At 37.3% G+C, this 499,277-nt stretch overlaps 19 protein-coding genes and 5 long non-coding RNA genes across 39 annotated transcripts in view; 11 read left to right on the top strand and 13 right to left on the bottom strand.

Annotated features, from left to right (window-relative positions):
• Positions 1–632: 632 nt before the first annotated feature.
• mier1b (mesoderm induction early response 1b, transcriptional regulator) lies at positions 633–17,316 on the bottom strand. 4 transcript variants are annotated; one of them, XM_065277080.1, is made up of 14 exons: positions 17,258–17,291; positions 16,523–16,588; positions 16,417–16,441; positions 15,055–15,200; positions 10,885–11,073; positions 10,262–10,388; positions 10,027–10,091; positions 9,853–9,925; positions 7,819–7,970; positions 7,411–7,492; positions 6,906–7,000; positions 6,651–6,778; positions 3,117–3,244; positions 633–3,024 (listed from the first exon to the last, which is right to left on the bottom strand). In XM_065277080.1, the coding sequence occupies exons 4-14, from the start codon at positions 15,151–15,153 to the stop codon at positions 2,741–2,743; spliced, it is 1,422 nt and encodes a 473-aa protein (XP_065133152.1). In that variant the 5' UTR covers positions 15,154–15,200; positions 16,417–16,441; positions 16,523–16,588; positions 17,258–17,291; the 3' UTR covers positions 633–2,740. The 4 variants fall into 4 exon arrangements, with proteins under 4 accessions (XP_065133152.1, XP_065133150.1, XP_065133151.1 ...); XM_065277078.1 differs by lacking the exon at positions 16,523–16,588 and having other exon boundaries at positions 17,258–17,316; XM_065277079.1 differs by lacking the exon at positions 17,258–17,291 and having other exon boundaries at positions 16,523–17,251.
• A 2,430-nt stretch (positions 17,317–19,746) lies between these two features.
• On the top strand, positions 19,747–51,814 carry dis3l2 (DIS3 like 3'-5' exoribonuclease 2). Its single transcript, XM_065277016.1, has 21 exons — positions 19,747–19,866; positions 24,572–25,231; positions 27,381–27,517; positions 27,594–27,647; positions 27,769–27,870; positions 31,852–31,990; positions 33,428–33,513; positions 33,948–34,177; positions 34,285–34,458; positions 34,732–34,811; positions 34,902–35,014; positions 39,486–39,593; positions 39,691–39,924; positions 45,899–45,978; positions 46,128–46,311; positions 46,504–46,590; positions 47,174–47,321; positions 47,530–47,660; positions 47,992–48,096; positions 48,952–49,056; positions 50,564–51,814. Exons 2-21 carry the CDS (start codon positions 24,592–24,594, stop codon positions 50,666–50,668), a joined length of 3,042 nt encoding a protein of 1,013 aa, XP_065133088.1. The 5' UTR covers positions 19,747–19,866; positions 24,572–24,591; the 3' UTR covers positions 50,669–51,814.
• A 1,949-nt stretch (positions 51,815–53,763) lies between these two features.
• LOC135767447 (uncharacterized) lies at positions 53,764–57,489 on the top strand. The gene is made up of 5 exons (XM_065277171.1): positions 53,764–53,897; positions 54,047–54,281; positions 54,380–54,597; positions 54,687–54,846; positions 56,417–57,489. Exons 2-5 carry the CDS (start codon positions 54,068–54,070, stop codon positions 56,584–56,586), a joined length of 762 nt encoding a protein of 253 aa, XP_065133243.1. The 5' UTR covers positions 53,764–53,897; positions 54,047–54,067; the 3' UTR covers positions 56,587–57,489.
• Positions 57,490–61,560: 4,071 nt separating this feature from the next.
• LOC135767374 (complement factor H-like) lies at positions 61,561–106,889 on the bottom strand. 3 transcript variants are annotated; one of them, XM_065277056.2, is made up of 14 exons: positions 106,731–106,889; positions 106,507–106,639; positions 79,271–79,465; positions 79,006–79,179; positions 78,727–78,903; positions 78,440–78,616; positions 78,200–78,352; positions 74,016–74,198; positions 65,703–65,882; positions 65,436–65,615; positions 65,022–65,198; positions 64,758–64,946; positions 64,538–64,597; positions 61,561–61,722 (listed from the first exon to the last, which is right to left on the bottom strand). In XM_065277056.2, exons 2-13 carry the CDS (start codon positions 106,574–106,576, stop codon positions 64,575–64,577), a joined length of 1,878 nt encoding a protein of 625 aa, XP_065133128.1. In that variant the 5' UTR covers positions 106,577–106,639; positions 106,731–106,889; the 3' UTR covers positions 61,561–61,722; positions 64,538–64,574. The 3 variants fall into 3 exon arrangements, with proteins under 3 accessions (XP_065133128.1, XP_065133129.1, XP_065133131.1); XM_065277057.2 differs by having other exon boundaries at positions 106,507–106,636; positions 106,731–106,888; XM_065277059.2 differs by lacking the exon at positions 79,271–79,465.
• A 10,340-nt stretch (positions 106,890–117,229) lies between these two features.
• On the bottom strand, positions 117,230–118,453 carry LOC135767500 (uncharacterized). The gene is made up of 3 exons (XR_010542041.2): positions 118,329–118,453; positions 118,052–118,134; positions 117,230–117,968 (listed from the first exon to the last, which is right to left on the bottom strand). It is a non-coding gene; the product is annotated as an uncharacterized lncRNA (long non-coding RNA).
• Positions 118,454–127,445: 8,992 nt separating this feature from the next.
• Positions 127,446–128,783, bottom strand: LOC135767455 (complement C1q-like protein 3). The gene is made up of 3 exons (XM_065277181.2): positions 128,538–128,783; positions 128,133–128,267; positions 127,446–128,041 (listed from the first exon to the last, which is right to left on the bottom strand). Exons 1-3 carry the CDS (start codon positions 128,716–128,718, stop codon positions 127,764–127,766), a joined length of 594 nt encoding a protein of 197 aa, XP_065133253.1. The 5' UTR covers positions 128,719–128,783; the 3' UTR covers positions 127,446–127,763.
• A 9,995-nt stretch (positions 128,784–138,778) lies between these two features.
• On the bottom strand, positions 138,779–140,501 carry LOC135767506 (uncharacterized). Of its 2 annotated transcripts, none has more exons than XR_010542048.2 (3): positions 140,367–140,501; positions 139,704–139,917; positions 138,779–139,508 (listed from the first exon to the last, which is right to left on the bottom strand). It is a non-coding gene; the product is annotated as an uncharacterized lncRNA (long non-coding RNA). The 2 variants fall into 2 exon arrangements; XR_010542047.2 differs by having other exon boundaries at positions 139,704–139,784; positions 140,367–140,481.
• Positions 140,502–140,590: 89 nt separating this feature from the next.
• On the top strand, positions 140,591–167,195 carry acap2a (ArfGAP with coiled-coil, ankyrin repeat and PH domains 2a). Its single transcript, XM_065277037.2, has 24 exons — positions 140,591–140,935; positions 145,788–145,845; positions 146,042–146,161; positions 146,267–146,320; positions 146,589–146,647; positions 146,736–146,919; positions 149,227–149,271; positions 149,372–149,467; positions 149,552–149,626; positions 149,931–149,942; positions 153,051–153,163; positions 153,467–153,518; positions 153,592–153,692; positions 153,796–153,904; positions 156,606–156,811; positions 156,889–156,958; positions 157,035–157,129; positions 157,289–157,482; positions 157,606–157,707; positions 157,827–157,919; positions 159,290–159,507; positions 160,963–161,072; positions 161,286–161,396; positions 161,509–167,195. Exons 1-24 carry the CDS (start codon positions 140,883–140,885, stop codon positions 161,645–161,647), a joined length of 2,469 nt encoding a protein of 822 aa, XP_065133109.1. The 5' UTR covers positions 140,591–140,882; the 3' UTR covers positions 161,648–167,195.
• Positions 167,196–180,594: 13,399 nt separating this feature from the next.
• Positions 180,595–194,054, top strand: LOC135767370 (translation initiation factor eIF2B subunit epsilon). The gene is made up of 16 exons (XM_065277048.1): positions 180,595–180,833; positions 181,304–181,428; positions 181,508–181,693; positions 181,770–181,947; positions 182,203–182,283; positions 182,370–182,447; positions 182,537–182,849; positions 183,109–183,254; positions 186,146–186,290; positions 186,412–186,513; positions 186,900–187,004; positions 187,099–187,189; positions 189,052–189,175; positions 189,247–189,372; positions 189,469–189,579; positions 193,779–194,054. The coding sequence occupies exons 1-16, from the start codon at positions 180,693–180,695 to the stop codon at positions 193,836–193,838; spliced, it is 2,112 nt and encodes a 703-aa protein (XP_065133120.1). The 5' UTR covers positions 180,595–180,692; the 3' UTR covers positions 193,839–194,054.
• A 115-nt stretch (positions 194,055–194,169) lies between these two features.
• Positions 194,170–199,639, bottom strand: mul3 (mitochondrial E3 ubiquitin protein ligase 3). Of its 5 annotated transcripts, none has more exons than XM_065277160.1 (6): positions 199,552–199,639; positions 199,329–199,428; positions 198,658–198,776; positions 195,711–195,798; positions 195,507–195,627; positions 194,170–195,405 (listed from the first exon to the last, which is right to left on the bottom strand). In XM_065277160.1, the coding sequence occupies exons 3-6, from the start codon at positions 198,772–198,774 to the stop codon at positions 194,922–194,924; spliced, it is 810 nt and encodes a 269-aa protein (XP_065133232.1). In that variant the 5' UTR covers positions 198,775–198,776; positions 199,329–199,428; positions 199,552–199,639; the 3' UTR covers positions 194,170–194,921. The 5 variants fall into 5 exon arrangements, with proteins under 5 accessions (XP_065133232.1, XP_065133228.1, XP_065133231.1 ...); XM_065277156.1 differs by having other exon boundaries at positions 198,658–198,781; XM_065277159.1 differs by having other exon boundaries at positions 198,658–198,781; positions 199,329–199,417; positions 199,552–199,570.
• A 15,663-nt stretch (positions 199,640–215,302) lies between these two features.
• Positions 215,303–216,692, bottom strand: LOC135767424 (protein FAM43A-like). Its single transcript, XM_065277131.2, has one exon. It carries the CDS (start codon positions 216,576–216,578, stop codon positions 215,577–215,579), a length of 1,002 nt encoding a protein of 333 aa, XP_065133203.1. The 5' UTR covers positions 216,579–216,692; the 3' UTR covers positions 215,303–215,576.
• A 4,717-nt stretch (positions 216,693–221,409) lies between these two features.
• On the bottom strand, positions 221,410–283,058 carry LOC135767482 (NACHT, LRR and PYD domains-containing protein 3-like). Its single transcript, XM_065277210.2, has 15 exons — positions 282,934–283,058; positions 275,877–276,021; positions 275,305–275,409; positions 272,005–272,062; positions 269,258–269,462; positions 268,153–269,168; positions 267,305–268,053; positions 255,780–255,953; positions 247,144–247,317; positions 241,972–242,145; positions 239,576–239,749; positions 238,885–239,058; positions 236,226–236,399; positions 235,930–236,094; positions 221,410–223,526 (listed from the first exon to the last, which is right to left on the bottom strand). The coding sequence occupies exons 2-15, from the start codon at positions 275,927–275,929 to the stop codon at positions 223,508–223,510; spliced, it is 3,414 nt and encodes a 1,137-aa protein (XP_065133282.1). The 5' UTR covers positions 275,930–276,021; positions 282,934–283,058; the 3' UTR covers positions 221,410–223,507.
• Positions 283,059–288,806: 5,748 nt separating this feature from the next.
• Positions 288,807–291,117, top strand: exosc4 (exosome component 4). Its single transcript, XM_065277180.2, has 3 exons — positions 288,807–289,047; positions 289,867–290,073; positions 290,160–291,117. Exons 1-3 carry the CDS (start codon positions 288,877–288,879, stop codon positions 290,517–290,519), a joined length of 738 nt encoding a protein of 245 aa, XP_065133252.1. The 5' UTR covers positions 288,807–288,876; the 3' UTR covers positions 290,520–291,117.
• A 1,715-nt stretch (positions 291,118–292,832) lies between these two features.
• On the top strand, positions 292,833–300,989 carry bcl10 (BCL10 immune signaling adaptor). The gene is made up of 3 exons (XM_065277177.2): positions 292,833–293,173; positions 297,846–298,134; positions 298,553–300,989. Exons 1-3 carry the CDS (start codon positions 293,120–293,122, stop codon positions 298,957–298,959), a joined length of 750 nt encoding a protein of 249 aa, XP_065133249.1. The 5' UTR covers positions 292,833–293,119; the 3' UTR covers positions 298,960–300,989.
• A 5,736-nt stretch (positions 300,990–306,725) lies between these two features.
• On the top strand, positions 306,726–316,418 carry mcoln3a (mucolipin TRP cation channel 3a). Its single transcript, XM_065277074.1, has 12 exons — positions 306,726–306,955; positions 307,169–307,333; positions 307,454–307,607; positions 307,859–307,940; positions 308,044–308,140; positions 308,469–308,568; positions 311,592–311,704; positions 313,793–313,942; positions 314,044–314,145; positions 314,618–314,740; positions 315,062–315,268; positions 315,476–316,418. The coding sequence occupies exons 1-12, from the start codon at positions 306,740–306,742 to the stop codon at positions 315,611–315,613; spliced, it is 1,647 nt and encodes a 548-aa protein (XP_065133146.1). The 5' UTR covers positions 306,726–306,739; the 3' UTR covers positions 315,614–316,418.
• An 853-nt stretch (positions 316,419–317,271) lies between these two features.
• On the top strand, positions 317,272–329,930 carry ssx2ipa (synovial sarcoma, X breakpoint 2 interacting protein a). Of its 2 annotated transcripts, none has more exons than XM_065277068.1 (14): positions 317,272–317,434; positions 318,834–318,971; positions 319,870–320,036; positions 320,509–320,709; positions 321,042–321,152; positions 323,850–323,985; positions 324,162–324,237; positions 324,326–324,506; positions 324,702–324,849; positions 324,938–325,074; positions 325,264–325,437; positions 327,298–327,415; positions 328,415–328,568; positions 329,088–329,930. In XM_065277068.1, the coding sequence occupies exons 2-14, from the start codon at positions 318,926–318,928 to the stop codon at positions 329,197–329,199; spliced, it is 1,761 nt and encodes a 586-aa protein (XP_065133140.1). In that variant the 5' UTR covers positions 317,272–317,434; positions 318,834–318,925; the 3' UTR covers positions 329,200–329,930. The 2 variants fall into 2 exon arrangements, with proteins under 2 accessions (XP_065133140.1, XP_073671112.1); XM_073815011.1 differs by having other exon boundaries at positions 325,267–325,437.
• Positions 329,931–330,761: 831 nt separating this feature from the next.
• tubb2 (tubulin, beta 2A class IIa) lies at positions 330,762–337,696 on the bottom strand. The gene is made up of 4 exons (XM_065277104.2): positions 337,470–337,696; positions 334,770–334,878; positions 333,824–333,934; positions 330,762–332,635 (listed from the first exon to the last, which is right to left on the bottom strand). The coding sequence occupies exons 1-4, from the start codon at positions 337,524–337,526 to the stop codon at positions 331,551–331,553; spliced, it is 1,362 nt and encodes a 453-aa protein (XP_065133176.1). The 5' UTR covers positions 337,527–337,696; the 3' UTR covers positions 330,762–331,550.
• A 1,795-nt stretch (positions 337,697–339,491) lies between these two features.
• Positions 339,492–449,633, bottom strand: slc22a23 (solute carrier family 22 member 23). Of its 2 annotated transcripts, none has more exons than XM_065277019.2 (10): positions 449,558–449,633; positions 400,554–400,657; positions 383,173–383,327; positions 361,182–361,350; positions 360,012–360,136; positions 355,912–356,014; positions 355,563–355,798; positions 354,903–354,935; positions 344,907–345,033; positions 339,492–344,204 (listed from the first exon to the last, which is right to left on the bottom strand). In XM_065277019.2, exons 1-10 carry the CDS (start codon positions 449,564–449,566, stop codon positions 342,788–342,790), a joined length of 2,478 nt encoding a protein of 825 aa, XP_065133091.1. In that variant the 5' UTR covers positions 449,567–449,633; the 3' UTR covers positions 339,492–342,787. The 2 variants fall into 2 exon arrangements, with proteins under 2 accessions (XP_065133091.1, XP_065133090.1); XM_065277018.2 differs by lacking the exon at positions 449,558–449,633 and adding an exon at positions 422,761–423,762.
• On the top strand, positions 367,875–369,434 carry LOC135767504 (uncharacterized). The gene is made up of 2 exons (XR_010542045.2): positions 367,875–368,141; positions 368,566–369,434. It is a non-coding gene; the product is annotated as an uncharacterized lncRNA (long non-coding RNA).
• LOC135767488 (uncharacterized) lies at positions 385,920–388,367 on the bottom strand. Its single transcript, XR_010542029.2, has 3 exons — positions 388,236–388,367; positions 387,843–387,938; positions 385,920–386,688 (listed from the first exon to the last, which is right to left on the bottom strand). It is a non-coding gene; the product is annotated as an uncharacterized lncRNA (long non-coding RNA).
• LOC135767489 (uncharacterized) lies at positions 391,214–392,516 on the top strand. Its single transcript, XR_010542030.2, has 4 exons — positions 391,214–391,242; positions 391,480–391,586; positions 391,969–392,038; positions 392,298–392,516. It is a non-coding gene; the product is annotated as an uncharacterized lncRNA (long non-coding RNA).
• On the top strand, positions 434,391–462,975 carry dspa (desmoplakin a). 2 transcript variants are annotated; one of them, XM_065276985.1, is made up of 24 exons: positions 434,391–434,788; positions 435,944–436,034; positions 437,174–437,295; positions 438,261–438,483; positions 443,598–443,723; positions 444,291–444,350; positions 444,488–444,655; positions 444,862–444,966; positions 447,371–447,466; positions 448,245–448,370; positions 449,298–449,450; positions 451,519–451,673; positions 451,763–451,889; positions 451,998–452,184; positions 452,295–452,659; positions 453,842–454,020; positions 454,157–454,295; positions 454,506–454,699; positions 455,996–456,158; positions 456,418–456,501; positions 456,591–456,698; positions 456,799–456,897; positions 457,843–459,648; positions 459,995–462,975. In XM_065276985.1, exons 1-24 carry the CDS (start codon positions 434,574–434,576, stop codon positions 462,452–462,454), a joined length of 7,551 nt encoding a protein of 2,516 aa, XP_065133057.1. In that variant the 5' UTR covers positions 434,391–434,573; the 3' UTR covers positions 462,455–462,975. The 2 variants fall into 2 exon arrangements, with proteins under 2 accessions (XP_065133057.1, XP_065133058.1); XM_065276986.1 differs by having other exon boundaries at positions 434,395–434,788; positions 457,843–458,340.
• Positions 462,976–466,197: 3,222 nt separating this feature from the next.
• LOC135767451 (transcription factor HES-1-like) lies at positions 466,198–467,731 on the bottom strand. The gene is made up of 4 exons (XM_065277176.2): positions 467,379–467,731; positions 467,155–467,250; positions 466,988–467,075; positions 466,198–466,720 (listed from the first exon to the last, which is right to left on the bottom strand). Exons 1-4 carry the CDS (start codon positions 467,523–467,525, stop codon positions 466,296–466,298), a joined length of 756 nt encoding a protein of 251 aa, XP_065133248.1. The 5' UTR covers positions 467,526–467,731; the 3' UTR covers positions 466,198–466,295.
• A 23,741-nt stretch (positions 467,732–491,472) lies between these two features.
• Positions 491,473–499,277, bottom strand: part of LOC135767367 (interleukin-6 receptor subunit beta) — a 34,449-nt gene continuing 26,644 nt past the window's right edge. For all 3 annotated transcript variants that reach the window (XM_065277042.2, XM_065277043.1, XM_065277044.2), the window contains 6 exons: positions 497,054–497,152; positions 495,769–495,912; positions 495,282–495,410; positions 495,104–495,194; positions 494,936–495,017; positions 491,473–492,668 (listed from right to left, as the gene is read on the bottom strand). In XM_065277042.2, coding sequence (XP_065133114.1) covers positions 492,183–492,668; positions 494,936–495,017; positions 495,104–495,194; positions 495,282–495,410; positions 495,769–495,912; positions 497,054–497,152 — 1,031 coding nt within the window. In that variant the 3' untranslated portion in view covers positions 491,473–492,182. The remainder of the gene's footprint in view (positions 492,669–494,935; positions 495,018–495,103; positions 495,195–495,281; positions 495,411–495,768; positions 495,913–497,053; positions 497,153–499,277) is intronic.

The raw sequence follows: 499,277 nt of genomic DNA on the forward strand, positions 1-499,277 counted from the left end.
ATTTTCTTCAGTCCGAAGTACAAACATAGCAGGCATCTTCCGTTAAACAGTAAATTACTGGTGATCCCGATTATTTTTAAAGTTTTAAATCTGCAGACAGATGGATGCGCATCTTGCCAAAGACTCAGATAAACTCCGCCTTTGACCTTTACCACTCCCCTAGCCCCGAGAAGCCCGCTCTGGCCCAAGGTATTCGGCGGGCCAGAAAAGCCGGGCCTTAAGCCCCAACGAAGCACCAGTGAAGCAGGATCATGCCCCGGAAGTGACAATGCAAACGCCACAGGCCTCGGCAGGCACTGGCACGCCCGCTTGAAGCCCGATAGTGCAAACACGGCTATTGACTTCCATAGTATTTTTACTTCTTACTATGGAAGTCAATGGGTACCATCAACTCTGTTGTTTAGCATCTTATTGTCTTTAAATGTCACAAACATATTCTAATAAGAAGAAATATATACATTTTTACAATTGCAAATTAATACAAGTACCCCCAGACAAAGCAGAGGGGATCTTGTTACTCTGTACTAAAGGGGTTTATCTCACGATATCTCACTTCAACAAATAACATCAAATAATTTATGTAACACAGCACATGGACACCTAAATGAGTGCATGACTCCAATGGCCAATAATAACGTTTGAATGTTTTTATACAGATATATGATCACATAATGCTTGACCACTCAGAATCAAGTACTAACAGACATTACTAAAGCTCAGCGTACATTCACAATATTTATTAGATAAACATCAGCGGATCAACTGAAGTCTTACAATCATGGTTTAAATAAATACCTCTCCATTACAAAAAGCAGTGGGTAATTGAAGACAACACACCATCAGCTGTTCCTCATTTGCATTGGGCCAGTGTGAATTCAGAAATTATCCTATTTATGATTTCAGGAGGTTCTGATCAGCGATAAACCCCACACGTACCACTTTAAAAACTGACGCTTTTTACAGAATGGACAGTAAACAAGTCAATGGGTGGGTCAACACAATTCAACTCGTCAGTGAATAGTAGATCTATGATCTCTGAAAGGTTTAAATGCATCAGCTGTTAAACATTATTGAGAACATCAATGTTGTTACGATTAAGGCATCTGAGATCACAGGATCTTTCCCATCACTAAACAGGATTCATGAAAGGATGTCTCTAGAAATAAAATCACTGATTTTGCATTGATTTCGATCATATCATAGCGGATTGAGAAACCCGTTACAGTCACAGTTAGTGATCAGTCATGATTAGTGTTTGTCTGATACAAACATCCAGCTTTGTTAAACTCAAGGATGTACGTTTTCGCACAATCATCAGCTGTGTATCTACAATGTACAAAAATGTGAAAAACTTGAAATACATTTACAATGATTATCAAAAGCATGAGTTGTGTGCAAGTTAACAAATCTATTCGACATTATTTTACCATCTTAAGTGGTGATTGAGGTAAAACCCACAAGAATGAAGTTGGGTGAATCTCACAAACCATCAGAGATACAGTATTTCATTTGGAGATAAAGATATATACATTTTGAATTAAATAAAGGAAGCCCTTTGTTAGATCCATTAAAGGGATAGTTCACCCAAAAATGAAAATTTACTCACCCTCCTGTTTGTACAAACCTGTATACATTTCTTTGTTCTGATATTTATTTTGAGGAATGTGTGTAACCAAACCGATCATGAGCCCCATTCACTTCCATAGTAGGAAAATAGAATACTAGTGAATGGGGCTTATGAACGGCTTGGTTACAAACATTAATACCTTCTTCTGTGTTCATCAAAAGGTTTGTACAAACATGAGCATGAGTAAATGACAGAATTTTCATTTTTGGGTGAACTATCCCTTTAATTTTGTTTGCATTGTTTTGGGATGATTGCTGTATTACAATCATACCAACATCTACACTATAAAAAAACATTTTTTTCAACCCAGCATTGGATCAAAAAGGGACAAACCCAGCTGTTTATTTAAACAAACAAAACAAAAAATTTGTATCAGCAATGGGTTAAAACAACCATCATGGGTTAAATTACAACCAGCAGGGTTTGGGGTCATCCTTTTTTTGACCCAATGCTGGGTTAAAAATAATGAAAATCATTAACACTTTACAGGACACACATTAAAAAGATCCGTATTATCGTGAAAATTTGGGACAATCTTAATGCTAAGAATAATCTTCTTTTTATGCAAAATATATTCATCTTTAATTTGGGGGTAAATTTGACCCACTAATTTCACCTAGTGACTGGAAACGGCGTGCAAACCAACAAGGGAGTTTCCAAGCACACAAAAAGCAAAGCTTGGGAGTGATTCTATCATCTTATTTATTTTTTCCACCAGCTGTTGGGGGCTTACGGTACACCTCCATCAAGCACGGGACAAAAATGCAGCTTGATGTGCATGGAGACACACACTGACCCCGCCCTCAAGACAGGAGGCCACGCCTAACAACAATCATCCTTATGAATAATGCATAATGGCTTTTACAGCATATAAACCCATTGTCAAAACGTCCTAATAAAAATATAAATATCTTGTCAGTACAAAAATATCAGACAAAATCCGTTACAAAAAGAATATACATTTCTCTGTAAAATAGTTTTGTGAAAAAACTATAGTTGGAGCTGAAGAGTGGTGTTTCTGGAGCAGCTTGGCTTTGGGTTTAGGTTTTGATGGGGGTCACAGCGCTGTCCCATCTCCCCGCTCTCTGTATTTGGCCTGAACTTTGGTCTCGTTTAATCTTCCTTCGCTCTGGAAAGGTCCATTTCAACCTGGACCGGTGAGTCTGATTCTGTCCGGCACTTTTTTGTCGGCCTGTCGGGAGACTGGCAGTCCTGCTGGCGTTTCACAGAGCCGTTAGTGTCCACTTTAAGAGTGTCTGTAGGTTTACAGCCATTAGAGTCCGGATGATCTGTGGGTACGCTGTCCGCTCCGTTCGAATGAAGGGATTCGCTCTTCATCTCGTTCAAACTGCTTAGTGTTTGTGTGGATTCTGCACTGGAGCTATGACTGTGGAGTCCTTCATTAGAAACCAGACAACCATAATGAATAACACTGAAAGTGAACTGAAATATGCACCAAATCACTGATTTGCAGCATTATGTACTGTACCGTTGTGACCGCTGGTATCCTCTCGCTCTGATTGGCTGGTGCTGCTACTAGAAGGGGCAGGTAAGGGCGTGGTTGCTCGACTGGATGTAGTGCTTTCTGTCTCATCAAGCAGTCTGTCCATGTAATCCCTACCAGAGAGCACAAAACACATGGTTACAGAAGAGATAGGGGAGAACCGGGGCAAAAGTAACGATGGACGAAACTAACAAAGCGATTTTCTCAGATTTTTTGCATTCCAAACTATGATCTTTAGCATGCAACCCTTGACAGAGCTAACAAATATCAAGTTATTTGTCACAGTTCTGTGCGTGTAGCTCCGAAAGCTGTTTTCAACCATGATAAGTATTCCTAAAACTGTCATTTGTTTTCTTATAACACGTTGTGTTTCCCGTTTCATGTGTTACAGTACTGATCAATCTACAGGTTATTTAGTGCTCTTACACATCCTGAAGTTTGACTTTTCAGAGTTTTTCAAAATAAAAGTAAATCGGGTCTAAATGGCAGGAGTTCGAAGACGAAAGTAAGACTTTACTGATAATACTGTTGCATTATGTTAGAAATTTATATTATTCTATTAATATTATTTGATTTCATTTTATTTTCATAGTGGACATACTGCTAAAATTTTATTTTTAAAAATTCAAGTTTGTAATGTCAGTTTGCTTTAGAAACATTTGATGTAATGGAAATTTAAATGAAAATGTAATTTCGTTATTTTTTCCAAAGATAAACAACAAAATATGTTTGCATTTACATATAAACAAGGTCATAGTCATGTATATTTCCTAAAAACCTGGTAGTTCATACTACTTATCAAAGTTTTGCAGCATTTCTTTAAATGCTGTTTTTTCCACTGTATTGAATGGCTTTGCATAGTGTATCACGTTACACTGTCAGTTAAGGAGCGCCATCTGATAATGTCTCGTTTATACAGACGCTGCAGCTCCCCCTTGTGTTTTTAAAGAGATGTGCAATCATTGAGGTGATCTGAAATCATCGTGATGAGGTCAAACAATCGTAATGAGACGATTATTTAATCATTGTGACAGCCCTAATCTCACCTGTGCTGCAACAGCCATGTTAGAGGCATTGTCACTCACCAAAGTAGTTCAGCAATATTCGCGCCCTTTGTGACTTTTAAGGACGTTCATATCAGTTAATTTTCCAGACCCGACAACTGCAGCTTATTAACCAAACATTAACAGTTAACTTATAAGATTTTAATATTAAATTGTCATTGAGTAAAAATACAGTTGACAGTTGTCTGCGACCTGGTAAAAACAAAACTTTTATTTCATTTGAACATGCAAAAAGCAGTGACCGATCAACAACAGAACCAGGATTCATACATTATCAGATATTCACGCAACATTACCTTATCAAAGAGCACGCGATCAGTCCAGATGATTAATATTCAAAAAGGGCAGATTGTCTCTTTTTCATCTACAGTGACCATTTCTAAAGCAGGACGCATTCCAAAAAGTTTTGCTTTTGCGTAGCTTTCTCCATTTGTGCAAAAAGAGAGATGTTTATGGTCAGGGTCAGAGGCCATTAGCGAAGGTCTGTCGGGATGTGTGCGAGATGGAGACAGACTGCGTCATCTTGCGTTCGCGTCTCCGTTCAGCTTCCAAACCATACTCAAACACGCACACAAATGATTTCTCATACAAATGATTACTTTATAAAACTTTATCAGACCGTCAGGGCAGCAATAATTTGTGTCATTTACAAGACATTCATAAATTAAAGATAAAAAGTGGTGAAATGTCTGTCGGTTCATGACGACACGTACCATGCGTTAACAAATATTTTTTCTTTTAACTGATAATGTTAATCGTTCATAAATTCTTACCTTTTGGTTAACCGTTAAACGCTCAATATTAACATAGTGGCTTTTGTTCATTGTACGCGTTTGCAAAACACAAGCCGTAAGCTACTTTCGTAGAGATAAATTATATTTTTGATAAATATCAGTCAGGTTTTCGTAAAAAACATTCTATGGAAACTACCCTAGTTTAAGTTTCAAACGATATTTTGATGTCAGCAGATTCTAGGAAGCAGTGTTAGTTTTATTGGATCTTACATCAGCATTTAACAATATTGACCACAAAAACTTTATTGATTAACTTCAGGCTCTATTAGGGATATCTGGATCGACTTTAAAATGGTTTACATCTAGTAAACATCTAGTAAAAGTTTTAGTGTTTTTATAAATCAGACTATGTCAGATACTGTAGGCCTATCGAGTGGTGTCCCTCAGGGTTCTATCCTGGGACCGATTCTTTTCCTTTTGTATATGCTCCCTCTAGGACATTTAATCAGTTAGTTTAAGGATGTCTCTCATCATTTGTATGCAGATGACATTCAGTTATACTGTTCTTTTAAACCTACTGAGTTATCTTAACTGTCATCTTTAATCAACTGTCTGAATGTGATTAAGCAATGGCATAATGACAATTTTTTAGTGTTGAACTCAGCTAAAACTGAAACATTAATCATTGCCCCTGCTGCTCTATGATGTACTTCTGCTGTTTTAGATGTTTTTATGTTTTTATAAATGTTGGGTATTCTTCTTTTGTTGTGAAGCACTTTGTGATTTTTATCTATGAAATGTGCTATAGAAATAAACTTTACTTACTTACTACTTCCATTCAACCATAATGTAGTGGCCGTAATAGTGACATATGATTCTCTTGATTCCACCCTGACCGCATTTCTTACAAAATCGTATACAAGACCTTTAGTCTCACTGTGCAACGCAGGGATCGCTGTCTCACTGAAATAGCGGCATGAAGGCAAAGTGTACCATGGCTCAAGAACCTGTAACATTGTGCGAAATCCGCGCAAATGCACAGTGGCAATTTGAGCTGAACACAGAATTAATTCTGAATAGTTAGATATTTAATCGCGATGCATCGATTTTTTTCTTCAACCCCTACTACCTACATAACAAAAAAGGTCAAACTTTTCACTTATTTATAGCACTTAAACATGGAAAAAGTCAGATTTTCATTATATGACCCCTTTAGGTAAATCTCCAGGGTTTTTTTGCCTTTATTGGATAGATGTAATTTAGGAGACGACAGGAGAGGGTGAAGAGAGGGGTATGGTATTGGCAAAGGACCTCGAGCAGGGATTCGAATTCGATGTGTCGGAGCACCGTCCACTACACCATCGGCTCCGACTTCACTGTCCTTTTTGAATAAATGTAAAAGGCGCAAAAACTCTCTCAATATTCACATATATTCAGTAAACCTTGTGCACTCGTTGTGGCGTTTACGTATTCTGCCAAATACAGTATTTCTGAATGTCCTGAGGACGTGATTAAGCAGATATCTGATGAACATATAATATGTGCCGAGAGCATTCGGTTAACATCATTATCTCATTTTTGACGGAGGTGGCATTTAGTGGCTTTTGCATCTGAGCTCTTCAAATGAAAAAATGTAACAATCTCTTTTGTTAAACATACAAATGTTTTGTGATGCATAAATCCAGCCAACTAAGGTTGTAATAATAAACACATGTACTTACGTCACCCCGGGGTGAAGGTTGTATTTCCTTTTACCAAGCCTAGTTTGTTGTGCAAAGAAATCGTACCGCTCAGACTTCTTCCACATGTAATAAAAAGCAACACAGTCCCCGACCGACCGCGTTCTGACCTGAAAGAGTTTGACAATAGCAAATAAAAGATGTTTACATTCCCTTTATCTAGCAGTTATCATAGGCAAGTTTATGAACTCCACAACTAAAGAGATTTTAATAAAAAGTACATTCTAGTAGCCGTACCTTGTTGGCCTGGATGAAATGAAAGTCTTTTCCATACGCTTTTAAGCCTTGTTCAAAATTCCTGCATTCTTCTTCTGTCCATACAGACAGTTCCTCTGTAAAAAAAGACCAATGATATACATCTTATTCTGTCCCGTATACATCAAATCTATACGAACGAACAAACAAAACGGATTATTTCACTATAGCATTACAATAACACTTTTTAAAGATCCACGGTGTAGATTTTAGCGACATTTAGGGGTAAGATTGCAAATTGGAACCAAAGGCTCAATCCACAGCTCATTTTTCTTTTTCGAAACGCATAGTGAAGCTACGGTAGCCGCCACAGGACAAATATTTCTGTCAAGAGATTCTCCTAAAAGTTACACAATGCACCTTTAAATAATGAGAGATGACATTTAGGTTTAACGATAAAATGCCATCATAATGTATTGTTTTCAGTTATGAAGAAGAGATGTGTAATGACAGTAATGGAAATAAATGACATAATACTGACTCTCACCTCTGGCTGCTTTAACGTTGAATCTTAATCTTCGTAAAGCTTCTGCAGTGTCAAAGTTACACTTTACCAGCTCATATAAAGCCTGTGGGCAGAAAACACTGTTTGTATTGTCCATTAAGTCATTAAGGTTTCCCGGACAGGGTTTAAATTAAGCCAGGCCTTATTTATATTAGGACATTTAAGTAGTTTTTACAAACAAGCCTTACAAAGAAACATTACTGCTGTGCATTTTGAGATAAAACAATGTCAGTGATATATGTTAAGATATGTCAGCGCAAGGTGTTTTTAAATTAAGGCAACTCAAACACGCATTTTAGTCTGGGACTAGGATCAGCCCTGACTGGGAAACCGCCCAATAATGTTTTATAAAATCACAGATCACTGAGACGAGAGGCAGGTCTTGAATACCTGCTCATTGTCTTTGATGTGGGATCCTTCAGGAATAGCATCTACTCCCGTCTCTTCTCCCGTCCGTCGACAAGCTTCTGTGAGAAAGTCCATCACGATGTGTTCAGGGAGGATCTCAGGATTCCACAGCAGCTGGTCGTCATTTTCATAGACTGTGAATGATGGAGTTCAAGATTAGGAACACTGAACATGTGTATCATGTTGTATCGAAAACATCTGAAGAAATGTTACTAAAGCATTATTCATATACAAATACCCTTTAAATCTTAAACCGCAGTTCTGAAATGTTAAAAATGTAAATGTGTCAGCTGTAAAATAAATAACATCATGGTACAACTGGTAGGAATTTCATTGGTTTAATGTGTACCAAAAAAATCTGAAAAGTCACAGTTTTGCTATTAAATCAAAATTTAGCAGTTCTGATTAACAGTTTATGATCAATCTATTTAAACACAATACTTATATGTTTGAAACCATTTCGAAAGATTCATGTAAGAACTGGTCCATACAAGTCAAGCGTTTGTTAATCTTAGCTCACTGATCGCACCGTGTTTGTTTTTGTGTGCAACCCGTGAGGCCAAAACAACATAAATATGTATTGTATTAATTTTAGTACGTTCGCCTCCAAAAAGGTTTATAGTAGTAAAACTATATCAAACTTTTATAGGATATACAAAAGCACCAATACAAAGATCAACCCAATAACTTAGTTTTGGTAAACCATTCTCTGCAAGCATGTGAAAAATTTGGTAATTGAAATTTGGCTCCCCTTGTGATGTCAGAAGGGGATAATACCGCCCCTTAAACTGCACTATCCAACCACGGCACTGCCATTTAGTGCAGAGATCAGCTCATTTGCATTTAAAAGGACACACCCCAAAACGACACATTTTTGATCACACTTACAAAGTGTCAATGTTAACACATTATAATAAATTATCTTTATGATATTTTGAGCTAAAACTTCACATACGTACTCAGGGGACACCCAAGATTTATCTTAAAAAAGTCTTGAAATGTGCCCTTTAAGACAACTCCAAGTCTTGATTTAGACTTAAAGGAATATTCCATTTTCTTAAAAGAAAAATCCAGATAATTTACTCACCACCATGTCATCCAAAATGTTGATGTCTTTCTTTGTTGAGTCGAGAAGAAATTATGTTTTTTGAGGAAAACATTGCAGGATTTTTCTCATTTTGATGGACTTTAATAGAGCCCAACATTTAATACTTAACACTTAACAGTTTTTTTCAACGGAGTTTCAAAGGTCTATAAACGATCCCAAACGAGGCGTAAGGGTCTTATCTAGCAAAACGATTGTCATTTTTGACAAGAAAAATAAAAAATATGTACTTTTAAACCACAACTTTTCGTCTAGGTCACGTCCAGTGCGACCTAACGTAAATGCGTAGTGACGTAGGGAGGTCACGTGTTACATATATAAAACGCACATTTGCGGACCATTTTAAACAATAAACTGACACAAAGACATTAATTAGTATCAGTTGACATACAACAACGTAGGAACGGTCCTCTTTCAAGACGCTTGTAAACACTGGGGCGGAGTTTCGCGTTCGTCCTCTGTGACCTCTTGACGTCATGACATATTGAGTGGGGTCAGCTCGCGCATCAGACCGGATCTACATGACGAGAAGCTGTGGTTTAAAAGTGTATATTTGTAATTTTTATTGTCAAAAATGACAATCGTTTTGCTAGATAAGACCCTTATGCCTCGTTTGGGATTGTTTATAGTCCTTTGAAACTCCGTTGAAAAAAAACGTTAAGTGTTGAGTTAAGTATTAAATGTTGGGCTCTATTAAAGTCCATTAAAATGAGAAAAATCCTGCAATGTTTTCCTCAAAAAACATAATTTCTTCTGGGCTGAACAAAGAAAGACATCAACATTTTGGATGACATGGTGGTGAGTAAATTATCTGGATTTTTCTTTTAAGAAAATGGACTAATCCTTTAAGCCCTGTTCAGGAAACCACCTGTTTTTAGTGTTTTTATCCAAGCATTATAGGTGAAGGGTACCTTTCTCGTTCTCTTTGTATTTGCACAGTCCTGACGGTGTTTCAGCCTGATACATGGACCCAACCATGATCTCCTGTTGAGAACACACACACACACGTCAAACGTTACATCCTAACTTACACAGAGAAGTTGTGAAGAACCGTTATGATGATAAAATAGTGTAACAGTGTTTACTTTCTTCCAGTCCTCAGAGGGAATATAGTCTTCATCCTCCTCTGATTCCTCATCTACTTCATTATCTTAACAACAATTCAACAAGTCATCTTTAAACAACAGATGTCTTAGCACAAATAACATTTTATATACATTAACAACATAAAGCACATGATGATTTTGGGGGCTTTCACGCTGGCAGTTTAGTGCAAAACAGGGCAAAGTTCACGTGTTAGATTAAGCAGGATTCTCTTACTCTGAAAGTAACTGCGGTTCTGAGATCGTATCAGTTCAGATGTGTTACAGGCTTTTACTGCACATGATCGACCATCGGCGGAGTGACTCTCATTCGCCAGACCCTTGGAGATCTTCCCTCCACCCTCCTGAAAAGATCATCAAAACACACATACGTCAAGCTGTCTGGATCTTTAGATATTAGACAGAAAACCTTGTTACTGATTATTGTTTCAGGCATATAATTCAATATGGATTATCTCAAATGTATTACTCTCGACGTATCTTAGACATAAAGCAGTTTCTTTATGCATCTACTAAAAGTACTGTGAAGGAGTTTTTTTTTTTGCAGTGGGGGCGTGCTATAACCTGTGGTTCATTGAGCTAATGAGACATCCAAGACAAATTGGCTGACCAATTCAATCCATGATCTAGACCACCGATTCTTATGATCTATTTCGTCATATTTCAATGAAAAGAATCAGACAAATGACAAGAACGCAGAGTAGTGGGGCGAAGCACAACACACATACAGAAAATTATTTTTGATATGTTTCAAACAGAGATGGCGATGGAGAGGCAAAAGTTACAAATTGCAGCTTGAATGGAATTGATCTTAACATCACAGTTCCTCATTGGACAAACCTTGCTCTTCTTTAGTTCTTCATTGCTTCTGCTACTCTCATCGTTATCTATGTCCTCTCCTTCATCATCATCATCTTCATCTCCATCCACATCCTCCTCCTCATCTTCCTCGTCCTCTTCATCCTCTGGCGACCCGCTGCCACCATATCTATAGAGGTTCAGAAGCTCCTGGATGGGCATTTCCCCCTCCTGCAGTTCACAGACATTAGACATATGTTGTGCGTTAACATCATTAGTTTTCCAGTTTTTGCGTAAGGTACTGTTGAATCAAGACCTGTGTAAGTGAAAATCAGACTTTTTCCATGTTTAAGTGCTATAATTGGGTCCCCAGTGCATCTATACACAGGGCTCAAAATTAACTTTTTTATTTGGTAGCACTGGTGCTCCCAACTTTAAAGAGTTAGGAGCACCAGCCAAAATTTAGGCGCATCCATCCAAAAATTAAAAATATTTTAAATTTTATTAAAAATAAAACGCCACTGTGGCCGGCATTTAAAATTTGGTCTTCTATTTATTTTATTTTATTTTTTGCTGCATAGATTCCAAAATTAATACCCAAATGCTGTTGAAATAGTATAGCAATAATAATTTAACAATTACAGGTAAAATGATTAAGATTACAATAGAAAATCTAGCAAACACGTAAAACACTGATTAACTGGGACATTACAAAAGTGACCTTAATATAGAAGGCTAGTATATATATTGGTATTGATAACTGCATTACCAGGATGCTATATTACTACTAAATAGGCAATGTTTTAAAAAATACTATAAAAACAGACCATCAGCATTGTCGTGTTCCACATCAACATGGACCACAAGGAATGTCCATTCACCAGCGCATGCGCACATACACTATCAAACACTCTTTGACAGACAGGTCGGTGTCTCCATCAATAATGAACACATTTGTCATGACACTACTTGTGTTTTTGGCACTTTCGCCATGTTTAAGCAAGGTCTGGCGCTTAAAATGTTTTGATTCCGCCACCAACGCCGTTTTATAGGATTTACAATAAACACAGTAAGTTACATCGAGCCATTCTCATAGCGGAGACATTCGAAATCTTTAAGCCACTCTCTCCGTAAGGTTTAACGTCAAGTCTTATCTTCGTTATCTTCCGGTGGTGGATTCGCATTTGAATTCGGATCGTCGTCATTAATTACAGTAGTAACATTGGCTGTAGTCGGCTCGTTCTCGTCATGCTCGCGGTTCCTCTTTCACATTTTCGCGCTTCACTTACCAACGTAGCACGGCAACAAGGAATGACTGACGCTCATATTAGCCAATCTGCGGTCTTCATTAAACGTAAGAACTTAATGGAGAAATGTGATTGGTTATGTAACGTTGGAGAGAACACTGAACCTGGGACAGCAGCACGCAGCATCACAATCTAAAATTTAAATCAAGTCGCACCACAACTAAATTGGCAGTCGCACAAATGCTCCCAAATATATTTTAAGGTCGCACAGATTACATTTCGGTCGCATATGCGACCAAAATAGTCGCAATTTCGAGCCCTGTATACACCTAGAAAACCTTTGTTTGGATAAGCCATTATTTGCAAGCATGTGAAAAATGTGGTCGTTCAGATTTTGCCTGTTTTGTGAGGTAGGTAGCAAGCTCGATTACACTAATACCGGCCATTAATCTGCACTATCCAACCACGGCACTGCCATTTAGTGCAGAAAGAAAAAAATAATTGACCGCACAATTGAGTTTCAATTGCAAAAAAACACCATCATTGCGATCAGTTTTTGCATTTCATCAGCTCATTTGTATTTTAAAGGACACATCCAAAACGGCACACTTCTCTCACATCTACAAAGTGGCAATTTTAACATGTTATAATAAATAATCTGTGGAGTATTTTGAGATAAAACTTTACATATGCACTCTGGGGACATTAAAAACGTATTTTACATGTCAAAAAAAATCTCATAATATGACCCCTTTAAGACCGAGACACATGGAAATACATAAAATACAAAGAGAACATGACCTGCATTTTAATCATCTGTATGACTTATTTATCCAAAAACTAAGCAAAAACAAAAATAATGCTATGTTTTGAAGTGTCCCGAGTTGCAAGTTGCACAAGTTACTTCTGGAAAATCACACTACAGTGACAGTGCGTTCACACCAGACGCGAATGAAATGAATAAATTGCGCTATTCACGCGTAGTTGGACGCTTGAACATTTTGAGTAACTTGCTTCATTCGCACTTGAAATTAACATTATTTGCGCTGAAAATTCAGATGCGTATACACTTAACTTGCCGGCTTTAGCTAGCTTGTAGTCTCAATAGTGTTTCCAGCTACGTCATGGTTTGGTCAGTTACCTGAATGTGCGGCCATGTCGGAGATACTTGGATGTAAACAACAGCATGGACTGCATGGTTAAAGTAGTATTCAAGTTGTCCTACTAATTTATGATGTCAAACCACAGAAAAAGCTTGTGGAAGTTGCTAAATCATACAGAGAAGGACTCTGTAAGCAGGAAAGGGTGCAATATTTTGATAAACTAAAGTTATTAGGCGGTAAACATCCGTACAAGATGGCTCTTTGGTCGTGGACTGAGAATGTTAACAACATTTGTGTTTGTTATTCCCATTTCTTCTTAACTAGCCTTGTAGTGTAATAGTATGCACTCATATTGATATTACATTGCTGTTTGTAAAATACTTGGTTAAAAATCTGATTCTTATCTAATTTCATAACTACTTTAATAGTAAAAGATTTACACATTTTTGGTAAAATGCCACTTAAGTATATTAGTTATTCCTTAAGTGGCCCTTTATTCACAAAGTCCGGATAAAGGGGGTGTCACACCGGACGCGCAGCTCAACGCTACGCAGTGCCGCTCTAAAAAATAATCAAACACATTGTTTTCTATGAGTATATGCACACCGGCGCCCAGCTACGACTAAGGAAGTTAAAGAAATACCATTCGTTGGTTGGGCAACATTCTTGCCCTGGAAATCCTGGTTCAGTTTGGCCAACCACAAGCGGCTTCTTTCCTCTGACAGTTTTTTGCACTCTTCTACTTGGTTTGTTATAACTTTTGGCAGTCTGTAGTACTCCGAATGGTTTTCCCAGTCTGACCGATTAGTACAGCTCAAAACATGACAGTAATTGACCACTTTTAGCAGCAAAAATGTGCGAGTTACGTTCGTTTCAATGGCATTGTTTACGCTCAGTATCGCCAATATCGCCAACTTCTGGATTTGTGACGTGCCATGAAAACACTTTGTATGTACATATATAGCTCACATAGAGTAAAGAGCGTTTTTATAACTTACCAGATTGTCCGACCTCCTCACTAACTTTCTTCCAAGCAAGATCCTTTTTATTCCTGTTTTCTGTTTCACAGGAATAACACAGCTCTGGGTGTCCACACACAGCTATGATGTGTGTCCTCCTTGTTGATTCTTATTTCTGCCTGCACTCGTTATGTCCTAAGCTCCTGATTGGTTCACGTGGCGCGAATATCTGTTAAAGTTCAGATTTTTCAACTCGCACGTTTTGTGCAAATCACACATTGCGCACGTCAAATGCCACAAATGCTCAATATGCACTGCATCATTCGTGCCGCAGGATGTTTATCGCATATTTCCATAGACTTAAAGGGACAATAAGTAGGATTTACCCACATCTAGTGGGGAAATTGTATTTTATATTCAAACGAATAGTGCTCTCTAGCGCCTCGCTTTTCCAAATGCGTGTTGCAACCACGGTAGCCGTTATGTCGGTAGAGGTCATTTGACACCAATGAGGACATATTTATAAATAAAGATATTGATTAATAAATCACTTAAAATCCTACTTACAGTCCCTTTAACACGTACATCACTCGCGCTCAACGCTTTATTCGCATCTGGTGTGAACGCACCACTAGACATCGCACCTTTTGTGTCAGTTACAATTTTCAGAAAAAGCTGTTGTCAATTATGTGACTGTTTACATTTCTTCCTTAACTTCAGCTGTCACTATAAAGCGATACAATCATGCTCAGGGACGGTTTAAGACAACCATGCCTACGTAAGTGCGCCTTTAACTCAATCTTTCATTTCAAAGGCCTGCTATCCTCTGCATCTGATGTCACTATCCGAGTGGCAGTCCAAACATTATCACTGAATAAAGATCATCTGTGCACACTTTCAAACCTTTTCAAGTTCTTCTATCTCATTGCTGAAGTTAGCATCTCCTTCAGGCAGCTCCTCATCTTCAGGGGTCTGATCATCCTCATATTCTGGTAACAACATCTCTGCTGAGGGCTCAAAGTCAACGTTATCTGACCCAACCGAAACTCCTTGAAAAGACAGGGAAAAAAACACAATACAATCAGTGTACTGTGTAAACATGCAAGAAATATTGGGAGTGGGACCAGATAATATCATGTCATCATTACATGTACCAAATATTAACCATTTCGATATATCGATATTAAGTCAGTATTGCATATTTATCTGACAATCTTTTAATTTTGTTTTGTATGTCCTCTTTTTATTTGATTTAGATTTCTTTCTAGTAATTTATCACAAAGGAGTTTATGGCAAAAATTTAACCCATTAAGAAGACTCTTCTGAAAAGCAAGTTTGTTAGAGAAGTGTGCTTTCAAACATACAAATGAATTAACAGTGTTAACTACTTAAAAGTTATATACTTGAGTAAGTTAATGCAATTACTAAACATCTTTTTAATATTTTAAAAATTACATTCATTGAAATGATAGAAAAACATACAATTATGAGCCTATACAAATTCTAATCAACTAATTTAATTTTTAATTTATATGAATTATTTTATCAATATATTGTACATTTCCATTTATTTATTTATATATTTAGCAGACATTATTCAAAGTGACTCTGAAATGAGAGAGCATTTTGTCTTAGGAACCTACAATGAGCAAACTGCACAAAGTTACGTTTACAAGTAGTTGTTGAAGATAGGATAAAATATTTTTAAATCAAATACTTGCCCATCTAAACTAAACGTCATCATGACAAGCGCTAATTTTTTCATTGTGTTCAATAGCATCGGATGTAGCTCTTATTACCTCGTAGGTTTATCTCAGGGCTACAAATAAAGAGTTTGATTCCAAAACGAGATAACTCTGTTTTTAACATTTTTTATCATGTTTTTATTGTGTTTTATTGTGTTACTTAGCTATATTTTATTCGTTATGAAGCATTAAATTAAAACAAACCAACTGCAGTTAGACTGATATTAATTGGAATGCACAATCAAAAAATATGATTTTAGGTTATCTCATTTTGGAACCAAACACTTCAAATGTTCATAGTATGCGTCTCATAATTGTTATATTTAACTCTCTTCCAGATGAAACACATAAAAACTAGATACATTTGATAAGATGCATTGGTTATTATAAAGCGAACAGTTTTGTTTGTTTTTTATAAATCTGCCATTAACAAAAACACTTGTTGTCTTTTCAGTATCAGCTTTCATTTTTGTATACAAAGTATTAAACATCTGTTTTACAAAGACAGGTAAAGTCTTACCTGGGCTTGAACTCCCCAAGGAGGGCTGTAAAACAAGCAAAGGCATAAACTGAATCATTCAAACCGATTCACATGATCATATTTTGTTTACCTGACTGAAAATTACCTGATTATCATGAAACAAATGGATCAGTAATGTATTTCATTATAAGGGTGTTCAGTTGTGTAACCCCTGAAGTCGATATGAAGGAAAGTTTTTACATAGCAAGTTACATTTTGGTAAAAGCTTATGAAGACAAAAATATATATTTTTAATACAATGCACAAATGAATCATACACAAAAATACCAGGAACATCTAAAGAGACTTTATAATTTTGTTTACTTACAAACAAAATATCTACCGTGATATTAAACTACACAACAGGCCAGTGTTGAAGATTTCCTGATAAAAGATGAATCAGAGATGCTGTGTGTTTGTGTGTATGCAAAACTGGAAGTTAAGGCTGATATGTAGTTTTGCTTAGCATTCATTAGGAACATTCGTATAAAATTCAGCATAAAATATAGATGGGATTTAAAATAATAATCCGTAAAATCATGATTTAGCAATAATACTCGGCCCAAACGTCAGTGCTTGTGTAAATATTTTAAAGATAGTTCATGTGAATATAATTATTATAGGAATATCTGGCTAACTGAGGGCGAGCTAGCTGCTATTAACTTTGCAGAAATAAAATTTCAGAGATTTCACGCGACTAACCGCCTAAAATACCGCAAAACTTAATATAAAATATATACGAACAACTTATTTTTAAAAACACTTTTCCAAAATAGTTTTTTACATAACTGGAAAAAAATATGTTATTTATTTGAAAGAAAATAATGAATTTCCTTCTTACCTCCGCCATATTTACAGCGCTGCTGAGGGTCAGCAGAATGTGGGCGGAGTTAGCGGAAGTTCCCGGATGATCCAACCTCAGTCTCTCTCTCTCTCTCTCTCTCTCTCTCTCTCTCTCTCTCTCTCTCTCTCTCTCTCTCTCTCTCTCTCTCTCTCTCTCTCTCGACTCTTAATTCTAAACGTTGCGCATTTATATTGATCCAAGCTATTGAGACGACTATCCTGTGATCATATTTTGGTGATAATTACTGAACTTTGTTCATTATTAAACCTAACCTGTGAAGTAAATGGAAAATTATAACCTTATAACTTACTGAATATAAGAATCCTAATGAATTTTTCAGAGATACAATACTTTTTACCATGATTATACAAGTTCAATTTAAACTAACTGTTTTAATTTAAATCAGTTCAAAACCTGTCAATGTTCATTGTTCAGATACATTGTTTTCATTAAATAATTTATTCACATTCTCATAGATTGACATTACTGGTATTTGAATGTTACTATTTTACAAATTCTGAATATGATTACTTAAAATACTTAATAGAAAGGGATTATCTCCATTTCAGCATCTTACATTTGATTTAACTATTGCATTTAAGAAATCTTTTTTCATCTTAACAATGGCATGAAGGATTATTATGTGAGAACATTTAAGGTCTGCTGCATGTATCTTATAAAATGTCCTGCAATTTATCCTATCCATCAGTCTTCATTTAAATAGAAAGTTAAGGAGGGAATAATGAGAGTACTTTAAAAATATAAAATTGCATTACATTTAATCTACATTACTGTTTTAATTTAACATCATTACATCAAAGATTCAATAGTAAGATTACAACAATACTTTATAACAAGAATTGCAGAAATCACTCATTTTTGAAGGTTTTTTTTTGTATTTCAGTTTAATCCAACAGTGAAGTGACATTTATATTTTCCCCTGAACAATATACAAAACAGACAATATTGCAAATAATCAACTAGTCAAGATTCACAATTTGTTTTAGGGGTGATCCAACTCGTATTCCAAACACTCCATTGCAGTTTGGAAAAATGTAAAAATAAATAGCACCTTTCTTCCCAAAAAGTCACAGAAATAACTTTTTATTGAGTGGGTCTTTCGAAATCAGCTATACTGCTGATTCAAAACCAAGAGACACCAATGCCACTGTCAAGAGCTTAAATCTCCAAGCAAGTTGCCTTACAGCAAAAAAATGTTCATAAATAAAAGATGGATCTATGATGAACCCTAAGATAATGTAAATTACCACTGTAGTGTATACGTCCCAACAGCTCGTTTATTAATGTCCATGCTGCGTATGGCATCTATTGCATTTCTGCATAAACAGAGCACCTCGATCAGTCACTCTTAACAGCCCATTCCACTTATATCACTTATCCTATCCATTTTGAAACCGAAGCAATTTTTCCGTTTATCTCTGTTTTTGACGGGTTGTTTTTTGCGTAAACTGTGCTGATCTCCTGCTGTCGGGCGCTGCTTCGCTCCCTTGTCGGTCGTGCTTAGCTCGTGCGGTACCTTGACAGCGCGCGACCTGTTCAGCCCTCGCGCGTCCGCTGTTTCATTCCTCGAAGGTCTCGCGCTCCGATTCTCTGCCGGAACAGATTTTGTAGTCTGAAACAAAAGATGATCTTTATGAAACTATGCATTTATCTCAGATTTAGCCAGACACAAGTATGCAATCATGTTCACTGTACCTTTTTAAAAGGGACACAAAAAAATGACATTAATTTGTCTTGCTTTAGTTGAATATGAAGTCACAACAGTGCCAATCTGCATGGCGTATGCAATAAAAAATAAAAAAAAATAAAAAATTTCCTCCCAGACAAATTCTGCGTAAAAAGACACAAACCTTGTCCTGGACTGTGGTGACTGGTTTTGCATAAAGTGACAGACTGAGCATGCATAGTCCGCAAATCAGTGTGTATATCATATCCATCCCAGCGACTGTTGCAACTTATCACACTATAATGAATAAAGACTGGATCACACATGCCCACTCCTCGCAGAGTTTTATAATCTATCTGTGATGTCACGATTATTTAAATAGTGACATCTTGTAAAGTATTGTCATTTTCCTTGGGTACTTTAATGGGGACTTTCTTTTGGATACGCTGTAGTTGTTAACTTAGAAATTAAAAAAACAAATGCATTTGCAATGCATTTATTTTAATTTGCTATAATCACTACAGTCTAAAATTGAGTCGCTGTTTCTTCATTCTTTTATTTAACATACTATAGGCGTAACATTTTTTTGACAAAAACATGCGGTGGTGGTTGCTATGTGATTTTTTCCCCCTGGTATTTTAAGTTGCTAGGTGTAATTAAGGTAACTTTTGCATTTTAATAAATAACTGATATCTTGTAAAAAAATGTAAAATAGTGTTTCTCCAATTTTTTTTCTTAAAAAAACTTGATATTTCACTGCATTTTGGCAACAAAACTACATTTCCCATAATGCACCAGCAACACTTGATTTAAGAGACCCGGAAGAGAATCGCGTTTTCTAGTGGTGTTGTTGTCCGGGGTCTACTGTGAGGGGTCTATTTCAGCAGAATAATATCACCCAAACCCCCAGATAAAGACGGTGAGTCCGACATTTCTTTTTTGTAAACGTATACTTAAAAACCCACAAAAATATAGGCTAAGGGTCATGGCAATATGTAGCTGTTAAGCTCGTTGTCATCAGTAGTGTGACTCATACTGTTGTGTAAGAAAAGTCTTGTGGTAATGTGTAAAGCTTTATGTAAGATAATATCTGTTTAAAGCACACTGCGTACACTCGTTTGCCGCATTTTTTCCTCGATGTTATGTGTGTGACATTACTATTACGAGTCTGGTAAACATTATGTCACCATAGGGCTCAAAAATGTTTTGGCAAAATGTGATCTAATGTGTTTTTCACTGAGGGTAGTTTAATGTGCCCAAACTGTCTTGTTTACCATGCAATTTATTGTTGCTGCTTTTCAAATGCCTTTTATATAAAGACTCTGTGGTTTACTCTTGTCTCAGACCTAGATACTTAATCTCAAATTGTGAAAATCTGTCAAAAATATTAAAGGGATACTCCACTGCGCCCATAAGCTGTCCTTGATCTACATGATTATCCTTTATCAGTCAACACAATCAGAGTTATTAGAAAATGTCCTGGCTCTTTCAAGCTTTAAGATTATAAAGGTAGTAAACGGCCACCAGGGAACAACTTCTGACTTTAAAGGCCAAAACCATCCTTCACAGAAGAAATCCACACGACTTCAGGAGGTTAACAAAGGCCTCCTGAGGAAGGATAATCGATTGAATTTTGTACGAAAAATATCCATATTTAAAACTTTATAGATTTTAATAAATAGCCTACAATAATGGCTGATGCGCGTTCACCAGAGAGTGTCAGCTTTGGATGTAGCGTTCGTAGGGCTGGGTATCGATTCAGATGTTCCAGATCGATTTGATTTCGGTTCACAAGCTATCAAATCGATTTCGATTCTCGATTCAAATTTTGATTCCGGTTCTCGGGTCGGTTTTTATACTCGATTCTCGATTCAACTCAATGAATATAGATTTAATACAAATTAGGGCTGTAACGATTTATCGTGCAAATGCGTGTTTTCTCAGTGAATGAATTTGAATAAATTACGGTGAAATGCCGCCACATCCAAAAGCCAGAGGGCGCTCTCGTGCAGAAACTTCAATTGTGCCACAGAGTTACGGACGCTATTCCAGGAAATGTCTAGAAGAATATTTATATCGCCGTTCTTCAGATTTGTTTCAGGTATTTTCATGATAATAAAGAACATTTTGAATGATCTCATTTAACGAGTGTTGCTTTTTTAAATGCACGCTATAAACGACTCCGACTCGTAATGATTTTAGATTGATAAGGACTTCTTACTGACCAAAACGCCATAGTTCTACACGCACAAGCTGCGCATGAAACACAGAATCGCAGCCTTGCGATGCAGAATCGATTTTAGACAGGTCTTTTTAATGGGACACGCGATTTATCGTTACAGCCCTAATACAAATACTATATTAATAAAAAAGAACAGGAAACAGCAGTTTAGAAGTGGGTAATTTAATAAAAAGAAATTAAAAGCCACAACACTATCGTCGTCGTCTTGCTTGCGAAATCTAAAATGCTTCCATACCTCTGACTTTTTATGTGAAGGTGGCATTAACGTCGACGGACACCTAAAACCGCCATTTTAAGCACTGAATGAATAAATGACAGGCTTGCCTCTCACTCCTTGATAACATCGCGCAAGGCAAAAAAGAGGGTGAAATCTAGTGGAGAAGACTAGTAATTAGATTAACGTTAAAGATCCAGTATGTCAACACAAGAGGGCGCAGTTTCCAACAATAACAAAGGCGAAGCTTGATGACGCAGGTCACGATGGGAGATGTCATTTTCAATGAGTTTTCACCATCTATCAATGCTTTACGTCGAATTATTGAATCATGACCACGGATGAGGTAATTTATTCGTTTTTGTATTACCTTTATGTCTGATAGCATTATTTTATGTCATCATAATCAATGAACTGCAAGGAACATGACATGTTATCCTATATTATCCCGTTACAATTTAGCAATTCGTCAAATAATTTTTTTGGGTTAATGCTGTGCAGTTTTATGCGTTTATAGTTAATGGCGTGTTGTTTAACGTGTTCAAACCAATCGTTCCCATAGTAAATTTGAACGAACATTTGCACGTAGGGATAGATGCCAACTCTCACGCTCGTTTGAGCGCGTGAAACCAATTAAATGCGTGAATGTTGCGGACAATATGTGAGAGTTGGCTGCTCTTTAATTGTACTGTCATAATCTCAGTCACTAAACGTGATGAAAAGCCTTACCGAATTACAAAGAGCAATATAACTGTTTATAAGGGCTATTAAAATCGTCTACGGATACTTAAATATTAAAATAGATTTGCTTACCTGTCTATTAATACACTCGCGAGAGCAGAGTCTCTGTCAAGTCCAAGATTGTCGCGAAGCTCTCTCTATCTGGAAAACGTCTGGCCGAGATTTACTCAGGTTTTATCTCTCCGTTTGTCACAAAATCTGCGTGTATCCGAATATGGACGCTTACGTTTTGTTGGCACTTCCATAACGTTACTCGCCAAAGAGTAATCGTGATCCATATCAGCCGATAACAGATATAACGCTATAACCCGCACTTCCGCATTTGATCATGTGATATTCCGGTGTGGTGGAATATCACATGGTCTACACCGGAAAAATGCGATAGTGCGGATATTGCGTCACTGAAAGGCGACGTTTTTTTCCGGGACGGACAATTATTTAAAATCTGAATTTATATAAAACAAAAAAATTTTGGAGACTTTTGAGATATTGTAAGTACACTACTGCTGGAAATATATAACACTGTGCAAGTTATTTTAGGAAATTTTATTAAAAAATATGCATATTGGAAATGCATATTGGATCTTTAATCTTACGTTCAATGTTTGCAGAAATAAATATGAAAGAAAAAAAATAGAATCTGCTCTTTGAGAATCGATTTTGAATCGACCACGTAAAAAAACGATTAATCGAAAAATTACTTTTTTTTTTGCCCAGCCCTAGTACGATGATTCGATGAGAATAGACTCTCACAAGAACTGTGCGTTTTATCTCCATATCCTCTTGTCTTCTTATATCGAAATCCTCCACCATTTTCTTTAGAATCCTTGGTTTAGACTTCTTATTCGAGACTGGCATTTTGTTTTGGTCTCCTCTGTGCCTCTTTGTTCGTCACTACCATAGACTATAAAAAATATTGACGAAGTGTCTGTGACGTCACCCATAGATTTGTGAAGAGCTTTTATGAAGCCAATAGTGAGCGGAGCCTGTCGTCGCCATCTTGGCCACACATCACTCGCGGATAACCGAAAATGGGTAAAAGGCAACTAATCTGAATCGCACAGGTGAAATTATACACAGCTATTTCATGTAGTACAGCTTTTGAACAGTAAATCCTTATCAATCTGAAATCACTGTTAGTTTGAGTGATTTACAACATGCATTTGAAAAAGCAACACTCATAAAATATAATAATTATACATATTCTTTATTATCATGAAAATACCTGAAAAGGTTTGAAGAACAGCTAAATAAATATATCCCTAAGCCATTTCCTGGAGCTGCGTGTGAAAATGGTTCTTCTTCTGCGGCCCATATTGAGTTTCTGCACAAGAGCGCCCTCTGGCTTTAGGATGTTGCGCAATTTCATCGTAATTCATTGAGAAGCATAGCATGCATCATCGGCCGATGTATATCATTACACCCCTATTGTTAGTTCATGTTAGCTAATGCATTAACTAATGTTAACAAATACAACCTTCTTGTAAAAAGTGTTACCAATTTATTTTCTAATGGGGCATACATGCCAAATGCAAATTCAATGATTTGTGCAAGTAAATGACATACAAAGTCAATGCAAATATGCAAACTTGCGCTGGGCAATGTGAATGACGCGAATCGTTTGGAAACGCACTATTTGCCTCAAACGCGTCTTTGCGCAACTTGAAAATATTCAACTCATACAAAAAATTTGCATGACCCAAAGTTAAATCCTGCGAGTGATCTAGACCTAGGAACGTGATGGTTTGCATTACTTGGCATTATTATTAAAACCTATATGTGACCATGCGTGTGAAAACCCAGCTTATGTCATTGTTTGTGAATGACTGTTTTCTAACATAAAGAACATTTTGTAAAAAATATAACCTTAATATCCTCAATATTGACTGAGTAAAGTCATGTCAAATGTTAAAATCAATGACTGATATTAAACTTTGATGCTCCATCATTAGCTTAAAGGATTAGTCTACCCTTTTGCCATATTAAACTATGTTATTACCTCACCTGAGACAAATTAATACATATCTATTTTTTTTCAAAGCGTGCACTGTACAGCGCATCGTGAATGTGTTAGCATTTAGCCTAGACCCATTCATTCCTATGGTACCAAACAGGGAAGCCACCAAACACTTCTGTGTTTTCCCTATTTAAAGACTGTTACATGAAGAGTTATACCAGTAAGTATGGTGCCACAAAATAAAACTTTTTTTTGGTACCATAGGAATGAATGGGGCTAAGCTAAATGCTAACACATTCATAACACACTGTACAGTGCACGCATTGAAAGAAGATAGGTATGTATTAATTCGTCTTGGTTGATGTAATAACATAGTTTAATATGGCAAAAGGGTAGACTATTCCTTTAAGACTTTACACTTTTTTCCTTCAGCCTAATGGAACCACTGACACTTTTATTCTTTCTTACAGACAATATTTGAACAGAGATTATGGAGTCTTTACCTAAAGTAAAGAAAACCACTAAACCCCGACATGGAAAAGGTGGAAAAAACCTCCCCAGATCCCAGAAGGAGGCTCATGGCCGACTTCCGAATCAGCATCAAAACGACAAGTCACGATCAAAGCAGCAAGCGCAGGAAGGGGAGAACGCATGCACCTCGGATAGCAGGTCTGTTAATGACGTTACCCGGAGAAAAAAGGCAAATTCCGAGTCATCTTATTCCAGTGATGGCTTGCCATCTCAGCAGAGTGGGCAGACGAGCAACACATCCACATGTTTGCCAGTGGACAAAGTGGGACATCAAGCCGCACACACTGAAGACCAGGGCGAGAATCCTGGCGCGCTTGAAAAGAATGCCACAACAGAGTTGCATGAGGTTGCAGAGTCCAAAAAGCTACCCTCAAAACGGCGAAAGAGGAGAAGCAAGAAAGACATGAAAGCGAATCTGGTGGGATCTGAGGAAAGTGATGCGGTACAGTTGAGCGCCCCGGAGGAACAGTCTAAGAAGAAATCAAAAAAGAAAAAATCAAAAGGAAATTCAGACAAAAAAACCAAGGGGGCATGTGGCCCTGAATTTGATGCAGTGGCTGCTGGGAATACACCAAACAAAAAAGCTTCTCAGACTCCAGGTATTTGGTTAAAGTGAAGAGCAAGTCTTCTTTTTAAACCAGGCTCTGTCTTGTACCCTACAGGGCCAGATTACGCAGTTTCACACTTAGAAAAGCCACTTAAATGTCTTTATTCAGGCATTAAACCTGGCCTAATCTATGCCTTGTCTTTGAAACCGGGCCTAGATGTTTCTGTAACCTCAAGAAGTCAAAGAGTGGTGAAAGTCACTACCTTCAATATTAGTTTTTTAGTATGATTAGGTTTTTGTATTTTTTCAAATTTATAATATCAAGATTAAAGTCCCTGTGAACCGGAAGTCACAATCGACTTTACTTCTGTGTTGTGAAGTATTTCCGAGTAAAACAGAATATCACATGAGATAAAAAGTGGGCATGGCTTGTGATTACCACTGTTCTTTTAATCGATATAAAGTCGGAGTTTCATTCAGAAATGGAACTGGCCGCAGGCTGAAAGTTGGAGGGGGTGGAGTTAACGGATGTTCCCGCCCAAGCCGTCTAGTTGACGTCATCAGAGATGATTGCCACGAGGGCGAAGTACATTTTCAAATTTTAATTGAAGTGAGAGCAGATGAATAAAAAAGACTTCCACCGTTAAATTGCTTAAAATAATCACTGCGATTTTACATAAAAATTAACAATTGACAGTTTTGATTTTATTGGGACTTTAACTCATTCCCTGCTAACATTTAAAAAAATATATTTTTCACAAAAATCCTTCCAGGAAAATGTTATTCTATAAATATATAAACATACAAATATATCAAATGAAAGAATAGAGCCTCTGCTAACAAACAAACAAACAAAACGGGGGGGGGGGGGACGTTTCATCGCCTCTTAGTTTATTTTTTATAACCTAAAAAATGTGTGTAGGTTTCTTTAAAAATACCACATTTTGAGCAAAAAGCTGAAATAATTGCATTTCTGTAAACTAATTTAGTTAGAGATCATTTTCAGAATGATGATCAAAACATACACTTAGTTTAAAATGAATTAAATTAGTTTTTGATTCATTTTTTTATAAACTGGGTAAGAACACCATCTAGTGGATAATAGTTTATTGCCATAAAATCTCGTCAGGAAAGCATCATTGGCAGGGAAATGTTTTCTCTTAATTGACAAGATAATTCGTCAATGGTGGGAAAGAGTTAATGTCTAGTTAATGTCTGTTTTAATTGTATAAAGCAGTGCCAGAAATTATACTGGAGTTTAAAATATTGACTAAACGGCTTGATGTTGTGCATTAGTTACAGTTACATTCCTATTTTATGACGTTTCAATTACATAAGTGAAAGGCATAATTTTTCAGATTTATTTTCATCTATTTATTTATATTTTTATGTTGTGTCATTTAAAATTTAAAGGCAAAGATTAAATAAATTACCTTGTATTTCAAATATTATCTTCATTCTAGTGCACTTGACCTGTGTTTCAATAGTCCCTTTTACACATACAGTCTTTACTGGTAATTTACTGGTAAATTGCAGTTAACAGGTCATGTGTGAACCGAACTTTCTGGTAAATTGGTTCTGCCAATATAGAACGGACGACGTCAGACTGCGCTGACAGCTTCGGGCCAATCATAACGTTTTGATACAGATGACGCGTTTACCCCCTGCACTGTTTACGGACATTTCCACACACACGCTGATTAAAAGTCGAGCACACCTGAAGTTAACATCCAAATTTCTTCACCAAAATTGTTTAAAACTGCTTACCATCTATCTGCCAAATTGCTTACGTCCTTAGCACACCCTCTGTGAAGCCTAATGTGTACACAGTACTGTTGTATAAGATGCAGCTTCATTTTGACGTCGCCGTATGCAACGTTGTTTGGTTATAAGCAACTTCGCGACTGTCAGCGTTTGCCACACATATGTGAAAAAACTAAATGCGGACCATGGATATGAAGTCATAACCTGCCATTGTTTACAAATAAAACCCTGAACTCCGCTTTCTCTCTGAGTTTATTGGTATTTTGATACTGATGTGTGAATGGTGTCTTACTGGTAAAAAGACGGAACGTCACTCAGAGTGTGAACAGCACATTTTTATATTTACTGGTAAATTCATGGTAATTTACAGAAATTACCGTGTGAAAGAGGCCATGCTATGTTAAATAAAGCATTAAATGACATTCTTGCTTTCACAGTTTCAAAAGAACATTTACATCTAAACAACAAAGATATGAAGACCAAAGGTGGTAAAGGGTCAAGGAGACAACTCTTCGAACAGTACATGTCCACAGAGAGCGTGTCTGCCGCCCTGAAGAGAGGAGAACTCATTCAAGTAAATACAAGCAAACTTACATAGACAAAACCTTGCATAGACAAGATTTTCATATTTTTTAATCATTCTATTCAAGGGAGCACTGAGAATAAATCCTAAGAGGTATAAAGAAGCATATATCCCATCACCGGTAAGTACTGAATCATTCCTAAACATAAAACGATAAAGTTGCGTATGTTACGAGTCACTCTTTGCTATTCTTAGTTTTTAGAAATGAGTTTTGTCAATGTCTTTCAAATTGTTTGTTGCAGGATGGGGCAGCTGATATCTTTCTGGATGGGATTGCAGCCCGAAACAGGTCTTTGAACGGAGATGTTGTTGTTGTGAAAATTCTGCCCCCCGAACAATGGAAGGTACTTTTATTGTTATTGACTCAGATTTTGACACATTTAGTAACTTGAACAGCAAGATGTGCTCATATTATATAGAAAGGCCTACACGCTCGTGGGTATGTCTTTAACCTTCTTTGATGTTCTGTAGCCGTCAATTCATGACTTGTAGTTTCTGGAACAAAAAGAAAGCTGCTGCCTTACATAACCCATGGCTAAATGTTACCTAGCAATGATTATTTTATGAAAAGTTTTAGGGTCGTGTTTCGACATGTGGTTTTGTGAAATCAGTTTTGCTAGTAGTTAATTTTAGTTTAATAATGGCAGATGCCAAAGAAAAACCATCAGAATCTTCATTTTAGTTTTTCCAGTGGCTAGATCTGAATCGTAACTTTTAAATCATTGATCATTAATAAAGCAATATTACTCGAGTAGGAGTGTAAAATACTGTACTCTATATCAACATGACTGTGATTAGGCCTGAGGCACAAGGCCGGAGTGTGAAACTTCAGTCAGCTGAAAAATGAGCACTTATTACGCTATATATTTGTCAGGATATGTGTTAAAACAAGTTTGTATAACGTTTAGTCTGTACAAATAGTTGGTGGCTGTTGTTTTAACCTCTTAAAGGGACACTCCACTTTTTTGAAAATATGCTCATATTCCAGCTCCCCTAGAGTAAAACATTTGATTCTTACCATTTTGGAATCCATTCAGCTGATCTCCGGGTCTGGTGCTACTACTTTTAGCATAGCTTAGCATAATCCATTGAATCTGATTAGACCATTAGCATTGTGCTCAAAAATAACCAAAGAGTTTCTATATTTTTCCTATTTAAAACTTGATTCTTCTGTAGTTACATCATGTACTAAGACCGACCGAAAAATTAAAAGTTGCTTTTTTCTAGGCAGATATGGCTAGAAACTATACTCTCATTCTGGAGTAATAATCAAGGACTTTGCTGCAGTACCATGGCTACAGGAGGCGCAATGATATTACGTAGTGCCCAAAAATAGTCCCCTGCCATTGAAAGTTACTAAGGGGAATATTTTCGGGCACTGTGTAATATCATTGCGCCCCCTGCAGCCATGGTACAGCAGCAAAGTCCTTGATTATTACGCCAGAATGAGAGTATAGTTCCTAGCCAAATCGCAAATTAAAATTTTCGGTCTTAGTACTAGGGATGGGCATTCGATTAAATTTTTTTAGTCGATTGTCGGGAGAATTAACGATCGACTATCGATTAATCATTAATATTTTTATAATAAAAAATTAATATTTAACTTTAATAATTCAAAGAATGTTGAATACAAAAATACAGCGTGTTTTCCTCAATGAGACCTTTATTACAAATCAACTTGTGGCAAACAGTTAAACTACATTTAGTTAGACAAACGGAACATATATGCGCTTGAATATGCGGTGCTCTAAAGCAGCGGAACCTGCAGCTGCGAGTCGCATTCTTAAACAGAGACCTCATTTGTTCCAAAAAATCATGACCTCTTCATGATTATTTTTTTGAAATCAAAACGGAAGGTCACAGATAACGGAGTATGGTGTCAAATATTGCACCCTGGTGGTAAAATGTTGAATTGCTGCCACTCAGTGAAATTCATTTAATTGCTTCAAGACACACGCTACGCAACGCAACCTGCATTAGATAAAAAAAAGTATTTGATTAATCAATAACAAATTAACGTCATTGACTAAATTCTTAACGATCAATTATCGATCATCGATTAATCATGCCCATCCCTACTTAGTACACAATGTAAAAACAGAAGAGTCAAGTTTTAAATAGGAAAAATATCCAAACTGTTTGGTTATTTTTGAGCGCGATGCTAATGGTCTAATCAGATTCAATGGCTAAGCTATGCTAAAACTGGTAGCGCCAGACCTGGAGATCAGCTGAATGAAAAATGGTAAAAATCAAATTTTAAACTCTAGGGGGGCTGGAAAATTAGAATATTTTCAAAAAAAGTGGAGTGTCCATTTAACTCATCGAAACTATGTCATAACAAAAATGTAGCTATAGGAATTTTGTTGTGACTAAAAGCATGTAAAATAAATCAGAACTCAATTATATTATTTGCAACTAGGGATGGGCATTCAATTAAATTTTTTAGTCGATTGTCGGGAGAATTAACGATCGACTATCGATTAATCATTAATATTTTTATAATAAAAAATAATTATTTAACTTTTATAAATCAAAAAGGTTGAATACAAAATTACAGCGTGTTTTCCTCCATGAGACCTTTATTACAAGATCAACTTGTGGCAAACAGTTAAACTACATTTAGTTAGACAAACGGAACATATATGCGCTTGAAAATGTGGTGCTCTAAAGCAGCGGAACCTGCAGCTGCAAGCCGCATTCTTATTTGTTCCAAAAAATCATCACCTCTTCATGATTATTTTTTTGAAATCAAAACACGGAAGGTCACAGATAACGGGGTATGGTGTCAAATATTGCACCCTGGTGGTAAAATGTTGAATTGCTGCCAAACAGTGAAATTCATTTAATTGCTTCAAGACACACGCTACACTAGGCAACGCAACCTGCATTAGATAAAAAAAGTATTCGATTAATCAATAACAAATTAACGTCATCGACTAAATTCTTAACGATCAATTATCGATCGTCGATTAATCATGCCCATCCCTATTTGCAACACTGTAAAAAAACTGTAAATTTTCTGTCTTGACATGATCCAGTAATTTACAAACATTTCTGTTAACTCTAAAACACAACTACAGGTAAAATACAGGAAAACAGCTGTAAACAATATGGAAAATTTCTTTATGTTAATTTTATGTTTTTAAATATATTTTTATAGAAAAAACATTCTCACCCTTTGCCTAGAATCTGCAAAATCATATTTGCAGTTTGAATCAATATTCTTGGTTATTAGTGATTGCTTTTTCATCAATATTCAATTTAAGTTATGCATTTAGTTTTCTAATGAAAATGAATATGTAAGTATATTTCTATCTACAAAAGTGGGTTCAAACATTTTAACATATCTTCAGATGAAAACGTAAAAGATCATGAGGAACATTTTCAAACTTTTAACCTTTACTGTGTCTATATATCATTTAATTCTGAAAGTTATATAAACATTCTGTATATGAGCCACATAACTGTATCGGCTCCCGGTACTTCTAGGTAAGTGTGCATGTGTGGGCAGTTGTGTGTCAGGAAATCTAAAATGCTATGAGGCAAGTTATGTCAAGACGTTTTGTAAATAATCAGAAGCAAAGCAATTAAACCGAATGAAAATGTAGCTATCAGACCCTAAGGGCACAAATGTATTTATTCTCAGATTTGCAGAGTCATGTAAGGTGATCCACTATCATCTGAAGTCAAGTATGGATAATAACCAGCAGATTTTGAGCCTGACTTCATACTGGCTTGTTTTCAAAGCTTGTAAAGACGGTGATACCACAGAAGTGATGATGAAAAACACAATTTATTTGCTTGCCAAAGAGAAATGTAACTGACATTATACCTTTTAAACATGCTTTTTATTAGACTATTTATTAATGTACAGTGGTGGCATCAAAGCTATGATTTATTAAACACTTAAAAAATACTAGCAGGTTCTTACCACAGATATACAGGTGGGGCAGACTCTACCTCCTTGCGCTATAGGTTGTGCATAACCGCAAAAAAGTTTACATTAATCAAATAGTTGAGTCAGGGTTCTGGCACGGACCAACACTGTTATGTTACCTTGGGCTTACCGATGCAATGTGTTTAACACCGAGTGGGGCAGACTCATTTTAACCTCCAAAAGCGACTTGTAGGCAGTAGTTAACTTTAAACAAAGTTCAGGCCCGCAATTAGATAAGCCACGTGCACAGCCGTTTTAAAATGTGAATGAATTGTAAGAATTAAAGTCATATGCTTGAGGTCTGTGTCAAATGTAAAATATAAGATTTTTGTCTCCTTAATACTTCAATAGTGGTGTAAAGTGGTGACACGTTAAATGTATTTTGCAGGCAATCAATGTAGACCTAAATGAAAGCAGTTCAGCCAATCAGAATCCATCAAAGCCTCCTGATGTCATAGTGGAAGCCAAATACGATGAGGAGGGTGAGGTGATAAAAAAGATGGCGAGTGTCAATCTCAGTGATAAAGGTATATTGATTTTTCACTTGTCATCAGACTTTCCAGCTTTTGTGACTGCAAATGTATAAATTCGTGTCTATGCAATCTTGTTTTAATGTGTGCATGTCAGTATATTTGAATAGTAGTTTTATTTGCTCATGTGCAAAGCTAATTAAATGGTGTATTCTAGTCATTATTAAGAAAGTTTCGGCATATCCATAATTTATATGTGCACACCACAACAGTTTAGACACATCACTCCAGAAATCAGGTAGGCCATAAATATATAAGAGAGTTTTACGTATATCCACAGGAATTGAAATGGTTGAGTCACTCATTGAGAACTAAACGGAACCAGAAAGCCAAGACCTGGGATAAATTTTTTCCTCTTTATCAAATCCAATTCACTTTGTTTGCACATGCCTGCCGAAGTTGTCTATTAAATCATTAAATGTTCGTAGCTTAAAGACGGCAGTGGATTCCAGAGTGTCAAGTCTGATACGGGGCATGTGGTGACTGAAGTGAGCAGGCAAAGAAAGACATGATTGTGTTTGCAGAATGAATAAGCTATTCACCCCACTTTTTCCAAAACAGAGATCTTCATGACACATTGTTATGTCCTTAAATGACACTTTAACAATCAAGTTTTGTTTACAGACGAAATAAAGTGTTGCATTACTTTTCAGCTGCATTCAATTAATACATAAATTGATTCATTTAGGAAACACTTCTGTTGAAAACATCTTAGGAAGGAGAAATGCTACAACACAAGCGATTCATTGGAGATCTAAACAATATAAATGCAGTGATGTAGGCAAAAAAGTATGACATTGTACAGAAGAACAGTAAAACGGTAGTATGTAAGGGTTTAGAGAGTATTTTAACTGTGTGAGTTTGTGGGTCAAGTGCTTATGGAAGAATATCTCCTATGTTTCTTAAAGATTGTAAGAGAAACAGCTGCTCGGGTCAGTTCGAATACTCATTCCCTAGGAACATTTTTTTTTATTTGAGCAAAGATCTAATGACTGTTGTGTTAGAAAGCATCATTGCTCACATACCAAGCTGCTGATAACCTGTGAAGTGAGACACATAGAAAAGTTGATAGGGAGGATATTGGATGTTGCGATATCTACAAGGCAGGCCAAGATTAATGCAGATAATGTAGACTGGAAGTTTAATTGGTCATTGGCATAACATTAGTAAGAAAAGTTCTATGCTTGAATAGCGGCTGCAATTGCATATTGAGAAAAGCAGGGGGCCGAGCACAGAACCATGAGGTACGCCAATGGATGAGTAATGTAATATGCTGAAGTACAGAGGATAGAGATAAAAATCTGGCAATTCACTTTATTGAAGGCAGCAGGGATGTTTCCACAACCGAAAGAAAAGTTCTATGTCATACTAAACAGCAGCCAATTATAGTTAATGACACAGAAAAGAAATACCTGTATTTTCTCTTTATTTTAGGCTCTGTTATGACACAATGTAAAAATGGTACTGAATCAAACAGTTCTGGATCACATTCAGAGAAAACTTTTCAAAGGACTGGAAAGGTGAGTAATATATGTTTAACAGAATATACACAATGTACCTTTAGGACAACAACATTGTTTGTTCATTTTAGAAGCTTAGATGCAAATGCCTCTAAATGCCACTTCTGTCAAAAATGAGATGATGATATTATTCGGTTTATTGACTAATAAAATGCTCATTTACAAGAAAACATTTCACTTAAAGGGTTTCTCATTTTTTAATCCATTTGTTCATTACAGAATTCATAAATTCATCAGTTGTAAATATTTATAAATTAAGCATTATAGTCAGGCTTTGTTACATAGCCTAAATTAGTGATTGAGCTATGAGTTTTTTATGGCCATTGCTTACTGATAGCTAGAGAGTGGCTGGTATGTATTGATTGTTTTATATTTATACAATTATAGACTGTTATTATGTTGTCTTAACATCAGTAAGATGTTTTGTATTTCAGGTTGTGTATATTGTTGAAGAGAAGCACTCCAGGGCAGCATCAGGCTTCCTTAAATTTCTCCCAGACAAGAATTTTGCCATGTTTGCCCCTGTGGACCATCGTGTACCCAGAGTAAATGTGCCACTAACAGACTGTCCTGAGAACTTTACCTCCAGACCTGGCGACTATGAAAACACACTCTTCATCTGTCGAATCACACACTGGCCAGCAGACAGCAACTTTGCTGAAGGGTGAGTTTTCTGTACATAGTCGATTCAGAGAATCTCTATATTAATGTTCAGACTGTTTTTGAACTTTTTATTTTTCTTAAACTTAACTTGCTTCTGTCTGATTTAAGGCGGCTTATGAAATCATTAGGACAAGCAGGTGAAATAGAGCCAGAAACTGAAGGCATCCTGACTGAATATGATGTGGACTTCTCTGAGTTTTCAGAGGAGGTGTTGGGATGTCTTCCTCAAGAACTGCCCTGGAGCATCCCTCCCCGTGAGCTTTCCAGGAGAAGAGATCTTAGGTAGCCTCCGTTAAACCACCACCTTCCTAAATATATGATACATTTAAGTGTTTACTTTTATCTAAGTGACTTATAAAATTGGGGAAACATCTTAAAGAGGCAATAATACGAGAAGTGCTATACAAAGTTCCAGCAATAGAGACCATACCTGAAAATTTTTTATGTTTGAGGATGCTGCTAATGGGACATAATTTGAAACATTTGTATGACTTTCTTTGCATTTTATTCTTAAATGAATTTGAAATAGTATTTTTTGTAATTTTCTTTTTAAAGAAAAGAATGCATTTTTACGATTGACCCAGCTACAGCCAGAGATTTGGATGATGCACTGTCCTGCAAGCAGCTGTCAGATGGTATGTTTTCCTGATCATGAATTTAAACTTTCAAGTTTATCAATAACATTTTTAAAGTGGTGCAAGTGACTTGTTTTTTTCTTTGTTTAGGTAATTTTGAGGTGGGTGTTCACATAGCTGATGTGAGTTATTTTGTGGAGGAAGGAAACAACTTGGATCAAATCGCCAGCCGAAGAGCCACAAGTGTCTATCTTGTCCAAAAGGTAAAAGTGCTATTTGTTTAAAAATTCTAAATATTTTGCATTTTTTTATTTGTGGAAAAGTGACCAACCAATAGTACAAAAGTAAGCAAATCTCTTAAATTTGCAGTGCAATTTTAGATGTGAATTAAATCCATGTTGATGCTGTAGGCACAGGTCTGACTGTTTGACAGCATGGCATTTTGTTGGACATGCACATTAAATTGCTCGAGAGGTGAAAGATGATCTGAAACAGGAGAGGGATGTCATGTTCAATAAGCAAAATGTTTGATGGAAAACGTCATTCTCCATCAAACGGTTTCTTCTTGTATTTCATGCTGTAATAATTTTAAATAACAATTCCAATGATCATTGGGCACATAAGGGAGTGTCCGGGACACATCGCAAACCCCAAACAAAAAAGAAAATGCAGTGTTACTGTATGTGTGTGTGTGTAATTATAATATTAGAGGGACTGTTCACCCAAAAATGAAAATTCTGTCAACATTTACTCACTCTCATGTTGTTAAAAAACTACATTTATTTGTTCTGAGGAAGTCATTTTAATGCTGTAAAGCCATCGAATTTGTCCACTTGTGTTGCCATAGTTTCTACAAGCGGATATCCTAGGATAGCGTGGGTAGTACCATAATTTACAAAAACAGTGGTGTGAAAAAGTGTTGGCCGCCTTCCTGATTTATTATTTTTTTTGCATGTTTGTCACACTTTAATGTTTCAGATCATAAAAAATGTAAATATTAATCAAAGATAACACAAGTTACATAACATGCAGTTTTTAGTCAGGTTTTATTATGAAGGGAAAACAAAATCTAAACCCACATGGCCCTGTGTGAAAATGTGCTGCCCCCTGTTAAAACATAACTTAACTGTGGTTTATCACACCTGCGTTCAGTTTCTCTAGCCACACCCAGGCCTGATTACTGCCACACCTGTTCACAAATCAAAGAAAGTGAAGTAGACGAAAAAGATCCTGAAAAGCTACACGTCATGCCGAGATCCAAAGATATTCAGAAACAAATGAGAAAGGTTATAAGGCCATTTCTAAAGCTTAGGGACTCCAGCGAACCACAGTAAAAGCCATTATCCACAAATGGCGAAAACATGGAACATTGGTAAACCTTCCCAGAAGGGGCCAGCCGACCCCAGTAGCGCAGCCAAAACTCATCCAAAAGGTCACAAAACCTAGAGATCGACCGATGTATCAGTTTTGTATAATCGGACTGAACGAATTAAATTTATTTTTCTGTTATTTATGCTCATCATGAGCCTTATAAAATCACTCACCGTGTGAAGCACAGCTGCTGCATGTAGCTAACTTTTAACAATATTTACCCTAAATTATATGAACTTTACTAGATAGACATTTATTTAGATGTTTGTGGAAATGTGTTATTTTAATATAAAAATATTAATAGACAGGATGGGGGCCAACACTTTTTCACACCATTGTAAGTTCACAGCTGCATAAAATATCTATTGCATTGTGCAAGTGGTTTTTGGATATTTTATCACAAAAATCTTACACATTGTGGCTTTATTAATAAATATTCATCAGTACTTAAAGATAGGGCTGGGCCGGTTTGGATTTTTTTTTACCGCGGTCGGTAATCAACAAATTTCCGCGGTTTTGCGGTTTATTGGCAAGACAATGAGTTAAATAACATGCATGATTTATTTATCTTTAATACAAAACACGTGCAAATTACTTAAGGAACATGTAAAGTGAATATTATTTCCTTCCACATTTCTTCAATTTCAACATTCAACAGCTTGAACAATTAAAGGGGCTGAATGTAACTTATTACTTAAAAAAATCTTTAAGATAGAGTTTTCATTTGTATATTTATGAGGCAACCATAATGTAATAGAAAGAATGACACCTTGAGTGTCCTCCACGGTTGTCTCTATCAGCCTGTAGGCTCTTTTCTGTGTGGAGAAGTCGGGTCCGAATTGGCGCGAAATTCAAAATGTGACGTCATGCGCGTGCTTGTCTACCTGGGTGTTCCATATAGATGCCTACTGCAGTCATTAGTAAACAGCGGCAATCGCTAGAATGTTTCAAATGGACTCTGTAGACGGAAAGAAGCGACCAACTTCCAGCACAATCCAGACACTCACGGAAACTCCTCCAAAATAGTGCGTGACCGGCGTCGGGGAAAAGACAAGAGTAAACATCGGATTGGCATTTGATTCTTGGAGGGAGCTCCGGTCAGCGCTGGGTATGAAAACAGACCTTGAGCAGGTTTCCTTTTTACTGCAAAGGTAAGACATAGTTACAGGGCATCTGTAATATATTATGTTATTGTTTTTGTGGTGTAATGCTAACGATAGCATTTATTTTGTGGTGTAATGCTAACGATAGCATGTAGCTCAGGACCGTTTCAAAAGTTACTTTCTTATATGAATTATCTTTATTCAGAGCACGAGTGCATTAAGATTGTGAGTGTCGGGAGTGTGTTTTACAGTGTTGTGTTACAAAACTTTTAGAAGTAGACTTCTGTTGAAAATATAAAGTAGCACTGCAACATTTTGCTAAAATGTGGTCTGTCAAACAATGACCTTACAGTACTGTAACTTTTCTTACATTTGTAAACATGCTGGTGAATCTCAATGAGCTGTCTGTGGTTGCTACGGCAACTCTGGTGATTGTGGTCGTGCTCGTACGAGTGTGCCCACCGAGAACGAGCATGAGACTGGCTGCAGTTTCTATAACGCCCACTGGTGTCAGTAACGGTTAGAAATTTCTCAACTTACGGAGAGCACCTTTAATATTATCAGTTAAAAAAAATTTTTAACGCATTGTGCGTGTCCACACGTACCTACAGACATTTCGCCACTTTTCTATCCTTAATTTGTGAATAGCCTGTAAATGACGCAAATTATTGCTGCCTTGATGGTCTGGTAAAATAAACATTTGTATGAGAAGTCACTTGTACTGCATATGTTTCCGTGCTTGATTATAGCTGGGAAGCTGCACGGAGACGCGTGTGTGTGTGCAAGATGACACGGTCTGTCTGTCTCGCGCGCCCGGGCAGTCCGCGTCTGTCTCGCGCGCGCCCGGGCAGTCCGCCTCTGTTGCGCGTGCTCGGACAGACCGCTTCTATCCTCGACCCACAGGCCAATGTTTCAAGTTTTTTTTTTTTGTTTTGCGGTTATGACGGTGAGGAGCTCAGACCCGCGGTATGGGTCACGTGACCGCGGTATGGCGGTAATCCGGTTACCGCCCCAGGCCTACTTAAAGACACTCAATAATAATCTGTAATGCAGATGTGTTAAAAAATACTGTAGATAGGCTTAAAGAAAAATATGTCAGAGGCAAAGCTTAAAGCTGCAATCTGTAGCTTTTTTGTTAAAAATTATTAATAATGGAGCAAATTCCCTAAATATTGATAAATATATAGTCTATATATATAGTATCCTTGCTGTACCACGTTTCACGAAGGAAAGGCTTATTACAGTGATTTATAATTTGAGCTATCGAGTCTGACTTTAATTTGACTTCAAGGCATAAAACCTAAACATTTATTTCAAACAGAGATGGCGATAGAGCGGCAAAAGTTACAGATTGCAGCTTTAATTAAACGAGTCTTATTTGTTCTTCGATTTTGGGGTGGAATGGGATTGTTACGCCGTAGGTCCTATGCTGAGCTACATCTTGATTGACAGGGTCATCAAACTTCCACAGTTTTGACGGATGGGTCAAATGACCTACAGTATGTGAAATGTTGGATGACTTGACTACGTTTATCCATTTCTGCTTTGCGAGATACAATCACATTCCACTGTGTATTTTGCAACCTCACTGGTTTGTTATTGCCGTCTCCTCTTTAAAGGCACATAAATCTTTTTCTCATTCGGCAAAGACGGCTTTACGCTATGATTTATCACAGGGTTTGTAGGCTATTGAGCTTGGCTTATTTATAAAATAAAGGGATTCCTGAATGAGATCATGAAATTAGACTTTAATATCTTCTCCGACAAGTTTATGTTAGAAGCTTACAAAGGTGATTGTCATGATGAAAACAAAGCTTAGGGCTAATTTTCTGTTTATTGGCCTTGCGGTAGGTACGATGATAGAGAGTATGTTTAAGCGATCTTCGTTCAAATTAAACTTTTGTTTGGTGTAAAAGTTTCTTTGAGGGTGGCATTATGTCATTTTATTTGCCACAGTTTAATCTAGGATCAGCTACATCATGATTCAAATATTTTTTGATTCACATGTGACATACATCAGACTTTTTTATAATCTGAGCAGTGTAAACATTCAGATCAGATATTTTTGGCCTTGTTTTATGTGGTTTTAATGCCAGCATTCCCACTCTAAGCCCAGATGTCTTTTCACTGACTTGAAAGCTGAATTTCCATTACCTAGAATGTATGGAAAAACATCTTAAAGTGCCTGTCAGGTACAATTTCTAAGCTTCCTAATATTAAGGAAATATAGCATATTTAACATATCAGTGTTTTGTCGCAGGTGATCCCCATGTTGCCTCGTCTTCTGTGTGAGGAGCTGTGCAGCTTGAACCCTTTGACAGATCGTCTGACCTTCTCTGTCATTTGGAAGCTCTCTCCAGACGGCAAGGTAACGTGTCTATGTGTGTGTTTGTGTGTCAGTGGTCCTTACAAAGAGCTCTCTGAATCCTGTGTTTTCTATAACGGTGCCTTCATATGTCCTCTAGATCCTGAGCGAATGGTTCGGCCGATCTGTCATCTGTTCCTGCATTAAGTTGAGTTACGATCACGCTCAGAGTATGATCGAAGCCCCTGACAAGAGCTTCAGTGCTGACGAGCTGCCACCCTGCTCCCCGAACCACTCCATCCAAGAGATACAGGAGGCCGTCCTCAACTTGCACAACATCGCCAAACAACTCCGTTCCCAGCGCTTTGAGGGCGGAGCTCTGAGACTTGACCAGGTCAGACTGCACATCATTTTGAATGAATGCTAATATCTTCTTTGTCTCTGTTTAAATTCTGTCTCGTCCCTGCGCTGATTCAGCAGATTTAATACTTTTTTTTACTAGGGATAGGCATTTTTGGTAATATATTATATTTGGTTTTATGAGCTCAGAAAATCTGTAACGACAAAATCAGTCATAAATCACACGGGCATGTTTGTAGCAATAGGCAAAAATACATTGTATGGGTCAAAATAATTATGATGTATAGCTTTAAAGGTCCCGTTCTTTCCGTGTTTTTGGAGCTTTGATTGTGTTTACAGTGCGCAATATTTCACGTGTAAAAAATGCGGTATTTTTCACACAATTTACTTATCTGTATAGCGCTGTTTTGACTGTCCTTAAAACAGGCTGATGTCTTCCTTGTTCTATGAAGCCTCTCTTTCAGAAATACTTTACGACTTCTGATTGTGTAGTTTGTTTAGTGTGTTGTGATTCGATAGCAGCTTAGCGTGCCGTTAGCTTAGCCGGCGACTGATGTATTCATGTGGGCGGAGTTTAGTCAAAAAACTGTTCTAGTGACATCATTAAAGCAGGAAGTAGAGGGCTGTTGTCCAAACCGTCCGTTCGCTGTAGGCTTTAAAAGGGGAATTCTGTTAAAGAAAATATTTCGCCTGGCAGTGAACTTTGAGCTTTATCATTTTACAGGTATTATTTATGCTATTATAGCAACATTACACACTAACTAGGGTTTAAAAATTGGAATCAGAAACAACGTGACCTTTAAGGGGCGTGCACACCAAAGCTTTTATGCCTGCGGCCGGCTTATTTAAAATTGTTTTCAATGGAAGCACTGTGTTTTTCAAAACAGCCAGCAGCTGGCGGATTTTTTCCGTGGAAAAACAATGAGTGCCAGCTCTCAGCTTGGAAAAACAACATCACCAATCCCAGGAAGTAAACTGTTGCCTACAAATCTGTGTGTTTGTTGTAGTCCAAGAAAAGCGATTTAAGTTGGAGACAATAACTCACATCATCATTTACTTTGGGGTTGGACCTTTTGGACACTTACACACCAAAGGAAATTTAAAAACATGAATCAGACAAGACAATAGGTGCTCTATAAAGGGTTAGGTCACCAGTTTACATGACCATTGGTGTGTAAGTGTGTATTAGTACATGTTAACAATATGCAAAAGGTCCAAACCCCAAAGTAAACAATGACGCGAGTTATCGTCTCCAACGTAAATCTCTTTTCTTGGACTACAACAAACACACGGATTGTAGGCAACAGTTTACTTCCTGGGATTGGTGATGTAAACAAGACCGACATTATCATAATTCCTCCCGCTTAGTTAGCATTGCATTGTGAGCGAATCTTTCAAACATGGTAAGGAGCGTCACATTTCCGGCTGACGTCAGAGCAGAGGTACACAGGCCAATCACAACATACAGCTTAGCTGGCCAATCGATGAGCTTTTTCTATGATTATTTACGCTGCAGTCCAACCCCAGAGTTCTTAAATTAAAATAAGGTCTGCAGCGTTTACGAGCGACTCCGTTTATGAGGGTTGAAAACGGTGGAGTAGTCTAAATGAAAGACGTAAACATGGCCAAAGTAATGCGTTTTAAAACGTACGCATTACTGTAAACATGGACTAAAATACTTAAATACTTAAATTAGTCTGCGATCTGAATGGCCAAAATAGTTAGAATTCATTAAATGAGCATTCTACTACAATAGTCTTTCTTCTACAGCAGTAGTACTTTTATCCTTAAATGGATTAAAGGATAGACCGATGATAGATGGATGGATATACCGGTGGTTACACGGATGAATGTATCTGATTTGACTGCAGTGATGGATCTGTTTGGATGTGATTCCTTCAGGCAACGGGGCTCACTCAAATCTTAAAGGGTTGTGCACGGCACAGGCTTTCTGCCATAAAACTGTTAACACGAGGTTTATCTCTGCTTATAACACATGACACTCTAGCATCACAAAGCAAAATGTAAAAAAAAAATGTTTAAACCTGAACTCTCTTAGGAGGATGCATTTTGACATTTAAAAAAACTCCCCTTTAAACATGTACGAGGCATTCAAAGAACTCGCTGTACTTGGACAAAGTACACTGGTACACATCCAAGGACAAGCAAGGAACAATGTGTATTTACTGTTTGTTCAGTAGTTTTTATTAAATGATGGACGAGTGACATCTATCAAACAACTACACTACAAATTCTGTTAAAATTAAAGTCTGTGTCTGACATTACAGAGATTGGTTCTACACCCATTAGAAATGTTGATGACCGTGGACCATGTAGTACTTAATTGTGGAGTCACACCGTTATTAAACCGCTTTCCACATTTCAGTGGCTCGATGATGCACTGAAGTCACGCGCATTGGCCCCGCCCCTAACAGACATGCGATTATACATTCAGGTTGTAGCGGTATTTGAAATGTTGAGAGAGGGCAACTATGCACCCAGACACAACCAGCATGCGATGTCAGGCCACCCCACAGTAGCTGCGTTTCCATTACCCTTTAAATTGATATTGCGAATTGAAAATACGGCCTATAAACACTACAGTTTTGGAAAACTCCCATATTTAACAAAAAGCTTTTTACACCCATGTGTAGCAATTTGAGAAAGGTGTATTTCGCAGAACTGCAATGGAAACAGTTTATTCACATTCCCAGGTCACCTAATGCAAGTAAGTCACATAATCATTATTTGACGATGACGCGTTACCAACTAATACCTCCTAGAAACACCTCATTAAGTGTCTGCTCACAAGCATAAGAGGCTTTTCCTTTGCATTAAAGTCACCATGAAACGGAAGTAGCGATTGTCTTGTTTTCCCCGTGGTGAATTATATTCAAGTGAAATTGCTTCTGAAATAAATAAAGGTATGGCTGGACTTTATTTTGTCTATCGAGAATTTATTGGATTGGTGGTTGCTAATGTTGCTAATTGCTAATCGTTGTGATCTCTTCCCAAACCCCGCCCACCTGCCATACCATTTGACCATATGACTCACTCACTTTCTTCCAAGCAAGATCCTTTTATTCCATTTTATGAAAGTACAGAGATGTGTCGTACAACTCCAGATATCCACATAAAGTGGCGGTGATTTGGTCATCCAATGTTGTTTTGTATTTCCGCCTCAACTCGCTACATCGTAATCACGTCACTACTAGTGTAAGGTCCTGATTGGTTAATGCGGTGCAAATATCAATTAAAGTTCTGAATTTTCAACTCGATTGCATCTTTATATTGACTTAGCATGTAAATCACTCGTGCTTAATGCTTCATTCGCGTCTAGTGTGAACGCACCATTACATTGTCTTTACTTAAAAATATTGGGTCTCGTTCACAAATAATTGCGTACGTTTTTCGTATTTATATGGACATTTGAATTCTCATGAAAACTTTCCGCTAATTCACAACAAATGCGTATGCACATGATTTTGTTCTTATACTTGTTCTTACGTTAGTGAATTTGTAGTGTTTTACATGAGCGGCCGCGTGCACAAGGTTGGTAATTTGCATAAAACACGCCCAAACCAGCTCCATATAAGGGCTTTTCGCAGCGTAGCGCTGTCCACAGAAAATTTTAGAGCCGTTTGTCATAAAAGCAAAAGAGCTCAAAGAAATCCATGATCATATTTATTATCGGTAAATTACGTTTTAATTATTTGGGAGGTTTTGCTGCCGCTAGAGGAAGTCAGTGCTGTCCACCGACTGGAGTAACATTAAATAAGTATTAGATATGTGTCAACAAATATTATATTTAATTAATCTGACAGAGACGTGCATCTCTATCTAAAATAAAACAGACAGGAGATCAAGTAATTGACTTTTGGGCTTCTTATTACATTTACATGATGTTTACATTAGGCTTTAAGCAGATGCTTTCATATAGTTATTTAAAAAGTGAGGAAGGAAAGTGTGAAGATTTGTCATTATGTGCATCTTTTTTATGTGTCGAAAAAAATAAGTAGGCTAGAATAATGTAGAATATAATGTATACAATAATAATATAGATCATGTATAATAATATACAATACAGAAAATATATTATAAAATATAATCATGTAAATTTTATGATCATGTAAACATTATCATACACATTATAATTATAGCCTAGTATTTGATTATAGCAGACATGGGGACTTGTGACTTGGTGACTTGGACTTGAGTCGACTCGAGTCGCTATTTTTGTGACTTGTGACTTGACTTGAAAAAAAATAAAATACTTGAGACTCGACTCGGACTTGGAAGTTAAAGACTCGGGACTTGACTTGACTTGAGACACGATGACTTGAATGACTTAAGTGTTAATCACATCATGTTTTCAGTTTAAATATAAAATATATAAATTATTTAAAAAAATAAAGTCGACCCAGCTGGAGCGCAGGCTGAGAATGGTGTTGTCATGACTGAATCACGACACTATCATTCGTCATGCCCTCTCGTACCTTACGCACACCACGCCCACTTAGATCAGATATCAACATGTCAACCGGAGGGGTACGGAGGGTCATCGCTTTCGGCTTCAACAAGATTGCAAAAGACGAACAGTGCTTTGCAAGACATGCAACATTAAAATCACAGGCAGCCAGAAGGCAACCTCCAATTTTGGTCGTCATTTAAAGAGCCATTCTGCCCAGTAAGTGCTTGTCAATTTGTTAATTTCTGGTTAGTTGGTAGTTAGCTAATGTAATAATAGCTAATGTTGCCCTCATCATACTGTGTTGGGGACAAATGTGGGCAAAATAATTGTGATTTATTTTTTAAAATACTTATTTTTATTTTTGAATACTTCTTTTTCAAGTTTGCCACCTGAACACACACACAGAGAAAAATTACTTGATTCTACAATTTTTGGGGCGGTTCACATGTCGCGTCTTTTGCGCGCTCAAGTTCGTTATTTCAAATATAGGCGCGCGAACGGAAGAGATGGGACGCGCTCATTTTTTCTGGGCACATGTTTGAGAGAGAGAGAGAGAGAGAGAGAGGGGAGAAATGTAACAAGTAAGTTTAATGTTGTACGTAAACTGTGTTTGAGAGAGAGGGAGGTGTTCAGAGAGGGGTCTGTTGGATGTTAAGCTGTTATTTGTTTTATGGACTCAATGTGGAAAATTTCAAACACGATTGGCAGAAGTGAAAAATAAATAATTTATGAAGTTACAATTTTGTTTGATTCCAAGATGTATTTTACTGAACATGAGAATTTACAATGCAAATCCAAATTATTGTAATTTACTGATAGTTACTTACTGTATATCTTGTCACTTTATTAAGATCAGATTCTGCAGGTAAAATTACAATAATAAGGTGACTTGACTTGGACTTGACTTGACACAGCCTGTGACTCGACTTGACTTGACTTGCCCAAGAAAAAAAATACTTGGGACTTACTTGAGACTTGAAGGTTCAGACTTGAGACTTACTTGAGACTTGCACATGTGTGACTTGGTCCCATCTCTGGATTATAGCATACGTGATTATTGCGTACGAGTGGTTTTAAGTATTTATTTTATTTTATTGTGTACATTTAGAAGACATTTTGATACAAAAGTTTTTGTTGAATCACGATTTGTTTATGAAAACATCCGTACGCACATCTCATGCACAAATTTGTGCGTACGCATGCTAAGTGAATGAGACCCAAAGCTTATTGCGGTGGATGTGATATTAGTAAACCTTCCAACATCAGTTGACATGATGACTTGTCGCGTGAGGAAAAACTAAGTTTCAGTCGCATATCATCGGTTAATGAAAACGCCATCATTTGGCAATAGTTTTTGTCGACATTTAAAATAATGCTAAAGTTTTGCGCAAATCTGTAATGGAAACGCAGCCAGTGTTTGTTTGATGTGTCCCTACCCTAAGAGCCAGTTGTTATCAGTCATCCTCACAACGATATTAAACATGTTTAATATGATCATTACAGAGTATTTTAACATGTTGGCATTTCCCGATTGCAGTTGAAGCTGTCTTTCACTCTTGACAAGGAGTCTGGGATGCCTCAGGGCTGTTACGTCTATCAATATCGGGACAGCAACAAGTAAGCCAGATTTCATACACGCACAATCTGTGGGTTTTTTGGCTTAGTTCTTCCATTGCTTTTGAAGTTTTCACCCCCTGTCTCCGTATAATACGCTACTATCTATATTGAGGGTTCGAGCAGTGAGTCAAGTGTCCTTTGTCACGCAGATTGGTGGAAGAGTTCATGTTGCTGGCAAACATGGCGGTGGCCCATCAGATCTACCGTTCATACCCGGACCTGGCCCTCCTCCGGAGACACCCGCCGCCTCAGAGCAAGATGGTGAATGACCTGCAGGAGTTCTGCGACCAGATGGGCATCGACATCGACTTTTCCTCATCCGGAGATCTGCACGTGAGTGCCTCGCACTCATTTTAATATTAGTAACTATTTGCACTGCTCTCACACCAACGTTGTCATGTAATGTTGCCTGTAAGCACAGCTGTAAAGAACAAATGTAAAGACTTGAACATGAAATTAAATAAAGGAAGAGGTGAGAGATCGATGTTGTTATTGTGTACCAAACATGTTCATTGTTTTTGACAGCGGAGTCTGAATGAAAACCTCGGCCATGATGAGTACGCCGGAGCCAGGAAGGAAGTTCTCACTCATATGTGCTCCAGGCCGATGCAGGTAAAGATGTGCTTTTATTAAACAACATATGCATTTATACATTGTGTCCACACAGGGATCCAGACTAACTTTTCCATTTGTTGCACCGGAATTGGTCGGAAGCTTTCTTTTTTGCGACAACATTGAATTAATTAATGCATGCTGATAAATAGTTGTCTTGATAATTGTTGTTGCATATACCACAGTTTTGCTCTGATGTAAAAAGACTGACAGTCACTGAAAATGTGAAAAAGATCAACCCAGTTAGTTTTGGTAAACCATTCTCTACAAGCATGTGAAAAAATAGGTCATTGAAATTTGGCGCTCCTTATGATGTCAAAAGAAGCTCTTATTATAATAATACCGCCCCTTAATCTGCACTATCCAACCACGGCACAGCCATTTAGTGCAGAGAAAAAGAGAGAGAGAGAAAATAATTCACAGCACAATTGAGTTTCAATCGCAACAAACCACCATCATTGTGATCAGTGTTTGAATTAGTCAGTATTATAGATATCAAAGTTATATCATCACAGAATGTTCTTACATTGATACTAACACTGTGAGGTTTTGAAGGATTCGGTTATGTTTTTGTCATGTTTAGATGGCGGTGTATTTCTGTTCTGGAGCACTGAGAGATGAGAAGCTCTTTCGACACTACGCTCTGAACGTGCCTCTATACACTCACTTTACTTCCCCTATACGACGCTACGCTGATGTCATAGTGCACCGTCTACTGGCCGCCTCCCTCAGTGAGTTACTTTAGTGTCATCTGACTAGCGATGTTAAGACCGACGTTGATTCACTTACACATGTTTGGTAACAAAAAATCTGCATTGTCTCTAATTGAAGTTGCTAATGGGCCAAGTGTACTTAGTCATCCACACTTGACCTGAGAATATCATGAGATATTTCAGTGCTAAATGATAACGGATTCTCTTGCTTTCTCTGTGCTGTCAGATTGCGGGCCGCGTTTGGGTCTCGGAGGGGAGGATGTTCACAAACAAGCGTCGCTCTGCAATGATAGGAAGACTGCTTCAAAGAGAGTTCAAGAGCTGAGCTCTGAGCTCTTCTTTGGCGTCTTTGTGAAGGTAACTATCATGCATATAACGTATGTTGACAAACACTTTTAGTGCTTTACTACGTATGAGCATTAGGAGAGTAATCCATGCTTTATATGTGATCTTCACCATAAACTAAATTGTTCAGAGAGTGGTATTATCTTGCAAGTTTGTCTGTTAACCAATTAATTGTCGCCCCCTACTGGTAACTTGTTGTGATGGCATCTATGTGCACTCCTCTTGAGCGTATAAAGAATGTGATTTTAAAAGTAGTGTTGAATTCAATGAATTGAAGTGGATAAGCGTCTTATGGCGTTGTATTGATGAGCGAATGTGGTGTTGTTGTTGTTGTTGTTTACAGGAGTGTGGACCGCTGGACTCTGAAGCTATGGTCATGGGAGTTCTGGATCAGTCTTTTGATGTGCTTGTGCTTCGCTATGGAGTTCAGAAACGAATCTACTGTAATGTACGTCCGTCTTACTAGCTGCATATTTGACTTTGCATTGTTCAAAGGTTATCTTTTAGATTTGTACAATAAAAGAGTGCATTTCAAAGAGAACATTTATCATTTAACCATTGTGACATCACTGTAGTTCAATAATCAAAATGATTCTGGGTCTGAATAGTAATTTTTTTCATTTAGCCTGTGATTCTTTTGCATGTTACACAGTAGCCGTAGCGGCCGTTGACTTCTTTTTTCGAGGGCGCTCGATTCACACATGTGTGTGGTTCCTTATTTCAAAATATGTGTTCTGGGCATGGAGTGATCCTGTGTGCATCACGTGTTTTGCCAAAATAAGTGCCTGCTGCAGACGCATCTAAAGGGTTTGTAATAAAAGAGACGCTCCCGTTTGCCAGATACTCGCATAATCTCATGCATAATCATTGTTTACAGTTAAGGGAATGTCTTGTGTGTCTTTTGTAAACGTGAGCGTCTCTTTTATCATAAACTGTTTTGACGTTTGTGCCGCAGGCACTTATTTTGACAAAACACGTGATGCACATGGTTCACATGACGCAACAATACTTCACATATTTTGAAAACACAATCAACACACATGACACTCCGAACACTTCTTTTGAATGTGCGCCCCTCGGATGAGCAGTCACGAGCCGCCACTGCAGAGTAGGTAACAGAGCCCGATACTGAATCTTGCCAGTGTTGATAACCAATTAATTATTTGATATTTATTTAATAATACTTCAAAAAATAACATGAAGTAAAATACTGAAAGTTTATTACAAAATATACAGTGTTAAGACATGAAATTGTATTGTAATTATCATTAATAATGCATAGTTTGCTGTCTCTTTCATGAAGTCATTAGAGGGACTGAAGACGTTCCACTTCCGTAAAGTTGGGAAGAGACCCGAGATGATGCTTGTTTGGAAATCAGATGATCCAAGGAAGGACTCCATACAGCAGGTGCAACTCCACACACTGTTTTTTATTTTCCTTTCATTGCTTTTCAAAAGATGTTTCAGGGGTGTAATATTAAACTATGTGGATTGTTTAGAAAGCTTGCTGTTATGAATGTTTGTTGATCATTTTAGTATCTGTTAACTCTTTCCCTGCAGCGTTTTTAAAAAAAGTTGCCAGCCAGCGCCAGCATTTTTATATGATTTTCACAAAAGTTTTATGCCTTCCAGAAAATGTTATTCTTTAAATATATAAACAAACAATATATCACATGAAAGAACAAACCCTCTGCTTTCAAACAAAATTAGTTCTCTTATTATTACCTCTCAAATATGTGTAGGTTTCTTCAAAACACCCAATTTTGAGCAAAAAGCTGAGATAATTCAATTTTTGTGAAGGACTTTTGATAGCGATCCCATTCAGAGCGATCTTCAAAAAATACACAGAGTTATCTCGTCAATGGTGGCGAAAGAGTTAAAGAAATTAATAAATTTCTTTGTTCTGCTGAACACAAAGATAGATCTTTGTTAAAAAGCGGGAAACTGAAGCACCATTGACTTTCATAGTAGCCAAAATACTACTGTGGAAGTCAATGGTGCTCAAAAACGGTCTGGTTACAAACATTGCTCAAAATATCTTCCTTTGTGTTCAACTGAACAAAGAAATGAATATTCATTTTTTTGGGTGAACTATCCCTTTAAGATACAGTAGAAGACAGAACCTGCTATAGTGGTATTTACTAAGCCAAGCATCACTATTATTGCTCATAGTAGTATGGACCTAAACAACCCCCTCACCCAGGGTTTTAATGGTTAATATGTGACATTGTATTGCACCCGTGAGTGACACTATAGAACGTGTTTTTGCCACTACGTCATCTCAGACGATGACATGTTTGTCCTCTGGCAGCTACCATAGTTTCACTAATGGAGCCTTTTCCATTGCATAGCACTACACGGTTTGGTTTGGGTCAGGTCAGCCTACTTTCGGGGGCTTTTCCACTGGGTGCAGTATCTAGTACCCAATACTTTTTTAGTACCACCTTGGTTGGGGTTGCAGGGACCCAAGCTGATACCAAAACGTGATGCGAAAACACGAAACAGAGAATCTTCGCTACCTGCATCACAGCTATAATATAAGAGATTAGCTTTACCCTCATGCTCGCTTGTGCTGTCTCGAGTAAACCTGTTGTCATTTGTGCTTTGCTGTAAGTTCCCAAACTCCCTTTTAGCAATGAAAAACATTCACGGGTTGAGAATCAGGGACACCATAACAGTTTTTTCCAGATTTGCAGTTTGTGGCAGCACATTCACAACCCGTACGTCCTCATATATGCTTAAATGCAACTTCAATGAGGCTCAGTGTTTTTTACCCAGACTAATGATAAAATGGTCCTGTGTTCTTAAATGAAGGAGTGAGTCGTATCTAGAAACCAGAGTTGTGGTACATGCTAGCAAATGTACATCATAGTTATTTGTGCTGCGAATCATAATCGTATCTTTATGTTCTGCAGGAGATCTCCATCTTCACTCTTGTGAATGTTCAGCTGAAGGCAGATGGAGCTCCAATGAAATACAGCGCTGTGCTGAAGAGACCTTCAGACAACCCTTGTTCATAAACATTCATTCATATGAATTAGCTTAAACACTTTTATTTCTGCAGGTTTCAATAATTTCATAACCAGAAGAGACCTATGGTGATTCAGGTTGCTCTTCTATTTATTATAAAAGCACAGAGATAGAATATCTTTTCCATTTTAAAAGATTCATATCTGATTTTTAATTTTGCTTACAAATTTTAAGTGTTTATTTGAGTTGTAAATGTTGCATGTTTTGTGGGAAATTTAGCTTTAGCCTCAGGAAGTGTAAAAAGAAGTTTTATTTTCAGGGATGCTGCCAAATAATTTAACCTTGCTTCCAGTCATTTCTCCTTTTGGATGAATCTTAGTTGTAATTTTATTTCGATCCTGTCAGTATGATGTGCTTTTTACGGGACATTATTTTTGTAGCCTTTGCATGAAGGATGATCACTTCACAAATGGTGTTTTGTCAACTTCAGAAGTTGCAAATATGTTAATGATTATTTTGTTTTCCCAATGGGAAGCATTGATCCCTTAACGAAGAGGCTATTTTAATAAGTGATTTTATATAATTGTGGCTCGGCTGAGTACCATTAATTTTATTTTTTAATGTTTTGTTTAACATGAGCTTTAAAGTCTTCTGTTGTTTACCGTTGTTTTAGGTTTTTTAATTGTTTTTGTTCTTAAAAACACTTTAGGGGACAGAGGAGTTGTGGCTATATAAAGGCATTTCACAAATTCAGCTTGCATATACTGTTATCAACTAGTTAATGTTATTTGATAAAAACTGTTTTAATGTGTAATTTATCTAATTTTTAGGCATTTAATTTAATGCTAAATCTTCTGGTTAGATTTTTTTGCACATGGAATCTGATATTAATTGGGGGTCTCATAATAAAGTTAATATAATATTAGTGTTGCTGCCAACGATTGGGCCACGTTGGATACAGCAACTATATACTCATTGATCTAACTGTATTTATTTAGCCATTTTCTTCTGTTTGCTGTCATATTTCAGACTTTGGGGCCGATTACAGGAGTTTAAACAAAGCATTGTCTGTTGGATTTAAAAATGGCCATAGTAAGACAGCAGCTGTACATGATGTTACATTCATAGCAGCTCTCATTTCATGCTCCAGTATTAATGTATATCTGAACTGCATATAAAGGCTTGTGTTGTTGTCACTTCTGTAAGTGTCATACTTGATATGAGTGCATATTTATTGGTCTAAACTGCAGTCTAAATTACATGTATTGTGAGTAAATACATTGATGTTTGGCTAATGATTAATTCAACAGGTGATACAGACTGCAAAACTAATAAAAAATCAACTACACCACAACAACTTTTCTTTGTAGTGTAAGATGTCTATATTTAAGTATATATTTAACCTGTATATTTGTAGGTTAACAATGTGTGTTTTTTGCATTTTTAACATGCTAGTCAGTGGTATTATACTTGTTTAGTACACTCTAAAAATGTCTGGGTTATTTTTGACCCATAATGGGAAAAAATAGCCCAATTTTGGGTTGTTGTAGTGCAACCAGGGGGTATAATAACCCAGCAGTTGGGTTAAAACAACCCTGTCCAATATTAAAACCTTTATGGGTCAAAATTAATACAGCCATTTTCAGAGTTTACTTCAATCTAAAATGCATAAAGAATCATTTTAATATTACTATTAAGTACATTTAAATATATTTAATATTTAAATGTTTATATAAGTGTTGTCTTTATATAAACGAATATTATTAATACTTTTCATAATTCATCCTGTATTGAAGACTGAGATTATAACTGGATATCAAAATAAAAATATTATTTGGTCATCATGCAACTTTGACGTCTTTTCATTATTACGCATGTCCACGAGATGGCGACATTTTACAAGGAAAAACGTTATGACGATATTAATGATTAATCGCATACAAAAATAAAAGTTTGCTTTTTGCATAATGTCTTTGCACTGTGTGTAATAATTTAGTATGCACACACACACACACACACACACACACACACACACACACACACACACACACACACACAAATGTATAAGAAATATTTACATGTGTATATATATTTAGAATTGTATATATTTTATATATATATATATATATATATATACATTTAAAAATATATACACGTTTATTTATACATGTATGTGTGCATTTATATATTCACATAATAATTACAAACAATACACGCACAAATATATTATGCAAGCACAAACTTTTATTTTGTAATCGGGGTTAATCTTTTGTACTGTTTTCTTTTAAAGGCAAAAACACTAAGAGAAATTTGTATATAATATAATGTGTATAATAATTAATAAAAAATAGTTTATAATTACACAAACGTAATATTAAATGTTGTCTACGTCAAAGAATAACTACAACAAGCGGCATATTTTATGTATGACATTATTTGTAGACTCTGAATTAATTGTGACAATAAATACCAGACATAAAAACTTAACTAGAGGCAAGTTGTCTGTTGTGTTCGTGTTTTTCCGTTATATGCATTTTGTTTAACTGAGCACAATATTACTGACAATATTTGTTGAGAGGAATACTCTAGGTTAAAAACACTTAAGAGTTAATTTCGAAAAACGACACAATTTAGTTATCAAAGCCAAAGAGTATATAGACGGGTTGCACGGCGACGTCACTAACTGGTTGCGCGCGCAACCGAGGGGCAGAAAGAAGAGACGTGCATTGTGTTGTATGCTAGTAGCGGTGTCTGTAAGTCAAAATGCCAAGGAATTTTTGCGTGGAAAATAGTACCAACAGAGTCAGTGCTGGGTGCCTGATGTTAACATACCAGTAGATGCGACTATTACGTTACTAGCATTATAATTATAAAATTATAATTCATACATGTATCACAGTAACACTGCAAAAATAAAGACAGAAAAACAGATACAACTAAAATCAAGTCTTATTTATGTACAAACATTAAAGAACGCTTCAATAATTAAGGTTGTTGCAGTAGCAGATCAGCTCACCAATCGGTCTTTCTGCCCCTTGGTTGCGCGCGCACCCTGCAATGTTTGTAAACTTGCAACCCCTCTATACTCTTTTTCAAAGCTAAAAATACCTTCCTTGGACCGCACTTGCCCCGCCCACCAGAAGCCCCGGAAGTTGCGTAGCAGTCATATGCTAATATTTACCTATACACAAACGTCGCGCTCTGTGGAGGTGAACCGCAAACTGCTTCTCAGTCCTCGACACTCACGAGTTTTGGTTGTTTTGTGGAGTTTTTAATTCGGTAAGGGTTTATACTTTTATAAATTTCAACTAACACGTAAATGTAGCATATTCTTCTACTATGCAGCATGAGACTCGTTTGGCGTTATACGCGGTTAATATTTATATGCATTTAATTTATGGTTTGTTTTCATGTTTAAATTACTGTAGGTCCCTATTTACAGTGCAAGTATGGACAGCAAGTGGGCCTACACCAGACGTAATATCATTAGGAAAAGGGCTGTTAGAACAAGAGTCAATAAGATGTTTGAATCTTTGGGGAAAGAGATTAATTCTCCACCTGAATCAAAAGTTGAAGCAGGCAGCAGCGTTCAGTCACAGTGGCATCAGGAAACGCCCAACTTCCAGACAAAAAGCCTCTCATGCTGTGATCCATTCATAAAATGTAAGATTTCCTTTGTTTTCGTTTATTAATAAAATATTATTGTAAATCATAGCAAAACTGATGTTGTTATCTTACAATTCCTGTCTTTATTGTTTTAGCGCTTCTTATTGAAGTGGTAAGAAACCAAGAAATTCTTATGGAGCAACAGAGGAGCATCATAGAGATGGTTCAGGATCTCCAGGCAAACAATGTCAGAGAGATCACAGACTTTGAAGAGGACCCTTTAAATCAAAGCTGTTTTCCAATTGAAGACCTCAGTTCATTAATTGAGCTTGAAAACGATCTCCGATCGTGTCCAGAAACCAGACGAAAAGTGGTAGGTTACGTATTGTGCATGCCTGCATGCTGTTGCAGTCTTGAATGTAGTTTGTTTTAAAACAACATGTTTAAAAAAATACATTTCAGGTACTTGAACTTGGATTGTTGGGTGGTGTGGATGTGAAGGACACAGTTTGGCGAATAATGAAAATGGCAATAAAAAACGACTTTGCCAAAACTGTGAACTGGAAAGGTGTTAATGGGAAAACACCTTTCCATAATTTGGAGTTTAAGAGTGTTGTGATTGGTAAGTCCTTTTGTTGTCAATATTTCTGGAAATCTTCAAACGTACTTGTTTTCACAAATTATAATCATAAATTAAAGGTTGAAATTCTTGGTTTTTGGATTGGTGATGATGTACATGGTTTAAAGGAAAACACCACAGTTTTTTTTATATTTTACTATGTTCTTACCTCAACTTAGACGAATTAATACATACCTATCTTTTTTCAATGCGTGCACTAAATCTTTGTACAGCACGTAGTGAATGTGTTAGCATTTAGCCTAGCCCATTCGTTCCTTAGGATCCAAAAGGGATGGATGAATTTAAAAGCCACCTACACTTACATGTTTTCCCTATTTTAAGACATGAGAAGTTACACAAGTAAGTATGGTGGCACAAAATAAAACGTGGTGATTTTTTTTGTTTGGTGGAAGAGCATTTAGTTTGCAGCACTTCGACCTCAGGTGCAGTAACATCATCACTCCTGACTCCCCCTCTCGCGTAAACTTCTGTCGCAAAAAATCGGCATGTTTTATTTTGTGCCATCATACTTACCCGTGTAACTACTCATCTAAGTGTACGCATTTAATAAAGATGGGTATGTATTAATTTAAAGGAATATTCCATTTTCTTAAAAGAAAAATCCAGATAATTTACTCACCACCTTGTCATCCAAAATGTTGATGTCTTTCTTTGTTCAGTCGAGAAGAAATTATGTTTTTTGAGGAAAACATTCCAGGATTTTTCTCAGTTTAATGGACTTGAATAGACACCAACAATTAACACTTAACTCAACACGTAACAGTTTTTTTCAACGGAGTTTCAAAGGACTCTAAACGATCCCAAACGAGGCATAAGGGTCTTATCTAGCAAAACGATTGTCATTTTTGACAATAAAAATAACAAATATACACTTTTAAAGCACAACTTCTCGTCAAGATCCGGTCGTAATGCGTCAGCGTGACCCCAAGCAATACGTCATGACGTCAAGAGGTCACAGAGGACGAACGCGAAACTCCGCCCCAGTGTTTACAAGTGTGTTGAAAGAGGACCGTTCCTACGTTGTTGTATGTCAACTGATACTAATTAATGTCTTTGTGTCAGTTTATTGTTTACAATGGACTGCAAATGTGCGTTTTATATATGTAACATGTGACCTCCCTACGTCACTACGCATTTACGTTAGGTCGTGCTGGACTGGATCTTGACGAGTAGTTGTGCTTTAAAAGTGTATATTTGTTATTTTTCTTGTCAAAAATGACAATCGTTTTGCTAGATAAGACCCTTATGCCTCGTTTGGGATCGTTTATAGTCCTTTGAAACTCCATTGAAAAAAACTGTTACGTGTTGAGTTAAGTGTTAACTGTTGGTGTCCATTAAAATGAGAAAAATCCTGCAATGTTTTCCTCAAAAAACATCATTTCTTCTCGACTGAACAAAAAAAGACATCAACATTTTGGATGACATGTTGGTGAGTAAATTATCTGGATTTTTCTTTTAAGAAAATGGAATGTTCCTTTAAGGTATGAACATAGTACAATTTTTCCTTTAATGCCTCCCCTTTTTTAACTGTATGTGTATGCTCCAATACTAGATGCTGTAAGAAGAAATCCCTCGTGTACACAGGCAACTGAGCTGGAGGTTGAAAATGTTATTAAACGTTGGTTTCATCTGGCTGGTGACCGTGAGGGTGGAAGAAAAAAGCGAATGCAGTTGCAAAATGTTAAAGCAGAAAACTCATTTTCAGTTGTGAATCTGGAATAACTAAGACAAAATACTTGCACTTAACATGAAAGAAAGAAAAATGGATCAGTATCTCATCTTTTTCACATTGTATTTTTTGCAACACGTTTGCACATCTGTAAATATTTTGTATTTAACCAGTTTTGCTCAATATTTTATTTCATCTTATCTATGCACTACACTTTGAATTTGCTTGTTTTGTTTTTCCAATTAAACATTTCACATATGAGTATATAACAGTTGCAATGTAGATTCCGGTATAATATTGATCCTACTATGTCTGGATAAGCTGGGGGTGAGTTCAGGGGTAAGGTGATAGTTTGGCTCTTTTTTTGGATTCTGCATTATTAGTAGCTTTCTATACGAAACTTCACTTATCCTGCATTTTTAAATAACATACTTTTACATACAAAATACTTAAGGATGTTTATTTAATTTCAGTACATATCCTTAATGCTTTACTAGTGGTATTTTATTGTTTTATTTAGGTTTAGTAAATTATTAAGTCATTCATTTTAGTCTATTTTACTCTTGCATGTTGATACATATTTTGTTTAAACATTTTAATCTTAAATGCAACAGATTGTTTGTAATCTATTAGCAAACATCTTAAATCTGGTGTTTTCTGAAATTGTAGGCTTGCATCAAAAGATCCTAGGTTTGAAGAATCTTGATGAAGAGCTTTTAGAATGTTTGTAAAATGATCTGTTTTTGATGTTACTGTGTTGTTCAGACTGTTATCAATTTCTTTGTTTAAAATACTGAAGGATTTAACTGTTTTTGTACATGTAGTAAGACTGGACATAAAGATTTGGACAAAAAAAGGTAGATGATAGTTAATGGCCCACATTCATTCAGTTTGGATTCCCATTTAGTAACAAGCTGCCTTAAGAAAATAAATCAGAAATGTTCCTTTTTAACTTTTATTTGTGTGATACTGCAGTGCTTAAACTATTAAAATGTATGCATTTAAATCTTTAAAGGGCCATTTCCTCGAACAGAGTTTTGCTTACTCCAGGACTAGGCTTAGTTATGTTAGTACATTAAAAACAAACCTTACAAAAACAATACTTGTGTGACAATCTTGAGACAAAATAATGGCACTTGTATATGATAGGATTTGTCAGTGCAAGAAGTTTTTTTTAATTCAGGCAGCTCAAATTTACTTTTTAGTCTGAGACTAGGATAAGCCCTGTCTGGGAAACCACCCATAATTTTTATTTTCAATTAATAAAAAATTTAGCTTGTGATAAAATAATGGGTTGGTTTCCTAGACAAGGCTTAAATGTAGGCCAAGTTTAATATGCATGTTTGAGCTGTCTGAACTGAAAAGGGCTTGCAAGTCTCATTGTTTCATCTCAAGATCCACACCAGTAATGTTTTTGTAAGGGATGTTTTTTTTAAACTACTAAAATGTCCTTATATGGGAACCTATGAAATCCAGGCTAAAATCTCATACTCTAATTTGATTTCACATTGATAAGGTTACATATTCACAGTATGTCTTTTACATTATGTAGGATGATTTTATGTAGAAAACAATAAATCACTGATAAATGACTTGAGCTGGGTTTTACAGACTGGGTCACAACAACATGTTTAGTACTGTCCATGTGCTATTGAAATAAAAAAATAGGATTTTCTTGCAATACCTTATTTGTCCACTGGGTGGCAAACGTGTTCCGTTCTTAAAACACTGCTATAACATTGTACATTATGCTTGAAACACTAGGCTTGTTCGACTTCATGCGGCGCTGCAAGATAAGACTAAGATAAGTATTGCATTTTTTTAAGGCTTAAAGGGGTCATGGCCTGAAAATCGGACTTTTTTCATGTTTAAGTGCTATATTGGGCCCCCAGTGTTTCTATCAACTTGGATAATGTGAAAAAGATCAAACCTGTAACTTAGTTTTGGTAAACCATTCTCTGCAAGCATGTGAAAAATTAGGTTGTTCAGATTTTCCCTGTTTTGTGACACAGGTAGCAAGGCCAATTACAATAATACCGCCCCTTAATCTGCACTATCCAACACAGCACTGCCATTTAGTGCAGAGAAAAAAGAGAAAAAATAATTGACAGTAGCCTGGCTAACACCAGACCAGTTTCATAGAGAATGAGATGTGGTCTGGGAACCATATGCTCATTTTCTTGTATTTGAGGTGTGGTTTACGAATGCCCAGAGCTGTTTATTGGCCGCTACGAATGTCCGTCAAATGTGTCAGTACGTACCTCATAGCTAATTGTTTCAATTATACCAGATGACGTATGTAGAGCGACATCAATTCAAACGTAAACAACTTTTATCGAGTTTGTGTGCACACAGCTGAAAGCTATGCAACTAAACCGGTAGCTGTATATTGATATTGAAAAGCAACACAACTTAGTGACACTGTGGCAACCACAGTACAGGCATAATGACAATATGATATTAATAAATACCACTTACCATTTAGAAGTTAATTGTACTTCCTCGATGACGATGCCTAGCAGGTTGGTCCTATAAAACTCTGTGGTTATCATGTCTTGCCATATCCAAACACCCTTCTTGGATATGAAATTGTTTAACACTAAAAGTTGCTCTTTTTTTAAATAAACTTGCAATCAAAACTACTTGGAACACTATCTAAGGCTGCATCGAAAAGTAACTTCGCGTCTGCTGCCGTGTTGGATAAACAAAACTGCATCGGTGTGTCGCATAGGCGTCGTCATCGTCTTGCTTCCTCCTCCCCGTTCTGTGATTGGTTCCCTATTTCAGGGGAACAATTGGTCCATAGTTTCCATGTTAGACTTGCAGCGTGAATAAATTTGCTCGCAAGGTAGCATGGGGAAACCCAGGCTAAATTGACAGCACAATAGAGTTTCAATTGCAACAAACCACAATCACTGAGTGCGTTTTTTCGTCTTACGCCGATTATGCTTAATAAACTGATAACGTGTGGGGTCATGTAAATGCGTAAAACGTTTTTCTTTTATCGGGGAAAGCCCATAAACGGTGTAAGCAACAACTAATAAGCAAAGATAGTTTTTTGCTTATTACCCCGATCTTGCATGGCATGTTAACACCTTAACCGGCTTTCTTGCGGTTTTGTCCATGTGTGCTCGACTCAGTCTTATCAGAGGAGGGCAACCAAGATCTAACATCTGTTCTAAATGTGTTCAGCCACGGGGGCACCGTGCCACTAAAACGGTTTCAGAGACTTTTAGGCTTGATGGCGGAAGCCTCCCCGGTTTGCCCTCTTGGCAAGTTGAGTTCCCAACAGGGCGTGGATATCGGGACGAGCGTGCATTACAGTTACAAACGGATGTATGCGAGGGCCGAGACCCTGGTTCGATCCAAAACTGTTCAGCGGGGTGACCAACTCGGGCTGGTTACGAGGCGGAAAGTAGTCATGACAGACTCCTAGCTGACTGGCTGGAGAGCCCTATGCGATTGCGTCCTGGCTTCGGGCTCCTGGTCGGAGCGGTTGGGGCATATAAACCCTTTTGGAATGGAGATTAAACCCCCTGTCTGTCGGACTGATTTGGAGTCAATTCGATAAAGCAGAAGTGGGTCTGTTTGTGTCAGAGTACAACGCGCACTGCCCGCTGTTTTTCTCGTTGACAAGCTCTCCTCTGGGTGGGGAAGCGTTGTCGTTGCTTTGGCGGCCGAGAGCCAGCAATTACGCGTTCCCTCTGTAAAACTGCTGCCCTCAGTATTACACAAGATCAGAGAGGATAAAGCAACAGTGACAATGATCTGGCCGAACCAGCCGTGGTTTCCCGAGCTGTTGGAACTGTCAACGGCTCCCCCATGGCCTGTTGAGATGAGACCTCCTCTCTCAGGTGAACTACTTTCTACAGCACAGAATGGCTACGGGAAGCATGCCCTCCACCCTTAAAGTATATGTTGCTGCCATTGCCAAAGCGCTAGCTCTTTCTCCATTTGAGCCTATTCTAACGGTGGGTTTGAAATAACTTTCTCTAAAAACTGTACTTCTACTGGCTTTGGCTTCTGCTAAGCCAGTGCTTCTCAATTATTTTCTGTCACGCCCCCCCCCCCCAGGAAGAAGTAAACATTTTGCGCCGTGACTATAAATAGTATAATTTGTCTATAAAATTACACCTCTGAAAAAACTCAAGCAGCTTATCAGCGTGATTGGGGTGTATTGTCTTTAAGTGACGTCTTAATTTATTTAGACACAGTAAACATACCTGTCTTTCTTCATCTCCTTCATCGCAGTGAAGCCAAGCGCAACATATGCTTTGTCATATTTCCTCGACTTAGCTTTCGGGAGGCTTAACGTGTTTGCCTCATTATCTCTGTCTCTCTCTGACTTTCTTTTCATCCCTGTTAAATATTTTTCCATGGTGTTTGTTATCTACACTTCATATCTCCTGCTCTGTGATGTGTGCTCTTGTTCGGTGCAAAAAAAACACTTCCTGAAAAAGTATTTTCTCCATCTAGACAATACCTTAGCGCCAGACGCTGCTCGCCCGCTGAGTATTTGAGTTAGTTATTATGTGGATTATTTCCTACAAACTTTAATGCTGGACCTCGTCCGCCTGTTCACTGCTGCTCGTCCAGTGATCTAGACTCTTCCACAACCTGTGCGCTGGACGCCGTCCGCTCGCTAGGTATGTTGCTTGATTCATCGTTTACTTGTTACCCGCGTAGTGTGGTAGTTACGCTAGTAGGCTGACTAGCCCTGTCATGGGTTTTTGGCTGGTGCTTAGTACAGTAGGCCGTTATTCGGCTGGTCATTGAGATTGTTGCATGTTGTTAGCTTCGCTATGCTGGGCCTATCTTGCCGCACGCACAGCGCAGTTCTATACAATCTCCCATAGTGCAGCTACTGACACAATGTTGAGAGAGCGTTAATTGGCTGCTGTGCTCACGGCTTAGATAGGCTGTACACTCGTTTAGTCATTTTTACTGAAGATATTCACTCAGGACGGCTTCTATTATAGTAAGGAGTATAGTAATCATTCTATTATGAATGATAAAAAGCAAACTCGTTGTTTGAATGTAAAACTTTATTCTGAAGCTAGAACATAGCATGAATTTCAGAAACATCATTTCACTGTTTCATAAGCTTGTAGACTGAAGCAACGTTGGTCATGAATGTTCGTGTGTCTCTCCATCTTCATTTTCTCTTAATACATCATAGATCTTTAGGTCTGAACACAGGAGATAATTATACATCATAAATATAACAGCTTAATAGAGATAAATACTGACACATAGGAAAATGTTTCAAGTTCCTGTGAACTTGAAGTCGTGATCGACCCTACTTCCGTGTTGTGACGTATTTCCGAGTGAAACAGAATTTCATGAGAGGAAAATAGTGGGCGTGGTTTGTGTCTTTCACCGTGCTTTGATTGGATATAGAAAAGTAGGCGTTTTATTTAAAGCTGGCAGCAGACTGACAGTTGGAGGGACAAGCTGCCTAGCTGACGTCTTCAGAGAATGATCGCCACAAGGGGGCAGAATTACATTTTCCGATTTTGATTAAAGTTTATGAGGGCACATATTTATTAAAAAAAGACTAAACAATAATACCTAAAAATTGTCAGTTTTGATTTCATTGGAACTAGTCTGACACACTTGCCTCTTTATTGCCATCTCTCATGTTTTAAACATAAAATTGGAGTTTCTTCAACTTACATAAATAGGGAAGAGAGGGGCACAACCTAATGCATTTTCGTTCAGGTGCAATCATTCAAAAAATATTTGAGTTAGTATAAGTAATATTAGTAATATTCAATATTTTTACATAAGCAACAAACAAAAAAACCCTTTTTTTAACCTACTGTTCTCATACCCTAAAACAATATTTACAGTTAACATTTTTATGACTATTTACATAATATTTTCATTATTTCCTGCTAAATCATATCAAACATCTCAAACCAAAGTTATAAAAGTTATGGATCGCAGCTTTAAGTACATAAAAACGTCATTAAATTGAATATATAATTACACTGCAAAATCCCGGGAGTTAAATTAACACTGCTCAGTGTTTATATAGGTCCATCTCTAGAGTGTTAAAAAAGTAACACCGGAGAGAGTTAAAATCTGCAATCTGTGACTTTCTCCTCTCTATCACCATCTCTGTTTGAAACCTAAAATTGCATTTTAGATCTTACTTGTAGAGTTATTTTCTTATTTTAGGATTAGATGTTGGCTGTTTCATTTAAAGTCACCATTATTGTGATCAGTGGTTGTTTTAATTGGACTCTTGAGTCTTGGTCTTAGCTTTACAGCTTTTTTGGCTATTATAATTACATGTGTTCAACGCATGTTTGTTGTGGTTGAAGAGGAGACACTAGTGCATTTCTATGGTTGTTAAGATATACTTACAAATAACACTTCATTTAAAAATTATTGCTTACTAGAAGTAATTATTTATGTTAAAGTCGCCATGAAACGGAAGTAGCGGTTGCCTTATTTTCCCCGTGGTGACGTATATCCGAATGGAACGGCTTTTGTGATGAAATAAGGCAGGGCTGGATTTGAATTTGTCCATCGAGATCTGATTGGATCGTTTAAAGTTGGGTCGTGTTGCTAATTACTAATCGCTGCGATCCTCTACCGGACCCCGCCCACCTGCCATACTTTTGACCGGAAGTGAAGAGATATCGTTTTGAGGAGGGGAGGAGATTTGCATTTTTGATTAAAGATTATGAGAACACACGAATTTTTTTTTAAATAATGAAGCTCACAGATAAGTCATTTGTTAATAATGCCACAATATTAAAAAAATATATATAGTTTTTCATTTCAATTTCATTGCGACTTTAATAATATGAATCTGTAGTATGATATCCAGCTCCCTCATAACAGTTTTTCATTCTGAATCATTTTTAAACACTGACACTTACAGATTAACTGCTATATACTTTAGACACTTAAACATCAAGAGTCAGAGTATGAATCACAATGATGGTGACAATAAAATGAAAAGCTTCATGCTGCAATGCATGCTGGGTATCAACAAATTACAAATCTCATCCAGGACTCCCAGAATGCACTGGGGCATGAATAAATAATGAACTTTTTTACCATTTTCTTTGTCACCATTGTTGAGATTCATACTCTGATTCTTGATGTCTGTGCATCTACATTGTGCAGGGGTTAATGCTTTATGTGCACACTATCAAAATCCTTCAGAATAACAAACTGCTATGAGAGTTCTGGACCTTAAACTGTAGTATTTTTTTTTTAAACACAGTTAGAAAAAACTAACAAGCTAACAGTCAAGAGTCCAACTAAAACAACCACTGATCACAATAATGGTGACTTTAAATGAAACAGCCAACATCTAATCCTAGGATAAGAAAATAACTCTACAAGTAAGATCTAAAATGCAATTTTAGGTTTCAAACAGAGATGGTGATAGAGAGGAGAAAGTCACAGATTGCAGATTTTAACTCTCTTCGGTGTTACGTTTTTTAACACTCTAGAGATGGACCTATATAAACACTGAGCAGTGTTAAAGGGGTCATATGATGAAAATGTTAGCATTGCCACTTTGTAGGTGTGAGCAAAAATAGGTCATTGAAATTTGGCTTTCATTATGATGTCATAAGGATATCTTATTAGAATAATACCGCCTCCTTAATCTGAACTCTCCAACCACTGCACTGCCGTTTAGTGCAGAGAGAAAGAAAGAGAAAGGAAGGACTTGACAGCACAATAGAGTTTCAATTACAACAAACCACCATCATTGTGATCAGTGTTTGCACTTCATCCGCTCATTTGCATTTTAAAAAACACACCCAAAACGACACATTTTTGCTCAAACCTACAAAGTGGCAATGCTAACATTTTCATCATATGACCCCTTTAATTTAACTCCTGGGATTTTGCAGTGTATATTCAGCTTTTAGTTGTACTTCTTACATTTAATAAAATCTGATCAGTGTCACTTCCATTACATTAAATAATAAAACATTATCTAAAATCCATTGTAAACTTTCAAGGATGCATTACCTCAGTGTTTCCTCTTTGGTTTATTTCATCCAATTTTTTATGACCAATTTTTTTTATGACCTAAATAAAAGAATGGAAACTATTTATTGTGGTAATATCAAACTTATTGCATTAAAAACAAAATTCTCCAATGTTCAAAACAGTAAAAGATTTCAATTTGATCAGATGGATAAACTATTAACTGGTTTGAACTCATGTGAGGACATTATACTGTACTCACATTTCTCTTCAATGCTAAGCTCCCCATCAGTACACCAAGCTTTCGAAAATGATTGTCTAAAAGAACCTCCAACATTCCATCCATCATTACAATCAAGTATAACGTCTTCAGCACTGTGCCTTATGTAGTCATCATGGATGGGTTTTATATTGTACTCCTTATAAATGTCAGGTGTAATTTTGCAAGGCTCTATGAGAGAAACAAAGACACACATTGTAAAACTTTATAATGAGATTTAAAATAATCTGTAAACAGATGACTTACTCAGACATTTTGGAGGGGTTTCCCATATCCCATCCAGACACCTGTAATATCGCTTTTGCTTGTTCATAACAAAATAAGACTGGCAAGAGTACGATACTGATGTGATAACTTCACTTATCTTTTGCTTAATGTTAAAGTCTCCATCTTCAATCATAGGTGGTGGAGGGCAAATGCTGCCTAAACACCATATAACACCATCAAACACATTTATGTCTATTTTAAACATGTATGTCCAAGTATTTTACACTTTATAAATAAAATCTTTTTTAATTTTACCATTATGCTGATTTGTTTGCTGAATCTTAATATTGTACTTGATATCAATGTTAAATAAGATACCAGAGTCATTGAGTATTATATATACAGTGTATATCATATGTAAACATTATTTTTGAACATTTTGTGTGGACTCACTTGTGCAGTCAAACGTGCCGTCCCATTTTCCAGCTTTACAAATCAAAGTTCCGTTTGGTATTTTATCGTATGGTTTATTACACTTATATGTAAAAACATCAAAGTTGTTGAATGTATTTTTCTCATCTAACAGGGTCACAAACTGCAAGTTTTTTGTTGGTTTGGTACACTGAGCTTTTTCTGTAATAAAAATGTAGAAATTGTTCAACATAAATATGTGAACCTGTCTGTGAAGATATCAAGGTTATATTTTGTGAATCGACTCACTAATGCATTCTGGGTAAATCCAGGTTTGTGCATCACACTTAGCAATGGTCTGTCCATTAGATTCATAATCCTCAACACACTCATAGTGTGCTGTGTCTCCATGAGAATATTTCCTCTCACCTTGGATTTGATCAATCAGTATAGCATTGTTCACTATATGAAGAGGCTTTGAACAGAAAGCTAAAAAAAATGGAGAAAAAAATTTAAGAGGATTAGGTGAATCTATAATAACTACAATAAAACAACACAAACATCGTGTTTATTAAATTAAATAATTAAGCAGTGGCTACATTTGTTTTGTAAAAAGCTATATTTTTTTCTAAGAGTTTGGTTCCAAAAACGCGATTAACGGCAATTAAAAATAAATGAGTTACTGCCAAAATCAGTACTATATCAGGTCAGTATTTAAAAGTAAATTCTTAATTTTACGCAAAATACAATACCCGCCATGTTATTCTGTCATCTTTTCTCATTTGTTTTCCCAAAACGCAATAAACGCCACTCCTCCTTTTCTGCAGAATGCAATAAATCCGCTCAACAAATCACAGCGCACCATTCCACGCATTGTAAACAAACAATGGCGACGCATTGAATCCACACAGAATCCTATTTTCCTCATCTTGTACTTTGTGATCAACAAACAAACAAAAACAAAATAATACTTTAATGGCATTGATAAACCTGTGGTGGTTTTCTGTGATGGGAAAGAAACGTAAGCCATCAACATCTAATAATTTACGAGAGAGGCATTCGGGAGACAGAAAATGCTGGTTGCTTGTTCCATTGACATTGACCCCAGGGGATCTTATGAAAAACTTTCCATTATTTTACGCGAAGCCAATGAAAATCGAGCAGGACCAAAACACACAGCTGATCGCTATGAAAAATTTTAAACGACGATGTCCCAATTCCCAGATAGCAATTTTGTTCCGGCCAGCTCCGGCCCATACACAGCAAAATCCCCGTTGTTAAATTAACACCGGCTCTGTGTTTATATGGGTACCACCAGCAGGGTGTTAAAAGTAACACCAAAGCAGTGTTAAAGTTAATAAGATACTTAAAGGTGCAAAAGAGGATGTTTGTTTTATACATTTTTGCAATATTACTTAAACTGTCTTTACGAAATGATATTTATTAGCTGCACTGAAAGTAATAATATTAATATACGTCATCTGTGCACAAGATAAGGCCTTAAAAACATCAGCCAATTGCTCTTGCGGTCATCGCAATCATCATTGGCCCTCTGGCTTGTCCATCACTGCCACTACGATCCTTGTGAGATACGTGCGCGCTCCAGTAACTTTACACAGGCGACGCATGCGCATAGTGCATGAAACTCCGTCTTAAGTTTCGGTTTGTTTTCATTGTCGATCCTGCTTTCCTCCTCGAATTTGCACCATGGAAGAGAAAAAACCTGAAGTAGTACGCAAAAGAGACTTTTTTTAAAGCCGCTGGGAATAGGAGAAAATTGTCAGAAGAACGTAACTTGATGTAACCAGAGTCGTTAATGGAGAAACATTTAAACGCTGGAGAGCAATGAATGAACAGAGAGGTGTCAAGACAGACAAAAAATCTTCTCAACAGGTAACTTCTTTGTGGATGTAATTATTGTTGTACTGTTATTCAGGTATATTGACGTTGTTATTGTACTGTAGTTGTAAGGCAGTGACCAATCTGCTACATGCTAGTTGAAATGGGAGTAAGTTAGCGTCGACTGATCTAACGTTTTAACGTCTTATGTGTTTATTATCATATCATTTCACACAATGGCCCTCATTTATCAAAAGTACGTAGACCAAATTTCCAGCGTACACCTGGCGTACACCCAAAACCACGGTGACTTTGAGATTTATCAATATGGACGTTGGCGTACGGCACGCTCAAATCCTACGCCAGCTCAGGAGGTGGTGTACGCACATTTTGAGTTAGTGCAGAAATGCGCAAACACTTCCTAACACCACAACGCACTGACAAACTAAAATATATTATATATTATGACCCACTGTAAAAAAAAAAAAAACTAAAACATAGTAATTATAAACTTCAGTGTTTATTTTTATGCAACATGAACTTCAATGTTGTGTGACTTTACCAAAGCATTTAATTTGTATGCATATGTATTCCTTAAGTTGCGAGCCGTTTCAGGGCAGAGCACGTGAGCGGATCGGAGCGTTGAGCGGTGCGGTAATACCATCAGAGCGCCTTTTTCCGAAAATTCCGTTCGCTCAGGACCGCTCGTTTAATCCAGAACGCCCTTTGATAATTTGTTCGAGAATCTGTAGAAACGTCTAGCAATAAGTTATGGAATTCAAGCCTTAAATGTAAAGTAAAATTCAAAGTTAAGATTGGACAGGAAGAAAACATTGAAAGGGACTGCGGAGAGACTGTAAAAGTTTAGCAATCCTGGAATCTGAAGCGGCACATTGCAAGAAAGCACAGGATCTGCTACGAAAACATGATAATAATGCATCAAAAGGTAAGCTAGTTACATACCATTCGATGATAAATAAATAGCTACACATTAATAGGAAAGGTAAAATGCTTGTGTTGAATGGAGCCATAAATCCGATCATATGATAACATGCGGACAAAATCATGGCCACGAATTATCTTTTATGCTACATTATGGACACTTCCTTTTCTTATTTAGTCTAAAGTATGGCCATAAATATAAAATTCGTTCCCAATATTCAACAGTTTGTTCCTTGGAATTAATTATTATAATATTTTTTAATTACTATTACAAGTATTATTACTTCAAATTATGAATTAGCCTAGTAAAACATGTGGATGTCGTGGCAACAAATTGTTAATTTGAATTATATCCGGAGCTGCGTATCAAACTGGATCTTAGCTAACAAACAACTGTATGTAAATACAGAAAAACACACTACAAAAGTTACTACATCATTTTAAAATATTATTTAAAAAAAACTTAACCGAACCATTAAGCAGACATATAATTTAGATGTAGGCAACAGTAAATAATAATAATAATAATAAATAATTATTCTTCTAAATATCAATAAGCGTCATTAATAATAAAAATAAATAATAATAAGAATATTACAAATTGTCATCCAATTATTAATGTGTCTTTAATCCCACTCTTTAAACTCCCAAATAAAACAATTTTGTTTCTTTTCACTTCCCCGGATTCTCTTCTTTGCCGTCTTTCGTGTGTCAATGGCGTAAAATGAGGGCGTGGGGGAGGTGGAGACTTGAATTTATATGGGCGTGTTATTCTAATGACGCTCGTTTTCGGCCGCGGCATTTATGAAGGGCAGATATTGCGTACACCTGAATATCAACGGTACGCACAGTTTCATAAATCAGGCGGTGAGAGGAGTGTAAGCATAATCTTACGCCAACATATACGCCCGTTTCTACGCAAGAATGATAAATGAGGGCCAATGAATTCACTGACGCGACACTGCATATGCCTGTGGCAAACAAACACTCGTTCGTGCACGAGTTTAGGAAGGCGTTCCCTAGAAATGAGCTGTGAAGGCGGGAGTCTGTTCTTACGCATGCGCTCATTTAAAAAACTCAGTAACCATTTTTGGATTCTCGGTCGGCAAAAAACATCCTCTTTTGCGCCTTTAAGTAATCAGTTGAGTGATTATTTGATTATTGAAGACACCTGGTGATAATGAGCCAAACTACAACTACAACTTCCAGCCACTGCCTAAGATAAAATCAACTGAAAAGACATCTCTCTTATTACAAACCAGACTGACTTTTGTCTATTTGAAATTGTTTAGTCACCATTATGGTGATCAGTGGTTCCTTTAGTTGGGTGGTTTGACTCTTGTTTCTGCCTTTGAGGGCTTTGCAACAGTGTTTATTAAACACATTATTTGTTTCAAAGGCTGTTGAAGCAAAGTTTATATACATTTTAAACAGAGAATCAAAATTCAGTACTCATAGAAAATTAGATGTTGATCATATGTATATTATTCCCTTGTTGGATTTCAGTAACATAGCTTTCCTCAGATCAAGCTTTTCAAATGTTATTGTTAAATACCTGCTGGAAATACTTTTTTTGCCTCACGTGCAGATATCATGAATCACCCCATTAATCGCAACCATGGTGACAAACATAATGTTACAAAGCATGCTGGGATCCACCATAGTATAAAACTCATGACTCCCATCATGCATTGCAACATAAATTATGTCACCCTTGTTGCGATTAATGTGGTGATTCATGATATCTGCACGTGAGGCAAAAAATGAACCTTCCAGCAAGTATTTAAAAATAAAATTTGAAAAGCTTGATCTGAGGAAAGCTCTGCAAGTTAAAACCAATAAAGAATAATATTCATTTGATCAAAATTGTATTTCCTATGAGTACAGAATTTTTTGACTGCGTAAACAATTTAATAAAATCTACAAGCTCTGTTATAAAAAAAAAAATTATAAAATTTTGTTCTAACAACCTCTGCAACAAATAACTTGTTCAATAAACACTGTTGCAAAGACCTCAAAAGGAAAACAAGAGTCAAACCACCCAACTAAAGGAACCACCGCTCACCATAATGGTGACGAAACAATTTCAATGTAGACAAAAGTCAGTCTGTTTTGTAATAAGAGGATGTCTTTTCAGTTGATTTTATCTAAAGCCCGGGATACACTGCACGATTATTGGCTGTCCCAGACGAAAGATTGCCATCATGAAACAATCGTCGCGATTTCTGTGATCGTGGCTCTTCATCGGTGGTCCTATGTCGTACAATGAGAGAGGTTCAAAGACGGCCTCTCTCCCGGTCTTGCGTCCAAAGATAGCCTACAATAGTTTTCTGACAGTGTCAGAAATTCAGCATGATCAACGCACAGTGTGTTTGCTGCTACGACCTGCACGCCTGTTTTTGTTTACCACGAGCGCATGCTGGTGACGTTGCGCAACGTGTGACGCTGCCGCCGAAGCTTCCGTGTCATCATCGTACAGTCTACATGCCTCTCGTACCCGAGTTTAAACGAGCCATGTCGCACAGTGTGATAAGGTAATGATCTTATAGGAGGGCAAAAATCATGCAGTGTATTCCGGGCTTAAGGCAGTGGCTGGAAGTTGTAGTTGTAGTTCGGCTTATTATCACCAGGTGTCTTCAATAATCAAATAAACGCTCAAATGATTGCTAAAGTATCTAATTAACTCTAACACTGCTTCAGTGTTACTTTTAACACCCTGCTGGTGGTACCCATATAAACACTGAGCCGGTGTTAATTTAACACCGGGGATTTTGCTGTGTACAACCAGTTTTCCTTGGCCCACATACAACGAAGTGTATGCTACAGTGGCCCAGTTCTGGATTACAGACAATAGCCCATAACTGGGCCAGAACAGGCCCTGATGGCAGCCCTCACTTAGCCCCTAGGAAGCCCTCATGCAGCACAACCCCCAGAGTTGCACGTTTTTTTCCGAAATTAGTCAAAATGGATTTATTGCGTTTTGGAACCAGAGGTGTCAAATCCATGTGCCAGGAGTAAAAGTCCTTCCCAGTATTTTGTTCCAATCACCTGGATTTGCTAATTTGTACAGTTTTTCAGCAGGAGGTGACCTCCTGGTTCGTTGGTGTTTTAAGACCTCAACCAAGCCTTCAAGGCAGCGCTGTCTGGAAGGCACTCCCCATGCCCCGAGCGTTTCAGCCAATCACAGCACTGGTGCTAGATATCGAGCCTTCCGCCACAGCTTCTCAGTAGCCTGATTTTTTTTCCCAAACCAGTTCAGATAGGAGTTTTACTTAAACATGAGCTCAGGGGCAGAAAGAAATTTGATTGGTTCACAAAAATGACCAATGAAAGTCCTCAACCGGAGCCTTCAAGGCAGCTTCTGCAGTGAAGCAGTTCGAGCTCACCGTTGGTCAGGTGAGTAGCGCAGATGGTTAGATAGGAATGTGACTGGTTTGGAATTCAGCTCGAAATGTTCGACTTTCTTTTTCGTGCCAGTTTCACGTAATGGTTACTCATTTTTTTTTCCTTTTTTCAAACCATTGTCGTTTGGGATTGGGGTTAGATTTGTGGGTTTTTTTCATTTTTAAACTGTTTTCGCGCGAGGATGAAGTTGGGTTTGGGTTAGAATGGCAGTGGTTTATACATTTATTTGTCAGAAATTTAAACTGCTTTCACTTGATGTTGGGGTTAGAGTTGGGTTTGGGTTAGGATGTCATTTTACGTAACAGAAAGTTGTTCTAACCCCAATCCCAAACGACAATGGTAAGAAAATAGGAAAAACAATTGAGTAAACATTACGTGAAACTGGCACGAAAAAGAAAGTCGTGCCACGGACACGTGAAAACGTGGTAACACGTAACTTAAACGCTCGAAACATTTCGAGCTGAATTCAAAACAGTCACATTCCTATCTAACCATCTGCGCTACTCACCTGACCAACGGTGAGCTCGAACTGCTTCACTGCAGAAGCTGCCTTGAAGGCTCCGGTTGAGGACTTTCATTGGTCATTTTTGTGAACCAATCAAATTTCTTTCTGCCCCTGAGCTCATGTTTAAGTAAAACTCCTATCTGAACTGGTTTGGGAAAAAAAATCACGCTTCCCAGTAGCGCCTCACTGCAGAACGCGACATCCAGGGGGCGGGGTTGGATTTAGATCCAAGGGCGGAGCTGGATCCCGATCCAGAGATCCCATTGGTCGGCAGTTTTACCACAAGATACGTCATTCACGTTTTGCTGGGTTACCATTTCCGCATTAAGTCGTAACTAAATTAAGTTATTATTTTGACATAAAAACTAACTTTACTTATGACTACAATAAAAGTAGTACCCGGTGAAATGTAAGTTTTTTGCTATAATGTTTTGGAGTAAAACATTTCGGGTAAGCCTACTATGAGTAATCTTCCCACATGCAGTTTAAGACCTATTAATGGATACAGTATAAATATGCATAATTATTAAAATATATAGGCTATGGCATGTTATTTAGAAATTAATAAATTGAATGTTTATCTTGTATGAACTTGTTTTAACGTGTCTTTGCTTAGAGCCATTAGGAAACAGGTTTCCCTCGTAGATGGTTTACTTTTTTAATTTGCTAATAAAAGATATCAAATAAATTTGTTTTTATATTTACTCGTAGGAATAGCTGTGTTATAAGTGGGATAATGTACAAATAAATCTCTTCAGTGATATCAAACTGTTGGGAACGTGTCCGTACCTCTCCTTACACCTAACTGTGATACTTTCAAAATTATGAATCTTTCTCAACTATATTATTAATCAAACGTACACTTAAATTGATAAGAGCAAACGTTGGCGACCACAGGTTGCAACTAATTGCGGGCTGCAACAACGCAAATATACTGGTTCATTTGGCAGAACAAAGTATATAAAGTGGGAGGAGTTGGATCTAGATCCAACCCCGCCCCCTGGATGTTGTGTTCCGCAGTGAGGACCATCTCCAGCTTCTGGCAGTTTGAGCTCACCGTTGGTCAGGTGAGTAGGGCAGATATGCTAAGATAGGAATGTGACTGTATTTGAATTCAGCTCGAAATGTTTCGAGCATTTAAGGGACGTGTTACCGCGTTTTCATGTGTCTTTGGCACAACTTTTTTACGTGCCAGTTTCACGTATTGGTTGCTCAATTGTTTTTAGATGCTTAGATTTGGGGTTTTCGTCTGATTTTTAAACTGTTTTCAAGCAAGGATAAAGTTGCGTTTGGCATAAATGCGGATGTCATTTTAAGCATTGGTTTATTTGTCAGAATTTAAACGGCTTTGGTTGAATTTTAAACCGTTCCTGCGGATTAAGGTGATGATGTCATTTTATGTAACAGAATGTTGTTCTAACCCCAATCACAAGCAACAATGGTAAGAAATTAGGAAAATCAATTGTGCAACCAATACGTGAAACTGGCATGTAAAAAAAGTCACATTCCTATCTTACCATATCTGCACTACTCACCTGACCAACGGTGAGCTCAAACTGCCAGAAGCTGGTGGAAGGCTCAATATCTAGCACCATTGCTGTGATTGGCTGAAACGCTCGGGGCATGGGGAGTGCCTTCCAGACAGCGCTGCCTTGAAGGCTTGGTTGAGGGCTTAAAACACCAACGAGCCAGGAGGTCACCTCCTGCTGAAAAACTGTACAAATTAGCAAATCCAGGTGATTGGAACAAAATACTGGGGAGGACTTTTACTCCTGGCACATGGATTTGACACCTCTGTTTGGAACCAAACTCTTTAAATTGGATTGTGGCTTATCTCCATATAAAATATTCCCATCTGATTTCCAGCAACTAAAATGTCTTAAATTTTTACCTGAAGAGTTCTTTAAAATCCAGCATCAATGAAAACTCACCTTCACACGTTGGTGCTTTCTCCCACTTTGCATTGTGGCATTCAACTTTACTATTCCCGCTCATAGTGAAATGTGTTAGACATATGTAATTGACATAGGATCCAGATGAATACACTGTCTGAGGTTTAGAGATGATGAGTGCATTATCTACTTTAGGGGGGCTGACACAACTCTGCTCCTCCACTGAAAGAAAAACAACTTTGCATTTTTATGTGAGTTGGGGTTTTAATGTTTTAAATAACATGCTATTAGCATGATGTGTTATACACATGTGACATTTATTTTCTTCCATTATACGTTACTATATATGTCAACACTGAATGACAGAAGTAGGATTATCATAACTGCACAACCAGTTTCAAAAGACTTTGAACAAAAAAAAAATCCTGGCAGTGTAAACGTCTGAGTTATATTTACATTCATGCGTTTGACTCCCAGCACTGCAAAATCCCGGGAGTTAAATTAACACTGCTCAGTGTTTATATAGGTCCATCTCTAGAGTGTTAAAAAAAGTAACACCGAAGAGAGTTAAAATCTGCAATCTGTGACTTTCTCCTCTCTATCACCATCTCTGTTTGAAACCTAAAATTGCATTTTAGATCTTACTTGTAGAGTTATTTTCTTATCCTAGGATTAGATGTTGGCTGTTTCATTTAAAGTCACCATTATTGTGATCAGTGGTTGTTTTAGTTGGACTTTTGACTGTTAGCTTGTTAGTTTTTTCTAACTGTGTTTAAAACACATTGTTATAGCAAAGAACAAACAATTGTGTAAATGAATATTGATAGTTAATGTTAGTGATGGGAGAAACGAAGCTTTTCGAAGCTTCGAATCAATTGAACCAATTGGTTCGAAAATTGATTCAGCTTTTCGAAGCAGTTCGAAACCCACACACGCTGGCGACCCCTGCTGGTCAAAAAAGTGTATAAGCAGATATGTCCAAACATTTTACACTTTTTTTTTACAAAATAATAGCAAGATTTTTATTAAAATATGTTAAAAAATTATTTAACTTAATTAAGACATAGTTAAAAGTGTATTATGTGTTTTTAGTTTTATTTAGGGCAAACAAATGAATAAAACTAACTACCCTTTTAATTATGCACATTTTTGTCATTAAATCTGTCTATAAACAAAAAGTAGACAACAAGTTAGAAGGATGAATGTTTTATGAACTTTCATAATAAAACTGACCCGAGTTCACCTAAACTTATTAGACACTGGTCATTTGATTAACTCCCCCTAGTGGTGAACCATCGGATTTTCGAAACGTTTCGAAACAGTTATGACGTAATGAAGCCTCGTTTGCTAAAATCACGTGACTTTGACCAGTTTGAAACAAGCTCCGAACCACTGATTCGAAACAAAAGATTCGTAAATGTTTCGAAGCCTCATGAAGCAGTGCTTCGAAAACGACCATCACTAGTTAATGTACACTGTCAAATATAAACATTTAAATGAACAGATTTAATAATACAGTTTTTCCTCACTCATCAAAAGCATCTTTTTCTGTTAAAAATGAAATACTACAGTTTAAGGTCCAGAACTCTCATAGCAGTTTGTTATTCTGAAGGATTTTGATAGGGTGCACATAAAGCATTAACCCCTGCACAATGTAGATGCACAGACATCAAGAATCAGAGTATGAACCTCAACAATGGTGACAAAGAAAATGGTAAAAAAGTTCATTATTTATTCATGCCCCAGAGCATTCTGGGAGTCCTGGATGAGCTTTGTAATTTGTTGATACCCAGCATGCATTGCAGCATGAAGCTTTTCATTTTATTGTCACCATAATTGTGATTCATACTCTGACTCTTGATGTTTAAGTGTCTACATTATATGGCAGTTAATCTGTAAGTGTCAGTGTTTAAAAATGATTCAGAATGAAAAACTGTTATGAGGGAGCTGGATATCATACTACATTTTCATATTATTAAAGTGCCCATCTTATGACTGCTTTTCCACAAGTTATATAGGTGTATGAGTTCCATAAAGCATGTTTCAAAAGTTGTTTGCTCGAAATAGCTTGTAGGAAAAGATTGTTACCCATCTCTAGTAGCCTCTGTTTCAGGGCAGTTCAGATTGTGCCGTTTTGAGGTAGTCTTACATATTTATGAGCTGCTGCTCCTTTGATCACGCCCCACTACTAACGTCATGTGCGCGTGCATAGTGATATCGTGACCAGTACAGACCATACTGTGTTATTATTTTATATATTATTATTATTATTAACGGTTTATGTTGCCAACAGACAAATCATGCAGAAAAGTATCACTAATAAGTAACGTTACACTACAGGAGAAGAAACTCATGACACACAATGATTCCAGAGTAAATTGTGATGTTACGTTAGCAGTCACAACAATAAACTTGTTTTCCCTGGACAATGCTAACATATTCCAGTTATAAAAATTTTAGAACGCATTATTTTCGCAAATTACAGAAATTAAGACCCGGCGGGGGATGTATACTGCTTGTGGACCGCGTGCTAATTGCTAGAAGCTAGCGGGAGGTCCGGACCGTAAAGTTATAAGAGGCTCGGGGGTTAGCCTCGTCAGAAAAGCCGGGGCGGTAAGGCCCGGTCTCGGTGTGTCAAACACATCATGACACACAAAGATTCCAGCGTAAATTGTGATGTAGCAGTCTGAACAATACACTCGTTTTCCCTGGACAATACTAACATATTCCCGTTATAAACATTTTCAAACGCATTATTTTAGCAAATTACAGAAATTAAGACTTGGCGGGGGATGTATACTGCTTGTGGACCGCGTGCTAATTGCTAGAAGCTAGCAGGAGGTCCGGACCGTGTAACTTATATATCTATGCGGACCGTAAAGTTATTAGAGGCTCGCCTCGTCAGAAAAGCCGGGGCGTACGGTCTCGGTTAGTTTGGCAAAAAGCTTTTAGCTCTAGCATCATAAATGTAGTATTTTGTGACAGAAGATGACAACATGCAAAATACAACGTGACTTCTTACCTTTTGTGATGAAACAACGCGATCGCGAATCGAATCCAGTCTGTTTCAGATGTGTGAATGATCCATGAAAGTCCAATTAAATACATCCAATGACCATTTTTGTCCACAAATGCTTATAATCCGTGAAATATAGATACATAGTCTGTTGTTTACATCAGATTTTGCATGAAGGTCTTATCGCCTACAATCTGAGGACTGTTTGCGTCGTAACACACTGTATATAAGATTACGCCGGGTTCCAATAACCACGCGTTAAAACTTTGTTTTTAAAAGTAGGTGGAAGTATAATCCATAATATCCAAATAGCGCTGTTATTTCCGTGAGACATAATAACAGCACAGAGGGTCTCATTCAAGTGACTGCTCTATGCTCTCTAGCTACCTGGTGGGTGGAGACCTGCGAGTGGGGTGGTGGGTGGGAAAATTCAAACTGAATGTGACGAAATGGTTTGTTACGTCACAACGGAGCTGAGTTTTAACTGGCACAATCTGAGACTCAAGGCAGAGGACATTCAGAAACCTGTATCTCACTCAAAACAGCATGGATGGATTTTTTTCCAAGTTTGTATGCGTGTGGGAGCATCAGAGACACAAAATAACACCCCAAAACCCAGAAAAAGTGAGTTTTTCATAATATGAGCACTTTAAAATAAATAACTACTTCTAGTAGGCAATCATTATTAAATAAAGTGTTATTTGTAAGTATATTCTAACAACCATAGAAATGCACTTGTGTCTCCTCTTCAACCACAACAAACATGCAATAAACACATGTAATTATAACAGCCAAAAAAGCTGAAAAACTAAGACTAAGACTCAAGAGTCCAATTAAAACAACCACTGATCACAATAATGGTGACTTTAAATGAAACAGCCAACATCTAATCCTAAAATAAGAAAATAACTCTACAAGTAAGATCTAAAATGCAATTTTAGGTTTCAAACAGAGATGGTGATAGAGAGGAGAAAGTCACAGATTGCAGATTTTAACTCTCTCCGGTGTTACTTTTTTAACACTCTAGAGATGGACCTATATAAACACTGAGCAGTGTTAATTTAACTCCCGGGATTTTGCAGTGAGAGCATTCAGTCTATACACAAGTATGTGTGATTATCGAACCCATGACCTTTTGAGATGCTGCTGTAATTATTCCCCGTTTCTCTTTTACAATCCTAACTTTTATGAAAGTAATAAGACTCACATTCACAGGTTGGTGTCTGCCATGTACCGCTGATGCATCTGACCACTGTGTGTGATGATTTAAACCCTGGATCACATTTAATCTCTACAGCAGACTGTTTGATGTTCAGCTGTCCATGTGGAATGCTGGGCAAAGGACCGCATTCATCCACCCCTGTATTGAGAGACCCAACATACACATTTCCATACAAATTCACATTAAAACTGTACTGCTGAAATCGGACAATTAGAAAACACTCACTGATGCATCGTGGCTCATTTATCCAGGTTCCATTGGCACACATCGCTGCTCCCCACCAGTTCCCAAAATATGGTTTATAACCCGGATTGCATGAATAATAGATCATTTCCCTTTTCGAACTGTCTCTGTGTACATTCCCGTTTTCAAGGATTGGTGTAGTGCAAGATTCTTTCTTTTCTATGAGGAACGAATTTCACAATCTTTTCATTTGAATCATTTATGAGTTATGTGATGATAATAAGGCTCTTGATAGCATGAAATTGATTTGTCAACAAGCTGTCACTTGCCAGAAGGAATACAGGGCTGTATGTTTGTCCATCTGCCCTGGTAATTACAGATGATTTCTATGCGTCGCTGGGGTTCAGTAGGACAATGATATACTATTCGTGAATAAACTTCGTACCGAGTTCTTGTGGGTTCTTCAAACTGAGCATTTGGGATATTTGGTGTTTCACACATAATGTCTGAAAAACAAACATTCATCATAATATTTATTAGAATTTAAATAATATGATTTATTATAATAGCACAGATTGTAACATTTGATATAAATTTATATACTGTACCATCACACAGTGGATCAGGTTTCCAACCATCTTTTGTACATGTGGCCTCACTTGCCATTTGACGATAATCAGACAAACATCTGTAAGATCTTCTTTCATTCAATCTCATATTTCCATAGAAATAATAAGACGCATAAGAAAGCCGACGGTCACGTGGCACTTCACATGTAATCTCTAAAAGAAGATTTTCAACATTTAATTAATATTTATTGATTTAAAAATTGAGAGTTGAGGAACAAGTTCAGAAAAGTTTCTCAATGCTTACCCTCACAAACAGGCGTGTGATCCCATCGCCCATCATCTAGGCATTTAAATGATTTGATGGTTTCTTTTGTAAAAAAGATCCTGTATCTTTCAGAGCAGGTAATGTGCACAGTTTCTCCAACTTTGAAAAATGTCTTTGCCTCTGGCACGATTTTTTCTATTCCAAATTTGGTTTCCTTAAGTTCACAAGTTATTTCTATTGAAAACATAATAACAATAATCTAATAAAAAGAACACAAAAAAATGACTATAACTGAATCCTGTATACAGTTTAGTGAATAAAATCTGTAGGGCACAATGTCTTACATCAAGGATTACTATGGGAATTAAGAATTAATAAATTCATATTTAATAGTCAAGTTGAAATCAGAAGGTTTATAATGTGTCTAAGTAAAATGTGATCTAAGAAAGCCCCTACATGTGCATGTACCATGGGCGTCGGAAGCAAATGAAAAGTGGGTGGGTCCCCACGTCAACACCCCACCCCCCCGAAAATACATTTACTGCAATAGATGCAATTTTCATGTTTCCTTTTAATTAGCCTGAACATTTGCGTTTATTAAATAAAAGACAGTATTGCGGTCAGGATTCTGGTAATAGCCCTTTGAAAATTTAGCAAATAATGACAGATGTCATATTTCATTTATTTTTCTCTGTGACATTTTTTTTCTCTACTCTGCTGACAGTAGGCTACAATGTTTATTTTTTATTTTGAGGAAATAAAAGGTAATAAAAACGAATGAAGGTAACTGTTACAATTTTTGTATACCCTTTTTATTTGTTATACCCAATCTCTCTTTCTCTGGCTGCGTTTACACTTGGCATTAACATGCGACCTGTATCCGGATGTTGTCCACATACACATTGAAAAGACAAGTGTAAACGCGTCTGTGATCGGAATGTTATCCGATCTGTGTGTCCTGATGCAGAGGTAGTCGAGGACGCTTTGTGATCGGATCTCAGTGTAATGTAAACGCAATCCAGCCATCGTATCTGCATTTACAGGTCAACGTCACAAAAAACCCCGCCCACTATCATCTCCTCTCACTGACAACTGTCAAAAATAAAGGACGTTAGGTCATGGAGCGCAGGTGAGAGACGCATACATTCATATTTGTGGAGCAATGAAAGCTACGCTTAAAAGTATCTTAATAAATCGATATTCAAAAGCATTTTAACACTGCTGACTGTATTTAAGTTATTCAGGCATATGTTATATGTTCCTATTCATAGAGAGATTTAATATTTAATGGCAGAATTCAGGATCGTTATAATGTTTGAGTTTCCATGGCGACATATCAACGTGAATGTTCCGCTTGTTTCTGGTCAATCGGCTGTTTCTGTCTCATTTAACACATTTTAAGTTACTTTAAAACACGTACAAACCATAATAACATTAACCAAATACATTTATTCAGTGTTGGTTTTATGCAAGGTTACTTATATGTGTTTGTAAATTACATTACTTCTTACGCACTATGAACAGGAAATGTAGGAAATTTTTAGCTCTTTTAATTAAATCATATTAAAATTACCAGGAAACATAACTAACAACAGGTTAAAAAATAAATATACATATAAGTTTAGGCAGAGGCAAAAGCCCGTTATTAGGGCAGAATAAAACAGTGGAGTCGGTCATGTTTCACACGGATTTTGTTGTTGATTTAAAGCATGCGGGTGAAAGTCAAGTTCACGTAAAGTTAAACAGGACATTCATCCGCGGTGCGGACGCTATAAGGCTTTTAAAGATAAGGCTTTTAAAGCTAAAACATATAACGCTTAAAATGTGGACATCACGGTTGTTGGGGTTGCTAGTTATTCTCTGCTGTTCAGTAGCACTGTACAATACGGGATTGCGGTTAGCGCGAAAACCCTAAATCATGTGGCTAAAGACAGCTGTACCCACTTTGATTGACAGCTATCCACCCAGCGCGCGTCTCCACGCACGGGATCCGATCACACATCCAGATACAGAAGCCACATTTATGTGACAAATGTAAACGCGCCGTGTCCTGATATACGGATGATCGGATCTGCGTGAACGGATCGCCGAGATCGCATGTTAATGCAAAATGTAAACGCAGCCTCTTAGAGAAATATAAATGTGAGATTCTGGAAATGAGATAAATTTATTTAATGGTATCCATCGGGAACATGCTGTCATAAGAGTTTGAGCATGTGTACTTCTAAAACACAATCGATTAAACAATTGCAGAGGTATGACTTTACGAATCATTTGCAAATGTACCTCGCAAATAATGTTAATACATGAAGACGTTATAAGCGCATGAAAAGTAATTGCAGGCTTCTGAAAAAAAAACACTTTAAAATTATCCAGCGATTGTGGCACCATAATCAAAATAAACAATTTTACTGCAGTAATAATATTTTAACGAGTAGCCTATACTTTTAACGGTTTGAAAGGAACCACATTTAATCCTGTGTCAATTATTATCAATAAAAGCATATGCTAAACCTAAACGTCTCCGTGCCTCCGCAATTCATATCTATCCTCCTCATCTCCTCCGTTTTTTTTCTTCTGTTTCTTGAACTTGGGGCTCGAGTCGACCTAATGTTCGACCTGCCTTTAAGAACAGCAAGCTTAGTTCGTTAACCATTAATTATTAAGACTAAATGGGCAGGCAAACTCGTGAAACAGTGAAAGTAAAATAATTCGCCATAATATGGTTTTACACGTCTATAGAAAATATACTATAAATAAAGCAGTTATTAATTTTCCTAATGCATGGATGTTTGACCTTTACTTCCGTTTTAAACGTTATACATTTCGCAAAGGAGGTTTTTCAGCACTTACTTTGAACAGCAAATCAGCAGCACCTCCCTCCGCGACTTTTTTTAAAAAGCTGAAACGGTCCGCGGTGTAAAAAGCAAAGGTTGGGGATCCCTGCTATAGTGGAATGGATTTTGACTAACAGCGCTTTGATAAGTGAACAGACAAATGCGCTAAAGTAGAGAAAAAGTGGGTGGGTCCATTATCATTGGGCTTAAAAAGTGGGTGGGTCCTGTCCCACCCACGTATAATGGTTCCGACGCCCATGGCATGTACACAGTAAAACTTCCAGTGTTAAATTAACACTGCTGGGAGTTTATTTGGTAATTTAGTAATACTAAAAGGATGAAAAAGGTCAAAATATTAAATGCAATAGATGAAATCCCCAGAGTTAAATTAACACTGCTGTGTGTGTATATGACTCCATCTTACAGAGTTTTAAAAGTAACGCTGAAGCAGAGTTAAAAGCTGCAATCTTTCACTTTTGCCTCTCTGTCATCATCTCTGTTTGAAACCTTTTGAAAGTTCTTGTAGAGGATGATATGTTTAACTTCTAAACAACTGTTGTCAGAACAAAATAAAAGTGCTCAACTATTCTTCTTCTTTTCTTAACGCCATTCCAGCATCTACACAGTAAAATCCCCGGTGTTAAATAAACACTGTGGGCCCTATTTTAACGATCTAAGCGCATTGTCTAAAGCGCACAGCGCAACGTCTAAATGGGCGTGTCCGAATCCACTTTTGCTAATTTAACGACGGGAGAAATAGTTTTTGCGCCGAGCGCATGGTCGAAAAGGGTAGGTACTATTGTAATGGGAGTATTTTGGGCGTAACGTGCAGTAAACCAATGAGAGTCACAGCTCTCATCCCCTTTAAAAGACAGTTGAGCTGGCGCTATGTCTAATCCCTATTTAGATGACGGACTTTGTAAACTGAAAAACTAAGCGGAGGAAGAAGATCCCCAGTTTAAGATTAATGTTAAATAATTATGTTGTTTTTCCACTTGTATTGAAATTGTTATTTTTTTTATTAAAACCTTTAAAACCCGTTTTCTTTTAGTCATGGAAGTAAAAAGCAGGCTTGTAATTGCTTTAAATGTATGGCTATCCAATATCATCAAAAAATAATTTACAAGTATGTAAGATAAGGTTTGTACTCTAAAAATACTTTATTTGTAACAAACAGGAGATAAACACGTTTCAGCACTTTGGACAGCGTTTTTTTAGCAAAGAGTTTTTTTAAGCATTACTTAAAAATGTTTCTCATCCCACCATATCCACAGGTACAGAGTAATCATATACAATAAATCCTTGAGGTAGCATTAAAAAAAAAAACATTTAAAAACAGATGCATTTGTTTAAAGCAAAGCATTTATTTACTTACCAGGCTACAGGTGAAGCAGCTCTTTGCGCCTTCTAACGTCTCATAATCGGTCCTCATTTATGTCCAAGAGACTCAATAATAATCTTTTACATTCAATCCTTTAATCTTTCATATTTAAAAGCATTTTTGTGCTGCTGCGCATTATGTACCTTGTGATAAGCAAACCCGCGTTGTCCTCCCGTGTATAGGCGCATTTTACTAATGCGCTCTTTAAATAACATAAAACACATTGCGCCATTGACTTTAGACTTTAGACCAGGTTTTTGTTGGTCAATGGCGTAGTCTATTTTAGTTGCCTCAAAATAGCAACGCGCCAACAATGCGCCTGAACACACCTCGTTTTCAGACCAGAACGCCCATGGGCGCAAAAGGGGGCGCAAATGCATTTGCTATTTAAACAACGCGGCGCTAAACGTGAAAATTAGTGTGGAAACTAGCGAAAGACACTTGCGTCGCGCATTGCGCTGCATTGCGCCGGGTGTAAGATAGAGCCCTGTGGGTGTATATATAATCCATTCCCAGATGGGTGTGTATAAAGGCTGGTGTTAAAATGTAACACTGAAGCAGTGTTGAAGTTAGTGAGATAATGAAGTGACGATTAAGACATTAATGGTGAACACCTGCTGGTCATTCTGTGTCAAATCAACTTAATTTTAGAATTTTCCCTTTCTTTATTTTTTTTTATTTTGCTGACTCTTTTTCTGGATAAAGTAATACTAAAATAATGCAGAAAGACAAAATATATAATGTAATAGATGAAATGCCCACAGTTAAATAAACACTATCATCATCTCTGTTTGTAAACTAAAATTACAACTTGCTTGCAGAGTTACATGGATGATAAGTTTAACTTCGATACAACTGCTGTAAATCTGGTTAATAAAGTAAGTCACCATTGTGCCGATTAGTGTTTCCTTTAGTTGGGTACTTGGCTCTTAAAGTTTGGTGTTAGTTTTTATCTGCTCATTGAGGCAGGGTGTTTGTTAAACGCATCTGTTAGAGCAGAGAAAGATTAGAGAAATCAAGTCTTTAACTGTTACTATGTTTAGTGATGTGAGAAACGAAGGTTTTCGAAGCTTCGAATCAATTGAACCAATTGCTTTGAAAATTGATTCAGTTTTCGAAGCAGTTTGAAACCCACACACGCTGGTGACCCCTGCTGGTCAAAACAGTGTAAAAGCAGATCTGTCCACACATTTTACACTTTTTTTACAAAATAATAGCAAGATTTTTATTAAAATATGTAAAAAAAAAATATTTAACTTAATTAAGACATAGTTAAAAGTGTATTATGTGTTTTTAGTTTTATTTAGGGCAAACAAATAAATAAAACTAACTACCCTTTTAATTATGCACATTTTTGTCATTAAATCTGTCTATAAACAAAAAGTAGACAAAATGGCAGTGTTATTAGTCATAAGGATAAATGTTTTATGAACTTTCATAATAAAACTGACCCGAGTTCACCTAAACTTATTAGACACTGGTCATGTGATCAACTCCCCCTAGTGGTGAACCATCTGATTTTCGAAACGTTTCGAAACAGTTATGACGTAATGAAGCCTCGTTTGCTAAAATCACGTGACTTTGGCCAGTTTGAAACAAGCTCCGAACCACCGGTTCGAAACAAAAGATTCGTAAATGTTTCGAAGCCTCATGAAACAGTACTTCGAAAACGACCATCACTAACTTTGTTAATTATTATGAAAACATAAGTTTTGTGATTCAATGATCTCATACAAAAAATAATCACTGTATATAAGTTTATAATTTTATATTCGCTCCACCCCATGAAATCCATATAGCCTTATGAGTTAAGATTTTTCATCGAAAGCTAATCTGTGGTGTTACACAGACACACTGAGACATCAACAATCAGCCTATAAAACACAATCATGGTGACAAACAACAACAAAGCTTCATGCCGCAATGCATGCTGGGTACCAGGATTGTATAAAACTCATTCATAACTCCCATCATGCATTGTGACATGACAAAATTGTGCAAATTTCTTACCATTTACTGTCACCCTTGTTGAGATTTGTATCAGAAGTTATGATGTCTCTCTTAAGCAAAAAAAAAAAAAACACTAAAGCATTACAGCAGTCTTATTCAGAACTGTGTCATATTCAGAGAATTTTTGCATTATTGTCTATATCATTTATTTATGATCAAATGTTTTAATGATTGGTAGAGTATAATATAAATAAACAACCTCAGATACTATGAAAAGTTTTCCCTCTACATAAAGCAATGAACAAGCAGTCTTAATCACAATAATGGTGACTTCAAATGAACCCATAACAAACACAAACTTAAGATTTAATGTGATACATTCTAGGCCCAGTTTTTCAAAAGTAATCCACTAGGATTTTGGATAACGGATTGGATCAAATCTTGAAAATGGGTTTTTCAAAAGAAAAAACTGATTACATAATCGGATTAGATCACGTAATCCAATTTTAGTTTTGATCTGGATCAAACCTTTAGTTTGGGTTTTTCAGAACTTTTTTGTAGGATTTGGATCACTTTGATCCAAAAAATCTGAATTAAACTGATCCCATCAGAAGGGTGGATTCAGCGTGGATTTCATGCCCAAAATGTAATGAAACTTTAAAAATGTATCAAATAATACTATATTTGGATCATGCAGTATCTTACAAGATATCCTATTTATTCATTAGGTTTTAATTTTATTTGTTCATCTGTCAGGCTACAGTGATTAGATAGGCTTTAACGTATTCAGCCTTTCAGTTTAGGCCTACAGCAAAGTAGAAAGAGTTTGGCCTCATAAAATAATCCCCCAAACAGCTGTCAAAATTGACCAAAAACAATACATTTTATTCTGTCACTAATTGATATATATATATATATATATATATATATATATATATATATATATATATATATATATATATATATATATATATGAAGAGTTTCATTGCAAAGCGAGATAAAACCATTTTTTTAATTATTCAGAAATCTCGTTTTTTGGTTGTGCATTCCAATTAATATCAATTCAACTGCAGTTGGTTTGTTTTGATTTAAACCTTCATAACTTAAAAAATACAGCTAACTAGCACCATAAAACAAAATAATAATATGATAACATAATAATAAAAATGTTTTGACAAAAATGTTAAAAACGGATTTATCTCGTTTTGCAACGAAACTCTTTATATATTCAGTGTTTGTGTTGTATAGGCCTCAGATGAGCGGACTGCTGGAAGAGGATGGGGTGGGTTTTTTTTTTAATGTGTGTGCTTTCATTTCAATTAAAAATAAACTTATATTGACCCCACACTGGCTATTCTACTTGTTGCTCTTTACATACACTGTAAAAAATTGCTGTTAAAAAACAGCCAAATTTAACAGTATGATTCTGTTTTTTAACAAAAACAGAAGTATACTGTTAAATTCTGCATTCTGTAAAAAAACAGTTTTCAGAATAATGTGAATTTACAGCCCTGAGAGTCCACCGTTAAAGACTGCGTCCCAAATCACACCATACACCCTCATACACTATTCCCTACATTAGTTTCCTTATGATCCACCTGAAATCAAGTCAATGAGTTCAGAAACTAAAGCATTAATGATGGACACCTGCTGCTAATAAACAGAACCACTGAAGAAAAGAGAAATAAAAAAGAGAAGAGATGAGCAGAAACACTTACAGACACAAAGACTTAGATGAACATCAACTGAAAATAACACAACACAATAAATCTCTCCATATATCACCAGAGGAGAATCAAACATTTACACAAACACCATTACCATCTTCACTTAGAAACCACTTTTAATTTTAAGACTTTATTTCTGTTTTACATCTACAACAGTTCTTACTGAGAACAAACAGGTGTTTACTAGACTTTACAAGCATGTTCTTTAAAGTCACCATCATGGTGATCACTGTTTTCATTAGTTGGGCTCTTGACTTGGTTTACAGTCTGGTTGCTGTAACTGTGTGTTTATGATGCATGTTTATTATGGCAAAGAAAACCAAGACATGATAGACTCTTGTGAGGTTGGATGTCTGATTATTGATCAGTAGTTTATCTTACCAGCCTTATGAAGCTTAATCATAAAAATTAGTAGTACTTAGGAATGTTTATGAATAAGTATTTACATATTTGAATCAGAATCATAACAACAATTATTATTATTACAGTAATCTGATATCTTGACAGAGTTGCCTGAAAATGTATTTTTGCAAACTTGAAAACAGTCCTCAGCTGACACTCACAGACATCAAGAATCAGCCTACGATTCTCAACTAGGGTGACAAAAGAAAATGGAAAAACAGTTCATCGGCTTAAGGAGTTTTGTACTATGCTGATACCCAGCATGCATTGCAGCATGAAGCTTTTCATTTGATAGTCACCATTGTTGAGATTCATAGCCTGATTCTTGATGTCTGTGTGTGTAGTTTGCTCGTGTTTTTTAATTTCATTTAATCCCAATGTTTTTAAGATTCCTCTGGCTACCTCAACACTCAGTTTCTGTAACATTATTAGACTACTATAAGGGGTTGCCACCCATCTAATCACTTATGAGCTTCTGTATAAATCAGTAAATTACTTTTGACTCATGAGACTAACACCATAACAGTCATTAGTTAGTGATAATACTTTATTTATACTTTTTTGCCATATTCAATGTCTTTCAAATCACATTGATAAGCAAGAATAAATATAACACCAAAAGGCAAACCCAAGGATCAAGAGTCCTACTAAAGCAAACAATGATCACGAGAATGGTAACTATTATTTAGGGATTAGACTATAGACTAGAGCTGTCCAAACTCAAAACAACTTGCACTGACATATCTTAAAATACATCAGTGCCCTTTGTTTCGCATGAAAATGCACAAGTAATGTTTTTAGTTAGGCATGTTTGTTAAAACTTGTTATATTTCCTAATTAAACTATTCCTGGTTTAAGATAATCCCTGTTTAGGAAACCACACCGTATGATTTATTTCTCAGTAAGAGCTAATGTACATATAATATAAAATCATACTGGTTTGTAATAAGTGAAGATGGTAATGCTGTTTGTGGAGTTGTTTGATGATCTTCTTGTGAGATCTTAGAAAATCTGAGTAAGTTTGAGTCTCATCTAAGTCTGTAAGCTGAGTTTCTGCTTGTTTTCTCTTTTATTCGGTTCTTGTTCATCTTTTATTCAGTGATTGTGTTTGTTAACAGCAGCTGTTCATAATTAACTCAATCATCACTTCATTATCTCATTCACTTCAACATTGGGTCTGTTTCTTTTACTCTTTGTAGTGTGGACACATTAAGCAGTGTTCTTTTGACACCAAGAATTTTGCGATGGGGTTTAAAGGGTTAAATATGTAAGATATAAAAACACAGAATGCTAATGTTTTTTAAAAGTCCGAAGGAGACCGTAAAAAAACATTATCTTGCTGGCAACCAAGCTGCCAGTTGATTACTGTTATTTAACAGAATGTGCTGTTAAAAAACAGAAAACTTAACAGTCAAATTTGCATACAGAAATATGTTAATTTCACACAGACATTAGAGAAAAGTCCTTGTATTTTGTTTTTTAAATCATGTGAACTTAAAAACTGATCAGGGGATTTACACAAGATGATAATGTGAGATATCTCTTAGTGTTTAATGTTTTGTTTTGTTAGGATTTGGCTCAGTTTTTGGGTTACCATTGTGCTGAAGAGTAGTGTGGTTGTTTAGGTCAAGGATGGGCAATAGATCATTGATGTTATGCTGCCTGTTGTTTTATTTTAAAGCAGTAACTTTGTAGTTTATGATGAACTACATGAGATTTGTGTGAAAGTTTAAATGTTTGCAGTTCAATTTTAGAAGTAATATTTGTTTTCAGTGGACTCAAATGAATTAAGTTCATAGTACTAACACCACCATGTAAATATATCTATTTATAAACTTGAATGGATCAGGCAATTGGTTTCCTAAATGAAATGAGTTGCTTTCAGGGCATTATAACATTAACATACTGTTAACATAGGGGAGCTGTAAATTAACGAAGTAGAACTGTATTTTAACAGAGGCAGAACCGTAAAATAACATTATCTTGCTGGCAACCAAGCTGCCAGTTGATTACTGTTATTTAACGGCACAATTTTTTACAGTGTATCTATAGACCATTTCAAAAGATGTAAACAACACTGGTCCAGAAACACTTCCTGTTACAGTTTGTGACAGTATTTTTTATTTCACATACATCATTTTCTTTAAGATGTTTGTTTAACTTCAGTTTATTCCGTTCTATATGTTCTGTTGCTTTATTTTATCTCAACGTTTATCTAGTGTTAAAAAAATGAAACAGGAAGTGCTTCTGGACCAGTGTTGTTTACATCTTTTGAAATGGTCTATAGATATGTAAAGAGCAACAAGTAGAATAGCCAGTGTGGGGTCAATATAAGTTTATTGTCAACGTTTATCTAGTGTAAAAAAAAATGAGACAGGAAGTGCTTCTGTTGTTTACATCTTTTGAAATGGTCTATAGTTCTACATTGTGATCTCCTATCCTGTTTGAGCACTGGTTATCCAGATTTGGTGATCCTGAAAAGTTCCTATCCGGATCAGATTGATCCAATCTGATGTTGCTTTGAAAAACTGGCTCAAAAGTAAACTGGATTACGTGATCATGGATCGCAAAAAAAATGATTACTAAATCTGGATCAATTTTATCCAGATTAAACCTTTTGAAAAACTGGGCCTCTGTGATTACATTGAGTCAGAAAGAAGATTTGTCTACTAAATCATGTGTGTGGATGCTTGTATTTTGTTCTGACAGCTGTTTAGAAGTTAAACTTATCATCCCGGTTTAGAAAATAACGCTGCAAGTTATCATTTTAGTTTTTTTAACAGAGATGATGATAGAGAGGCAAACGTGAAAGATTGCAGCTTTTGGAGTCATACACCCAACAATGTTCATTTAATACTGGGGATTTCGCTTTATTCATCTATTACATTTTGTCTTTCTTCGTAATTTTAGTATTACTTTCTCCAGAAAAAATTCCAGGAAAATTTAGTTAATTTGACACAGAATGACCAGCAGGTGTTCACCATTAACGTCTTAATCATCACTTCATTATCTCATTAACTTCAACACTGCTTCAGTGTTAAATTTTAACACCAGTCTTTTTACACACCCATCTGGGAGTGAATTATATATACAACCACAGTGTTTATTTAACACCGGGGATTTTACTGTGTATGGTTATATTCATGGTGAGAACCAGGGGCCTCATTTATAAAAGTGCGACGTAGGAACTGTCCTACATTTAATCTAAGACCATTTCTGAAATGATCGTAAGTGTGATTCAGAGAAAATGAGCGTACGCACAAAAAACGTGCGTACGCCTCTTTTCCAGATGTGCGGTTTATAAATCACAAATGATCTTAAAATTGTGCGCAGCTGAAAGTTTTTAGAACTCCGCCTTGTAAACGCCCCTAGTTTAATTCATTAGCATATAAATATTCAATTATCACAGGCCAAATTCTCTGACTGCTACAATGGCGAGTGGTAAAACAGGCTATTTGTTTGCTTAAGTTTTTAATATTTCTAAATTCTAACATGGAAACTTTATCGACATCACTCGAGTTAAGGCGATTATTAGTGGACCTTTCAATTCACGGGTTTCATTTAAATATAGTTTGACACATAAACGTAATATTTGTGTCTTTAAAGTTTTGTTTCAGTTTGCCATATGCGTCCTGCATGGCGATGTTAAAATTAGATATTTTCAACTTTAAAATTCAAAGATCGTATCTTAAACTGTCAGAATATATTCCATATGGATTCATCTGGATTTACAGATGTTTAACATTAAAATCGATGGATGGGAATAATTGATATTAATTTTTGAAATACCCATCACTCTATGTCGCATGTCCATTATTGTACATCGAGGCTTTACAATTTAGTTCCTTTCACGTCGTTTTAATCATTAAATTCGATTCGTTTTTACTTTCATTCAATAAAGCACACGTTCTGTAACATTTACATGTGCGTTAAACACCGCGAAACAATTTTGCTATATTTTTTTGAAAATGTGACGAACTAGAAAATCGTTTCCTGAAACTAGCTTGGGCACCACCTTTTTTGCATTAGAATATATCTTTTCAAATATCAAAATAGGCCTACGTATTTTGTTGAAAATAAATTCTAAAACCTTGTTTAATTATTTTGGAGTAGTAGGTCTTCTCCACAGTTCATTCTTGTAAATTTTCTGTGTTCGTCATTGTTGCATGGTTTTATTACGTTTCTATTTCTGAATAACAAACAGCGCAGTTTACATTCTTCATTCTTGTTGCATTAGTTCATTAACATAATTCTGAACAGATTTCTAGTTTAAACAACTCTGAATTAAAACATTGTCGGTAATGTGTCGGTCGGGCCGGGCTCGGACACAACGTGCAGGGGCTTCGGTTATGGTTTTTTTGGGCCCGATTTAAGCTCTAATACAGACAGATTTTAATCAAACATATTCAACACTTTTTTACATTAACCAGGGGATAAAATAGAAAAAGAATTAAATAAAAACATGAAAAAATGCTGACATACATTAATACATTTAGCAGCTTTCTTTGTTATCAGATTATATATAGATTTTGGGTATTGCTTAACTTCTAATAGAAAAATACGGAATAATGGTTTATAATCACCATATTTACATTAATGTATACTAAACTTTGCCAACAAAAGTAACACATTAATCAAATATTCCTTATGTAATGAGATATCATAAGAGAAAAAACCTAGTTAAATATTTTAAAAACAAAGTCTGATCAAAATATGAATTCTAACAAAATAGCACAAATCTAACCAACATTTTTTTTAAATAAGGACAACTCCAAAACAAATGAAAATTTTTTTCTGTATGTTGACCACAAAAGGTAAAAAACTAAAAGTTTCGAATATGCCTACCTGCAATACTGCAATATTGGCACAAGGAAACGTGCGTACGTCAAGTCGGAACCTGACGTGGAGGTAAGTACTTTTCCACGTCAAAGACGAGTTTTATAAATCTGAACGTTGGAGTGGATTTGAGCGTACGCACGGTCTAAGATCAAATTTGTGCATAAAAACGCTTTATAAATGAGGCCCCAGGTAATCCATACACAAGTTTTATTCAGACAAGTTGATTTATACACAAGTTGGGGGAGGAACAATTTGGTATCTCCAATTTGCCTAACTTGCGTGTTTTTGGCCTGTGGGAGGAAACTGGAGTACCCAGAGTAAACCCACGCTGACACAGGGAGAACATGCAGAAACTTCACACAGAAAGGCCACCTGCCCTTGAAGTCACCATTATGGTGTTTTGTGTTTCCTTTATTTAGGCGTTTGTCCCTTAATTTTCACTGGCCTAGCTCTCCACTTTTAGCTATTGCAACAGTGTTCTTTAAAGAGCACTAGTGATGGCAAAGTGAAGCTTTCAACTAGCCTGGTTCCGCCCTTCTACGTGCTTCCACTTAATTTTCATTTTGCTTCAGCAGTATGTCTGGGATGGCTCTATAGAGTTTCGTTTTCTCCTGCAAAAATCTGCAGGACCAATCAGCGAATAGATGGGGGTGGCTAAGAACGATGACATCGAGGTCGTGCGTCAATTTGAGTTGTAGTTCAGTAATGGCAGCGGAGAAAGACGTGAGAAAAGCTATTCGGTCCTTTGTTGCAAAACTGCCGAATATACAGAAGTTAAAGCCGGAGCAAGAACCAGGTTTGCTAAGTTTTGTTTGTCTGATTATTCTGACTTGTTGTTTCCGTCCGGTTTCGGTGCATGAAATACGTCACGACCACACGTTAGCGATTGGCTTTGGCAGATCCTGAGTGACTCTAGGCAGATCCAATAGTTTTAAACTTCAACAATGGACCCTCCTTAACGGAAGTAACGCTTTGCAATGGAGCGTGGCCAGACTCTCCAAGTATATATCGCTGCAGCCCGGAGACTGCAGGTGGGAGGACCTTATGCCGCAAGTGGGAGGAGCTTATGCCACAAGTAGGAGGGATTTCAGAAATGTGCAAGTAGGAGGAGTTTACGCTTCAAATGGGACGGTGGTGAATCCTCTGGAAGTTTGTACAGCCCACTTGCGGCTAGAGATCCACCCACTTGCTGCTAACCCACCCATTTGCAGCTGGCTACGACCTCCATTTATACCCCTTTCAGACTCTCTGTACAAATGAAATGAATGTACGAGAGTCTGGTTGGACCAGGCTAGCTTTCAACCCAATTGTATCGGAAAAAAGTTCATTACTCGAAGCTTTTCAAATCAGAGCTCAATGAGGACCTCTGCTGGTGAAAGTGCTGTTTCACAACATGTTCCACAACCAAGCAACGTATTAATTATAAAAGCAAAACTTAATGAATTGACAAATTAAGGATAGATTCAAAAATAAATGTAACAATATATTAAATACATGACCAAAGCATGTTCCATTTTGTGTGAATGGTACTCCAAACAAAAATAACAAATTAAGGATAGACCTTGTCTCAAAAGTATAAAGTGTGAACCAATTAAAAATATATCATGGTATTAAGTGGTGCAGAAAAGGCTTTTTACTACTATATATATATATATCTCATAAACTCACTATACAGTAATCGATTCCGTGTAATGCAATACTCCAATACAACCCATGAGGGCGCACAGCGCATCGCACAATTCTAAACCTTTGAATCAGATAACGAAGCAGTCCCATGGGTGTGTGTGAAACGAAGCTTCGGACGTCATTGGTCACGTGATTTTGCCAGAACGAATCAAGCTTCGATACAAAGCTTCAATGAAAATCGGTTCGTTTTTTTGACACACGCTTCGGAGCTTCGGTGTCACTGGTAACATCACTAAAGAGCACTGCTTATTGCTTGATGTAGAAGAAATCCCATTATCTAATCTAAAATTGCTTGTTTAAAAACATTAAAATATGAAATGTTAAGAGAAAGATGAAGAAAAAAAAGATAAAGCATAAAAAATAATGCTCTGTGCAAATTACACTCTTTAAATATTCGGCCCAATGGTGACTCACTTTATTAACCAAAATTACAGCTGTTGCACAGGGATTAAACTTATTATCCATGTAATTCTACAAGAAAGTTGTAATTTTAAGTTTCAAACAGAGATGACGACAGAGGCAAAAGTGAAAGATTGCAGCTTTTAACTCTGCTTCAGTGTTACTTTTTAAAACTCTGTAAGATAGAATCATATATACACACAGCAGTTTTTATATATCTATTGCACTTAATATTTTGATCTTTTTCATCATTTAAGTATTACTTTCTCCAAAAAAAGAGTCATAAAAAATTGAAGACAGGAACATTGCTAAAAATTAAGTTGATTTGACAAAGAATGACGAGCAGGTGTTCACAATTAATGTCTTAATAATCACTTCATTATCTCATTAACTTTAACACTGCTTCAGTGTAGATTGGGACCATATAAACTCCCAGCAGTGTTAATTTAACTGTGTACAAAAGGTTGTGCAGCATGTTTACCTAAAACACATGCAGTAGTACTCTGACATAATATTAATTCATATCATCTTTAACCCTGTGATTTCTCCCGCTTGTTTTAATGACTCATCCATAGAACATCCCCTTGAAGTAATCAGGACAGAAGGAATTTAAAGTGGACAAAAGAGATGGATAAAACACCAGGGGGCGTGCCACCAGCTGGGTGTACACCCAGTCGTAAGACTAGTCTGGAGGTAAAATACGCTTTACGTCCTACGTAGAATTTACACCTGTTGCACCATCTAGGCGTTAGGTACTTCCAAAACTACATCTTACGTCTAGTCAAAGGTAGGCGTTAGTATAAAGTGTTGACTTGTTTTTATGGCAAAATAGAAATAAATAAATTGACGAGACATTGGCACGTCTAATGGATACGCGAGCACTAGGCCTTTATGCATGCAGAGTGAGAGACAGCATCAAAAAATTCTTATATCCTATAATCAGTGCTTGAAGTGTGCCCGTACTCAATGGTACACAGTTCCGGCACTTCTCTACTTTAATCTTTAGCGTACCTGAACTTTTTCTTGCATTACATCACTTCTCACATGTTGCCGGCACTCTGCCTCTACAAGTCAAAGTGTCAGTGAATGGGTGATTAATAGTAATGACATCACACTACAGGGAGGGGGCACTAAGTAAATTATCTGTTTTATTTGTCTTCTCGACAAATCATGCGAATAAAAGCCGTTTATCGGAAGCTTTCTATTATAATTTGACCATCCAGTGATCTTCAGAAAGGGGACCAAAAGATGTGTATGTCAGAACACCCAGATAAAGTAAACACTGTCCGCAGGGCTTGACATCAACTCTGTCAACAAATGACAGTAGATTTCAGTGGTGGCGGGTAAAACAGTCAGCTACTCCTTCTAGCCATTTTGGCGGGTTGAATGTAATTTTTTTATTGTAGCTTTCTTAACAGCCATGTAAAATAATAAACAATGCATGGTGAGACACTACAAAATTACAACTCCCATGACCACTCTCTGCATATAAAGAGCTCAGGGCGTACAGTTTCTGAGAACGCACGTCCACACTGCAAAATCCCAGGAGTTAAAGGGGCCATGGAATGAAAATGAGACTTTTTTCATGTTTAAGTGCTATAATTGGGTCCCCAGTGCTTCTATCAACCTAGAAAATGTGAAAAAGATCAACTCATTAACTTAGTTTTGGTAAACCATTCTCTACAAGCACATACAAAAATAGGTTGTTGAAATTTGGCCCTCTTTATGATGTCATAAGGAGCTCTTATTAGAATAATACTGCCCCCTTAATCTGCACTATCCAATCACAGCACAGCCATTTAGTGCAGCGAAAAAGAGGAAGAAAAAAAGAATTCACAGCACAATTGAGTTTCAATTGCAACAATCCACCATCATTGTGATCAGTGTTTGCACTTCATCAGCTCATTTGCATTTTAAAGACACACCCAAAACGGCACATTTTTGCACACACCAACAAAGTATCAATTTTAACATGTTATAATAAATTATCTATTTGGTATTGTAGTGGAAGATTTTTTATTTTTATTTTTAATTATAGTTTATGAACTTATAATTGTTAAATGGAAAATCCTGTTCTTCTGTTCTAGTGAAAGATTTCTGTTCTTTCCATCTGTTCAGTAGTAAAATGTCCAAAGACTAGAACATTATGCAAAGTCCTACCAGATAAGATAAAGTGGGGCTAGTGAATGACATAAGTAACAAATGATGAACAAGTGGAAAAACTCAGTAAATGGTAGAGTTTCACTGAGAACAAAATAATTTCTTCTATTTGACCAGATGTGCTTCAACTGATATGTTTCTTAGTCATTGATAAATTGAAGGTTTATTTTCTAAGTGACGCTGGAACTAAGATGAGATCTTTGGATTGTGGGCGGAGATGGGATGACTGTGTTTTTCAGTATCTTACTATAAATATGTGCTCAACCTTGTAAACGGGGCTCTCGGTTTTAAAACTTCTGGCACCAGGGAGTGAGAGCCTATTCTATAGAATATATTAAATTCAAAGAAAATTCTGTTGACAGTGTGTCTGTGTGATCCTTGACTTTCACTCTTAGTGAGTATTATTTGATGCGGCTAAAATTCCACGACAGTATTTTGAGCTAAAACTTCACACATGTGCTCTGGGGACACCAAAGATATATTTGACATCTTAAAAAAGTCTTGTGCCATGATCCCTTTAAATTAACACTGCTCAGTGTTTATATAGGTCCATCTCGAGTGTTAAAAGTAACACCGGAGAGAGTTAAAATCTGCAATCTGTGACTTTCTCCTCTCTATCACCATCTCTGTTTGAAACCTAAAATTGCATTTTAGATCTTACTTGTAGAGTTATTTTCTTATTTTAGGATTAGATGTTGGCTGTTTCATTTAAAGTCACCATTATTGTGATCAGTGGTTGTTTTAGTTGGACTCTTGAGTCTTAGTCTTAGCTTTTCAGCTTTTTTGGCTATTATAATTACATGTGTTTAACACATGTTTGTTGTGGTTGAACAGATGACACTAGTGCATTTCTATGGTTGTTAGGATATACTTTCAAATAACACTTTATCTAAAAATGATTGCTTACTAGAAGTATTTATGTTAATAATATGATACTGTAGTATGATATCCAGCTCCCTCATAACAGTTTTACATTCTGAATCATTTTTAAACACTGACACTTACAGATTAACTGCCATACTGTGTAGACACTTAAACATCAAGAGTCAGAGTATGAATCACAATGATGGTGACAATAAAATTAAAAGCTTCATGCTGCAATGCATGCTGGGTATCAACAAATTACAAATCTCATCCAGGACTCCCAGAATGCACTGGGGCATGAATAACTAATGAACTTTTTTACCATTTTCTTTGTCACCATTGTTGAGATTCCTACTCTGATTCTTGATTTCTGTGCATCTACATTGTGCAGGGGTTAATGCTTCATGTGCACCCTATCAAAATCCTTCAGAATAACAAACTGCTATGAGAGTTCTGGACCTTAAACTGTAGTATTTCATTTTTAAGCACAGTTAGAAAAAACTAACAAGCTAACAGTCAAGAGTCCAACTAAAACAACCACTGATCACAATAATGGTGACTTTAAATGAAACAGCCAACATCTAATCCTAGGATAAGAAAATAACTCTACAAGTAAGATCTAAAATGCAATTTTAGGTTTCAAACAGAGATGGCGATAGAGAGGAGAAAGTCACAGATTGCAGATTTAACTCTCTTCGGTGTTACTTTTTTTAACACTCTAGAGATGGACCTATATAAACACTGAGCAGTGTTAATTTAACTCCCGGGATTTTGCAGTGCAGTTTTGTGCAAACTAAGGCAAATTAAACTGTCATGTGGAGAGAGGTTTGCGCTCGCGCATCATCATCTGCTTTTGTACGCAACAATAATGCCCTCTCAACAATTGTCAGTAGTCTTAAATCACAGAAACCATGAACAAGCTTATAATATACAATCTGCATAAACAAGTTGACAGTAAAATTCATGTAACAGATACATGTTTTGACTGAGCAGTGTTTACTGCTGTTGTTAATAAATCTAAAGTGTTTGTAGGTTTTTTGTGTTTATCTTATTAGTTAAACTTAAGGGCTATTTACACTTGGTTACTTAATGCGTCTTCTAAAGATTTAAATCTGATCTTTTAATCTGCCATGGCGGCTGCCACACCTGAGCCACTTCACAAGATGGCCGCCAAACCCAAGCAACTTCACAAGATGGCCGCCACACCCGAGCCACTTCAAAAGATGGCCACTTCACCAGCCTCTCCAGTTCATGCTAGAACCCAGCAGTTTATGTCTAGTCTGGCGGATACTCCACTGATGTCAGTACGAGCGGCTGGAGGTTCTGTGGCCTCCAAGGCACCACAGGATGAACCTGAAGTTCCTGTCATAGCCGAAGAGGCAGTCAACAGAAGGTTTCTAGAATGGCCACTCCAGAACCCACTAGATTTGTTCAACCAGCACAAGGTTCCAGGTTGGCAATCAGAAGAAAACCCTTCTCTAAGAAGTCTTACAGGATGGCCACCGCCATGCCTTCACATGCTTTCAAGATAGCCGCCGTACCTACCCGCAGGACCTGATTTTGCAGAGTTCGACGTGTCCCTGGGTCAACAAGGGAGGGGCTTCAAAAAAAAACTTTCAACCAATCAGCATGTTCTGAGGGCAGAAAAAATATGATTGGTTCACAAAAATTACCAATCAAAGTGCTTGTTACTGGTTTAAGCCCTCAACTTAGCCTTCAAGGCAGCTTCTGCAGTGAAGCAGTTTAAGTTCACCATTGGTCAAGTGAGTAGCGCAGATATGGTAAGATAGGAAAGAGACTTTTGAATTCATCTCTAAATATTTCGAGCGTATAAGTGACGTGTTTCCGTGTTTACACGTGTCTGTGGCACGACTTTCTTTTTTGTGCCAGTTTCATGTATTGGTTATTCAATTGTTTTTCCTATTTTCTTACCATTGTGGGTTGGGGTTGGGGTTAGAACAACTTTCTGTTACATAAATTGACATCCTCACCTTAACCCCAGCCCCAAGCAAAAACAGTTTAAATTTCTGACAGATAAATGTACAAACCAATGTTTAAATGACATTCTAACCCAAACCCACCCTTATCCTCGCATGTAAACAGTTTAATTTAACCTGATGAAAACCACAAATCTAACCCCAAACAACAATGGTTTGAAAAAAGGAAAAAAATTGAGTAACCAATACGTGAAACTGGCAATAAAAAGAAAGTTCTGCCACAGACATGTGTAAACGCGGAAACACGTCACTTAAACGCTTGAAACATGTCCAGCTGAATTAAAAAACAGTCTCTTTCCTATCTTACCATATCTGCGCTACTCACCTGACCAACGGTGAGCTCAAACTGCTTCACTGCAGAAGCTGCCTTGAAGGCTACGTTGAGGGCTTAAACCAGTAACGAGCACATTGATTGGCAGTGATGGGAATAACGGCGTTATAAGTAATTGACGTTAGTAACTGCGTTATTTTTTTCAGTAACGAGTAATCAAATAAATTACTATTTCCCCCGTTATAACGGCGTTATCGTTACTGACATTAAAATGCTGCGCGTTACTAAAATTGATCTTACTGTAGTGATTTTCAGCCGCGTATGCTCACTCTCTCAGCCAAACACTGTTTTTCTCTTGTGTGTGTTGTGAGAAACATAACGGATGATGATTGGCTTAATTTCCATCGGTAGCCAACCAGAGGCAGAGTTCACAAAAAGGCCCGCCCACACGCGCAGTCCAAATCCGAGGAGCGAACAGCAGTGTTAAAAAGTCTGAGCAACTTGGTCACTTTGTCGCTAGATTTAGCAACTTTCTATCACTTTAGCGACTTTATAGGACAAATCTAGCTATCTTTTCTGGCGTGGTTGGTGACTTTTGTAGACTGACATGAAAAGCAGTGGTGCTACTGCTGACTGTGCCCCATCTCAAAGCACTGACATGCAGCCCGGTCATCGTGAATCAATCACTCCGAAAACACCGGCGGCAGGGCGATGGCAAGTACAACAAGCTCAAAGGTAGCGGTCGCAAACACGAAGTATAAAGCACTACTTTTCCATTGTTGAGGTGAAAGGCAAGAATGTTTGTGTAATGTGCAACTTATGCCCATGAAGAAAAAGTCTCTCCACGTCTGTGGCAAGTAATTCTGATCTAACTAAGCACCTCACATCGTCACATGCTGCCACAAAATTAGTGATTTCTCTTTAGTATCCATTTTAGTCATTTAAAGGGGACATATTATGAGATTTTTTAAGATGTAAACTAAATCAAAATCTAGGTCTGAGCAAAAGTGTGCCATTTTGGGTGTGTCATTTAAAATGCAAATGAGCTGATGAAGTGCAAACACTGATCACAATGATGGTGGTTTGTTACAATTGAAACTCAATTGTGCTGTGAATTATTTTCTTTCTCTCTCTTTCTCTCTGTACTAAACGGCTGTGCTGTGGTTGGATATTGCAGATAAAGGGGGCCCTATTTTTGGCTTGCAGAGAATGGTTTACCAAAAAAAAGTTACTGGGTTGATCATTTTCACATTTTCTAGGTTGATAGAAGCACTGGGGACACAATTATAGCACTTAAACATGGAAAAAGTCAGATTTTCATAATATGTCCCCTTTAACATATTTAATTTTGTAAGGGGATTCAAGTTATTTGAAATATAATTTTTTTTTAAGTAACGCAGTAATTACTTTTCCTGGTAATTAATTACTTTTATAATAATGTAACGCAGTTACTAACTCAGTTACTATTTGTGAGAAGTAATTAGTAACTATAACTAATTACTTTTTTAAAGTAACGTTCCCAACACTGTTGATTGGTCATTTTTGTGAACCAATCATATTTTTTCTGCCCTCAGAACATGCTGATTGGTTGAAAGGTTTCTCTTGAAGCCCCTCCCTTGTTGACCCAGGGACACGTCAAACTCTGCAAAATCAGGTCGTACATCATGCCCGCACCTGTTCTTAACTCTTTCACCGCCAGCGTTTTTTAAAAAAGTTGTCAGCCAGCGCCAGCATTTCCTAATTTTCACCAAAGTTTAATGCCTTCCAGAAAATGTTCTTCTTTAAATATAAGACCCCTCTGCTTTCAAACAAAAAAAAAACTTTCATCCTACCTTCAGTGGTTCTTTTGTAATCAGCTTTTGAATATGGGTAGGTTTCTGCAAAAACACCACATTTTGAGCAAAAAGCAGAGATAATTCCATTTTTGTGACGGACTTTTCATAGAGATCCCATTCAGAGCGATCTTTAAAACAGACATGGACATGCAGCTGCCGTGTTTAAAAAGTTGCGGAAGGGCGCCACCTGGTGGATAATAGCGGTATTGCATAAAGACAAAATCTCGTCATTGGCGGGGAAGCGTTTTCTCTTCATTGACGAGATATCTCGTCAATGGCGGTGAAAGAGTTAAGAGAGCCATCGTCATGTCTGCACCAATTTTCAAGATGGCTACTGCCATACCTGGACCTGTTCTCCAGATGGCCATTCCTATACCTGCACCTATTCACCATAGGGCCGTTGCCATGCCTGCACCTGTTCTCAAGACGGCCATCGTCATGCACCTGTTCATAGGATGGCATTGGAGGTATGTCCTTTGCAGAGGTGTCAAATCCATGTGCCAGGAGTAAAAGTCCTCCCCAGGATTTTGTTCCAATCACCTGATTTGCTAATTAGCACAGTTTTTCAGCAGGAGGTGACCTCCTGGCTTGTTGGTGTTTTAAAGGGGCCATGGCATGAAAATGTTAGCATTGCCACTTTGTAGGTGTGAGCAAGAACAGGTCATTGAAATTTGGCTTTCATTATGATGTCATAAGGATATCTTATTAGAATAATACCATCCCCTTAATCTGGAGATGGTCCTCACTGCGGAACACAACATCCAGGGGGCGGGGTTGGATCAAGATCCAATTCCTCCCACTTTATATACTTTGTTCCGCCAAATGAACCAGTATATTTGCGTTTTTGCAGCCCGCAATTAGTTGCAACCTGTGGTCGCCAACGTTTGCTCTTATAATTAATAATATAGTTGAGAAAGATTCATAATTTAGTATCACAGTTAGGTGTAAGGAGAGGTACGGACACGTTCCCGACAGTTTGGTATCACTGAAGGGATTTATTTGTACATCCCACTTATAACATAGCTATTCCTATACGAGTAAATATAAAAACAAATTTATTTGATATCTTTTATTAGCAAATAAAAAAGTAAACCATCTACGAGGGAAACCTGTTTCCTAATGGCTGTAAGAAAAGACGGGTTAAAACAAGTTCAAAGTCCATACAAGATAAACATTTAATTTATTAATTTCTAAATAACATGCCATAGCCTATATATTTTTATAATTATGCATATTTAATTTATACTGTATCCATTAATAGGTCTTAAACTGCATGTGGTAAGATTACTCATAGTAGGCTTACCCGAAATGTTTTACTCCAAAACATTATAGCAAAAAACTTACATTTCACCCTAAAGGCACTACTTTTATTGTAGTCATAAGTAAAGTTAGTTTTTATGTCAAAATAATAACTTAATTTAATTACGACTTAATGCGGAACTGGTAACGCAGCAACACGTGTATGACGTGTCTTGTGGTAAAACTGCCGACCAATGGGATCTCTGGATCGGGATCCAGCTCCGCCCCTGGATCTAAATCCAACCCCGCCCCCTGGATGTCGCGTTCTGCAGTGAGGCGCTACTGTTAATCTGCACTATCCAACCACTGCACTGCTATTTAGTGCAGAGAGAAAGAGAGAGAAAAGAAGGACTTGACAGCACAATTGAGTTTGAATTACAACAAACCACCATCATTGTGATCAGTGTTTGCACTTCATCCGCTCATTTGCATTTTAAAAAACACACCCAAAACGACACATTTTTGCTCAAACCTACAAAGTGGCAATGCTAAGATTTTCATGCTATGACCCCTTTAAGCCCTCAACCAAGCCTTCAAGGCAGCGCTGTCTGGAAGGCACTCCCCATGCCCCGAGCGTTTCAGCCAATCACAGCACTGGTGCTAGATATCAAGCCTTCCGCCAGCTTCTGGCAGTTTGAGCTCACCGTTGGTCAGGTGAGTAGCACAGATATGCTAAGATAGGAATGTGACTGTATTTGAATTCAACACGAAATGTTTTGAGCATTTAAGGGACGTGTTACCGTGTTTTCATGTACACGGTACATCATTTCATTTTTAAAACATTGTTTTAAGCAATTTTTTAATGCGTGTGTTTCTGTCCCTTAGAAAAATTAACCATGTTTTTATGGTAAAAGGCTAGTTACCATGTTTTTGGTGTATTGATTACTATCAGCAAAACCATGGTTTTACGACAGTAACCATGCTGTAACTATGGTTTTTGAAAACCATGGTTGTCAAAACCATGGTTATTTTGTGGTAGCCATAGTTTCACTACAGTAACCATGGTTTTTTAGTTTTAACTGTAGTAACCATGGTTAATTTTCGTAAGGGGTAAGCACGTAAACGGTTAAAAAAATGTGGCACATATGGGATCGCCTGCACGTGCACAAGTACTCGCGTCTCCTCGCGTGTAAACAATTGTGTTGCATTTAAACAATATCCACCTTTTTCTCCAAAGGGGAAGTAAGTGATGTTACGTATTTCCTTTCAGGGCCGAGACTTCCGGTTCAATAGCCAGCCGGTAGAAAAACAAGTGTTGTGGGAGCTTGCATAAAACATGATTTAAACTGTTAATATTTACTACACCTGCCATGTATGAATCAGTGTGAGGATGAAATTAAGAAGTGGCTTGATATATAAAGATATATTCAATCATTTTGTGTTGTTGATTGGAGGTGATGGGTCTTCAATGGCAAATATAAAAGCAGAGAGACATACCAGTATCTTTACAATAGGAAAGTCAGTTGAGAGTTAGTACATGGAATAGACCACGACTTCGTGATTTAACTTTAATGGACTTGTTTATGGCGACACGTCAAGCTTCACGCAGTACGACACAGTCAGCAGTATCTTTCTAATTCAACAGATTGTAAGTTATTTGAACAAACCATAATAAACATCTTAAACTACTCCATGTATTAAGTATTGTTTTTATTTTATGAAAATATTATTACATCGCTTCTTACGCACTAGGTGGAGACATGATGATTTTATTTGCTTACTTTTTAAAGTATTTGGTTCTTTATTGTTAAAAAGAAGGACGGCTCCTTGCCCATGCATTGATTACAAAGGTTTAAATGACATTACTGTTAAGAATAGGTATCCCCTACCTTTAATGTCAACAGCCTTTGAGTTGCTGCAGGGATTGCGTATCTTCACCAAATTAGACCTACGCAATGCTTATCATCTTGTGCGTATAAGGGAGGGGGATAAGTGGAAGACAGCATTTAATACTCCATCCAGGCTTTTTGAATATTTTGTTTTACCGTTTGGGTTTTCTAATGCTCCCACTGTCTTCCAGGCTCTGGTTAACGACGTGCTGAGAGACATGTTAAATAAGTTTGTCTTTGTGTATCTGGATGATTTTCTAATCTTTTCTCCCTCTTTGCAGATACACATTCGGCACATTCGTCGACCAGCTCCCCGTTATATCTGAGGGCAGAAAGTGTGTCTTTCTTCCAATGATCTGCCTCTCCGGGAGCCTTCTTGTAAACCGTTCTGTTTTGGGGTTTGTCTTGCGTCTGTGTGTTTTGTGTTTTTGGCAGTTTTCACGTGCGCGCCTGTCACTCGGGCGCTCCTCCTCCCGCTTCATTTCATTCACCTGCGTTCCACACCTGATAATAATTTTCTCTCCTTCAGTTTGCTATTTAATTCTCTTCCTCCCTCTGTTCCCAAGTTGGTTTAGTTATGTGCTTCGCCTATAGTCCTTGTCTAGTCTTGTTTTCGCTACCCACATAGCAATTTTGTTCCGGCCCAGCTCCGGCCCACACAACCAGTTTTCCTCGGCCCACATACAACGAAGAATGACGGCCCTACAGTGGTCCAGTTCTGGATTAGAACTAACTTTAAGTTTGTGTTTGTTATGAGTTCATTTGAAGTCACCATTACTGTGATTAGTGTTTCCTTTAGTCAGGCATTTGTCTCTTGACCTTCACTGATCTAACTCTCCTATTTTAGCAATAGCAACAATTTTATAGTAAGACCACTTGTTCATTGCTTCATGTAGAGGGAAAACCTTCCAGACCTTCTCAGTTTTTTTTTATTATAGTCTACTCTACAAGTCATTGAAACATTTTATCACAAACTAATTATGAAGAAACAGGCATATAAAAAGCTCTACGCAAATGACATTGAATGAGGCTGCCGTAATGCTTTAGTGTGTTTTTGTTGTTGTTGTTTTTTGCTTAAGAGAGACTTCATGATTTCTGATACAAATCTCAACAATGGTGACAGTTAATGGTAAGAAAGTTGCTAAATTTTTGTCATGTTGCAATGCATGATGGGATTTATGAATGAGTTTTCTACAATCCTGGTACCCAGCATGCATTACGGCATGAAGCTTTGTTGTTGTTTGTCACCATGATTGTGTTTTATAGGCTGATTGTTGATGTCTCAGTGTTCCCTGCTTAAACCACAGATTAGATTTGGGTAAACAATATTTAACTCTTCAGGGTATGTAGACTTTTAAAGCACTGTTAGATTTCATGGGAGTCTCGCAGGGTTGGCAGAACATAAATTAAACACTTATATTCAGTGATCACTTTTTTATGAAATCATTGAATCCCAAGACTTATACTTTCATAATAATAAATATAGTAACAATAATAGACTTCATTTCTCTCAACTTCCTCTGCTTTAACAGATGTGTTTTATAAACACACTACCACAATGAGCAGAAGAAAACTAACACTAAACTTCAAGACCCAAGTACCCAACTAAAGGAAACACTAATCAGAGCAATGGTGACTTACTTTATTAACCAGATTTACAGATTTACAGGGCTTGAACCCTAATAATAATAATTTCAAATAAAATATCAGTATGTTGGCTTTGATAAAAAACTTCTACTTGCATAGAAGGACTTTACTAAACCAATTACAGTTATTAAAACAAGAGGGTATAAACTTACCTTGACCTTGTGCAAAGGTGAAAAATAAAATCCCAAGAGAAAAACTGAAGAGCTTTAAAGGAACCCTCATTTCTGAGCTCTCTTCACTTCTGTTCGTAGCTTTTTGGGGTCTTTTCTCTGAAACTTCTCCCTGCTTGGGATTAAAGTTAATAATTTACCAAAGTCAAAAAAATGTGTACCTTGCTTACACCAAAGCTTAACGAATATTGTATACAGAATAATACCTGCTAATGATGATATCTGAATCTTAATCTGTAATTCAGTTTCCTAATGACAAATCAAATTTCTAGAGTCCACATTTTATGTAACACTAATGCAAGAAGAGCAAAAAGCAAAGGGCACGTTCCAAAACGACTGAAGGCTTATCCTCTGTCCCCGTCAGTTATATCCTGTTAAATCAGGGGTGGCATACTCGGCCCACCCACCCATTTTATGTGGCCTGCGAGAGCTTACAAATTCATAGTGTTCAAACTGTTGATATTTTTTTATTCACAACAAATCAAGTTTGTACTGTCGGGTTGCTTTTGAAACATTTGATGAAACTGAAATTTAAAATTAAAATGTAATTTTATTATTTTTTGCAATGATAAATGACAAAATATGTTTGCAGTTACATATTAACAAGGTCATAGTCCTGTATATTTACTAAAAACAAGTGTATCACAAAAATCTATCTTTTTCTGTTTTTTTTTCTGTTACTTTTGGCCCACGTGTGTTACTTTCTTCCCAGCTGATAGGTCAAAAGTAACTATACACTACTTATGTTCAAAGTGAATTTATACAGAAGTGGTTTTACATTTATCTAAAATTTCAGCTCCCTGAAATTACTTTTTGCAGGTTGAGATGTCTGCTGCTACAGGGTGGGGAAACTGGTGAGAGTTATGTAAAAAACAGCAATATTTACTGAAATAAAATCTGAGGTAAATGCACTTCAGATAGCAAGCACATGTGGGCCACTTCAGGCAAAGATGCAGAACTGCTGTCCTTCTTATGGCCCGAATAAAAGGGATGTGAACCTAAATTGGCTCACATGTAAAATAGCAAAAATGGGCCAAATATATCAAATCACATGTGGGCCTTTTTAGGAAAAGATGCGGTGCTCACTGCAACATGTAATTTGAATATGAACCAAAAGTGGCCAATCCGACAAATAGGAATATGGCCCAAATATCAAACAACAAACATTGGCCACCTTTGGCAAAAAATACAACACGGCCTAATCTTGGAATAAACCAAATGTGGCCCTCACATGTTGCAGCAAATGTGGCCCAGTTCTTTACAAACGTGTCTGGGCCAGTTTTGGCAAAGATAAGGCAGAGTAAGCATCGTCTCATGTGGGTGTGTGTCTAAAGTGGCCCACATATGATGTTGCAAATGTGGCCCAGCTGTATAAAGACGCATCAGGGCCAGTTTTGGCAAAGATATTGCACAGTAAGCACCGGCTCATGTGAATGTGAGTATGAAGTGGTCCACACCTACACAGCAAAATCCCCAGAGTTAAATCTACTCTGCTGGTTGTACATATTGTCCCAATCTTACAGCGAGTTAAAAGTAACTCTGAAGCAGAGTTAAAAGCTGCAATCAGTCATTTTCTCCTCTCTATCACCATCTGTGTCACTAACTGCTATAACTATGTTTGTTTAAAACATGTTTTGTTATAGCAAAGAAAATACAACAGCACAATTCCATAGTGGTGTTCAGAACATAATGTGTAATCATCATCAGCATCTAGAAAACTTATGTGCAGGTGTAGTGTTTGCATACTTATTAGAAGTATCCTTTTCCATTAATTGTGTGAGACTGTAGTATAAAATATAGCACCCTCATAGCAGTTTGTCATTCTGAACAATTTTAAACACTGATACTTAAAAAAGGGGACATATTATGAAAATCTGACTTTTTCCATGTTTAATTGCTATAATTGTGTCCCCAGTGCTTCTATCAACCTAGAAAATGTGAAAAAGATCAACCCAGTAACCAGAGGCGTCATGCCCATTGAAACTGAGGGGGCACGTGCCCCCTCGGATTTTTGAGCCAAATGGATTTTGCAAGCAACCTCAAAAATAAAAAAGCGTCCATTAATCTTTTAATCTGTTTAAAATGCCCAAATTATCAATTTTCTGCTGCCTCCGTGTCACTTTTCAGAGTTTTGATAGTGTTTTGATCGTGTACATTACTTTATTCTGGCGGCAGTCGGCGCAGCCGCAGACGTCAGCGTCTTCAGCGCGCTCACGAGCTTAGCTGTTGCTGCTCGACCTTATTAGCAGGGGCGGCGTTTGCGTATGGAAGTTGCCATACCCTAGCATTCAGACAAAACACCAGAAATCAACAGGCTATAATGATGCTCATTAAAGATAATTTAAAATATTTTCAGTAGAACATATCTAAACATTGGTACATCACTAATAAGTATCATTTACACGTGTGTTCGACTTCATGCTATGACACTGGAATCAACAAGCGGATGACATCAACGTGCCGCGACAGCGGTTTGAAATCAAACTCTTCCGATGATTCCTCGAGTCACCCTCGCGGTACTTTGACGTCATCAGCCTGTCGTTCTTACAGCGCAGCTTGAAGTCGAACACAATCTATAGTGGGGTTCGCGCTGCAGGAGGTCTCATGATGACCGCTGCTTTTATAATCTTTATTTTCGCAAGTAAAATCCTTTTTGTTTTAACATTTAAACAGACTCATGGTTCTCCCCCACACTCGCGCTTTGCATATTGCATACATTATTCCAGAAGTAAAATGATTTGCTCTGTGGATAAATAAATATGTTCTCTTCCACTGGGGATTGTAACGCAGCCGAAGTGAATTTTATTATTTTTTTGCGCGCATTTTTGAATATGGCCACTTGTGGAATAAAAACTGCACGACGACAAAAGGTAAGACTTGTTTTTGCGTCTGTTTTACTAAGAATTTTATTTAGTGTTGGATAACTATGTGTGCTCTATCACATCATTTAAAAGTCTTTATTGTGTGTTTATAAGTGGTTTTGGCGGTTGTCGTGACAAGATTTGTGAAGGGATGTCACAGTATGTTTTGTTTTGATATTATCTTGTTTTAGTTTATCTGTTGCTGGAGTTGTGCTTAGTTAAGAATTATTTGAAAAGCATTTTAAATAATCATGATTTCTATTGTTCTATTGTTGTTGTTTCATTTGTATTGCTTCCGTATTGTTGTCAGTAGTGTACATCCGTGCAGTCGTAGGATGCTTTTGTACAGGTTGGTGGAATATGTACACATTTGTGGTTTTATAGATTAGTTATTTGAGAATGGCCTTCTTGTACGAAGAATTTTTGCCATACCATAGCCTAGGTTTTCGTGAAACGCCGCCACTGATTAGTAGAGATTTCTAGATTCATCTTCTTGGCACAACGCCAAAGTTCGCCAGAGTTCACGGGGGCGCGGAATCACACATGTTCACATATAAGGTAAAATTTAATGCAAAAATCCGTTCCTCTAATAATTGTATCTAAACATATTTTTTAAAATCATTATTGAACATTAAAATCAATCACCTGGCTATAGCTTATGGCATTTTCGTTGTTTATATACTTTATGGATGTAAATTACATTAATTTCATAGGATAATGCAGTTGTTGTGCAAAATGCATTAATGACAGAATTAAACAAGTCGTTAACAAAACATAAATAGAACACATGCCGTTTCAGATGTAAATATGTTGCCAATATGTCATTAATCCGATTGAATAGTATTTGAAATGAAAGTTAGTCAAAACTTTTATTTTGGAGGTTTTTGCACTATGGCAGGGGCGTTTAGAATGTTAGAAATGTAAGTGCCATGGAAAAGACTGAAAGCTCTATAATATAATTCGTTTGATGTATGTGTATGCGTAAATTTCTGTGAGCTTTGCACACTGTGCCCCCTTAAAAAAAATTGGTGCATGACGCCCCTGCCAGTAACTTAGTTTTGGTAAACCATTCTTTCCAAGCATGTGAAAAAATAGGTCATTGTAATTTGGCTCCTATTGTGATGTCAGAATAAGGTAATACCGCCCCCTTTATCTGCACTATCCAACCACAGCACTGCCATTTAGTTCAAAGAGAAAGAGAAAGAAAAGAACTTGACAGCACAATTGAGTTTCAATTATAAGAAACCACCATCATTGTGATCAGTGTTTGCACTTCAGCCGCTATTTGCATTTTAAATGACACACCCAAAATGGCACACTTTTGCTCAGACCTAGATTAAGACTTAATTTACATCTTAAAAAAAGCTCATAATATGTCCCCTTAAAATTTAACCACTGTATGATGTACACACACAAACATCAAGAATCAGAGTATGAATCACAATGATGGTGAAAATTAAATGAAAAGCTTCATGCTGCAATGCATGCTGGGTATCAACAAATTACAAATCTTATCCAAAACTCCCAGAATGCACTGTGGCATGAATAAATAATGAACATTGTTACCATTTTCTTTGTCACACTTGTTGAGATTCATACTCTGATTCTTGATGTTTGTGTCTAAATTGTACTGCGGTTAACTTATAAGTACCTCAAAATAGTGATGGGAGAAACGAAGGTTTTCGAAGCTTCGAATCAATTGAACCAATTGCTTCGAAAATTGATTCAGTTTTTCGAAGCAGTTCGAAACCCACACACGCTGGCGATCCCTGCTGGTCAAAACAGTGTAAAAGCAGATCTGTCCACACATTTTACACTTTTTTTTACAAAATAATAGCAAGATTTTTATTAAAATATGTTAAAAAAAATTTAACTTAATTAAGACATAGTTAAAAGTGTATTATGTGTTTTTAGTTTTATTTAGGGCAAACAAATGAATAAAACTAACTACCCTTTTAATTATGCACATTTTTGTCATTAAATCTGTCTATAAACAAAAAGTAGACAAAATGGCAGTGTTATTAGTCATAAGGATAAATGTTTTATGAACTTTCATAATAAAACTGACCCGAGTTCACCTAAACATATTAGACACTGGTCATGTGATCAACTCCCCCTAGTGGTGAACCATCTGATTTTCGAAACGTTTCGAAACAGTTATGACGTAATGAAGCCTCGTTTGCTAAAATCACGTGACTTTGCCCAGTTTGAAACAAGCTCCGAACCACCGGTTCTAAACAAAAGATTTGTAAATGTTTCGAAGCCTCATGAAACAGTGCTTCGAAAACGACCATCACTACCTCAAAATCGTTCAGAATGACAAACTGCCATGACAGTGCTAGATATCATACTACAGTCTCACATAATTAATGGAGAAGAGTTCTGATAAGTGTGTTAACACTACACCTGCACATAGGTTTCTAGATGCTGACAATGTTTAGAGCTTATGTACTAAACATTACTATGGAGTTGCAGTATTGTTTTTTCTTTGCTATAACATAACATGTTTTAAACAAACAAAAATATAGTAGTTGGAATATACTAATAACTAAGAGTCTAGTCTTACTAAAACAACCACTGATCACAATAATGGTGAGTTTAAATGAAACAGCATCTACACCTAAGTTAAGAAAATAACTCTACAAGTAAGATATAAAATGCAATTTTAGTTTTCAAACAGAGATGGTGATAGAGAGGAGAAAATGACTGATTGCAGCTTTTTACTCAACTTCAGAGTTACTTTTAACTCTCTGTAAGATTGGGACAATATGTACAACCAGCAGAGTTGATTTAACTCTGGGGATTTTGCTGTGTATATCGGTATATAGATCACATTGATTCACAACCTATAAATTCACGAGTTTGCATTAACATGTAATTAAATATGAATCATGATAATAAAGCATATTTGGCATGCTGTCCGATAGGAGGGTCCTGAGATCCGAGTATTGGCCTGAACCCAGAGTACCCCCCCCCCAGGGATAGATATGATAGCGCAATATCTGTTCAAATTAGCAATCTAAGAATTGAAAAAGGAGTTTAAGACTAATGGCTCTTATAAAGTATTTGAGTGTTTCAATTCCACACAAATAATGTTATCAGTGTTGTTATTATCTGTGCTGTCCTAGAGGACCTCCCTTATCTCTACTAAATAAATATATTTATCTGTTTCTCCAGTTTTACCGTAAAAGCAGAATGCAGCTTACTGGCTTTTGCAGTGTCACCTTCCAATGAACACTGAAAGGTTCAACTCAGAGGACTTTCACTTCATCTGTAAATGTTTTTCTGTAAAGGTTCATAAGAAACTATATACAGTTTATTATTGGAAATGCTGAAGTATCTTACAGTAGAAGAATGTTATGTATATTCTAAAGACAAATAATACCACCCCCTTGTTCTTTGGAAGGTTGTTCCTGACAAAGGATTTACATATCTGAACAAGAATTGTAATTCTTTCTATAGTCGACTGATAGTCAAATCATCTATGTATGCGTACCTTGGTTGAAAGGGGGACAAGTAGTCTTTTGTTTTTAAAGGGGTCATATTATGAGATATTTTTAAGATGTAAAATAAATCTTTGCTGTCCCCAGAGTGTGTATGTGAAGTTTTAGCTCAAAATACCATATAGAAAATGTATTATGGCATGTTAAAATCGCAAATTTGTAGGCCTGAGCAAAAGTGTGCCAAAAATGTAAGGCAATGTTTATAAACATTCGTTAAATGATTCCTCATAACATTTTAAAGGTCCCATATTGTCAAAACTGTAGTTTTGTGGCTTCTTTTTATGTTAACTGAGGTCTAGGGGCTATGTAAGTACCATAAGTTTTAAAAAGTAATTTAAGAGTCAAATGCACACAGCCTGTTTGAAGTAGCTGTGAGTTAAAACGTTTTGTTTGTACTTCCGTAAAGTTGCTATGTCACCAAAACACAGTCACCGCCTTCAGTCTCTCACCCCTCACTGTCCATTCGAAGCTTCCAATCAATTGAACCAATTGCTTCGAAAATGTATTCAGTTTTTCAAAGCAGTTCGAAACACCACACATGCTGGCGACCCCTGCTGGTCAAAATAGTGTAAAGCAGATATGTCCAAACATTTTACACTTTTTTTTAACAAAATAATAGCACGATTTGTATTAAAATATGTTAAAAAAATTATTTAACTTAATTAAGACATAGTTAAAAGTCTATTATGTGTTTATAGTTTTATTTAGGCCAAACAAATCATTAAAACGAACTACCCTTTTAATTATGCACATTTTTGTCTTTAAATCTGTCTATAAACAAAAAAGTAGACAAAATGGCAGTGTTATTAGTCAGAAGGATAAATGTTTTATGAACTTTCATAATAAAACTGACCCGAGTTCACCTAAACATATTAGACACTGGCCATGTGATCAGCTCCCCCTAGTGGTGAACCATCGGATTTTTGAAACATTTCGAAACAGTTATGACGTAATGAAGCCTCGTTTGCTAAAATCACGTGACTTGGGCCAGTTTGAAACAAGCTCCGAACCACTGATTCGAAACAAAAGATTTGTAAATGTTTCGAAGCCTCATGAAGCAGTGCTTCGAAAACGACCATCACTAAGTTCGGCTCATTATCACCAGGTGTCTTCAATAATCAAATAATCACTCAAATGATTGCTAAAGTATCTAATTAACTCTAACACTGCTTCGGTGTTACTTTTAACACCCTGCTGGTGGTACCCATATAAACACCGAGCCGGTGTTAATTTAACTCTTTCCCCGCCATTGAAGAGATATCTCGTCAATTAAGAGAAAACGCTTCCCCGCCAATGACGAGATTTTCCGTCTTTCCGCAATACCCTTCCACAACTTTTTAAAACCGGAAGTATTGCCCTATGGCAAGCTGCTGCATGTCCGTGTCTGTTTTAAAGATCGCTCTGAATGGGATCTCTATGAAAAGTCCGTCACAAAAATGGAATTATTTTTGCTTTTTGCTCAAAATATGGTGTTTTTGCAAAAACCTACCCATATTCAAAAGCTGATTGCAAAAGAACCACTAAAGGTAGGATGAAACGTTTTTTTTTTTTTTTTTGAAAGCAGAGGGTCTGTTCTTTCATTTGGTATATTGTTTGTTTATATATTTAAAGAAGAGCATTTTCTGGAAGGCATTAAACTTTGGTGAAAATCATGAAAAACGCTGGCGCTGGCTGGCAACTTTTTTTTAAAACGCTGGCGGTGAAAGAGTTAACACCGGGGATTTTGCTGTGTACTTTTAAGTTACATTATGGAGCCAGAGAAAACTGAAATTATATTGTAAACAGTAATGCAACGCTAACGTGATGCTAACTTTTTGCTAACTATATGCTTATGTGTTGTTTTGTAACGTTAAAGGCTTTGGTAGCCACCAGGTTTGATAGAATATCCGTTGGAAATCATACGTTGTTTGTTTTTACAGACCTATATAAAAAATATATAGAGATTGTTTTTGGCAATTAATCTGCAAATATATATTCTTAAGGACATCATAACCTAAAATATAACCCTAAAAAGCCTTGAAATATGGGACCTTTAAAACACCTGATGATACTTAATTTGTTTCAGGAATCTCTCTTCTATCATTTGAACATGAACACTGACCATAAATCACAAGAGAGACGATTATGTCAGGAGTAATTAAAGGGGTCATAGCATGAAAATGTTAGCATTGCCACTTTGTAGGTTTGAGCAAAAATGTGTCGTTTTGGGTGTGTTTTTTAAAATGCAAATGAGCGGATGAAGTGCAAACACTGATCACAATGATGGTGGTTTGTTGTAATTCAAACTCAGTTGTGCTGTCAAGTCCTTCTTTTCTCTCTCTTTCTCTCTGCACTAAATAGCAGTGCGGTGGTTGGATAGTGCAGATTAAGGGGGCGGTATTATATCCTTATGGCATCATAATGAAAGCCAAATTTCAATGACCTATTTTTGCTCACACCTACAAAGTGGCAATGCTAACATTTTCATGCCATGGCCCTTTTAAGTGCAGATTTTTTTCGTGTCATCACCTAAATTTCAGAGACACCTTACCTATTTTGTAACTCCAATTTTAAAAAGATAACCTGTTTTCAATGCATTTTAGAAAGTATACTTGTCGAAAAATCAATTTTTTTGATGTTTAGTTTGATAAACTCCTAAATATGATCTTAAATATGACACGCAGAGTACCTAGCGTGTTTGGTGCCAGCATGCAACAGCACAACATCGATACAACAAAAAGTAATCCAAAATGTACAGACTTATATTAGATCAGAATTTACTGTTATAATAAATACAAAATTAAAACAAAATTAAGTCAGAATCAAGAAAGGTGCAGAACATGTGTGCGAAATGCCTAAATGCGCACGGTTATAAAACACAAGTCACAAATAGTTAAATCAGATAACTCTGGTAATCTATATATCAAATAATAAAAAAAGTAACGAAAGTAGCCAGGATTGCCAAATTTGTCTATTTTACTGCAGAAATGTCTTATGTAACCCTCGTTCCCTGAAGGAAGGGAGCGGAGATATCATGTTGTTATCGACATATTGGGAATGCGCTTTGCGCGACGAATCATCTTCGAGAAACTTCTAAAACGCCAATGAACTTGGCATGCAGGTGTATGCATCTGCTGGTGCAGCCCCGCTGTGCAAGTATAAAACGAGCGGCAGGTGCAATACCAAATCAGCTATTTTTGCCAAGAAAGCCGAGCATCTAACCAGCTAACAGAAAAAAGTTCTAAGAACGTTCCCTGAAAGTTCCCAAAAAAGGTTCCCAAAAACGTTCTGCCAACAGAAAAAGTGTCCAGTTTTCTTGACGTTCTAAGAACGTTTTTGTGTTGTCTCAACGTTAGAGGAATGTTACATTTTACCATTTTTAAACGTTATGACAATGTTTTAAAGGGGTCATAGCATGAAAATGTTAGCATTGCCACTTTGTAGGTTTGAGCAAAAAGTGTGTCGTTTTGGGTGTGTTTTTTAAAATGCAAATGAGCGGATGAAGTGCAAACACTGATCACAATGATGGTGGTTTGTTGTAATTCAAACTCAATTGTTCTGTCAAGTCCTTCTTTTCTCTCTCTTTCTCTCTGCACTAAATAGCAGTGCAGTGGTTGGATAGTGCAGATTAAGGGGGCGGTATTATTCTAATAAGATATCCTTATGACATCATAATGAAAGCCAAATTTCAATGACCTATTTTTGTTCACACCTACAAAGTGGCAATGCTAACATTTTCATGCCATGGCCCCTTTAATGTTCACACAATGTTTAAAACAACAACTGTTTATTATATTGACTTGTTTGACTATTATGTAAATGATAGAGAAACATTGCATTTTATTATTTTATAAAACATTATTTCTGAATGTTCAGTAAATATATTGCTGTAGAAAACACAATTCACTTATTAGGTGTAGATGTTGATGTTTTGTTTAATTTTAAGTCACCATTATTGTGATTAGTGTTTGTTTTAGTAGGACTCTTGACTCTTGACATTTTGCTTGCTAGTTTTTTCCCTGGTTGTGTTAACTTTGTGTTAATACACCACATGTGTTATGAACGTGTAAAGTTAATAGTGTAATTCTGTGGTAGTTGGTACATAATGGTAAAGATCATCACCTAATTAATTTACTAATCAAAAGTGTATTTTCTGTCAATGATGTAAATGAGATCCAGCACTTTCACAGCAGTTTGTCATTAAGGAGTTTTAGAAACTTAACAAAAAAAGTCTGCTGTATAATTGGGACAGACAAACCTCAAGAATCAGAGTATGAATCTCAACCATGGTGACAAATAAAATTGTAAAAAAAACGAGTAGTATGAAGCTGCAGACTCCGCCCAGAGACCCGCATCCTCAGACCCCCCGTTTTTCGAGACAGCGCCCCTGCTGTTTGGAAGATCGTATAACACCCTTATCCGAATGGCATCGAAAACAATAGGATGCAATATTACGGTCTCGTTTTAGTATTCCAAATAAATATTTGCGTTCCCGGCTTAATGCATGTGCCAGAAAAACTAATTGTTTTCTCTGACTAACAAATTACCCGGTAGTTATTTTTTTGAGCGTGGGTGTAATTTAAAGAAAATTACTGATGGAAGGGATACAATTACAGATTGAACTATCTTCAGAAAAATATTATGTGATATTATATTGCTACAATGTTTTTTATATTTTTTATTAAAAATCCATTTTTTCTTTTAGTTCAACCTGTAATGGTCTTATTAACATCATGCTAACATTACAAAACCTGTTTTTTTATATTTTGAATGCGAAGCAGAACTTAAATAAGAATAGACAAAACACCAATAATAAACAATTCTGTACTTTATTGAACAAACACCTAAACACCATCTTGCTGTAAACAGGAGAAAGCAAAGAAAAAAGGAAGAAAGAATTGTGTTAGTGACTTTACTTTTCATCTTCAATTGCATTAAAAAGAACTCCTTATTTATAAGTCACTTTGGATAAAAGCGTCTGCTAAATGAATAAATGTAAAATATTGTAAATGCATAAGGTAAAATAATTAGTTTCTGGTAGGTGATTTTTTCCTTCTTTTTCTGTCTTTTGGAAACTGCTCTGTCAAATTCCTCGACTTCACTAAAATAAAACATGAAGGCCATTGTCAAAAATGTTGTGTAAAAAAAAATATTTATTTTTGCAAATACAAATTACAAGCATACCTAGAGTGCCACTGAGGAACACCTGCTCAGCTTCCTGCCAGGATAATGCCTGCATTTCACATAGGCCATGAATGATGGCCCGTCTGTATAAATAAATACATCAACTAATTAATTAATATCTCAACTGAACTTCAAGAATGAAGTGGAGTTTATTTGTAGGTTTCTTTTTCCTGAGGTAGGCCCAAACATGTTTGTCAATTGGATTGTTTCTATTATTGTCATAAATGCAATGTTTTTTCTTTGAGGTATTGAAAAAGAATAGCACACTGCTACTCACTGTCCATGTAGACAGGCACACGTCGCTTTAGGGGGAACCACTTTGATGGTAGTGAAAATCACTGCAGAATTTGTGACATTTTGGAATTTCTGGAAGTGAATTCTCCATTTTAATTGTTATATCCATCTTTACACTTTGCATACATTGCGAGTTACTTGTACTTTTAGTGTTACTTTAAAGATAACAGCAAGGTGTTTACAGTGAGCGCAGAATGTGGGGGTGCTTGACAGTGCTTTAATTAATTCCCCAGTAAACAGAAAAAAGTTTTAAGAACGTTCCCTGAAAGTTCCCAACGTTCCCAAAACATTCTGCCAACGTAAAAAGTGTCCAGTTTTCTTGACATTCTAAGAACTTTTCTGGGTTGTCTGAACGTTAGAGGAATGTTACATTTTACCATTTTTAAACGTTATGACAATGTAATGGTATAATGTTCACACAATGTTTAAAACAACAACTGTTTATTATATTGACTTGTTTGATTGTTTTGTTAATGTTGCATTTTATTATATTTATTTTTTATATTTATATTATTTTATTTTATTATATTTGTTATATATTTTATTATTTCTGAATGTTCAGTAAATAAATTGCTGTAGAAAACACAATTAATTAGGTTTAGATGTTGATGTTTTGTTTAATTTTAAGTCACCATTATTGTGATTAGTGCTTGTTTTCGTTGGACTCTTGACCCTTGACCTTTGCTTACTAGATTTATCCGTGTTCATGTGAACTTTGTGTTAATGCACCACATTTGTTATGAACATGTGAAGTTAATAGTGTTATTCTGTGGTGGTTGGTACATAATGGTAAAGATCATCATCTAAATAATTTACTAATCAAAAGTTTATTTTCTGTCAATTATGTAAATGAGATCCAGCACTTTCACAGCAGTTTGTCATTAAGGAGTTTTAGAAACTTTTGACAAAAAATATCTGCTTTATAATTGGGACACACAAACATCAAGAATCAGAGTATGAATCTCAACCATGGTGACAAAGAAAATTGTAAAAAAAATCATTATTTATCCATGCTGCAGTGCATGCTGGGAGTCCTGAATGAGATTTGTAATTTGTTGATACATGCATTGCAGCATGAAGCTTTTCATTTGATTGTCACCATGGTTGAGATTCATACTCTGACTCTTGATGTTTGTGCGTCCCAATTATACAGCAGACATTATTTTGTGCAAAGTTTCTTAAACTCTTTAATGACAAACTGGTGTGAAAGTGCTGGATCTCATACACATTATTGACAGAAAATTAACTTTTGATTAGTACATTAATGAGGTGATGATCTTTACAATTAAACCAACCACCACAGGATTACACTATTAACTTTACATGATCATAACAAATGTGGTGCATTAACGCAAGCTGGGAATAAACAGAAAACATAAAATCAAGGGTCAAGAGACCCACTAAAACAAACACTAATCACAATAATGGTGACCTAAAATAAAACAAAACATCAACATCTAAACCTAATAAGTGAATTGTGTTTTCTACAGCAATATATTTACTGAACATTAAGATAATGTTTTATAACAATTTTAAAATAATAAAATGCAATGTTTCTTTATCATTTACATAACAATCAATCAATCAAGTCAATATAATAAACAGTTATTGTTTTAAACATTGTGTGAACATTGTTGTTGCTCCTTTCGACCAAACATTCAGCAATCGCCACGAGTTGTTGCAACCACGAACAGCACAATATGTCCCGGAGCCGTGTCGGCGTGTAACACCATTCATGGTTTACTTTTTCTGCACGCTAACCAAAGACAGTAAAAGATGCTAACTCGCTAACCGGAAGTGCTTGGCAGATACAACAGGAAGTCGTTGGCAGAGTGAAAGGCTAATGGCGGCCCGCCTATTTCACCCAGGAAACTTGTCTATAAAAAATTTTGTTTTTGAAGTCACCATTATGGTGATCAGTGGTTGTGTTAGTTGGGGCCTTGAGCCTCAATGGTTAATTAATTTCTTATGGTCAATTGTGTTAGTGGGTTATACTGAGCACTTATTGATGTTTATAAATCAAGTCTCTTACATTTCTTTACTGTTAAGTGGTATGATTTGTCCATATGAATGTTGTGAGTGACTGGTAGTTATAGTAAGAGAGAAATTGGTTTAATGTCTGGTTTATGTGGTCTTCTGCAAATATAGCTGTTGGACTAGAAAGAGTTTTGTGAAGTAATGATTTTGGGACAGGTCAAGAAAGCTTTTTGACACTTCATATTCATATCAAGATTCAACCCACAAACCTCAATATTGGTGACCATCAAAAAACTAAATCAGATTAACTGCAATGCATGCTGGGAGTTTAAGTTTGCACTATGTTGATACCCAGCATGCATTGCGGCATGCAGCTTTAATGTTTTGGGTCACCTTTGTTGTGATTTGTATGCTGATTCTTCATATCTAAACTGATTTTGTTTAGTCACAGAATTGCCTGACATTAGTTTTTACTGTTTTTAAGTTTAATTGTCTAAATGTATTGCCACTCTGTAATATCATCAAATAAGAATTTTTTTTTATGGGGAACAGAAAAAATTTAAAGTAATAGTTCACGTAATAGTTTTTTGAGAACACGTGCTTGGTAAAATTTACAATGATTAGACCATCATTAAAAATTTAACAACATAACTTGATTTTATTTATTTCAGCTTCTTAGACCATAACTTATGTGAATTTACACATTATTCTAACAGTCAGAGAAAGCTTAACCCACAGAACTACGAGTAGAGTTGTGACATTCGCAAACGAACCGATTCTTTTGAACCTTTTTTTTCCCTATGCGTGTTTCGCTTCGACAGATGCACACAAATTAGCTCCTCCGCGAGACAGAACAGTTATAGGGGAGGGGCGCACCCAGCGCAGGGGTGCTACTGCCTAACAGCATGATGATTTGTGGAAGTGTTTGTAGTAAAAGCTGTTTTGCACAGAAATTCATTGCAGCCGACTTTGTTTTTGATGTTTATTTGTGAGTAGGTATTGAATGAATAACATAAGTCAACGTAGCTTTACACATACACACACTTTGTACTAAAGGTAAATCCAAAAAAGTGATGTCACTGTCTGAATAATCAATATTTCAGAATAATTCAAACTCAGATACTGGTGTGTGATATCTGAGTTTTAATTATTTGACTACAAATCTCACCTCATCATTCCTCCCAGTGATAATTTCCAGGATAAACTGAGATGCCCCCAAGCTGGCATCTTATAACTGACTAAATTTAAAAAGATCCGGATCCCATCAAAGAGCCAAATCACTACCAACGGGCAAAGTGCCCCATTTAAGGAAACAATGATCATTATAATGGTGACTTCAAACAAACCAAATAAAGTCAAACTGGTTTGTAATAAGTGAAGATGTTAATGGTGTTTGTGTTTAATTCTCCTATGGGGAGATCTTGAGGGTTTATATCTTGTGCTTATATGTTATATTTATACAGTTAATGTTCATCTAAGATTTTGTCTGTAGTTTAGTTGTACTTGTGTTTTGACTGCTCTCTATTTCATCATTAATGTTCATTCATCATGTCATTATTTAAGTGCCACTTTCATGGCCGTAGCTACCATTGAGGACACCGAGGTCATGTCCTCTGTAGTTTTTCTTGAAGTTTTGTTTCATTTTGATGTGAAAATAGCAGACGAAACAATTATCCTTGCATCTACGGACCATCACTTGAAGTGATGGAAATAACGGCATTATAAATAAACGTCGTTACTAACGGTGTTATTTTTTCAGTAACGAACAATCAAATAAATTTCCGTCGTTACTGTTACTGACATTAAAATGTTGCGCATTAATCTCACTGAAGCGAGTAGACTATCAGAAGGGCAATGTTTTTCTCTTCAACTGATGATGATTGGCCTGTGTATGTTAGAGGGGGTGGGACAACCAATTGTTAGCCAACCAGAAGCAGGCTTAGTTCAAGTTCGTACACTGTATAAACATGCACACAGCAGTGCCGTGTTGCCAACTTGATGATGACTTTGTCCCTAGTTTTAGCCATTTTAAAACCCCTTTAGCGACTTAAAAAAGCAAAAAAGGACAAATCTAGCGATCTTTTCTGGCGTGGTGGGAGATTGACGCGAGAGGATGTATCATTCTCTCCACTCAACGAGCAGTGGGTGCTGCTGCTAGACACTCACAGGCAGCCCGGTCCTCACGTGCAGTCTGGCCGACAGAGCGATGAGCGATGGCAAGTACAACAAGCTCAAAGGTAGCGGTCGCAAACACAAAGTATGATAAGCACTGCTTTTATACCAGAATAGTATGCAAGAAAGGCAAGAATATTTATGTAACGTGCAACTTATGCTGAGTAAAGAGTCTTTCCACGTCTGTAATTCTGATCTAATAAAGCAAATGAAGGCCGCAACAAACTAAATTATCATTTGGAAAGCCAGCAAAAGATGAGCAGACAAAGAGAAGGAGGGAAGGGGAGAGTCATGGTTATGCAGCAAATAGCCTACAATATGAGATGCATTACAGCTACCAATTAGATTCAAAACTACAAAGTTTAAGGTCACTTGACTAAAATGTTAACTATGATCTTAAAAATCATTTAATCTGAAGGTGCATGGTTAAATGCTTTAAATTGCTTTTGTAGACCAAAAATATACCTGTGCCAAACTGAATAATTTAGTTAATAATTATTAGAAAACCAAAAATGTATTTTTGAAATAGGTAACTTACACTGAATATTGAAGAAAAATCAGGCAATAAAAGCCCATATTATATATAAACTCCTTCTATACTCTTAAAAATTCATCCTAAATTGAACATTTAAGAAGCTTCTTGAAAAAAAATGACACAGTTTTGCAGTTTTTAGGCAAAGAGTGACTTACAATTCAGATGATGAAATGTAACCATTGATTTATTTTGGATGCTTTTAGTCACCAAAAAATTACCACAGACACAGTTACATTTGTGCTATGTCGTAGTTTGGACGTGTTTATTATTATTCTGTAATTTGGAAAAAATATAAATAATAAAAAAAAATGTAGGGGTTGTCCTCGGTATTTGAAAAACAATGTGTAATAATTTCACAACAAACTTTGTTTCTTTGTGCAGCTGTCTATTCCATCACCTGGATTATAGTGGTTTTCTGCATATATTAAAGCAACACTACACTGTAAAAAATTGCTGTTAAAAACAGCCAAATTTAACAGTATGATTCTGTTTTTTAACAAAAACAGAAGTATACTGTTAAATTCTGCATTCTGTTTTCAGAATAATGTGAATTTACAGCCCTAAGAGTCCACTGTTAAAGACTGCGTCCCAAATCACACCATACACCCTCATTCACTATTCCCTACATTAGTTTTCTAATGATCCACCTGAAATCAAGTCAATGAGTTCAGATACTGAAGCAATAATTATGGACACCTGCTGCTAATAAACAGAATCACTGAAGAAAAGATAAATAAAAAGATAAGACATGAGCAGAAACATTTACAGACACAAAGACTTAGATGAACATCAACTGAAAATAACAGAACACATTAAATCTCTCCATATATCACCAGAGGAGAATTAAACATTTACACAAACACCATTACCATCTTCACTTAGAAACCACTTTGACTTTATTTCTGTTATACATTTACAAAAGTTCTTACTGAGAACAAACAGGTGTTTACTAGACTTTACAAGCATTTTCTTTGATCACCGTTATTGCGATCACTGTTTTCATTAGTTGGGCTCTTGACTTGGTTTTCAGTCTGGTTGCTGTAACTGTGTCTTTATGATGCATGTTTGTTATGGCAAAGAAAACCAAGAGATTATAGACTCTTGTGAGGAAGGATTACTGATTGTTGATAGTTTATTTTACCAGATTCATGGAGCTGAATCATAACAATTAGTAGTACTTAGGAATGTTTATGACTGAGTATTTATATATTTGAATCAGAATCATATCAAGAATTATTATTACAGCATTCTGATATCTTGACAGAGTTGCCTACAAATGGATTTTTGCAAACTTGAAAACAGTCCTCAGCTGACACTCACAGACATCAAGAATCAGCGTATGATTCTCAACTAGGGTGACAAAAGAAAATGGGAAAACAGTTCATCGGCCTAATGAGTTTTGTACTATGCTGATACCCAGCATGCATTGCAGCATGAAGCTTTTCATTTGATAGGCACCATTATTGAGATTCATAGCCTGATTCTTGATGTCTGTGTATGAATTTTGCTTGTGTCTTTTTATTTCATTTATTCCCGATGTTTTTAATATTCCTCTGCCTACCTCAACACTCAGTTTCTGTCACACTCTTAGACTACTATAAGGGGTTGCCACCCATCTAATCACTTTTGAGCTTCTGTATAAATCAGTAAATTACTTTTAACTCATGACACTAACACCATAACAGTCATTAGTCAGTGATAATAATTTACTTATACTTTTTTGCCATATTCAATGTCTTTCAAATCACATTGATAAGCATGAATAAATATAATACCAAAGAGCAAACCCAAGGATCAAGAGTCCTACTAAAGCAACCGCTGATCACGAGAATGGTAACTATTATTTAGGGATTACACTATTAGACTAGAGCTGTCCAAACTCAAAACAACTTGCACTGACATATTTTAAAATACATCAGTGCCCTTTGTTTCGCCTGAAAATGCAGAAGTGATGTTTTTAGTAAGGCATGTTTGTTAAAACTTGTTATATTTTCTAATTTAACTATTCCTGGTTTAAGATAATCCCTGTTCAGGAAACCACACATTATGATTTACTTCTCAGTAAGAGCTAATGTACATATAAAATAAAATCTAACTGGTTTGTAATTAGTGAAGATGGTAATGCTGTTTGTGGAGTTGTTTGATGATCTTCTTGTGAGATCTTAGGAAATCTGAGTAAGTCTGAGTCTCTTCTAAGTCTGTAAGTTGAGTTTCTGCTTGTTTTCTCTTTTATTCGGTTCTTGTTCATCTTTTATTCAGTGATTGTGTTTGTTAACAGCAGCTGTTCATAATTAACTCAATCATCACTTCATTATCTCATTAATTTCAACATTGGATCTGTTTCTTTTACTCTTTGTAGTGTGGACACATTAAGCAGTGTTCTTTTGACACCAAGGATTTTGCTGTGGGGTTTAAAGGGTTAAATGTGTAAGATATAAAAACACAGAATGCTAATGTTTTTTAACAGTCCGAAGGAGACCGTAAAAAAACATTATCTTGCTGGCAACCAAGCCGCCAGTTGATTACTGTTATTTAACAGAATGTGCTGTTAAAAAACAGAAAACTTAACAGTCAAATTTGCATACAGAAATATGTTAATTTCACACAGACATTAGAGAAAAGTCCTTGTATTTTGTTTTTTAAATCATGTTAACTTAAAAACTGTTCAGGGGATTTACACATGATGATAATGTGAGAGATCTCTTAGTGTTTAAAGGCGCTCTAAGCGAATAATGTGCGACGTCACTTCCTGTTGATGTTTGAACTGTTTTCAAACAGACAGAGCGTAGCTAACTCCTCCCCCTCCCCCTCCCTTCCGTGCTTTCATGAACGCGCCCAACCCCCACCCCCAAATCCTTCTTGCCGTTTATTGGCTGGAATACTTTGTTTTGTTTTGTGCTGGCTAGGTTTGGCCATTTGTTGATATTGCCGTTTGTGAAGCCTGGGCTGTCTACAGAGATCGCGTTTTTTTACAGTTTGATCAGCGGACAGGCAGCAAGCAGATAGTGAGGAGATGTTTCCGGTATGTAACAAAAAATGTTTTATGGTCTAAAACGCTTCAATTCGCTTAGAGCACCTTTAATGTTTTGTTAGGATTTGACTCAGTTTTTGGGTTACCATTGTGCTGAAGAGTAGTGTGGTTGTTTAGGTCAAGGATGGGCAGTAAATCATTGATGTTATGCTGCCTGTTGTTTTATTTTAAAGCAGTAACTGTGTAGTTTGCTCATGGTGAACTACATGAGATTTGTGTGAAAGTTTAAATGTTTGGAGTTTAATTTTAGAAGTAATATTTGTGTTCAATGGACTCAAATGAATTAAGTTCACAATACTAACACCACCATGTAAATATATATATTTATAAACTTGAATGGATCCTGCAATTGGTTTCCTAAATGAAATGAGTTGCTTTCAGGGCATTATAACATTAACATACTGTTAAAATAGGGGAGCTGTAAATTAAGGAAGTAGAACTATATTTTAACAGAGGCAGAACCGTAAATTAACATTATCTTGCTGGCAACCAAGCTGCCAGTTGATTACTGTTATTTAACGGCACAATTTTTTACAGTGTATGTAGTTTCCATGTAAAATTGACTTACGGCTCCCCCATGTGGTTAAAGTGCAACAGTGCCTGGTATCAGACACTCTTTTGCAGGCAAGGGGAAAGGCGGGGCTGTGTGCTCTACCCTCCACTGCCACTTTCAGAGTGTGCTTGTAGCAGCTAGGAGGCTGCTCAAGTTGCTGCAGCAGTAGAATTTGTCCAGTTAAGAGTTGTTCTATCACTGAAATCATTTTACAGAGATTATTTAAAGGTTGAAAAACTACATAGTGTTGCTTTAAAATATGAATAAAATTATATTAGTTAATGAAATACAAAAAGTTGTTTATATGTTCATATATTTTTAGGGCGATTGTCTGGCAATCACATCTGCATTTTACCATTAAAAAAGAAGAGTTTCTAAACAGTTAATTAATCAAAGAAATTCTGTATACAGATAAGATTTGTAAAATTTACAAAAGTTCGCTGTAATGCATACAACTGTGGTGTTTTTACGGTTTTAAGTTGTATTTTTTACAGAATTGTTCTGGTAACCACAGCTGCCAGTATTTCTTCGTAAAAACTACGGATTTTGTTTACAGTGTACAGATTTTTTTTACAGTGTAGAAGCACTGGGCACCCAATTATAGCACTTAAACATGGAAAGTCACATTTTCATGCTAAGACCCTTTTAAGAAAGGAAACTTAAGTGGCTTCTCTGTTACAGAAAGCATCTTGGAAATGTCTATGTATGTAATTATGTTTTTATATGACCCTGTTTTAGATTATTTTTACAGGTATAATTTCAAAAAAATTTTGCATGTTTGTTTTGCTAGACACTGCTTGTATCATTTGTTTTTCAGAAATAATTTAAACAATTTAAAGACAAGTTTATTAATGTTTATTAAGATTGTGATGAAATATACTTTCATTGAGGATGTTTTAATAGTGTTGTATTAGACACAGAACCGTCATCTCCAAAATACATTGAAATAAAGGTTTTGAATGAGACATTAGTGTCAAAATGTTCTTATTCATATTTTGCATTGATAAATTTTACTGATAGTAGACTAGGAGACTATCCAGATATGTGAGCTAAGTCTCTGGGATGCATTTAAAGACAACTGATAAACTTTTGGTCTTTAGAGGAGATAATCTAAAATCATGATACAGTTGGAATGATTCAAGCTCCATATTCATAAGGGGAAAAGGAGAAAACCACTGAAGCTGGTTAAGCTATCTTTGTTATCATAAACCTGAGCATTTCTCCAGACTTTGATATGAACTTGATCACCAGGTTCCAGTGTAAGAACGACTCCATTGCTGGCATTACTATGGGTGGTTGATTTCCAAGAAGACACAGAGCATTGAGGTACATCATTTTTAAATAGACCGGCTCCCAGGTTAAATGGAGAACGTGTATGAGCATTAAATCTGAAGTAATAGGCTCCTTGTACTGGTGCTGTGAAAATACCTGTAATGCACATGTATATGAACTCAAGAACTGTAAGGTAAATGTTGTATTTATTTTTATACTATAATGATATTTTCATTACAGTGCTTACCAGTATTTGAATCATAGGCATTTCCAATGTTACTAAACACTTTCTTGTAGACCAGTGTTTTCCAATTATCATCAAAAGGCCCAATGCCCCCTGATCCTGATTCCAGAAGTCCGGCTGAAAATGCAATCTTTCGAGCTGTGAACGTGAATAGAATTTGGCAGCAAAAATATAAAATCTTTCATTTTAAATTAAATAAAAAAAATAAAATTCACATTTATTATCTTTCTGGAAATATTCAAACTTATTTTGTGAATCTTGTACTAAACTTTTCAAAGCTGTGAGAAAAAAAGACATTATTTCAATGAATGCAATGATCTCATAAAATTATCAGAGCAAAATCATTAAAATCCATAAAAACCCTTTGATAACAACAAATCATTACCAGTAAAATAACTTTAACCTTACCTTCATTCTCATTTAGTACTTTGTTTAATGTTTCTTGTAATGTTTGAATCTTTTCCTCCATCTTCTGCAGCTTCTCCAGCTCAGGAATCTGAACATTAATGTTCACAGTTGGTGTCATAAAATTTTGTGAAACTGAGCTGCCAACACAGAGCAGTAATAACAGTTGTAACACCACCAACATCTCGCTTGTTAGACGACTACATATGATTCCTGTGAATGCTCCACACTTTAGCTTTAAATGTCTGATACTGGTCTTTAAATAGGGTTCGAAACATTTTTGTTGAAAGAAATGTAAACACAAACATTTGAACTTTAGACTCATGCTGGACAAGGTTTGTTTGTTCCAGCACTGTAAAAAAATTCTGTAAAAATTGTATTACTGGGTATTACTGGCAACTAGCTGCCTGTTTAGTAGTTTCTGTTGGGTATATTACTGATCAAATACTGTATTAATATTATATTAGGCCTAAGGCCTGTTGTTTCTACACAAGGCTGTAATGACACCCAGTTAAACTTTCGTTTTCTCAGTTAACTTTCGTTTTCTAATTAAAAGAGCCCACGTGCGATCCTGCGACTATACCCCGATTGTTCTCACCACGATTAGTTTGAGAACCAAGGTCGAAACAACTGATAAACAAGAGTACGTCATTTTAGATTAGAGAATTCGTCCGGCTGTATTTCGCCACATTAACAATAAGTTGGTTGTGTCAGGGAAAGCCAAGGCCATGAGAACCAATAAGCAGAATATATCATTTTAGATATGAGGAAGGATTCAGCTGCACTTCTGCTACATCAAACAAATAAATTAATTGTGGCAGCCTGAGACCAATGAGAAGAATGTACGTCATCTCAGATAAGAAGTGTTTGATCTTACTGTATAAAAATGGAGTCAGATGTTGGGAGGGCAGATGATCTTTGAGCACCTCTTTGAGGGGTGTTGATTGTCTCACTTTTTTGGCTCGAGCGAATAAAGTAATTTTTGTTTGGCACCTGGAACCTTTGTCTTCTGAGTATTTTTCTTATGAAGATTCAAGCTAAGACTTTTTGCCTCAACATAATTTGGTGACCCCGGCGTGATTGGACAGAGGCTACACAGCAAAATTCCCGGTGTTAAATTAACACCGGCTTGGTGTTTATATGGGTACCACCAGCAGGGTGTTAAAAGTAACACTGAAGCAGTGTTAAGAGTTAATTAGATACTTAAGCAATCATTTGAGTGATGTTTTGATTATTGAAGACACCTGGTGATAATAAGCCGAACTACAACTACAACTTCCAGCCACTGCCTAAAATAAAATCAACTGAAAAGACATCTCTCTTATTACAAACCAGACTGACTTTTGTCTTCTTTGAAATTGTTTGGTCACCATTATGGTGATCAGTGGTTCCTTTAGTTGGGCAGTTTGACTCTTGTTTTCCATTTGAAGTCTTTGCAACAGTGTTTATTGAACATGTCATTTGTTGCAGAGGTTGTTAGAACAATTAAAATAAAATTTTGCTCAAATGTATGTTTTTCTTTATTGGTTTTAACTTGCAGAGCTTTCCTCAGATCAAGCTTATCAAATTTTATTGTTAAATAATTGTTGGAAAGTTTATTTTTTGCCTCACATGCAGATATCATAAATCACCCCATTAATCGCAACAATGGTGACATAATTTATGTTGCAATGCATGATGGGAGTCATGAGTTTTATACTATGGTGGATCCCAGCATGCTTTGTAACATCATGTTTGTCGCCATGGTTGCGATTAATGGGGTGATTCATAAAATCTGCACGTGAGGCAAAAAAGTATTTCCAGCAAGTATTTAACAATTACATTTGAAAAGCTTGATCTGAGGAAAGCTATGTTACTGAAATCCAATAAGGGAATAATATATATATGATCAACATCTAATTTTCTATGAGTACTGAATTTTGTTTCTCTGTTTTAAAACTATATAAACTTTGCTTCAACAGCCTTTCAAACAAACAATATGTTTAGTAAACACTTTTGCGAAGACCTCAAAGGCAGAAACAAGAGTCAAACCACCCAACTAAAGGAACCACTGATCACCATAATGGTGACCAAACAATTTCAAAGTAGACAAAAGTCAGTCTATTTTGTAATAAGAGAGATGTCTTTTCAGTTGATTTTATCTAAGGCAGTGGCTGGAAGTTGTAGTTGTAGTTCTGCCCATTATCACCAGGTGTCTTTAATAATCAAATAATCACTCAACTGATTACTTAAGTATCTTATTAACTTTAACACTGCTTTGGTGTTACTTTTAACACCCTGCTGGTGGTACCCATATAAACACAGAGCCGGTGTTAATTTAACACCGGGGATTTTGCTGTGTACGGAGTGGAGGGCTGCAGACGGTCGGCCGGGTCACACAAGGGCACGCCACTATGGAGGTGAACTTAAATTTACTTGCTTATTCTGTATAGTGCTTGTGTGGTCTGCCCGAAGGTAAGCCCTGAGCGGTGTTGATACTCCAGGCCTCTCCAAATTGAACACAGCGATTTGATACTTATACTACTAATTAATTTGCTTCTATTAAGATAAAGATAAAATATTGAATTGAAAAGCAATAAAGGGTTCCAGATTCTAAACAGGTGTGCGTGTGAGTGTGGGTGTCGGGCTTGGTGCTCGAAAAAACCCTGCTTGGGCAGGTCAATAATTTTGTGAACTGTGTTAAAACTGCAATCAGTTTGTGTGTTCTATATGAAGGTTGAGCTGATGAGAGAGTGTTTTTCTATGTCTGTGTCTTATTCAGCGTGGGAAAATGTTTGCCTGGTAGAGCTGTGTGTGTGAAGAGATAAGAGCAGAGAAAGAGCAGAGAAAGGAGGGGCTCATTGTGTATGAGAAAGAGAGTGAGAGAGATTTTTGTGAATGAGAAACCGTTTTGAGAGAGAATGTATGATCAGTGTGTGTGCCTATATGTGTGTGTTAGTAAAGAGATAAGGAGAAAGTGAGGCCTCTGTAAAACTGTAAATATGAGGGATTTTATCTTTAAAACATAGCTTGATTATAGAACATGATCTTATTTTTCATTTTCTCATTTTCTTTTTTCCTTAATAGACTTGATGAAGTAATTATGGATGATAATAACTTAAAATATAAGAGACGTGTATTTATAGCAGCTAGGGATGTTCATATTGTATATAATAATAATTGTTAACGCATGGTGAGACAAAGGTGGCCCCTAAATGACACAAATTAGCAAAAGCAAAACTTTTTGAAATGCGTCCTGCTTTAGAAATAACCTCTGTGGTAGATGAAAAAGAGACAATCTGCCCTTTTTGGATAATAGTCATCTGAGCTGATTGCGTGCTCTTTGATGAGGAAATGTTGCGTGAATATCTGATAATGTATGAATCCTGATTCTGTTGTTGATCTGTCGCTGCTGTTTGCACGTTTAAATGAGATAAAATGTTATTTTTTTATCAGGTCACAGACAACCGTCAACTATTTTTACTCAGTGACAATTTAATATTAAAATCTTATAAGTTAATGGTTAATGTTCAGTTAATAAGTTGCGGTTGTCGGTTGTGAAAATTAACTGATATGAACGTCCCTATTTGCAGCAGAAAGAGTGTGAAATGCTTAAATTCAAACTGAAATTAGAAATATTAACAATCACTTCTGGAAAAGCATTTAGCAAATATTTAGCAGTAATATGATATAAATTAATAGACTGGTATCTGAGATAATTAGTGGAAGTACAAAAGTTACCAGAAGTAGAGAAAAAGTGGCCATAGATAACCTGGCAAGTAATAATAAGAATCCTTTGTGGAATGTCATATTGATAGAATATTTAGACGAGGTTTGCTCATACAACCTTCAGAGATCAAGTAGGCCACGTATGCCTGAAACTGGAAATAATAATATTTTGGAAATATTATTTGTGAGTGTGAAGTTGTCTATTTATTCATTGGTCACCCCTTATTTTCTATTAGGGAATATAAAATAAATATTACATAATAGTAAACAATAATAAACAATATTATGAATAAATAAATGAATAAATAAAAAGTAATCTGTGATAAGAGTATATGCATGAATAGGATCGGTGCAATGTGAACGTAGGCCTTTGATTGCCTCTGTGACAGAGAAAGTGTAATAAGAGTATTTGTGGGAGAATTTGAGGGAGGAACCTTGAAGAAATAAATTTTCCAAATTAACCCATGTAATTAATTCTAATTATGTTGAAGTGTGTTTACAGACATGGCATCCACATCATTGGAAAGGCTGAAGTCCAGGCATCCTATCAGAAGGGATTTGATTACGAGAACTTCCAAACAAATGGACCAAACGTACCAAACACTTGAGGACAAAATGGCCAGAGGATGGGACATTTGAGGTAACAGTGTGTGAGGACATGAAAGTATCTGTAAAAAATTACAAACCCTAAGAGTAAAATATAGGAAAAGATGAAAAAATAATAATAATATTAATAATAATAATTGTTTTTAAGTCATTCAAAAAAGGAGGGACTTTGAAATGTATAAAAGGAATAAAGAGATTCTAAAAGAAGATGATAAAAAGTTGCAAAGACAAAGACAAAGGCCTCCTCTAGGGATGAGGGATCTGAGAACCAATTACCAATAATTATGACATACAATTTGAGGACAGAATAGAAGTAGAGCCAGACCAATCGCAGGCTAGAGCTAAATTCCTTTTACAAACCCCTATACACGCCACAAACACAGATGAGCCCACAAGCCCAATTTAAAAAAAAACAAAAAAAAAAACAAACAAAGACAGACGCATATCCTGATGCAGCCAAACCATTAGGACAGATGTTATACATAAGGCATATGATAGTGTAGCCACAGCCCTACATCAGATAACACCTCTAGACGTAGGCAGAACAGAAAGGCCTAAGTTAAGGATGGACAAATTTAGGAATTACATTTTAGAAAAAGTAAATGATACAACACCGACAGGAAGTGTAGAGTAGGGACCAGGCAGGCTGGAGAGATGAGACCAGTAAAAAGCTAAAAACAATAGGAAAATTCAAGCAAGCAGCCGCTATCTCAAGCATGGAGAGAGAGGGTGCAAGGATTTAAAGTTTGAGACTGGACGCTGGGTAAACGTTGGACAAGAACAGCAAGCTGCATGGATTTATGCCAAGAGACAATGTTTATGTTGAAGAACCCACACAGCAAAATCCCCAGTGTTAAATTAACACTGCTCGGTGTTTATATAATCCACACCAAGATTGGTGTTAAAAAAACACTAAATCAGTGTTAAAGTTAATAAGATAATGAAGTGATTGAGTCATTAATAGTGAACACCTGCTGGTCATTCGGTGTCAAATCAACTCAATTTTGGAACGGTTCCTGTCTTAAAATTTTTATTTTGTTGACTCTTTTTCTCGAGAAAGTAATACTAAAATGAGGAAGAAAGCCAAATTATTAAATGCAATAGATGAAATCACCATAGTTAAATGAACACTATCATCATCTCTGTTTGAAAACTAAAATTACAACTTGCTTGCAGAGTTACATGGATGATAGGTTTATCTTCTAAAGAACTGCTGTAAATCTGGTTAATAAAGTAAGTCACCATTGCTCCGATTAGTGTTTCCTTTAGTTGGGTACTTGGGTCTTAAAGTTAATTGTTAGTTTTCTTCTGCTCATTGTGGCAGTGTGTTTAGAAAACACAGCTGTTAAAGCAGAGGAAGATGAGAGAACTGAAGTCTATAACTGTTACTATGTTAATTAGTATGCAAGTATAAGTCTTGGGATTCAATGATATCATAAAAAAGTAATCACTGAATATAAATTTTTAATTTATGTTCTGCCAATCCTGTGAGGCTCCCATGAAATCCAACAGTGCTGTAAAAGTCCACATACCCTGAAGAGTGAAATATTGTTTACCCAAATCTAACCTGTGGTGTAAGTCAGACACACTGAGACTTCAACAATCAGCCTATAAAACACAATCATGGTGACAAACAACAACAAAGCTTCATGCCGCAATGCATGCTGGGTACCAGGATTGTAGAAAACTCATTCATAAATCCCATCATGCATTGCAACATGACAAAAATTTAGCAACTTTCTAACCATTAATTGTCACCATTGTTGAGATTTGTATCAGAAATCATGAAGTCTCTCTTAAGCAAAAAACAACAACAAAAAAACACACTAAAGCATTACGGCGGTCCCATTCAATGTCATTTGCGTAGAGATTTTTATATGACTGTTTCTTCATAATTAATTTGTGATCAAATGTTTCAATGATTTGTAGAGTAGAATATAATAAAAATAAACTGAGAAGGTCTGGGAGGTTTTCCCACTACATGAAGCAATGAACAAGTGGTCGTACTAAAACATTGATGCTATTGCTAAAAGAGGAGAGTTAGATCAGTGAAGGTCAAGGGACAAATGCCTAACTCCAGGCAGGCTCGGTGGGCACTTTTTTTCGGACGTTTCGATTTTACATTATCTTACCGGCCGGGTTCCAAAAACATCAAACCCGATGCTTTATCCCGTCTTTTTGAGCGTTCCGATCGCACTGCTACTCCTGAGCACATTTTACCAGAGACCATCATTATCTACGCGCTCAGATGGGAGGTCGAATCGAAGGTTTTGACAGCCTTAGAAGGGGTAACGCCCCCGGCTCTGTGCCCACCGAATCGTTTGTTTGTGCCGGAGAAGTTACGGTCTGACGTCCTCCAGTGGGGTCATTCTTCCAGTGTTGCTTGTCACCCAGGGGTTAGTAGAACTAGGTTCCTAGTCAAGCAACGATTTTGGTGGCCTGGTATGGCTCGTGACGTCCACGACTTCGTCTTGGCTTGTTCGGTTTGTGCCACTGGTAAGACTTCCAATCGACCTCCTGATGGGTTACTCTTAGCGTTGTCTGTCCCTTCGAGACCCTGGTCCCATATATCGCTAGATTTCATTACCGCCCTCCCACCCTCCCAGGGGTACGCGATCTGCCACCAGGGGAAAAATGTAATGGAGATCTGTTTCTTTAAGTGGGATTTTTCCATACAATAAATAAAAAACAGGTAACATGTCCTTTGTAATCACTTTTATTTTAAATAAAAAAAACTATCATTAATCAGTTTTTGATAGAAACAAGACAGCTGCTGTCTTTTTCTACACACTGCTCTTCTGTTATACACTGCAGCCGCTATATGCGTGCCAAATTGTTTCATTCATTCCATAAATATTATAAATATGCTTAACTGACTGAAATCAGGGAAACTGTCAAGTGTGGGACGTCTTATGATAAAGTTGTTAGTCACGAAAGAGGAGAGGGACCAAGAGAGAGAGAGACTTTTTTTATGGCAAAAATAGAAATAATGGAATGTGACGAGACATGGGCACAGGATACGCGAGCAATGTGTTTTCATGCATGGTAAAGAGACCGCCAATGAATTATATAATAAAATACTTAAATACTTACAAAGACACTGTAGAGAACTTATTAAAAGGTTTCATTTAATTTTGTTTTAAACTTGAGCTGTTATAATGAATCTGCAAACTATTATACACCTTTTGTGCGAACAGTAAAGGCTTTTGTGAATGGGTCTGCACGTTACGCACGCATCTAGGAGAGTGCACTGGTAAACATGAGGAAACTCATATATCATCTATTAGCTGACGGCAGTAAGTGTACGTTTTTTACCATAGTAAACTCGAATGGCATCAAAATATCACAGTGGTTAAACGCATACACGGGGGCGCGCATCATCTACGCTGAGCGTAGCTGCGTCTGGTCGTAGTTTCAGATGGTGCAACAAGAGTAAATATTTTTCACAATGTCAGACGTAGCTAAGCTCGACGTAGGACTTACACCCAACTTCTTAACGCCCGGCTGTTGTAAACTGCCCCTGTTTTTTTTTTTTTTGAAGTAGGGATTGGGGGTGCGCCAACCTGGTTGGGACATAGAAGGGGGTGCGCAGGAAAAAAGTTTGGGAACCCCTGGGATATACTTTCAAATAACACTTTATTTAAAAATGATTGCTTACTAGAAGTAATTATTTATGTTAATAATATGATACTATGATATCCAGCTCCCTCATACCAGTTTTTCATTCTTAATCATTTTTTAACACTGACACTTACAGATTAACTGCCATATAATGTAGACACTTAAACATCAAGAATCAGAGTATGATTCACAATGATGGTGACAATAAAATGAAAAGCTTCATGCTGCAATGCATGCTGGGTATCAACAAATTACAAATCTCATCCAGGACTCCCAGAATGCACTGGGGCATGAATAAATAATGAACTTTTTTACCATTTTCTTTGTCACCATTGTTGAGATTCATACTCTGATTCTTGATGTCTGTGCATCTACATTGTGCAGGGGTTAATGCTTTATGTGCTCCCTATCAAAATCCTTCAGAATAACAAACTGCTATGAGAGTTCTGGACCTTAAACTGTAGTGTTTCATTTTTAACAGAAAAGATGCTTTTAATGAGTGAGGAAAAACTGTATTATTAAATCTGTTCATTTAAATGTTTATATTTGACAGTGTACATTAACTATCAATATTGATTTACACAATTGTTTTTTCTTTGCTATAACAGTTTTAAACACAGTTAGAAAAAACTAACAAGCTAACAGTCAAGAGTCCAACTAAAACAACCACTGATCACAATAATGGTGACTTTAAATGAAACAGCCAACATCTAATCCTAAAATAAGAAAATAACTCTACAAGTAAGATCTAAAATGCAATTTTAGGTTTCAAACAGAGATGGTGATAGAGAGGAGAAAGTCACAGATTGCAGATTTTAACTCTCTTCGGTGTTACTTTTTTTAACATTCTAGAGATGGACCTATATAAACACTGAGCAGTGTTAATTTAACTCCTGGGATTTTGCAGTGTAGAAGTTCATGAGGGGGGAATATATAGTAGTTTCTGTTGGGTATATTACTGATCAAATACTGTATTAATATGTTATTAGGCCTAAGGCCTGTTGTTTCTACACAAGGCTGTAATGACACCCAGTTAAACTTTTGTTTTCTCAGTTAACTTTCGTTTCTTAATTAAAAGAGCCCAGGTGCGATCCTGCGACTATACCCCGATTGTTCTCACCACGATGGGTTTGAGAACCAAGGTCGAAACAACTGATAAACAAGAGTACGTCATTTTAGATTAGAGAATTCGTCAGTCTGTATTTCGCCACATTAACAATAAGTTGGTTGTGTCAGGGAAAGCCAAGGCCATGAGAACCAATAAACAGAATATATCATTTTAGATATGAGGAAGGATTCAGCTGCACTTCTGCTACATCAAACAAATAAATTAATTGTGGCAGCCTGAGACCAATGAGAAGAATGTACGTCATCTCAGATAAGAAGTGTTTGATCTTACTGTATAAAAATTGAGTCAGATGTTGGGAGGGCAGATGATCTTTGAGCAGCTCTATGAGGGGTGTTGATTGTCTCACTTTTTTGGCTCGAGCGAATAAAGTAATTTTTGTTTGGCACCTGGAACCTTTGTCTCCTGAGTATTTTTCTTATGAAGATTCAAGCTAAGACTTTTTGCCACAACACCTGTAACATACTGTAGATTTTACATTTATGTTATTTACTGGCAACAGTTTGTTCAAAGTTAAATGAACATTAAACATTTTCAGTCTTTATTTTTACAGTAAGTTACTGATGTTGTGGCAAAAAGTCTTAGCTTGAATCTTCATTTTTTTTCATCACACGCAATCTAGTCAGCCTAAAATTCCCCTGCATCATTGAAAAACAATGGGGAAAAATGGGAACCAATACCAGCTCTCTATAGATCAGTGGTTCTCAATCCTGGTCCTGGAGGCCCACTGCTCTGCACATTTTGTATAAGAGAGACATACAAAATGTGCAGAGCAGTGGGCCGCCAGGACCAGGATTGAGAACCACTGCTATAGATGGATTTCAGTCATGTGACCTTTTACGTCATGCCGCCATCTTGAGGACCTACCGAGTACCAGTAGGTTATTGACAAGAATTGGCTACCTTGCTACGATTTACGGATTTCTTATCTTTTACTGTCTATGATTCTTACGGATACAGTAAAGGGCTACGAAAGACAACATGAAAATAAACGCTACTTTAAAAAAATACATCTTGTTTGGGGTGTGATGCCTACTTGATCCCTGATGCGTTCTTCCAGCCGCTGTCCGCTGCTACCGAACTACCACTATTTTACAACATAAGAAGGCGCGACACAACATGAAACTTTGCTCGAAGTATCTTGGATCTCTACACATGAACGCGAGCATTGAGAACATTCCCAGCTAACAGAAAAAAGTTCTAAGAACGTTCCCTGAAAGTTCCCAAGGTTCCCAAAAACGTTCTGCCAACGAAAAAAGTGTCCAGTTTTCTTGACGTTCTAAGAACGTTTTTGTGTTGTCTGAACATTAGAGGAATGTTACATTTTACCATTTTTAAACGTTATGACAATGTCATGTTATAATGTTCACACAATGTTTAAAACAACAACTGTTTATTATATTGACATGTTTGACTGTTATGTAAATGATAGAGAAACACTGCATTTTATTATTTTATAAAACATTATTTCTGAATGTTCAGTAAATATATTGCTGTAGAAAACACAATTCACTTATTAGGCTTAGATGTCGATGTTTTGTTTAATTTTAAGTCACCATTATTGTGATTAGTGTTTGTTTTAGTTGGACTCTTGACTTTTTGCTAGCTAGTTTTTTCCCTGGTTGTGTTAACTTTATGTTAATGCACCACATTTGTTATGAACATGTAAAGTTAATAGTGTAATTCTGTGGTTGTTGGTACATAATGGTAAAGATCATTACCTAACTAATTTACTAATCAAAAGTGTATTTTCTGTCAATGATGTAAATGAGATCCAGCACTTTCACAGCAGTTTCGGAAATCGGACCACTTCAGGTCCTCTAAATGGCGGAAGACAAGTGAGTGACGTCAGCTGATATCCATGTTTACTCTCCTCTTTTTCGGAGTTGCTTTCTTTCAGCGTCTGACTCTGACCTTCAAATGTTTGAAATATAAAGTCTTATGAAGACAGTTTGTCCTTAATGACATCCCCAGGACCATCATTGAAATCCACTTGATATGTAATGAGTTTACAGTTAAAAACATTTATTTTAAACTGCTAAATTTAAGCATTTGGTAATTGAAGCTTCAATGAACAGTATGTATTAAAAAAGAAGAAAAAAAACAAACCTCAAAGGGAAATTCTCCAAAAGCAGCAGACACCACCACCTCCTGATGCAAGGCAGTAAGTTCGTTTTGGTAAACCATTCTCTGCAACCATATGAAAAAATAGGTCATTGAAATTTGGCTCCCCTTGTGATGTCAGAAGGGGATAATACCGCCCATTAATCAACTCATTTGCATTTAAGAGGACACACCCAAAACGCCACATTTTTGCTCACACCTATAAAGTGGCAATTTTAACATGTTATAATAAATTATCTATATGAGCTATTTGAGCTAAACTTCACATATGTACTCTTGGGACACCAAAGATTTATTTTAAATTTTAAAAAGTCTTGTGAAATGTCCCCTTTAAGACTTGGAAAATATTTTGTTATAACGAATCATGATTGTTTACAATTGATTTGGTTTGCAGAGGCATCCTAATGTAATATAGCTAAATATACATGAAATTAATAAATTCTTCCCATTGTGAATATCGCCTTTTGTAATGTTAACCCCAACTATATAGTTTTTTTGTGCTTTCAGCAAATCCAAATCAAAGAGTTACATTTTGCATTCGCAAATTTTGATATTTCTAGCTATTATAGTAAGCCTCCAAATGGCAACTCTCTATCAAAATAATGTTATAATGATCTAACACAACCAAAAACAACTGTTCAGTCTTACTTGTGAAAGTTGAATTTCCCGAGACTTGTTTTGAGGTGTGTGACGGGTTGTACAGCCCCAAACTGTACAGTTGCAATGAAAGTAATGAAGAAATTGCCATCACTAATATGGCGGCTCTGGTGACCCACGATCCAGCAGCCGAAGCGCGTTCTAGTTGAGTCCACCGCCCAGATGCTTACGTCGTCGAGGTTTTAGCCAATCAATTCGTCAAACGTCACTCTACGTAATTAATAGTCATGAGCCAAGCCTTCACTGTAGTAGGACTGGTGAAAACGGTAGCCGGATGGGGTGCAGTGGTGCTACAGTTCATCTGGGATGCTTCATCGTTTTATATATACTAACACCAGCCGCTGTTTAAATTTACACAATGAACGCGTTAGCAAAACATTTTCCAATTGTAAATAGTTCGTAATTATAGCGTTAAATGCCAACCCATTGAATCATTGTAATCTGTTATCTTACGCTCTTGGGATCACCTCCAGACATCAGTGTCTTCACTACCATTGATTTACCGAAATGAAAGTGACGGTGGATTTTGAAGAATGTCTCAAAGATTCGCCTCGGTTCCGGTGAGTCTCGTGTTAATATCAAATGAACGTCCCGCAAATAAATACATCAGTGATGCACAAAAGCGACGCTCCGGTGTCACCATTTCCTCATGGATGCAAAGGGCTGTGTCTCTAAACCTAGTGAGCTGCCTACCAAGAAAGCATATCTCGACCTTAAATGCACGTTTCGTAGCATGCATTAGATGTTGACTATGTAGGCAGCTCGCTTGAGTAGAGTCTAACCTCATCCGCATTATCAATGGAGAGATGTGCTAGGAAAGAAAATACTGTACAGAGAAATGATTTTGTCTAACTGTTATATGAAAAATGTTTGATTTCTCTGTTGTGTATTTAACCTTAGTGTTTAAAACAGGTAAAAGAGACAATTCATAAGACTTAGATTTTTATTGTTTCTGTTCATCTCCAACATGTGGCTTTTTATTTAGGAGACCAGTGCAAGAAGATATTAATACCAGACCCAACATGAATATGCATGAACATGTTGCATTAAATATATGATTGATATATTTAGTTACTGCAAACATGAGAATTACAAATTACAATAGCAAATTATATGCTTAAATATGATATGTTTTTAACCTCAGTTATTTCTTCAATCATGTTTGTTATATTGCTGTCTACCTACTTTCATGGAAATCAATTTTGATAATATGATAAACCAAAAGTATTCAGTCTATTTTATAACCCCCCAATGTCTTTTAGAAAAGAGCGGTTTATTATACTTTCCATGTAATTGCATGAATGTAGCTTCACTAAAAACTCTTTATTTTGTCATTTACCACAACAGCCAATTGACCTGGCGACCCACCATATCCCAGTGTGTGCAACCCAGAAGTGGGTTCCGACCCACAGTTTGAAAACCCCTGCTTTAGTCAACAAAATACTGGCCAAGCATTTAACATTTTGCCTTAAGTAAGGAATAATTGATGATGGGCCGTTGAATTATTTGAATATAATGCTCACCCAAGGTTGCTGCATGACACAGAGCATAGTTACACTGCAGGTGTGCATTATTTTCAAATAATTGAAAGAACCGGAGTCAATTATTCCACTTTTATACCACGGTTATCACAAACATGTGGTTATTTTAAGACATTTGACAGGTCAGGTGATCGTTTTACAGAAAAATAATCAACACCCATGAAACATTTTTTCAACCAATCAGAATAAAGCATTCAACAGCCCCATGGTATAAGAGCCAATAATAAGCACAGCAATATTCAATGCACAAACCATGTTAATCCTTATGGTAACTGTATATTCAGTGTTACTGAGCTCTGCCTTGCATAGTTTTATTTATGGTTTTGATGTTAAGGGCATCTGCCTATACAAACTGACAGATGAATTTTCATCACTATACGGTACAGTTTGATTAAAGAACAGCCTTTATATTTCAACAAAAAAATATGGGTATGATACTGCTTTCAGCCTACAATAAGATTTTTTAATAATTTCATATTGCCTCTATTGATTCACACACAAGTCCTTATAGAGTCAGTCTGTGGTATTATTGTGCAACATAGCTGGAGTCAGAAATTCACAGAGACCAATAACAAATCCCATAAGACCCTGATCAAGGCCAAAATCTATTGATCAAGAGCAAGGTTATCCTTGAATAATTAACTGTAGTAAAGGAAGTGCTAAATTTTTGCAGCATTTATTTAAAACACTTTGTACAGTGGCTAAATAATTAATGAATCCTGTCCGGTCAGACTGGATGTACAATTTTGTCCCAATGCATTTTAAAAGTGGTCAATATCCCTTTATATGAATGCTAATTGTGAATCTATAGAGTGTTAATCACATCTCAAGTGTGTCTCGAGTTTAATGTACAGTGCAGAAAGATGTGATGCTAATATTGGTATAGTACATGTCTACGTGTGGTTCTTCTAGTACACATATATTTTTATCTTAACCTTCTGAACTCTTTCCCCGCCAGTATTTTTTATGATTTTCATAAAAGTTGAATGCCTTCCAGAAAATGTTCTTCTTTAAATATATACACAGGAAAATCCCCAGTGTTAAATTAACTCTACCAGTGTTAAATCAACACTATTTGGTGTTTATATAATCCACACCAAGATCGGTGTTAAAAAAGACTGGTGTTAAAAATATAACTCTGAATCAGTGTTAAAGTTAATGAGATAATGAAGTGATGATTAAGACATTAATGGTAAACACCTGCTGGTCATTCAAATCAATTACATTTTGGACATTTTCCTGTCTCTAAATTTTTATTTTGATGATTCGTTTTCTGGAGAAAATACTAAAATAATAAAGAAAGACAAATTATTAAATGCAATAGATGAATACTGTTGGGTGTATGCCTCCAAAAGCTGCAATCTTTCACGTTTGCCTCTCTATCAGCATCTCTGTTTGAAAAATAAAATGATAACTTGCAGAGTTATTTTCTAAATGGATAAGTTTAACTTCTAAACAGCTGTCAGAACAAAATACAAGTGCTCAACTATTCCAGTATCCACACGCGTGATTTAGTAGACAAATATTCTGTGATGTCTCACAAGTCAAATAGACATTTATCACAAAATGTATCACATTAAATCTTAAGTTTGTGTTTGTTATGAGTTCATTTGAAGTCAACATTACTGTGATTAGTGTTTCATTTAGTTAGGCATTTGTCCCTTGACCTTCACTGATCTAGCTCTGCTCTTTTAGCAATAGCAACAATGTTTTAGTAAGATCACTTGTTCATTGCTTCATGTAGAGGGAAAACCTTCCAGACCTTCTCAGTTTATTTTTATTATATTCTACTCTACAAATCATTGAAATGCTTGATCACAAATTAATTATGAAGAAACAGGCATAAAATAACTCTATGCAAATGACATTGAATGAGACTGCCGTATATGCTTTAGTGTGTTTTTTTTTGTTGTTTTATTTTTTGCTTAAGAGAGACTTCATGATTTCTGATACAAATCTCAACAATGGTGACAGTTAATGGTAAGAAAGTTGCTAAATTTTTGTCATGTTGCAATGCATGATGGGATTTATGAATGAGTTTTCTACAATCCTGGTACCCAGCATGCATTGCGGCATGAAGCTTTGTTGTTGTTTGTCACCATGATTGTGTTTTATAGGCTGATTGTTGAAGTCTCAGTGTGTCTGACTTAAACCACAGATTAGATTTGGGTAAACAATATTTAACTCTTCAGGGTATGTGGACTTTTACAGCACTGTTGGAATTCATGGGAGCCTCACAGGGTTGGCATAACATAAATTAAAAACTTATATTCAGTGATTACTTTTTATGATATCATTGAATCCCAAGACTTGTACTTTCATAATAATTAACATAGTAACAGGTATAGACTTCATTTCTCTCATCTTCCTCTGCTTTAACAGATGTGTTTTCTAAACACACTGCCACAATGAGCAGAAGAAAACTAACACTAAACTTCAAGACCCAAGTACCCAACTAAAGGAAACACTAATCGGAGCAATGGTGACTTACTTTATTAACCAGATTTACAGCAGTTCTTTAGAAGTTAAACCTATCATCCATGTAACTCTGCAAGCAAGTTGTAATTTTAGTTTTCAAAAAGAGATGATGATAGTGTTCATTTAACTGGTGATTTCATCTATTGCATTTAATAATTTGGCTTTCTTCCTCATTTTAGTATTACTTTCTCCAGAAAAAGAGTCAACAAAATAAAAATTTAAAGACAGGAACCATTCCAAAATTGAGTTGATTTGACATGGAATGACCAGCAGGTGTTCACTATTAATGACTCAATCACTTCATTATCTTATTAACTTTAACACTGATTTAGTGTTTTTTTAACACCAATCTTGGTGTGGATTATATAAACACCGAGCAGTGTTAATTTAACACTGGGGATTTTGCTGTGTAAGCATTCAATATATCAAATGAAAGAACAGACCCTCTGCTTTGAAAAAAAAGAAACGTTTCATCCTACCTTCATTTGTTCTCTTTTTATCACCTCTCAAATATGGGTAGGTTTCTTCAAAAACACAAAATTTTGGCAAAAAAGCTGAGATAATTCCATTTTTGTGAAGGACTTTTGATAGAGATCAGGTTCAGAGCAATCCTCAAAACATACACAGAGTTTTTACTGTTTCCCCTAAGGGAGTGGTTCTCAAACTGGGGGCCCCAGTTTAAGACATTTTATAAAATTCATTCATTTATCATGAATTCTGTGTAATTAAACCTAAAAAAAATAAGCCAACTAACCAACAGCACTACTAGGTATAATTTAATATGTTTTGTTGATTTAAAATGTTACATTTTAGAACTGTTTTGTCCTAAATTTTCTTTCGGGGGGCCGCAAAGAAATGCACCGTACACAAGGGGGGCCACACGATGAAAAAGTTTGAGAACCACTGCCCTAAGGGGTTGCTGCCGGGTTTTATAAGTTGGGTAAGAGCGCCATCTGGTGGATAATAGGAGAAATACGGATTGCCGGAAAAACTCTTCATTGGCAGGGAAGTGTTTTCTCTTAATTGACCCATTAATGGCGGGGAAAGAGTTAACGTGTACATCTTTAGAGACACAAATGAGGTTAATAGAATATGGTATTCTTGAAATTAATAGTTTCCATCAAAATCACTTTTGTGCGTAAAATTCAGATTTTAGAAGCTATCAATATAGTTATGTGTGCCTTTTAGTGTCTAGTCAAATGTATAAAAGCATATACTGTACACAGAAATTTATACTAATAAGATCATCTTGTCAAGACAGCTTCTCAGATGCAATATATAAAGATATTGGAGATCCTTTACATGTATGCTTTATATATTTATTGATGTTATTTCCTAAAAATGCTTTGAATGAATTTAACTCATTAAAAAATGTATACAATGATGTTTGTAGGGCCACAGTAGAAGAGGTGGAGGGAGATGTTGGAGGACTGGAGCCAAAACTTGACAAGGTGACCTGAGTGATATATTATGTGATTACATTACATATTTAAATGTGTTGTTACATTTTGTACTGTAAATATTGCAGGAAAGATGTTTCCTGAGAGTCAAACTCATGACCATGTCCATGAAATGAATCAATATGTTTGTGTTTACCCAAATGCATGACGTTTTTATTAACCAAATATGATGTGTGCTGTTTTGCAGCTAGTAAAGTTGTGTATAGGGATGATAGATGCTGGACGAGTGTATAACCAGGCCAATAAACAATTTGTGAATGGAATCAGAGAATTGGCACTCCAGTCCACAAGAGATGAGGTCATCGGGGTAAGAAAGAGTCTGCCCACCTTTCTTCTTCTTCTTCAATCTGTAGTAATTTATATGTGACTTTGCTTGTGCTATTCCTAATGACTTTGTGTTTCTTTCTTTTAGTCCAGTTTAGCTGCATTTGCCGAGACTCTTCAGGAAATGAACAACTATCACACAGTAAGAGCCCTGACACTGAAAGTTTTACATTTAAAAAGTTTAAAAGCAATGAGCTTAATTATCAAAATAATGTCTGGCTTACATTATAGGGTTTATGTTATAGAACAATAAACAACCTAACTAGCATTGAGTATTACATTTTAAGTGACAATGTGCACTAAATATGCAATTATATCGTGGATCTGTTTGTAATTATATATGACTGTTTTTAAAATAAATAGTAGAATGAATTGTAAAATAATTTAACGCTCTTTTTTTCTTTTTTTAGATATTGTTTGATCAAGCCCAGCGGTCCATAAAGTCTCAACTTCAGGCTTTTATAAAGGAGTGAGTGTCTTTTTCATTATTTTCCACGTCGGGTGTCAGTTTTTCCGAGAAATGAGGAAAATTTCTCACTTTAAACCTTCATTTGCAGAGACTTGAAGAAGTTTAAAGATGCTAAGAAGCAGTTTGATAAGGTGAGCGAGGAGAAGGAAGTAGCTCTGGTGAAGAATGCTCAGGTGCCTCGTAACAAACAGCACGAGGTGGAGGAGGCCACAAACATCCTGACCACCACACGCAAGTGTTTCCGTCACATCGCCCTGGATTATGTGCTCCAGGTCAGTTATCAGTAGAGATGGGTAGTCCCAATCTTTTTCGTTAACCGGTTCTTTCAGACAGTCGTTTCAAAGAAGCGGTTCATCAGTTCTTTAACGCCCTCATGTAATGACATCATTCATCTTTAATTCTGTCATCCAGGAGAGTAAAATACACTCAAACATGTTCAAGTAAAGTGTATGGTTGATTTATATGTTATTTTATTAAATCATCTATTATCATTTAGTTGTGCAACTAAAGCACCTTCAATAACAATAACAATAACAATAACAGAAATCATGATCAAGCTCATAACAACTTAAAATAAAATCTGAAAAAAGTTTCACACACCTAAAATTTAAGGCGTTTTAACGCTGTTTAATATAATTAGCTGCACCACGCATATTCCCAGTAAGTTTTATGGTAATATTAAATAACCTTACTTTTCATCGGTCAATCATCTCATCAGTTTATATGGTATTAGCACACAGTTTGTGTCATGCATGCTTAGTATCCACAAGTTTTTAATCAGTTCTTTAGAAACCGTTCTCGAAACAGTGAACTGTTGAATCCATAAATGTAGCAAGCTATTACAGTCTATGGTGAGTAACTTGTGGATCAATGCTGTCTTGAGACACAAACTCTTTTAACTCCAGTTGCTATGAGATTAATGGAGAAGTTGCCACCACTAATATGGCGGCGCCGTTAACCTACGATCAAGCAGCCAACGGGTGGTCTAGTTATTTCTTTAGTGTCTATGCTCTGTGCCTCCACAGTACAATACTGTTGTGATTTATTGTGCTGTATTATGTCATTTTTCCCACGGTGTATTATACTAAAATCAGCAAGACATACTTTGCAAAAAGCGTGGGAATTGTCGATGCTGCTTCGTGATAAGAAATGAAATTCCTCCATCCAGCTTTTGTTAAATTTGCAGCTGTATTTTTTTGTTGTAGCACCAACTGAGCTTTCTAATGCTATTTTTAATAGTGATGTTTGAACTTTTCCCATCTACCTGCGCAGATATTAGACTTGTTTGAGATGCGACTCGCCTGAAATTTAGACAAAAACAGGCAACTTCAGTGAGGAGTGAAAAAGAGTTGCCTGTTGAGAGCGGTCACTCGACATTGCGTCAACTTACTTCACCAGATACTGAAATCTTATTGAATAGCACCAGTGCAGGGCACTGGCCAATCGTCGCATACCTATGCCAATCGCATGACTGCTGGAAGCGTATATAATGTGGTGCATGAGTGACAAACATCAGAATCTTCTTCTTCACTCAAGATACGATGTCTTCAAGCAAGTCAACAATTTTTTGGACTCCCACAAGTACTGCGTGTCTGAGCTTCACCATCGCTGGATTTTTTTGGCAGATGTCAGCGTGACATCAGAACAAGTTGGACGTAATTCGGACACTTTTCTAACCGCCATGCATCTTGTGGCGATCACCAGTGATCGATTCTGCTCAAAATTTGCTCTTCTCAAACAAGCCTATTAACAGTGCAACCGAGTTGTAGGTTGTCAGGTTAAGGTAAAAAATAGCATAAACATTTTATGATGTGTCTAATGTGTTAGTAGGATGCGTTTCATGCCAAGTCTGGCAACTGGACAACCTTGGAATAATATATTGATGTGATTATTCATATAACGGGGTAGGGCCGAACAAATTACGTGAGTTTCCCGGGAGAAATAATAATATGGGAGGGGGCGGGAGATAGGTGTGAAATACGGGAGACTCCTGGTAAAAATGGGAGTGTTGATGGGTATTGTGGACACATTTCCTCACCTCCGAACAATGATGCGACACAGAGCAAAACATTATTGGTTGCTTTACATGTCAGTCATATGGCCTCTTGAGCGGTCCTTGGGCTTTCAAATGACCTACAGGTATGGATACCCAAGACTAGAGCGGAGATGACTTTTTTATCTGAAACCTACCTTTTTACTGACTTTGATGATGCACAATAACCCTGAAAATCTAAAGGTTTTCAACATCTGTCTGTCAAATCCTTATTGTACCCTTAAACTTTAAGCCTTATTGGGGTGGTTTCCCGGACACTAGTCCTAGACCAAAATAAATGTAAGAGCTGTCCAAACTAAAGAAAGCTTGCACTGACATATCTTAAAATACATCAGTTTCCTTTGTTTTGCCTCAAAATGCACACAAGTAATGTTTTTAGTAAGGCATGTTTGTTAAATCTAGTTATATTTACTAATTAAACTAAGGCCTACTCCTGGTTATAAATAATCCCTGTCTGGGAAACCGCCCCAATAAGTCATGAAAGCCAGTGTTTAACATTTTCCTTGACAATTTGACTTTTTTCCAGATAAATGTGCTTCAGTCTAAAAGAAGACTGGAAATCCTCAAATCGGTAGGATTTGCAACATATAAAAATGAAAGTTTTGAAAACGTTAAAATGTCACATTTTCCAGAGACTAAAAATATTCATAACATCATTTCTTGCTCTGCAGATGTTGTCCTATATGAACTCCAACCTGACGTTTTTTCATCAGGGATATGATTTGTTCTCTCAACTTCAGCCATTAATGAAGCAGCTCGGTGCCCAGGTACACACACACACACACACACATCCAAGTCATGTGTGTTGAGATGTGATTTTCATCATGTTGATTAAATGTTTGGTTTGGCAGTTGGATCAGCTGGTGGTGGATTCAGCAAGGGAAAAGCGGGACATGGAGCAGAAACACTCAACTATCCAACAGAAGGTAAAACAATAACAGAATCTAGATTCAGATTCATATTGTTTTTTAATAAGTAAAAGTCAAACCTACTGACAATTACTTTACCTACTGATGTATAACAATTCACTGTGTTATATTGTTTTGTTATTATCCTAGAAAGTGACAAAAATGCATTTTTTTGTTGTTGTTTTTTTGACTTAATTCAAATTAAAATCCAAAGTTATATTTGCTGTGGTCTCGCATATACTCTATAAAGTTTACTGTAGTTGACATGCTTTAAAATCTGTATTTTTTTCCTCATAACATTTTTTTTTTTCTGAACTTTCAGGCTGCTTTGCAGGTAAGCCTTCCAGTCTCATATTATCTCTGTGTTATTTTCAAGAATTCTTTCCATTACCAAAATGTTACCAAATCTTATTCTTACACAAAACAGTGAAACATGGGTTAGTCAAGTGGTTTTTAAAGGATTACTCCACTTTCATTAAAAAAATCAGGTTCAATGCAGCTTCAAAGGGCTCTAAACGATCCCAACTGAAGCATAAGGGTCTTATCTAGCATAACAATCATCATTTTAACCCAAAAAAAGTACTTCTTGTCTTGCATTAGAAATGTGACGCGTTACATATGTAAAAAACACACACTTGCGGACCATTTTAAACTATAAACGGACTCAAAGACCAGTGGGGGCTGGTTTCGAGGTTGCACGATGCAAAGCTCGCCACAACATGCATTTAGCTCACCATATGTGTGGGTCGTCAATTTAAAATATATGTTCGGCGTGTCATGTAAACTTATGTGCATTACGTGTCTTGTCAAAATAAGTGCCTGCTGAACACGCGTCTAAAGGGTTTATGTAAGGGATAATCCACGGCTAGCCGTGCATTAAAGGGTTTTAATGCACGACGTAGAGGCGAAGAACCACCCGACGTGTACCTCTGTGAAGTGCATTAAAACCCTTTAATGCATGGCTAGCCATGGATTATCCCGCTTATACTATGGGTATTTGCCAAGTTAAAGCTGTAATTAATGTTTACAGTGTAATTTTTTTAACAGACGTGCTCTCTCTGCAAGTGTAACTGTGTTACTATGGTTACCAATGTTTATAGTAGCGGATTCATTTCTAACTGTAATCAAACTGACTGGAACTACCTGTGCATTAAACGGTTTTAATGCACACCTTCCAGCCAATCAAAATCGAGTATTTAAACAGAACATGGTATAAGATAAAAGAGATGCTCACGTTTTCCAGATACTCTCTTAATCTTAAGCAGAGTTTAGTGTTAAGTTAGTGTCTTACAAGTTTTTGGTGAACTTGAGTGTCCCTTTTATCATAAACAGTTTAGACGCGTGTGCAGCAGGCACTAATTTTGACAAGATGCATGACGCAACGAACACATATCTTAAATTGAGGCCCCTCGATAGAGAAGTCACCAGCCGCCACTGACACAAAGACATTAAAGTGGAGTAATCCCTTAAGAGCCATGAACAGAACTAGTGTTTCTGATAAGAGAGAAATACAGAATGTGCAGAGCAGCGCAGGAACAAGAATGAGAACCGCTGGGTTAGTGGATGCATAATGTGTATATGTAAAATAAAGATATTTAGATAATCAAGTATTCATACATCACGTGTCTTTTACCCACATAGCAATTCTGTTCCGGCCCAGCTCCGGCCCACACAACCAGTTTTCCTCGGCCCAGATACAACGAAGAATGACGGCCCTACAGTGGCCCAGTTCTGGATTACAGACAATAGCCCATAACCGGGCCAGAACAGGTCCTACAAACAAGCCTATGATGGCCCTTGCATGGGCACTGACACTTAAAATTAGCCAGTGTGTAATGTAAACACACAAACATCAAGAATCAGAGTATGAATCACAATGATGGTGACACTAAAATGGAAAAACTTCATGCTGCAGTGCATGCTGGGTATCAACAAATTACAAATCTCATCCAGGACTCCCATCATGCACTGCAGCATGGATAAATAATGAACTTTCTACTATTTTCTTTGTCACCATGGTTGAGATTCATACCCTGATTTTTGATGTTTCTACTTCCCAAATATAAAGCAGTTAATTTATGTTTCTAAAATTCATTAAAGACAAACTGCTATTCATTAATGACAAAGTGCTGGATCTCACATACATGATTGACAGATAAGAAACTTGTGATGAGTAAATTAATTAGTTGATGATCTTCACCATTATGTAACAACAGAATTGCACTATTACAGTACCAAAACAAATGTGTTTTACAGTATAAACACAAAGGTAACACAACCAAGGAAAAGCTAGCACTCAAAAAGTCAAGGGGCAAGATTCCAACTAAAACAAAAACTAGTCACAACAATGGTGACTTCAAATGAAACAAAATCTAAAACTAGGTTAAGAAAATGACTCTACGAGAAAAGATGTAAAATGCAATTTTAGGTTCAGACAGAGATGGTGAGAGAGAGGATAACAGAGCTTTTAATTCTGCTTCAGGGTTACTTTTTAACACTCTGTAAGATTGGGACAATATTTACATTCAGCAGTGTTCATTTAACTCTGGGGGTTTTGCTGCATGAGGGCTTCCTAGGGGCTAAGTGAGGGCTGCCATCAGGGCCTGTTCTGGGCCAGTTATGGGCTATTGTCTGTAATCCAGAACTGGGCCACTGTAGGGCCGTCATTCTTTGTTGTATGTGGGCCAAGGAAAACTGGTTGTGTGGGCCGGAGCTGGGCCGGAACAAAATTGCTATCTGGGATAGTTTATGCTGCTTTTATTAATACATTATTTTAAATGAATGTGAAATACAAACTCCACAGGAAAACATTCAGAATCATTTGTAACAATGCAAAAAATCTTAAAAGGCACCTATTATGTAAAATCCACTTTTACAAGGTGTTTGGACATAAATGTGCATTGGCATTGTGTAAACAAAACCTAACATTATACCAAAGAAGTCTTATTTGGTGTTTTGATTTACTTGTTAATGTGATGATACACAAACAAAGCCCCGCACACAGCCACTGACTGACTGGTTCATTTTACCCAAAAGCTTTTCTAAATGTGTTTGTCAGCACAAATATGACAAAATATATTATTGTCTCAGACTGTATTCACAGGAATCAATTCTATTTTTAACCAAAATCGCTTGATGTCTGTTAGTAAGGGAGTGAGGAGCTTTAGCTCATTTGCATTTAAAGGTACGGACACAAAAACATTGCATTTGCTCCCACCCAAATAGTGGCATTTTGGACACGATTTAACAAATGATCTTTGGGGTATTTTGAGCTGAAACTTCACAGGCACATTCTGGGAACACTAGAGACTTATATAACATCTTGTAAAAATGTGCATAATATGTCCCCTTTAATGGTCCTAAAATGAGTTATGAGTTCTATGAATAATATCAGTAGTAGAATCGTTGCCATTGTTGATTGTTATTTTCGTGAATTTTCAAGGACTTCTCCACTGATGACACAAAACTAGAGTATAATGTGGATACAGATAATGGAATTGCTATGGAGGGATATCTCTTTAAAAGAGCAAGCAACGCCTTTAAATCCTGGAACAGGTAAATCTAAACCGTTGTTTATTTCCCATCTATGACAAAGGTTGGCATGAGCATTTCATTTCAGAATCTTTATTCATTTATCCATTTCTTTATCTTTTTATTTTATGTTGGTTTATTTGTCCTCGTCTCCACTCAATGTTGAATTGAAAAAAAGCTGAGCATGTCAGGTACCATAATACACATTTACGTTGGGTTACGTTTGCTCTTCATCTTGGATATTCTGATGAATTGTTTACATCCACTCATCACGTTCCGATACATTTCTTGTAGAAGCCTATTAAAGTTAATTTCTCCTCCTCTTAGGCGCTGGTTCTCCATTCAGAACAGTCAGCTGGTTTATCAGAAGAGATTTAGGGTGAGTCCAGTGTAAACATTTAATTCAGTGTGGGTAAAGTGATTTACTACAGTGTCTGTGTGTGAATTTTTAGGATAACCCCACTGTAGTGGTGGAGGATCTGAGACTCTGCACTGTGAAACACTGTGAGGATTTGGAGCGCCGCTTTTGTTTTGAAGTTGTGTCCCCTTCTAAGTATGTCCAAATCTTTCAGTATCGTCATCGAAAAATATAACAAAAAAAAGAGCGTAAATAGCTGTATGAGATGTTCGCACACAGACGTCTGTTTGTTTGTCAGGAGCTGGATGATGCAGGCTGACTCGGAGAAGCTGCGGCAGGCGTGGATCAAAGCCGTTCAGAACAGCATCGTTACGGCTTACAGAGAGAACGGAGAGGAAGATGCTGTCGTGAGTACATGTGATCATTTATCACTGCTGTAGATGAGTGCATTATGATAAGTGTTCAAGTGATCTTAGATTTAAAGGAACAGTTCAACCCGAAAATTTATAATTCTGTCATTGACGACATTTTCATTCGCACCAATAATGGGATTATTCCCAAATATCGGATTAAGGACATAAAGGTGCCATTAGGCAGTTTTAGCGGCATCTAGTGGTGAGACTGTGAATTGCAACCAATGGCTCAGTCCAAAGGTCACCCGTCCTTTTCAAAAACGCGAAGTAAAGCTTTAGTAGCCGAAGGACAAAAACGTCATTGTCTGAGACAACGTAGTGACAAAACACGTTTTAGAGATCAGTTTGTCCGTTTAGAGGAGACATGCGGTGTATGTAAATAAAAACGTGTCATTGTAAGATAATAAAAACAATACAGTTCATTATGTAAGGTCTTTATACACCACTGATAATATAGTTATGTATATTATATTGCATTTCTGTCAGGAGATCCTCCTAAATTTTACACATCGTAACTTTAATCGCAGTAAGATGACTCTTTTTAAATGACTCCAGCAAATGTTTCCACTCTTGTTTAAGTGCAATTTTTATATTATTCGCTAATATTTGTGGTTATTTAACCCAGTACACAAATACTGAACTTAGATAGTAGGTGTGCTACTGGCCACTGTTTTTAAACTAGTTCCTTTGGAATCCACTACAGTTTTTGGCTTCAAAATAAAACATTTATTATTTTATTGAGCAACTTAAACACTTAAAAAATCAGTGCTGAAAACTGTCTCATCACCTTACCCCGATTCACCACGGTAAGCTTGTAATAATGATTTATAATTTGAGCTGTCGGGTCCAATTTATTGTAAAATGTCAGTTGTTTTCAAGTAACCTGCAATTTCATTTTTCAAACAGAGATGGCGACGGAGAGGCCTAAGTTACAGATTGCCGTTTTAAAGGTGCTCTAAGCGAATTGAAGCGTTTTAGGCCATAAAACATTTTTTGTTACATACCGGAAACATCTCCTCACTATCTGCTTGCTGCCTGTCCGCTGATCAAACTGTAAAAAAACGCGATCTCTGTAGACAGCCCAGGCTTCACAAACGGCAATATCAACAAATGGCCAAACCTACAAACAGAAACCATAACAAAGTGTTCCAGCCAATAAACGACAAGAAGGATTTGGGGGTGGGGGTTGGGCGCGTTAATGAAAGCACGGAAGGGAGGGGGAGGGGGAGGAGTTAGCTACGCTCTGTCTGTTTGAAAACAGTTCAAACATCAACAGGAAGTGACGTCGCACATTATTCGCTTAGAGCGCCTTTAATTAGGAATGTGCACGAATGGTCGAATTTTTGAACTTCAATAATAATCCGAATAAAAAAATGCTATTCGAATATTTGTTTGTTTTCAATGTGCCACCGAAGGGTTACAGCTTATTTAATTATTTTTCACTTCATCTATACTGTCTTTTACAGACTTTAAAGGACAAGTTCGGTATTTTAGACTTAAAGCCCTGTTTTCAGATTGTTTATGGTGAAATAGAATGGTTTTGACTGAAATTTCGACATTTTCGGCTGCCCTGAGAATTTTCGCGTGTTTGTGTTTCAGCTCAGACCTCTACAATGGGTTTAATGGTGCACTGGAACAATCCTTCCTAAAATGCATTAAACTTTCGTTTACAAAGACGTGAAACTCACCGAGTGGTCAGGGGTGTTCACTGGTATGCTCACACAAAAATCGCTCCAAAAGACGCATTCCAACAGGTTTTATCGTAGTTTTGTCCAACTCCATTGACTTGTATTAGATGTGCTGTGAGGTACGGTATTACTCCGCGCCGGGAACTTTGTTTCTATTCTTGCAATTGGCAATGGCGGATTAGCGCCACCACCTGGGCTGGAGTGTTTATTATTCAAGCTCTAAGCGGAAGAATGTACGGGTGTGAGGCGTTTGGGAAAATAGGTCCACAAGTTAACAACGAATGCTAAAAAAGCTGTTGGAAAGAATCCTTTGCAGCGATTTTTGTGTGAGCATATCAGTGAACACCCCTGACCACTCGGTGAGTTTCACGTCTTTGTAAACGAAAGTTTAATGCATTTTAGGAAGGATTGTTCCAGTGCACCATTAAACCCATTGTAGAGGTCTGAGCTGAAACACAAACACGCGAAAATTCTCAGGGCAGCCGAAAATGTCGAAATTTCAGTCAAAACCATTCTATTTGACCATAAACAATCTGAAAACAGGGCTTTAAGTCTAAAATACCGAACTTGTCCTTTAATGTAAAATATACATGAACATTTATTTGTATTTATTTTTGATTGTTTTGCAATTCAGATTGCAGACTAATTAAGGTATATTAGAGTTTTAACGCTGGATTGTCCGTTTTGTTGCCACCGGCTCATGTGTTATTTAGAGGTGCTTTTCCACCACATAAGCACATTATGAGAGATTTGTAAGCTTTGGTGACGCATGCAAATTGTAGCCTCTTTTTCCTATTTGTAGTGTAGATGAGTGGTACCCAGTGGGGTCTTCTGCTGTTGTAGCCCATCTGCCTCAAGGTTGTGCGTGTTGTGGCTTCACAAATGCTTTGCTGCATACCTCGGTTGTAACAAGTGGTTATTTCCGTCAAAGTTGCTCTTCTATCAGCTTGAATCAGACAATATATATATGAAAATGCGAATGCATATGTGTGTGTTTGATGCTGTAGAGTCTGGACAGGCAGTCATCTGCGTCTCTGGGCAGTCTGGACTCAGGCTGTGAGTCGGTGAAGCCGGTTAAGGTTGAAAGTGCTCTACAGAGGGTGCAGGCCATCCCTGGAAATGAGTACTGTTGCGATTGTGGACAATCTGATCCACGCTGGGCCAGCATCAACCTCGGCATCACACTCTGTATCGAATGTTCAGGCATTCACAGGTACATCTTCATCTGCTGCCATAAATAGATGCTCTTTCATTTTAACAGCCCATAATCTGTTTTATCTGGATTCTCAGGAGTTTAGGCGTTCACAATTCAAAGGTGCGATCTCTCACGCTGGATTCGTGGGAGCCCGAGTTACTTAAGGTATCATTTAGTAAAAATTTAATTTTTATTTATGCAATATGTTCCACAGTTTTTAACTATTTCACTTGGTTTGCAGTTAATGTGTGAGCTGGGCAATAGTGTCATTAATCACATATATGAAGCTCGAAGAGAAGAGATGGGTGGCAAGAAGCCTCAGCCTGGAGATCCCAGGTACCTCAAACCGATGCCTATTTTGCAGCTTGTCCGTCCCTAGTTACTATAGTATTTTTTATTAAAAATGTGTTTAATTATTCTGTATTCTTTTCATGGGTTTGGGATTACATGACTGTAACAAAATGATGACAGATTTTTCTGTGTGTCATATTAAAGACAGGAAATCGAAGCCTTCATCCGAGCCAAGTATGTTGAAAAGAGGTTTGTCCTGAAACCTACGGCTCAGCAGCAGAAGGAAAAGATCATGGCTTTGAGGAAACAAGACAAGCGCGTGAAGGGAAACATAGAGTTTCTGCCCCCACGGCCGCCCCCTCCGACACCCAAACTCCGTACCACCTCAAACACTTCAGGTATTTGTTGGGAACCACAGACAGGATACTGTCTGGAATCACATGCTGCTTTTTGTTTGATAAGTAATGCTTACATTTATTCTCTTTTTCTCAACCAATAACTTTGCCATCCAATGTCAACAGCTTCCCTTAGTGGTCAGGAGGTGCGGCGCGACTCGCTGTTCTGCCCTGATGAGCTTGATTCTCTCTTCTCCTACTTTGACACGTCCTCAAAGCTGCGGAGCCGTAAGTACAGAACAGCCCAACCCTTCCCATCATCTCATATTAGTCTGAACTTCACAGTTTGTCTTTGTGTTTTTTGTTGAAAGAGCTCAGAGGTTTTTTGCCTTGTGTTTATGTGACAGTTAGGAGTGCAGACAGTGGTATTCAGAACAGTGCGGATGGGAGCAGAGAGATGTTGGCCTCCACCTCGTCCAGCAACAGCCTGAGTGAAGCAGGTGAGGTCAACATGAATGATGATCTTAAAGGGATAGTTCACCCAAAAATGAAAATAATGTTATTAATGACTCACCCGCAATTTGTTCCAAACTCGTAAGACTCGTTCATCTTCAGAACAAAGTTTAAGATGTTTTAGATTTAAGAGGCTAAAGTCACGTGGCTGCAGTGACGCGGATGACGTACAATGTGGCAGACGTGTTATTTGGTGTGCCCGCCGCCCGGGCCTCATAATGTCATTAATTTTATTAGCCATCCCAGATAGCATGCAAACCATTGAAACAATGTTAAAAACAGTTGATTTGTCAATGCTAACTGCATTGAATCAATATCAGGTTTGCACCCTCCATTAATATTGAAAAAATATTGAAATTTCAACAAATCACCATTATTGTGATCAGTGTTTGCTTTAGTTGGGTCATTGACTCTTGACATAAACTAAGTTAATTTTTTTTTTTCTTGTTTTAGTGTTTGTATGTGTTTATGTAGAAACACATGTGCATTGGTAAAGAAAGATGTGTTTCGAAGTCAAGTTGAAACTGATTGCTTTTTGTGAAGATGTCAAGATTATATAAAATTAAGCTGCTTTACATGATTATGTTGATCCATTTTTGACAATTATAATTGTTTTGGTTTGTAAATACCACTGTGACGAGACAAACAGAAAAATTGCTGACACATTCAGACATCATTACTCATCCTACAAATCTCAATAATGGTGACAATCATCAAACAAATTCATATAAAACAATCAACTGCAATGCATTGCAGCATGAAGCTTTCTTTGTTGATCGTCACCATTGATGAGATTCGTAGACCGATTCATGATGTCAGAGATAGATTCAGTAGTTTAACTTTTTAAATGTGTTTTTGTAATGCTTAAAATAACAGACCTGACACTGTTTCCAACTAGTACTGTAAAATCCATTTTTTGCATAACTTTAACACTATTTCATATTATTTAAGTATATCTACAAGAATTAAACTACTTGATAACATTAGATCTTTGTTTTCTTTGCAATAGCAGATGTATTTAAAAACACTGCTTCAGCAGCCAAAGAAAACTTACCATTAAAACACAAGAGTCACGGGCCCAACTAAAGCAAACACTGATCACGTTAATGGTTATTTGTTGAAATTTCAATATTTTTTCAATATTAATGGAGGGTGCAAACATGATATTGATTCAATGGTATTAACATTGACAAATCAATGATTTTTAACATTGTTTCAATGGTTGCATGCTATCTGGGATGTGCAATAAAGTAAAATAAAAAATAGCAGCCTGTTGATTGTTTCCATAGTTTAGGCACTGTTTCTTGAGAAAGAGTGTTTGTATACTGTAATAAAACAGTTTAATGTGTTGTTTCAGAGCCCCAGGAGTCTGATTCGCCCATGTCTGTAAATCAGACGTACTCTCCTCCTGTGTTCTCTGAGATGACTGATTTCTCGGCGGGACCTCTGCTCTATTGGGCGTCCTGCGCCTGCAGTTTGACAGACATGGTGGAGGCGTTGGCTCACGGAGCCGATGTCAACTGGGTCAACGGTGACGACAACAATCGGACTCCACTCATACAAGCCGTACAGGGGGTTCGTTCTTCTGTGATTTTACATCTAGTTCATTTGATCTGTAGCCAATGCTTAAGGATCACTAAGCCCAGTTTTACATTTCAAATCCAGAAAGAACCATCTAACTGATTTCAAATTGTTTCAAATTTGCACATTTGTGACCCTGGACAACAAAACCATAAATAGGATGGTTATATTTGTAGCAATAGCAAACAATACATTTTATGAGTCTAAATTATTGATTTTTTAAATGTCAAAAATCATTTGGATATTAAGTGAAGATGATGTTCCATGAGGATATTTTGCAGTGGCGGCTCATCCGAGGGGCGCAAATTCCAAAAAAGTGTTCGTAGTGTCATGTGTGTTGCTTGTGTTTTAAAAATATATGTTTGTTGCGTCATGTGAACCATGTGCATCACGTGTTTTGTCAAAATAAGTGCCTGCGGCACACACGTCAAAACCGTTTATGATTAAAGGAGCATTTCACCCGTAGAAACATTAATCTTTATTGAAAGTGTCATATTTGTAGTCGAAATGTAACATACATTTAGAATTTGGTGCCTATTTGACAGAGAAAAGGGGTGTTTGTAGTCTCACTCCCTCAACAAAGATATTGCACTTTCTTCTTTCAATGATGCAAAATGATGATTTTTACATCATTGAAAGAAGGAAGTGCAACACTGAAATCTGTATTTCTCCTGTATCAGCGGCAACTGAGGAAATGATGCATGACCATTCAAAAACATGACTGGGGTTCTAACTATGCAAAGCTTAATGCAAATGGGTGAAGTGTCCCTTTAACTTAGTTTTGGTAAATCATTCTCTGCAAGCATGTGAAAAAAAGCTAATTTAAATGTGTCTCTCTTGTGATGTCAGAAGGGGATCTTATTATAATAATACTGCCCCTTAATCTGCACTATCCAACCACAGCATTGCCATTTAGTGCAGAGATCAGCTCATTTGCATTTAAAAGGACACACACAAAAATGGCACATTTTTGCTCACACCTACAAAGTGTCAATTTTAACACGCTATAATAAATTATCTATATGGTATTTTGAGCTAAAACTTCACATATGTACTCTAGGGGCACCAAAGATTTATTTCACATCTTAATAAAGCCTTGTGTAATGTCCCCTTTAAGAATTGTTAGGTATTTTTAATGAAGACAAGGCAAAAATCCTAGAAAGTCATGCAATGTACCGAAAATACTTCCCAAAAGCATTTATCATTAGTAATATGTGTAACTTTAACAGCAATTTTCTGCACCCTCAGATTCCAGACTTTCAAATAGTTGTATTTCAGCCAAATATTGTCCTATAGTGACAATGCACACATCAATGGAAGCTGTATTTATTCAGCTTTCAGTTGATATATAAAGCACAATTTCAGAAGATTGACCCTTATGATTGGTTTTGTAGTTTAGGGTCATGTTTGTAAATGTTATTAAGTGCAGTTGTGTCTATATGTTTTCAGGGTTCACTGATCCCCTGTGAGTTCCTGCTTCAAAACGCTGCCAATGTGGACCAGCAGGATATTCGTGGCAGAGGACCACTGCATCACGCAACCATACTTGGTCACACGGGGTAATTCAATTAAAAATAAATGGCACAAAGAGAAAATGCTAAATTCAAATCATAGTTATTGACTAAGGCCATTTGAAAAGGACATTATGGTCAATTGCGTCTTGACTGTCCTTGTCATTGAATTTCATGTACAGAATGAATCTTCAACTTAAACTTTGAGCTTGAAATGTTGCAATCTTACAAAGTCTTTTTCCTGTGTTTTTGTGCTGTCAGTCAAGTTTGTCTGTTTCTGAAGCGAGGGGCTAAGCAGAACACTGTGGACGTTGATGGCCGAAGTCCGCTGTCCATCGCGGTGGAGGCGGCAAATGCAGACATTGTCACTCTGTATGTTAGACACAACTCATTTCTTGCTTCTGTCCTAAAGCTTCTGTTCACAGATTTTACTTTAAAGTTAAACTGTGATGTACCTTAAAATTGCGTTTTTATTTCTTTTTAGGTTACGTCTGGCAAAGATGAATGAGGAGATGAGAGGTACAGAGGTAGCGTCAGGTCAATACTCTCATTCCCAGGGTCACACCGAGCAACAGTATAAAAAATGCATTCAAGAATTTATAACTTTACAACTACAGGAGTAGTAAAGCAGAAAACACCATCAGCATTAAATCAAAATCTCAGATCATGTATGCTGTAATGCATTTACACGGGACGTCACAGCATACGAATCTTACTGTTGTATATTTAACAAACAAACATCATCCATTAGTTGTTTTTTTACACAGCATCAGCATCTATGTGATGTCACTGGCCAGCAGTCACCAGACAGCACAAATACTTTTCTCTTTTTACAAATATACACAGTTTTTTGTACATTTTCTGATTCAAAATGTATCTCACTGGTGCTTGTTTTAGACCTAATGAATATCTGGTCTATTGTATTTCTAAAATCAAATTAAGTACTAGTTAGAAGTCACTAATTTTAACATCAGGATGGTGCTTGTTTGTTCCTGAGCTGGTTCAAACTTTTGTCTGCCATCAGTATTTTTGAATCTATTACTTTTAATATAGGATTATCATACATGTCAATCGCTCAGAGTAACTGCAATCTTTGATTTAAATTGTAAATTAAATCTTGTTACTCATCCATATATCACTGACCATGTTTACATGCTCATGCTTAAGGAAGAACAGCAATAGCTGAGGAGCTCAGATGTAAAACTCGCTAACGCCACCTAATGAAATTAACCAAATGAAATTTCCTGGGTGCGAATTACGTTCATCAAATACGTTCGCTTCAAATACACTTAATCCCAGACTGAAAGGGGCCGCACACCAGACGTGCAGCTCAGCGCCGCGTCAAGTCACGGGGTATCGTACACTGGAAGTGCACATTAAATGGCGCGAGCTTAGTCAGATAGCGTCTACTTCAAAATGCTAAATATACGGTAGCAGCCAATTATAATCACTAACGATTTGGGACATATATGATGTTATTTAATGTTAAACTATGTGAGTGGCGCGACAGGGATTTGAGCAACTTCCTGAGTCGTAGCTGGGCGCCGCAGACAGGCGCCACCTGTCGGCACCGGTGAGCGTATACTCAATGGCCCTCATTTATCAAAAGTGCGTACACCAAATTTCCAGCGTACACCTTGCGTACACCCAAAACCACGGTGACTTTGAGATTTATCAATATGGACGTTGGCGTACGGCACGCTCAAATCCTACGCCAGCTCAGGAGGTGGTGTACGCACATTTTGAGTTAGTGCAGAAATGCGCAAACACTTCCTAACACCCCAAAACGAACTGACAAACGAAAATATATGATATATTATGACCCACTGTAGAAAAACAAAAACATAGTAATTATAAACTTCAGTGTTTATTTTTATGCAACATGTACTTCAATGTTTAATTTGTGAGACTTTACCGAAGCATTTGATTTGTAGGCATATTCCTTCAGTTGAGAGCCTGGGCGCTTTACCTGACGTTTCAGGGCAAAGCATGTGAACGGAGCTTAGTGGGAGCGGAGCTTTGAGCGGTGCGGTAATATTACCATCAAAGCGCCTTTCCGAAAATTCCGCTCCCTCAGCACCGCTCGTTGAACCCAGAACGCCCTTTGATAATTTGCTAGTTCGATAATCTGTAAAAACGTCTAGCAATAAGTTATGGAATTCAAGCCTTATACATAAATGTAAAGTAAAAATCAAAGTTAAGATTGAGCAGGAAGAAAAAATTGAAAGGGACTGCGGAGAGACTGTAAAGAGTTAGCAAATATTCTTCCTGGAATCTGAAGCGGCACATTGCAAGAAAGCACAAGGATGTGCTACGAAAACATGGTAATGCAATAAAAGGTAAGCTAGTTACGTACCATTCGATGATAAATAAATACAGATGAGGTAAGGTAAAATGCTTGTGTTGAATGGAGCCGTAAATCCGATCATGATGGACAAAATTATGGCCACGAATAATTTTTTATGCTATGGACACTTCTTTTTCTTATTTAGTCTAAAGTATGGCCATAAATTTAGAATTTGTTCCCAATATTCAACAGTTTGTTCCTTGGAATTAATTATTATAATATTTAGAATATTTCGTAATTACTATTACAATTATTATTACTTCAAATTATGAATTAGCTTAGCTAAAACATGTGGATGTCTTGGAAACAAATTGTTAATTTGAATTATATCCGGAGCTCCGTATCAAACTGGATCTAAGATACAGCTAACAAACAACTGTATGTAAATACAGAACAACACACTACAAAAGTTACTACATCATTTTAAAATATTATATAAAAAAAATTAACTGAACCATTAAGCAGACATAGAATTTAGATGTAGGCAACAGTAAATAATAATAAGAATAAATAATTATTCTTCTAAATATCAATTAATAATAAAAATAATAATAAGAATATTACAAATTGTCATCCAATTATTAATGTGTCTTTAATCCCACTCTTTAAACTGCCAAATAAAACAATTTTGTTTCTTTTCACTTCCCCGGATTCTCTTCTTTGCCGTCTTTTGTGTGTCAATGGCGTAAAATGAGGGCGTGGGGGAGGCGGAGACTTGAATTTATATGGGCTTGTTATTCTAATGACGCTCGTTTTCGGCCGCGGCATTTATGAAGGGCAGATATTGCGTACACCTGAATATCAACGGTACGCACAGTTTCATAAATCAGGCGGTGAGAGGAGTGTAAGCATAATCTTACGCCAACATATACGCCCGTTTCTACGCAAGAATGATAAATGAGGGCCAATGTGTTCGATTTTTTGTAGAACGGCTACTAAGTCCACTAAGAGCACAAAAGATGAATTGGATGGACTACAGCGTGCGAAACGACCATGGATCACATTCAAAGTTGGTTGCTTGTGAGTACTTAAAGGAAAACACCACCGTTTTTCAATATTTTACTTTGTTCTTACCTCATCTTAAACAAATTAATAAATACCTATCTTTTTTTAATGTGTGCACTTAATCTTTGTACAGTGCGTCGAGAATGTGTTAGCATTTAGCCTAGCCCCATTCATTTCTATGGCTCCAAAGAGGGATGAATTTAAAAGCCACCAAACACTTCCATGTTTTCCCTATTGAAAGACTGTTACATGAGTAGTTACACGAGTAAGTATGGTGGCACAAATTAAAACTTTTGTTTGGAGCCATAGGAATAAATGGGGCTATGCTAAATGCCAACACATTCAAGAAGCGCTGTACAAAGATAAAAAAAGATAAGCATGTTTTAATTCATGTAAGTTGAGGTAAGAACATAGTAAAATATTGAAAAACTGGTGGTTTCCTTTAAACATGAATACAAACCAAATATGATAGTCACATATATCACAGCGCCCCCTAATGTGTGGTTCAGTTTCTTTTATTTACATTCTGGCTTTCATCATTTCCAGTGCTTCTAGTTGCATCTTTAGTGTTTTGCAGATGTTTACTATGTCTTGTTCAAAGAAGTGGATTTTTTTAAGTGGAGGTTTTTTCAAAAAAAAAAAAAAATGTTTTTAGAGACATGACTAAAGTGCCATTTGTGAAAATAAGGCATTTTTAATTATTCAAGGATAACCTTTTCATTGCCATTAAAATGAAATTACTGAACCTTAATCGGTTTTGCATCTAAACTCATCATATATAGACAGACAAACATTGAATTAATTTGACTAAATCTGCGAGGAATATTATTCTTAGTTTATTTGGGATATGATGGGAGGATATGGATCTTAATCTGAGAAATAATGTGTTTGTAAATGTGGTCATTGATTCACACTTTGGTTAAACGACACTGTTTGGCATTTATGTGCAGTGACCTAAATGTATAGTTCATTAAATAACAACTGGCTTTGGATTCACTTTAAACATAGGCGATAATACTTATTGGGTTAACCGAAAGTGTGTCTTATGAATGCCAGTTTTGGTGACCAATTTTAAACTTGAGTTGGAATTGCTTTCATCTACCTCAAGCCAAACACATTAAAGACATTTTTAATGAAATTCATGTTGAGACAAACACTTTGATAACCAGTTCAGAGAATTTCAATCAAAAATTTGTGCTAAGGTCTTTTGAGAAGCAGATTTTTTTTCATAATTTGCAAAAGATTGAGATTTTTGCAGTTAATCTTTGATGGTCAGTCTGGTATGTCTGTCCTCAGTCATTGATTTATTATCATAACTTGTAAGCATGTGCTTGTGAAATTATATGTGTCATTCATAGATATGACAGCAACCTCTGGCCAGGTGCTAATTTTAAATAATGCTAATTATTCATAATTGTATAAGCTATGATACTGTATGTAAACACTACAACATCATGAGTCATCATATAACTTAATGTATACTCATTGTACGAAGCACATTTTGAGTTACCGGACCAGTTAAACCAAAACCAGCATACTTAAGTGGAATTTGTTGGACCAATTATGGATTTTGCCCACTGTTAAACATGGTTTTATGTGTTTTTCTGAGCTAACCAACCCCAAGCTATAAGAATTTGCTATTGACAAACATTTAAAATTTTAGCTCATAATCACACTGTCGACATTTTGGTATCGTAATGTGTTTATATTGCTTTAAAATGTCTCGTATAACGCAGCCGAGCTGAGCAGTTTTTGCGCACATGAGGACGCTTTTATCCAAAGCCACTTTACAGAGCATTGCACGGTATACATTTTTTGATAAGCATGTCAATCCAAGACATTTTGCAATGCTGTACCTGTCCCACTGAGCTATACAGAAGCAACAATACTGTTTTACATCCTTAAAATAGTATGCAGTATGTATATATTGCTTAGTAAATATCAAGTAGTAGCAATACACTGTAATCACTGCATATGTAACACTGTGGCTGTATGTAAAAGCATCTGTTCTGCTTCTGTATTTAACTTTCTTTTATTCATCTGTTTTGTGCAATGTTGCTTTAATCGTACATACACATAGTGTTGACGTGTCTGTATGGAAACATGTAAAGTGAAATATTACCAGGCTGCATTCCTCTTGATTTCTTGTTTCTAAACTGAAAGTAGGAAAATCTGGAGTGCCGTTGATCTGAATATATAGTTGAATGTCTCAGTACACTGGAATTGAAACTCATAAACTGCTTGGAGAAAAGGGCTCAATGAATGATTGGAGTCTGTGAATTCCTGGTGTGATGATTGTCTGTACTGTTTTGAACTAGATGAGACAAACCGTAGTAGAGACTTGATCACAGTATTTGAATGTTAGATGATCCATAGTATGTGAGAAGCATGTGGATGTACAGTATGATGTTGTATCTTTACTGTACTAGCAGAAGGGTGACCTTATGCACACTGTTAAAATATCTTTGCTGCCTTAAATTATTTTGTTTAATCAACTCATTTTGATTAATTGACAAATAGCTTTTATTTATCTTGACTAGAGATGAGTTGTTATTACTTATAAAATATAGTTTAAATAAGTTAATAAGTTGTAGCAACTTATCTCTAGTCAAGATAAATATGTTGAAATGCCTTGTAAATGTGAGTTGATTAAACAAAAAAATGAAGCTAGTAAAGACTTTTAACAGTGCATGATACGGCTGTTTCTCTCCTATACACCTTCACTCCAGAGATTGTGCCTTTTCTGTTCTTTCATTTTTCTTGTCAATTTGCACTTTAAATAATAAATCTTCTGGTTGTTGGCAATCTTGGAGTTTGTTTTATTTATCGATCTGTAAAATCAATCAGCAAAAAAAATTTGGTCACCAGTTCAACCTTAACCCTAAATGATGTTCAGTTCGGGAGTCCTGCACTCTAAAAAAATTATCCGTAAAAAAAACGGATAATGTCCTGGAAGAAAATTACCGGCACTTTTTCCGTTATGTTTATAGACATTTCCGTTTATTCAAAAACTGAACATTCTGTAGATTTACAAAACACTGTCCGTAGATTTACAGAACATTGTCCGTAACCTTTAGGGACACTTCAATCTGGCTATAAAAAGGCAAATAAGAAAACTCTTTCTTACCATTTACTGTCACCATTGTTGAGATTTGTATCCAAAGTGTTAATGTCTCTCTGAAGCAAAAACCACAACTGACACATTCCAAGGAATCTTATTCAATACAGCGTGTTTTAAGATAAGAATAGAGTGTCACTTTTATACATTTCAGTTCTTTACTCCTATTTTATAATTTCATATTTAGATGTGAGGCAGCACAACAAATAATCAATCAAGCTTAGATGACATCATAGACATCTCTCCTTCTTCAAGCAACACACAAGTTATAATTGCTAAAAGCAGAAAACACTGTTACAATGCTAATGAACATAGATAAATCAGTGAAGGTCAAGGGACAAAAGCCTAACTAAAGGGAACACTAATCACCATAGTGGTGACTTCAAATGAATCTAAAACAAACACAAACTGGAGATTTAATGTGATAAATTTTGAAGTAAATATCCATTTGACTTACACGTCACATCAGAAAGAAGATTTGTCTACTAAATCACATGTGTGGATGCTGGAAAAGTTGAGCATTTGTATCTTGCTTTGACAGCAGTTGTTTAGAAGTTAAACATCATCTTTGTTAGAAAATAACTCTACAAGCAAGTTGTAATTTTAGGTTTCAAACAGAGATGGTGATAGAGAGGCAAAAGTGAAAGATTGCAGCAGGGGTTATTGCACCCATAATGCAACATGTTATTAAAAAAGTAAAAACGCCTGTAAAGCATAAATACGGAAAATTCCTTCATATTTACACAGTACTTTGTCTGTTTTTTTACAGATTTTTTTAGAGTGTGTTAATCATCTCAGTTCTCAGTTTGTCTTCTTTTTCTGTCAACTCATTTTTTTTAAGTTCCTCATCAGACACAGACTTGTTAGTTTATTCGAAATTTAAAAAGAACATAATTAATATGGTCATTTCTCATCAATATGGCCATTTGAGATTTTAAAACTGTAGTTGGAAAAGATCATGTGCTCAAACAGCTAGCTTTAGTGCAATGAACCAGTTAAGTACTTTGTGGGAACTTCATCCACTTCAACTTCATTTTAGGAATTTTTTATACTTTATAAAGTGTGTTTATACTTTAGTTGCTTTCATATAAAGTGTGTTTATACTTTAGTTGCTTTCATTAGTTAACTAACAGAAATTTGAGAGTGGAAAACAATCACGTGGGTGGAACATGTTAGGTTTTCCCGTTTCAGCTCTGGAATAGCATGTATTGAACTTTATACTAGTATATCCAAAGGTAATTTCATGCTTACCACACAACAGGAGATGTCTTCATCATCATGTACTGACTCTGAATCGCTGGAGTCCAGGAAAAGATGAATGCTTTGGCCATCTGCTGTTTCGTCTGAAAACAACAAACAGAAGATACCGTTATGCATTATAACACGATATTCCAATTTAATTATAAATTACTATTAGAATAACAACAACAGTGAAAATCAACCACATTTAACTAGACCAGGGGTCTCCAACCTTTTTGTGAGCAAGGGCTACCACAATGGATAAAACATGCTGGAGGGCTACTTTTTGATATAGTATACTCAAAACGTTTTCTTTTTCACCCCAAAATGGTGGCTGTGCTACCGTAGTGCTCCCTAGTGACTGTTTCCAGAAACGCATCAGGTTTTCGCATCTAGGGTTCTAAAACCCCGCATGAAGTCGAGCACACTAAGTAATGCATCTATAACATGTATAAGAACATAGGGGATATTTATAAAAAAAAAAAAATAATAATAATAAGAAGAGCACGACTCAATTTTATTCAGTGTTGTCCATTAATTAATGATGAATTTCATCATTTACTGTACTTAGATTTTTCTTGGGATGCATGTAGAACATCATATATTGTTCATAAAATTAAGTCACACGTTTAAAAAGATTAATAGAACAATACCAAAATGTGTTAATAGGCCTATGTCTAAAATGATTTATACATAAAAAATAGGTCTACGTGAGCAGCCATCTTGTGAACAACATCATCTTCTTCTTCTTCTTCTTCTTTTGTTGTTTAAATGGCGGGTGGCAAACCAACTTAAGGTGCATTTACCGCCACCTACTGGATTGGAGTATGGAGCACTACTTGGTTAAATACATTTGGTGATAAAAAAAAAATTAAAAAAAAAAAAACAGGAAAAGAAAAATTAATTAATTTATTTAAAGATATTTAATGATTACCTCTATATCTTTTTTACCAGTTCTGTATCCTTTAAATATTTTAATAACTCCTCACGTATTTTATAATTTGTTCCTTCTCCTAATATTTCCTTGAGTGAAAGACTACTTACATTCCCATTCTTTAGTAACTGAACCAGTTCAATTCTTTCTCTGTTGTATGCTATACATTCTAGTAATACATGCTTTACTGTCTCTGGATATCCACATTTATCACAATTACCTGTTTCATGTTTACCTATTTTATATAGACTTTGATTTAGTGCCGAATGCCCAATACGTAACCTTGTTATTATTACATCATTTTTCCTGTTATTTATCATCATTCTTTCCACACCCACTTTTCTTTGTATACTATATAGATGTCTTCCTCTTATTTCATTGTCCCATAATCTCTGCCAACTCTTTTTCACTTCATTCCCAATTATCCCCTTTATTTCCGCTTTACTTAGCTGCAATCTGATGTTGATTTCGGGATCTTGTAATGCTTCCTTTGCCAGTTTATCAACTTCCTCGTTTCCCTTTACTCCAATATGGGCTGGAACCCACAAAAACCTTACTTTTACCCCTAAGCGCTTTATGTTATATACCTTCTGTAATGTTTCGTTTAAAATATCTTGTCTGGCTAAAGATGATCCACTTTCTAAACTTTGCAGAACTGAAAGTGAGTCTGTACATATCACACTACTGTTAGGTTGCTTTTCTTCTACCCAATTTAAAGCCAATAACATGGCTACAAGTTCTGTTGTAAAAACAATTATATGATCAATCGCTCTTTTTGCTATTCTAATATTGTACTGAGGAATATAAACAGCTGCAGCTGCTCTACCTGTTTTTGGATCTTTGGATCCATCTGTGAATATGTGAGTCATGTTGCTATATGCTTGATTAATGTATTGTTGAACCATTATTTTTAATGGCAAATTTAGTTCATCTTTATGCATCTCACTATGTATGAATAGGTCTATTTCTGGCATTGGGAATAACCATGGGGGTATAGATGAAATTACAACAGATGGAGCTACCTCTATCTCTGTTATACCCATTTCCTGTGCCTCCTCATTTGCTACCCATCCAAAACTCTTTATATTTTTATACTCATACTCCCAACAATTCTCCAGTACCTTTTTAACTGGATGTCTTTCATCATGTCCTTTAACATTAATCCAATATCTCATTCTTAACTTTCTCCTACGAGCTTCTAGTGGCATTTCTCCCATCTCTACTTGAATAGACGGTACTGGAGATGTTCTAAATGCTCCGCAGCTAATCCTTAGAGCTTGAGTCTGAATTACCTCAATTTTTTTGAGCCATGTTTCTGATGCAGAACAGTATACCAGACACCCTCTATTGCCGGTCTTATTAATGAACTGTATATTCTTCTTAAAGACTGTCTACTCGCACCCCACTCAACCCCGGCCAAGCATCTCATTACATTAACTCCTTTTTTACATTTATCTATTAGCTTTTTAATGTGAAAATCAAATGTTAATTTAGAGTCCATCCACATACCTAAAAACCTTACCATTTTCACTTGTTCCAATTCATGACCATAAATTTTTATACTAACTCTACTATCTTTTCTCCTTTTAGAAAAACAAATGACCTGCGTTTTTGCAATTGAGAACCGGAAACCCCACTCATTCGCCCACTTTTCTACCTTATTTACTGCCCCCTGTAGACATTTTACTACAAATTTTTCATTTCTTCCCCTTTTCCATATTGCACCATCATCTGCGTACAATGACCTCCCTATCCCTGTGTCAATTTGTGTATAAATATCATTAATCATAATGTTAAAAAGTATTGGACTGCATACGCTACCTTGCGGAGTACCATTGTCTATTTTATATATCTGTGAATATGTTGTCCCAATTCTAACTTGTATTGTCCTGTTCATTAAGAAGTCCTTGATCCAATCATACATCCTTCCAGTAATACCCATTTTATCAAGTTTCAATAACAAACCCTCTTTCCATAACATATCATAAGCCTTCTCAATATCGAAGAACACACCACATACTACCTCTTTATTTACTTGGGCCTTTCTTATTGCTGCCTCTAGATTAACTACTGAATCCATAGTACTACGACCCTTCCTAAAACCACTCTGGTATTGTGAAAATAACTCCTTCTTCTCAATAAAATATACTAACCTTGACATTACCATTCTCTCCATGAGCTTACATAGGTTTGATGTCAATGCTATTGGCCTATAGCTGCTTGGTTGAGCTTTGTCTTTCCCTGGTTTAGCAATTGGCACTATGACCCCGTGCTTCCATTCAGAAGGAAGATTCCCTGTTGCCCATACCTTGTTAAACAATCCTAGAATTGTATTTAATGATGTTTCAGATAAATTTTTTATCAACTCCACACAAATGTCATCCTTTCCTGGAGAAGTTTTCCTTACACCAGAAAGTGCTCTCTTCATTTCATACATCGTAAACTCTACCTCAGTTACACTACCCAAATGCCCTCTTTTTTCTAAAATTTTTGGATTCCCTCTAATACGTTGCCTCCTATTTCTTCTCATATCCTCTGAAATATTCTCATTACTATGCACCTTCACAAATGATTCCACCCCAGATAGCAAGCACATGTGGGCCACTTCAGGCGAAGATGCGGCACTGCTGGCCTTCTTATGGCCCGAATAAAAGGGATGTGAACCTAAAGTGGCTCACATGTAAAATAGCAAAAATGGGCCAAATATATCAAATCACATGTGGGCCACCTTTGGCAAAAATGCTGCACAACAGAAATGGCCTAACCTTGGAATAAACCAAATGTGGCCCTCACATTTTGCAGCAAATGTGGCCCAGTTCTTTACAAATAGGTCTGGGCCAGTTTTGGCAAAGATATGGCAAAGTAAGCACCGGCTCATGTGGGTGTGTGTCTAGAGTGGCCCACATATGATGTAGCAAATGTGGCCCAGTTCTTTTAAAACTTATCCGGGCCGGTTTTGGCAAACATGTAGCACAGTAAGCACTGGCTCATGTGGGTGTGAGTCTGAAGTGGCCCACATATGATGTTGCAAATGTGGCCCAGCTGTATAAAGAAGCATCAGGGCCAGTTTTGGCAAAGATATTGCACATTAAGCACTGGCTCATGTGGGTGTGAGTCTGAAGTGAGTCATATACCAGAGGTGTAAAGAGTAGCTGAAAGCCATACTTGAGTAAAAGTACAAATTCCTTACTGTAAAAATTACTCCACTACAAGTTACAAGTCACCAGTTTGAATACGACTTGAGTAAAAGTATTAAAGTAACGCAATTTAAAAGTACTCAAGTATTTTTACTCGTACTGAATGTTGGCTCAAAGATGCGCTAGTCCTCAACACAAAGAGACATTGTAGGTCTGGGCATTGAAAACTAAGAAAGTTTATTTATGAGGTTTTATTTCCTAATATAGAAAAGAAATCAAACACCTCAACATTTTGACCTGGCAGAACAAACACAGATTAAACATAGTCATCTTCTTTTGACTAAAATTTAATTTAGTTTTAGTCATATTTTTGTCATCTGAATTGATTTAGTTTTAGTCTAATTTTATTCAACTAAATGCCATGAGATTTTAGTCTAGAAATCTACATTCAATTTAATTTAAACCCATTTAATTTTAGTCTAGTGTGATTGTGTACTTGAATGTGCCATGCTGAAAAATATATAGCCTAACTTTGTGATATAAATATATGGTAACAATTTACAGTGGGGTTCATTGGTTAATATTAGTTAGCTACATTAGTTAACATGAACTGATAATGAGCTGCACTTATACAGCATTTATTCATCTTTGTTAATATTAATTTCAACAATTACTAATACTTTATCAAAATCTTGTTAACATTAGTTAATGCACTCTGAACTAACATGAACAAACAATTAAAGCTTACATTTTTATTAACTAACATTAACAAAGATGAATAAATGATGTAACAAATGTATTGCTCATGGTTTGTTCAAGTTGGTTAATACATTAACAACTGTTAACTAATGAACCTTGTTGTAAAGTGTTACCAAATATTCTTATATAGGCCTATCCTAAAAAAGATATAATTTTTATATTTAGAAAATTCCAGTAAACTAAAATTACACTAACAGAAATATGATAATGCATATTAAAAACGTGAAGTTGTTCATTTGAAAGATTAATTGTAAACACATGTAGTACGTAACACCACTCTCTCACATTAAGTGCACTACATTATGGATAGGATTATAGAATTAAGTAGTGGATGAAATATAGAGAGAATCAGGGAAAGTAAAGTGTTGTTGTTGTTGTTGTTGTTTTTGTTATTTTTATTTTTTTTTATTAATTTATTTGGGAGGGGGTTAGAAAGGTTAAGAGAAAGAAAGGTTTCTGGTCCAAGCTCCATGCTACCTGAAGATGGCAGTAATGCACTGTTAAGTGCGGTTGCCAATAAACTGGAAAAGAAGAAGAAGAAGAAGTGCACTACATTTCTTCCGTCATGCATCCCTCTTTACAGTAAATAGATTACAGCATACTTGATTAAATGTGGGACAGTGAAATTGTACACTTATTATCAATCTTATAATGTACTTAAGTTACTCGGCCAATCAGTACAGGACCTCGCTGGTTTATTTTGGCTTATAGTAAGTTATATCAAGTTATGTACCAGCTCAGGTTAGCTGATAAGGTAGCATCAGAGTATATAAACATTTATGCTTGCCTTTGAGTTGCGGGGTGACCCTCCTGCAATCGCGCATCACTTTTGTTTTGATTGTAGCATCACATGTTTAACAAAGGCTCCCTTGACTGAAGCAAATGTGATATGCATCCATATGTTTGCTCTTTATCTCTTCTCTCAGACCAGACGCGAACTTTTCTCTACAGTTTATGACATACGCAGCACGCAGATGTCTCGCTACGGTGGCTCAACGCAAGCCATTCAGCGTTTGACATCAAAGTACCGCGAGAGCAGACTTCTCCATATGCATTTGATTCGCTCTCGCAGTACTTTGATTTCATACGATTGCTCTGCGCAGAGCCAAATGAAGTCCCTCAGTTGTGTGTGTGCGTGTAACCTCGCGACCACAGATTCTATCTATCATCACCCTCTGACACTTTCGTCTCGTTTTTATTTGACGAATAAACAATGTAGCGAGTAACGTTAAGTGTCATTTTAAATGTAGTGGAGTAAAGAGTACAAATACCCAATCAAAAATGTAATTGAGTAGAGAGTAAAAGTTGCTTATATTTTTGATACTCAGTACAAGTACAAAGTAGCCCAAAAAATACTTAAGTACAGTAACGAAGTACATTTACTCGAGTACTTTACACCTCTGTCATATACCCAGCTAACAGAAAAAAGTTCTAAGAACGTTCCCTGAAAGTTCCCAAAAATGTTTTAAATATCAACTGTTTTTATATTGACTTGTTTGCTTGTTATGTAAATGATAGAGAAACATTGCATTTTATTATTTTATAAAACATTATTTCTGAAAACAGTAAAAATATTGCTGTAGAAAGCAAAATTCACTTATTAGGTTTAGATGTTGATGCTTTGTTTAATTTTAAGTCACCATTATTGTGATTAGTGTTTGTTTTAGTTGGACCCTTGACTTATTTATAAGAAGTTCCGTGGTTGCCTTACTTTGTGTGTATAAAACACATTTGTTATGGTAGTGTAAAATTATTTACAATAAAGTTGCAATTCTGTGGTGGTTGGTATATAATGGTAACAATCATAATCTAATTAATTGGTTTACTTTTAAGAGTTTTTATCGGTCAATAATATGTATGAAGTCCAGCACTTTCACAGCAGTTTGATATTAAGGAGTTATAGAAACTTTGGCAAAAATTAACCGCTGTATATTTGGGACGTACAAACATCAAGAATCAGACTATGAATCTCAACCATGGTGACAAAGAAAATTGTAAAAAGTTAATTATTTATCCATGTTGCAATGCATGCTGGGAGTCCCGGATGAGATTTAAAATTTTTTAATACCCAGCATGCATTGCAGCATGAAGTTTTTCATTTAATAGTCACCATGGTTGAGATTTATACTCTGATTGTGGCATCACACTGGCTTGCTCGTGGTTGAGATGTGTTAAACAGGAGTGGACCACACAAGTGCCATGAATCATGCCAGGTGTGGGCCGAATCTGGGCAAGAATTTATATCAACTACTACCCAGATTTGGGTCAGATCTGCATTATTTGCTTTGTGCTTGGCTGACATGTGGCATTTCTATGGCTTGCTTGTGGCAAAGTTTTGGAAAAAAGAAGTGGACCGCTCAAGTGCCATCATTCCATGCCAAAGGTGGGCCAGATGAAAGTGTCAGATGTGAGCCAGAACTGGGCCACAGCAATTTTGCTATCTGGGACTAATATTTCAACTTTTTCTTTATTTGTAACTGCAACTTTTTCTTTACCTATTAATACTGGTATGCTACTATAACTCTGAATTCCACTCATCTTTCTAATCATCCCCCATATTTTACTTAACTCAATATCTCCACCAATACTTTCGCAGAATTCCCTCCAATATTTTCTCTTAGCTATTCTTATAATCCGCCTCACTTTTGCTTGCGCTTTTTTATAAATTATTAAATCATTAAAATTCATACTACTTCTTACTTTCTTAAGAGCTTTATTCCTTACATATATTGCATCACTGCATTCCTCGTTCCACCAAGGAACCACCTTTTTCCTATTTCCCGACTTCTTTTTTCCTATTGCTTCTACTGCTGCTCTCCGAATTGCTTTACATATATTATTATTTAACTCCTCTACATCTTCTATTCCTTTTTGAAAACCCTCCAAATAAACTTCACTTATCTCCCTAAATTGTTCCCAGTTTGCCTTTTTAAATGCCCATCTTTGTATTCTTTCTACCTTTTCTTTATGAATATCTATTCCTATTTTACATAAAATTGGAAAATGGTCGCTTCCTATATTGTTATGAGTTATCACTTTCCAAGTACTTTTGCTTGCTAAATTATTTGATACCAAAGTGAGATCTATAGCTGACATCTTTCCACTTCCAATATCTATTCTAGTGCCTGTCCCATCATTTACACACTAATCCTCTCAAATCTAACAATTCTTCCACAACCAATCCATTATGATCTGTATTTTCACTCCCCCACAATGTATTATGAGAATTAAAATCACCACACCATACCATCTTTTGTTTACCTTTCTCATCAATTTTTTCCAAATCACTTATATTTAGTTTCTTACATGGATTATACAGATTCACTATTTTTATACTTTCTGATCCTTCCCATATCTCAACTACTATTACCTCATGTTCCTGATTTATCTCTACAGTCCGGTAACCTATATCTTGTTTTATGAAAGTTACTAGCCCACCACCATTTCCACCTGGTCTGTCTCTACGTATTCCAAGATATCCTAATAATGTAAAGTTAAGACAAGGTTTTAACCAAGACTCCTGAATACATATTATATCTGGGCACCTTTCTTGTTTTAAATAAAATTCTTAAACTCCTGTCCGTTTGCAATCAAACTTCTTGCGTTCCATTGTAATATAAGTAATACCATTATGTACCACCACATACTGTCTGAGTGTTTCCTACCTGTACTTTTAGTTTTTCATTTATCATTTCCACACTTATTCCGTCTATTCCCAAATACTTTTCAGCAGCTCTCACTATGATTTTAATTCTCTCTGTCCGACTTTCAGTTTGTGCTGAGCAATTAACCACTTCAACTATAAATGCCACAAAAGACACTTTATCAATCTCCATTGGCTCCTTCTCAGTCTCTTCTATACTTTTGTTCATTTCCTGAGGTCCAGCTTTCTTACCCTCATTTGCTTCCTGTTCCACTTTTTTCAAAGCCTCAGCATATGTTAAACCGTTTTCCACTCTTACATTTTGTATTTTCAAGACTTTTTTCCTCGCTTGGCATCCTCCATACCCTGCGCTATGCTCTCCCCCACAGTTACAGCATTTAGGATTCACTCCTTGATCACATTTTCCATAATCATGTTCTCCTCCACACCTTGCACATCTTTGTTTCCCTCTACAAACTGCCGCAACATGGCCAAATCTTTGACACTTATAACACCTTAATGGGGGAGGAACATAGGGTCTAACCATATAACTCATGAAACCCAAAAAGACCCTTTCAGGTAATTTATCCTCATCAAAATGTAACATCACAGATAAACTATCCTTCCTTACTTTGTCTTTCACATACTGAAGTCTTCTTACTTCCTTCACTTCTGCTCCAGAAATATTCTTTTTGATTCTTTCTGTTGTCATATCTATCGGGATTCCTGTAATCACTCCTCTTACCCAGTTCCTCTCTTCTGGAATTTGACTTACTACTTTCTTTCCCAGTAACGTCTTTATTCCTAACGCTTTTTTCTGCTGCTTGTTGTCTTTGCAAAAAATTAGCAATTTTCCACCCCTTACCATTTTTGCCTTATCGATCGTTCCTATCTCGTCATTAATCGCTTTAGTTAAACTCAGCGGATTTATTGCAACTTCGGTTTTAGATACAAATTGTATCATTACTTTATATTCCTCCATTCTAATCCTTATCTGATGCCTCCCCTTTCCGCTATCAGAATCAGACCACTGATCCCAGTTTGACTTTCTTTTACGATTTTCCACTACCTTCCATCTAGTGATGTGACATCTGAAGCGAAGCTCCGGAGCTTGTGTCGAGCAAAAAGGGGCGTTCCAGATGAAGCCCCGATTCGAGGCTTGTATCGTTTCCGTGAAAATCACGTGACGATGACAAACGAGGCCTCGTTTTCTGTTGAATACGTCATTGCTTCACTCTGAGTATCGCCTCCGGATAAAAATGGTTCGAAACTCGCGCCTCTTGTGGGTTTTGCAGTACGTTTGCATTGGTGTTGAGGTGTTGGTTGTACGTAGTGGAGTTTGTAGTGAGTTTGTAGTATAGTTATCATTATATATCATAGCCTGTATGTATTATACATTATATACACTGACGATTATATTAGAGTAAATTATACATAGCCTAGGAAAGTAGATCATTAGAGTAAATTAGCATATATCTAGTTCTAATACCTATAATACGTAATTATTTTGCTATATATATTATGATATATATATATAGCCTATATTAGTAGTAGTTTTATTATTATTATATATAGTATTGCTGTTATTATTATTATTATTATAATTAAAAAAAGACTAGACTTTATTAGGGATAGCCTAGGAGGACTGAGGATCCATTGGGATACAAACAGAAGCTCCAATATCCCAATTTATATAAGCTGCACCTTCTTATGTTGTCCAGCATCATCAGTGCCCAGTAAAAGGGTGTTTTCTAAGGCTTGAGAGGAGCTTTCTAAAAAGAGAAACCGCTTCAATCCAAATACTGTTAAAAAAACTTTTGTTTTAAATAAAAACCAGTAAACACTTTTCCGTGTTGCAGTTTGCTGTTTCACACTTCCAGTCCCATAAGCATTGCACTATTGCACCCATCAGTTCAATAAGCATTGCACTATTGCATTCCCAGTCAGCACTGCACTCATAATAATTTATTTACACTCATTCGGGGCATTCACGGTTATCAATAACCCAAAGAACTACTGAATAGTTGGACACAAAGTTGTGTATGTATGAGTTGTGTGTACAAATTAACACAAGCAGAGTAAAATACTTTATTTAATACACAGGCAATAAATAAAGCCCACACCATGACAATTTGGTTGCTCAGAATGAATAGATTTGTGTGCAATACATTGCTTTCCACAGCAGGTGTCACTAGAGAGCACACTGTTCATGAGGCTTCGGGTAACTGAACCTTTTGGCGAACCAATGGGCTGGAAAGCCTCAGTGGTTCAGGAAGCCTCATTTGGCCATCACTACTTCCATCCATTTCCTCCACTCCCCGCGTCTAACACTTCCTCCTCCATTTCCAGATCGCTTCCAGAATCACCCATGCTTCCTACCATGCGCACTCCACTCTCAACCCAGCCGTTACCAACCACGCCATAAGAGAAAACAATCCAACCTCACACGCCTCCGATCCGTTTCAAAACCGGCGTCCACTAGTGATGGGTCGTTCGCGAACGAGCCGGCTTAAGAGCTGATTCCTTGTAGCGAACGAGCAGAGCCGAATCTTCAGACGCAGGCAGGGGAGCCGGCTCTTCTAAGGGAGCCGAGCCAGAAGAGCCGAATCTATGAAAAGAGCCGGACTGCCATCACTAAAATGTAGAGCCGGAGTTTGAGCCGAAAGAGCCGAATCAATGGAAAGAGCCGGACTGCCCATCACTAGCGTCCACCACAACCTTGCTCGACGCACATGTATGACGAAAACCCAACAACATCATCTCGTTTTGACATCTCGCGTGTTTCTGTGTGATTTGGACAACAACGCCCCCTGCTTCAAGTTACGCCCCCTTCTGTTACGCCCTTACGCCCCGTCTTCATTTGAGCATATTTATGTTCGTAATTGTCTCTCTTCGCTGTAAAGAGCATATCCAAACTACATGTCCAAATGTCAGAGGTGTCAAGAATAAAATCGTGGTTTACTGTAAAAATTGGTTAGTAAATGAGCCATTAAATGTAAATGTAATTGAACAGCGGGGTGGATAAAAACTGTCTTCACAACTAAAAATGACTCTGGTCAAATTAAAATTAAAATAAATGGCGAAGAGTTCAGAAACAGGAAAAATATTACATTGATTGAAACGTATGGGTGTGGCTAGAAGGGATACAGCTATTCCAAAATCTCGTGAAATCTCGCCGGATGAACACTGTTGTCATCCAAATCCTACCACAAACCTAGCCCTAAATCCAACATCTCACGGGATAAGGCCTTAGCTGTATCCCATCTAGCCAGGACCGCTGTTTTCATCCTAAACCTACCCCAAAACCTAACCCTAAACCGATCATCTCGCGAGATTTGGCAGTAGCTGTATCCCTTCTAACCGACGTAACCGATGTAGCGACTTCCGTGCAGATAAACCCCGCCCTTCTCGTAACCACAGTGTCATGCTCATTGCGATTCTCTTCGAGTATTTACTTTTTTGCGTTACACTTTATGCGTGACAAACATGGCAGCCAAAGCAGGGAAGCAGAACCGCTCTCGAAAGACAGGAGCGGATCAGGATGAAGAGGAGCATCCGCTGCAGGCTGTTCTCATCGCGGACAGTTTTAACCGCCGATTCTTTCCCATCACCAAAGACCAGCCGCGGGTGAGAGTCAACTAACCACACTGCGAGCACATGCTGCTGTCTGGATCCATACACACCATACTGATCCTCCTAATACCATACTATTCTTTGGCATATCACTTTGGGACTACAATGCCAAATCTGTTTTGTACCATGGCATACAAAATGTTAATCATTCAGTACCATGTGACTGTATGCATAATCATAACATCAAATGCTTAGGTAGTGAACTGTTGTTTTGGACATGCAAGTTAGCATACTATGATATTCTTAAACACTGGTTTATGCTAATATTATGTATAAAATAAATACTATAGTATTTAAAAATAGTGATCATTCAATCAGCCCCACAGTATATATCAAGGTACCATGGCATGTCTGTTAATGTAAGGTACTATAACAATATTATACAGTTTTATAAGAGTTAGCATTACTTTGATTCATATTTTTGCACTGTTTTTTTTTTCTTTCTCACTTGCTTTTCACATCAGGCGCTTCTGCCGCTGGCTAATGTCTCCATGATTGACTACACATTGGAGTTTCTGACATCTACTGGAGTCCAAGAGACATTTGTCTTCTGTTGCTGGATGTCCAACAAAATCAAAGAACATTTACAGTGAGACACTTTGACTTTGTTATTGTATGATAATCGATGGCGATCCTTATGGCTTAATGTTTTGTATCTTATTTTAAAGGAAGTCGAAATGGTGTCGCCCCACATCTCCAAACACAGTGCACATCATCACCTCTGACCTGTACCGGTCCCTCGGGGATGTTTTGAGGGACGTGGATGCCAAGGCGCTGGTCCGCTCAGACTTTCTGCTGGTGTATGGGGACGTGGTGTCCAACATTGATGTTTCGCAGGCGTTACAAGACCACAGGTAAGTGTCGTGGTCAAGTCCTGTCTGTAAACTTGGTGTTGATATTTATACCAGTATGTGGTGTTTTGTCTCAAAGGCAGCGGCGCAAAATGGAGAAGAACATCTCTGTGATGACCATGATCTTCAAAGAGTCCTCGCCCGGTCACAAGACTCGCTGTGAGGAAGATGACATCATAGTAGCCATGGACAGCAAGAGCAAGCGGGTTCTTCATTATCAGAGAGCTCAAAGCCTAAAGAAACTTCAGTTCCCTATGGTGTGATATTTAATGATACATTTTACAATACGTTATAGGACAGGGTCATAGTTCACCCCAAACAAAACACTATTAAATGTGTATGATTTGCTTGCCCACTACCATGATGCAAGGGTTTTGCTATGGAGTGTGCATTGTGTTCAATGTTGTGTTCAATGTTTGGACCTTAGAAAGAATAGAAAGTTGAACGTTTATTTTATTTCATTTATTTTTCATAAATGCACTAAATGATTTCGTTCCTTGTCTTTCCTCCAGAACATTTTCCATAGCGGGAGTGATGAGTTTGAAATTCGGTATGATCTTCTGGATTGTCATATCAGCATCTGTTCTCCACAGGTCAGTGTGTATTTATATTTTTGTTACATAATACATATATAGCTCGATCTTAAACCCAGATGTAAATTGAAGATTATGTGTCCTAGGTTGCTGAACTTTTCACCGACAACTTTGACTACCAGACGAGAAACGACTTTGTTCGTGGGATTTTAGTCAATGAGGAGGTCAAGAACACCAGAAGTGACTTCATAATGCTTTATAAAGACTTCATACACACCTGTCTTATTTAAAAAAGGCTTTCTTTCACTTATAGATCTTAGGAAACCAGATTCACATGCACGTCACTAAAGATGGATACGGGGCCCGGGTGTCAAATCTTCTCATGTACGACTCGGTCTCTTCCGACATGATCCGGCGCTGGATCTATCCCATCACACCCGACGCCAACTTTGAGGACCAGGAAGGCCAGAGCTGTACTCACTCCAGACATAACGTTTACAGAGAGCCGGGAGTCAGTCTGGGTCACGGCAGCCAGATGGAGGAGAACGTGCTCATCGGACGAAATACAGTGATCGGAGCAAACTGCACTATATCAAATACTGTGATTGGTGCAAACTGTGTCATCGGTACGGTCTTAACTGAATTTGTTTACTCTGTGTTTTGATATTATGAGGTGGCAGTGATTTTTTGGCAATGCTTAGCAAATTTATTTAGTTAATTTAAGTCAATTAGTTGAGATAATAGTATATGTAAAATATATAGTGTGTATAATATTTTCATAATGTGTGTATATATAAAAAGTAATATTAAATAAATATATAATAAGTAAATAAATATAATGTGTTTAACATGTGTTTGTTTGACACGTCTGCTCTGTCTACGTAGGGGACAATGTGGTTCTGGACAGAGCTTATATATGGAACAGAGTCCATATTGCCAATGATGTAAAAGTCCAGCAGTCGGTTATCTGTGATGGTGTGGAGGTGAAACATGGAGTCACTCTCAATGAGCAGTGTGTGCTCGCATACAACGTAAGAAAATACGGCATTATCTAAATGAAAAACAGGGACTTCATATATGACTGCAAAAGAACACATGGTTATCCTTACAGTATCTAAACTCATTTATTTAAGTTTAAATGTGTAAATTTAACACATTAAGGTGAAGATTAAGTCAGTCCATGAATCCTATTGAGACACTAAGGCCCGGTTTTTATTTAAAATAAAAACAAAAGGTAGACTTGAATTCATTGAGAACTGATTGGATCGTTTGAAGTTGGGTCATGTTGCCAACTGCTAATCGCTGCAATCTTTTCCCTACAGTCATTCCTCGTGACCGTAAGTAAAGAAAGATTGTTTCGAGAAAGGTAGAAGATTGGCGTTTTTGATTAAAGCCTGGTGCACACTGTAAGATTTTAGCCACGATTTAGCTGTCTGGAACAAATTTTGAAATCCTAAACGATTTCTGGAATCCCAGGCTAAAATATGCCGTCTTTCATCGCTAGTTTGACATGTTCACAGACAGCCAATTAATGACCATTGCGATCAAAATATCCTCTGACAAAATTCTGGCAGTGTCAGAAATTTTAAGACACAATCCTGCTGTGTGACATCTCCCTACGACAACCGGCAGATCAAGAACCAATAGAAGCACCGAACCCGATGATGCAATTAGTGTGGTGACAACAACAAATCAACGCAGACAAATGTAAAAAAGAGCCAGGTAGACTGTACAGCAGGAGGAGAAACTTGTGGAGTTAGGGAAAGATAAATAGTGTTTGTACAACGTGTCATCGCCACTGTACCATGATAGGATAAAAATGAAGCAGCCTGGAGAGAAATCGCACTGGAAATTCAAATGCCAGGTATTCGTTTCCTTCGTTTTTTCTTTTTTTGCTCGAGAAAAGTCATGATTAAAATGAATGGTAGATGCTATTTTGGTTTGCTAGCCTTCGCTTCAGCGTGTGTTTGCCCAGCTGTCGTCGATCGATGACGTAAAACTGCGGACGCGTTTGTTTGGGTGCATCCGATTTTTAAAAGTCTTTAAAATCGGACAGTCTGACATTGATGGAAACTGAGATCATACAGTGTGACATGGACTTAACTTCGATCTTGATTGCACAGTGTGGCAAGCAACAATCCTAAAGGACTATTTAAAATCGCACAGTGTGAACTGGGCTTAAGGAATATGAGGGCACATGAATTTTGTAAGAAATAATTGATGATGGGCCATTTAACTCTTCCCCGCCATTGACATATTAACTCGTCAATTAAGAGAAAACGTTTCCCTGCCAATGACGAGTATTTCCGGCAATCCATAATACCGCTATTATCCACCAGGTCCACAACTTCTAAAACCCGGAAGTATCACCCTAGGGCAGTGTTTCTCAACCCTGGTCCTCAAGGACCCCCTTCCAGAAAGTTTTTGATGTCTCCCAATTTAAAACACCTGAACTAACTCATCAGCCTCCTTCCAGAATGTCTCCCTAACAAGCTAATAATTTCAATCAGGTGTGTTAATTAAGGAGACATCTAAAACATTCTGGAAGGGGGTCCTTGAGGACCAGGGTTGAGAAACACTGCCCTAGGGCAAACAGCTGTAAGTCCGTGTATGTTTTGAGGATCGCTCTGAATCTGATCTCTATCCAAAGTGCTTCACAAAAATGGAATTATCTCAGCTTTTTGCTCATTTTTAAAGAAACCTAGCCATATTTGAGAGGTGATAAAAAGAAAGCTAATGAAGGTCGGATGAAACATGTTTTTTTTCAGCAGTAACAACAAAAACAAGTGGCTCTCGTGAAACACATGTAACTTCCGGTAAACTTTGCTAAGAATAAATAGCAACAAAGTTCCTTTAAAGTAAATTTATTTATATAACAAGCAAAATAAGCAACTAGTCGGACCATTAAACAAACAGAAACCGGAAGTAAAGTTCGACCAGACGCATATTTGCGTCACCGCACATGCGTCTGATGAAACCATCTATATTTAAGAAGAACATTTTCTGGAAGGCATTAAACTTTTGTAAAAATCATAAAAAATGCTGGTGCTGGCTGGCAACTTTTTTTTTTTTAAATGGTGGCGGGGAAAGAGTTAATTATTTAAAATTATACCACGGGTCTGTTGAATGCTGTATTTTGATTGGCTAAGAAATGTTCCGTGGGTATGCATTAATTTCTGATAACCAACTTGTCAAATGTCTTAAAAATAGGCATCAGAGTAATGTTTGCGGTAACCATGGTATAAGTGGAATAATTGACTCCGGTCCTTTGAATTATTAGAAAATAATGCACACCCGCGGTGTAACCTTGGGTGTGCATAATTTTCTTATAATTCAATGGCCCGTCATCAATTATTCCTTACATATGCACACCCAAGGTGGTAATACAGCACGACATGAAGTGTTGCATCGTGAGTGTGCATTATTTTCAAATAATTCAATGGCCCATTGTCAATTATTCTGTTTATACCGTACCATGTTACCACAGACATTTGACAGGTCAGGTGTGCGTTTATCGGAAAATAATGGATATTCGTGAACCAATCAGAATAAAGCATTCAACAGCCCTGTGGTATAATAAAAAGAATGAAGTAATTTGTAGAAATAAACACAATATTCTGAAAAAATAATATTTTTTATTTCAATTTCATTTTGACTCGGCCTAATCCTGGCTTAACCTAAACCTGTGAAACCAGGCCTGAGCATTTTTAATCATTTTATAGCCGAGAGATTGTTAGGGAGAATCAATTCTGGCTGGTAGCGATACATTTAATTAGTATTTACCTTAATTCCTTTTTAATACAACTTTTTTGTCCTTTTAACAGGTGTTTAGTAATAAGACATTGATCCTAGATTGTCCACCATAAGTTTAAAACGATTAGCTGGTCACTCTTGTTTTTAATCATATGTTGATGATCTGCAGGTGGTGGTGGGTCCTGACATCACGCTTCCAGGTGGAACAGTTCTCTCCATGCATCATCCAGACGAGGAAGATGAAGAGGATGATGATGAGTTCATGAGCGATGACAATGATATTGGCTCCAGCAAAGACAAAATCAAACAGAAAGGTTTATTTTCCATTTATTCCCTTAAATGTTGACCATATTTTGCATTGAAATTTAATATTTTTTTGTTTATGATGTGTGATCCACATGAGTGCCATGTCATCTGCTGCGCATGTGTTGTCAGTGTTTAACCCAGCAGAGGTGGGCTCAGAGGGTAGAGGATACAGATGGAAAACAAGCAGTGTCGAGGACATGGAGGAAGATGAACTCGTTGAATGCATTTGGGGTGAGACTTCGTCACTTTTTAATAATACCACGATATTGAAGGAAAATGTGATAACTTGCTTAAATGTTGTACAATTAAGTTGAACTTTATTCAGATATTAAAACAAGATTATGTAATAAATATACACTTCACATTCTTCCTCGTTGATCCTCTTCCACACGTCAGAAAACACTAGCACTAACATTTTCATAATTATATGCCAGTCTAAATGCTAAAACTTTAGCAAAGAATATACACAACCTTTGGAATTTTAAAAAAATGTCATTGTTATTGCAAACTATTGCGTTATGCACATCTGCAATATTACCTTAATTTCAATAACTTGGGCAACTCTTAATACCCTGAGGATGATTCAGAGGAAACTTGTAATGTTTGCATTTGAACAGGCCTGGTGTTGAATCCTGACCCTGAGAGTGACAGCGAGAGTGAGGTCAGTGATGGGGCAGATGACATGCTTTACTCTGCATCACCAGAACCAGATGATGTCAAAGGTGAAGAATATTACATCATCGCTTTTTCTCATCCTCTTCAAGTTTCTGCCAAAAGTTAAAATTTGATTACGAATATCATTTTCTTTACTTGAAGTGTTTCAGAATGAAGTTCATGGTACGTTACAGAGGGGGCTGGATGAAAACATTGGCTGTGATAATTTGGTTCTTGAGATTAACTCGCTCAAGTAAGTGAAGCATGTACTGTTAACTTTCCCTAAAGCACAGTTAACATTACCCAGCAGGATTAAAAAAAAGTTGCCAGGCAGTGGCAGCATTTTTTTTATGTTTTTTACCAACGTTTAATGTCATTCAGGAAAAAATATGTAAGCATTCAATATATCAAATGAAAGAGCAGACCATCTTCATCTGTTCACTTTATCACCTCTCAAATATGCGTAAGAATTAAGAAAGTTAAAGGGATAGTTCACCAAAAAATTCTAATATTTTTAAGAATGTTTTGTCGGTGGCACCATTAACTTCCTACAATGGCAGTGAATGGTGCCTTAGATCTGCATGGTTACGAATTTAAATCTTTTGTTAGTGATCAAATTAGGGGTCAACCGATTATCGATCTGACCGATTATTGAGTTCAATATTAAGCATTTTGCCGATTATCGACATCGGTCATTTTAAAAGCCGATTTGCAGATAAAGTAATGTCATTTTTAAATACACTATCTGGCTCTGTAATACAAGGATTTAGCACATGTTTCAGGCAGTAGAGTGAGCTGGCATTTTGAGTTATTTTTCGCAACTTATTTATTACACATAAATGTTCATATGCTTCAATGCCTGTCTTTGCGACATGTATATTTAAGGAAAAGGCTATTAAACCAACTAAGTGTGCCTATAATATGGTATTAATGTCATAGTCTCATAAAAACATTTGCTGTCTCTCAACAACATACACAATGAAGCTATAAAGGCAATTGAATTATTTACACTTATTACATAAGTTGTTTAGTTAATCATTATATCCATAGAATAGTTAATCTGTTGATGTGCAAGATGATTAACTGAATAGTTCTACTGTTGTATGCAACAATTAAATTATAAGAAATAATACATTTATTCAATTAAATTATTTTTTTTATAATTTTTATGTTTATGTGTGCTTCCTGCTCTTTTTTTTGTTATTATTAATATGATTGTTAGAAAATAAGTTTCAAAGCACTAAAAGTTTTTGTCAGAACTTGTGTCTTAATTTTGACATTCATTTTCATTCTTACACCAAACATGTCGGTTCAAAATATTGTTTATCAGTCTACTCGATCTGTAGTAATCGCTATTGACATCGGCTCTGAAAAACATATTGATCGACCTCTAGATCAAATTCAAAGCGTTAATCAAAACATACAGTTTTTACTGGATTTTAGATCAGTGGATGCTTCAGTGTTTTATACGTTGGGTAAGAGGGCCATTTAGTGGGCAAAAGCGAAAATATGTATTGCCGTAAAAACTCGTCATTGGCAGGGAAAGAGTTAAAGGGATTATTTTATCGGTGGCACCATTTACTTCCATAGTATTTTTTCCTACAATGGAAGTGAATGGTGCCTTAGATCTGCGTGGTTACAAACATCACTCAAAATGTCTTTCTTTGTATTCAGCAGAACAAAGAAATGAATACAGGTTTGTAACAACTCAAGGAGTGAGTAAGTGATGACAGACTTTTTATTTTTCGATTAACTATCCCTTAAATGGTTTGGTTCACCCAAAAATGAAAATTTTGTCACCATTTACCCTGTGTTTGTTCATTCAAAAATTCTCAAGCTTCAGAAGGACAAAAAGGGTTTCATGAAATAAGTCCACGTGACTCTCCAAATGTTCTAAAAAAAAAATAGGTTTAGTGAATAACAAATATAATCTGTACCTTTTGTTATCATGCAAATACACGCAAACAACAGAGTTTAAGAAGCTCTCTTTCAGATAAGTAATTGAACCCCGAGAACACCCATACTGATAAAAATGTATAATCTGTAAATCGCTTTGGATAAAAGCATCTGCTAAATGCATAAATGTAAATTGGGATATATATTTGATTTTCTCAGGTATGCCTACAACATTACTTTGAAGGAAGTCATGCAGATCTTGACCAGAGTGGTGCTTGAGTTTCCATTTCATCAGCAGGGAGCTCATATAACCACAGCACAATACTCCTCACATCTGCTGCCCGTGAGTGACCGTCTCTTAATGCCTGCATGTGTTCATTTGAATGTTTATAGTAAGATAATGTTTCTCTGCAGCTGATGAAGAAGTGGGCACCGGTTTTTAAGAACTACGTGAAGAGAGCTCAAGACCACATGGACTGTTTGGCCTCCGTGGAGGAAGTCTTTCTGGAGCGGGACACTCATTGGACAGCTTTGGTCAAAGTAAGATTTGGTTGTACACCCAATGTTATCAATATTAAAAAGTATGTGTCAAGTGCAGACTGATTTTATGTCATTTACTGTATTTTCACATTTGAGGTTCTGATGAACATGTACCAGCTGGAGATCTTGGAGGAGGACGCCATCATGCGCTGGTTCTCTCAGGCCGCCACCACGGACAAGAGCCTACAACTCCGCAAGAATCAAGGAGTGAGTATCACAGAATGTGACATCATTTAAAGGGATAGTTCATCCAAGAATGAAAATTCTGTCATTATGTTCTCATCCTCATGTTGAACACAAAGGAAGATATTTTGATAAATGATGATAGGCACACAGCTGAATGTAACGTATATTCAAGGGCTGTGACCTTCTAAGGATGCGACCTTAAAGGCGAGCACTTGGTCTTTGAAGGTGGCAGCCTTGTCCATAATTAATAATTTGCGTCACTTGCTGCACGCACCTACTACTCCTGTCAGCGTGACACAGTGGAGACATTTCTGACTTAAAATAAATATGGAATCAGAAAAAGTATTTTATTTTAGAAAATATGACACGTTGATGTAGTGCTGGGCGATTTTATTTTTTTTAATTCGACTTCCGATTTTTTCCGATTTTTCCCCCCCACTTATTAAGAAAAGCAATAAGTACAAAAGTCGGCTGGATGTCTCTGTTTTAGGTGTTGGAATAGGTTTGTGGTGCTGCTGCCTTTGACTGCGATGGGCTTTAGGCAAATGTTGCAGCGCGGGGTCTCTTGCTCCACGTCTGTCGCAGCCAACCCATACCAGTTCCAAACAACAGATGATTTTATTCCTTTCTTTGGAACAAACTTCCCACTCTCGCCGGTAGCCATGTTGTCGCTTGCTGTTGCCGTTTCGTGTGTTTGTGCTATGATGATGATGTTGTCGCTTGCTGATGCTGTTTCACGTGTGCTATGATGTTGTTGATGTTGCTTTAATAACGGTACGGAAGCCCCGGGCAGCCAAAAATGTGCCATTACAAAAAAATCGAATTACTTATTTTTTAAATCGCCCACAACAAAAAATTCGAATTAATTCATTAAATCGATTTTTCGCCCAGGCCAACGTTGATGTAGATTAAAGGTGGAATACGTAGAATTTTTACCACTAGATGGCGCCAAAACACACACAATAACATCAAATGATGTTGTTTAATGACGGTCTGAAGCAGCATGGAATTATGGAATTTGTAGTCTTTAACTCAACCACTGATGGCCATCAATCAGATACGAACAAGAAATCACGTTGATGGATAAGGTGATCAAGTCTTATAAATGTTGCGTTTGATGACATCGTTTATTTTATTATGTAAGTTTATATGTGATGTTCAAAACGAAATTGTTAGTCATAGATGTTACACTATTAGTCCAAATTGGATGGTTAACACAGCACAGAATTAAGTTTTCAACTTACAATCTACAATGATTTTTCACATAATGTATTGACAGTACAAATCTTATTTTGAAGCGTCTTAAAATGACCATTTATATTGCTGTACAATACCTCTTGATGTGCATATCGTCCGTGGGAAGACGCGCTGATTACAATCTACACACTAATGTTGTGATCAATATAATAGCATACGTTTTTTGAAGGGTTACGAATCAAAAGAACTCACCCATCGCGTAAAACACAAGCAGGATCAGAATATCGGTCTAGTTAAATGTTGACTTGAAGCTCTCTCCATCCAGATAATGCAACACCAAATTGATCCTCATTCTTTCTCTCGTTTTTTTTCAAACTCTTCTTGGGTCGTTTGGTTGGCCCGTACGCTTACGGGAGCTGTCTTTGCTGACACAACGAGCGGCAGACGGTAAAAAGTAATCCATAAGTCTATAAGCAAGCGCGTAGCCCGACAGGCGCTATCGCATAGTTCCGCATTTGTCCACGACACTGGCTGCGTCCGAAAACTCAAGGCAGTGAGTGACTTGTTGCCTCGCTGCCTCATGAGGAAATGACTTCGGAGGCATGAAGGCTGCTCAGAGAAAGGTTTTCAGACGCACTTCAAAGGCAGCGTGTTTGAAATATAAACAGAGAGCGCCTTTGTGATAACTAATCACATATTTGAAAACTACAATACTAAGTTCTCGCTAGAAATGCAATTAAAATGTGTAAAGTGAAAATAAATTGTTATTTACACTAAATTTGTGCTCCAGTCGCTTCCTTGGCTGGCATTTTATTTTTTCGAGCTCGGCCACTGTTGTCATGTGGTTTACGTCAGTAAAGGCGGTGACAAAGGGTCATATGGATATTAACGTCATTGACAGGAGACTGCACTGCCCCGGGTCAATGTTTTGAATGGAAATTTTCTCACGATTTACCAATAGTTGAAAACATTACAGATATTGATAGTAATCAGCTGGACAAAATATATAACACTGGCCTAGTGGTTTTTGGACATTTTACTGCAAATATCTTACAAATTGCACCTTTAAACTATTCAACAGGATATCAAATTAATCAACCTTAGAAATATACAAAACATAAACAGAATAATATTAACATGAAACATAACTTATAATACTAAAACAGTGACAAGAAACTTTTGCTAAATAGACACTTTTATTTAATAAAGGTTTAATTGTTTATTTTAAAATATACAGCCGTTTCAAGCATGCAATGAATCTTGGGATAGCCTAGGCTGTGGATGATCCATTTGTTGTGTTGTTTACAGCACAGAGAAATAAGGACGCATTTTGAGGCTTCATTTTAAGCATCCTTCGAATTACTAGCCTCAAGTCGCAGTGCTGTGACACAGTCAGTCTTAAAATACGTCCTTAGAAGGTCACAGCCTTTGAATTGGGACACATACTATGACTTCCAATGGACTTCAATGGGTACCGTCAAATGTATGCTTACCATTATTTACCATAATACTTTCGTACTATTTGTTTTCCTACTATGGAAGTCAATTGTGCTGGAATATCTGCCCACTGCTCTGGATGTACTCACTGGGATGGGTTAAATGCAAAGGTCACATTTCGAATACGCATTGCATACTTGACAATCATGTCACTTTTCACTTCAATTTGTCTTTAAAAACTGTGCGAGAGCGGTGTGTGGTACCGACTGAAGCTCTCAAATCTCATTACACATATTCATACCAGATTTGAATATGAGTGATCGCAAATTACATGAACTAACAGGGTTCCCGCGGGGTCTTAAAAAGTCTAAAATTCAGAAAGTTACATTTAAGGCCATAAAAAGTCTTAAAGGGGCCATGGCATGAAAATCTGACTTTTTCCATGTTTAAGTGCTATTATTGGGTCCCTAGTGCTGCTATCAACCTAGAAAATATGAAAAAGATCAACCCAGTAACTTAGTTTTGGTACACCATTCTCTACAAGCACATGAAAAAATAGGTTGTTGAAATTTGGCTCTCCTTATGATGTCATAAGGAGCTCTTATTATAATAAAACCACCCCTTAATCCAACCACAGCACTGCCATTTAGTGCAGAGAGAAAATAATTCACAGAACAATTGAGTTTCAATTTCAACAAACCACCATCATTGTGATCAGTGTTTGAATTTCATCCCCTCATGTGCATTTTAAAGGACACACCCAAAACGGCACATTTTTGCACACACCTACAAAGTGGCAATTTTAACATGCTATAATAAATTATTTATATGGTGTTTTGAGCTAAAACTTCACATATGTGCTCTGGGGACACCAAAGATTTATTTGAGATCTTAAAAAAGTCCTGTGACATGGCCCCTTTAAAAACTGCCAGATTTTTTTAAATTGAATTAACCCAAGTCTTAAATTTCTTACCTCCGTTTACTTTAACCGTCAGGCCTTCGAGTCCCAAGCCACAAACAATGAGTCAACTTTAGTGTTGCACAGTTTTCAGTTAGGAAGCTTTTGTTTACCTCACTGCTCCATGCGCGTTTACTCCCTTGACTTTAATCTGCTAATCTTGATGACATGTGCAGACTACAAATGCGACCTCTGGAGGCTACAGCCTTCAGATTTAGAAACGGCCTTGTTAGCAACACACAACAAACCACCAACAGCTTTTTAATGGTAAATTTCATTTTCATTTAATTATTGTGTAATTAAGAGAGGCGAAAAAATGCAATGGCGGTATGGGTGGAGAAAGTGTAAAACATGTTAACAAGACACATATCAGCAGCTGACCATACTGATCTTCCCATATTAGTGGATTTACAAAAGAAAAATGATAAAATAATTTATTTATTTTTTGAGAATTTCTGAGATTATTGTGTCACCTTGGTCTTAAATTTCACTCATAATGGTCTTAAAAAGTCTTAAATTTGACTTGGTGAAACCTGCAGCAACCCTGACTAATTTAAATCATCAATAGCATTATTGTAGTGTAAAATTAGGCGTTTTATGTTACCTTCTTTCTTATGTCTTTATTTAGCTCCTGAAGTTCATTCAGTGGCTGGAGGAGGCTGAAGAGTCTTCAGAGGGAGATGAATGAACATCTAACCTTTTCCAAGGACCTACAGTGTGATTTAAAAACCTATCTGATCATTCAGACACCTTACAAACCTAAAACAACATGCATCAACACTTCTTTTTTAGGATAATTGCCCTTAAAAATGACCACAAATTCAAAGAAACTGCAGAAAAGTGGTCATTCTTATTTAAAAACATTGTAATGGCATAGACTCAAATAAATTATGAATTTATAAACTCTGAATGGAAGATTTATTTTGAAATGGCATTTATGCTCTTGAATCTGTTCACTTGAATAATGAAAAATTTTTTTTTGATTTGCTTGTGCACAATTAATACGTGCATGCTTTTCCCAAAAAAATACAATGCATGGTCTTAATCCTGTTCCATATCTGCCAGTGTTTTAAGAGGGCAGCAATCCTTAAAGCAACACTATGTAGTTTTTTTACCTTTAAATAATGTCTCTAAAATTATTTCAGTGATAGAACAACTTTTAACTGGACAAATTGTACTGTTGCTGCAACCTGAGCAGCCTCCTAGCTGCTACAAGCACACTCTGAAAGTGGCGGTGGAGGGTAGGAAACACAGCCCCGCCCCTCCCCCTGCCTACAGAAGAGTGTCTGATACCAGGCACTGTTGCGCTTTTCAACCACATGGGGGAGCTGTAAGTCATTTTTACATGGAAACTACATAGTGTTGCTTTAAATCTACAAGAGACTCATAAAGGTCTCTTTTTAATTTGGATACATCCTATCCTTGATCTCTTTCTCATTGTATGAAGGCATTGAAAACATACTGTATGCATTATGACAGAGGCACAAAAATCATTTTAAGGATTAAGAATACAAATAAAAGGGTTGGAATTTGTTTTCAATCAGCCCCATAATGTTTGCATTAAAAGGTGCATATGTTTCATAATTCTTAATCAACTGAAAAATCATAAGAATAGAAATCACAGTTTATGAATGCTGCATACATTTCATGATCCTTAATCATCATTGCGTTAAATCAAGTAAACAAACAAACTCATGTGGAGAGCTACGACATAGTTAAAACCACCACTTTGATTTAATCTGTCGTTGGAGGTAGCACACGACTCGATCAACTAGTTCTTCTTGTCTTTAAGACCACTATGAATGAAACCAGCTACCAGTGAGACCCCCGTAAAGCCGAACAGCACCGTCAGCCCTTTCCACATGCTAGCGCTGTTTTCGCGTCGCTGAATGAAGCTCTTGTAATCGCTAGCGATCAAGATGTAGCTGCGGCCGTCTCTGGGTGGTCGTAACTTCATGACCTTGTCATGCTCCAATACGATCTCTCCAAACGCCGTGATGGACGCCCCCACCCGCAGAAGCTCCTCACGCTCCTCTAGAGCGATGGGCTTCTCCCCGCTGAACTCCTGGACAACAGTGTCTATCAGGCCTTCTTTAGCCTGCCTGAGGCGTTGGTGAACCCGCTCCAGGTAATCGCCAGACGCCTCCAGAGGAGAGTCCACATGGACAGAGATCTCACTGATGTATGATCCAGGTTGGACCAGGCTGAAAGGCACAGTGTTGGTGGTCTCCTTCTTGTTCACCTGTTTGGAGACCCTGTCCAAGAATTGTGGCAGATTTAAAATCTGAACACTCAAACTGGTGTGCATAACATTTATATATAAACAAGCAAAATGATTATCAATATAGACTTTTACCATGACTTCAGCGCTGAGTTCCAATACTTCCAATGCTCTTGCACGGTAATCTTTTGTATAACTCCATGACATCGTGGGACATATTGGCTGGAAATGGGCTCGCTATCAGCCTGCACCAAACCTGCATCACAAGTAAAAATAAAGATGTTTAAATTATGGTTTAATTTTATTGGAGATATTTGAAACTCACTGCGATTAACACACCATCTACAGCAACATAATGAAGTCTTTTCTGAGGGGATGCATTCAGAATTTGGAGCAAGTGATGATCCGGCTTAAAGTTCGGAATCTCCTAGAAAAAGGTATTATAGACAACAGACAAAAAGTAAATTATCATAAACTTAGGGACCATTTACACAACATCTATTTCAACCATAAACAAACATATTTTTGCAGTTTGGCTGTTCGTTCACAGGAATACAACTTTTGATGATGGGTTTCAAAGTGGAAGTTTTGGATAACGACGGTTTGTTGTCTCTGTGTAGACTGCACTGCAAAAAGTGACTCTCTTAGTATTTTTGTCTTGTTTTCAGTAATAATATAAAAAAATTATTAAATCAAGATGTCTAGTTTGTAGACAAAAAAAATATTTAAATGAATTTGTGCTTAAAACATGCTGACAAAAATTTGCCAATGGGGTAAGAAAAAAAATCATGAAATAACTTAAGCTTTTTTCTTAAACACTTTCAAGAACAAAATTACTTATCTCACTGGTATTTTTTTGCTTGTTTGACGATGACGTCATGCGCTGTGTTAATTCAGTCTAGGGGTCATATTATGAGTATTTTTAAGGTGTAAAATAGGTCTTTGGTGTTCCCAATGAAAACAGCTATTTCATTATAGCATGTTAAAATTGCCACTTTGTAGGCCTGAGCAAAAGTGTGCCGTTTTTGGGTGTGTCCTTTAAGGGGGGGGGGGGTCAATGGTATTTCAAGCATTCTGACTTATTAACATAGTTCTAGAGTTGTTTCCTCATGCTAAACATAGACAAAGTGTCAAAAAAGCAGTTGGGCGTGTTACAGAGAATTTCTGTGCCGAATGCACTTCGCCAGGGTTTGTACATGTTTCAGAAAGTTTTGTTTTTCGATTACAGGTCCAACTGACGTTTCAGGGGTTTTCTATACGTATCACTTCTTTATATGGGCACTTCCCCCGGAAAACCCCGCCCACCCGTCAATCAGCGGGAGACGCTAGAGCTTGCAAACATCTTATCACGCGACACAGCTTTGTTTAATTTCAAAACTCAACAATGACACAAAAGAAGAAGTGTGTTTTTGGATGTAAGGAGAAGAAAGCCATGCATCCTTATGAAAACAATGGATATAGTTTATTATCAGGGGTAGCAGCGGGGTTTTGTGTGTGTGTTTGATGCGCTGGATTTTCCCAACCGGGTCATGAGTTGCATGCGGTAAGTAAGACTTCTGTCTCATGTTGGAAACAGGCGTGTGCATATTATATAAATGACACGAACATGTAGTGAATCATAAGTTATAAGTGTTGTATCTGGAACGAAGCTGAGTTAAACCACATCACTGTGTGACACTTCAATACATATGAACGGCCGCTACGCTAATACGATTTTGTTTTTCTCTCCCTGTCTCGTCCTCGACCCGAGGACAACGAGACAAACAGACCCAGTCCCGGTAGATGTGAAAGTCGGCACACCTCTGATCTACTGGCCGTCTTTCAACGTGATGCCCAGCTGATGCCTGACCAACGATCACCGGCAGAACCCGCTTAATCTCTGCTAAATCTCCTTATCCGTTCTCCCAAGGGTTTTTCCCTCCTAGGACTTATTTTTCCTCGGATAAAAGCACGGGGGTTTTTTTCTCCTAGGGGGTTTTTTCACCCCGGGGAGGCAGCCTTTTTGGGCTTTACTTAGCTTCCTCTTCTAGACGTTGCTTTAGTAATACGTGCACTTATAATATTGAGTCATAGCCGCAGCAAATTTATTTTGTATTTTGTTGTGCTATCTGTCGTTTTTCTGTGCTTTTCACTGCTTCTATTTATGTAAAGCTGCTTTGAAACAATTGACTTTTGTGAAAAGCGCTATATAAATAAAATTGAATTGAATTGAAATATAGTGTTGCATGACTCGTACTCGCTTCTCCCGCGGTAGTAACTCCTCCTTCTTCATCTTTTCATACGTTATCGGAAAGATTTGGTAAAGCTAATCTTTCTTTTATAAATCTGATTAAACTAAAGACTCTTTGGAGATATAAATGATGTAATACTGCTCTATAGGTACTCCAGATTAACATCAGAAATGCAGAAACAGCGTGTGTTACGTGAGCTTTAAAATGCAAATGAGCTGATGAAATGCAAACACTGATCGCAATGATGGTGGTTTGTTGCAATTGAAACTCAATTGTGCTGTCAATTATCTTTTCTCTCTCTTTCTCTCTGCACTGAACGGCATGCCGTGATTGGATAGTGCAGATTAAGGGGGTGGTATTGTAGTAATTTGCCTTGCTACTCACCTCACAAAACAGGTGAAATCTGAACGTCCTAATTTTTCACATGCTTGCAGAGAATGGCTTACCAAACTAAGTTGCTGGGTTGTTCTTTTTTTACGTTTTCTAGGTTGATAAAAGCACTGGGGACCCAATTTCAGCAATTAAACATAGAAAAAGTCACGCTATGACCCCTTTAACACTTCTCCAATAAAGTTTACAAAATTTTAGAGCTTTATAGTCCAGAGTCACCTAGTGGTAATAAACATACCTCACCGTCCGTCCAAACAAAACTGATCAATGCTTTCGTTGCTTTTCGTTGATTTATTGTAATTAGCGATTTGTAAAAGAATGCGTATGTGCGCAGGTAAATAGTGTTTCATTACAAAGCAACATCGCCATCTACTGGCCTGGCACACGTAATACAGTGGATTAAGTCGTCTTTGTGGATCAGTGTAAATGCAGATCTTTTGACAGAATTGTTGTGTATGTGAAAACTACGCATTGTTGTTGTGTAAACATAGGCTTAGTCAGGTTTAGTCCTCTTTAAATAACTTGAGGTTAAGTGTTTTAAAGACCCACTGGTGATAATTCATGAATTAACCCTTATGGGCTTAATCCTAAAATCTTTCAGTTACCAGATCTGTAACTACTCGACATCATACCAACATTTATTTAGTTGAGTGTTTTTTGTGTACCTTCAACCTCTGGATTTCTTGTTTTTTCTCGGAGTAAAGCTTATAAAACAGTGCAGAGAAGGCAAAGCTGGATCCGGCACATATGACGGTCAACGGGCTGAGGAATATATCACTCATATCTGTTCTGGAGTAAAGACACAAACAGGTTTTGGCTAACTTGATCAGTAGCAATATGAGTTAATGATATTTGGATGATCAGTGTATATTCATTCATAAGGTTTCAATTCATTCACATGAAGTGGACATATTAGGCAAGCAAACCCATCGCATGACAATGAACCATGGTTTTAATAAAAGTATACATGTTTTTTGGTGGCTTGATTACTAGTATGAAGTTTAACTACAAACTATCATATCATAAAAAACTATTAATATAGTGGGACAAATGTAAATTTGAGATTATTATGGTTTATTTGAAAAAAAAAATGGTTGCTATAGTTAAACTATGTTTAATGTAAAATGTTTTAATGTTCACGATTTAATATATACTGTATATGAAACAAGGAAGTAAATATGTTCTGTTCAATCTTGTTTCGTTTTCATTCACGTGAACAGATATCAGCTTTAAACAACGTAGCCTAATAGCTTGCCTGCAACAAAAGCATCTTAAACTACAATGTATCTAATGGCTTAATGTCGTAACAAAAGATACATGAACAATTTTAACTTACCAGGTAAGACGACAGGTAAAGGCAGACAGACACGGGTGCAGATCTTAGCGAAAGTGAAACAGCTTGAGTTTCAATCAGGATCAGGAAACCTAATAAGTTACTGCATTATAGACAGAAGACTGTGATCAACAGTGTCATTATATTGCAAACAGTGTACAGACTACATGATTTCAACACGGGCTTAGTGCAAATTTGAACACTTTTGTATTTGTTTAATTTTCACCTGTCGCGATATTCGTTTGTTTTGTTTTGTTATTCAGTCCGCCATCATTTGTATGGCAGTGTAAATTCATGTCCACAAGAGGGCGCTGTTGATAAAGAAAAGATGCATGTGAAACGTCAATTGAGTGGTGTACACTGTACAGTATGTAAAAAATGTAAACAACATTTTAAATAAAGGTCCATTTTTAAAAGAAGGAATGCAAAAGGACACAAAATGTAGGCGAAAAATCGAATGTTAAGTTGAAATTATATTGTATATAGGACACACACCTGTATGCTACGTAAGACGGGACGAAACCATGCATTGAATGGGGGGGTCCGGAGATGTAGAAACAAACAGTAACTTTGTTTTATTTATAACTTTTTGGTAGAAACATTAATAATTTCTTTACAGTACTGTTATTACTAATAAAAATGATCTTAGGGCGTGTGGACTTATGTTTACAATCGTCCTAATCGGCCTAGTGGCGCCCTACCTGATTAAGGCCGTTCTTCAATTCGAAGACTCCAGCCTCCAGAGGTCGTATATGCAGGCTGCAAACGGCATACAAGCCCGGTTTATTTAAGTTAACTGAGCAAGTCATAAGCATATTACAACAATTTACAATAAGAATAATAGTTAACTTTAAAATTGTTAACATTCTGAAATAAGACTGTCTTGATGACGTATGCAGCCGACATATGCGACTTCCGGAGGCTGCAGCCTTCGGATTGAGAAACGGCCTAAATGTCATTAGTCATTGCAAAAAATAGCCATTAAAAGCAAAGGCTGCGTCCTAAAGCTCTATAATGGTGTCATTCTAGTGAGACATTAATATTGTAGTTTTCAAATATGAGTTCAAATATATATTATTGATCTCAAAGGGCGCTCTCTGTTTATTATTTTTGTTAAACATAATTCCATTACGCTCCCTATGAAGTCTGTCCGAATGCATTTCTCTGAGCCGCTTTCATGCCTCCGAAGTCATTGCCTCATGAGGAAGCGAAGCAGCAAGTCACCCAGCTGCCAAAGCTTTCCGACGCAGACAAAGTGGAAAATCATCTTTTGATTGCTGAATACACTTGGTTTGAATGTTATGTCAAATGAGATGACATACAACTGAAGAGTCCATTGTGTTTCCATGCTCTTACACACAAAGCGATGCTGTGTTAAGTAAACAAAATTTGTGTAATATAAAGTTTATAGACTGGCTGGTGGCTCTGAGTCTGGCCCACTAGATGTGCTTTGAGTTTGGCAAGACTTGCAGCTATGTTCACTTACAGTACTTCCCTTACGAAAATTAACCATGGGTTTGCTACTATGCTACCATAGTAACTGTAGTAAAACCATGGTTTTGCCAATGATATCAATACACCAAAAAATCATGGTTAAAAAACATTTTCAGAAACGGTTGACTTTGACCCAGCAAGTGTGGGATTTTTTTTCTAATGATTATTTTTTTATGTATTTATTCTTTACACCATTGAATATTTAAATCTAAAAAATGTTATGATGCTTGATGAAATCTCTAATTTTACCAATTTCAGTTTGACTTGAATGACCCTCATACATGTATTTTGCTAAAGTAACATGTATTTTATATACTGCAAATTATAAGCCTATGCATGTACTAAAATGTATTTACTGTGAAAATTGTGAATTCACTATATAAATCAATTTGAATTGAATTATAATTAGAGCATGATGTCAAGAAGTGCATGTCTGTCTTTATTTACAGACAGTAGCCACAGTCTGCAACTCTGCCTTATTTGGTTGCCAGGTCTATGTGTATTCATGCCTGTCTCTATGGCATGTTCATTGAGTCTTTACATAAGAGTTCGCACAGGAAACTCCTCTTATGGTGAGGTCACATCCTGAAGGTCTCTGTTCGTCCACAACAGGATGCCATGAGCTATTCTTTGCCTATCTGGCTCCCAACAAAACAATGCATTTATTTACCCCCATGTTTCTCAAATGTACTCACTGGCCTCTAGACTAAATGCAAGCTACAGAAATGTATCAATTTTAAAATCTTCCTCTTAAGTTTATTTTGGGAAAAAAATACAACACAACTTTACAAAACAAATGTATGTGCACATGCCCCAGATAGCATGCAAACCATTGAAACAATGTTAAAAACAGTTGATTTGTCAATGTTAACTGCATTGAATCAATATCAGGTTTTCACTCTCCATTAATATTGAAAAAATATTGAAATTTCAACAAACCACTATTATTGTGATCAGTGTTTGCTTTAGTTGAGTCCTTGACTCTTGTTATTCGCTAAGTTAAATATTTATTTTATTTTTTTAGTGTTTGTATGTATTTGTGTAGAAACTCATGTGCATTGGAAAAGAAAGATGTGTTTCAAAGTTAAGTTGAACTGGTTGCTTTTTGTGAAGAAGTCAAGATTATATAAAATTAATAAGCTGCTTTACATGATTATGTTGATCCATTTTTGACAATTATAATTGTTTTGGTTTGTGAAAAGACAAACAGAAAAAATGCTGCCACATTCAGACATCATTACTCATCCTACAAATGTAAACAATGATGACAATCTTCAAACAAATTCAGATAAAATGATCAACTGCAATGTATGCTGGGAGTTATAAATTAGTTTAGTACTACGATGATACCCAGCATGCATTGCAACATGAAGCTTTCTTTTGTTGATCGTCACCAATTGATGAGATTCATAGACCGATTCATGATGTCAGAGATAGATTAAGTAGATTAACTTTTTAAATGTGTTTTTGTAATCCTCAAAATAACAGACCTGACACTGTTTCCAACTAGTACTGTAACATCCATTTCTTGCACAACTTTAACAATATTTCATTCATATTATTTAAATATATCTACAGGAATTAAACTACTTGATAACATTAGATCTTCATTTTCTTTGCAATAGCAGATGTATTTTAAAACACTGCTTCAGCAGCCAAAGAAAACTTACCATTACAACACAAGAGCAAAGGGCCCAACTAAAGCAAACACTGATCACGATAATGGTGATTTGTTGAACTTTCAATATTTTTTCAATCTTAGTGGAGGGTGCAAACGTGATATTGATTCAATGGTATTAACATTGACAAATCAACGATTTTTAACATTGTTTCAATGGTTGCATGCTATCTGGGGCTGTTGTTTATTTATTTATTTTTGTCTTGTAGGCTCATTTAGTATATTCTGGGTCATTTTGTTTACTTTAGACGTCTAGTATTTATTGTAATGGTCAACAATGAAGAATCACCAACATGACATTGGGGCTGTAAAATATATGTTGCACAATAATCAAAGACATGATCACAAACCTTTTTAATGTCAAGTACTGTCATTAGGATTTTGATAGATATTCTCAAACACACAGAAACAACATGTCAGATCATTAATACAGAGATAATAAAAAGAGACATGCATCACATTATTTTATGAATAATAAAATGTGTCTGGTATTGACCAGTTTCTTATAAACTTTGAACTGAACTTTGCACCCTCAGAGTCATTTCAATGAATGTTCCCCATCAGGGAATATGTAAAGACAGGAATGTTTTACATTCTCAAGCAGGACCGAATTCAAAGAAATATTTAATGATTCATAGAATATGACAAATTCATAAGATTTTTACAAACATCTTCTGAGAAGAGACGCTTGTAAATTCTTTCAAAGTTCAGACTGAAGGTGTGGTCTTACAAGAAAAAAGAAACTCTTAAGATTACTGGCAGTAATATAAATCTTAAATATTTACCTGAGGCACTATTTTTATCATTATGAAACAGTTTTTTCACCTTCACGACTTCTCAGAATAACTTCAGACCAGGGGTCTACAACCTTTTGTGAGCAAGGGCTACCACATCTGGATGGCTACTTTTGGATATTTATCTACTCAAAACGTTTTTATTTTACTTGTTGATGTTTTATCATTGTTTAAAATGTTAACATACATAAAACATGCCAAGCGAATATAAAAATATGCAATAAATTAATATTACAATTGAGATTATTAATAGAATGTGCTTTGGCGAGCACCTCACAGACTCTGCAGGCACCTCGAATTTGCAGTGTGCACTGTAGTTTTTGGGGTGGTACCTAAATGTCTTAATATAACTAACATAGTCCTGGATTAATCTAAACCCTGTCCGGGAAACAACACATATAAAATCTATTTTCGGACGGCTGAGACTATAGTTCTTAGAATTTCTCAGTTTTTATAAAGGTTTTCTGAGAAGAACGTCTTGGATATCTCGTTCCCTATGTGAAGATAAAGTCAAAGTACAAAGGTCATCTGTAACACCATTATGAAAGAAATTTGACCCCCCATGACATGCAGATAATAATGCTTCTACTTCGTTCTAGGAACTAACCACCATAGTTGATTTGTAATTTGTTTGGGTAACAATGCTGCTCTTGTTAATGCTGTAAGTGTAAACAGTTTGCATTTGTTTAAAGCAGTTCTTGTTGCAACCACTCCAGGTGGCCTAAAATAATTTCTGCTGGCCTTGACTTGTTTCCTTTATAAACAGGACATTCAGTAAAGAGTGACAGAAGTGTCTTTCGACTGGGCGAGTACACAGTGTTCCTACAGCTCAACTGCAGGTGCTAGCATAAATTAAGATTAAGAAAAGCGGAATAAATTAGCTCTCCATTGATGTTTGGTTTGGAGGACATTTGGCCAAGATAAAACTTTTTGAAAATCTGAAAAAAAAGTCAAAATATTGAGAAAATCAACTTTAAAGTTGTTCAAGTACCACACATTACTAATCATAAATACATTTTTGATATGCTTACGGTAGGAAATTTACAAAATATCTTCATGAAACTGATCTTCCTAGTGATTTTTGGCATACAAATTTAATAATTTTGACCCATACAATGTATTGTTGGCTACAAATATACCTGTTTGACTGGTTTTGTGGTCAAGGGTCATATATGTCAACACAATCTAATAGCAGAGCCTGAAAGACGAAATAAAACCCAATGCGCTGAAAGCTCAGGGCTCTTGGAAAGATCTTATATTCCCTTGGGACACAAAGCAATAAGTATGGACAACAAACGTGAGGTGAACCTGTTTCCTCTTTGCTCATCCAGAGTATCTCACCGTTACACGTGCTTACGGTCAATGAAAATCTCAATTGGTCAGTAACGATTAAAATGTCCACAGTTTTACAAAAACCTCTGGCTAAAGTGTCCAAATATTAGATTTTCTGGCCATTTCATTATCTGTCAGCTGAATATCTGATCACTTAGAAAGTAACAGCGAACATCTTCTCAAAAAGCCAGCCAGTTTGTCTGGTACATGACACAAAAACTTCACAGTTTAATACGTAGAGATGGGGGTTTGTTGAAGTCCCTAACCTATGAGCAATATACTCGAAAACTACAAACAATTCTCAATCTGCTGATACTCCAATGTCTGGTGAACCCTTAAGGTTATATAGTCCAGGTGAATGGGCAGACAAATCCTCCATTGTAATCATTTTGTCATCACGTCTGTGGGAGTTGATGGATGTGACCTATATGTTTTCCCCAACACACGCAGTGACCGCAGTGTATTTCTCAAAAGCTCATTTATTTAATTACTTTAAATCAAAATACAATCTATGACGCATTTGGTTGGGTATGCATTTCAGAAGAACTGCCATAAGGAAGTCTTTTGTTCACATACAAACGCAAACAGGGTTATCATGTAGGCTAATTCATAAAAAAAATAATTAACACTGAAAATCGAGTTAGTTCACTGGAAAAAGTAAAAGTTGGATAAGCTTTAAAATTACTTCAGTTGGTAACACCTGAACACTTTAAGGGAATCATTTAAGTTGATAAAGCATTAAATGTTTTAAGTGTTACCAAATTAAGTAATTTTTTAAAGTAGAAACAACTTTTACTTTTATTTGGTTGCAAAATGTAAAGGACTTAAAATAGTATAAATTAATATGTTTGTAAACAAAACCATTTTTCTTTGCAACAATGCACATTGTGAAAAGCAGCAAACCCTTAAAACTTTCATAAAATAACAATAATTAGGATTTCATTTTTGGAAGCTATAAGCACCACCTCTTACTGACAATTTCAAGAAAAATTATTTGCGTTCTTTAGTGTTTTAGACTTTGTTTCATAAACAGTTCATGAGAAGTCCCATAAGCTTAAGCAATAATTTACTCAACATTTCCCAGAACAAGAAAATGAAGTGAAGCTACGTTTACTGTAATACATCTACAGAAATACAGAATCAGCATATACTGCACATGAACAGCATGAATACACATTAAAATGTTGTGAAGATTTCATAAAAATATATAAAAATGTACATATAATCTAGCCTGGGACCCACCAACATATTTTTAAAATGGAAAATAAGAAAAATACACATTTAACCTCTTTTATAATTTGTTTTGTATTGAAATGCAAGTTTTTATTGATATAGTTCAAAAAGTTTATAGTATATTACAATAAAATCATTGTCATTGCTAGTTATAAATTGGACTAAATAGTTTTTGTGTCATTCACCACAACAGGAAAGCGACTTTGCATGACCCACCTTACTGTCCCCCTTATCAACATATATTTTTATGCTACTTTAACCTAAACAATAAAGTTAAATATCTTCAGTTTGAAAAACCCTGTCATACAATAATTAAGCCTCTTTATCTTATGCTGTTTGTTGTGGTGTTCTCTGTTGCTAATGCAATAGGCAAAACTGACCATTTCTTCACAGGAGATATTGTTATCAGGGTTCCCCCACCTTAGTTAACTTCAAATTCAAGGACCTTTCAAGGACTTTCCAGGTCCAAAACCCTCAAATTCAAGGATTAAATGTGCAAGACACATTTCAAGTGAGAGCAACACTCTAAAAAATTGTGCTGTTAAATAACAGTAATCAACTGGCAGCTTGGTTGCCAGCAAGATAATGTTATTTTATGGTTCTGCCTCTGTTAAAATACAGTTCTACTTCCGTTAATTTACAGCTCTCCTATTTTAACAGTATGTTAATGTTATAATGCCCTGAAAGAAACTCATTTCATTTAGGAAACCAATTGCAGGATCCATTCAAGTTTATAAATATATATATTTGCATGGTGGTGTTAGTATTGTGAACTTAATTAATTTGAGTCCACTGAAAACAAATATTACTTCTAAAATTAAACTGCAAACATTTAAACTTTCACACAAATCTCATGTAGTTCACCATGAGCAAACTACACAGTTACTGCTTTAAAATAAAACAACAGGCAGCATAACATCAATGATCTACTGCCCATCCTTGACCTAAACAACCACACTACTCTTCAGCACAATGGTAACCCAAAAACTGAGCCAAATCCTAACAAAACAAAACATTAAACACTAAGAGATCTTTCACATTATCATCTTGTGTAAATCCCCTGAACAGTTTTTAAGTTAACATGATTTAAAAAACAAAATACAAGGACTTTTCTCTAATGTCTGTGTGAAATTAACATATTTCTGTATGCAAATTTGACTGTTAAGTTTTCTGTTTTTTAACAGCACATTCTGTTAAATAACAGTAATCAACTGGCAGCTTGGTTGCCAGCAAGATAATGTTTTTTTACGGTCTCCTTCGGACTGTTAAAAAACATTAGCATTCTGTGTTTTTATTTCTTACATATTTAACCCTTTAAACCCCATCGCAAAATCCTTGGTGTCAAAAGAACACTGCTTAATGTGTCCACACTACAAAGAGTAAAAGAAACAGACCCAATGTTGAAGTTAATGAGATAATGAAGTGATGATTGAGTTAATTATGAACAGCTGCTGTTAACAAACACAATCACTGAATAAAAGATGAACAAGAACCGAATAAAAGAGAAAACAAACAGAAACTCAACTTACAGACTTAGAAGAGACTCATGACTTACTCAGATTTTCTAAGATCTCACAAGAAGATCATCAAACAACTCCACAAACAGCATTACCATCTTCACTTGTTACAAACCAGTTAGATTTTATTTTATATGTACATTAGCTCTTACTGAGAAATAAATCATACGGTGTGGTTTCCTAAACAGGTATTATCTTAAACCAGGAATAGTTTAATTAGGAAATTTAACAAGTTTTAACAAACATGCCTAACTAAAAACATTACTTGTGCATTTTCAGGCGAAACAAAGGGCACTGATGTATTTTAAAATATGTCAGTGCAAGTTGTTTTGAGTTTGGACAGCTCTAGTCTAATAGTCTAACCCCTAAATAATAGTTACCATTCTCGTGATCAGTGTTTACTTTAGTAGGACTCTTGATCCTTGGGTTGTCCCCTTGGTGTTATATTTATTCATGCTTATCAATGTGATTTGAAAGACATTGAATATGGCAAAAAAGTATAAATAAAGTATTATCACAAACTAATGACTGTTATGGTGTAAGTCTCATGAGTCAAAAGTAATTTACTGATTTATACAGAAGCTCATAACTGATTAGATGGGTGGCAACCCCTTACAGTAGTCTTATAATGTGACAGAAACTGAGTGTTGAGGTAGCCAGAGGAATCTTAAAAACAATGGGATTAAATGAAATTAAAAAACACGAGCAAACTACACACACAGACATCAAGAATCAGGCTATGAATCTCAACAATGGTGACTATCAAATGAAAAGCTTCATGCTGCAATGCATGCTGGGTATCAGCATAGTACAAAACTCATTAGGCCGATGAACTGTTTTTCCATTTTCTTTTGTCACCCTAGTTGAGAATCGTAGGCTGATTCTTGATGTCTGTGAGTGTCAGCTGAGGACTTCTTTCAAGTTTGCAAAAATACATTTGTAGGCAACTCTGTCAAGCTATCAGATTACTGTTATACTAATAATTCATGTAATGATTCTGATTCAAATATGTAAATACTTATTCATAAACATTCCTAAGTACTACTAATTTTTATGATTAAGCTTCATAAGGCTGTTAAGACAAACTACTGATCAATAATCAGACATCCAACCTCACAAGAGTCTACCATCTCTTGGTTTCCTTTGCCATAATAAACATGCATCATAAAGACACAGTTATAGCATCCAGACTGAAAACCAAGTCAAGAGCCCAACTAATGAAAACAGTGATCACCATAATGGTGACTTTAAAGAAAATGCTTGTAAAGTCTAGTAAACACCTGTTTGTTCTCAGTAAGAACTGTTGTAGATGTATAACAGAAATAAAGTCAAAGTGGTTTATAAGTGAAGATGGTAATGGTGTTTGTGTAAATGTTTAATTCTCCTCTGGTGATATATTGAGAGATTTAATGTGTTGTGTTATTTTCAGTTGATGTTCATCTAAGTCTTTGTGTCTGTAAGTGTTTCTGCTTATCTCTTCTCTTTTTTATTTATCTTTTCTTTAGTGATTCTGTTTATTAGCAGCAGGTGTCCATCATTAATGCTTTAGTTTCTGAACTCATTGACTTGATTTCATGTGGATCATTAGGAAACTAATGTAGGGAATAGTGAATGAGGGTGTATGGTGTGATTTGGGACGCAGTCTTTAATGGTAGACTCACAGGGCTGTAAATTCACATTATTCTGAAAACTGTTTTTTTACAGAATGCAGAATTTAACAGTATACTTCTGTTTTTGTTAAAAAACAGAATCATACTGTTAAATTTGGCTGTTTTTTAACAGCAATTTTTTACAGTGAAGGTTACATTGTGTTACCTTTAAAGATACATTGTTACAGTTCCATTTTGAGGGAACTCGCGCTGCGTCACTGCGGTGACACTTTGGAGACGCTTCCAGGGGTAAGTGCGTCTGAATGTGTATATCAAATTCAACCAATGGTGAGGCTTAACGACAAAGACAGGGTGACGCGGTAGCCAGGAAGTATATCGCTATCTGAAATATTGCCAAAGACAGCGTTACAGGGATGCAGGAAGTATGGCAAGATAGACGCAGCGTCTTGTTCCCTTCTCAGGGAACAACAGTTAGATACGTAACCAAAGACAAAATGCAAAAAAGCATTTTGGTATGAATCAACATTCACATATAGAAGATATAAGCATTTAAAGTGAACAGTTTAGCACATGTGCTTAAAAAGTCTAGAATGTTTATGATATTATCCTACACTACACAGGGAATAATATGGATTTTTTTCCAGAAAACTTCTTGCATAAAAAGGGTTCAAGCACTTTCAATGACCTGTATCTAAAAACTTCCCTGATAAAAAATATATCAGATTTAACTTTATATCACTAACCTATATCTCCAACTCAACCTGTGATCCCTTTGAGATAAAAGATTTATTGCATAACTGCATATGTAGAAACCGTATACATTATCAAACTAACACAGTGTCCAAGAGCCTAGTGTCCCTTGGATCTTTCAAACAAGTCTTTTTTTTAATTTTGGCCATTTAGGCAACAAGATCATCCATCCGCATAAGCTCTTACATAAGCTCACGGCTTGGTCATGCTACACATCCCGTGTTCTTGCAGGGAGTCAATGGAAACAGAAGGTGTGGTGATGTGAGACGCGTGAGGATGCAGGAGGAGAAACACGTGAAGCAGTACACACTCATGCATGCAGACACACACCACATCTGTGAACCTGAGACAAGAAAGATGAGAAATAACAAAATCACAAGCAATATAAAGTTAATATGAAGTCACAAGTACACTCGAGCTTAAGAAAATTAGAAAAGTGACAACTGTCGCTAGGGCAGGGGTCTCCAACCTTTTTGTGAGAAAGGGCTACCACAATGGATAAAACAATCTGGAGGGCTACTTTTTGTTATATTCTACATTATTTATTTTTTTGACACTTAAGTAAGTGATGTTGTTTTTTAATACCCATTGATCTGTTGATTAGTGCCTGCACTGTCAGCAGAAATGCAGCTGAAGCAGACAGCACTATTGTGAAGCAAAATTCATTTAATCAAGAATAGAAAACAAAAAAATTGTTTTTATAAGAAACAATTCACAGGTCAAAACTTGTTTTTTTAACTTCATTTTTTTGTGTGTGTGTGTTTGGTTGTAAAGTATAATCAAGTTCACATTTTTATCAAGTAGATTTTGTCAATTTAGTATATTTAGATTTTTTGCAATATATTTTCAAAACAACCATGCTATTTCCAACCTAAGCCTATATGGTGCCAAGATTAAGCCTCTAAACCTGTTGTCTATCTCTGTTTATCTGCATCAGTCACTTTTTTATGGCTACATGTGCATGAAATCTATTTTTACAAATTGTTTATTGCCTCATTTACTCACAGGTTTACACCTGAGTCACTGCCCGCAATGACAGACACTCATTCGGTTTACGATCAATCATCTTCACAAAGCACACATCAGACGTAATGAAGAGATCAATGGTCAGCCGGCACGTTTATAAAACGTGTGCATTCCACATGACCATCAATCAATATTGTTCACATCTTACCTTAACTGATATAAAAGGAACAGAAAGTTCCTTTTAAGCGAGTCTCACGTCATGTCTATGATACACAATGTAATGTGCCAAAACAGCATGTACTCATTAAACCGTAAATGACGTTTAACCAGGGATTTGGTGTTATATTGATTGTGGATGTAATTTAATAGATAAAGACGGTTGAGGCTTACTTGTATTTTGAAACAGGCCGATGTTTAATGACTCCTGTTTCAAGGTTGGCTAATATATTTTGTGCACTGTATGTGTGTGCAGATCCACACAGGAATAGAGATGGACAACATGTTTGCATGTCTGCGAGTGTGTTTGATGACTGAATAACACAGCTGCACTTGTCATGAGGAAGTTGAAACAAAGCCCCAGACAGACAGGAAATGATGTCCACACATCAGAAAAACAAAATTCCTTCTCTGTCATCTGCTGCTCTGGAAGATGTTTCACACAACTCCAGTCACACAGTCGGTTTAATAGACTGTTTAACTTTTCAGAAACACTGCAATCAATCTGCATAGCCTAAATGGACTGAAGTGACCTGCTAGTGATTAAAGAGTGTGGTGGTCTGGTGGTCTTATTTTGCCTTTAGTATTTTGAGTCAGAATCAAAAAGCAAATAGAAGCAAAAGCACCCTGCAAGTAAGCCTACGATGGCCCTTTATGGGCCCACTTAGGGCTAGTCTAAGGGCCCCGCGCAGGTTTGCTCATTGGCAAAACGTTGGCCCTTTAGCGCTGGCCCTGCGCGGGCAGCCCTCACTTAGCCCCCAGGAAGCCCTCATACAGAAAAATCCCCAGAGTTAAATGAACACTGCTGGATGTTTATATTGTCCCATCTTACAGAGTGTTAAAAAGTAACAATGAAGCAGAATTAAAAGCTGTGTTATCCTCTTTCTCAACATCTCTGTCTGAAACCTAAAATTGCATTTCACATCTTACTTGTAGAGTCATTTTCTTAACTTATGTTAAGATGTTGGCTGTTTCATTTAAAGTCACCATTATTGTGATCAGTGGTTGTTTTAATTGGACTTTGACTCTTGAGTGTTAGCTAGTGTTTTTTGGCTGCTATATCTAAGTGTGTTTAAAACACATGTTATAGCAAAGAAAAAGGTTATAGTAATTGAATATTGATGGTTGATACATAAACAACATCAAACATAATCATTTAATGAACAGATTTATTAATATAGTTTTCCCCCCTCATCAGAAGCATCATTTTCTGTTAACAATGAAATACTACAGTTTAAGGTCCAGAACTCTCATAGCAGTTTATTATTCTGAAGGATTTTGATAGTTTGCACATAAACATTTACCGCTGAACGATGTAGATGCACAGACATCAAGAATCAGAGTATGAATCTTAACAATGGTGACAAAGAAAATGGTAAATAAAGGTCATTATTTATTCATGCCGCAGTGCATTCTGGGAGTCCTGGATGAGATTTGTAATTTGTTGATACCCAGCATGCATTGCAGCATGAAGCTTTTCATTTTATTGTCACCATCATTGTGATTCATACTCTGATTCTTGATATTTGTGTGTCTACATTGTAGAGCAGTTAATTTTGAGTGTCAGTGTTTCAAAATTCTTCAGAAAGACAAACTGCTAAGAGAGAGCTGGATTTCATACTGTAGTATCACATTGTCAGAGAAAGATCCTTCTGATAAGTGTGCAAAAAATAAATTAATACATAAGTTTTTATATGATGATATTTAAACTTTATTTACTGAACTGATCACCACCAAAGTATCGCACTCTGTTATAACAAACATGTCTTAAACACACAAAGTTATAGCAATCAAACGATTGAACAATGCAAGAGTCACGAGTCAAGTTTAACTAAATCAAACACTGATCACAATAGTGGTGACTTTAAATGACACAAAATCTCAACCTAAAGTAAGAAAATGACTCTACCAATAAGATGTAAAAATGCAATTTTAGGTTTCAGACAGAGATGGTGAGAGAGAGGATAACAGCGCTTTTAATTCTGCTTCATTGTTACTTTTTAACACTCTGTAAGATTGGGACAATATATACATCCAGCAGTGTTCATTAAACTCTGGGGATTTCTCTATGTGAGGGCTTACTGGGGGCTAAGTGAGGGCTGCCCATGCAGGGCCAGCGCTAAGGGGCCAACGTTTCGCCAGTGAGCAAACCTGTGCGGGGCCCTTAGGCTATGCCCATACAGGCCCATCGTAAGCTTACTTGCAGGGCAGTAAAGGCATATTTGATAAAATGTGTGGTGCTTCAGTGTTTACAGCTTTAAATAGGCTACCACTGAGAATATCACTTTGCATCCTGTGAGAAAATGTTTGTGTGTTAAAAAGAAGGCAGCGGCTATTTACAATAAGTAAAAATTTTGAGATATTTTCTCTAAGTGACAATATCAGCATTTTCTTAGTGATATGCTATACAGTGGGTGAAAGTAAATTTTATTTAATGAATAAAATGATCACATTTGCAATATTTGTAAATAGTAATTAGATGCTATCTATGTTATTAAATACTATTTGCACCTCAGTATTTTTGTAGTTTAGCACGACACAACTGGGAGTTGCCCGCCAAAGCACATTCTATCAATAGCTTCAATTTTAATATACACTCACCTAAAAGATTATTAGGAACACCATACTAATACTATGTTTGACCCCCTTACGCCTTAATTCTAGGTGGCATTGATTCAACAAGGTGCTGAAAGCATTCTTTAGAAATGTTGGCCCATATTGATAGGATAGCATCTTGCAGTTGATGGAGATTTATGGGATGCACAAATGGGTACATGGTGGTCATAAAGGGATGGACATGGTCAGAAACAATGCTCAGGTAGGCCGTGGCATTTAAACAAGGCCCAATTGATTTTGGTGAGCTTGTGCAAATTGTAGCCTCTTTTTCCTATTTGTAATGGAGATGAGTGGTACCCGGTGGGGTCTTCTGCTGTTGTAGCCCATCCGCCTCAAGGTTGTGCGTGTTGTGGCTTCACAAATGCTTTGCTGCATACCTCAGTTGTAACGAGTGGTTATTTCAGTCAAAGTTGCTCTTCTATCAGCTTGAATCAGTCGGCCCATTCTCCTCTGACCTCTAGCATCAACATGGCATTTTTGCTCTCAGGACTGCTGCATACTGGATGTTTTTCTTCTTTTCACACCATTCTTTGTAAACCCTAGAAATGGTTGTGCGTGAAAATCCCAGTAACTGAGCAGATTGTGAAATACTCAGACAGGCCGTCTGGCACCAACAACCATCCCACACTCAAAATTGCTTAAATCATCTTTCTTTCCCATTCTGACATTCAATTTGAAGTTCAGGAGATTGTCTTGACCAGGACCACATCTCTAAATGCATTAAAGCAACTGCCATTTGATTGGTTGAATAGATAATTGCATTAATGAGAAATTGAACAGATGTTCCTAATAATCCTTTAGGTGAGTGTATATTTATTGCATATTTTTTATATAAGCTCTGCTTGTTTTATATATGTGAACATTTTAAACAATGAAAAAACATATCGACAAATAAAGTAAATAAAAACAAGAAGTAAACTAAAATGTTTGAGTAGACTATCAAAAAAGTACCCTTCCAGCTTGTGGTAGCCCTTACTCACAAGACCCCAGGTGTAAATGATTACGGTATTATATTTATTAAAATGATTAAATGGATGCCGGATTATTGGGAGAATAAAAGCTCTAGACTGACTACCCAATAAATACTTTAATTCTTGATAAACACTTATTATTGCCTTTTCGATGTGATATTTGATAAGAAAAGGATAAAAAGTAAGGTCAGCAAAAGGCGAATTCAAACCAGCGACATCGTCTCAAAAACCAGTCCCACGAGCCACAAGTTCAAATAAACACTGTAGCTGATCATTACTTATAGGAACATGTTTGAATATTGCTAAGTATTGAATATTCAAATAACAAGAACAACAGGCACACATCTATTAATAACCATGGTAGATCAAAATCACACCTGGGCAATGTGTGAATAGCACAGGTCTCTAAAGACATGAACAGTCCTTTTCATGTAGCTCAGGATATTGACTGTGCTCTTGGCATTTCCTTATTAGTAAACACATCTGCGTACAACATTAAGAGACAAGATCGGTGTCCTAAATATAGCAGTGCATTAAAGATTGCAGTATTTCCTGCATCACTTGCACAAGATAAGATTTTTTCCATCATTCTGAAAATTTCCTTTCTTTGCAGTCAAACTATATAGTGTGAATCTGTGGAAATGTGCTGTTACTATACAACTGCTTATTAAATAAAGACACTTTGTTATATTACAATACAGCTGGATGGTGAGAAATATATGCATATTTTGCCCAATAGTGAAGAATGGGGAAAAATTATTACTTGACCCTCTAACAAGAAAGAAAGAAACATAGAAAGGTATGACACCTTTGTGTTTATTGACAAATCACACCTTTACATTTAACACAAAAATACTGTATAATACAGCATCTATACATTGAAAGAAAATATTTAAGGATTTTAAACGTTTGCATAGCAAAGATATATTTTACAGTGCATTTAAAACATTAAGATCAGTATAATGCTTCAAAAGAGGTCACATTACAACTTACAGTTCAAGGTTTTAAGCACAAGCTGTTTAACAGTTTACACACAGTGTGAATGTTTAGTTTAGAGGAAATGTGAGAAGTTAATCAGCTGTATGTCGTTTCTGCATGTTTATCATCCGTGAACTCATCAGAATCGGTTCCAGAGCTCAACTCTATATTACTGTCTATAGACGATTCACTGCTTGTGCTCTCACCACACAACAGACGAGTCACCTGCATGTCAGACTTCAAAGACTTCACATCATTTCCAATACACAGCTCTCCCAGTTCATTGATCATGACACATAGCTCCTCTTTGCTGAAACAGTCATCATCTAGAAACTCATCAAACATCGTGGCCCTCTCCTCCTCTTTCTCCCCGATCAGATCTTCAGTGATGGAGTGAAGTTTAGGAGCGCTTCTGCTGCGCTCCACTGGAGGTTTGTACGCGCTCGTCGTCTTCCTCTTGGGCACGAGAGGAACCGATAGCTCTCCTATAAGGATCTGTTGCTGATGTTTGGCGTCTTCTCGGCGTTTGAGTCTCTGAAACTCGCTCAGAGCTGCGCTCGAGGTCTGATACAGCAAAAGTGCCATCGCTTTCGCCTTCTCAGGTTTGGAGACGAGTACCGCGTGACATCTCAGCATCACCGCTTTGTGCTTGATCTCGTGTCTGTAAATCCACGCAAAGATTTTGGGAAGCATCGGGTCGGCCACGCAGTACGTGATTCGGTGAAGTAAATACATATGTCCGGGTTTTTTGGACTTTTCGTCGGAGTGGACCATGCGTATTCCCTCTGCGCTGATGGTCAGGCGCATTTTGGTGCCGTTTTTGCCCATCTCACTTTTATTCCAAATCTTCCCGATGGCCACGTCCGTACACCCCTCTCCTTTCGACTGAATGGTGGTTGAATTTCCCAAATACAATACCGTGTAGGTTGGATCGTCTGAGGTGATGTTAAACTTTTTCTTTCTGGATTTAAAGATCCGGTTCAGAGCGCTATCCGGGTATGATTTAGTAAATGAAGAAAGAGCTGAAGCAAGAGAAAACTTTGAGTATTTGTCTTTGTCCACGATGAGCTCATCTTCATTCGCCTTGAGCTGCAACATTGTGACAGCAAAATGCTGTACTGAGTTGAATCTTGACGATTGCGAGAGTTTTTTTGTCAGACTTTCTCAACAGCTGAGTGCTGAGCTGCAGACAGTGATCCCAGAGCACAGCGTTGCAGTCGCTTTTATGTGCTGGGTGTGGACTGAACCATTACAGATTATGGGTTGATCCATCTCAACATATAGAAAAGACCAAACTGTCATTTATTTTGAGTTGGATCACATTATTGTTGTTTATTGTTGTAATTCCAGCTGTTTAAGATGGTTTATCTGGCAGTTTAAATCCTACCTTTTTTAATACCAGAATAAAGTCCCGGGTATTAACACTAGTTGTTCATATGGGAACCACCAGCAGGATGTTAAAAGTAACACAAGCGTTGTTAGAATAGTTGTTATTTAAAGGGGTCATAGCGTGAAAATGTGACTTTTTTCATGTTTAAGTGTTATAATTGTGTCCCCAGTGCTTCTATCAACCTAGAAAATGTGATAAAGATCAACCCAGTAACTTAATTTGAGTATGCCATTTTCTGCAAGCATGTGAAAAATTAGGTCGTTCAGATTTTGCCTGTTTTGTGAGGTAGGTAGCAAGGCGAATTACAATAATACCGCCCCCTTAATCTGCACTATCCAACCACAGCACTGCAGTTTAGTGCAGAGAGAAGAAGGAGAAATGAAGGACTTGACAGCACAATTGAGTTTTAATTACAACAAACCACCATCATTGTGATCAGTGTTTGTATTCCATTCGCTCATTTGCATTTTAAACGACACACCCAAAAACGGCACACTTTTGCTCAGGCCTACAAATGAGCCATTTTAACATGTTATAATAAATTATCTGTGGAGTATTTTGAGCTAAAACTTCACTTACGCACTCTGGGGACACCAAAGATTTATTGTACATTTTTAAAAAATTCATAATATGACCCCTTTAAGAGATTAACTGAGTAATGATTATTAGATTTTTTAAGACACCTGATGATAAAGAGCAGAATATATAGTATAAACAACAACTGACTTCTCAATGGCTTAGATAAACTGAAAAGACATTAAGGGGCACCAGACAGTGTTTTCGATTAAATGGATAGTTCACTTTAAAATTAAAATTCTGTCATCATTTACTCATCCTCATGTTGTTCTAAACCTGTATGAATTTCTTTTTTCTGATGAAGACAAAATAAGATATTTTGAGAAATGTTGGTTAACACACAGCAGTAAGTGACCATAGACTTCGATAGTATGAAAAAAATATTTTGGAAGTATTGTGATAAATGACTAAGAAAATATTTTGATAAATGATGGTTAGCACACAGTTAATGGTACCCATTAAAATCCATCATATTTTTTAATTCCTACTATGGAAGTCTTTGGTCACTTACTGCTGTGTGTTTACCATCATTTATCAAATATCTTCTTTTGTGTTCATCAGAAAAAGAAATTCATACAGGTTAAGAACAACATGAGGATGAGTAAATGATGACAGAATTTTCATTTTAAAGTGAATTATCCCTTTAAGTCAGGACTAGTTTTATTAGGTAGGCTAGTAGTTTTTACAAACATACCTTTTAAAAAAAAACATCTTGAGACAAAACAATGGCACTGATATATGTTAACATATGAAAGAGCAAGCTACTTTAATTAAATAGGCTACAGCTCAAACATGAATTTTAGTCTTGGACTAGACTTAAGACTGGTCTGGGAAATCACCTAATCTCTCTTATTACAAACCAGGCAAATTTTATTTCTGTAATTTGTCTACTTTTTGAGAATGTGCACCTATTTCATTGCTAAAAACAACGTTATTTTGTGTATTTGGTATAATACAATGTGTTTGCATGGTTTATGGTTAAAAAACACATTATTTTCCAGTGGCGGCCAGTGACTTCTTTTTTCGAGGGTGCTCAATGTGAAGTTCGTCACAATATGTATGTACCCTGCAAGTAAGCCTACAATGGCCCTTTATGGGCCCACTTAGGGCTAGTCTAAGGGCCCCGCGCAGGTTTGCTCATTGGCAAAACGTTGGCCCTTTAGCGCTGGCCCTGCGCGGGCAGTCCTCACTTAGCACCCAGGAAGCCCTCATACAGAAAAATCCCCAGAGTTAAATGAACAGTGCTGGATGTATATATTGTCCCATCTTACAGAGTGTTAAAAAGTAATAATGAAGCAGAATTAAAAGCTGTGTTATCCTCTTTCTCAACATCTCTGTCTGAAATCTAAAATTGCATTTCACATCTTACTTTAGAGTCATTTTCTTAACTTATGTTAGGATGTTGGCTGTTTCATTTAAAGTCACCATTATTGTGATCAGTGGTTGTTTTAATTGGACTTTGACTCTTGACTGTTGGCTTGTTAGTGTGTTCTAAGTGCTATATCTAAGTGTGTTTAAAACACATGTTATAGCAAAGAAAAGGCAATTGTAGTTGAATATTGATGGTTGATACATAAACATTATCAAACATAATCATTTAATGAACAGATTTATTAATATAGTTTCCCCCCTCATCAGAAGCATCATTTTCTGTTAATAATGAAATACTACAGTATAAGGTCCAGAACTCTCATAGCAGATTATTATTCTGAATGATTTTGATAGTGTGCACATAAACATTAACCACTGCACAACGTAGATGCACAGACATCAAGAATCAGAGTATGAATCTCAACAATGGTGACAAAGAAAATGATAAAAAAGGTCATTATTTATTCATGCCGCAGTGCATTCTGGGAGTTCTGGATGAGATTTGTAATTTGTTGATACCCAGCATGCATTGCAGCATGAAGCTTTTCGTTTTATTGTCACCATCATTGTGATTCATACTCTGATTCTTGATATTTGTGTGTCTACATTGTAGAGCAGTTAATTTTAAGTGTCAGTGTTTCAAAATTCTTCAGAAAGACAAACTGCTAAGAGAGAGCTGGATCTCCTCCTGTAGTATCACATTGTAAGAGAAAGATCCGTCTGATAAGTGTGCAAACAATAAATTAATACATAAGTTTTTATATGATGATGTTCAGACTTTATTTACTGAACTGACCACCACCAAAGGATCGCATGCTGCCATAACAAACATGTTTTAAACACACAAAGTTATAGCAATCAAAAGACTGAACAAGGCAAGAGTCAAGTTTAACTAAATCAACCACTGATCACAATAGTGGTGACTTTAAATGAAACAAAATCTCAACCTAAAGTAAGAAAATGACTCTACAAGTAAGATGTAAAATGCAATTTTAGATTTCAGACAGAGATGGTGAGAAAGAGGATAACACAGCTTTTAATTCTGCTTCATTGTTACTTTTTAACACTCTGTAAGATGGGACAATATATACATCCAGCAGTGTTCATTTAACTCCGGGGATTTCTCTATTTGAGGGCTTCCTGGGGGCTAAGTGAGGGCTGCCCATGCAGGGCCAGCGCTAAGGGGCCAACGTTTCGCCAGTGAGCAAACCTGTGCGGGGCCCTTAGGCTATGCCGATACAGGCCCATCGTAAGCTTACTTGCAGGGTAGCCCGTCATGTGTGTGGTTTCTTTTTTCAAAATATGTGTTCTGCGCTTTGAGAGATCCTGTGTGCATCACGTGTCTTGTCAAAATAAGTGCCTGCTGCAGACGCGTCTAAAGGGTTTATGATAAAAGAGACGCTCGCGTTTGCCAGATACTCACATAATCTCATGCGTAATCAGAGTTTACTGTTAAGGGAGTGTCTTACGTGTATTTTGTGAGCGTAAATGTCTCTTTTATCATAAACGGTTTTGAAGCGTGTGCAGCAGGCACTTTTTTTGACAAAACACATGATGCACATAGTTCACATGACGCAACAAACACATATTTTGAAAACACAAGCAACACACATGACACTACGAAAACTTATTTTGAATTAGCGCCCATCGGATGAGCAGTCACGAGCCGCCACTGTTATTTTCCACATACCCTACATTTTTGTAGCTAGATTTCCCTCTTTTCCTAAAACGCAACAGATTTGAAAAGCTCTGTGTCCCTGATTGGCCAGCTAATCTGTACGTTGTGATTGGCCTGAATACCTCTGAGGTCAGCCGGAAATGTGACGCTCCTTACAATGTTTAAAAGATTCAGTCACAATATGCTAACAGGAGTTAACTTTCAGGCTGAGTCCGAAGCGGGAGGAATTATGATAATGTCGGTCTTGTCTGTACATCACCAATCCGTGGAAGTAAACTGTTGCCTACAATCCATGTGTTTGTTGTAGTTCAAGAAAAAAAGATTTGCGTTGGAGACGATAACTCGCATCATCATTTACTTTGGGGTTTGTTCACTTACACACCAAAGGAAATGTGAAAACTGATGACTTATTCAAAATGTTTAGTCACCATTATGGTGATCAATGTTTCCTTTAGTTGGACAGTTTGACTCTCTGCTATGTTTAGGACTCAATTGATTCTGTATACAGTTGTTGAAGTTAGTTGATTATAGTACGGTTTCCTGGACAAGGCTTTATCCTAGTCCCAGACTAAAATGCCTGTTTTAATTTAAAAACAACTTGCACTGATGTGTTTTAACATATATCGGTACATATCCTAACATATTGTTTGTCTCAAGGTGCACCAGTAATGTTTTTGTTTGTAAAAACTACTTAAATGTCCTAATATAACTCAAACATAGTCCTGGATGAATCTAAACCTTGTCTGGGAAACTGCCCCTGGGTTGCACCAACAAGTATTAAATAAAGAAGTTTATTTAAATAAGTTGCTTAAATTGCTTAAATATAACTTAAATTGCTTAAATTTAAACACGGATGAACAAATCTAAGATTAAACCTTTAACCTTAAATTTCAACCTGGATCAAAATTAGCAGAAATGTAACCTTGATTATTTTTAAACAAAATTTAAACTTTGCTGCAACAGAATTATTAAATAAGCATTTAAACCAAATTGAAGCCCAATGCTTAATTGTTGGTGCAACCCACCCCTTATGTTTGTTCCAGAGAACATTTGCAGAGAAGTTAGATTATTCACTGTGTACTGTTCTCAGTGATAAGGTGCCATCTAGTGGATATTTTAGGAATCTCACATACTGTATAATTCTCTGATTTTTTTAGATAAGGGACGAAACATGTTGAAGATGTTAGTTTTTGTAGTTAAAAATGACTTTATTTGTAGACAAAGGACTTGCATGGGGGCAGGTTTTTATGAGAATGAATTTGTCCACTTCATAACTTAACTCTTAACTTAAGTCTGACACTTGAAAGCATGCCATTTTATTTTCATCCATTCATCTAGTGTAAAGTTGTCTTTTTAAAAGAACTAAAACCATTTGATTGCATTGGGTTGACTGAGAGACAACTGAGATTCCATCGCAGAAAAAACTTGTTGAATGACAACTTACAACATCTAAACAACTTTAAGATTTGTTAGACAGGTGAAAGTATAAAAAGACTGCCCCTAAATTTAAATTTTAAATTTTAAAACAGTCTCGGTTAGCAAGGAAACACTGAATCAATGTTAAAAAATGTTAATGCGCAATGACAGTGCACTAAATTAGAATAAATTTTGCACCTGCAATTAATGTTGACATTTTTTTTATAAAAAAAATCAAAAATGGTTATGAATTGATGTTATAATGTGACGCTGCATCAACGTCATGTTTGCTCTCTCAGAAAATAAAACAACCACAAAGCCTGAAATCAACTGCAAATAACAGATGAATACATGAAACCTCTCAAGATCTTACCAGAACAGAAATACAAAACCTCAAAATTACCATCTTCACTTACTACAACTGGCCTCAGACAGCAAGACAACAGATAGAAACCATTGAATTAATGTTTAAAACTGCAATGCATCCTGGGAGTCATGGATAAGTTTAGGACAAGTGAACTAAAGACAGGGGTTTTCCGTTTAAAAGATTTCATTTTTGTGTCTATCAAGAAATCTGAGCAGCTCCACATTTATGTTCTCAAAGTAAAACAAGCACCCCAATTTGTAACAAACAAAAACTCAAAAGTAACAATGTGCCTCTATACATGTTTTTTTAAATTTGGATGGAAATTGTTTCTCACTTTAGTAGAAGTTTTCTGGTGGAAAACAAATGTATAAATGAGTGTCATATATGAGATAAATAAATCATCTTAATCAGAAGATGACCCAGAATTTTGTTCACAGGATTTTTTCATGTAGATATTTAAACCTTGTGAACTAATATACTAATCAACATTTAAAGTGGATCAAAAACGTTCACACAAGTCTTCCTAAGAAATTTTTTTATCCGCTTCAAATGTTGACTAGTGTATTATAATATTTAAATCACATTATGTCAAAGATTATTACTTTAATTGTGTTTGAGTTATCAGTTTTAACAGTCATGAAACATTATGACAACATTAACACCTGAAAATAGTTTTATAAACACTATTAGTTTGACACTTGCACTAAGCGTGCCTTTTTGTCTTTTATTTCAAAAACCTACTGTACATCTACAGCAAAACATGTGTGAGTGTGTTTAGGCATGCCTAGTTTGTATTAAGCCTTATTCTAGAACACTGCCATTCCTGCTTGCGTATGTTGTAGCTTTATCTAATGAACTGGTACACTGCATCACTGCTGTAGATAGTATAATCTGTACAGTCAACCGTGTTCCCCATGTTGCTCTGTGTAATCGGCCAATAAGTGACAGAACTCGGTCCTATTTTGTGACAAAACATCACCAAACAAGTGATAGGATTCATCAGTTTTTCTCATATTTGCATAACAAGCCAAAAGTATTTAAATATGCAAAATAGGTGTTGTAAACATTAAGAGAACATTAAAATTAGGATGTAACATTCCTCTAACATTCACATAACCAAAAAAACATACAGTGTTAGATCACTGCTGCTGTTTGTCCAGTATGATGCAGTAAGTGGCGGCTCTTGCAGTTTATGATGAAGTTATGTGTGGAATTTGTCCGTTTTGTTGTTACAGACAATGCTCGATACTGTAAGACATTGAAGAAAGATCAGACATTAATTTACATTCATCACAGCCATCCTCAACAGACACTGTCAGAATGTTTATATATCATTATACCAAGACCATTATATACATTTACATTTATTCATTTAACAAAAGTTTTAATTTAAAGTCATACATAACTACCATTTGTAATACAACAGAATAACAACTTTCAGTGTTACTTTTAATAACAAGCATTACAATTAATAATGATTTGTGATTTAAAGCTGCAATCCATAACTTTTTCAGTTAAAAATAAACAAAAATCAGTTGTTGAATAAATACACAAAAAATGTCCTTATTTGCATAAGAATCAAAGCCAATTACTAACTATTTTAAGAAGTCGGGACACTTTTCCAGTTTTATAAATAGTTCATGCTGCAGATGATGAATTTGCTCATACAAACAGGTGCTTAGAAAATTTTATAAAAACATCACAGCAGATTCCCCCGGCAACTTTTTTTTTATCATATTTTTTTATCATAATCACTGAAACCAACACTATGCTCCGATAGAACAACATAAATTAGACTGTTTAAGAAAAAAACGTGTGCTTCTAGCTCCACATAGAGCCTGTTATTGGTTTTGCAAAAATCCACCCCGGTTCACTTGGTCCAATCAGCGCAGGCCTGTTCATTTGGTCCAATCAGCGTAGGGCTGTGTAAAATCTGCCTGTCAATCACAGTACCTGCACACGCCACAGATCCCCCTCCCCCTCGCGCGTGTTACAATATCACGTGCATCCGCCTGAAGTTCACAGGTGTTTTGGTTTGGTTTTGAGAACATTCACCAACAAACTTCAGATTTCTCGGTTAACACCCAGAGCTAGGAAAACAGCAAATGAAAAGAAGGAAACAAAGATAGAAAGCGACCGTGACCATAATGAAATTAGGATACTTTAATGCTCATTTCTAATGACTTTTGGGAACGTATTGTACTACTTTGTTTGTAGGAGGGCCTATATGAAGTGACAGACTGGGTAGATTATAAAAACAGAGAGAAGCAATTTAAGAAGCCGCCTTTGTTGGAATTATTTAGTTTTTGACCTTTTTGTATTTTTTGTCATTTTTGCTCTGCCTGCTCTGTCTGCTTTCTATCGTTCACCTCTCTTTAGGACATCAGCACCTCCGCTCTCCTCCGCTTCTGTGGATATTTATACCTCTCTCTGCCCTGCCGGTCTTTTGACCTGCTGTCTCTTGTGTGTGGTCGTGGCTCTGTTGCACTGTGTGAGCTCCTCTTCGCCGCCCTGCTGCATCTACCGGACTACATGCTGTGCGCTGTCCAGAGTACTGGTATTCCTGCTGTCCAGTAGCACTGTGACGGACCGTTTTGGTGTCCAGCCCTCAGCCGGCTGTACTGCCGGGTTGTCATCACTCATCTCCCCGATTCGTATCGGTGGTTCCCTACATCGTGCAGGGCGCGCGATCTCCAGTGCACGTCTGTGACTTCTATCATCGACCTTTCTCAGCGGCAGTGAGCCTTGGACTATTTTCCTGACTATTGTGACCAGCAGAGCAGTGGATTGAGTTCCCGAGTGTGTTTCCAGTATTTTTCTCCCTGGCCAGCCCAGTGGTTTTTCTCTGTCTATAATTTTGTCTTTATTAAACTTTGAGTTATCTGCAATTGGATCCTTGCCTCTGTGTGTTCATCATCACGCCCTGACAAGAACTACACTACTAACTTTACATGTTCATAACAAATGTGCTGTAAATGTGGTGTCTACGTATTGTTTGGACTGTGTAGTTTAGCGTGTGGATTGTTTTCGTGTGTCGTCTTCGTGTTGGATGTTCCGGTCTTCACATATTGGATTATCACCACAGACCCACTCCACCAACGGCACCAGCAATCACCAGCACCCGCTCACCACCGTAGTCCTTCGATCACCGTTACTGTCATCTAGACATTAGTGTTGTTCCTGTTTACCTGTGTTATTTCCAGTGTTTTAATAAACCTGTGTTTACATTTCCTGCGACTGCTTCCTGTGTGAAATCTATTGTTACAGAAGGATCTGGCCATAAATGGAAGCAGCAGGAAATCACTCCCCATTTCCTCTCGAAGAGTTTCTCCAGGCGGCAGTTAAAAGAATGGACCGCCAGGACAAAGTTATAGAGGAGATGGGTCGAGCGGTCCAAGTAATGGTGACGAAGGTATCCGAGCTGACCCTGCATGTGCAACATCAACAACCTCCCACTGCACCTCCCACATCCCCAGCTAGATCTACTTCACCAGAAGGCACTTTCCAGTCGGAACAACGTCTTCCTATCCCGGAGAAATAAGCGGGTGAGCCGAGTTTCTGTTGTACATTCCTTTCTCATTGTTCTCTCCATTTTGCCCTGCAACCCAGGACATTTTCCAGCGAGCACACGAAGGTGGCGTTCGTGCTCTCCCTCCTGACTGGAAAGGCTGCCCTCTGGGGGATGACGTGTGGGAGAACTCTAACGACTGTTGCTCTTCGTTCCCCTCGCTATCTGAGGAGATGAAGAGGGTGTTTGATCGGTCCGTCGCCGGGAGAGAACCCCCTGAACTCCGCCAGGAGGAAGGATCCATATCTGACTACGCTATTGAGTTTCGCACCCTGGCGGCGGAAGGCAGGTGGAACGAATAAGCGCAGTGGGATCATTTCCTGGATGGGCTGGCTGACCGACCACATCCAACAAGTAATCGACGTTGTGGACCTTCCTACCTCTCTGAACGCATTGATCGACCTCGCCATCAGAGTTGATGCGAGACTTACCCAGGCAGCACGCCGGAGGGCTACTACACCGTTACCCGTCAGACTGGATTCTCTTCAGCCCAGCAACAATGGTGCGGCCAGCCCCCTTAACGATCTCGAGCCCATGCAGGTGGGTCGAGCTTGGCTTCCCCGAGAGGAGAAGCTCCGGCGGAGGTCCCTGGGTTTTTTGTTTGTACTGCGGCAGCTCCTGGCATCAAATCCATCAGTGCCTGGTAAAAGACCAAGCCCGATAGTAAACCTGAGGCTACTATCGGGCGGGATCTCTGCCAAGAAGACCTCATCCACCTCGACGCTCCTCCCGGTGAAACTACAGTGGTCCACCCGTTCTCATGACTGCCACGCACTTCTGGATTCAGGAGCCGAGGGGAGCTTCATCGATCACACCATCGCACGCATAGGGCTGGGTACCGAGCATCGATACCTTTATGGTATCGAACGGAAAACTTCGATACTATGAGTATCGAAAAAATTATTTATCTTTCGGTGCCAAATTTCGGTTCCAAAAGCCAAGCGGCTGTCTGTGTGAGCCTGTAGTTGCATGTAAGAACCTAAAGATTTCTAAAGATACTCACAGTCACACAACACAAGTGTAGAAAGGATGCAATATGAGAAATATACAGAAAGGCTTTGTGACAGTCTTCCCAATAGAGTTAGCGCAAGTATGGCTCCGTGAAAGGCACGTCAACCAAAACGGCGCTTCTCCTGAACTGGTGAGGTGTTTCAATTTAAAGCACTCGCGCAGCCTGTGTCTGTCAATGCTTGTTACTTGCCCCTGGTTTCGTAGCATTGCAAGATTTCACGCGCGTCTCCCACAACAGTCAAAGACAAGGTGTTTAACCCTCTGGGGTCTAAGGGGTTTTTAGGGCCCTTGGGAAGTTTTGACATGCACTGACATTTGTGCTTTTTTCAGTTGCTTAAAAACATATTAATGGCAAAAGTCTCATAACACTGTGTTCATCACAAACTGGGCTACAATATCATATAATCAACATGTATGTACATGTTTGTATTTTTGAGAGAAAAATGTTTATGCGTGGTTTTTGAAAAAGCAAAATTTTTAAGTCACTGATATAACTCCACAAAACTCATTCTAAACATGTTTTCCCAAGACTTTCCAAACTGGATCTAGTAGTCTAGAGTTTTTTCTTCAAAATGATGTGAAAATCATATGGCCTACTCAATCACATAAAGCAAGATATTGATTTACAATTTCTAAGACACTTTTGCTTGGGAAAGGCTGTATGCATGGAGGCAGGAAAGCTCCTGAATAATCAGTGATTGACAGCTGAGAGACAAAAGAGTTGAATAATGAGCCACTAATGAGCCTTGTGTGGATGTTCAACAGGAATAACTTTCTCTGTAGTAAAACCATGATAAGGTTTACTTTTCAATATAATGTAAATACACACACACACACATTATATATATTTATATATATTTCTATTGAAATATTTTCTATTAATTTCACAAGTATAAGTTACCTTTTAAAAACCATAGTAGCTTAATCATGGTAAAGATACTGTTTGGCCATCTTAACATGAACACACTTCAACCCAGGGTTAGTGTTTGGTTGGCCAGCGAGAGGTTTACTTTTGTGCAGTAAAAAGCTCAAAAGAACAACTGCCTATCGTTGTCTGGACTCTTATTTGTGTATTTGTAATCATTATAGTAGAAACACAACAAGGGACACGCGTGGTAAACGTATCAATGTTTGTTTACAGCCGCCGCCATTACCTCACGTGTTGATCATGAAAGCAGTGAATGTGTGCACACGCGAGTGATCCTGTGTTTAATAAACTTGCTGTGCGGAGATATGCGCTTAGACGCAACTAAATAAGGATTGTACTGTTTGGAATCGCGCATTATATAAGAATACCAAAAAGCGCGTCGAGTTTCCTGACTCGCGTGTTTGTGTATGTGTGTTCCAATCGCGTGAACTGTTTGACGGTCTGGAGATACTGACACACATACGCAAGGAAATAAGGATTTATGTCATGTTTGGTGCAATCGGATGGAACAACAAGGAATGGAGAGACTGGATTGTGGATTGCATATCCATTGACTGCAGGAGGCACGAGTCATGCATATGGATGTTTCTGCTCATTCACTTCAATGGCGCGGGGGTGTGGCGATCCGATCTCATTACAGATAATGAGGTAACTGGCGAAATACGGTACTTCTCCTCCTTCTCATACAGTTAACACCGAATGACAATATCTGTTTTCAATTTCACTTATATCATTTAAAAGGAGACATTCCAAGCATTATGTAGACATTTATCTTTTGTTTCTACACCAAGTATTCGTTAAGTTACAGTTTATTTTTCTGACGCGTTTCTGAAAGGACTTCACTGAGGGAGAGAGAACAGAACGTGCATCATGTTTATTTTCTTAATTTTGCGAAAAGCACAACATTCTGTTTTTATTGGGAGTGGACAGAAAAAAACTAGACACTTTAACGTTTGAAATGATGTATAAATCATATCTGTATGTCAAAAATCAGCAGAGTAATTTAAGTCTCTTTGCGGAGTAATTGAAAAATAAAGAGTTTGCGGCGCCCGCGCCACCGTCGACCCCAGAGTGTTAAACTTGACCCACGCGCACAGCTTGTGTCTCTCAATGCTTATGAAATACTCACGCCTGTTTCTCCACATCGCAAGACTTCATGCCCTCGTCTCCCAAAATGGACGATGCGTTTAAACTTATTTTTTTACATTCTATGGTTTAAACTTGACACACACACGCAGCCCAACACTGTTTACAATCCTGGCTCGTTATTTAAAACAAACTAAAATTCCATTTAACTGATTTTCTAATTTCACTTGAATGAAATGACATTGAACGCATTTTCTACTAATTTTAAAAATCCCAAATGTATTTAATATCTTGATAATTACTAAGTTGTTGAGTACAGTTCTTTGTTTACAAAAAACAAACATGCATACAAATCTTCTCAGTAAAACTCAGTCACCCATTTAAATATTTTAATAATGTTACCCTGAGTGAGAAATGTTACGAGAATTTATTTTAATTAAGGTGAAAAATAAAAGTTGTGTGTTTAATGTATTTTTGTTGTTATTTAAATGGATTTTAAAACATATGGTATTGAAAAAAGTATTGTTAGAAACCGGTATCTGGACATTAGTGTTGTTCCTGTTTACCTGTGTTATTTCCAGTTTTTTAATAAACCTGTGTTTACATTTCCTGCGACTGCTTCCTGTGTGAAATCTATTGTTACAGAAGGATCTGGCCATAAATGGAAGCAGCAGGAAATCACTCCCCATTTCCTCTCGAAGAGTTTCTCCAGGGGGCAGTTAAAAGAATGGACCGCCAGGACAAAGTTATAGAGGAGATGGGTCGAGCGGTCCAAGTAAGGGTGACGAAGGTATCCGAGCTGACCCTGCATGTGCAACATCAACAACCTCCCACTGCGCCTCCCACATCCCCAGCTAGATCTACTTCACCAGAAGGCACTTTCCAGTCGGAACCACGTCTTCCTATCCCGGAGAAATATGCGGGTGAGCCGAGTGAGCCGAAATTGGCACCGGATCGAAAGATTTTAAACGATACCCAGCCCTACGCACGCAAGCTCCAGATTCCTCTCACGCCACTCACTCATCAGATTGCTCCCTTCACTCTCAACAGACACAAGCTTCCCATCATCACCCACATCATGGAACCTGTGTCTCTCGTCACATCGGGCAATCACACAGAGGACATCACTTTTTTCATTACGGACTCTCCACTTTCACTAATCGTTCTTGGACACACCTGGCTTCACAATCACAACCCCAAAGTTGACTGGCATCTTGGGACTGTTACCAGCTGGAGTGAGGGGTGTCATAAGTCTTGTCTTTTGTCTTTTGTCTGCGTGTCTAACTGTTTCTGAGTCTGTGTTTCAGGGGGAAGCAGTGGATTTGTCTAATGTGCCCGCAGAGTACCACGACCTGGAGGAGGTGTTCAGTTAGTCTCGAGTTGATTCTCTTCCTCCTCACCATCCCTATGACTGTGCTATAGAGTTTCTTCCCGGTACGTTTCCGCCTAAAGGCAAGTTATATTCTTTGTCTGTTCCAGAGATAAAGGCCATGGAAAAATACATTTCTGATTCTCTATTAACTGGGTTCATTCGTTCCTCCTCTTCTCCAGTGGGGGGCGGGGTTCTTTTTTGTGGGGAAGAAGGACGGGTCCTTGCGACCTTGTATTGACTACCGGGGGCTGAACATCATAATGGTAAAGAATACTTATTCTTTGCCGTTGATGTCTTCAGCCTTTGAGAGGTTGCAAGGAGCGTCCGTCTTCACTAAGTTGGACTTACATAATGGTTATCATTTGGTCCATATCAGGGAGGTGGATGAATCGAAGACCGCTTTTAACACCCCTAGAGGCCATTTTAAGTACTGGGTCATGCCTTTCAGGCTAACGAACACGCCTGCGGTCTTCCAAGCACTCGTTAATGATGTGTTGTGAGATATGGTATATCAGTTCATATATGTCTACCTGGATGACATATTAATTTTTTCTTCGTCTCTCCAGGAACATGTGCAACACGTACGACGAGTGCTTCTGCGGTTGCTTGAGAATGGGCTTTTTGTCAAGGCGGAAAAATGCATTTTTCATGCACGGTCTGTTTCCTTTCTAGGGCACATCATTTCGACTGAGGGTGTTCGCATGGATCCTGATAAGGTTAAGACTGTGGTGAATTGTTCATCCCCAGATTCTCGCAAGGCCCTGCAGAGATTTCTGGGGTTTGCCAATTTTTCTGTCGTTTCATTCGCAATTTCAGCCAACTAGCTCCTCTGACTGCCTTGACCTCCCCTAGTACTACGTTTGGAAAAACTACGGTTTTCCAAAATCAAGAGCTGCTTTGTTTCAGCTCCCATTCTCGTTTCCTCTGATCGCTCACTTCAGTTCATAGTGTAGGTCGATGCGTCAGAGGTGGGGGTAGGAGCAGTGCTTTCCCAGTGCACACCTTCAGATGGAAAGGTTCATCCCTGCGCATTTTTGTCTCATCGTTTATCTCCTGCGGAAAGTAATTATGACATTGCCAACAGGAAGTTATTGGCAGTCAAGCTTGCATTGGAGGAATGGCACCACTGGTTAAAAGGTTCGGATGTACCTTTTTTTGTTTGGACTGATCACAAAAACCTCGAATACATTAAAACTGCCAAAAGACTTAACTCCAGGCAGGCTCGGTGGGCTTTTTGGACGTTTCGATTTCACTCTTTCATACCGTCCGGGTTCTAAAAACATCAAATCCGATGCTTTGTCTCCACTTTTTGAGCGTTCTGATCGCACTTCTACTCCTGAGCGAATTTTACCGGAGACCCTATTTGTCTCCACGCTCAGATGGGAGGTCGAATCGAAGGTTTTGACAGCCTTAGAAGGGGTAACGCCTCCGTCTCGTTGCCCCCGAACCGCTTATTTGTGCCGGAGGAGTTACGGTCCAAAGTCATTCAGTGGGGCCATTGTTCCAAGGTAGCTTGTCATCCAGGTGTGAGTCGCACTAAGTTCTTAGTCAAACAACGATTCTGTTAGCTGGGTATGGCTCGCAACATTCACGATTTTGTTTTGACTTGCTTGGTTTGTGCCACTGGTAAGACTTCCAATTGCCCTCCTGACAGCCCAGATAGCAAAATTGCTGTGGCCCAGATCTGGCTCACATCTGACACTTTCATCTGGCCCACCTTTGGCATGGAATGATGGCACTTGAGTGGTCCACTTCTTTTTTCCAGAACTTTGCCACAAGCAAGCCATAGAAATGCCACATGTCAGCCAAGCACAAAGCAAATAATGCAGATCTGACCCAAATCTGGGTAATAGTTGATTTAAATTCTGGCCCAGATTCGGCCCACACCTGGCATGATTTATGGCACTTGTGTGGTCCACTCCTGTTTAACACATCTCAACCACGAGCAAGCCAGTGTGATGCCACAATCAGAGTATGAATCTCAACCATGGTGACTATTAAATGAAAAACTTCATGCTGCAATGCATGCTGGGTATTAACAAATTACAAATCTCATCCAGGACTCCCAGCATGCATTGCAACATGGATAAATAATTAACTTTTTACAATTTTCTTTGTCACCATGGTTGAGATTCATACTCTGATTCTTGATGTTTGTACGTCCCAAATATACAGCAGTTAATTTTTGCCAAAGTTTCTATAACTATAACTGCTGTGAAAGTGCTGGACTTCATTCATATTATTGACAGATAAAAAACTCTTAGTAAAACAATTAATTAGATCATGATTGTTACCATTATATACCAACCACCACAGAATTGCAACTTTATTGTAAATAATTTTACACTACCATAACAAATGTGTTTTATACACACAAAGTAAGGCAACCACGGAACAACTTATAAATAAGTCAAGGGTCCAACCAAAACAAACGCTAATCACAATAATGGTGACTTAAAATTAAACAAAGCATCAACATCTAAACCTAATAAGTGAATTTTGCTTTCTACAGCAATATTTTTACTGTTTTCAGAAATAATGTTTTATAAAATAATAAAATGCAATGTTTCTCTATCATTTACATAACAAGCAAACAAGTCAATATTAAAACAGTTGATATTTAAAACATTTTTGGGAACTTTCAGGGAACGTTCTTAGAACTTTTTTCTGTTAGCTGGGTATATGAATCACTTCAGACTCACACCCACATGAGCTAGTGCTTAATGTGCAATATCTTTGCCAAAACTGGCCCTGATGCTTCTTAATACAGCTGGGCCACATTTGCAACATCATATGTGGGCCACTTCAGACTCACACCCACATGAGCTGGTGCTTACTTTGCCATATCTTTGCCAAAACTGGCCCAGACCTATTTGTAAAGAACTGGGACACATTTGCTGCAAAATGTGAGGGCCACATTTGGTTTATTCCAAGGTTAGGCCGTTTCTGTTGTGCAGCATTTTTGCCAAAGGTGGCCCACATGTGATTTGATATATTTGGCCCATTTTTGCTATTTTACATGTGAGCCACTTTAGGTTCACATCCCTTTTATTCGGGCCATAAGAAGGCCAGCAGTGCCGCATCTTCGCCTGAAGTGGCCCACATGTGCTTGCTATCTGGGAGGTTACTTCTACCACTGCCAGTCCCTTCGAGACCCTGGTCCCACATTGCGCCCAATTTTCATTACCACCCTCCCAGGGTAATACAGGGATTTTAACCGTAGTGGACCGATTCTCAAAGGCGACTCATTTCATCCCCTTGCCCAAATTAACATCAGCCAAGGAGACAGTGGTAACTGTAGTAAACCATGTCTTCCGGTTACATGGCCTTCCGACAGACGTGGTCTCCGACAGGGGTCCCCAATTCGTGTCCAAATTTTGGCGAGAGTTTTGCAAATTGTTAGGAGCGACTGTTCTGTCTTCCAGGTTTCATCCCCAGAGCAATGGTCAAACCGAGCGAGCCAACCAAGATGTGGAAAGGGGGTTGCGATGTTTGGCTTCCAAGAATCCTTCATCCTGGAGCCAATATCTCTCTATGGTGGAGTATGCACACAATTCATTGCCAGTGTCATCCACAGGCCTATCACCTTTTGAATGTAGTTTAGGTTACCAGCCACCTAATTTTCCTAGTCTGGAATCCAAGATTGCGGGTCCCTCCGCTCACGCCTATGTCCAGAGGTGCCACCGTACCTGGACTAGAGCTCGTGAAGATCTACTCCGGGTGGGGGACCGCACCAAGGCTAAAGCCGATCGCCACCGGTCTAAGCCTCCCATGTACGTCGTCGGTCAAAAAGTGTGGCTTTCTACTCAAAACATTCCGATGCGTTCCATCTCGAATAAGCTTGCTCCCAAATTTATTGGCCCGTTTGCTGTCGCCAAGATCATTAACCGCGTGACAGTTTGCCTTAACCTCCCTCCTGCGTACATGAGAATTCATCCTGCGTTTCACATCTCTAAAATCAAACTTCACATATCGATCTTCACATATTGGATTATCACCACAGACCCACTCCACAAACGGCACCAGCAATCACCAGCACCCCCTCACCACTGTAGTCCTTCGATCACCATTACCGTCATCTTGACATTAGTGTTGTTCCTGTTTACCTGTATTATTTTCAGTGTTTTAATAAACCTGTGTTTACATTTCCTGCGACTGCTTCCTGTGTGAAATCTATTGTTACACTACCTTGTGGCCATTTAAGCGCAAGCAGCAGCAAAGTGTGGTTGACTGTGAGTGACAAGGCTTTCGAAAGCAAACACGCCCTATAGCATAACCCCACCTCTCAAGAGTGATTGACAGGTTTACATGCAAGCATTGGAAACGCAAATGCGAAGTGAATTTATTTGAGTTCTGGCAGGCTCTGTAAGCGAAGCCAGAGGAACTAAAATAGCAAATGGTGATTTGCAACTGAGATTAAAATATGTCAGTGAATTAAATAAAGTCTATTTAATTGAGAAAAATACTGGAATATTATCCTCAAAAACTTAATTTCTTCTTGACTGAACAAAGAAAGACTTCAACATTTTGCATGACATGGGGGTGAGCAGGGGCGTCGCCCCAGTGGAAATCTTTTGTGCCCCGGTGTAAATCTCGAGTTAAAATTTTAGCAGTTAACTAGTGTATTCTTTTAAAAAGATAATAGTGGCAAAAACAGATCTATATGCAATATTTTTACCTAATTTACACTTTTAAAAGCGACGCAGCAGTTGCACTGACGCATACAGGCACAAATCCATGTCTGAGTGTGTCTTTGCATTCATCCACGCACAACCCCATTCAAAATTCTAGGTGACGCCACGCGATTAGTTTCGTCATGTTTTCATAAGCTGACTCAAAGTAAGTTTCTAAATAATAATGATAATCTTATTTTGACTCGATCATTATTGGCTTCTGTAGATGGACATCAGAAATGTTTGTGCAAAGCATGGAAAGGGAAGCAGAAAGGAGAGATGATGAGTTTAAGGGAGATAAGACAAACTACATCCTCCCCCTGTCAGGTCTCAAACATTAGAGGAAAAATCTCAGGAAAACCTCTTGTCAAGTCTATAGGATTGCATTGTTGCTGAGAAAATCAATCAACACATGTATGTGTTATACTGTTCTGTATTTTCAGATATGAAATTAATATTCAGTTTACTAATATTTAACTCACTACATAAACAGTTAGCAGTATCTATGACTGAGATTATTTTAGTATAGCAGTCATAAAATGACTGGTTTCTTAAAATATTGTAAAAAAAATTCTTGTAAAAAGTTATTAATCATTGCTATCATTGTATAATGTAGAAAATATTTCTCTGCTGTCATTATTTCCAAACATGTTATGCCATATATGCCTCCAAACATGTTAATAATGTTAGGTATGATGAAGATTATACTTATAAATGTAGAATAGTGGGTTAAGCAATGGACATTGTAGTGTTGCATACTTCTTGCACACAGCAGGCTTTAAAAAAATCAGAAAAAAATTAGGGGGCCTGTGCCCCAGTAGAGCTTTATGTCTAAAAACGCACGTGGGGGTGAGTAAATTGTCAGAATTTTTTTTAAGAAAATTAAGTAATCCTTTAACACTAAATACTTGAAATTAATTCTATGTTCTGAGCAGAAAAGGAAATAAAGTGGCAAAAATCAAATTGCAGCTTTCAAAATTAAAGATAATTTTAACAGTAGATAAAGCACTTACTCTAGTTTACAGTTTGAATCCTTCAGTTGATCAGAGAGCCGCTTCACTTCTGAGTCTCCTGGTTTATTCCAGGTCAGATTCAGATTTCTCAGATGTGATGGGTTTGATCTCAGAGCTGAACCCAAAGCAGCACAACCTTCAGCTCCAATACTGCAGTCAGACAGCCTGAAGAGAGGAGAAAATGAAATCTTTTAAAAGATAAATTAATTTTATTTTATGATGCTACAAATTATAGTCACAATCATTATACATACTGTACTGTACATATGTGCATATGCTTGTAAGGATTTTCTTACTGTAATGTCTCCAGTTTACAGTTTATATTCTTCAGTCCATCAGAGAGCAGCATCGCTCCTGAATCCTGCAGGTTATTGATATTCAGGTTCAGTTCTCTCAGATTTGAGGAGTTTGAGCTAAGAACTGAGGCCAACGATGAACAACTTTTTTTTGTAAGATTACAGGAACTCAGACTGAGAGAGAAATTATAAGATAACAGTATGTGTTAAGTCAATTTCAAACAGAGATCACAAACATGGTAAAAAATTTACAATTTACCAGTTTTGTTACTATATTGTTCCTATACTACTATGTGGTCAGCACACCACACATCTTCAAATTCCCTTCACATAAGTTCACAAACAACACGAATCTTGACAGAGTAAACAGAAAATCTTGCAATGTCTCTCGTTGTCAAACGTGACATCTCACTTTGGACTTTGCCAGTAGTGTGGTTGTTATGGTTTCGTCTTTCATCAGCTGGCTTTCTGATTGGGTATCGTATCCTTGACGTTCCCCCCACACAACAGGATTTTGGATCCAATATTCAACATAGGGGTGGGCGATAAACCGGTAGACAAAATAAACCGGTAGAAATTTGTCAACCGGTAGAGATTTTGGACTATCGTTTCTATCGAGGTTACGTGCCCACGTCACGCTCCTGTGCGTGTGGTCGCGAAAACGTAACGTTTGTACACGTATTTAAGCACTGCAGTTTTAAAACAAGTTATTTTAAGCCATTGAAACACAGACAACAGATCTGTATGCGTGCCTTCTTTCTGTGTGTCAGGAGCGGACAAGTCGCGCAACCGCTGCTCTTTCTGTCTGTGAGGAGCGCGCAAGTCGCGCGACCTCTGCTTATTAAGCTCGTGAGCATTTTTCCCGCTTTATTGGCCTTAAATACACATATGCGTCAAAATTCCCGTCTTTGCAAGCATCATCATAAACACGACCAGTAAGGTCTTAAGAGAAAGTAAACAGCTAAAAGAGAAAGCGCATGTGTAACAGTGTATTGGATCCGGACTTTGGTCTTAAAGGGGAAGTTACCTAATTTTGCTCCTGTCTGTCACTCGTGTTAATCAAACAGCATTGAGAAAAAAATCTCTCACTGCTCCTGATTAAATCACTTTTCTACCTTAAATAAAAATATATATAGCCCTATACATACATGCATAATTATTTATTATCATTCTTATTGACTGTGTATCTTCAGAGAGCTTGAGTTTTGTTTGTTTTTATCTTCTTTCTATGCTTGTATATGTTTTTTGTGAGAATTATGAACATTTCTATGGTATTAAAGATTTAAACCTTATTAAAACATAAAAAACTCTACCGTGATACATATCGTTATCATGATATAAAATTAATCCTATCGTGATAGAAGATTTTGGTCATATCGCCCACCCCTAATTCAACATGTTGAATTTTTCAGATTTGTGATCAGAGTGCCACCAACATAGCCTGGTTAGCCAGACCTACATCAAGATGTAAGGTCTGGCAACTCGTCACACAGACGACTCAATCTGAGGGGCGGGATAAAAGGTTGTCCCTCAAAATGCCTCTGCACACAATAGGATAGCGCTGCGACCAATCAGAGAAACGAAGAAGGTTAAACTTTTACCGTAACCAGTCGGCAAAACTCCAAACACATCTTCCTTGCTCAAAGGACTTCAGTAGGGTTCTTTGCTCTTTTCTCAAAACATAACTCTAAGTCCTCCAGAGTAGTGGCCAAAGCCGATTCAAAAGACAGCTGTTCGCCAGCAGCAGCCAGTCTTTGTTTTCAAGTGCCAGGGAACCGTCGCAACTCGTTGTCATTATGTTAAGCCCGCCCCGCATATGCTATACACGATGTGATTGGCCTGACACAATTTTGGTTTTTGGAGCTCTTAAGTCTATGGAGAGTACCTAGACTAAACCCTGGCTGCAAATATATTTTGTGTCCGCTAGAGTGCGTCTAGATTTCTATGCTACCACCGACATTCTTCCGAGCAGATTCTGAGGGTTTCAACATACCGCGCACCATCTGATCAGATTATCGGTTCATCCACAAAAACGATAGTGACTAGTCGCAAGGGGGAAAATCTATTAACCGTGCACTGGGCTTTAGTTTTGCAATGGTAAAATGAGTAGAAGTCAAAAATGGCAAGTTTAGCAGGCACACATATATAATCATTAACATGATTAATGATCATTTGATTTATACAAAAAATTCTGTAAATAACACACCTTTCCCAAATGGGCATGCAAAAATGCTCTGGAAGTAGTGTTCGATTTTTCAGAAAAAATAATGTGTTGGAGAAAGGCACGATGATAACCATCTTAAACTGGCAGTGGCCAGTATAAATGAGGTAAGTTTATAAACTGTTTTTAAAGTTTATTATGTTATGTAAGGGGAGATTTTTTATAAATGCATTAGACAACTTTTGTTACATAAAAACAATAAGCCTCCAAGAGCAAATTTTTGTTATTACTGGTGATAATTGTGTTTATTGCAAGATCTAGAGGGGTGCTGTATAGTGTGATACAAGTAACATTATGTTGTGGTCTGGCTCGGCTCTCATGAACATTATTGTTTACATTATCTAGTAAAATCTTTGCTATGGTTGAAACGTACATACTGTATAAGGTCTTCCTAGAAGATGATAGATACTCTAATAATATGATGAAATTGTCACTCACAGCAGTTTCTCTAGTTTACAGTGTGGATCTTTCAGTAGATCGGAGAGCCGCTTCACTCCAGAATCTCCAGGTTTATTTAAACTCAGATTCAGTTCTCTCAGATGTGATGGATTTGATACCAGAGCTGAAGTCAGAGCGACACAACCTTCAGCTCCAATACTGCAGTTAAACAGCCTGAAAAGATAAGTAAATCAAATTAGATACATCAGCACTTTTTTATACTTATACTACTGTAAATAACAGTGGCGGCTCGTGACGCGCTAATTCAAAATAAGTGTTTGGAGTGTCGTGTGTTGTTCCTTTTTTCAAAATATGTGTTTTGCGCATCGAGAGATCCTGTGTACTGTGCATCACGTGTTTTGTCAAAATAAGTGCCTGCTGCACATGTTCACAAAATACACGCAATACACTCCCTTAACAGTAAACTCTGATTACGCATATAGAAATCCCTTTAGACGCATTTGCAGCAGGCACTTATTTTGACAAAACACGTGATGCACGCATGATCTCTCAAAGCGCAGAACACATATTTTGAAAAAAGGAACCACACACATGATGGGCTACAACATGTTGTAACGAACTTCGCATCGAGCGCCCTCGAAAAAAGAAGTCATTGGCCGCCACTGGAAAATAATAATATTCAGCATACAAACATATAGGCATGTTAAACCTAAATTAAATATTTTCTTACTGTAATATCTCCAGTTTACAGTTCATATTCTTCAGTCCATCAGACAGCAGCTTCACTCCTGAATCCTGCAGTTTATTGTAACTAAGGTCCAGTTCTGTCAGACTTGAGGAGTTTGAGCCAAGAACCAAGGCCAGTGATGAACAACTTTTCTCTGTCAGATCACAGTTACTCAGTCTGAGAAAAAAAATGAAATAATCCGGTTCAGCCCTCTCATTTTAGAAAAAAAATGTGGAGCCATTATTATATAACTTATCTGGGTCAGGTATGGCAAAGATACTAAATATTAATTTGAGAGAATGTGGGTTTCATTAGTAATGTTCAATCATCATTGCATTATCTCATCAACTACAACACTGCTTCATTGTAAATTTTTCGGTGTTAAATTAACACCGCTCGGTGTTCATACAGGAACCACCAGCAGGGTGTTAAAGTAACACAGAAGCAGTGTTAGAGTTAATTGGATACTTAAGTGATTAAAGGGATAGTTTACCCAAAAACATAAATTCTTTCATAATTTTTTCACTGTCAAGTTGTTATAAACCTGTATGTATTTCTTTGTTCTGATAAACACAAAGAAAAGATATTTAGAATTTTGAAAAAATGGACACAAGTGTCAGGTGTGTGTAGAATGTGTTTGTGAAGTTTCAGCTTAAAATTTTGGGTCAGAGCAAAAGTACTGTTTCCGTGTGTTTACCTTTAAATGCAAATGAGCTACTGCTTTGGTTAAAAATAGATCTGATTTCATACAGTCTAGAACAGGGGTCTCCAACCTTTTTGTAAGCAAGGGCAACCACCATGGATATAACAATCTGTACGGCTACTTTTTTGATATAGTCTACTCAAAACTTTGTTGTTTTTTAATTTAATTTTACTTGTTGATGTTTTATCATTGTTTAAAATTTTAATATAGATAAAAGAAGCCAATCTAATATAAAAAAATCTGTGATATATAAATATTAAAATTGAGGCTATTAATAGAACGTGCCTTGGCGAGCAACTCACAGACTCCATTTTGGAGACCACTGGTCTAGGAAAATAGTATATTTAGCCTCATTAGCGCTACAATGTGCTAATAAACACATTTAGAAAAGCTTTTGGGTCAGTGGCCGTGGGCAGGGATTTACCAGTGTGACATCAGATTAACAAAGGAATCAAAACAGCATATCTAATGAGACTGCTTTGGTTTGATGGAGATTAAAAAGTTTTTTCATTGTAGCGTTCACTGCCAACAGACGTTTATGTCCAAACACTTTGTAAAAGTGGATTTTGCATAATATCTGCCCGTTAAATCTCTCTTTTTACAAAAATAGTGACTTTATTTCTGGCACTACTCTACATTTCTCTACTTTTTAAGAATTAACAGAGGTTTAGATGCTGATGCTTTATTGAAAATGTTTGGTCACCATTATGATGATCAATGTTTCCTTTAGTAAGGCAGTTTGATCTTTATGGTTTGTAGTCTTTGCAACAGATGACATGACATAACACATGAGCACACATAACAATGTATATAAAGTGACAATGAAGAATATTAAAGTTATTGAGATAATAAAGTGATGACTGAACATTAATAGTCCCTTTCACACATGCAGTCTTTACTGGTAATTTACTGCTAAATTGCAGTTAACAGATTATGTGAAAAGAATCCTTTATTTAGTAAAACAGTGCCGCCAATTTACCGGTAAGGGAGGTTTTTTATTTACTGGTAAGTTCATTCTGGTAAATTCATGGTAATTTACTATGTGAAAGAGGCTAATGATAATACCTGCCGGTAATGCAAAAATCAAATGAGTTTGCCAGTTTGAAATGCGCACCAAACCACTGATATCAAATGATTGGTAAATAAACTTTGTTTCATAAGGTTTTTGTTATAACACTTTAAATATATGAAATTTTTTCTTACTATAGCTTGAATGAAAAATAATAAAATCCTGTATAAATTAATTTAATTTTATAAATTCAAAGTATTTCAATGCGGAATTACAGAAAGTCTGTTCTATCAGTAAGTGTAAAATCACAGTTTGGTATTCATAACATTTCTAATAAATTACTTTGATAATAACTGTGAAAGTAATGCAATTATTAGCCACTATTTTCCTGTTAAAACAGTGAAGTTTTTTACACTGGACTTTAAAGCAACATCACATTATAACATCAAGTAAATGCTTTTACTTTTGATTTGTTTATGGAATTTTAATATTTTTTCGATAAAAATTACCATTACAAAAATGATATTGATCCAGTACAATTAACATTGGTGCATCAGCAATGGTTCAGTGGTTGCTTGCTATCTGGGATAGTGTAACAATACTCTATACAGTATGTGTTTATATTCTTAAGTTATTCAAAAGTGGATGAATAAAACAAGAGTCTGAATATGATGATAGTTTACTTACTGTAGTTTTTCTAGTTTACACTGTGGATCTTCCAGTAGATTGAAGAGCAGCTTCACTCCTGAATCTCCTGGTTTATTATAGTTCAGATTTAGTTCTCTCAGATGTGATGGGTTTGAACTTAAAGCTGAAGCCAAAGCAACACAACCTTCAGCTCCAATACTGCAGTAAGACAGCCTGCAGAGCAGAGAAAAAAAATCCTTGGATTGGATTAGGGGCAGTTCACATGTGACGCGCTCTTTTTTTCCAGGCGAGTCCGCACCGCATTGAGTAAAAAACATCTCAACTTTTAGAATGCTGCAAGTGCACTGCAGGTCATGGTGATAAGAACCTATGCGCCTAGCGTTTTCCACGTGTTTTTAGGCGCGACATGTGAACGGCCCCTTATTTTGCTTAAATACCCAGAAAATATTGCGTTTACAGTGACAAAACTATGGAGCTTGTTACTATGAAAGTGCATAATGAAGGTTTGTGGGGCTAAATGTTGCTCAGTATAGTGCTTTGGGCAACCTGAAATATAGTTCATCATTGTCCATCCCGGCTCCTGTTCCATTCTCTCTCATCCTATCAGGCTTTCTATCTTTTTAAACAAAAAATAAAGCTCTTTTTTAAGTTATGAATGTAAAGATGCCAATATTCAACAAAAAACGGGGAACTGTAATGACAATACTACACTCAATATCACCAAAGCACAGGGGAAAGACACTGTCATGCGTACAACAGAACAAACTCGAGAAAATATGGAGATAGGACACTCCACTATAAACAACATACACAATGGAAACAGACTGAGTTTGCACCCACAATCGTCTTTTCTTCTTTTATTTTTAATTTCCTTCCAAGAGCAGCATTTCCGTCACCATATTGTTTGATTCCTGCCGCATATTTACTTGTGACGGGTGGATGATGTCAACGTACCGTGAGAGCGAGTTGAGAAATCACACGTAGAGGTCTATTTTCGAATCGCTCTCGCAGTACTTTGACGTCATCGAACACCTACTGCAACAACTCCTCCCTCTAACACGAAGAAACAGTCAGCATCACCACCATCGCCACCGGTGATTGGCTTACGTGGGTTTGAGCTTCTCTTGACGACATATATGCACGGGTACGTGTAAATGAACACTTTTCTGAAAACTGAAATGTGTGCACAATATTATTTTTGAAACCGGAGAGGTAGAAATGTCTGTTTATGAAAATAGTCGACCATGTGTAAACGTAGCCTGGAGGAAAGCGAAACACATGAACTACAACTAACTTCCAGCAACTGCCTTATGCCTGGCTCACACTTCAGGATTATCGGGCCGAATTTACAATTCTTCGTAATAAAAAATCCCTCCCAATTTTTCGTAAAAAAAAAAATCCCTCCCGAGAATCCGAGAGAAAATCGGGCCATGGACCTTGGATTACCGCCCTGGCAGACAGACTATTTAAAATAGTGAAATTCATTACTTGCATGATTCACATTGTTCACTCTTTTATAAATAAATTTTCTAAAATATCTTAAAAACAACAGAACATGATGATGGTCACATCACGCAACTGCAGCTCTTCTGTGTATAGAGAAAATTGAATAAAATAAATAAATGAAATATGTGGCACTTAAATAATTACAATATTAACAAAACAAATGTAAAATGATTTTCAGTTCTTTTTCTGTTATAAGCTTCACAAACACACAGAAACCGATGCGGCAGCCGGCAGAATGCGCATCATGTTTTAAATATTATTTTACAGAAACACAACGTTTTTATCTGTATGACCATAAATAACCATAAAAGTAATTTAAGGTCATTATGCATGCATTGCTGTTCACCAGCATGTTTGCATCCCTAACATTATGTACTAACATTATATACTGTCCAACTAAAGAAAACGCTGATCACAATAGTGGTGACCAAACATTTTCAATACAACATTAACATTTTAAACTCTGTTATTGTTTTAAAAAAATCAGACAAATGTAGACAGCTGACTGAAAGAAGAACAGCCTGTTTGGTAATAAAAGAGATTTAATGTCTTTTGAGTTGATTTTATCTAAGGCAGTGGCTGGAAGTCAGTTGTAGTTCTTGTGTTTCTCTTTCCTTTGGCGATTCTGCTCATTATCTGGGGCCGTATTCACAAAGCATTTTATCTTATCACTAAGAGTACTCCTAAATCGCACTAAAAGATTTTAGCTAGGAGTTTTCTCTTAAAACTGCCTCGCAATGACCACAGTGATTGGTTGTTAGATGACAGGGCTGTCATGGAACATAACACAGACGCACCAAATCATGGAATTACAATATCGAAATATGTCTGTGTCCTATACAAAATAATAATAGTAATGCCATCGAAATGCATATATATAAAGAAAAGTCGTGAATTTAATTAAATTAAATCAAGGTAGCCTAATACAAATGAAAACCGCCAATTGCCTAATAATAAAAAACTACATTGCATTAACACTTGCTTGATTAAAGGCGGAGTCCATGATGTTTGAAAGCCAATGTTGATATTTGAAATCACCTAAACAAACACGCCCCTACCCCAATAGAATCTGGACCTTCTGTTGATAGACCCGCCCCACACATACGCAACCCGGCATTTGATTTGATTTGATTGGCTATAAGTGTGTTTTGGTAGTCGGCCCGTCTCCTTTTCCAAACCGTTTTTCAAACATCGTGGACTCCGCCTTTAATGTACATCCTATTAGCCTAAATAGACTACTTAAAGCAAGGAAATGTTGCCCATATTAAAGAAGCCTGCCTAATGTAATAAATAAATGACGGTGGATTATGAACTCGCCAAAACGAAAAAGAAAGCCCAAATGGATGCAGGATCAGTTACTGCTGCTGGCCCAGTTGGTGCTGGAAAAAAGAAACGTAATAAACGGGAAATTCGGCACTGAGATATCAAGCAAAACTAAGCGTGAGACATGCGAGAAAGTGATGCGCGGGTCAATGTACAAAACAACTGGCACCCGACCAACGTTTTCAACTAACCCGCCCGCGACTCGGACGCAAAAAATAAAAAATAAATAGTGTACCCGACCCGCTCCCTGGCTCGCATTTTTTTTAAGTAGTAATTGTTTAATAGTTAATTGCCATCTTTATTTCAAACGACCCGACCGAACGTGACCCGAATATCATAAAAAATATTTTTGGATGACTCGTAACCGCGGGTGACCGCATGCATCCGCTCATTTCGGATCAACCCACGCATCACTGGGGAGAGGATTTGTTGCAGATCAATGCAGCATTCCCGCTTATGTCGCGGACCCTGGACGAATGCAAGAGGCGGTGGTATATGCATTACAATCGCAGTAGAGGGTTGAGATTGCAGCCTTTAAACAGACTAGCATGGCAACAGGTATGCCTATAATATTAAATATTTAATTTCATTATTGTTTCATGTAATTCTAAAAAACTTCCTGCTTGTCATGAATGTAATGAATTATGAAACAAATGTTATAAACAATATGCTTACATTAAAGTGTGCTTTTAAGTGTTATGTGCAATGCTTTTGAGTTGGTGAAACTGTCCATGTTAAGGAGGATCAGCACCTAAGGCATTTTAAGATCCTTTGTGAATAGGTCTTAGTGAGTTAGGAGTCCTCTCGACTTCTTTTAGGCTGTCCCAGACTTAGGTGCTACTTTTAGGGCTAAAATGTTTTGTGAATTACTTTTAGTGAAAAAAATTAGTAGTCCTAAAGTTAGGAGTGACACGCCCATTATTTTTAGGAGTTGCTCCTAAATTCGCCAGTTAGGAGCTACTTTTAGCCTTAAAATTCTTTGTGAATACGGCCCCAGGTGTCTTCAATATTAAAAAATCTTTACTTAAATGATCCCTTAAGTATCCAATTAACTCTAACACTGCTTCAATGTTACTTTAACACACTGCATGTGAAATCGATTAATTCAATTAACACAGCAGAATTTACTGTGATTGACGCAGACTCGAGTCGGACTAGACTACAACCCTGTGAAGACCTGACAGTAGGGCTGCACGATTCAAGCTAAAATGTGAATCACGATTTTTTCCATGGGAATTGAGATCCCGATTCTCTCACCCGATTCTCTTTTTTTTTACAAAAACATGTATTATGCACTTAACTAAAAAAAAAAAAAACGTGCTACAGGACTTTCAGTTATAATAACGTGTCTTAAAAGTCTCTTTCTTATTTTAGACCCCTTAAAATTTAGAGTAATTTAAAATTTGTTAACGTTAGCTGTTAAATTGCACCTGTGCTTTTTGTACTATCAAACTGGCCAACTTTAAAACTTTAAAAACACTAACGTTAAACCTTTAAAAGACTAAACGATCAACATTTTGAGGCATCAGAGAGAAACGCAGACATGTAACAATGTTCCCCTCATGCTAAAAACCCTTTCTAATGGAGAACTTGTGGTGGTGACACAGAGGCCGTTTCTCAATCTGAAGGCTGCAGCCTCTATGGATGTCGCATTTCTAAACTGCGCATCATAATTTCAGAATATTAACAATTAACGTTATAAAGATGACTAATATTTTTAGTTAATAATAAATTGTTGAAGTATGTTTATGACTTGCGAATGTAATGCTCCGTTAACTCAAATGAACCAGGCTTGATGACGTATACAGCCTGCATATGCGACCTCCGGAGGTTCCAGCCTTCCGATTTAGGTAGGTCCTGAGGTAAATAATTTCCTTGCCTTCTTTCGGAACCATTGTTGTTGCATCTTCAGTTTCTCCGTCGCCACCAGGATTTTCCACAATGACGCTCGTTAATCCTCTCTTTTTGGTGAAAATAGCCGCTCCAAATCCACCAAGTAAACGACTGTGTTTAGGTCTGTCGCCTTGTTATACGTCACGGGAGTGACAGCGGAAAGCCGCAAATGAGATGAGAGAGAGGAGAGAAACGATCGGGTCTGATTGGTGAATGAATAGGGTTTGGTTTTACCCTGTATGAGTGTGTGTTAGCAAGTTTGACTGATATTCTTGGATTGTAATCTAAATACGTGAACACGTAAACGCAGAATCTGAATACAGGGAAATACTGTATTTGCAAGTGAATCGCCGTCATTTAAAATGAAGATCGCATACATGTATGAATCGAGATCGTGATTCTTTTTCGATTAATCGTGCAGCCCTACCTGACAGGTACTTACAATTCAATGAAATGTCTTCTGCTAAAAACATGAAGAGTATCACTTACATTAGTTTCTTTAGTTGACAGTGTGGATCATTCAGTAGATTAGAGATCAGCTTCACTCCTGAATCTCCTGGTTTATTTCTGCTCAGATTCAGTTCTGTCAGTTGTGATGGGTTAGATCTCAGAGCTGAAACCAAAGCAACACAACCTTCAGCTCCAATACTGCAGTCAGACAGCCTACAAAGAAGACAATAAAATTATTAAAGCTGTAGTCTACGATGTTGAAAATCGGTCGAGAAAGCCTGAGACGGTTAGTACGTTTTAAAAAACTCATCCCGCCCCTCTGTGCTACCTGATCCCTCCCACCGGGAAACGACCTGAACAACGTCACTCAGTCATGCTGTGATCACCGGTAGTAAACATCGGAATAGAGATCTACCAAGCAGTAAACACATAAAGCCTTGAAGGAATGAACACTTACAATTATGACTGATTGATGTTATTTACATTCACAACAACGTTTGGCATACGTTTCCCCTCCTGAGCCTCGTTTCCCCTGGTCAAAAGTGCTACCTAGCGCACATTAATCGCACAATAATTATTAGTTAGTATTGCTAAGGTTTTGAGTAATTGTTATAGCAGCACACAGCGCATCTTGTTCAAATTCTGATCGGCTCGAACAGAAACCCGCTAGACCTATTGAAATTCAAGCACTTTAATAAATATAATTACTTTTACCCGTGATACGCGATGCAAAACTGCTAACATTCCAATGCCGACCGGCAGCATGAGAATGTTGTCAGACTGATATTAAGATATTTATGTAACACATCACACCATAAAAGTATAAATAAATGCATACCTGCTCAATAAAAAGTCCGCCATGAGCATCTTGTCAGACTGATATAAAGATATTCATGTAACACCGCACACTATAAAAGTATAAATAAATGCGTACCTGCTCAACAAAAAGGTCAGCTGTGTCAGCTTCGGTTTTCAGTCCCATATCTCCCTGAAGCTTCCTCAACGGTCAATGACGGACCCTATATTAATTCGACTTTGAGTCCAGCGTTTGAGTCTCCGTTTTTATCTCCGCTCTTTCTTCTACAGACTTTCTCTTTCTTCCAAGCAGGGGCCGCTTGCTGCTGTCGGTTTGTTTTTCTCCATTTGTGAGCTGTTGCTACTTTGCTAGCTACCATACACTGTCAGAAATTTCATGTTGCGGGCGGGGTGGGGTGTGATGGGGTGGAGACGCGAGCGCAAGGTGGAGTTTCAAGTGGAGCGGGGATTGGATGAGAGCAGTCGACCAAAGCTGTCCGGCCGGACAGCTTACATTGGTCAACTTCTCTGCTGCTGTACATCCAATAGAAGGAATGGATTTTTTAAATTCTTTTTTCTCTTCATATTATTAGGATTTTACTGTAGAACCATAACCAGCATCTAAACAAGGTTATTAATAATGAACAATTTTTGAAATTGTAGACCATAGCTTTAAATAGAATAATATGTGTGTGACTAATGTGACCAGTATTTAAAATAACAAAGAGTGATAAAGTTTGAAGCAGAAGTTCAAGGGAATTTTTTTTTATCAATAGCTAGTTATAATTTATTTACAATGAAGCAAAACTGTGATCTTTAAAATTAGGCGTAGAAAAGGATTAGGTGTAAAAAGATGTCTGTAGCGACCTGGAAAATAAAACTTTTCACCTTCACTTTTAAAACCATACAGTGGTGTCAAAACGTGTTACCCCACTTTTTATTTTATTTTTTGGCATGTTTGTCACTAATTAATGTTTTAGATCATGAAACAAATGTAAATATTAATCAAAGATAACACAAATAAATACAACATGCAATTTTAAAATGAAGGGTTTTATTATAAAGTGAAAACAAAATCCAAACACAAATGGCTCTGTGTGGAAAAAATGCTTGCCCACCACATAAAACATAACATATCTGTAGGTTATTAAACCTGAGTTCAGTTTCTCTAGTCACACCCACGTCTGATTACCTGCCACACCTGTTCTCAATCAAGAAATCACTTAAGAAGGACATGCCTGACAAAGTGAAATAGACAAATAGATCCTCAAAAGTGACCTCATGTTGAGATCCAAAGAAATTTAGGAACAAATGAGAAAGAAAGTAATTGAAATCTATCAGTCTGGAAAAGGTTATAAAGCCATTTCTTAAACATTGGGACTTCTGCAAACAACGGTGAGAGCCATTATCCACAAATGGCAAAAACATGGAACAGTAGTGATCATTCCCAGGAGTGACCGGCTGACCAAAATCACCCCAAGAGCGCAACAACGACTCATCCAAGAGGTCACAAAAGACCCCACAACAACATCCAAAGAACTGCAGGCCTCACTTGCCTCAGTTAAGGACAGTGTTCATGACTGGGCAAAAATGGCCTGCATGGCAGAGTTCCATGATCCTCAAGACTTTTGGGAAAATAACTAAAGTTAAACTTTTTGATAGGTGTGTGTCCATTACACCTGACGTAAAAGTAACAGAACGTTACTTTTACATCATACCAACAGAAAAATAGGGTGGTGGCAGTGTGATGGCAGGGGCTGTTTTGCTGCTTCAGGACCTGGAAGACCTGCTGTGATAAATGAAACCATGATTTCTGTGGTCTACCAAAAAATCCTGAAAGGCAATGTCCAGCCATCTTCTTGTGACCTCAAGCTGAAGCGAACTTGGGTTCTGCAGCAGGACAATGATCCAAAACACACCAGCAAGTCCACCTCTGAATGGCTTAAGATAAACAAAATAAAGACTTTGGAGTGGCCTAGTCAAAATCCTGACCTCAATTCTAATGAGATGCTCTGGCATGACCTTAAAAAGGCTGTACATGCTGAAAAACCCTCCAATGTGGTTGAACTACAAAAATTCTGCAAAGATTAGTGGGCCAAAATTCCTCTACAGCACTGTTACAGACTCATTGCAAGTCATTGCAAATGCTTGATTGCAGTTGTTGCTACAGTTGTGGCCCAACCAGTTATTAGGTTTGGGGGGAAAGCACTTTTTTCACACAGTGCCATGTGGTTTCAGATTTAGTTTTCCCTTCATAAAAAAAACCTTCATTTAAAAACTGCATATTGTGTTTACTTATGCTATCTTTGATTAATGTTTAGCAAGGTGAAGCAGTTATCAACAGGAGTCCACAGAAACGTGTAAGTGTATTTGATTTTAGACTTGTGAAGTTTTAGCGCAGTGTCGTTGCTAAGAAACGCTCTCTTGTTTACCTTTGTCTCACGTGCTGCAATCCGCGTATGTTCTCGCGTGTCCTCGCGTGTGTTAGTGTATTACAGTAAATACAGTAGTAGTTTCGGCCATTAACTTGTTGTTGATTGTTTTCGGGCGTGGCCTGCTGAGTTTCAGCCCACATTTGAAGCACTTATAAAAGCAGGCAGTCCACCGCGGCAGCGGTCGCGTGCAGCCCTCATCGTGTGAAGACCGAAGGGTGTAAAGACCATCGACTCTACCTGCGCGACTCCACCGAACAGAGACACCGACAGGGCACTTGAGTATTGCACTTTTTGTACAAACTTTTTCTATTTATCTATATAGCACTCTTTTTCCTCTCTTGTACATTTCCTATTCTTATAATTTTACTATGTGCTTTCAAATCTCTACTGTCATTACAACTCGTAAATCTGTTGTATCACGTCGCCGCGGGAGAAATATTAATAACCTCCGCACTCTCCCACCTTCCACTATTGCCTCACTCTCTCTTCCCATTGGCTTATGGAACTGCCAATCTGCTATCAACAAAGCAGATTTCATAACTGCCATTGCCTCACATTCTGGCCTTTCTGTTTTAGCACTTACTGAGACATGGATTAAACCAGAGGACACTGCCACTCCGGCTGCCCTCTCCAACAACTACACTTTCTCACACAGTCCTCGCACAACAGGAAGGGGTGGAGGAACTGGTCTGCTCATCCCAAAGGACTGGAAATTCCAACAGCAAACCCCCTCATGTGACAGCAACTCTTTCGAATCGCATATTGTTACTATCATCCACCCTACAAAAATGCATTTTTTAGTTATCTATCGCCCCCCAGGTCAACTTGGACACTTCTTGGAGGAGTTAGACATACTTCTGTCTTCATTCCCTGAGGATGGTACTCCTTTAGTAGTACTTGGTGACTTCAATATCCACCAGGAGAAACCACAGGCAGATGACTTCAACACCCTGACTGCGTCGTTTGACCTCAAGCGAGTCCCTACTTCACCAACACACAGACACATTATGCCCTCTGACATCTGGACCGGCCCGGGTCACACCTCCTGCTCCTTGGCTAACTGAGGTTCTCCGTGAGCATCGCTCCACACTCAGGGCTACAGAGAGGAAGTGGCGCAGATCGAATGATCCTTCTGATCTCTGCCTCTATCAGTCTCTTCTTGCCTCCTTCTCCAAGGATGTCTCCGCTGCAAAGACCCTATACTACCATTCAAAGATTAACAACTCACTTGACTCTCACACTCTCTTCAAGACCTTCTCTACCCTTCTTTGTCCCCCTGCCCCTCCACCTTCATCCGACCTAATGGCTGATGATTTTGCTTCCTTCTTTGTGAAGAAAACGAAAACTATTAGCAGTCAGTTCTCCGAGCCGCCGTTTCTTGCGCATTCTCAAATCCCTGAGACATGCTCCCTTCCCTCCTTCTCTCTCCTATCCGAAGCAGATGTTTCCAAGGTCTTGGCTTCTAATCATCCGACTACCTGCCCGCTAGATCCCATACCCACCCATCTCCTCCAGGCCATCTCTCCGTCTGTTATCCCTGCTCTCACTCACATTATCAATTCATCCCTTTCCACTGGTACCTTCCCTGTAGCATTTAAAGAGGCCCGGATAACCCCGCTGCTGAAGCAACCCACTCTCAATCCTGCTATGCTAGAGAACTACAGACCTGTTTCTCTTCTTCCCTTCATTTCCAAGACTCTTGAACGCATTGTGTTCAACCAGCTCTCCACTTTCTTCACACAAAATAACCTCCTGGATAGCAATCAGTCTGGATTCAAAAGTGGTCACTCCACCGAGACTGCGCTGCTCTTAGTCATTGAGGCCCTAAGGCAGGCAAGGGCAGCCTCCAAATCATCTGTGCTGATCTTACTGGATCTATCTGCAGCGTTTGACACAGTCAATCACCGCATCCTCCTGTCGACTCTCATGTCTATGGGTGTCACTGACACAGCGCTTCTATGGTTCAAGTCGTACCTCTCAGATAGGTCATTTCGGGTATCCTGGAGAGGTGATGTCTCCGAACCCCAACGTCTTGATACCGGGGTCCCTCAAGGCTCTGTGCTGGACCGCTGCTCTTTTCGATATACATGACATCCCTGGGCTCTGTCATTCGGAAACATGGCTTTTCCTACCACTGCTATGCAGACGACACTCAACTCCATTTGTCGTTCCACCCTGATGATCCTACGGTTTCTGCCCGCATCTCGGCATGCCTGAGGGACATCTCACTCTGGATGAAGGATCACCATCTCCAGCTTAACCTTGCGAAGACAGAACTGCTTGTCATATCATCTGAATCAAAGATTCAGCACAACCTTTCCATTCAGCTAGGTTCCTCGACCATCACGCCTTCCAAGACGGCCAAAAACCTGGGAGTGGTCATTGATGATCGGCTTAGCTTCACGGAGCATGTTGCCAGCACCGCTCGCTCTTGTAGATTCATCCTCTACAATATTACGAAAATTAGACCTTTCCTAGATGAGCATGCTACGCAGGTCCTGGTCCAAGCTCTTGTCCTGTCCAGGCTGGACTACTGCAATGCGCTACTGGCAGGACTTCCAGCCTGCACGACCAAACCCCTACAGATGATTCAGAACGCAGCGGCAAAAGTGGTCTTCAATGAGCCAAAGAGGGCGCACGTCACTCCTCTCTTTGTCAAGTTACACTGGCTTCCTATAGCAGCCCGCATCAAATTTAAGGCTCTGCTCCTGGCCTTTAAAACCACCACTGGGTCAGCACCCCCTTACCTTCGCTTGCTTATAGAGCCTTATGTACCCTCTCGATCACTGCGCTCTGCCACCGAGCGATGGCTTGTGGTACCATCTCAAAAAGGGAAGAAAACACTAACTCGTACCTTCTCAGGAACTGTCCCACAACTGTGGAATGATCTGCCGGTCGTGACACGATCAGCTGACACTGTAGCTGTCTTTAAGACTCGGCTAAAAACCCATCTCTTCCACCATTACCTAACTTCCTAATTACAGATTTACTATCTTTCTTTAGTTACCCTTCTCTTTATCTCTTTCTCTATTTACCTTCCTCTAAAAAAAAAATAAAAAATAAAAAATACTAACATACCCTTGGCTATGTATATTGTGTTGGACTTGATGAGACTATTTCCAGTGCACTTATGTATTGCTGTTCTTATGTTGCCATAATCAGAGGTGTAAAGAGTAGCTGAAAGCCATACTTGAGTAAAAGTACAAATTCCTTACTGTAAAAATTACTCCACTACAAGTTACAAGTCACCAATTTAAATACGACTTGAGTAAAAGTATTAAAGTAACCCAATTTAAAAGTACTCAAGTATTTTTACTCGTACTGAATGTTGGCTCAAAGATGCACTAGTCCTCAACACAAAGAGACATTGTAGGTCTGGGCAGTGAAAACTAAGAAAGTTTATTTATGAGGTTTTATTTCCTAATATAGAAAAGAAATCAAACACCTTAAAATTTTGACCTGGCAGAACAAACACAGATTAAACATAGTCATAGTCTTCTTTTGACTAAATTTTTATTTAGTTTTAGTCATATTTTTGTCATCTGAATTGATTTAGTTTTTTGTCTAATTTTATTCATCTAAATGCCATAAGATTTTAGTCTAGAAATCTAAATTACATTTAATTTAAACCCATTTAATTTTAGTCTAGTGTCATTGTGTACTTGAATGTGCCATGCTGAAAAATATATAGCCTAACTTTGTGATATAAATATATGGTAACAATTTACAGTGGGGTTCATTGGTTAATATTAGTTAGCTACATTGGTTAACATGAACTAATAATGAACTGCACTTATACAGCATTTATTCATCTTTGTTAATGTTAATTTCAACAATTACTAATACTTTATTAAAATCTTGTTAACATTAGTTAATGCACTCTGAACTAACATGAACAAACAATTAAAGCTTACATTTTTATTAACTAACATTAACAAAGATGAATAAATGATGTAACAAATGTATTGCTCATGGTTTGTTCAAGTTGGTTAATACATTAACTACTGTTAACTAATGAACCTTGTTGTAAAGTGTTACCAAATATTCTTATATAGGCCTATCCTAAAAAAGATATAATTTTTATATTTAGAAAATTCCAGTAAACTAAAATTACACTAACAGAAATATGATAATGCATATTAAAAACGTGAAGTTGTTCATTTGAAAGATTAATTGAAAACACATGTAGTACGTAACACCATCTCACATTAAGTGCACTACATTTCTTCCGTCATATGCATCCCTCTTACAGTAAATACATTACAGCATACTTGATTAAATGTGAGGACAGTAAAATTGTACACTTATTATCAATCTTATAATGTACTTAAGTTAATCGGGCAATCAGTACAGGACCTCGCTGGTTTATTTTGGCTTATATAGTAAGTTATATCAAGTTATGTACAAGCTCAGGTTAGCTGATAAGGTAGCATCAGAGTATATAAACATTTGTGCTTGCCTTTGAGTTGCGGGAAGACCCTCCTGAAATCGCGCATCACTTCTGTTTTGATTGTAGCATCACATGTTTAACAAAGGGTCCCTTGACTGAAGCAAATGTGATATGCATCCATATGTTTGCTCTTTATCTCTTCTCTCAAACCAGACGCGAACTTTTCTCTACAGTTTATGACATACGCAGCACGCAGATGTCCCGCTACGGTGGCTCAACGCAAGCCATTCAGCGTTTGACATCAAAGTACCGCGAGACCAGACTTCTCCATATGCATTTGATTCGCTCTCGCAGTACTTTGATTTCATACGATTGCTCTGCGCAGAGCCAAATGAAGTCCCTCAGTTGTGTGTGTCCGTGTAACCTCGCGACCACAGATTCTATCCATCATCACTCTCTGACACTTTCGTCTCGTTTTTATTTGACGAATAAACAATGTAGCGAGTAACGTTAAGTGTCATTTCAAATGTAGTGGAGTAAAGAGTACAAATACCCAATCAAAAATGTAATTGAGTAGAGAGTAAAAGTTGCCTATATTTTTGATACTCAGTACAAGTACAAAGTAGCCCAAAAAATACTTAAGTACAGTAACGAAGTACATTTACTCGAGTACTTTACACCTCTGGCCATAATTGCTTCTATTGTTTACCTCACTTGTAAGTCGCTTTGGACAAAAGCGTCTGCTAAATGACTAAATGTAAATGTAAGTCAAGGTTTGCTTGATGGGACTGTATATTTTTGCCTTTAAAAAAATTGTTCTTGCGTGTTCCTTTGCCTGGACTACAATGGCATGTAAAAATCTCACAATAAATTATTTGTACTGTAGAAGTTCAAATTGCAATCTTTGCTGTATGCATTCATTTGGAATTTTCATTGTTTCAATGAAAAATCATTTGCTCATAAATTCCTGTGGAAGATGGATGTATAGTTGGATGGATACATTGATAGATATTTTAGAAAATATATGCCCTTGAAGTTTAACTGTAATAACTTACTGTAATGACTTTAGTTTACAGTTTGTATTCTTCAGTCCATCAGAGAGAATCTTCACTCCCGAATCCTGCAGTTTATTGTTATTAAGTTTCAGTTCTCTCAGACTTGAGGAGCTTGAGCTGAGAACTGAGGCCAATGATGAACAACTTTTGTCTGTTAAATTACAAAAACTCAATCTGAGAAAGAAAAACAAAATAACAATGTGTTAATTTTAACATTTTAACACTCAAATATAGTGATCATGGATGTACAGTTGCCTAGAATCAGCTGGTAGGAATGGACCAGAGCAGCTCAGTTAGGTGAGTAGAAGATGACTTTAACACTCAATAAGCCCAATTGGGACTGCTGAGAAATGAGAATGTACAGTCTAAACTTGAACTGTTGAAATAAATATTTGATTCACTGATTCCATTATTACCCATTGATGAACAAATTGAAACATAATAAGGCCTAGTCCACACCGACACCGGTATTTTTATAACCTGTGTTTTTAATAACTATAAGTTTTTCCTCCTGTGATTTAAAAAAATTCCCCTCCACACATGCTTGGTTTAAAAGAAATCTCCGCCTACATGAACACGCAAAAACAAGTGATCATGCACTGTCAAGAGCATGCCACTCCAGCAGGCGGTGATATAACTCAAAACGTAAAGCCACCTTGGCCAATCAGAAGCCTAACTAAGGTGACGTGATACTGCGTGTCTGTGTGGACGAATGGCCAAACCGCTTAAAGTCACTGTTATAAATACCTGTGTTTGTGTGGGACTAAGTGGTTTTCAAGGATTTACCACCAGCAGGGTATTAAAGTAACACCCAAAAGGTGTTAGAGTTAATTGGATACTTATGTGATTAATTCAGTGATGATTATTTGATTATTAAAGACACCTGATGACAATGAGCAGAATCACTGAAGGAGAGGCAAGAAAGACAAGGAACACAAGAACGTCTTTGTTACTATCGTAACCTTGGTTCCCTGAGAAACGGGAACGAGACATGAGACATATGGGAGGTCCTACCCTCTTTCGATTTTCTAAAGCTTTTTTATAGAACAAAGCCAGTGTACTGGCCAATGCCTGCCATGACAACGTATAGAGCTTCGCTGTTATAACACAAGCATCTTAAAGTATATCCTCAGACCGAACAACAGAAGAGCTAATCTGGGGCCTCATTTATAAAGTATGTGTACGAACAAAACAAGGCTGAAAAAGTGCGTACGCTACTTCCCATGCAAAGGTTGTGATCTATTAAAAAACTTGACAGCAGAATGTGCGCACCTGTAAGTAAACCCATCTGACCCATGCGTTAGCACATTCTGGAGACAGTTAATGGGAATTGTCGACACAGATGGCGAGAAAGAGAACTGAAATCAGATTGAAGAAAGTTAATATGACAAGAACGATTATAAGTATTGATAACACACACACACACATTTAATTTCACTCTTTATCATACATTAGATCCACGTTATCATGATGATGAAATTCAGCAGCGTTATTTGTACTTGTACTGAGTGATAATTGTTTCACATACATCTTGTAAAATTCAATCTTAAATAAAAAATAATTTAAAATATTTAATCAGCGCTGTCTCACGGCACAATGTCCACTATGGGAGCATGAGAAGACCTGACTGCATGAAATTTAGGATACCATGAAATACGCATCCATTAGATAACTGCAAAACACAGTGTAAATAACCAAATATTTTCCTAAATTACTGTGCATTTTTATCATCAAATGTCAAAGTGTGGAAATGCCGTCAAGCTCTCAGACAATCGTTTCTCTCTATTATCATTATAATAGTCCAAATTATGACCAAAAACGTCATGAAGAAACATGTGTTCGTGTCAGGAACTGGAGACATGGACGAATGAACCCATACGCAAACGATATCGGGAGTGAACACTGAACATTTAATAACAAAGAACAAGAAAACAAAAGCCCACGTGGGGGCAAAACTACATACAACATGAAATACACTGACATAACATGATTAACAAGACTAGATGAAAACTAAACTGAATGAACAATGAGCACAGCTTGACATGACAGGAATGAACACAATGATCCAGCACTAGACAAGAGACAAGAGGAGCTTAAATAGGGAAACTAAACGAGGGCAACACAGGTGCAAGGGATGAACTAATAATGAATAATTAACAGGGAGAACAAGGGGGCGGGGCCTAGAGACGGGACACCAGAGGCCATGCCACACTTAACAAGGCATGAACCTCCACATGAAACAAGAGACTGTCAGAACTCTGCCACCACAATAAAACATAAATATAAAACAGACTCTCGTGGCAGAATCCTGACAGTTCGCCTATTATACAAAAAAAATTTTTACTCACATGTGTACAAGTTAATGCAAGTCTGTAATGTAAAAGGAAATTGATTTATGTTTTTTAAATTTAAACTATATATATCAGACATGTGTGCAAAATAAGCAGAAAACACATATCTATTTTATTTTAGTGATAAGGGAACATCTTGATTACATTTATGCTGTGATTTTGGCAAGGTGTACGATATAATTGCTGTAAAAATATATAAATGCTGCGGTGATCTACGTGTGTAATGCTGCGTCCTTGCAATGTTGGAGGATTATGACAATGGGTTGTATTTATTGGCTGGGTGCATTTAGCTTACGAACAAACAATTGGATGCCAGTCTCATTAATATGAGGATCAGCATTCAGGAGGTGATTTGCATTGACTATTTATGGTTAAAAATGGGTGTGTATAGGGTAGGGAATCAGGCAGATTTACGTACGCACACTTTCAGCTGATCTGTGATTTATAAAAGGAACATTGCTTGCTGGTGTGGGTATGCATGTGCACATAGAACAAGATAGTAGCAGCTGTACAAGCAGCTCTATCCCACTTGTCAAGCACGTTCTTCGATGCACAGTCGCACTGCGCCGAAAATGCGACGTGACCGTGCAAACTTGGGTGGTCTAATGTAAAGAAAAATCTGAAATGCCCTTACGGCAAGGTAAAAGGGGGGTAAACCCGTCACAGCACACCACTTGGAAAGGCTGGATGCAGGATACAAATGTGGAAAAATTTGATGCACATTGGAACACATTTGCAATGGCTCGCCTGTAAATCCGTTACAGAGCACTTTCTTTTTTTTAAATAATATTTAGTTGTGACATACAAACTAGAATGCGGATCAAGCCACATTTTTCTGTTCGAGCCCGGTACGTGTCCGAAAGGGCAGTAACCAAACCCGACCAGAGCCCAAAACAGTTAAAAATCGCTTGTCACAGCAACATAAACACATTTCCGCACACATGAAGATGGATGGCGGTAGTTCATCGCAAAATGAAACTTTTATGTTTATTAGCTTACCCTCAGGCCATCCAGGAGGTAGGTGACTTTGTTTCTTCAGTAGAACACAAATTTAGATTTTTAACTCCAACCGTTTTAGTCTGTCAGTTGCATAACGGAAGTGGATATAAACAAAAATCCGATAAAGAAAAAAACATGCACAGACAAATCCAAATTAAACCCTGCAGCTCGTGACGACACATCGATGTCCTAAGACACGAAACGATCGGTTGGTGCGAGAAACCGAACATTATTTATATACTTTTTTTTACCTCTAATACAACACTATCCACAGAGAAACGGGAGCCCCGTATAGTGTATATACGCTCTCATACTGTGCACTTGATACAGTAGGTGGCAGTATGGACCTATGAAGTTGTTTCGCAACCCACTACTAAACATTAGATGAATAAGAAGGTGATGTGAAAGCGCGTGTTTCATTTTAAGATGAACTATCGCTTTGAACTAGGCTCATTGGCTACCTACATATTATAATAAGCTGTTTTGTTCAATGCCTTATTGCGCCGAGCCCGACCCGAACCTGAACATAATTTCTAAATATCTATCCGAACCCGGCCCGTCAGGTACCGCCGGGTCCCATCAGGCTCGGTTCGGGTATCCATCCTCTTATACAAACTGACATATCCCTGCAAGTAAGCCTACAATGGCCCTTTATGGGCCCACTTAGGGCTAGTCTAAGGGCCCCGCGCAGGTTTGCTCATTGGCAAAACGTTGGCCCTTTAGCGCTGGCCCTGCGCGGGCAGTCCTCACTTAGCACCCAGGAAGCCCTCATACAGAAAAATCCCCAGAGTTAAATGAACAGTGCTGGATGTATATATTGTCCCATCTTACAGAGTGTTAAAAAGTAATAATGAAGCAGAATTAAAAGCTGTGTTATCCTCTTTCTCAACATCTCTGTCTGAAATCTAAAATTGCATTTCACATCTTACTTTAGAGTCATTTTCTTAACTTATGTTAGGATGTTGGCTGTTTCATTTAAAGTCACCATTATTGTGATCAGTGGTTGTTTTAATTGGACTTTGACTCTTGACTGTTGGCTTGTTAGTGTGTTCTAAGTGCTATATCTAAGTGTGTTTAAAACACATGTTATAGCAAAGAAAAGGCAATTGTAGTTGAATATTGATGGTTGATACATAAACATTATCAAACATAATCATTTAATGAACAGATTTATTAATATAGTTTCCCCCCTCATCAGAAGCATCATTTTCTGTTAATAATGAAATACTACAGTATAAGGTCCAGAACTCTCATAGCAGATTATTATTCTGAATGATTTTGATAGTGTGCACATAAACATTAACCACTGCACAACGTAGATGCACAGACATCAAGAATCAGAGTATGAATCTCAACAATGGTGACAAAGAAAATGATAAAAAAGGTCATTATTTATTCATGCCGCAGTGCATTCTGGGAGTTCTGGATGAGATTTGTAATTTGTTGATACCCAGCATGCATTGCAGCATGAAGCTTTTCGTTTTATTGTCACCATCATTGTGATTCATACTCTGATTCTTGATATTTGTGTGTCTACATTGTAGAGCAGTTAATTTTAAGTGTCAGTGTTTCAAAATTCTTCAGAAAGACAAACTGCTAAGAGAGAGCTGGATCTCCTCCTGTAGTATCACATTGTAAGAGAAAGATCCGTCTGATAAGTGTGCAAACAATAAATTAATACATAAGTTTTTATATGATGATGTTCAGACTTTATTTACTGAACTGACCACCACCAAAGGATCGCATGCTGCCATAACAAACATGTTTTAAACACACAAAGTTATAGCAATCAAAAGACTGAACAAGGCAAGAGTCAAGTTTAACTAAATCAACCACTGATCACAATAGTGGTGACTTTAAATGAAACAAAATCTCAACCTAAAGTAAGAAAATGACTCTACAAGTAAGATGTAAAATGCAATTTTAGATTTCAGACAGAGATGGTGAGAAAGAGGATAACACAGCTTTTAATTCTGCTTCATTGTTACTTTTTAACACTCTGTAAGATGGGACAATATATACATCCAGCAGTGTTCATTTAACTCCGGGGATTTCTCTATTTGAGGGCTTCCTGGGGGCTAAGTGAGGGCTGCCCATGCAGGGCCAGCGCTAAGGGGCCAACGTTTCGCCAGTGAGCAAACCTGTGCGGGGCCCTTAGGCTATGCCGATACAGGCCCATCGTAAGCTTACTTGCAGGGATTGTTCTTAATTTTTGGTTCATTAATTGCTGAGTGACACTTAAAAATCTTCAACTGATCTTCAACTGATATATTTCAAATGTTTATTTCTTTTAATTTTGATGATTATAACTGACAACTAAGAAAAATCCAAAATTCAGTATCTCAGAAAATTAGTATATTACTTAAGACCAGGATTTTTAGAAATCTTGGCCAACTGGAAAGTATGAAAGTATGAGCATGTACAGCACTCAATACGTAGTTGAGGCTCCTTTTGCCTGAATTACTGCAGCAATGCGGTGTAGCATGGGGTCAATCAGTCTGTGGCACTGCTTAGGTATTAAGAGAGCCCAGGGTGTTCTGATAGTGGCCTTCAGCTCCTCTGCATTGTTGGGTCTGGCATATCACATCTTCCTCTTCACAATACCCCATAGATTTTCTATAGAGTTAAGGTCAGGCAAGTTTGCTGAACAATTAAGAACAGGGATACCATGGTCCTCAAACCAGGTACTGTTGGAAAATGAAATCTGCATTTCCATAAAGTTGGTCAGCAGCCGGAAGCATTAAGTGCTCTAACACTTCCTGGTATATGGCTGCGTTGACCTTGGACCTCAGAAAACACAGTGGACCAACACCAGCAAATTAAATGGCACCCCAAACCATCACTGACTGTGGAAACTTTACACTGGACCTCAAGCAAACTGGATTGTGTGCCTCTCCTCTTTCTCCAGACTCTGGGACCCTTAGTTCCAAAGAAATGCTAAATTTACTTTTATCCGAGAACATAACTTTGGACCACTCAGCAGCAGTCCAGTCAGAGACGCTTCTGACGCTGTCTGTTGTTTAAGAGTGGATTGACACAAGAAATGTGACAGCTGACACCCAGGTCTTGCAGTTCACTCTTTGTAAATCTCCCACACATTTTTGAATGGGTTTTGTTTCACAATCCAGGGTGCGGTTATACATTTTGCTTGTACACTTTGTTTACCACATACAGTCTTGTTCAAAATAATAGCAGTACAATGTGACTAACCAGAATAATCAAGGTTTTTAGTATATTTTTTTATTGCTACGTGGCAAACAAGTTACCAGTAGGCTCAGTAGATTCTCAGAAAACAAATGAGACCCAGCATTCATGATATGCACGCTCTTAAGGCTGTGCAATTGGGCAATTAGTTGAATTAGTTGAAAGGGGTGTGTTCAAAAAAATAGCAGTGTGGCAGTCAATCACTGAGGTCATAAATTTTGTGAAGAAACAGGTGTGAATCAGGTGGCCCCTACATAAGGATGAAGCCAACACTTGTTGAACATGCATTTGAAAGCTGAGGAAAATGGGTCGTTCAAGACATTGTTCAGAAGAACAGCGTACTTTGATTAAAAAGTTGATTGGAGAGGGGAAAACCTATAAAGAGGTGCAAAAAATGATAGGCTGTTCAGCTAAAATGATCTCCAATGCCTTAAAATGGAGAGCAAAACCACAGAGACGTGGAAGAAAATGAAAGACAACCATCAAAATGGATAGAAGAATAACCAGAATGGCAAAGCCTTAGCCAATGATCACCTCCAGGATGATCAAAGACAGTCTGGAGTTACCTGTAAGTACTGTGACAGTTAGAAGACGTCTGTGTGAAGCTAATCTATTTTCAAGAATCCCCCTTAAAGTCCCTCTGTTAAAAAAAAGGCATGTGCAGAAGAGGTTACAATTTGCCAAAGAACACATCAACTGGCCTAAAGAGAAATGGAGGAACATTTTGTGGACTGATGAGAGTAAAATTGTTCTTTTTGGGTCCAAGGGCCACAGGCAGTTTGTGAGACGACCCCCAAACTCTGAATTCAAGCCACAGTACACAGTGAAGACAGTGACGCATGGAGGTGCAAGCATCATGATATGGGCATGTTTCTCCTACTATGGTGTTGGGCCTATTTATCGCATACCAGGGATCATGGATCAGTTTGCATATGTTAAAATACTTGAAGAGGTCATGCTGCCCTATGCTGAAGAGGACATGCCCTTGAAATGGTTGTTTCAACAAGACAATGACCCAAAACACACTAGTAAACGGGCAAAGTCTTGGTTCCAAACCAACAAAATTAATGTTATGGAGTGGCCAGCCCAATCTCCAGACCTTAATCCAATTGAGAACTTGTGGGGTGATATCAAAAATGCTGTTTCTGAAGCAAAACCAAGAAATGTGAATGAATTGTGGAATGTTGTTAAAGAATCATGGAGTGGAATAACAGCTGAGAGGTGCCACAAGTTGGTTGACTCCATGCCACACAGATGTCAAGCAGTTTTAAAAAACTGTGGTCATACAACTAAATATTAGTTTAGTGATTCACAGGATTGCTAAATCCCAGAAAAATTTTTTTTTGTACAAAATAGTTTTGAGTTTGTACAGTCAAAGGTAGACACTGCTATATTTTTGAACACACCCCTTTCAACTAATTGCCCAATTGCACAGCCTTAAGAGCGTGCATATCATGAATGCTGGGTCTTGTTTGTTTTCTGAGAATCTACTGAACCTACTGGTAACTTGTTTGCCACGTAGCAATAAAAAATATACTAAAAACCTTAATTATTCTGGTTAGTCACATTGTAATGCTATTATTTTGAACAAGACTGTATTTTCCTTCCCTTTGCCTCTCTGTTAATGTGCTTGGACACAGAGCTCTGTGAACAGCCAGCCTCTTTTGCAATGACCTTTGTTTCTTGCCCCCCTTGTGAAAGGTGTCAATGGTCGTCTTTTGAACAACTGTCAAAGTCAGCAGTCTTCCCCCATGATTGTGTAGCCTACAGAACTAGACTGAGAGACCATTTAAAGGCCTTTGCAGGTGTTTTGAGTTCATTAGCTAATTAGAGTGTGGCAGCAGGGGTCTTCAAAATTGAACCTTTTCACAATATTCAAATTTTCTGAGATACTGAATTTGGCATTTTTCTTAGTTGTCAGTTATAATCATCAAAATTAAACGAAATAAAAATTTTAAATATATCAGTCTCTGTGTAATGAATGAATGAAAATAACATACAGTTTCACTTTTTGAATGGAATTAGAGAAATAAATCAACTTATTGATGATATTCTAATTATATTATGAGCATTTGTACATGTACAACACTCTGAGCAGCATGTTTACTAACAACCAAGCAGGGGACGCTGACATAATATTAGTTTGCATCAATTTAAACCCATCATTTCTCCCACTTTTGTTTAAATGAAAGCAAACCCAGATAGCAAGCACATGTGGGCCACTTCAGGCAAAGATGCGGGCACTGCTGGCCTTCTTATGGCCCGAATAAAAGGGATGTGAACCTAAAGTGGCTTACATGTAAAATAGCAAAAATGGGCCAAATATGTGACCAGTCACGGAAAGTAGTGACACAAGTTGGATCTGGGCCATTTGAGTTATTCACAGATTCTGACTTTTCCAATGATGTGTAACACATGGAAATCTGGTAAGATTTGGAGAAATTGTGGCCAATTGAATATAGGAACTCAGAAATACTCAAACCAAGAAAATCGAGACAAAAGGGACTCTTCTTTCCAACTGGGGCTCATTTACATCTCATTTTTGTCTGGTAATACAATATAATATACAATCTGAGGACTATTTACATCGTAACATGTAAGGGTATATGAGATTACACTCCGTTAAACACATGAACCCACCTTTAAAGTTTGTATTTAAAATAGGGAGGTAGTATAATAGATCAAACAGCGCCGTCGAAAACGTGATGTCCTTTAGAGATGTTACCAATCGCTCGCTCGTTCCTCAACAGCCAATGACTTCATGGAAAATATTGATAGACAAAACATGTAGCCAATTATATAACGAATTCAACGATCTCTGTGTAACTTATGTAGGTTTGGACTCATTCTGCGCTGCAAGAACTGACAGAGAGATGACGTTAAAGTACCGCAAGAGCGAGTCGAAATTAAGCTACTCCGTAAGATTTCTTGAGGAGCTCTCGCGGTACTTTGACGTCATCCGACTGCGGCGCTGCATAAAGTCAGTGACGCGGTTGACTGTTATTTGTTCCGCCCCAGCTTCTTTTATTTTTCTTTTGTTTTGTGTGCCCAAGCTTTACAGTCTGGGGAGACGCACGCTATAAGTTTGAAAAAAAAACTTAGCAAACATGTCTAAGGGACAGGCCAGCCGCATCACTACAGTCACGTGACTTCACGCTCGAGCCGGAAGAGAAGACAATGCTGAATAAAGTCGTAATTCTGCTATTTTTGGACCAAACTGTATTTTCGATGCTTCAACACAATCTTACTGACCCACTGATGTCACATGGACTACTTTGATGATGTTTTTATTACCTTTCTGGACATGGAAACCATACATAGATTTTCAATGAAGGGGACTGAAAGCTCTCGGACTAAATCTAACGTTAAAACATCTTAAACTGTGTTCCGAAGATGAACGGAGGTCTTCCGAGTTTAGAACGACATAAGGGTAAGTTATTACATTATTTTTTAGTTTTGGGTGAACTATCCTTATTTAGTAGTCACGCTGTTCCCTTTGGGGGCGGAGGCGAAAACACAAGCTTATATAGTATGTAAATATACACACAGACAATGACGCCCCCCGCTGCACGCTAGAATCTCCGGAAAAACAAGCCTATTTTAACCGCAAAATGTACGCTTTTAAATATACAAAAACTGCTATCTCAAACATGAAGAGGCTTCTTCGTGATCTCAACAGATTCGGCAATAAAACGAAAATCACAAATTTTGAAAAAAAACTTTGTTTCTCATTTTCTCAAAACTTGTGCTGCCGACTTGTGTCACTGGTTTCCGTGACGGGTCACATATATCAAATCACATGTGGGCCTTTTAAGGCAAAGATGCGGTGCTCACGACAACATGTCATCTAAATATGAACCAAAAGTGGCCCATCCGACAAATACTGAATATGGCCCAACTATCAAACGTCAAATATGGGCCACCTTTGGCAAAAATGCTGCACAACAGACAAGGTCTTATCTTGAAATAAACCAAATGTGGCCCTCACATGTTGCAGCAAATGTGTTTCTTTACAAACGTGTCTTGGCCAGTTTGGGCAAAGATATGGCAGAGTAAGCACCAGCTCATGTGGGTGCGTGTCTAAAGTGGCCCACATATAATGTAGCAAATGTGGCCCAGCTGTATAAAGACGCATCAGGGCCAGTTTTGGCAAAGATATTGCACAGTAAGCACCGGCTCATGTGGGTGTGAATCTGAAGTGATTCATATACCCAGCTAAAAGTTCTAAGAACGTTCCCTGAAAGTTCCCAAAAATGTTTTAAACATCAACTATTTTTATATTGACTTGTTTGCTTGTTATGTAAATGATAGAGAAACATTGCATTTTATTATTTTAAAACTGTTATAAAACATTATTTCTGAATGTTCAGTAAAAATATTGCTGTAGAAAAAACAATTCACTTATTAGGTTTAGATGTTGATGCTTTGTTTAATTTTAAGTCACCATTATTGTGATTAGTGTTTGTTTTAGTTGGACCCTTGCCTTACTTTGTGTGTATAAAACACATTTGTTATGGTAGTGTAAAGTTAATTGCAATAAAGTTTCAATTCTGTGGTGGTTGCTATATAATGGTAAAATCATCATCTAATTAATTGGTTTACTCTTCAAGAGGTTTTTTTTTGTCAATAATATGTATGAAGTCCAGCACTTTCATTAAGGAAGTTAAGAAACGTTGGCAAAAATTAACTGCTGTATATTTTGGATGTACAAACATTAAGAATCAGACTATGAAGCTCAACCATGGTGACAAAGAAAATTGTAAAAAGTTAATTATTTATCCATATTGCAATGCATGCTGGGAGTCCTGGATGAGATTTGTAATTTGTTGATACCCAGCATGCATTGCAGCATGACGTTTTACATTTAATTGTCACCATGGTTGATGTGTAAATGTGAATGTGTCTCTCTTGTCCACGTGTGATCCGATTGACAGGTATAAACAGCTTCTTAGAAGCAGTTAAAGGACTCACTCAGCTTTTCTGGATTCTTTGACCACTGGCAGAAGCCTGAGAAGACATTCATCTGATCCATCATATTTCTTCAGATTAAATTCATCAAGCTTTTCTTCTGTGTTTAGCAAGACAAACACCAGAGCCGACCACTGAGCAGGTGAGAGACTGACACCAGTAAGATTACAGTTATCCCTTTTGTTCAGGTATGTTTGGATTTCCTGCACTAGAGATTGATCATTCAGTTCGTTCAGACAGTGAAACAGATTGATTGATTTCTCTGGTAAGGGATTCTCTCTGATCTTCATCTTAATGTACTCAACTATTTCCTGTTTGCTGTCTGAAGTTCTTTCTGTCTGTGTCATCAGATTTCGTAAGATCATCTGATTGGTCTTCAGTGAGAGACCCAGAAGGAATCGGAGGTAAAGATCCAGGTGTCCGTTATCACTCTGTAAGGCCTTGTCCACTTCACTCTTCAGTAAATCACTCATTCTTGAGTTTTTTTCTTTGTCTTGAGTAAAAATCAGAAACACAAATAAAGCAGCAAGAAATTCCTGAACACTTAGATGCACAAAACTGTAAACTTTCTCCACGTAAAGTCCAAACTCCTCTCTGAAGATCTGAGTACAAACTCCTGAGTACACTGAAGCTTCTTTAACATCAATGCCAGACTCTCTCAGATCCTCCTCATAGAAGATCAGATTCCCTTTCTCCAGCTGTTGATAAGCCAGCTTTCCTAGTGACTGAATACTTTTTCTAGCCTGCTGACCCTGATAGCAATAGGCTCCGGAACGGATCTGCAACGGATCTGCTCCGAAGCCGACAGCTCCGGTCTGGATCCGTTGCGGATCCGTCCCGGAGCTTATTGCTATCAGGGGAAGATCTATTTCACATTTCCCATCATACTTCTGACTCTTCAGTTTGGTCTGAAAGATCAGGAAGTGTGTGAACATTTGGGTGAGAGTCTTGGGGATCTCCGTTTGACTGTCTGCTTCATTCAACATTCTCTCTAGAACAGTGGCTGTAATCCAACAGAAGACTGGGATGTGACACATGATGTACAAACTTCTGGATGATTTGATGTGACTGATGATTCTGTTGGCCAGACTCTCATCATTTATTCTCTTCATGAAATATTCGTCCTTCTGAGGATCATTGAATCCTCGTACATCTGTGATCTGGTGGACACAGTCAGGAGGAATCTGATTGGCTGCTGCTGGTCGTGATGTTATCCAGATCAGAGCAGAAGGAAGCAGATTCCCCTTGATGAGGTTTGTCAACAGTACATCCACTGGTGCTGATTCTCTTATATCAAACAAATTCTGATTGTTTGAGAAATCTAGAGGAAGTCGACACTCATCCAGACCATCAAAGATAAACAAAACACTGTAGTCATTAAAGTCTGTTGATCTCAGATCTTTTGTATCTGTAAAGAACTGATTAAGAAGATTCATCAGACTAATATTTTCTTGTTTTATCAGATTCAGCTCTCTGAAAGGAAGTGGAAATATGAAGTGAACATCCTGATTTTCTATTCCTTCAGCCCAGTCCAATATAAACTTCTGTACAGAGACGGTTTTTCCAATTCCAGCAACTCCTTTAGTCAGCACAGTTCTGATGTGTTTGTCTTGTCCAGATGAAGCTTTAAAGATGTCATTACATTTGATTGGTGTTTCTTGTATCTCTGATTTTCTGGATGTTGTCTCAATCTGTCTCACCTCATGTTCATTATTGACCTCTCCCATACCTCCCTCTGTGATGTAGAGCTCGGTGTAGATCTCATTCACAAGGATTGAGTTTCCTTGATTTGATATTCCTTCATTCATCCTCTGAAATTTCTCTTTGAGTCTGGATTTGTGTTTTTTCAAAAACAAGGGGGCACATTCTGTTTGGAACAGAAATTGATTTGAAAAAAAAAATGTAAAATTAAAGTAGATAATCAACAAGACTAAATCCATGACTCAGATATCTTACGGGTCTGTAGTATGTTAGCGAGGTCTGTCTGGTTCATCTCTTTCAGGATATGCAGTGTAATCTTCAGAAGTCCCCCTCTAACTCTCTTTTGACCTTCATCATCCTCATCTTCTCTCTCTGAGCATGTTGGGTAATCTGTACTCAGTAGTCTCTTGAAAATCTTCAGCTCTTTCTTCATCAGAGAGATGATTTTATGCTCAAGCTCCTGAAATCATTATTGAAACATAAGGTTTTTTTGTTTACTCATGTGCTCAGAAAATGTTTTCATACAAATTTCAGGAGTATGCAGCAGGTGGACAAAAAATATAAATTTAGTCTTAACCTCATTCAATCTGGATTATTTTCAATGAGGAAGCACATAATATATTTTACAATACACAATGAAACCATTTCCATGTATTTACATAGAATCAATATCACTTTTGCACAAGAAAATAATGTTGTTGAACAAATGTAAAAAATTGATCAAAAAACCAATGGTAATGGCATTGAATCCATTTTTTAATGTTATTATAATTGTTTGCTATCTCAGAAAATGAAACACCATAATTACAACCACAAAGCCTGAATTGTATTGAACTGTAAATAAAATTTAACCCATTAAATTTTTCAGTATCTCACCAAAGAAAGATTAAACTCCACAAACAACATAACAATATTTACCATCTTATTATTAACTACACATATTTTTTATTTTGAGTGGATTAAGCTATAGATTTTATTCAATTAGAAAATTAATCAAAAAAATGTGTGGTAAAATTTGTTGCAGTTGCAATCGAACTAATCCATTGAAAACAAATTTACAGCATTTAGAACACCGATAGCAGACAATTGTACGGTGGCCATCAGGCGTCACTGCACTGCAAATGCTCACAACACATACAAATACAGAAACGCATTGCAGATGCTCACAACACATACAAATACAGAAATGAAGTGCAAATGCTCACAACACATAAAAATACAGAAATGCGTTGCAAATACTCACAACACAGAAAACAGAAACGCACTGCAAGCAGAACAAACAACAACGGAAGTCTTTCAGAGGGGTCAGAAAAAGTGATGCACCTGTCTGGGAAATGTTGGCCATTTCTCAAACTAAAAGATGAAAATAGTTACATGCCTGTAGAATCTGACAAGCTTTTGGAATGTAATGTTTAGTTAACTTAAATAAACTAGGCTTGATGGCGTATGCATCCTTCGGATTGAGAAATGGCTGGAATTATTTCACAGACTGGTACATCACTTTTTATAATCCCCCAGAAACACTTCCGTTGTCATTTGTTCTGTTTGCATTGCGTTTCTGTATTTGTATGTGTTGTGAGCATTTGCAATGCATTTCTGTATTTGTTTATGTTGAGAGTATTTGCAACCAGGGCTTGACATTAACACCCGCAAAATGCGGGTAGATTTCGGCTGTGCTGGGTAAGACGGCCAATCCCACTAGCCACTTTGGCAGGTTGAATATAATTTTTTTATTGTAGTTTTCTTAAGTTATGCCAAATGATAAACAATGCGCAGTGCGACACTGGGAGCACTCTGAGCACTCTGCACCCAGCGCAACGCACAGAGACCGTTTGAGACGCCCGTGCGATCAGCGGAGTGTTGCGGACCAAAGCCCACCTTCCAGAGAGCGTGCGAGAGCTGATGGATTTGCAAATGCACAAGAGGACACATTCTGAGTGCATACACACTTCGAGAAGATAAAACAATTGCATGGAAGTGATTGAAGAGATATAAATTGCGTACCCACTCTCAGAGCAAGAGCGTAGAGAAATTCAGCGCATACCTGAATGCACACGAAATCAATGGAAACCCACCAGCTGAGGGGTTCACGCATCATTTTAATGTAGGCTACTTGGGGCAACAATACTCGACATTTTATCATTAAAAGTCTTAAATTACTTTTAAGAGAAACCATGATCAAGCTTATAGAATACAATCTGCATAAACACGTTGACAGTAAAATTCATGTACATTTCTTGACAGTATTTACTGCTGTTGTTAGTAAATATTTAAAGTGTCGAGGGGTTTTGTGTTTATCTTTTCAGTTAATCTTTTAAACCCTTGCTCCACTTTAAATATATTCATTCAAAGTTAATCAAGTATTTTTATGCTTTACTGCATTTGAAATTCATTCTCCATCTAATTTAGCTAAACCAGGTAAATTTGCTCAAATTAAAGTCATTTTAGGATGCCAAAGTCAAGTTTAATCATATACAATTTATTTTACCAGCAACAAAATTGTGGCCAGTGAAAATGCTGAGTGGCTAATAACTTTGTCAAGCCCTGTTTGCAACACATTTCTGTATTTGTTTGTGTTGCAAGAAACAGCGCATGTGTTGTTATGAAGGTCCCATAGAACAACCCCCCCCCCAAATTAAATACTATTTTGTCAGTGTGGCCTACAAAAGGGTTAAAAACAGTTACATTAATATTAAAACACAAGAGTCAAGTTCCCAACTAAAGCAAACTATAATCAACTTTTATACATTAATAATGGTGGAAAGTGGTGTTGATTCAAAGCAAATAGCATTGATTCGGGGTTATCAGGGTTAAGATCTTTAAATAAGGTTAATATATTAATCTTTTTAATCTCTTGGATTCTCTGCACTTTCATCCTGTGAGCCTATAGAGATGTTTTTTTTGTCTTCAGAAAATCTTTGTGTGGGTGAGTCTTTAGTCCCACAGCACATATTCAGTAATACATGACAGCAGATCACAACCACATACACACTCAATCCTACCTGGAAAATAGAATCCATGTGCTTCATTTTGAAGGATTTTGATCCATATGTTGTGTACCTGTAATTGAACAATAGATTAAATATTATTTTCTTAAATTTGAGCACATAATACACAGGTAAAGCTTCACAATTCAGTTTTCAGATAAAATTTTTTTTTTTTTTTTTCATTTTTCTGGATAACCTTGTCATTGGATAATTGTCATTTTCTCTCCTTTTCTTAATTTTACTAAATTGTAATTTAAGAAATGGAAATTTAAACAAATGAAAACTAGGCAATCTTTTTTGTGTCGTACATTAGCAGGGATATGGAACTTTTGCGGGTAGACATCACAGTTATATCACAGCAAGGTGCGAGGGCAATGTGATGGCAGAGAAACGATAAGGTTACTCATGTAACCCTGGTTCCTGAAACGGGAACAAGCATTGCGTCAGTTGCTGACGCTATTGGGGAAACTCCTGTTTACTCCGCGATTGAAGCCCTTTGGTTAACGTCTGTAAAAATTACAGACCAATGACGATTAAGCCCGCGACAGGGGCGGGGCTAACGCCCTTTATAAATCCGGGATAGAATGCCATGAGATTATTATTACTCGACTGAAGTGCGCAGCCAAATAACACTCGCTGCGTAGGCGTTTGTAGCACGGCCAGCTACGCAATGCTCATTCCCGTTAGGACCGAACTCGAGACACGACGCGTCGACAGAAAACGTGTGTAAGTCGCCCACCCATTTAACCGATGCCAATGCAAGAAGGAGAGCGTTTTTAAACGAGAGAGCTCGCAGGTCTGCCTGTCCGAGTGGTTCGAAGGGAAGACCACGCAGTGCTTATGGGACTGTGGACGGTCGCGGCGGGTTTAGTCTGCATTTGCCTCTGAGAAACTTAATGACAAGATCATGTTTCCTGACAGAGAGACCGGCTATAGGCTATATGTTATGCTGCAATCGCCGCCACGTAAACTTTAAGCGTAGAGGGTGCTTGACCGCCGTCCATCATCTCCTGTAGGAAGGAGAGAATATATATTCCGTGGTTGAAATGTAACTGAGACAGTCGGTCGTTCCACACACCGAAGGCGGGTTCGCCGTCGCAGTGCGCGCCCCAACCCGTTGCAGACGCATTCGTGGTCAGCACTTTCCTCCGCTGAGCTGGCGGCGGTTTCGGGGGGCCAGTCTCAGGCGTGGAGCAGCTCTTTTAGGCAAGAAATGACTTCAGTGAAGCGCTGGGTAAAGCCTTCCACCGCAGAGCCGAAAAGTCCCGACGGCGACACTGGTGAGTCAAGGAGGGCAACCTGATCCGTGTCTTTGATGTCCGTAAGATTTCGAAGCCAGCGAAGACGTCAGGCGGCAGGGCTTGGACGGATGGTTCAGCTTCGACCTCCAACCGCCGGCCAAAAACGGGCAGAGGTGGGTGGAAAACAGACTCTTTGAGCGGCGGAAGCTTGGAATAGCCGCGTTCATCAGCGACGTCCACCACCAAAAGGACCTGGGAGACGGCGCTCTGTGCTCGGGTGGAGTGAGGGGCGCGCCAAGATTTCGTGAGCTCCTGGTGGGCCTCAGGGAAGAACGGTGCTTGCCGTTGGTAAGCTGGTCAACGGCGGCGACCACTAAAGACCGAGCTCCGCAGTAGTTTTGTCAGAATGTGAACGAGTCATGAAGAGGGCATGACTCACTGGGTTCTTCAGCAGTTCTTCATCCGAAGATACCCAATCCTTCAACTCATCGGAGGATGACATCATCTCAACCGTGTCACCGGACCCAAAGGAAACCATGCTGCTAGCACTCGGAAGGGGGCGTTGGTCTTGCTGGACGAAGGTGACGGGTTGACGGCGGGGAGACAGAGCACGCGGGGAATGAGCCAGCCTGGACTCGGTCTCAGGATGCTTTCCGGCTTCACGGCTCTGCTGCTGCTTAGGCGGGGGAGCACGGGAAGCCTTCCTCTTGAAAGCAGGGATTTGGCATTTCTTGCATTTTGGAAAAGAGCTCTTTATATAAAATGAACACACACATAAAGAACATATTCCAATTTCCAAGATATTAAATAAGCAAATAAATAATAAACTGTTTTTACTATATCTAAGGCCACATGGAAAAAAAGTAAATTTTTGACTTATTAATAGTATTTAGCAGAAGAATGTTTGCCGATCGGGTCTGGTCCAGCTTTTCAAATAATAGACAGGTCCGCGTTGGTTCCGGGTAGTACATTTTTGACATTTCTCGGTTCTGCACAGGTCCCGGTCCAACTTTCAAAATAATAGATGGGTCCGGGTTGGTTCAGTGTACCACATTTACGGGTCTCTCCGGGTTTGGGTACGAATTTTTTGACCCGTGTAGACCTCTTGGCGAAAAGCAGTAGGCGAGGCGAGTAGTATGTCCGAATTCACAGTATTCCAAAAACAGTAGGCGAAACTAGGGTGTGTGTATGTGTGTTCACGACTTCCAGTGCATGTGTTCACTACTTACAGGATGGGTTAAATGCAGAGGTCACATTCCAAGTATGGGTTACCATGCATTGGCAAATACGAGCCCTTTCTGTTTGGAATTAACATGTTGTCTGGGTGTGTTTACTCTGGATACTCCAGTTTCCTCACACAGCTTACAGACAGGTTAATTACTTCTTTCCCTAATGCAGAGCCAGCGCTACCTATAGGCAGAGCAGGCAATTGCCTAGGGCCTCAGTCTGGGAGATGGGCCCTCCATAACCCTAAGGTCTACTACTACTAATAATAATGATAGTAAATCATGTCTGCTTTAAAATGTTTCATCTGTGTGGAATTGCATCATTTCCAATTCAATTTTAATAAAAAGGCATTTAATATTGCATTAAATTAAATAAACCATATTAAAAATAAAAAGAAGGTGTAAAGGAAGTTGAGTATTCGGGAGAGGGCTTTTCTGACTGTGGTCTTACAACTGTTCTTAATTCTTCCATTCTTAAAGTCACATGTTTGCAGTTGTGTTACCCTGACATTTGACAACATTCAAATTGTTGGAAGAAGTTTTCTTAATTATTATTATTTATTTTATTATTATTATTAGTATTTTCTTAATTAACAGCTATAACTTTAAAAACTACTGGTAGTTTTTATTTATTTTTTATTTGCCACAGCATTTTATTTTGAATTTTTAATCATTTAAACACAATTTCAAAAAAGCTTCTTAGTGTGTTAATTTGTGTGGAAAGTTGTGCCGCCTATCGGCCACTTCATGTCATGTCATGTACTTATTTGTCAGTAGTATAAAGTATACAGGTAAATATTTGCACATTGAACCAGCAAATTCACGACGTGATTTACTCTGATCCTTACCTTACATTTGCAGCGGAGTCTTTTGCAATAAAGTTACACGGAAGATCCATTGAATCCCTCTTCAAGGACACACAGCTGAGTTCAGGTGCTTCTTCATAGTTCTGACTAAAACACAACAGCAAATTAACATTGCACAGTAAAATTCCCGGTGTTCATATAGAAGCCACCAGCAGGGTGTTAATGTCTCAATGTCAACAAACAATAAAAGAAAGAAAAAAAATGTAAAATTTATTTTTCTTATAGCATTTTTTTTTTTACTTTGTGTGCGCTTAAACTATTAGTTTTACAAGTGATATTAATGTATAGATGCTGTGAGTTTGTTTTTGTTTTCGAATCCTCAAAAAATTTTAACTTGATTTTTCTCAAAACTGACTTTGCTGACTGTGTCAAACACGTGTTGCTCTGTCATTATTTGGTCAGATTCCAACAAATCATAAATCATTTTGAATTTTTTTATAGAGAATGTCAAAATATAAATATCAATTTTTTTGAAATTTGCTCATTCTGACTAATTTTACAGGTCAGGTCACATTTACTTCTGCTGAACATAATCAAACTTAAAAATCTCTCACCTGTTCATTTTGTTTGTTTCACTTTTTCTAGACAAACTCCTTCTGAATGTCATGATTGCACTTCAAATGTTGTCTTGCAACTGGAAAGGAAATATATATATATCCAGCAGATACTGGATTTTCAGATCACAACTGGGAGATCACTCTAGGGAGAAAGATAGGTCTGTGGTTATACTGGTTTTAATGGAAAACGTCTCAAGTTACAATGTAAGCATTGTTCCCTGAGAAGGGAACAAGACGCTCTGTCGCTGAAACTATGCTATGGGAACGCCTTTTGCGTAATTGCGTCTGAAGCATGTATAAACCCAGTGGTCAGGTGACACGTCATGGGAAGGTGATGTTGGAACCAGGAAGCAAAAAAAGAGTAACATCAATGCTGGCTTTAGCTAAATAGTGCCGAAGCAAGATGTAACAGGGATGCAGTGAGTATGGCAGTGAGATGCAGTGTCTTTTTCCTTTCTCAGGGAACAATGATTACATTGGTTACATTCTTACCCTGAGACGTTCCCTTTTGAGGGAGCTCGCGCTGCGTTGCCGAAGCTACGCTATGGGAATGTTGTACCAAAATACCAAGCTACCAAATGCCTGTCTGTGTGTAGCAATGAGCACAGCTAAGACATGAGCACCTGGGCCCCAGGTGTAGCGCCAACATCTAACTCATTGAACTGAACGAATGTGAGCAGAGTGGACCAGCCCGCCGCATTACCCAGACCCACTGGGGTCTACGAGCCTGGCCCTCTTAGAGGCCAGTACCAAAGTTTCCATTGCTCTGGGTGGGGTTGAAAAATTGCACTGCCCCCCAGAGAGAGAAGGTTTGGATACCATATCCAGTTTGGTAAAATGGACCCTCTTCAGAACTCCCATTAGCAGAGTTGATCGGTGAAAAACGTACAAACATAGCCTCGGTCATGGCTGTACCAAAAAAGCGGTGCTGGATGAGTGAGGAAAAAAACAAAGGACAGCACACTTCTGGCTGGTAAAGACCTGGTCCAAACAAGCTCCACCACCTGATTTGGACTGACAGTATGAACAACCCTGCAAGTAAGCCTACAATGGCCCTTTATGGGCCCACTTAGGGCTAGTCTAAGGGCCCCGCGCAGGTTTGCTCATTGGCAAAACGTTGGCCCTTTAGCGCTGGCCCTGCGCGGGCAGCCCTCACTTAGCCCCCAGGAAGCCCTCATACAGAAAAATCCCCAGAGTTAAATGAACACTGCTGGATGTATATATTGTCCCATCTTACAGAGTGTTAAAAAGTAACAATGAAGCAGAATTAAAAGCTGTGTTATCCTCTTTCTCAACATCTCTGTCTGAAATCTAAAATTGCATTTCACATCTTACTTGTAGAGTCATTTTCTTAACTTATGTTAGGATGTTGGCTGTTTCATTTAAAGTCACCATTATTGTGATCAGTGGTTGTTTTAATTGGACTTTGACTCTTGACCGTTGGCTTGTTAGTGTGTTTTAAGTGCTATATCTAAGTGTGTTTAAAACACATGTTATAGCAAAGAAAAGGCAATTGTAGTTGAATATTGATGGTTGATACATAAACATTATCAAACATAATCATTTAATGAACAGATTTATTAATATAGTTTCCCCCCTCATCAGAAGCATCCTTTTCTGTTAATAATGAAATACTACAGTGTAAGGTCCAGAACTCTCATAGCAGTTTATCATTCTGAAGGATTTTGATAGTTTGCACATAAACATTAACCACTGCACAACGTAGATGCACAGACATCAAGAATCAGAGTATGAATCTCAACAATGGTGACAAAGAAAATGGTAAAAAAGGTCATTATTTATTCATGCCGCAGTGCATTCTGGGAGTCCTGGATGAGATTTGTAATTTGTTGATACCCAGCATGCATTGCAGCATGAAGCTTTTCGTTTTATTGTCACCATCATTGTGATTCATACTCTGATTCTTGATATTTGTGTGTCTACATTGTAGAGCAGTTAATTTTGAGTGTCAGTGTTTCAAACTTCTTCAGAAAGACAAACTGCTAAGAGAGAGCTCAATCTCATCCTGTAGTATCACATTGTCAGAGAAAGATCCTTCTGATAAGTGTGCAAACAATAAATTAATACATAAGGTTTTAAATGATGATGTTCAGACTTTATTTACTGAACTGACCACCACCAAAGGATCGCATGCTGCCATAACAAATATGTCTTAAACACACAAAGTTATAGCAATCAAAAGACTGAACAAGGCAAGAGTCAAGTTTAACTAAATCAACCACTGATCACAATAGTGGTGACTTTAAATGAAACAAAATCTCAACCTAAAGTAAGAAAATGACTCTACAAGTAAGATTTAAAATGCAATTTTAGATTTCAGACAGAGATGGTGAGAAAGAGGATAACAGAGCTTTTAATTCTGCTTCATTGTTACTTTTTAACACTCTGTAAGATGGGACAATATTTACATCCAGCAGTGTTCATTTAACTCTGGGGATTTCTCTATTTGAGGGCTTCCTGGGGGCTAAGTGAGGGCTGCCCATGCAGGGCCAGCGCTAAGGGGCCAACGTTTCGCCAGTGAGCAAACCTGTGCGGGGCCCTTAGGCTATGCCCATACAGGCCCATCGTAAGCTTACTTGCAGGGAAGGTATGAGTCCTCAACATTTGTTTCTTCCATAATACTAAGGTATGAAGCATTTGCATGTGACCCTGATCATGCAAAACGGGTTTCCCCTTAGGGAATCCTATAATAAAAGGATATATTCTATATGAGCAGGAGAGAACTGAGCCTGCATTGTCGTTGAAATCCATATTATCCCCCCCCCCAAAAAAAGAGGTCATCTGTGCTGGAGAAGCAGGCTTTTCCTGGCATTTGGCTGATGGGCCTTTTGTCACTGTTGGTCTTCCATAATTTTTTCCCAGCCCATGAGGGATGCATCCATTGTAAGCCTAATGTGACAACACTGAGCCTCCAACACCAGCCTTTTGGAAAAAGAACCATGGTTTCTTCCATAATACTAAGGCACAATGCATTTCAAACTTTTTGTGTGTGTGTGTACATATTTATATACATATTCTCAGTGTTGGGAAATTTTTGTATTTACTTGCACATACCTTGAAAGGCTAGCCGGGTGGGGTCGCACCTCGGACGAGAAGCGCTACGAGGCATTGCGTGTATGACAACTCGCAGGTATCGCACACCGCACATGCACGTTAAATAGCGTGAGCTAGTCAGAGTCTATTTCAAGATCCAGAATATGCGTTAGCAGCCTATATTTATCGTTAACGATTTAAGACAAATATGATGTTATTTAATGTTAAACTATTTGAGTGGTGCGGCAGGAATTTCAGCAGCTTCTGTGTTGTTTTGATGACGCATGCAGCGTGACTGGTGAACACTGACTGGTGGCAGTGTTGCCAGATTGGGTGTTTTTTTCCGCTACACATTAAGGCCTGTTTACAGTGTGTTTTAGTCGGGTTTTCGCCTGGAAGAATATAGAAATCTGGCACCCTAATGAACAACGTTAAACTGAAAGAGCGTGCCGTTCACAGGCACCAGAATAAACGAGTTCACAGTATTGTTCTTCAGGCATTAATACAGTACGTTCAGTTCACGTTCAACTTTTGTTCAATGAACTCGTTCAAGCACAGCACAGCATATTCTCAAAATATACATATTCTTATTTTGCCTTTACTCGGACCACCTGCAGTACCCTCACGGACCACTAGTGGTCCGCGGACCACAGTTTGGGAATGGCCGCTCTATATGATGTGGAGCGCTGCCCCCACTTAGCAGCCCCCGAATATTATTATAAATTATTCACGTGCACCTAAAACGTCTGTAGGACAGCCGGGGTAAGTAAGCACCGGCGTGTCCTTCCAACACGTCAATGTGATTTAAGACGATGTCCAACGAGGGGAGAGATAACTCACAAGCGTCTGCCCCACCCTAGACAACGGCAAGTATCCGTGCATACCCGTCCCCACAATGTTGGAAGACATGGTGGCATGGGGGGTATGTACATGGGCAGGGTGTGATTTGTGTAAAAAACAGAGGGGGGGGGGGGGTGTTTTCATTTTGTCATGAGTCATTTTGTACCCACCACGTTTTAACTTCCGTCCATAATAATTTGACTTTTGTTTGGTTTTCAGTGGTTATGAGGAGCAATATGAGAGAGAAATTTGGTAATCATTGTCCGACCTAACAAAAATCCATTCAAATATGACATGCCACATGGCCTAAATGAGAGAAAGACATGGTCCGTCAATGTCTGGAGGATAACTAGCCTGTTGATAAAACATTTAATTCATTAATAATCTAGTATTTGTTATTTTTCTGTCATAGTTTCTTCAAAATTGAGTTTTGAGTGTTTTAAAAAATATATTTTCATCACGCCCCGCCCCTTTGATTGCCACGCCCCCGGCCCGCCCACCTGCACAACCCTACCGCCTTAACTAACAAATTTTCTGCGGGAAACCCTGAGAGCACATTTCAAACATTTTAATTCATAAAAATAAATCATGAGAACATGAACTTCATCACTGCATTTGCAGGAATTGTAAAAAATTTGTATTAACTCAGCCTAACGCAATATTTTTACTCTAATAGCTCATCTTTCACCACACATATGAACTGTGATCATGCACAACGAAAAAACACGCAATAATTAAATCTTGAATGGCAAAACTATATGGCACAACGTAGTGTCAAGTTAAACATAAATATGAACAATGTATTAATGGTAAAGTTAAACCATTACAGTAGAAACAGTTTTACTGCTGCTTTTAAAGTTATAACGTTCATTTTACACCACGATATCAGTGAAATTATAGAAAAGACAGATGCATTATGTTTTAGTCAATTAGCCTCATTTGCGCGAACTGGACGCGCCCGCGCCTCGCTAAACGCCTCATCGGCGTTTATCAAATGTGTAACTTCGGCCATTCTCAGTGGTGTGACTGGGACACTAACTCTGCTTGTCATCATAAACAGATAATCAGATTGTGATGTTTATTCTCGCTTTACTAATATGCTGAATATGCTGCTGAAAATGCTGCCTTCCTTCGTTTCGACCGGTTTCGACACAAAGTTCCACAACCATCTCGCAAGTGTTGATAGGCTATTACTCGTGAGGTGTAACCGGGTGTGTAACCAATCAGATAGCGCCGTGGGCGGGACATTGAGCAAGTCTGCAGAGTAGTGAATAGACCCTGTAAGGGATCTCAGGTTTCGGAAGGAGAATAAAACTGCAATCGTTCCCGGGTTTCTGACACAATATGTCTGAGAGCGTTGCTAGAGTACGAATATATTGTATTGCAATATGGAGCGTTTAAGTGTTAACACTAAATCAAAACTAAACAACAGATTTGTAAATGAAAAGGTTTAATTACAGTACTGACTTAAAGTTACAGTTGAAATGGTTACACTATAAATGCATGAAATGGTAAAGGAAGAAAGGAAAGGGAAAAGGCCAATGCAAAAGTCAAAAGCCAAAGCAAAAGCCCAGAGCTCATAAAAACATTGACCTTTATCCTCTATCTCTTGACCATGTGACTAAACCTAACTTCAAATTGACCAATCAGAAGATCACCTTTAACCCCCAATGTACTTGACCAAACCCAACATAATACATTCAAACTGACCAATCAGAAGACCACCTTTAACCCCCACTGTATTGGATAAACAGTTGTGACAATAGTCTTTGATCACTATCAGCATAGGGGGCTGTGACAAGTTGTGACCAAGTAATAAATTCCTATATTTATTTTTAATCTTACAATCCGCCCTTTTTGAGGTTCAAGCAGCATGGGAGACCGATAGAAACTTTCTCTTGCTTTTACTTAGTGCTCTCATTCGCAGAATTTTGCGTCTGCGGCGCTACCGGACCTGATTGCGACCACTTTAGTTAATGCTTATACAGCCGCGGACTTCCCAGATTCGGCTCTTTAAGAAACGCGTCAAATACAAAATTAAAGTAAGAATGAACATTCTGCATACAGCACCTGAAAACAGACATACGCTGCGTCCCAAACCGCCTACTTCAATACTATATAGTAGGCAAAGAGTATGAGAAGTAGTGCTTTAGAACTTTTTTGACAGGATCTCTCAGGATGTGAGATTGTTTACATTTCACAACAACTTATGTCAGTCACTTGAAAGTTATAGCATTTAAACGTGACATATTAGGGTATAATCTGTAATCTTACCAACATGATCTCACAAAGTTCCGTGGGATAGTCACCGAATTTTGTGCTCATTTTTCCGTGGCATTCTCACGGATCTCCACATTTTTCCGTGGCCCTGCTACGGACTGTCTTTTTCCGTGGCATTCTCACGGATTGGTTACTCAACTGCTTTTTCCTATTTTCAAACCATTTTCGCTTCGGTTTAGGGTTAGATTTGGTGTTTGCGTTAGTATGTCACTTTAACTATTGGTTTATACTATTTTTTCTGATTTATTCTTTTATATTTTCTAAACTTTAAACAATTGTCACCTGGCGTTGGGGTTAGAGTTGGGTTTGGGTAGGGATGTCATTTCATGTAAATCTAATCCTAAACCGAAGAGAAAATGGTAAGAAAATAGGACAAAACAGTTGAGTAACCAATCCGTGAGAATGCCATGGAAAAAGACAGTCCGTAGCAAGGCCACGGAAAAATGCGGAGATCCGTGAGAATGCCACGGAAAAATTAGCACAAAATTCAGTGACTATGCCACGGAAATTTGTGAGATCAGGTTGAATCTTACATAAACTTGTGCTTACATATTTTATGTATAAAAAAATAATTTTCACCCAGCGTTTTTTATGCGATTCTCCAAAATGCACATAAAAATAGGTGAATGGAAACATAATAACAGTAAGACAATAGTTTGACATATTTTGGTTAGCTGAGGAATTGAACATTTTTATTTTTATATATATTTTTTGGTCCCCCATATTGTTTAATCTATGTCACCCGTTTCACACTAAGCAGAGCTTTTTTGTTGCCAGTACCTTTTTCCCAAGCTACCAAAGCATGTTTATATGATTTTGTATAATGTCTGTCGAGTTTTGGTTTGTAAGGAAATTTGATCTTGAAGCATTTTGTACTCACCTGTGTAGGAGCTGTTGATCTTTGCTTTTTAAAAACTGTCCTAGACACTTCTGTGTGGATTCAGTTGGTGTGTATCTTGTGACATTGCATTTGTTCCTGTACATGTAATTTTCAGTTTCGTGTGTGTGTGTGTGTGTGTGTGTGTGTGTGTGTGTGTGTGTGTGTGTGTGTGTGTGTGTGTGTGTGTGTGTGTGGACAACAGGAAGTAGGGTCACAAAAAAAGAGAACAAAAGCATGCACATCAACCTTAAAAAAAATTAGATGTGGTAATGCCAGCAGTGAAATTTTTCATACAAAACGGCCACTGTCACACATGGCAATGTTTTTTTTAATTCGAGGCAAAATTTCTTGCAAAACTGCTAATGTGATTTATATATTTTTGCGTTCTGCTTGTGGTTTGTGTTATGTACACAGTAAAAAATTATTTGCTGCTGTTAAATTTGAGTGGGCAGTTCAGCATCACTAAACAAAATGTTGCACAATGTATGTTCACCACTTCAGCATGCATATGCTTTTTTCACAAGGCTGAAAACTAAACAAGCCTCAACTTGGTACAACGTAACAACATAATGATGTAACAACAGGGTGTCATCACGCTGAGTGCAAATACTTTAACACCCCCCTCACTCTTAGCTCATTGTGTTATTAAAAAAACAATTAACAAAACAAAAACAAATAAAGCATCTCTTTTACATAAATAACGTAAAGATAAACATTTTTCACAATTTTAAGTGCCAGACATATCACAAACAAACCTCTTTAGTTTTTGCTTTGTATCTGATTTCCTGAGTGTCACCACTGTTGTGATTCATGGGGTGAATCTTGATGTCTGCATATGTGACAAAACAAATTTAGACTTTATATGGGTCATGGCACAACACTTTTTTTAAGATGTCAAATAAATCTTTGGTGTCCCCAGAGCACATGTGTGAAGTTTTAGCTCAAAATACCAAATATATAATTTATTATAACATGTTAAAATTGACACTTTGTTGGTGTGTGCAAAAATGTGCCGTTTTGGGTGTGTCCGTTAAAATGCAAATGAGGTGATTAAGTGCAAACACTGATCACAATGATGGTGGTTTGTTGCAATTGAAACTCAATTGTGCTGTGAATTATTTTTTTCTCTCTCTTTATCTCTGCACTAAATGGCAATGTTGTGATTTGATAGTGCAGATTAAGGGGGCGGTATTATTCTAATAAGAGCTCCTTATGACATCATAAAGAGGGCCAAATTTCAACGACCTATTTTTGTATGTGCTTGTAGAGAATGGTTCACCAAAACTAAGTTAATGGGTTGATCTTTTTCACATTTTCTAGGTTGATAGAAGCGCTGGGGACCCAATTATAGCACTTAAACATGGAAAAAGTCTCATTTCCATTTGCTTAAAAAAAATTGAGACAATACTACAATGTTTTTAAAATGAATTTACTAATATTACATATGTGGTATCACTGTTGGTAAACTTTCAGTGAAGTTGTAAGACCCATGTGAGCTTTGTTTGTAACAAAATTTCTTTGCAACAAATAACGTGTTTTAGCAAATACTCTTACAAGACCAGACACTAATAAGAAAGGTCAAAGAGTCAAACTACCAAACCAAAGGAATCACTGATCGTCATAATGGTGACATAACATTTTCAATAAAACGTCAGCATGTAAATCTCTTCTAATAAAAAAACAAAACCATAGCATCACAGTCAGCATCACTATACTCTTAGACTTAGCTTCTCTGTGTCACTTCTTCTGAAGCTGTAAGGTTTTGTTCTGTGTTGACTCGTGCCTGTTATTTGAATTTTGATTGTTTTCTGCCTGCCCTGACCATTTGGATTACGATTTGGATTGCCCCTTATTGGATGTGTTTGCCTGCCCTTTTGGGAGTTTACTTAAATAAACCTCTTTTGCACATGGATTCATCTCTCATTTGTTTTCTTTAAGCACCCATGTTACAAAATAATCAGCCTAACCAGAATCCAGCGGAGGTCTGTAAATTTCCAACCGGCAACATGAATCTTTGCTTTGGCTACCCCAGAACAACCGACCCATTGAGAATTACATCAAGGACTTCCTGGATTTAAGCTATCAGGTACATTTTGATGATAACATGCTTAAGAACATTTTTTATAATGCACTTGATTGACATTTACGCATGTGTATGCCACGTGATGCCTCAACCTGGACTTTAGCGAATTACATTGACTTTGCTCCTTTGTTGAGTGGTTCCCCCTTCACAGTGGGAGCTGTAGATGAGGAACACTGCAGCCAGGGTCGTGGGGCAGGCTTGGACTAGGGTCATGGGGCAGGAATGGACCAGGGTCATGAGGCAGGCCGAGGTGTTCCCTGGTCCTAGCCTGCCTCACCACCCTGGTCCATTCCTGCCCCATGACCCAGTTCAACATCTGCCCCATGACCCAGATACAAGCCTCCCTCACGACCCTGGTCCATTCCTGCCCCACGACCCTGGTCCAAGCCTGCCCCACGACCCTGGTCCAAGCCTGCCCCACGACCCTGGTCCAAGCCTGCCCCATGACTCAGGTCCAAACCTGCCCAATGACCCAGGCGCTAGCCTGCCCCATGACCCAGGACCATGCTTGCCCCATAACCCTGGACCACGCCTGTCCCTTGACCCTGGACCATCCTGGCCACATGATCCAGGACCTCCTCTGTCCTCTGGACTGCCCCGCCTTGGCCAAGAGGTCCTAAAACCCGCCCACCCACCCACCTGTGGACTTTGTGTTATATGTGTGTTGGGCTCCAGGAGTCGCCCTTAAGAGGGGGGGTTCTGTACGGTTTTGTTCTGTGTTATGTTGTGTTTTGTATTTTGTACTTTTATTTTGACACCCAGTTCTGTTCTGACTTTTATTTTGATACTATGCCATGTCACACTTCGCATCCAACTTCGTGTTTGTTATGAATAAAACCACGTCAGTTCTGTTCAGTCACACCTGATTATGTCATTGCCTGTTACTTTGTATGTTTAGTCTGTTTAGCCTACCTGTTTGCCTGTTTTCTGTTTTCGTATCTGCCTGTTTTTGACCCGGGCCTGTTATTTGGATTTTGATTGTTTTCTGCCTGCCCTGACCAATTGCCTGTCTTTGGATTTGGATTGCCCCTTATTGCAGGGGTCGGCAACTGGCAGCAATATTTTCTGTCCCGCTGGATTATTTTGGAAGTCCGTTTTTTTTTATTAGCCTATTTTACTTTTACAAAAATGGTTTACATATAGGGCCCCGTGTGTCATTCCTTCAATTGTTATTTTCACATTAAAACCAAAAAGAAAATAAAGAAAAGTGTTTTTCCAGTATTTATTTCCTGAATTAAACAAGATTACAGTATACATGAATATCAGCTGACGTCACCTGACGTGGTCGCAAAAGAACAAGAAGCTATGCCTTCAATATGCTGTGAGCATCAAAATCGCTATTTTAACAACACTAAGAAGGCTCAACACAACATGATATTTTGCTCGAAGTATCGCCTGTGTCTCTACACGTGAACTCGAGCATTGAGAACATTGTTTGTGAACACAGAGTTAACTAAAAAGAAGGTTTTGAATAACTGACTTTGGATGATTTGGCGTCCGCTCGCCGCCTTCTTCCCAGTCAAGATGTTTCGATCTCCAATTGTGACGTAAGGAGGGAGGAGAGTAAAGATTGATATCTCCTAAAGCATAGTTCCATAAAAATGCACGGATAATTCGTTGTTTTGTCGCAAGTGAAAAACAATATTGACCTTCTAGTTGAAAAAGGAGCCTCATATGAGATTCATTCATTCGCATGCGGAAATCGATTATTTACGTCTGGCAGAGATGGACACCATAACAGCCAAAGTCAGTTTTACAAAACCTTTATTTTTAGTAAACTCCGTGTACACAAACAATGTTCTCAATGCTCGCGTTCATGTGTAGAGATCCAGGTGATACTTCGAGCAAAGTTTCATGTTGTGTCGTGCCTTCTTATGTTGTAAAATAGTGGTAGTTCGGTAGCAGTGGACAGCGGCTGGAAGAACGCATCAGGGATTGAGTAGGCATCACACCCTAACCAAGATATATTTTTTTAAAGTAGCGTTTCTTTTCATGACAGTCGAGATGCGACATGTTGTCTTTCGTAGCCCTACTGTATCCGTAAGAATCATAGACAGGAAAAGATAAGAAGAAATCTGTAAATCGTAGCAAGGTAGCCAATGCTTGTCAATAACCTACTGTTACTCGGTAGGTCCTCAAGATGGCAGCATGACGTAAAAGGTCACATGACTGAAATCCATCTATACAGCATACGCAGTCAAATAAAATAAGCATGGACAGTATGCAAGTGTACCAATCAGAGTAAAATATCCAAAATCAAAAACCATGTAGGCCCTATGTTTTCATTTTTATATAAGGTAATGAGAAAACAGGGCCCATTATCTTATCAGAAGAGGCCATCTCACGCAGGCTGGAGAAAGACTGCAAAATAAAATGGAAATAATTTATGAAAGTGAGTGATCCAGAGCAAGAAAAGAGAAAAACTATAGGGGGCAGATAAGGTTTAACTAATTGATATTTTAACGTTCACATACCGAAGTGAATTGATATCGATCCTTTGCTAATTGTCTATAAATTAATAATGTTGCAGAATTGCTTAACAACAAAAACTAAGAAGATTATTAAACACACCTCGGTTCCAAAGGTCTGCTATGTCAGGTCTGATCTGATAATGGCTGTACAGTCTCCCCCTGCTGGACGCAACTGAAACAACAAGGGCGTAAAACTGCTTTGGCCGTATGCCTGCTCTAGTTCTGCGAAGCCTCCCCGTATAGCCGAGCGATAAAGTCCAATTTAAGGCGGTTAGGGTTAAGGCAACATAAAACGTCTTTCTCCATAACGTAAGGCTTTCAAAATATAAGGATAAAGATTTAAATAAGGAACGCTGGTGTGCTTGTAGACGTTTTTGTGGTAGTCTACTTCTTTAAAACAATTTTCTTGCTAAATAATTAAATAAATAAGAAGAAAACGTTTAAAAAAATAAAAACACGCACACAATGACAGGAAATACTTCACAGAACCATACGTAACATAACGTAAAACAAAACAATGCAAAAACGTAAATTAAAACGCACTTAAATTGACGTGGGGACGTAGAAAACACAAATTGATTTTCAAAACATATGAAAGACTTAAAACAATAATCAATAATATTTAAAATAAAATATGTTTAATATACACGATTTTCCATTTAAAAGGACGACAAAGCGAATCAAACATTAAATATTTAATCTACGCCGTATTATTGTATTAACATGAATAAATATTTAATTAACTTATTTACATTTATGAACGTTAAACAGACAAAACAAACAAATTTAGCGTGTTTTTTACCGAGGAAAATTTGACATATATATATTTTAATGATCAAGGATCATTTTATTTTATTTATCAAATATGTCCAATCCAGACAATTCATTGTGATTTGCCTGTGGCCGTTCCTAGAAGTTTTTAATATTTATTTTTTATGCAGAAACTTTATTTAAACATTGAATAACGATTCCGATTTTTGAAGTCCCACGGGACGCAGACAGACAGACTTCTCCGTACCTGTAACAAAAAACTTATATTGACTTATATTATCTTCTTCTACACTCTTTGCTTGTAATACTAATGTCGTCCAGCAGGTGGCAGTATGTTCGCTTATTCATACTGGAATTGAGATCAACAGAAGAAAAACGTACAAACCTCTGGTATTACAAAAACTGGAAGACCAATGATACCAATAGCGAGGTTTTTAAAAACACCGCGTTAATGTATTAAATAAAGTAACGTTTATAGATCTGCAGATCATCCTCGTCACACTCCAGTACAGTAGATGGCGCTATGCACATTTTCAGTTGGTTTGCAACCCGCCATCAAATCTAAAAGAAGAAGAAGATCACGCGCTGGTTTGTGTAGAATTTAGCTGTCAGTGATCAATGGCAGGTCTTGAGTTATTGTCAGATCAGGGATACAGGGTAGATGGACGAAAAGCTACCGAGCTGCGTAAAGTCCAGGCTCGTATGAGTGTGTTTGCTCAGGCAGACGGTTCTGCTTATTTGGAGCAGGGAAACACGAAGGCGCTAGCGGTGGTGTATGGACCACATGAGGTGAGTGAAGAGAGTTTTGGAAAATGGCGTCAAAGTACCGCGAGAGTTAATCTAAAGCAGTGCTAACCATCGTTCTCGCGGTGCTTTGATGTCATCATCCGATAGTTCTGCGCAGCACTGCATGAATTTCAAACTTGTCCATGTGTGATACATTTGAACACGAGTACCAAAGCTTTTGAATTACTTTACATGCATCACTATAAACCAATAGTGCTGATTAGTATGTTTATTATCTGTTAATTTTATATATTTTGTATTTTAAAGATCATTCCACATGAAGTAATTTGAAGTACGCACATCCGCTTTATTTTACCCGGTCAAAATGTATCACTTAATAAATACTCCGCACACTGTTCGTGTCCCTTAATTTGAAAAAATGAAAAGTGGCAACGTAAAGGATTATTCTTCTTCCACATAATGTGCTAAATAGTATTTACATTCCTTACGAAAATTAACCATGGTTTTACTATAGTAACCATAGCATTTGCTTTTAAACCTATAGTAATACAAATGATAATTTAATCAAAAATGTCTACTTCACCATGGTTTATTTTCCCAAAGTTTTTTTCTCATATTTCATCTAACAACTGTTGCATAGCACACACAGAAATCACTATAAACTCACTGTTAATGTGTGTGTATTTACTACATCAATACTACATCTATATTAATGCATATTATATGCAGTGCGTTAAAGGTATACAGTTTGGCTGTATTTGTGATTCCTGGGGTTCGAACCCATGATCTTGGAAATACTGCCTCCCTTACTTTCGTCATGAAGCTATAATCAATGTTTTGATATCTCGTCTCTCCCTGTAGACACGAGGTTCTCGCAGTAAATCCATGCACGATCGTGCAGTCATTAACTGTCAGTACAGCATGGCCACATTCAGCACGGCGGAGAGGAAGAGACGTCCACACGGTGACCGCAAGTCCAGTGAGATGAGTATTCACTTAAAGCAAACGTTTGAAGCTGCGGTTCTCACCGAGCTCTACCCACGTTCTCAAATCGACATTTACGTAAAGGTACATACACTAAGAATTCACTAAATTCATTCATGCAAAAAGTGAACACATCTCTTATTTATTGCGTCTCTTATCCGGATCTTTAGATTCTGCAGGCGGATGGTGGAAACTACAGTGCATGTGTAAATGCTGCCACTTTGGCTCTGGTGGATGCTGGCATTCCCATGCGCGACTACGTGTGTGCCTGCACTGCCGGCTTTGTGGAAGAGACACCGCTGGCGGATCTTAGTCATGTGGAAGAGAGCGGAGGAGGCACTTCGCTGTCATTGGCCCTGCTGCCCCGCAGTGGAAACATCGCCCTTCTGCAGATGGACGCCCGGCTCCACGAGGACCACTTGGACACATTAATGGAGGCAGCAATGACGGCGTGTAAACGTCTTAATAAAGTCATAGATGACGTTGTGAGCCAACATCTAAAGGAGGTTTCGGTTCTGACAAGTGACTGAGGATAAAACTGATGCTCTGGATTTAACTAGAGTTACCGTATTCATTGAAGGAGCATATTCAACCACAAACATGGCTTTACATCAGTTTGATGTGGAAGCTCACATCTGTGTCTAGCAGAGACATTGTAAAATCTCTAAAATAACTTTTTACTTCTTTTCAACAAAAATGTTCTTGGGTTTAAAAAACAATTGCAATAAAAAGCTTTTTGTATGTTAACAGTTGATAACAGTTTCCCCTTTGTGATTTATATATCAAACTAAACAATCTGGAAACGCACAGTAAACAGACTACTTGACCAAAAATGGCTTTTATATAAAGTTGCATTTTGCATTAAAGGGGTCATATAACGTTGCTAAATTAGTTTGTGTATTTGGTGTAATGCAATGCGTTTATGGTTCAAAAAATATTCTTTTTAGGATTTACCCCGCTTTCCTGAAACACTACGATTTTTACAAAGCTCAGGCTGCGTCTGAAACCGCCTACATCCATACTATGTAGTAGGTGAAAAGCAGTAAGCGAGGCGAGTAGTATGTCCGAATTCATAGTATTTCAAAAGCAGTAGGCGGAAAGATCCCGAAGTGTTCATTCCCGTGAGCCCCCGGGAGATGAGTTATCCAACGAAGACAATGACGGAGGGATGTTGTTTTATTCAAAAATGTCCAAAAGCGTTAATGCAGCTCTATTCAAATGCAAATACGTATATTAAACAACAGTTCCTCCTCGTGATTAAATTGCACTAGTTTAAAGTCATTCCAGTTAACGACTGTGTTACATGATGTTTTAACATGGCGAATGTAGTACATCTGAATTCATTCGTACTATCCATATTCATACTATATAGTACCTCTGTTTTAACCATCGATGAGTAGGTACTTCATCTAATTCAGTATGCGATTTCGGACGCAGCCTCATTGTTTTGAAAAGCACTGTTGGTATGGTTGTTAAAATGGTGATCTCAGCCTGGATTTTTATACTCTAAACTTCAAACTACACCTGACACCTTGATACATTTTAATGCATGGCATAAGTTCCACTTTATGTTTACATTTGTTCACACTTTTGTTGATCCAAAACCTTTACAGACATAGAACTTATTATAAAATGTAAACTTGAGATAAATCCCAGCCTATGCACCAAATTATATTTATAAGGAATCTTTGTGAGCAGATGTAACCCCAAAAATACTATAGACCCTTTTACAGCCCATGTGATCAAATAGCCTGCGTGGACATTTTGGCAACAGAAGTGGTGTTATTCCCCAATGGTTCTAACGTGTTAGCAACTAAAAGTTTATTAAAACGGTTTTCCAGCATCAAAATGTCTGGTTGTTGCGTTTGGTTGCACTAATATAATATACATATATACATACATATACATACATATATATACATACATATATATATATATATATATATGGCCACTTTAAATTTGGCATCTGCTAATGTCTTCTATCCACTCCACTATAGTACACAGATCCGGTAGCTGTGTTGAAAAAGTTGATAAAGTTAACTTTTTAAAATAACTTTGTCTGTCTGTGTTGCTTCACTGCTGATTCTTGCCATACTTCCGTTGCCAAACTGTATGCGCATACGTTGCCACGTCATCATTATGTACAAATAGTAAAGGTGCTATAACTGGGACACAATCTTTGTAAGGAAAAATTATAAAGATTGCAATATAATAAAACAGCAAATAACATGTATGTATCACAGCATTTAATCTGTCTCATTCATGTTGATGGCATCACAGATCCTGCGAGTGTCAGCCTCAAAAAAAGCTCCTGGAAAACTAATTTAGTTAAACTCTACAGTAATTTGTGTTAACATGAAATAAGACTAAAAGTTTATTCAATTTTGATGCTTTCAATATATTTTCAAAGAATGAACAGTGACATATAATTATTTATTGTACACCATCTTTTATTATATTCCTGGGAAAAGTGCACCTAAATTAATAATGCAAATCTATAAGGATGGTTTCCCAGACAGGGATAAGCTTAAGCGAGGACTAGGTTTTACTTTAGGAAATATAACTAGTTTTAACAAACATGTCTTACTGAAAACATTACTTGTGTGCATTTTGAGAAAAAAAAAACCACTGAAGGGCCCTGATGTATTTTAAAATATGTCAGTACAAGTTTTGACAGCTCTTACATTTATTTTAGTCTATCATATTATATATTATATCATATAGTAACATATTTTAACATTCCATTAAATGCAATAATACTTAAACACTGTAAACAACATACAGATCTATACAGGCCTACAGAAAACTGGTTAGGAATCAAATGTGGCACGTGAAATATCACAATTTAGAGCGGAAAAAATGAGAATGCAAAAAACTAAAAACATAACTAGAAATGGGCGGGGATTATGACGTATGCATGTTTTCAATAAGGAAGTTGGAGAGCCCCGGTAGTTCCCCTTCACTTTAACACAACCAAATGACAGTTTCTAACAAACCTGAACATTTTGCTGTCAAACGGTTTATAGACTAAACATTTACTACTTTTAAGTCTCTGGGGTTGAAATTATATTAATACATTTTAACCGGACCAAGTTTCTCACCGGAAGCGGCGACGAACAGAGCAAAAGAGATGATGGACGGGACTCACCTGACGGAAGATGAAATGGCTGATATAAAGAAAGAAGTGAGTATCACGTGTATAAAAGTGCACAAAACAAAGCAGATAAGGGATGCTGCGAGTCGGTGATTGGCAGGTAATTAAAACAAAGTGTAACGTTAAGCAAAAAGCAATGGTAAAGTCTGAGGCAGTTTTCCCTTGGTTTTGCTGATCATAACCGGAATGAGTGCGAATAAGCGTAACAACCTGATATAAAATAGATTAAAGTAAGTGATGTATTGAAAGAGCTGTCCTAAAATAAAGTGTTGGAGCCTCAAAAACGGGAGAGTGGGGCGAGATTACCTGAACAGATGAACAGTGGAAGACCTACCGGGGGGTTCGGTTAGTCAGTCAAAGGAAGAACTTTGTTTGAGACTTTGATGTAGTTCGCACAGCAAGCATCACTTACAAAACTGTTTGCCATTGTTTTTGGTTACGTCAGATAGTACTGCATTAAAGGTGCATTGTGTAACTTTAGGAGGATCTCTTGACAGAAATGCTATATAAAATACATAACTGTATTATCAGTGGTGTATAAAGATCGTTTTATTACCTAAGAATTAACTGTTTTTATCTCCATACACTGCGGGTCCCCTTACATGGAAGTTGCCTTCATGTTTCCACAGTAGCCCTAAGCTGTGTCTGAAACCGCTCCCTATCCACTATATAGTGCACTATATCGGGTGTCAGACATTTTGTAGTGGTGTCCGAAACCTGAGTGAACAACTTCATTCCCTACATTCGTTCACTACTTTCTACCCACAATGCACTCTGATTTTCAGGGTACATTCGATGTACACTCGCTCACTCACTATTTCCCATGATACAACGGGAGACGAACACATAACTTGAATCAGCTGAAGGATACTGACAGTAAACACCAAAGATTTACGTTTATACACAATTTTATTTAGTTCCTGTTGTCAGTTATTTTCTACTTTTATAAAATAAGCAAATTAAACATAATTGCGATTTACTTTATTTAAAATATAAAACACATTTCTATTAAACAATAAATAAACAACAGTAAATAAATATGACAAGCAGTTGTTTTGTTCTCTTTATTATTAACTAATAAAATAAACATGACAAATGTGACAAACAGTAAGAAAGTAAACTTTACCATTTCACAGTACAATCAATAAAGCTACACAAGTGTAAGGGTTTATGACGAATCTCCGCGACAACTCTTTGACGCATGGTATTTACGTCAGTGTCTGAAATCGCTAACTCATTTTTGTTCGCTTCTTCCCCATAAAGTGGACTTAATTGTCATTTGCTATATAGGGAATAGTGAATGAGTGAACGAGGGAACGGTTTCGGACGCAGCTCTAAACTGACACACTTTTTCTTTTTCTTGTGTTTAATGGCGGTTGACAAGCCAACTTATGGTGTATTACCGCCACCAACTCGACTGGAGTGTGGAGCATTATAAAGAAAGGAGTACAGTATTACTAAAAATATAAATATATATCATTATATTCTACCATCCAATCTTGTATTTTTGAGATGAGTAATGACGCTTTTCCATTGCATAGAACCCCACGGTTTGGGTTGGGTCAGCTTTCTTTTGGGAGCTTTCCACTGGGTGCAGTACGCAGTACCCGATACTTTTTTTAGTACCATCTAGGTTAGGGTTCCAAGCGACCCAAACTGATATGAAAACGTGACACGAAAACACTGTAGATCACTGATTGGTTTGAGAGAATCGTCACTGCCAGCGTCATCGCTATAATGTAAAATATTAAATTAGCTTTACCTTCGTGCTAGTTGCGCTGTCTCGGGTAAACCTGTTGTCATCTGTGCTTTGCTGTAAGTTCCCAAACTCCCTTTTAGTGGTGAAAAACATCCACAGTTTGAGAATCAGGAACACAATACCAGTGTTTTCCAGACTTGCAGTTTGTGGCGGCACATTCGCAACGCACATGTATGCTTGAATGCAACTTATGAGGCTCAGCGAGCGTGTCACTCTTTACGTGTACAGAAACTGTCATGTGAGACAGATGTGCAAACATATATTTTGGTGGTCAATTATAATTTTGTGGTGGACTGAGAAATAAGCAAATGCATGGGGATATAGCATTCCAACATCTCTATTATATATATATTATTAGCATTAAATTTCTCTATTATATTTCCTACATTGCATTATTACATCCTCGACAGTCTCAGCTTCATCACAAAATTCACATAACCATGTTTGATGTTTCCCTATTCTATATAATGATTGATTTAAGCCACAGTGTCCTATTTGGAGTCAGGTGATAATAGTATAATCTTTCCTGTTATTACTATTCTTCCTTTACCAGTGTGTCTTTGAATATTGTGAAGGTGTCTGCCCTTTTTGTTTCTCCATCCCACATTTCTTGCCACTTCACGTTCATGAGTTCCCTAATTCTTCCTTTTACTTCTGCTTTACTTAGAAGAATTATGAAGTCAATATTCACGTTCCAATGCGTGTTTAGCTTAAACGGACCAACTGTTCTACAGAGTGAGTTTTAGTAAGGACAAGAGTGTCACTAAGGGGGGAAATGTATGACAATTATAAGGGCTTCACCTTACCCTACCGGTTTTTGATGATGCTCAGTGGGTATCGATTTGTAGTGTTAAGCCTAATGGTCAGGTGCGAGACTCAGGGGTTCTTGTAAGAGTTTCAGTGCGCCAGGCCAACCTAACTCTTTTTTTTTTCTCAACAGTTATTGTTTAGAAATAGTAATAACTTTTGTACTATTGCCTCTCTATGACAACCATTTTGTTGTTTCCTAATTGTAAGTCGCTTTGGACAAAAGCGTCTGCTTAATGCCTAAATGTAAGGGCACACGCACTATTGGGCCCCTCTAAAGATCATTTTTATTGGTAGTAACATGCGTGTGGTAGAGGGGTCCCTCATATTCTTTCATAGGGCCCAAAATTGCTAGTGGTGCCCCTGGGTAAGGATCATATAAAATCAGGGGGGTCTTAAAACCCAGATAGATATCACTGCTCCTGACAACCCTATCAGGGTGGTTGTTGTGAATGTGATCATCTAGCTGTCTGTACATTACTCCAGTTATTACAACTCCTTGCCAAAAATGAAATACAAATTTGACAAAACCGTGCAATGATTTAGTGCATAGCTTTTTGAGTGCACAGTGTATAATATGTCATATGCCTATTTCACAATATGGCGGCTTTGACCGGAAGAAGAAATGTATACTTCCTGTTGCACCACTACGATCGCCACTCAATATAATATGGACTGAAAGATGCTTGTTTACTCCCAAACATGAATTTACTTGTCAAAAATGACCATAGCAGATATTGTCTGTTTAGGTGTTAGTTGGAAAGGATGGAATAATGTTACAAATTATTTAAAAAAAATTTTTTTTTTCAAGAAATATGTTAGACAGCTGGACATTTCAAATAAAATAACGAGACCTATTAATTCACGTCTACTATAAATAAGACATCAGGCGATGTCTGTTAAGTGCTTAGCAATCATAATAATTGCTGTTGACTTTTCTCTTTGAATGAGCTAAATCCAATGATGATAAATGATACGTGCATTTAAACGCAACACGCAAGCAAGAAGAAGCAATGCATGCATGCAAGCAACCAATAATAAAACAAAGCCACACACTACGTAAAGATCATCAGATTGCATACTTAAGAAAATAAATACCAATTCAGTTTAAAGAAATAAGAAGTAAAATGTGTAAATATTTCTCCAAATGTGCACACTTTGGGCATGTCGTTACAACAAACGGGAGCAGACGTGAATTAATAGGTAATATGTCTCGTTCTTATATTTGAAATGTCCAGCTGTCTAACGTATAGATGATAGTAAAAAATGCTAAAAAAAATCATTTGTAACATCCTTTCCAACTAACACCTAAACAGACAATATCTGCCATTGTTATTTTTGACAAGTAAATTCATGTTTGGGAGAAAACAAGCAGCTTTCAGTCCATTATTATATTGGGTGGCGATCGTAGTGGTGCAACAGGAAGTATGCATTCCCTACTTCTGGTCAAAGCTGCCATATTGTGAAATAGGCCTATCGGAAGTGTTGCCAGATCTGATGGTTTTCAGCCTGACAACTGTCCAAAACCCTCCACAATGCATTAAAACGCCCAAAAATGTCATTAATTAGTTCAGTATTTAAACTAACACAATTACTTACTGTACTACAGTTTTGCTATAGTGCGTGTGTGCGAGTGTGTGTGTGTGTGTGTGTGTGTGTGTAAACTAGTTTATAAAATGTAAATGTTTGAAAATTGCCTAACTAATCGTAAATCAACCTTTATTTTGTCCACTCAACCTACCTGCTCAGTCAAACTCAAAACTGCCCAATCTGGCAACACTGGTCATTTGGGACACAACTTGAGTGCTTCTTTCAAACAAATGCTTCCTCGCTCCTGCATCTTCCTGCGTCCTGCACCATCTTGTAGGACATCTCAATTTTTTAATTGCACTATGAGGGGGTGAGGTGCAAGGCTTTAAGAGGAGTAAGGATACACAACTGTATCATATGCAGAAGTGTTTTACCAAACCTAATGCATGCATAAATTCAGATCCCTTCACATCATAACTTCTTCAAATCATATCCCCAATGTTCATCAAGTCGTTGAAAATGTAGACTAGTCAGACAACGTAATCGCTATATATTGACATATAATTCAATATTTTTGGTTGCCTTGCAAACTTCTTTTCACTGTAGGCCATAGAGAGATTGCGGCCATACCTGGTTGATAAGATCATTGCAGAGCGGCATTTCGATTACTTGCGCTCGAAGAAAATCCTGACCCGAGAGGACACAGAGGAGATCAGCTGCAGGACCACAAGAGGAAAACGGACCAGCAAGCTCCTGGACATCCTCGCAGAAAACCCACGAGGTTTAGACATGCTTATTGAGTCGATTAAATGGGGCCGGACGCTCAACTTCATCATCGCAAAGATTACAGACGAGGTGCAGCGTGTGAAAAATGAACGTCTGGAAGCTCTCAAAGGTACAGATTTGTTTTATTGAACTAAATCTCATAAAGCTCTCATACTGTAGATGCTAGTGACTGGTGGAAGGAGAGGACTGGTGTGGTGAATCTCAGAAAGCCTATCAAAAAATGATTTGTGTCATTTTTTTACACCATTGTTCAGGGTCCACTGTGTAGATTTTTAGCGGCATCTAGTGGTGAGACTGTGAGTTGCAACCAGCAGCTCAATCACAGCTCACCTCCTTTTTGAAACATAATGTTTTAAATGTAAATGTAAAAAAATGATAAAATAGGCTCCATAGTCTTTAATACAATCTAGACACCTCCATCTTTGTAAGATTTACTTAATGGCTCTTATTTAGAGGAAACATTCATAATAAATAGGTTCATGTGAGTAATGTGATTTTGTTTAATTATTATTCATTTTCACTTACAGCAGCCGGATCTTCGGCCAGCTCCATCTATACCGGCACGAAAGCAGCCACAAATGACCTCTCCAAGACGGACATGGACTATGACAAATACTCCACTATGTGTTACCACCCTGAAGGGGAAGCAAGTCCGTCCTGTTCTGTTGCCACGGGATCCCTAAATCTGCGCTACGGATCCGGCCGAGGAAATGAAGCTTTGTCGGGCTGTGGAGCTACTGGAAGTATGAATGTTTCCTCTACCACATCATCATGCCTGCCCAAACCTGGTGACCCTGGAGCTCCACCACTTCCAGAAGAATCGGATGCTGAAGTTCAAGATATAGACACCGGGGTCTGTGGGAGTACGGGAAGTAGCAGCGATGTGAATTTCCAGCCGTTACGCTCCCGTTCTCTGTCTCCACAAGTGCCGTAGCGTAACTTTAAACCCGAGTCACCTACATTCAATTCAGTGTGAGATTCTGAACATTTGCCAAACCAACAGTTTGTTATTTTAAATGTCATCATTTAAAGCATCACCGTTATCATGATGTGCTGTGTATTATACCAAACCTGAGTTGAAGGGTTTTTGAAATAACATTTATACCCTAGTAAAAAAATATTTTAAAATGGGTCCCAAGCTCTCCGTGGGGCAGTACCCTTCAAAAATGGTCCTATACCATTAAGGTACAGATATGTACACATATAAATAAGGTACTAATATGAACTCTTTTGGTGCAAATGTGTATTTTTATAAAGGGTTCCAGCTAGGGACCATTTTTTTTCTGACAGTGTAGCAATAAAAATATGGACATTTATTTTTTCTCTTATTTGAGGACTCAATTATATGATATTTTTGTAAATGTAGGTCTTCACATACAGTATGCATACAGGTATGTCTAAAGGTTCATCCACACATACAGCAATTTGCAGCAACAACGTTAAGATTTTTTAACCAGTATACCGTTTACCAGTAATAATAATGCAAATGTTGTAAACACCTTTTATGTCCCCTGTATTTTGTTTATTTCAGTTCTTGTCTGACTCTGACAAGAAGCGGCAAAAATCTTCATTACATTGAAAACAAGGCAGTTCTCAAGCACATTTCTTAGTAGTTGTCACTGGATTTCATGTTTAAATGTTTAAACATTAAAAAAGATTGTCATTTATTTTTATTTATTTTTATTGCTTACTGTTGCGTAGTCATCTGATCGCCCATCATACATACATTGTAATTGACTTTATTTGTGCATGACACCATTATTACATTTATAAGTGGTCCTATGTTTGTGTTTTTGTATGGTCAACCTTTTTATGTTGCTAATATCTAAAACACTGTTGACTACTTTCAAAATTTAAAGGGACAATTCACACAAAAATGAAAATTCTGTCATCATTTACTCTCCCTCAAGTTGTTACAATTTGCATACATTTTCTTGGTTCTGCTGAACACAAATGAAAATATTGTGATGCATGTTTGTAACCAAGCAGATCTGGGGCACCATTCAAGATTGAAGTTTTTTTTTGTCAATGCCACCTTACTGTATGTGCAGACATACAAACCGTTTCTCTTCTCTCTCAACAAATGTTTACATTGTCAGTGCAATATAGAAAGTACAGACTTCTATTATATTGTTTTGTTCCTACTGTGGAAGCCAATGGTGCCCCAGATATGCTTAAGTGGTTTGATTGCAAAATATGTTCAAAATTTACAACTTAAGGGAGAGAAAATGATGACAAAATTTGTTACCTATCCCTTTGATTGTTTGAATATGTGAAGCATTGTGTCTGTGCAGACAAATGTGCAAAAATCAAAAGGAAATCTATAGGGAGCGTCTTTATGATGGCAGCGAGTATATGATCGTGCATGTTCTAGGAAATGTGCAGCATTCAACATAAGGCAAGTAGAAAGTAGCAAAGCTAGACAGCTTTGTTTTCATAATCAAATTTACATTCAGTAATGAAATCCTAGTAAACAAATATGTACTGTCACTGTGTTTATATAGTGTTATGTCAACATAATGTAAAAGTCATAAAACTCATCATAACAACAGTGCCACAATTGTATTCACTTCTGCAACCAGACTTACAATGTGTTACTGTATTCATGAATGATTATCTGTACACACATTGCTGGTGAATGAGGAACTTTACAGAACATTACAGAAATTTCATACCTCAGTCTGACAGCCAAATAAACTGCATGTATAGGTTTCTATGTGCACAATATGCTGTAACTGACAGGGGGAAGCACTTCAGAGAGTCAACTTAAAATATGTTTAAGCTTTTAAGAAATAAGTTTACATTTATTTGCATACTTTTATACATATTTCACAATGTTACTAAAAGGGGTCGTTAAATGTGTTTGTGTTAAAATTAAATTCAACCAGCTACCCATGATTGTAAAAAAGCAAATTGTTATGAAACTATTTTTGTTTTAAATAAAGTGTCAGATCTAAATTTCAATCATTTCTTTTGGTTTACATTCAAACATTGAAATGTCTTTTGAATGTCAGGGTCACGTTTGCATAATGGGATGTGTAAACACAATTATTGACAGTGTCTTTCTATAGACCGTTTCAGCAGTAACAACATAAACAAGCGGCTGTCGCGGTCCGCACGTAACTTCCGGTAAACTCCGCAAAGAATAAATAACAACAAAGTTCTTTAATTGTAGTTTATTTATATAACAAGCAAAAAAAACAACAACACATAGATTACCTAGGAAATCAAAACATTTGTTGTTTTCGAGGAGGCATTTGTTCAAGAGATCAGTTTACCCAGCTAGCAATTTTACGTTATAAAAACGTTCCCGGAACGTCTTCCGAAAGTTTGGAAAACGTTTTTTTTTTAACGTTCTTACAACGTTAAAAGCGTCCAGTTTTTTAGACGTGGTATTAACGTTAATGTGTGGTTATAAGAACGTTATTAAAAACGTTTTTAGAAAGGTTCAGTCCGTTGTTATATTAATGGTCTAATAACGTTTTTAAAAACATTATTGAAACGTTCCATTCACCATTATATTCATGTTCTCAAAACGTTTTCCTAACGTTCGTTACAGGTTATAAAAACATTGTTTAAACGTTCTTACACAGTACAAACGTCCAGTTTTTTAGATGTAGTATTAACGTTATTGTTTGGTTACAAGAACGTTTTAAAAAAACGTTTCTAGAATGGTTCGGTTTGTTGTTATGTTAATGTTCTAGGAACAAGTTTAAAAACGTTATTAAAACATTCCATTCACCATGATATTAAGGTTCTAAGGACGTTTTAAAAACGTTCTTAAAACATTCTATTCACCATTATATTAATGTTCTTAAAACGTTTTTCTAACGTTTGCATTTAATTATAAAAACTTTGCTGAAGGTTTTTTTGGTTATAAGAACATTATTCAAAACATTTTTAGAGGAACATTCAAGTCACTTGTCAGGGACAGAAGACAACAGAGGCAGAGAGTAAAATCAAACAGTTTATTAAAAGTTGTGGTAAATTGTAATGGTAAAAAATGAAAGTCCATGTGAAGAGCAGGCACAAACACACCACCCAGTCACAGGTGTATTCCAGAGTATCCAAATATCCAACACAGATGACGACAATGGCTGGAAGCCTCTGGTAGATAGAGTCAGATTAGTCCATGCAGCATACAAACATAGCTAGCACTGGACAGTGTGTTTGTGTGTGAGAGTCTTAAATGGTGCAGAGATGATAAGGTGTGCCAGGTGATCGTGATTAGTAATTGGGTGATTTTGATCTGGTGAAGTGGGTGAGGGAAAAACCTGGCAAATCCGTTACATCACTCATAGAAACAATGTTTTTATATATATTTTAAAAAATAACATTCCTTTCACTTAAATATTCTCAAAGTTTTTGTATGTAAATGTTATTGCAATTATATTTGTCTCTAAAATTCCAATATAGAAATTATAAAATGGAAAGCTAAAAGATTATTCATTAGCCTTCCCACCCCACAGTTGAGTCAAGACTGGATCATTGAAATAATCAATTAGATTAAAATAAAATGTGACTGAATCACAAAACCAGTCATTAGTACCACAGGTAAATTTGTAGCAATAGCCAACAATTCATTTTATAGCTCAAAATTTTAGATTTTGATTTATGCCAAAAAGCACTAGGCATTTTTATTTTTCTCATCCTTACATTTACTTAAATTTCTTTAAATCTAGGGCTGGGCCGATACAACTGTTTCATGTCTGATACCAATGTCGATACCATAACCTTGAGTTGATACCTAAACCTAACCAGTTACAAACGTTAGAAAAACGTTCTTAAAACGTTAATATAATGACAAATTGAAGGTTTCAAGAACGGTTTTAAAAACGTCCTTAGAACATTAATATCATGGTGAATGGAATGTTTTAATAACGTTTTGAAACACGTTCTTAGAACATTAATATAACAACAAACCAAACCATTCTAGAAACGTTTTAAAAAACGTTCTAGTAACCAAACAATAACGTTAATACTACGTCTAAAAAACTGGACGTTTTTAACGTTCCTAGAACGTTTCAACTGAATGTTTTTGTAACCAGTTACAAACGTTAGAAAAACGTTCCTAGAACATTAATATAATGGCAAATGGGACGTTTCAAGAACGGTTTTAAAAACGTCCTTAGAACAGTAATATCACGGTGATTGGAATGTTTTAATAACGTTTTGAAACATGTTCTTAGAACATTAATATAACAACAAACCGAACCATTTTAGAAACGTTTTTAAAAACGTTCTCGTAACCAAACAATAACGTTAATACTACGTCTAAAAAACTGGACGTTTTTAACGTTCCTAGAACGTTTCAACCGAATGTTTTTGTAACCAGTTACAAACGTTAGAAAAACGTTCCTAGAACATTAATATAATGGCAAATGGGACATTTCAAGAACAGTTTTAAAAACGTCCTAAGAACAGTAATATCATGGTGATTGGAATGTTTTAATAACGTTTTGAAACACGTTCTTAGAACATTAACATAACAACAAACCGAACCATTCTAGAAACGTTTTTAAAAACGTTCTTGTAACCAAACAATAACGTTAATACTACGTCTAAAAAAACTGGACGTTTGTACTGTGTAAGAACGTTTAAACAATGTTTTTATAACCTGTTACGAACGTTAGAAAAACGTTCTGAGAACATAAATATATTGGTGAATGGAACGTTTGTATAACGTTATAAAAAACGTTATTAGACCATTAATATAACAACAGACTGAACCTTTTTAAAAACATTTTTAATAACCTTCTTATAACCACACATTAACGTTAATACCACGTCTAAAAAACTGGACGCTTTTAACGTTGTAAGAACGTTCAAAAAAATATTTTCCAAACTTTCGTAAGACGTTCCGGGAACGTTTTTATAACGTAAAATTGTAAGCTGGGGTACTCCCTTCTACAATATTCGATCTGGCCATTTTTTGCCAATATCGGACTAATATCGATACTGCATATCGGATCGGCTCACCCCAATTTAAATCCCCAAAAGATACAATATTCCACTACACAGCAAAATCCCCAGAGTTAAATCAACTCTGCTGGTTGTACATATTGTCCCAATCTTACAGAGAGTTAAAAGTAACTCTGAAGCTGCAATCAATCATTTTATTCTCTCTATCACCATCTCTGTTTGAAACCTAAAATTGCATTTACATCTTACTTGTAGAGTTATTATCTTAACTTAGGTTCAGATGTTTGCTGTTTCATTTAAACTCACCATTATTGTACTCAGTGGTTGTTTTAGTAGGACTAGACTCTTAGTTGTTAGTTTTTTCCAACTGCTATAATTTTATGTGTTTAAGACATGTTATGTTATAGCAAAGAAAAACAATACTGCTGCTCTGGAGTAGTCTTTAGTACATAAATTCTAAACATTTGTCAGCATCTACAAAACATATGTGCAGGTGTAGTGTTTACACACTTATCAGAAGTCGGAAAATATCATTTTCCATTAATTATGTGCGACTGTAGTATAAATCCAGCATTCTCATGGCAGTTTGTCATTCTGAACAATTTTGAGGGACTTAAAAATTAACCATAGTGCAACGTAGACACACAAACATCAAGAATCAGAGTATGAATCTCAACAAGGGTGACAAAGAAAATGGTAAAAATGTTCATTATTTATTCCTGCCACAGTGCATTCTGGGAGTTTTGGATAAGATTTGTAATTTGTTGATACCCAGCATGCACTGCAGCATGAAGCTTTTCATTTTATTTTCACCATCATTGTGATTTATAGTCTGATTCTTGATGTTTGTGTGTGTACATTACACAGTGGTCAAATTTTAAGTATCGGTGTTTCAAAATCGTTCAGAAGGACACACTGCTGTGAGGGTGCTGTATTTTATACTACAGTCTCATACAAATAATAGAAAAGGATACTTCTCATAAGTGTGCAAACACTACACCTGCACATAAGTTTTCTAGATGCTGATGATGTTTAAACTTTATGTACTAAACACCACTATGGAATTGTGCTGTTGCATTTTCTTTGCTATAAAAACATGTTTTAAACAAACATAGTTATAGCAGTTGGAAAAATTAGCAACTAAGAGTCAAGTCCTACTAAAACAACCACTGATCACAATAATGGTGACTTTAAATGAAACAGCCAACATCTAAACCTAAGTTAAGGAAAAAATCTACAAGTAAGATGTAAATGCAGTTTTAGGTTTCAAACAGAGATGGTGATAGAGAGGATAAAGTTACAGATTGCAGCTTTTAACTCTGCTTCAGAGTTACTTTTTAACTCTCTGTAAGATTGGGACAATATGTACAACCAGCAGAGTTGATTTAACTCTGGGGATTTTGCTGTGTACACAATGGTAATGTTGTAATGCTTACAATACAATTATAACGTTTTTAATGCTACCATTGTAAGAAAGTTACATTGCATACACAATGGTAACGTTTTCAATGCTACAGTTTTAAAAACTTTACATTACATACACAACAGTAACGTTTTCAATGCTAGGGTATGAAGAACGTTCTGCTAACTATGCAAATAAAACGTTGTCAATGCTACCCTTTTAAGAACGTTACATTATATACACAATGGTAACGTTTTCAATGTTACCGTTTTAAGAACGTTATATTACATACACAATGGTAACGTTTTCCATGCTAGGGTGTGCAGAATGTTCTGATAACAAAGCAAATATAACGTTTGCAATGCTACCTTTTTAAGAATGTTACATTACATACACAATGGTAACCTTTTCAATGTTACAGTTTTAAGAACGTTACATTACATACACAATGTAACGTTTTTAATGCTAGGGTGTGCAGAATGTTCTGATAACAAAGCAAATATAACGTTTGCAATGCTACCGTTTTAAGAATGTTACATTACATACACAATGGTAACGTTTTCAATGTTACCGTTTTAAGAACATTACATTACATACACAATGGTAATGTTTTTAATGCTAGGGTGTGCAGAATGTTCCACTAACAATACAATAAAAACTTTTCTAACGCTAACGTTTTAAGGACGTTTATTAATTGCAGAAAACGTTAGGGAAACGTTCTACTAATGTTATTGCAAGAACGTTTTTGGATAACTTTGGGAGAACCTTTACAGAACGTTAGCCAAAGTTATAAGAACGTTCCCTGGGTAGCAACTAGTCAGACCATTAAAAAAACGAAACCAGATGTAAAGTTTGGATCCAGACTGTATCACGTGCGTCCGATGAAACCGTCTATAGGGTTCAATTAATATTAATTAAACTAAAAGGTCATTTTAAGTGTTAATATTTAAATGAAGTTTAGCAATGGGTTCAATTCCCATAGATCACAAAAACTAATAAAATAAGTTTCTTCTGGATAAAAATCAATGCAAATGTAATGTAAATGTAATATTGCAACACTTTAGTGTTATGTATAAGCGCTTACAAAAGAGTGACAGATAAATGCATTGAATGCAACACAACCTGCTCAGGAAATGTGAGGAATGATTCAACTATTCACCCCGCACATAATCTGATGTACGGCACGGGGTGATTTAAAAAAATACAGTCACTGTATCTGATATAATCTTTATAAGCACGCGTAGATAACTCAACCCATAGACGAGGTCTCGTTCTACTAGTTTAAAAAACTGCAAGACAACAGCTTCAGTTCCTCAATCACAGTAATCCCGGTCTGTGTTAAGTGCCGAGTCAGTCTGATGTTTAGTGAGCTGACAGTGAGCCGGCACAGATGTCTGATGAGAAGCCGCTTGTGTGTAACGGCTCAAAGAGCGAAGTGACAAACCATAGGACACCTAAAACAGGTGCGGACCCTGTGTTTGTGGAGAACCTCAGGAGAAAGCTCAAATATTTCTTCATGAGTCCCTGTCAGAAGTACAGAGCCAGAGGTCGAAAGCCATGGAAGCTGATGCTGCAAATTCTTAAGATTGTCATTATTACTGTTCAGGTACGAAACGGGGTTTCATACAAATTTTCTACTTTGTGAATTATCACTTTTTAAGAGCCACAAAATGTTTATAGTTATTTATAATCCAAAAACCAATACACTGATTTGAAGAAACTATGTAACCAGTTCACATACATCTATAAAGTGATTCTGTAAAGCAAAACTTTTGTTAATGTCGATCCTATTCGATTGTGTTTTGTCTTTGTTCCTCAGTTAGTCTCTTTTGGATTGAGCAATGAGATGATGGTCACCTTCAAAGAGGAGAATCTCATCGCCTTTAAACATCTCTTTCTAAAAAATTACCAGAACAGTGATCAAGACTATGCTGTATACACTAAACATGAGGTCCATGATCATATCCAGTACATTATCACAAGGGTAAAGCAGATAGTTATAAGTTTGTTGGGTATAATGGCATATATTGTGATTTCATATTCAATCAGTAGGGGTGGCATGACTTTATTTGGTTAAATAATCTCATCTGGTTTTTCTCAAAAGTATCTCAACCTTCGAAACCTGACTGTTGGCAATCATGCGTTGGAGAAGATCGATGGCATTGTTACGCCACTGTCTGTCTGTCAGAAGCTTTATCGACATGCTGATATTTCACCTTCCAATGAAACATTTGATATTGATCCTCATGTAGACACAGGTACAATGCACTTTGTTATAATATAACTATTTCATATCAGTGAAATTTTACATGATTCACACAATTCTGTAATATTATATACTGTGCATTTTGAATTACAAAAATATTCTTCATTTGAATTGTTACAATAATATTGTATGTGAGTCGTTTTAGTCTGTGGTTTTGGCATTTCTTTGTTTCATTTTCTTTGTTTCCTTTTGTTTGTTGTCTTAGTAATCATTTATTTATATAATTAATTTATTATTTTGCAGAGTGTATTTATGTTTACCCCATATCACCCTATGAGAACGATGGTTTGGCAAGTGACATGAATCTTACTTTAGACTTTCAACGGTGTGTATTCTTGTGTTCTTATTTACACTCATCCTCAGTTTAATGTCATATATTTTTTATTTGATGACATCATTTGTTTCCTAATAATGTGATATCTTTCCAGACTATTAGCGGTGAACATCATTCTCAAAATAAAGGCTATCAACCTTCAGACAGTCCGTCAACTTGAATTACCCGACTGCTATGACTTTGACATTAATGTAAGGGCTGCCACATTGTATTTCAATGTAGCATTACACATAAACTCATTATTAAATGTAGGTGTTGGCCATAAAATTGTTCTACTTACTTCACATCCATACACAGCTACTTCTGCTTTACACTCATTTATGTCATATCGCTTGACATAACCACACAATTTCCATGATTGGCAAATAGAGGTTTTCTTTTGTCAGATAAAAACTACACATTTCCCTCTTGTTAACCACCTTGTTGAACTTTGTTTCTCATTACAGTAACCTGACAATGACTTGTACCTGAAATGTCCTGGAAAAAGTGAAGTGAATTAACTGTTGTGTTCAATTCCAGATCATGTTTGACAATCACGCACATAGTGGGCAAATCCCGATAACTCTCAACACTGATGTGCAGATCAAAGTTTGTAAAGACTGGAATGTTTCTGGCTCAAGTAAGTTCATTTATGATACAGACAAAATTCCCAGCGGTTGTCATTAAATACACGACTGTAATATAACTATTTTGAGCTGCACCGCTTAACCATTCATAAGTAGCACGGGTATTTGTAGCAATAGCCAAGTCATAATTATTTATTTTTTAATGCCAAATTGACTGGTTTTGTGGTCCAGGGCACAAATTAGAACATGGCCCCAAAAAAGTCCTTATGTATGTCTGTTGTCCTTAAATTACCCTTGGTGGTCCTGTAGCTCAATTTGGTAGAGCATTACGCCAGCAGTGCAAAGACTGAGAGTTCAAATCACAGATGCATATTGTTGTAAAAAAGCTTGAATGCACTTAAAGTGTCTGCCAAATGTATAATAATGTACATTGTAGAGCAGTGTTTCCCAATCCTCATCCTCGAGTACCCCCTTCCAGAAAGTTATAGATGTCTCCTTATCTAACACACCTGATTTTACTCAACAGCTTGTTAGGGAGACATGTTAACCATTCTGGAAGGAGACTGATTAGTTGAATCAAGTGTTTTAAATGAGGAGACGTTTAAAACTTTCTGGAAGGGGGTACTCGAGGACCAGGATTGCGAAACACTGTTGTAGAGTAAAGAAAAAAAAAAAAAAAAAATGGCATTAATTAACAAGTGATTTAAAAAAAACTTACTTTACTTTTCAAAGACTGACAATCAGAAAATACTTTTATTAACAAAGTAATGTTTTTTTAATGATTTGTTAAATCGTTAAAAACCTAACCAATGTTATGTGATGTATATTTTATTTGTAAATTGGCTTTCAGGTTATATTGAATAAAGTCCATTGGCTTAGCTTGACATTTGAATCTGGGGGGGGGGGCAGACCGCTCTATTTTCACTGATTACATAAAAATAACATAGCCTGAATGTTAGATAAAAATATAATAATGGATTTTTTAACCCTTTCCCCGCCATTGACGAGTTATTTGTCAATTAAAGGTGACATATTATAAAAATCTGACTTTTTCCATGTTTAAGTGCTATAATTGGGTCCCCAGTGCTTCTGTCAACCTGGAAAATGTGAAAAAGATCATCCCAGTAACTTAGTTTTGGTAAACCATTCTCTGCCAGCATGTAAAAAAATTGATCAGCTCATTTGCATTTTAAAGGTCACACCCAAAAATGCCAAATTTTTGCTCGCTCCTACAAAGTGGCAATTTTAACATGCCATAATAAATTATCTAAATGGTACTTTGAGGTAAAACTTTACATATGTACTCTGGGGACACCACAGATTTATTTTGAATCTTAAAAAGTCTTATGACATGGCCCCTTTAACAGAAAACGCATCTCTGCCAATTTTAGAGCAATCCATTTCCGCTATTATCCACTAAATGGCGCTCTTACCCACCTAATAAAACACTCACACACAAATAAAAATGCTGCCGCTGATTGTGAACTCTTTTCAAAAATGCTGGCGGGGAAAGAGTTCACTCTAACACACAGTTTAAAGTAAAGAATGAGGACAATTATTTTTAGGTTTATTTATACTCTAATCAGTGAAAGTACTCTTACTGTATTCAGAAACTCCCGTTTTTATTATAAACAGTAATCAAATATTGAAGCATCCTAAATCATAACCGTTTATAAACAACAATTATATTAAAGTTAAAGGTTACTTCATTTTAGAACATTTTCTTCACTTCTTAAATACAACACAATTCAATGCCTAATTCAAAATAAAAGTAAAAACGAAACTGAAAATTCATATGCAGTGAACAGTACATTAGATCATTAAAGGTGTCATAGAATGATTGAACGGGGTATTTATCCTTGTTCTGTGATGTGACATGTAGACAAAAAAATGTTTGTTTGGGTCTGTAATGCCTTAGAAGCTTCCTAAAAACCTCTCTCAGATAGCTCTATTAGGGTGGAGGATTTTAAACAAGTGGTTTTGCACCTATTTGGCTCCCCCTACTGGCTTAACTTGCAATCTCATTACTGATTGGCTGACATTGCTGCCAATTTTTTTTAAATTGAGGGGCAGTTAGATGCCTGTGATGTCATAAGCATCAGTTTTTCAGATTGGGCCGTTTTCTATCTAAAAGAGGAATTTCTATGAGACTGAGATGTTTAGCATGTCTAGAACTTTTTGTATGTTTGTGAATGCGGGTAGACTACCATTATTCAACAAAGACAAGGTAAAAATGGTTTTTCATTCTCTGTCCCCTTTAATTTATACAATCTTTTGAGGATAAATAGACTCCACCGAAGGTTGAACACGCCACGCACTGTTCTAAAAATGACCGCTTGAGCACGCTTTAGAAATGCTTATGTGCGTTGGTTGCTATTTTTAAGTATCAGAATTTGCAGATAATTTGTTTAATCAATGCGTATTCATATTGTGGTAGAACATGGTGTTTTATATATTATTCGACACAATATATTAACTTTTATGTTTTTTTCGGTAGTAGAGGAAGGGTGTTCTGATTGGTTTGTCCCGCCTCTCGTCCATAGTGATTGGACGCCTGGATAAAAGCGATTTTACCGAGCGCTACTTTTTGATTATCACCAAAGCTTCGCCTATGACACACAATGTTTGTACAGCTATCTTCTGTGAGGACACTCATAGATGTAATGCAATCCCCTAACGATACCCCCTTACTCTGATCCCAACTATCACAATTTATGTGCCTTACCCTAACCCCAACCATAACCCTATTTTAACCCTAATCCAAAGTCCCCAAACAGCCCTTTAAATGGGTGCCCGAAAGTGAGGACCGCTAAAAATGTCCACTCTCCTTGTCCTCACTTCGATGGTCTTATATTACAAAAATGTGGTTCTCATAAAGATAGCTGTACAAGTCCACAGTCACGCACGCACATAATCCAGTAGGGGGGATACATTCCCCTTTAAAAATGTTCATATGACTGGTTACATAATTTTTTAGGCAATGATTAACAATTTCTTAATTAAATGTTATTATAGCAGCTCACAGATATGAAGTGAATGAAGAGATCATTAAAGTATAAATTTCTCTTTTTTTCAGCATACAGTCACTTCCTGCTGATAATTGTGTTTGACTGTGTGGTCGCCTGTGCCTGTTTGTTCTCACTCATTCTCTGCATGCGCTCTGTCTGCGCGGGTATTTTCTTACAGTTTGTGAGTATCCTGAATATTAACCCTTGATAGGCCAGACCACCTTCCCTAAAACTGATGAAAAAACACTAATTCTTATTTTTTTTACTAAAACAATTAATAATGAGATAATAATAGGCACACTTAAGGTTCTTTAAAGGTGACATAGAATGATTGAACGGAGTATTTATCCTTGTTCTGTGATGTGACATGTAGACAAAACATTTTTTGTTTGGGTCTGTAATGCCTTAGAAGCTTCCTAAAAACCTCTCTCAGATAGCTCTATTAGGGTGGGAGATTTTAAACAAGTGGTTTTGCACCTACTTGGCTCCCCCTACTGGCTTAACTTGCAATCTCATTACTGATTGGCTGACTTTGCTGCCACTCAAAAAATGTAGCAAATTATTTTAAAGTAGAGAGGCAGTTAGATGCCTGTGATGTCATAAGCATCAGTTTTTCAGATTGGGCTGTTTTCTGTCTGACATTTCTAAAAGAGGAATTTCTATGAAACTGAGATGTTTAGCATGTTTAGCACTTTTTGTATGTTTGTGAATGTGGGTAGACTACCATTATTCAACAAAGACAGGGTAAAAATGGTTTTTCATTCTCTGTCCCCTTTAAAGGTTCTCTAAGCGAATTGACGCGTTTTAGACCATAAAACATTTTTTGTTACATACCGGAAACATCTCCTCATTATCTGCTTGCTGCCTGTCCGCTGATCAAACTGTAAAAAAACGCGATCTCTGTAGACAGCCCAGGCTTCACAAACGGCAATATCAACATAGTGGCCAAACCTAGCATCACAAAACAAAACAAAGTATTCCAGCCAATAAACAACAAAAAGGATTTGGGGGGTGGGGGTTGGGCGCGTTCATGAAAGCACGGAAGGGAGGGGGAGGGGGAGGAGTTAGCTACGCTCCGTCTGTTTGAAAACAGTTCAAACGTCAACAATAACTAACGTCTCGCAGATTCGCTTAGAGAGCCTTTAAGTGATGAAGGTTCTTTACCATACAAACCAAAAATGTAAATTTTATTGGCATCTAGTGGTGAGATTGTGAATTGCAACAGCTCACCCCTTAATTTTAAAATGCATATGGTAGCCGCAACAGTACAAACATGTTGCCGTCTTACAACGTATGGACGAAACGCAATCTATAGAGCCGTTTGTCTTATAAGGGCTACTGTAGAAACATGATGGCATGTAAGGAGACCCGCGGTGTATGTAGATATAAACGGCTCATTTCAAGGAACAATGCAGTTCATTATGTAAGGTCTTCATGCACCACTGATAATATAGTTATATAGTTATACATTGCATTTCCATCAAGAGATCCTTATAAAAGTCACAATGCATCTTTAAAGGGGCCATGGCATGAAAATGAGACTTTTTCCATGTTTAAGTGCTATAATTGGGTCCCCAGTGCTTCTATCAACCTAGAAAATGTGAAAATGATCAACCCATTAACTTAGTTTTGGTGAACCATTCTCTACAAGTACATACAAAAATAGGTCGTTGAAATTTGGCCCTCTTTATGATGTCATAAGGAGCTCTTCTTAGAATAATACTGCCCCCTTAATCTGCACTATCCAATCACAGCTCTGCCATTTCGTGTAGAGAAAAAAAATAATAATAATAATTTACAGCACAATTGAGTTTCAATTGCAACAAACCATCATCATTGTGATCAGTGTTTGCACTTCATCAGCTCATTTGCATTTAAAAGGACACACCCAAAACGGCACATTTTTGCACACACCAACAAACTGTCAATTTTAACATGTTATAATAAATTATCTATTTGGTATTTTGAGCTGAAACTTCACACATGTGCTATGGGGACACCAAAGATTTATTTGACATCTTAAAAAAGTCTTGTGCCATGGCCCCTTTAAAGGGGGAGCTGTTGGTTGCAGTTCCCTGTCTCACCACTAGATGCCGCTAAAATTTACACACACCACATTTAATAATTTACAGATTTGAGTCATTTGAAACATGCTTCAGTGGCATGATGCTGTCTGTGTTGGCAACATGCTAGGTTTTGAGATATAGATCAAATTTGTTAAAATGAATAGGTGTAAAATCATTAACACATACATATTTGTTTCCATCAGGAATATTCCACATATGTGTCCAGTCAACACAGTAAAAAAGTGTCCTGGTCTGAGAGAATGGAGTTTATTAATGGCTGGTACATTCTCATCATTATCAGTGACACACTGACCATTGCCGGTTCAATTCTCAAAATATGCATTCAGAGCAAGGTGAGAAAGGTGCCCTTAAATGTGGTTTTCAAATAAGTCATGCAGGACATACTGTATGTTTACAATATGTGTGGTTTATATTAATTTTTGGCTCTTTTTAGGAACTGACAAGCTATGACGAGTGCAGTATTTTACTGGGCACTGCAACAATGATGGTCTGGATCGGAGTCATGCGCTACCTGAGTTTCTTTCAGAAATATTACGTAAGATTATTACTTTTAGTAACAGTATCAGGATACTTAAGTCATACTTAACTGAAAAAATGTCTAATGTCATGCCATTCCTGTAGTTCACCAGTGACATCTGAAAAAAAAAATTGCTAGAGCTTTACTTTTCTGTTTTGCATTTTTTTCCAACGGGCGAGTTTTTTGTACAGTATATCTGTTTATATTAAACCCAATGGAAATGTTTAGCTTGAAAAATATGCCTGTGCTATCTTTCTGTAAAGCTTGTGACATTGTGTGATGATATTGTGTACTTTTATACAGTATGACTTTCATTCATTCAAATGTGGCTTCAAGTGTACAGAAACTGTTTAGGGCCACTATTTATACAAACATATCTCATATCATATTTATTACCTACTCTCCCTCAGGTCTAGTAAAGCTTGTGTGGTATAATTCACATAACCGGTGGTTTTCTTGTTAAGATCGGCCCAGTGTTTTGTGTTTCCAGATCCTCATCCTAACCCTGCGGGCCGCTCTTCCCAACGTTATCCGATTCTCTTTCTGTGCTGTTATGATCTATCTCAGCTACTGCTTCTGCGGATGGATCGTACTTGGGCCACATCATGAAAACGTGAGAGATTTAAATCAGCATTCAGGGAAGAAATTCATGTTTAGAATATAACAAAATGAGTGTTTCAGAGTACCAAGTTTACCGCTGATAACTCTTGACCTTGTGTGGTTATTTTAATATTGCATTATAATGTCATTTAGTCTTTTAAAACTGCATCCTTTTTAGGCAATCTATTTATAGTCTTTCATTATACAAACTGTTAGTATATTATGAAGCAACAAAATAAAATGTTAAAGTGGAGACAATGGAAAAGTTAAACAGGGAAATAAAAAAAAAGAATACTACCAATACCATTACATGCTATTGTTTATATTTCCTCAGTTTCGGACATTTAATATGGCAGCCGACTGCTTGTTCTCTATGATAAACGGGGATGAGATTTACGCCACCTTCACTAAACTCCGTGACAAGAACTACCTAGTGTGGGTGTTCAGTGGAATATATGTCTACACCTTCATCCCACTCTTCACTTACATGGTGCTGAGCCTCTTCATCGCCCTCATCACAGACACATATGAGACTATTAAGGTGTGTTCATCTAAGCCCTCTACACATGTATGTGTGTTAAAATGGCTTAATATTTACTAGATAGCAACACAGCAAGTGGTGAAAGCAGTAACGGGTGAAAATTTCATTTTAATTGTATAATGTTGGTGCTAATGGCCTTAGCAAACATCACAGTTGACCCATATTTGCTTTAGCAATCACATTTCTCTGCGTTTTCTATCCTTACAGCATTATCAGAGGGATGGAGTAGCACTTTCAGAGCTGCAAGCTTTCATATCTGAGTGTAAAGATCCACCTGACTCAGGCAAATATATGATGGATGAAGAACCTTCCAGCATTTGCTGCTTTTGTGCTGGTTGTAGCTGACATTTTGAGCAATAACGTTTTTTTATGCTCAATAATACTACTACTCAAGAGCATGAAAAATGTGAACATTAGGATTTTATTTCTTCAGGATTTTTATAAATCAATCAAACAAACAAAAACACTCCTACTTGTAATTTAAAGGTTTGCACCAATACTGTTTACCTTGGCTCCGATTTACTTTATCATTGACTTGTATTTTGTTGTTTCAAACATCATGAAACACAAAGATAGGTTTTCAGGAGACTGTACTGACCTCTTCATGCAGTTATTCATTCGTATGAGACTGCGTGCTGTACAGCCATATAGTTTTCTAAAGCCATGCTTTAGCGATAACTTTTTGCACATACATGAAAAGTTATAAGATATCAGATTCATAAAGGAAACAAGAGTCAGGTCTCTTCAATGAAGACATGTGGACAACATGTCTTTGCTTTGCTTTAGATGCCATTCATTGTAATTGCATGGAAGAACAAACAACGAGCAATTTTGTTTTTAAGTTGATGACAGAATTTCTTATTTTTTTTGTGTGAACCATTCCTTTAACATGATTTGTGCACTTTATCGTGGATGTTCAGCATAAAGCACAGCTTCATATTTTATGTTTGAAACGAAGGAGCCTTCTTGTTTGTACTGTTTACTGTAGGTTCTGTGTCCAGCTTGCTGTTGAACGAGCATGGACTGTATGCAGTTTGTTGTTTACTTGTGTTATTTGAATTATTGACATACAATGCATGCAATGACATAGACATGTAATGCACTACAACCAGTCAATATAAATATGGATATTTATATATATATATATATATATATATATATATATATATATATATATATATATATATATATATATATATATATATATATATATATATATATATATATATGCAGTTTTTACTGTTGCGTACATAATAAAGCTAGGCTATTTTAGATTAACAGCACTTATAACTTCAGTCTGTAACTAGCCTAGTCTTATTGTTGTATATCTTTTGATTTATGGACCACACATTATGTGACAGACACTGCACATTTAAAAGACCATAAGAATGATAAATTGCCTACCTACAAAATAAATTCAGAATGTTTTACATTTATTTTGAAGTATTATTGTTACAGTAGTTAACTGTTCAGTTACTTATGAATTTGACAAACTTACTTAATATTACTATGTATAACTAAACAGGAAACATGCAAGATAAATAAACTAAAAAGAATGAAGTTAAAGGTAAATTAATAAAAAAAAGTGTGATGTTCAACAGCCTACATCTCTGTGTTTATTCAATTATTTTTGTTATCAAATATTAATTAATTACATTTAAAATATTTATAAATGTATTTTACAATGGTTAACCCATATTGACCAAACGCAAGTAAACGTCAGTAAATAAATAGAGCAAAGAATTATAATACAGCATAAACAAATACGAGCACACAAATTAATAGCTAAATATAGCCTATGGAGATTATTCATATTTTTTCATTAATTCATTCAACTTTATTATGTCCTCCTGTTTGTTTCCCTGTAAAAAGAGGTGACGTTCAACACCTGTTGCGTGTCGCTGCTGTCCTGTTTGAGAGTTGATTCAGCCAATGAGGTGCCGAGATGCTGGTTGCCTGACAACGGGCTGACCAATGATATTCAAATTTGTTTATTTAGAAGGACGGGGGGCACTTCAAACTACCCAAACATCTCGACAGCTTCAGGGCAGGTGAATGAAACGGGATCACTAATCAGATTAATGCACCGGATCGATCTGATCTCGCATTTGGACGATCATGTATTAAACTCGCCGTGTGAGGATTCGTGCGCGCGCTTCTGAATCTGTAAGTAAACCTGTATGAGTCTCTGTGTGTGTTTATGTTAGCTGCTGTGCTAAAGTTATAACTTTACTCGGGTTGCTGTAAACAGAGACATCATGTCTGGATTCATCTTTAATGTTGTTTGAACGTGTCTGTGATATTTTGAAGTGCTAGATGAGCAGCTCACTAGATTTAAATACACAGCCATATAAACAAATGGATGCTGTCAAACGTTTGTTTATTTATAAATAAATATTTATTTATTTTATACAGAGTGTTTTTGACAAGTTTACTATTTAGTTGTTTGTGGTGGAAGCTAAAATATTTAAAATATGTTTTATTATATTGACGACACTGATGCAGGCAGCATAATGTTGTCACGTGCAGATATCAGGGGGCTTGTCATATTTATAACATTTAGGTCCAACATTTTTTACTTATTAAGCCAAGACTATAATAATGATTAATAATTAATTTCCAGGTGATCTGATCAATATTATCAACTTTATTGGTGTATGTGAAGCATTGTTGCATCAGTTTCAGGTTTAACAGTATATTTAATATTACTGTTTTCATTACCTATTTCATTATATTTCCCTCTTTTTAACACACATCATGCACACTTCATTTTATTAGTATACTACACTGTTTATTGCTTGGGCCCAATGCACTTTTCTCCTGCTTTCAGTACTATGATAATGTATGTAACCATAAACCAACACACATTGAGGCCAAAGTGAGAAGTCTTTGTAGATTTCGTAAGAGTCCAGCTGTCTCAAGTCTTATCATCGTAATAAAATGCATTTCTCCCATTCAGGACAGACACAGCCAGTCAGGGCTAAATGAAGACTTTAAAGCGGGATTAGCTGCCTGTCTGTCATGGTGTTAAAGGTTTAGATTAGCCAGAAGAGTACTGCGCTTTGTAAATGAATTTGCCTGAAGATATCACAACTAACTGCCCACAGATCTGCATTTGAATACAGCTATGGTGATTTTCATAGCAATCTTACATTTATTTTTACATTCGTGCCATCAGATCAGCAGTTTGATAATCGTCCAGATTAAAATCACAGAGCATTCAGTCTCTATCACACTGAATTAAACACTGTGACATGTTTGGAGAGGTTAAAATGTGGTTGAACTTGTTACTGTATGTTTGTCTCTTTACTGTTAGCGTGCTGTACGTATTATTTTCTTCTACTGTCTGTACCACACTTCTGAATTGAGATCAACCTGTTCACCTGCCCCATCACACATAGATATACATCATCTCAATCTGTGCTTTTTCTCCTGCGTACTGTCTCTCCAACCTCTCTTTAACCCGCTGGCTCTGATAATCCCACAGTGGTATTGCATGGCCGCTTAATCCGACAGCTCAGGCCTTCTACTTTGTAATCCGGTGTGACTGGCTGTTTTATTTCAGGAGTGGTGGCCCACCAGCGTCCTGTGTCCCACTACAGCCATTCGCGTCCAGCCTTGGATGACGGACACTCCAGGGTCCCAGCCCAACTTGACATGGGTGATTGGTGGACACCAGCAATGATGACAGATCAAATTCTTGGTGAGGATTGCAAATGCAAAAGTTGTTTTTAAGAGTTTTTGGTTTGCAAAAATGCTTAATCCCTTTTGAAGCTTAACATGAAGAGACAAGTCTACAAAAGCAATTCCTGAAAAGCGTTTATGCTGTCATGCTATCACAGCATTGCTCTCTATTTTTCAAGCATCTGATTCTGATTCCTCACCAGCACGAAAACCAATGATCTGTGTTTGTTTAATCTGTGAGCTTTTGTTTTGGGTACAAAAATGACACGCTTCACCTTTAAGATAAGTTTAACATTAATCTGTTTGGGTTAATGTTATTGAAGTTGCATAACAATGAAGTTAAAGGGATAGTTCACCCAAAAATAAAAATGTTGTCATCATTTACTCACTCTCATGTTGTTACAAGCCTGTATAAATGTATTTGTTCGAATGAATACAAAGGAAGATATTTTGAGCAATGATTGTAACCAAACTGTTTTGGAGCACCATTGACTTCCATAGTAGTATATTTTTCCCTACTATGATAGTCAGTGGCTTTATTAGAAATATCTTCCTTTGTGTTCAGCAAAACAAATACATTTATATAGGTTTGTAACAACATAAGGGTGGGTAGATTATGACAGAATTTTTATTTTTGAGTGACCTATTTCTTTAAGGTTAGTTTCATTATTAATTTAGTAAAATATTACCCATTTTTCCCTGTTCTCAGTTTATCGCTTGATTACATTTCAGTTGTTGTAACTTTTATTATGGTCTCCCTGAACCAAATCTTAACTATCATGACTGAAACTCATGCAGGTTTTCTTGCTGCACAACACCATGTAAAAAAATGACATGTCAAAAGATTTAAGATTTAAGCTTCGGGTTACAACGGGTGTTAATAATGGGCTCTGCCCTTTCTTTTGTCCTCTGTACAGACACCAAAGATCTTTCCAGTATTTCTGGGATCAGCCTTTCTCCCTCCAGGCAAAATTCCCTCCCATCGCTGCACTCCACCATGACACTGCCCAAAACCTCGTACAGCGTGTTAAGTGCTTTCTGCACTGAAGATAACGTGTCACAGTGTGTTACATACATTAATCAGGTACATGACAACCAAAGTTCTGCTCATGTTTGGAAATGTGGTAATGTAAAGGCATAAAGGGTTAATGCATTTATCTTCCATCTTGGGTTGTAAAATGGCATGTTTTGGCAAACTATAAATATAAAAAAGATCACATTGAACTTCAACATTTTAAGGATTATCTTCTTGCTGGAGTGTTGACAGGATTTTTACCACACATTTTTTGTCACTTTTTTATATAATTCATATTATTATTATAATTAGAATTAATTCAATATTATTGTTATTTGCCATAATGACAATCTATTTATATATGTTCAATGCAGTTCTTTACTTATGAGAAGTTTGAGGTCATGCTGTCCTTTAGTTTGTGTGGTTAATGTCAGAATGATAAAGTTTGGTTCTCATAAGAGGGGCGGGCAGGCTGTGGCCCCCAGCCTAAATGGTTTTAACACCACTGGTTTATGAATATGATTTTGATGTTTCTCATCAGGAGGTATGTTCGTTGGGCCTGTCTGGTGTCAGTGTGGAGTGCAATTCAGACGGTCTGAATGCCGTGCCGGTTCTGAACCTGCTGTATGAACTTGTGCAGCTGCACAGGAAAGCTCAGCGTACCCTACAGGAGCTCGAGAGCCAGCAGCTGAAGAACGAAAGTGACGTCAACCATCTGCAGCACAACAACTCCAGACTTAAAGTATTAACCTTTAATACATCTGTGAAATCCCATTGATCTGACTGAGGTCAATATTAAAGATATCAAGAGTATATTTTTACGTGTATGATAATTTTATGTAGAAAATTTTAAATCACAAAAAATTATTTTAGTTGGGTTTTCACAGGAAGGTTTACAATTATGATGATCTGAAATGTAGAAGGTATTTTTGTAGTGTAATAATTCTGTTTTAATTAAGCTGTGAATAAAATGAATTCAAAGTCAAGTAGCTTGATAAGTCACTTGCAACCATTTTGTTCTGTAGCCATGAATTCAGTTAAAGATAAATGAGCTGGGTTTGCTATGTGTCTCAGGATCAGCTGGAGCACGCCAGGAGAGAAAACTCAGGTCTTCATGAGGGAGAGAGACAACTGCAGCTGAAGATCAAGACCTTACAAAACTGCCTGAAGTCTGAGAAAGAGGAGGTAACTCCACATGATCACTATAAAGTCATGCGACTCTTTAATCTGTGCTTTTGATTTAGTGTTGAAGCATGAGTAAAGGTTTGTGTGTGATGTTTACTGTGGGTAACAGATGTTCTTCTTATGCACAATGTGGAGTGGTGATTATGCCCTTAAAGACACAGTTCACAAATTAATCTCAAGCCATTTTAAGATACATGAGATTAAGTGAGTATCTGGGAAACGTAAGCATCTCTTTTATCATAAACCCCTTCTAAGCGTCTGCAGCAGGCACATATTTTGACATGACGCGTGATGCACATAGGTTCACATGATGTGCCGAACACATATTTTGGCATGACGCCCTCGATAAAAATGTCACCGGCCGCCACTGAACATAACAATAGAAGTTGGCATGGCATTAAAAAGAAATAACAACAAGCTAATTTAGAGGCTGTTTACACTTGGCATTAATGCCAAGTGTAAACGGAGTTCAAAACATTTCGAGCTCATCGACTTTCGACCACTTTCAACCACATTCAGAGGTAGTCAAAAACCCTTTCGATCGGATTGCTTTTGTAGTGTAAACGCACATGTGGTTGAATGTGTTCAAATAGCCACACGCGACCGCCTTCTCTCCGCCCATTTATCTAATCTGAGGTACTGAACACATGCGTCTTTTACGTCTTTTCTGACTTCTTGCGCGAACACATGGTGAACGGCGCTATTTTTAGACTTTCATTGATAAAAATAAAGCAGCTGATCTCCACATATTTTCATTTTGCGAGCATATGAAAGTTGCGCAATCTTATTTCATCAACTGTGCTGAAATATCAGAGAAAGCTCTAACATGTACATGTACAAAACACTGTGCAGCATGTTTACTTTTAACAAAAGCAGTGGCTCTGACATAAGTTTAGTTCGCGTCCATATAAACTCTTCATTACTTTGGGTTCACATCAGATGTGAGTTCTGTCGTGGAATTTTAGCCGCATCAAATAATACTCACTAAGAGTGAAAGTCAAGGATCACACAGACACACTGTCTGTAAGATACTGAAAAATACATAGTCATCCCATCTCCACCCATGAACCAAAAATCATCATCTTAGTTCCAGTGTCACTTAGAAAATAAACCTTCAATTTATCAATGACTAAGAAACATATCAGTTGAAGCACATCTGGTCATACAGTAGAAATTATTTTGTTCTCAGTGAATTCTCAGTTTTTTCACTTGTTCATTAGTTGTTACTTATCTCATTCACTAGCCCCCCTTTATCTGATCTGCTAGGACTTTGTATAATGTTCTAGTCCTTGAACACTTTACTACTGAACAGATGGAAAGAACAGAAATCTTTCACTAGAACAGAAGAACAGGATTTTGCATTTAACAATTATAAGTTCATAAACTTTAATTAAAATAAAAAATCTTCCACTACAGTTCAACGATTTGTGTGAGTAGATTACATACAAAGTCAATGCAAAGACTCGATCAGATGTGTCCTCACGTGGGGCGATGCGAATGATGCGATATGGGCGGCGCATTTGCTGCAAAAAAACCTTGCTATTCGCCTCAAACGCGTCTTCGCCCAAGTTGAAAATATTCAACTCAAGCGAAAAATTCGCATGACACGAAGTTAACTCCCGCTAATAATCTAGAGCGAGTAACGCAATGCCCCGCGTTTGGTGTTTATGTAGCATAACTCCCGCTTGCGTTTAAATGACAACTGAGAGACTCGCCCACAGTCTCAAAGACCACCCCCTCAAAGTATTCAGGACCGAAGCGGTCGAAAGTGGACAAAAGAGACGGATTTAAATACCAGGTGTAAATGTACAGGAATGTGTCTCTCTCGTCCACTTGTGATCCGATCGATGAAAACACATCTTAATACCAAGTGTAAAACAGCCCCTTAGATACCAGCCAACAACCTACATTTTTTTGTTGATAAAATAATAAATAAAGTAATTTAAAAAATGTAAAATATAAATTTTAAAATTAAATAAACATTTTAAAATTAAAACTGAAGCTGGTTGGCTGGTTTTAGCTGGTCTTCCAACCTGTGTCCGGCTGCATAAACCTTTAAGACTAGTCTGATCATAACTGTTTTGAGTATGTTACATAGAAAGGCAGATTGGTCTAATTGAAATCCAAATAATAAGACTGATTAGCCCCTAACTAATTGCTAGTTAGTCAGAGTCATTCTTAATTAGCATTCTTAACGTCACGGCTATGTTTATGCAACCGGCCACTGGTTTTAGTTGGTGCAGCTGGTGTAGCAGGTTGGGTTTTAGTCGGGTTTTTGGACACTTCTACGGGTTTTTGGACACTTCTAGCTTTTTACCAGGCTGAATGCTTGGCTAAGCTGGTCGACTGGTCTTAGCTGGTTTAAGATGGAGGTAGCTGGTCAAAGCTGGTCTTGCCAGCCTCGCAAAGCTGGTCAGCATGGTGGGTCAACTGTCTCCCAGCCTTACAAGCTAAACAATTGGCCAGAACCCCTCTTAAATCAGCCTGCCTACCTAAAACCAGGCTGGGAGACCAGCTAAAACCAGCCAACCAGCTTAGACTTTTAGAAACAAAGACACTTTGTCCCTTGGAACACAAATGACATTTTTGAGGAATCAGTAACAAGTGAATATTGATGTATTTCTTACACAAGAAGCTATTATATTGCCTGACCCTTATTTTTTGTTGTCTTTGTTGTTTTAACACATGTTATTGTAGGTACAGAAACTGCAGAGCATCATCGCCAGCCGTGCTACACAGTACAACCACGACACCAAGAGAAAAGAGAGAGAGTGCACCAAACTGAAGGAACGTCTTAACCAGCTGCTCATGGACAAGCGGGACAAGAAACTGGGTGAGCAGATCAGGACACAATTTTGGAAAACCCTGAAACAACAGGGGATGCTACTAAACTTCAGGCCTGGGAAATGTGTATGCTAAACACTGTCTAATTTGGTCAAAAAGGGTTATGATTTTGGATCATTGTTATCCAAAAAAATACTAAGGTGATATTTCGTTGTTTGCTCTCAGCCATCGAAGTGTCAAACTATGTGGGGAGGTCAGATGGAAAGAGAGGCCTTTGGAAGACGGGCAAGATGGAGGCCCGGTAAGATGTCATCAAGTTTTTTTTACGTTTTCCAGATGTTTGTGAGAACGATGAGTAAATGTAATGCTTGCATATTTGTGTGCATTAGACACGAGGGAGAGATGTACAAAGCTCTCTTGAGCGATTACGAGAGCCGTCAAAGATCTCTGATGTTGGAGAACTCTGAGCTGAAGAAGGTGCTGCAGAACATGAAGAAGGACATGATCTCAATTCTGAGTCCAAAGAAACCCTGTGTCAAAACCGAGCCGGCAGAGGACAGCCTCGAACAGGTCTAAAATCTTGCATAATCTATTAAAATCAATGATATGTTTAAATCGTGTTCTACAGACTTTAAAACAAGCATGCACATTTACTAATATACACAAGGCATCACACCTTACCAAAAGTTGAAACAGTCATTTAATGTTATTGTTGACCAGTCCAGCTGTGAAACGAGTAGTTTACTACTGTCTGTTTACTGTCAGGTTGCTTCTGAGGGTGAAGAAGAGACCACTGACTCCAGCAGAGAGACCCTAGAGCAGTCCTGTGAACAGGCGCGTGAACAGCTCACCAACAGCATCCGTCTGCAGTGGAGAAAACTCAAGAGCCACATGGAGAGACTTGACAGCCAAGGTATAAATAAAGTTGGTATAAATAAAGTTGATTTAAACCCTTGGTTGACCAAATCAGTCACTGGATCATCTCTGTGTACATGTACCAGCCTCTCTTGTAGCGTGTCAGGAGCGTGAAAGTGAAGATCTGATCTCCAGAAGAGAGCATGAGGACGAGATGCAGAGGATGAGACTGGAGGTGCAGCAGTGTAAAGACTTCATTCACATGCAACAGCAGCTCCTGCAGGTACACTACCAGTACCAAACATACACTCCCAAAACATAACAGCAGATCAGTGCGCAGGACTGCTTTTGATTTACAGCGATCACAAACCGAGAAGTTTTTTTTATATGGTAACCTAGTTGAATTTCAAGTTTTTGGGTATGATTACTTTTATTTGTCATAAATGTATGTGATCAGTGTGTTTGTTCACAGCAGGACATGAGCTCGCCGTGTGATGATGAGACGGCTGCTTTACTGAATGACTGCTACACACTGGAGGAGAAAGAGCGACTGAAAGAGGAATGGAGACTTTTTAATAAGCAAAAGAAAAACTTTGAGCGGGAGAGGAGGAACTTTACTGAAGCTGCTATTCGCCTGGGCCATGAGGTGCTGAAACAACTTCATATATTATTCACAACTAGTGTGGTTTAATGAAGTAATTCACAAATCAAAATTAATAATAATAATATGACTTTAAACTTATAAGATTTTTTTTAAGTTTAAAACACAATATGTAAGATCTTTTTTAAGAATTCCTCACCTTTATCCTTGTACAATGAATGGCTGGTGATGTGAAGCCTCAAAATGACAAAACGACACCAAAAAAGTGACTTCTGTGCAGGGTTCCCATGTGTCCTTGAAATCTTTGAAAGTTTGTGAATCTGGGGGAAAAAAATTCAAGCCCCTGGGAAGTTTTTGAATGCATAGATACAGGTCATTGATAGTGCTTGAATCTAATTTAAGCAAGAAGTTTTCTGGAAAAAAATCCATATTATTCCCTGTGTAGTGTAGGATAATATCATAAAAATTCTAGACTTTTTAAGCACACGTGCTAAACTGTTCACTTTAAATGTTTATCTTCTGTATGCAAATTTTGATTCATACCAAAATGCTTTTTTGCATAGTTGTGTTTGACACATGAAAACGTCTCGGGTTACATATGTAACTGTTGTTCCCTGAGAAGGGAACGAGGCGCTGCGTCTCCCTTGCCATACTTCCTGTGTCCCTGTAACGCCGTCTTTGGCAGTATTTCAGATAGCGATATACTTCCTGGCTCCCGCATCACCCTGTCTTTGTCGTTAAGCCTCACCATTGGTTGAATTTGATACACATTCAGACGCACTTACCCCTGGAGGCGCCCCAAAGTGTCACCGCAGTGACACAGCGTGAGTTCCCTCGAAAGGGAACTGTAACAATGTATCTTAAAAGGTAACACGAAGTAGCCTTGCTCTCACTTGAAATGTGTCCCCACGTTTAGTCCTTGAGTTTGAGGGTTTTGGACCTGGAAAGTCCTTGAAAGGTCCTTGAATTTAAAGTTAACTAAGACGTGGGAACCCTGTATGTGCTACGTTGCATGATTTCTCCAGTCATTTGATACACAAGTCTTCAAAATAAGAAAAAGTAAGTCTTAGTACTAAAATCTAAGTTATTTACAAAAAAAATCGTTGCAATTATTGAATCGGGTATGGCATTATTACGGTAGATGAATCATGTTAGGTTTATTCAGTGACATCCTGTATCAATGGCTCTTGTGACTGAATGACATTGACTCAATTCTAGTCCAGTAAATTTGTATAGGACTTTTATTTTATTAAACTCCTGCACCCTTCTGCCCCCAAAATGTCAAAATTTGTCATACGTTGGATGAACAGGTAGTCGTGCCCCAAACTTATGCTAGTGTTTGAACCAATGTTGTTATTTAGAATGCTCAAACATTTCCCTGAGAAGGGATAGTTCACCAGAAAAGGAGAATTTTGTAATTTACGTAAAGCTAAAGTACAAATTTTGTTGTTCTACTGAACACAAAGGAAGATATAATTTTTTTTTTTATAACCAAACAGATCTGGGGCACCATTAACTTCCATAGTATTCTATTTTCCTACTATGGAAGTGAATGGTGCCCCAGATCTGTTTGGTTATAATCATTTTTTTTTAAATATCTTCCTTTGTGTTCAGCAGAACAAAGAGTTCATACAGGTTTGGAGTAAAGGATGACTGAATTTTCATTATTTGGTGAACTGCAGATAGAGCTTAGTTTTAGATTTCAGGCACAAAAACGTTAAACTGGTCATTGTTGTGGATTAAAGGAAAACTTAATGACCAAATATTGTTAATATCACAATGATTTTCATATTTCACCAACAATATTTAATATAACCTCTTCAAACTTTATGCACTTGCTTTAAAACTTAAATATGTCTCTCATAAACCCTGTAATTTTGAATGTCTGTGTATTGCTCTGTTTAGAGGAAAGCTTTTGAGGATGACCGAGCTGCGTGGCTTAAGACCCAGTTTTTAAACATGACACCATTTGTAGACCGTAAGAGACCAGCATTGCCTGAAACTCAAAGTGCCTTATCAGTCAGTAAGTATTCCTGTAGATAATACCAAACCTTTAAAATGCTCATTTCTGCGAAACATGTAAAAATATTTATACAGTACTGTGCAAAAGTCTTACGCCACCAACACCAGACTTGTTGTTTTAGAAGTTTTAAAAAAAATTTTCATGACTAAATGTCTTCTTTAGGCATCGTCTGTTTAGTGTGACCTCTCTTGGCACTGAACACATCCTGAGCTTTTTTGACCAGAAAAAGTAGTAAGTAGAATTAAAAAGACTAATTTCTTTAAATCCTAATTTTAATTTCATTTAGGTTTAGAAGATCCTGCAGTTTCCTGCTACTGCTTATGTGGAAGGGGAGTTTACCCTAAAAACTTGACACATCAGTTTTTTTTTTTTACAGTTTTTAATACTATATACTAGGGTTGGGCATAGATTATTCTAGATTAATCTCATACAAAATAAAAGTAATTTTTTGCATAATATATGAGCTTGTGCTGTGTTAAAATATTAGGTATATTTAAACACACACACACACACACACACACACACACACACACACACACACACACACATATATATATACATTTAAGAAATGTTTTATTTATACATCGTTTTTTTATTTATATATATAATATAGAATATATACAAATAGAAATAAATATATATTCACATGTAAATGTTTCTTAAATACATACATGAATGTGTGTTTATTTATATCTACATAATAATTACACACAGCACAAACTCATATGTTATGGAAAAATTGCTTTTATTTTGTACGAGATTAATCTAGATTAATCAATGCCCAGCACTACTGTATACACATTTTCTGTATTTTCTGGATGTATTCTATTAAAGAGACTGAGAAATAATTGTCTATAATCATTATACCATTGCAAAAATGGTGGCTTAAGACTTTTGCACAGTAGTGTGTATATATTTGTCCCCTTTCTTATGTTTTTATTTTTTTAAATGCTCATTTAAGTGGACATGTCAATCTGCATGTCTTGCGCATATCTGTAGGTACAGAACCCGAGGCCAAAATCCAATCCACTCCACCCCTGCTGACAAAGTCTCAATCGTACACGGCATTCTCCACTCCTAAAGCTGCCCTGCCGGTGAAGATGCCCTCCACTGCTGACCTCTACCGCTCACTACGTCTCATCCCAGACAGCAGGTATGGCCATGTGCCAATAAAGAGATAAAGGCTGTGTGATGTTGATAAAAATTCATTAGGATGATGGGTCATATACGATAAATATCTCTGAATTTCCTACAAAGTGGAATAAATGTTTGTGTTTATTAAAACAGCATATGAATTCAAAGACAAGGTTTTCACAGCTGGTTGGAAAGCTTGCGTCTGTCCTCAAGTGTACATTTTTGGTGTAAAGGAGGCTCGGACCATACCGATCCCACTGGGAAAATACCAATATATTTCTAAAACTCAGCCCTAGAAGAGATACCTTACCCAGATATGAAAATATGGCTGCACTTAATATTGCAGTATGTGCACCTGCAGTGTGTGTACGTGTCTAACAAAATACTGCAAAAGGTTCAGACCTGGTTCTTTTACCTTGTAAAACGGTTACAAAGTATATAGTATGTGTGTTACTCACCCTTATTGTTGCTAACCTTATATTTCATTGTAAATTTTGAAATGTGTAATAGAGGTCATAAACATCTCTATCTCCCCCAGGAGCCACGGTAGACGTCAGAGCAGCGAGACCGTAGACAAATCACGGCTGCGGCACGGCTCCACTGACTGCAGCGTCTTCTCATTGGTCAGAGATGAGAATAGCCCCATCTGAAGGTACTTCAATGTTACAGTCTCTAAACGTACACGCGTCCACTCCATGCTTTTAATGCGAGTGACACATTAGGCTTTACTGGAGTCTTCCTGCCATCCCCATCACAGGACGACCAGCTGCTCCGTTACCTCCTGATCTGATTTGCTGTGGAAGGTTTATTATAAAAACTGAATCGAGTTAAACAGATGGTGTGATTATTAGATGAATAAAATTATTTTCAGAGACAATCCGTTGCATTTACCTCTTATGATCTCTGCTAAAGATGTAGTGAAGTTGCCATTATGTATTGTATAAGAATAATAATACGAATGTGTGTGTGTGTGTACAGTGCATAGAGGCATCACACAATCTGATTAAGCACTTTTAAAAGGAGGAACGCTAACAATGTAGTTTTCAAACACTAATATAATTTAATATGTTGCTACTATTGCCATTTATTGATGCAGATTCATAATCTTGGGGTGCGTTTAGATGTAGATAAGAGATTTAGGCTGAAAGTTTTGTACTTTTATTATTAATTGTGAATGTAGGAACGATGTGTTGATTGTCGCATTGTTTTGTGGTGTACTCACAACTGTCGTGAGGTTCATTTCGTGTTTGTTGAATGTTAAATATTTGTATGCACAAATCATGAATGTCTTCGATAGAACTTCAAAATATTTTTTGAAGCCACAGTTTACAGACACATTTCTCCAAATCATTGCAATAAAGTAAAGATTTAAAAATAATAATCCTGTCTGTACTTTAATTAAAACGCTGCTAAATCACAATTATAAGAAGAATAAATAAATGTGTGCATGTTGTATCATGAACCTGAACATTTTACTACAATAAATAAACAATATTTTCTTGAAAGGAAAGGAAGCAAGTAATGAAACTCATGAGAATCAATGATCATCTTATGTACCGACACCTTACACAACTTAGTATTGTTTATGTGTAAATGTGACTTATCAATGTCTAAATAAGCTCGAAATACATAACGTTTGCTCTCACAAATCCATTTCAAACCATGTTGTATGTAAACAAGCTGCCACCATTCAGTGCCATTACAAATCTAAGAAAAAGCTGGGATATTATCTATTACAACTCTGAATGTGTTAGCTAATAAAAAAAGTCATTTCTTGTACACCTAGGATGGCAATAAGGTGAGTAAAGTATGGGCTAATGTTCAGTTTTGGCTTAACTATTTCTTTAAGCATGCTTTAACTACAAACTTGTAATGGAAAAATGTTTTGTTTTGCTCTGCAAAGTATTTATAGCAGTGTTGTAGTCGCGTCCAGCTTATTTAAGTCCAGACCAAGACCAAAAACGAGTCAAGTCCAACTCTGACAGCAGATGACACCGGGCCAGACCTGCACCGGAATCATGCCGAAGTCGGCAGCTCCAGTGCAGAGTCATCTGCTGGCTGGGTCTTGGTCTTGACTTGGATATGAATAAACTGGACTTGACTAAAACACTGATTCAAGCTTAATATATTTCTTGATTTTGATGTTATGATGAGACCTTATGTTTTCAAGTGAATCCCCTTGGAATTAATGATTTTAGAAAAGAGACTGATAGGTAATTAGTGGCTCGTTTATTGAAATTGTTCACATGACATTTGGCGTTTTAAGTGTTACAAATCACTTTTTTGCAGTATACTATTCTCACAAACCAGACTGATGTTGCTGTTGATTTAATGACTTACAGCCTCAATTGTACTCGGTAGCACCTTTTGAAATATGAAGTAGCAGCATTGACTACGTTTACATGCACTCTTATAATGCGATTGAGATTTTGGAAATTTTGCAATTAAGACTTCATCTCATGTAAACAGAATACTTTCAATCAAAGAATGCAATTACGCTAATAATAGTGGCAAGTATAAACATATTATAAGTGGCATATTTTAATCCCAATACACAGCCATGTAAATACTTTAATCACATCTACAGCATACCACACTAAATGAAGTGCGCTTGTGTTTTTGTTACCCACTTCTTAAGTGCGAATTCGTTTTAAACTTAACATTAGGAAGTTTATTCAGAAACAGCACAAAGAACGCAACAGCAGCATATACAGTAAAACTTACAGGCGTTGTCATAATATTTCTGTGTTTGAATAACAAAATACATCCATAGGAACGTGTTTGTCACTTAATGTAAAATGGTGGCCAGCAAACCTCTTCGTTCCCGTTTACATGTAAACATTTACTGCGATTAAGTCTTGTTTAACTCTGATTATTGGAAATAATTACATTATTGATGTACATGTAAACGTAGTCATTGTTCTCATTGCTGTTTTATTTGAAATGTACTAAAAGCCGTGATTTTCAAAATAAAATGTGATGAAAACTGTTAGCGGCTGTCTTAATGGCGACCTTCTTGGCGAGCATCTTCCTCATCTTCAAGATCGTCCTCTTCATATTCTCCCATTTCATCGGCGGTCGCATCCTGATACTGCTGGTACTCGGAGACCAAGTCGTTCATGTTGCTCTCCGCCTCGGTGAACTCCATTTCATCCATTCCCTCGCCAGTGTACCAGTGCAGGAAAGCCTTGCGTCTGAACATGGCGGTGAACTGCTCTGAAATCCTGCGGAACAGCTCTTGAATGGCCGTGCTGTTGCCGATGAAAGTGGCGGACATTTTGAGACCACGAGGTGGGATGTCGCAAACTGCCGTTTTCACATTGTTCGGGATCCATTCCACAAAATAGCTGCTGTTCTTGTTCTGAATGTTGAGCATCTGCTCGTCCACCTCCCTCATGGACATGCGTCCACGGAAGATGGCCGCCACTGTGAGGTAGCGGCCGTGGCGTGGGTCGCATGCTGCCATCATGTTTTTGGCATCAAACATCTGTTGCGTTAGCTCTGGGACAGAAAGGGCGCGGTACTGTTGGCTTCCACGGCTGGTCAGCGGGGCAAAGCCAGGCATGAAGAAGTGAAGGCGAGGGAAGGGCACCATGTTGACGGCCAGCTTGCGGAGGTCAGCGTTAAGTTGACCTGGGAATCGCAAGCAGGTGGTGACCCCGCTCATGGTTGCAGAGACCAGATGGTTCAGGTCGCCGTAAGTAGGAGTGGTGAGTTTGAGCGTGCGGAAGCAAATGTCGTAGAGCGCTTCGTTGTCAATGCAGAAAGTCTCGTCCGTGTTTTCCACCAGTTGGTGAACAGATAGCGTAGCGTTGTAAGGCTCAACCACTGTGTCGGATACCTTCGGTGAAGGCATGACGCTGAAGGTGTTCATGATCCGGTCGGGGTACTCTTCTCGGATCTTGCTGATGAGTAGGGTACCCATGCCAGACCCGGTGCCTCCACCTAGGGAGTGTGTGAGCTGGAAGCCCTGCAGGCAGTCGCAGTTTTCCGACTCTTTCCGTACCACATCCAACACTGAGTCTACCAGCTCTGCTCCCTCTGTGTAGTGGCCTTTAGCCCAATTGTTTCCAGCTCCACTTTGACCTGAAAGAAAGTCCATGTGTCCCAGTTTTACACACACAACCTGACAGAATTAACACAGACTTATCTCTCAGTGATTTGAAAATAAATAAATTGCCATTTATAAACACACACTGTCTGTGCAACACAACCGTATTTTGCTGAATGTCCAGAGTGCTCTTTTTCATGATGAGGTCTGAGACGGGTAAAGCTTTGGAAGACTTAAGGGCTCATTATACTTCTGCGTAGGGCCTAAGCTGCAGGCCAGGGTTCCCCAAATCTTACCCTGGATTGCCAGAGCACTGCAGAGTTTAGCTGCAACCCTGAACAAACACACCTGAGCAAGCTAATCAAGGTCTTCATAATCACTAGACAATCACAGGTGGGTAAGTTTGATTAGGGTTGGACCTAAACTCTGTAGTGCTCCGGCCCTCCAGGGTAGGATTTGGGGAACCCTGCTGTAGGCTATGCATCACTTTTTCTTCATACTTCTGAATCCGTGTTAGTGTTGATGTGCAATTACACATGGAGACCGCTAGTAGGCAGTATCCATGCGTATAACCCACAAAAGGAGAGCAACAGCCGAAGAAGCAGCAACTTGCCCAGTAAACCCACAAATATCCAATATAAATGGAAAGTCCATATGAGAAAATGTGACATGGATCTTTTTGACCTGACGGGAGGGGGTTCTAGCTGACACAGCGCTTGCGGTCCGCATAGCATTGACGCACCGTTACATTTTGGGAGAAGTGCATCCTTGGCTACGCTTTAGGCTACTGCATAGGATTCGCATCTCTGCGTAGGCTACGCTTACAATCGACGCAGAAGTATAAAGCCCACTTTGAAGCTTGATGGTCTCCATTTCCATTAATTTTTATTAAATGAAACCGCGCTCAAGTGATTCAGCAAAATATTTCCTCATGTTTTACAGAAGGTTCATTCTAATAAGGTCTGTACTGACAAGAGGCCTGACATGCGATTGACCGAGTCTTTAAGAGGTTCTCAAAATTCGTTGTTCTGCATTAGCAAAACTGCAGGATATAAATAGGCTGTGAGAAATTCCCAGTTGCAGACCAGCTTTAGCTTCACACATGCACCAAATTTAGCTGAGTCACCTCACTCTGATCCAAGTTCCTCTTCAACTGACAAAAGTATGAATAATTGTTACAGTGTACGTCAACAGTCTAATAAAAATGGGATTCATAAACATACCAAATACGAAATTATCTGGCCTGAAGATTTGTCCAAATGGGCCTGAACGTACGGAGTCCATGGTGCCAGGCTCCAAGTCCACCAAGATGGCACGGGGGACATATTTGTTTCCTGTCAAATGAAAACAATGGAGGTTGTACCATGAACAGAGCATTAAAATAATCAAGCTCTACATAAAGTTTTCAATGTAAATGTACACAAAAAAATGGTTTCCAAGCTGTCACTGGGGCAGGTCCTAATATGTACCACTAATGTACAGATGTCATTTTTGAGGTACTAATATGAACTCTAGGTGCAAAGGTGTACTTTTATTTAAAGTGTACGGACGTTTGCAATGATGTACTTTTGCAAAATGTACAACAGGGATTTCTTAAACGAATTCATTGTAGTGCATGTACGCCTACTGTATTTTAGTCTTCCCACACGTCTGTTTAATGATTTCTGACCAGCTTAATCAAATGCATGATCATCCATTCTGATGATAACAGCAGCTACATTATAGATAAAAGCTCCAGTGCCAGAAAGCCACATCTCGGTTATTGCTAAACAAATAATGTGCTGTTATCTCTTTAATTTCAAGTTAGCAATTCCATCGGGTTATTAACTGATGTTTAAATGTTTCTTTCTAAAACCACACAAAGGACTACCGCTGGCCATGTGTGGACGGATGAGTGTGCAGCGATTAATTTGGGTGAATCTCTGAAATGGCAAATCAATAATGCATTAGCGGAGATCCAGACCAGCATTTGAAACGGCCAGTTGCTGACAGCTGCAGAACTAGGTCTATACTCAGGGGACCAAAGCTGGCAGAACAAAGCGCATCTAGACACCTATAATGGATGAGACGGTGAAAATCTGACTGTATTCAGCATCTACTTACCTGATCAAAACCTGTCACACAGAAAACAAGTTACATAAGTCCGCTTTTAATGATTTCATTGCTTACCGGACGCTTCATTGTAATAAACGTTTATCCTCTCCAGCTGCAGATCGCTGTCACCTTGGTAACTGCCAGTGGGGTCAATGCCGTGTTCATCACTGATCACCTCCCAAAACTGAAATACATGAATGTTAAAGTACTGCATTTTTACTTGTGATTATTATACGTCTGTATCATTTACACGGTATGTCTGTGCATTGTTTCTATGCCCTCATACCCTCCACTACATTCTTAAAACAAACGGTGCTAAATAGCACTAAAAGTGGTTCTTGGCTCGTAATCATAGAGGAACCTTTTTAAGTGTCATGGTGCTATAGTGGTGCTATATGACCCCCATATGGTTTTTCATAGGTGCTATATAGCACTAAAAATGGTTCCTCTATGATTACGAGCCAAGAACCACTTTTATTGCTATTTGTTTTAGAATGAATTCTGTATGCATCGTTGCTATTCAAATGTAATAACAAATTGGAATAGAGAAATTGTTGTGGCATAATGAGGCAACATCTAAAGTGATTAGTTACATTAACTGCTAAAGTTAGCTGAAAAGTTGACGTCATGTGAAAATGCATAAGTGATGTGAAAAGAGTGCAAATGCAATGTTTTCAAATCCTTTTAATTAGATAATTTGTTATACTAATAGTAAAAAACTCATTGTTTTCCATAAATATGATTTAATATAAAACAATATTAATATTATCCGGGCAGCAGTATAAGGCAAGGATAATATTATAAGTCACTCTAAAATAAGGAAGCGGGCGCTGTGTTGAGATCGCAAAAACCCAAAACTTGTTTGTGTTCACATCTTATTTTTTCTTTTGTTGAGAAGTGATTTAAATATTTGTGGCTTGAAACAGATGGAAAATTGATCGGCTTGTACCGCCCCTCCATATGGGGGCCAAATGCAAACTCTGCTTTCTTGTACTCCAACACCCACTGTGGGGCACGTGACTAAAAATTAACAATAAAAGCTAAATCTCATGTATAAATATGATAACCAGGAAAGATTGCCACCTTGCAGATTTTCAGATGGATAAAAATATATGGACATGACCCTGTAATTGTTTTTATCTTTAGACATTGAAACAGCATTATGTCTTCAATTGCTGTTCAAGTTATTAAAGAGAAACATTGTATTCCTTGTCATTCTTAAATTCTCCTTCCATCAATCGTCTGTGAAGTGATACAACACAACGTTATCTGGCCAGTCCCCGATTTGCACTCTCATCCACAAATGTGTGTGTTCGACATCTCACGGTGTTGCGCAGTCCGATCGGGGTGCGTATGATATCAAGAACTACCACTGGAGGGCTCTCGCAGTCGGTCTCTTTGCAGCATCGCATTAAGTCAAACACACCTTTTGTTTTGGGCACGGATAAAGTTTTTTTTTGTAGTTTGGTAAATATAATCAGCACGGCACAAAGCTCGGTGCTCGTCGTCCTCAGTGGCGTGCACGGACCTCCGCAGGGATGGAAGGGCAAAAAAAGAGCACTTTTTTTCTTTGTAACTGATGCTGATAGAGCTGTGATGCATAGCAGTCAATAAATTTACCCTAAATATCAATATCACTAAATATTATTACCTTCTATAAAAAAACCCTGATAATACGGAAGGTAATTATGTGTAAATTGTTGATATTCAAAACTCTGTTATTATAGATAAAATATTAAAAAAGATAGAAACGTTACAAATTAATAGCTTTGCTACAGTAACCATAGTTTAACCGTGTTATTTATTAGTAGAAATTGTAATACAATGACAATCAATGCCAAAAAACTGCCTAGATGCAGAGAGCTTCAAAACCTTAGGTTCATGCGCCACTGCCCTGCCTGCGGAAAATTATCCGCGTATGACATCATAGTACCGCGAGAGTAATTATAAATCAGCATGTGACCAGAAAAAACCCAGACCTTTCTCTCTGAAAAAAAAATGGACGATGCGCTCCCCGCCCCTATTGCGCAGCAAAGTCTGAAAAAATATTCGCATGCTTAAAGTCTAGTGTGACCCCCATTTAGTCGAACACTTTTATCACGCACCTGTTAACTATTTTTACAAGTTTGTTCATATTATGTTATGTTGTTTTTAGCTGCAATGGTAACGTATTTAATTCACTGTAATAATTACTTGTATAATTATTTTTACTTTTACCAGAGGGGCACATTTTCAGTTAAGACAATGGGGGCAGGGGCTTGAGATGAGACCCCTCGGCACCGCCCTTGTGTATGCCCCTGCTACTCCAGCTTTCTAAAGAAAATGAAGTGATTGTATGATGATGGCTTGAATACGCATCTTAAAACAACGCATGTAAGTTATATTCGTGCAATGTATCAAATGATCATATCTGATTTGAAGCGTGCGCCATGTAAACACGCACATTAATTCGATCACATTATTTAGTGATCATGAAAACGATATAGGATTTATCATTCATAATGATTTTATTCAGATTGAAGCAAAAGGTGTCAAACGCATCTAGTGTGGCTCAGACTTGAGCCATGCACTGGCGCATTAATGACAACAGCCACTGCAGACCTCCACCACACCCATACACAGTAGAAAACACATAAAACACAATTGCCCATATACATATATATATTACAATAACTCTTACTTTTCAAGGTTGTCGTTACTTTTAAATAATAATTATTTAAAATTAAAAGTAGTAGTAGTAGTCATAGAAATAATGCACTTTTATGAAACTCTTACCTTGGCACCGATCTGGTTACCGCACTGTCCGGCCTGAATATGTACAATCTCCCTCATTGTGCTGGTTATGATAAAGGATGCTCAGTGTGTGTCTGACCGCAGCTCGTTCTCCTCTGCCAGTTTATAACTGATTTCTACAGACACAGCGATTTATGGACCAGTTCATGAAGAAGCTGATTGGATAGATTCTGACTCCCCGTCAGCCAATGAGGAGCGGCGGGTTTGATGCAGTGATGCTGCAGCATCACGTGTTCTTCACCCATCAAGAATACTGACGTCAGGCGTTTTTGTGTTCAACTTCATGCGACAAGAACCGACGGGCAGATGACATTAACGTACCGCGAGAGGGATTCGTGAAATCATATGGAGAAGCCTGCTGTGCGTAGCTCTGCGTAGCCTGACGCGCACCTCGCAAAAATGTTAACAGCGCGTCAAATCTACGCTGACCGCAAGCGCTGTGATTGGTCCACCAGAACCCCTCCCGTCAGGTAAAAAAAACTGCGTCATATGTATTTCCGTTTGTGACGGTGAAAACAAAGAAGAGCCCAGTTGAGGAGTGATTTAACTCAAACTGCATCAAAAGTCGCTGATTATTTACTTCCATCATTGCTGGTCTTCTCAAATTATACACAACAAGTTGCTGTTTCTTCTTCGTTTGTGGCTTCTCTGACGATCGCGCTGCTACTGTGGTTACACGCGTGGATACTGCCCACCAGCGGTCGCGCGTTTGTTTGCACGTCGACGCGGACGACGACGCAAAAGTATAAATGAAAACCGACGCGGAACCTACCCCGTCGCTGCTACGCCATAGGACCTACGCACGACTATAACGAGCCCGTGTCATCCGCTTGTCGGTCCTTGCGGCTCCGCATTAAGTCGAACACACGGTGTTACACACCTAATATCTATGTGAAAACACGACGGCATAAAACTTAATGGTGCGTTCCAGGCAGGTTTTTAAACCCGTGAGTTACGACTTCAAAACCACGACTCACGACCTTATGCGTTCCAGGCAGCCCGTAACTCGTGTTTTTACAACCTTCTACCGGTGAAAGTGCACTGGAACGGCAGTCAAACCCGTGACTTCCCACCCGTGAACTCGTACTAGATCGATGTACTCCCAGTTCAAAGTCGTGAGTCGTGGTTTTGAAGTCGTGAGTTACGGGTTACAGGTTGCCTGGAACGCAGCATTAATCCACAGTATTGCACTGCATTGTGTGATGTAAAGTAACATAAACCTAATTATTTCAACACTAAAGTGGGATATATTTATAAGTGCAGCCCCGCTTAATTCCCACAGAGGTCAGTATTGGCTAACGAGAAGAAGCCCAGCTGAGTTTTTAAGTCGCTCTCGCGATTTTTTGACGTCATACACCGATTGGAGCTGAAATAAACACACTTAATGTTACTCATCACACAAATTGTTATATAATTTTGGTTTAGAATAGCAATCGTTTGTCCCATTTTGCAGAGTAATCGTCGAAAGTTATCGATCTCCGCAGTAGACAAGCGCAGCCTCGCAGGTAAATCAAACAATCCGAGACACACGCGCTCGCACGCACGCACGGCTAAAATGGTATTTGTTGTTAAGACCATAGTTTAATTATGGTTAATGTAGTAATATAGTGGTTAATTTTTAAGAGAAGTAACTGTATAATGTCTCATAGGTAGATTAACTATGTACTGCCTCCAAACGTAAAAATGAAATAAAGCATGACTGTTCATTTCATATGACAATTAGACCTTTGTATGCATTTGTAAATAAAAATTAAAAGTCATCATTACATACAAATACTATGCGCTTAAGGCTGGGTTAATCAAATATTTACAATGTTGTTTGTCAGTTCTGGTGATCTGGACTGATGACAACAGAGCTGTTCGGCCTACCTACTGTATTGTCGCCTATGCTAAAGACTGACTGAATCTTTTATCCATCATTACCACATTTCTAATCAACTATCTTTGTCTATAACACACAATTACAAGCCAAGAGACAAATGACATTCAGACTTTCATCAGTAATCAATAAATAGATTTTATTCAATAAAGTTTATTACGACACATATGGTTTTATATACAAGAGCATTATTCATGTTAAAAAATGTAGATGAAACCCAATCAACCAGTGGTTGACATTCACTCTCGTGCCAGTACTCTTGGTCCATACATTCTGAGGGAATACTGCCATATTCAAGTACAAGAGGTATTCTCAAGCAATCACAAACCAAGTGCATTTGAAATAGTTTGTATTGGACAAGTTTTCAGTTTGTTCCAATACATCAGACCATTGGCTGCAGAAAAGCTTACCAGTACCACAATTTGGCATTACCACAGTTTTGATAACCTTGAGGGTGCTATAATTTACTAACTTTGAATTATGTAAATACGATCTGGATGTGGTAGATCCGCTGACCAGCAATTTAACCCTAAACACTGTTCCCTCGTATTGCAAGCTGCCAACCCTGACATGGTAAAGTGTGACATTTTTTAATATATACATGACGCCTCACCTAAAACATGACATTTAAGTATGAAATCTAGGAATGATGTGCTGGTGATGATGTTAATGATGAATGACTTGAGTTTATATAATGAATGTTGCCACTTGCTAAGGAAGGGTCCTTGCTTCCTCAAATTAAGCTTTACTGCCAGATATACTTTGAACTATGGCACAGAACCTGTTCAGTTTCAGATCGTTTTCAGAGCTGTGTACCGTTCAGGACATAATGTTCTTTGTCTAATGTAACATGCAAAAGCTATTGTTGTCTATATAGTGTCAAATAATGAGCCGAGTGTTCAGCGTGGAGGAGGAATAGATTAGCGTGATCTTAAGGCCAAGTTTTGCTCTATAGCGCAGACAGAGGCATAAAACACTTCACACGCGTGAATGCAAATGCTTCTGGTTACACCAGCTCCATTTCATGGATCATTGTGTTAAAAAATGTGACGATTCATAATGCAGTGCAAGTACGTGTTACATTCCTTGCTTTGCTACAAGGGGGCAGACAGCAAACATCAGAGTAACTACTGCAGTCAGTTTCTTTGTTTAAATCATGATTAATTATATAAACATGTTTGTAGCTAACAACACATGGTTTAATCATTTGAAGCTTCAAGTTGATTCCAATTCATTTAATGCCAGAGAAACATGACTAGTGCATGTTTTTTTGCCTGAACTTTTTTCATACAGTCTTGTCTTGGATATCAGAAACAATTCATTTTGGCATAAATTGTTCATTCAATCCTAAATGTCCGAATTCCAATTGGCAGAGTTTAATCTAGCTATAAATATAGTTTGGACAAATCTCAAAGATCGATGAGGCATTGAAAACCCAATGCATGTTAAACCAGTCAGCCGCGTGACCATCAGTCAAGTGCTGCGATTCTTTTAAGATTCAAGAGTCCTCCAAGGACTTCTTTTGACCTGAAACGCTAGTTATTTAATGACTCATGTCGCACTCGCCACCCATGTCGAAATATGAAATGTAACAAGTCATCCTGCTGTCTCTATAGAATAGCTAAGAGACAATCAGACTGAAGGCCATGATATTTTTGATTAAAAAAAAATGAAAATGCATCTGTCCTTAGAATCACTTATAATACAGAAACACAATTTTGGTAAACAAATCACCTTTTTTACTTTTTTTACAACATTTTATAATCCTACATGCTCTGTGGCCATAATACATTTTGCTTGGCAATACTGTGGATCACCTAAACCTATTTAAATATTGAACATTAATAAAAAGCAAAAGGAAATGAACTTTATCAAGATAAAATTATTAATGAGTAGAAATTGATATTAGGGGGCTGTCTAGTGCAGGTTGAGAGTCATATTACAATTTCATTATGCATTTTCCATCGATTTTGCAATGTTCAGAACCTGCTATTTAAAGTCATAGTTTTAAAATTACATTAAGCACCTTGTGATCAATATCAACCATTATGGGCCAGTTAACACTAAAATACTTCATATTAATGTTCTTAGATGTGATTAATCAAAAACAATGGCAATAGCAAAAGCAACAAACAAACCAACAAAAATGTGTTATTCCCAAAAATATGACTGGCATATTATGAATACATTATTGCTGTGGGTTTAAAATAAGACCCACAAATAAAAGATGACAGTTGTACTAACTTTTCAAATTCATATTTGTTTTCATTATTTTTTTTTACATTATTTTGTTTTGTTTAAAATGTTCACATGCTTTGTTGTCATTGTAAAAGATAAAGTGCCACATACATTCACACAGATATGGTAACAAATGCCCAAAATATCATTGGGCGCACACATTAATAGAGACAAAATAATATTTTCTTTTTTTATGTAAAGCTCACATCAGTACCACAACAGCATAAATTACAAAATTTCATCAAAGATTTCACATTCACAATAAGTCTGTTGCATACACTTGATTGAGCGTGTTAGACAGTTACAAAGTCTTGAAATAGTCTTTTGTTTGTTATAAGCATCTTTTGTATTCCTCAAAATTACACTTTCCCCACCAGAACCTGGTGATTAGCTTTATTAAAACAAGTAAACCACTCTGAGCAGTCTATTTTAAAATAAGTTTTGTCAGATTTCAGAAAAACATGTTTTCACGCATACTATTAAACGTGGAAGTGTTTTTCTTCATACATGATTTTGAAAAGGATCTTTGCCTTTAAAGGCACGCTTTCCGACATCAACATTAGTGTTGGGCTTCTGCGTAATTCTCTTGAAACGTATACAGCATCTCCATACACATTTAGCGTAGTGCTCTTTCTTGATGCACTTTATACGCATATTTTATATTATAAAAAGACTAGATTGCTGGATTTCACAAATGCTGTGTTTCCAACATAATATAACTTAATTCCACTCAAAGGATAATGAGAAAAATACTTAGCACTGTTCACATCTGACTATCCTTGAACTGTTTTTAGTTGCCGTCAAGTCTTTAGACTCTGAAATTCCCAAAAGTCTAATCTAATTACTATGTTACTCCAATGTGAACCTGTCTCAAGTAATCTTACTCTTTTAATAGAAACTCAATGATAACACATCATAGTTTTGAATCTAGCTGCCCGAAAAGCAGACAACGGCACCACTGGATACCAAGGGATGGTAAAAATGTTTTGGACATCGACCTACTAATGGTGGTTCCCTTTTAGTCAAATCATTTATACCTCATCTTTGTTCTGCTTCTCCTGGGTCATGGCTCCTGGAAAGCAAAGATACTTCTGCCACTTGAAATGACCATCACGAGTCCTCCAAATGACGAGAATTATTTCTTAAAATAAGGCTGTCAACTCGGGTGGAATGAATGTGAATGTCATAAAGATGACACTTCGTTGGCAGTGCTGGTTTCTGTAGTGGTAAAGTCAATGGCTGAAGGGACACCTGAGTCTATTGGTGAAGAAACGGTCAAGTTCATAATGATGGGGGTGTCCGATTCTGTAACAGAGTCTGTGCCTGTAGCATGAGGCGTGGTTGAGTCCGCTGGGGTTGAAACTGCTGTGCTAAGAAGACCAGCACCATTATTTATGGTTGTTGATGGCTCAAGGGCAGCTGGTGAAGAAGGGCCAGAGTCTATGGAGTCCATTGCAGAGGGAGAATGAGAGTGTATAAATGGAATGCCGGAATCTATAGGCGAAGAGAGAGATTGAGCTGGGATGGTTTGTACCTGGGAATCTAGTACTGGTGGTAATAAGAGTTCTGTTGGGGAATGTGGTTCATCAGTTTCATTGGCTATATAAACAGAAGAGTCTATGGAGACAGGGGGAGTGGGTGACTGTCCAGTGGACAGGTGTGATGGATCAGCCACATTTACGTTGCACAGAGGAATAGCATTTTCTATTGGGGCATCTAAAGAGTCCTCTGCAAGCTGAATGTTTGAGTCACTGACAATAGAAGGCAACTGAGAGTCAAAAAGAGGACCTGAAGAGTCCATCCCAGGTTGGAAGTCGCTATCATTGGCAATTGGCATTGGAGATACCGCAGTGGGAGGATTAACTACATCTAGAAATGCAGGAGGTAGAAGCTCAGTAGATGAGGCTATGCAATTATCAATCAAAGAAGTTGTAGGGGACTCTTGTACCGAATCAGTGGAATAAGGCAAAATGTCTAAAATCACATCAGGGGGAGATTCCATTTTAGATGCACGAAGAGAATTAATAACGACTGGTGTAGATGTGTTTGGGATCGAGCCCAGGAGAGGGTCCTCTACAGACGGCACAGGAGACTCGTGCATGACGACAGTTGTGGGATACTCTTCAGTGGTTTCCTTTATTTCATCGTGCTCATGGAAAGAAGTCAACGTCCTCATATTGAGGAGCTGTACCGAACCAAGTGGTTGATGGACAGGGACGTCAAGGAGTGCCTGAATATCGATGGCGGATGATGCTGTAGAGTCCATAGTTGAAATAGCAGTCGCAGCTGCTTCATGGAGAGGCGTGTCGCCAACCCTCGCATACTCGCGGCTCTCAGACTTGGTCAGCAGAGAGCGCTCCCCTGGCTTGCGGGGTGGCAGTAACGGTTGGCGCGTATAACTTTCACCATCAGACAAACTTTCTGGTAGAGGCTGATTTCGAGGCTCTGGCAGCAGCAGGATGCAAATGATGCAGATAAGAGTGCAGCAGGCGAAAATCACGTGATGCAGGAAATAGCCTTTCTGGTTATGCAGCTCCATAATGGGTGCTGTCAGCATGCCAAAGCCAGCACTGGCCAGGACCAGACCTAGACCACCACCCCTTTTAGGCATAGAAGGAAAACAAGGTTGTGGGTATAAAATTAACATACAGTAAAGCTTATTAAGCAGCAGATATTTCAATGAAACCAAACAAGTTTTTTTTGACATTTTAAAGCACAGCTTCATATGTCTGTATTGTTGTTGTGGAGAAGTCTGCATCCTCCGAAACCTAGCACAGAGGCGACCTGCACAATCAGGAACTGTACCATGCAAATTGCCTCTATCACAGATTTTGTTCTTCCCCCTGGGCCTGGATTGCTTCAACAATATACCTTTTGTCATCACGGAGGGGCAGTTTCCTGGACAGGGTTTAGGTTAATCCAGGACTAGGCCTTAGTTATATTATGGCAATTTAAGTAGTTTTTACAAACATACCTTACAAAAAACAATACTGGTGTGCATCTTAAGACAAAACAATGACACTCATATATATTAAGATATATATTAGGAGATTTTTAAATTAAGATTGCTCAAACATGCATTTTAGTCGGGGACAAAAAAATTCCAAAACAGATCAGTTATGCGAGTCAATGCTAAGGTCACTCCCAGAATGGGGAATTCAAGTGGAAGTTTCATAGTCCTTATTGGTTGTTGACAGAAACAGGATGTCTGAACCTTAAATCTGAAGAACTTATGAGACAGCTATAGGGAAAAACCAACAAGGGTCAGAGGTCTGCTTAAGTCTTGATGTTTCATGACTCACCTAATAACAGTAGGGGTAATTTCAGCACAAAAGAAGATGCTTAGGTTGCTGACAGCGTGGGAGGAGAACATGCCGATGATGGAGAAAGCCACTGAAAAGTTGGACTTCAGGGTACTAGAGGATTCTCCTGTAGAAAGAGAGCGAGAAAAGCAATCATGAGTAATTAGTGACGTTTTCCCATAAGTGCATAGATTAACACATTTACATTAACAAAAATGATCTACAATCAACTAAAATTTCCAAGGCTATTTAATCTTCATTCAAAGCGGTGTGGGAACACTTCTTTTCGCGTTTAAATCTAGTCTGGGTCATTTCTCAATCCTAACTCTCACAGGTGTATTTATGCATACCTACTTTGGGTCAGGTTGCTCAAAATGGATGTAAATACCAGGTGTGGCAACACTATTTCCATAGTTCCCATTAGACATTTTACTTTGCAAGTAATTTTGCAACTTCTTGTCAACTGTCATTCATTACAGTATTAGTTAGGGGTGGGAATTGTTTGGACCCCTAATGATTCGATTTTTAGGGTCCCGATTCAATTCAGAACCAATTCTCGAAATATTAATTAGCATATGTATGACATCATTACATCGTGTTGGCATTTTTGCTACTAGTCCCTGAACTCTCATACAGTGTATTTCAATGCTACAACACAAGGCACGTCTCTTCTTTCTGCCTTTCTGCGTGCGCAACCAGTGATGACGTCGCCGAGCAACCCTTCTATAACATTGCAAAAACAACAAATCTAATAGTAGCATGGTGGCCTAAGACTTTTGTACACAGTACTGTATATGTTCTGTTTCTGTTGTTAGACATTAAAACGAGTAAAAAAAAGTAATTAAATGCGTCTCATTAATTCTACATGTTAACCACAGTTACTTCTACGAACACCAACACTTTTTTGTGATGATCCTCAACACATTCTACTGACTAACTTGGTAACTACATGTCAACTTATTCCACTAACCATACCCCTTACAGTTTTAAGGACGGTTTCACATTTGGTGCGATTGCCTGGTCCGAACCTGAGTTCGATTGCTCCCCCCTCCCCATGCCCCCCATCGACTGTGTTCACATATTATTTTTGCATCCGAACCGCGGTACGCTTGCATCATCAAGCTGCACCCGGCGCGTTCTCATGTTGCTTGACAACCGCTGTAAACGAGAAGACGACAAGCGTGATTGACGAACTCCAAGCAGAGAGATGATTTCTGAATGCCTCCGCAAAAATTGAAGTCGGCGGAAAACTTTAGTACGGACTCGAGTACGTTTTGCGGGTGCGCACCCGAGTTCGGAAGACAGCGTTCACAACATCATCCAAATGTACCGAACTCTGATGTCAATCCAACCCGGGTGCGCACCAAAAGTGCTAATGTGAAAACGCCCTCAAACTCTAATAAACGCACATCTGACCTGTCATATTCTTAAAATAACCACCAGAGCAATGTTTTAGCAATGTAACCGTAGTATAAGCAGAATAATGGCGATCCTCTGAATTTTTTGAAAATAATGCACACCCAAGGTGGTAATGCGGCACGGCGCAAAGCGGAGACAGCACGGGTGTGCATTATTTTCGAATAATCTAACAGTCTGTCATCAATTATTCCCAGCATATATCATTGTGGAGAATTTTGCCTGTCTTAGAACACATACCTTCTTTAATAGATTCAACAGATGTTGCTGATTAAAGTCGACAGTACATTCAGGAAAGACTTTAAAGTTAAAATATGGGCCATGCATTCTCCTCAGGTACTTTGAATGAAGCCTTTGACCAATTATTCCAAAATACTCACATAATTAAATCAATTAAATCGATGAGCAAACCAAAAAAGATGGGCAGTAATCAACTCAAATGTGAGTTAAATGTTTCCAATCTATTTAAGTATTTTCTGGTAAGGTTGAACTATGAATCTTCATTCCTTTTCTCCTTGTCCGATCACATAGGACAAATTCTTGCACTCTTCCCGCAACAGTTCAGACAAAAGCACGTCTGTAAATCCATTAACGTCATTGCAAGAATTTTTCAGCACTGATGGAATTTGTTAAAACAAGTTTGCATCCAATTTCATTAGATTTGATTTTTTGTTTGTTTGTAGATTGAAAACACTTTAATCATATAGACATTGGAACCCAAAAGAGAGGTTTATATAATGCAGTGGCCAATAGCCGTATTTGCACTATCGGGCTTCAAGCGGGCGTGCCAGTGCCTGCCGAGGCCTGTGGCGTTTGCATTGTCACTTCCGGGGCATGATCGTGCTTCACTGGTGCTTCGTTGGGGCTTAAGGCCCCGCTTTTCTGGCCCGCCGAATTCCTTGGGCCAGAGCGGGCTTCTCGGGGCTAGGGGAGTGGTAAAGGTCAAAGGCAGAGTTTATCTGAGTCTCTGGCAAGATGCGCATCCATCTGTCTGCAGATTTAAAACTTTAAAAATAATTTACTGTTTAACGGAAGATGCCTGCTATGTTTGTACTTCGGACTGAAGAAAATGATCTGCATATGTAAAAAACAAAAGACGCGTTACGACGCCGAACTCGCCATGCTAAGGACCCGGCGCACACCGCTACCAGTTCGGGAGAAGTTTATAAAGTTTCGGGCACAGAACAAAGTGTTTAAAGTGCAACAGTGCTGAGAAATTAAGGATGTGTGTTGGATCATCATTTCATCGTCCATGTATTAAAGAAGCGATCACTCGAGTCACGATGGTATCTACAGTCGGTGAGTTAATGCTACATAACGTTTGCATACAAAACACTTAAAATACGATACAAATAACGATTGCATAAGTGTCTTACATGGGTGTTTATTGTGTTTTTTGTGTTATATTGTCATCTCTGTTGAAAAAAGTAACCATGGTTTTATTATATTAGTCATAGCGATGCTTTCTGGCATTTTGGAGATTAATTTGACTCTTATATGAATGTAGCAAACTTTATATGTCGGTATACTGTATGTGTATTTACAAACCCTTTATACAAAACATCACATGTGCTGCTTTCTTTTGTGTCCGTTTTACAGAAAAATGCCAACGTAAAGCTTTCAGTTTGTCATCCAGGAGTTTTTATTTAGTATATGAGAGATGACACAGCAACAAATGCAAGAGCAGGAGATGAAACGAAGATGATGATGATGATGAGACGACAGGAGCCATGGATCTTAAAATCCGTCCAGAGGAGATGTCTTTAAATACACCTGTTTGTGCACTGATATAAACTTAATGTAAATAAAGTACCGCGCTATTATTACTACGGCTGCTTGTCAGTTTATTGAAAATGATTGCTTAATAAGGATCACATCTGAAACACAGAAATGGTAAGATGCAACAAAATGGTAAATATAACCATCATTAACTTAACCACTGTAACATAGCTTTTTAAATACTTGTGTATATGTGGTCCATCATAAGTTGATTCTTAACGATTGCATTTTCTAATGATTTCTCAAACGTTTTGAGATGCAAGTAAAGTGATTTTCAGTCTTATTCAGCTATTCGAGGCAGTTCTTTATAGACAAAAGTATTTATTGATTGACACATTATTGAAATATCTATTAGACAGTTACCTTGTGTTTCATGTGATGCTCAACTATTAACGTTTTCATGATTAAAGATATCACACCTCTTATAATGTGTAAGTATGTTTACATCGCCATAGAACTATAATTACAAACTTAACGTTACATATTTAGACACACGTGCATATTTTAAAATAAGATTATTTTATATAAAGGTAAAACTAGGACTCGTTATATTCTTAAAAATATTGTGTATATAGTATAATGGCACATTAGGTAGATGAACGCTTTATTTGTAATTATCCTACTTCATAAAGTTAACTATTGCTTATTGATCTGATGTCTCGTCGTGAGATCGCTCGTGTGCAGCCAACATAAACTTCAAGAGTAACACCGCGGATGGAGCAAACATCTCTATCTTCTCATCTTGGCTTTCACCGTGCAAACAGCCGCCTCAGTTATATTCTTTATGTTTGTTGTATGATGATGCGATCTCACTCCTGTCTCCTGTCAGATTGAAGTGACTTCCTCACGGTAAAACAGGCGGAGTTGTGTGACGTTACATCCAGGTAGGCGTATTAAGGGCGGGGTTTTCTGAAGCGCTGCGGCGCTATTGGCTTGACAATGCAAACGCGTCGTGATTTTGGCTACACAGCTGGAGGTCTGAGGCTATTGGCTCCGCGAGGCCCGTTTGAAGCCCTGGCTCGCAGAGGCCCGATAGTGCAACTGAGGCTAATGATGATGGCAGAGTTTCAACCAAAGGAGGGACCCATGCGCCATATCTGCAATATCAGTAATAGAAGATTTGGGGATGGGCCCATTTTGGTTTGGGCATCGCTTAGATTTTATTCAGAGAATGTACAAAATCTATAATCAGATGAGTGGGCCTGGAATGATTTCTTGTTAATTTGCATTTTTATTAGACTCTTAATGGATTCTGCGCAAAAACTGGTATGTCTGAATGGCCTGACGTAAGGATTAGGCGGATTTGACGTGAAAGTGTTTGATGAACGTATAGTACATGTCGAGATAATCATTATCTCATTTAGCAAGTTTAGCAACTTTTGCATTTGAATTTATATAAATCTATGATCAAATCATCTTTCATCGAAGAAGAAACAAACAACTGTTTTCTGGGAGTGTTCTTGTTCACACCCAGCAATATAAGGTTTGTGAACTCTCAGTAACATCATTGTAATTCCAGCGAGCGTATAGCCTGAGGAAACGCCGACTGACTGCACGCTTTGTTCTTGGCTCTGACAGTGGGATAGATTCCTGCCTCTGTGAACACTGAGAAAACACAACTGATTCTCGAGTCGAAGGAAAGAAGGACCACCGCAAGCTGAGACAGGCAGGCAGGCAAGCAGGCCACAGCTGGTCTTTCAAAAACATCCTGAGGGGTCAACTATTATTACAACCACTAAATATATTAGGAGAAAGGAGAGTAGTAATCTTCTTAAAATGAAACTTAGGCGATGGAATTCAGATTCAGAGATACAATTCTTTCTTTCTGTGACTGACAATGAATAGGAATAAACTTTTGGCTGAAATTCATCCTTTGTATTCACGTTACATTATGTCTTAACCAGGCATGTTTTTACGAGTTTTCACACAATGTCATCATGGTACAGCTACCTAAAACAACGTAGAAACCAACCAACCAAATGTTGTCTTGCTTTTGATAGCTGGGCAAAACTCATGATACAGATACAGTTACATTAAAGGGCCAACTGCAGGCCCGGATTGGCCATAGGGAGGACCGGGAGAATTCCCAGTGGGCCGGTCTGTTTTTTGGCCACAAGGGCCGATGTTGTCATGCCACAGGTTGAAGGTTGCTGCTGTCCCAATGCTGCCGGTACTCACAGCAGCCCCACTCGCATAATTTGCGGGTGAAAGATATCCCCACCGCTTTATGCCAAAGTTGATTGTGTCCCGGAGTCCCGACCACTTATTGGATGAATTCTTGCATTAGGGTTCATTAACATTTGCATGGAAAACGCAGGACGTGCCGCGTCTGAAGCACTCGCCTGTGAACATGAGTTTCATTTCAGACGCAGGTTTTTTTGTGCGCGTGCCGCACATATAGATTTATACATAAACTTGAGCGGGACTTCATACGAATGGCCTCTAAAAAGAAAATGGTCTACAAATCTTATTTTTTTTAAAAACCCAAGTCATTGGTGTAACAATGAATCGTCTATTAATAATCATTCGCCTATTCATCCTCTATTGCAAGAAACAATCATCTCAGTTTATTGGATTAAAGTAAGTTTCATAATGAATATGATGTTTTTTCAAGTAAAACAAAATGTTGAAAATCGATAATATTTATATGACACGAGTAAGGCCTACCTTACGTTATTTGACAATATACATGATCTAAGTACTAAAAAATTAAGAAAGATATTATTTTTCCATTTGCTTTCCCTAAACTTTATAAATCTTGCTTGTGTATTGTTGTATATCAGTGGTTTCCAAGCTTTTTCAACCAACAGGTAATCTTAATACCCAGCATTTTTAAAGGAAATAGAAATTTAGGAGAAAACACAAACATATTTGTTTTTGAATAAATTTAATGAATAATATTGAAATACCTTATATGGTAGGGCTGCATGGCAAAAATCATAATTGTTTAGGCTACTGTATCTGCATTGAATTGTAAATTATATATTTGAAAAATAAAATGAATTGCAAAGTTTCAGGGAACAGTGCACTATTGCAGACTTATATACTACTGAGGATTTCATTATATTATTTTAATATAGTCTGTCATGAACTAAAGTGGGCATCAAACTGAAAATGAGTCCCACCCCGGCCCTGGCCAACTGATGCCAGTTTGAAAAAACAATGCAACCAAAATCCCACAAGCTGGGTTTTCATCACACTGATTTTATGCGCGTTTTGAATTGTCCCATCAGAAACGCCAAATTTTCAAATAAAAAGTTTTTATGCTCGCTTGAGCTGGTTAAGGCGAATAATGGGAGAGGGAAACGCATTTGTCGTATATATTCTGACGTAGCGCACATTAAACCCACGTGTCTGATCGTCTAGCTCAGTGTTTTCCAAGATGACTTAAAAATATAAAAAATTGGACAAAACAAGCATTAAGATAAGCTAAAAAAAAGCAAAAATCAAGATGTTTCTTATTTTTTGGCCATTTTAGTAGCCAATATACAGCCGTCTAGTCATTCCAAGCTCTTAGAAAAGTTTGAGTGAGTGGGGGACCTTAAAATTGTAGGCAACTAAGGGACCTTGAAGTGAAAAAGGTTGAGAACCACTGGTCTACTGTAGTTGTATCAGCTGACGTTGTCTTTCCCTTATATGAGGCTGGACGTCGTCGCAATGCCCTTGCTGCTAGTGCCAACTCAAAAACTGCTGCGTTTCTTCTTCTGAGCACAGCATTTAATTTGGCAATTACAAGCTGCACTGCCAATAAATTAATAACTTGCCAAATCGTAACTAAATGCAGTCCTGTCTCCATTTTCTAAGCGTGCCTTTTATTATTTACCGTTTGTTACAAGGTTAACAGTACCAGCGTCATTCGCTCAAACAACTTGATGGGAAAAGCACCTAATCCGCATATGTTTGTTCTTCTTTTTATGCCAATTTTGAAAAAAATATTCATATTTCACGTTTTGATGGAAAACCCACTACAGAGTTGTATCTATAGTATATGCAAATGAGCTGTGCCACAATGATGGTGAGGTGGAGGCTCTGGTGATACACAGCCTGATTCAGCTGGATGCTGCGGTCGAGTAAAAACACCTAGTAGCTACGAACGGCACAACGACTTGGTGGTGACCTCCAACGATTTCATTATTGCCAGGGTGAAAGCACCTCTGGCACTAAACGATTTATCGTTTGCCGTTTTCGTGGGTCAGCATTAATAGCCCCAGCAACTTAACTCCCCGCTGAGATAATGCCCTGTCGACTCAAATACAACTTCCCATGTGCTTTATATTACCACCAGCAATCACTGAGCTGGATTTGTGGGGCCTCGGTGGGGTGACCAGTGAGCTTCTTAAACTTGAACTGACAAGATGTTCTCTGCACTTATTCAAACAAACCCAAGGGGTCAAATACAGGATAAAATCCGAAAATCTGTGTATTGTTTGGTCCGGTTATTATTTCTGCAAACTGAGATCTGGCACACGTCCTCTATTCTGTGTCACTGAGTTTCGACCGAAGAGGATGAGATTTTAGCAAAAAAACAGTTCCCGGATGTGACAAATCCTTGTTTTGTGTCGAACATCGTTTCTAATCGGCTTTCCAATGAGGGCAGGAATTTGAACGTGACGGTGACCATTGGTCATGTGAGCAGCGTCAACCAATGTGCAGACAGTAAAGCTCATGTTAGGTTATACAGTGGTTGAGATGAAACGCCTACTATCAACCAATAACAAAGCTTTTCAAATGCTGAACAAATAAAGGGACAGGTAGCACCCAGATATTAGGTTTTATGATGTTTCGCCTGGTTAGGAAACAATGTTGATAATTTTGCAGCTCACTACCTGCTTAATGTAAATTAAAGGAATATTCAATTTTCTTAAATCCAGATAATTTATTCACCACCATGTCATCCAAAATGTTGATGTCTTTCTTTGTTCAGTCGAGAAGAAATTATGTTTTTTGAGGAAAACATTGCAGAATTTTTCTAATTTTAATGGACTTTAATAGAGCCCAACATTTAATACTTAACTCAACACTTAACAGTTTTTTTCAACAGAGTTTCAAAGGACTATAAACTATCCCAAACGAGGCATAAGGGTCTTATCTAGCAAAACGATTGTCATTTTTGACAATAAAAATAACAAATATACACTTTTAAAGCATAACATCTCGTCTAGATCCGGTCGTGATGCACCAGCGTGACCCCATGCAATACGTCATGACGTCAGGAGGTCACAGAGGACGAACGCGAAACTCCGCCCCAGTGTTTACAAGTGTTGAGAACGAGGACCGTTCCTACGTTGTTGTATGTCAACTGATACTAATTAATGTCTTTGTGTCAGTTTATTGTTTACAATGGTCTGCAAATGTGCGTTTTATATATGTAACATGTGACCTCCCTACGTCACTACGCATTTACGTTAGGTCACGCTGGACTGGATCTAGACGAGATGTTTTAAAAGTGTATATTTGTTATTTTTATTGTCAAAAATGACAATCGTTTTCGTAGATAAGACCCTTATGCCTCGTTTATAGTCCTTTGAAACTCCGTTGAATAAAACTGTTACGTGTTGAGTTAAGTGTTAATTGTTGGTGTCTATTAACTCTTTCGCCGCCATTGACGAGATATCTCGTCAATTAAGAGAAAATGCTTCCCCGCCAATGACGAGATTTTCCGTCTTTCCGCAATACCGCTATTATCCACCAGGTGGCGCACTTCCGCAACTTATACAACCCGGAAGTAGCTCCTCACGTGAAAGTGAAAGAACTCCGTGTATGTTTAAAGATCGCTCTGCATCTGATCTCTATCAAAAGTCCTTCGCAAAAATTGAATTATCTCAGCTTTTTGCTCAAAATTGGGTGTTTTTGAAGAAACCTACCCATGTTTGAGAGGTGATTACAAGAGAACTAATGAAGGTAGGATGAAACGTTTTTTTTTTTTTTTTGAAAGCAGAGGGTCTGTTCTTTCTGATATATTGTTTGTATATATCAGGGTCCCTTTCACTTAAAAACAATAACAGGCTTCAAAACATAGTGAAGGTGTGTGGCAAAATTTCCCACAATCCCTTGTCTGATTTAAACACTCTATAATATATGACTAGGAATGTCAAGAAGGCACATTCAGTCTTAGCTGATCCATGCCACCCATTGTACGGCTGTTTTATTTTGTTGCCGTCAGGTCGTAGATTCAAAGTGCCTAAATGCAGGACCAACAGACACAAACATTCTTTTGTCCCCGCTGCTATAGGTGGTCTTAACAAGTTAATGTGAGTTGCGGACTTCTGTGTTGTATGTATTTAATTTATTTCTGTTGATTGTATGGTTGTTGTTTTGTGTAATGTGTATTGTAGCCTGCTGCACAACAAATTGCCCCTCGGGGATAATAAAGTTTTCTTGAATCTTGTATATATTTAAAGAAGAACATTTTCTGGAAGGCATTAAACTTTTGTGAAAATCATGAAAAATGCTGGCCCTGGCTGGCAACTTTTTTTTTTAAACGCTGGCGGGGAAAGGGTTAAAGTCCATTACAATGAGAAAAATCCTGCAATGTTTTCTTCAAAAAATATAATTTCTTCTGGACTGAACAAAGAAAGACATCAACATTTTGGATGACATGGTGGCGAGTAAATTATCTGGATTTTTCTTTTAAGAAAATAGAATATTCCTTTAACAATTGCTTTTGTTAATTTTCTGAATAAAGCTCATGTGACGATACAGCAGCTTGTGTACATCTGTTCACTAGTGTTGCCATAATTGTTTAACAACAATCAAAAGTTAGTTCCTATAATACCGAGATGAAGAGCGTTAATACTTTACCCATATTCAGAGGAACGCTATACTTTTCCAGCACTTCATTCATTATGGGCGGAGCGCATGGGAAAAAAAGAGAGAAAATGACAAATGTTACACTAGACAAAATCATGACGACACCATAAAAATATCCTGCACCACATCTGAAAAGCAAAGCTGCGAGTCTGTAACATAATAGCAGAAAGTGGAATGTGAATTGTACATATTGAGACAGAAAGCTGTGAAATAATATTGTAATTTTCTATTATGTTGTTGTTCAATCATTTTTTTTTTAAATCATTGGTTTAATTTGTGACTCAATCTGAATTTAATATAGGAGTCATCAGTGATCTGAATCATAGACATTGAATACTCTGAAGCAGATTCTGTGACTCACTAAACTGGAGGTCAAAATTGAGATTAAGAGACATTGAGACATTTTTAGAGTCTAATTACTGACTGGTCGTGTTTATATGACAGGTGGTTAAAGATAAGCCAATAAAAAATGTGAGACCTTAATATAGTCACACTTTAGAAGCAGTTGGGGATGCAAGGGCTGCATACTACACTTCCAATAAAAGCATCAGCAGATGTCAGTATATGTGCAAGTGTTCCAGTGCGGTGTATAAAGACCCTTTGTGTGGCGTGCGTGTGTGTTTGTGCGCGTGTGTTTGTGTCTTCTCTCACAGTTGAGCAAGCCAAGCTGAAGTAGAGACGCCAGAGCCGTTATAATCATGAACATGAGGAGTCCTCCACGTCGACCCATCAAACCCACAGCAGGGCACAGCGCCACGCAGGACGCCACGGTGATGCCCGCCATGGTGTAGTAGTCAGCATAGAAGTTATGAAACATGGTGGTTGTCTCCATGTTTGGGTCCATCATACTGCGTGCGAAGCAGTGGTGGATGCCATAACCTGCTAGTCTGAGAGAAGAATTGAGAGGTTAGTTTTGATGCTAATAATGTATATAGACGTTTTAACTAAGTGTTTCACAAAACACACACGGATTAGTGGTGCATAATAAAAAGAAATTTACGAGTTGACGCAGAGCACCACGATATTCTTCCAGAGGTTCCTTGTGCCAACCATTCTCACGATGCACGTCTTCTTGGACTGATTTGGCAGGGCTTTATTTATCTCTGAAATCAAAGGGGAAACTATTTAATCAAATTGTTATCAAAAGCTATGTTTTGAACCCTTATAAGTTTGCCATCTACAGATTAGTAAGACCGGTTCTTTCAACATTCCGGTCACAGAAGAGTTATTTCATCAGTGTAGGTCACAAACTTGCTCTATTTTTGGGTGCTAGAATGCATACGGTTGCATACTTGGGTGATAGTACGACTATTATGGATATTACATTTTGATTTTACCATATCTACAATACTAAGCAAAAAAAAATAATCTTATAGACATGCAAATACACAGCGTATAATACAATCTGTAACTGAACCATCTAATTATAAAGCATTGCACTTTCTGACAGGGATGAGCCGGCACGACATTTCTGTGCTACTATCGATATTCGATTACTTAGAATGGCATTTACCGATACTGATACATACCGATAGTTTTGTTTCAAATGATGTCATGAAATCTTAGAATTAGAGCCCGACCGATAAAGGATTTTGAAGGCCGATACCGATACAAATGTTTGATGGTTTTACAATCCGATATTCCGATATATCGGCCGATATTTTTCTGAAACTCACAACAAAACATTAACAGATTTCCCTAACATTAGTTATTTGTAGTTATTTATGAGTTTTAACTAAAATAATATGATAATGCATTTTTTTAAAAGAAACTTGTTTCTTTTATTGTCACAACAGAACAGAGGAACATCAAAAATTATTGACAGTAATAAAAAAATAATGATGACATTATTACTATCATCATCATTTATATTATCATTAAACAAGATAAAGGTCACTCCTAAATGTTTGTGTGCGTGTGTAATAATTAGTCCCTATATTGCCTCATAAGCTACCTTATAATTGCCGTATACCCGAATATAAGACGACCCCCCCATTTTCCAAACTTATTTTTGGGTTTTCACCAGAAAATAATTTAATTGTAATTTTTTTATTATTCCCCTCTCTCTCTGCGTCTCTGTGTTTCGTCCGTTTTTTTTTTTTAAATATTCATTTATCGGCCATTATGAATGCCGATACCGATAGTTTGGAAATCGCATAATATCGGCCTGCCGATATATCGGTCGGGCTCTACTTAGAATCCTGCAATTCTGTTGTCAGTGTGACCCAATTCAAAATAAATCACACAGTGTTTTTAATTGCCAGGATATAATATTTTTAAACAATCAGCCAATGTTTAAAAGTGTGAAAAATGTATCTGCAGATACCAATTATAGGCCAATATATTGGTGCAGCCCTACCTTCTATATAAATGCAGAAGGACTTATTGCTTTGCTGCATAGTAAACATTTCCCTCACACTGTCCGCCATCTTCAATTACAATGTTGTGTAAAGTTTGTCGAAATGTACATGGGATTTTTATGTTAATTTTTTTTCCAGAATTACGTGAAGTGGAACTAAAACATAACCGGGGAATACTACAGACTTGAAGAGAACTACAACATAATGTTTATTTGTAATAAAACTACATCTCTTTCAAACATTTTAAGTATGCGAAGAGCACTGTAAATAATAAATCCCATCAGCAGGTCTCTAGTATGTGGAAGAAAGCCCATTGATTCAATACTTAGATGCTCTGGTCCCAGATTAATCTCTAGAGATAGTGTGTTATTGAGAAATTCCCATTTACATCCCCAAAATGAACAAGTGATCCAGCTGGAATGCATTGACGGTGCCTTTGAGGCGAGTTACATTCGGTCAGTTCAGAACAGAAACTCTGGTGAAGTCAGTGTTTGTGGTCACATTCATCAAATCAATTGTTAGGGTGGCCAAGGTTCACATTGGGTGTAATTTTCAACATATGCACAAATGTTGTAACTTGTTTTGACATCACCTTTAACAACATCAGCATTAGATACGGTGTATTTTTGTGAAAAACAAAAGCTCCACTGAGTAAATCCATGTGTGAACCAAACTGCTTTCGTACATAATACGTGACCCTGTCTGGCTAAAGTAAAAGTTTTATTACAGTCATTTAATTTCAGTCTTTGACATGATCTCATCTTACTCAGTCAATATTAAAGATATCAGGTTTATATTTTCACAAAATGTTATATAGGGTGAGTTGGGATGGGTTTTTTCACAGAATGAGTCACACATATAAGCAGATATTTTGCACATAGCAGTTCTTCTAGCATGATATATTTACCACAACTTTACCGGTTTTACTCTTATCTGTGTTGCTACATATTCAACAAAATCAGATTTATGAAAACATACAAAAAACACAATTTCCAATTCAGTTATTACTCTAAAAGTCTAAACAGATTTCTATCAATTCAACAGGGTCACTGGTGAGATGTAATTTATAATAATTTTAGCTAATCACATTCAATGTTAATACTGTCAAAAATTTTTTAAAATATTATTATGCATTTTTTGATTTTTTACCTTCTATCATAATAACATTTAAACTGCAATGCAAAAACAAAATTGATATACAAAATATGATTTTCAACACTATCAGTTGCATCCCACAGTGTAGCATTTTGAGCTCTTTTCTACCATTGGGCCAAGCCGTTTTCGTCATGCAACCCACTTTGTAAGCATAATCTTACCTTAAACCAGTGGGTCATACTGGGGGACACGAGATGTTTCCAGGGGGGCCCATTTTATGAAATATATTAATTTATCATACATTCAGATTATTCAAACTTCAAAACAGTACAGCTACCAACCAATAGCACTACATTGTATAATTTGATGTTGTGTTTAATTCATGTTTTATGTCATAAATTTACTTTGAGGGGGAATAGATTCATCCTACACATGTCAAAAAGTTTGAAAAGCGTCTTAAAGCAAGACTGAAAAGATGTAAATATCCCCTTCTTAATAATACACACAATTATATAATTTATAACAAATTATTTCCCCAGACCCCACTTTGAGAAGCCCTGGTGTAACCGTTCTATTCCCTGCCTATCCAAGTGAGTTGGTACGGTTATAGTTTAATTTTACATTGTGGGGCTGATAATAGCATCCATACAAGCGCGTCAGTTGTTGTCTTGTAACAAAAGAGTTTACAGACTGTATGCGGTATATATATATAGCGAGCACTTTTTGTTTTTAGGACTACTTTTACATAATCTGTGTTTACTTTGTTCAAATAATGTGCTTTACCAGCTACAGAGAGAAGCTTTTAGCCAGACAACAGATGGGTGACATCACTACACGCATTCCGTCCGGGCCGAGATCTGTTTGTAATCATGCCGTGCCGAACCAGGTGGAAACATAACTGCAACCCTTCCTACCATACAGGATTTGTTTTACAGGGGGACCTCTGAGGAAATCGTACTTCTCAGAGGTGTTTTTATTCCTTTCCGAATCGGCCATGTCTGCATTTTACGACCTCCTAAAAAATTCCAGAGCAATTTACCAACTGTTTTTTGAACTCAGAGGTCCTCTGAGAAATATAATCCCCTCCGTCTGTATTTGCCAGGAATATCTTTTGAAAACATGTTTTTTTGTGTTTTGGCCAACGTGATCTGCTGTAAGGTCTTACTATTGTACTGCCTGTGTCCCATTCATTCAGACATGGATGTTTTTTCCATTCGGTGGAATAAAATAATTAAATCAAGACGAGACAAATTTCGTAATAATTTTACATTTAAAGCTAATTTTCAAACATGCGTATCCAGAGCATGTGATCTTCTGTAATGCACAAATGCATGAAACAGACACTCCCACCTTTGAAATAGCCTGAGAATTTTAATCCCGCCTGAATCGGTATATAAAATCACATATGTCATGAGGGACACGCTAAAACCCAAAACTGTTTGGGAAACGAATCTCTTTGGTATTATCTGAAAAGCGTTCTTCGTCTTAGACTGTGATGACATTCAATAGATATAAGCCAATATTACATTGTAGTGTCAGTTTATTCATTTATGAGTGAACACAATCTAAAATATTCATAAATACAACAAAATCATGTTAATTCTGTAGTAAAAGTACAGTGTTAACATTAAGTTTCTGTATATACCTGTCATCAGCTCTTCAGCGTCCTCTAGATTGATGTTGTTCTTCTTTGCAACCCGCTGCATGATCCATTTGGAGCGGCTGTACTGTTGGGTAGCAAGCAGCCAGCGCAGAGACTCCGGAAAAATCCTACGAGGAAAAGACAGATACTGTACTTTACTTTTAGTTGCACACAATCTAGTTTTAAGAATTACTGTTCTTTATGTGCACTGACACGGTTTATCATAAAGCATTGGTTGTAAAAAGATGTGGAACTAAAAGCGATGGGTGAACGTTACAGTGAAATAAAATATTACACAAGCGAGAATTATTTCACAGTAGTTTATGGGTCAGTGACCAAAACGGTTTGGCAAGTTGAGAAATCTTAAAATATATATTTTTTAAAAGCATGCATCAGGTATATTTCAATGCATATAGGGTATTTATGTTGATTTTATGCAATAAAAAAAATTACATTTGCACCAGTTTTATGAAAGTTAATACTGAATGGAGGATGTCAAATGGTGTAATCGTCAATTGCGCCAAAGAATGAAAAATATTAAATATTTTATCCACCTTGATGGCATGTAAGTGTAATCTTAAAATAATTATTTTAAAATATTATTTTATTAGGCATATTTAAATGTAAATTCGAATGCGTTTTTGTTATATTTGTCCGGAGATATGCAAAAACAGCTCTGTTTTCGAAATAATCTTTGACAAATTATGTAAAAATGTATGCAAAAAATCATATTACACTAAACAAGATGATTATATTTTATTTCACATTTTTTATGAATATATTTATATTTTCATTTAAAAAAAATACTAGTTATCAATTGACATTTTTGCAATTATCCCCCAAATATTCTTTCAAAATGAAATAAAACCAGAAATTTTAGACTTGGTCCTCAAAAAAGAGAACGTATGTAAGTAATCTGCAAATTTATTTTGAAATTTTATCCCTTTTACATTAAATTAAACCATACAGACACAAAATAATTAACGTCACGTCATTGACCATTATCCTTTTGATATTATTTCTGAAATTGCCCATAATGCAAAACATTGCAGAAGGATGAGGCGTATTTCATGTTTACATTCACTGTTTTGCCGTCTTAGCTTTGGACTTGGACAAATGCAACAAATGGACCCTTCACTTGTGGAGAATAACAACTGTGGCGCAGTTGCTTACCAGATATAGGACAGCATGAGCAGGAGTGGACCGATTATGACCACCTGCAGGATCTGCCAATCACGACAGAGAGCCGCGAGTCCTGGCATGAGCAGCTGTCCAGCCAACACCACAAAGTTAGCCACCATGGTCATGGAGAAACGCCAGCCGGGTAGACAAAGCTCGATCCCTGTGAATGCAAACAAACAGATCCAACATAAGCAGTCTGAAGTGAATAAATATTGAGGTTTTAGTGATAAGCCCAGAGAGTTTGTGCATTACAGTCATTTTTACTATGGCTGCACAATAAAAAGGTGAGGAATGTGATAATGCTTTAAGTTTGTAAAATCCATTTAAACCTTACTAAAATATATAAAAAATTATTAAACATAAATATTTCATATTCTTTGTGATTGTTGATCAGGTACAATTTGTCCTAAATATAATAATTTCATAATTCTGTACCCTGTAAATATCACATAATGATGGTCTATTAATATGTTGGCAAAACAGCACACAAAATGTCACATATGCTTCAGTGATCCATTTAACCCACTCATGGGACTTCTTAAAGACCTATGTCTGGTCTAAAAGCTTTAGCCTCGTCATCTGTTCACAATTCATTAGCATTCATAATGCAGAGGAGGACGAGAGACAGCAGCAGTGGTCTTCAATGACACACTAATATTGCACAGCTCCAGATTTTCTCAAACCAATGGTGGCAAACTCATTTAAACATGTAGTATCTGACATGGGCAAACGGCTTAGGAGAGCATTTCTCAAGGTGACAGAGCTCTGGAGAATATTCAGACCGCACAATACTTCAACACAGTGCCTGCACGATCCTTCGGAAGAGGCTGGAATTTCAATGAGCAACTCTTCCCACAGGGAGCTGAATAATGGGCTCTGTTCAGGGACACAACTCAAGACTGAAATCACCACCAAGGCGGCGACAAAAAAAATTCACTCTATTCCTCTGCCGCACTATAAATGACATACAGTGACCACAACAAAGTATTTTGTAACTTTTGACACTAAGCAAAATGCATGCATGTCATTGTATTAACAGCACATAAAACCAAGCAGCATTGTTTAAAAAAAAAAAACATAAACACCAGGTCACCTTTCCAGCATAACAGAAATGGTTAAGGTTGTAAATAATAAAACATACAAAGCATTCAAAATTTCTGGTTGTTGGTAAATTGTAATTTCAAATTGATTAAACTTAAAATGTTAATGGTTTTTTTTATTGTGACCAACTTTGCGATTAGTTTCTTTTCTACATGGATTCGATTCGGTCTGGTATCGATTATTAGTGGCCGGTATTTCATGAAATATGTTCGTTTTGCAGACATATAATTTATTTGGTGTGCTGTCACTTTAAGATCTACATGTGATGCCCGAATCCAGTATACTGACATGTGTTTACTTTCTGAATTGTCTACATTTACGAGGATAATCGTGGCATTTTCAAATAATTTTGTGTAAATATATCCGTTCAAGCGCAAAGAAACGTGAACTATGTACATGCTGTCTGAAATTTTAAGATGCTGCTTGATGGGTGCAAGCTTTGGACTTCTTAAACAGAGCATAAGCAGTGAATTACGATCTGTTTTCGCATCATCTTTGCTTAAATATTTAAATTGTTAAGGAATGAAACTTATAAAGGAATGCAAATGATAAACTTTTATGACGCCGTAGCACTGGCCCGAGCGTGCAAGTTACAGTTCAGTCTACTGTCCTGACCATCATTTACGCTTGCCCCGGGGCATCAGGCACTCCTTACAAATAGGGCTGCAACTAACGATCATTTTCATAATCGATTAATCGGGCGGTTATTTTTCGATTAATCGGATAAAATATAAATATAAAAAATATAAACTTATTAAAGCTCTATAAGGCACTAAATTAGGGTATTCATGTGTACTTTTAAAAGTGCAATAATAATTTTGATTTAGATATTTTAAGCCTTAAATAAAAAAAGTTTGTGCAGCGTTTAAATAGTAGAACATCTTTAAATGACAAAATGTCATTTAACAAAATGAATTTTTCTTCAGAGATGTGCTGCCACACAATTTTGCCACAGATTAATAAACTAATTTTAATCTTCAGCTTTAGACTTCGATGAATATTAAGATTATTTGTTATTAACAAAATAAATCAGCCATTATGATATGAAAGTGGTGATATAAATGCGCTGTTACAGTAGCCTAATAAAAACCTGGATTTTCCCCTTACTTTAAAACAAATGCTTTGTGGTTCATTACTATTTTAATGAAAACCCATTCATAAAAAATTTGTATTATTAAACAAATACAAAGTCACTTATATTATAGTTTTTGCTACCCTGCTTTTAACCAAGCTGGTCGGCTGGTCAGAAGATCGCCTGAATAAACGTGCAGCTTGCATTGTATGAAGTAAAAGCGAGCTTGCGTTGTATTAAGAAACAGCTCCTGACGCGTGTGCATGTTGGCCGACGGTGGTGCGGGAGCATGTGACATCACAGACCAACTCATCGATAATGAAATTAGTTGACAATGTCAGAATCGATTTTTATCGATTTTATCAATTAGTTGCTGCAGCTCTACTTAAAAGCCCTGCCTTAAAAAACTCAACTAAAAAAATCGATTCAGGGATTTCCCAAATATTGTTTGGTTGAATTGTAGTTTGATTAAAACCAGAGAATCAATATTTTTTACCCAGCCTTAATGGTTAATCGGATAAACTGCATCTTTGAATACTCTACCAGTATTTGAACTTGTAAGGATCCGACCACAATCATAGCAATTTAATGAGCTGGCTTACTTGTCAAATTCGTACAATTTATTCCTAGGTTTTTGTACAATCTTTTTTTACCCTGGAGATGTTGAGTTTAAGGGTGGGGCTTAGTTTTATTTTTAATAATCCCAAGTATGATTCACATTGTACGAAATTAGCCACCTCGTAAAATAAGTAAAAAAAACCTTCAATTTTTCATAACTGCCTGAGGTTTTGTTAACTATGCACCTGAATAAATACGATTACAAAGACAAGCTGATGTTTCTACGGTGTTTAATAAATTCTCAGTAATTAAATAATCCATACGAGCCGAAACTGAAATCTGAAACAGGAAATCATTTAAAGGAAATCTTTCATTTGAATATGACAATGGCTGTACTTCCTTCTCTGTTTTCATGTTCTGACCTCACTACACACACCTCAATCCATTGTCTTTAACTTTAACATTCACAATACATCCTAAGAAGAGTCACATTGTTTAAAAAAAACACAATAGTCACTTGACTTATTTACCCCTCAAAATGAAGTGAAAGAAACCAAAACTGCCTGTTCATACACTGAGAAGTCATGATTCATTTTACATCACCATTTTAAACTGTGTTCTAAATCAAACAAATTAAGTAACACAAAACCAAAACTGGACATCCCCAAAACTGCCTGTTCATACACTGAGAAGTCATGATTCATTTTACGTCACCATTTTAAACTGTGTTCCAAATCAAACAAATTAAGTAACACAAACACTAAATAGTTATAGTTTTTTACACTATGGGATAGGTCTGACAGAGCGTCCTTACAACTCAGCAACTCCTAAAAAACCCAACAATGTCACTGCCCAAAACACATTTACCAAACTACAGTATTTTAACAAAGTATGCTTCGAACACACATTTTTAAAATTAGATTAATCTTTATCTACAGTACTTGTCAGATTTAACTCTCATCCATGAGCATAACAGAAGTGGGAGGAGTTGGCTCACACCCACCCCCCTACACATATACAGGTGTTTCATAGTTAAAGAAGCCCAAAATAAGATATATATAATATATTATGCTATGTATGTGTTTGTGTCTGTAGCTTAGTGTTTGGTTTCTTGCACACCAGAAGGAGGCACTGTAAGGGATCAGGGTTGTTTGTTGCCGTGTTTTGGCCTTAGGCTGACATAACGACCTTCCTTGTCACATGAATCGCTCATGGCGTCCTGCCATGATGTCACATATTCAAATACATTCCATCCCGCTCGGGCTCCTCTCAAATCACACACACACACACACAAATACACACGCACTGACCTAGACACAGTTCCTCTGGACATAACAGGATACAAGGACATATGCCTTTCCGCATTACACTCAGGAAGTGTGTTAACAATACATTCATGCAAAACTGAGAATTATGTGAAGGACAACTGTTGAAGAAGAGACAAAAAACTGAAATGATAGACACAAATGAGGCGTGAAAGGATGCAACGAATGTTTACATTGATCTATTTTATAAAGTAAAAGCTTTCAGACAAAAAAAATACCATAGCGGTTAAGTGTGCAGAAGTACGTAGCTCTCAAAACTTTATGAAAAACATACATTTTATACTACAATAATGGTATTTTTTTGGAACTCATTTCGTGAATATTCTCCGGAACATTAAATAAATCATGAAAAAAGTCTTACAGATTTGGGTGAGTAGATGATAAAGGATCTAAAACTGCTGTTGGTGAAGTGCAGGTGCGACAGTGGTGGGCTGTGGTAATGGTCACAGATAAACAGCAGTCGTAAGCAAAAATAACACACACACACACACACACACACACACACGAAAGCCCTTTTCACACAGACATTACAGAAAATACATGGAAAATGCATCTGGTGTTTGTCCGGGATCATTTCATTTTTGGTTCATTCCCACTGCCAGTGATTTTTAGGTAACACTATTCTTTTTTGCTGCTGAATGATCTCTGCTTCAGCACAGATACGGGCTCCATTATCTGCTTCATTCCAGTTTGCTGACATTTCTTGTCGTGAATGTTTTTCTGCATGCAAACCCGTCTTTTTAAAGAGCTGAACCATAATTTAGGGCTACATAACAACTTATCGTTTGCAGAATAAAAGTTTTATGACATGGTGCATTATCCTGCTGGAAGTAGCCATCAGAGGATGGGTACCTGGTGATAGGGATGGACATGGTCAGAAACAATGCTCAGGTAGGCCGTGGCATTTAAAGATGCCCAATTGGCACTAATGGGCCTAAAGTGTGCCAAGAAAACATCCCCCACACCATGCGTGCTCACTACGGCATGCTCCTTACGGCATTATTTTTCCGTCTCATTCACACTGAGGGCTTTCCGGCTAACTAATGTCACTTGGTCCTCTTTGCAGGAGCGATCCCAGAACATTTCAGGGACGTGTTTGCATTCACACAGAAGCCTCTCTGCTAATTTACAGATATTTTCTCTGTTATTGATATAAATGGGGGAGATCACAAAGGACAACAGTCAGAATGGTTGTTCTAGTTCTGCCCACCAGTAAAAAGAGATGGACTTTACGGATTCACAGAATCGACAGGTTTCTCTTGTTCTAAACAAGACCTGGAGGCGTTGCAAATATTTTGGCGGGGTGACGCGACTTTTTTAAAATGGACTGGTTTTACGAAAAACACTTTTCAATCAATAATCTGCATCGTGAAGAGACATTAAATTATTTTTCTTTCATATAAACATCATCAGAGACTACAGAGAAAGAGATTTCTCTTCAATCTTTTCTGAGCTCAACCTTCAGAGTCCACAAAGACCTGCGCTCAATAAAGCCTTTATCTACTCCTGAGAAAGACTCATTCACTAATGGCCTCACTGAAGAACCCAAGAGCTGTCAGTCAAAGGTCAACAGTTGCAATTATTATGCGATATGAGAGTCCATTTCAATATACCGTGTACACACATTATATACAGTACATACAGTACTGTGCAAAAGTTTTAGGCCACCATCAACAGCTTTGTTTTAGCAAAGTTTTAATGTCCATCCATATTTATTTTTCATTCTTTTATTAAGATACAAACAGAAAATACAGGAAATATGTACACAAAATTAAAAAACAAAAAAATTTTCAGAACTAAATGTCTTCTTTAGGCATCAGTCAGTATTTAGTGTGACTTTTATACTGTTTTTGATACTACATACACATTTCCTGTATTTTCTGATTGTATTCAAATAAAGAGACGGAGTAATGATTATATATGATCACTATAACATTGCAAAAACAACAAATCTAATGGTAGCATGGTGGCCTAAGACTTTTGCACAGTACTGTACATTCAAGTGTAATTAAATATGAAAAATATATACATATGTACATATGTGCAATGATTAAACAGCAGGCTATGGCAAAAGAGTATGTACAGAAGTTGTGAAGTAAGTATGAAAAAACAGTACATAAGAATCATAAACATCTCAATTTGTCTAAAGTAGCCTTATGATGAAATGGTAAAAGGTATCACGTTGAAATATTCTAAAACCTTTTGTGTTCATTTTTGATAATTCCAATGTGTTCACCATAGTATTTATTACACAGATGCAACAAGCTACTTTTGGAAAGTAGGCTTGTATGAGCCATGCCGACAGCAACTTTTCAACAGAGCGTGCACGAGAAGAACTAGGATTGTACATGCTCTCTCTCATGCACATGTTTCATAGGCGTTCCCTCTTGGGAGCAGGTAGAGCTGTTACGTAATTGGATTTTTTTATGTGGAGAGGGCGGTTCCTTTCAAAAATTCAGGAAAAACCTCCGCTATACCTTTAAGGAAATAATTATTTAACAGATATGACAGAGCAACGACGCTGTAAACGTTTTAGTACAGCAACACAATACTTGACACTTTCTTTTTTGTCCATATGTCCTACAAAGGACGTTTCATTTAATTCTAGATTAGGGACGCTCTGTATTCACCTTATTTTCCACGACAACAAGGGCGGCGCCATTGCGCTCATTTTGTCAACGTACTTCCGGCTGCATATGATGAGCAGCTGAGGCAGTGGCTGAAGGCGACGCGTTAAACTTAAAAAGCTCACTCAAGCGCCTTTATGTTTGTTCCTTACCAATTTTAATGGACGGGAAGCCGATTGAGGAACACCCTAATCCCAAGTAATGGTTCGACTACGATGTTCCGGTAACTTTAAACCACGCCGGGTGTTGAAAAGGTGGTCAGTTTCAGGTAAGCTATCTTAGCTTAATGTGCTCTTTCGCCTAACGTTAGATCAGTAACGTTAGTTTATAAAATGCAATTATTTTGAATGATTTTCATTGCCCACCTGTATTTTTATATTTAAGATAAGACAGCAATATATTATAGTACATTACATTCTTACAGTAGCTCACGTGATTCATACAAGTTACAGAGATTTCAGATGCTAGGAGGTTTCTCATTCAGATATTGATGATAATGACCTATTAAACGACATATTATTTAACATTGAAGTAAGAGGTTGTGTGTATAATGTTACTGTCTCTTTTTAATGCATCTCTCTCTCACACAATGTTCTGTTTAAGTATGGATGTCATTTATATATTAATTCTCATGATGCAAGTTTCTTTTAAATACTAACATAAAAATGTTTATGGTTAAATTATTTTCACAGATGCATTGATGTTTAGTGATGCAATGGACAACTGTGAGGATGATACAATCAACATGTTCCTAAACTGTGATGCAGAAACACAATGGGAGGATCAATCTGTCTCTGAACACATCTACACTTTAAAATCACAACTCAACCTGAAGCATCCTACATCTGATATGGGAAAACAACCTTGCAGTTTCCCGGACAGGGCTTATGCTGGTCCCAGGCTAAAATGCTTATTTGAGCTACAATAATTTAAAAACACTTTGTACTGACATACCTCAACATATATGAGTGCCATTGTTTTGTCACAAGATGTGGTTTGTTTGTAAAAACTAAAATGTCCTAATATAATTAAGGCCTAGTCCTGTAAACCCTGTCCGAGAAACCGCTTCAATGCTTCTGCTTCATGTGTTGAGCTGTCACAAGAGTACATATCTCTGCTGAGAAACAACCATCTTTGTCAGCTTTACACAGGGTTGATATTGCATGCATTACATTCAGTCGCTAAGCACGTCACCAGTACATACACCAACAGCTTCCAGATAAACACTTGGGATCAGCTCCTGATGACTCTGATAAAGCTGTGTCTTAATTCATTGCAGGGTGGTCTTGCTGAAAAGTTAGTTGTTTCTTAGTCCATAGTTATTTTTATAAACCTTTACAATTTGACCTGATTTGACCTGTTGTAAAGTTACATTAAACCTTCATACAGTTTGTTATCAGATGTCATGCAGTGATATTAAACATTTACAATGTGATCTGTTGTGCATTTATATTAAACCTTTATAATGTGATCAGATATTACCTGCCATGCAGTTATATTAAACCTTTACAATGTGATCAGATGTTGTGCATTTATATTAAACCTTTACAATGTGATCAGATGTTGTGCAGTTATATTAAATCTTTACAATGTGATCAGATGTTACCTGTCATGCAGTTATATAAACCTTTACAGTGTGATCAGATATTATCTGTAAGGAATTTCTTAAACCATATGTGAGCTTTGTAGATTCCACTTAAAAGGATATAAGTCTCCTGATTTGAAGGAATAAGTTTTGGCAAGTTTGCAAATGAATTCTATCATGGTACATTACCACATAAAAACGAAATAGTTATTGGACTGGCTAAGGTGCACATTTGCTTTAAAAAAGACGAAATCACTGTGTAAATATTGGTAAGCATAATTACTTTAATAATGTTGCTCCATCAACTCCTTCTGACACGACGAGGTAATAAAATATGTCCCATAGGTTACTTGCCGCGGCTGCTTCATATCGTCTAACCACGAGACGATTGATGGGACATTATAAGACTATCCGAGCGTGGTATGAAGTTTTCTCCGTGCTCCTAATTCAAAACATTTACAGCAGTTGCGATATTTGTCATTTAGCTAAAGTTATAGTGAACTACAAACAATATTTTAACCACCAAACTAGCTCCCGAATGCACTGTGCCATATTAGCAGCGGAAGTCGGTTGACAAAATGCGGAAGAGCGGAGAATTGAAAAGGGGCGTGGCGGAATAAGGTGAATACCTCATCCTTCAGAGGATGCAACCACTGAAGAAGGGGTCTCCAACGTGGTGCCCACCAAAGCACATTCTATAAACAATCTCAATTGAAATATTAATTTATTTCTAGGGATGCACCGAATATTCGGCCACCGAAAATTTTCGGCCGAAAATAGCCCAAAAGAGCATTTTCGGCTTTCGGCCGAAAGACTTTAATCACCGAAACAATACGGCCGAAATGTTGTGATGACGCAAACAGAAACCGCAACCTGCACGTGCTTGTCTGAAGCAACATGTATGCGGTGTGGATGTATTTAACCGCAAAAAGGCTCTAAAGTACGCACAGAGGCACCTGCGGTTGTGTCCGGTCCAGACGTGATCATCACAGTGAGTACGCCCTTCAAAGATCAGAACTCTTGATGTGTAAACTTTAGAGAGAGTCGCGCAAATGTGTCTCATACTGTATAGTCCATTGACATGTGCCGAATAAAGCAATGAAAAACAACGTAACGTTTTTATGCTGCGCTGTTTGGGATTCGCCTTCGTTCTCTGTGTGCGCGCGCGTTTAAGTGCCCTCAATAGTGCACACACAAGTGAGACGCAAACAAGCGAACGTAAAATCTTTCTGTTATTGACAGGGCACATATAAACAAAATTATCTCCAAAGTATTCTTTTTCTCTGCTTATTTTAAGAGACAGTAACCTCAATTAACCTACTTAAGTCTAACAAAGAGACAAATAGCTCTAAAAATAATAATATATTTAATTTATACAATAAAGACAGTGTTATGACTCATTTAATTCGATTTCTGTACCTAATGCTAATGTTAGCCCTTATTAATGTGCAGCTTTTTTCTTTTTTATAAATGTTTGTAATTTCTTTATTTGTTATTAGATTTTCCCCACCCCCTTTTTGCTGATCTGAAAAATAATCCGATCCGTGCCTCAAAAACTGTAATGTGATCTGAACTGTGAGTTTTGTGATCTGTCACACACCCCTTGTAAAGTTAGTACACAGTATTAGCCATAAATGGATTTGTACTAATAATTGGCATAATAATTTATTTCGGTGTTTCGGTTTCGGTTTTTCGGCCTTGGTTTCCTCATTTTCGGTTTTCCGTTTCGGCCAAGAATTTTCATTTCGGTGCATCCCTATTTATTTCATATTTTTTATTTTAGCTTGACTTGGTTTATGTATGTTAACATTTTAAACAACATATCAACAAGTAAAATAAAACAAAATCAACAAGTAAAACAAAAAAGGTTTGAGTAGACTACATCAAAAAGTAGCCCTCCAGATTGTTTTATTCATTGCTCACAAAAAGGTTGGAGACCCCTGAGGATGCAAAGTATGCAGCCTTCTGAAATGAACGCATGGGTCTCCAACCCTGTTCCTGGAGGGCACCCGTCCTGCAGATTTCAGCTCCAACCCCAATCAAACACACCTTAACCTGCTGATCAAGTTGTTCAGGGCTACCTAAACATTTGAGTCAGGTGTGTTGGGAGTAGGGTTGGAACTAAAATATGCAAGACAGGTGCCCTCCAGGAACAATGTTGAAGACGCATGGTGTAACTAACACAGCCAATCACAATGAATGTGGTATAAACATTTACTTTTATTAAAATACTAAATAATATTAATGCAAAATTAACAAACACTGTCATCTTATCCAGATCTAGGCTTTATATATATTAAACATCAGCCTGAAATCCAGATATTTCCAAATGACTAAGACATGATGATATCAGTAAGCATAAGTTTTTGCTAATCGAAGCGCAAAATGACTGTTGATAACTATTTAAATCACAATTGATCCTTTGCTTAGGTTATGTTGTTATCTAGTATACACATAATATACATTAAAGCTCTGTGGTAATATATCAAAATGTGCTGCCATGAACAAAAGCAACAGAAAACAATAAAAACAAAACAACAGAGAAATAATAATGAATATGTTTTGTCAGTTCAGCAAGTAATGTTAGTGACTGACGTTCACTGTAAGTTTTAGTTTTAGTCTGTATTATAGTCTTAATGCTATACAAACTGCAGACAGACTGCAGCACATTTATTAAAGTAAAACATTCATCTGCTGTACTCAGGTTTGACAGATAAGATACAGCATGTTGGAACACAACCCGGCCAAAGATATCTCATTTCTTCAAAGGTACATGGAAAAGGGATGATAAAGGGCTTTTGGTTGGACTAATGAACCTCTTGAACAAATGATTTCTTATTATGTTGATATAATAATAAGACGGAAGCTAACTTAAAAGTAAATTAAACATTGGGACACCCATACTGATAAAAATGTATAATTGTAAGTTACTTTGGATATAAAGCGCTTGCAAAATGCATGCATGTAAATGAAATGTAAATGAAGCAGTTAGCTCATGCTGTACGTGTACCGTCATGCAGGCAAAAACCCAACTCCAAAATCTCTCTCTCTCTAAATGGTATAGTAAAGGATAGATCCCTGCGAGTATTACACAATTCACTGGTTTAAGAAAAATGTAATCTATTAAAGCAGATGAGTTGATTACTGAATCTGACTGAATCTCATTCTGCAATGACTGATCTGTTTATGATTTACTAAAGTACAACATGTTTTCAAACATCCCAATACATCATCTATACGAGTTAGCAACAGGGTTTGCTGTAAATTAAACATGCAAAATGCTGCTGGGGTGTAACATTCACATTTCCTCCATATTATTCAGATCCAAAATCCATTTCCAAGAATCCAAGAGTTATCTTATTGAAAAAAAGGCACTCAGGATTAAATCAATAAAATATTAAAAGGCCTGTGTGCTAGCTTGTCTGACAAAGTTATAAACAGTTCTGTAGCCGATGCATTGTGGGTAACAAGCAACCCGAGTGCCTTGGTTAAAACATTTTACAAAGGGTTTTTCTCTAAATTACATTTTGACAAAGACAAGCTAAAACAAACAAGCAAACACTGGTTAGGGTTTATTATTGTATTACTGTTGTTAATGCAAATGATACTGATGTTATAAAAGGCAATGCATTGTTAATGAGCTTTATATCTTGGCTACTGTGGAGCATGACTTTCTAAAGACTCAAATATCACAACACACATTCACTTTAATACATCAGTTGTCTATAGTGTAGCGTATAGCTGTATGATAAATAATGTGAAGAACAGATGCCAAATGAGAATTGTATGTTTCATCTTGTGTGGAAAAACATGATGAAGTGATAAGAGAGGAAACTGTACCTTGTCTTTTTTAAAGAGATAAATAGAAGAAGATGTAATAAAAACAATATAAATAGGAAAAAATACCCAACAAATACCAAAAACTCCATGGTTTGTTTTTAAATAAAATGTGACCTCTCTCCTTGTAAATTAAGTCACAATAAGCACATTTTCTCAAATTAGTGTTATTCTCAGATTCAAATGATGTATGATTTATTGGATTATGACAAAAAAAGTTGAAACTACACTTATTTAACTCTTTTCCCACCAGCGTTTTTTTTTTATTTGCCAGCCAGCACCAGTATTTTCAATTATTTTCACAAAAGTTTAATGCCTTCCAGAAAATGTTCTTCTTTAAATATATAAACATACAATATATCACATGAAGACCCTCTGCTTTAAAAAAAATATATGGGTAGATTTCTTTAAAAATACAAAATTTTGAGCAATAAGCTGATATATTCGCGTTTTTGTTTAGGACTTTTGTTAGAGATCAGATTCAGAGCGATCCCGGAGTTTGAACCGTTTCCCCTAACATTCACACGGGGCGTTAGCGTTAACGCTTCCCATTCACTTTTAATGGGTGCGTTGCTGAACTGAATTGTGGATCCGTCTGCGCCGCGCAGTGCCGTTGCTCGGTGCAAAAGTTGAAAATTTCTCAACTTTTCAAGCGGCAATGCGTGCGTCAGCCAATCAGATTGCCTTATGCAAATAAGCTAGACAGAGCCAGCCAATTACGTTTATGGAAGATCACTACTGTGGTTGGTTGTTGGCCACGTTTCAGACAAGCCTTCTGTCAAACGTGAATTTACCGTATGAAGACAATACTTCCGGGTTGGGTAAAAGCACTACATGGTGGATAATAGTAAAAATACAGATTACGGGAAAAACTCGTCATTGGCAGGGAAGCATTTTCTCTTAATTGACAAGCTAAAGCATCAATGGCGGGGAAAGAGTTAATAACACTTAACATTATTCAGATCCCGCACTTATTTTCTTTATTTTACTTATTTATGCACGTTTTAGAACCAAAACGTCAAATAAGGCGTAAGTTCTTTGCTTCCAATGGGACAGTAGGACGGTACACCTCTCAGAAAACGTAAAAATAGAGATCATTATGTTTAATGACTATTTTGACGGCTAGACGAGGGCAAAAACCAGTAAACTCAAATGCGACCAAAATTGAAATTTTGCCTGTATAGCTTAAACTTTTTTTGATGCATCAAGGTACATTCACATTATAAGCGACTAGCAGTAGCAGAGCGACGTGATCTCATTGATTTCAATGGAAGCTCAGCGGCATCCGGCGACACGAGCGACAGTGACGGTTGACGGATGGATGGGCGTGTCCAGTCGCGCGACAAAGTTGAGAAACATTTAACTTTATGCAAATTATGAGCGACATTCGAAATACCAATGAGAATGAAGCAGGGGAGTTCACATCATCCGTCTCTCGTCAGTTACTGGAGTGGACGTTACTCATTTGTTTATAACAACCAGATATAGAAATGCCTCTTTTGAAAGAGACGAGCGACACACAGCGACAAAGTCTCTTATAATGTGAATGCGGCTTTAGTGTGCATTCTGACTTATTTAAGCCTGGAATAGGCAATTTTTTAACGCATACACAAACAGACACGCACAATCAATCACACAGCATTGCAAAGCATAGTTAATTTGACACATGCGCATTGCGACAAATTGCAATACCTCTCCTAGCCTACATACTCATGCAAGTGGCGTACGTGTGGTTACAAAAATTTGGCCGTGTGTGTACAGTGCATGCATACTATTCTGATGACCCGCACATACGCGTAAAACAGAACTATACTTTAGGCTTTAGACAGCACGGGTCACAAATATCTAGGATGGCATCCTCATGCACAAAAAGAAAAATATGAAATTAACATGCATGCCTTTTTGTTTATCAAATAAAAAAGTCTATAAAAACACAGTAATGGTGTATATCTAGGGCTGGGCGGTACAACGGTATATTTATTTACCATGAAATAAAATGTCAGATGTAACAGATCTTTCTAATCCTTGCATATCGTGGAATGGTGGGAATATGTGGGTGCTGCACTCCCAAATAAAGAAAGTACTTCTGGCACATAATGCTAATGGTTGTAAAGTTTTCTAAACTTTAAGCAAGCTAGACAAAACTCGGCTCAGTGATGCGTCATTAGTTCAACAAGTACAAACATCTTTGATCAGAAAGACGAGATTTAGGTTTATTGAAAGTATAAAGAGTCAAGACCTTAAAACAGACTTCATGGTCATCGCCTCATAGCACCCGTCACATTTATAATCTTTAAATCTAGAGATCCTTCTTTCATATGCAGGTTTTTATCCTGCCTGTAGGTTTGTGCATATATTCATACTTCTCATTTTACATATTGCCTATTTTAATGTACTGTATGCAAAAATAAAAAATACACTAGCTTTAACAGTCTATAAACGTAATAACTGATTTTAAAACAAAATTCGGTCTATCAAGACTTAATCTGTTGTCGTCTTATGTGCAAGTTAAAGTTAGTGTTATGGAGAAAATGCCAAATTTTAAAACTGTGGGGAACTTTCTGCAATTTTTTATATTCCTAAAACAATATAAACTTGAATATTGTGAAATATACTGTACAGTTACCATGAAATAAAATGACTCATTCCATGAAATGGATTTTTGGTCATACCGCCCACCACCCCTATACGCATCAGCTGTTAAGTCCTTAAATTATTTTTTTCTATCATTTCTTTTGAGCTGTAATAGCCCAAAACACCACCAGTGGAGAGACAAGGTCAAAAAATACTTCACGAAGCCAAGAGGATGAAGTAACTCATGCTTCGTTAGATAACAGATTTCTTACACCACATAAACAGTCTGTATAATATGAGTCAGCAGTCACACTAACTCTTGTGAAACACATTGGCAGTGAGATGCGTGACTCAGCAACAGAGAGACGCAAATGTTGCTGAACTCTGCTTTTCCCCTGAAGAGTCTGTGCGTATCTTCTGTTTCAGAGCAGAGTCATGATCTGCCAACAGTGCTGGATGTGAATCTTCATCATCAGTCATCATCCTCACCCTGCAGTGCTGTTAAGTGATGACACAACCTCGACAGACTCATCTCTCCAGTCTCTTAACTCATCCAGCCAGTTCTGCAGATTTTGAGGAAACACCTCTTATCTGGCACATATTTCACTCTCGTGAAACAATATGCCTTTATGACACAAAACTGACTAGGGTTACTCTTCATCATTTTTCAGTTACAACTTGCATTAAAACACTCCCTAAAAAGTGAAGCAGTGTATAAATAAAGGCCTTATGTTTTAGGTCTTCCAAACAGTCCTCCTATCTGCTTTTTTCCACACTAGTAAAGTCTAAAATATGTAGATCAAGCTACCTGTTAGCATGAATTGAATGTGCGTATTTTACGAGTTTGCTAATTCGTATACATTTGTATAATTATCATCAAAAAACAATAACGAAACCCCAACCCGAACGTCAAAGTGGCAAAAACGAATCATACAAAACATACAAAAGTGGACGTACAAATGAATACGAATTAGCCAAGTCGTAAAATACGTACAAATTGCAACAAGATAGCGTTGGAATAGCTGTGTGGCTACTTAGTTTGGCTATCGCATATACATCTACATCCGTATGCCACTGGTTTACTGTAATTTCTGATCTGGTCATGTGCTGTACAAATGTTATTTAAGCCATTCAACTGACCCGTGTCATCATTGGGCACATTCTCATGTTAGACATTTCTCTTTCGACTCATAACAGTATATTAAGCTTGTTTGTGATGATATAATACAAGCAACAAGCCGCTGACCTGTTATGCAAGAATTTGTTAAACACTGAACACATCATTGAAATGTTTTGCCAACATTGGCCCACCATAGTTACGAGACCATGAAGAGAGAATAACAATAACAAATCCATTAGCCATAATGAATAGTTCACCGCTTACATAATAAATCCTTTGTCTTCCAACAACTTTTACCACTCGTGCAAATAGTAGTGACATTACGCAACTACAAGTACAAGGACAAAAACCAGGCAAATGTATTCTGTTACAGTTATCTGTTAAAGAGCCACTATTACATTCGTTATTATACAAGATCGTTATTTTGTATATTTGGTGTAATGTGTTCGCATGGTTTATTATGGTAAAAAACACAATTTCCACATACTGTACATTGTTGTTTTTCCTCTATGCCGTGCCTTTCTGAAAATCGCATATCTGACTGGCTAGCTATTCAGTGCATTGTGAATGGCCGAATATCTAATGCGAGTGGTGCGAATGTGACGCTCTTTATCATATTCGGAAGATCAGCTCCTGAAAGGAGATAATATCGTCTTTACTACCTTACTTAAATCTAATCTAGAAAATACAAATGACCAATAATGAGCAGAATGCAACAGATTGGTAAGGTAAGGATACTAAAACATTAAAGAGCACCTAATGCCTGATTCAAGTTTTTACATTTTCTTTGGTGTGTAAGTGTGTATTAGTACATGTTAACGATATACAAAAGGTACAAACCCCAAAGTAAACGATGACGTGAGTTATCGTCTCCAACGTAAATCTCTGTTCTTGGACTACAACAAACACACGGATTGTAGGCAACAGTTTACTTCCTGGGATTGGTGATCTATACAAGACCGACATTATCATAATTCCTCCCGCTTCGGCTTCAGCCTGTAAGTTAACTCCTGTTAGAAACTGAATATTTCAAACATGGTAAGGGGCGTCACGTTTCGGGCTGAAGTCAGAGATATTCAGGCCAATCACAACGTACCGATTAGCTGGCCAATCAGGGACACAGAGCTTTTCAAATCTGTGCGTTTCAGAAAGACAGTGAAATCTGGAGCTACAAAAATGTACGGTATGTGGAAAATAATCCGCTTTTTTAACCATAAACCACACAAACACATTGTATTACACCAAGTAGCCATAAAATAGGTGCTCTTTAAAATCCTGTCTGCATTTGTTATCATAGAAACAACAAACAACAAACAACAAGCGCTACTCTACACTAGGGCTGTGTATCGCCAACAATTCCCCGATACGATACGTATCCCGATACAAGGGTCCCGATACGATGCGCATCACGATACAAGACTATTTTGAATTACATTTTTGTTCAGAATTTAGTAACATTATTATTATTATTATTTGTTTATTGTACATTGAATAAGCAGTGTTGTAACAGTTGTGTTTTTGCCATTCATTTATTAGCTATTAGAAATATTTAAAATCCCAGAGTTAGTACTTAACTTATGTTTTTTTAAAAGCAGTTTTATAAAGATGGTGCCTTACTCTTGTCTCTCATTATTCTACATCTATGAATATCTATAAACATGCAGTCAGACTTAATACTATTTAATAGAAATCAGATTATTAATGTGACAGTTATAGTTTGAAGTAGCTCTGTATCTCTTCTCTAGACGTACACTTTTCACATGCAAATCTTTGTCGTGTTTCTTCTCAAATGCGTCAGTACTGTTTTATAAGAGCATGGCTAATAAAGCCCTTTGCAGTAGTATAGGCTAAGATATCTGTGCTTTCATACTGAACTCATTGACTTTAATGCGCACGCGCGAGAGAGAGAGAGCGCGAGTACGCGGCTCACTATGCAGACACATGCGCCAGCGAGACAGACACGCAAAGTGAAAGTATACTCCGCCACCTTTAACTCTACATACTTCGCGGGACACATGCGTCCTTTCCATATGGATCACAGATCAACAGCAATTCGTCAGGTTACTTTCAAAAGTACATCCGAATCGATACGGAAGGTGCTGTATTGATGCGTGCATCGTCAGGCGTCCATGACGATGTATCGTCGTATCGATATTTTGAACACAGCACTACTCTACACTGCTCAAAACTCGTGTTTGAATCATGGTTTGAATAATCAGTAGCGAGTCCAGTCATAAACGGTCAACCAGTAACCAATCAATTCAACAATATTTATCCCAAATATTCCAGACTGATCTCACGAGAATTTGTACGTATTTTACGCATTGTCGAATTCGTACAAAGTGAATCGTACAAAAACTATACTGTTATAAGTAAGGGATAATGTAGAGGCAGCCGGTAGTTATCGGGAAATAAGCCCCGACAGTGTGATCAGGACCCGACGCGAAGCGGAGGGTCTTGTATCACACTGAAGGGGCTTATTTCCCGATAACTACCGGCTGCCTCTACATTATCCCGCTTATTACACGGCTACTTGTCACATAAGAAAAAAACCGGACATGAATATGAATTTGAAACATTTTATTGGCATATTTGTTTTAAATTAACATGTTTATCCTTCCGCGAAACTTTGCACAGATGCATAAAATGATCGTAATACCTTATTAAGATCCTCTGCTTTATACTTGTCTGTCTCCATTTTTTCTCTTTTAGCCAGTCTTTGAGAAGTTTTAATGCCCATTCTGTATTTTTTTGTGTGTTGGCTTCGTAGCTGTCATGCTCTATTTTGTCAAGTTCAGTCTCAGTAAGCTCTCTGTGTCTTGTCGTGGTTGGCCAGTGTTTGTCACAAGATGGCGCCAAAAAGTAATCTTTATTGATCTTTATTGGCGCGGAGCTAATTTACTCGTACAAGTAGTACCGGCTATGCGTTATTACTTTGGAGCGATTATTATATGAAAAGAACGAACCTGCAAATGTCTCAACTGACCAATCAGAATCAAGCATTCCAGAGAGCCGTGTAATAAGAAACAATAATGTAACCCCACCCCAAAGCATGCACCTAACCCCAACATCAAGGGGGCACATATGTACAAAAATTTATGAATGTGGTCATTCGAATTAGCCACCTCAAAAAAAAAAAAAATTTCACATTTTTTATTAGATTGATAAATGGCAAAACATTTTGCCAAGCACCAAACATTGGCACTGCTTGCAGGTAAATAAATTTGTAATGTGTGTTGTTTGTATAAATTATGAACAACATTTTAAAGTAGTAGTCCACTGAGCAGTGTTATAGATATTAAAAGATTCTGAAAGTGATATGTATGATTTATTGTTTCTTGTTTTATTTGCTTTTCATTAAGAGGAAGCAATGTAATTTTTGTGTGTGTGTACTAAAAGCAGGAGGGCAAAGGTAAACAGTCCTCAAGATTCAGTAATCTGCCATCTTCACAAACACAAAGACTTCAAACACAACAGGTTTTTAAATATTCCTAACACTCTTAACTATCCTGTCTATCCACTCTTCTTCTATCCAATCCTAACAGGTAGTCCCCGCTCCCCAAACATTCCTTGTCAGGAATCTATTATAGCCAGGGGTGCACATAACTTTTTTGTCCTGGTTCTCAAAGGAGCACTTGGAGATGTTGCTTGGTGCTCAAACTATTCATAGCGCCGACAACCTACATGCTGTCAATATCACTAATCTCCTGACTACTCTATTTGCCATATCACTTTGGTTTAAACACAGTAGACGATTATGTATATAAAATAAAATATACCTGGTTGTTGTTTTAACACATGTAACCTTTTTAAATGTCTGCTAACTCACATCAATTTCAACTATTGTTAAAGACAATCTAAGCAATAGCACAAATAAATACAAACATACAACTGAAATAAACAGTGCTGATCCTGTTTTCAGGCTGGTATGTAATTTTCAGGTAGAGTGCAGAAACTGAATAAAGTAATCAGATAATACTGCATATTTTGCAGTATAACAGACCTAACTTTTCATGCACTTGCAAAGAATGGTTTACCAAAACTAAGTTACTGGGTTGATCTTTTTCCCATATTCTAGGTTGATAAAAGCACTGGGAACCCAATTATAGCACTTAAACATGAAAAAAGTCAGATTTTCATGCCATGGCTCCTTTAACTTTCTTGCTCACCAGCCACAGTGGCTATTGGTTTTCGAAAGTTACTAGCCACTCTTTATTTTCACTGGCACGCTAAACTTTATTTAGAAATGTAGCTAAATCTATACCTTTTCAAATGCAGACTGAACACCCAAATTGGGGTGTTATTTACTGTATGTCAGCTGTTATATACCTGGTATATGACTACAGGTCATATAATATTTACTATAGTTTATTATAAGAGTGGTGCAGCGGTGTATACGATTAACTGAAATGTTAATCACAAAAAAAAAAAAAAAAAACGAAGAACAAAATACATTCAACTTTGAAAATGTTTATACCAGACCACCAGCCTCGAACGAAGCCCCCTTCACTTTTTCACAGCGGCGTGGGAAGATGTTTTCGGTTGGTCGCTGCTGTGTGTATGGCTGTAACCGGTGATGACATCGGGACCACTGTGAATCTTTAATATCCTATCTCTGAATTAATAATAATTAGTTTAAACTCTTCCTTTGAGTGTCTGCATGTATAATTCACTTTAGACAGTCGGCTAAATGGATTAGCGTCTGTGATGTACTTTGAGATCACTGCAGGGTTTGAGAGAGAGTTATGATGAGGGCACGGGTGCAGCCTCCACAACTACAGTGTATAAATGATTATATTTATTACAATTATTAAATGGATGATGCATTATTGGCAGAATTAAAGCTCTCCATCGACCCCTAACCCTACCCAATAAATACGTTCATTCTTAATGAACACTCTATGCACACCTTATTTCCACTTTAAGAAAATTTTCTTCATATTAATTGAATATATTGAGATCCATCAGTGCTCAAGTTCTCTATGGTAAATAACACATACGTTGCGCTAGGTGTCATGGGAGTTTCGTTTTCTTAGAAGTCATGTGAAATAATAAACTATTTAACCCACCAAAGTGGGAGTGGCTGTCACAGTTGAAATCTAGCAGAATTTGGTGGGTGTTAATGTCAAGCCCTGCATGTTACCCTGTCCGCATGACGCTCACCAACCGTACAGGCCTATTCTATTTTTGAGAGTGCGGAGGCTTTTCAAGGTAGACGTGGTAGAGTAAATTGCTATGACAAGGACACTGAGGGCCCCAGCAGGCCGTGAGCCAATTACAGCATGAAGTGATGCTTTTAGGGGCCCATTAGGCACTCAGACGGGGTCGTCGGTCGCAATGCCTATTACTGGCAGGGCCATTATCACGCCAGCAGCCACCCGAAGAGGATTATCACTCATCACAAAACGTCTTCACTGTTAAGCATGTACAAGGTCACTGTTGCTCTATAGATAATCCATAAGCGAGGCTGTCTGCAACCAACTGTAAATGCATTGCTACTGTACATGAACAATATTCACATATGGTCTAGACATGATTCATTCAGCTAATTCGCCTGAATACAGCCATGAATTAAGTCTTGATATCTTTCATATGAATTAAAATCGAACTTTGATGCTCCTAATCTCATCATTAGATAATTAGACTTTAACTTTTCACAAACAGGGTGACAGGACAACAACAGGACAAAACCCCATCTGTCTTTAGAGCAGTGATGACTTCCTAATGAAAAAGACATGGCACCATGACCAAAAACCAATCAAACTTTTAAAGCCCAAGAACCTGACGGTGACTTTACTGGAATGAGATTACACCTGCTCTTTTTCCATCCATGAACCCAATGTTGTGTACACATAACACCCCGTGCTCAGTTCAAAACATGACCCATATTATGAAAACTGCTCAGGCCATGTGAATGCAGTTCACGGTCTCATAGTTCAAATACATTATCTATTTCCTGATATCTCCCATAAATCTGATAGATTACTAAAAATGAGCAAGAAGAAGCAAATCACCATATCAGCCTCAATATTTCTGTGACACATCAGAATTCAGATTCATTGGCTGGTAAGTAAAATGAGTAAAAGAAAGATATGCTTCCCAGCTTCTGGTGTGTGGTCCACAGCTGTCTCCTCTAAGAACCCCATGACTGCATTTGAATATCACATTACAGCGAGTACTCACTCAGAGCGTAGAGAGACAGCATGATTCCCGCTAAGCAAAAGCCTTCAAAGAAGCGCAGAGTGCCGAACATGGGGACGTTGACGGAGAAGGCCACCGTCATGCCGAACACCAGCGTGAAGAAGACCGAGAGGATCAGGACAGGGTGACGGCCAAACCTGAAAGTGTCAAGAAAGTCAGTTTATGAAAGGGCCACTGGAACAAGCATAACCATTACATAATTAATTTTCAACTAGAAGTTAGATTTGCAATATGATCTAGACCAGTGGTTCTTAACCAAGTCCTAGAGGACTCCAAGTACTGCAAATAGTCCTGCAGTCTCTACTGATGAGCTGATGAGTTGAGACCAGAGCTGTGTCCAAAATAGCCCCCTATACTCTATGCCCTACATCAGGGATTCCCAAAGTGTGGTACGCGCACCCCCAGGGGTACACGAGCTGCTACCAGGGGGTGCGCGAGAGGAAAAATGTAATGGCGGTCTGTTCCTTTAAGTGGGATTTTTCCATACAATAAATAAATAAATAAAAAAATGAACAGTAAACATTTCCTTTGTAATCGCTTTTTTTTAAATAAAAAACTATAATTTATTAGTTTTTGATAGAAACGTAGAAGACAGCTGCTGTCTTTTTCTACGCACTGCTCTTCTGTTATGCACTGCAGCCGCTATATGCGTGCCAACTCGTTTCATTCATTCCATATATATTATAAATATGCTTAACTGGCTGAAATCAGGGAAACTGTCAAGTGTGGGACATCTTATGATAAAGTTGTTAGTCACGAAGGAGGAGAGGGACCAAGAGAGAGAGACTTTTTTCTGGCAAAAATAGAAATAATGAAATGTGACGAGACATGGGCACAGGATACGCGAGCAATGTGTTTTCATGCATGGTAAAGAGACCGCCAATGAATTATATATAAAATACATAAATACTTACTGTAGAGAACTTATTAAAAGCTTTCATTTAATTTTGTTTGAAACTTGAGCTGTTATAATGAATCTGCAAACTATTATACACCTTTTGTGCGAATAGTAAAGGCGTTTGTTAATGTGTTTGATGGGTCTGCACGTGACGCACTGGTAAACATGAGGAAACTCTCATATGTCATCTATTACACTGTAAAAAAAAAAATTTTTTTCACAGAAATATACTGTATTATTTTACTGAAATTTTCTGTTTTTTTTACATTACGTGTAAATGTCATTAAAATAAAGAAAAAAACTTTTATTAAAAACATTAACCATAAAATAAAATTAATAAACTGTAATTTCACTTAATGAGAAATCATAGTTTTTTTACAGGATTATTCTTATTTTTAATTGGCTTGAATGTTAAATTACATTGAATTCTATGTAAAAATACAAAAAAATCACATATTTAAAATTAAGACAACTATATGTTTTTTTAATATGAAACCTTAACTTTAAGGTAAATACATGTAAAAAAACAATCGTAAAAAAACGGTAAAAAGTCTGGCAGCAAAGTTGCCAAACACTTACCTTCAAATTACAGTAAAAAACCTTAAGTTATTCTACGGAATAATTCTGTTTTTTAAAATACAGATATTTACCGTAAAATGTACTATATTTTTACAGTTCCACTGCTGAAGAATGAAAAGAAAATCCCATTAAAAAATGTCTGTAGAATGTAAAAGAAATGAATAAATCTGCATATAAACTGGATATTATTGCAGAAATACCTCAAAATGATAAAATTAAATGAAGTCTTCTTTTTTACACAGTATTCTTTGGTAAATTCATAACATTATCAATTACATCCACAAGAACTATCTGTCAAAGTACAGATTTTTAGATGTAAAACACAAAAAAAGTTACATAACATTACTTAAAATACCGTATTTTAACAGCTTTAGGCTTTTATTTTATGGGATTATCAAATCTATTAATATTAAATTCCTGTTAAATTTTGTTTTTGAACTGTAGAAAAAATAAGATCACATTATAATAGCTTGCAAAGCCATATTTTTATGGTCATTACTTTATATAAACCATATTGCACAGTAATTACAAGCATTTATCCAATATATCTACATACTTTTCCCATTAATGTATAGGGTTTAATTTGAAAAAAACATACTTTTATAGTAATTAAAAGCAACTATCCAATATATCTACAGACTCTTCTCATTAATGAATGAAGTTAACTTTATAAATACATTACTTTATAGTAATTAAAAGGAACTATCAATTATATTTACAGACTTTACCTATTAATTTACAGGGTTTACTTTAAATGAACATACTTTTATAGTAATTACAAGGAATTATCAAATACACTTACGTACTTTTCCCATTAATCTATAGGTTTACGTTGAATAAATTTACTTTTATAGTCATTACACACAACTATCTAATATATCTATATACTTTTCCTATTAATTCATGAAGTTCAGTTTATATAAAATTTTTTATAGTAAATAAAAGCAAGTATCCAATATATCTACATTACTTTATCATTACTGTATAGGGTTTACTTTATATAAACATAATTTTATAGTATTTAAGAGCAACTGTCCAATATATTTATCCCATTAATTTAAGGACCCACATAGCAATTTTGGCAAAAGTAAAAGAAGTTTTTCCTCGGCCCACATACAACAAATAATGACGGCCCTACAATGGCCCAGTTCTGGATTAGAGACAAGGGCCAGATAATATCCCATAACCGGCCCAGATCAGGTTCATTGGTACCGGTTCTCAGCCATAAGTCACCATATTAAAACCAGCATTTAACCAGAACTTCCAAAACTGAGCCATAACTCAGCCTGATCTTGCCCAAATTATATTAATAAATAACACAAAAAATTACTTTGAAATTATTTGCCATTTTTATTAATCAATAACACAAGTCAATAACACTACGACATCCACATTGTATGTGTTAAAACTATTCTAATATAAACTGCCAGCAATAAACAAAAATACTAGTTTGTTCAAATACATTATTGGCATGAATCTAACACCAACAACTTAAATTACAAAGCAATTTAATCCTTAGTAAACAAACAGAAGTTTAGAACAAACTAATAATAAAAAAAAAATAAAAAAAACATTGTGACAGTTACACTGGTGTGTGAAACATAGTTTGCCCAAATGACCAGCTATACACAAATACAGAAGTTTTCATTGAAATTAACATATTAGCATGAATTAAAATTTAAATGAATTACCATGGGTAAATACAAGTTTGAACCAAACTGAACTTAAAAGTTAGTTAAGTTAATTAGAAACACTACAACTTCATGTGTATGTGAAACCAACTCTACAGTCAGCTTTACGGAAAGATACAAGTTCCAGTTAAAGTATTAGCATGAATCTAACTGAGGTAATTTCAAATCGATCGAAAAATTAAAACAATACAATTAATAAAATTGAAACAAAAACAATCCAACACTAATAATAATAATAAATGTGTATGAGAAAGTGTTCAAGATTGTCCTCAACAAGAAGTACTGCTTCTCAGCTCCTCTTTCCATAGACGTAAACATTACAGCAGCCCACTGTTATATTAAAGAAAATAGATGCAAATGAATATTTGTTATTAAGCCAAAGCCATATAATACAGCAATTAAAAGCATAAAGATATACTTCAAAACAGACAGATAGACCATTAGAAGTTGCTTTGGCCGAAAGTGTTAAATGTCTAAATAAAATGAAACATAGCTTAGACCTTAAAGACGTACTTTTCATTAAGGTACTCAAAAGCAAATGAGATCTGAGCATGTACTTAAAGGACAAGTTCGGTATTTTACACTTAAAGCCCTGTTTTCGGATTGTTTATGATGAAATAGAACGGTTTTGACTGAAATTTCGAGATATGTGGCTGCCCCGAGAATTTTCAGGTGTTTCTTGTATCACCTCCCACCTCTATAATGGGTCTAATAGGTGCACTGGAACAATCCTTTCTTAAATGCATTAAACTTTCGTTTACAAAGACGTGAAACTCACCGAGTGGTCAGGGGTGTTCATTGATATGCTCACACAAAAATCGCTGCAAAAGATGCTTTCTGACACAGTCAGCAGTATCATTCAACCAACCCGTGCAAGTTATTTGAACAAACCCTAATAAACATATTAAACTACTCCATATGTATTGAGTATTGTTTTTGTATATGAAAATATTATAACATTGCTTCTTACGCAGGTGGAGACATGAGCTTATGAAAGTATTTGCTTTTTTATTTAAAACATAACAAAAATAAGCTCAAACACATTAAGAACTATTATAAACATTAACTAAGCGGATTATGTCATGTATATTATGTACTGTAATCACATTTTTGTAATAATATATAGTAGCAGAATAAATAAATCAACTAACGTTAAATCAGCATATTTTTTTATCAGCATTTTAAGTGTTTTTAAACAATTCTTGTATTTATTGTTTACTGGTAGTTTCTATGAAAGGTTTTACTGGATGGGGTTAAAACAAATGTTTTGTAGAGATTTACTGCATTTGTGTTAGCTATTATAGCAACCCCTGATTGCACAAAACGGCACACTTGTGTCCTTCGTAATAGGCTACCGTTAGCTATAGTGGCTCACCGGAAGTCATAAACCGGAAAGCTCAAAGATGGCGGCGCCCGCATTTACGTCAAGAAACAGGTGGATATAAACAAAAAGATGACAACATGAGCCTCAACATTTAATTTACCTTGATGTTTTACGTGTCTACTGGAATATACACCCCATCATCCTTTTTGTCCTACTCCAGAGTCTTCCAAGTCTTGATGAACACAGACCTGACACACTTTCACCAAAAAAGAAAATTTAAACGTTACAGAAATACATTTTCAAATATTATTTTTTTAATAAATGTTCTAACAACGGGAAGACCAGATAACCAATTTAATTAACTTCATTAATAATATGATTACAGTAATTCTTATGCCTAACAACAGCTAATAATGGCCGTCAAACTGCAATAGCCTATAACACATACTACATGATCACTTAAACGTTTGCATCCCTTTATTCGTTTGTTAGACATTTAAACTAAAACATTTTATGATTGAAAAAGTTTAAATACTCAAGTTCAGGTACTTACTAGTAATCTTGTTCTTTCTTCTTCTTTAACTTTTATTGGCGGTTGGCAACTAGTATCTTTCACCCGCTTTGAAATCTGTGTCCGTTATGATGGCCGGCTGCAGGCAGCGTTGCTCCTGTAACGGTTACCCCGCCTATTGGTTTATTTGATTGGCCACCGCTCGGCTTGCGTCAACAGGAAAGCAGAGGAAAGCTCGTCATCTGTTATGTGATTGGCCAGTGGCACTCGCCTTTTTTTTTATTTGATTGGCCATCTCAATCATTTTTGATAAGGTGTTCTACATAATGCTGCGTTGCAAGAACGTACAAACGGATGACGTTAAAATAACGCGAGAGGGATTTGAGATCATAATCCTGCGCATGATTTTTCGAGTCGTTCTCGCAGTACTTTGATGTCATCCGCTTGTAGGTTCTTGATGCACTGCATAATAAACTACGCATCCTAATGTAACGCGATCGTTTTTTACACTTCGGCAGGCAAAAAGCACAGTGAAACATATATCGTTTATTTATACAGTATCTAACTTTTTTTATTAACAAAAGCACCAACATACAAAATTCTCGTTGGGGAACAAGATATACATGCGTAAATACAATATACAGTAGGCTATCTGACATTTGATCGTAAACAATGATAGCTTTACAGTCGTTGAAGTTAGAAATTTTGAGCAGGAATAAACCCCCTGCTACAATGAAAAGCGCGCAAAAGCAAATTTAAATAGAAACAATCCATGGTACAGCTCAAGAAACTTTATCAATACTTTAAAATTCAGAAAGAAAAACGTCTGGAAGTTCAGGATCACTTGAACAAAATTATCTTTACCATGATCTGAAACCATGTTTATGTAACTGAAATGTAAACAAACATAATTGTCCAAATACATTAGCTTCTTTTATTACAAAACTATTTAAAAAGGGTTAAATTACATTAAGATTTAGAAAGCCTAAAAATACTTAAATTCTTATAATTATTTATTGTAAATCACAGTTTTCAAATGTGGCTTACAATCACTAAACTGATCTGGGCCACATACTTCCCACCCACAATTGGCCCAAATGTTACCTGCCATCATGGATCTAGTGCCATCATTGCCCATACTTGGCTGACGTGTTGCATGCCATTGCCATTATACATTGCTGCTGAAATGGCGGGCGGTGGCTAGCTGTGGACACTTCCGTTTTCGACCACAGCAATAAAAAAAGTACAATGCAGCTAGTTCACATCATACATACGCCCACTCCCCTAACATATAGCCTAAATACAGAATGAAAATACCAGTACACAGAGGGTATTTAGAACAGAGACAGACAGAGCCAGACGACCTGAATGGAGTAAAACAAGCTTGTACTATCCTAACATGTTAGAAGTCTTTGACTTCACAGTCATTAATGGCCATCTTGTGATCTTCATCCCACTTTTACGGAGTCCATGGGCCCATGAGCCCCAAAGTCTATTACAGATGCTGGCCTGAGGCTCTTTTTCCAGTACATACTTTGCAGTACATACTTTGTGTCTGTATCTTATCAACTTTGGCTTCTGATGTCAGTTAGATGGCATGCAGACAGCTGGGAATTAAAATTAGCACCTCACACCTATCAAATACAGGGCAACTGCAAAACTTCCAAGTCCCCTGCAACCAATTCAGAAATATACAATTAAGAAATGTATTATATTTCAGAAGCAAAGATAAACTTTGCTGGCCACATCAGCTTAAGATTCAACAAGTGCAGAAATAAGAGTGATAGATAAAAAATATATGCATAAAATAAAAAAATAAAAAGAGCTATGTAGGCTACCTTTCATGCAGATATGTTGTAAATAAAAATTGAACATAATAATAACTGTGTGTTATACTACAGACACAGATCTAAAAATATTGCCTCGAAATATGAAATACTGCAGGAGGTATTGTTGCACAGCTTAATAGGCCTATACAGTTATTGTACAGGTAATAATTGCACAGCTTAAGTTTTATATAAAATTCTGAAATCAAGAATAGTCAGTGATTGTTTATGCATCATATTTCCCGTGTTTTACTGTCAGGCACTGACTTAGTGTTTACAATTCTGAAGTGTTCTGTAACAATTTCATAAGTGGCAGAGAAAAATTGAATGGCAACATTTTCAGACCCCACCCATGGACTGTATCAGCTGCTGCTGTCTGGCAAGTGGTGCTGCAGCCTCAAGTCTCTGAGCATCATGCTTTGGGACAGTTTTTCTGCAAGACAACCAGGCTTAAGAATGCTGGAAACTACTAACCTCCTAATGCCTGTCTGCTTGTTGATGTGAAAGGACTGAATCTTGTGTCCTGATATGTCCTCTTTTGGCTTGGCTTTTAAGGGTGAAATTGTCCTTTTTGTCTGTTTGAAATGCTGCCCTGACAGTGGTTTTCTGTTATCGTATATATTGACCATAGACTATATTGGCACATGTCCACTTTAAAAACATTGAAGACACAAAGTCAATCTGTATATTCAACAAAATTCAAGGCCCTCACTGTGAAATCATTAGGCCACTACACAATTTTCTCGGTTGATGGGGAAAACAGCCACACTATGAATAAAGCTTTACAATGGGGTGCTATATTTTTTAATTTACAATAGGTGAACAATGTGTGAAAGACTAGGAATTTATTCTGGGGCTCAACAGTTCAACCAAGGCTCTTGCATAAACTTGAGCTTTGGTAAACTGGGGGTGAAGCAATTGAAGACATTAAAATGCTTGAAACATTAAACAACCGTGTAAGTGTAAACAATCATCGTAATTGTTTTTCTAGTCTCTCTCTCTGTGCTTTAGGTATCAAGAAAGTGCGCGCAGATTCAAATAATTGAATGTTGTACAATCATTGGACGAATCGTACGGCAGAGGCAATCTCGACCAATAACATCGCTTGACTTTGGGAGGGGGATATACGTCATAACGTAAGATCGCGCCATACTGGCAGTGGCCAGAGTAGAGAGCCTTGATAAAGTATGGAATGTTTTCAGGATATTCAGCTTTCACTAAAGGTAAATTTATATATTTACCCAGCCGGCACATGATCTACCTTTAACGTTGATATGATTAAAATAATGTCAGTTGTTGTTTAAACGTTGATATATATATATTGTGCGCGGGTCTGCGCCCCTATTTTAAGTTTGAAAATACGTCCGTTACTATCGGTCAGAGCAGCTGCTGCTTTGCGTTGATTTCTCTGTCAGACCTGGATTATTTTATATCTGCCTGTTAAATTCTTAAATTTTCAGCGAATTTTAGTTGATGTGTCAATGAAGAACAAAAGCTGGAATGTGAATAGAAGAAGGGGTCGTACGGGGTCTGTAAAAATACTCAAGTGGTGCTCGCTGCATATCAGGTAAGAGATCATTTTTCATTAACACTCTAACGTTTAGGGACACGGGTAGCATAACGTTACTGCAACCTCATAGGATAACTTAAATAGCTTATCGCTGTGTGTGTTTTTGTACTGCTTCGCTATTAGCGTAGCGATATTAGCACGTATTTCAATGTGTTCGTAGTACATTACCATCTGACATTGCTGTGTTTTATATGACGTTATATGATTAATGTTGTCAGCTAATGTTAGTTTAAAACTCAAACGCATGAGGGGTAAAAAAGCGTGGGAATGAGTAACTTAAAGTGATAAAACAGTCATTTATTCGTTAGAGTATATGTTTACATAACCTCTTTATAATGACATTGAAAAGATATTTGATTTGTTTAACTTACTTGTTTAGATCAAGCATTGGAATAAGATTTTTATCGGGGGAGAACAACCAACAGAGAAAGACCCATTCACCAACTACAGTAAGTCAATTTTACCCACGTACTATTCGAAAACCAAGGATAGTATTAAGTATGAATTTCATACTGTATTTCATAAAGTAACACAGGGTAGGGGTAATAATCCATGGCTTTAGCCTACACCTTTCCGGCTGCCCCCCTTGTTTGTAATGAAATTGCTGTAAATATATTTTGTCCTATGTTCAGTAACCAAATAAACTTTCTTACATTCATTCTACAAATCTGAGCAACTTTCTGTCCTTTTGTCTTTCTTCTCCTGAAGTGGCGCACTGAAAGGGGAGATTCATGTCACCTTCACCAGTCCTTTCTTTAAATGCTGGAAACTGTTAAGGGAAAGACCCTCAGACATAATAGGATAAATGTGGCTGCAGGTAAAATTATTTGATGGTGTTAAGGTTTATCATTATCTAACAAACCAAATGCTTTGTTCAATAACAAGAAATCACATTAGGGCCATTTTCTGGAAGAGAAATCCACTTGGACAGTAGGCTTGCCGCGATAGTCGGTGAAACGGTGATAACCGGTGCTTCAGCCTCTCACCGGTTAGATCACTTGCCCACCGCGACACCGTCTTTCACCGTCGTTTTGATATTTTCGTGTAATTAAATCATTTAGTTTCGTTAGAGAGAGCAAACACTTACAACTGAATGTGTCTGTTGTCTGAATTTAGCGGAGCTGAACGCGCATCACGTCACAGAGCAGCAGGTGTCAGATTTCATTTATTTCTGTCAGAGTTTGCGAGACGAGCTGACTGACCAGATGATGACAGAAGCCGCGTGCTTACTCGTTTTTGTTATAATATACATATATGATGTTTAATATAAGCGAGATCATTTTTGTTGTTGTGTTTTTCATCAAGAAAAATAATAAACCCATCATTCAAGCCGCGCTTTATGGAGAAGTAGCCGGTTGCTCTGCTTGGGACTGGCAGGTTCTGTGAGAATTACCTGCCCACATTGACTCAAGCACTTAATTAAACCAGCTGTTGCACTCACATTGCATGCAAATGCATACGCGATTTAACGCAGCTTACGCAAGCGCTGCATTTAAACAGTTGCGTAATTCAAAAGTGAAAGTAAAATGTGCACATCTGAATGCGCATTTATAAGCCCCTCCCACACGGTGAAACCGGGATCACCGGCTTTGTGACGCGCCGATTAACCGGTGGGAAAATTCTGTCACCGCGGCAACCCTATTGGACAGGTAAGTTAACGTTATGTGTAGCATTTTAATGTTTGTACATTTGTCCATATGACGCTAAAGGGGTTTATCAAATCTTTCTCACCCATGTTATGGTTCATATTCTGTGTTCAGTTTGACAAGGATCAAGAGGCCAAGGACCAGGTGGTGAAGTCGGAACCAGACCAGACAGCTCTCGCACAGCCAGCCTCTGAACCTGCTCTACAGTTTGAATCGCCCGGGTGAAGTTAAACTCTACTTTGCTGGTGACCCAGATGGCTGAGAACATGATAGGCTGAAACCCTGGAAGCTAAGAGGGAAGCGGCAAAGGAGTTCGAAGAAGAGCTGAAAAGCACGTCTTAATGAACACAAGGTGAGGATTTGTATGGAAATCCAACTGGTTTATCCAGATTATTTACAAGTGGATTTAAGATTTTGTTGATCACATCTACAGAGCAGCTTGAACCCTTTTAAGACATTTTAACCCCTTAAAGGCGGAGTCCACGATGTTTGAAAAACGCTTTGGAAAAGGAGACGGGCTGACTACCAAAACACACTTATAGCCAATCAGCAGTAAGGAGCGTGTCTACTAACTGACATCCTTGCCGGGTTGCGTATGTGTGGGGTGGGTCTATCAACAGAAGGTCCAGAGTCTATTTGTTTAGGTGATTTCAAATATCAACATTGGCTTTCAAACATCGTGGACTCTGCCTTTTAATGTTCCTGCATTAGAAGCATTAATAGAGGCAAAGTTTGTTCATGCTCAATTTTCATTCGAGCTCCAAACTGAAATTATTGTTCAGCGGCAACCTAATGGCTTTGCTCTGGCGATGCTGTGAGGAAGGCAAAGTTGCCATTGTGTGTAAATTGAAAACAATACAATGTGGCCACGGCTGATGTGTAGGAATTTTTGCAAGCATGATACATCTTTTTTTATTTTTCAGGACAAGGCCTGGTGAAAGCCACTACAGAGGATCATAGCCATCGTTGGAGTTCTGAAAGGACGTGGGTGAATACCAATCTGCCAAATGAACTTTTTTTAGCATGCACATTCACATCTTTATATTAATACTGATTATATATGAACTTGTTTGTTTGTTACTGGAAAGAACTTCGCTTCTATTGTGTTTGACAGAAGGAGTTTTAAGCCTATGTGCATTTTCTAGATGTTAAGCATGAACAGTACTTAAACAACCATTACCCGTACCAGCTCTGTCCGTGCTCCATTTTCCATTGCAGATCATACTCAGAGATAGTACCCCTTAAATGCAGCTGGTCGTCATAGCAAGGCCACACACAACTGCCGCGGCGTAATGTTCAATGCTAGGTACACACCAGCGCCCCAATTTAATTTAAAACGTTTCAGCATTACTCGGATTGTACTTAATTTAACTAAAACAAATATCAAAAACATGTCTAATTAATACTTTATCAACACGTCATACTCCTGGAAAAGACCCACATAAATCACATATTTTAAAGGAATAGTCTACTCATTTTCAATATTATTTCATATTTTCATATTTCAACATATATCAATAATATGTTATTACCTTAACTAAGAATTGTTGATACATCCCTCTATCATCTGTGTGCGTGCACGTAAGCGCTGGAGCGCGCTGCGACGCTTCGATAGCATTTAGCTTTGAGTTCACTCAAAAGTCGATTTAAAATTGCAGTTTAAAAAAACTTGCATGCATTGAAGACCCGTCACCCCTAGGAACAACATGAAACGATTGAATATATCTTCATATGATATATCAGGACACTTCTTAATTTCATCCTCACACTGGCTCATACATGGCTGGTGTAGTAAATATTTACCATAACTGTTTTTATCATGTTTTATGCGTGCTCCCACCACACTGTTTTCTACTGGCTGGCCATTAAAACTGAGCTCCCGCACAAAGAAGGGAAATACGTCACATCTCTTACTCCCGCGTTTGAAAATAATGTGGATAACAACATATTCTGTTTGAGGTGTAACAAGCTGTGTTCCCACATGTTTAAAGGCTCTCTAAGCGAATCTGCGAGACGTTAGTTATTGTTGACGTTTGAAACTGTTTTCAAACAGACGGAGCGTAGCTAACTCCTCCCCCTCCCTTCCGTGCTTTCATGAACGCGCCCAACCCCCACCCCCAAATCCTTTGTCGTTTATTGGCTGGAATACTTTGTTTTGTTTTGTGATGCTAGGTTTGGCCACTTGTTGATATTGCCGTTTGTGAAGTCTAGGCTGTCTACAGAGATCGCGTTTTTTTACAGTTTGATCAACGGGCAGGCAGCAAGCAGATAGCGAGGAGATGTTTCCGGTATGTAACAAAAAATGTTTTATGGTCTAAAACGCTTCAATTCCCTTAGAGCGCCTTTGTTTTGCCGCTTATGACCGTAATCATCATGGAAAACGTTGGTTTACTGATACTACACGCCAGAAGTCGCACCCATAATTCGCGCAAATCGTCATGGGGTGTAGGAATAGTGTGCATAGGGCCCAAAATTATTAACAAGAGGGTAACATTCTTCATAGAGCCATAGCTTATTTATTTTGCTTTTAAAGTGCACCAAATGAATGCACTTAACATTAAAATGAACACTTTTCTTTTGAGTGGAAATGTACATCTCAAATGGGGATCTGCAGTGAATGGAAAGGACATTGCTGTAAAATATCAGAAATATGTATGTATGTATGTATGTATGTATTTAGTGAAAAAGTTGTTGATGCAAATGCACTTAACATAGACCTTCTGTTTGTTTTTTGTACATTTAAAACACAATATACTAATACAGGATGTGTGGACATAAACTGGAATGTTGGTTGCAATTACTGTCAAATAATGTTTATATTAAGTAAATCCCATGTACTATTAAGAAAAGTCTGTAGATATATTGGAGTTGTTTGTTATTACTGTCAAATTATATTCATATAAGGTTAGTCCCATGCACTTATAAGAAAGGTCTGTATATATCGGAGTTGCTTATAACAGTGGTTCTCAAACTGGGGTCCGGGGCCCCCAGGGGGGCCGCAAGATGGTGCCAGGGGGGCCCCAGTTTTATGACATTTTATAAAATACATTAAATTCTAATGAATTCTGGGAAATTAAACCAAAAAAAGGTAGCACTACTTTGTATAATTTAATGTTTTGTTTAATTAAAATGTGAAGTTTTAGAACAGTTTTTTGTCATAAATTTTCTTTGGGGGGGCGCGAAGGAATGCACCGTACCCAAAGGGTGGCCGCACGCTGAAAAAGTTTGAGAACCACTGGCTTATAAAGTAAACCCCATGATGTAATGGAAAAAGTATATGTGTGTGTGTGTATATATATATGTATATGTGTGTGTGTGTATATATATATATATATATATATATATATATATATATATATATATATATATATATATATATATATATATATATATATATATATATATATATATATATATATATATATATATATATATATATATATATATATATATATATATATATATATATATATATATATATATATATATATATATATATATATATAGGGCAGTTGCTTGTAATTGCTATCAAATATTGTTTACATAAAATAAACATGTGTATTTTTACATATATGGGATAATTGCTTGTAATTACTGTCCATTTATGTTTATATAAAGTGAACCCATGCATTGAGTAAATGTCATGTTGATATAAAGTTTTATTAGTATAAAGCAATGTTTATATAAAGTATACCTCATACATTGATGGTAAAAAAATGTAAATTTATTGGAGATGTTTTTGTAATTAATGTCAAGTATTGGTTATATAAGGTAAACCCCCATAAATTAATGGTAAACGTATGTAGATATATTGGGAAGTTGCTTATAATTACCATAATACATTTTTTTTATAAGGTAAAGCCCCCATACATTAAAGGTAAAAAATATGTAGAAATATTGGAGAGTTGCTTGTTATTACTGCCAAATAATCTTTATATAAAGTAAACCCCCCAGTATTTAAATGGTACAAACATGTAGATATATTGAAGAGTTGCTTGTTATTACTGTCAAATAATGTTTATATAATGTAAACCTGCATACATTAATGGTAAAAGCTTGTAAATTTAGTTTAGATGTGTCTATAATTACTGTCAAATAATGTTTATATAATGTAAACCTGCATACATTAATGGTAAAAATTTTAAATTTAGTTTAGATGTGTCTATAATTACTGTCAAATAATGTTTTTATAAATAAATAACTATTAAAAATATGTTTATGAAACGTAATATCACAAGATCTTATTTTTTTGTACAGGATAAACCCAACATTTAACAGGAATTTACTGTAAATAGATTGAATAATGACATAAAATAAAAGTTTAAGTCGATCAATATACTGGTAATAGGCTTTAAATTAGCGTATCTGAAGGTAATTATACTAAATTTTTTGTGTGTTTTAAATGGAAAAGTCTTTACTTTGACAAGGAGTTCTCGTAGATAAATTGTATTACCTTAAATATATACTAAATAATACTGTATTAAAACAGAAATCTTTGTTTTAATTATGTAATTTTAAGGTATTTCTGCAATTTTTAAAAGTTTTTATACAGATTTATACTTTCGTTTAACATTCAATGGAGATTTATTTTATGAAATTTTTTATTCTTTCTACAGCAGGTTGACTGTAAAAATACAGAAAATGTTTACGGTAAATATCCGTTTTCAAAAAACAACATTTTCCCGTAAAATAATTTAAGGTTTTTCACTGTAATTTGAGGGTAAGTGTTTGGCAACTTTGCTGCCAGACTTTTTACCGTTTTTTTACGGGTTTTTTTTTTACAGTGTAGCTGACGGCAGTAAGTGTACATTTTTTACCATAGTAAACTCGAATGGCGTCTAAATATCACAGTGGTTAAACGCATACACGGGGGCGCGCATCATCTACGCTGAGCGTAGTTTCAGATGGTGCAATAGGCGTAAATATTTTTTACAATGTTGGACGTAGCTAAGCCCGACGTAGGACTATTACACCCAACTTCTTAACGTCCGGCTAGTGCAACCGGCCCTTGGTTATTTGCGCATGATTAAACATGAGTATTTATGGTGAGAAAACAAAGCTTTTTTGGATTTTTTTTAAAATGGGGATTGGGGGTGCGCCAACCCGTTTGGGACATAGAAGGGGGTGCGCAGGAAAAAAAGTTTGGGAACCCCTGCCCTACATTAGTCCACTAATATAGTTCACTCGAAATAGTAAATGAAAACAAGTGAGTGAATTCGGACACTTGGGCTCGCCGGAAGTGTTGCAGTGCGGGTGCCAGACATGCAATTTCATTCGGCACCAACCTCGGTGAACCAGTAACGACTAGCTATTTCATTTAGGACTATATTAAAAATGGATGCTCCCTTAAACAGTGCACTATTCGAGGGTATAGGGAGCCATTTCAGACACAGCCCAGGACTGGACTGAGAATCACTGAACTAGACTGATGTCAACCAGAACAGCGATTCTCAACTCTAACCCTCGAGATCCAGTTTAATGCAGGGTTTAAGCTCTCAGCCGAATCTAAACTCTGACGTAGAAAGAAACTCAAGGGCCAGACTTGAGAACATCTGAACTAGGTCCACATTTTTAAAGGATTAATCCACTTTTTAAAAAAATCCTGATAATTTACTTACCCCATGTCATCTAAGAGGTTTATGTCTGTCTTTGTTCAGTCGATAAAGAAATTAAGTTTTTTGAGGAAAACATTCCAGGATTTTTCTCCATATAGTGAACCTCAACAGTTTACAGTTTCAGTGCAGTTTCAACGGGCTCTAAATAATGCCAACTGAAGCATTATGTTCTTATCTAGCGAAACGATTCTCATTTTAGGCAAATATAAAAAACAATATGCGAAAATGACAATAGTTTTCGCTAAAACCCATATGCCTCAGTTGGGAACGATTAGAGCCCTTTAAAGCTGCGTTTAAATTGTAAACCGGTCCACACAAGTCCACTATATTGGGAAAAAACCTGGAATGTTTTCTGCAAAAAACTTAAAGGAAAACACCACTGTTTTTGAATATTTCACTATGTTCTTACTTCAACTTATACAAATTAATACGTGCCTATCTTTTTTCAGTGCATGCACTTAATCTTTGTACAGCGTGTCGTTAATGTGTTAGCATTTAACATAGCCTCACATTCATTCCTTGGGATCCAAACAGGGATGAATTTAGAAGCCACCAAACACTTCCATGTTTTCCCTATTTAAAGACTTTTACATGAGTAGTTACAAGAGCAAGTGTAGTGGCACAAAATAAAACATGGTGACTTTTTAAGCGGATAAAATAAAAAAAATATTGTACGTTTTAATAGCACTTAGTTTGCAGCACTTCGACCTCAGCGCGCAGTTACATCATCACTCCTGACTACTACCCCTCTCGCTCAAACTTATGTCAATATTACTGCGCACCGAGGTCAAAGTGCTGCAAACTAAGTGCTCTTCCACCATACAATTTAGTTCAAATTTTTATCCGCTTACAAAATCGGCACATTTTATTTTGTGCCACCATACTTACTCGTGTAACTACTCATGTAACTCATGTCTTTAAATAGGGAAAACATGGATGTGTTTGGTGGCTTCTAAATGAATCCCTGTTTGGATCCTAAGGAATGAATGGCAGAAGGCTAAATGCTAACACATTCACGACACGCTGTACAAAGATTAAGTGCACGCATTGAAAAAAGAGAGGTATGTACTCATTCGTCTAAGTTGAGGTAAGAACATAGTAAAATATTGAAAAACTGTGGTGTTTTCCTTTAATTTCTTTAATAAAGACAGACATAAACCTCTTGGAAGACATGAGAGTGAGTAAATTATCAGAATTTTGGAGTGAAGAATTTCTTTAAGGGGTAAAAAAAAACTAAATACCAAAATTCTTTGAAGTAAACAATGTCCTTAAAATCAAACACAGAGAATGGCAAAAATTGGCAACAACATGTAAAATTTGTAACAATACATAAAAAGTAAACAGGAAAATGTATGTTTTATTTTAAATTGTGAGAATTTATACATAAAGCAGCCAATAATGCACCAAAAATGTGTGCCACAAACCATTGTGTACTCTCATTTGTTTTGTTTTTTTGCTATTCTAACGGTGTATGTTATGTGGTTTGTTGCATTATATCTTATCATTGTTTTCCCCTCATGTCCTGTTAGAAAAACAGCAAGTCATTTTTTTGGTCTGCTATGCACCAGCACATCAGCACTGATCAATACTCTGAGCTGCATTATACTTATGAATTGTTTCTCTTTGTGACACACAAGCAGATCTGTGAAACTCTGTCTTGAATCAACAGTATGGGAAGGCATAATGTTATGATGTGTACTCACCAGTCTGACAAGACTCCCAACACCAAGTATCCGAAGATGGAGCCCACCAGCAGTGAGAATTTGGCGATATGAACAATCCAGGCTGAGTCACATACTAGATTCCACTGTGGGAACAGAAAGAGTGTATCTTGTTATTTAAGCCTTATTTATTTTAATACTTTAATAAGAAACAAAATAGTTATTTAAAGTTGCCCTACATCCAAAAATGCATACTGCAACATTAACCTACGTTCTGAATTAGATGAAGTACCTACTCATCTACAGTAGGAACTATATAGTATAAATATGGGTAGTGTGAATCCAGTTCGATTCTGGATTTTTTGGAATCGAAAGTTTGAAATAGAAGTCACTGTTATTTTCGGTATTTTTAATATACCAGTATTATATTATTTAACATTGTCTTACATTGTGCAACACAGCGAGAAACTCTCTACACTGGGCTTGACAAAGCGACTGTTGCAAATCCATTTTTCTTTCCTATCAGACATATTGCGAGTGCTTCTTGGTCATGGCGCACAGGGGTTTTTTCCATGCTCAGCGCTGAGCACCGAGAGTTGAAAAATGTCAGTTCTCACGCGGCCGTCCAATCACAGTGGAGGAGGGGCGGGACAAGTATCACAGCAACCAACCGTCTCACAGCTGACGTATCAGAGCTACCAAAGCGCTTAGCTGAAGAAAGCTGGCATTCGGCGTTGTCCAGGCGTTTTCAGCCGCGTTTAAAAGTTTTGGTGTGCACAACCCCTTACTTCTGGGATTTGTCACGTCGTGCTTCCTGCATCAGGTGTAGACAGTAGACACAGTGTAAAGACTAGAAATATGTTCACCATATACATATATGCAGTAGATTCTATTTACATACACACACACACACACACGTATACATACACTTATTTGTGGTACATATATTTCATCCAGTATCATAAAACTATAGCTAAAATCCCTGCTAAACTCTAAAAGAATTTTGTTCAGGAACAGACTCATGCACACTTCACATACAAACTTTGTAGGCCTTTACCATAGACTGTAAAAAATATGGACGTAGTGTCCGTGACATCACCGATTGGTTTGTGAAGATTGTTTTTGAAGCTTAAAGTTGCCGTTGCCTGCCGTCGCTATCTTGGCCGTGCGTCACCACGAATCCCTCGCGGATAACCAAAAAAAAATGAGTAAAGAGGCGGGACATAGGTGATGCTGCGGCGGCTGGTTGCTCAAACCACACCCGCCTAGCTCGACTGTAGTGACAGCAGTGGCAATTCACCCGTCATTCAAGTGGCCAAGCCCTTAATTATGCAGAACTTTAAGGCTTAATATAATTATGGTTTTATGGTTTTAAAAAAACACATTAATTTCAACATATCCTACATTTTTGTTGCAACTTTAAGTCTCACCCATCTGTAACAGGCCATTTTGTACAAAGCTCATCCTTGTCAGAAGGCGCTGTGTAAACAGGTGTGAACCGATTGGCCAGCTATTCAGTGCGTTGTGATTGGCCAAATTATGTAAACAGAAATGTGACGTTCCTTAGCATGTTTTGAAAGATAAGATCCCAAAGCAATAGAGACAGTCAGGAGATACTATCATATTTACTAACTTATTAATACATTACGAGCCTGAATCTGACCCAGAGAACACAGATGACTAAGCTGATCGATCAACTTTACCAGCGCGATGTGAGCAGAACATAACAGATTGGTAAGGTAACATCGGCTACTTACAGGATATCAGTCAGCAAAACCAAAATGTAGATGGAATTGCTGCTTCATTTTTTAGACGAAGCCTTTGTGTACATTCAGCCTTGTAACTCCCCCGTGTTTTAAAAGTAGTCCTTTTGTCAAATGTTCAGCACACAATCGAACATTTGAGCTGTACTATTCTGAAACAGTGTTGTAAATAAAACCTAAAAACTGGTTTCTTAATGTTTACTCAATCGGAAGGCCAAACAGTCGTTTGCCTTTCGCAGGGGAAAAGACAGCGTCTACTCGACATGGCGGCAGCAACAATACTACAGCGTGATTGAAAGTTACATCCTTCACCTTAAAGGTCACATTCTTTCTGATCCCATTTTTTAAACCCTAGTTAGTGTGTAATGTTGCTATAATAGCAAACATAATACCTGTAAAATGATAAAGCTCAAAGTTCACTGCCAGGCGATATATTTTCTTTAACAGAATTCCCCTTTCAAAGACTACAGCGAACGGCCAGTTTGGACTACAACCTTCTACTTCCTGCTTTAATGACGTCACTAGAACAGTTTCTTGACTAACCTCCGCCCACAGTAATACATCAGTCGCCGGCTAAGCTAATGGCACGCTAAGCTGCTATTGAATCACAACATAGATATATACACTAGATGTCGCCTTGGGGTTCTAAGCATGCGTCAAAACCGCCACCATCTTGGAACAGGGTTCTTGTCATAGGGAGTAGCTAGGTAAAACTGCTATCTCCGCCTGTACTTCGAATTCATAGATGATGCCAGACTTTTGTGCTGCGTATGGATGTTAGGCCTACTAGAAATGTTAGCTTAGCGTAGCGTAGCGCTAGTTCTACCAGGAAACTCGAATGTTACGTCATTCATTTCACAATGCGCAATCAATCATCCCTGATGCTGAGAGTATATAAGCCTCGTACTCACCTGTCTTTGCGTTCGCAGATACTGATGCCAGCATTTACAACCCACCCTCCCTACCACCATCACCAGGTCGGCTCCGTCCATACTCGAGGGGGATTAGATTCTGGCCTGTCTTCGTCTTCAGACCGGAACTGCAAGAATCCGTGACCCCGGATTTGAACTATGGTCGGGGCCTACGCCAAAGAACTATACTGTGTTACACTCCAGCCTTGGTTGCTAACTACTGTTAAATAAACTCATATCAATTCTTAACCTATCTTCGAGTCTTTCTGGTAGAACTATGCATTATAGTCAGAAAAAGTAGATTTTCATAAAATCCTAATTTTATTTTTTCTGTACTCAATGCTAAATACATGTCTGACTGTTGAAACGAACCAAAAGAAAACCAAGAAAATCGCGTTCATGACGATTTATGGTGATTTTATTTACGTTACACCATTGCCTACAATGACGCTGATGGGGGGTTCCCCTGTTTCAAGATGGCGGCTCTATTTGACGCATTCGGTCCAATGAACTGCCATAGCCAAGGCAACATCTAGGGTACATATCTATGGAATCACAACACACTAAACAAACTACATAATCAGAACTTGTTACGTATTTCTGAAGGGGGGACTTCATAGAACAAGGAAGACATCAGCCTGTTTTGAGGACAGTGAAAGCCGCGCTATACAGATAAGTAAATGGTGTAAAAAATACCAAGTTTATTACACGTAAAACATGAACACATGTTATTTTGTGAACTGTAAACACAATCAAAGCTTTAAAAACACACAAAGAACAGGAGCTTTAAGTAGAGTCTTGTTACTGCTTTCCAACGTTTTTCAATATGATGTTGGACAACTCCTCTCCCGGGAGCTCACCGGATAGTAAAGTGTCCATTGAATCCACACTTCAATATCTTGCCAGAAGTATAGTAGGTCATACCGGTACTTTTCGACTACTGTTTTTTTAATGCTATGAATTCAGCCATACTACTCACCTCGCCTACTGCTTTTTGCCAAATATATACTATAGGAGGTGGTTTCGGAAAGTATTTTTGTTTTGCTGTCCAATACGAAGTGTTCCTGGACTTTACACTGACACCTAGTGGTTTGGATGCAACTTTTAAACGCAAAACATTCCGGTAACAGATTCATTTGAAGGAATATGGGGTTCTTTACATTTTTACAGTAATAAAGACAAAGCACAGTCTGTATTATCTGATCTGACATAAATGCTGACAGAGCATTTATAAAACCCTGTAGTTTGATTATTATTTCCCCTTTTTTATCAGTAAACCACTGGCTACAAACCACACTGTACAGCTTTAAAGGTCAAAACCTGTAAAATCAACCCTGCTTTATTGATTGCACAAGTGAAAAAGTAAAGTGAAAATATAAATATCAGCAGAAATACCAAACATGTCTGTAACAGTGTTGCTCAGAACATAAGTAACCACGAAAAAAACTAACATGATTATTGCTTTTAAATTTGAATCTGTTTGAATTTTAAAACATCTTGCAATCTTTCAGCAATATTAAAATTGTCGCTGGTATCCCCAGAATGTGTCTGTAAAGTTTCAGCTCAAAATATAGCACAGTGACAGATCTTTTATTATACGATGTTGAACATGGCCATTTGTGGCTGCTGTTTTTCTGTGTGTCTCTTTAAATGCGAAGAAAGCTCCCCGTATGTAAAGTAGGGGACAGAGCGCTTACACATGTGCTTTGAACTACATAAAAACATGTGTCTCGGATAGAAGATTGAACTACACGCCCATAAGGCAGAGTCTGTGAGCGATCGTGGGTGGGGCTTAATCAATGTGATATCACATAACAGGATGTTTCTGTACGCACACAGCGACTCATTTTCTGCGAGAAAGTGCATTTTTTAGGTTAGGGAGGCTTTAAAGAGAGCATCCTAAGATATAAGAATACTAAATATTATAATAAAGATATAATAATAGATGAAAAATAGCTATACTGTACGTTAGATATCCAAGAATCCTAATTCAGACACTAAATCTAAAAAACCTGTCCCATTTAGTGCAATAGTGCAGTCCAAACTGTGGGTTGAATTATGATCAAGTAAACTGTAAGCTGAGTTAAGAGTTTTATGTAGTTAAGTTTTCCTGGGTTTCCCTGCAATGAAACAGAAATATTGAAAAGCCCACATAGGACCGGATAATCCATAGACAGGATCAGGTGAGTGCCCTGGGGCACCAGCCAATGGGGGGCACCAAGCGCTCCAGACATTTTGCATCCAGTTTTTGAGACAGCGTGAGAATTTTTTGCAAGTACTCCTCACGCATGTGTGACCTGCAAATTTGGATTTTCTTATAGTTGCTATTTTATGTTAAAAGATGAGTAGATTGCACACCCACCACCAGTGTGCAGTGGTGGATTAAGGCATGGGTGACATGAGCAGCTGCCAAAGGCAGCATTTTGTAGGCACGGGGCCCCCGTGACAATAATAAAATGCACGACCATTGTTTTACGTCACCATGTGCTCTGTTAATCTACAGTTGAAATCAAACACATCTTAAAAAAATCACTCAGTAGGCGCGGGGCTTTTAGACAATGAAGAGATGAGCAATAGAGAGAGCGGGAGAACTTATAAATTAAAACTTAAAACATTACAGACATGAATAAAGGTCCTAGACATCAGGTGCCAAGAAAAAACAACTGGATAGAAGACGAGTAACGTGTAAAGGATGAAAGTAGCCATGCCACTTATCTCATTACAATATGCTAACTGGATAAAACTTGTTATAACTTATATGCGTCTTCAACCGAGGGTCCATGGCAGAACTAAAGGGGGTCCGCCAAATTATGTTTAGTCTAAAGCATTTCTAACAATTTTTAAACATTTACAAAATATTACAACCAATGTTCCCTTTAAAGGCGCAAAAGAGGATGTTTTTCGCCGACTGAGAATCCAAAAACGGTTACTGAGTTTTTTAAATGAGCACATGCTTAAGAACCGCCTCCCTCCTTCACAGTTCATTTCTAGGGAACGCCTTCCAAAACTCATGCATGAATATTTGAACACGAGTGTTTGTTTCCCACCATCATATGCTGTGTCGCGTCAGTGGATTCATTATGTGAAATGATATGATAATAAAAACATAAGACGTTAAAACGTTCAGTCGACGCTACTCCCATTTCAACTAGCATGTAGCAGACTGGTCACTGCCTTACAACTACAGTACAAGAACAACGTCGATATACCTGAATAACAGTACAACAATAATTATTCCCCAAAGAAAAAGAATAATCACTGTTACCTGTCGGGAAGAATTTTGCGAACTGCGCGTCTGTCTTGACACCTCTCTGTTCCTTCATTGCTCTCCAGCGTTGAAATGTTTCTCCAATAACGACTCTGTTTACATTACCTTCTTCTGACAATTTTCTCCTATTCCCAGCGGCTTAAAAAAATGCTTTCTTTTGCATCCTCCTTCGGGTTTTTTCTCTTCCATGGTGCAAATTCGAGGAGGAAAGCAGGATCGACAATGAAAACAAACCGAAACTTAAGACGGAGTTTCATGCGCTATGCGTCGCCTGTGTAAAGTTACTGGAGCGCGCACATCTCTCACAAGGATCATAATGGTAGTGATTGACAAGCCAGAGGGCCAATCGCTGATGCGATGACCGCATAAGCAATTGGCTGATGTTTTTAAGGCCCTATCTTGTGCACAGATGACGTATATTAATATTATTACTTTCAGTGCACCTAATAAATAGTCTTTTATCATTTAGTAAAGACAGTTTCAAGTAATATTGCAAAAATGTATAAAACAAACATCCTCTTTTGCACCTTTAAGTTATGCATGTGCTCAACCGGTGCCCCAACACAAAAAAACGTTAACTCTGCATCATAAAAACAGGTAAATGATATAGGCATGTTTGTCTTTCTGTCAGAATGTAAATTTAGTGCGATCTGTGTTCTCATCCATTTCTGAACTTTGACAGCTGTTTTAAGTTGTTCAGATTTGTTAATGCTGTATAGCGCAAATTCGGCAGTCAAATGACACCACACCGCGTCTGCATTATGAAACTATTTCAAATCAATGAAACATGTGCTGTGGTAGTGATGGTGCAAGATGCATGGTCGGATTGAAATCCAGGCTAATAGCGCTTGTCAAACAAGTTGCCCTAAATATGCTGCAGACTCTTGCATGTTGTTCTCCTGCAGAAAATAAACTTGCATAACTGAACTCGTTGCAATAATGATCTACGCCACTTTAAAAGCAAAGGACCTCAGAATTATAAAGAAGTGTGTTTGTTACCAGCAGTGACACACAGAAAAGCAAAAAGATGTGTTTGCAAAGCACTCTACTTAATAAAATTAACTGCTTTTACAACAGAATGTGCCATTCACGATCAGTCATCTTCATAAACTGACAGCTCAGGTTCAGGTAAATGTGTAATTGTCCAACTCACAATAAACAGGGTTCCCACACTTTAGTTAACTTCAAATTCAAAGACCTTTCAAGGACTTTCCAGGTCCAAAACCCTCAAATTCAAGGACTAAATGTGGGAACACATTTTAAGTGAGAGCAAGGTTACATCGCGTTACCTTTTAAGATACATTTTTACAGTTCCCTTTCGAGGGAACTCGCGCGGCGTCACTGCAGTGACACTTTGGGGACGCCTCCATGGGTAAGTGTGTCTGAATGTGTATATCAAATTCAACCAATGGTGAGGCTTAACGACAAAGACAGGGTGACGCGGGAGCCAGGAAGTATATCGCTATCTGAAATATTGTCAAAGACGGCGTTACAGGGACATAGAAAGTATGGCAAGGGAGACGCAGCGTCTCGTTCCCTTCCAAGGGAACAACAGTTACATATGTTACCCGAGACGTTTTCATGTGTTATACATAACTATGCAAAAAAAACACTTTGGTATGAATTAACATTCACATACAGAAGATATAAGCATTTAAAGTGAACAGTTTAGCACGTGTGCTTAAAAAGTTTTTAGAATTTTTATGATATTATCCTACACTACACAGGGAATAATATGGATTTTTTTCCAGAAAACCTCTTGCATAGAATAGATTAAGCACTTTCAAAGACCTTTATCTATGTATGTACATTTTCAAAAACTTCCTAGGGCCTTTTCACCCAGATTCACAAACTTTCAAGGATTTCAAGGACCCGTGGGAACCCTGAATAAAATGAAAATGTATTACACCACAAATACCTTAAAATAATTTAACTATAACAATATAAACCATACACAGAAAGTACAACAGCATGCATAATAGTGCTAATGTACTAACGTCTTAAAATAGCGTGGCTGTGTGCCAATATGTTGTGTTTTTATTTATTAAACAGTTGATTGTGATTGGTCAATAGTTGTGCTTTACTCGCCTTATACGATATAGAAGCTTCTGGCACCTTACTGCTTACATAAATATCTCTGTTTAACACATTTACTATCAGGAAACCCTGCTCCATGTCCCTCTCATCTTAGGGGTCCTTTCCCCCAAAAAACGCTGAAGACCCCTGACTTATTGTATATAAGTTATAGTATAATAAAATAATTTATTTTACCTGCAACAAATCCATTACATCCTAAATACAATGATTGCACTCCTAAATTTTCAGCGAGGGGCCACAGTGCTCATAGTAAAACTGTTAGGCTGGAGCCCTGCAATGACTAGACCTTTAAAATATGTGTGGGGGGCACATCAAACGTGGTTACCATGGGGCACTACATTGTGTTAATCCGGGCCTGCTTCCACAGGATCCTATTTCCTCTATTGTGTCATACTTCAGACACACCCATCACATGCTTCACCTGCCATTTACTTGTTTAGTATCGATGTCACCTGGCAACCTCACAGACAAATATTAGCCAGTTAGACAGAAACCGGTAACCTAACTTTATTAAGACAACAACAATGCTATACTAGTACTCTTTCATCTCATTTCATCTTGTTAATATTTTTCGATGACTAACAATGGCATCATCAAATGTAATGAAATGCTAAGATCACAACTCAAATTCCTTGTTCTTTACAAACAATAGTTTGATATGTTCATTTACAGTTAGGCCTGATCCTTTCATTTAATTGTCTGAACTGCATTCCAGGAGCGCTGATATTTGCTATAACTAACTAGTATGAGTGCAATGCAAGGTTAAGCAGAATTGTGCAATTATTGCCTGGAGCAATATGGCAGTACATCAATAACATCGAATCATTGGTTGTTGCAACAAAACACACATGAAAACAAAACACAAGGTATGCGAGGAGAACCAATTAAATTGTAACATTATCAGCGTGCCGCCATATTTGAACCTAACTGTGCTCGTGTTGCGCAAGTTACTATTTGCTAAATAAGCTCCAATTATGGTTTTCTCTCACGAACGTATCGTTTCACTTCAGAAGACAAATGTTAACCCATTGGAGTATTTTGGATATTTTAATGATAGATGTTGTTTTTTTGGTAAGCTTCGCCGCCTTGACCCCAATAAGAACATAACATGACGACATTTAAGTAAGCAATAAGTTACGAGAAGCTGTGCTTTATTGTGAAACAAGTCACGGCTGAAGGACGTTTTTAGGCACAAAGCGAAGCAACCCTTCGTCAATGCAATCCCTTCAGCCTGGGCTTATAACCTGCATAGCCTTATTTCGTTTACAAAACAGGTACCACACAATTAAAGAAAACGTATCTTTATATGTATCAACGCAAATTTCATGAAGTAAAATCACTAAAAGTCATCCTTCCATTGGAAAAAATAGTCCCTGAACGACGGTAAACAGCAACAGAATGTTTCCAAGTAGGGGTGGGCGATAAACTGCTAAACCGGTAGAAATCTGTCAACCGGTAGAGATTTTAGACTATCGTCTCTATCGACGTTATGCACCTGATGTGCACGTGGTCACGAAAACTTAACGTTTGTGATTCTAAAGCTAGGGCCACACCAAAAGATTTTTAAATCTTATCAGATTTAACCACAAACATGATAAAAAAATTGGTCACGACAGCGCACCATCAGATTAACTTAAACAACACAAGTCTCAGCTAAGTAACACAGGAAATCTTGCAGAGATCTTGCGATGTTTCTCGCGTCCTAACGTAACTCCACAGTAAACAAACATGGCGAATGAGCACAAAGAAATGGCAATAATACAAATGGACAACTTTTTTACGTCTCTGATGTCCATTTGACTTTGGACTGCGCCTCCTGCGCCATTATGGTTTCAAATTTCATCAGCTTGATTTCTGATTGGGTTTCGTTTTCTTTCACGTGACGATCTACAGCGTGTGTGTGCGTTTATTCTTGGGATTCCCCACACAACAAGATTTCTGATCATAAATATTCAACACGTTGAATATTTACAATTTGCAATCTGATAGTGCCCTGATGTGCTTCCGAGGAGATTCAGACGCTCTAAAAACACAGCACACCACAGGAAAATCTGATAAATTAATTGGTGCAACCACGACTAGGACGACCAGGACTTTACCTAGGATCGTCGTAAATGGTAAATTCGGCCCAAATTCAGTGCGATTATCTTGTGGTGTGTACCCGGCTTTAGCCATTGAAACACAAACAACAATGCTAAATGTTTCTCTGGAAAAGGAGTGTGCAAGTTGTGAATCTGCTGCTTATTGAGCTTGTGAGCACACTGTAAAAAAATGGAATTTAAGGTTTTGTTTTATTTTTAATTTTAAATTTTTACATACCCACTGTAAAATCACGTCATGGGCATTGTTGCTGCTTTATATGTTTTAAATACACATATGCGTCAAAATTCCTGTCTTTGCAAATATCCTCATAAACATGACCATGTAGAGAAAGTAAACAGCCAAAACAATGTAACAGTATTGGATCTGGACTTTGGTCTTAAAAGGGAAGTTACCTAATTTCACCCCGTCTGTCACTCATGTTAATCAAACAGCATTGAGAGAAAATCACTTTTCTACTTTTAATAAGATATATATATTTAAGGTTTTGTTTTTTGTCTTCTTTTTATGCTTGTATAAGTTAAAAGTGATAAATGTGAATGTGATAAGTGAAAATTTTATGGCATTAAAGATTTCAATAAAATAAAAACCTTATTAAATGAAAAATAATTCTATTATACACATCGATTCATTATGATATTAAATGAATAATATCGTGATACAAGATTTTTATCATTTCCCCCCACCCCTATTGCTAAGAGTGTTGTACAGCGATCCACAGAGTCTGGATCACAGAGTATCATAAATAAACACAGCTAATGACCAATCAAAATCAAGGACTGAAACTAACCAATTCAGCTAAAGAAATGAAGAAATGTAGTTATAGCACTGGTATGGCACGAGGGGAAATTATGTTTTTTTATATTTGCTAAACTATTCCTCTAATGTGACCTTGTCAAGGTTTACACAGAAAATGAATTTTTTTCATGCGTCACAGAGGATAACATGCAGTATGAAGAGAGATTGTGTGCAAATACACACGTTATGTGAACAGCAGTGTGGGAGGCTAGGGAACACAGAAAAGATAGAGCGAGTAGCAATGAGAGAGAACAAACGGTAGAGAGAGAGAGAGAACGAGAGAGAGAGAGAGAGAGACTGCTGCATAGTTACTGCCTAGCAACAGACTATCAGTGTGAGAACTGCCACATACTATAGAAAAGCACTCACAGAGTTTAGTGCTTTATAATTGGGAGGAAAGAACATGATGACACCACGACACACGTAATGAAAGAAAAGAAAGACAAAACAAGGCGATAACACAAAACATACAAAAATTACAGAACGAAATCGAGACGCACAGTCAAAACCTTACATTAATCTGCACTGTCAAATCTCAACCCGCTCGGTAATTAAAAGCAGCTTAAAGACCAAAACAGTAAGCATGTACTCGGATACATTTCATTATCCTAAGATAAATCCTTCGAAAGAAACGGAGATGATTACTTCTGCATGGAAAGTCATACAGCTTCTGTGTCTGCAAACATCCCAGAGTGAAAAAACAACCGAGAGACTCCAGAGAACGCTGTCATGAAGGTAAATCCCACAAAAAACCTGCAGAAGTAAACCTGTGGATGCTAACGCTAACATTGCTCAACAACAGATGGTTTGAGTCCCACAGTGATCATCTTTAGAGAGATTTGTCACTTCTGACAGTCTGAGAAGGTCAAAAAGACTTTCGTAGGGGTTTTTGTGACTTGGGCCAGTAACATTTGGACTCTACTGTGATTAACACTTACCCCATATCACATGTTACCCTGTGCCACAAATTTTTTTATTTGTGTACTTTGTCCAAAGTTTCAGCTTGTAAATGAGAGTAAGTGTGAGAGGGAGCGACAGAGAGAGAGAGAGAGAGAGAGAGAGAGAGAGAGAGAGAGAGAGAGAGAGAGAGAGAGAGAGATATTTACTAAAGGACAAATTGTATTTGTGGGTGAAACAAGGGAGAGGCAATAAGGGCCCATTGTTTTGTGATTGTAATGGTGTTACTATGTCATTGTCTGAATCTCATTCCTTCTGCAAGTCATAGGTCACTCTATGCACACACACTTACACTAATACTAAACCAAAGTGGATCAAAAGCCAACAGTAATAATGAAATGTCTATTACTCACTACTAAGTGAGATTAATTACTACAAACACACACAAATAAATCATTATTGTCAAATTCATTCACAGAGTTGACAGAAAATACTGAAGAATAAAAGAGATCCTTAAAAGCTTTGGACCACAAAACCAGTCATAAGGGACAGACTCCACACTGACTCCATGCTTTCTGTATGGTTATTCATATTTCTTAGCAGTTTTCTGTGTTAAAGTGCAATTTTATTATTGATTTTGCGTATTGCATAAATGTAAATTGTGTATTAATTAAGTGCATGTGTGTATTAAATTCAGTAAATGTGCTCCTGTATAGCTCTGTGGTATGGCATTGCGTTAGGTCCAAAGTTACTCCTTTAATACATATTCCTAAATGGAAATCTATATGAATAAACATCTTGTGTTTCTTACCAGGAGATCAACTCACACCAACTGATAGAGGAACAGTGAATTGACCTGGCAAACAGCTGGGTAAATACTATGCGTGTGGGAGGTAGCACAGAACTCGGCATGTCTGAAGCGCATGTGTGCTCGTGCAAAAAAAATAAAGCCCACATTTTCCATGTTCGTGACTCTCTCAAAAATATTCTCTGTGTATCAGATTACAATCCTTATTTTGATCATAAGAAAAGATTAAATACCATAAACATCATAACAAGAAGAAGAAAGTAAATACAGCATTTAAAAAAAAATTCTTGATTTCATTTGTTAAGCCTACACATTAACTTCTGTTATCAAAGTCTTTTAAAGAAAACAATAAAATACATTAACTAGGGCTGCATGATATTGAAAAAAAAAAAGTGATCTGTGATAACTTGCTAAAAAAAAGGTGCTATACGATATGCAATATGAAAATGCTTAAAGTTTGTAAAAACAAATTAAATTTTATTTATTTGTTTCACAATCTTACTGGGAAAGCATCAACTGCATCATCCTATAATTTTGACTATACGTAACTTTTTAAAGTATCAAAGTCATTCAGTTACTGTTAACCATTGCATATTGCGATGTGCACGGCTAAACGTTTGCATTATTACGGTAAATCTTGTGATCCTAACATCAACTACATCAACACATCAACATATGATCCCAAATCAGAAATACTCAAATGAGTGAATTTAATTGAAACTAAACCTGTAACCCTGTTTCAGTCTTTATTCGAGGGATGTTATGGACTGTACACACGTATTATAGATACAATGAAACATCCTTTCCGCACCTGTCAACACTGGCTTTTATCTGCACTGTGCGCTTATAATTGTCCATAAACCTGCTTTTAAAGAACATATAATGACTCAAAGGCAAATTTGCGCAACAGTGTGAATGGTTTCCTTTTGCACACCGAAAAAGTATGTGAATGACAACAGAAAAGATGCAGAGAAATGAATGGAGGAATAGGCAAGACAATTGCTTTCCCCATGCCAATTCTTGTACACATACGTATACTGCTTAAAATAAAATACATGGTTGATCATGGACTACAAAACCATTAGTCGGATGGTATATTTGTAGAAATATCCAGCAATACATTGTATGGGTTAAAATTATGCCAAAAATCATTAAAATATTAAGTAAAGATCATTTATTTGGTAAAAATCCTATAGTAAATGTATCAAGAATGTATTAATCATTAGTAATGTGTATATATGTGTTAAGGACTTCATTTGGACATCTTTAAAAGGCGATTATTTGCACCTTCAGATTGCAGATTTTCCAATAGCTGCATCTCGGCTAAATTTGTCCCATCCAAACAAACCATACAACAATGGGATTTTTTTAATTTTATTTAATCCCTATTGAAAAAACCAGCTAAGACCAGCGTCTCCCAGCTTGTTTTTAGCTATTGCTGGTCTAGCAAGCTGTTCTAGGTGTGTTTTGGTCACTTTTTAAGCTGGTCTAGCTGGACTTAGCTGGTCAGGCGGGGAGACCAGCTGACTCACCAGCTTGACCAGCTTTGCCAGTCTGGGAGGACCATGCAGCTTAAACCAGGTACCGCCACCTTAAACCAGCTAAAACCAGCTAGCAGCTTATGCTGGTCTTAGCTGGATTTTTCCGTAAGGTTAATCTTTATTTTATAATCAGTTTTTTTTGTGTTCCAGCGTCATATTTCTTAAATTTTAATACAGAGAAAACAATTAGCAACACATTGGATTTTGGGTTGGTCCTTACTTGCCGATAACCGATTAAGCAACCAATAGTTTTTAAAATGGATCCTGGATAAAAACACACAACACTTAAAGGGAATTTATTACAAAAGTAATAAAACACCAGTGAGGATCTAACTGTGGATTCACACCAGACGCGAGTTCAACGATTTGCGCGAGTAGATTATATACAAAGTCAATGGAAATACGCGATTAGATGCATCCTCACATTGGGCAATGCGAATGACGCGATATGGGCTGCGCGTTTGCCCCACCCTCTAAAAAAACTACCCCGTGTCTTTAGAATGGCCCCTACCAAATTAGAATTTTAAAAAACGGTTTAAAACTTTTCTTTCCTTGGCTTTTAATTGAATTATGATGTGTTTTATGTTTACTTATTGCATGTTTACTCTGTACAGCACTTAACTAAAAAAAGTAACTAAATTTTTTTTTTGTTGGATATGTTAATATAGCCAACAGCCACATATTGTTCGCTTTCCTAACTTAAAACATGCAGCTTAAGGCCGGGGTATACCTTTTTTCTGCGTCCGCGCAGCTTTCCAAGTATACTCCCCGTGGCTACACGCGGATGGCCGCGTTCGACACTCGCGCATACGCGGACGTCCCTAGTATACTTTCGGCTTTAGCCGGCTAAATCATGGATAAAAGTAACCAGCTGTACATAAAAGAATGCAAATGAGTGGTAATAATCATGACATTAAACATTTGGATTGGATTTATGTCTGTATAATTTTGTGTAACTGTTTGAGGTAGTATAACCAATATTAGCGTCCTGTCAGCCTTGACGACAAACTTAGGTTCCTGCTGTTGTTTTCCTGCTAATGCTAAAAAAAATGTATAATGATATGAAGCACTAGAAGCAACTCTGAAAAACTATCGGCATGGATTTTTGACGAAAGCTGATAGTTACACCAGTACCTTTGTGTACCTTTATGCGTACACGTATCTGCATTTACAAGACAGTAATGTTTACACAATGCCCAAGGACCTTATTATTTGAGTCCCCTTTAGTGTCTAACATCTAAAATTAGTTATCTAATCCACTCTTGGACTAATTCAACCAAACAGCTGCTAATCCAATAGGAAACAACAATGACCTGGCCACCAAAAGCTATTCGGGCTGTGAAATTGACCAGACTCACTGAATAACTGTAATTCAATAAACATTTTGATTTCAGTCAATTGGTAATACTTGCATTGTGGATGGCCTGAAGGATGTTAGACAGAATCACATACACAGAGTTCAGATATACGGTATTGAGATTCAGTAAAGTAACATGATGTCCTAAACCATGTTGCTGAGCTTCAGGTGCAGCAGATCGCCCAACACCTTTTATCATCCTACACTGAAGTAGCTCATAACAAGATGAGTCAGTATTATTTATGTGTTGACCTAAGCTAGACACATCTTTTTGTGTTAACAATGTGAAAAAATTAACATATCTTTTTTTAGAGTGCAGTGATGATATTTCCCTACTCATTTTACATTATCTTAACAAATTAAAATCCAGGGCCCACAGGATTTAAAGAGCAATTAGAAAAGTCCTCAAATCTAAAGGGCTTTCCTGGTAGAAAATGAGTTTCAGAGGCTACCCGAGGATACCAGAATAAGAACACGAGTGTATTTTCTGGGGACTTTTTGATTCGTCAAATTATTTGGTGGGATCATCGCATTTCTTTGAAACTATCTTTTTAAATGTGAGCCAGACTTCCTTCTCAACAGGGCCTAGAGATAACCGAGCTAAACAGCCGTTTATCATTTTCCTTTTCTTCATCTGAGAGACATTCAATAGAGTCAGACAGAACATACTGTACGCTTGAAAAGTCGATGCACAGTCCAGCATAAAAAAAAACCTAGGATTTCAAAATCATTTATTAGTGCTGAACACGCATTAAATAAACTCTATTGTATCCAAGTAGATGATGGTGAAATTTATTTTCAGGTGTTTTGACTCCGTAGAGATTATGTGAAATAATATCAGACCAGGATGTACAGACAGATGTTGCATCCTGGAGTTCCCTGACTGGATTTTAAGTGATTTCCCAAAACACTTTTTCAGTAACAGACTTCCAGTTGTGCGTTGTCTTAATAAACTGAATGATTTCCCATAATGCCAAAGAGAAAATGTTTTACTGAAAATATACATCACTTATATTTAGAGTTGTATTCTGCTTTTTCTTTACTTATATTGAATAGGATAGTTTATCTCTTGTCTACATTACTTATCAAGCTATGCATTTCAAAAACATCAACCTCATGTCAAGAGACTTTTCCATTTCACCCAACAAGTGTCAGGACTTTAAATACGGTTTGGAATCCATTCAGCTGATCTCTGGGTCTGGCGCTAGCACTTTTAGCATAGCTTAGCACAATCCATTGAATCTGATTAGACCATTAGCATCGCGCTCAAAAGTAACCAAGGAGTTTCGATATTTTTCCCATTTAAAACTTGATTCTTCTGTAGTTACATTGTGTACTAAGAAAATTTAAAGTTGCGATTTTCTAGGCCGATATGGCTAGGAACTACACTCACCAGTCACATTGAAAGTTACCTAGCTGGGGACTATTTTCTGGTGGAGTGTTCCTTTAAACATCATCACGTATGAAGATAAAAAAAATAACACAACACATGGGTAAAATTCCCAGACACAAACATTCATCCTCAGAATAAACAAATAATAAAACATTTCCTTTCAGGAAATTTCATTTAAAAGAGCTGTTGGAACCCATGTCTCGCTAACTTCCGGGGTTGGCCTACAAAAATCCATCATCCCGGCAGCACTCTATTCTGATCATGATATCCATTAGTTAGATGCATCCCAACATACAGTAAGGTTTCACAAAGAGTATATATATTATTATTACAATGATGAATGGGGAAAAGTGCAATGCCCAATATGGCTGCTCTTGCAAAGGAAGTCCCACATTTCAGTAAAAGCAGTCAACTGTTTGAGATTTCTTTTGGTGCAGAGAGTTGTGAAGTACCAAGTCCCTTTTGGGAAATCACTACTCATCAGCTATACTTGTAAGGCATCAAGGCAGCTGTCAGTAACAGAAGATATGAATGGGATATTTTTTAAATCATTTGTTGTCACATAAAACAACATACAAAAAACAACAACAATTAACTTAAAATCCAACACATTAAACCAACTGTATTCTTACATTTTCCTAGTGTCTTTGCCAAAACATAAGGGGTGCATCTCATTTTCATGAGTGGCACACTTTTTCTGAAACGTAAGAAACAGACGTTAAAACCCCATACTTTTATTTATACTTTAATTTTATTTTAATGAAACTCTACTCTGAAGTATAGGGTTAGCATAACGCAGGTAATGCAACAATATTTTCGGTGGGAAAGAAGTAACAAGTGTTACTTCCATCCCAACAGGAACTCCTGACATTTAAACCCAATTTTATTTTAATTTGAAAACTCTGAGAAAGTCAAACTTCAGGATGTGTTAGAGCACTAAATAACCTGTAGATTGGGCAGTATTAATATAAATTAGGGTTGTGACAATTAATCGGGCAAATGCGCGTTTTCTCAATGAATGAATTTGAATGAATTACGGTGAAATGCAGCCACATCCAAAAGCCAGGGGGCGCTCTCGCTTCGAAACACCATTTGTGCCACAGAAGAAGTATCATTACTAACACTATTCCAGGAAATATTTAGAGGCATATTTATATCGCTGTTCTTCAGATTGTTTCAGGTATTTTCATGATAATAAAGAATATTTTAAATGATTGTGTTTGACGAGTGTTGCTTTTTTAAATGCAGGTTATAAACGAGTCAAACTTGTAGTGATTTTAGATTGATAAGGAGTTCCTACTGATCACGGAGCCGTAGTACATGCACAAGCTGTGCATGAAACACTGAATCGGAGCCTTACGATTCAGAATCGATTTTAGACAGGTCTTTTTAATGGGAACGCGATGCATCGATGCACATCCCTAATATAAATACAGTTGTAGGAATTTACTTATTGTCGAAAACAGCTTTCTGGACCTACACACACAAAACGGTGACAAAATAACGTGATATTTGTCAGCTCTGTCACGGGTTGCCATGCTAAAGATGTTTTCATAGTTAGGAATGAAAATGTAGTCAGGGCTCTAAGAAATTTGCTTTGTTAAAGGATTAGTCCATTTTCTTAAAAAAATCCAGATAATTTACTCACCACCATGTCATCCAAAATGTTGATGGCTTTCTTTGTTCAGTCGAGAAGAAATTATGTTTTCTGAGGAAAACATTCCAAGATTTTAATGGACTTTAATGGACCCCGACAGTTAACTCAACACTTAACAGTTTTTTTCAACAGAGTTTCAAAGGACCCCAAACGAGGCATAATGGTCTTATCTAGCGAAACAATTGTCATTTTTGACAAGAAAAATAAAAAATATACACTTTTAAACCACAACTTCTCGTCTATCTCCGGTCCTGAAAAGCGCCAGTACGACCTCACCCAATACGTCATCACGTCAAGAGGTCACAGAGGACGAATGCAAAACTACGCCCCAGTGTTTACAAGTGTGGAAAAAGAGGACCGTTCAGACGTTGTTGTATGTGGAATGATACTAATTAATGTCTTTGTGTCAGTTTATTGTTTAAAATAGTCCGCAAATGTGGGTTTCATATATGTAACACGTGACCTTTCTACGTCACTACGCATTTACGTGAGGTCGTGCTGGCATGTCAAAGGACCGGAGATAGACGAGAAGTTGTGGTTTAAAAGTGCATTTTTTTTCTTGTCAAAAATGACAATCGTTTCGCTAGATAAGACCCTTATGACTCGTTTGGGATCGTTTAGATTCCTTTGAAACTCCGTTGAAAAAAAAACTGTTAAGTGTTGAGTTAAGTGTTAAGTGTTGTTGTCCATTAAAGTCCATTAAAATGAGAAAAATCCTGGAATGTTTTCCTCAAAAAACATAATTTCTTCTTGACTGAACAAAGAAAGACATCAACATTTTAGATGACATGGTGGTGAGTAAATTATCTGGATTTTTTTTAAGAAAATTGACTAATTCTTTAATTTTGGCCGGCGTTACTTTTGCCCCGGTTCTCCCCTTTCCATTTCATCATGTTCCATTCTGTTAAACATCAGATTTCCTGTGTTAAGACTGTCGGATGTTCAATGTAGACTAGGAATCAGAGGAAACATCTCCAACTTTCCCCTTGACAAAACATTCCATAAATCTCTTTCATTCCCATAATCCATAACAAACAGTTGCCATAAAGAAACTGTAACCTCAGAAACAGAAACAAACTCATACAATCATCACAAGCAAAACTAGTCAAAACTAACTTCTTAAAGATCATGAAACATCAAAATAATAAACGAGCGTAACCTCTTAAAAATACGAATCTTGGGCAAAACAAAGAATTGTTCAAGGAACAAACATGAGATGTTAGGCTGTTGTGGGTGTTTAAAGGGACTTGCTTAAAGCCCAAGACAAGGAAGACCATCACAATATCTCAGTGATATAGGACCATAATATGTAGAACTGATCGTTTAAAAAAGTAACATAAACCCCTAATAAATCAGCTGCATAACTTAAAGTATAATTTACTTTCATTCTATGGTGCTAGTATGCTGAAGTTTGGCCTGGATGTTTTTAAATACTTATTCAAAGGATCTGTTAAATCGCTAAGAGCATGTAGGAGTTATGCTTCCATTAGCAAACATCACTAATTACAGCTATAGATGATCTTGTCCATATGTTTTAAATGAATGGTAGATAGCACTGCATTCATAGAAGTACATTTAGGGATCAAACTATATTTTAAAGGGGTATAGCCACTTTTCATGCTTATCCGACTTGTAGTGACGTAAATATGAAAAAAGGGATGTGAAACAAAGTGAAAGTCGGGATAATTATCTGAAGAATTGTTTTAATAAATGCAGCACAGACACTTGGAAACAATCCCACAATAGCATTTTTAATAGAAGTTGAAAATACCAGAAGATTTCCGACAAAAGCGGTTTGGTTGACAGAGACACTTTTTAATGGGAGAAAATCTGATTATCCTCTAACTGACTCAGACAAAATGTCAAAGATTCCCTGAATAGCAGTGCACTAACAGAAGAAAGGAGGGGAAAAAATCTGAGCTTGCAGTTTAGCACCGGGTTTTTTCCAAAGAGATGCAGAATTTACATGGACATGTCCAAAAACAGCACATCTATTCTTAACATATTTTGCTTATGTTAAATAAACTATTGCTCTCAATATGCAAAATCCACATTGATGTTATGTATTCTTAATGCAACACTAAAATTAAGATAATAATAGCGCACAAACCTCTTAAATAGATTAAAAACCCTAACATTTTGGCTAAAAACGCATGCTAATGTTCATTAAAGATTTCCTTTAGGACAAAGTAGCAAAGTCATGGGAAAACTGACGCATCTGTGCATTTTGCTGATTCACTTCCACTTAATGTACACGGATTCATTTGATATTTGAGATGTGTAAGGTTAAATGCAAATAAGCGACAATCCATGCAGTGTAGTTCAGTGTGTAGGGTTTTATAATTTGCACATATGTTCAACCTTCCACACAAGTGCTAAAAACAAAGAGTGACCCTATGAAGTATTCGGATACTAAATGCACAACTAAAATAGAATTGTTATTGCATAAATAAACATAAAATACAAGCAGATGGTTATAATATATAATATACATTGTTAGTACGTTTAACTGGTGACAATGATTTATATTAGAGGTGTAAGGTTTCCCTCAAGTTCACATGGGTAGGGTAACAACAGGTGCAGGTCATATATACTGTACATATTTGCGTGTCTGCACGTATGTGCACGTGTTTTATTATTATAAAAATGACTTTCACTTGGTTTGATATTTTGCATCTAATGCATAATGCATTGAATTCCGATAAGTGTGCAATATCTTTTTGATGGGCAGATCATAAATGAGAAGGCACTCCAATATTTGGACTACAACAACAACAACAGTCTATTAAAGGCAATGTGATATCAATTTCTATACCATGATTGATAACTAATCTGTGCATTGTCAGTAAAGTCTCTCTTTTGATCATCACATAAAGGTCTGATCTAATCAATTCAGTGATACACAGTACTGTATGCTAGCATTGACCTTTACGAACTAAAATGGATGTAATAGGTTGGACCATTGCAGTATCACTTCAATATGAAACAACACATGTAAGCGTCCAATCAAGAAGTGATTAACATTACAGTCAGCAGATTATATTTAAAGGACATAATGTGACACTAATGTGATAATAAAGCGCCACCACAGGCACTTTTTGAGATTATCTCTGTATCCTTCTCGGTGTTACTAGGTAATCCATAGAGCTGACCCACATTCACTATTGCACAATACATTGATAGGCCTATGAAGGCAAAAGGGGAGAACACTGCTGGCTTTAGCGATAGTCCAGTGAGTGGTTGTGTCATCCGGTCGGCATGAGGAGAACCCGGTGACATCCCCCCGTGATGACTGTTGATGCAGATGACTCATATTCATCCAAGTCAGCAATGCTATTCTTTGCCTATCTGCGCTGCGCTTTTGCAACATATGCCGCTGTAACGCAGGCCTTTAAATGCTTTGTAAATAAACTCACTTTACCAAACCACATGTAAGGGGATTTTGTGATTCATAGCCTGCCCTACTGCACTGCATGCCTGTAGATTACTGCACGCGCAGCCTCGCATCAATGAACTCGCATACAACTGCGTGCCTGCAGCTTCTCCATGGACATTCGCCAATTGGAACTGATGTCCAGATGATACAATGTCGTTCGCTTTTTTTGTTCACGTTCAGAGGGCTTTAACACACACACACACGCACACACACACACACTCACCTTAGTGACAACATTGTGCTCGAGTCCAGCTTTCAATTCATATCCCGACTGCATGCAGATGCAATGCGATGTGCCGTTGCTCCCATTATTCATGCTGCTAACGTTAGTTCCCATATAGGTCGACTGGTTGGTTTTATTCTCGTGCACTACCATGCACGTGCTGTTTGGATGAGCCAGGAGAAAATAGTCCGAAAATTGACTGAAGCCGATGAATATGGCCGGGATCCACGTCAAAACGATAAGCTCTTTCTGAAATCTCCCAAATCCTCCCAGACGGGGCAAAACGCCGTCGTCGATATGCGAGAGTAAACCGGCTGATTTATTCGTTTCAGGTGTGACGAAGCCGTTCTCCGGTGGATGAGGATCCGTGTCCAGCTCAGACACGGCCATCACTGTCTCGCACATATTGCCTGCAGCCCGGTTCGGTAATGCGTCAGTCTAACGAACGCTATTATAGGAGTTCAATTGAGAGCGGCTTTTGTCAATGATCAGGGAGTGGTGTTGCGCGTGTCTTTGCCCATGAATCGTCACGAACTGCTTCGATCAATCGGTGGATTTAAAGTCGCCGGTTGGGTCCGCGCCACCGTCAAAACGCGCTCGACTCGCCGAACAGTGAAGTCAAAGCAAAGCGATTCACTTCATCGGCATGTTGGTGATCCGAGCCGGAAGAAAGCACAGGGTAATGAAAACAACAAGCCTGCCCCCTTTCCAGCATTCACAGCCACAGGTAACACACCTGTCTCGTTGCGCACAGCCACAACGACCCGCTGTCCTCAACATTATAGGAGGACATATGTCATGATCCACTGAGATTAGAAATCCCCTCTCCTGTTTCAGTTAACTCGGTTATTTCAGTTCACAAAACACTCGCTCTCTCCAGATAATATGGACAGAATAAACAGCCGTGAGAGCGTGAAGGCGGAACCTCGACTGAAGCTCCGCCCACAACCCACGCGCATCGACGGCGCGCTCAACTTCTCATCAGGTTCTGTTTATAAGGGTATGATTGATGACCTTATCTTGTATGCCATTTTGTTATATAGAAAAACCTTTCCTTGCTTTGAATGAGTGAATATTACTGGTTGATTTTATTATATAATAAAATATTTTTTTTAGGCTACCATATAAATTAAAACGTGAACTCATGTCATTTTACAGTTGCTGCTGCCCTCTGCTGGTGGTATACGTTTACTTAACATGGGGTTTGGGCCTGGCACCTGTTAACCCCCCTCCATTTAGCACAAACCATGATGGCATGCCCACACAAACATTTTTTTGCAAATCCTAAACTATTTGACTTATACCTAAACACAATTGTGATGTATTCTGCAAGAAGATTTTATTTTCCAAATGTAAGAATTAAAATAAATTAAAAAGAAAAATAGTTATAAATGTTAAAATATAATGGAAATGAAATGTAATGATCTCAAAGCCACAGTTCTAATAAAGTATTTTTTATTAGAGCTTAATATAACAAAACATGAGGCTTCTGTAAGCTTTTTTCTTCATCATGACACATTTCCAAATATAACCACTGGGCTGCTCCAAATTCTCCTGCTATCCTAATAATGTAAAATGGGGTAGAAAAAGCTACATACATGATTTATTTACATGTGGCTATTACCTAGTGTATATGTGCCAATCTATTTTCTGTTAAACAAAATCACTAAACCTATTTGATGTCAAGTTAGTTTATGTGTTATACTGTATTTTTTACATTAAACTTTAGCTTAATGAATTGTTTTTACATAGGTGTGCGTTAGTATGATCTTTTTTTAAATATTTAGAAGCAAAAACACTAATTTTTATTATTGTGGTGCATTGAAACTAAGGCAAGCCTGCCCTCTAGTGATGACAAACAATGTCACGAGACCTTTAATTAATCATTGCCTGTATTTAAGTAAATAGTATAGCCAGGATGATCATTTTACATTCATATATCTGTTAGATTTGATGTCAATGGTTGAGCAGCAACATTTTCCAACAATGTAACAGGGGTAGAAAGAGAGCAAGTTATTTTGTATAATAATAATAGTAATAACAATAATATAATAATAACCATTTATTAATTTATCCAAATTAAAGCATTATGACATTAAATGAGATTATGGTTTTGTAAACATACACCTAAAAAAAAAGAATAATACAATACAGATTTATAATGATCAAAAAATGCTAATAGGATTTCTATTATAATTTGTGTCCAGTTTGAATAGATTCTAATGTGATCATGTGAAGTTTCTTTGCTTGAATGTGTTCGTTCTGTTATCTATCAACTTTAGATTATTGATATTATTTGCTTTTTGTTGGTTTATTATGAGAGATGGACTGAGACTCAGCTTTTACTCAGTTTATTCGGTTTGATCTATCTATTGTTCAGCTCCGTTGCTCTTTCTTTGTCACCGGGACATCAGGGCCTGCTGTTATTAAGTGTGTAAACTCTAATGTGTGAAGATTGATGTGCTGTGACAAACAGATTCTGGCCACACCCTTCACTAGAAATATTCAATCTTTGATCCCAGCCATGAGTCATAGTGCAGCTTAGTGATAAAAATAATAATAATGCAAACACTGTGACTTAATTTACAGTAGAAATTGATCTAGATAAATGTTTTTAAACGGCACAATAAATCATCATTGGGTTTAACTATTCCGTATAATAAAGGTAGATTAATGGAAAGATTAAAGGCAATTGCCATAAAATTCCATATCAATTATATACTAATTACTGTTCTTCGAAACACTTTTTGCATGCTTTCTAAATTGTTTGTGCTTAACAACTTAATTATCATTAACTACACCATAGGAGGTTATTTAAAGGCGAGGTCCCACGGTGACAATATAAAGTAAGCGCAGTAGTGGGGCATGTTGTCACAAAAGGTCAATGTTTTTGTTGTTTAATAACAGTGGAAATGTTTAAATGTTTTCAGTTATCAAAACTTTAAAGTATGCAACCCACACAATGATTGACCTTCATAAAACATCTGTGAGAAAATATTTTTGCTTTCACTTTTACATCGTTCAAAAAAGCAGTTTAATTGTGAAATAAGGTGAGGTAAGGCTGATTTATTGCTGGCCTCTAGTCTGTATATCACATGTGAAGGCATTGAAGATTTATATATCTAACTGTCTTCTGTAAGAAGCTGTAACATATGAAAAACGGTAAGGTAAACATGATGCATGGCTGTGGTTGATGAAGTCATTAGGTGTGTAATCATATCATATGAGTAGTGTGTGTGTGTGTGTGTGCGTGAAATGAAATTTTGATGTCTAAGTGTCATGGCACTGGCAGTCGTATCTGAAACTGGGCAAATATTCAAATTTCGAGCCTTTCTGTACTACGACCTTTTTAAATGTTCTCTGTAGTTGCATTAAGTCACTCTCTGTAATGGTTTAAATTTGTTTAATGCAACTTTCTGTTTCATACTTTGCATAATCCACTCAATTACATTTTTTTGCATTAAAACACACACAAAAAACTTTAGATCAAACCCAAGTGAGAGCACTTGTCTGTGTGTGTCAGCGTGGGAGTTTGCAGGAGCACTGTGAAGGGTGTGTCACGAACATACAGTGACAGCATACGGTGACTAACATGTTGTCACGAAAAGCTCACATAGAAACGCAACAAGCGGGAACAGAGCAGGTGAAGACATGGGGGCATTTAAGCAGCCACACCTGGATAGAGAGGTGGATGGCCCCACCCATATGAGCCACTCCTGGTAATGTCTGGAAATAATTACTGAATAAACAGCTGTCTGCATAAGTCATATTAATCTTTGAATGCAGGTTTAAGTTTAGGGCGTTCTGTATAGGCACACACAAAAAAGGTTGTACGATGTAGTATGTACCCTATAAATCCACTGTTTATTGGGGCAGGAAAATGGAGGCCCATAAAATGTCTGTCCAAGGACACATAAATCAGTATTGGGACAAAAACTGGGTCCAGAATGAAAAAAGACTGTAACCAATTCCTGAGAAATCACACCTGTATCTGTGACAACCCTTAGCCAATCAGAAATCTCCTATGACTGTTTTATTTTGTGTGTTTCAGTTTACTGACACCGGATTGGCTGAGTGTCTTGAGGGCCGGTTTTAGCCTGCATTGAATGGGTAATAAAACCGCCAAATTATCTTAAACAGTAGCACAATCACTTGTTGCTGGTTAGTCTGGGCATCAGCTCAAACACACATAGACATCACTTTGTAGTTAGTATCTTTTTAATATTAACTTTGCAACCGTACATTTTAAGTTAACAGGTTAAAATAAGGCTTAAATGAAGGTTTTCCTGTTTTGTCATGTGCACTGTAAAAAAGTGATGTGTACAAGAAGTCAACATATGTTTGGACATTAACTCAATTTCAACTTTTTATAAGTTACTTCAACTCATCACTATTCAAGATTCAAAATAGATAATATGTTGAAATGACTCATATATATATATATATATATATATAGAGAGCCAATGATTATACTTTCAAATTTAAGGCAGCATATTTTTCAATATCTGTGTGTTTGCAAATGGGAGCACCTAGTCATTACATTTTACAGCATAGACAAGTTTGTTCATGCATACACTCTTGCCAGAAGTGCAACGATTAAGCACGCCAAAAACTGAATACAAAAATTAGGTGTGCTAGGTGTGTGTAACTCTTTATAAACGAGATTAAGAGAAACATTATGTTCCCAGTTTAAGTATATTACAGCAATGGTACTTAATCCAGGTCTTGCATCTGGACCTGCGGCACTACACATCCTGTAAGTCTCCCTTATTTAACGCACCTGATTCAAAACCACCAGATTTTTTTTAGCAGGATAACGTAAACTGAAGTGGGTGTGTCAGATAAGGGAAACATATGATATGTGCAGCGCTGTGATTTTCTAAGACCAGATAAAGAAGTACATGCAATAAAACAATTAAATAAAACAATTAAATAATCTATACTGTTTTTGGGGGTATAACAAGTGTGTCGTAGATTAGAATATTATGTTTTAGGAAGTCCGAAAGTAAGATTTATATAAAGTCAAATTAAGTGCAACATGGTATGATTCACAATGCGTAATTACACATTTGTCGTACACTTTATCCAAGTATTATGCATGCCCTACACTGTAAAGAAATATTTATTGGTTTAACTTAAAGTAAGTGATCTGGTTGCCTTAAAATTTTGAGATAATTAAACTTAAAAATATTAGTTAACTCAAGAAAGTTGTGTAAACATTGTTGTGGCAACTAATATTTTTAAGTTAATTAAGGCGTGGGGTATGATTTTTGAAAAACGCTTTGGAAAAGGGAGTTGGGCTGAGTACCAAAACATACTTGTAGCCAATCAGCAGTAAGGGGCGTGTCTGCTAACCGACATTGTTGCCTAGGTTGCGTATGTGTAGGGTAAGAAGATCCAGATTCTATTGGGGTAGGGGCGTGTTTGTTTAGGTGATTTCAAATGTCAACATTGGCTTTCAGAGATCATGCACCCCGCCTTGAACTCAAAATTTGAAGGCAACCAGGTAACTTAGTATTTTTAAGTTGAACCAACTTTTTCTTTTTTACACCTTGACATTACTACCACACCAGTCTTCCACAAAGGTCACATTAAAATAATTTTTGATATTAGGATAAGTTATGCAGATAATCTAGAGGAGAAACTTCAAACACATGATTCAGGATTCAAGCCCTTTAGGGCCTTAAAGATAACATCAAATATTTGTAAAAACCCATTTGAACTTTACACAGAGAGGATGTCCTAAAAATGTCACTTGGGTAAAGCATCTGTAATGACATTGCTATTCATAATTATTTTTGATTTATTGCACCTTTAGGGTTCCAATCAAGAATCTTATTGGGCAGCATAGTGGTTCAGCGGGCACTGTTGGCTCACAGCAAGAAGGACCACAGTTTGAGCCCCGACTGGGTTGGAAGGTATTTCTGTGTGGTGTTTACATGTTCTCCCTGTCTTATGGGTTTATTCTGCGTACTTCGGTTTCCTCCCACAATCAAGTAGCCGATTTAACCTTGTCAAATAGCCGAAAAGTGGCCGATTGGCATGTTTTTTAAAAATGCGACACTATCCTTATATGTGACCGATTACGGAAAGTAGGGACACAAGTCGGATCTGGGGCATTGTATATTATACAAAAGACCATTTATCTCTTTCTAACGGCATTGGTTTTCGCAGTGCAACTCCGGGATACCTCCCACATGCCACAAACATGAAGGTTAGTTGAACTGGAGATGAAAGTGAAAAAGTGAAAGTGACAAGCTTTGTCAAGTATGACTCGTATACTCGAAATGTGACCTCTGCATTTAACCCATCCTAGTGAGTAGTAAACACACACTGCAAGTCGTGAACACACACGGAGCCGTGGGCAGCTATCCCAGTGCCCGGGGAGCAATTAGGCAAAGGGCACCACTGTCGCAACATGTCGGCCGTGGCCCGTGAGACTCGAAGCGGCAACTCTTGTGGTTAAAAGCCTGACTCTCTAACCTCCAAATTTCCCAATAGATGTCAAATTGTCCCTTCCCATGTGTGCATGAATTAACTTGTGTATGGATAAACTGGTTCTCGACACAAATATAACCATATGCTGGAATGGCGTTAACAAACAAACAAACAAGTCCCTTTAAAAGAAAATTACTACACTTGCCGGCCATATTTGCAGCTGTGTCGCATATTGAAGCAAATTGAAAATACGGCTCATAGAAACACATCAATTTCACAAAAAGTCTTTATGCTCGACCTGGTTTGACCATCCCCCTCCAGCAGAGTCAAAGGGGTTGCCAAGCTGGGGGGGGCACCTAGCTCCAAAACCTTATTCAGTGAGGTTGACCAACTGCCGGGGATCCTTTAGGGATGACCAACTGTTTGGTTTTCCGAATGGGCACAGATAAAGAGGCTTAGTCTTGGGGAGAGTGTTTAGAGTGGGATGCCCAGGACCGAACTGTGCCTAGGGGATGAGGCCGGCCCTGGGTGCTTGGAGGTTGGTGTGGGAGTCAGGGTGCGTCCCCCGGTTGGCCCAGAGCTCCACAGGGGACCGAGGGCAAGGACAAGGAGCACATTAAGGTGGTTTCCAGGCAATTCGAAAAAGGAATGATCATCCAACTGCAATGCAAACATTTTTTTGCATTTACAGGTTACCTGACGAGTGAACATGTTACATGGCGAAATATAGCATCAAGTTAAATGCAGCTAATGTGTAGTGCGGTGGCTGCCATACGTAAAGTGTACCAAAATATGTCGACATTACTTTTTTTTCAATCGCATGTAATTTCACAATAGTTTTTTTCAACACTGTACTGACAAAATATTGCAAACGTTTTGTGCAAATCTGTAATGAAAACCAGGCTAGTGATACAGGAGCAAGTCCTATCTGCATCTGACAGGGGAAAACTAAAGCTCTAACTTCTTAAAAAATAAATTTAAAACACGTTTTCCAGCTGCTACACATGTGCAATGGTTGGCAAGTTTATAACACTATGTGCAGAGCCTCTCCCCCAGAGAATGTTAAGCCTTATCGATTGTTGATTGGCTCTTTTACTGGAAGGCGGGACTTTATTTGATAAAGGATTCAATAATCAGGGCGAGTTCATAGGAATGTGTAGCTAACTGGCTAACTTTCAAGGTCTAACTGTTTGGCCTGCATCATAATTTTTGGGACAACAAGAATAATACAAATCTTTAGACAGTAGGAAACACTTTGCACTTTAACCTCTAACAAGTTAGATTATAACAAGTAAAGCTGCTTTGAAACAATGCAACATTGTTAAAAGTGCTACATATAGATAAAAAAAAATTGAATAGATAAAGTGTTTACGTTTTTATCTATCTTCAGTTATGTCAGAACGACAGTCAAATGTACATCTCAAGATCATTTTCTTATAAGATGTGAGCTGTATAATCACAATTTACATTTAATTACAGGGACGTGCACAGGAATTTTTAGGGGCAGTTGCTCTGACCTAAATAAAGGGCACCCCCCCCCCCTAAAAATTTTTTTAAACTCACGGCCTATATGAAGGACTGAGAATAACAGGGTCTTTATTAAAATCAGCAAACATTTTTGCCTAATGCCTACCAAAAAAATTGTAGCCTAGGCTGCTTGTCTGCAAGCTATGATAGCTAGCTGCTATCTGTCTGATTATTTAGGCTTAAACGTGGCAATCTCAGCCTAGATTCATGAAGATTTTAACAGAGGTTGAAAGTGTAGCCAAAAATAAATAAATAAATAATTACTCAAGTAGAAGTAAAAAGTATGCAATGAAAATAATACTCAAGTAGCGAGTTACTAGTTACTCATGAAAAAATAAATCTAGATATACACGCGCACACGCACGCACGCACGCACACACACACACACACACACACACACACAATACAGTGCCCTCCAGAAGTATCAGAACTGTAAAGACAAGATTTTTCTGTTTGCTGTGGGGACCAGAAATTGGTAAGATAAATATCAGTAGGCCTATGTCAGAAGTTTAGAATGTCACATTTTATTAACCTTTGTTTATGTTTCAACACATACATGCTTTAACAACAAAGAACAACAGCATTAAATGCTGACTTATGTGTGTTGTACACAAATGCACATAAGTGAATCAAACTGATCCTACACATTTTATGCTTTTCATGTGTAAACAATCAGGACACAGCTCACTGACCATAAAAAAAAATAATGTGACAGATTCTGTACTTTTGTCTCATCATGTTCATCTTTTAATGTTTAGACATTTCTTGACTCCACAACAAACAGAAGAATATGTGTAAAACTGCAACATACACAAACAGTACAGAAAAAAAGAATACAAACACAGAATAGACAAGCATTTCAAATTAACAAATTAACTCTAGTGTCAATGTTGATGTAGCTTATAGCTGAAATATCAGACAAGTAAACTGACAACAGTTTTGCATATGTATAAAGTTAGAAATCTCCTATGGTCTGAGGACATGACAGTTTACACTTACATAAAAATGATTTTATACAAAACTCATGTTTTCTTACGTTGTCATGTTACGTGTTTTGTGAGAATCACTTACAGCATACAGTACAGTATACAGCGAATCAGACGTCAATCATCGATGGATTTTCTTCAATCTGTGCTTCAGTGTTTCTGGAGGTTGCTCGCGTTTAACTGTGTCTGACGACGAACAGGTCGCGTGTATGTAATGGCGGGTACATGTGTGAAGTTTTGCTTTAAGTTAAAAGATTGGTAAATTCATTTCCACGTCACCCAAAACTGGTTATATTCTGCGTGTTTCTACATAGGTTAGCCTACGAGTAAAACAGCTTCGGACGATTCCGTTTTTGCAGCGATCTGAACAATTCATTCAAACTGATTCGCGAACCAATTTAAACGTTTGGCCCATTCGATTTGTAAAGAATCGACTCAAAAGACTCGTTTATTTGCAACACTTTGTAAGGAATCGACTCAAACGAGTCATTAATTCGCGAAAGCGCCAGAAACACAAGATAGCAATTTAAAAATAAAATACAAATTTCGTAATTAATTAAAATACAGTAACGAAGGAACGCTGCATAGTGTAAACGAAGTAAAAGTACAATTTATTTATTTTCCACCTCGGAAGGGCAACTTGAGTCGAGAAGGGCATATGGGCAGTTGCCCAGGCAACCTGAGCAACCCCCCTGTGCACGTCCCTGTTTAATTACAATGTCAATAATTTCTAATGACAACAGGGCACCACAGTATATAACCTGCTCATCTTGCTAATGGTTTAAAGGTTATCGGTTAACCCATTTAAGTTTAAGGGCCGTATCTTGAGTAAGGTAGGATTTAACTTAAATTCCAAAGTTAAACATTAGCATTTTTTTCTTTGAAAGAAGGACTTTATATTTCAAAGTGCAAACTTGTCTCAAAGTGTCACTGGGAGGTGTGCACCTGATAAACAGGTTCAGTGCCCTATCTGTGAATAGGAGAATGAGAAGTGTTTGAAATAAAAACAGTTGCTGTTAAGAGACATGAGCAGGGCCAAGACTGTGGAATGATCTTCCTCTTGCTATTCGATCTGTCATATCATTACCTAAGTTCAAAGTTATGTTAAAACAACATATTTTAAATGCTAACCGTGAGTTGTTATGAAGGCATTATTGTCTTTGATTGTATGTGTGCTGCTGAGATAATACGGCGTTTTTTATTCTTCTTCCAGTTATTTTATGTTTTCTTTTTTGCTTATGATTGAAAAGCACTTTGGGCGATGTGAGTTGGGTCTTTCAGTAACTAGTTGGTTGAGATGATCCTGTGCACCGGTTTTGCAGTGTTGCAGAATTTAATTGGTGGAATGTTATGATGATGTACAATGCATGTACTAACACATTTCGTGCATAATATGTTGCAATATCAGATCTAATTATTGTTTCAAATGTTGAGGTATGAAACATCATTATGACTCATGTAAATCACGGCACCTTATATCAGGTTATTCAACATGCTATATCTATATAAATATATATTTACAGCGTGCATTTGTGAAAAAAATCAGAGAAGGAAATGTTTTTCGTACTTTCAATATAACAGTAATGCAACAAATAGGCTATATATGCCTACTTAGAAAGATGTCTAAGAATATAGTCTGCTTTGATGGGCTTTTGACCTTTTTTTGCTTTCTTGTGTCATCCTGGGAGTTCACCTCAATACTATGGTAGTTTGCTGTCTCATTCTCAATGGTAATATTTCTTGGATTTGTTTTGTGTCAATCCTGTAAAGTACAGTACGATGATATGCTGCTTGGAATTCTTTTCATTTATTATTTGGGCGTTTGATGACCATTTGTCCCCACCGGAGGGGGGGGGGTAAACTCCCCCATCCCCACCAGCAAATTGCACCCTGTATAGCAGGGGTCTTCAACATGGTGCCCGCGGGCACCGGTAGCCTATTTAACTATTTAACTTTTGATTTGCTATTTAATTCTGCCAAGCAGTTATTTACAGGTCAGTTGCCAATACTTCTTTTCTCTAGATAAGCAGGCAAGAAAAAAGCCAGTGATCCGAGAAGAAGAAAGTTGCCAAGATCCTCCCTAAAATCACAGAGGATTGTAAAAAGGGTGTGTGATGGGGCGAGGCTGCTGTTTTGAGTACACACACAGGCGAAAGTCCTCTGTACTGTGTGTGTTGAGTCTCTGTGTCTTTGATTCAGACAGGGTGTGTGCTCTTACTGTGTTCCTGAAACCTCCCCATGCTCACTGTCTGAGGCTTTACATGAAATGTGATAATGATTTAACTGATTAAGTTAAGAAATGTATTTTTAGAATATTACAAATCGTGTTAAATGACTTTGCAGTGTTTGAAAGTTTTGGGAAAGTTTGAGCACATCAAACAAACATCACACAAGCAATACAATCAACAAAAGCAAAACGATTTTATCTTAAGTTTGGAAAGTAAACAAATAATCAAACAACATTAACAACAAATGTGCTTTTAAACCCATAAACAAATAAATAACATAGAATTTCCAGCTTAAAAAGTTGGCTTAACAAGCAACAAACGTTACAAAATATAAATCCCCACATGACCGTGTTAAAAAATCTCGTAGGAGAGTGTGGGAATGTCACGTCATGAGAAATTTCACCCCGGGCAATGCGAGGAGAGCCGCGTGCAGACGGGCGCAGGTCTGTCTAGGTGTGGTCTAACGGCCAAAACCGGAACTATCCGAAGAACAGCGGCCAGTATCTGCGCAGTCGGTGAGAGAGAAAGACGCGCGCGGAGAGAAGGGTTAAAGACGAGGACTTTTAATAGCTACATTTTTGCGTTTTTCTTCAGAGAAACCGGCCCTTGAATAGGTGCTGAAGTTTCCACAAAAATGAGTATGTACGGATCTCAGACCAGACTGAACCAGATGGGACGCAGATCCAACTCGCGTCCCGATCTGACCAACGCAGGCTTAGGTGCATACAGGAGTGATGGGGCAATGTTCGCTGGAAATGGACACCAGTCTGAGTTTAATGATGGTTACACACAGACCGTGACGCAGTCCTTTTCCAGAAACTCGCAGGGGGGCAGAGTAGGCGCACAGACGTGAGTTTATTGTTTATTTATATTGTTTTTCAAGTAAAAGTTTGATCTTATTTATTTAATTCGTGACATGAAGTGTAGTTGTAGTCTAGCACCTTGCAACGCAAAGGTAATGGGTTCGCTTCTCAGGTACTGATGAATGCCGTGTAGTGCCAAATGCGCAAATGTCAACGTAGCCTAGTACAGGAAAGTAAAAAAGTCAATACTGAGTTGTTTTGCATTGGAAACAATGAGGAAGAGTTCATGGAGACTTTTCTCCTTTAATCTTTAGGAGTTTCAGACAGCATCGTAATAAATTATCTATCAACATTAATAGTTTAGCTCATGGCTCTTATGGGTCAACAAATGACTCATGTGCTTCCATTGTTATTTCCTCCTATTGTTTTTGCTATGTTAAAAGAAACGTGTAAGACAATGCTGATACTTAAATGAAGCGCAGGTGCACCTCTTAAGGAAATCCGTAAAATAATATCGGCTATGTTGAATTAAACAATTCATCCGAAAATAGCACATATATGCATTAAACATACATTGTGTTATATTATGGGAAACAGTTTACAATAAGGTTTCATCTGTTAACACTGGTTAACTACATTAGTGACTAACAATAAACTATTGCCTACTTCTACAGCATTCATTAATAGCAAATAAATAAACCATACAAATTGGATTTGTATTAACTAACAAGGACTAATAATAAATGATGTATAATATGTTGCTCATTGGTAGTTCATGTTATGCAGGTGTTGTTAATGAGCACCCCAAAAATCAAAAACATTTAAGCACAAAATTAGGTTTGTTTTATGTAAAATATCCTAAAAATTATTTTGTTAATACATATTACAACAAATGTAACTTCTTAAGCAGTTTTGGTAAAACTTCACAATAGGGTTATGTAAGTAAACATTACTAAATTGATTTTCAGCATGTATTCTTGTTAATGCTAATATCGATAAAGTTGTTTATGTTAGTTCATGGTGCATTAATTAATGTTAACAGTTACAATATTTTATAAATGTATTCGTAAATGCCAAAATGATCATGAACAAAGATTAATAAATGCTGTAGAAGTATGGTTCATTGTTAGCTAATGCATTAACTATTTGTTAACAAATAAAGTGTTAGCTCAGTTTTTATTAATCTTCCTTTTTTTTCTAGTATGTCATCCATGCCTCTTCAGCAAAGAGCTCAGATCCTTTACAATCAATGCATGAACTATCTGCAGCAAGCCCAACTCATCCTGGAGAACGTAAGTGTCATTTACATGCACTTTCACTAGCTTGTGTCTGTCCACGTGACCCACGAGCACAGCGGCTTGAACTTTTACTGCTTTGAACGTGATCATAAAGTCTTTCTGATGTATCAGTTACAGCCAGCCCCTCCCTGAGCTCTAAGCTCTCGCACCTGATCTGCGGTCAGTAGTTTAGCTCAGGTGTATATTAACGTACAGAGCATGTGTGCTTGCTTTGTGTGGTGTTTATTATATAACACACTTGTTGCTTTGGAGTTTTCTGGAAAATATAAAAAGTGTAAAACTGTCCACTAACTGCACTTGGCAGTAGGCATGGGCCGATTACCGGTTTCAAGGTATACCGAGGTTTAAAACAGTCAAGGTTTCAAAACCACTAAAATGTTCTGTGATACCGTCTCCAAGGTATGAGCTGTGTTTATACAAAATTCATTAAATCATGAAGTCATTTGATTGATTTGATGTTTACATTTAATATATATTACGAAAATATTATATATGTTTTGAAAGCATATTATAATTTAAAGGCTTTATTGTACCTGGCATTTGAAAATAACACATTTTAGTGTTGCAATGGCAATACCGCAACACCGTGAAACCGTGGTATTTTTGCTAAAGGTTATCATACCGCCAGAATCTTATACCGGCCCATGCCTACTTGGCAGAGTAACAAAGGTCTTTTGAATACTTCGTATTTTGCCTGTTTCTCATAATATCACAAAAGTGGGTTCTTTTAAACCTTCCCTTTTCTTGGCAACAACTCCCATGCGGTTCATTGAACCCATGCTGGAGATTTCGTGTGTTGAAAGGGAAATCAAGTTTGCAGTTGTGTGTAAGCCTTTGTTATTTTGTGCTGTGATTTATGCTTCTCGCCCCAGAGGAATTTCCTGTAGTCTGTCTAATTATAGGCTGTGCATTGTAATCTGCTTTAACCCTGTTATATTTCACATTGCACTTGTATAGCTTTATACCTCTTTTTCTAAATAGCACAGTAGTCCTAATTTAAATATACTGTACATGAGCGTTTCCTGCAGTTTTGCTGTGGTCGTCTTGTTATAAACTTTAGACATCCCATTGTTTTCATTTCTTTGATAATTATTTTGTTGAATGTAGATGGTTTATATATGTCATATTTGCAGTTGGGACCAGCGGCTGAAGTGGACAAAAACATGATAAGAGCTGTGGAAGCCATGGACATGCTCAATAAATGTGCTATGGATGCAAGTGCTGTCGGTCAAGCTCCTGACATGATAATCAGAGGGTAACTGCAGTGTGTGTGCGTGCGTGTGTGTGTGTTTGTGTGTTTTATAATAATAATAAACAGAACCAGCTTTAGTACGCCATCACTTAAAGGGGACATGTCAGGAAAATCTGACTTTTTCCATGTTTAAGTGCTATGATTGGGTCTCCAGTGCTTCTGTCAACCTAGAAAATGTGAAAAAGATCAATCCAGTAACTTAGTTTTGGTAAACCATTCTCTGCAAACATGTGAAAAAAATAGTTATTTGAAATTTGGCTCCCCTTGTGATGTCAGAAGGGGTAATACCGCCCCTTAATCTGCACTATCCAACAATTTGCTCACACTTACAAAGTGGCAACTTTAAAATCCTATTTTAAATTATCTGTGGGGTATTTTGAGCTGAAACTTCACATACGTACCCTGGGGACACCAAAGATTTATTTGACATCTTAAAAAAGTATGTGAAATGTCCCCTTTAATGTACACTTTAGAATATAGCCTATTGCTCTCTATGTAAGTAAATAATAACAGTAAATGCATTTCTAATGTAGTTACACATGACTGCATTTTCTTCTGCTTTCAAAAAATGTCCAGATTTTTTCCATTAACTTTTAAGTAGGGTTATAAAATGATTAAACATGATTAAAAGTTTGTGTTGGCTTAATATATATATACATACATGCATAAATTGTTATTTATGTTATGCTATAAAAAGGTTATTCATATTAATTTGTTTTATTATATAATATAAATATACAGCATAAAATTATAAATATACATAATAACAAGATCACAGATCTGACACTGATTTGACTTTGTCTTCCTTTTATCTTAAGTATCCTCTTTTGAAACCGTAATTAGTGGAGAATATTTTTTCTGATGAAAAAATACGTTTAAATTAAAACTTTGATTTTATATGAATGTGAACCACCCAAATGTGTGTGTTGATAAAAGCCAAGGAAAATAAAGCTTTTTTTGTCTTTCAGTCTAGAGGAGTGCCGTGGCTTCCATGCAGATATCCGAAACTCCATCACAGGCACCACTATTAGGAGAACCAGCAACACAATGAACACCATGAACAGCATGAACGCCATGAACACCATGAACACCATGAATACCATGAACACCATGAACACCATGAACACCGCAAACTGGGAGGACCACAGCAAAATTATCCAGGAGGCAATATCATGGATCAACCAGAAAAAGGTGTTTATAAACACACACATTAACCTGCTCCTCTACCTTACTCAGATCAGTCTTACTTGAATATTGGTTAAAAATAATATTTACGTAATAATGAGCCATTCATTTGTGAATATCTGAAGATATGCATGTCGTAATCACTCCACCTAACAAAATAATCTTTTAGCATTCAGGCCCGACAGTTAGTTAAAGATCATCTTATATTATAAACCCTTAATTATGACTACTACCAGATTTTTGATCACATGTGAATCACACCAATTTCACATGTGAAAAAACACATGTGATCACATGTGCATAATGTGGTGACAATTTTTTACATGTGGACAACATGTCACCACATTTGCCACATGTGATCCACTGATTTTACATGTGATCACATGTGTTTCACATGGGATTCACATGTGTTTCACATGGGATTCACACAAAAATGTTCCAAAAACACACATTTCACATGTGAATTTGCACATGTGAAATTTGTGTGACTTTTCTGTAAGGGCGTTTCTTAGTGCTGTCATGCAGTGGCAAGGCTACATAGGGGCCAGGGTGGCACTGATTGACAGCTGGCCCACCCAGTCAGAAGAGACACACAATATTTTTTCTGAAGAAATCACACATGAATGACAATAATCTCTTTAATAATATCGCTCAAACATGCATTATCAGAAATAAATAACTATTTCTAGCACTTGCATGTGTTTCTAAACCTTGCAGATGTTAACGTTCAAACCATTTTAAAATTTAAGCGAAGATGTTAAAGGGGACATATCATGAAAATCTGACTTTTTTCATGTTTAGCTCTTTCCCCGCCAGCATTTTTCATGATTTTCACAAAAGTTTAATGCCTCCCAGAAAATGATCTTCTTTAAATATAAAAGCATACAATATATATAATGAAAGAGAAGTTTTATCCTACCTTCATTTGTTCCTTTTTTATCACCTCTCAAATATGGGTGGGTTTCTTCAAAAACAAAATTTTGAGCAAAAAGCTGAGATAATAAAATTCTTGTAAAGGACGTTTGATAGAGATCAGATGCAGAGCGATCCTCAAAACTTAGACGGACAAACAGCTGTTTGCCCTAGGGCGATACTTCCGGGTTTTAAAAGTTGTGGTATTGCTGATTGACGAGATAACTTGTCAATGGCGGGAAAGAGTTAAGTGCTATAATTGGGTCCCCAGTCCTTGTATCAATCCTAGAAAATGTGTAAAAGATCAACCCAGTACCTTAGTTTTGGTATACCATTCTCTGCAACACAATTCAGAAAGAAATCAGATTCGTGTCAGTGTATGGATCCATGCTTATCCGGTCTTAAAGTGGCAGTACCCTTAAAAAAGACGTTTTTAACTTTTTTAACTTTGTTCTTTTCTATATAATTATAATTTCTTGATTTGTTCTTATTTTATTTTCTCACCCCCATTTCTGTGCATGAGGTTTTATGCGTTCAGTGTTTTGCGAAATCCGTTTGACATATTTTGCAGACTTGTCATTCGCTGTAATTGAAGAAATATTTGAGGTTAAATTCAAGTTGAACCTCATCCACAGCAACTGTTTTGATTTGATCTCTTAGACCTATCTTTTTATTTGTTTGCAAATTAAAATGATTGTCGGACTTGGTTGGACAGATTCACTGGCTGTTACATCTAAACTTCATTGTATGATAACTGTGAGCGGTGCTAATGGCAGGTGTAGTTTAATTATGATAATGAATAGAGGAGTTGTGCTTTGCAAGACATGCAAAGATTGCGAGCTGCTTCCTGCCATCAATTTATTTAGCCCTGAGAAATGCATTTTCATATACAATAAGCATGACCAGAAACATGCAAATGAAAAAACTGGTGGTTCACTTCCATGATTCACGACAGATTGCAGTCATATCGTATCATATTTGCAAACTGCACCAACCAAACAAATGAAACCTTAAGATTTATTTGGCCTCAAAATGAAAGTGTAAGCATGAGATCCTTGAAATATCTTCTTGCGATCAGCAGGAAACACTACTGTTGTTTGCAAAGAAAGGTCATATTTAGCACATTTTTAGCATGTGGGATGAATTGGCTTTCAGCTCCAAATTCCACACCTCACTTATATAAGAGATTTCTGGAGCTTCTCTTTATGTAACCTCAAAAACAAAACTGTTGCCAAATGTAGTTTCTGTGCTGCCTGGAGAAAAGCCAACTTGTTGAGATGAATATTTGAGCTCGCACCCTGTTGAATGACAGGAGTGAAGAGTTAACAGCCCGTACAGCTTAGACTGACAGCACCGCTTAGGAATTTAATCTCCCCCCTCGTGTCCGGGCTGGTTGAGTGGGAGTGTGATGGGATTCTGTCTTATCTCACATTGTGACCCACTGAAATGTGATGCCTTTCCAAATAATAGAGGGAGAGGGAGAGAGAAATAGTGAAGGAGTGTTTGTGAACATGCTTGCGACAGACTGTGTTAGATGCTGACTTGTTGTTACTTGTGAGAGTTTCCACACCTACAGCAGGAGACACACCCGGTATTTAGGACCACTCCCATTTCACTGCCCTACTGCACCACACCCTAAAACCCGTTCACCTCATCATGACCTAATCTCAGTTTAACTCATCCTGATGTAATTTTATTTCACATAAGTGCCATTTGATTCTTTTTCTTATTTATCTCTGTCACATTGAATCTGACCTGTCAGACATGATCAAGTTAAAATAATAAAAATCTGAGTACTATATATCATAAGTACAAAAGCATTTAAGTATTTTATCAGACTCTTAATGAATTCTGCCTAAAACCGGTATTTCTGAATGCCCCGAGGGCGGGATTAAGCAGATTTGATGCGAAAGTATTTGATGAACGTATATGTGTCGAGAGCATTCGGTTACAATCGTTATTTTGGACGTAGTTGCCGTTTAGTAGCTCTTGCATCTGAACTCTTCATATTTAGATTTACTGATGATAAAATATAAAATAAAGATATAGGTATAAGCGAAATTGCATTTGAACTTCACTTCCAGTCGTCACAGTGTACTTAGTTTGTATGTTGTTTGGAGATGAGTAGCTTGTTATACGGGTTTTGAGCGAGGGTTATGAGAGGGTAAATGTTGACTTTCGGGTATAAATGAGCTGGGTTGTTTTAAAGCAGTTTATCTGTGACTATTAGATTGACCAAACTGTTATGGAAGTGATTTTCACAACATAAGTTTTAAGCAAAAACATTATAATAATTTTTCTAAACATGCAACTACCTTAGGTCTGGGCGGTATATTAAGTTTTGATTAGAAATGTACCTATCGAGGCCGATACTGATAGTTTGGTGGTTATATTAACTTGCATTAACTACATTCTGAAGATTACATTTTCTGAATGTTATTCATTCATATAATGAGAATTAATATTGAACATTAAAATACTGATGCTTTTTTACATTTTCTATAGAGCACACATTCCTTGCATTTTCCTGTTATATTTTGATTGACAGGATATATCGGCTATGACGTTTTTCAATCATTGAAAGTCAGGAGTCATGGAATATTCAGGATTTTTCTTTGTTGCTTTAAGTGTTAGTTTACATTTATCAAAATGTTCTCCGCTTGTTAACTTATGACGTAAGTAATACCATTTCCAGGTCCAAGCCTCCACTGACTACATTTTAAACCGCTGTTTATTGGCACTGTTTATTCATTTCAAGTATTTAAGCTACATTTGAATGTACACTACATTATCCAGGCTCACGCCATCCCGGACATATGTCATGGAAATTCAGCTTTTTAGTCAAAGTCAGGGAAAAGTCCATTGGCCTAGTGTCTGATATATCGGTGCATCTTTAGTTTGATTATATACCGATATTTTTTCCCCAGTGCGATACAGCATGAGACAATACCATCTATATAGACGTAAACTTTCAAACCAGCTCACATGTTGTGTATCTGCATTATTTTTAAACAGGGAGGAAACCTCTTTGAATGATTTCATCAGACACTGTTTTAATAAAGATGGTTGTGACATCTAACCTGAGGCTTTGGGAGTTGCGTGTAAACATTTATTCCATTTTGTATAAAATAACGAGATATTTATCGTATATCATCATTCATCCCAAAATTACAGAGATATGAATTTTGGTCAGTATCGCCCAGCCCTACTAAATTATCAAAGCTGAAAATAATTTTTTCTTTCTTTCTTTCTTTTTAATTTGTCTCTTTTATTGTTTTTTGTTTCTTATTAACATGACAGATTTTTAAACTCTCACTGTTCTGTATACTGTACAGATTTTCCACTCTTATCATCTACCTGCGACACACACACACACACACGGTTACCACAGGTTTAACAGAGCATTCATTGTGTGCCTCTGGCAGGAAGGAGGGGTGAAAAACAGGGAGTGGCTGTAGAGACGAAACAAAAGCAGTGAAAGTGTCTCATGCGTAACTGGTTTGGATAGGTTCGTGTTCTTATCTGCCCTGAGCTTGGCTGTAGTGAATAATTCTGCAGTCACTCAAAACAACATTACAATCATTCTCCGGACCCTGATCCTAATTCCCAGGTATATAAAAGCGTGCTAAACTGATCTGAGATCAGCATTAAAGTGCTGTTGTAGTGCACAGCTGGAGTTAACGATAAATCGCTGCCACCTAGAGGCCAAGATTGATGGTGTCATAAACTACACGAATCATTAACATTATACAAATATCTGGATTATAACAGAGCGGCTTGTAAAGAATCACACTGAGCTTAATCTGATGATTTAGATAGATTAAGTGTCCATTTTCTATGCATTAAGCTTTTTGAAGTTTCCCGAACACTTCCAGCTGGTCTACAATTGTTGGAAAAACAGATAGATAGCACCCATCCAAAAATATGCCATTGGTTAAAACTGTTTTGCTAGCAATACAGATTCACAATTAACACAACCTTAATAGGAAAAATAGTTTAAATATAAAAAATCACAAAACATTACTTTTGTGAAAATGTCCCAGATTAATGTGAAATAATTACTTATAAAATAGTGTGTTTATATAACAGTGTTTTTATTATAATTGCTACTTGCGGTGAGGGGAACTCCAGTAGGTGTGTAGGTGTGTAAATGTAATGGGTGTGGCATGCATATTTACCTGAGTTGTGTGTTGTTTTGTTTGTTGTAGCGCCTCATCGAGACCTCACCCTTTGGCGAGGATGCAGAGACCATCAGCCAACAAATCCTGAATCACAACAAGTTTCACAGTTCAATTCAGAGAAGCAGTGAGGTGGACCGAGCACGAGATGAGATGGTGTGTTTGTGTGTGCGTGTGTGTGTGCATGCGTGTGTGTGTGTGTGCATGTGTGTGTTTACACATATGCTGGGCTATTTTCAATCCATCGCTAGGTCAAATAGGGATGAACTCAATGCCCTTGGTTTGTAATTTAACATATGCTGGGTTGTTTTAACCCATTGTTAAGTCAAATATAAACATTTTCTGGGTTCAGTGTCTGGATTTGTCAAAAAATAACCCAGCATATTTTTTTTTTTTTGAGTACATGATTACTGCAAGTAGGAATCAAAATGTATCCATAGGGATTTTAAAGCAATTTTAACCATGAGCCAAAACCTACACACACTTGTGGATATGCATTTTTATTTTACTAATTTTTATTTTTTGAGGTTCACATTTGTGGGGTCAAAAAGGAAAAAAACCCAGCCGTTAGGTTAAATTAATGCAAAATATTTTAACGTTTCAATATTTTACACAACAATGGTGTTGAAAGAACCCAGCATAGGGTTAAATTGCGACCTAATGGGTCTGGTTCTAACCTTTTGACCCAACGATGAATATTAGATGAATATGTTTCTCCTTCAGATGCAGAGCAGGGATAAGGCTGGACTTAATTCCCTGGAGCAAGACTGGGACAGTTTACAGGTTAGACTAAAGTCAATTCATAACATAAATAACAATGACTATTATCAACAATATAATAATACAATCTAATAGTAATATAAAATGAATGAGGCACAATTCAAAGCATATCTCCTGGTCTTTTCTTCTTCACCATATAGAAAATGTCCCACGCACGTTCGACCCAACTGCGAGAACTGCAGGGCATCATAGAGGAGATCTCCAGGGCCATCATGTGGGTCAATGACAGAGAAGAAGAAGAACTGGTGTTTGACTGGGGAGACAAAAACATTGATACCTACATCCCCCAAAAACAAGAGGATTACTCAGTAAGAACACAAAGAAAGATGCACACAAATACAGTCTGCTGAAGTCAGTAATGCATATACAGCCTGATCTCATATATGTAAGGTGTAGTACACATGCATGTGGGTAGGGCACAATAGCTGGACATGGTTGACATAGAATGGCAAATATTGCAAAAGAATGACATTGGATAAATCTCTGATGTAGTCAAATTCTTTTCTTCTGTTAGAGACTGATGAGTGCCCTGGAAGAGAAGGAGAAAGAGCTGAACAAACTGAAGACAAAGGTGGACGGCCTTCTAAAGAACCAACACCCAGCATCTGATAAGATAGAGGTAAGCTATTTTACAACTATAATATTATTAACACAAATTCAATCGCAAAATATTAGTATGGTGTTAGACTGGAGTAACTGGATCTGCAAATAGAATAGAGAATTCACAAGCCTGCACCTGTATGTTTAATCCTAACTAACAGTTATTAGTTCCCAGAACATTCCCCTAATGTTAGTTTTTGGTTCTGAGAGCAATAGTTATTTTTTGTTTTTAAAAATAACAACATAGTTAATAGTTAACATTTGTTTTTGGTTAGCCAGGAAAGTTTTTCACGAAAATAGAATGTTATTTTTAGGTTAATAAGACGTTGTTGGGACGCTGTTGTGGGGACGTTGTTGGGACGTTATGGAAAAGTAGCATGAAGTTAGGAGAACGTTATTTTATGGTCTTAAAAAATAACCTAAAAACATAAGAGAAGTAACTTTTAGGTTATTTAAAATAACCACGCTGCAACGTTCTTGTAACAATATTTTATGGTTTCCTATTATTTGGTTCCCAAAATGTTAGCAAAAACATTAAGGGGAACGTTCTGTGTTTGCTGGGATGTTTTGTAATCTGTATGTTTTTGCATTAAAGGGATAGTTCGGCCAAAAATGATATTAAACCCATGATTTACTCACCCCCAAGCTATCCGAGTTGCATATGTCCATCGTTTTTCAGACAAACACATTTTCGGATATTTTAGAAAATGTTTTAGATCTTTCAGTTGATTAAATGTAATGTTATGGGGTCCACCCATAGTCCACGACCTTCAAGTCCCAAAAAAAGTGCGTCCATCCTTCACAAATTAAATCCAAACGGCCCTTCTGAGGGTAATCCGCACGGTGTTGTTGTAGAAATATCCATATTTAAAACTTTATTAACGTAAATAAATACCTTCCGGTAGCGCCGCCATCTTAGTCACGTCGCATTCAGGAGATAGTATTAGCGTAGTGTACGCACTTTTCTTAGTGACGTATGACAAATTCGGAGGGTGGGGGCACTTTTAGGTTATTTAAAATAACCACGCTGCAACGTTCTGGTAACAATATTTTATGGTTTCCTATTATTTGGTTCCCAAAATGTTACCAAAAACATTAAGGGGAACGTTCTGTAATCTGTATGTTTTTGCTTAAAGGGATAGTTCGGCCAAAAATAATATTAAACCCATGATTTACTCACCCCCAAGCTGTGCGAGTTGCATATGTCCATCGTTTTTCAGACAAACACATTTTCGGATATTTTAGAAAATGTTTTAGATCTTTCAGTTGATTAAATGTAATGTTACGGGGTCCAGCAATAGTCCACGACCTTCAAGTCCAAAAAAAGTGCGTCCATCCTTCACAAAATAAATCCAAATGGCTCCACGATGATAAACAAAGGTCTTCTGAGGGTAATCCACACGGTGTTGTTATAGAAATATCCATATTTAAAACTTTATTAACGAAAATAAATACCTTCCGGTAGCGCCGCCATCTTAGACTCCTCTGTATTCAGGAGATAGTATTAGCATAGTGTACGCACTTTTCTTAGTGACGTATGACAAATTCGGAGGGCGGGGGCACAGAGCAGCAGCAGAGTAGCCTCCGTAGGCCGCGTAAGCTCTCATCCTGAATGCGGACGCGACTAAGATGGCGGCGCTACCGGAAGCTAGTTAAGTTTTAAATATGGATATTTCTACAACAACACTGCGCGGATTACCCTCAGAAGACCTTTGTTTATCATCCTGGAGCCGTTTGGATTTATTTTGTGAAGGATTGACGCACTTTTTTGGGACTTGAAGGTCGTGGACTATGGGTGGACCTCGTAACATTACATTTAATCAACTGAAAGATCTAAAACATTTTCTAAAATATCCGAAAATGTGTTTGTCTGAAAAACGATGGACATATGCAACTCGGACAGCTTGGGGGTGAGTAAATCATGGGTTTAATATCATTTTTGGCCGAACTATCCCTTTAATACAGTATTGCCAAGTCTATCATAAAATTATTTCGTTTTATTTTACACGGGGCATATCATTTCATGTTTAAGTGTTATAATTTGGTCTCCAGTGCTTCTATCAACCTAGAAAATGTGAAAAAGATCAACCCAGTAACTTAGTTTTGGTAAACCATTCTCCACACGCATGTAAAAAAAATAGATCATTGAAATTTGGCTTCTCTTGTGATGTCAGAAGGGGATAATACCGCCCCTTCATCTGCACTATGCAACCACGGCACTGCCATTTAGTGCAGAGATCAACTCATTTCTATTTAAAAGTCACACCCAAAAACAGCACATTTTCACTCACACCTACAAAGTGACAATGTTAACATGCTATAATAAATTATCTATATGATATTTTGAGACAGAACTTCACATACGCAATCTTAAAAAGTCTCTTTGGCATTGTCTTATTGTTACTTCTTACTGTTTCTTGCAGGCTTATGTGGACACATTGCAAACCCAGTGGAGCTGGTTGTTGCAGATTACCAAATGCATTCATGTTCACCTGAAGGAGAACGCTGCTTACAGCCAGGTGAGGGAAAGAGAGATTGGCGTACAGAAATAAATCTTTACCTGGTTGGTCTGTTATGCTGCTGAACCATCACCTATGTCAATGGATAACCAGTGTAATGTCATAGATAGATAAGTAGATTATGCAAAGTTTATCTTCCATTGGTGAATGGTTTGTTAGGATAGGAAAATATTTGGCTAAGATGCAACTATTTGAAAATCTAAAGGTGCAAAAAAATCTATTTATTCACCTTTAAAGTTAGCATCTTGTATTACTAATGATAAATAAATTATTTAAATATATTATAGTAGGAACGTAAAAATATGTTCATGAAACATGATTTTTACTAATATCCTAATGATTTTGGCATTAAATATTTGTATCATTTTGACCCATACAATGTATTGTTAGCTATCTTTACAAATATACCTGTGCGACGTAAGAGGTTAGTATGGTTGTGTATAACACAAAGTACAGTGTGTTTTATTTGGCCAGTTTCTAAAACAAATTAATTCAATCCTTTAAATGAAAGATCATCATATATAAACACACTGTGCAGATGATAATAGATCATTATACACATGATTAGCAACAACTATAGTAATCGGTTAGCACATTCCTGCATTTATTTTCGAACGTAATTAATTTTTGGTACATTGTCAGATACTTTATCGATAAAGTCGATTTAACTGTGGTGAGCATAGGTTAAAGCTTAGGAGTTTCCTGTTAAAACAAGAAACATTGGTTGTTGAAACAACACAGAAGCTGTTTACTGGATTGTGTGTGTTATGTTTTGTAGTTCTTCAAGGAGGCCAATGAGACGTACACCAGACTCCAGAAAGAACACGAGAGCTTCCGTAAGAGATTCACATGTGACAAGAACACATCACTGGACAACCTCATAGAAATGCTCAAACATCTGGAGGTAAAGCAGCCGTCTGTGTATTAATCACCATAAGATCTTTAAATATGCAAAGGAAAGACTTTAAAAAAAAATTACGTTTAAAAGTCTAAGGCTGCTATTGAAAAGGCTAATACTTTAAATATTTAAATCTTCTGGGTAAAAAAGTGAGTTTCACTTGACTCATGTTGCGTTAAGGACGACATGCACTTGAAATAGAGGCAAGGAAATCTGACCTTTGTTGATGTGGTCAATCTGTGCATATTTGGTCAATGAAACAAAGCAGAATCTAATTTATATTGTATTCTTTATAAATAAACTTTGCATTATACATGATGTTAACTTCCAAGGTTTAAATTAGATTTATTTTCATTGTATGACTGTCACCTATTGGTCCAGTGCTTATTAACTACACAATCATGTATGTGGATTTTCCACTTTACACACCCAAACATGGTTTTAATTTTAGGTCAGCAGGTACAATATACGACACAAGATTGTTTCAGTATTTTTAACGCCATTCCAGCATCTATGGCTATATTCATGGTGCGAACCGGTTAATCCACGAAAGTTATCTTATACACACCCATCGATATACACAGGCAATTTGGCATTTTGACATAACCTGCATGTTGTGGCCTGTAGGAGAAAACTAAAGGAAACCGAGAACATGCAAACCCTACACAGAAAGGCTTGAACCAAGACCCTCTTTGCTATGAGGCTACCCATTGAGCCACTGTGCCGCCCTGTCCCTCCTTTGCGGTGTATTAGGTGTTACATTGCAAGCAAGTCATCAAAACAATAGAAGAAGGCCTGTAATAGTGAACTGTGTACTTCATCATTTTTGTGGTTTTCTTTGTGAATACGACATAAGCATGCTATGCAAATCAGTACTAAAAAGCTGTTGAAACAGGCCCGTTCTTATGATGTTGTGTACATTTGTGTTTGTAGAAAGAGAAGGAAAGGATCATGGAGAGTAAGAGGCAAGTACAGACACTGGTCAGCAAGTCCAAAAACATTGTGTGTCTGAAACCTCGCAACCCAGAAGAGAAAAGCAGCGGTCCGGTCATGGTGAAAGCGCTGTGCGACTTTAAACAGGACCAGGTGAGCTCTCCTTTTAAATAAGGTCTTAAATGGTTCTTTTGATCCTTTTAAAGGTGCTCTAAGTGAATTGACACGTTTTAGACCATAAAACATTTTTTGTTACATACCGGAAACATCTCCTCACTATCTGCTTGCTGCCTGTCCGCTGATCAAACTGTAAAAAAACGCGATCTCTGTAGACAGCCCAGGCTTCACAAACGGCAATATCAACATAGTGGTCAAACCTAGCACCACAAAACAAAACAAAGTATTCCAGCCAATAAACGACAAAAAGGATTTGGGGGTGGGGGTTGGGCGCATTCATGAAAGCACGGAAGGGAGGGGGAGGAGTTAGCTACGCTCCGTCTGTTTGAAAACAGTTCAAACGTCAACAAAAACTAACGCAGATTCGCTTAGAGAGCCTTTAAAGGTGAATTGTGTAAATTTAAAAGGGTCTCTTGAAAGAAATGCAATATAATATACATAACTATATTATCAGTGGTGTATAAAGACCTTACACAATGAACTGTATTGTTTTTATTATCTTAGAATGAGACGTTTTTATCTAAATATACCGCTGGTCCCCTTACATGGAGGTTGCCGTCATTTTTCTACAGTAGCCCTAAACGGACAAACTGATCTATAAAGCGTGTTTTGTCACTACGTTGTCTTAGACGATGACATGCTTGTCCTGTGGCTTCTAACGTAGTTTCTCTATGCGTTTCGAAAGGGAGGGGTGAGCAAGGTACTGGGCCATTGGTTGCAATTCGCCCATCTCACCACCCTATTGTCGCTTAAACTTACACACTGCACCTTTAAATAACTTTTCAATAAAACTTTCATGTAGTTAAAGATAGACACATTCTTATTTTGTCACAATAAATGGGAAACAAAAAATATAATTTGTTATAAATTAGTATGATTTTTGTTCATTTGTTAATAGTATAATTGTCAAATGTACATAGATTGCGTAGACAAAATTAAAAGAACAGATCTTTTTATTTTATATGAAGTCTGATTTATGGTAATGACAATTGACTCACGAATCATGTAAATTAAATGAACCAGTCCAAAATGTTTTGTTAAATGTATAGTTTGGATAATTTACATCAGCACAGGAAACATTGACATTGCCTTACGCTAATTATGCTTAAAGGGGCCATGGCATGAAAATCTGACTTTTTCCATGTTTAAGTGCTATGATTGGGTCCCCAGTGCTTCTATCAACCTAGAAAATGTGACAAAGATCAACCCAGCAACAAGCACATGAAAAAATAGGTCATTGAAATTTGCCTCCTTGTGATGTCATAAGGAGCTCTTATTATCATAATACCGCCGCTTAATCTGCACTATCCAACCACAGCACATCCATTTAGTGCAGAGAGAAAGAGAGAGAGAGAAAATACATTTTTGCACACACCTACAAAGTGGCAATTTTAACATGCTATAATAAATTATTTATATCTTATTTTGAGCTAAAACTTCACATATGTGCTCTGGAGACACCAAAGATTTATTTGAGATCTTAAAAAAAGTCTTGGGACATGGCCCCTTTAATAAACTGATAACATGTTGGGTCATGTAAACGCATAAAAGGTTTTCTTTTATCGGGGAAAGCCTATAAACGGCGTAAGCAAAAACCGATCGACACATGAAGTTTATGTTCATTACCCCGATTTCGTGTGGCATGTGCACATGTCTCCGGGTGTAAAAGATAAACGTCACAAGCGGAAGTAAGCGCAAAGTAACCCATAAAAGTCTCTGCTCGACTAAAGCAGTTGGCAGAGAAACTGCAAAAATAAAAGCTGATGTTATATTTACAGGTTCTGGAGACACGAAAAGAAATACAACAATATAACTTAAGACAAATATGCCGTCGGCTATTTGACAGACAATTATGTACTATAGGCGGTGACGTCACTGCCTGGGAGAAACCTGACACATCTCCAAGTCCCATCTAAACGCAGTTTTCTGCATAGCCGGTTTATTGATTTTTTCTACGAAAAGCTGATTTTTTGAAAGTTATCTGCTTATTCTGTACATGTAAACGCACTCATTGACTCAAAGTGTACACACGTGTGTGTTGCAGAAGGGCATCCTGAATGGCAACACGGGCATTCTGAAGGACAACTCCCAGCGCAGTAAGTGGCTTGTGACTGGACCTGGAGGACTGGACATGCTCATACCATCAGTGTGTCTGATCATACCACCGCCCAACCCACTGAGCATCAGCGTGGCCAACAAGTACATACACACATATACAGATAATGACACACAGCCTCTTATGGCGAAAGAACTGTATTGAGAACTGACTCGTGGATTTTACTTCACAGGAACGAGCAGTACTACGAAGCCATCATGTCGCTCTGGAGTCAGCTGTACATTAACATTAAAAGCCTGGTTTCCTGGCAGTACTGCATGAAGGACATTCAAAATATTAACTCCCTCACACTTACCATGGTATGAATTACTACATTAATATATACAGATACTACAATAGAGGTCACGTCTTGTGCTTAAAGCACATTCATTTCATTCGATTTGTTTCTCATCCTTTGTGTCTTTCAGCTCTCCCAAATGCGTCCCGAGGAGTATCGTAACATCATCAAGAGTCTGGAGATGCATTATCAGGAGTTTACGCGTAACAGTCACGGCTCTGAGATGTTTGCGGATGAAGACAAGAGAATGATGGAGCAGCAATACACCGGCGCACAGACATATTATGACCAGTTGGTGATTCAGCTGCCCAACTACAGTAAGTCCAGACACAACATCTAGTTAAAGCAATGCACTGTAGCTTTTTAAAGGAGACTACACGAGGACAGGACCTTTCTGTTAGATCCTTAGGTTTCATTTGTCTTTCAGGGGACAGTGGGATGGAAAGCCCGGGGAGGGTGGTGATCAAGTCGCCGACGGGTGAGAAGAAGGGAGTAAAGGAGAAAGAAGGGCATAAAACGGTAATAGGCAGTGTGAAGACGGTGGTGACAAACGGGAAGACGACGATCAGCTCAGGAGGAGGAGGAGGAGCAGGAGTAGGAGGAGGAGCAGGAGGAGGAGCAGGAGTAGGAGGAGGAGCAGGAGTAGGAGGATTAAACCTTCGATTCATGTCAGACCTGAGTGCTCTCCGATACAGACTGGAGACAGCGGAGTCAGGTCTGATTCAAGATCTCCACGTGCCTCTGAATGAGAAGAGCGTACAGCAATGCTCACAAAGACTTGTGCGACTCCAGGTATACACATCATAATGACATTATTTTAACCAGAGACATGTGTGACCCAGTTTGTGAAGTTTTCTCCATATCTATAAAGATAATAATTCTGTAAAAAATAACCTCAATGTTTTTATATATTTTAAAATCGCCATGAAATTGCATTTAAACACACATTTTTTTATGAAATATTGTAGTGTTTTTTATAAATTACTTATCTTTATTTTTTTATTATGTGCCTTCATAATCTTTAATCAAAAACGTTAACCTCCTTCCCTCCTCAAAACGACTTCTCTTCACTTCCTGTCACAAGGAATGGCACGAGGGCGGGGCTATCGGAGAATTTGTATCTGTCTGGGAAAAGATCGCAGCGATTTGCCATTAGCAACGTGGCCGAACTTACAAAAATCCAATAATTTCTTAATAGACAAAATTAAGCCCAGCCCAAATAATAAGCCTTTTCACTCGGATATACGTCACAATACGGAAAAGAAGACGATCGCTACTTCAGTTTCATGATGACTTTAATATCAACTGAGTATAGATATAGTTTCCACCATCGGGCAATAACTATGCTCCCATTACAGCTTAACAGAAGTATTTTACCTGTATTTTTGGAACACATTTTCAATTTTTAGCAATTTTGTATTCATTATTTGAGGATGCTATGCATCATTTGATGTATTTGAACTCATATAAATGAAAATTTTACATTGTTAGGTAACAAAATATGAAACTAAATTAAAAAAAGTATTTATTTTAGATTTATGTATTAAAGAGAGAGAGAGGCCAAGGCACAATATTCCTCAAATATTTTTGCAATAATAAGATAGACTTCCGAAAAATGGACAAAATATTATACAAATTAACATTATATCAGCCATTGACTCTGTCTCTATGTTTCTTCCCCTTTTTCTTAATATCGCAATATTCTTATTGGTTGACCACTAAAAGCAATTATTGGATCATTTATATAATGTGATTTTAATGCTTAATATTTTATATAAAGGTAAATTGTTCAAAATAAAATATCTATAATGTAGTACCAGGAATTTTATTCCCTTGTGAATACATTTTAACTTATAAGCATATTATTCTTAGCCACAGATTTGGACTTTAAAGTCAAAATGATTGTTTATGTTTCCATATTCATTCTGATGCAAGCATTTTTTCTAACGGTCTGTTTCTGCTGTGTAATTTTAGGGTGTGAATCATGATCTGGACACTATCCGGGACGAATACCTGCGCCTGAGAGAAAAGATTTTGAGAGAGCTGGAGGGCAGCACTAACGCTGAGCAAACCCGCTTTCTGCGCACGGAACTGGACCACATCAACCAGAAACTGGGCAACCTGCAAAGCTTCTCAGCTGCATATATCCAGAGGCAAGAACATTTAATCTGCTTGAACAGGACAATGTTATAATAATCAAGCTTGTCTTTAAAATGGTTCATTATGATTGGTTGTCTTGAGAGATCGTCTCTTAATGTTCTTATCAGGATTTGTCTTTAATGTCTTCAGGCTCAATGCTCTTCAAGCTATGCTGCAGAGCGTACTGCAGGCCGAGGACATCATTAAAGTCCACGAAGCCCGTCTGACAGAGAAGGAAACCTCTGCTCTTGATCCAAACGAAGTGGAGAAATACTGTGTGACTCTCAAGGTGAATTTAAGCATTTAGCAGATGCTTTATCCAAAGTGACTCACGGTGCCAGTTGATCTGTACTGTACATTTTATCGGTATGCATGCATTGGGATCAAACCCATGATCTTTGCGCTACTAATGCAATGTTCTACAATAAATATTTACTATATATCTGAACAAGTCTGCTGCTTCACTATGAACTAAGTACATATATTTGTGCTTCTGCAGAACATGAAAGCTGAGCTGGAGCAGAAGAAAGGTGTTTTGAAGACTATGGAGTCTGAGCTGTCCAAGGCTATCCAGTATAATAGTCAGATCGGCCAGTCTTACCATCAGTGTGACGTTGACCTGTCCAGATACACAGAACTGGTCGGACAGATGACAGACCGGTGGCGTCGAATTGTGGCCCAGATTGATAGCAGGTAAAGTGTGATGCTGATTGTTGCTGCTGATTTTATTTGAGAAGTCGTTAAACACACATAAAACTTTTATGTTGAATAAACTTAAAAGTACAGTTCACTCTTAAATGAGTTAATTGTACTGTTTAGGGCTGTCATGGTTCTCCAAATCCTCGATTCAATTTTATTTTCGATTCTAAGGTCACGGTTCAATTCGATTCTTGATTTTTACATTTTTTTTTAAAAGAACAGGTTGCTATGCCATTTTTAGACTAGACTTTTATTGAATATAATATCTGACCTTGAACCCGGAGATGCCCTGCCATGTTAGTCATGCTGCCAGTGGAAAAATATGGTACACGCACATACCTGATAAAACAAAACCTTCCTGTCAGATGAACACCTTAAAAACTTTTATTACCGTCAGACGAGATTGTGAGTCTGTACACCAATAATTCGTGTTTAAATGCTGTTTTTATAACTCTTAAGCAACTGAAATAAGTTGTTGTGAAACTTAAACAGATCTCAGTTCAGAGAAACCACCGGTCCTGTCACAGACGCCGCTCTGCTGATTTTTGCTGTTTTTTGTTTCCCATGTAAAGAGCAGCTTGCGTGGTGTCTCCTGCATCTGCCATGCTATCTTTTAACTGGCTGTAACAAGTGAAGTTAAAGGAATAGTCTACCCTTTTGCCATATTAAACTATGTTATTACCTCAACTTACACCTATCTTTTTTCAATGCGTGCACTGTACAGCGCGTCGTGAATGTGTTAGCATTTAGCCTAGACCCATTCATTCCTATGGTACCAAACAGGGAAGCCACCAAACACTTTCGTGTTTTCCCTATTTAAAGACTGTGACATGAGGAGTTATACCAGTAAGTATGGTGCCACAAAATACAACTTTTTTTTGGTACTATAGGAATGAATGGCGCTAGGCTAAATGCTAACACATTCACAACGCGCTGTACAGTGCACGCATTGAAAAAAGATAGGTATGTATTAATTCGTCTAGGTTGAGGTAATAACATAGTTTAATATGGCAAAAGGGTAGACTATTCCTTTAAAGGAGGTTGACTCGCAGCACTCAACACGTGTGACCGGATGTGACATGGGGGCGTGGCAGCAAGGATGATTTTATTTTTTAATTCGAAGTTCGAAGTTGTGACTTAATTTCGATCAAATTCGATTTCAAATCGAATTCGTGACACCCTTAGTACTGTTCAGGTTTACATTGTTCTTATCTTGTCCTGATTTTCAGCATGCAATCATAGATGCCGTGAGTATCAACAGTATTTTTAATCTTTCTCTTTGTTTCTCAGGACTTGGGACCTGGAAAAACAGTCGAAACAACTGAATCACTACAAGCAGACAAGTGGCACGATAAACAAATGGATGGATGATACACGTCAGCGTCAAAATTCCCTCCAGATTACTAAATTCAACAATTTGGAGAAACTAATGGAGCACCTGAACCAACAAAAAGTTAGTAACTGATCATGTCCTAGTCAAAAACCTGTTTAGTCCATATTGTAAACTCCAAAATCTAGAGAAATCAAACAAAGCCTTAAATTTATTTCTTTGCCAAAAACCTGTAAATGGATTATATGGAGCCTTTTTTGAACACATGTTTAATTTATGTTTATTCTCAGAAATGTACTGAATTTTATAAAATCATTAGTTTAGGGTTACTTTAAGTAAAAGAGTAATTTTGATTGATTTATATTTTTCTTCTAATGAACAGGCGCTGTATTCTGAGATAAAAGGAAAGAAAGAAAAAGTGGATGATGTGGTTACTGATGCTGACACATGTGCTGCCTCCATCAAGGTGAATGACATAAAATGTGCTTCATTTACACCAAGTGTATTGCGCTGAAAGTCTTTTCAGTACTTCAATACATCTTGTTGTATTTATAGGACTATGAGCTCCAGCTGGCTTCCTACAGTTCAGGTTTGGAGACGCTCCTTAACATTCCCATCAAAAGGACTATGCTGCAGTCTCCAGCGACTGAACTGAGACAGGAGGTAATGATAGTATATTCGACAGTGAAATACTAAAGTTGTTTTTAATGCATAATGGCATTAGTTTTTCTACAACTGCTGATTTGTAACTGTTTTAATGTAGGCAACAGAGATGCATTCACGCTACATAGAGCTCTTGACACACTCGGCTGACTACTACAAGTTTCTTGGGGAGATGCTGAAAAACATGGAGGAATTAAAGGTATTAAACATATGTATATATGTATATGTATATCTGTTGTAAATATATATGTTTATCATGCCAGCAATAAATAAACAATGAATATTGAATGAGAAATAAATTACATATGTAATAATTTAACATTTTTGCAAGGCAGTTAAGCATAATGTTTTAGAATTAAATACACATATACCTGTACAGTATCATAATAGGGATGTGCATCGATGCATCGCGCTCCCATTAAAAAGACCTGTCTAAAATCGATTCTGAATCGTAAGGCTCCGATTCAGTGTTTCATGCACAGCTTGTGCATGTACTATGGCTCCGTGATCAGTAGGAAGTCCTTATCAATCTAAAATCACTACAAGTTTGACTCGTTTATAACCTGCATTTAAAAAAGCAACACTCGTCAAACACAATCATTTAAAATATTCTTTATTATCATGAAAATACCTGAAACAATCTGAAGAACAGCTATATAAATATTCCTTTAGACATGTCCTGGAATAGTGTTTGGTATACTACTTCTTCTGTGGCACAAATGGTGATTCTAAGCGAGAGCGCCCCCTGGCTTTTGGATGTGGCTGCATTTCACCGTAATTCATTCAAATTCATTCATTGAGAAAACGCGCATTTGCCCGATTAATTGTCACAACCCTATATCATAAGTGACAAATAACAAATAAGGGGTTACAAATAAAAGAGAAATACCGAGAGCAGAAATAATAATACTACAAATGAGATATGTAGAAGTATATGGCCAATTCTGTTATAGTTCTCAATATTAGCCACTACATGTGAGTTAACTGGTTTAGAATTGAAAATACTAGCATTGAAAATTCCACTTAGTTAAAGTTTGAAACAAAAATGCTAAATGCTAAAAATGCTAAATGGTTAAAATATAAGACTATCTTGTTTTACATCTCTCAATAATGCATTTAATGTGTAACTTGTGTTTTTGATTAGATGCGCAACACTAAAATTGAACTTTTGGAGGAGGAGCTGAGGCGCCTGAAGGATGACCTCAAAGATCAAACCCAAAAGAACAAGTCATTGGAGGATAATCTGGCACGTTTTCGGCTGGAGCTCAACCAGTCTAAAGAACAAGTAATATCTTTGGAGCAGGTGAAGAGAACCCAGGTTATTCAGGTCAATGCTACAAAAGACAGCCTGGACAGCACCCAGAACCAGCTAAAGAGCTTACAAGACGAGTTGTCGCGCCTCACATTTGCTATTGAAGAGGAGAAACGCAAGCGGAGGCTGGCTGAGGAACGATATACCACCCAACAGGAACAGTATGATCTCACTATCCGCAAGAGACAGACGGAACTGGACGATCTCAACCAGTCGAAAAATCAATTTGAAAGGGCCATCAAAGATAAAGAGCGGGAGATCGAAAGGCTTAAAATGCAGCTGGAGGATGAAGCCTCTCGTCGCTCTGCAGCAGAGTCCGAGACCTCAAAGGTAAGATCACAGTTGAGCCAGGAGATTAGTAAACTAAAGCAAACTTATGAATCTGAGATCAACATCACCAAGACCAGTGTGCTCATGACGACACAGCAAAAGGCAGAGGAATCTGCGAACCTGAAACTCCAGTTGGATAGACTAAGTTCAGAGAAGAGAGACCTGGAGGAAGAACTTAGAAAGCAGAGGCTCTCTTTCAGTCGCGCAGAAGAAGCAAGGAAAAAAGCAGAACAGGAGGCACTTCAACAGAGGTCTTCAGTAACAGAGACTACCAAGTTGAAAAGGGATATGGAGTCGCAGATTCAGATCACAATACGTCAAAAAGAAGAGATTGAAATGAGATACAAGGCAGAACTGACAGAGGCTAACAGAGCTGCTCAGGATAGGGCCCGTCAGATTACCTTGTTAACACAGAACTTTGAAGAAGAGTCCAGAAAAAGAAAGGCCCTGGAGGTTGAGATGCAAAGCCTCAGACAATCTCAGACATCCACCACTGAGGTGATTAACAAACTGAAGATCTCCGAGCAAGAGTTGCTGGTCATCAAGCGAGAGCTGGAGAGGCAAACGAACGAGAGGAGCAAGTCGGAACAGAACGCCACCATACTGCAGAGTCGCATGAGTGAACTGCAGTCCAAGGTGAATGTGTTGCAGGCCGAATTGGACAAAGAGAGGAAGAATACACAGGAGGAACTTACAAGGAGAAAGCGAATAGAAACAGAGCTGGAGAAAGTAAATCAAATGTGCCGCGAATACACCACTACCATCACCACTCTACGGGTCACTCAGGAGAAAGAAAGTGCTTCGGGACGCAAGTATGACCAGGAGCTTCGTGGTCTAAGAGACGAACTGGACAGAAGTCAGAGGGAGTATAAGGTTACGGTAGAGAATTTGACCAGGGTGAATGCAGAATTGAAGGCCTTGCAGCAGCAGCTTATACAAGAACAGGCCCGTGTCCGTGAGGCCACTCAACGCAACGATTCTCTCTATAAGACTATAGAGGAGAAGAGTCGTACGCTAAATGAGAGCACCAATGAGATTGAGAAACTGCAGAGCCTCACTCAGAACCTTACCAAAGAACGTCTGCGGCTAGAGGAAGAGCTAAGGACTCTGCGAATGGAAAGGGATGACTTTCAAAGAGGCCTGAGCACCATCGAAAGCGAAAGTGCATCACGATTGTCGGCCATTCAGTTCCAGTTACAATCCAGCAATAACAGGGCACTGGAACTACAAGAACTAATCAATGAACTGACTAAAGAGCGAGAAAGTTTAAGGGTGGAAATTTCTCAAACCCAAAAGCAGTTCTCTGAGGTATTTGTTTTCAGAGAGAGCTGAATTTTTTATCTGAATCAGACGAATCACAATTCATCGCAATTTTGGCTTGTATGAAAACTGCTTTGCTGGATAACTTTTCATTGACCTTTGAAATAACCTTCACTGCATAGTGCATGCTTGCAAATTCATTTTCATTAGTTTTGGCAAAAATTCAATTGATTTAAAATTCAATTGAATTTTTTTTCAAGGTCATTTCACAATTTAACCTCTGTTTGCATGACTTGTTTTTTGTCCAAACTACAGCAATTCATGTCTAAATTGTTTTGTAGTACATGAATCTGTTATTGGTCTTTAATGAACCACTTTTCTCTTCTGTTTCCAGACGTCCCTGATGATCCAAAGGTCTGAGACTAAGTACAAAGATATCATGCAAGAGAGAGACAGTCTTTTGGCCAAACTGAAACTGCTGGACCAGGACCAAGGAAAGCAGCAGCGATATGAAGATGAGCTCAGACGCATTAAAGTCTCATTAGAATCTGAGACCAAACAGAAGCAACGTCTCCAGGATGAAATTGACAGAATTAACAAAGAGTTCATGTACTGCAAAAGCCAATACGAGTTGAAAGAAAGCCAGATCAGGCAGAGAGAGTCAGATAGAGACAAAGCAGAGAGAGACAGGGCTTCCCTACTCAGTGAGATTCAAAGATTGACTACTGAGCTGAGGAGTGTGGAGGAGCGCTACAAGTGTCGTATGGAGACCTCAGAGAGGGAAATTCGGGAGCTTACTCGCATAAGGCAGTCTTTAGAAATAGAATTGCAGAAGTTGCAACAACGTCCAGTCGCATGCCCTAGATGTTCACAGACTAAATCTGAGGGGTTGAATATAACAGTGAAAGGTCTCCGTTCCGAGGTCTCGATTACCGAGCTTGTAAATTCCAACTTGCTCGATGAAACAGATTTGGTTCAAATTAAACAAGGAACACTAACAAGTACAGATATCGAGGACAGGCTCAAAATGTACCTAGGTGGTTCTTCTTGTATCGCTGGTATTTTCGATGAGGCCAATAACAGGGTCATGCCCATTTACCAGGCCATGAAAGATGGTCTACTTCGACGGGGAACCACACTTGAGCTCCTAGAGGCCCAGGCAGCCTCTGGTTTCATAATTGATCCGGTCAACAATGTTTGCATGACAGTAGAGGAAGCATGGAGGAGAGGTCTCGTGGGACAGGAGTTTAAAGACAAACTGCTGTCTGCCGAGCGGGCCGTCACCGGATACACAGACCCCGCAACTGGAAAAATCATCTCACTCTTCCAAGCTATTGAAAAAGAGGTGATAGAAAAGGGTCATGGAATTCGACTGCTGGAGGCTCAGATAGCTAGTGGCGGCATCATCGATCCGAAAGGAAGCCATCGAATTGACGTGGAAGTGGCTTACCAGAAAGGTTACTTTGACCATGAAATGAATGACATTTTGTCATATGAAGGTGATGACACCAAAGGGTTTTTTGACCCCAACACTCATGAAAACCTTACATATCTGCAACTAAAAAAGAGATGCATCACAGATCCTAAGACCGGCCTCGTTCTTTTGCCTCTAAAAGACAAGAAAAAGCCGCAGCAAACAACAACAACTCAAAAGAACACGCTTCGCAAGAGAAGAGTGGTCATTGTAGACCCCGACACAGGGAAAGAGATGACTGTACGTGAAGCGTATCATCGGGAGTTGATTGACTACGACACTTTCCTGGAACTTTCTGAACAAGAGTGTGAGTGGGAAGAAATCACCATCTCGGGATCTGATGGCAGCAAGCGTGTAGTTCTTGTTGATCGCAAGACTGGATGCCAGTATGATGTTCAAGATTCACTAGACAGGGGCATTATTGATAAACAAAGCTTGGAAAGGTACCGTAATGGAACTATGACTCTCACCGAGTTTGCAAGTATGATCACCAGTAAAACCAGCAGCTCTGAGCTTGCCATCTGCTCCAGCAGTCCTGAAGATGTTGCTACTTGCAGCAGTCCCACCCCATCTTCTCCAACTGTCCGCAAGCGGTTCGCTAGTGTATCCATCACACTCTCACCTCCATCTGATATTTTTGATGACCAGAGCCCTGTGGGAGCCATCTTTGATACAGAGACTCTAGAAAAGATAACCATCCCTGAGGCTCAGCGGCGTGGTATAGTGGACACACTCACTGCTCAAAGGCTCTTGGAAGCTCAAGTTTGTACTGGAGGAATCATAAACCCAGCCACTGGCCAGAGACTCTCTGTGAAAGATGCCATACAACAAAGCATCATTGATGATGACATGGCTTTAAAACTGAAACCAGCACAGAAGGCTTATGCTGGTTTTGAGGATGTGAAGGCCAAAAGGAAACTGTCTGCCGCTGAGGCCATAAAGGAGAAATGGCTGCCTTATGATGCAGGCCAGAGGTTCCTGGAGTTCCAGTATCTGACAGGAGGACTCATAGAGCCAGAAACTGGCCGGCGGGTGACCATCGAAGAAGCCATCCGAAAAGGATGGCTTGATGGTAAAGGTGCACAAAAGCTGCAGGATACGAGGAACTACATTAAGAACCTTACTTGTCCTAAAACCAAGCTTAAAATCTCATACAAAGAGGCAATGGATAACTGCATGGTGGAGGAGAACAATGGTATGAAGATGCTCCAGGCTACTTCTATGTCTTCAAAGGGCATAAGCAGCCCCTACAACGTGTCTTCGAGTCCAAGCTCTCGCCCAGGATCTAGAGCGGGATCTAGAACAGGATCTCGTACTGGCTCACGCAGAGGCAGTGTTGACTACTCCTCTACAGTTAGTTTTAGTTATATGACATCTTAGTTAGACATTTGTTTGTAATCCCTAGGCTTAGTATGTATAAAGCACGTTTAAGGCACACATGAAAGAGGTTTTTATTCATGATTTAGGTGTGGGTTTCAGATACAGAATATGAACTGACATCAGTTATCATAAAAATATACACTGACTAACAGATTAGCTTCTAATCTCTAAACTTATGATGATACATTTTCTTGGGTGTTTGTTAAGATGTGTTTTTTAGTTTACTAATGTGATGGATTAAAGTGATTTTTGATTATTTACTCAATGGGAATTTAGATTTTTATGACATTTAGCATATTGTTTTTACAAATATTTTCCAGTTGGTTTATTTGGTGTATGACATCATTTTCAGACATTTTATTTTCCTTTAAACTAAATCATCAGCTTGCGTATTATCAACATGTTATCATTTAGAAACATTAAAGCTGAAATATGAGTTTGTGTCAGCTTAATTTGTTTAACCTGATTGTTTTTATGCGAGAATATAAACAATAAAGCATCGTATTCTATCAAAATATAAAGCATTCTTGTCTCCATCACTTAGTATGTGTCATCAATCAATCAAATGTTGACTTGTTGAATAAATCAGAGTTATATCATATAAGGAAAATACGGGCAAAAATTAAGGAACAAGCTTAAAACATGCTTTAAATCTCCAAATATTCTCAGTAGGCTACACTTGATAGCCCAGGCATAAATCTTGGTGGGGCAGGTCCCCCATCTTAGGGTTGTCCCCCCTAAAATTATCATTAAAAGCCACGTGTATTATTTATTTATTTGTAATAATTGTGTAGGTAATAAAACAATACAAATGCAAACAGGGCAGAAAAACTGCATTTGAAACATTTAGTCCCCCCTCCCTTGACTTGCAGTGGTTTGCTCCACTTCCTAAAATTGATCAGGATTGTGCCACTTTCCTCTAATTTAAGAAATAATAATTATTTAATATTTTTAGGTAGCCTTATTAATGAAACGATTTTAAAGCACTGATTTGACAGAGCCACAAATCATTTTTTTTATTGCTGCAACAACCGGGAATATTTCCATTAAAATGCAGCATACCTGGCACAGCAGGGAGTATTTCAGGTCTTTAGCAGAACTAATATGATTCATGCCCCCTTGTTCTCTGCAAGTCATTAAAGAAAACCACTAATAAAACGGCTCAGTACACAAGACTGAATCAGAGGGGGATTGTCTTCCAGAGGCGTCTGCTTTCCACACTGTGCCAGGCCACATTTGCCTAGTCATTCATCCATTGAAAAGGGGCGGAGATCTCTGACATGAGGAGACTAGGTCAAACCTTGTGGTTGGATACGATTGGCTTGTGAACTCAATAGATCTCTTTTATCCTGGCTGCTATTCATAAACGTGAAGCACTTTCTGAGCTATCATGTGATGTCATCATCACTAGACCCCAACACCCCTTGACTAAGACCATTAGACCTATTTTGGTATAACAAGGGCAGCATCTTTCAGTTAAGGTCACAAATTTGCATGACGGGGTGCGCCTTTGTGTAATTACTTCTAAAGACACCGCTGGGTAGGTGTGATCTCTTCGAACTTTATCATCTTTACTGTTTAACATCAGACAAACAACGTCATCTGCTGCAATTTAGCACATATATTTTGGATTCTTGTAAATATCCCAATCCTTGGTTATTGCAGATATGTTTAGTTCAGACCTGCGTAGACTTTATACTACATTCCCTTTCAAATGTATTATTGGTATCTTTCCTTAACTCACCTAAAATACTTAATTATTTGCAACTAGCTGAGCAGCATATGATTTGATAGTTTCACACTAATTGCCTGTGACCAAATACATAAATCCTTAAATTTTCTATTTTTTTATTTCATTTTCTGTTTCTGCCAAACAAGAGGACTGAACTAGTTTAAGAAGGTGCAAAATATAAAATGCATGAAATATCACAAATTAGGGGTAAGGAAATTTCTTACAAGTTTAAATGATGTATTTCTGTAAAGGTTTATGAGGTAGATATTATTTGTCAAGGCTGGTGTTCTTCGGGGTCTGTCTGTTCAAATAAACAGTGAAGAGGAGATTAACGTTTTTTATCAGCAGGGTGCTAAATTGCATTAAACATTTTTGATGCACGAGATGTTAATCTATTGATAAGCTTGCTCCTTCAATATTCATCCACTATAAGACATCATGCTGGGTAATATGGTCCATTCAAGACCCCCTCATCTGGACAAGTAATGAACACTCTTAAAGATGACCTTTTTTATATGATTTTACAATCATTAACAATTTTAAAAGTATGACAGGTCGAACAGATCTCTTGTTGCATAAGATTTCAAGTATTTTCAATATTTTCAATTGAGGTGCTTTAACGAAGAAAATAAATCACATTTTTATTTTATTCAGACAATTAAATGTCTAGGTTACATTATCCTAACTGTTTTCTTTATTTTTTTGTAAAACTGTTTATGCAATTTGATTGATGAGTTTTTGTGTGTCCACCACCCTGAAAACACAATGTCATGCTTTTCGGCCTCTTTACCTGAAGATTTGTCCGCATGCCACACAGTGTCATCATGGATAAAACACCACTGGAAAGTGTGAAGCTCTGCTGAATAATATCTGTTTTTGTTAATTTTATGATTAAAGTCAGGCATGGTCAAACACAACAGGGTGGTTTCCCGGACAGGGATTATCTTAAACCAGGACTAGGCCTTAGTTTAATTATGAAATATAACTAGTTTTAACAAACATGCCTTACTAAAAACATTACCTTTGGGTATTTTGAAACTATGTATTTTAAGATAAGTTGTTTTCAGTTTATGTAAAATGACTCATATTTCAATCACAAAAAATCAAACAAGATTAAGGGACACACTGTCTGTTGGTTAAAGCAAGGGTTCTGGGGGAGATGGTGCCAGGTAGCCTCCAGTTTTATGACATTAATTTATCATATAATTCTGTTGTAATTAAACCCCAGAAAAATAATGCTACCAAACAATGGCAATACATTGTATAATTTTATGTTTTTGAATGTTTTATGTCATGCAATTTCTTTTATTTTTCTCCCTCCCCCTCTTTTTATAGATCAAAATTAAAATGAAGCATTAATTTTTAATTTGTTCAAGAGTTTCAAAGTTACCAAACAGTTACCAAATTATAGGAATGACCTAATTGATATTCAAGAGTTGAAGCTCCGCCCTTCCCATCTCGCACACTTCTCAGACCTAATGCACCTGTTGCATTTTGTCCTTTAACTTTAAAGAAACTTATTTTATACCTTAAACCTAACCCATGCTAATTGATTTACTCTGTAAAACTTTGAAACCTATCCCTTTTTATTAAGAAATTAAACTGTCTTAAATTTATCTTAACATTTTAATATCAACTCAAACGTTACATGACGCACAAGGTAATTAATTGAATAATGTCACAAACGTGAGAATATATGAGACAGGTGAAAGGTAGAGATAAAAATGATAACGACAATAAATCGCCCACAATGCATTCTTATTCAGCTACAGTTTCTAAACATAAGATTAAGATGTTACAGCCGTATGCTTACAGTAGACAAATGACCAAACTAAAAGTAGGCTAAACTTTCTCTGGCAGGCACATAAGCAAAATTGCAGGATGATTCAAAATAATTTTCAATAAATTAAATTAAAACATGTTTATTATTCAATAGTAAAACAACCTTACATGTAAAAATACATTTATGTTTACATCTCTACAAAACGAATAAACTCTCTCTCGTTCTTTTTATATGCATGTACTGGTAGTTTGCTGGTAAAAATAAAGGAAAATGCGTCTTTTGGTAATTTATTTATTTACATTACTGTACAAAGTGTCTTGGAGGACCTACCAAGGTCTCCACAGGGAGTCTAAGGCATTTACCTGCACGCTTGGGGACACGCCAGACTGAGGCGCGTCGTTACGTCGCTCGATCAGGCCAATACTGGATGAACTGGGTATCAAAATACCGAAATTTCCATCACTTGACGGCACAAACTGGAGACTGTTGTGTAATTTTGAAACATCTGCTTGCAAAATAAAAAGTGGACCGTTCAATTGCTGCATCTCAGGTTTGAGAGCGCATGCGCCCAAGTGATGCTGTGGCTGAAACGAAATAAAGTCCATGTGTGAAACGCAGCTGGCCAGATGTGAGAGGAGCCTGGTCTTCACTTTAGTGTCCACACCCTCATGAGTGGACATAAACCGAATGACTTCGTTCAAGCATTCGTAAAATCCAGCTCTGTACTTGCCAAGCATGGGTAGGGTGTTCCCTAATATAAATAAAATGCAATGGCAAATCATTTTACTAAGTTCCATTAATAATTAATTGTAATGCATTGTAAAAAGTAGTAATATTTCCACAACTACAACGAAATAAAAAAGTATTTAGTCTATATATCGCCAGGTTGATTCAGTAATATTTTTCAGTGTTTTACACTTTTGATCACAAGTGTAGAGAATTTGTCATGGAAAATTAGTTCAACTTAATTACTTATTTGGTTCATAAAATGTTTCCATAAAATAAAAATAAAACTTACGAGTTATTTGTGCTCTTTGCAGATTTTTTAAGTGCGCCACTGTCATTTCAAGAATATCCGCTTTTTCCAATTTGGAGTGCCGAGATGTCTGAAAAGAAAAAAAATAACAATTGTAGCAAATTAACAATGATGTATAATTCCATTTAATAAGAAAATTATCAACTTACATCTTTATTTAGTGCCTCCAAAATAAGCGTCTTCAGTTGACTAAGGCTGTTATTTATCCGTGCGCGTCTCCTTTTTTCCATTATTGGTTTTGAGGACTTCGGAAAATAAAGAAAATAAATAACATTTACTTCTCATTTCTAATCAAAAAACTCTATTTATTTATTTATTTATTTACCCACAAGGATTATACTTAATGTTGTATGGATTGTAAATATCTATTTACCTTTCTGTGCTGTAAAGCTGTGATGGATTTTTCAGATTTCGTATTAAACGTCATGTTAAGTGCGCATCTTTGCTCGTGGCCCGGGATGGAGCCCGTGAGCTTAGATGTAATTTTACACTGAATCCCTTCAGACATCATTGAAGTCATAGCCAAATACTCTTCAGTAACCTCTAGACGTATTTTGTCTGTAGTATCCGCGTAAAATATCTATGTACCAGTAAATATCTTTCAGTAAAATTATAATAAGGCCTTTGCAAAAGTCATCATAAAAATCCTCCAGAACTTTTCCCTGCGTTAAAGTCCCTGGTGTCGTCTGTCCCAGTGACAAAGTTGTGCAGATCAAGTCCTCTTGACAGCTGAGTAGGTGTGCACTGCGCGTGACTCGTGCGTGGTCTCTTAAAATTCCGCTCCCGCACATTTCCACCAATCATCATGACGGATCCCTGGAGGGGATTGATGAGTTTCCATCCAAGCGCGGTACTTTGCAACTGCAACCAAAGGCGTGGTTTCGTTTTCACGCCTCCGATGGCCATTAGAATTGAACTCTGATAGCCCAATCACACTTTATTGCCAATACAACCAACTCAACTTTTCCAGAAAACAGAAATAATAAAGTTCAATTTATTAAAGATTAATATTTTGGACCTTTTGACTGTGATGCTAAAGTGTTGCTGTGTGGTTTCTTACTGTGCCAATTGAAAATATAATTGTGTTTATGTTTTTTTAGTCTATATGGCTCATGTCACTTCTTTATTTGTTCACAAAATACATCACTTACAAAAGTAATAGCCAACTTCTCAATGAGCAGTAGCCTATGTCTTGAGCTACACCTCAAACTTAAAAATTTAGGGTTAAGGGTTTTGTTTAAAACCTTTCTGTATGACCGAAACAATAATGCTTGCCTTATTGCAATACAGATGAGAGTGATACACAACCTAAAACATTTTGGTTTTGGCTAAATAATTTAAAGAATATAACACTAAAAGTTTATTTGTGAATACCGTTCTCATACAATTCAAGTGACAAATTGCAAAACTTACCCCAATGGTGCACTGTAAAAAACAACCTATAGAATTTACTCAAAAAATTGTTGTAACAATTTGCACTCACTTTGTTTGAGTAAATTATATCCTATATATTTGATTAAAAAGTACCTAAATTTAATTACTATGATAAAGTAAAAAAAATTAGGTAAGGTCTACCTATTTTTTCATAACTAATTACTTATAAAAAAATGAATAACATTAACCCTATTGGTATTAAGGCACAGATCTATTAAATTATTATTAATAATGATAAGCCATTAAGAAACATTACATATTACTTATTCAGAGAGGGTTGAATAAGAAAATAGTCATGCACAAGATTGCATAAATTGCTTGCTTTATTGACCAAATAACATTCTGTAAACATTTAAAACTAATTATTGGACGTATAATAACCCCAATACATTTCAAGTGAAATACAACATATCATAGTTTTACATAAAGCTTCTTGAACATATTATTTCATAAAACAAAATAAACCAAGGCTTCATGAGATGTTAAAAAACCATTAAAAGCAAGATTCCTAAATACTGTTCTTCACGTTATCATTAGAAAATTAAAGAAGACAATAATATGAGAGGAAAAAACTGATCTCATTTACCTCAGTAGACTAGCATGCTATATCGATACAAACAAACATTTCAACTTCATTTAAAACTTATTAAGTGCAAAAATACAACTTCATATTATGCTATAACTCACAGTACACGTGCATAAAACATTGAACACTAACAAGAAGTACTTACATTCAATTTTAAGTGATTCAACTTCATATACAAGTCTCATATATAACATATGAACTCCGAAATACTTTTTTGAACAGACATTAAAAAGCGAAAGGCAACGTTAAGTATATATCCGTAAATGATAATAATAATAATAATAATAATAATAATAAAATGGCTTCATAAATGGATCCCTTCTAAAACAAAACTCAATATATTAACAGATAAATGCAAGAAAACTTTTACAGTAATTATCTAGCATCGACAGCTTTACCGTTGTTTGTTTGTCTGCTCGACGCCCTCCCGTCTGTATCGTACATCAACCGTCCGCTGCTCTCTCTCGTCACGTGGCTTGCTCAAGTTCAACCACTCATATTGAGCAGCTCCGCTGTTCACGAGATTCAGACATGTAAATAATAATAATGGAAGTTAATATTTTAATCATAAATATGGATATTTATTCGTATTCGCAGGTGCAAGAACTGGGCGATGTTTCATTCAAAGCTAACCTGACTGAGGCCATGTTTACATTAGAGCATTTGCGTTTTAAAACGGCATTTTAAAATGAAAACGATCCTCGTTTATACTGGCATTTTAAAAAGAATCTTCATCCACACTATACACCACCATAAACGCATGAAACATGACCAATCATGTAACTGGGCATGCGCATAAAAGTGTAAAATAACTTATTACTCTAATAATAGCTTACCTGCACGTTTACGCAGCCTAGGGGTGTGCGATATTGACAAAAATTCATAGCTAGATCCTTTGCCGGCCACTACAACAGACACTATTTTTTAACCTATAAAAATGTGTTTGGGAAAGTCTTATACTGCTCTATCTACCCCCTACAACATATTAATATGATTAATAGGTTAATTTTTATTTTATAACTAAACAGAAATGTCTTTATGATTTAAAAAGAAAGCATTCAAGTGAACAGTACTAAACAGTAGCGAACTTGAAGCAAAAAATAAATTTTAGTAAATGCAAACTTCAATCAAACATAGTAAGAGGTGAAGTATTAATTTAGCCTACCAGAAATGCTTATTGCATTAATTTTTAAAAGTGTGCGAGGTCCGTGCACGTCCTCCGCTAGCAACACACAAATAGCTAAAAGCGCAACGCCTAAAAGAGCATTATATATTAATGACGATGAGTTTATTGTTTTTATTAATTTATATTCACAAAACTTATCAACAAAACATCGATTCAAATTAAGAGACAAATTATCTGAAACGAAATTAATTTTAAAGTAGCAAACAAAACTTACATTAAACTGGAAAATAATTTCTGACCCATTACAATTCTCCCTTCATATTAGCCTTTACAACGCCTATATGGCATTTAAAATTACAGTCTATCTTTCGTAAGCTAACTAAATTTAAACAAAACATAAACACTTATACTGTTCTAGCTCCCCCCTACAACATATTAATATGATTAATAGGTTAATTTTTATTTTATAACTAAACAGAAAGGTCTTTATGATTTAAAAAGAAAGCATTCAAGTGAACAGTACTGAACAGTAGCGAACTTGAAGCAAAAATAAATCAGCAAATTCAACATAGTAAGAGGTGAAGTATTGCTTTAGCCTTTACCAGAAATGCTTATTGAATTAATTTTTAAAAGTGTGCGAGGTCCGTGCACGTCCTCCGCTAGCAACACACAAATAGCTAAAAGCCAAGCGCCTAAACAAGCATTATATTAATGACGTTGAGTTTATTGTTTTTATTAATTTATATTCACAAAACTTATCAACAAAACATCGATTAAAATTAAGAGACAAATTATCTGAAACGAAATTCATTTTAAAGTAGCAAACAAAACTTACATTAAATGGAAAATAATGTCTGACCCATTACAATTCTCCCTTCATATTGGCCTTTGCAACGCCTATATGGCATTTAAAATTACAGTCTATCTTTCATAAGCTAACTACATTTAAACAAAACATAAACACATTAAACCCAACAATACTCAAACATTCATATAAAACAGACATTATCTATAAGGATACATGTTAAAACTATCCGATATAGCGTTTATAATAGGCAAAACCTCCGTAACAAACCAACATTTACATGAATAAAATAATTTTTACTTTGAAAATGATGCGCTGTCACGTTAACATCAGCTGTTCGTTTACATAAGACTCCGTCTATGTTCATTTACACTCAGAGCAACGTCTGAGTTCTCAAACTAAAACGGGGTCTTCAGCGTTTGCGAACGAATCCGCTTATGAGGGTCGAAAACGGTGATGTAGTGTAGATGAAAGGCGTAAACGTAGCAAAAGTAACGCGTTTTAAAGGATAAACGCATTAATGTAAACATAGCCTGACATATTCTAACCTATCAATCTGTCAACAACAGAGACAGAGAAGCACGCAAATGACTAAACTTCTGGTAGATTTTACAGTTAACCAACTTAACATTTCCATTCATGATGATATCAACAAGTTAAATAAAAACTTACCTGTCAACAAACCGCAGTTCTCCCGCCGATATGATATGAAAAAATGGTGACTCGAGTCCCGCCTGGATGTTGATTAATGCGCACTTTGCGGTGCTAAGGCCAATATTTTGGGGTATATGTTACTTATTTTTTTAGTATTGCAGTTATTACTGTTAAAAATTGGATAGTGAAGGTAGAATATACCCATTATTTTTTATTTTACTTGCTAGCTTATATACTTAATTAAATTATAACTAATTTTCATGGGTTAAATTTAACACCCTCCAGAGTAATTTTTTACAGTGTGGGGTTTATTGTATGTTTTAAAGTGTGAAAATGTTTTAAAGTCTAGCAAACATTTCTTCATAACAAAAACACATCAAAACTAAGTTAGTTTGTGCCCCATTCAGTCAATATTAACGTCATAATTTCAAGCCCATATAAAGATGCTATACCTTTTTTATTGTTTGTTTTCCCATATAAGCTGACCTGAGATGCAATAATTGAAACGTTATCAGTTTTATGAATTGCTCATGGTGCATGTCTTTATTCTGAGTTTTCCATCCAACTGTGAGTACAGAATACTTCTTCTCAAGGCGTCAGTACAAGGAGACTGAAAAAGCACCATCCCTTCCTTCAGCATAATTGTTCACCAATGAGCCAGACAATTTGTTCATTCTTCTGCGAACCATTTTCCCACGTCAAGATTTGATTGTATTTGAAAAGGGAAACGCTGTTGCCGCATGCTCTTCATCTTGACAGCTTGGCCTTTTTGCCAAGTTCCTCTTCATTTCTCTAACCCTCAAACCTCTGCCCTGGCCTACCAGAACAAACACCATTTATGCTGTCAGTCTGAGCCTCAACAGGGCTGCCCTCTGAATTTTGACTAACCCATATCAACAGGAGTCTAGATATAGGCCAGGGCCGGCGCCACGAGGGGGCGTGAGGGGGCGTCGCCCCCTCACTGGCACTATCCCGCCCCCTCAGATCACCATTAATGTTGAATGGGATTTTAATGATAAAATGCGCTATTTAAAAATCACGTTTGCCTTGTGTATTGTCTTCCTAAAGGGAATTTTAAAGTCTAATTATTTAACAAAACAAAAAAACAAGTGTGCATGTATTCTACCGTGACACACGCCCACTCATGTATAGCCTATAGGCTTGTTCGAATTCATCAGGCGAAGACGTCAAAATGCCGCGAGAGCGAGACGAAACGACACTTAGTATGATTTCTCGAATCGTTCTCGCGGTACTTTGACGTCATGTGGTTGTTGGTTCTTGCAGCCGCGCCTGAAGTTGAACAAGTTTGTGTTGACGGCTTGAGGCACGCCGACAATGAGCCCGCGTTCTGAGTCTCAGAGGGAAATCAAGATGTCGAAGTGGGAAATTATATAAAAATTTACAGACAGGAATGTGAGAGTGACCTGGGCCTGCCCTGTAGCAATGGATATATGGAAAATAGCATTGGAAGTTCTACAAACCGGACTCCGGATTGTCACACATCAATTAATGCCGTGGCGTGGATGAATTATCGGAGCATTTCAGGTGCAAAGATCCAAATATTCGGCTGTCATTAAGTCAATTCGGGCACCATGAACTTCAGCCAGACTGTACATAGTTTTGAAAAGTTCAGATGTTCATGTTCTTCAGCATCCTTGCAAGTCAACGTACAACCAACAGCCTATTATTGTTCTGCATTTAACGTTAAAGGTAAGCCTGTACGATCTCTCTCTCACACACACCTGTTTATCAGGAGTAAATAGATAAAAAACAGACATTGTTAAATTTATAATTAACGAATTTGAATTAGCCTATCCTACAGCATAGCTGTATATGTAAACGAGTTATTGCCATTTTGCTATTGTGGTTCTCTAAGTTAGCTGCTTAATCGCTAGCTTGGTGCATTACTTGTGGCAGTTAAAATAACTACGTTATATGATCAAATTGAACCAAAATGTTGATAAAATGTTGCGTTTGGACCGTTTTTGGGCTGAAAACCATCAACTTTATTTGCCAACACTGCCCCCCACCATTACGTAAAATTTATTTCTACCTCTGGGTCTGAACTTCTAATGAGTAGTGTTGTGCTAATATGTGACGTTAGGTATGCGTTTTTTTGTTGTTGTTGTATTGTTCAGAGCTCTGTACGTTGCTCACTATAGCTGTAGTTTTTGTGGTTGTATTACAGAGATGTTTGTTTATAACACTTTAAAACTTAATGTACCAAACCTATGTATTTTCTAGCTGGGGGAATTATATGCATTCATGTGATCGCCCCCTCTGGTATTTTAGACGCCCCCTCATCAGCGCTCGGCTGGCGCCGGCACTGATATAGGCTATTATAATCTATTTGGTTACCACATTATCTAGTTTGATTGCATTTGCATTAGGCACACAGTCTTATTCTCCATAAATGTGTATGGCAATGCTTATTATTATTTATGACATAATAGCAAAGCTTTTCATAATAAAAGTTGTGTAAAAGTAAAAAAACTGTAAAGATTATATGCAAGCTTGGCTAAAATCTTTTTGGTCAGATATGTTGTACTTCTGGTGTATGTGTTGTAAACTTGTGATAGATTTTGTTTTCACTGTGACGGATACACGAGACTTTCACACAGACTGCTGTTTTGGGGCATCACCCAAAGTGACCCCTCTTCTCCAAGTCATTGTCCCTAACTGAAGATCATATAAAGAGAAGCGGAAGAGGCGTCACGCGACTGACAGACGGTTCCGATTCTCATTGTTGATATTAGATTGATGAGGCTTGGGAGCTCTTCGGCTGATGTCCAGAGATTGAATTCGCATCAGGGTTAAAACCTGATTTAAGAAGGGTCGGGATCTGCTTGACATTCAAGTTTCCTTGCCGAACCCCAATGAGACGTTCCAGAGTGGCTCTTCAACACTCCAAGAGGTTAAAGATCATTTGTGAACTCGAGCTGTCTCACACAAGTTCAACTCAATGGACTGTGAGAAAAAACTCAAATACACATAGATATGTAAATATGTTCGCAAACACACACTTTCCAATCTCAGTGAGGGTTTGGAGATCCAAGGAGATTTAAACATTAAGGGGCAGTTTCCCGGACAGGGATTAGACTAGTCCTAGACTTAAACACTTTTAAGAGCTCTCAAAACTTAAAACAACTTGCACTGACATATCTTAAAATACACCAGTGTCCTTTGTTTTACCTCAAAATGCACACAGGTAATGTTTTTAGTAAGGCATGTTTGTTAAAACTAGTTATATTTCCTAATTAAACTAAGGCCTAGTCCTGGATTAAGCTAATCCTGGTCCGGGAAACCGCCCCTAAATCTTTTACAGAGAATATATAGCCAATATTTTGTTTGTGTGTATCTGGTTTCTGAATTTAAGCCCTGTGGAAGTTTGAACGCAAGATTTGACACTGATTAACGTTTTACCAGAAAATCCTCACATTTCTGTGAAAGACCACTAACTTCTATTTCCATTTGTAAGATAAGAGGCTGTGACTAACCATATCCAATTTAACACAGCAATGTTGGATTTTAAAGATGCAACTACTGAAGGACTATGTCACATACAAAATTTTTTCCCATAGCACTAAGTGTTCCTGTGAAAAACAACATATAGAGATAACTCAGTGGCAGCCACGAGGTATGGACATCTGTCAAACTGTTGCATTTTCAGTTCGACACCAAAACTTGATCAACTTTATCTATGCCAGCACAAAGACGTAATGGCAGGATCATAATAAAATAAAATAAAATAAAATAATTGCAAAAATGTATAAATGCTGGAAAAACTATATTGCTCATTGGTGCAGTAGTTCATGTTAGCTAATGCACTAAATAAATAACCTTACTGTAAAGTGTTACAGAGATATTATCATTAAATAAAGTTTGCTTTAATGTGGTTTATTGATTCACAATCTTATATAAAAAATGAATAATGTCAAAAAGTGCATTATTTCTTTTTACATCTTACATTTTATTAATCCCATTGATTATTCAAAAGGAAATGATATAAGAAGTGAAATACTTTCACAGGTACTGATTTATGCCACATTTCTTTTATAAAACTTTTAGTGATGTTTAAAACTGAAAACCTCATGTGAAAAAACACACTTACTTACTGTACTCAGGGTGACAAGTTAACTGAAAGTTTTTGGGGAACTGAAAGCTCTATAAAAAGCACAGTTAAGATGGTCAATGTTTGATAATAATTATGTCATACAACTGCTAACTTCCATTTAAATAATACAATTTCTAGAAGTCCAAAATCCAAAACTGCAAAATCCAGTCAGTGTTGATCATTTTTATAGAGACTGTTGTAGACCTGTATGCTGTATGTGAGTGGAACCACAGTTAGACCCCGTTCACATCAAGAATGATAAAGATTTGAAGATAAGAATACACAAAATTTTAGCCATGATATTATTAAAGGAAAACACCACTGTTTTTCAATATTTTACTATGTTCTTACCTTAACTTAGATGAATTAATACATACCTCTCTTTTATCAATGCGTGCACTTAATCTTCGTACAGTGTGTCGTAAATGTGTTAGCATTTAGCTTAGCCCCATTCATTCCTTAGGATCCAAACAGGGAAGAATTTAGAAGCCACCAAACACTTCCATGTTTTTCCCTCTTTAAAGACTGTTACATGAGTAGTTACACGAGTAATTATGGTGGCTCAAAATAAAACGTGGCGACTTTTAAGCGAATAAAAAATGAGAACTATATTGTATGGTGGATGAGCACTTAGTTTGCAGCACTTCAACCTCGGGCGCAGACCACTCCTCCTCTCGCTCAAACTCAGAGTAAGTGGGAGTGATGATGTTACTAAAAAGTCTTAAATAAATAAATGTATTGTCAATATTAACACTGATTATCATTATCTCTGGACTACAAGAGTTTTTCCAAACAAAGGCCTTAACCAATAATCCAGTGAAACAGCACACTAATCCAAACACAAGCACATGAGCACAACATGAGCAAACAATCTGACAATAAATCCACTTCAGTCCAGATCTCTAGTGTAAGAAAGAATACGAAGACCTAAAGTGACTTTCATGTAGCCATAAAAGTGTCTGAAGATGGAAATATATCACCAAACTACATCACATTATTCATTTATCAGTGAATAACATGAAACTTGGTTCATGAGAAAAAACAGACTTGTGACGCAATTGTTTTGGTTTCAACCTAAAAGAGAGGACTGACTCTCTCTCTGAGTATCAAGTGAGACACAGCGAGCGAGGTTACTCCTCAAAGTGACTCCACTTGTTTGCTCCTCCGCTCCCCGCTTTGACCCACGTTCTCACAAAGAGCTTCCCAGTCAGAGCCCATAGGAGGCCTTCAAGCCTTTTGTCTGGTTCAGATCCTTCAGACAAGCAAGTCTGTGTGCTAAGCACGTGGGACAAGATTAGTGACAAACGTGCCCAGGGAGAGGGTCCGAAAGAATCACCCGGGTGATGTCGCTGAATACATTTACCTACCTCAGTGTCCTTTCACGCTGCCTTTTGTTTTTGCCTGGGACAAAGAGAACTGTAAGTGGAGGAAAGAAGCGAGCGAGGATTTGGATGGGAAATCTTCAGACCCCACAGCGGCCACCTTCAATGAAAATATGGTTGTTTGTAAAGGGTGTGGAGATGACGAGGAAGAATTAAGATGAGCTGCTTCTTTCATGCCAGTATGGCCATTCCTGGCACCCCAGAAAAATTAAAGCAGTGTTAAAGTGCAAAATTTCCTGGTCACATTTTGTGTATGAGACTATCACTTTCTAATGTAAGAAATTGATCTGTAACTGGAGAAGAATCTGCCTGAAATGTTCATGAAGACGTCTACAGATACAGTAATACATAGTCATATTAGGCTACTCAATATTCCTTTTTATATTGATGCCTGGTTTTGAATTGGGAATGTGTAGCAATGTTAAAACGAACGTAAAAGTCCTGAAAGTGTTGTTCATTCTTTTTCTTTGATTTATTAGGGACTGGTTTGTGGATGAAAGTGTATGTATATAATATTGCTCAAGATGCTGAAGTACAGTAAAGATGCTGAAGAGATAAAGTACTGAAATCTTTTATTTCATCTAATTTATCTTAGTTTAGATGTACACTCACATACCTATGGGAAAATACATTAGTTTTTTCTTTCTTTCTTTCTTTTATTTAATCTTCTATTCTTTCTTTTTCATTCATTCGTTCATTCATTTATTCATTAATTATTTCTTTCATGCTTTATTTCTTCTGGGGTTTTTTGCTCTCTTTCTTTCTTTCTCTTTCTTTTATTTTTTAGTTATTTCTTTGTTCGTATATCACAGTTGTTTATTAATTAATTAATTTATTTATTTATTCATAAATTATTTCTTTCATAGTTTATTTCTTTTGTTTTCTTTCTTTCTTTTTCTAGTTTTACTTTCTTTCTTTCGTTTGTTCATTCTTTCTTTCTTTATTTTACTTTCTTTCATTGTTTCTTGCTTTATTCATTTGTTTGTTCATCACGTTCATTCGTTCGTTCATTCATTCATAATTTCTTTCATGCTTTATTTCTTTTGTTCTCTTTTTTCTTTCTCTTACTTTCCTTTTCCTTTTTTCTAGTTCTTTCTTTCTTTCTTTCTTTTGTTTGTTCATTCTTTCTTTCTTTCATTAATGCTTTCTTCATTTGTTTGTTCAGTCATTAATTCATTATTTTTGTCATGTTTTATTTCTTTTGTTTTCTTTTTTCCTTCCTTTCTTTCTTTCTTTCTTTCTTTCTCTTTTTTCTCATTCTTTCTTTCCTTTCCTTTATTAATTCTTCTTCATTAATTTGTTCGTTCGTCACATTAATTCATTCATTCATTATTTAATTCATTCATTCATTCATTATTCTTTTCATGCTTTTTTATGTTCTCTTTCTTTCTTTACTTTTTCTTTTTTTCTATTTCCTTCTTTCTTTTGTTCTCTATCTTTCTTTACTTCTTTTAGTTTTTTTTTTAATCATTTTTGTACTAATAACAGAACCTTCATGTCATTTTTCAAAACTCTAGACACATAATTCACAACCAATGATCAGAATGCACATTTTTCGAAAAAAACACTTAACACTTTTTTCAAATGCTTGGATACATATAAGCCAAAGATCATTTGTTCATTGAACTAAAATCACCAGTTCAAAATGACACAACTTAACATCAAAAGATTACTATTTCAAAATGCAACACACATTACATTTGAGTTGAGTGTGTATTCATTTCATTACAAAGATCGAACTATCAGTTGATACAACTGCTTAAAATGATAAGTAACTGTTGGATTACTCTTGAAGCATAGCTTTTATGGAAATTGTTGAACAATTGAGTCCATATTTAGATTGACAGTTTCAGGATAGATCATTTGACACCAATTAGGCTACCACAGAATATCACCTCGATGGACTTCATTATATATGGATGTCATATTTCATTCTTTATCAGATATGGCTTCTATGGTCCCATGTACCTCTTTTACAGAACACATTTTCATATTCAACATTACTGTATGCAAGATGTCACTCTTTGGTTTTGTGGCTTTAATGAGTTAATTGCTGCTCATTACTGCTGATTGATTTCACATATTTGAACACATATATAAGTAAGATGAGTGGTATCTAGTAGCCTACTCATCATAGTGAGGACATGGAGCCAGAAGTGGAAGGTGGAAAGGCTAGGATTACATGGTGGTGAAAGGAATAGAAGGGGGCTAGCACCCCTTCTGAGAGGTGGCCGTTGGCCTTGTCATAGAGGAGGGCTTAGGCCTCACCAAAGAGGTGAGCATTGGCCTCGTTTGAGAGGTGTGATTGAACGTGGAAGAGGACAAGACCACAGACCTAGACAACAGCAACAACAGCAAAGGGTTTCTGAATGAAATCAGAGCGACGGTTGTAGTCTACGTCATAAATCATGGCATGACAATGAATGCAGCAGCTACAATGTTTCAACCAAACCTCAGAAGATCATCTGTGGCCTCAATCATCAGAACTTTCCGCAATGAAAACCGCTAAGTCTTCAGAGTCGACTAAACTTTAAGCTATTTGAAACTGTTGCAGTGAATTAGGGCATACAGTATGGCAGTGTGTGTAGCAAAGAGTGTAATGTGAATTCTGTAAATTTGTTCCTACTGTGACTTTCTCCCTGCAGAATAGAGACCAGGCCAAATAGGGGAGGCAGAAGCAAAATTCTGACTGACCACCAAGAACAGGCTGTGGTCAATATGGTTCGGGTCAGAAATGATAATCGCCTTAGGGAAATTCGGCACCACATCTTGGACAATGAAGACGTATTCAGAAATGTGGAAGCCATAAGTTTGCCGACTATTGCACGGGTGCTGAAAAGACATCAGGTGTCTTTAAAACAACTATACCATGTGCCTTTTGACAGAAATACAGAGAGAGTGAACCAACTGAGGAATGAGTATGTTCAGGTATGACCAATTTGCCTGTTTTTGGGGGGAGAAAACATCCCCAAACATTCAATGTCATTGTAATCAGTAGGGATGTCCCGATCAGGATTTTTTGCCTTCGAGTCCGAGTCATTTGATTTTGAGTATCTGCCGATACCGAGTCCCGATCCGATACTTCTATAATACATAAAAAAAGATTAAACAAAAGCGGAAAAAACTGATCCAGGATGTTCCGTTATGTCATGCCGCATGCATTGCTGTTTCTGTGTGGAATCAAAAGGGTCTAACTCTGTGCCAGAGCATAACTATTGATGTGTTAAAAAATTATGAGAATATAGTATATATGTTCAGGGGTTAAATTGGGGTTTGTTTCGTGGGGAGGCTCTGGGAGGGAGGGAGGGTTCGAGGGTAACATGTTTTATCCTGATGACAGCAAAGCCATTGGTGTGTTTCAATGACATTTTGGACCTCTGATAGGTTTTTATAAGTTTCAGATTTAAAGCTGTGCCACAGGTTGACCCAAACTTTAAAACCTGAACTTTAAATTATGCAAATCTATGTGTCTGACACCCTATATGCATTTGTTGCACATGTCATTATGCCCTATTGATCAAACTTTGAAGGAAGTTATAAGACTCAACCTCCTTGACTACTTCTAGGCATAAGATAGGCTACCCAAAAAGACTCAATTAACAAGAAAAACAACATACTTATTCAGCAATAGGCTATGTCTTATAAATGAGCAATAGAGATTCCCTAAGCTGGTCAGCAGTTAGTTAAACAATCACGTTAGGTTGTAATTGATTTGTATAATCAAAAAACATTATTTTATTAAACTATACAGTAAGTTGTATCCAGTTATCTAGTTAACATATTGTAATAAGATGATTGACATGGCTATACATACTTTAATACTTTGTTTCTAGACTTTGTTCCAGCAAAGACAAGACCGTTTGACTCGGGGGCTATGCCTGTACTGTGGGAAGGCTGGCCACATTGCCATTAGATGTCCAGTAAAAGCCCGGGTCCACCCGTTATTCAGGGAGTACTGGTGGGCCGTCTTCCTTCTTTTCCCTGTTCTCAAACTCATTTGGACGTTTCTCTCTTCTTTAAGGAGTCCAACCGTCAAGTTCTGGCTCTGCTGGATTCCGGAGCGGAGGGAGGCATTATTTGGGGGCATCCCTGGCTAAAGCAGCACAATCCTCACGTTGATTGGTCAGGCAATTCTATTTTGGCTTGGAGTCCGTCTTGCCATGGTTCATGGTCTGGGTGCTGCCTCTTCTTCTGTGTCTTGTTCTTCTGTGTTTCAGGTTGCCGACGTCTCCGGGGTGCCGGGGGAGTATTTGGATCTTCGTCTGGTTTTCTCCAAGTCTCGAGCCACATCTCTTCCTCCTCATCGGCCGTATGACTGTGCCATCAATCTCCTCCCAGGCACTTCTCCGCCTAAGGGTCATTTATTTTCCCTGTCTGGTCCTGAAAGAGAGGCTATGGAGAGATACATTCAAGAATCTCTCAAAGCTGGTCTCATCCGTCCCTCCTCATCTCCAGCGGGTGCAGGTTTCTTCTTCGTGAAGAAGAAGGATGGCTCCCTGCGGCCTTGCATGGTGGTTGAGGAGATTCCCCCATTCATATGGTTGAGGAGATTCCCCCATTCATATGTAAAGCGCTTTGAGCACTGGAAAAGCGCTATATAAATGTAACTAATTATTGATTATCGAGGTTTGAACGACATTACAGTTAAGAACAGGTACCCCCTACCTCTTATGTCGTCTGCCTTTGAACTCTTGCAGTGAGCACAGGTCTTCACCAAATTAGACCTCCGCAATGCTTATCATCTGGTTTGGATCCGGGAGGGAGATGAGTGGAAGACAGCTTTCAACACCCCTACGGGACATTTTGAATACCTGGTCCTTCCCTTCGGGCTTACTAATGCCCCCGCTGTCTTCCAGGCTCTGGTGAACGATGTGTTGAGAGACATGATCAATCAGTTTGTCTTTGTGTACCTGGATGATATTTTGATTTTTCCCCATCTAAGCAGGTACAAACTCAACATGTCCGCAGAGTCCTTCAACGGCTGCTGGAGAACCAGCTCTTTGTCAAGGCAGAGAAGTGTGAATTCCACAAAGAGTCAGTTTCGTTCCTGGGCCATATCATTGCGGTGGGAGAGATTAGACCCGATCCTGCTAAGGTAAGGGCCGTTGCCGAGTGGCCAGTCCCCGACTCTAGAAAGGCTTTGCAGCAATTCCTGGGCTTCGCCAACTTCTACCGGCGATTTATCAGGAACTTTGGTCAGGTAGCTGCACCCCTTACAGCACTCACCTCCTCTAAGGTTCCGTTTAAGTGGAATGATAGAGCTCAGGAGGCCTTTGATAAGCTTAAGTCCAGTTTTGGCACTGCTCATGTGCTTTCTTTTCCAGATCCTGACCTCCAGTTCATTGTTGAGGTGGATGCTTCCAATGTCGGGGTAGGCGCGGTCTTAGCTCAGTGTTCACCCAAAGATGGGAAGGTGCATCCGTGTGCCTTTTTCTCCCACCGGCTCAGCCCAGCCGAACTCAACTATGACATAGGGAATCGGGAGTTGTTGGCGGTCAGGTTGGCATTGGGTGGCGCCACTGGTTGGAGGTAGCAGTACAACCCTTCCTGGTCTGGACGGATCATAAGAATTTGGAATACATCCGTTCAGCCAGGAGGGTTAGTTCGCGGCAGGCCCGCTGGGCACTCTTCTTTGGCCGGTTTAACTTTTCCCTCTCGTATCGGCCAGGTCCCAAGAATGTTAAGCCTGATGCGCTCTCTCGTTTGTTTGAGCCTCCTGAGGGGGAGAGTCCGATTTTTCTCTAACTTTCTTTCTTTCGTTCTCTATCTTTCTTTACTTCTTTTATTCTTTTTTCTCATTGCTTCTTTCTTTTTTCTTTCTTTCGTTCTCTATCTTTCTTTGCTTCTTTTTTCTGTCTTTCTTTTTTCTTTCTTTGTGCTTTCTTTTCTTTTCTTTTCTTTTCTATTCTTTCATTTTTTTAAACTGCACATCCAGACAAAAGTGCTGTACAAGAATCATAAGACACTCAAATGCAATATAAAACAAGACAATACAAGGCTCCACACCACAAGACACATTAAAATAAAACATAAATAAATAAAAAATAATAATAAAACATAAATCTCATTAAACACTATAGTGAATAAAAGTATACCTTAGCATCAACTTTAAAACTATTATATAAATATATATATATATATTGTAAATATTTCATGAATTTCAATCTGTTGAGATTAGTGAAACACACTGTTCATGAAGTTCTGATAAAAGCATTGTAGAATGTGCCGCCTAGACTGTAAGCTATTGATTTCCAGCTTAAAGAGGGTCCACACGCCGCCCATGGGGACTCTTTAGGGTTTGAGGTGGGTAATATAAAGAAGCCCTGTGTAGTGTTGTCTGAGGACTGAGGTAAAGGACAAGGAATTAGCAAAGCTCACAGGAGAAAAATACACTAGCAATGGGAATGCATCCTTCGCTTTTGTTTTACCAGTCAAATGCCCTTAACAAATTCAGAAAGGCTCTGAGAAGAACCAAAATCCAGTTCACATGTAAGTCTCTCCATTTCAACATGAAAGTGCTTCCAACAAATACAGACTCAAAGGCCTACTTAGCATGTAGATTATATACCGTCTCAGAGCATTGATAGATTTACCATGTGTATTTGAATGATAATATGTTTGGAGAACTGCTTGAAGATTCTTGTGCGGTAGTGTGCAAAGAATGCAGACAGGTCTCTTTGAAACTGAAACTGAGAAAAAGCGCAATCATGGCCTGTAATCTGAGCCAAAGACACATTCTTGATGTGCTAAGATTCGGGAAGATTCAGATCCATGGTAGCGTTGTTTAGATCAGATTAGATTCATTTAACTTGAAATAAAAATGTGTGACTAAAATGCTTTAAATAAAGGAACTCATTGAGTTCAGATCATTCAAAATAAAAGAAAATTAAAGGAAACTCAAGGAACATTAAAATCATTTCAAGTTAAAATCTGAATTTCTATGTTAAGCTTATATTAAAGGTGCACTGTGTAACTTGTAGGACGATCTCTTGACAGAAATGCAATATAATATACATAACTATACTATCAGTGGTGTATAAAGACCTTACAAAATGAACTGTATTGTTTATATTACCTTAGAATGAACCATTTTTATCTTCATACACCGCGGGTCCCCTTACATGGAGGTCGCCGTCATGTTTCTACAGTAGCCCTAAATGGACAAATTGATCTATGGAGAACATTTTGTCACTATGTTCAGGGTCGGCGCCAGAGAATACAGAATGAGGGGGCCTCCTGTTTCACTGGGGGGGCACCTCGTTCATCTTATTATTTTATTATTATTAGTAGTATATTATTATTATTATTAATTACTACTACATGGCACTGTAAAATGCTTGGTACTGATTGGCCAGTCGCAACATTCAAAGGTATTTTATTCCTTGAACAACCGCTTGAAACAGCCTCACCCAGGTGCTGCGTGCGAGTCACGTAACAGGGAGTTTAACACCTTCAAATTATACAGAATAAATATTCATAATTAATAACGTCTATGAGATTGTATTTACATTGATTAAACCAAATGTTCGTCTTTTGACTTTTAACTTGTTTTAACGCGTCTGGCTTTCACCCATTATGAAACGTACGTGTTCCCAGAAGGTTTGTATTTCTTAAAAATAAGCTAATAAAAGACATAAAATCTAAATGTTATGTCTATATATTTACTCGTATAGCAACTAGCAGCGAAATAAGCGGGATTATTACACCCGGCCAATTTGTTGTCACAAATAAATGCCTCACTATAGTAAAACCATAACTTATCATGACGCTAAAGTGCAAGACTGAAAAACTCACGCAAATCATAAAGACCAGTACATAACCAAATAACAGCAAAAGAAAACAATGTCACTGACATTTCTAACACCAGAATGAACTATGCATTTTACCTTTAGAAGAGCTGCAGGCGACGAGAGGATTTTTAAAACTTTTAAAGAGGGTCCTTTTAAAATTTCTTCGTCTTGCTCAAATGCCGAGACTTAGCCTACAAGTGTACATTAATTAGATAGAGAATGAGTTCTCACGCATGGCGATTGAGACCCCGAACGTGACATTAACTTTTAGTGCAGACAAAACACTGGGGATAGCTTTAAGAATTTGTGTTGTTCTAATGTAGTGGCTGCGTGTATGTAACTGGCTGACTATGTTAGCATTGCATTGTGGGTTAGTATTTTAATTATTATTTTTTTATTAATTATACTCCTAATTTTAATCAGTATCCATTGTATAACCAAATGTATTTGCAGCACATTTTTTAAAAATTATTAAGTTCATTATTATTTTGAGAAGTAAGGGGGCACAGTGACTCAAGTGGCCGGGCCATGCCCCCTAGGGCCCGCTCGTGGCGCCGACACTGACTATGTTGTCTCAGACGTTGACAATGTTTGTCTTGTGTGATGTCTACCGTATACCTTCTCTATGTGTTTCGAAAGGGAAAGGTATCACTCTTAAGAAATTAGCAACCATCCGGGGGTGATATAGCATCACTATAGCACAAGATATGGTTCTATATAGCACAATATGGTTTTGTGTAACACAGGTGGTACATAGGGGAACCACTTTTAGTGCCATATAGCACCTATGATAATGAGCCACTGAACCAGCATAGATATGTATAATAAAGGCTAGATGTCTTACGGCAGAGTCTCTAACCTCATCACCGGCGGCCATCTTGTCTCAGGCAGCTTGCTCACTTGTAGCATTGAGTTTAATGGTGCATGTACTTTTAAATAACCATAACTTAATTTTTTCTACCGATTTTCAAATGGTTTGGTTTCTTACAAACGTTATTAACGTGGCTATAATTCTGGATGCTTGAACATGTTTCATGAACATTAATCATAAATTTGCAGTGTCTTAGATACATCTCTGATGTTTGTAACAAACCAAACCATTTGAAAATCGGTAGAAAATTAAGCAAGTTATGGTTATTTAAAAGTACTTGCACCATTAAAACACAATGCTATGAGTGAGCGAGCTGCCTGAGACAAGATGGCCGCCAGATGATAACGTCGACCTCCATTGGCCAGCAGCGAGAGCAAGACATCTAGCCTTTATTATGTCTATGCACTGAACCACTTTTATGCTGTGTCCGAAACCGCCTACTTTCATACTATATAGTATGCGAAAAGCAGTAGGCGAAGCGAGTAGTATGTCCGAATACAATAGGTGTGTTCGAGATCATCCGGCGCTGCACAGACCGATCGGTGAGGTTTGCCGCTTGCAGTCGAGGGAGGAACTGAAGACGGAGCCATCAAGCCGGACACCTGCTGCTTGCCGTAATGACGTGTGCGCCGTGTTTCCTTGTTTTAATCACGAATGAAGTGAATTAGATGCTGAATTTGATAAAAACAAATCTTTTAATAAAAAGTTGCAACCAGAAACATTTTATATCGAATACTTTAATTGCTGCTTATACTGTATACCCGAAAATAACGGGAAACAAGCCTATATTATTAAAATACCAATAGAGTTTGTTATTTTCAGTTTTATTTTATTAAACACGACACAATATAACATATTTTAGCATATTAAAGTGTTTTTCCTGTTTTTAAACATGAATTTACAATGTTTATTAGTGGAACTAAAGGTTGGATTAAACTTGAAACACACACGCGATCGTTGTCATCAGTGAGGCGACCAATCACGTAAAGCTGTGTCGTCATCACAACTCCGTGCAGCCGCTCTGGAGAAGCCAGGGGGGCAGGGTTTCATATTTTATTGAAGCTTCCCTGGACGCCGCCATTGCTTAGCGAACACCCATCTGCTGTTAGCATCCCATTGACTCCCATTCATTTTGGCGTCACTTTGACAGCGAATAACTTTACATCTGAGGCGTTTAAAGACTCCATTTGTCCATTAATTATTTCTAAAGAAACACGAAAATGTATAAAAGGCTCCATTACCATGTATCTTACGTTATGTCCCAGTAGAAGCAGTTTTTGTAAAAATAGGCTAACGATTGCGTCATAACCTGCGACTTTCTGTCGCACAGTAGAGAAATTACCGTATGGACTGGGAGAGAAGCTCACAGGCAATCTTTTACTGACTATGAGGCAATCGGGTGGACGTGAAGGCATAAAGTCAAGGGAGATTACTAATCAGAATACTAACCAAAATGTGCTCCTGTTCAAGCTCGCCATCTCTGCAAGATTCAGTAGGTGATTCAGATTTCCCGTGGCACGGCTATTAGAAGACTTACAATTCACTTGTCTCCGTTGAATCCAATGGGGTCGCTGTGTCCATTTCTTTTACTGTCTATGGGAGAAGCTGCACCGGCTGAGCTAGCCGGCTACTCTCAAAACGCTCTCGCGATACTTTAAAACAATATGACACAGTCACGTGCCTGCAGCGCCAGCTTAAGTCGGACAAAGTTACTAACCGGAATGCACTTCAAGTCAGCCGCCTATCGGTCTGCGCAGCGCCGCATGAAGTCGAACACACCTATAGTATTTGAAAAACAGTATGCGAAAAGTACCCGGATGACCTACTACTTCCGGTTAGATTTTGCAGTGTGCATACAATGAACACTTCACTATCCCATAACACCCCGGGAGAGGAGTTATCCAACGAAGAAGACGACGTTTTGCGGCTGTATTCGCGCTGGAATGACATGATGCAGGGGCGCTGTAAAGGGGGGGTAAACAATGATGATTCTCGGGGCCCACGAGTAAGAGGGGGCCCAGAGAAGCCCCCAAAATTGTGGTGCTTCAAAAAAATATTTAATAGTAAAACACTGCAAAAAAATTACTTTCTTACTTAGTATTTTTGTCTTGTTTTCATCTAAAAATTCTTAAATTAAGATGCTTTTTCTTGATGAGCAAAATGACCAAAGTAAATAAGTCTAGTTTTAAGACAAATTAATATACAATTTAAGTAAAATTGTTCTTAAAACAATCAAAATTATCTGCCAATGGGGTGAGAAAAAAATTGTGAAATGTCTTTTTTCTTAAACACTTAATTCAAGTAAAATTTTCTCACCCATTGGTAGTCAAAATACCATTAAAGCGCATGATTTTATGTAAATTAATATGAAAAAGTCTCAGTTGTGTTGGGGGCCCTGTCAAGATTCTTTTCATGGAGCCCAAAATCCTTAGCAGCGCCCCTGCATGATGTGATGACGACGTATGTCACGTGATGTAGCAACATGGTGGATGTAGTATGTCAGAATCTTATTCATACTACCAGGATTCATACTATACAGTTACAGTTACCTTTAAGTTTAGGTTAAATCTAAATCTTTAAGTTTTAATTTGAAACAGAGTTTCAAATTTAGATGAAAAGTTTCTTGAAAACAACAATACCAGAATCGCAGACACATTCAGTTGGACTCACTTAAAACTATTAAATGCTTTATTTTCATATAAAATATGTACAGTGTATACAGTTCTAACACACAGGTATAAGTCCCATGCAACGTGACCATACAGTAATCACCCCATTCACTCTGTATCAGAGCCATTGTGCAACAAGCCTCATTAGTTACACTGTTTCAGATTTCAATTAGAGATCAATTATAGGCTTTAAAGGCCACTGTGTGCCTGTGTATACGAGAGCTTAAAGGGCCACAAACAGGAGTGTGAAGGATTTTATGAAGAGATCAGGGGGCAAGGATATGAATAGCTGGACTGAGACTGAAAGAGTTCTCATGCAGCCACGGAAAAAAATGGAAGCGTTCGGAATGTCGCCAAGGGATTATAGGAATATTCATGACCACATAAAGAAGAGCTGATGAATTGATGTGTCCACTAGATCGTCCTATAACTAAATGTGAGCTAAATGAGGATAAAGCCCACTTGTACTGGATTTCTCTGGGAAGGGTAAGCCAGTTTTACTACACGGTTATGTGGGAAGGCATGGGATGGACTTTTCCGCATTCTTGTGTTAATGTATCAGAAGCTGAAAAAGAAAGAATATCCACTGAATAACTCTATAGATTAAAGGATGAATGATTTACTTGATGACAAACTTTGTTATTGTTATTTTTAAGCTAAAGGAGCGTTCTGTACCTATGGAGAATCTGTCAGAAATCTCCGGAGGTTCATTTATTTGATCATCCACGATTTTATTTGGCACAGGACTGGAGAGCTATCATCTTTATCATTGTCAGCAAGTGCGTTGCTACAGTATAAATAAAGTTGAACTGGGCACAGGCCTCCCTTCACTTTTCCAACACAATGCACTTTTCCCTTGCTTAACCCACTATTATTTCACAGCAACAAGTAATGGGACAGGTAAACATGCATGCATTTAAAAATATTTATTAAAGTATCTTTAAAATATCCCAGAAGACTTCAGGCTGGATCCGCACCAGATCTGCACCGGAGCCGCTGACTTTGGCGCGGATTTGGTGTGAAACCAGCTCAAAATCTTTTTATTGGCATTTTTACAATCAGAGTTACAAAAACAAGGGACAGCCTAGCACTGTTTCAACATATTTAACAATAAATAAATAAAATAAAAATGTGGTTGAATCAAAATACTTATTTTTCTCTGATTCAGTTATAAAAAACAATAATAAAATAAAATAAACAAAACACAAACAAAAAAGGATGAAAAGTATGCTCCAGAATTCACAAGTAAAATATAATACAATAAATTCTTGCTACATATACAGTATAAACACAGTATAAAAAACAATATATTAAAACAAAAAAAGGAAAGAAAAAGGAGGGGGCACCTATAAACAAACATTGTCACTTGAGGAAAAAAATACTAATACATTTTTCCCCTTTTTATGCTTTGTGGTTCTTAATCAGGAATAAAAGGGTGGACAAGAACTGCAAAAAGTGAATACAGAAGGAGGGGTTACTTATATACACTAGTCAACATTTGAAGTGGATCAAAACCTTTTCTAAAAGTTTTCTTAAAGGTGCAGTGTGTAATTTTTAAAAGGATCTCTTAAAAGAAATGCAAAATAATATTCAATACAATATTATCAGGGGTTTATAAAGACCTTTCATAATGAACCCTTATGTGTTTATTACCTTAGAATGAGACGTTTTTATCTACATACACGGAGGGACCCCTTACATGGAAGTCGCCATTTTGGGGCGCCATGTTTCTACAGAAGCCCTTAACGGACAAATTTTTTTTACTAAGTTGTCTCCGACGATGACATGTTTGGCGGCTATCATAGCTTCTCTATGTGTTTCAAAAGCGAGGGGTGAGCAGTGGACTGAGCCGTTGGTTGCAATTCGCAACCTCACCACTAGATGCCGCTAAAATTTACACACTGCAACCAATATCCAATACCCGTTCTTGTTTTAGGACAAATTTGGTGAATGTTTTTGATCCACTTCAAATGTTGACAACTATATTTAGACTGAAAAAAAAGGTTGACAAGGTTTCCAAATTTTATTAAATTGTTCGGTTTTACCAAGTGTTGTTTTTTTCCAGTTTGTTAGTTTAACTCTCTTAGCAATTATTAAACAAAAAGCAAGAGCATTCGACTGTAAAGATGTCAAAGATACATTTGTGGTATTAAGACCAAATAGTGCTACAAAGGGACTAAATAAAAACATCAGAAAATGACTTAAAAATTTGTGTCCGGTCATCTGCTGTCTTTAAATGAACATTATTTCTACCATCTCAAACCTGTTTTTATTAACACACTATTATATTTAAACAACAACAACAACAACAGCAAAAACACTACAAATAGGTATCTGCTCTTTGTGCATCGCTTATTATACAAATGTTGAACCTTTTCACATTGAAGGATCCCCTCTATACTATAATAGGGGCGCATTCACGCAGATGTAATAAAAACATTAAAACTTTGATGTGGATATACTGAAAAATACAGAATATGATTAAATAGAATAGCCAATGAAATATAATTCAGATAGGTATCTGGGTATCTTAAGTACACACCTGCGTTTTTGGGCCCCTTGGTAGCTAAGGCCAAAGGCAATTGCCGACCTTTGCCATATGGGTAAGTCCGCCCCTGTACAGTGTATATATACAGTCAAACCAAAATGTATTCAGACACCTTCATTTTCACAGTTTATTTGCAGAACAAATTCATTTTGAATTACAACCACAAATCAGTAAAAGTTGGGACACTGCAGAAATTGTGATTAAAAAAGTAATAAAATGATTAAAAAATCTCATAAACTTAAGAAACAGTAAGATAACATATGAAATGTTGAAAGTGAGACATTTTGAAATGTCATGCCAAATATGGGCTCCTTTTGGATTTCATAAGAGCTACACTGAAAAAAATGATTCATTCAATTTACTCAATTTTTTTAAGGTAAGTGGTTGCAATCAATTTATTTAAGCTACATTTAAACAAAAGTTTTTTATTTTTTATTTTACTTAACGTATCTTTTTTGTTTAAATGTAGCTTAATAAATTGATTGCAACCACTTACCTTAAAAAATTGAGTAAATTGAATGAATAATTTTTTCAGTGTACACATTCCAAATAAGTTGGGACAGGTAGCAATAAGAGGCCAGAAAAATTTAAAAGTCCCAACTTTTTCTTATTTGGGGTTGTAAAGAAAAAACACCTAACAGGTCAAAGTGTCTGAATAATTGTTGGTCCTAAATTTTACTGGTAAACCACTGTATGAAGTATTTGTTGGGTCTCATATGTGACGGTTTACTATAGCTTTACTATATACATAAACATGTCATTGTCCCCCTCATGTTTAACGTGCCGGCTACACCCAGGTGCACACTGCCACCAAACTGCACCATCAATGCCCATGACCGATGTCTTTATCGCCGAGCGGACCAACACACTCAAAGAAGTCATAAATCGCTCCTATTATAATCAACAAAGCTTGCGGTGCACATCTACTAAACAGTTTGCAGAGTAGGCTATACTTTTGTGTTGGATTTGAAATATTGATGACAGACCTCATTCTTGGTTTCCCTGCACATTTTGTTTCTCATGCAACTCAAGCTTGTTAGCCAAAATCTATCCAGCATTTGGAGAGTTTATTGTTTTGGCAGGCCTTAATCGTGAGATTGTAAAGATCAGGGTCAAAAGGAACATCATATCTGATATAATCTTTTACCATTGGGTCAAGTATGCACTGTTCTGTTGCTACATTAATGATGTAGATGAACTACGTGCCATGGTCCTCCGGTAAACCCTGGAAAACGCGTGGACACTCATCAGAATCAAGAGTCCTGTATGAATCCACGATTGTAACGCCAGACAGGGAGCTGTGGGACACGTGGATGTAATCACAGAATTCTTTCTGTGCCGTTGGAACGCTTTGGTAGCTAAACACCGTATGTAGAAACGGTTCATTCGATGATTGACAGCCATCTTGACAACATTCAGACATGATTTTGTCTGTTCTTATGTAGCTCCGGTTAATGAAATCCACTTGGAGATTTGGTTTGGTTAAATTTGGTTCCTCGGTCGTTTTAATAATCGATGTGTAGTTGCAAATGTTGGGTTGAGCCATGTTGTCAGTTGTACGTTTAACAGCTTGGGGACTCAGCACTTGAACTGGGCTGTAGTCTTTCTCACCGTAGCCGCTGTAACGTGTAGTTTGCCGGTTGGAGAAGAAAGAGCTCAATGTGGATGAAGGTGCTAGGGTGTTCTGTAGGAAACAGGATGAAGATTGTATTGAAAGTGATCTTGCAGTGGTTTGTCATGTTCATTGTAACCAAACTAGATTTTAAATTGACAATTGTCTCCAGAGATAGTGACAAAGTAATTTAGTTTAACAACAGGAAAATAAGATAGGATTCAATTTAACAAGATGGCTAAGTTGCCTGCAAAAAACATTAATATAATTTATCTACACCTTGTATAGTTTCTAAAATGTCCATTCTGTGGACCCGATCATACACCCGGCACAATGTGAGACGCAAGTGTTTTTTGCTAGTTTCAGCTCAACGCTGTTATAATTTTTATGTCCAGCGTCATGTTGTTTAAATGGCAAATACATTGTTGGCGCATTGCTATTTTGAGGCAACTAAAATAGACTACACCATTGACCAACTAAACCTGATCTAAAGTTAATGATGCAATATTTTAGGCACAATAACAGTTTTTGTTATTATAAAGCACATTAGTAATATGAGCCTTTAAACAGGACAACAATGTGCGTACACATGGACGCACAGCAGCACACAAACTTTTTTAAATACGAAAAATTAAAATGTAAAAGATTGTTATTGTTTCTTTTGGACATAAATGACAGTTTATGACTTTAGAAGGGGATTTTTTTGCTTTTAAGTGCTTATATTGCATTTATTTTGAAAAGCTTTTAAATGCTACCTCAAAGATTTATTGTAAATTATGACTTTGGATATGGTGAGATGAGAACCTTTTAAAGTCACCTTTTTACAAAACGCTCAGGGCGCTGGCCCAATTCTGAAACGCCTCACTACACGTTTTTAAATTCTTTATCTCCAGTTTGATACAAATATGGTATTTTTAATAGGGCTGTCAAAAGATTAAACGCGATTAATTGCATACAAAATAAAAGTAATTATTTTGTTTATATAAGAACATACATACAGACAGACAGACAGACAGACAGACAGATATAGATATATATATTTGCATATTTTGATATATTTTATATATACATAATAATTACACACAATACACACACAAATATATTATGCAAACACAAACTTTTATTTTGTGTGCGATTAATCTCGCTTAATCTTTTGACAGCCATAATTTTTTGTTATGCAAACCTTCTTTTCTTTTTTTGATATTTGTAAATTATTCTTTTTACAAACATTTTGAGATTTCATGCATTATACTTTATCAGCAATTAAAACACTGCTTATTTGACTTATTACTACATTACTAAATTAACGACTTTTTAAAGAGAACCAAAGCTTTAACTACAAAACATAACCATTTCAATAAATAAAACACAACACAATTTTTTTTACATCAATCTTAAATTGGTGGTCTTCTTCTTTTGCTTAAAGTTTTTCTGCTTACAAACTCCACCATGTAAATAGGGAATTTGCCTTGGTGCTATAGCGCAACTGGCTTTTAAAGGGGATGGGAGATGAGACTCTCATTGGTTTATGGCACGTTATGCCCAAAACACACCCATTACTCATTACGAGAATAGGAACATAGACCATTTTCCCCGTAGCAAAACTAGCAAAAGTGGATTCGGACACACCCTAAGTGCACTTGCACCCTGAGCTTTAGACCATGTGCTTACAACATTAAAATAGGGCCATATGAGTTTTTAGGTTGACTTCGAGTGTTCCTGTAGCCAAAACTGGGTTTTCACGAAACCATGATGGGTCGCAGGGGAATTGCAGGGGGTTTGTGAGTTTAGGAAAAAATAATCAATTGCAAATAAATCTTAAAATGTAATTAAATAATAAAAAAAATCTTTAAAAACTGATACTAAGATAGACAGACTAAGATATATTTTATTTGTGTATTCTGCATATCATGTGACCATTACAAACACTATAATATATCAGCAAACTAAGAACTCATGCATAATGGTCAGACAGATATGTTTCATGTAATAAAAGAAAACTACCAGATGATAACAGGTAATAATAACAACTATGTAAAAAACTTTTAAAATAAATTTTTTTAATTTAAATATTTTTCTTTTAAAATCTCAGGGGGTACTTCATGTACATAATTAAGGTTAAGGGGGTTCGGCTGACAAAAAGGTTTAAAAACCCCTGTTGTAGCTCAGCTAGTAGAGCATTTTATTAGCAGCACAAACATCATAGGTTCAATCCCAGACAACACACATACTGGTTAAATGTATAGTGTATAAACATACTTCTGAGAGCCATTAATCTCCTCTTAACATCCATGTAATATTAAAGATTCCAGTAACCTTTATAAATGGATCTTTCTTACCTGACCTGGTTTACAGTTGGACCAAGCAGACATGGTGCTTTTAGATGGGTCTGGGATGGTCGGATACAAGCACCGTTTAATCCTAATAAACAACAATTATCAAAACATTTTCATCTGGCCAGTAAAAAAAACACAGTCATTTTAAGTAGCATTAAAAGTTTCATTTACCTCACCCTCATGCACACAGGGAGTATAAGAATGATAAAGATCAGTAGAAGCGCACACATCAGTATTGGGGTGATCTGTACATCATCATACCCTGTGAAAACACAAGCACAGGCACATACAGGTGTAAGGATGACACTTTGTTTAGGCAAAATCCAAAATTCAGCATTGTTATTCTCACCCAAAGCCACTATCTGCCACGGCCCAGCGGCGCCCCCTGCTACAGTATGAGCCATTACACAGATGTTGTAGGTTCCTTCCATTAAACCATTCAGATAGATCTGCTCAACATCGCCCTCTACCTGTTCTCCTTCATATACAGACACAAAATAAACAAATAAAACACAAGCCTACATGATAAAAAGTGATCTTCTTCTAAAGTTCTAAGAAATGTCATCTCTGTTTGCAAGCATATCCAGTATGTTCGAAGATAAAAAAAAATTATATAATGGATATTTAAAACATGCATATCAAGATGTCACAAATTTGATATTTATGCATTTGGCAGATGCCTTTATCTAAAGCAACATTCTTATCAGTATGTGTATTCCCTGGGTTCCCATGATCTTTTGCACTGCTAACACAATGCTCTACTTGCTAAGTAATTTAGGAGCACAAAATCTGCCTGTCTGTGATATTTTCTGTGAAAAACACTTTCTGCCTCTTACTTTTGTCTTTGCCATTAATGCTGTACAGAATGGAGTACTTTTTGATGAAGCCATGTAGTTTCTCTATAGGCACAGGATCCCATTGTAGATGAATAGTTTTGGCACTGGTCTTGAGCACTGTCAGCTGTGGGCCAACAGAGGGCGCTAAAACACAATAACACGATGTAATATTTTATTATATTATGCTGTATTTGTATCACATCATATTACATTTCAAGTAGAAGTGAATCAATTCATACTTAGAGTTTGCATGGTCAGTCACTATTAACTATTTGGTGTCTTTTAGCTGTTATTCCTTTAAACCTTTTTGATATACAGCATACTAACTAATTATCACATTCATGTTCCCTGCATGCTACTCCAAAGTAGGCTACATTTTTGACAACCATGTTACTTCCATAGTACAAGCTAATACCATGGTATATTTTAGTTTATTTAAAGGGCCTTTGCTTACAAACTAACAGTGACATAGTGAACTAATTTAGTAGTCTTTCTATGGTGACAAACACACGAATGCCTCATACAGTAGATGAGCTGTTTTATGTGATAACTTAATAACAATGCTCAATACGTTTAGTTAGTTATTATACAACAATTTCATATAATTAAACTTTATTATATACTATCGTTCGTATTATCCTTAATACACAATTACATTTTTCACGAAAATCCCTCTCAATAAATGATGTCGTTTTATAATCGAGCTCTAGACGATTACGTCAATCATACTGTACAACCGCAAAAATCCGCTAGGTCGCGCCAAATACACATAAACAAGTTAACCTGGCCTGAAGCAACCTGATAAACGTTTACAGTAAGGCAGACTTTTACTGTTATTGAAATATTAATTGGTTACATGTTGAGATGTACAGCCTATAAGATAACTGTTATTAAATACAGACATACTGCATATATGGTACTGTATGTCATATTCAAAGTTTAAAAGAATGTGGGAAACCAAACTGGTCACCTTCAACTTAAAAAAAAAAAAATTCTTTTCAAATTTAAATATTTTTAGTTGGTCTTTAAAAAGCATTTTTCCAAAAGGTGAATTTTGAAAAAGAGGAGCTTATAATAAGAGTCACCTTATATCAGGACAATACGGTGTATATAATAAAATATTATAATTTTATAAAATTATATTAAATTTAATATAAATTAAACTGTAATTAACTGTAAGCATTTATTTAATTAGTAAAATATATATCCAAAATAGGCCCTATTTATTTTTTGAACACACATGGCAGGAAAACACCACTATGAATAAATGAATGTAATGACTGACCTCCTTCTCGTGTGAAAGCAATGAGAGATGTGTCACCTCCTGCTATTCCCTCGTATAGACTCGTGACTGACAGATTATATGGGACTTCCGGCAGCAGACCTACAACACAAACATATATACAAAAAAGGGTGCATATGAGTACCCTTAAAAGTACATTATGGTATACCCCCCAAAAAATGCTGTGTTATTTTTTACCAAAAAAAGGGATGGGCCCAGCCCCTTCGGTTGTAATTTAACCTATACTGGGTTGTTTCAACTCGTTTTTGGGTCAAAAATAAACATTTTCTAGGTTACTTTAACCCAGTGGTCTTTACTATTTTTTTAAATAAGAGCCACACTGATAGGTCAAAGTCAATAGGAGAGACACTATTACCGCAAAGCATCAAAAGTTACATCCAGTCATAAATAGCATGTCTTCTTATAAATCTGTCATCCCACATATATTTTTATGTTACTTTAACTTAAAAAATGAAGTTAAACAATTGAACTTGATTTTATAAGTTATGTCAATTTGTTTTAAGCCCAAAACTTAAAATTGTAGGTTAAAGTGACTGCAAAACTAAGTTGTTAAACATGCTTTAAACAAAATTGCTTTTGTGGTGTAGAGCAGCTACAAGAGACCGCCAACTCTCCGCCTATTGATCTAATGTGTGATTTACCGAGCACACTGTTTTATATCAGACCTGACTTCTAGAACAAACACACAGTGTTCATCGCAATCTTTAGGTTTTTATTGACAAAACTAAAGCGGCTGCTCTCCGCCTCTTTCATTTGTTTAATTTTGCAAGTGTTTGAAAGTTGCACAAACTTATTTCATCAATAGGCTTTATGCCCAGCTGCACTACTTCCTGAACTTCAGCCAGCTCCTTGTTTCCTGTCTGCCATTATTGGACAAACTGATTAACCCACCCAGATAGCATGCAACCATTGAAACAATGTTAAAAATCATTGATTTGTCAATGTTAATACCATTGAATCAATATCACGTTTGCACCCTCCATTAATATTGAAAAAATATTGAAATTTCAACAAATCACCATTAACGTGATCAGTGTTTGCTTTAGTTGGGCCCTTTACTCTTGTGTTTTAATGGTAAGTTTTCTTTGGCTGCTGAAGCAGTGTTTTAAAATACATCTGCTATTGCAAAGAAAACAAAGATCTAATGTTATCAAGTATTTTAATTCTTGTAGATATACTTAAATAATATGAAATAATGTTAAAGTTATGCAAAAAATGGATTTTACAGTACTAGTTGGAAACAGTGTCAGGTCTGTTATTTTGAGGATTACAAAAACACATTTAAAAAGTTAAACTACTGAATCTATCTCTGACATCATGAATCGGTCTACGAATCTCATCAATGGTGACGATCAACAAAGAAAGCTTCATGCTGCAATGCATTGCAGTTGATTGTTTTATATGAATTTGTTTGATGATTGTCACCATTATTGAGATTTGTAGGATGAGTAATGATGTCTGAATGTGTCAGCAATTTTTCTGTTTGTCTCGTCACAGTGTTATTTACAAACCAAAACAATTATAATTGTCAAAAATGGATCAACATAATCATGTAAAGCAGCTTAATTTTATATAATCTTGACATCTTCACAAAAAGCAATCAGTTTCAACTTAACTTTGAAACACATCTTTCTTTACCAATGCACATGTGTTTCTACATAAACACATACAAACACTAAAACAAGAAAATAAAAAATTTACTTAGTTAATGTCAAGAGTCAATGACCCAACTAAAGCATCCACTGATCACAATAATGGTGATTTGTTGAAATTTCAATATTTTTTCAATATTAATGGAGGGTGCAAACCTGATATTGATTCAATGCAGTTAACATTGACAAATCAACTGTTTTTAACATTGTTTCAATGGTTTGCATGCTATCTGGGCCAGGTGTGTCTGATTATTGTTGTTGTGACTACTGAGGTCAGGCACACCTGGATTAATCAGTTTGTCCAATAATGGCACACAGGAAACAAGGAGCTGGCTGAAGTTCAGGAAGTAGTGCAGCTGGGCATAAAGCCTATTGCTATGAAATTTCAGAGAAAGATGTTAGATATACTTATACAAAACACAGTGGAGTATGTTTACTAACAACACAAGCAGCAAACTCTGAAATAATATTAGTTCCCAGCAATTTAAACCTGTAATTTCTCCAGTTTGCGATTAAATGACTCGCCCACAGACCACCCTCTCAGTCATCAGGAC

The sequence above is a fragment of the Paramisgurnus dabryanus genome, chromosome 6 (assembly GCF_030506205.2).
Source record: "Paramisgurnus dabryanus chromosome 6, PD_genome_1.1, whole genome shotgun sequence".
Lineage (NCBI taxonomy): Eukaryota > Metazoa > Chordata > Actinopteri > Cypriniformes > Cobitidae > Paramisgurnus > Paramisgurnus dabryanus.

What these genes read in the sequence shown, in the direction of transcription:
- LOC135767370 (XM_065277048.1), top strand. Translation starts at nt 180,693, where the DNA reads ATGGCAGCCAAAGCAGGGAAGCAGAACCGCTCTCGAAAGACAGGAGCG. An exon ending in TCAGCATCTGTTCTCCACAG is followed by an intron (nt 182,284 to 182,369) that starts GTCAGTGTGTAT and finishes TATGTGTCCTAG; the next exon opens with GTTGCTGAACTTTTCACCGA. An exon ending in AACTCCGCAAGAATCAAGGA is followed by an intron (nt 189,580 to 193,778) that starts GTGAGTATCACA and finishes GTCTTTATTTAG; the next exon opens with CTCCTGAAGTTCATTCAGTG.
- LOC135767451 (XM_065277176.2), bottom strand. Translation starts at nt 467,525, where the DNA reads ATGACTTCAATGATGTCTGAAGGGATTCAGTGTAAAATTACATCTAAG. An exon ending in CAGCTTTACAGCACAGAAAG is followed by an intron (nt 467,251 to 467,378) that starts GTAAATAGATAT and finishes TATTTTCCGAAG; the next exon opens with TCCTCAAAACCAATAATGGA. An exon ending in GCAAAGAGCACAAATAACTC is followed by an intron (nt 466,721 to 466,987) that starts GTAAGTTTTATT and finishes TATTTATATTAG; the next exon opens with GGAACACCCTACCCATGCTT.
- acap2a (XM_065277037.2), top strand. Translation starts at nt 140,883, where the DNA reads ATGAAAGTGACGGTGGATTTTGAAGAATGTCTCAAAGATTCGCCTCGG. An exon ending in CCCTGGATTATGTGCTCCAG is followed by an intron (nt 146,920 to 149,226) that starts GTCAGTTATCAG and finishes ACTTTTTTCCAG; the next exon opens with ATAAATGTGCTTCAGTCTAA. An exon ending in GGGAGCCCGAGTTACTTAAG is followed by an intron (nt 156,959 to 157,034) that starts GTATCATTTAGT and finishes CTTGGTTTGCAG; the next exon opens with TTAATGTGTGAGCTGGGCAA.
- slc22a23 (XM_065277018.2), bottom strand. Translation starts at nt 423,165, where the DNA reads ATGTGCGAGACAGTGATGGCCGTGTCTGAGCTGGACACGGATCCTCAT. An exon ending in GCTGTCTCTCTACGCTCTGA is followed by an intron (nt 361,351 to 383,172) that starts GTGAGTACTCGC and finishes TTGCATTCACAG; the next exon opens with GGATCGAGCTTTGTCTACCC. An exon ending in CTCATGCTGTCCTATATCTG is followed by an intron (nt 360,137 to 361,181) that starts GTAAGCAACTGC and finishes TTTTCCTCGTAG; the next exon opens with GATTTTTCCGGAGTCTCTGC.
- bcl10 (XM_065277177.2), top strand. Translation starts at nt 293,120, where the DNA reads ATGATGGACGGGACTCACCTGACGGAAGATGAAATGGCTGATATAAAG. An exon ending in TGGCTGATATAAAGAAAGAA is followed by an intron (nt 293,174 to 297,845) that starts GTGAGTATCACG and finishes TTTTCACTGTAG; the next exon opens with GCCATAGAGAGATTGCGGCC. An exon ending in ACGTCTGGAAGCTCTCAAAG is followed by an intron (nt 298,135 to 298,552) that starts GTACAGATTTGT and finishes TTTCACTTACAG; the next exon opens with CAGCCGGATCTTCGGCCAGC.
- mul3 (XM_065277160.1), bottom strand. Translation starts at nt 198,774, where the DNA reads ATGAGTGATATATTCCTCAGCCCGTTGACCGTCATATGTGCCGGATCC. An exon ending in TCATTATGTTGCTGTAGATG is followed by an intron (nt 195,628 to 195,710) that starts GTGTGTTAATCG and finishes CTTGTGATGCAG; the next exon opens with GTTTGGTGCAGGCTGATAGC. An exon ending in AACTCAGCGCTGAAGTCATG is followed by an intron (nt 195,406 to 195,506) that starts GTAAAAGTCTAT and finishes ATTCTTGGACAG; the next exon opens with GGTCTCCAAACAGGTGAACA.
- LOC135767482 (XM_065277210.2), bottom strand. Translation starts at nt 275,929, where the DNA reads ATGACATTCAGAAGGAGTTTGTCTAGAAAAAGTGAAACAAACAAAATG. An exon ending in ACATGGATTCTATTTTCCAG is followed by an intron (nt 269,463 to 272,004) that starts GTAGGATTGAGT and finishes TAATGATTTCAG; the next exon opens with GAGCTTGAGCATAAAATCAT. An exon ending in TGTAAACTGGAGACATTACA is followed by an intron (nt 236,095 to 236,225) that starts GTAAGAAAATCC and finishes TCCTCTCTTCAG; the next exon opens with GCTGTCTGACTGCAGTATTG.
- mier1b (XM_065277077.1), bottom strand. Translation starts at nt 16,474, where the DNA reads ATGATTCAGTTTATGCCTTTGCTTGTTTTACAGCCCTCCTTGGGGAGT. An exon ending in GAACCGCAGTTACTTTCAGA is followed by an intron (nt 10,092 to 10,261) that starts GTAAGAGAATCC and finishes ATTGTTGTTAAG; the next exon opens with ATAATGAAGTAGATGAGGAA. An exon ending in GGATACCAGCGGTCACAACG is followed by an intron (nt 3,025 to 3,116) that starts GTACAGTACATA and finishes TTTCTAATGAAG; the next exon opens with GACTCCACAGTCATAGCTCC.
- dis3l2 (XM_065277016.1), top strand. Translation starts at nt 24,592, where the DNA reads ATGGAGTCTTTACCTAAAGTAAAGAAAACCACTAAACCCCGACATGGA. An exon ending in AAAAGCTTCTCAGACTCCAG is followed by an intron (nt 25,232 to 27,380) that starts GTATTTGGTTAA and finishes TTGCTTTCACAG; the next exon opens with TTTCAAAAGAACATTTACAT. An exon ending in TCTTTGGCGTCTTTGTGAAG is followed by an intron (nt 47,661 to 47,991) that starts GTAACTATCATG and finishes TGTTGTTTACAG; the next exon opens with GAGTGTGGACCGCTGGACTC.
- LOC135767424 (XM_065277131.2), bottom strand. Translation starts at nt 216,578, where the DNA reads ATGTTGCAGCTCAAGGCGAATGAAGATGAGCTCATCGTGGACAAAGAC.
- LOC135767447 (XM_065277171.1), top strand. Translation starts at nt 54,068, where the DNA reads ATGGACAGCAAGTGGGCCTACACCAGACGTAATATCATTAGGAAAAGG. An exon ending in CTGTGATCCATTCATAAAAT is followed by an intron (nt 54,282 to 54,379) that starts GTAAGATTTCCT and finishes TTATTGTTTTAG; the next exon opens with CGCTTCTTATTGAAGTGGTA. An exon ending in GTTTAAGAGTGTTGTGATTG is followed by an intron (nt 54,847 to 56,416) that starts GTAAGTCCTTTT and finishes CTCCAATACTAG; the next exon opens with ATGCTGTAAGAAGAAATCCC.
- LOC135767374 (XM_065277056.2), bottom strand. Translation starts at nt 106,576, where the DNA reads ATGAGGGTTCCTTTAAAGCTCTTCAGTTTTTCTCTTGGGATTTTATTT. An exon ending in ACAGCCCTGTATTCCTTCTG is followed by an intron (nt 78,617 to 78,726) that starts GCAAGTGACAGC and finishes CGTTCCTCATAG; the next exon opens with AAAAGAAAGAATCTTGCACT. An exon ending in AAATGAGCCACGATGCATCA is followed by an intron (nt 78,353 to 78,439) that starts GTGAGTGTTTTC and finishes CTCTCAATACAG; the next exon opens with GGGTGGATGAATGCGGTCCT.
- tubb2 (XM_065277104.2), bottom strand. Translation starts at nt 337,526, where the DNA reads ATGAGGGAGATTGTACATATTCAGGCCGGACAGTGCGGTAACCAGATC. An exon ending in GTAACCAGATCGGTGCCAAG is followed by an intron (nt 334,879 to 337,469) that starts GTAAGAGTTTCA and finishes CATGTATTTCAG; the next exon opens with TTTTGGGAGGTGATCAGTGA. An exon ending in TTATTACAATGAAGCGTCCG is followed by an intron (nt 333,935 to 334,769) that starts GTAAGCAATGAA and finishes TTCATTTGACAG; the next exon opens with GAAACAAATATGTCCCCCGT.
- exosc4 (XM_065277180.2), top strand. Translation starts at nt 288,877, where the DNA reads ATGGCAGGTCTTGAGTTATTGTCAGATCAGGGATACAGGGTAGATGGA. An exon ending in TGGTGTATGGACCACATGAG is followed by an intron (nt 289,048 to 289,866) that starts GTGAGTGAAGAG and finishes CTCTCCCTGTAG; the next exon opens with ACACGAGGTTCTCGCAGTAA. An exon ending in AAATCGACATTTACGTAAAG is followed by an intron (nt 290,074 to 290,159) that starts GTACATACACTA and finishes CCGGATCTTTAG; the next exon opens with ATTCTGCAGGCGGATGGTGG.
- ssx2ipa (XM_065277068.1), top strand. Translation starts at nt 318,926, where the DNA reads ATGGGTGATTGGTGGACACCAGCAATGATGACAGATCAAATTCTTG. An exon ending in GTGTTACATACATTAATCAG is followed by an intron (nt 320,037 to 320,508) that starts GTACATGACAAC and finishes GTTTCTCATCAG; the next exon opens with GAGGTATGTTCGTTGGGCCT. An exon ending in TGAAGTCTGAGAAAGAGGAG is followed by an intron (nt 321,153 to 323,849) that starts GTAACTCCACAT and finishes ATGTTATTGTAG; the next exon opens with GTACAGAAACTGCAGAGCAT.
- dspa (XM_065276985.1), top strand. Translation starts at nt 434,574, where the DNA reads ATGAGTATGTACGGATCTCAGACCAGACTGAACCAGATGGGACGCAGA. An exon ending in CAGCATCTGATAAGATAGAG is followed by an intron (nt 444,967 to 447,370) that starts GTAAGCTATTTT and finishes TGTTTCTTGCAG; the next exon opens with GCTTATGTGGACACATTGCA. An exon ending in TCAGCTGCATATATCCAGAG is followed by an intron (nt 454,021 to 454,156) that starts GCAAGAACATTT and finishes TAATGTCTTCAG; the next exon opens with GCTCAATGCTCTTCAAGCTA.
- LOC135767455 (XM_065277181.2), bottom strand. Translation starts at nt 128,718, where the DNA reads ATGTTGGTGGTGTTACAACTGTTATTACTGCTCTGTGTTGGCAGCTCA. An exon ending in AGTACTAAATGAGAATGAAG is followed by an intron (nt 128,268 to 128,537) that starts GTAAGGTTAAAG and finishes TCACGTTCACAG; the next exon opens with CTCGAAAGATTGCATTTTCA. An exon ending in TGCCTATGATTCAAATACTG is followed by an intron (nt 128,042 to 128,132) that starts GTAAGCACTGTA and finishes TGTGCATTACAG; the next exon opens with GTATTTTCACAGCACCAGTA.
- mcoln3a (XM_065277074.1), top strand. Translation starts at nt 306,740, where the DNA reads ATGTCTGATGAGAAGCCGCTTGTGTGTAACGGCTCAAAGAGCGAAGTG. An exon ending in TCCAGTACATTATCACAAGG is followed by an intron (nt 307,334 to 307,453) that starts GTAAAGCAGATA and finishes TTTTCTCAAAAG; the next exon opens with TATCTCAACCTTCGAAACCT. An exon ending in TGATCCTCATGTAGACACAG is followed by an intron (nt 307,608 to 307,858) that starts GTACAATGCACT and finishes ATTATTTTGCAG; the next exon opens with AGTGTATTTATGTTTACCCC.